The 488,794-nt window shown below is 35.5% G+C and overlaps 2 protein-coding genes and 3 long non-coding RNA genes across 12 annotated transcripts; 2 read left to right on the plus strand and 3 right to left on the minus strand.

Annotated features, from left to right (window-relative positions):
• Positions 1–43,500: 43,500 nt before the first annotated feature.
• On the plus strand, positions 43,501–482,638 carry rols (zinc-RING finger and ankyrin repeat domain-containing protein rolling pebbles). Of its 8 annotated transcripts, none has more exons than XM_074169496.1 (14): positions 43,501–43,778; positions 104,606–104,739; positions 413,919–414,113; positions 429,193–429,347; positions 457,663–457,885; positions 463,386–463,514; positions 464,201–464,530; positions 465,220–465,444; positions 465,577–467,127; positions 467,664–468,047; positions 470,134–470,400; positions 476,090–476,441; positions 476,615–476,810; positions 480,581–482,638. In XM_074169496.1, the coding sequence occupies exons 2-14, from the start codon at positions 104,610–104,612 to the stop codon at positions 480,860–480,862; spliced, it is 4,419 nt and encodes a 1,472-aa protein (XP_074025597.1). In that variant the 5' UTR covers positions 43,501–43,778; positions 104,606–104,609; the 3' UTR covers positions 480,863–482,638. The 8 variants fall into 8 exon arrangements, with proteins under 8 accessions (XP_074025597.1, XP_074025604.1, XP_074025598.1 ...); XM_074169500.1 differs by lacking the exons at positions 43,501–43,778; positions 104,606–104,739 and adding exons at positions 284,975–285,180; positions 301,861–302,097; XM_074169498.1 differs by lacking the exons at positions 43,501–43,778; positions 104,606–104,739 and adding exons at positions 284,975–285,176; positions 301,861–302,097.
• Positions 87,088–88,697, minus strand: LOC141479953 (uncharacterized). The gene is made up of 2 exons (XR_012464080.1): positions 87,768–88,697; positions 87,088–87,561 (listed from the first exon to the last, which is right to left on the minus strand). It is a non-coding gene; the product is annotated as an uncharacterized lncRNA (long non-coding RNA).
• Positions 274,517–278,041, minus strand: LOC141479954 (uncharacterized). The gene is made up of 2 exons (XM_074169495.1): positions 277,474–278,041; positions 274,517–277,385 (listed from the first exon to the last, which is right to left on the minus strand). The coding sequence occupies exon 2, from the start codon at positions 275,864–275,866 to the stop codon at positions 274,517–274,519; it is 1,350 nt and encodes a 449-aa protein (XP_074025596.1). The 5' UTR covers positions 275,867–277,385; positions 277,474–278,041.
• On the plus strand, positions 277,984–278,835 carry LOC141479955 (uncharacterized). Its single transcript, XR_012464081.1, has 3 exons — positions 277,984–278,124; positions 278,245–278,452; positions 278,511–278,835. It is a non-coding gene; the product is annotated as an uncharacterized lncRNA (long non-coding RNA).
• LOC141479956 (uncharacterized) lies at positions 443,171–444,018 on the minus strand. The gene is made up of 2 exons (XR_012464082.1): positions 443,881–444,018; positions 443,171–443,765 (listed from the first exon to the last, which is right to left on the minus strand). It is a non-coding gene; the product is annotated as an uncharacterized lncRNA (long non-coding RNA).
• Positions 482,639–488,794: the final 6,156 nt, after the last annotated feature.

Below are 488,794 nucleotides of genomic sequence, written 5' to 3' on the forward strand. Positions count from 1 at the left end.
AAATTTCTGAAAATGGTGTGAAAATGAACGTGTACACGTTCACCCTTTAGAAGTCATGGAGAAAATACAGGAAGCAGAAGAAATCAGGATACTGTTATCCTGAGACTTGGAAAAAATAGAGAGGTCAGATTGCTTTCAAGCAGTAAATACTATTTTTTCATAACCGCAATTCACAGAATGTGAATGTGTGCATGATTCCGTTTATTTGAGCCTTTGAAATATGTTACCTGTCCGTTATTTTGATTTTTTGTTCTTGAAGCCTTTCATTTCATATACATATAATGCAAATGCATATTTTGAATTCTAAGTGGCGTCACTTTGTTTTTTTTCATTTTTCCAGAAGACCCTTTCAATTGATACCCATATGAAAGTGCTGAAAAATAACTACTCCGTCATCTTATGTGGTCTGCCGTATTGGATTTACAATAATGTGACTTTACTTATTGCGTTCTGCTTATCACATTGCCATTTTGTTACATCCATCATATTGACGTCATCAACAAATACAGGGACAGATGAATCTGAATAATTCAGATTCTTGTAGATGCAGAAATGAATGAAAACCTAATTTTTCACATATAGTCGGTGGGCATACTTGAAAACTGGCTATAAATGAAATCATCTAAAGGAATAATTTGTCCAGGCCAGTCTCAACTCCTCACATTGTAGGTTAATAGACTGACGCCTATCAGAAAACAACTATTCCCCTGAATAATACCACGAAGTACGTTGGATTATATCCGACAGGTGTCAGTGCGGGATTCTTCACTGAAGTTATTCCTGCATATGCTGTTGGCAATAGAACTGCCGCAATAGATGTTCAATTATTGAAACACACTTGCAGACCGGTTTCGAGCTGTTGGACCACTCGTCAGTGCAAAGTAGTGTTCATCATCAACATAAAGTCGACGATTTCCGATAATTGAAAATCGAATTCCTTCAGAGTATCATTCCTCGAACTAGGCTGAAGCGGACAACAAGCAACAGGTTTGTCGTCGCCCCATCTACCTGTAAACGAGGTTACCAACTGCATATCCGAAATTTGCCCAATTCCTCGTATAAGGAAAGAAAACTTTCCAAATATAGTTTGTAGCTCGCTTCACCTTGTTCGAGAAATGATACTCTGGAATAATTCAATTTCCAATTATCGGAAATCATCGACTCTATGTTGATGATGGACACTGCCTTGCACTGACGAGTGGCCAAACAGCCCGAAACCGGTCTGCAAGAGTGTTCCAATAATTGAAAATCTATTGTGGCAGTTGCATCGCCAACAGCATATGCAGAAATAACTTCAGTGAAACCTGTCGGATATAATCCAACAGCCTTCGTGGTATTAGCCAGGGGAGTAGTTGTTTTCTGATAGGTCCAGTTCATTAACCTACAGTGTAGGGAGTTGAGACTGTCCTGAACGGATTGTTCCTTTAGATGATTTGAAAACCTAATTGATTGAAATCGTTCGAAACAATCATTCTCTATTGAAAAACCAATGAGGAAATCTTTGAACTCCCATGCTGGTGAGAGTGACTTTTAATTCGCTCTCCGAACCAATATATTTCAATCAAACATTCTTTAGAGTTACGGAGTTGTCGAGTGCTGTTTCCCGACACTGAAAAAGCTTTAAATTGAAGCAATTTGGCTGTCGCAAAGTTTGGGACTAGGCGAAAGGCCACTCGAAAAGTTTCCGTATCAAATGTTTCTATCAGATTTAAGCAAGCAGAGAGGAATGAGAGTTTCTAAACTTACAGAAGTGCTGGTAGGTGTGTGGAAATGTTTTTAAGGTCTGTGATTTATTTAAGAAAAAATCCGAATTGAAGTCGTGTATTATTGATAATTACTTTCGAAGACGCTTCTTCGCGTCAGTTGGAAACTTTCAAAGCTGATCCTCATTGAATGGAAATCTATTATCTTTCACTCAGTGTGAGTTTTGTGCTTATTGTTTGTATGAATGTTCAACTTAATGAACTAAACTGTTATCATATTCTTTTTCAGTTCGTAATGAAAACAATTAGATTTGTGTAGGAATATCTTATTCTGTCATACAAATGAAATCGATATAATAGTTGAATATACCGATATGGACATGGACAAAGCATGGACAATGCAAACCGCAGATACGTGTTGACACGTCTTTCTGGCTCATTAGCATACATAAGTCAGTACGGTTTAGCCAAGTGCAAGGTTGAGCAATATTTGGTTGCAGAAAACAATACAAAAGCGAGCCTAACTTTGTGTTTCAGTTAGGAAACCTCGTATTGGAGATTTCACAAAAGTCAACACGTAGGCAGCTCAAGCTACCTACGTGTTGACCTACGTCCTGGTCCAGTATATGATACAGATAATAGGTTAGGGAGTGGATTTGATACATCATACATCAAAAACAGGAAAGATTAATGTCAAAAAATGCAAAACACAAACACGTGTTTCTGGCTTCTTCTGTTGACTATATTTTTGCTGATTTCTACAATCAAGTGTTGCCATATCTTGCACTTGGCTATAACGTATTGATGAAAACTGATTTGTCTGGGTTCAAGTTTTCGGAGTACTTGGTTCATGAATTTTCCCTATTTTTGACGTGTATCAAATCAACTCATTGGAGTGTCATCTATTTAAAGTCCGGGTTGAACCGCATCTTGTGTTTTTGCTAGTTACTTTTCGGCTTCGACTTTGAAGCCAATTTCAAGATGCTATCAGAACACCGAGGTCACAACCTGCCTGCTCACCAGTCTTCGTTGCTGGTCTCCGCCTACTCCCACACTGGAAATTCAAAAATGAAGAGATGTTTGACTTAAAAATACCATACCAGTGATGAGGTCATTACTTGGAATGAGATTGCATTATCATTCAAGAAAAACAGTAAATCCGTAATCGACCGGTACTCTGTATGAGTGCTGTATTATAATTTCATGAATAAAACCATATGTTAACTTAGATTAGGTCCAAAGAGTGAACCCTAACCCACAAGGGTTTATTGTGACTCACGTCTATTCACACTCGACCAAATAAACCCAGCTTCTCAATGAAGCCGATTAGCTTGTAAGGTGAGTGGTCTCTCAGGTCAAATGGTAAGAGTACGGCTCTGCCGAACTCTAAAAACTTGATTTGGTCATCAGTGGGGCAGGCACAAAGTATGTGCTCTGCTGTTTCATTATTTTTCGAACAGAGGCTACACACACTCTCTTCCGATAGTTCGAGTCTCTGCATATGATGATTCAAATGACAGTGACCTGTAAGAAGGCCTGTCAGACATCGTAGTTCATCCCTAAAGTAGTCCAACAACTGTTTTGTATCAAGCTCCGAAGGGTGAATAAACACCTTGGAGTGAGCCAATCCTGGAAGATTCTGCCAGAAGTCCATAAATGTTCTTGCCATCCAGGTGTTCAATGTTTGTTTGGCAAAGCCCAAAGCGATGCCAATGACAGGTTCTGGTTCGATCAAGCCGCTTACAGCATCCTCCATTGTAAGAGAGTCAGCAGATTCATCACCTTCCAGGCCATTATGGACAGGAATCCAGATCAGAGACAATCTTTCATATCTTCCTATCGAGAAGAGTTATTTTTGGCAATGTGCTACTGACTTAGACGTGGCTTGGTAGAAGCCAAGAGCTACCAATGCCGCATGACTGTCCGAGAATATTTCCATTGACTTTTGTATGAGGACGGATTCTTCCAATCTCTCTGCACACAATTCAATAGCGTTAATTACCGCTTGGAATACAGTCTCATAATTTTCTAGGTAGGTTGATATCTCTGTCCTGGGTCTGCGACTGAAAACACCTACACCAGAACCGGAAAGTGTTTTCGATCCATCTGTGAACCAACTACCATCTGCTCTTGATATTTCATTCTCGCGGAGGATCCAGTCCCCTCTACTCGGGAACAGTACCTTATAAGGCAGTTCGTAGTTGACAGTTGGATGCATAAAGTCGGAAGTCATTTCCAGAATGCTGTGCCTTCCAATGTCAACCACCTGCATTGAATTGATTTGTGTAATTGGCAATGTGCACAAGTCTATATACAGTCCATCCATCCTACCCATGGCCGCTGACGATGTGGTAATGATGGCACCACTGATGGCCAAACAAACCTGTTTCTGTAAGCCAGAGAGCTTTGCCTGGGCCGTTTTCTGTAAAGCTTTCGACTCGACCACCAGGCAATTGCACCATAAGTGATCATTGGTCTGACAATCATCACATAAATCCAGTGGATTTGTTTGGGACCTAAACTACAAGTTTTACCACCCAGAAATCCTTCGGCATGTCCATAAAGACAGTTTGGCTTTGTGTAAAACTTTGTTCAAGTGGGCGTTACAAGTGAGTTTTTTATCAAGAACAATGCCAAGATAGTTCACCTCCGTTCCAAATGGAATTGGGAGAAAGTGGCGTTAGATCATTCAATTTTCTCCACCTGGTGAAGGGGATTATGACAGTTTTGCTGGGGTTGACAGACCTCTGCTCCCTCAGGCATCAACTATGAACAACTTCCCCTTCTCGACGTGGACCTTATCAAGATGACAAGGTCATCTGCATAAGCTTGCAGATCTGATTTTCTTCTGTAGGGGGCATCAAGCAGACTATCCATCAGAAGCGACTACAGAAGGGGAGATAGTACCACACTTTGAGGCCAGCCTCTGGTGACCCTGAACCTAATGGCCTCTACTTGAAGAGTCGTAGTTGCAATTCTGTTTATCAGCATGGCTTAGATCCAGCCAGTTATGGTCGATTATATCTTTCCTAGCGAGAGATCATCTTATAGATTTAGGAAGGGCATTGTCAAATGCTCCTTCAATATCGAGAAATACAGCAACCGCAATCTCCTTGTTGTCAAGGAAATGGGAGATTTTCTCTACAAGGTTGTTCAATGCTAAATCTGTCGATTTGCCGGTTTGATAAGCATACTGGTGGTTATTCAGGGGAATGCATATAATGCCACCATCCTGATGTATCCGTCCAGTATCCTCGCAAGTCATTTCAACGGGAAGGATGTAAGGCTGATTGATCGTACCGATTTCGGGTGTGGGTCTTTCCGATCCACTTCCCTTGCTGCCAACCAATTGGGTGGTATATAGTTCCACGCCAGACTAGCTCTATACAATTTCATGAGAATAGGTAAAATTATTTCCAGCTCGTTTTGAAGAAGAGCTGGAAATATACTATCCTATGTATGCCAACCATACGAAACAAAATTTTGGCTTTCATTGAAACCAACCTCAACATTTTATGTGATCACTTTTTCGAATAATTTATCCACCTATCAATCGTTGCAAGATTTATTAGACAATTGTTATTCTCAACATTATCTAAGCCTATGTGAACCGTAAACTTCCACCCACAAATTTCCTCGATGCTATAAACATTTCAGATAATTTTCCGTTCGAACGAGAATCGCGACTTTTGTCCACCACAATTTCCCAGGACAAAATCGAATGATCCCCCACAAAGACTAAGAATGAAATGTGCGGCCACCCGCGCTATGAGAAAAAGAATCGGAAATTGGACCCCGATTTCACGCCTTGCGCCCCCAAAGATGAAGAAAACCAGGGTCGGTTTGGCTCATAAGGTGTCTTAATCATTGAAGGTGAAATAATAATGTTAATAATGATAATATTTATTCACAAAAGAAAAATAATCACACAGTATATATTAACAAATGCAGCTTTATTGTGAATAAACAAGAATATACCACTGAAGCAGTAGTTACGAACGAGAATCGCGACTTTTGTCCACCACAATTTCCCAGGACAAAATCGAATGATCCCCCACAAAGACTAAGAATGAAATGTGCGGCCATCCGCGCTATGAGAAAAAGAATCGGAAATTGGACCCCGATTTCACGCCTTGCGCCCCCAAAGATGAAGAAAACCAGGGTCGGTTTGGCTCATAAGGTGTCTGTTATATATGCCCGTAGGTTTCACCCTGTATTATACGTTCAGGTAAAAAGCTTTGCAGTTTTTATATCTCAAATGATTTGAGTGAAACACAATAAACAGTACCAAAATAAAAACGATAGCAGACAGTTGCTTGTTTTATTCAGTTGACCTTGACCGAGTTTATAACATTGGCGACGAGGAGTTTTGTTCTTACGCGAAATATAGCACTAATTAGTTACGTTAATGCAATTGATCATAATATCAACATGCCAGAAACATGGGGACTGCTCGGATCACTTAATACATTCGACCCGAAAAACTCTAACTTTTCAGTGTTCAAAGAAAGACTTAAACAATTTTTTGTGGCGAACAAAATAAATGATGAGGATCGCAAGAAAGCTATTCTTTTAAATACGCTAAATGAAGAAGCGTACATACTTGTAAGAAATTTGTGTGTACCGGATTTACCGGATGCAAAAACGTACGACGATTTGGTGGAATTGTTAACTGAACATTTTTCGCCAGTAAAATCATATTTCTCGGAACGACTGAAATTTTACACCGCAAAACGTGGATTAGAAGAAAGTGTGGCCGAATGGGAGGCCAGAGTTAAAAGTTTAGCAACTACTTGTAAGTTTGGGACTGAATTGAATTTAGTTATGAGGGACATTTTCGTTCTTGGGATGAATAATCCTAAAATTATGGATCGACTTTTTGAAGAGGATGCAACTGCAGATTCAGTAACGTTCAAATTAGTGGTTAAATTGGCTTTGGCAAAGGAGTCAGCAATTAGTCAGCAATTATGTTCCATACGAACATAAAAACGGAACCCGTAAATTTTTATAACCAACACTATCATAGGAAAAATTTTAAGGAATCGGGAAGCAATCACAAGCAACCCGAACCGGGGTCTTCTAGTCGACTTGGTAAGGCTAATGGAAACCAGCGGGTGAGTCGAAATAAAAAATACTCAAGTAAGTGCTACGTTTGTGGACGAACCAATCATTTGTCAAATGAATGTGCTTATAAAAACAATAATTGTCATAAATGTGGAAAGAAAGGACATTTGGCGCCCCTATGTAATAAAATTCATCAACTTTTTTTGATTGAAAATGAAAATTTAAGTGAACCTAAAATTGATAAGATTTTATCAGATCAGAGTTTGCAAACTGAGTCAATTTTCAATTTAAATTGTTTCAATATCGACACATGTGATAATGTTAAGCCAACTTATGTGAAATTAGTGGTTGAAAATATTCCAATTAATTTTGAAGCGGATTCTGGATTTGCTCAGTCAGCAATCTCTGAACATTTATATTTAAGATACTTTAAACAGATACCATTGTTTAAAAATGATTTAAGTTTAAGAGATTATATTGGGTTGACTATTGAACCAGTGGGTTACGTTAATTTTAATATATTGTTCGAAAACAAACATTTTGTCCTCAAAACTTATGTCATAAAAAATGGTGGCCCACCACTGATAGGCCGAAATGGGTTAAAGATGCTTCAGTTAGGAATAGGTAAAATTCAGTTTGCTGAAGTTGAACCTGAACACAACCATAAAAAGGTAAATGAAATTTCTGAAAAAATTAAATGGTTTAAGAACAAATATTACGAAATTTTTGATAATAAATTAGGAACCTTCAATACCTTTACTCATTATTAAAAAAGGATGTAAAATGGAAGTGGACAAAAGAATATTTAGAGGCATTTGAAAGTGGGAAAAGACTGTTGGTAACGGCTCCAGTTTTGACACATTTCAATCCAGATAAACCGGTCAAACTTGTTGTGGATGCATCACAATTTGCTCTTGGGGCTAGTATAAGTCATATTTTTGAAAATCAGGTTGAAAAACCGATAGCATTTGCGTCAAGATTACTAAACTCTGCCGAATTGAATTATTCGCAAATTGAAAAAGAAGCTGCGGCAATCATTTTTGGATTGAAAAAATTTTTTCAATATCTTTTTGGTAAAAAATTTTTGCTTGTTACTGACCATAAGCCTCTACTAACAATTTTTGGTAACAAAAAAGGTATCCCTATTTTAGCAGCAAATAGACTTCAGAGGTGGGCATACATTTTATCAGGGTTTGAATACGAAATAAAATATATTAATTCTTCTAACAATACAGCAGATTTTTTGTCGAGATTGCCTATAAATTGTTATGAACAAGAAGATGAACATTGCAAGATTTCATATATAGATTATATTGAAGAATCAAATTATCCAATTGATTTTAAAAAGGTCAGAATGGCTGCAGCAGTGGATCCTATTTTGAGCAAGGTTATTTTTTATGTTCAAAACGGTTGGCCTGATCGATGTCCTTGTAAAGACTTATCTCCATTTTTTGTAAGAAAAAATGAAATATTCTTAGAACAGCAATGTTTATTGTGGGGTTATAGGTTAATTATACCAAATAAATACAGAGAGGATATTTTAAAAGAATTACATTCTTCACACATGGGGATTGTTAAAATGAAGTCACGTGCGCGCTCCTACTTTTGGTGGCCAAGTATGGATAGTCAAATTGAGTTAAAGGCAAAATCTTGCAAAGCTTGTGCATTGCATGGGGATAACCCTCCAAAATCCTCTTTAATTGCGTGGACCTGGCCAAAAGAACCATGGACCAGATTGCATGCGGATTTTTTCGGTCCACTGTTCGGTAAAAACTTTTTAGTGATTGAAGATGCGACTTCCAAGTGGTTAGAATGTTTTGTGGTAAAGGACATAACAGCTAACACCACGATTAAGATTTGTAGATATCTTTTTGCTAGGTTCGGATTACCCCGGCAGCTTTGTACAGACAATGCTACTACCTTTATGTCGGAATCCTTTCAAAATTTTCTTAGGACCAGTGGTGTTGAACATAGTACTGGTGCCCCTTATCACCCTTCGACCAACGGGCAAGGAGAAAGCGCGGTTAAAATATTAAAAAAGGCGATTTTGAAAGCTACCCAAGATGATAAAAATGTTGATTGCAATTTGATCATTAATCGATTTTTATTTCACTATCGTAACACTCCACATACCACGACAGGGGAAACGCCAGCGAAATTATTAATGGGACGTAAGTTGCGCTGTAAATTTGATTTATTAATGCCCTCAGTATATCAAAATGTTATCAAAAATCAAGAGTCACAGAAACATCATGCTAAAGGTAAAAGAACGGAAAGTTTCAAAGCTAACGATTTTGTTTGGGCTCGGGATTTTCGGCAACGTGCTGATAAATGGTGTAAATGTAAAATTATTGAAAGGTTAGGAGAAAGAACCTATTCCGTACGAACGAATGAAGGAATGATATGGAAACGCCATCTAGACCAATTGAAAAAAGATAATTCTCTTGAAAACCATATTATTGAATCTAAAAATAAAAAGGATGTCATCAATATCATTCCTCGTTCAGAGTTGAGTGTAAATATTGTAAATAGTGCAAATAGAAATAGGGCTCAAGTAAACAATGAAAACGTTTCTTCCAATAACTGTGAAAATAATCCAGTTTTCGATAGAATATTAAGAAGATGTAGTCAAATAAAACCTCCTGAGAGGTTAGGATTAAGTTAGGTTTAGTTTGAAATTATTATTATATCAGTGAAATCTTAAACGGGGAGATGTTATATATGCCCGTAGGTTTCACCCTGTATTATACGTTCAGGTAAAAAGCTTTGCAGTTTTTATATCTCAAATGATTTGAGTAAAACACAATAAACAGTACCAAAATAACAACGATAGCAGACAGTTGCTTGTTTTATTCAGTTGACCTTGACCGAGTTTATAACAGTGTCTTAATCATTGAAGGTGAAATAATAATGTTAATAATGATAATATTTATTCACAAAAGAAAAATAATCACAGAGTATATATTAACAAATGCAGCTTTATTGTGAATAAACAAGAATATACCACTGAAGCAGTAGTTACTGCTTGTGTGTGGGCGTATACAGCGTGAGTATATACAAACAAATTATTCGAGAGAACTATATTAAAATTACTAATAATAAAATCAAGTATACAATTATTGTGAGAGCAAAATAAGTAGGTATAACTATTAATGCAGACTACCATACAATTTATTTACACAAATACACACACTCTCATATAACATTGTACGCTTATTAAAATAATCGCAGGTAATATAATTACGAATTATAGATATTGTTAATAATGTAAAAGGCTTTCAAATGTGTTTTTACATATATAAAAGTGTGAACATGTAAAATGTTGAATAATAAATATGAAGATAAAAAATAGGAACTCTTAGGATTCCAAATTATTATGTGCACTTAGGATAACATTACGAATATCTAAACTTACTTTCAATTTTCAATTATTGACCGTATATAATGACGAAGTGATTGTTTTATAAAAAGTTTTGAATCTTTTTTGAATCTGAATGCAGACGATTCATTTTGCAGTTTTTCGGGAAGAAGATTGAATACTTTTGGTGCTAAATATTGATAGCATTTTTGGCTTATTGATTTCGAAACGAAAAAGAAATATTTTTTTTTATTTCGTAGAATAGGTATCTGTTGTTTATGAAGAGTATCATTCTTAGGAATCGTTTTTGCGTTACTTCAAGTGGCTTAAAATAGGTTTTAGAAACCCCTCCTCATCCGACTGTTCCATATTTTAGTGCGGTAAATGAGTTTTATTGCTGCTGAAAGGTGAGTAAATGGTTTTTTCGAAACTAATTAACAGCAATCTATAATTCTGCCATTTTATTATCTTGCCAAGCGGCACTTTCATAGAACAGGACAGTATCGTCCACAAAACTTATTATTTCACATTCAGCTCCTATGATGAACAAATTGTTCAGGTAAATAGTAGAGAGTGAGGGCCCTAACAAAGTACCTTGTGGTACTTTGTTCCTTTCTAATGTGGTTTTGAATTCTCACTTGTTGTTTTCTTCCAGTTAAATATGATTTCATAAGATTGTATACTGTACCTCTCATACCCATAACCTCTGAGGTTTGCAAAAGAATGAAGTGATCAACAGACTTTTTCCAAATCTACGAATACTCTGATGGAAGGTTTTTTTAAGTCAATAGCCTTGTATAGTCGAACTGACAGTTTTTTATAGCATCCTGAATTGATTTTCCTTCTTTCAATCTCAACTGTGAATCAGACAAAATGTTGTATTCATTCAGAAATGAATTTAGTCGCAATGATTCTACTGAAGTTAGATATCAATAATATGGGGCGTCACTCAGACGTCTTAGCTTTATTACCATTTTTTTAAATTGGAAACAACAGTAGCTACCTTGAATGCTGTAGGAAATTCACCTGCATCAAATGATTTATTGATTATATATGTAAGCGGAATCTTGATGAAGTCTACTATGAAAATTCTTGGGAGCATCCAAAAGTCTTGTGTCGTTGCTGACCTTAATAGTTTTAAGCGACGTCCTCGAATTATTCTGTGATTTGAAAGTTTCATATCTTTCATATATATAATTTGGTTTTTTGTAAATGAGTAATTTATGTGTATTGATGAGTAGGTGGAGCTGCCAGGTTTCAGCAATCGGTATCCAACCTGACTCCTCGAACTTGGGGGATATATGGTCGAATTTTCTCACACAATAAGAAATACGAATGCAATTGTTTTGTATTTTTCGTAAGCGATTTAGCTTTATTACCATTTTTTTAAATTGGAAACAACAGTAGCTACCTTGAATGCTGTAGGAAATTCACCTGCATCAAATGATTCATTGATTATATATGTAAGCAGAATCTTGATGGAGTCTACTATGAAAACTCTTGGGAGCATCCAAAAGTCTTGTGTCGTTGCTGACCTTAACAGTTTTGAGCGACGTTCATTCCGACATGTCTAGTGTACTGAATTGAATCGAGTTCAATATATTTTATCATAATTCTGAATTCATCAGATGATTTAGCATTGATATTATACCGTCCATAGTGAGTATTGATACATGGAAATACTCACATTTTACCTGAACCGAACCTGTATCTGTAGAGTGGAGAGGGTGTGTGTAGACTCACAGCACTTAGGCCACATGTGACCCATTGTACATCCTCCCGAGAAGTTTTCCTCCTAGGTCATCGTCCATCCTGTCCTTTCCAGGAAGGTGAACAGGTCACTGGGAGACATCTCCTTTATATCGGCAGGTGTAGGCCAAGACTCTCCGAATCCACACTCTCTTTGGCAACCTTGAGGTATTTCACGGTGGCCTCCGCGAAGGTTTTGGAAGGTGCAGCGATATTACTGTCGTTGCGAGGCTTCTTCAACCTTCTTGGGGTTCCCTTAGTGGAGATGTACAAGTGAGGGAGCTTTCCTGCAGGGTCAGCCGGTTCCTTGCCTTTATTCAAGGCGGAGCTCTTGGCGTCCGCTGCAGGAAGTACCCTTGCTGTTGGAGGTGATCTGCTTTGTCCAGCCTCATGCCAAGCGGTAGATTGGAGTAGACATTTCTGTTCGTCCCCAGCCACCACCTTAGATAGAGGTGAGCACTTCTGTCCAGCCTCGGGATTGGTTATTTTTGTGTCTGTTTTGTTTGTTTCATATTTGTGTGTTCCCACGAGTAGCAAGGGAAGAGTTCGTCACCTCTGCCAGAGCCCCGCATTACCAGAGGTAGGCTGAATACAATGAGGTTTTGCTCAATTCCTCAAGGGGATCGTTCGTGACCGCATATCATCCTGCGGCCATTCAGCTGTCGGCACGATTCCTTACACCTCAGCTTGGGTAGGCTGGTCCACGGTGGCATGTTTTGTAAAGGCTTTTGGGGGTTTTCACTTCCCCTCACCCTACGTATTTCTACCACTGATCAGGAGTCCGGCGACCCCGTCCGTAAGACGGACAGGGCCTCCAGGCCCCTGGTCGCTCCCTTATCCGCCACCTGGGGATGCACCCAATAGGTAGCCCACGGTCTGAACCGAACCTATTCAAAAATTGATTCCTTAGAATTACTTTCTTCCAATGACGAACTGTCAACTCTGTATCAGATATCAATAAAATGCAGATGCTCCTGAGAGATACATAGTTTGAAAATATACCGCTTAAACTCTTCAGTTTGATAACACCACTAATTACCTGACATTCAAATTCGTTATTTTTCTACGGAAAGAAAAATCCGTTTCCCTCCAAAAGGATTTATTAAATACAGTCCCACAGTCGTTGTCCTGCAGATAAAAGTTTACGAGATAACCCCTACTTTAACTTCCACCAGACTCGTTTCTACCCTTTGAGTTTTCGCTTCATTGATTGCTGTCGATATTTATTGCTACAATTTTTATTTCTCTTTGAATTCATTCTGTTCAATTGGAAAATAAAAAAGCGAATTTTTGTATGGGTTTTCCAGTAGGAACTGAAATAGAATCAATTCTTTGGGAATATTAGTGTATTTTGAAAATTCCAGACCCTGAATATCTGTCTTCCGGAATATGATATGAAAAATCAGAAAGATATTACAATTTCATCTTCGAGTGGTTTCAGTTTATGGTTATGGTTCAACTCCCTAGAAGGTGTAGATGTTAGTCAGAATCTAAATTAGGAGGAGGGTAAAGTGGCGCATAATTTTGAAGGACTCATAATTCTCTATCTCATGATCATCAATTTGATGATCAAGAGATAGAGAAATTATATAATATTCTTCATAGTAAGTATGATTACCTGAACCGAACCTATTTAAAAATCGATTCTTTAGAATTACTATCTTCCAATGATCATCTTTCCACGCTATATCACGATGGTATGATTTGACGCCGTTAGACTTATTTTGTGGTGCTACGTCAAAGACCGTGTCTATGCGGGTAATCCCCTACGTTGGAAAATAAACAGTAGTCAAATTATCAACTAAGTACCGCTCGAAACAATATGAATGGAATCATCTTGTTAACACATTCATTTATTATTGTTAGCTCTTGTTATCTCATTGAGTTTGGATTATTCAATTGTGTAGTGGTATTTCCCCGACTCATACGATTCTACAGTTCACTTCTCAATATTTCGTCGTTATGCAACTAACAATACACATTTTTTGAAGTCACAATAATTATGGTGAAGGTGCTGGTTGACGACCAAATTGAGTTCTCTTCGAATCGGTTAATTTGTTAAATCATGAAATACTGGTTTTTACAGCATCGAAGGTAAGCAAAGACCATAAGAAGAAATAGGAAAGAAGAAGAGAACCTACGAAATTATTGAGGAAAATTAATATGTTGAAAAGTTGACAAAGAGATCAATTATCGGCAAGGGATTCATCCAGAGAATATTCATTATATATAGAACTTCAATCCTTTATATCTAAATTGAAATTGTTCAACTTGAGAAACGCTTAAGTTATTACTCAAATTTTAAGTTTGATAATATGAAGTAAGGAGAGGTTATTTACTAATAAAATATTTTATTGATTACTATACAGGGTGTAACTAAATGAGTGTAAAACATTTGAGGAGGTGATTCTTCATCGAAAAAAAGATAGGATCTTTCGTATAAAGAAATTTCATTGGAGCATCCCTTGTTAAGCACTAAAAAAGTTACAATATTGAAAATAACCTGACGTTTTGTACTTCCAAAAAGGCACTTAGCCAAAAATTTATTTGGGTGTAAGGTATGGTTGTAAGGGGTGGAAAACTCAACCCCTGAAATTTATTTACAATGTAACTTTTTGTCTTATTATTTGTTTACCATTTAAAAAATCATTTCCGATAGCCTGTTTCATTTTGAACAAAAAATTTCTTTTAGATTTTTTGCCCAAAATAAACCAATTCGCAGCAAAAAAAATATTTTAGGAACAACTACAGAGATACATCGTCATGAATGCGAAAATACGAAACTAATTTATCTAGTAGGTCGCTATTAGCGATAGTGACAATTGAATTGGTATGACGCTGTCAGTTTGTGAATTTTCGAAATTGAATTAATACTAATTGTGTGTTGTTGTTCTGTTCTTAATTTGTTACTTTAATGATTCACTTGTTATTAAAATGGCATATACAAATGAGGAAATGGCTGATATGCATTACGTTTACGGTTTGTCGCAGGGGAATGGGTTAGAAGCTTCTGGAAGATATGCTGAAATGTAACCTCAACGGCAGCATCCTGCACATAGAATATTTGCTCGACTTCATCAACGATTACGAGAATATGGTTCATTCAACAATAGGATTGTGGTCGCCATCGAGAAGTACGAACACCACAGCTTGAGAAAGCAGTACTTAATTTGATTGAAGAACAACCTACTACCAGTACTAGAAAGATTGCTTTCCAGCTAAATGTTGATCATATGACGTTATTTCGAATTTTAAAGAAACAACTCTTATACCCTTACCATCTGCAACAAGTACGGGTACTGTTACCGCGAGACTTTCCGAACCGTTTTGAATTTTGCAATTGGATTCTGGAAATGAGAGACGATAGAATTCACAGACGAATGTAGTTTTTCTCACGACAAGATTATTAATTTTCATAATTAGGTCATATGGGCTGATGAAAACCCTCACGCTATTGTCGAAACTAACCGTCAAGAACAGTTTTCTCTTAACGTGAGGCTCGGAGTTATTGGTGATAATTCAACTGGGCCAATTTTCTACCTCCTCGATTGAATGGTGAGGCATACGTTCAATTTCCAAGAGAAGTGCATCCAGTACTACTGGAGGAAGTTTCTTTGGTCGTCAGAGGGGATACGTTTTTTATGCATGATAGCATTTAACTGTAACATAAGCAAATCAGTGGATAGGTCGAGGAGGACCACAGAACTGGCCCGCTCGATCCCCGGATCTCGATCCTCCCGATTTCTCTATTTGGTGCCATTTACAGCATTTGGTTTAATGTACTCCTGTTAGCGATGTAGAGGACTTAAGAAACCGCATCATAGATGTGTGCAGGGTAATCAGAGAGACTCCAAGAATATTTGAGCGAATACGTGGCTCAATGCGCCGACGTCTAGACGCATGCGTGATGTATGAAGGTAGACATATTGAACATTCATTATGATTTCTACATGTTGTGTGTTTTGTTATCAATAAATTAGTTTTGTTTATTACCCTTTAATCGTTCAATGCAGCTACTAACTACAAAATAACAATAAATCCAGTTCGCATTTATGACGATGTATCTCTGTAGTTGTTCGTAAAATACGTTTTTGCTGCGAACTGGTTTATTTTGGGCAAAAAACCCAGGAGACATTTTTTGTTCAGAATGAAACAGGCTATCGGAAATGAATTTTTAAATGGTAAACAAATGATAAGACAAAAAGTTATATCGGAAATAAATTTTAAGCGTTGTGTTTTACACTCCTTATAACCATGGAATGAAAATCTGTTTAAAATCTGTTCTTCCGTCAATCTGCTGTTGCCCTCATATGAACGACAACTCTCAGAAGTTGAGCTAAGGACTAACGGGGTCTTACCTTTTAACGTGTGATTCCTAACACGGTTGCAGAATCATCCTCGCTTCAACCAAATGAATTCTCTCGAGAAAAATATCTGGTCGAGGCGGGAATCGAACCCACAATCTTCCGATCGTGAGTCGGGCGCACTACCACCGCGGCCAATTCCACAAACCAAATAAATTACTGACTAAGTGTCCTTTTGGTAGTACAAAACATCAGGTTAATTTCAATATTGTAACTTTTTCAGTGCTTGTCAAAAAAATTGTTATACAAATTTTACGTACCCCCTTTAAGGGGCTGTATCTTAACAAGGAATGCTCCAATGAAGTTTCTTTAAGGAAAGATCTTTTTTTTCGATGAGGAATCACCTCCTTGAATGTTTTACATTCATTCAGTTACACCCTGTATTTACCATAACCCAATTGCTTACGCTCCCATAAGATGTTATCACTTCAAAAGAATTATGTTAAAAATATGTCATAGTTAGATTATACTAATACTAAATATGTAATCAAGAATTCACATCAAGTATTGGTTTTTTGTTCTGGTTTCAACGATATTACATCAAATGTTATATCAGATTTGTAAGTGTATGTTGTAAGTAAAAAAAGTTAAAAATTTAAAATATTGGAAGTGCAAAAAAGATGTATTTGGTAGATGAAATTTCTAATATCTTCTTACTGTCGTAACACAGTAATATTAATGAAAACAATGAAGAAGAGCGAATCCAAGACATTTGCGGGACACTTCAGGTGGTTATGTATGAGTAGTGATGGGAAATAAATCTTTCAAATTCTTTAAAGTGAGGTCTATCAAGTCAATATAATCTCATAAGTAGAAGGAGCGGCTCAGAAAAGTCAACTGTTCTGAGTTCATTCAACAATAAAAACTATAAACAATACTATCGATTCATTGTCGAATAAAGATATAAATGACCTCAGGAATCAAGGAATTCATATACAGCTTGCGTTATGCAAGCTGAATCACTAAGTGTAGACCTCCTGTTCATGAAGACGTGCTAACTTGGTGTGGTACTGTTTCTGACTGATGTTATATCATTTCGAATTGTTCATATTGAATGGCTATTGGTCTTTAAATGGCTATGGCTACTGGATAACGCCATTTCAATACGGAACAAACCTTAGTTAATTTTCACAGAGTTGAACCTCCACCAGTGTCTAGAGACCAGGGAAGATCTGGCCCGATGAAACTCAGGTTGAATTTCTTATCAAATACGTTATTTGAAATCCAAATTTTACTTAGATTGATGATAACATCCTACCCTCTAGAAATCACTGCTTCGAAGAAGTCATTAGCTTGCATATTTTATATTCATTTACTTTTTTGTGCTGCTCGTCGACTGGTGTCATCATGTTGGATGTATTGGAAAATTTGACAAACTTAGGTTAGGGGCCTATCTCGTCTCATTAAGGCACTCATGTGTGATTTGTAATTTCAAATCGTCGAGCATGTCTTTGAATATGGCATATGAAGTAAAGAGATATTACTATGGAATAGGTGAACAAAATTAAGACAAATATCGGAGATGTCATTTTAGTATCACTTGTCATGTTCGAGTTATTCGAAGGAGTTTCTAATTTATCTTGATATGTATATAAAAATTATATGTATTTGTATGTTTCACATTCAAATATAAAGTGTGGATGAAAATGAACTATTTATAAACTCAAGCCTGTGAAGTCAGTAAACACAATATTATCTTCTCTTTCATAATGACGAAATACACAACTCCTGAAACATTTCAATAAACAAAGTACACCTGCTGTATAAACCCCGTATTTCGTAATTGACGCTTTCAGCATTTTCTCATCTTTGAGGCTCCCAATTATCTTATTATTCGCAAAGAGGAAATTTTGCCACCCCTTCGTTGACCCTCCGGCGCGTCTTCTTTGTTCAATTAAGCGAGAATTTGAACTCATTTCACTTTGTAATATTCAAGGTAATAAAATCTGCATAGTGGTAGAGGCGACAAAGTCAGGAATATCGTTAAAACTCGAGCCCCACCTGAAAATCCTCTCAAAGAGATGAATTCAAATCGAACCTCAATAACGATCAGAATACCCCAGAGATGTAACAGATGGAATTGGATCTGCAGTCGGAGCTTGACAGGAAACGGAAGCATTTTACATACATAAACACTGTGGAAGTTTTGTGCGCAAATGTGTCACTTTCCATATTTGATATCCTCAAGACAATTTTCTTCAAACTGAACAAATTTGATAAAATTTTTAAGAAAACCTATAGGAATTATCTGAATTTTTATTTGACAAATTATAATTTCGGTCACGAATCCACTCTGTACATATTCTATAGAAAAACCGAGACCACGTAAGTTAATTCAAATGTTCATTCTCTCATATATTCTCAATACAGTAATCATTATTCAGTATATACAGTATTCAGTATTCCCAATGAATTCATTTTATACATTATGAATATAACATATTGCAATCTCGCTTTTGTTTAGCTCGGAAAATTTTCAACTTCTGAGGGTTGTTCGTGGGCGATTAGTATACAAAAGTTTTGGGGTTTTCCAAAATCTATCACACTGAATAAAAATTGAGTATACAATATCACTCAAAGAGTCTTCAAGAAAAAGAGTTGATTTTCCTTCAATAGAACACCCTATATACTATTCCATATTCCAGTTCTGCTCAAAATTCTGAACAAAACTGATATAGCACATCATTTTCTAAATTCGACTGTTTTCGAAATATCTAATTTTGAAAATAAGAGTATAGGTATCTCACTAACCTATTTTGTATTTTTTCGATTCTGTTTGAATGCATCTGTGGTTGGGATATCCAAATGAGCGAACCAAATTCTAAAATTGGTCTTACAAGTGTATATAAAGATATTTTATTGCGAATACGTCCACAAACAAATAGCTAGATCTCATAATAAATCCCATCCCTTTTACAAATTTCATCAAAATGTTTCGAGAGTGACAAAGTGCATGTGATCATAAATGATCCCAAGATCTTTCACTTCGTTTTTTCTGTTAAGGAAAGTATCTTCAATTTTGTAACTAAAGTCAATAGGGTTTTTCGCAAAGAGAAGGTAACGATATTACATCCATCAATATTAAAGTAGAATTTATTTTCAATGGTTCAATTATATATTCTATCAATGACTTTTTGTAGTGCAACAACAATCTCTGACGGTTTGAATTCCTTTAAAGCATTTTAAATCATCTGCAAAAAGGAACCCTTCAGTAAAAAGATGTAAACATGATGTTAGATCATTGATAAATAAAACAAACAGCAAAGGTCCCAAGTTTGATCCCTGTGGGACGTCCGAGTTGATTTCATCAGAGTAAAAATCATCATATCTGTCTACAAAGTTATGATTCTGGAGATAATTATTGATTAAACCATGGTTGATACCAGATTTGTTGAGTTTTGAAAGCAATATGTCATGATCAACTTTATCAAAAGCTTTTGAAAATTTGTGTAAATCGTATCAAGTTACTGTTCATTCTCAAAAGTTTTGTAAACATCATTGGTGAATAAGAATAAATTTGTATTTATAGATGTTTCGTCAAAATCATGTTGCCACTCTTCAATAGTATTTTGAGCATGAAGATAAATTTTGTTGTATAGGATTTGCTCAAACAATTTTGCCGGTGCGCATATTGGCAACACATGTCAAAAATACATTCAGTGTAAATAATTTCTGCTCAAAACTGACGTATTGAAATGTTAATGATCATAGGATACGGTGATAGAAGACGAATTAGTGACCAAGTAGTGGATATTTTTAATGAATTGCATCCTAATCGGGAACCATTTCTAAATCAACCGTTTCAAAAACATTGCAGCGTTTTCAAGAAACTGGAGGTATCAAAGAGCGACTTAAAAGTGGAAGAGCAGTTAGCTTTACAAATGAAATGAATTCTTTGAGAATGTCATGTTAAATGTGGTGGAAAATTCAATGAATTCGGCATAATTGAGGGCTTCAAATCATAACACGCGTCGATATTCCATTCAAAAATTTTGCAAACTGCAGAAGTTCCATCCATATAAAATTCATTTGGTACAAGAATTCAGTGAAGGCAATTTTGATCGTAGAATCCAGTTCTGTGGAGTAATTATGGATAAATTAAATGAAAATGTTGACTTTATCAACTATATATTGTTTTCTGACGAATCTACATTTTGCTTAAACGGACACGTAGGTGAATCGACACAACTGTAAGTGTTGGTCAGACCAAAATCCGTTGAAAAATAATTCAGTGACTCTACAAAACGTCTCAAACCAATCCCACATTTGAGAATATCTCCTTTAACTATGTCGATAAAAAAGTAAACGAATTATTCTTTATCACTGATTTTTTATGATCCCTTCATATGTATAGGAATACAGGACTGAATGCTAAGTTGTCGGAATACTCTACATAATTTCAATTTGCGATTCTGAGTAACTTTTCGAAACCCTATTCGAAGACAGGCAATTGAATTTTTCTATTTCTTCTGCGAAACTGCTACATGTGGATCGAATAAGAAGCTGAAGTAGGTCAAGTTTTGAATATTGCATAAAGTATTATATGCAATCTGCTCTGAAATAAAAACTCTAGAGCCATATCGAGTATTAAGTTCACTTGCGACATAAACAGGGTGTAACTGAATAAGTGTGAAACATTTAAGGAAAAAGATAGGATTTTTCATATAAAGAAATTTCATTGGAGCATCCCTTGTTAAGATACAGCCCTTTAAAGGGGGTACATAAAATTTGTATGACAATTTTTTTCACAAGCATTGAAAAAGTTACAATATTGAAATTAACCTGACGTTTTGTACTACCAAAAATGCACTTAGCCAGAAATTTATTTGGTTTACCCTATGATTGTAAGGGGTAGAAAACGCAACCCCTAAAATTTATTTCCAATGTAACTTTTTGTCTTATTATTTGTTTACCATTTCAAAATTCATTTCCGATAGCCTGTTTCATTCTAAACAAGAAATGTCTCTTGGGTTTTCCGCAGCAAAAAATTATTTTAGGAACAGCTACAGATATACATCGTCATAAATGCGAAAATACGAAACTAATATATCTAGTAGGTCGCTATTAGCAATAGTGACAATTAAATTGTTATGACGCTGTCAATTTGTGAATTTTTGAAATTGAATTAATACTAACTGTGTGTTGTTGTTCTGTTCTCAATTTGTTACTTTAATAATTCACTTGTTATTAAAATGGCATACACAAATGAGGAAATGGCTGATATGCATTACGTTTACGGTCTGTCGCAAGGGAATGGGTTAGAAGCTTCTAGAAGATATGCTGAAATGCATTCTCAACGGCAGCATCCTTCACAAAGAATATTTGCTCGACTTCATCAACGATCACGAGAATATGGTTCATTCGACAAAAGAACGCAGGATTGTGGTCGCCATCGAGAAGCACGAACACCACAGCTTGAGGAAGCAGTACTTAATTTGATTGAAGAACAACCTACTACCAGTACTAGAAAGATTGCTTTCCAGCTAAATGTTGATCATATGACTGTATTTCGAATTTTTAAGGAACACCTCTTATACCCTTACCATCTGCAACGAGTACAGGCACTGTTACCGCGGGACTTTCTGAACCATCTTGAACTTTGCAATTGAATACTGGAAATGATCAGAAGAAATTGTGAGTTTATAAAGAGGATAGAATTCACAGACGAAGATAGTTTTTCTCGGGAAAAGATTATTAATTTTCATAATTACCACATATGGACTGATGAAAACCCTCACGCTATTGTTGAAACTGACCATCAAGAATAGATTTCTCTCAACGTGTGGCTCGGAGTTATTGGGGATGATTCAACTGGGCCTCATTTTCTGCCTCCTCGATTGAATGGTGACGCATACGTTCAATTTTTAAGAGAAGTGCATTCAGTACTGCTGGAAGAAGTTTCTTTGGGCGTCAGAAGGGATATGTTTTTATGCATGATGGGGCTCCCGCCTATTTTAGTCAAGTAGCACGTCAGCAATTAACTGAAACATATGCAAATCAATGGATAGGTCGAGGAGGATCACAGAACTGGCCCGCTCGATCTCCGTATCGCAATCCTCTCGATTTCTCTATTTGGGGCCATTTACAGCATTTGGTTTATTGTACTCCTGTTCGCGATGTAGAGGACTTATGAAACCGCATCATCGATGCATACAGGGTATTCAGAGAGACTCCAGGAATATTTGAGCAAATCGGCTCAATGCACCGATGTCTAGACGCATGCGTAATGTCTGAAGGTAGACATATTGAACATTCACTATGATTTCTACATGTTGTGGGTTTTATTATTATTAAATTAGTTTTGTTTATTACCCTTTAATCTTTCAATCCAGGTACTAACTACAAAATAACAATAAATCCAATTCACATTTATGACGATGTATCTCTATAGTTGTTCGCAAAATGATTTTTTGCTGCGAACTAGTTTATTTCGGGCAGAAAACCCAATAGAATTTTTTTGTTTAGAATGAAACAGGCTATCGGAAATCAATTTTAAAATGGTAAACAAATAATAAGACAAAAAGTCACATTGGAAATAAATTTTAGGGGTTGCGTTTTCCACCCCTCACAACCATGGGGTAAACCAAATAAATTACTGGCTAAACGTCTTTTTGGTAGTACAAAACGTCAGGTTAATTTCAATATTGTAACTTTTTCAGTGCTCGTGAAAAAAATGTTATACAAATTGCATGTGCTCCCTTTAAGGGGCTGTATTTTAACAAGGGATGCTCCAATGAAGTTTCTTCATAGGAAAGATCCTATCATTTTTTGATGAGGAATCACCTCCTTGAATGTCTTACACTTATTCAGTTACGCCCTGTATTTTAGATATCAGGAGTGCCTACAGGTCATCATAATTCATAAAATTATTACATGAAGAGGAAACAACTCATGATATGTAGAACATTTAGAATAAGTTCATTCACCACTATATTCACTATTTAGAGCTGTTATTCAGTGCATCGAGCAGATAAAGCCATATATCACTGCATTGTCTATACGAGAAAAAATATTACTATTATTCCTACTCGTGGCCACGCTCATGAGTATCGTACTGGAAATGAATATAAATCACAACCATTCACTAGATTATCAATGTCATAGAATCATCGGGGATCGATGGGTGTCAGGCTCTATAAAGCTCTTGTCAATATCAAATCTGCCCCTAGCTCACATTCCCTAAGCTGGAAAATTATCTTGTGCGAATTTCTGCAGAAATGAACTTCTTCTCACCGATTGTTTAAAGAAACAGCTGCTTTTAACATGTTCTCAAGTATAATGGTGCCAGTAATTGTAATTTCTTCATAATTTTCCGTTTACAAGTACTATTCTTCTGTTTATAAATACTCCTTTTTGACTCTCATAGTCGTTTTAATTTTAATTTCAATGTTAGGTTGATTGGTGTCTTTGTTAAGCACATCTGACGTGTTACCTAAGTTAGTATGTTACAATGTAGGCTCCTGTATTGTATTTGAACACTTTTTCAACTAATACATTCATTGATTGATTGATTGATTGAATGACGAAAACAATATTTATCCTTTTCTCGAAGAAACTGAATTTTTGATATGAACATTATCAGAGAGTCAGATGTTTCGTATGTCCACCATTGAGGATGACAAGGTTCCACATGAGTGACATTTTTCCTATTTCGTTTAGTATATTGTGTAGGATTCCTGTGAGTGATATCTGATATAATTCCATAACGAATGTTTGGAATACAAACTGAATAATTCAGTTTTGATTTTGCAAGTATTTGTTTGGAAAGTATTTTTTTGCTTGTAATTCAATGTTTATTGGAAAGTCGCTGTTTCAAGAGACCTTTCTTTTCCAGTTTGTGTCTGAAAGTTACTTGTCTGCATTATCTACACATATAGAGTATAGAGTTAATTTTCTAAAATTGATTGTTTTCTTGATTTGTTTGAAGAATACTATTTGTATAAAGATGGAGAAGAAGAATGCCAAAACCTTTCTTTCTTTTTTTTTAAGGCAAAACACAAGCACTACAGAGAATCCTCAAGGTGGTCTCAGAGCGGTGCCTGTGCGGAAGTAGAGATTCACAGTGGATTTGAATAGCACAAATCAATCTCTTCTTGAACTAGTTATACGCCTTTCAATTTTATTTTTGATCTTATTACTAACTTCTTTTCTTCGTTGATATTTTCCATATTTTCTACAGTAACTTTATTGAAGGCTTACTTCAGATCTATGAATGACAATGAAACTATATTTCTCTGTTTTGGTCTATATAATACTATGATTGTTTTCATTTCCCTATTTTTGTCTCTGAATTTTAATGGACGGCAGCCTGCTGAGTTGACGCTGTGCGAAACGGTGGTACGAACCGCAAGGCCGGACGATCGATTTTCACTACCTTTCGTCCAACCCATGTTAGGCATCACAAGGTAAAAGGTAATACCTCGTTAGTTCTTAGCTCACATAATTTTCAACTTTTGAGAGTTGTCGTTCATAAGCAGGTGATAGCTGGTAAGCGGAAAACAGATTTTAACAGGTTTTCGACAGAATACATTTATCGAATGTCTTACAATTGTGTAGATATCGAATTAGTTATCGTTTCGTATATCATTCAAATCATTTCAACCTACTATAGTTGCTGATTCAACATCAAATTTCGATATATGCATAACCCTCTGATACTACATGGGCGAAGAGTCTCGGGTCTGAAATGTAGATGGCGCTAGTTTTATTGCATTCATCGCTTTTTCAGTTACTACTAACCTGCAAAAGAAAGCTGTTGAAATTTCATGATATTCTACTCATAAGTGTGCAAGTTTTGTGCTAAGAGAGACGCTGCCTTTGTTATTTTCAAAACAATGGATCAAAAACGATGTCGTGTTTGAATTTCACACTGCTTCTTGATGAGAAAAAATACCGTTCAAGCGAAGCAGTGGCTTGAAGACTTCGATTCATCAGAAAAAACTAATCAATGTTGATTTGCTGACTTCAAACGTGGTCGTAGAGACACCGATGATGCAGAATGCAGTGGACTTCGAAATAAAGCAGTAACACCAGAAAACATAAAAAAATCCACAAAATCTTTTGAATGATCGAAAATTGAAGGAGCATGAGTTAGCTGACATTGTGTAGATATCATAGGAACTTGTCTTTATATTGCATGATCATTTGACTATGAGAAAGTTCTGTTCCATGTGGGTGCGAGCTCACTTATGACCAAAAACACGAATGTATTGATGATTCTGAGCAGTGTTTGGCCATGTTCATACATAACAAACTCAAATTTTGGGTCGATATGTGACAAGGGATAAAACATGGATCCATCACTCCGGAATAAAATCGTTTGTCATCTGAGTGGAGAGCAACTGGTAAACTTCATCCAAAGCGCCTGAAAGCACAACAATCGGCTGGAAAGTTTATGGTCTCGGTTTTTTGGGATATGCGTGAAGTAATAACCATCGACTATCTTGAGAAGGGAAATGCCATCGACAGTGAATGTTATATAGCATTATTGGAGCGTTTGAAGACCAACATTAAAAAAAAACGACCCCACAGAGCAAAGAAAAAATTTGTTTCATTAAGACTACGCATTGTGTAATCAAAACAATGGCAAAACTACATGAATCAAACTTTAAATTGCTCCCACATTCACCGTATTCGCCGGATTTGACTCACAACAACTACTGTCTGTCCGCAGACTTGAAAAAATGGATCATCGGTGAGAAACTTCGCTCGAATGAAAAGCTTATTGCTGAAACTGAGGCTTATTTTGAGGCAAAAGATAAAACCCCCTACAAAAGTGGTATTGAGATGTTGGTAACGTTGATAATAAAGCCCATTTTCGTGAACCTTCGTTACTCTTACTCCAACTTCTGAAACTGATCTCAATGTCCCTACCAATCTTCGCGAAGTCGTGCCCTACCATGTAACAATAAGGATACATTTCCGTGTCGAAGCTTTGTTGCCATCAACAGGCTCAAATTCCATCAGCCAATCTCCACATTCAATAAATATTTCATCACTTTCCGAGTATGTGAGGGCAAAGAAGATAGAAAATTCATTACTGATACGACATACGCACGGAAATGTAGCGTCTAATATTCCAACATTATTACTGTCGCAGGGATGGTAATTATGAAACAAAAATGGTTCATTACAACAGTTTATATGCGATCGAACGTTAATTGAATCAGGATTATGCAGTGTTATTATCGAGAAGCGACACTGGCGGTGTTCGGCGTCTAGCGTCACGACGGTGTAATCTAGCTAGATTTGCCATTGTTGCAAGGCATGGGTAATGCAGCGTTAGGCATTTCTATTTTTATAACCATCGGATTCTGGAAACTTCTCGATTAGATGAAATCGAAACAAAACATACTATGTTAGGAATCACATGTTGGAAGGTAAGACCTCGTTAGTCCTCAGTTCGCACAAGTTTGTCAACTTCTGAGAGTTGTCGTTCGTATGGGGGCGACAGCTGATTAACGGAAAAACAGATTTTAAACAGACAGATTATAGGAATATAGGCTAGCGGCAATGTTTTGGTTGGTTTCCAGGTTTTGCCATGGTCTTCTTTGGTTACAGTCTCCATGTTTCAACTGCAACTGCGGCAGTCATCCTCAGTGGATGACTGAAGCTCCTATTCCTGGCGTATTATTTATACGTAATTTATTTAAGTGGAATAATGAAAATCAATTTCTATGTGAAATTTCAATAACAAAAAATGAGTTGAAACTCCTGAACTATGTGAATAGGAAAATTAATTTTAGGATGAATAAGGAAATTTATTCACCTAGAATTTCTCTTCACCGTAATGTACAGCTTACGATTGGTCGGTAGTACTTTCAAATTCAGCTTCGGAAGAATAATTGTTGGAGTTCTGGTTACAAACTGAAGAAACTGCCTTGAAGAAGGACATTATCAACCAACGCGGAGAAGGAATCACAGTCTATGAATCACTTTTTATTTTGAAAAAAAATTACTACTTTATTGACTATAATATTTTCGAGGAATCCTTAGATGATTGAAGTGCATTTTCGACTATGCTTCGAATACAAAACCATAGTGATGAATATAGATTAGAAGATTATGCACTTCTACAGAGTACCATGTCCATTATGGTTTCTGCCTTTTAAGTAAATAGAAACAATAAATATATTCTTGAAAGTTGAGTTCATTCGTGGAAGATGTTCTCCTTTTTTAGGGTTCTACGAACATTCGTAGGATCTATATAGATATTCGATATGCTTATTTCATAATTCATCCCTGATTCAATTCGAATACTTCTTCTGTTTTCAGGATGAGTTTAATAATTCCTCACAAAGTCTGCAGCCGAAGAGGCAGATGGTAAATATATTATCCTAATGTTCACTGAAAAGGATTCGCGACTTATAAATCCTTGTTGGATAGTAACATTTCTAGAGAAATTTATTTTGAGTGCATTACTGAATCAATTCAAAAATCTCTTTTGATTATAGGGTAATGAAAACCCATAATTTTCAGAACTGATATAAAAAACCACTGGTTTTTCTGATGAGTAATAATAACAGCAGTTTGTATTCCTAATCCTTCCATCATAATTCGCTCATTTATTTCACTAGAGCCAAGGATTAGGGGTTGAGATTGTCACCTTACAAACTACAAGAAAAGACTAAATCATCTGTCGGTAACAAATAAGACAGATGTGTATCCGCCGCTAAGCTAAACAGTGGAGACGGGAGTGGGTTAACCAAATTAGCAAATTTCAAATAGATCTTAATGGGCGCCAGGTAAATTTAATCCTCCAGACATCCCAAGTAACTTACAATACCAATAACTTACCAATTAATAGTGGAAATAAAAGATAAAGATCTCCAATACGATTCATTCAGTAAACCTAACTCACATGGATTAACCGACAACGCTTCTAAGACAACAATGCCATATTCACACTACTACGCGATGTTCAAATGTCAATACAAGAGCGCGGTGTATATAACCACAAATTCAATCAGCCATAAATGGCCATAAATCAGCCATAAACGACGCTTAAAAGAAACTACGAAACGTCAAGTAAAACTACCACGAAAATTGAGTAGGTGAAATCGTAAATACTAGTATTGGAAGGTAAGAAAATCTCGTTTGCGTCGCGTGAGCTCAGGCGTAGGCGCATCGGTGTCAACAAGAAATTGTAAAAGAAAGAAAACACCACAATTTGCGTTTTACAAATGAGACCAAACACGTTGTCAACTAGTGGTGAATTCAGCCAGAAAGGCAATCACTACATCTAACAGGTAACAATAAACAAAATGCAAACAATTATTTAAACAGGTAACAATAAACAAAAGGGCAAACAATTATTTAAATACCTCAATATTACACAAATATTCAAATAAATCAATCATGACTTGCGTGCTCCTTTTGGGCCACCTGGTATATGGGGTTAGGCTACCCCGTAGTTCGACAGAGGTGGATCACCCTGTAGGACGGCGGAGATGGATCACGCTGTAGCACCGCAAAGATAGATCACCCTGTAGCACCACCAAGATAGATCACCCTAGAGGGCGAAACAAGATGGACCAGTAATGGATCACCAAATAGGACCCCAAAAAAATAAAACCCCTGGCCAAGGGGTTTTCTATACGTTTCTTCGTGTGCGGTGTTCTGCACGGAAGTCCTACTGGGACTTGCTGAGTGACTAAGGGCCTTCTGTTTCTTATGAATCTGATTTCGGAAATCCTTCCACCTGGCACAATGAGTTCGGTAACCACCACAAATCCTCAAAAGAGTTTAAGTTTCAGACTGCAAATATCCACAACAAAATGACCAATCAGTCTTCCACTATATAATCCTGACTTGTAGAAATAATCCACGTGAAGGATGGCAAAAATACAACCATATATATCCTACAAATCAGTCTGATGGTACACTTGAACTCTCAACCAAGCTCAACGAAGGTCACCCCGATATCCCAGAGACTGCCACATCTGACAGCTAACCAGTTGTTGCCACAGTGTGTCCAATCAAGCACCAAGGAGGCGCTGTGCACAACATCATAAATCTATCAATTTCTCCACAGCCACTCGAGACATCATCAACAAGTCCATGACCCATCAAAACTTCTTCTCAAAGCAATGCAACCCTAAAACAACCCTTGACAATTTGAGTAACCGATCAATCCCTCACCCGTGAACAACTGTAGAACTAGTTCGGTGTAGGTCGTCGGAACGACACTACGAAAGTTCGGCAGATGTCAACCAACAGCTGGCTCTTGACCTTGTTATTGAATGTTTACAAAAATATTGACTCCAACCTATTTTCAACTATTTACCGATCCTTATTCATGCGATCGAATAGAAACATATAAGGTAAGTCGCCACATCTTTCCCATTCAGTACGAATATTTGAACATTCATATTATGCAGAATATTTACCGAAAATATCAAACAGTATTCAGAAACCCAGAGCTAACTAATATTGTTTTTAGGCGATTTGGCTCTAATATGTAGTAATGCTTCTGGAAGTGATGAATAACAATCTATGCAAAAAATATTCTTGGAAAGGTATACAGAATAAGGCAGACAACGGCTGAAAAATGATAGGTGAAGTAAACTGAGAAACAAGCAATAACAACTATTTCACCCTAGCTAGGAATTTCGGATCTCCAACGTCGATTGCGAAGTGAATGGTAAGTACTGATCAAAGCAGTTAGTCAGGGAGAATACATATATTCTTGTACATTTCATGTATGGTTTACGGAGGATTCCCACTACTATGATGTTAAATGAATAAAATCAACTTGTAACTGAATTACATTCTTAACATCCTCTGAATAAAGATCTTAAAAGGTAAGGTAGTGTTATGAAAGGTCACATAGCAGTAATTTTGATCTAGTGCTAAATTGAAACGTAACAAGATGGACACCAATATGTCTTGGCACAATGGTGTCGCTGGAATTGCAAAGGCTGCTTCTCAAAAGCTCTGAACACTGTTCCGAACCAGCACCACAGCAAATTTAGATGCTTTATAAAGCTCAGATCAGACCTTCTTTGGAGTATTGTTCTCGTCTATGGAGCTCCGGCTCTGGGGCTGCTGGATTTCTCTCAGAAAAGATCCATCCGCCTGATTGGAGATACAAACATCACTTGCATTGATAGTCTAGAACATCGAAGAAGGTTGAGGATTTGTCTATCTTCTATAGAGACTTTTTAGGGAAGTATTCAAGGCACATTTGATTCTATCGAGAGCAGTACATATCATATACGCGACGAACTGTAACTGCTCATCGTTTTGAGGTTCAACTTAGAATACCTCGAATACTGTTTAAGAACTATTTCATTCGGAACCCTGCCTTTATGTGGAATAAACTTCCTGAGAACGTTTTCCTGAATGTATTTAATCTCCAGCGATTCAAATCTAACGTGAATCGCTAATTTTGCACCGGAACCGCTCTTAGAGCGTCTTGAGTAGTTTTCTGAAGTGCTTGTGTTTTGTCCTTAAAACTAGCCCCATATCAGGGGCTAGGAAAATGTAAATGAAATATAAAAAATAAGCGACTAGTATTCACCATCCAAATGTCAAAGACACCGCTCTCAGACTGCCTTAAGAATTTTCCTGTAGCGCTTGTGTTTCATCCTCAAAAAAAACCACTGAAACGTATCAATTCTTTGCAATTATTGATACGTGTCAGTAATTTCTTGAGGTTCATGAAATATCCCATTTTTCCTACTGAAATGAAATTTGATATAGTGGTTCACCGATTAGATACTGAAATTTAATTTTCGGTTATGGATCCAGCTCACAAGATGGTCTAGATTTTTCTCTACATTTTTGCCTGGAGCCACTTCTAGCAAAGTACCCCTGTTTTCCTCAAATTTCCAATTGCTATTCCACAAATGCTGCACATGCCATCGCTGGATATCTACCGTAGCAGCAATTAGCTATTCTTTTTGATTGCGATAAATATTTTCCATATGCTCCGCGAAGCGAAGACAGTGATAAACAGACAGTGAAAATTGATAGAATTTCGCAGGCTGATTCTTGGACTGATTCACAAAATTGAATCTACTGTAACTTCACTCATTTTTATAAAGTTTCATTTTTATAAAGTTTCATTTAATTCATCAAGCCATTACTTATAAAGTCACAGTTTGAAGGGAACACAAATAGATGAATCAATAAAAACCATGAATTGAATCAGGCTTATGTAGTGTTATTATTGGGAAACAACAATGGCGGCGACGCCTGCCGTCACGACACTGTTATCTGGCTTGCTTTCCCATTATTACGAGGCATCGGTGGTGTAGCGTTAGCCATTTTGGTTTTCAAAAACAATAGATGCCAGAAACAATAAAACGTGCCGTATTATTGCATTCTCGTCTCTTCGCACGAATGAAGGCTCCTCGAGAATATCAAAAATATTTCAGACTTTGTCATTTATTGTCATTTCTCGGAGGGAAAAAGATTAATACTACGGTTGTGTCGTGTTATTAATAGTTTACTCTCCAGTATATTGTTTGGCTTCCCACGCTATTTGATATCGCTATGATTTGCTGCGAAATACTGAGTTTTTAGACTCAGTAAGACATTTTTCAGAATAACACTCATTCATCAGAAAGGTGGAGTTATTATTCCATATTTATCATTCGATTCTCTCATCAATAAAACCATGCAGACGTTGTGTATGGTCCGGGAATTTCGAAGAGTGGCAGTTTGAGAATTCATCGCCTAAAGCGATCTAAAAAAAATTATTGCCATTTTAAAAAAAAAGTTGACGGGTGATTATTAAACGAATGTAACTTACAACAAAATTTATTAAATGGTCAAAAATACTGAGTGGGCATATAAGCAAAACTGAAAAAAAATATGGCCCTTCTTTGGCACCCCGAAAAAAAATCATAATACAAAAAAAATTGGAATCAGTACAAAGTATGACCTCCACGCTGGTTTATTACGGCCCTACATCTACCGTGCATCGACAAAATGAGATTGTCAATGTCTTGTTGAGGTACATTTGCCCATTTAGCGATTAAAAGCTCTCTCAATTGAAACGTTGTGTGAATGTTCCCCATATGCGGAGTAATTCTTCGTTGAAGCATGTCCCACACATGCTCGATGGGATTCAGGTCCGGTGATTGTGCTGGCCATGGCAATACATCAACTCCTTCGTTGGTGAGCCAGTCAGTCACTAGATGCGCGACATGTGGACGAGCATTATCGTGCATTAAGTGGAAGTTTTCACCAACAGCACCAGCAAACGGACGGACGATAGGTAGAAGAATGGTGTCGAGGTACTGTCGAGCTGTGAGGGAGCGATTTGGAAAAACGAGATCGGTTCTGCCGCCGATCATGATTCCGCCCCATAGCATTACTGTACCACCTCTGTATGTGTGGACTTCCTGGACGTGTCTCAAACGTCATTATTTCCAGGTCGTCTCCACAGTCTTACTCGACGAAAATCTGGATGAAATCCAAATCTGGATTCGTCTGTAAACAAAACTGTGGCCCAATCATTTGCATCCCAGTTTTGATGTTCTTGACACCACTCTAATCTTCCACCGCGATTGCCTCTCGACAAAGGTGGACATCTAAGTGGCCTTTCTGACAGTATCACGACCAATGGTTACCTGGTGCGTCTGCTGCAACACGTTAACCAACTCAGGTGCTGTGATTGTCGGTTGTCTTCTTGCGGTTAAGACCAGAAATCGGTCTTGAACTGCAGTTGTAGCGTGTCCTCGCCCTGGATGTTGTTCGGCTGGACTGCCAGTTTCACGGAAACGTCGCCACATTCGACTGATAACACTTTGGGAGACCCCCAAACGAAGAGCTACATCATTTTGTCGCATGCCACCTTGAAGAAGCCCTACAGCTTTATTCATCTCAGCCAATGGTAAGTGATAGCGTTCCATGTTAAGGCACAATATTTCCAGTTTAATTGCTGAGCAAGAAATGCATAGAATGTACAAACTCGACACTTTCAGATTATTCATTTTAGCCGAAAACCTACAGTTTGTAAAAAACTGTAAAGATTAGTTACCGTTTTTGCAGGCTTTGTTCAACCCATAGAAATCTACAGGGTGGTCGAGTGTACCAATTTAATTGAAATTAAACGACAAACGACCTCATGCATTTATTTTTATGATATTAAGTATGTTATAAAAATATTCCTATATATATATATAGCATACTGTTTCTTTGTTTTTCTCTCGAAATCAATCAACCTTTCTCCAAGCTCAACAAAATATATATATTTGTATTTCAATTTCGCTGTACCTATATATTTGTTGCATACTGTTTTTTTTCTTTCCTCTCTTATTTTTTTTTGTTTCTACGGTTGGATGGAAGAGCAATCTTTGCGATGATTTATCATACGCAGACATTGAATCCTGCCATTTGATTGGTTGTAATTGTATAGAACCATCCATAAAAGCCATTATTATTATTGTATCTTCGGGATGGGAAGGGGGTCAGTAATTCAGGTTGTCCTGCAGAGCTACAAAGGCTCTATTTTCATATACTGTGCACCTTTATGGGATTCTTCACGGGAATTCTTGAGGGGCAAATGGATTATGAATATTACAGAAACTGTGTGCTACCTAGAAAGCAAAAGTGCGTAAGTATTTTTTTTGATTGTTATGTTCATTACACTGTTTGGCATTTTGATGATTCAATATTAATAAAAACAAAAAAAAAAATAAATGAAATTTAGGTTTAGTACAAGCTTTCATCTCATAGACCCTTCATAGTTCCATGGAAATGATGGTTTAAAATATGTTCATGTTTAAAATATGTTTTTTCCCTTAACCAGCTATCACACCCCTATGAACGACAACCCTCAGAAGTCGAAACTTCTGCGAACTTAGGACTAACGAGGTCTTACCTTTCAACGTGTGATTCGTAACACGGTAATACGGTAGTAACATGGTAGTAACACGTTAGTAATCCTACACTAGTAGCGAGATGTTTTTATTAGACAGAAAAGAAATCATTCTATGTGAAATAATTAGCAAATATTGTCAGTTTTGTTGGGGAGAAACTAAAAAACAGATAATGAAAATTGTTTAATGTCTAAACAGGAATAAATCCCAATAATAAGACATGCTAATATCATTAGCAAGCATGTTACATTTTTATATCTGCCTATATACATATACACACATATACATATACACATACATGTATACATATATACATACACATATACATGAATACAAACACCTGAAGCGAGTAAACAAAAAACAAAATGAAGGAAACATTTAGGAGAGTTAAGCAAAAAATTAGGTGAAAAACTTGTGTGCAGCAAGCTAGGAGAGTAATTGAAAAAAACATAAGTCTGATGTAGAGCTAACAAGTAAAAACATAGTTCAGGTGTATTACAAAAAAAAACATAATTCAGCAGTAATACAGTATAGTAGTTATTAGCTCAATGAGTGAAAGAGTAACTTTCAATTTGAGCTCATGTATTTTGAGTAGAGTGTAAAAGTTTTTCAACATGGTTCTTAATTCGACCAATAGGTTCATAATAAAGTAAAGTTTTACTCATTGCAACAACTGGTGACTTGAGTAATTGTTTGTTCTAGAATTTGGTAGATAAAAAGTCAGTTCATTTCTAGAATTAATTCGTGGAAAATGAAAATTATGGAGTAGTAGGTTTAGAAGGGATAATAGATTGAATTTATTCAGTACTATTCTGTTATGGATGCCTTGTTCAGGGTAAATTCCTTCTAGCTTGTAAGTAATATATTTCATGAAGCCTCTTTGTATAGACTCGATTTTGTTTATGTGAACATTGTATATGGGTAACCATAAAAGGGATGCATATTCCAGCCGAGATTTGACGTATGCATTGAAAAGGGTTGAAAAAACTGTCTCTGCTACGAAATTTCTTATAGTTACGATGGATGAGCCCTAGCATCCGTTTGGCTGAGCATGTTATTGTGTCACAGTGAATGGAGAAACTCAGCTTAGGGTCAAATGTGACACCAAGATCCCTTTGATGAGTGCTTATTTGAAGAGGTGTGTTATTTATGCAGTAATCATGAGAAATAACATTATGTTTAAGGGTGTTTTTTGAGTATTTACATTTTTTTGTATTGAGGGGAAGATTATTTTCGATACACCAGAACTAGAAAAAGTAAAGGTCTTTTGGTAAGATTAAGCAGTCCTCCTGTAATGTAATGGCCAGAAAGATTTTCAAATCATCTGCAAAGAGTAAGAAATTGCTAGAGAGATTATTTCCTATGTCGTTAATGTAGAGTGAGAATGAAAGAGGTGCTAAATATCTTCTTTGAGGGGCTCCACTGTATGCAATAAATTGGAACGACTTGTGACCCCTATAATCTAGGAATAGGATACGTTCAGTTAAGTATGAGCATAAAAAAGGTTCAATGGTTGAGAGTCGAATCCATATTGGTGAAGTTCATTGATAAGAATGTTATGATCCAACTTGTCAAACGCCTTCGAGAAATCTGTGTAGACAGTATCTACTTGTAGGTTATTATTAAGTGTATTACTTATTGTGAGAAGCACATTAAGATAGTTATTGTTGATCTTTCGCTAAAGTGATGATTGTTTGAAATTAAATTCTTAACATCAGGAAAGATTCTGTTGTACAAGCACATCTCAAAATCCTTCAATTATTGATGAAGTCACAATTATATAAAATACTGTGTACTTTATACCTTTGACATTGTTGGATAAAAACCAATAATGAGAACTTCGTACGAATAGAATGCTATCTAATAAGCACCCTATATTTCTTTCACTTCCCGCTCCATAAATATCTCTGGGTTATTAATATTTCAAGCGGTACTTAAAGATCCCCTGTTATCATTTTTCGTATAGTTGTGATTAGGTGTCGCATGTAGAACTCCGCATATATCATCTGGTGGCAACCTGGAGCTGCGTGCGTGACTCTTCAAATGTTGTTTTTACTTGGCACATCAACGTGAAGTCATATTTTCATAAAGCACGGGAAACGCAAATGTATTCAGATATTTTATACTGAACGCAACAAGTTTAATCAATCGATTATTATTTTAACCAATGACTAGAGTCTTTGGTGAACATAATAATGATAATAATAATTTATTAAATCCTTCATGATCAGAAGTTGATATGTCGACATTAAACATACATGAAAATCTTTACAAAACGTGAGATACAACAAATAAATACATGAAAGTGTCACACAAACTCAAGGAAAAAAATAAAGTATATCAAATATTTATTCAATACACTCTCATCGACTTAGATATTTAGCGACATTGTAAGAAGAACCGTTGATTAGAAATTTTTTCAGGGTTTGTTTGAAATTCATTTCTTTATTTTCCCTTTTTATGTAATCTGGAAGATTATTAAAAAGCTTTGCTCCTACGTAGGATGGACTGTTCTCATATAAATTAGTTGAATGTTTTTCTAACCTAATGAAGTTACCATTTCCTGTTGGATATGTATGACAATCTGAATTGCGGAGATTATTGTGTGAATGTTTTCTAAAATTCAGAATAATTTTGCAGGTTTCAGGCAACATTTTGTTTCTGATAAAATGCGGTCTACGAAATTCCTTAGCATCTAATTTGTAAATCAAACGCAATACTCTCTTTTGGCCAACAAAAATGTTATTTATAGATGTGGAGCAACATACAGCGATATTGTATGAGATGTGACAATAAATTATGGCATAATAAAAATTCAAAATCTGATCAGTTCTGAGTGTGGATGAAAGTTGCCGTATAACATAATAACCACAGTTCACTCTCTTTTTGACCTGACTCACAGCTGACTCCCAAGTCATTGGGGTAGTTGATATGTAAATTGGGGTGACTTTCATTTATCCATGTCAATCTAAATGAGTTGGGAAAATTACTCTCCTATTGTATACATTTTTAATGAGTTAATACCTAAACACATGTAAAACTGTGTCATTGAGTAGGTAGAAGGTCATTGATATTGATAAATTATATAAAGCACTAATTAGATAGAATTCTGGCTAAATGCGCCCTATGGAAGCAAAAGCCAAGATAAGCTAGAGAGAGAGAAAGCTATTCTATAGTGAAACATGTGTTGAAAGCTTTTAAAGTGGAATGACGTCTTTCTGAATCCAATCTCGCGACCAGCTCATTTCCTTTTCTTTAGAGCATGTAAATATGTAAATGATGGTGTGTTGAAACTGATTCATACTGTTGATTTTCTGTAGTATCGTTTCCACACTTCACTCCTCAGTTTGCTAAATTCCATCTAGAAAAATCGCGCCTACTGAAATGAACAAACATTTATTGCGAAATTGATAGTACAAGATTGTTTCACAACTTTTGTCCGTTTCAATGTCATGCGTTTTTGTAGCTCCATATCTCATTGAATATTTATTTTACTGTGTCATGATATATACGTCCAAAGTGAGTAGGTCTATTTGACCTGGAGGGTCGCAAGGATTTAATGTGGCTCACACCTATTCACACTCTACCAAATAAACCCAGCTTCTCAACAAAGCCAATAAGTTTGTATAATGAGTGGTCTTTCAGGTTAGATGGTAAGAGTACGGCTCTGCCGAACTCTAAAACCTGATTTGGTCCCCAGCGGGGCAGGCACAAACTATGTGCACTGTTGTTTCATCATTTTGCAAACAGAGGCGACACACACTGTCTTTCGAAGAAAGAATTTTGTACTCTCTACATTGACGTTGTTAATTTTGTTCCCAAATTTTAATTTTTTGCTTCTTTTCAGCACATTTCATTTTAACCAAAGTACAGAAACAGCCAAAAAAATCAACCAGACATTTGGAAATGATAATATTAATGAACATTGGTTTTCAAAATATCGTTCCAGAGATTTCGGCCTCGATGTGATTCAAATTGCCTGAGTTCAGGACGAGGATTTGAGAACCCAGGTAGAGACTGACCCATCATAAACGGTGAGGTTGTGAAAGAAATAGGGCGTCAGCTTCCATGTAGTTTTTGATTATTTTAAACGTATTGAAAAGGTAAACGAGCTCAAAATGTAGGTTCTCCATGATTTGAACGATCGACAGAAATTGTCACGTTTGTTCTTCTTTACTTTTGCGCATTCAACACGATACTTTTTTGGATCGGATCGTCAAGTGAGATGAAAAGTAGATCATATACGACAACAGGAGACATTCAGGACAGTGGTTGGACTCCGATGAACCACCCAGACACTTTCCAAAGACGAAAACCCACCAAAAAAGACCATGGTATGGTACGGTAGTCAACGACTTGTGTGATTCACTATAACTTTATATAACCGGGTGAGTAAATCGACCAGAAACTGCGTCAGCACCAGGCGGTACTGGTCAACAAAAGAGGCACGATTCTGCTTCAAGACAACGCCCGTCCGCAATTTTCATGAATCACCATCCGAAAATTACACGGATTGTGCGTCAAAGTTCTGCCACACCCACTGCCACTTCCCAGATATATAGGCAACCGACTACCATCTTTTCAAACAATTCGATAATTTTCACACCGGTATAAACTTCGCCAATCAGAACCAAGCAAAAACGTCCTTCGTCGGCTTCATTGAATCCCGAGCACCCAATTTTTATGCTCACGAAACTATTCGTTGGCAACGGTACAATCTGAACAATGAACATTTCGAATGATTTTCAGGGCAAAGGGAGTTCCGAGTTTTGAATAAACTTTTTCAAAATTATATTTATCGTTAGTTTGCATATTCATTAAAAAATATACAAGTGATATTCAAAAATATACATCTGATTTTCCAAAACTTACCAGTGTGGAATTGAGGTTTAAGAGACCGTTGAAAGGAGTAAAGTTGATAGCGATCTTTGGCGATGTGTGCTACTTCATTTTCTTTTTAAAGAAAAGCACCCAGAAAAATGTTTTGTAAATGTTATGTAAACTTTGTACTACTGTGATATCTTGTCTCGTTCAAAAGGTGAGAAGAGGGATACTTTTTACGTCCACACTGTATAAATACTTTCATGGAAGAGTTCGACTATCAGAAACTTTGATTTCTCAGTTTGACTGAATACATGTTGAACCACTTTTTTCTACAATTGGAGCTTTCAGGTCTTTCTGAAAAAAACTACTTCAGCTCGATCACGCTACGGTATTGGGTTGTCACTGTCACAGCCCAAGAATTCGGCTCCTGCTAACTGAGTGAAGACGGGAGTGGTGAAAATATGCAAATTAAATTTTAATTGTGGCCGCCAGATAATTTTACCCCTTCCGAATGCTTGTCTGAACCCTGTTCCTGAATTACCAAATGAACTTAAGCCCATCTGTCACAAAAAAATCATAACGAACTGATTTATCACAAAAAAATGACATAATGATCTGATTTATTATGAATACTTCACGAAAATATCATACTATTTGTCAGTATATAAATTCATATCAATAAATAATATCTAAGTACATACAATTTGTATTACCATAAGTTACACCAAAATCAAATAGCTGCTAGCTTTGGATCCAGAGCGAAAGGCGCATATCACGTATGTCAAAAATAAAATCATCAGTATGAAAGTAACTTCTACCCCTTGTACAATATATTGTCTATATATAACGGTATAATGGCAAGTGGCGAGAAAAGAAATATTAAAAAAAAAACGACGAATCATTCACTGTCTACTTGCTTGGCTTGACATCTGAAGTGCCAAACTCAAGGTTAAAGCCCCTGACTCCGCAGAATTCAGGGTAGAAAAAAAACTAAGTCCTTCTATAATTTTGCCACTATTGAGTGATCAGCTCTCATTCAGATTTGGCTAACGGATGTTCCCAAATAAAAAAAAATGGAGCTTCCGCACTTCCCCATAAAACCCTTCAAGTTTCGGAAGGGTTTTCCAAAAAACCCAATCGGAATTTTATTTCACAATCTTTTGGGCAATGTCTTTAATTTTTCCAGTAAATTACCAACCTATAGTATGGGGATTATCAAGTGAAGAAGATTATGAAACGTCAACAGGTCGTGAAGTTCTATTATCCTCCAAAGAGAGTGAAAGGCCTATTTAACATCAAATGCTATACCCAAGCAAGCAAAACTGGGCACTGTTTTCACTAAGTGAAGACCCTCGGAATTAATCCTTGAAGAGATAGATGTTTCTATGAACAAATTTTCCAGGCGGGTCTTCTTCGAACCTCCACAAAGCAACCTCAAAAATGAAGAGATACACTGGAGAGACTCAAATCAAAGTATTGTCACTTTCGCACTAGCATGGGTCTCAGATAGTCTTAAAGAATTTCCTACAGAGTTTATGCATTTCCATAAAGGTTCTGCTAGCATATTGTATATTTTCCAATTGTAGTTCTTTTAAGGACAAAACACAAGCACCACAAGAAAATCTTTAAGGCGCTCTCACAGCGGTGCCCGTGCGATTCACGTTGGATTTGAGTCCGCCGCTTATTTCTGATATGTACCGCTCTTGGTGGAATTGAATGTGCCAAGTCACTTGAATACTTTCTTTGAAAATGTCTATAGAAGAGAGATAAATCTCCAACCTATCATCGAAGGCTATCAAGGTTGCACGTGATGATCGCATCTCCAATCAGACGGATGACCCTTTTCTGGATAGAATCCAATAACTTCTGGGTATGTTTGGGGGTAGAGTTCCATGCATGAGAACAATACTCCAAACAAGGTCTGATCTGTGCTTTATAAAGCACCGAAAGTTGCTGAGGTGTGTACAGTTTACTGGTTCGGAACAGTGTTCCAAGCTTTTGAGCAATTCCAGCGACATGATTGTGTCAAGACATATTGGTGTTAATTTTAACCCCTAACAAACTTATCGAAGTATTTCAGTGGTGTGATAGAATAAAAAATAATTATTGACGAAGATTTTGAAAATTAAATTTTTCAAAAATATTCGAAACGTTCGAAAATGTAGAACACAAAGAATTCGATTATTCATTTCATTGGAATTGCCAACAGTTGGAGGGGATATTATAAAGCATCAAGGCATCGTTTTTACCATGGAAGAACACACCTGATAACTGGCAAAAACAAGTAATCCTCTCACGACTTCGACAGCAACCTAAATGTACAGTGTGCAATTCTAAGTGTTGAACATATGTTAACCGAATGCGTTCTATATCATAATGAGAGACTCAATTTCAATAATACCCGTTCACTCAAAGACATATTAGGAGAAAATTGTAATTCTGACAATCTCTTAGCTTTGCTCAAACACATTAGTATGTATAATAATGAGATTGGAACCTTTGGTGTGAAAGTTGAATAACTTTTTTCGAGATCAATTGCCCTAACACCAAACTGATATTTTTGCACTCAACTCGCGTTTCGCCAACAAAGTTAGCATCCTCAGGAGAAGAAAATTGATACCTAGTCTAGTCTAGTTAATCCTTGTATACTGAAAATTGTTAACTGAGGTTGTATACTTGAAATCCAATATGGAATTTCTCGGTAATTAACTACCTGCCAGTTCTTAGTAATTATTCTCTTCCTAACAGAAGTTTAGAAATCGGGCTAAACGGGATGGTTTCCTTATCGCCATTCATGCTGTTCTTACATTTTGTTATTTCTAGACTCTCACATGCATCGAGTAGCCTGGTGTCATGTACATGCTTATTCAGTTTCAGATTGTTTTCACCAATTCTGTGATCCTTGTCTAGAGCATGTTGGGCGTTAGTATATAAGGATTAACCAGACTAGACTAGGTAGGTATCATTTTTCTTCTCCTGAGGATGCTAACTTTGTTGGCGATACGCGCGTCGAGTGCAAAAAAATATCAGTTTGGTGTTAGGGCAATTGACCTCGAAAAAAGTTATTCAACTTTAGTATGTTACACGAAATATAGCACTAGCATGATCTGTATCACTTAACCTATGCTAATAACCCTTCGTGGCTGAAGCGTCTATTTAATAAAAAAAAGAATTCGATTTTCGTGTAATCCTTTGAAATAAGTGGGTGGAAAAGCTCACATTAGATTCGTCTCTGAAATGGGAATGTCAAATCAAGACTTTTAAGCTTCGTAACCAGTTATACCTACTAAGGCAACTCAAAAGCTGTATTGATTCGAGAATAGCCTATTTTTATTTATTTTATTCCTATATCTGCTATGGCTTTGGGGTATAACTCTAGCCTATCTCCTTCTGTCAAAAAAAGCTATAAGGATAATTGCCAGTGTTGATTTTCGTGATTTTTGCATTGAATGTCAACAGAAGCGACACACATTATTTTCCGACAGTCCGAATCTCTGCATATGATGATTCAGACGACAATGACCTGTGAGAAGGCCTGTGAGACATCGTAGTTCATCCCTACTGTAGTCCAACAACTGTTTGGTTTCAAACTTCGAAGGGTGAATGAACGCCTTGGAGTGAGCCAATCCTGGAAGTTCTTGCCAAAAGTACATAAATTTTCTTGCCGTCCAGGTAGTCAATGTGTCTATCAAGGCAACTCAAAAAAGTAATGAGTTGTGTTGGTTTGAGAAAATCCTATTTTCTTCATTTCATTCCAATATACGTTATGGCTTTGGAGTATATCTCCAGCCTATCTTCATGTGTCAAGAAACGCTTGAAGGATAATTGTCAGTGTTTGTTTTCATAATTCTTGCATTGAAAATAATGATGACAATGTTTTCTGTACATATTTACGAGTCGCATTTACAAATTCATAAGAATATTGCGAAATTTCAATCTCAATCTGAGATTGAGAAATAATAATCATCTGATATTGACCCGGTTTAGGCTAGTTTTTCATCATGTTTTAGTTTTAAGTAATTTTCGCACTCATTTGTATATGTACTACTTTTATAATAGGTCTTATTATGCTTCTGTTATTCCGCAAACTTATTCATGTATATTTTTTGTCATATTTGAAAAACCCTTTGGCTGTATATGGTAATTGATTGTGCTTTTTGTTATATTCAAAGACACTGAATGAAACGAATAAACATTAATATCCAATTACCAATATAATTGATCAGTATTTTCCCTCCTAAGTAAAGAAATAGCAGATTTCAACCAAAGGTTTCATTTTTGACTGAATACAGGAGGTCACCCATAAAAAACCGTTCAAGACCCTCAATCGTCTCCTTGAGACCTCATCACTCAAAGTATTTGACTTCAGTGCGATTTCAATAATCTTCATCAATCTTCTACGTACGAAATATCTGACGCCTCTAATTGAATACGACTACCGTCACAACTAGTTCGAGTCCCCTCATATACAAAAAATAAAAACGACGAAAGAGAGAAAAAATCCCGACTTCCTATGCTAAAAATATCCAGAATGAACGAAATGGTTAAATTTATCTCGGGGGGCTCTGGAACAAACGCCGGCAGTGTGACTTTGGGTTTTGGCCACCGAGCTCATCGGGGTTGGCGTTGGAACCTCCCGCGAACATTTCAAGGTTGACGCGATTTTCGAGGTTTCAATGTTTCAATTACGGAAAGTGAAGTACGGTCCGCGAAATTATTCAATTAACATGTTGTGAGACATATCTATATTATTTATTTATTTATTTAATTTATATAATTTATTTAATTTATTTAAATTATTCAACTATTTATTGAAAATATTTAAGTGCGTTATATTATTGAAATAGTGTTCATCAACTGTACGAAAATTGCGGAACAATAGAAGGTAAGTGTACGTTGTGCTCATTAGGCAACGCATCCTACATAATATGAGAAATGATGACAATGACTCGGGAAAGTGTCTATTTTTATTGCATCCCATGCCGTTAAAAATATCTCTCTATTGGAACTCCCACTCAGCAAAGGTGTGATAGTTGTGTACTATTGTGAATTCGTTCTAAACGTTTTAATATAGAGTGAAATCATGAAATTACCGAAAATATTGAACAATTTCAGACGTATCAATTTTATTCGTCTTTATCGTAATTGTTACTGATATATACTTGTATGAACTGTTCAATATTCAATAAAGTGATGGACGTAGCCGCTACGTGGTAGGAAATCATCATGAAAATTAATAAATTGAACTTCCTATGTTTTATACCACATGTATTTGTAACTAACGTTACTGCAGTTTCATCCTTTCCGGACATTTTGAAACGAATACAATAAACTTAAATAACTGATAAGGTAAACCCTTACATATCTCTACATCACTGTAGGTGATGGTGATAACATAGGTCCTTAACTTAACAAACAGCTGAACCAATGTTTGACATTTATGAACAATCTCAATATGAAAACATACAGTTCACATTCGAAACAACGATAGAGAAACAGGTTAATTTCTGAGACCCAAATATCACACATAATCATCATGAGTTTGAGTTCAATGTATTCAGAAAACCCAGCTATACAGACATCACAATCCCAAGAGGTACATCACGACAGTAATAAATTAGTAGCCTACAACCCAAAGTTACACAGACCATTCCTGTTACCTTTGTCTGATAACAATCTAGATGGGGAAACTGAATTAATTATATATGGGGGTATACAATCAGAAACCAAGAAATTTGTAAATTCAACATATTTTGGTAAAAGAACAGAGACAATTGCGGGATTTTTCAGAAAAAACTGAAGTATAAGTGTAAAACATAGTTTTACACTTATACTGAAGTATAAGTGTAAAACTATATCATGTTCAATATTCACAGATTATGCATACATCCATGATTAATATATAATATATCAGAAACGACATTATTTCTGTTCAGTTTTCTGTCATGAAATAGCTCACAAAATCAAAAATATATAATTGATGAACTTCAAACTCCCCTTTCCTTCGAAATATTGAATGAAATGTCCGTGTCTGATGAATAATCCATTTCATAACTCTTTGAACATGATTTCTAGTAATATCAGCTCCATGATGGTGTCAAAAATATAATAGATGTTACCAAGTTCTAGATTTTTCTTGAATACTATTTATAGAATAACTTTCACACTTGTAATTTCAGTGAAGACGTGTTTCGCTACACAGTAGCTTCCTCAGTCGAACTGGTTCAACTAAGGTTATCATAGTATTACCTCAAATGTATGAATTATTCTTGTTTTCTGTTTACTAACTGAATGATTCGTCATCGGTTATGTTCGTTAACATTTTTTATATTTACCCTGATGTCACTCTTACTGACACAACTCTGAATCAGACTGATGAGGAAATCTGCTAATTCATCCGTACTTTGAAGCTCATGCTATTCAATACAATGTATACTTTCAAACACGTTCTGTCTGTTTTTTTAATCAAGTCATTATTTTTTCGATCGATTCAGAAATGTTTTATTATGTTTCACTCTAAATAGTATAGGCTTATCAACTGCAATAACCTACCTGGTTCAATCCTAATGTGTAATGTAGTGTAGTGTAATATTGTGATTCTTTCCCCTTTATTTGATTCGGGTTTTACAACCTAAGGGTCTAATTAGTTTTATTATAATCGTTTAGCCAATACCATATACCGTGAAGTCTACTTTTTTCATACAACTTATTTGAAGCGACATTAGGTAGTGATCTGTGATAAGATATCTGTAGATGATGAATTTGAATTTGGTTATTTTTTATATTAATGTTAGATCTGTGATCTGAACAAGAATTATGATTTCCTATCTCCTCGATATTATCATTGATATAGGACACGAATCCATCTTCACAGAGTATAGTAAAATACAGAAATCATATTCAACGAAAGTCATTTTTGTGGAGGAAAAATCAGTTTTTTATCGACCTTTTTTGGGTATTTGTTACCTTCCACAATCTGAAAAATATAAAAATTATAATGGAGAACTACCCATCATGAAGAAAACTTTGGATAGTGGCGAAATGGCAACCAACTGATATCGGAGAGTACCTTGTATTACATCGAATGTTTCAGTTGTCAATCAACAACATTGACATAATTTCATATTTCAAAACTTCTTTGACATCTGTCGAAGAAGTAAAGAAATAAGATATCAAAAAAGGAATAACTGCGAATATATTCGAATTTTTTATCCATTTCTGAAGACGGAGGCTGATTTTGGCCTCCGAAACGTAAAAGATAAGTATTATTTCTCAATAATTTTTTTTGAAAGGCAAAATTGTTAAATACGACAAATTACTGATAAATAGAAGATTTTTCTTTGTGCAAAATACTTTGTTTTTTACGCAGTAACTTATCGGGGTAGACTTAAAAGTTTGCGCTTCTACACTTGTATAAAGTTCTCCATTATAATTTTTATATTTTTGAGATTGTGGAAGGTAACAAATAACAAAAAAGGTCGATAAAAAACAGAAATCATATTGTACCTCAGACAACTATTTCACTGGAGCGACTGAAAATCGTATGTGATTGCAATAATATTCACAACACAAACAACATTTCATTGAGGCATTACATTTTTTATGAGTATGATAATATTTCAGTAATTCCGATCTCAGTACAATTATATACAAAATCCTACCGTATTGATCAGTTTTCGAATTTCATTATTTTATATAAATATAAAATTCTTCTTCAACATTAGCAAGAAATAATATCCCACAGTGGAAATGTATCGTTATTGAATACAGACCAGTTTTCATCTTCAAAACTGATTTCATTGTAATTTTCATTATCATCAGCAATCACCTATATTTCAAAAATAAAATATGAATATTTCATGTACTGGTTCATTTGAAATAAGTTTTAGTGTATGAGTAATATACAGTAAAAATAAAACAGAACACAGAGTCATATGCTACAAATGCAATACGCATATACACAGACGGCTCAAAAACCAAAGAACGCTCAGGATGTGGAGTTTACTCCAGATCACTAAGCCTAAGGATTAAGTGGGGAATGGAAAAAATACCAGCGTGGTTCGAACAGAACTCGCGGTTAGACTAAGACTTTTAGGACTTCGAAAATTGCGGAACTAGCCAAATGTTACACCCTTGCTCAATCCTTCAAGAGATGGGATGGAATCAAAGCATGCAGTTTTGCCAGGATCACCCTGGGCGACCCTGGGAAGCTGGCGCCAAAAAAATATCTGGCGATAACCAGGAAAACCCTACGCTCAACAGTAGGGCTTCCGACTGGCCACTGTCAACTAAGGAAACAACTCCATATTATGAGGCTAATGGACACACCTCCATGCAGGATATGTGAACAGAAGGATGAAACTGTCAGGCATGTCTTATGTGAGTTATCCGGAGTTATCGTCAATAAGAGAGTGTGTGTTCGGCGAGTCTTAGCCTACACCTGCCAATGTGAAGTGACCTGTCCACAACTCTTCTGGAGGATGTTCAATGGATTACATGTGGCCAAAGTGCTGTGGGCCTACACTCGCCCTCCCTACTCTACAGATACAGATGAGTACTAAACAATATATCTATTGAGTATGAATGGGGTTATTGTCTTCCTTCTCCATTATCATGATAGACCAATCTCCACTAGTTTTTCTGACATGGATTGTTAATTGAATATCGTCTGTTATACCATTATCATTTTTCTAGCGGCTTACACAATTTTCAATGTTGTTTTTACTATTCCACTGTTGTGTATCAAATTGAGAATGCTTTTGTTTGTTGTGTATTCACTATTAGCCTTTCAATTTTAGAAATTCCATAGCTTTCATTTCCTATTTCTGTTTTCGTGGACATCGTTGATATATGTTTCATCTTCAATATCATTCCCATGATATCGTATAATATAATTGTTCTTTTGTTCTTTTGTTGTTTCAAACTCGTGAACTCAAGTTTTTGCCTTATAAAATTGCTTTGCTTCTTGAAGACGAGATTTTCATTTGCTAGTTAATTAGGTAACAGAAGCAACTTTGCTTTGGTCGTCAAGAATTGAACAAACGAAGATCATTGATTCGGCTCATGAAGCAGTTATGTGGCTACCAAAATTAGTACCACGGAACCAAATCTGGAAAAGAGCTGATGAAATAAAATGAGAACTGGGCAAATATTCGTAAGAACCAACACGGTAATATCGTTTTAAAGAGGTTATTTGGAAAAAAAACAACTGAAAGAACTAGTACATTATTTTTTGTGTCTTATAGAATTATATTCTATAAGACTATACTCCATATATCTATAAGATATATATCATAATTTTTTAAGGTGACGTTTTCATTAGGTAGTTCATAGAAATCTGTATCTGTATTTGTAGAGTAGGGAGGGTGAGTGTAAGCCACCAGCACTTAGACCACATGTGATACATTGTACATCCTTCCGAGGAGTTGTCCTCCTAGGTCATCGTCCATCCTGTCCTTTCCAGGAAGCTGGTCAGGTCACTGGGAGACATCTCCTTTATATTGGCAAGTGTAGGCCAAGACTCGCCGAACACACTCTCTTATTGACGATAACTCAGTCTCATCTTCCTGTTCACACGTCCTGCATAGAGGTGTATCCACTAGCCCCAAATTATGGAGTAGTTCATTGGTAACAGAAGCATTTTTGGTTTGGTGGTCAAAAATGGAACAAAAGATGAACAAATGATTTATATCATAAACCAGCTCTATGGCAACCAAAATCAATACTATGAAACCAATTCTCAAAAAGGGCTAAACAGGTAAGATAAGAACTGGGAAAATATTCGTAAAAACGAATACGGAAATACCGCCGCAAAAGGGTGATTTGAGAAAAGAACCATCCGAAAGAATAACCGAAGAAATGAACAAAGCATTTTACCAAGATTACATGGTAATGCTCATTTAGAGGTTATCTGTAAAATATGCTTTGGCTGTAGACTTTGCAAGAAACGAACAATGGATCACAAAAAAAGTAATTCATGAACAATCAAAACTCAGACCAGAAGAATATAACAGTTATCAAAGAAAGAACCTGTACAAATTGATATAAATAACAAGGTTATTGAATTGTGTAAAAAAATGAAGGGAAAATAGTGAGTTTTCGAGGCTCCAGTGTTTTCCTGAAACTTAGTAGTAGAAATTTTTATAATTTTCCATAGAAAATTGTCATGGGATTATCAATGAACTCTAAGTTGTTTTATCAAATATTCAAGTAATTTTACGGTGATTATGAATCAGACAATTTCGTTGTCGCGATACGAGAGTAATAACTGTAATCTAATTGAAATTAATAATGCTCTCCTTCCCTTGGATGCGTCGAATAATAAACGAGGTGTGTACGGAGACGAACAGGAAGGGTGCGCAGCTATTTTAAAAGGAAAGAAGGGTTCATCAGCCTCCAGAAGGGTGTCATCGTAATACATGAGATGAGAGGACACCTGGGAGTATCTTTGAAGTACAGAGATGACAGTGAGTAACTTCGTATGACATTTCACAATTTGCGAGTCAACTTCGAAGGAGATAACGTTCCCTAATTTTAACTTCGTCGTAAAAGCCCATGAATTTTGTTGGAGTTGTTGCAATGTTGATAGATCTATTGCCAGTTTTCATATACATTTTGGGAATTTGGCGACTTGATTTGTGCTAGGCTAAAAATGGAAAGAAAACAATAATGCTAAATCGTCTGTCAATGTTTCGATATTCAATAATTGTTCCCAAGACTCACCTTGCTAATTCCTTTTGAGAAAAACTTTTATACATGAAAATGAATGAAAGTTACATTAAGTTTCGTTTTTTTTTTTTTCATCAGCTTCTTACACTTGATGGTTATTAGCGGCGGTATATGTTTATTACAAATCACTAGGTAGTAGTTACATATTCTTCACTTGGGCTTCGTCCTAAAGCTTATTTAAAATCTTGATGCATATTGTCGCTAGCCGGTCAGTTCTCACTCAAATCGACCACCGTGTTGGTCGTCCAACCCGTATTAGGAGTCACAAATTGAAAGATGAGAACTCGTTAGCCTTAGCTCGCAGAAATTTCGGCTTCTAAGGGTTGTCGTTCGTAGCGGTGCGACAGCTGGTTAACATATATTGAAGTCGTTTCTTTCTATTTGGATGGAACATCGGACATTTCGTTATGATGTGTTTCACTGTGAGTGCCATTTCACAAATTTGACATTGTGGTATGGTCGAAGTAAACGATATTGTGCATACTTAAATTTGTCAGCACTCTCAAAGGCCAAAAATAAACAATATATGAAAAGAACCGGCTGCGAAGTAGTCCACGTGGACCGTAGATTTTGCGGTTCGTATTGGATGATTTTTACTAACCAGGTTTTGTGATTGTCATAAAATTAAATTTGTAGTCATATTACTGTGACGAATAGAATGCGGGGATGATTATCGCCGTCGTGTTGAGTTTAGGAACTGATCGCGATTTGAGTGCTGAAATTCTTATAGTACTGTTATAATTACTCAAAATTTTTGTTATCTATTTAAAATGTGGCGTCTTTGGCAAGTACTAATAGTAATAACGAGTGTGATAACAAGGCAGACATTTTTCAGTGTAGTGATTCCAATAGCGATGGTAAACAATGCGGAAAAGAGATATTAGTGAATAAGATTCGGATGCATTCGAATACTGAAACACGGAGAGTATATTTCAATGTATACAAGAATCTACCTTTCAAGTTTGGCTTCGAAGGAAACAAACTATTACAAGCAACATCAGATTTGACCAAAATTCCTTTCTCAACTATGCGTAAAAAATGGTCAAAAATGGTCAAAAACAAACCTTTAGATCCCAAGACGCGATGTGATACAGGATTACCAAAACCTTCAGATGTTCATCTACTAAAATCATTGAAGAAACAATAGGTATACGATGTTACAAAAGCAATGAGATTCCTACAAGTAAAATCGTAAGATATGAATTGAATACTTCCGTCCATAACGCAAGCAGCTGTGACAAAACTTTCAGAATTGACTAAAGAAACTAGGTTTCAGATTTAAAATAATGAACAAACGTGAAGCAGTTATGGGAAGCATAAGAATAGTGGAATTGCGTAGAAAATACTTAGAACAACTAAATATAGACAAGAACTACGGCAAATTCTCCATTTGGACAAATCTTGGTATGACACTCACGACATATTTACGAAAGGGTGGACTGATGGGTCGAGAATGTGTACGCCTAACATACCTGCAAACAAAATGTGATAAGAAGGTAATAGAGCTAATTGAAGAAGAAATATCTGATATAACCGAAGAAGAATGGCAGAAAGGGATTAAGGAAATAATTTTAGTTGAAAAATACTAAGTATATGGAGATTGGACACTTCCATGTTGATGGTGAAAATGAATTTAATATTGATTCAAATGACGACAGTGATAGTGAAACAGAGAATATAGAAGACGAATTATCTAATGCTTTTGAAGAAAGTTAGTGAAGTGTTTTGGAAGCGATCGATTGTATATATGTAAGTAAGTTGTATATATGTGTATATGAGTAAGTAGTATATAAGTATATAAGTAGTATATAAGTTTATAGTAAGTAGTATTCCAAGAACACTCTGATTTATTCCTGAGAGAGAAATATTAATGGAGTGATATTTTATACATACTGTGCGATCAGCAAAATAGGCGTATAAATGATAGACGGTAGTTTATGTAACACGTTCAAAAAATACTGTATTTTCGAATAGTAGACGAGATTCTAGGGCGAGTCGTAGGTAAGTCTTGCAAGTCTTCGAGTCGAAAGTATTTGTTTTCGGTCGTGTTACGTACACTATTGACACAATGTACACGATGATATACTTCACTATAATTCTTTGTAGAAAAACATTTCTACAACAGAAACATTTTAATTCATAGAAAAATTTGGGCAACTGCTTATATTGGAGGAATTCAATTTGTTTGAGAAGCTTGGTATATTTGAATGTTTTTTTCAAAAACTACACCTCACGATTTGATCTCCACAACTCTATTTGAAAAATATACCACAATATGTTTCGGTAGCAGAGTAGCTTTTTCAAGTGATTGAATTTCAATCACTTGAAAAATCATCTGACAATTTTTGGCAATTTTGATTCTATGTGAAAGTGAATTGTCTATATATCTTTCAGCGACATTGGTAGACTTCCAGCCTCCCTGTCTCTTCTTTGAATTTCGAAGTGTAAATTTAAGAGTTCCGCAATTCCAAATCCGAAATTCCCCAAACTGTGAATGCCAACAGGCTAGATCGAACATTTTTCTTTTTTGTAATTCACGAATATTCTGTTATGTGAAAGGTGGGATGAACGTAAAGATAAATATTGCCTATTCAACAACAGGTGTTCCAATTACAACAAAAGTTCAAGTTCTCTCAATATGTGTTTCGGAATCTGGTATTTTCACAAACAACATGTCTTGTCGTTTATTAGATCAATTGACATTTTTGTTAGTTTTTTATTCAAGATTCTAATAATTTATTTTTGAATCACGTTCTTTCTGAACATAGTGAAATTTACGTTAACAATATTGAGGTAAAATGTGTCAAGGAATTGAATCAGCCTCTTTCCGAACAATCTGCTGGGGACAATTTAATTAGAGGAATTCCTTAGTTTTCTCCCGCCTCACGCTCATCATTTCTCCCGTTCCCCTCCCCGCACCCATCCCGCCTGTCACGGCTTCGCCCTATAGGGGTTCAATGTTCTTGATGTGGCACCCCACAGATGTTTTGTATCTTTTCTCATCTGGTGATGGCAGTTTGTTTAATGCTTGTTCGAGGTATGAAAGAGATGTAATATCGATGACGTAGATCTTATGTATTGTGTCCAACAGAAAATAGATATTTTCTTTTTCATCCTGATAATTCCTTTTTAATTTTTCTATGAACAAGATGTAGGATCTTCACATAACTAATTACTTCAGAAACTTTTTTTTTCGTCATTGATTTTTATTTTTATATTATAAATTCTTTCCTCAGTTCGGACTTCCATTGTCTGATATAATACAAATTGATTTGGAATCCCTAAATAAAAATTATGAAGAATAAACGAAAATAACAATTTTATTGAATGGAAAACTGAAATTACAAAGAAATAACATACAAGCAACAACCAAAAAAAAATAAAAAATTGAAATATTAATAAAAGCTGAAAATTTAAAAATTAAAAAATATTATTAACAAGAAGTGAAAAATGAAAATTAAAAGATTCCAAACCAATTACGACACGACGTTTCGATTGTTAGTATCCACAATCGTCTTCGGGTGATAACATATAAACATATAAATTATTGTTAGGAAATTAATTTTTCATAACTCCATTATCGAGCAGTCGTACAAATCCATCTGCTTGGGTTTTTTATGTTGATTCTTTTATTTTAATTCTTACCTACTTCGAAGCCATTTGGGATGTTTCGAGTGGGTACTCTCTGATAACACTTTCATGTGTTAAGACAGAGAATTCGGGCACAAGTGGTTGATCCTTTTTGACTAAATTCATGACTCGACCTTTTGTCTGTGAGAAAGTTACTTCCAACACATTTTCTAGCAGAGGCATTCATTCATTCTCTTCTGAGATTTCGGCGGGAACTAATCCTAATTCTGACTCTCCTCGTCACGAGGTTACACTGTTATTTTTTCTGTTTGTCGTGTTGTTAGTGTTATTAATAAATTTTATTATTTGTAAACGTTGCGCAAATGCATTGAATGAATCAATTTGCACAAATTATATTCAGTTTTAGTTTCTCAAGTAGTGTAATTTTCTGATTTCACTTCGGGATAATAGGTTTTTCCTTCTGGAATACCTTTCAGTATTACCCCCAGTGCATAATAACAAAGAGATAATTGGAAGCTAGGTAAGTTATCGTCCAACCCATGTTAGATATCACACAAGGTAAGACCTCATTAGCTCGCGCAAGTTTTGACTTTTTAGAGTTGCCTAACTTGGAGGGCGACAGTTGGTTAACGGAAAAATATATTTTTAACAGACAGACAGATTATAAAGTGTTCAGTAAATATTCATTGCACTACAACCTAATCGGAGTTGGAATTGGAGTGTATATTGTTTCCCCTCGCAATGCTATGATTTTGAAAAGTTTGCTTTCAAGAAAACAATTTTGTTTATCATTATTTGATGTTTCCAATACTTCATCGTATTTTCGTTCACTTGAGCTATGGGAACATTTTTAAATCATGCATTTGTTCACATTTCAAACGATAGCTATTCGCTTTCCATTACCTCCGTCTAACCTCATCAATTATATAGGTTTTATTGATACTTATCTACAGATTATTCTCGTTTCTTCATTCTGAAACTGATAATCTGCTATGTTTCAGATAAATTTTTCAAATATTTTCAGGAGTTTGAATGTTGTTTTTCAATTTATATCCGTTTTAAAAAAAATAGTTTTTTACAATTTCAGTTATTTGTTTCTCGAAAACGAATGATACTTTGATAAACATTTCCATGAAAAAAGTTGTTCATTTTGAAGAGTTCCCCCACATACTTAGTTTTCGTAATGTTTTCAGCAACGCCCTAGGAGCTAAATGATATGCATAGATATAGAATATCGTAAAGACTTGGAAAGGATGTGAATATTATGTTAGATCAGGAGCGAGTCTACAGAAGAGATGGATGCCGAGTTTACGACTCCTACGCGCGTCTACAGAGAAAATGGATGTCGAGTTTACGACTTCAACTGACCTCCCTGTAAACTTAGATCAGGAGCGAATCTACAGAGGAGATGGATGCCAAGTTTACGACTCCTACGCGCGTCTACAGAGGGGATGGATGTCGAGTTTACGACTCCAACGGACCTCACTGTAAACTTAGATCAGGAGTGGGTCTACAGAGGAGATGGATGCCGAGTTTACGACTCCTACGCGCATCTACAGAGGAGATAGATGTCGAGTTTACGACTCCAACGGACCTCACTGTAAATTTAGTTCAGGAGCGAGTCTACAGAGAAGATGGATGTCGAGTTTACGACTGCAACTGACCTCCCTGTGAACTTAGTTCAGGAGCGAGAGCTGCGGCGTACGCAGAATCTGTCTCAGGTGGGGGAACTAACCCCCCATGAGCAGGTTAGCAAACGTTTGCGCTCAAGTGAGGTTTCACCAAAACCAGAGGCGGAAAAGTCCTGCACGGCTGAATCTAAGGCATCGTCAGGTGTAGCTGACGTGCAAAAACCCTCATATGGGAAGGTTGTCGTGGGTATCAAGGTGGGAATCTTGACTATCCGACTACCTCATTAACAGAGCATATACTTTGTGCCTGCCCTGCTGGGGACCGAATCAGGTCTTTAGAGTTCGGCAGAGCCGTACTCTTACCATCTGACCTGGAAAACCACTCACCATACAAACTAATTGGCTTCGTTAAGAAGCTGGGTTTGTTTGGCTGAGTGAGAATATATGTGAGTCACAATAAACCCTTGGGGGTTGCGGTGGAGGATTGAATAAACCCACTCACTTTGGACCTAACCTAAACAGAAGTTTACTGTCAAAAAGTTAGGGTAGTTTGAAATAAATAATGACAGTGTACGCAGCTCCCTCTAAATGTTTCATGAAAATTAATATAAAATTATGATTCACCACGCCGAAAAAACCCCGGGTACCAAATTTTGTGCAAATAACTTATTTTTTGCAGAAGTTATGTTTGAAAAACAAACAGAAAAATTCAATTTCAACACCCTGTATCTCCGAAACGAAGCATTCCATATAAACGAGTTTATATAAAGTTTCTTGATAAAATTATCTCAGGAAGACGTCACTTGGATGTTTCAACCTACTTATATCTGAACAGTGTTATTTCAAAGAGATGTATTTTGTGTTGAACACTGATGTTGAAGTTCATATTATGATGTTTGAATTTATATTTGTATACCCTATATTTACGTTGAATTGCTGAATGGTACCCAGTTACAAAACAAGGAAAGGTTGTTGTCGTTAACGATAAGTTGTGAAATTGAAGAGAAAAAAAAAGTCAAATGAAAAATAGTTTTATTGAAAGACAACAAAACTTGTTGGTCCTTCGAGCCGGATCATCGCTATTTTCGGAAGAAGCTGCTTTTGCTGGTTCATCAACGTAATCGTACACAGACATATTGGTGTCCATATCAATATCTAACAAATGAATAGTTGTGTGCTCTCTCTTCTTCTTCAATGTTGTCATTTCATTGATGATAAAATGGTGAGTTTTCTGCATATTTTTTTTAAATACGAATCTCCTTCTGGTAGCGAATGTACATGTTAGGGAATCTAAATGGAAGAAAAATACAGGGTGTTCTTTGTACAACAAAACAATATATTGAATTTCTGCTATTGCTCAGTAGATTGTTAAAGTATGATAATAAGAGTTCAACACCATGGAACCAAAGATGGCTATTGTTCAAAAATAATCTTTGAGAAATCTCGAGCAATGAACAAAAATGATTTAGCAAGCCATCGCAATTCAATCAGTAAAGTCTCGTGTGAGTCTGCCAAAACTGCCCGTATCATTTTCTAAATAATTTTTCCCGTTCATTCCTGAAGATAAAATAAACTATCACAGTTCATTAAGATTATAGCGACCTTTTTGACTCACCGATTAATTCCAGTACTATCACCGCCATATGTTCCCAAATTATCAGTAGGGTGTGAGAGTAACACGTGCGACAAGAGTGACAAAAACGTACTCACAAAAAATTAGTGAAACACATGCATTTCCGATGGACTTTTTCATACGTCTGCCGGTTTCACTCATAGAGAGTGGTTTTTTGTTGGAGGAAATTCTACGCCTGAGCGGAAGAATAATTACGGCACCTAGGCAAATAATACGGCAATATTTCTTCGGTTTCGTTCGACATGGTATCTGTAAAATGAGAATCTTAGTGAGGAGTATGATGATCATAATATGAGAACTTGAGTATTATGTGAAATGAGGTGATTTCAAAATAAGTCTGGATATAATATCGAGAAAAGGTACATAGCTATAAGAAAATAAAAGTCTCCGAACTGAATATAATTATGTCAGGACCGACAATTTCGCTCTCTGCTTCGATAAGTTTATTGGGAGTTAAAATGGACACCAATTTGTCTTGGCTCAATCATGTCGCTGGAATTGCAAAGGTTGCATGTCAAAAGACTGGATCACTTTTCCGAACCAGAAAATTGTACACACTTCAGCAAATTTTGATGCTCTATAAAGCTCAGATCAGACCTTCTTTGGAGTATTGTTTTTAAGTATGCAAGCATACCCTGAAGTTGCTGGATTCCATCCAGAAAAGAGCCATTCCCCTGATTGGAGACACGAACATCACTTGTTATTCTTGATAGTCTAGAACATCGAAGAAAGGTTGGAGATTTGTTTCCCTTTCATTTATTGATTCATTTATTTATTTCATACAGTATTCTACAGGATGAACCCAATTACAGAATAGGGAGTAACAGTGGCATTTACAAATATGTACTTACATAAAATAATTTGTGAATCTATATAAACAAAAATTAAGAACAGAACTGTCAGTTAGCTAAGAAATGTATTTTGATTTGTATAATTTGGCAGTTGAATATATCTAGGACATGACTAACAGAATTAGAGGTATCACACATTGTATAAATTGGAGATTTTCTCATTATATTTGTACGCGGAGTGTTGAGATAAAATGTGAAACTACTCCTAGATGACCGTCTAGTAACCTAAAAATTCAACATATGTACAGTTGAGAGCAGGTGATAATATTATAATAATAATAATAATAATAAATCATCTTTATTCGTCTTTGAACACATATGTAAAGCAATAATAATAATAGGTATTCGACAAAGATAAAGTGGCGAAGTGTCACCCGTGGGTGTTTTTCAACTTAACCATGGAAATACAATATTAATTTACAATTTTCTGAATTATCTTACCTATAAAATCTACGATGAGTATAATTCTATTACATTGTAGAATAATTTTGCTGTCTGAGATCAATCAAATTAATGAGTACCTTAAATTCATAAAGTGATTGACTGGTCATTATCCGATCTGTAGATGCAGAGTTCGACATTTGTTAATCATATTGAGCTCCCAACTAGCAATTTCGTATATTATAATAGTTGCGGAAACGTTTCGGAGAAAGAAATTATAAAACTACATTTCTTCCAGAAATGTTTTCAATGTGTTTATAAAACTGCTATGAATAGAAAATTGGCACCGTTTCCCTTACTGCACTTTTGCAACATATTTGAGCGATACCTATAAAATAATCAGAAGACAGTTTTATAAGAGTTTTTTAGTAGTTCCAAGTAGGCGTTATAAAATATAATACAGCCGAAAACGATTACAATAAAATAAAGAAGTGTTAAAAATGGTTTTTTGAATACGCAAGAAGTAATTTTGTATTGGACACTAGGAAAATATAATTGATATGTCACCAACTGAAAACTAAGAAATAGAAGTGTTGAAGCCATTTTAAAATATCACTTTTCCACTCATAAAACTGTTAAAGACATTGTTTGTGTTTTGAAGATATTATTATTTTTACTGCAAATGAAATTTTATTGACAAATATATAGCCTATTATTAGCAAAATTTAAGCACGCCACTCATTTATAAATGTTTTCAGTACAATTATTAATTATACACAAATTCACTCTGTCGACGTATTGATTTTCTAGTCACAAACTCAACTTACTTTATCCTAAATAATATAATGTTATAATATGTATGTACTTTTCAGCTGTAAATATCACTATATGTGCGGTATTTCATAATTTCAGTATCACCGGTTTGCTATAACTTAAAATGGCGTCGTTCTATAAAATAAATTGGTATCAGTAGCAAGCATTTCAACGTATTTTAGTTACTATGTTACCCCTATAAAACTGTTAAGTAACACTTATTTCTGGGAGTGATGGTATTGCGGCAGAGTCGGACTACTTTTAAAGCTAACCTTTTCCTGTTTCTCGCAAAAAAAATTGAAGCACTAGGTTAGGTGGGATAGTTTTAAGGGTTTTTTGTTTTAGTATTTCCAATATACAGGACGACTCAAAACTTCCAGAAAGTTTTTTTATGGAACACCTAGTCATTTCTTCGTATATTCGAAGCACTTCGAACTGAATCTAAAACTATTATATAACCCCCAATAAATGGTCGCCATTGAGTTATTATTTATTTTTATTTATATATTCGGGAGACAAACAGAAAAATTCACTACAGTATCCACATAATCGATGGTGTCCCACTTGAATAACTTAACAAAAATATTCTTACTAAACTCAACTAAAATTTTGAAAAATTTTTCAAAGCTGTGATTAGGAATCGATGTCAGCTGGTTGTTCTTAAATGCTGCATTTTATTCTTGGTGGCAGCAAATGTATATAAGCTAAAGCAATTTGATTTCATAACAGTTATATTGTTGTTTTTGAATTGTAGTTAATATACCATACTATGAAATAGTTGGAAAATTATTATTGAAGTGACAATATGGTAATGAAAATAAAATAGTATCTGAAAGCATTCCAATAAAATGATTTTATTAAAGCTACAGGAAACAGTTATAAAATGAGCTTGAAATAGTTTTACAACTATCATAAAAATCTCGCAGAAAAGTGTTATAAAACTGCTACATAACAATTTAATTTTATAGGAAAATAAGTTTTATAAGTTAGTTGCAAAAACGTTTCTGTGATAATTTCCTGACTATTTTATAATGGTTTTTTAATTTTATTTCATAAACGTTCCTACGACAAATTTATTAAACACTTTAATTGCTTACAACTGTATTGTGTTCACCGATCATCTAATATAATCAATTAGCATTTTGGAAGTAATTATAAAATACTAATGAAATAAAACTGTTGCAACACCATGGAATAATAAAACAACTCTGCTGGTTGGGCTGATAATAGGGATTTCAACTTCTTTTTGGAGTTCATCATATTGTTTATGAAATTGAATAGAAAAAGAAATTCACAATATTTACGCCTTACTTCGAGACTACAAAAATTGTGAGTTGCAAGCAATTCATAATAGGGTATTCCTACTGTAGGATACGTGTCTTCAAGTTTAAAAGACATTTATTTTAGGAAGCGCCCCTGTAGGGCTTCTAGATGATTTATATGAACCTGATAGTAGTGACTCCACACGATATATGCAAATTCCAGCCTAGATCGAACAAAAGTGAAATAAATTAATTTCAATGTTGAAGCTTTTTCGAAGTCTTTTGTATTTTTAACTAAGAATCCATACATGCGATGAGCTGCTGTTAGAGTAGTGTTAATATGTTCATTGAAAGAGAGGAATGAATCAAAAGTAACAGCTAAATCAATGAGTGTGTTTTCAGTGAGTAAGACATTACATTACATTTGGATATGTTGAGAGATAGATTATTCTTCCGACACCATGTAGCATCGCGATTTAAATTCAGGGCGAAACGTTCGCAATCATTGAAACATGTTATATTGTGATAGAGTTTCAAGTCATCTGCGTATAAAATGATATTGACATCAATCTCAGCTCCGATGTCATTAATGAACATATTGAACAGTAGGGGTCCTAGATTTGATCCTTATGGTACACCAGATGTGTACGATAGACTTGAGGCCATTGAGTTGGACGTATTGCTTACGGTTGTAAAAATACGATTTGAAGGGGGGAATTAATTCATTGGATAACCCAAAAGTCGAAAGCTTGTTGAGCAGGACACTATGGTCAACTCTGTCGAACGCTTTAGATATAGATAAGGGAGGAGTTCAAGTGACTTGGCACCAAGAGCGATACATATCAGAAATGCTCGATGGACTGTGTCTGCTAATCGTTTTGAGATTCAACTCAGTACGCCTCAAACTTTGATGTTGAAGAACTCTTTCTCCTTTAGAGAACAGCTTTTATGATGAATAAACTTCCTGATAATGTTTTTCTGAAAGAATTTAATCTCTAACGATTCAATTCCAACGTGAATTGATACTGTCGCACAGGCACCGCTCTCAAAGCGCCTAAGGGACTTTCCTGTAGTGCGTCTGTTCAGCATTTTAAAGCGGAATCTCAGAACACCAATATCTCCCAAGTACCTAGACAGTAGGTTCTGGAATATGCCTGACGGAAAACAACTATTTCCTAGACTAATACCATGATGGAAATTACCATACAATAAACATAATATTTGAAAAATATTACTTCATTAACAACATATTTCCAACTTGGACTGTACGAAATGAGCCATTGAAGGTTTCGCTAAGAGCTTTCTAATTTGATTTGAGATTCGTTCAGGGCATATTTTTTCAGAGATGTAATTGACGTAAGCCGCAGGAAAGATCTTTGATGTCAAAGTGGTCCTTTTCATGGAAATTGTGAACGATCAAATTCCTTACCCGTTTGAGGGATACAATTATACTTACTGATCGTTTGAACTCCACCCTTTTGCATATGTTGAAATATGTAGTTCAATGTTCATTTGAAATTACGATGTTGTTAAATATACTCGAAATACTTTCGTTATTTGTATTCAATTGCACATTATCGAGATAAATTTCCGTTCAGGAAGGGTTGTGAAAATAAACGACAAAATTCTGAATTATTAGTTTGAAATGAATTCGATTCATTGAAATGAATTAGCTCAGTATACATTGACATTACACTGATGATGAGGAATAATTGGAGTTCAGTTGTTTTTTCAAAAAGAGAAACATGATAAAATGTGAAGTCGTACAAACAAAATGAATCAGTGAACAGATATCAATAGATTATAATAACTTTCTGTCAACTGAAAAATCAAATGTAAAATATTTCAGAATAAAGGTATAATAGTATACTGAATTTATCATTAAGGAGAAGTAGATGCGATAAAGGGATTCCCAAGGTTCTCTTATTGGTCTACTTTATATCTCATCACGAGCAACATTCCCTGTGTATCATTTTCAATACCTGTTTTGTAGAAAGGTAGTTTCTACAATTGTCAAATTCCAGTAGGAATTTCCATAAGGAACGTAAATAACACAATGAACTTCATTTATAATTTAACAACTCATAATTAGTTACATATACGTTGACATAATAATGACGATTCTGAACAATACCATTTTAATCGAACATATGACGTTTGAAGTTCAATCTCGACTTAATTTATCATAAATAAATGATGAACTGTTCAATGATGTGGTTTACGGAACTTCTTCTAAAATGTAGAGCATTTTTTAAATCCTTATGACACGAACCATTATTTGTGTGCTAATTCAATGAATACTTCTATCACTTCACAATTTTTGAGACTCTGCATTGGTTAGGTTAGGTTCAGTTGGGTTAGGTCCAAACTGTGTGGGTCTATTAGATCCTCCATCGCAACCCGCGGAGGTTTATTGTGGCTCACATATATTCACACTCGACCAAATGAACCCAGCTTCTTAACGAAGCCAATTAGTTTGTATGATGATTCGGTCCCCATCGAGGCAGCCACAAGGTATGTACTCTGCTGTTTCACCATTTTCCAAAGAGAGGTAACACACACTATCTTCCGACAGTCCAAGTCTCTGCATAAGATGATTCAAATGACATTGACCTAGCCAAGTTATATTTCTCAATTGAAACAAACATTGAGCAGAGTTTCTTTTTCTGTCAGAACTATCAGTATAAACACAAACAAGAAAGTAGCACAATCTATGATTATGCCTAACTCAATAGGCTGCCACATATTTTTTCGTTCAGGAATAGTCAATGTTGCTGTTTTAGGTCATGTGGCCTCGATAAAAATGTGGACTAAGTAGTCCCAAACATCAGGAGTGAGTCGTATAAACGTTTTCAGTATTGTTACGTTTTCCCCGTGAGTTTGATAATAATTGACTACACTATATAAACAAACTCAAAACTTCACATCACTGCAGCACTGAATACAACCCTTCAACTTCAGACTAATATCCAAATATTTATTGCCTCATCAGGTCACTTTGTACCGCACTGTCAACTGAACTGACTCGATAAGCGTGTTGGTGGTGTTTATATATGGTAATTGAAGTCTCCCTCAGCCGATAAGGAAGTCGCTAGAAGTCTATAGAGGCGACGTGGCATATAGAACAATAGCGCGAAGCGCAAGTCAAGTTGAGTGCGATCTTTGCCAAGTTACAATCGATTCACGCAGACCAGAGGCGGCTGGTGCAATTATTTTCAGGGAAAGATTCACAACAGTATTCTTCTTGAATACAAATCCCCCCCATATGAAATGAAAATCATTCGTTGAGAGGCTTGTTCAATCCATTCAAGTTGGATTGAACAACTTGTATTCAAGTTGACGGTGTTCAGTAGAAACTTCTGATATAGCAATATTTTCTATTTAGTTTCACTTTCTGGTTCAGAAATTTTGTATTCAGGGTAGCTTATTTTAACTGGAACCTTCTTTATACACACGTAACCATATTTTGGAAATGAAATATCTATCTATGGTTTAGCCGGAGTTCACGATTGAACATCTATAATTCAGAAACAGTGACAAAAACTTGTATAGTCTCTTGAAATGTTCTGCTCCTCACCAATATTGCCATCACCAGTTTTGACATCCTTACTCTGGCCTAATGTCTTTTTGGTACTATAATGGCAACAATCTATCTCGTTTTTCTGACAGCTCCATATCACACTTACCCAATTGTTGTTGCTTATCCGAAACAACTGAATACTAATTACCCCCTTATAAGTTTCAGCGTCAACTTCCTTTATTGTTTGAACTATACCGCTCCATTATTACAGCGTAAAAGCGGAAGAGGGGTTATCAAATCTCAGTGAGGTGCATTAGGTCGTCTGGGAAAACTTAGAACTTCGCGAATTTACGGGATCATTCCGGCGTTTTCCTTCCGGGAAAGGAATAGCAAGGATCGTTTAGCAAATATATCAAGTTTCGTTGTAAGGAATATGCGGAAAGTAATCTCGGAGAAATATTCGAGTTTCAGGCATTGTGTGTGAACAAAAAGAAAAAGGAAAGAATGAACGTAGGTGTAATGGAGTATATGGTTTCTTTGTATACGACCGCCTCTTTGAAAACATTCGAGCTACTTCAATAAAGTGTTCAAGTGGAAAACATTGAGAATCGTATACGGAGTTAGTAATTTTCAATATAACTTGTATTCAATTTTTTTTCAATCCACCCAACTAGCAATTTCGTATTTTATAATAGTTGGGGAAACGTTTCGAAAAAACAAATTATAAAACTGCATTACTCCCAGAAATGTTTTCAAGGTGTTTATAAAACCGCTATAAATAGGAAATTGGCACCGTTTTATAAAACATTGTAGTTATTATCAATATTTTGTAAGGCCTTTTACGAACACTACAAAACAGTTTTATAAACATTTTGGCAATAACTATAAAATTTGTCTAACACTCTTAAAAAGTAGTTTCGTAAAGACTTTCCTTACTGCACTTTTGCAACATATTTGAGAGATACTTATAAAATAATCAGAAAACAGTTTTATAAGAGTTTTTTAGTAGTTCCAAGTAGGCGTTATACAATTTAATACAGCCAAAAACAAAAGTGTTGGAAATGTTTTCTTGAAGACGCAAGAAGTAATTTTGTATTGGTAGTAAAATATAATAGATATGTCACCAACTGAAAAGTAACAAATAGAAAGGTTGAAGCCATTTTAAAATTTCATTTATGCACTCATAAAACTGTTAAAGATATTGTTAATGTTTCGAAGATAGATATTTTTACTGCAAATGGCATTTTATTGACAAATATATAGCCTATTATTAGCAAAATTTAAGCGCACCGCTCATTTATAAATATTTTCGGTGAAATTATTAATTATATAAAAATTCACTCTATCGACGTATTAATTTTCTAGTCGCAAATTCAACTCACTTTATTCTGAATAATATAATGTTATGATATTTATGTACTTTTCAGCTGTAAATATCACTATATATGCGGTATTTCATATTTTCAACTCATCTAATTTCAGTATCCCGGATCTCTATCATTTAAAATGGCGTCGTTCTATAAAATAAATTGGTATCAGTAGCAAGCATTTCAACGTATTTTAGCTACTATGTTACCCCTATAAAACTGTTAAGAAACACTTAGTTCTGGGTTGTAACACAACTATAAGTTATAAGTTAGTTGGCAACATAATATAAATTACTTATATTCATAACATATTACCTTTTTCATGATAAATATCCGTTGTCTAATGCTAAATACATGGTGAATGTTAAACATAACCTATATGAATGCCGATGAAATACTGTTGATATTAAATTTATCGTGCGTTTAGAGGGAATGACGGGTGAGTTTTTTGATGTCAAAATATATCTTTTAATTAGCTTCAATAATTGACCAGATATTTGATAATTCAGGCCTATATTTTCAGTTTTCACTGAGGAACTTATCAAACTTTCCCAATCTACTTTTTTATCATTTTTGATATTGGCAGACAACTCTTGTTGTCTTTGTTTTAATTTCCTCTGCAGATGCCATTATTTTAATCTTCCAGAAGATGATCTACTTTTCACAAAGTTTGGAATAAGTAGTCGAGAGATTCTTGGAAAATATCTCCAGTTATTTTTCTAGAGAATTCCGAGTTATGCAACTTGCAGTTCCAGACTTACCGGAAATAACAGCAGGTTTTGCCGGAAGTGACGGGAAAAGCAGACCCGAGTTTCCGTCACCGGGCGATGCTCTTTTGTTCTCACAGTTGGTGATAATTTTTCCAACATTTCATTATCTTTGAACTTGAATAATACTTCGAAACGTGCTTGTTATACCGCATTTAAAATCGAAATCTGGTAGAAGTGTACAAATATAGTTATTTATACGGTGTCGGTCATTTGTTTTCAGATGGGATATACAGGGCTATTCAAGTTTGAGTCCAGTGCATGAGAATCTCGTAAATGATAGGAAAGAGACAGAAAACAAAATCAGATTGAATAGTAACAAAGTTACATATTTTCGGTTACCATCAAATTACTCAAGAACCGACTCTGGTTCTTTTGTTAGGAGTTAAAATTAACACCAATATCAAAAGCTTGGAACGTTGTTTCAAATCAGAAAACTACAAACCCCAGCCACTTTTGATGCTGTATTCTCTCTGCCCCTAAACATAACATAAAGCTACTTCATTCCATTCAGAAAAGAGCCATCCGCCTGATTGGAGATGCAAACATCACGTACAACCTTGATAGCCTGGAACATCGAAAACAGGTTGGAGACTTGTCTCTCTCCTATAGATACTTTCACGGGAAGCGTTCAAATGACTTGGCACATTTGATTCCACCGAGAGTGGCACATATCAGAAATACACTACACATCGTTTCGAAGTTTAACTCCGTATACCTCGAACTCCACTGTTCAAAACTCGTTCTTCTGGAGAACTGTGTTCAAGTGGAACCAACTTTCCGAGGAAGTTTCTCCAGATGAAAACTGAAGTCGATTGGATAGTAACACTGTTACATATTTCAGGACACCATCAAATTTCACCCAAAAACTGAAATCCTAAAATATATTTTTGGTCGAATTTTCTTCAACTCACATACTTTCGAAAGAAGGAAATAAACTTTCAGTTAAATCACACCTACAAAAGCTTGTCGTGAGATTTACTTTTTTTGATCAACAAACATAATTTTTTTCACAAAATTACTCAAGTCAAGATCAAATTGCGTATTGTATTCTCATTTGTTTATGCAGGCAAAGTACGCGTCGAGTTTTTGAGTCATACACACTGTATAATATGATTAAATTGATGATGAGTTTGATTCCATTTGAAGTTTTTTTCCTTTCAAGATCGTGTAAATGTTGGCTTGTTTTCAAAAATATTTTTATCATTACTTTTTTCACTCGACACATTTTGTTTATTTTAATTGATGCTTTATTGTTGTACAACATTTGTTTGAGTATCAGCTATCTAGTCTCAAACGTTACCTTAATGTTAGCTGTTATAATTTCCGTAATTTGTTACGGCGCCCATCTTGTTTTTGTTTCTTAGGCGTCCATAGAAAAACAATTTCACATATTTGGACATTCCACCACGTTGAATTGAGAGTAACAAAGTTTCATTTTTCGTGTCTTTTTTATTCAATTCTTCCATTTGATGCCCATCTGGTATCTGTAGAGTAGGAAGTGTGAGTGTAGACTCCCAGCATTTAGGACACATGTGACCCATTATAAATCCTCCCGAGGAGTTGTCCTCTTAGGTCAGGGTAGGCGAACCTTTAGGCATCAACGTGCCTTCTTTTCTAAAAAATGTTTATTGAGGTCATAGACGTGCCATCAATTAGTTTTGATTTTCAGATTATTTGGAAAATAGTAATAATAAATACTATCAAAACTCTTTATTTACTACAAAAAAGGTACATCGATCGTCATAAAATACTTATTTAACTCGTTTTTTCTCAGTTCATAATGAATTTTGCAATCGGTGACGTGCCGAAAATATTGTGTCGCGTGCCATCAATGGCACGCGTGCCATTGGTTCGCCATCCCTGTCCTAGGTCATCATCTATCCTGTGCTTTCCAGAAAGGTGAACATCTCCCTAATATTGGCAGGTGTAGGCTAAGACTCGCCGAACAGATACTCTCTTTGGCAACCTTGAGGTGTCTCACGGTGGCCTCCGCGAAGGTTTTGAAAGGTGCAGCGATATTACTGCTGTAGCGTGGCTTCTTCAACCTTCTTGGGGTTCCCCCTGTGGAGGTGCATAAGTGAGGGAGCTTTCCTGCAGAGGCAGCCGGTTTCTTGCCTTCATTCAAGGCTGAGCTCTTGCCACCCGCCGCAGGAAGCGACTTTGCTGTTGGTGGTGATCTGCTCTGTCCAGCCTCATTCCAAGCGGTAGATTGGGGTGGATATTTCTCTTCATCCCCAGCCACCGTCTTAGATGGAGGTGAGCACTTTTGTCCAGCCTCGATATTGGTTTTTGTTGTTTCTGTTGTTTCATTCATGTGTGTTCCCACGAGTAGCAAGAGAAGAGTTGGTCACCTCTGGCAGAGCTCCGCATTACCAGAGGTAGGCTGATTACAATGAGGTTTCGCCTAGTTTCCTAAGGGGATCGTTCGTAACTGCATATCATCCTGCGGCCAATCAGCTGTCGGCACGACGACCATATGATAGATGTTATTGTAGAAATGGTGAATCATTTGAAACGTCCGCATTATTGACGCCCTGTATGCCAAATGTTAGCTCAAATTCAATTTGCACTGGAATATGTGAAAGTTTGAGATTATAATAAAATTCTAACGAAAAGAAATCAACACGTCCACCAAAGAACTGATCAACTCGCAAAATTTCGAGAAATTCATCAGCCATCCTTATAAAAAGTCAGTTAGTTGGTGTCTGTATAGTTCCGTGTTACGGAATTGATCAATAATCTTAATTGTAACATTCTTTACAGAATATTATAGATCGGTCCCAAAGTGAGCTCTGCCGCTCCTAAGATGGCGTCATAAGGGCGCCGCGAAATCCATTTGAAATCTATTTGAAAATGTTTATCACCAATTCAAAAGTTGAGATTTGAAATGTTGAATCAAAAATAGCCAAAGTCAGGCATTTTGATCAAATCAGGATCACCGTGTGGAATCAAAACTAACTGGTAGTGGCATTCGCCGGCTACATAAAAATCTATTCCAGTATCTCCATTGAACTGAAATGAATGCCATTCAAGCGAGATCTTTACGAAGCTGCCTTCAATATATATGCTAATGTTGCATCGCCATCTTGTATGTATGGCCACCTATTCGATTTAATATGGATAGAGGATGATTCTTGTATAAGTACAAATAGCAGTTCAACTCTTCTTGCCGGAAAACTTTCATTTGATTCGCTTCAGCTGGCTCATAAATATTCATCGGGTGATTCCCCGAAGAGAATGATTATTTTGTGCCGAATGGGAAACACAGTAAATTCAAGTTCGACAGTTTGAGTGTCTGTATACAGAAAATGCCAAGAAATAGTTTACTCGGGAAAGTTGTGAATCACTCTTAGATGTTTCCTGGAGAGAAGTATTGCCTGAATATTGAACCTATAAGCATGCTATTGATGGAAGATTCTAGGAAATTGGTGACTTTTGGCCATACTTCAGAGTTGGGAAGTTTTATATTCTGGAAACGAATTATTTTAACTGCAAAAAATCTTCTCTGAATTCCAATAACTTCAATCAAACTATTTCTCATTTCAGTTTTTGGATGAGTTTACTGATATGAGCAGACTCGTGATTTTCAATTGAATGTCAATATATTATTTAAAGTTTGAAGATCTTCACCGTTCTGAGATATTTCGCAATGAAATTATGGTATGAAAAAAAAATGTTCACTGTGTCACTTTGGAACACTATTATCTCCCATCTATCCGAATACGTTGGGTTATTAAAACTGAATGTGGAATGGTGATTCTTCCGTGGGTGCTTCTTCACCTCATTCGTGGTGTGTGAATCAAGATTGCTTGAGGTGGAACCCAAAACACTACTCCAGAGTCAGAAGGTCCTTCAAAGTCAAACCCAAAACACTACCTCAGAGTTACTTTGGCTACATCGTGCGACGTAGGTGAAGGTCGTTTCAAGTTTGAAAGTGGTGGGGGGAGGTTTCGATATCGGCTTGAACCAACTACCCCAGTCTTCTATACAATGTTCATCTAAATTTTCGAAAAATGAATTCTTTCAGTTTTGTTGAAAGACTGATGAAGTTCGAAGTATAACTGTAAACTCAAGAAAAATCTCACAAATAACTAAGAAGCAGTTGTTCAACGATCAGTATACTAGAAATAATAAGGAAAACTATTAGTCAACACAATTTTTAATATTTGAAATACTTCAACATCTCAGCCTGTCATCAGTATCGAGAAGCAAATATCGATAACAGACCTGACACATATATCACCCAACGTTAAATAAAGATGTGGAACTTGAAGAATTTCGGGTTACTGAACTTGATATTTTGAAGTAATTTTCATTATTTCTGGCATGAGGATTACCTGATCAATCTTGGATATTAGCTTATCAGATCGTCTTTATCAGAGGTTGCCTAGCCTTCTTGAAGACCAGCTCATAACCACCAAACTAGAAGAAGGAGTCAGATTCAAAATGGAAATATGAATCTGAACTGAATTTTCAGAAAACTTCCTGTATGAGCATTCATGTGGACCATTGATCATGACATTTGGAAATCAAATTGATTACTTCCTTCCTTTCTTTGAAAGATTCCCTCATTTTTTTTATTTTTATACTCCATCAAGATGGAGTAGTAGAAAGCCAAAACCTCTCTTTCTCAGAAATTTTATTCATTAGACATGTGTCACAGAAAATATCAATGTTTTCAATTGATGCGTTGTTCCACAAGTTATTTTTTTTGTTTTTGAAAACAGAAAAGGATTTTTTTCCGAAACATCAATAAGTGTGTCTTTTATTACACTTTAGCAATTCTCTACTGATTTACATTCGTTTATTTTTCAGGTTCTGGAAGGTTGAATTGAAAAAAACTGTTCATACTTTTCCTACAATCCAATATGTGTTTTCATGATTTTGTATTCAAACAGCTCGCTTTCATAGCTTTTACTCTAACAGCATCAGTGATTTGAAAACGTCGTTCTGTTAGTACAATAATCCCAGAAACAAAGCTGAAGCGAAGTACAAGCCGGTGGAAACAATGCCAAGTGAAGGCTTGGAAAGTTTGTAATATTTACTGGAGTGCGACAACATACTCGTAGTTTCGTTGGGGTCGCCTGTTGTAGCCTACGTAGGCATATTCAAATAGACTCAGTCAGTCGTACACAGAAACAGCAAAGAACATAGGACCGTATTTAGCTTGATAGTAATGACAATAATGTGATTCCATTTTGATGAAATTTAAAGATATACTAAAATGTTTGAATTGAAAAAAAAACAAATGTACTTAACCTATTGAAAATACTCTCTCATGACACGTGTTTCATTCAGGAGTTGACTCAAAAAGTTTCAGTCGTCTCTTGATGATTCGAAATACATTTCGAGAGATGCAACTCATTAGTCCGGACTTCCATGGTCTAATATGATATGAAATGATTTGAAATCCATGGGAGAATCTGTAAAAAATTAAGAAAGATCAACTGAAAAATAACAATTATATCAAGCAAAAAAACTGAAATTACAATGAGATAAAACACAAGCAACAATCAAAAGAAAAAAAACAAAAATTGAACTATTAAAACGAAATGAAAATTGAAAAATTATTAACAAGAAACGAAAGTTGAAAATTAAAAGATTCCAAACTGAGTTATTTCACGACATTTCGATTGTAAGTATCCACAATCATCTTCGGGTAATAACTGGCATCATTCCTCCGAGATCTGATTATTTAAAGGCCATTCGAGTGCTTTCACCTAACCCCTCTTCCCTCTCTACGCTTCATCGGTTTTAGCAGAAGCTGACCATTTCGCGGGAGTAGGTCTTGTTCCTCTTGATTAGAGGTTTCCATATCTCTACGCTAGCTTGGCTGAATGCGTTGTTGGACAGCATATATGCGGCTTCTTCGAATTGTATCCTAAACCAGAGTTCCTCCTTGTGAATGATTTCGGTTTGAGCCCATTTGATGTTATGTTGATGAGTCCAAACATGCTCTGCTATTCCTGATTTGCTGGTTTCTCTTCGTTATGTGTGTTTCTTGTACTCGGCAATGCGAATTTTCAATTGGCTTCTCATTTTCACCGATGTATGATTCTCCGCACTCGCAGGGTATCCGGTAAATGCAATTCTTGGAATCGCAGTCAGCGATTGGTAGCCTGGTTTTCGTGAGGCTGCTACAGATCCTCAGATCTGGAACAGGTGAAGACGTTATGATTGGACCCAATCCTCTGATGTTGGGAAGTACAAGTATTGGCTGTGGTGGCTTCTCTTCCTCGTGGAGCTCTTGCTGTCTTCTAGCTAAAGCCTGTTCCACCATTACTTTGGAGTGATCATACCGTTGAAGGTAATTTTTGATAATGCCTAGCTCCTTTTCGAAACCTTCCTTTGTATTACAGAGCCCGGAAGCACGGTCTAGTGGAGTCTTGAGGATTCCTCTCTCAGTCGATTGATGGTGGTTGGATTCCTGGTTCAAATACTGTTCTGTGTGGGTGGGTTTTCGATATACATTTGTTTCCCATTTAGTGAGATAGTATTTTTCTCCCATTTCGAGAGATAGTATTTTTGTTCGTAGGTGAGAAAAGTATCTTCGATAGATGCGTTAAACGCTTAGGGGAAAGCTTTCCCATTTGTTGGATATGTTACCGGCCGGATTGAGAGAGTTTTATAAAAACACGACGTGAAACCAATATTGAGGCCTACAAAAACTATCACAGATAGTCTGAGGTCAGCTAAGGACCCGAAGTGCCTTCAGCAATACGTGGGGTATATTGGATCCCTTGTAACTGCGGGTCGGTCTATATTGTAACTACGATAATGTATTCGTTTCTCTGAATACAAGCGAAATAGTAGCCTTGTAAAACCGACAAAACAGCTGTAGCCGAACAGGATCTCAAAGAATTCACTCATGTTATCTCATTCAAATACCCAAAACTATTATCCAATAATACATAGAGAGAAAACAGAAATTCGGAAACACAGGCATACTTTCGAAAGAAACAAAGAGTCAATGACCTTTAATGGAATCTGGCTACCTGTTCTCAATATGTCTTGGCACAATCATGTCATTGAAATTTCAAAGGCTGCTTTTCCAAAGCTTGGAACACTGTTCCGAACCAGAAAACTGTACACACCTCAGCAAAACTTTTGATCCCAAATAAAACTCAGATCAGACCTTCTTTGTCTTTGGAGTATTGGTCTCATGTATAGAGCTCTGCCCCTAAACATACCCTGAAGTTGCTGGATTCCATCCAGAAAAGAGCCATCCGCCTGAGTGAAGAGGCAAACATCATGTACATACTTGTTAGCCTGGATCATCGAAGAAATATTGAAGATGTGTCTCTCTTCTATGAATACTTTCACGGGAGTTGTTCAAGTGACTTAGTACATTTCATTCCATCTATCAGAAATACTCGGCGGACTGTGGCTGCTCAACGTTCTGAGGTTCCACTCATTACACATCGAACTTCACTGTTTGATTATCCTTTCATGTGAAGAACTGCGTTTATGTGGAATAAATTTCCTGGGAACGTTTTTCCCAATAGATTCAATCTCCAGCGATTCAAGTCCGTTCTGAGTCGCTACTTTCGCGCCTAAAGGATTTATCTGCAGTGCTTGTGGAGGCAAATTCCAATAATATAGTTTCTGCGTTGATAACAACTCGAGCCTTGGATAATGTCCACCGCAATAGTAGATGAAACGTCAGGCGTAAAAACCTGTAGACCATCGTCAGTGTGCCCGGAAAATAGCTTTATACAGTTGATTCTGGCGATGGAATTTTATACTATTTGGAATCAAATATGATTACCAAATTGAAAAATCATTTTGAATTATTGCCATTGCTCGCTCGAATTATCTAAGACAAATATACTATTCTTTCGAGTAATAGCCATATTTCTCGCTCGTTGAACAATACATTGTATTCGACTGAATAACGTATCAACAATACAGTTACGAAAAACTTCTACTTTGCTCATTTCAACAGTCTACTAGTACGAATATCATTGGAGTTTTTTTTCCCAACACTAAACCATTATTTCAACACCTTGACACGTATTTCGATCACCGAGTGTTCATCTTCAAGGGGAAGATCAATCTGTTTGATCTGCCTCTTGAAGATGATCACTTGTTGATCGAAACACGTTTCGAGGTGTTAAAATAACGGTTTGGTGTTGGGAAAAAATTCCAGTCATCTTCAAGTCTAGTAGTCTGTTTATTATTTCCCAAAAATATCGACTCTTCTGTCGCACATTCACATGACAAGAATTTCGAAGTAACGAATTTGTATAATTTTCACCCAATCTAATACTCCCGTTTCTATCCCAAATGCTGACATTCAATTATATCGAACAAAAGCTTCATTGATTGGAAGTTCCTCAGGTAATTTATGTGCAAATGAAGCTTTCGATAATGAAGTTCCGGAAATTTTTTCAAGGAAAAACGCAGAATTCAAATTAAAATGCAAATTCATATATTTTTTGTCTGGAGTTGATTGCCAAAGCATCAACGGCACTTTAAATTCAACTTCATAATAAGGCTTTGTGGTAAAATTTACGAATCGTATTTACAATTTTCTTTTTCATTGAATGGTTTGAAAGCTATACACTGTATCAGTACCTTAAGTAGTTTTTTAAATGAAAGCATGAAAGGCTATGTAGCATTCGGTATTTGGTGGTTTCCCCATCTTTCTGATAATAATAATAATCTATATCTAGTTCAGCTCTTAACAACTCTTCACTTCTTGAGGTTCATGTTTGCTCAAAATCCTCTTGTATGGATGAACTTCCTGGACTCCTTTCTTTCCTATCTGAACTTCGGAAGATTTTTTTCAGGAAAAAAACATCGCTGGATATTTCAATACCTCTGGTCGATGGGCCAAACTTCTTGCTTTCAGGATCAGGATTTTTTTTTCTGGTCTGGTGTATGGGCCAAACAGTATAACTGAATAGTCTAACATTACCTAGATTAACTTTTTTATTATTCTTGGCTTCATTGAAGTATGCCTCTATAGTGAACATAAACTAGGCAATTGAAGAAGAAGCCTATTCAGCTTGTTATATTCGTATGTATTTTCTAGAGCGGTCCATGTTTAATAAGCAGTTTCTGAATCGATAACATAGAAATATGCACGGTTACCAATCATTGAATTGATTGTCTGAATGTTTTTCATCACGCCTGATACGATGAGCTTGGTATCGTCTACCTTCGGTAGCTGGCCATAAGTAGAACTTTTAACAGCAGAAGGAAGAGCTGTACCGCATGACTGACGTTACTTCCTTCAACTTTTGGAATCATAACCTATGAGTTGAACTGTTATCCGAACTGGTTACTAACTAATTTGATTTGAAATTTCAAACAGAAATCTTCTAACCAACCTAGAGAATGTAAAAAATGCGTTTGAATCAGAAACAAAAATTTCTTCAAAACATACTTTTTTAGGTAACTTTCAATGTGATTTTCTTTCTTCCTCATACAGTCAACAGAAAAAAGAAACAATAAATCATTCAAGCTCTCCGAAACCCTTGGAAGCAGTTCCACCATATTTCAGACAGAGTTGCATTCTATTAAGAAATATTTTTGGAATATTCATATTTACTTGTATGTCGTAGCTTGGCCTTGCATCTTTGGGAAACCTATTTGATATTAGTGACATAAGTCTTTTGTTAATCCTGTAGTTGGTGGATTCGGGAGGAAAGATGTAATCGTCTTCACTTATTCACTTGGAGACTGACTCTACGAGCTTTTTCTCCAGCTAGAAATATTTGTCGGAACTCTTGTAAAACATAAGAAATTTTTTGTTTTCACAGAAGTTACCTGATCAACTAACATATCACTGGAATGAGATGCCCGGACAAGGGAAGCGAGAAGGATTTTCAGCCTGAGAATATTTGAACAGAATCTAGGGTTGGATAAAAATACCAAGGATTGGTAACGGCTCTTCTTATATTCGAATACTTTTACCAACAACGCTGGTGTTACCCAGGGATCCATATTGTCTCCAACCTTCTTTCCGTTGTATATTGGAAAAATCCTAGAATCCAATATATTGCTTCGCTAAAGACACCACACTTGTCTCGTCATTCCATTTTGATTCCAGGACATCTTCGCCGGCAGCAGGAGGTTGCTTATCTCAATGAGGATCTAGAAGTGATTTTGAATTGGGGTGAAAGTAACCAAGTTCAATTCAGTGCCACAAAAACCCCGGCATCGGTTTTGTCCAAGAAGATAAAAATCTCCGAAACGAACATAATGATTCCGTGTGTTGGCACAAACATGTCGCTGAAATTGCAAAGGCTGCTGCCTTGGAACACTGTTTCAAACCAGAAAACTGTACACGCCTCAGCAACTTTTGATGCTTTATAAAGCTCAGCTTTTAGAGCGCCTTAAGAATTTTTCTGTAGTGATTGTGTTTTGTCCTTAAAAAACACTACTCAGTGAGATATCAACTACGTGAAATATGTGTTGAGAACTGTATTTCTTAATGTTTTGGCGTTTAATAAAAAATAATTTCATATATTTATTCTGATTTCAAATTCATTGTTCTTCATGATGGATTGGAGGAATCTCAAAAAGTCTAATAATCGTGGATTAAGGCATCAAGCTTGGAAATTCTATCATCAAAACCCACTTATGAGGCATGTTGGCATAAATATAGTCTTATTTTCAAAACTTTTCTCATCTCTCGGATCCACCCCTGTCCATCTCTTCCAGGCGTCATGCGTGTAAAGTTCGCAGGGGGCCGGCTAAAATTAAATCCCGTCTAGCGGATTTCAAAGGAATTCCCGATTCTATTTATGTCTGTCTGGCGGTACATGTCGGCACCGCGACGCCCTTCGGAATTAAACCCTCTCGCAGATGCAAGCCAGCCCAACATCGACACGATCCATCACGGTGGATCGAAGTTGCACTGTGATTTGCCAACCAATGACTTGGTAGAGGTAATTGATCATTTAGTGGATGGACGTATTGTGTGTCTGATGAATACGTAACGTGTCTTTCTTGTATTTATTATATCGCTTTTGAAGACAGCTTCGAAAAAATACGGCGATGCCAATAAACAACCCAACCTTAAGAAAATTATGTGAAGGCATTTTTTGAAGTCGACCTCATTACTTGCTGCAAATTACCTTTTAAGTCATTTATCGATTGAAAACGGGCACTTGGAAGTTGTAACTTGAGTTTTGGACAAAAAATCAATCGGAGCCATGTCAGGTGGATACAGTGGATGTATGATAAGATTTGCTGAGTTTTTACCATGAATCCGTGAGATTTATTTTAACATAACTGGTCTTTCATAACGAACTTACTCTCTAAAACACAGCAATACGCTTAGATAATATTTTTTATCTACTGCCCCACCTTCTGGCGAAAATTACCCCAGCGGTGTTGAAAAACTGTTTACATCACCTTCACTCTTGATCAACTTTAATGACCTTTTTTCGATTTCGAGTCACCTACAAGGCTCCATTTCTGAGCTTGTTGAATGGTTTGCATTTCAAATTCGTAAACCCATATCCCATCAACAGTTATGATGCGTTTCATGGATGTAATGTCGGAACTGACACGTTCTAACCACCACCACGATATTGGGTTTTTGCGGAAAATTCAGTTCTTTGGCACTAGTCGAGCGGCAAAGGGTTTCATGAGAATCGTTTGGAAAGGTACAACCTGATTTGTGAGATAAAGAAATTTCAGCGACTATCTCTCAGATTCAAACGACAATTTCTTGTCACCATTCCCTCCACTCCAGAGATGTTTGATGAAGTCGATTCGTGGTCTAAAATTCCTCTAACACAATATATTCTGGTGAATGCTTTCTGGAAAATAACTACCTCTGCTAATATTGAAATGAACATTGAGTTATATCCGGCAGACATTCATGTAAGTTTTTTAATCTGGTGACCACGTTCAGACCCTATCAAATCCTATTGTGGAGGAACGATGAGATATTTTCTCAACATGTATGAAATTCTTCTTGACACAGTCATCTGACCGATTTAGATTTCTGTTCTGTTTCTGTTCTGTTGGAGCTGATTAGTTAATTCAGAAAGTGTTGTTTCTGTCAGAGTGAAACTCTGCCAATTACTGGAAACAACATTAGGTCCTCCGCGGAGCAGGCACAAAATATGTACTGCTGGTTCATCATCTTTCAACATTCGACAGTGACCTGTAAGAAGGCCTGTTAGATAATACAGGTCATCTTTCGATGACCTAGGTCATCGTGATATTCAGGTGATATTCAGTGTTTGTTCAACTGAGACTGAAGCGTAGCCAATGATAGATGCTCATCAGATAATACTGCTTAGAGTGGTATATCTTGTGAGGGAGCAGCCTCATTACCTTTCAGGCCAATGTGGCCAGCAAACCAGAATAGAGACAATTCGTTGAATCTACTGGAAAGAATCCTTTTTGGCAGTTTACTACGGACCCAGATGTTGCACGGTGAAGTCATATGCTTCCAAAGTCGCTTGGCTATTTGAGAATGATTTGACTGAGTGAGGTTGGATCGTACCTATCTTTTCACACATGGCGTAGCCTTGAGTCTATTACTACATACATCCTAACCAGAACCTGAAGGGACATACCAGCCCAGCATCATCGACGTATTCATCACGGCTAATCGAAATTGCCATCGCGATTGATCGCGCATACCAAAGACATGACTATCGTATCATAGCAATAGTCAACTCCTGCTATAGTAAGTGATTTGACATTGAATGTGACCTTATTCGTGACCTTATACCAAGGATGGATGCCACTGCTTTTCGGCAATGGAAAATGTTTCATTAGAAATTAGACCAGGAATGGACTGATTAATCACAAGCAACTTTAGTTCCATTGAGTTTTTCAAAAAATGAATATTTCAAACCGGAATGTTCGTTCAAGTAAAACGTTGTCAGTTATGAATCTAATCAACTGTGATTAGTTCGAAGGGATGGGTTATGAATCAAGTTCAAGTTCAAGACGTTCATTTACAGTTAGTTTTCAGTTACATCGGTTGTGTGAGCCTCATGCCTCTTCAGCGTTAGGGTTGATTTACAAGCTATTATTATTATCTATCTCAATCCAAGTTATCAGTTGGTTTTTGCGAGCAGGCCTGAGGTGGGAGAGGTAAGGCTCCAGTGTATTCTACTGTACACTATCTAATCACCAGTAGGTACTCCTCGAAGTTGTCTTGAATCTGCTCCGTCGGGTGTTCCATGGCTCCCAGGAGTCTGGCCAGTGTGTTGATGGCGGCGGTGTTGATGCCTTGGAGGACCTGAAATCTGAAGTTGACTGGGATAATTTTCATTGTGTTATACGAATTTTGAAAGGGTTATCGTAATGGGAGGTTATATATATTGTGTATGATTCTTCTCCCGGTTGTTAGGATTAAGAGGGCCGTCTACGGGCGAGCGTGCGGTAAATCATGATAATCCAGGATAGGTCTTATGAAAAGTTTGTATACGTGTGATAGGGTCTTACTGTCGCATCTTCCGAGCTTGCATACCAGCATTTTCAGGAGAGCTGCTCTTTTCAGGATTCTGTGCAGAGTTTCTCTCAGGTCAGTTTCCCAGTTGAGGGAAAGTGACGTGAAAGTAACTTCCAAGTAGGTCACAGAGTCTTGGAGTGGAATATTCTTTCCCAAAAGTCTGAGGTTCAAGTTACTGGTATTTATTTTGAAGCGAGTTGTGGTATTTGGGTACCTGAACAATATGGTTTGGGTTTTGGTGGAGTTTATTTTGATGCGCCATTTATTGCCCAAGTGCTCAAAGTGGTTTATCATTGTTTGGGATTGAGTTTATACGATTCTTGTATTGGAGGCGGAAGAGTATATGATTGTGTCATCTGTATACTGAAGGATTTTTTTTGGTAATAGGGGCGTCGTGTACATAAATATGTTATGAAACATATTGAAATTAGTTGGTAGTTGAAGATGCTGTTATGCCTAATTGATGAAAACGTGGTTGAAGATTTCCATCTCCAACATCACAACTTGTTGCTATAATTAAAAAAATTTGAAAAAAAAAATTTAAGGAATTGGTAAACTTCAATTTTGAAATATCAATTGGAGCCTATGAGTTTTTCTTTCTTTTGATTTGTACTCTATCATTATTCAATGAATGTATGACTTTCACAGTGAGTTAAAAATATGAATCATACCAGACATTTTTCAGAAAGAACTTTTTAATAATATCTGTTCAAAATTTAGCAAATGTCGAATGCTGTATACCAGTAGAAAAGTATTCATTTCAGATATCACTATCAAAAAAAATTTTTTTTTTAAGTTTTTCAATTTTTGTTTACTGATGGAAAGGAAAAAAGAAAAGAAGGGTATTTCATTCAACAAGGTAATATCATTTCATTTGGTTTCAATTTCGAAATTAGTGCATAAATCTTTCCAGATCCAGTGTCACTGTTTTTCGAGTTTGAAAGCCGTGAATTTTTGGAATTTCTTCCCGACGTTTCGCTGGCGCGAGTGGCTAGCTTCTTCAGTGGTTTAACCATCATGGCTTGCTGTCCGATGACTAAGTTTTAACCTTCGTAAAGCGTATTTATGCCTTGTCAGGTACCTGACACCTGTATGTGTACCTGTACTTATACCTACACTTGTACCTGTACTTGTACATGTACTTGAACCTGGAACGTTGACAATCTTGCTGCCTGTTGTCATTCTGTTCGTTATTCTCGAATTCCTCAAACAGAACTTGTACCTGTACTTGAACCTGGAACATTAACAATCTTGCTGCCTGTTGTCATTCTGTTCGTTATTCTCGAATTCCTTAAACAGAACAGAATGACAACAGGCAGCAAGATTGTTAATGTTCCAGGTACAAGTACAGGTACAAGTGCAGGTACAAGTACAGATACAAATACAGGTACCAATATAACTGATTACCTGACAAGGCACAAATATGCTTTAAGACGCCTAAATGTTAGTCATCGGACAACAAGCCATGATGGTTAAACCTCTGAAGAAGCGAAACGTCAGGAAGAAATTTCAGAAATCCACGGCTTTCAAACTCGAAAAACAGTGACACTGAAAACTTCAGCAGCGAAAGTCCAAACCATTTTGTCTTTCCAGATTCACTTTGTAACTTTCGAGTCATATATAATATTCAAAAAATATTACCTTTTGTCTCCAAGTTCTCCAACTGTTTCATTTCTCTTTCTTTCACTGAATGTCATAATCTGCTTCGACAGAAAAATATTTTCCATTGTAACGTTACAGAGCTTTTGTTCATTATGAGATTACAATTTTGTTTCCATTCTCTATTATGTTCCACTCGATTTTCAAGGAAAGCCTAACAGGGTTCTTGATATTATAGTCATTATTTTAAAATTTGATATACAATATTCTAGATGGGTTGACGTTACCAAATATTAGTGCGTAAATCAAGAAGAGATACGCTTTTTACAGTCATTTGATTGGAATATGATGAAATATAAGTTCGTTTTTGGAAAAGGATATTTCAAAATTGATTTCATTTGTGAGAAACTCTCAGTAGAATAAAAAAGTTTATTATTTTATTGCAATCAAGTTAGATATCAAAAATCAATGAACAAATCATCATTGCATATTCTCCAACCTGAACATTCTGAATTTTGTTAGTCAAAATTATCATTATCACTTGGATGGAACAAACAAGTAATGTTGGATTTGTAGATATTGAGGTTGATAAAAATCTCGATTGGAAACTACATTGCTCTGGAATTGTATCTAAGCTGAACTCCAACATATTAGTTTTATAATCTGAAATCGATTTTAAATGCAGGTCAAAGGATAAATTTATACTTCGCTCAGGTCGACTCAAGACTGCGATATGGTATCTCTGTATGGGGAAATTCTACTGCCGTTCCAGATATATAAAAATCGCAAAAAAGAGTACTGAGATATATTATTAGTCTCCCAGAAAGGACATTCTACCGTCAATATTTAAAAAAATATGAAATTTCAAATGTTGTGTCTTTGTATGTTTAGGAAATGTGTCTGTGTGTCTTTGAAAACAGAAATAAATGTATCTCTGTTGGTGAATATCACTCTTTGAACACAAGACAAACTAGAAACTATGTCAAACTATTTGCAAAAACAAAATTAACGTCTTGCGCTTCAAGCTGTTTAGGTCCAAGATTATTTGATGATCTTCCAATACATGTTAGTGACTGTGATTAAATAAATGTTTTTAAAAAAAAATTAAGGATCTGTTAAGCCCAGGCGAAACTCTCTGGCTTACAGAGACAGGCTTGTCTGGCCATCAGTGGTGCCATCAGTACCACACCGTCAGCGGCCATGTAGATCCTTCTAGATCTACTCCCTCTCCAAATTTTTCTGGAGAGAGAGGCTAGATGGACTGCATACAGATTCGTGCACATTGCCAATTGCACAAATCAATATAATGCAGAGTGCAACAGACTGTTGGTTGACACTGGAAGTCACAGCATTCTGGAAATGACCCCTGACTTTACACCTCCAAGTGTCAACTTCGAACTGTCTTATAAAATACTGTTCCCGAGTAGGGAGGACTGGATCCTCCGGAAGAAGGAAAAATTGAGAGCAGGTAGTTGTTGGTTCACAGAGGGATCAAAAACACCTTCCGGTTCTGGTGCAGGTGTTATCAGTCGCAGACCCAGGACAGATATCAACCTGCGTAGGAACCTATGCGACTGTATTTCAAGCGTAATTTACGCTACTGAATTGTGTGCAGATGGATTGGAAGAATCCAACCTCATACACAAGAAAATATAAATATTCTCGGACAGTCAAGTGGCGTTGGAAGCTCTTGGCTCCCACCGAGCAACGTCTAAATTGGTAGCAAAATGCCAAAAACAACTTTCCTCGATAGAAAAACTCAACAGATTATCTCTGGTCTGGATTCCTGGCCATACTGGCCTGAAAGGCAATGAGGCTGCTGATTCCCTTGCAAAGGAGGTTGCTGCAAGCAGCTTCATCGGACCAGAACCTGTTGTTGGCATCGCTTTAGGCTTCGCCAAACAAAGATTGAACACCTGGATGGCAAAAAGATTCATAGACGTCTGGCAGAATCTTCCAGGATTGGCTCACTCCAAGGTGTTTATTCACCCTTCGAAGCTTCATACCAAACAGTTGTTGGACTACAGTGTGGATTAACTACGATGTCTAACAGGCTTTCTTACAGGTCACTGTCATTTAAATCATCATATGCAGAGACCCGGACTGTCGGAAGACAGTGTGTGTCTGCCCCACTGGGGACCGAATCAGGTTTTTAGAGTTCGGCGGAGCCGCACCCTTACCATTTGACCTGAAAGACCACTCGCCACACAAACTAAAAGTTGAGTTTATTTGGTCGAGTGTTTATAGGTATGAGTCACAATAAACTCTTGCGGGTTGAGGTGGAGGGTCGAATAGACCCACTCACTCTGGACCTAACCTAACCTAACCTTGTGAATACTTTTAGATTTACATTTTTCGATTGTAACAAAGAACGATTCCTATAGTGATTATTGTCAGTCTCTTGGGCAAATAAATGTATTTTATTTTATTTTTCATTTTATAAATATCATTTGAGTAATATCTACGAATAACTTGAATATATATGATTTCAAAAATATAATTATAATAAACAATTCCAGTTCTGATTTTGATGTGTCTATCCTGTATTTATTTTAAAGTAAATCACTCAATTGCCAAATTGTACAAATAAATTATATCAGTTAATGAATACAAACAATATAGTGATATGAATTATATCCGAATCAACCTAAATTATATCAGTTAATGAATACAAACAATATAGTGATATGAATTATATCCGAATCAACCGGAAAATTTATTATTCGTAAGCCCTGTTCATTTTACTCGATGTCAATTCCATTACTCCCCCGAGCGAGGGAAGAAATAAAGATAACTCAACCTGTCACAAGTAGCGTTCCGATGGAAATCATTAGGTTCTAAATTGAAAAGACGTGCAGTGAATTATTGAACGTTTCAAAATAACGCTCCGACGCTGTTTCCTTCATTGAATACCCCTATTGTGTTACTTAGCCCTGTTTCTAATGAGCTAGTTCAACATCTCGCGCTATGAAAAGAACATTTGGAAAGAGTAAATCAAGACACCCTCTGCCGGATTTAAATGGGCTTTCGCTTCCTATAGCCGAACTAATGCTTTTTTGTCTTTCACAAGCGGGATTGACATCGGCGGAGTTACAAGAGAACAGAGAAGGAACTTCATTCCAGAGAATGAAGCATGTTTCTCTAGAGGTTCAGTAATTGTATGAGTAAAGATTATTCAATAAATTCGAGGATGGTCTGAAAAGTTCCCGACCTCAACATGAAGATAGCAGCACTCGCGAATGAAATCTAGTGAATATACTTGTTTATGTGTTGACAGTTACTCACCAAAGTTTCAGCCATTTCGGACGCGCAGTTATGTAACAGTCGTTTGAGTGAGTAATTTTTTTTGAAAGGTAATACGTCTACGCAAATCAAATATGAGTTGGATTTTGCACCACAGTGAAATTTTGGTCAGCTGAATTTGAACGTGGCAATAACAGCTTGGAAGCCCGTGGGTTGGGTTACCTATCGGGCGCGTCCCCAGGTGGCGGATAGGGGAACAGCCAGAGGACTGGAGGTCCTGTCCGGGAAGTCAATGTGGACTTTCGGACGAGGTCACCGGACTCCTAATGAGTGGCAGAAATAAGTAGGGTGAGGGGAACTGAAACTCCCCAAAAGCCTTTGCAACACATGCCACCGTGGACCAGCCTACCCAAGCTAAGGTGTAAGGAATCGTGCTGAGAGCTGAATGGTTGCAGGTTACGAACGATTCCCTTGGGGAAATGGGCGAAACCTCATTGCGATTATCCTACCTCTGGTAAAGCGGGGCTCTACCAGAGGTGACCAACTCTTCCCTTGCTAATCGTGGAAACACACATGAATGAAACAAACACAAAAACAGGAACAACAAAGACAAAAACCAATCCCAAGGCTGGACAGAAGTGCTCACCTCAATACATGACGGTGGCTGAGGATGAACAGAAATGTCCACCCCAATCTACCGCTTGAAATGAGGCTGGACATAGCAGATCACCTCGTGATGTAATACAAAGGCCGAGGTGTAAGCGCATTCGCGGCTCCAAGGACCAAAGGAGAAAGAGACGAAGGAGACAGAAGTGGCAGCAACTAAAAGTGCACCCTCCTCCTCCCCCACTCCACCTCCTCCTACTCCCTCCTCCGTACTTCCTGCGGTGGGTGCCAAAAGCTTCGCCTTGAATAAAGGCAAGGAACCGGCTGCCCCTGCAGGAAAGCTCCCTCACTTTTGCACCTCCACGGAAGGAACCCCAAGAAGGTTGAAGAAGCCGCGCAATGACAGTAATGTCGCTGCACCTTCCAAACCCTTCGCGGAGGCCAGCGTGAGACACCTCAAGGTTGGCAAAGAGAGTGTGTGTTCGGCGAGTCTGGGCCTACACCTGCCAATATAAAGGAGATGTATCCTAGTGACCTGTCACCTTCCTAGAAAGAACAGAATGAACGATGACCTAGGAGGACAACTCCTCGGAAGGAGGTACAATGGGTCACATGTGGCCCAAGTGCTGTGGGTCTACACTCACCCTCCCTTCTCTACAGATACAGAGAAGAGCTTGGGAGACGATGAACATTTTGGACGTCTAAAAACTATAACTATCGACGAAAACATCGCCAAAGTTCACCGAATGGTGCTAGACGAGACGTGGAACACTCTCGTTTTGACAAGATAATTTATATAGCACGAGATGAAGACTTAATTTTGAAAAGTGGACATCATGACATCGAGTATACAAAACATCTTCGGATTCAATTCACCACAGAAATGATATCAAGGCCAGAGGAATACTGTTCGATTCTACTAACTCCTACAGTAAAAAAGCGTGTGTAACTGCATATGGTTTGGCATGGAATTCATTCGGTCGAAACTCAGCAAACCAGTTTGACCTTGTCAGTAACATAACTCACTACCTGACATAATCTAGGAATCGCTGCTTTTTCAGATATGAATTTTCCTATACTTTACACATGGGCTGAAAAGTCCCGGGTCTAAAACGGTTGTTTTGTTCAAAATTAGCTTTATCTATCAACGTCTCCATCAAGACCCACACAATCATTCCAGCGCCGTTGTAACATTTCAATAACACTTTCGTAAAACTATTTATCTTTTGCCCCAAAGTAGGCCTCAGTTTCAGCAATAACCTATACATTCGAGCTGAATTTCTTACCGGTGTACATTTTTTTTGAAGTCTGCGAACAACTGTAGTCGAACAACTGTAGCCAAATCTGTCGAATACGGTGGATGTGGGAAAAATTTGAAGTTCACTTTATGTAGTTATGCCATGGTTTCAATTGACTTGTGGCACGGTGCGATGTTTTGATGGAACAACATTTTTTTTCGCCATATGCGGTCATTTCTTGGCAATTATGGCCTTCAAACGCCCCGATAACGCTACATAATATTCACTATTGATGGTGTTTTCCTTCACAAGATAGTCGATGAATATTACACCAGGCACATCCCAAAATACCAAAATACCAAGGCCATAATCTTTCCAGTCGATTGTTGTGCTTTCGGGCACAAGGATCACCAGTTGCTCCCCACTCAGTTGACGATCGTTTTGAATCTGGATGGATCCATGGTTCATCCATTGTCACATATTGACGCAAAACTTCCGGTTCCTTATGTTTAAACATGGCCCAACACTGCTCAGAATCATCAAGACGTTCTTGTTTTTGGTAAACAGTAAGCGGCACCCATTTTGAACAGAGATTTCTCATAGTCGAATGCTTATGCAACATTTATTTCTTTATTCATTTACCAATATAGGGGTTACAAACAGATTGACAAATCCAATAAAGAACTCACTTTATAATTTTAGTTCAAGTGGGCTTTGAGAAAAAAGAATGTAAATTTTAATTTTTTGTAAATTAAATTGGACAATCGAAGAATAACATAATTCTTATAAGAGTGACAGAGACTACAGAAATGATCTCAACTTATCAATGATTTTTTTTTTATTCTGCGTTTGGAACAGTCTAAAGAGATTTCAAAATATTGAATATCATTGCAAATTTCGTTAAAGGTTTTAGGCAATCTATAAAGTGGTGAATTTTGAGCAGCATTTGTCCTTGTGCAAGTTAACTTAAAGAATTCTGTACGCCTCAACGTTCTATCCTGAACATTAAACTCAATTTTGGAATGAAGCTCTGGGCAGTGGACTAATCCTTTCATCAATTCGAAAATCATGATAAGATCCGTAATAGTCCCACAAAGCAATAGATATTCCAGGTATATTTCATGAATATACATTTAAGGATATTGTATTATGCTATGAATATGCCATGGATATATATATCTTCTGGAAAATATTCCCTGGAAGTGCTCCTGGCGAACCTTTGATATATTTCAAGAATATTCCTTGGGAATATTCTTGGAATATCTTATAATATTCTTAGAATATCCAAGGTATATTCTATTAAGAATATTCCAGGAATAGAACCCGAGGAATATTCATAAAATATTCAGGATATTCTTAGTTTATTGTAGGAATATACAATAGAGAAACACCATAGAATATTCTTTAAATATATTTTATGAATATTCTAGGAATATTTGGAATATTCCAAGAATGTGACGAGTAACCGCTATTAGGCATGTATATATTGCATTTTGATACAAGATTCATACAAGTAATAAAACACATAATATTCATAAACAAATATATTTTAAAAACAATATACACTGAAATATTTGGCGTTTCAACCAATATTAAAAATAAAAAATCTAATTCAAAATATTTATTCACTGAATAAAATATTCCTGAATACTGTCATATTACAAATATTAGAAATGTATTCAAATTAGGATGTTCCTACTCTCAAACAAATGTATACTAAAAAATATACTAAAATTAACAACTCTGTGAATTCATCAGCACTAATTAAAAAATAATAAATATATCATTTCATTGAAAAAGAAAAAGTGTATTACATCAAGAAATAGGTTAGGTTAGGTTTCTCACTTAGAAAAATAAACCCACAAATGAAGTATTTAAAATGAGTGGTATGATGGGTTCTTCAATGAATTTCACTTACTTAAAGTTATTTAAACTTTGCTCACCAGAATAGTTTTCCTTATATTTGTCCAACAATGCATCAGCCAGTGTTTCAATAGTAATACCTGGAACAAAATGTACATTAACGTTCATTATCACTATTTGAAAGTGGCACAATAAAACTGGAATAAAAATCAAATAGATATTTTTCGCATAGGTTACTCATGAACATTTACAACATTTTATGACTTGGAGAGCAACTTGCATTGTCTTATTGAAAAGTAATCATTACGTTTTCAGTTTACTATCGATACTATTGCATTTTACTTACTTTTCTTGAAGACTGAATAGATGCAACTCTCCTGTTTGAAGATCCAAAATCAAACTATTCGTTGTACTGCAAACTGGACAACCCCAAATTATAAATGGTACACTGAACGTGACAGAATTATACTTTGATAATAACACCAACACATCATGCATTACACACGCGAACCTGCCACGTCAACCGCCATGTTGAATCAAATGTCGAATTTAACGCAAACGCAAATGTACCATGCATTAAGGGACAGCCGCTTTCACAGAGCTTATTCGACTGTCGCGCGCTACACTTCAATTGACCAATGAGAAACGTTTACTCCAATTATTCACTTTCCCATTTCTCTGTTTCCAGGATTTTTCGCTTTGTAATTAAATAATTTCAAATACAAAAAGACAAATAGGATGAGAATTAACCAATTTATTGATGCAATTGGTTCATTTATTGGCCCATTCAAATTTTTTTGTCGTTTCCAATAGTTGCTGTTGGAGCAATTCATCCAGAATCTTTGCGTTGAGTTCAAAAACTGGTTAACACTATCAGGGTTATATACATTAGGTTATGCATTCGATTAAGATCTTGAAATATTTTTGTTTTTAATAATATTGAATTATTTGAATACGTTATTATAAGATAATTCAAAATTCCATTGTATAGAATATTCCAAAATATACCGTGGGGACATATTCTAAGAATATACCATATGGTATATTCGATCGACAATATTCTTAGAATATTCAAGGGAGAATAATCCATTTATAGACATTCTATGCACATTCTTTCGGGAATAATCCTGCCATATTCATTCAAGCATATTCTATGAATATTCTAAAGGTATGTATATATTCCAATAATATTCTATGAATATTTGGAATATATACGTTCGTTTTATGATATACAGGGAATATTCCAAGAATATCTAGTGCTGTGTGGGGTTCTTCTATCCTTCATAGGCATAATATTGTATTGGCGCATAATGGGACTGTAATCGCTATTCGTAATTGGAAAATTTAATTTGTGACTAATGTAGCGAAGAAATTTGTTTTGGACTCTTTCAATACAATCTATGTTTATGTGGTACTGAGGATTCCAAACAACCGATGCAAAGCAGAGCCTACTATGTACATATGCATAATATAAATTGAGGAGAAGTTTTGCCGTTCTGAAGTTTTGACAGTTTCTTTTGATGAATCCAATAATACTATTATATTCGTCTACTGACGGTTTTTTCTATATGTGAATTAAATGACAACTTCGAGTCCATAATTATTCCCAGGTCTTTAACTTCTGAAACTGATTTCAATTCGTGATTTTCAAAGTTATAATTATTTATGATTATATTTTTGTTTCTGGAGAATGAGTTCGACACGCATTTTTGTGGATTGAGAAACAAATCATTATCATCACAGAATTTTTTGAGCCGCTTCAAGTCCTCCTGAATTTCTCCGCTGTCATATGAATCCTTTACTGTGTGATAGATTTTCAAGTCATCGGCATATAGTAAAAATTTACACTTATTAAAGCAACTAGAGATTTCGTTGATGTATATAATGAAAAATAAAGGACCCAAATGGCTGCCTTGAGGACCTCCGGAGGATACCGTAAAGGGGAGTGACGTAAATCCATTTATGGCCACCGTTTGTGATCTGTTATTCAAATAGGACCATATCATCTTAATAAAAAGTCATTCACACCGACTTCAGCAAGTCTCTTTAATAAAGTTTTGTGACTAATTTTATCAAAGGCCTTACTGAAGTCGGTGTATACAACATCAACCTGAACCTGTTTATCCATCGAGCTTAACAAAAAATCGGTGAATCCTATTAAATTAGTTTCTATCGACCTATGGGGGAAGAAACCATGCTGTTCACTGATTATGATGTCCTTGACCGTATCGAGGTATTATTATATATTATTTTTTCAAAAAGTTTGCCAAATACACATAATTTACTGATCGGCATATAATTCTTTATATTGTGTCTGTCGCCGCTCTTGTAGATTGGTTCGATATGCGAAATTTTCCATTTGGCAGGAAAAATTCCACTCTGCAATGATTTATTGAAAATATATAGTAGAGGCGAGACAAGGTTGTTCTTGCACTGCTTAACAAAGGAAACGGGTATATCATCAGGACCTCCGCATTTTTTTATATCTAACGAGTTAATGGCTGTCATTAAGGTATATTCATTTATTTCGACGGATTCGACTGGGAAGATGAGGAAAGTTGGATCAAATATGTCAACAAATTCATCCAACAAATATGTTGGATGAATTTGTTTTTGAAATTTTTAGCGAAAAGGTTACAAATTGTGTCCCCGGTATCTGCAGTTTCATGTCAAGATATAACGAGCTTGGGATACTATTTGTATTTTTTCTCAATTTTTTTATGAATTTCCAAAACATTTTCGAGTTCCTATTGATTTCATCTTCCATATTTTTAGAATACTCTAGAAAATCACGTCGAATGAGTTCCTTAGAACGTGCTCGCAGAAGCCAAAACATTCTTTTGATATTTCTACAATGCCAGCTAACTCACGCAACTTCATTTTTTCGATCATTCGAAACGATTTGGTGGATTTTTTTCATGTTTTCTGGTGTTACTGCCTAATTTGGACGTCCACTGCGTTCTGCATCATCGTTTTCTCTACGACCGTGTTTGAAGTTAGCAAACGGTGTTGTTTTTGATGGAGCGGAGTCCTTATAATACTTTTCTAGCCATTGCTTCACTTGAACGATATTTTTTTCCATCGAGAAGCAGTGTGAAATTAAAACAGAAATTTGTTTTGAAATGAATATTCAACAACTTATTTTTGAACTTATTTTTTGAAAAATCGGTGAAGGCAATAAGACCAACGGCATCTATATGTTAGGCCAAGACTTTTCAGTCCATGTAGCTACTTTAAAAACATGTCGAAATATAACTTATTCCTAATAATATTTTATAATCATAACCTTTCATACTCGAAATAAGTATTGGGTACAAGTTATTGGTTTGGTTATATTGTCAAGGATGAGTCGCACGTCTATGTTTTCCGTAATCCAGAGCGCTACAAGATCTTCGAGTGGATGTGGACAAACGATTTTGTTTTGAACATGAAAATCGCTTTTACTGAAGTTGCACTCTTTCGAGAACAAACAAGAAGGTGAGGTCCAATTTCGTTAGAAAAGTGCTTTTCTTTGCTCGGCGTTATTTACTAACAATTATTCAGCGATCTCAAAGTTACTATTTGTTATTACAGTGTGAAACATATTTTTTCACTGACTTTTCTATTCTTTAAGATATATATAAGTATATTCCAGTAATAGGTGCTGTTATATGAAACTATAATTATGTCATACAACCTTATAATTCATGACATGAACAAGACATGGAGGTGTGCATCGGTCTATTGAATAAATGGTCCCGGGTTCAAATCTGATTTAAAAAACAATTGTTATTTTCTTCGGTTTGACATAACGAGTGCAGGAATGGTAGTGTATGATAATATTCCGAACAATTTATCATATGTGCATGGAATTTACCACTTTATGGTTCAAAAATATGACATTTTCTGTGTTCATCGTAGTTATTGAAAGGAGTAATCTACATTGCAGATCAAACGTTCATTTTTGTTCAACTACAGAAAATTTCCTGCATATGCAATTGTCAATACAACTGGAAGAGTCGACCTTCAATTTTGGAACGGGCACACTTGCAGACCGATTTTGGGCTCATTAGCCACTCGTCAGAGCAAGATAGTGACCATCATCGATCTAAAGTCAATAATACTCCACAATTGAAAATCGAAATTCTCTCAGAGTATTTCATTCCTCTTCCGAAGTTGGAGCGAATATCACAAAATGTCACTCCATATAATCCAACGTCCTTCGTGGTATTAGCCAGGGGAGTAGTTGTTTTCTGATATTGTTAGTCTTCAAGCACAGCCCACTGACTAACAAGAAAGTTACGGGCAAATTACGGATATGCAGTTGGTTATTACCTCGTCCACTATGTTCGCTCCAACTTCGGAAGAGGAATGAAATACTCTGAAAGAATTCAGATTTTCAATTGTGGAATATCATTGACTTTAGGTCGATGATGGCCACTATCTTGCACTGATGAGTGGCTAATGAGCCCGAAACCGGTCTGCAAGTGTGCCCGTTCCAAAATTGAAGGTCGACTCTTTCAGTTTCATTGCCGATTGCATATGCAGGAAATTTTCTGTGAAGATTCATGCACTGCCGCCTGTCGGATATAATCCAACGCCCTTCGTGGTATTAGCCAGGGAAGTAGTTGTTTTCTGATAGGCGTCAGTCCATTCAACCTACTGTGTAGGTATATCGAGACTGGCTTGAACATTTGAAGTTCATTTCTCTAGATTTACTTAGGAATGCTAAACAAAAATGTTAAAATAATTCGTTCAATACAGGGTTTTCCTAACTAATGTACGGAATTTTAGAGGGTGATTTGTTAGGTCGTTTTGAGAAGAAAAGTTTCCATGAACATAAGTCCTGAGTTGCTTTCGTTCTGAGATACAGGGCGTTGAAGTTTAAAAAAAAAGGCTAATTATAAAATATCATGAATATCCTTGCACCGATTTGGTTAAAATTTGCTACAGTTATTTTCAATATATTTCAGCAAATAGAATTTCTCTACTGTGACATCCGTCCTTTTTTTTCAAGGACAAAACACAAGCACTACAGAAAAATCCTCAAGGCGCTCTTAGAGCGGTGCCTGTGCAGAAGTAGCAAATCACATTGTATTTGAATCGCTGGAGAATGAATCCATTTGGAAAAACGTTCTCAGGAAGTTTTTTCCACATAAACGCAGTTCGAGATGTACTCAATTGAACCTTAAAACGATGAGCAGCAACAGTCCGTCTCGAACTTCTGATATGTACCGCTGTCGAAAAAATCAACTGTGCCAAGTCACTGAAACACATCCTGTGAAAGTATCTAAAGAATAGAGACAAATCTCAAACTTTTCTTCGATGTTCCAGGCTATCAAGGTTGCACGTGATGTTCGTGTCTCGAATCAGGCGGATGGCTCTTTTCTGGATGGAATCCAGCAGCTTCAGGGTATGTTTGGGGACAGAGCTCCATACACGAGAACAATACTGCCAAGAAGGTCTGATCTGAGCTTTATGAAGCATGAAAAGTTTTTAAGGGTGTATAGTTTTCTGGTTCGAAACAGTGTTCCAAGCTTTTGAGAAGCAGCCTTTGCAATTACAGCGACATGATTGTGCCAAGACAAATTGGTGTCCATCTTAATCCCCAACAAACCTATCGAAGCAGAAAGCGAAATGATCTGATCTGACATTATTATATCCAGTTCGGAGACATTTATCTTCTTGAAGAAAACCGATGCCTCGAAGTTTGTGGCATTGAATTGAACCTGGTTACTTTACCACAATTCGAAATCACCCCTAGATCCTCAACAAGATATTCAAGCTCCTGCTGAGAGTGAAGATGTGCCTCCGTAGCCAATGTCCTGGAATACAATGAAATGACGAGAAAAGTATGCTGTAGTCATTAAAACATTAAAGGATTCATCAAAGGATTATTAGTTTTTTTCCAATAAGTCGTTGATATACAAGAATTTCTTGCTCTTTTTGGAAATAGACTGAACACGAGTATTCTTCCAACAAGAAGGAAACACCGCGTCTTGTAAATCAGGTTGAAAAGTCTGCAAAATACTGGTGCGGGTTCATTTGCTCACTTTTTAAGTACGATGACGGGCACTTCATCAGGGCCAGACGCCTTGTTGATATTAAGCTGTTTCAAAATTCGCCTGACTAGACGCTGTCGAAAAGTAATTTCCGGTAAATCCTTCGTACTTCTTCCGCATTTCCACTTGCTAATCCATGAATAAAGTGTATGTCAGCCATTCTAGCGTTAGTGAAATAATTCATGATCAAATCACTGCTAATTGACTACTTTGATTTTCACTGATATGACAACACTATCACTGTCAGCTGGTCTCCAGAGCAAGTATTCATGACATGCAAATTGGATTCAATTTTTATAGACAAAGAAGTTAGATATAAAAGAACCACTTGCGATGAAAAAGTTGTATTTTCAGTTGAGTAATGAGAAAAATGAAAAACTACAACAAAAAATCACTGGTGTACCTTTTTTCCAATATTGTTTGCTGTGGTGCCCATTGAGACTCCACTGGATAAAACAATTTCAACCTAGTTAAGGCTGAATAAACGCTTCATAACTTCAAGTAACTATAGCAAACTTCAACCAAATTGGTGAAAGGATTTATGATATTTTATAAATAACTCAGAAAAGAAGCAACACCGGACATACTGTATCGAATCTGAAGACGCCCCTGACCGATATACCGTCCAGCGAACAAACACATGACATCATCGCGTAAGAATGCAGTCGGCAACCGCCGGTAAAACTCTAGTCGAGCATCGAACCCACTATAGATTTCTAGAAAGAACCGTTACACTATATAAGCCCGGCTTCCTGGCACATGAGGGAGTTCAGAAAGTGAATCGAGCGGTTGAACAAGAAATTCAAATAGTGAAAATAAATTAAGAGTCATGATGATTTTATTGGACCCCACGGGACATATTTCGGTGTATCGTTTCCGAAGCTCTGGTCTATCAAATATGTTCCTCACAGTCGTAGGGGGCTGTAGAGAAGTTAATGTCAAGTTAATGGAAAATTAAGCGTTAGTTGCTAAGTGTTATAAATAAACCAATTTGTGATTAGTGGAATATTATTGGAAATAAATTTGTTCAAGACAGTTAATTCTTTAATTCATCACAATACGTCCACAAGAATTTTTTCCCTAAAACGACCTAACGAATCACCCTCTGAAGTTTAGTACCGTAAATATGAAACACCCTGTGCAGTGTGAAATCACTTATTGATTACCATGCGTGTTTGCTTCACCCTTGGAATTTTTTCGCTCGTATAATCAAGGAAAATCATTGAATTATTTTCAAAATATTTCTGACCTCGAAAAAAAATTTCCAGAAGTAATTCCAGACTGTCGGTAGTAGTTGTGAAATTTCGTGGATTCTTCAGTTCGCTTCATTACCTCCGCTTCTGCTTTGAAATTGTTGTGTTAGCGTCCCCCTGTTTATTTTTTATCTCGAAGAAAGTCTTAGAATCACGTTTCGAAATAAAAAACAAACGATGGTTAGAGCGACAAAAGGAGAGGGTGTTTAATCTCTAATGTATCTAAACAATTTCCTCGTGAGGAACAGTCCGAAAATAGAACGGAATGTCCCTGTTACTAATGACCTCGACGTGATCGGCCTGACGGAAGTGTATAGTTGAAAAAAAACATTGTTGAAATGCAGTATTTCTGGAAAAGAGAGGAAATCTCGAGAATAGGATTATTTTGCACATTTGTGAAAATTAGTGAATTTTTAGATTAGTTGAAAATTTTTGAAACTGTTTAAAATTTTGCAAATGCAAGTGGCTATATTTGAATGGTTGAAATGAGACAGTATTCAAGAAAAAATAATTGTCGCCGAAAGAAGAATATATTCATTCATTCATTTAGTCTTATACGAGTATTACAAAAACTGATTTTCATACGGTTTTCAATAATGGAGTGATGAAAAAAAAAAGTTGTATGATTCTTTCATTACCCCGTGCGAAACAGGAGTGTGTTATCCATGCTAAGTCGGGACGACGCTGCTACCCGTGAAAAACCGCAACAAAACGGTTCAGTTTTCACATGACTTAATGAGTATATTTCACTGGAACCAGTCTCATTGAGAAGCGAAGAAAAACCTTTTTGAATTTACATTTCGCCTTGAATGGAGACGAAGAAATTCTGAAAAAGTGTTTTCTCGAAAGTCACAGTACACATATAACACACACAACAAAAACATACACATAGCAAACAATACACAACGCAGGTACTCAACACATTAATTATACATCGAACCCAATATACAAAAACGCAAAAATCACAAAATAACGCAAAAATCACAAAAAATGGATGATACCAAAGAAAACAGCGGAAACACACACACAACACTAATACACCAAACATTACACACAAATACACACGACTCAAAACATTCAATATATAGCAAACAATACACACAGACAACACATAAGAAATAAAATGAACGCAAAAAACCGCACACACAGCATAACACACTGAACATACCACAATCACAGAAAACAACACACAACACAAACACAAAACAACAAACAAACAAACAAAAATGCACACACAACACAGTACATTAAACATAACACAATATATTATACAAAAAACGCAAAAATGTATAAAAAATATACTGCCACCTCAACAAAAAATTTGGAATAACTGGAATATCACTATTTATATCAGGAAAATATGCCAATGCTTGTTATTTCCATAGAGTATTTCAGACAAAAAGCTCTGTCAAATGAAAATAGTGTGTAATTGAATCTGCAACCCCCGTCTGCATTACTGTGGAACCGTTAATAGTAGGAAGGTAGGTCTAAAGTGAGTGGGTCTATTCGACCCTCCACCGCAAACCATAAGGGTTTATTGTGGCTCACACCTATCCAAAATAAACCCAGCTTCTTAACGAAGCCGATTAGTTTGTATGGTGAGTGGTCTTTCATGTCAGATGTTGAGAGTACGGATCTGCCAAACTCAAAGAACCTGATTAGGTCCCCAGCGGGGCAGGCACAAAGTATATGCTCTGCAGTTTCATCATTTTCCAGACAGAGGCGACACACACTGTCTTCCGACAGTCCAAGTCTCTGCATGTGATGATTCAAATGACAGTGACCTGTAAGGCCTGTTAGACATCGTAGTCCATCCCTACTGTGGTCCAACAACTGTTTGGAATCAAGCTTCGAAGGGTGAATAAACGCCTTGGAGTGAGCCAATCCTGGAAGATTCTGCCAGAAGTCCATAACTCTACTTGCCATCCAGGTGTTAAGTGTTTGTTTGGCAAAGCCCAAAGCGATGCCAATGACAGGTTCTGGTCCAATGAAGCCGCTTGCAGCACCCTCCTTTGCGAGAGAGTCAGCAGATACATTGCCTTCCAGGCCAGTATGGCCAGGAATCCAGACCAGAGACAATCTGTTTAGTCTTCCTATCGAGGAGAGTCTTTTTTGGTAGTTTGCTACCAATTTAGATGTTGCTCGGTGGGAGCCAAGGGCTTCCAACGCCGTTTGACAACGAGTGTGTATATGTCCATCATTAGTTCTGGTGATAGTGGCTAATAGGTAAAATACACAGGTGAGTGAAGGGGTATGTTGAAAGACGTTTTATACTCACATCATACGTAGGTGAACATTTTTTGGAGCAGATTCTGAAAAGGCGACAAAACTTAAAGACTAAGAATTATAAAATTATCCGTTTGAATTTGAAGTTGGGGCAAAAATCTCCTAAGAAATGAATAAATACATTAATGTTTCAATAAATTGATAAATGTAGCCGTTACTACGTGGTAGGAGATCATGATGAAAAGAGAAATGAAAATTTCTATGTTCTTTACCACTTTTATTTGTAACTAACGTTACTGTAGTTTCGTCCTATATCTTTAAGTTTGAAAATGTCCATATAGGACGAAACTGCAGTAACGTTAGTTACAAATAAAAGGGGTAAAAAACATAGAAATTTTCATTTTTTTTTTCAACATTAATGTTTGCTTCGACAACCTCCACACACTTTTATAAGAGAAATACCGAGTACGAAAGAAATCGATAATAATGAGGACACCTACATTAGCGCCATCTAGCAGGTGTAATAGCAGACTTTACGCGACTAGGTGCATCACCAATACCCACGTCGCGTATTCTTTTCGATTTAACTGAAATTCAGACAATCGAATTGAAAATGTATTATCATTCGATTATTATTTTGTGATTTCTTGTTGACATATATGAATAATTGGTATTTAAGAAGGAGTTTGCATTGAAGGATTGTTGCCTTTTTTCGTGAGGTCTTTTGTATCTGTTGATTGTATTGATGAGTTTCATTTGATTTACACATTAATTTTAATTGTATCAGTAGAGTAAGAGTCTAGTTACTGTCATAATCTAAGTATCAAATCAAACTTCTATAGAAGCATTCATGCTGAGTTTGAACATTCAGTAACATATATACTCGAATGTTTCATTCCATTGGTTCAATTTGTTTGTGATAGTGACAGGTATTGACATAATCACACCTAAATGGTTGTTTGTTTTATGGCTGTTGGGATAAAACATGGCATAGCTGTGAAATTATGTTTTGATGGCCTGGCCTTCAATTTTTTCATCATGTCATCGGCTTAAAAGAAATAATCACAATAATTGCTGAAGGTGAGTACATTTGTTTCTGTAATATAGAAACATAAATAATTTGGTGAATTTCACTCTCGTTTTGAAGTAAACCAATTAATCATATCGAATTTTCGATTCAGATTCTCTCAAAGTTTCATATTCAACGCAATATAATTTAGAGTTATGTTCAATTGATTCAAAACAACAAATTGAACTGAAAGGTCTCTCCATCCGTTGCCATCTGTTCACACTTCACAAAGAAGCGCTGCAAAGTCCTGTAAAATGAATCGTGCGCACGCTCTCACAACATCATACAAGTTATATGTGTGGCAGTGGATAACAGATGGCTCTATATACAACTATATGTTCGAATTGAAAGGGGTGTTTTCAAGAGAGATTAATTTTCGGGAAAGAAAGGTTTTGACTTTCCACTTCTCTAGTGTTCATATAAAAGTATTCGTTTCAAAAGAATTTTTCTTTCGTTTAATTCAAAGTTCATATGAAAGTAGTTGTTTGGAGAGGGCTTCTCTTCCAGTTTGTGTCTGAAAACTACTTCTTTGCATGATCTATACATTTTTGAATATTGTTACTTTATTGAAATTGATTACTTGCCTTCCTTTCTTTGGAAGATTTCCACATGCTTTTGTATCAAGATTGGGCCAAAACCCTTCTTTCCCAAAAATGTATCCCTCCCTAAAATATAACCCTTTCAACATTACTGGAGTTTTATCTCAACCCCAAACCGTTATTTCAACACCTCGACACGTGTTTCGATCACCAATTGATCATCTTCAAGACGAGATCACTGTCAACGGCGAGCACTATAGACCGATGATTACCAACTTATTTTGGCTTGATGGCTTGAATTGGATGATATCGAGACCAAAGACATGTAGTTTGAATTGAACACAGCTTGTGGCACATTGGATATTCTGCACGAACGATTTGAGGGCATGGTCATCTCACGTGGAGGTGATGTGAATTGACCACCAAGATCATGCGATTTGACCCCGTTAGACTTTCCTTGTGAAGTTTTCTGAAGTCGCAGGTGTATGCAAATAACCCACTAACCACAGTGGTCCCCATTCATGCGCCAGAGTCGTGGAAAATTAGTCACATTAAACATTAAAAATATCACGTAGTCTAGATGAAATGGCATTCGTAAAATAATCAAAAATACCTAAAATAATAACGAAATTGATTTATATGCAGAAACATCATCAGAAGGATTTTAGAAGACTACATAGATACAGTGTATAAAAAGCAAATGGAATAAATTCATTATTTCGGGGACGGTACATATTTTAACAAAATATCGAAACACGTCAAATTCAAATCATAATTTGACATACTTCAACGGAAAAATGCTACCCCTACCTTCAACCGCCGACGAATGACAGGTACAACCCCCAATTTTTTAAATGGGAAGTATAGGCTTATGATATATCGTTCGAAAGGTCTCTTCCTTCTCTTTTCAAAAACGTTATTGCTAGTGAGGTTATTGCAACAATTAAGATGCAAAATAGATGAAAATTTTATGAGTTAAACTCATGTGGTTACCGAAATTCGATAAAATACACTAAAAACTTACTGCGATATACTAAAATCTCATTTCATTTCACCATAGCAATGTTTTTTTGGTGGTATCTTTTTAAAAACTGTAAATAATTTCCGTGGCAATGTCAGTTGACACGCCTTGTCAATTTGTTTTGTATGTTACAACAGTAGGTGTCAGTATCTCAATTTAAGTTTGAAGTTCGTTAACTTCAAGTCTGACAAATGGTTAGATTAACGGAAATGCATAAAATAATAGTTTTACAAATGATTGGTTACGTAGATAAAACCCGAACACAACAGGAAGTAACTCACCAATTTCATGAAAAATTTTCAATTTCACCGCCATTATCTCAAGGAAGAATAAGCAAATTAGAGACGCAGTTTCGCAAGCTTGGACATGTGGGGCAGATAAAAACAGCAGCTGCCAATACAATGAGTGATGAACTCAAATTAGATGTGATGCTTGAATTTGAGGAAAATCCACATAAAACGAGTAGACATGCATCCACTACATTCAATGTTAGCCATACATCGAAAGTAAACACATTAAAAGAAAATAAAATGTATCCCTGTGAAATGATACCTACTCAGGAGCTTATGGAAGAAGAGTTTGATAGGAGAACTAATGTGAGCATATGATGAACATGTTGGATAACAATATCATCTAATTAAAAGACTGATGAGTGTACTTTGTGTCTAAACGGTCATGCTAATCGGCAAAATTGCCACTACTAGTCAACAGAAAATCCTCACTGGATGAGAGAAGAACACACGCAATACCTCCAAAAGGTTAATGTTTGAGGAGGGGTTGTAGAAAACCATATCATTGGTCCCTTTTTCATTGAGGGCAACTTGAATGGCGATTATTGTTTGGCACTACTTCAAAATGACGTCATTCCAAGTTTAGCCAATTTAAATCCTGTTCCAGGAAACCCTCAAGTGAATACGATATGGTTTCAGCAGGATGGAGCACCACCACATTACCAAGCTAATGTCTGGAAATACCTCGATACAACATGGTGGATAGGGAGGCGAGGATCGATTGAATGGCCAGCGCGATCACCTGAACTTTCATCATTAGATTTATTTTTATGGGGATTTGTAAAGAGCAATGTGTACAAAACTAAACTTTCAGATTTGAGTGACTTGAAAGAACGAATAACACTTGCGATTAGGTCGGTCACTCCTGATATGTTAAATAATGTTAGAAGACAATTTTATTTGACATTAGGATGTTGCCAAGACATTGGTGGTGAGCATTCTGAACATATACTTCGTTAATATCCATAGTTCTCCTTAGTATTCTACATTTCATTACGTTTTGCATTACATTTCAATTTTTGAGTGTATTTCATCGAATTTCGGTAACCATATCATTTCAATTTATTCTTTCTTAATTGTTGCAATGAAGTTGAAAGCGATAACATTTTTGAATAAAGAATGAAAAGACCTTTCAAACGATATATCACAAACCTATACTTCTCATTTAAGGAGTGGGAGGTTGTACCTGTCATTCGAAATATACCAGTAGATATACATATACCAGAAAGATGAATGTATGTTGAAGTACATTTCGATTTCATAATGAATTCAAATACATTAATTCCTTTCGGCCTGTCTCCACTAGATAATTCATTATATTTTACTTGAAAACAATTGAACTATGCGGAGTTTTGAAGAGATTCCGAACTAAAATAATTGTCTTGTTCTCTTGTATTACGAGTATGTGTATCATTGATTTTTGTAAATTTTTCAAATATGGTGCTGATATACCTAACTAAATTTAATGTTTTGAAAATAAATCTAATTCCATCTTCAACATCACAGGAATTCCTGTGTACCTGCCACATCTCAAAAACACTCTCATTCAAAATTTTCACTAAATAGCTATGCAAGTTATTGTATAAAGAAACATGTGTTGTAAAACAATGTAGTGGAAATCCCATTACAAAGTGTTTCTCGCATACTTTATCGATTTTCATCGTCTTAGAAATTTTTCATTTTGTGAGAAAATACACAATATTTCAGAAAAATTTCGTGATGATTCGTCTATACTGTCTGTGAAAAGTATTGTCTCACGAAACTAACTGGAAATAATAAATTGAAATCCCCGCGATCCTGCTGTAAAAGAATGTTTTGTAGACGTTTTACACGCATCAAGTTGATTTAATGAAACAACTGAGTATTTATTGGACATTTCGTGGCGACATTACAACTAATTCATTAAATCTTGAACTCCGGATATCAAAAATCCAAAACATATCCTTCTGCGACCTTTTTAACGGATAAATAGAACACAAGTGTTCGGTTGAAGTTGTTGAAACGGTCTTTAAAAATTCGTCGACATGAAATCCACAGTCAGGATACAAGATTTAATTAATTATTTTCAATGAAACTAACGAATGTAAGTCTCGAGATACATATCGAGATCCTTTACAATTAAGCATTTCCATAATTCAAATGCTGGTAAATGGATCTGAGAACGGGAATTCGCATCCGCTATGAAAGGAGATACATTGATGCGCTAAATAACAGCTGCTTTCTCGTCGGAATTTGATAATGGGAGTTGACGGTACACCCAGTGTCTGTCGAGCTGAATTTGTGTGATGCAAGTGTTGTATTATTTGTATAGAACTTTTTCATTTTCATTACTGTAACTCCTCTTGCATTAATTTGCTGTCATTCTTTGAAAGTAGGGAATATTCTACCAATGAATGATGATCGAACTGTAGAATAGGTTAGATTAGATCCAAAGTGAGTGGGTCTATTCGACCTTCCACCGCAACCCGCAAGGGTGTATTGTGGCTCACACCTATTCATACTCGACCAAATCAACCCAGCTTCTTAACGAAGCCGATTAGTTTATATGGTGAGTGGTCTTTCAGGCCAGATGGTAAGAGTACGGCTCTGTGGAACTCTAAAAATCTGATTCGGTTCCCAGCGGGGCTCTGGTGTTTCATCATTTTTCAAACAGAGGCGACACACACTGTCTTTCGTAATTCATCCCTACTTAGTCCAACAACTGTTTGGTATCAAGCTTCAAATCGTAGGGTGAATAAACGCCTTGAAGTGAGCAATCCTGGAAGATTCTGCTAGAAGTCTATAAATCTTCTTGCCATCCAAGTGTTCAATCTTTGTTTGGCAAAGCCTAAAGCGAAGCCGATGACAGGTTCTAGTCCAATGAAGCTGCTTGCAGCACCCTCCTTTGCAAGGAAGTCAGCAGACTCATTGCCTTCCAGGCCAGTATGGCCAGGAGTCCAGACCAGACACAATTTGTTAAGTCTTCCTATCAAAGAGAGGTGTTTTTGGCAATTTGCTACCAATTAAGACGTTGCTCAGTAGGTGCCAAGAGCTTCCGACGCCGCTTGTCTACCCGAAAATATTTTTATAGACTTGTGTGTGAGGTTGGAGTCTTCCAATGTCTCCGTCCACAATTCAATAGCGTAAATTTCCGCTTGGAATACAGTCGCATAGGTTCCTAGGCAGGTTGATATCTCTGTCCTGGGTCTGCGATTGAAAACACCTGCACCAGAACCGGAAGGTATTTTTGATTCATCTGTGAACCAACAACTATCTGCTCTTAATATTTCCTTCTCCCGGAGGATCCAGTCCTCTCTACTCGGGAACAGTACTTTATAAGGCAGTTCGTAGTTGACAGTTGGAGGCATGAAGTCATTTCCAGAATGCTGTGACTCCCAGTGTCAACCAACAGTCTTTTGCACTTTGCATTAAATTGATTTGTGCAATTGGCAATGTGCACAAGTCTATATGCAGTCCATCCTTTCTTTCCAGAAAAATGTGTATAGCAAGTAGATCTAGAAGTATCTCCATGGCCGCTGATGTACTGATGGCACCACTGTTGGCTAGACAAGCCTGTCTCTGTTAACCAGAGAGCTTTGCCTGGGCCGTTTTCTGTAAAGCCTTCGGCCACCAGGCAATTGCACCATAAGTGATCATTGGTCTGAAAATCATTACATCGAACTGTAACGTCTTGCCCATAATGAATTCTACAGAAACACTCGTCCCTATATATAGGGATATATAATATCCCAGTTGAAAATAATCGTTGTCCCTTCACGATTCACTTCACTTCACCACCTGCAATATACTTCGTCAGTTTGACTGATTAGTTACAAGAAAAAGTATTGATGTGAATAAGTAGAATTTGAAACCTCTGGTGTGGAATCAATATATTGAAAAAACTTTTCACTCACCAGAATACTTCATTTCCAGACTTGATCAGCGAAACGCGCACGAGATACAGAATTTTTGTTATGGTGAGGGATGAATTTTCAGTGAAGCTTGAATAATCATTTTTGTGAATATCTATTCTTCAAAATAACTCAATAAGGGATAATGATATGCAGAATTTATCTATAATTTGTATATAATAATGAGCTTCAATAATAATTTGCACTAATGCTGAAAATTATAGTGCAATTGATAGATTTAGAGTTATTTGAAAGATAATACAATTTTTGCTAGAACGATTTTCCAATTTAAAACTCAATTTTTTTTTTTCATAACAGAGAACTTTCAATCGATCTAACTGTTAGAGTATATTACAGGTACATTTTGTAGTGATAACCATTTTTAGGAGTTTTTCACATTTTTTCGTCGCGGAAAATAAATCTATTTTTTTTCGTCGTAACTCGCTCAGTTTTGATATTGAGAACTTTGAGAGAGATAAAAATGAAGCTTTTCAATGCACTCCAAAAATATTTTATTAGTTTTGTCAGAAAAATGCATTAACGTTCAAAAAGCTATTAGGTACTCCAAAAAGTATTAGCAAAAGTTTACTGAACACTAAAACAATAGTTACTGGGAGTCATCAATCCTACGATTCACGAAACTTATTGTCAATGTAACATTTTTTACCCCCGAGGATGGTGTAAAATTCTTTCGGAGAAACAGCAACTTTGAAGTAGATGGCAGGTTGAACCCAAGTTTAAATTTTTAGGCAAATAGTACTGGCAAAATTACTCACCTTCAATGATTGGACTTAAATAATAAAACGTAGATATCATCTGTGTACCAAAATATTAATATTTTTCATTCATTTTCAGACCAATGGAGCTCAGAAAAAGTATCGATTTTGACACATTCATGGAATGTCAAAGTTTAGCCGCATCGACAGAAGAAATATTATGGTCCGATGATGACACAATAATCGAAGAACACGAAGCTATATGGAATGAAGGTAAGTTGTATGAGGTGTAAAATGTATTCATTTCCATTGAGTTGCCGTTGGAAAAAAATCACATATTTTGATAATTACAACCAGTATACCATTAGAAGCAAAGAACATTCTGATTGCATTTCCAGAAAATGAGTTATTGTTTCACCTGAATCTTTGAATAATCATATTTATGATCAGACGTTATCGGCTTTCAAATGTAATATCTTCTGGGTGAAATATTTTTGGTTTGGTAGTTTATTTTGATATTTGCTATACATTTTGTATTTGATACGAATATCAAATCTGCGTGAGAAGCTTTCTTGTAAAGTAGTTCGAAAGTTATCAAGATCTTTGAGAACCGAGAAGAATTATGATAACTTCTCGAATTGTCAACACGATTCTCGGTAAAGTTCTTATGCTAACTCTGTAGGATTTATTTTCGAAATCTACCCGCACCACTGAAATATGACAGAGCAAGTAACTTGGAAAATGCCGGCACAAGTATACTGTGAGACGATTATCTATCATATTCGTAACGAGTACCGAGAATTTAGTCGGGATGTTTGATAAAGACGCGGTGTTTGTAAAAAATAAATAATAATTCCGTAGTCGGGTGACACACGTTTTTCCAAACATTTGATTACTTCAGTTTCATTTTTTTAAATATATAACGACAACTACTAAGCTATATCCGCCATGAAGGAAGGAAAAGTTAAGGTTAAGAATGAACGAAATCTCTACTTTTAAAAACGATGAAAACCAAGATAAATATATCTGTTTTCTAGGAACTAGGTATGAAGGTGGTTTTTAAACCACTGTGCTTCATCACTTTATCAAGGACCCACTAATAAAAAACACGGGAATGAATTTTGAACAATTTATTTTGACACGGAAAAAAATATATTTTTCATTAAAATAAAAATTACTGTATTAATGTAAGGGTTGTTGCTCCCGTTCGCAACTAAATCAGTAGGTACCTAATATTTGTATTGATGTTATTACTTTCACATTCACTAATATACTTCACGAGGAAAATTCTTTGAAATTAAGTTTTAAAGCTGAATGACATGATATTTCTTTTAACAGGTTTTACTGAATCGATGATATCTGAAACATCTGTGTCGAAAGCATCTGCCATCCAGTAGTTGTAATGAGCTAATCCGATCTTTGGCAACGTGGACATATAACAACTCGCAATTTTTCAATGTGGATAAGACACAATACCTTCGTTTTGACAATCATCAAAAGATGTGTACAAAACACGATCTCACTGTAAATGATATTTCAGTTTCCAAGTCTGCCACCCATTTCAAGTTCTTAGGAACATTTAGATTGGAAAGTATATCCACGTTTCAAGAAGTTTACACTGTACAAAAAAAATAATCATAATAGTGCCTAGTACCGACAGCTGTGAAAGTTTTTTCAACAAATATGAAATCTCAGCACTTCCACCCTTATATATTTTTTAATTGTGTCTTTATATTTTCAAGAATAGAGATAGTTTTGTGATGAATTTTAATGTACATCAGGTGAATATCCGTTCTCAAAACCATTTCCATTAACCAATCTTTAAAAATAGACAAAATTTCTGCTCTCCTACTAATAATGGCTTACGTACATTCAATAAATCACCAAATGAATTGAAAACGTATAATTCGTTATTGTCTGTCGAAAAGCAACTCAGAAAAGTTCTTGTTACAAGATGTGTTTGTGCTCATTTTCAGAAGATGTCTCATAATGATATTGTAGTCAATATTTCTAATATGCTAAGAGAATTTTTTACGGCGAGTCTTTGTATTCCAAAGCTCTGAATGTAAACTTGTTGAATCTACATTGTATATTTTTTCTGGACTTGACTATTTCAATCCATCATTACTATTATTATTATTCGTTTATTAATTTGAGTGTCTATAGATAAGACGGCGGATCGCCATACACATACTGGTATAGGCTTCCACATCGAAAAATTGTCGAAAACTGTTCTGTCTCAAAATCTTAGTATCGAAATTATTTTTTAGGTGAATTGTGAATCTAAAAATTTTTAGTATCTAGACTTGTCAGCTCTAAAATTTCTGTAACAAAGCAGATTGTTTTATGGCATTATTTTTATTTTAGGTCTTTCAATCGGGGATTTCCAATTGGTCTTCTAATGTATGGGTCTTTTCTAGTCCACTTATCCTCATTAAATTCAATATTCTGGAATATCTTCAACTGAGCAACCCGTATATTCAGGCCCATTTCCATGTAAATATTTTAAGCTACAGATAGCTAGATTTTTAATTCCTTTATTGCTTCTTGTGTCCCTTATCTTGGAACTTACCCGTTATCATGACCATCACTACCTATGTTAATCCGAACCTCTCCCTACAATGACCAAGCTGAACCCCTTCTCTAACTACCTAGGTGAAATATTGTATTTGTAAAATCATTCATTACGTTTTGAACTTTGTAAGAGTACGGTCAGCATAAATCTTTTCTTGTTACAGTACACTTTGCTGGTTATTTTTCTCATCCTATCTTTTCACAAGAGTTAATATAATTCTTGTATGTATTAAGTATTCACACTCACGATTAAATAATCGTGGCTCACAACAAAAACTATTCAGCATTCCGTAACATTAGCGAAGCAACCAAAACTAGCTGAAACAATTAGGATTTATTGGAAGGGTGATCATTTCCAGATACATTTCCATAAATTTCATTCCGTAGTAACTGATTAAGATGCATCCTTTTCGGATGGCTAATGACAAATCTGCCAAGGAAAAATCGAGCGGAATATGTCGGCAATTACATATTTGTAGGTCATTACGACGATGGATATATCGCAATAAATTAGGTTTATTATGAGAAAGTCTTGATCGAGAGAAGGCACAGATGAAATATTTTGGTAATTTGTTGCAGTCATTTAGGATGCAATTTCCGTTATTTTAGGGAGTAGTTATTCAGTATCTGGTAACATAAATCAAAATCAGGGAGAACAAGCAGTACGCTAATTTCTGAAAAAGAGTTACATGGAATAATTGAATCACTACGAATTATGGTGTTCATTTCACCGTTTCTATAAAGTTTTCTAGAAGGACCAAATGTAACTTCACCAGGTTTGTTATCCATCGTTAAGTTCACTCATTTATCACCGATATTTTCCACCGATATTTATACAGTCTGGAAACGAATGATATAATGAAGTCCGTCTTTCGATAATAAAAATATATTCTGAAAAATCCGTGAACAGATATATTTTCATTCCAATTGCACATAGGATCAAAGCATATTGTGAATGAGAAATATTTTGAATCTCAATTTTTTTATTCGATTCAGATGAATCCACAAGAGAAGACACACGTAATAGATTTTGGGAACATGTGAACGCTTCTCAAACTTTTTGTGAGCTTTTGGTGAGTGAAACAAAAAGTTTATCGAATGCGAAAACCAAAAGTAAACCGGTTTCGAATTAGAGTAGCTCAATAATAGAGCTTATACTCGGTTTCCTATAAAACCTACTATAGGTTCTTATATCGATAATCTTACCACAGATTCGGGAACTCAAAAATCTCGAGCTACAAGTCACGATATCGATATAATCAGACTTCACATTCATATTCAGCGACCTCAACGGATTTTTATGCAAGAAAACTTTGAGCTGCTGTAGCATAGTGGATTATTTTTGAGCTCCGCAGTCATTGAACTTTTTGTTTTTCTTATCAAAAACTAACTTTTTTTTGGATTTAGAAAAATTTGACGGGTATCTAAAAACTCGTGTATTGTGTGCATGATCTTTAGTGGAAATTTCACCCAAATTGTTGATGATGGGGCTATTTTGTACTGTTGTATTGTGATAGCCAAAAACTGAATTCCCTTCCTTATTCTACTGTGTTTTTGATAGCTCTCATTTCAAAACTGATGTTTTAAAAAAATGTAGTCTTATCCAAATGGTGTTAACGATAATAACTGATCTAGAAGTACAAAATCGTCGCCCTCAGGGTATTATCCATTACTCAAGATGCTAGGCACATGAATAGCAATTACTCATAATGATAGAATTGAAATTAGGTGGAATGAGAACATTGAAATGTATCTTTTCTCGTCCTTCCAATGTTCGAAACTGTTGCAAAAATAGTTTTTTCTACATAAATTTCATCCATTTTTCATTTCACTTTCTGTGTGAACAAAAAATTGTTCCGATCAATAATCAGCCGTATCTGTTCATCTGAGAAATATCCAAGGAATTTTGGGTATTTTCTAATAGAAATAGATTTCAAACTCTTTCAAGTTCCGTTACATTCACCATAGATTTTTCTCTTTCAAGAAGAGAAGGATCTTGGTGATGGATTCGATGAACGCCGATAACTAATTACAAAATGGTTAGCTTACAAAGGAAAATTATCTTTTGGCCGCCATAAAGAGAGATATACAGTGAATAATATTTTTTCCATTACTCGTCACTGTAAATTAACTCGGTTGCACTGGATCCACTACAAATACCAAATGGAATAGTGAATATTGTTTACTTGGAACATTCACTGAAAAACAGTAATAAAGTTACCAAACTGCAGAATAAAACCTTGTAGGAATTCGTAACACCAAGAAAAGTGCAACATATTTCAGCATGCATGGAAATAGGGAAATTTTTTTCAGGTGCTCATTAAGAAAAATTACTCAGGAGCATTGGTGCTTAGGACAATGAAATATTATACTCGTTTTGATAAATTCATCTCCAGGAACCATTTATAGCGATAACTACGATTGTCTTTGCTACATCTGTCGTTTTTGTCGAGAATCTCTCTGGACAGTTATCAAGTTACAAAACCTCTACTTCGCATGGAAGAGTCCTCAGCATTCAATATTTTAGATGGGTTAGAGCTGGACAATGCTACAGGTGCCAAAAGTTCGGGCACACACAGCGGAACTGTAAAGCAGTCCCGGCCTGAGTAAAGTGCGCCGGACGGCATTGGACAAATGAGTGCAAAAGACCCAAAAACTCCCTGATGCGGTGCTTCAACTGTAAGGGAGAACATCCAGCTAGTTTTCACGGGTGCCCAGAACGCCCCGAAAATAAGAAAAAGGCCTCAGATGGGCCTACAGACGAAAGACAGCCTCCAAACCCGAGGACAGTCAATCAAAATAGAGTCAGAAGCGGAACCTCATACGCGAGAGCCGTATCAACTAGAGAAAATTCCTGCAACTCTCCCGAAGGTCTCCCAACGGCCTTATGGCAGCTGCAGGAAATTCTCACGAAGTTTCCGGTTCTACAAACCATGCTCGCCGGAAATAAATAAAAAAGAACATGTCGACGACAAAAAAAGGACAACAGAAGACGCTGCGACTTCTGACAGTTTGCTACAAGCTACAAGAAGGTGATAGAGACTTGTCCCTATCACCCTAACATAAGAAAAACATGAACTAGACTAAAGAACAATCAGCTGAAAGGGTAGGGGGCCTTTGGTTCGGATACCTGACTTAATAAAGACAATGCAGGCAGATGGGTTATTACAGAAGGTCAACCGTACTTGTGAAAAAATCGAATCATTACGTTCGATCTACATCAATCCTATCATAATATATCGTCTTGATGGCTTTCGCCAAATGATCTAAAAAACCAACGAGACTAATAACGTGGAAGAACTGTCACACAAACAACAGAAGATATACTAAAATCTTCAATAGAATCTTGAGTTTTCAGTCCATTGAAACTGCTACCTACAATGGGTTTTCGCTTTCAGTTACCACCAGTGATTTCTTCAAACAGGATTATTTCTAGCCACATCCATTTCTTTCTAACTCACTATTAGGTCTGATCGACTGAAGAAAACAATGTTCTATAATCCTGTGGTTATTCATTTTTCAATATCAAGAACTGTCTTTTCCGCTGTCACATTTTTTCCGTAATTTTGGGATATCAACAAAGACTTTTCATAAGATATCAAAGCAATTCCAACCGTCTTACAGGAAAAGCGATTTTAATCTAGAGTTTTTAGAAAATGCGTGTGATAAGTTTAATCTTCACCTTTTTTTTTGACTCACCCGGTGTGTATCCATTTTGAGATATCTGTTTCGGATAAAATGTTCGATACTTGCTTTCATAGCGATCGTGTTAGAACGAGAACAGCAACGCCCCCAGCGGAAAGTAACAGAATCATTTTCTAATTACCTGCCCATTATTTAGTTCCATATCTCCATCGCATTCATCCTGCGAATTGAGAATTGAGATAAATCCTGATAGTGGTACCGAACGAGCCTTACGAGGAAAGGTTAAATCTGTGTACCGCCCGTGCGCTGGTATAACGGTACCATCGAGCGTTTTTATTTTTATTAATTGTGTTGGTCATAATAACAGCTTTTAGAACGATTATGGGTCGATGCTTATCGTTATAATTATGGTTTTTACATAATGCACGTATAAATATTGTGGCAAATTTCACTTAATTTCGGGAACACTTTCTCAAAGGTAGTAGCAAATAAATCTGTCAACGGAAATGAAAATGTCTGTGGTGTATACGACAAAACGGGGTTTGTCAGAATGAGTATTTTTGAGAAGGCTGAAAGAGAACTTACATCTCAAATACATCGGTAACTTTTTTACTCTGCGATGTACAGGATTTTTTTCAACACCCTTCAAACCGGAAGTTGATACCTTCAGGATCCAAAAATAACCTTTGTAAAAGACACCCTGCACAAATTTTACTGGTTCCATTTTCAAATTCTGTTCTTTGTCTTCAAAATCACTCAAACAACTTGTACACCATTCGTTTCCATCAGAAATTATTATCATTATTTATATAACAGGGTTCTAATCTTATCTTTACCAGTGTTATAGCTCCCTACTACTAGGAAGTAGAAAAACAGGACATTTCTAGAAAAAGACTTCAGTCTACAATCCATGATGTCCAGTGGCTAACGTACTCTCATGAAAATGGCATCTATTTCACTTGTTCACTGGTCTCTTTCCTTACTTTCGAACTATTTTGCTTTCTAAACTAATCCTCGGACTCTTTAGATTAATGTCCTTTGATGTACCATGTGTTCAAAATTCAAGGGACCATAATGGAAGAATTGGAAAGCGTCCGGGATACAAAATCGGTTAAGTTAGGAGAAAGTTGGTTATTTTTCAGAGTCTATTTGAATGATGTTTCAGAATTCACCGATTGAACGGGAGATACATTCGTGAAGTTGACGTTATAACGGGCTAACTTGTAGTGGGTGATTCTGTTTTTCGTTATATCCTGATTAAAGTTGGTGTTGGTTTCCCGGAGTCGAAATGTCAGATTCAAAATATATAAACGATATTTTAACCTGCTTGAGAAGTAAGAATGGTGAAGTTCTTTTTGTTACGTCTCACAGAGAACGGGCGACAACAAGTTTTGGCAAAGCCATCTAAGATGATTGCGAAACATCGTCCTTTGCAAAATACACAACAGATAAGTACCCGAATAGGACAGCGCCGATAATTTTTAAAATAATAGGAAAATGAAACCCATTGGAAAAGGAAAAAGATATCACAAAAAGGGGTAAATACAAAATTTGTAGATATTTTTATTATCCACAACTCTGCTATCCAACTATTTTCCAAGACTAGTAGTTTTGCCGAAAATCGCGATAAACAGTTTTTTATCCTTAAAAACTTACCCCTTCCACTTCCCACCAAAATCACCCACATGGATTTTTTTTATTTTTCTCTTATTTTCCCCTTTTTCAAACAAATTCATTCTCACTACTATTTTGTTTCACTTATTATCTTTTTTGAAGGATTCGGCTCTAGTCTAGTATCATTATTGCATGGAACTGAAATTAATTGTCGATTCATCTCTTTATATTAGAATTGCCATGGATATTTTTTGAATTGTGGAACTACATCTAGCTTCCAACTCAACAGTATTCGGATATTTGAACCTATGAATCATATTTGGGAGTCTCGATTCGGTTAACAAAAATTTCTTTTGGTTGGCGCCTCCGCCAAAAGTCAGATGTCACAGTTTCCAAATAATGTTCTTATTATTCAGAAATGATAACACTTCATCATTGAAAATATTTCATAGTTGACTACCTACATAATAATATTTGTGATCATTCAACATGAAGTTAAAACAATGTTTCATCCACTGATGTTGAGCTCCTGGAACAAGACACGCAACAAATTATTTATGAGTTTTTTCCACAGTCTGAGAATGAAAATATTATATTCTTACGAAACTCTTGTCATACCTCTCCTTACTTTCCGGTAATATGTTATCGCTCGACAACAATAAATTTCATTTCTAAATTAGTTGCAGACAGTATTTCTGTTCGATTAATGATTTTGATTAGCTCGCATTGGTTATAAATGTTTTAGTGAGAATAATTACATTATATAGCTGATTGCAAGATAAAACTAATGAAATAAGTCATGATTCTTGGTTGTAGTACTACACGGTTGAAAAGTATTACGGAGTAGTTTTCACCGATGCGAACTTGGATCATTTCGAAATTGGTATAGGAGCCACAACACCAGTGGGTGGACATTTCATCTTCATCGTTAGTTGATTTGTTTAAAGAGGAAATGACAATATTTTATGTTTGAAGTATAGGTTTCGGAGGTATTCATACAAAAAATGTTGATTAGAACATATGGTTCTAAATCCTTCTCGTCGGTAGCTAAAGCTGTCGAACAAAACTTTTACAAAATCCACAATTCTAGCACTAACACAAGCGAATGGTTCAATTGCAACAACAGCTATATAAAAAGCAAATCTACAGGCGGAACAATTTGCATCCCACTCAACAGTCTATTATCTGGGAAAGGCACCACCCACTATTTCCACACTAGAATCCACAATGCCGGAGTAGGCAACGTCTTGTCAGACGAATTTTGAAACAGCTCAACATCAACAAGGTATCTTGCAACAAGGTGTTTTGCAGACTTTTTAAAAGTTTTTTCTTGTTGAAAGATTGCTTTGCTGATGACAGTACATTTGTCTCTTGCTTCCATTTGGATTCCAGAACATTGGCTGTGGATGCACATCGTTACCGGCAGCAGGAGGTTGCATATCTTAATAAGGATCTAGAAATGATTTTGAATTAAGGTTAAAGTAACCAGTTTCCATTCAATGGTACAAAAACCCAGGTATCAGTTTTATCCTAAAAGATAAATGTCTCCGGACTGGATATAATAATGTCAGGGCAATTCCGCTTTCTGCTTCAATCAGTTTGTTGAGGATTAAGTGGACATTAATATATCTTGGTTCAATTATATCGCTGGAATTGCAAAGGCTGCTTCTCAAAAGCTTGGAACACTGTTCCGAACCATAAAACTCTACACACCTCAGCAACTTTTGATGTTTTATAAAGCTCAAATCAGACCTTCTTTGGAGTACTGTTCTCATGTATAGAGCTCCGCCTCTTGAAAAGAAATGAAAGACCTCTTAATTATATCACTGTCCTTCATTGTTTCTTATGATGTTGTCACAACTTTAAGTATAGGTTTTTAAACAGCAATTTGAATGTTAGATGTAACAGATTCTAGAGTTTTGAAGTGTTCAACATTTCAGCTTGAACTTTGAAGCCGATTTCAAAAATCAAAAGGAAAGAGAGGTCTCAATCTGTCAACTTTTCATGAATTGACATCGGGATGTCAATCTTCTTCTCATTGTGACCTCGTTCTATATTGATATATTGATAATGATAACCACCCTTGGTTGTTTGGATTGGCTATTATTATTCCCAACCATATTGAATTTCAATTAAAAAGACCTATTCCTATTTTCAAATTATGTACTTCTCCTTCAACTAAATCATCTCAGACTACATTTCTGTCTTATATAGGAAATTTCATAACTGAAGTTATACCGAGTGTTCTATTTATGGGAATTTTTGAAGTATTTCTCATATTTCTCTAACAAAATATTATAGGTTGTGTTCTGGCAAAGCGATTCAAATGCGGTGGTAATCGTTCTTTAAAGTTCACTCACACCATCATATTTTTGTCTTTTTGGAAGAATATATCTGTCTCAGGATATTTTTTTTCCAATATACTCATTTTCAAAGATTTTGGGTTTTTTGTTTGTGATTTTCAAGATTATCCCCAAAACTATGTACGTACTTGCGGTATAGTATTATTTTTCACTCTGATGTATTATTATATTTGATGATGTCAATTCAATGAATGAATTTTTGAAATCCAAACTAATTGGAGAAAAGTATATTTTTGTATAGTATATAAAAGTATTTGTTACAAAAGAATTTTTCTTTGGATACTTGATAGTAGCTGTTTCAGGGGGACTATTTCTTCCAGTTTGTATCTGAAACTTACTTCTTTGCATGATCCACTCATCTATATATAGAGTCACTTCTTTTAAAACTGATTTAATTTCTCTTTTCTTTGAAATATCACACATTTTTTGTACCAACATGGAGTAGTAGACATCCAAAAACTTTTTTCCCAAAAATTATTAATAATAATAATAATAATAATAATAATAATAATAATAATAATAATGATGTCTGTATTTCCAATGAAAAATAAAATGCATGATATTCATCTTGTTACACAAAAATCCACAATTTAAATATGATGTCAATATTTTGAAACAAATATCTTTTCGCAAAAATAAAAAATCTCATTACATATGGTAATTTATGAAAAATTTTGAAATATTTTTCATAAAAAATCAACACATTAGTAAAAAGTGAACAGTGAATATTTTTATTTATTGAAATCGTTCTGAATTTCAGTTGCATATTCCATTATTATTTTTCTTAGTCTAAAATACTTACCACTGCTTTAAAATACAATCACAACAAAAGCTCATGAATTTTACTTCGTTTCCTGGTAATTCAGGTGAAGATGTCTAATTACAACTCTGTAGTATAAAAAATACAAGAAACTTAATTGAATATTGTTCGACGTTATCGTGGTATCATCGACCGAAAAAAGATCGTCATAAAAAAACTGTTTTGTCGTGATCGAAAAAACCTCCTAATTGCTTCTTCTATTCTCTCATGATTGAGCGCCGAATCGATTCTGAAAGTAATTAAAATCGTATTTGAGTGGGTTGATCGAATGATAAATCAATAAGTGAGGAATAAAAAATGTATTATTACAGTAATTATTTCGGAAAGAGCATATAAAGAAACATTTTATGACCCATTATAATTTTTTTTTTGTAGCTTTCATGATTGTGAACCGAAAAAAAATCGTGTTGAATTACAGACAGGCGTTAAACAAATGTTAATAATGAGTAGGTGAATGGTGAGTTCTTGACCAAAACTGAGGTTATAGTTGATTATTTATTTAATCGTTTTATTGATTATATTTCTGAATATAATGAAGTATTGGAGCCAGTGCCAGGGATTATATTTTCTTCAGTAATTATGAAAGGTAATATCCATGAAACTTCTATACCGATATCAGGCGAAACTATTCTTTCTTATGAGGTTCTTTGTTTGTTGTGAAGCACGAGTTTTTGATCCTCTAATCTGGTATATATTCACCTATTCGTTTGGCCAAAGTATTTTCTGCTGCAATTTATCAATGGAAATTCATATATGCCTTGATTATTAAGGTTGAGTCTGCTTTCAAAAAGAATTTCCGTAGGTTCTCGTAAGTTAATAAGTTGTTTTCATGTTGCCGTTTCAGTATCCTTTCTATTTTATCTGTAACTCTTCTGATAGTAATAGTAATGCACTGATGCAACAGACACTACAGTTCATATCATAATTCATAAAAGAAGGTACAACATACATGAATGAAATCTGTTACATGAGTCAAAACTAAACACATACACTTGGGACAGTCGCACAGATAAAGCTGTGTTTATTTCTGAAACTTATATTACATACACACAATATACACACATTTTACGGAACATAGGTGTACATACATAGAAGTATAATAGAATATAATATTAAACATGGTTTTGCACACACTCAACAGAAGAATTTTGTCACAAGCATGGCGAGCATATTTGAAATTCCATAGGAAAACGCCTTACATGTTCAGTAAACTCAGAAACCGAATGAAAACCATGTTGCAGAAAAAAAATTAATTTTTTTTGCAATTTCTGAATTGAGAATCTTCATTTTTGTTGACAACATATTTTGAAGATTGCAGTCCGAAGAATTCTTCTGGGAAACAGAAAGCCGGGATTTTGATGAAGTTTGCTGGTCTACGGCTACAATAGCCATGTATTTGAGATTTTCAAGTCAACTTACGCATTTATTCATGTATTTCTCTAAGAGAATATTCGATAATAATAGACGGAAGCGGAAGTATTCTGATACGAGAGAATGTCTTCAGTTTTATGTGTTTGATTTTTTATTGTTTTCCTTCTTTCTACGGCGTGTTGCTTTGTGAATTGTGTGATTTTTATTTCCATCCTCCTGAAAAGTTTCTTGTATGTCTTTCATTTCTTGTTTTTTTGTGTCTTCGTCTGTTAGGCGTTCAGGTATCTGTTTATATGGCTTGGTTTCCTATGGACTGTGTGTCTAGTTTCCCAGTTGTTTTTTTCTTCTAACTAGTACATCCAAGAAAGATACATTTTTGTTTCTCAAGTTCTTTACTTTATTGAGGACAACTATCGTTGACATATCTCAGCCATAATTTGGATTTCATCGGGACATTTTTCAGAGCCTTGGTTTCACAATAGTCCATGATATGTTGGAGATAACAGTTGATACTACCGAATCCATTGGAGCACCCTTTGTCTGTACATAAAGTCTTTTGTTGAAGATGAACTCCTTGCTCATGACTATATGGTCTAAAGCTTCAATTTAATTAATAAGTAGGAGGACAAAGATATTATGTCCAAACTGGCACATATATCGTTCGTGTCCGTCCAATGTGATTGATGAAATGCACTGAATTCTTGATACACGATTGCAAATTCTATTTATTATTACATTTTACTGGCCAGATAATTTTCAAGTGACTGTAGTGGGGATCCATATGCGCTGACGATAGATCTTGCTGTCCAAAGAGTTGAAATGAAAGTAATTTCTTCTAATACGTTCGATTAGAATTATGGAAATAGAAAATGAATTTTTCCAAACTGCGGCTACTTAAGATTTTAAACAGGAAGTACAGTTAATCTTGTAAATCAAGTTAGAATGTAGGTCTTCAAAAGTTCCTGTTTTTTGATTGGTTCGCTTGATTTCTCATTAAATTTTATAGTTCTCGTTAACATTTTCATTAATTTTTGTGTTCCAGTAGAATTTAGTGCTAGGAAAATCCTAACATCTGTTTTCTTTATGATGATATCACGATCAATTTGATGAGCGTCATATTGGAAAATAATATGTCTTGGTATAGTCATGTTTGTGAAATAGCAGAGTCAGTTTCTCAGAAAGTTGAAACACTATTTGAAGTTGATCGCACCTAAGCAATTTTAAGTACACTGGAAAGTCGCTACATATTCTGTTCTATCTTGAAACTCAACTGATCTTGATAGCCTGGAACACTGAAGAAAGTTTTTCGGGATCCGCCCCATTCTCAGCGACACTTCTTGGGCGCGTATGTGTTTGTAACAAACGACCTCAAAATCAAATCAAATCAAAATATACCTTATTTTTTTATTTTTTTTATGAAAAAATTTTATTTTATGAAAAAATCAAACATGAAAAATGTAAAATATGTATTCTAATAAAAGAATAAAGTAGGCAAAGAAATTAATTGCCCTTGCTAATTTGTGTCATTATTGATGCCGTTTTTCTGGTCCAACTTGTCCGAAGATTTGCATCTTATTGACAAAGTCCAAGAAATACAATATTAATATAGAAAAAGCACTAAAAATGTAAATAAATGTATAAAGTGATAGTACAAAGAATGAACTACTAATATATTGATGATATATTGTTGGAAGGATTCGATAAAATACTCTTCTAAACTATAATAAGCTCTAGAAACAATTAGGTTTCTCACCGCCATATTGAAATGAATGTTGCTTAAATTTGCAGATCTCATTTCTAATGGTAAGTGATTGAACAATTAACCACCATTATGGCATATGGAATCCTTGATCAAATTTGAAGTTGGGATGGGAAGTTTGAAGGTATAATTGCTATTAAGAGTAACATGAGAAGTAGAAGCAAAGTTGAACTTCGATTCACGTTTATAAATAAGGCAAACCGTCTCTAAGATAAAAAGTGCGATGACTTTTAACATTTTATTGACAGTGAACAAATTCCTACACGATTCTTTGGGTTTCACTTTACAGATACATCTCAGTGCCCTATTTTGTAATATCAATACAGAAGAGAGAAGGGATGAGTTGCATGCTCCCCAAAAAGGTATTCCATAACGTAGTCGAGATTCAATAAGTGCATGGTAAACGACCTCTGCAACATGGAAACCCAACTCATTTGAAACCACTCTAACTGCATAACATCCGGAGGAGATCTTACTCTTCAATTGTTTAAGGTGTTCATCAAATTCCACGCTATCATCAATGAATACAGCGAGAAACTTTGTTTTGATTTATTTTGTAATATGGCAGCGTCTATTGAAATTTCATCAAGCGAACATTTGAATGATATTATATTAATTTTGGATGCTCTTCACCTTCTTCAAGTCAGATGATATTATTTCATTCAGCTCCACTGAGTTTTTTTCTTTTCACAATATTGTAGTATTATCCGCGAATGGAGTGAAATTACCAGATATGTTAATCATAGATATGTCATTCATATATAGCAGAAACAGAATAGGGCCTATCACAGAACCCTGTGGTATATCAGATTCAATGACCCTGTTCTCCGAGAGTTTCGTTGTCCTCACCATTTGACTGCGGTCTGAAAGGTCGGAAAGACCTACAACGTAACAGTAAACGTTTTCGGCTCGTTACGAGTTGTCAAGATTCGCTTTCGACTTCAATTTGAGATTTGATAGTAACAATTATTCCGTGCAGAAATAGGCGACACCAATTTACTTTTTCCAACTTGTCGCCATGCATAACATAACTGTCACATGGTTACGAATTTCCTTATACAGAACTGTTCTCAAGTACAGAGGACTGGATCCTCCGGGAGAAGGAAATATTAAAACCAGATAGTTGTTGGGTTCACAGATGATTCAAAAACACCTTCAAGTTCTGTTACAGGTGTTTTCAGTCGCAGACCCAGGACAGATATATCAACCTGCCTGGGGACTGTATTTTAAGCGGAAATCTATGTTGTTGAATTGTGTGTTGTTGAATTGGTAAAATACCTCATGCACAAGTCAATGAAAATATTCTCAGATAGTCAAGCGGCGTTGAAAGCTCTTGGCTCCTACCGAGCAACGTCTATATTGGAAGCAATTTGCCAAGAATAACTTGCCTCAATAGGAAGACTTAACAAATTATCTCTGGTCTGGATTCCTGGACAGACTAGCCTGGTAGGTACCGAGACTTCCTTGCAAAGGAATGTGCTGCAAGTAACTCCATCGGACCAGAACCTGCCATTGGCATCGCTTCAGGCTTTGCCAAGCAAACAATAAACACCTGGACGACAAGAAGACTCATGGACTTCTGGCAGCTTTCCAGGGTTGACTCACTCCAAGGCGTTCATTTACCCTTTGAAGCTTGAAACCAAACAGTTGGACTACAGTGGAGATGAACCACGATGTATAACAAGCCTTCTCACAGGTCACTTTCGTCTGAATCATCACATGCAGAGAATCTAAGGACTATTGGAAGACAGTGTTTGTCACCTCTGTTTGTAAAATGATGGAACATCACTTACTCTGTGCCTGCCTCGTTGAGAACAGAATCATGTTTTCACAGTTTGGCAGAGTCGTACTCTTATCATCTGACCTGAAAGACTACTCAACATATAAACTAATCGGCTTCGTTGAGAAGTTGAGTTTGTTTGTTCGAGTTTGAATAGGTATGGGCCACAAGAAACCCTTGCAGGTTATGGTGGAGAGTCAGGTTACTTGTTACGAATGGATACGTGCAAATAATCTCGTGGTTCAATTTAATACATGCGCAGATGCCGCTCTCAGAGCATTTTTGGGATTTTTTTACAGTACTTTTGCATCTTCACAGAAAATTTGGTGTTTTGTAGTGAATATTATACAATTTTGATGTTGTATTCGTCAAATGATTATGAATTATCAGATAAGATTTGTTGAAAGTTTCAAATAAATATAGATATACATTTTTATTTGAGTTATAGAGTTTCCTTTTGAATTTCCACTCTTTCGATAGTGAAATGGCAGTAGAAAGTCAATCGAGTACCATTCCGGTCGATTTTTTATTGCCACAATTATGTGCGCTCATTAAAAATTTGTTCAGCTCATGTTCACAAGAAATGACGCAACGACGGTTAATTTCCTTAACGATTCAGAAGTTTCGCAGTCCGTCGCGTACTTGAAATAAATATCGCAGAAGAGTTATTATGCAAAAAACCCGTCGGACGATTATTAAGATTTTCCTGTTATAAAAGAAATATATCAAAAATGCCCGCTATAAGTAGGCAGACCAGTCCTCGCGTTCGATTATATTCGAAATAAATCAATGGTTCGTGTTGCAACAACAAACTTTATTGTAACCCGATATCAAACAAAGTTCACCTCACGTTTTTTACCGCTGACCTTCGATGATTACTTTCCATAGAAAGTGAGGTTTTTCGTCCGCGAAGTGATCCGAATCTGCACCAAAAATTTTATAACAGGACTGTTAAAATAGTACTATTTATGCAGTTGTCAAATTTGATCATTCCATTTTGGAATATATGATTAAATTGACCGACACTTGATGAAAATCCATAAGGTATTCAAAAACACTTCATTGTGAGATTTTCACTAAACAGTTTTACAGAAAGGCAATGCGTGTTTCATCATACAGTGGCTTCTTCAGGCGTGTCATACCTAATTACATATATGATGCTTCACATATCTATTTAACAATTTGAAGAACCTATGAATTGTGTTTCATCTGGCCATTTAATGTTTTATGTCCATAAATCCATAAATCTATTGATTCCTAAACGTCGTATTCATGGTTAAAATCATGTCCTTCTGCTAAACGGTGGTTCAAAAATGAACAATTGGTATTTCTATTTACAAAACTACTGCCATGTTTTTTAAATCTCAAGGAAAAAGTTCTCCCTGTTAGGCCAATATAAAGTTTGGTGCAAGAGCCACAAGTCAGCCTATATACTACTGATCTATCCGACACCAAAGTTTTGTCTTTATTATTTTTAATAAATTCACTAAAACTATTATTCGTTCTGTAAGCTACGTCTACGCGTTCTTTCTTCAAAAAACGAGTGATATTATTGTTGGGTTCACCAAAATATGACAATTTCCTATAACTGACGTTATCGTATCTTGAAATTGGGTAGACCTGGTCTTGGTTTGTTTTCGTAGTTTTTTGAAAAAAATGGAATCGATAATTTCTATCTTATAATCGTTGGTTTGGAGTTCAGAGATATAAACCTAATTATGATAATTATTCATTAAATAAAGACATGAAATTCATTTCAGTGAGATTGTTGGAATAAACAGAGAATCACAGAAGTATTGGTTGACCACTTCATATGTGATATGAATAAAACTCAATGACTAATTGACTATTTCAATAATAATATCTACTTTCGATTCGTTTTTCGATATATATGCTGGTTTCTCTGTAATATTTAAGGAAATTGACAATAATCAAAAAAAAATAAATGAAAACTTTTAGAGAGTACCTCTATAGTATACGAGTGATTCAGTATAAACATTACATATGAACATTACATATAGTATATACAACATATACATTACATATACATATCCATATGCTTGAAGCTTTCAGTCTTTGGCTTACGATGTCACCCATATACTGTTTATTTTCAAAAATACATTTTTTGCCTCTTTTTTGTTAGATTGTTTCGAAACTTCTGTTCGATTTCATGAGTCTACTTCGAACTGTAATGTATTTTTGCCAATTTTGCCGATTTGATTGATTTCTTCAGCATAGAACTTGTGTGTTCGGAATTCGAGTCGATGAAGCCTGTTTTTGCTTGGTCCTGATTGGCGAAGTTTCTACCAGTGAAAAAGTTATCGAAGTGTCTGAAAAGATGGTAGTCGGTTGGCGAGAGTTCTGGAAAGTATGGTGGATGAGCCATAACCTCAACGCTCAATCCTGAACGGAATTTCACGTACCAACTTCTTACATTGTCAAATGCTTAGTTGATTTTCTGGGCTTTTTCGATAGTGCTTGGGTTCACCTTGAATTTTTGAAGCAAAATTGTCCAAAAATCGCTCATCGACACCATACCTATTATAATGAGCTGAAAAGTGGCAAAACATCAAAATTGTGAACAGTATGTATACCCCGACAGATATAGAGCATGACATTGATATAGACATAACTTAAACAACAATCTAATGTACTCGTAATGAAGAACTATAATGTATTCTTCATTGGTAAAAAAACATACATTTTTGGGTCAAGATTGTTTCATTCATTCTTATTACACAAGCAGTTGTACCAACGTTCATGATCCCCACTGTTAAAATGTTGTTATGTCTTCACCAATAGGGTGAATCTGGTAATGTAGTTTTATTAAAAATTTGTCTCAATGCATATTTGACTGATAATATTATACATAAACGAAATGAATTTTTCTTTTTGGTATTTGTTTCCATTGAAAACACTTTCCCAACACCTGAATAAAAATTACGGTTTTTCGACGCATGTTTCTCTAACCAAGTTAGAGTCCTCAGGAGATCTTCATGACTATTTTTTGTTGACTTTTTTTATGTTTTCCTTATCTTTTGGAAAATGAATAGATTTATATTTATAAAACATTTTTTCCGCCGAAATAGGAATGGCCCATGTAATTCAACCATACTGTTTATTGTCTCAATCATGAAAGCAAAAATTAATTCATTCCGTTTGAAGACATCTTCCTTTCACTTTTACAATAAGATAGAAGATTTTCCTCAATATTCCACGGATTGATTCAGAAACTACTCAATCATGCATATTCTGTTGTCTTCAGATATCGGCAATTACCCCAGAATCTCAGCAACGCTGAAATGCAGATCTCTCTTTTCTTCGACACGAAATTGTTAAGAGAATAATCACAAAAACAGTTTTGTATAATTTCGATTCTTTGAAAGATGAAATTCGAAACATGTGGTTGCAGCAATTGTAATTCTTGAACTCAATTTCCCGGTGAATTATTTGACAAAAAGTGAGGTTGGAATGATTGAAAGAAGAAGAAATTATTTCAATATCAGTAATTATACTTCGTTGCCGGATTATTTCAAGTTGGGACTGAAATTATGAATTCCAAAACTCAATAACATGGAAGAATGAATACTACAGTCTACAGAGAAATCCAGACTGAATTCATTTGATAATTCAAGATTTAGTCGTGAAAATGTCACATTATTTGTTACACATTCAACAAAAAATAAAAAACACCGGCTTAAAATAACGTGTCTAATCCCAATTTGGCAGAATGACAGGTTTCAAGTTGTGTGAACTTGATACAGACGTATGTTTCAATAAATTGAATAAATCATCATTTGAACTGTTTAAACTAATACTGATAATTAGTTGGAAATGATTGTTTTCACTTTCATTCAAAACAGTTTGAGAGTTATTAAAAGTCAGTCATCACCCGAAAGCGATTACAGATGATATAAGAAAGAAGAAGTTTAGGTAACGAATGAACGAAATCTCGACTTTTACAAACGACAAGAACCAAGATAAATATATCTCTGTTCCATACCACCAATACACGAAGAATTTTGAAAAGATTTTCAAGGAAGCAAGAGTTTTGCTTCTCATTTCTCCAATATAACGAAGTTATAGTAAATCAACAAAGTAAATCAACAGAATGTACACTGCCTACAAAAAGTATCAGCGAAAGTTTCTATTTCTACTATGTTAGTGGTCACGAAGTGCTCTCAACTATTTCCAAGCTGAAAAACAAAAAGAGCGTAGATAATGACAACATGAGTGTGAAAATACTAATAACTCTAAAAGAAACTATTGCTGAACCCCTGGCATACCTGATCAACTTGACATTCGACACAGGCGTATTCCCGTCCCACTTAAAAATGTGAAAAGTGATACCTATTCATAAAAAAAACGAACGTACTTCACCGGACAACTATAGCCAGGTGACAATATTAAACGTTATTTCTAAAATTTTTGAACGTACCTATTATGAGAGAATTGTCGACTTTCTGGAAAGGAAAAAGATTCTCTCATCTCGACAACATGGATTCCGCGCAGGGAGATCAACGGAAAGTGCAACAATTGAATTCATGGAATGTGTCTATTATAATATTGATGCAGGCAATTTCGTTGCTGGCATTTTCTTTAACCTCTCGTGTACATTTGATAGTCTACAAATAAATTTTATTCTAAATAAACCAGAAAGAAATAGAATAAGAGGAAAAATTCTTTAAGTAATGCAGTCATACCTTAATGGAAGGAAGGCCTATCTACAAATAAAAAATGAATGTTATGAAACCTACTTCGTGGATATCGGGGTTCCGCAGGTATCACTGTTGGGACCACTACTCTTCGCAATATTCGTCAATGATATGCCCGAACATATCACGAATGGACAAGTCACAATGTTTGCAGACGATTCTTCGGTGGTGGTCTCTGCACAGACCCTGAAGGAACTGGAAAATACTGTAAATAAAATCATACACTCTTTCAGAAATTGGTACAATGCTAATAATTTAATAGTAAACATTGAAAAAACTGTATATATTCAATTTAAGTACAGAAGAAACCAGTTCCAGTTCTTCTCTTGCTGTAATTCAGAACTCAGAAATGACTAAATTCTTAGGACTCCACCTAGATCAATAAACATATATCATGGGACAACCATCTTCAAAACATACAAAAAAAATCAAGTCTGGATTCTTTGCTATACTGAAGCTAAAAAACAATGGACAAAACCGTTCTATTGGACATATTCTATTCACTAGTATACTGCCACCTCACATACAACGTAATTGTATGGGGAGATTGCACTAATGCTGAAAGAATTTTTGTCTGCCAAAAACGCATCCTGAGGCTTATGTTCAGTATGAAATCCGAAGATAGCTGCAAGACTATATTTATTGACAACAAAATATTGACTTTTCTTTGCATATATATCTATAAAACATTAAGTTATGTGAAAGAAAACATACATTCATTCAAGAGAAACTCATCCTTTCATAATTATCCAACAAGAACTGCAAATGAATTGAGCGTAACTCAACATAAATTAACAAAATTTGAAAAAAAGTCCAGGATATGTCGGAGCTAAGTTTTTTAACAAACTACCGAGCAGCATACAGAACATGAGTTTCAGAAAGTACAAACAAACAATTAAAAAAATTATGTTGGCAAAAGCATATTATTCGGTTAGATAAATTCTCAATGACTTGTTAGAATGAATCAGTCACAACGACCATTTACATTTACCATTATGTATTATATTTTTTAATTTTAACTACCTGTTTCTAAGTGTATTGTGTATGTAAAACATGCCGTGTATATCCATCTTATAGATGGCTGCTGTTGCAATTAGGAATAAATGAATTTGAATTTGAATTATGAAGGTGGTATTTAAAACCAGTCATATGCAAAGAGCCTTTCAGGAAACCCAAAGGAGAATTCGGAAAAGTCTGAAATTTACGAAATTGAATGTAAGGACACCGATGCAAAATATTATAATATATAAGGAACACTTATCACATCTGAAATATGGAAGACCAGAAAAATCAGCAGTCGCGCATCATGTTTTGCAACAAAACCGTTCCGTAAACTTTAGGTCATTTAGATTAGTTAGACAAGTAAACAACAACAGGCGTCTGAATGCCTACAAGAGCTTAGAAATAAGTCATGATGAATAACGATGGTGGACCAATAACTAATAGTCTACTGAATAACTTGTTGAAATAATATTTTTAGTTATCAGATTTCCTGACTGATAGATTGGACAACAATTGAGACCGAGGTAGCTAGCAGAGATATCCATGATATAAATAAGGATAACATTGTATGTAGATTTAGTTTAAATGAAAAGAAGGGAAATGAAACTTTTTATGTTTTTACCACTTTTATTTGTAACTAACGAAACTGCAGTAACATCCATCAATTTATTTAGTTTACACTTTCTCTCGAAGATGATCTATTGGTGCTTGAAACACGTGTCGAGGTGTTGGAAATAACGGTTTGGTGTTGAGATAAAACTTCAATAATAGTCTTCAATTAACACTCTCATTGAATGTTTTTGATTTTTACCGATTTTCTGATGTTTTTATTAACTGCGTCGTCATCAACTCACTCGAAGTTTCAATTTTTTTGAAAAATTTGCACTGTCAGACCAGTGCACATGAAAACAGCTTCGCAATCGATATTGAACGCAATATTTTGAATAAGTCTCAAATGGAAAGTTGTATATCCCTTGAGTGCCGTCCCTGACTTCAACTCGTTCAAACGTACTCTTCCATGATTTTTATTAGGTGAAATAAGGCGACCCAGCATGAGTTTAATTAGTGTACATATTCTGAATTATTAGCACTTATGGCCCCTTTATTTATTTATATAGAGGGGCATTTATAATTTTTGATGGTGTCCGTTATTTATTGGAGTTGAGTGTGAATTTACCAGGCGAAGTACTAGGGATATAAAGAAGTTGAGTTATGGAGGTGTCAATATTAAATTTGTGGTCGGTTTGTAAATCATTTCGGCACGATCGCTGTTTGTTCAGCAGGTGAGAAGTAAAAATTCAATGTTTTTCTGTTCCCACGATACAAAGAGAAATAAACCCACACTTCGGACTCGAGCTTTATTTCTGCCTCTTTTCGTCCATGACGGCGTGACTAAAATATTATTTTGTATTGTTTCAACACTGTTTATAGCATTGATTCCATCTTAGGAAACATCCAGGCTATCTTTCATTTGATCAGGAAATTATAATGGGAAATATTTTTACTTCTTGTTGATGTCAATAATTTTCTCATTCTCATAGATGTTCAACAATGCATGATTTTTTCAAGGGCAAAACACAAGCACTACAGAAAAATCCTTGAAGCGATCTCAGAGCGGTGCCTGTGCGAAAGTAGCGATTCACATTGGATTTGAATAGCTGGAGATTGAATCCATTTGGAAAAATGTTTTCAGGAAGTTGATTCCACATAAACACAGTTCTCCAGATGAAAGAGTTTTCAAACAGTGAAGTTTGAGATGTACTGAGTTGAACCTCAAAACTATGAGAAGCCACAGTTCGTCGCGTATTTCTAACATGTACCGCTATTGTTGGAATCAAATATGCCAAGTCACTTGAACACCTCCCGTGAAACTATATTTAGAAGAGGGACAAATCTCCAACTATTCCAGGCTATCAAGTTGGCACGTGAAGTTCGCGTCTCCAATCAGACGGATGGCTCTTTTCTGTATGGAATTCAACAACTTAAGGGTATGTTTGGGGGCAAAGCTCCATACATGAGAAAGACCGATAGAATAAGAAATGTGGACATTAGAAAAGAACTCGAAGTATAGTCTATCCATTCCGAATTAGAACGGCAATAAAAATAAGAGTACAGTCATAAACATTTCTTGCCTGTGGCCCCTAGTCGCCCTGATAGTAAACGTACTATCAAATGTAGTTGAGGAATAAAGGCTCGGCTAGCTGGACTGGCTGAATACTAATTGTGCAAAGTTCCATAAATCCGATCGTTATTCAACCCGATGATGATTTCACGTCATCCGAATATAGCGAAGAAGAATTTTGATTTTTCTAGCAATTTTGTTGGCCTCTATTATTTTGTAAATATATTTTTGACGAGAATTCGACGAGATTATTTGTGTTTTCATTGTATTTTAGAGTTTTCTCGGAAATCAACTACCTCAAATTTCGAAGTTTTTCATAATTACCCATGGTGGAAAAATTCAGTTGAAACAACTTCTTCATGGGGTGATTAATTGCTATGATTGTAAGAATAAGTAACTGAAAAACTACCACTGAAAAATAATATGCCGACGCCTATGTCGAGGCGGGAATTCCTTCTCTGTGCTGTTCCAATAGGTATTGGAAATACTATACAGCGAATACTAGAATTTGTAGAAGAAAGACAACTTACCTGGTGTGGATACTTATATCGAATGAAAGAAACAAGACTCAGTTTGGGAAGCGAGAATCCAGAATAATGTGAAAAAGGGTAGACCAAGGAAAACATGGGATAAGACAAAAGGGCACACACTGGAAAAAAAGAAGTAACATAGACAGAAGCGAAGCAATCAAGTACTAACAGAAATGAATGGAAATAGTAGTTAAGAAAGGTGTAATTTGTATAACTCACCCTACACCATCGAATGGTAGAAGGGTGCTTGATGAGGCAGATTTTAGCCTCTGAAACGTTGAGATGAGTATCTGTATTTTCTCAGATTTTTTGGTAGGCAAATATATCGAAAACGACTAGTTACTGATGAATAAAATTTTTTTTGTGAACTGCTAGCATGAAATATTTCTTAAAACTCATCCTGGCCCTTTGGAATATTTTTACATGAGGTAGAAATGTCATATTTTGGTCATTATTGCAAGAAACAATCCTTCAAAACAACCATACTCAATGCGTTCAAGAATTTTGAAAGATCTTTGCAGAATTTTGAAAAAATAAAAATAAACCTGTTTTAAAAAATGTCCTGGAAACTTCATACAGCAATAGAAAGACAAGTGTCTTAATTATAAGTAACTTTCTGTATTCAATGTTGCCTGATAAAAAGATGGAGATTAATACTTCCCGCATACTCATAAAGAATCTACAAAAAATCGAAGATAAAACAGCTTTCCACATTTACCTCTCAAGGTATTTGCAATTTCAATTAACTGACGTCAAAATGAATTCAAATTATGTAATTATAGGTAATTGACATTGGCGCGATTCGACGAAGTACAGGGTGTTTTTTATCATCAGATCATTATCATTGGCGCGATTTGAAGAAGTACAGGGTGTTTTTAACCATCACGTCATTATCATTGCTTCTGTTTTTTATTCACACTTTTCCTTATCGAAGTAAATGAGAATATTGGCTTTGTGTACACGTGTCATGTATTCCACTACATTATTTTTTTATTTGTGAAAAGAATATCGACAGAAGTTCTGATTATTCTTGAAAAAACTCATATAATTATTTTCATCAACTCAGAATCATTCAATTGTTAAAAGAAAACCGTAAAAAATTGTTATAATCTTTTCAACATAGTGTTTTTCAAACCAGCCCGTAAGAAATCATCAAAAATTTCGTTCATCATTTATTTCCAGGGCAATTTTGAAACGTCTCAAATTTCTGTAAATCATCATCTTTATCATGTCACTTCTAATGCTACTTCAATCCCGTAATTCTTGAAGCGATTGCGGAGATGATTTAGGTGGCAGATACTCACTGCCCTGCTTTTGTTTGTACCCTCGAGGCACTTTCTAAGTGAAGACAACTATAGTTGCTTTATCAAGGACTATTATTACGTTGTTTACGAGAAAATTAAAATGGAGTAGCTGCTACTTATACCAGCAATTTGAAGGAGTGAGATTAGAATGAATATTATACATACCAGGTGGATGCTTTTCCAATTTTACTCAAACAGAGTGTTTATTGATATTAGTTTTGTCCCTTTTAATGTAATGTATTTACGTAGCTTCGTAGCTCAATAAATATTTATTCTACGGTGTCGTGGCATACAGGTGTTTCAAATTCAATCCTCACCATTGGGATCTCGGAAACTGGGGCAAAGTTGCCCATTTACCTGACTAACAATATGCCGTTGGGAAAGTTCCGAAATTCCGCGTATATCCGGAGATGGAAAAAACAGAAATTTCGGAAAATGGTTTTAATTTTTTTCTGGCTTTATTTTTCGAAGGATTCGATAATGAATTGCACTTTCACATTGCCACTTTTTCCCTGCTTTTTAATGGTGTTCTCAGATTTGCTATCCGATGTTTCGTCTTCCAGCCACCATCATCAACTTTATTTTTTCTCATGGGCGCTACATTGGATTTTTTCTGTTTTGAATAAAACCAGATTTTATCTTCTCAATGATGTATATAAGTTATCATTATTTATCGAAAACTTGGAGATATTGAAAAAAAATTAATTCTTATCAAAATAGACTTTGACTTTGATGTGTCTAAATTTGACTTTCAATTGTCATACAAGTGCTTGGACTAGACATATCAAAAAAGCGGTTCAGAATATTATAAAATATACATATGTCAAAAATTGCATCCAAGTGATCCCGAAAGGCGATTAGAATTTTGTAATTGGCTAATAAGAAGACCTGATTCTCCTGGAAAATGTAATTTGGACAGATGAAAGCACTTTTTCGAATTGTGGGATATTCAACTGAAATAATGAAGATATCTGGAGCATAAACAACCTCAGGCAGTTCCGAAAAATTATACCTCCAGTGCGATTTAGTATTAACATGTGGGTAGGAATTCACAAAGACAGAATTTTGGGTCCTCATTTATCTGACGGAATTCTGAATGGAGAAACCTGTCACCAGTTTTTATTGTCGATTTTCAAAGACTATTTGGATGATCTACCTTTGGCTAACTATATCAACATCTGGTTTCAACATGACTGAAAGGTTTGGTGATGAATGGATAATGAATAATTGGCCGGTGAGGTGGCCAGCAAAGTGTTATGGATACATTCTTATGGGGTACACTGAAAAATAGAATTTATGGTCAGAGAGACTATCAAAATATTTAGGACCTTCAACACAGCATCGATAGAGAGTTCGGAAGATTGAGGACAAGGAAAGTTAATCGTGCACTGAAAATTATTCGAAAAAGGGCACAGTTATGTTATCATGAACAAGGCCAGCATTTTGAACATTTGCTGTGATTTACATTTGTCTTCACATTTTAGTTAATTATTGTCATTTGTTTAAATTTCTATTTTCATTGAAAAGGGTACAATGTCTAACTTACCTCATACACACCTCATTTATCAAATATTGATTGTTGATTCTGTCTCCGTTGGCTTTTCAAACGAACCAAATTCGGTGAGATTTTGATCCAATAACTTGAACATAGTTCCATGTGGTTGTCGTCTTTTTAATAGGGGAGCCCAAGCGGAGATTTCGGGATTTACTGAAGCGGGGCAGATTAATATACAGGGGGATACCTTGTACCCGGTTAAATACCTCCACCAAATATGAGCCCCATATATAAGGCCGCCTGTGAGGGATAAGGGATCAGATTAGTAAAAAAAAATTATCATCAGAAATTCTCGAGCGCGTCAGATTAAGATAGGGTGACTTAATTACCTGCTAAGAAATGTATATTCCAGTAATCTGACAATTTGAGAGTCACGTAAAGAAAGGAGAGGGCAGCAAAGTTATGAAAAAATTACGTCATTTCGACATTCTCGAGCGTAGCTATTTTTTTTTTATTTTGAAGGAAATTATTCAAGAATAACGAAAAATATATAATCTGACCATTTCCGCAAGCCGAAATAACAAAAATTCATCGAAAAAGTTTAATGCGTGCAACTGAGTGATACCTATATCTTCCTCTCCGAGTTTCTTTTCCTCTATTCTCTATTCACTTTTTCTCTATCTATTACTCTCTCACTCCGTCCCCACTCTGAATTCTGTTGCCATGACGCCATCACAGCTGATCACAGAGACTCGCTAGTGGTGAAGATGAAGATAATAATTAATTAATCAATTAATTGGTGGATGTAACCGTTACTACGTGGTAGGAAATCATAATGAAGAAAATAGAAATTGAATTTTCTATGAATTGAAGGGGTTATATTTTTAGGAGTGATTAAGTTTTGGGAAAGAAAGTTTTTGGTCTTTGCATAATGTTATCCAATTTGGTACTGAAGAGTCTTAGGGCAAGTCTCTTAAGGCGAAACATCGATGTATACCAGTGAGGGTGACAGTGTTCCATGTAAGTGCAATTTGTTACCATTCATTTAAAGTAGAACTCATGTGAATGATATCTGAATTTCATTCCACAACGAATGTTTGAAATACAAACTGAGTAGAGAAAAGTATCTTCTGCATGATTCAGTGTTTATATAGAAGTATTTGTTTCGAAAGATTTTTTTTCTTTCGTGTAATTCAATGTTTATATGAAAGTAGCTGTTTTAGGAGGACTTTCTTCCAGTTTGTGTCTGAAAGTTTTTTCTTTGCATGATCTACACATCCATGTATAGAGTTACTTATTTTCAAATTGATTATTTCCTTCTTTTCTTTGGAAGATTCCCTCATCCTTTTTTTGTATCAAGATGGAGAAGTAGAAATCCAAAAACTTTCTTTCCTATGAATTTTCTATGTTTTTTACCACTTTTATTTGTAACTAACGTTACTGCAGTTTCGTCCGATAAGGACTTTTTCAAACTTATACAATATATACGTTACTGCAGTTTCGTCCCATAAGGACATTTTCAAACTCATACAATATATAAGTTTGAAAATGTCCTTATAGGACGAAACTGCAGTAACGTTAGTTACACATAAAAGTGGTAAAAACATAGAAAGTTCAATTTCTCTTTTCTTCATTAATTAATCAATTGATTTTGAAAAATTTTATTTTTTTGAGCATTTTTTAAAATTATTTTCTTATAAATACAAGTATTCTACTTAAAAACATACACTTATTTATTAGCATGCTATTTCCTGAGCTTTTCAATTAATTAAGTTCAATGAATAAAAGAAAAGAAAAAAAATATTGCTTTTGTCAGATTAAGCGAATCACTCTAGATAATAGTCAGACTATGAGACAGCACGTCTAAAACATAAAGATGAACCATATATATCTTAATCTGACACGCTTGAGTATTTCAAAATAGCGAATTTTTTTTGCACATTATAATGATGGCCGCGAGTTTACGTCAGATCGAAATCGTCAGATTATTGAATGAGATCTTTTTTTTGTTGCACTTAACACCCCGTTAGAAAATCTGACGCGCTCGATTAAATTTTTTTTCTTTTCACTTTTAACCCTTACGTACAACCAACCACATCATGCAAACGATAAGATTAATATACAAACATTATTAAAAATACGTAGGACATTGATGCTATCAATATCTGACGCGCTCGAGTATGTCCATGCAACAGTATGTTTTTACATATTTAAAAATCTATAGCCGCTTCCTCCACCGATGAAAAGGTATATATTATATAACATTTTTTTCTTCTTAGCATCTTAGCTTTGCAACCTGATATGTCTCAATGACGCTCGAGTAAATCCTCATTTTGCATCATGGGCTCCCCTGCTATTTGGGATACAAGTTTAAATACATTTCTGATATCCTGTTTCTATCGTATTTATAATGAATTTGTATCATATCTCCATTTTCTTCATTCGTGAAAGCTATTTTCCGACAAAAATTCAATAACTTGTACAATAACAAAATGTCATTGAGTGTAACAAATTGAAAGTCGAATTTAGAAACATTAAAGTCAAAGCCTATCATGATTAGAATTAATTTTTTTCATAAATCTCAAATTTTTCGAAAAAGAATGTAACTTATGATACATCATTGACAAGTTTAATTTTGGTTCTGTTCAAAACGGAAAGAATCCAATTTAGCGCCCATAAGAAAAAATAAAGTTGATGATGGTGGCCGGAAGACGAAACGTCGGATAGCAAATCTGAAAACACCATTATGTAGCAGAGAAAAAGTGGCAGAGTGAAAGTGCATTTTTTTTTCGAATGCTTAGAAAAATAAAGCCAGAAAAAAAAACCATTTTCCGAAATTTCTGTTATTTCCGGATATCTCCGGATATACTGGGAATTTCAGAACTTTCTCAACGACATATTGTTAGTCAGGTAAATGCGCAACTTTGCCTCAATTCAACCATCTTGGTATCTCTCATAGTTTCCGAGATCCCAATGGTGAGGATCGAATTCAAAACACCCTGTATACTGATCGATAGAGAAATGTATTCTCTATAAATTGATGCTATTAATTTTTTCCTGAATTTTCATTTTCTGCCTCTTCTCATCTTAATACTATATAATAATAAAAGGTCTTTATTCCCAGAATGATACAATAAATAAATGTGAACATTTACTGAAACGGGAAAGGCTGAAGATCAGTTTGTTGCATCAAAAGAGGCAACCTCTGTTTTTCGTCATAGAAATCATATGTGATTTTAGGCCAGTTGGGGTACTGCCGAAACAACGCGAAAAATCGAACGAGCATTTGGCAATGATAGTATTAATGAATGCACTGTTCAAGTTGGTTTGCGAAATTTCGTTTCCATGCTTTTAGCCTTGAAGGTGAGCCTCGAAATGGTCGACCTACAGTTATCCAGGACGAGGAATTGAGGACCCTGATGGAGACTGACCCGTCACAAACAATGCGTGTAATTACGGTATTTGATGGTTTGAAACGTATTGGAAAGGTCAAAAAACTCGAAAATTGGGTGCCCCATGATTCAAACGATCGACAGAAATAGTCACGTTTTGAGATATGTTCTTCTTTGCCTTCGCGCAACCTAAACGGTCCTTTTTCAGATTGGATCATCAGGTGATGAAAAGTGGAGCCATTACGACAACAGGAGACGTTCAGGTCGGTGGTTGGATACCGATGAGCCACCCAGGTACTTCCCAAAGGCAAAAACTCAACACAAAAATGTCATTATTACTATATGGTAGTGAGTGGCTTTTCTGACTCACTAAAACTTTCTGAAACCGAGCCATATCATCACAGCAGTGATGATATGGCTCAGTACACAGAGAAATGTACTGAAAATTGCCTCAGTAGCATCCGGCACTGGTCAAAAGAAGAGGTCCGATCCTGCTCCATGACAACGTTCGTCCGCACGTTTCACAAATCATCGTTCAAAAATTAAACTGTTGGGCTCGGTATAGGTGAATTATCATTCAATGATGAAATTGATCAACACAAAACACAAGGACAAACATAACACGAAAAAGAAAATTTCATGGTAACTTCGAGGAACTAACGCTGGTCTGTTCTCGAGCAGCGAGGAGAATGTAAAGCGGATTTAGTTCTCGGCGGAAACTCCTGAATGAGGATAAGTTCTCCGCCGAAATCTCAGAACAGAATGACTGTATACATCGGCTGAAAAATGTGTTCAAAGTTACTCTCTCACTGATAAAGGTCGAGGTCATAAATATAGTCAAAAGGATCAACTACTTGTGTTAACAATGAGTATCTACTCGAAATATCCCAAGTGATGTCTAATGTTCTAAATATTCATCTGTTTTTCGGCACTGAATTTTAGTTTTTAGAGAAGAGAGCATTTCAACGATATGCGATGAGAAAATACTGATTTTTTTTTAATAAGCTTAAAACAATAACGAACGACAAATACTGGTATTGTTGTGAAAAAAGCGACTGGAGCTTGATATACAAAAAATATGACACAATGCGCCCACGCTTTTTTCACAATAATAATAGTATTTTTTGTTCGTTATTGTTTTACGCTTATTGAAAAAAAATTAACTTTTCAGTTCGATGTTCTTTGAAAGCGTATTTTTTAGTTTCTTAAACTATATATTTTTTTCATTTTTTAGTTTCGTATGCTATAAAAGTGTGTTTTTTAGTCTTTCTAAACAATATTTACTTTATATAAACTGTGGGATCAATCAGCCGTATATTGTTTAGATAAATGATCATTGATATTTTCCGATTCCGGAGAGGGATCCTGAAAATAAGCTACCAAGCCCAAGGCAGCAGGCGCGCAAAGGAGGGTTACAAATAAGGCAGCAGGCGCGCGTATGATCAAAATAAATACTTTTTCCAGATGAAGAAATACATGTTAAGTGAGTTCGAATTATATCGAGGAGGTCACGTACAACGCCATCTGCCCGCGAATAGATCAAGCAATAATGTCGATATATCAAGGAGGTTATTTACTTACAGCGCCATCTGCCCGCGAATAGATCAAGCAATAATATCGATATATCAAGGAGGTTACTTACATACAGCGCCATCTACCCGCGAATATATCAAGCAATATTGTCGATATATCAAGGAGGTTACTTACATACCGCGCCATCTACCCGCGAATAGATCAAGCAATAATGTCGATATATCAAGGAGGTTACTTACGTACAGCGCCATCTGCCCGCAAATAGATCAAGCAATAATGTCGGTAATTCTGTCAAATACAGACCCCGAGCTTGAGAGTTACAAACAAACAAACATACATACAGGTGAAGCTAATAGAAAACGTGTAATAAAAGAAATAATATAAACACCCAAGCAGATGGATATTTTGGACGAGTTCTGGATAATGAAGTTATGAAAAGTTAATTTTCTAACAAAAATTCATAATACCCTACAAAACAAACGTTGAGGCTACTTGAAAACCGTATTGTGTCACATAAAAATGATAGTAGATAAATCCTGTGAGATGTGATCTTAGCAAGGTGACGATTGGACTGAAATTCAACTGAAATACTCGCAATTGAACAAAATGAGATTGTTCCGATAAATGGTTTTCATCTCTCAATCTGGGAGTTACCTTTATCATAAATGTTTCCTTTTCCTCACATCATTATTTTCTACACTTAATATTAATGAGTAAGTAAGCTTTTTTGTTTGTTTTCAAATTTCAATTTGTACTTTGCCTGAGAATTATTGCAGCATATCCCAGAAGTTGATAAACAGTATTCAAATATTTTACATAAACCTTTCCAACGTTTAATTTTATTGTTGTAGAAAGTACTTCAATCAATGTTTTTTTTCAACCCAAAACTTCAATTACATAAATTGCGTCGTGCAATTACTGAATTCACTCATCCATTGTGAATAACGTCAAAATAGATCAAACACGAAAGAAACCGATACCTATTCAGCGAAACATTTTTGATTACTTCCTAGTTATTCTTGATTATCGTCATTAACACGTCACATAAAAAGACGTGAATTGGAACAATGAGCCTGTGGCGAATTCATATCAAGTCTTGCCTAATTGGTAATTGTGTCTATACTCGAGGGAGAATCTATAAAAAGCGTCTGCGACATGAATACTCCTCTGTGAGGATTTGCCAGGCGTGTCTCACTGATTTTTGTGCGTTCACTTAGGAATATTGCTTCCTTCCTTTCTTTGGAAGATTCCCACATTTTTTTGTATCATGATGGAGTAGTAGGAAGTCAAAAACTTTTTTTTCCAGAAAATTAGCCACTCCTAAGGAATATGTCTCCTACAATTTAAAAATGAATATGTTTTAGTGTTTACTAACTGCGTAACGATGGTTAATAATGAAGAAAACCAAGTTATAGTTTAAGTAAACGATATAGTGCACCTTATCTTCCAGCAGTTCCCCATCAATAAGATAGTTACTTACTCGCACTTGAATAGGTGTGAACCACAATAAACCCTTGCGGGTTACGGTGGAGGCTCGAATGGACCCACTCACTTGTGACCTAACCTAACCTAGCTACTTACTCACATATTTATGCAATCGATCGCTTTAAAAACCCTTTACTAACTTTTTTCGAAAGCTTCTGATGATTCCTCTTTCATATTCTCCGTTTCACTATCACTGTGGTCATTTAAATCAATAATGAATTTATTTCCACCATTGACATGGAAGTGTCCAATCTCTATATAGTATTTTTCAACTAAAATTATTTTTTTAATCCTTTTCTGCTAATCTTCTTCGGTAATATTAGATACTTCTTCTTTATCTAGCTCTATCACCTTCTTATCAAATTTTGGAAAATCATTTTGACGCCTGATGCTTTGTTTCAATTTTCCCCAAATCAACTCGATGGGATTGAAAACATAAAAATAGTGGGGAAGTCTCAATATTGTGTGTCCATACTTTTCAGCAATACTCTCAAAGGCATACACTTTTTCAAATGTTTTTGTCTGTAAATCTTCAAGTAGTTGGTTTTTGGTGTACTTATCTTCAAAATACAAATTGTTATCCATTAAAAAACTTTGTATTTCATCTGTCCTCGAATTTTTATTCAGTACTTTGATGAGCTGTCGCGAATGATAGAAAGTGTTGTCAAGAACTATTACACTATTCGCATCCAAATTTTGGACCAACGCGATGCTTTGTTTGCAGGCATGTTAGGCGTACACATTTTCGAAACATCAGTCCACCCTTTCGTAACTGTGTCGTGAGAGTTATACCAAGTTTCTTCCAAATAGAAAATTTGCCGTTGTTCTTGTCTATATATAGTTATTTTTTCTAAGTATTTGTTATGTAATTCCACTATTCTTCTGCTTTCCATAACTGCTTGACGTTTGTTTATTATTTCAAATCTAAATCCTAGTTTCTTTATCCAATTCTGAAGAGTTTTGTCACAGCAGCTCACGTTATGGCCGGAAGTATTCAATTTCTTTCTTATGATTTCAGTTGTAGGAATCTCCTTGCTTATTTAACAGTCGTATATTGTTTTTTTCAATGATTTTATTGGATGAACATCTGAAGGTTTTGGTAATCCCATATCACATTGCGTTTTGCGTTCATAAGGATTGTTTTTGACTATTTTCGAACTGTTGAGAAAGGAATTTCGGTCAAATCTGATGTTGCTTGTAATACTTTTTTTCACTCGAAACCAAACTGGATATGCAGATTCTTATATACATTGAAACATACTCTCTATGTTTCAATATTCAAATGCATCCGGATCTTATTCACCGGTATCTCTTTTTCGCATTGTTCACCAGCGCTATTGGAATCACTACACAGGAAAAATGTGCGTTGTTATCACACTCGTTATTACTATTAGCCACATTTTAAACAAATAACAAACATTTTTAGTAATTATAACTTCACCAATATCGAATTTCAACACTCAAATCGCGATCAGTTCCTGAACTGAACATTGGTCACCGTAACATGACTTCAAATTAATTTTATGACACTTCAGCCAATCATAAAACTCAAGTAAAAATTAACCAATACGAACCGCCATTACTTCTGTCCACGTGGACTAATTCGTTGCGGCATTATTTCTCTGTATTGCTTTTTTGGCCTTTGAGTTCGCCGATAACTTTAAGAATTACTATATCAGTTACTTCGACTATAGAAAACCTTAGGTACTTCATCTCAGAATGACACAGAAAGACCACGTTGATCTTTCAATAGCCCGGTGAGATTATAGAATATATATCATTCCAAAAGTAAAGTAAGGTCATTTTCGAATTGTTCCAAAAAATTTTTTTCAGTTCCGTGGAGAATGTAAATACTACATGTTACATGTTACATTTACATTACATACTGAGATTGTAAAAGGAAATCTCAACAATTAATTATAGAAGGAAACGGCAAATCTGTTTTTCCGTTAATCAGCTGTCACTCCCATACGAACGAAAACTCTCAGAAGTTGAGAAACTTGTGCGAGCTAAGGACTAATGAGGACTTACCTTATAACCTGTGATTCCTAACACGGTAAATAGGAAGAGGAAATCTGCTAAGGAGATACACATATACCTAAAGATAAAATATTGAGATTAAGTAAAAAGCATATGTAGATATTACATCTAAAAAATTAATGATTCCATTGCTCGTTCAGTATATTCATATTTTTTTGTATTGTTTTGTGAATGTGATATATATATATATATATATATATATATATATATATATATATATATATATATATATATATATATAACCATACTTCCACCCAGGTACAAAAAGAAGTCAATGAAAATATCAAAAAAGCATAGGGCTAAAACATAGATTTTGTGTTTTATTTTCAAACATGCTGCGATTCCTCTGCAAATTTAACTGCTGGACGCCATTTCAATGGAAGAAAATGCATAGACAAAATGAATGTTTCACATGAAATTGGTGTTGATGCTGATTTTCTCAAAAAACTAAAAATTACCCATATTTATATAAAGTGAATGGCTCAGGCCGGTTCTGCCTACTACATTCAGATACCGGGACAACGTCCGTTTGACAGATATATAGTGAGACCTTGTGTAAAGGTATCATCTCGTTGATTTATAGGTATGCTTTTGAGTGTTTGCATCACGGGAGAGGGAGAACTAAAAATAACATATTCAAGAATTGGTTTATTCCGCTGTAATTTCCAAATTCCAGTGTCGCTGACGGTTTTGTAGTTATTTTAGCCGAACTCATTATTGTAGTGAATCGAATTTACAATAAGAGTTCAAATCAGCATATTGCCAGAGGCAACATTAGGCCCTGCATTTGAAAACTCAATAAATTTGACCAATATAGCCCACTGCGATCGAATAAGGTGAAAAATAGTTCGAAATCTGTATTTTATTAACCAGCTTCTCCTCCATTTGAACGACCACCCTCAGAAGTTGTAAGTTTCGCGAGCTAAAAATTAACATGGTCTTACCTGTCAACATGCATCGTAATGTGATACAAAATTTTGGAAATTTCTTCAGATATTTCAGTTTCTGAGATCATGAAGAGGTTTTGAAGTAAATGGATACATCAGACCTTCGGATGCAATCCGCAAGAATTTTTTATGGCCTACATCTATTCAAATTCAACAAAATGATGTCAACGAAGCCAAATAATCAATTTGATGAGTGACGAATATGATATTTTTTTAAACGCTAAATCATGATTTCGTTTGCGGCAGGGCATAGCGTGAAATAATTTTTTAGGAGAGTTTAGTCTTTGAAACTACTTTTGGAAACTTTTTTTGAGATTGTTAAAAAAAATCAAACATAGGCCACCAAAACAAAGCTTTATAGCGATAAAACGCTACGTTTCAAGCAATAAAATTGTCAGTAATGAAATTAACATCGAGGTGTCATTATTCTCAAATCATACGTGATTCTCAGTATCACAGTCGTTATCAAATTGAACCATAATAACCAATGATCTAAATAATTAAAACCTGCCTTAGTGCTGCTACAAAAAATTACAGGTTTAATTTAATGTTATGATTATAACAGTGACTCAACCCTTACTATACTGAGACTTCACAAACAAATATGTTAATCGATAAAAACAGATACAAGAGATCGAGATGAAAAATAAATTATCATTGATGACTGATCCACATAAAACCTCATGAAAATAAGATAATAATTTTTCAATTCAAACTTCACTTTGAATACCAACAATGTATATATTCAGAATCCTCAGTATCTTAATAGAAACATGTTGGTATTCTCAATTTGAATCGAAACATCATTCAAAACAGCAGCAATTTGATAGAAATCGAAAAGAATACGCGTCTCACAGTTAATGTATCTAGCCGTGTCTTGTATATCGGGTGACTCGGGTGCTGGCTCTTTAGTTTTATATCGAGGTACGATAGATTTTAACAATGAAATCCTATTGTTAAAAACTACGGGCTTAGTCGATTACGTACTATGTTCATATATTCAAACATTGTGTTTTCAGTAATTGTACTTTCGAAGAAATGTTTTTTTGGCAATTCCTTGTTATACAAGTCATAAAATTTTTCTGTTATCGATGCATTTAGTTTTGAATATGTCAGGAATTATTCTTCACGAATACCACTTGACCTAAAAAATATTTCAGATAATTTTTTTCAAACAAAAACTTTGTTATTTTTGAACAATACCAATCGAGCCTATAGTAATAAGTAAAGTCACTCGTCCTACAAAGTCGTAATTGTATCAAGTTGTATGTTCCCATGATTATGTTGATTAAAAAAGTTTTCCCGAAAAAAATGGTGATATATCGATATGATTTTTGCGTCGTGTGATACTCGTTCACCACCCTTAACGACAGATGAAAATTCTCTTCTCACGAGGCACTTTGAGGTCATCCGCATGGGTGACGTTATGACTCCGACTTTTTTCAGTACCCTTGAGTTTTCCTGGACGCAACAAATAATGGTGAAGTAACATTCACAAGAGAAAGCAACTAAGGAAATTGATCTGAAATTCAACCCTAATGAAAGTAACCCCGTCTGTTCGGACTTCAGCCTGACCAGATGTTAAGTGGGTCTTCCAGAGTGATATCAGTTTCAGAGCATCTCAATAGGACAAGTCTAACGCAGGGCATCAGTGCAATTTTGATAAATTTTATATCAGGAGTAGAGAAAGGGGCAGAATGTTCCAGAAACGTCATTCAAAAGAAGTATATTTTGAATTGAAGGGGTTATATTTTTAGGAGTGATAAATTTTTGGGAAAGAAAGTTTTTGGCTCTCTACTACTCCATCTTGATACAAGAGCCTTGAGGCAAGTGTCTTAAGGCGAAACATCGATGTATAGCAATGAGGATGACAGTGTTCCATGTAAGTGCAATTTGTTACCATTCATTTAAAGTAGAACTCATGTGAATGATATCTGATTTTTATTCCACAACGAATGTTTGAAATACAAACTGATAAGAGAAAAGTATCTTCTGTATAATTCAGTGTTCATATAGAAGTATTTGTTTCGAAAGAATTTTTTTTCTTTCGTGTAATTCAATGTTTATATGAAAGTAGCTGTTTCAGGAGGACTTTCTTTCAGTTTGTGTCTGAAAGTTACTTCTTTGCATGATCTTCACATCCATGTATAGAGTTACTTATTTTCAAATTGATAACTTCCTTCCTTTCTTTGGAAGATTCTCTCATCCTTTTTTTTGTATCAAGATGGTGTAGTAGAAAGCCAAAAACTTTCTTTCCCAAAAAAGTATATTTTCATTTGAAATTATTCAAATTTTCTGTCGTTTTTTTGAAGTACATAAGAAAATCAACAATGAGCAGTGTTACCCAACAAGTTAGATAAACCTATCTGAATTTCATTCAAGCGCTGTAACATTTCTACGCAAATCAAGTAATTTGCCTTCACACTAAACCTAATGCGACTGTTGAACGGTAATTTTAAATCTTCTCATTTCATTCTGTGATTTGTTGTTTTTTTGGTAAAACATATCGAATAGTGCGGAAAGCTTGAAATTTAGCTCTGAAACTTCTCACCATAGCTAAAATAAGGTGAATATTAATGTTTCTCAAAAATATTTATTTGTTCATCAAAGTAGCCTTCAAGCCCTCAGATGTGATACATTTGTGACAGTGTTTTTTCCAATCCTCGAAGAATTTCTGGTATGCACTTTCTGGTATGTCCTTGAGCTCTCTAAGCGATTCGCGATTCGGTTTTTATCTCCTCAGTCATCCCTCCAGTGTTTTGTTGCAGCTGAAAACATATATTTCAGCACAAAGAGTCCCTTTCGGTTTCTCCGGAAATGACAGTAGCGTTTAATTTTTATACTAAGAATTCTGATGTTATCATATTTTTGAAATCTACAAGATTTTGTGAATACAATAATATGCTATAGTTTTTATTTGAATAATAGATTGAAACACGTGGTTCTGTCAGGTGGCCTGCAAGATCACCCGACTCAACCCCCTTAGACCTATTTTAGGTCCTCGCAGGTTTTCGGGATAGTGTTCATGAAGCAAAAAGAATATTAGGTTTTTAGATAAACTTTTATTGTTGGTTGGTTACTGAATACTTTGCTAGAGATCGTATTGATAACAGAGATAAAATGAAAAGCCACATGTTCATAACAGAAATAAGAAAGAGGCAGAGCAGCTGATTTATGGAAAATGTCGACAAATTGCAGTTACTAATCACTGATTGTACTCGGAACGATATCCCACGCCATATAAATAACTTCAGGCGTCTTCAAGAGCGGAGTTAAGACTTATACACCCCTTGGCGATTCTTTATTTTTATGACGTTTGAGATATTTTTTCAACTTCTGATTTTTTAGAATTCATATCAACAAACAATCGGTAATCAGTAACTGCATTTGCCGTTTGTTGGTTGGTTGGTTGGTAAGTGATAAACTTCTATATCGCTCAACCAAAACTTGACATGTATAAGTAATTTTTCATAGAGAAGGTTTCTAGGATATCAATTTTTCTGTAACTTTCGACTAGATGGCGCTGTAGAACAATTTTTTGAAAGCACTGTTCTACAACCCTGCGCCTGCCTAAGTTCGTTGATTCTGATTCTGTCAAAACATTGGAACAGCAGCGATACAGCAACATAGTACTAGTTTTCTATAAATTAGCTCGTTTCTGTTATACATATGTGAGATTTTTCAACTCATTTCTGTTATCAATACGATCTCTAACAACGTATTTAGTAACTAAACAACAATAACTATTTTGAGAAACTCCAAAAGTTGTGTTTTGTTTCATTGCTAGAGGAACTAGAAAAAGTCTATAGGGTGAAGTTGAGTAATCATGCAGGCCACTGTTCCGAACCAGAAAACACACCTCAGAAAATTTTGATGCTTTATAGAGCTCATGTATGGAGCTCCGCCCCTAAGCATATCCTGACGCTGCTGGATTCAATCCAGATCCAGGAACATCACTTTGAACCTTGATAGGAAATTTTACACTCAAGTTGTCTGACGCGTTCATCAAATTTGAGCCCATTATCAATAAATTCACCAAGAAATTGTGTGTTCAATATGTTTTCCAAGATATTGTCTATTGTCTATTGAGACTTTATTTAGCATACATTCAAATGTTATTAAGGATAACAAATCAGCACCACACCAATTTTTCACCTTTTCTAAATCAGAGGATATCTTTTTATGTAGCTCTGCTGAGTTTTCTTCCTTCCACAATATTGTTGTATCATCCGCGAAGAGAGTGAAGCTGTCAGATATATGTATCATAGTCAAATCATTAATATACAAAAAATACAAAAACAGAACTGGTCCTAACACATAACCCTGTGGCCCACCAGATGTAATTGCCCTGCTCTGCGAGAGTTCTGATGTTCTTACCATTTGACTTCGGTCTGAGAAGTACGATTGAAACCAACTTTTCCCGTCTGGAACCCAAATTGGTTGTTACTTATGATATCATGCGAATTTAAGAAATCATTCAATTGTTTCTTCACTAATTTTTCAATAATTTTCGCCTAGGTTGGGATAAAAGAAATGGGCCGCTGATTGAAGGGATTATCTATGGTGCAATAGAATTCTTTAATTTTGTTAGGATTTGGTGGGATATCAACCTTTGTATTCTTTGATTTTTCTCTGATGTTTTTGAGAACGATGGCGAAATTGCATGTATTGAGCTTCGAATTCCTTTCGTATCCACCGTATTCTCCAGATCTGCCCCTCAGCGACTTTTTTCTGTTCTAAGACCTTGAGAAAATGTTTGCTGGAAAGAAATTCAGCGCCTATGTAGAGACAAATCTTGGAAGCTGAGGTCTATTTTGAGAATAAACACAAATAGTACTATAAAAAGAACACCCAAGATGCAATTTTTTCCTTCCTGTATGAAGTATATTCAGATATAAATGCCGGAGATGTAGCTGCAGCAGTATTTTGTGACCCAAAAAAGGCTTTTGACTGTGTGGACCACAAAATACTTTTGCGGAAACTACATTGCTACGGCTGTGAGGGAGTTACTTTGGATTTGTTCGAATACTACCTAACTGGGCGCAGTCAAGTCGTAAAAAGTGATATAACTTCAAAATATATCAATATAAATTGTGGAGTGCCACAAGGATCGGTTTTGGGACCCACTCTTTTTCTTATATATATCAATGATTTACTGTGTATAAATACTTCTGGAAAAATTACCTTATTTGCTGACGACACCACCATTTATGGCATAGTAAAACTGTTGAAGATTTGAATAATAAGATAAGCAGAGATATTAATGTAATCAAGTCTTGGTGCGACTTGAATCTTCTCTCTTTCAGTATAAAAAAAACAAATATATTAACTTTCAAATGTACTTTAGAAGATATGCCTCTAGAAAATGAGAAGATTGAAAATAAAGACTGCACAAAATTTTTGGGCCTATATATTGACAGTAAATTGAAGTTTAAAGCACACGTCAACCAATTGAAGAATAAAATCTCCTCAGGGTGCTATGCAATGAGAATTATTTTAAGGGAACTTGGTACTGCCACGGCTATGAAGGCATATTATGCATTAATTAAATCTCAACCGAGATATGCCCTTCCTTTCTGGGGGGTATGTAACTCTAGTCTGCTAGATTCAGTACTTAAACTGCAAAAGAGAGCCATTAGATATGTGTTCAAACTAGGACCGCGCAATACATGTAGACAGTTATTTGCAGAAAAAAAGATATTGACAGTTGTGGCTCGCTTTGTAATGGAAACTGCGTGTCTTATACACAAACATAGGTCAAAATTTGAATATATTTCTTCGTGTCATAGCAGTCGCCTAAAATCTAAAAATAATTTTAAATTACCATTGCCTTCTTCATCCCTGGTAAAGGACTCCATTTTCTATAACGGTGTTGAAATGTATAATCACTTACCGTCTCATTTTAGAAATAGCTACGATAGTATTGACAGCTTCAGAAAATACACAAAAAAACTTCTCGCGAGCAGACCCTATTATATTTTGCAAGAATTTTACAATGACAACTTCCAGTGGAATTGTAATTTATTGCGGGTACTGTACATACTCGATCAGACTGTTAAATTATAAGTCGTAAAATTGACAAAATGTTCAAATAACATTTTATGATTGATATTTTATTTATTCATTGACACTTATTCTATTCACACCTTGACACACCTATTCTAATTTTTATTGTTGTATTTATTTTATTTTTATCGTTGTTTTAACATATTGTATTTCAATACTTATTCTATTAAATAAAATGTATAATTGATAAATGTATATGTTTATATACTGCTTGTTTATTTGATAATTTTATTTTTATTCTATTTTATTTATATCTTACATAATTGTATGTATTTTGCCTAAATATTTTTTCTGTACGTGTATATTCTACTTTGTCAACAAAACAAGAGTTTTTTACACAATAAAGTATATTTTGATTGATTGATATAAGAATGATATTGAAAATTGTATGAATTGATGATGAAATGGAATTTCATTAGCAATTTTTTTTCTATGTTAGCTCACGCACTTTTCAGCCCAACTGTTACCTACTTGAAGATGGAGATTTTTTTCAGTGTATATCTAATTTTCGCCCATCGTACTTCAAGGATTTCCTAGGAAACCCTTTAACTTCACTTTGCGCTAATGTTCCCTTCCACTAGACTGGATTTCGTCCTACCACACCGTGTAAAGTTGATACGGTGCAAACTCAAGTGCAATGGATATGCACCGAAAGTGCATCGGCGGTCAGTCAAACGGTTGCTGACTCGAGGCAAAGAACTATTTTTGTCCTCTCCGAAGACGGTGCTTCCGTAACAAAGTCGGTCGACTTTTTGGTCTGTCTGAGAATCTTGCATCGGATCTCGGTTGTCGTGGGTGTTGATTCGGTGTGAGCAATGGGGTTTTTCACGCGATTGACTTAACTGGTGCAACAGTGAAAAATCAGTTACAATGAAAAGTCAGTTTGCTCAGAGGTGAATTTTCAGGAATATATAGTTTTTCTCGGGATACGATAATGGAAAGGGTGATATTCATAATTGATAAAGGGTTGATTTACGTGTAATATCACTGGTTCCCAATTTAAACCTTGAAATTATTTTCAAATGAATTTATATATAATAAAATCAATGGAAAATCTGCTGAAGGTTGATGAAGGGAAAACTGAAAAGTTCATCCCGAAAAGTGACTGCGTAACATTCAATTCATTCCTGTTTATTGAAGAGTCACTAACTTGTCCTACTCATGAATTTTTTCCACAAACTGGATATTCAATTGAAAAAACTATATTCCTATTCTCAGCTTCGTTCAGATGGTCGATGTTTCGGAACATAATCATTTACTGTGTCCAAAACCCAAAATTCTCCAGGAAACGACGCCTCAATTGTAAATAACCTTTTTTTTGACTCATGTCAAACGAATGAAATGTCCAGATGTCATATTTTTGGGAATGTGGAAGGTTATACACTTAATAAACAGTACGAAACATTGACTCCTTCGCAAAAAAATTTCTTTCAAAGAAGAGGTATCATTAGTTTCATCGACAACTACTATTTTGAAGTTTTTTTAAATAGAAAATCGTGTGTGATTTTCAGATAATACAAATTTGTGTTTGTGATCTGAATGTTGAATATTGAATGTATGGAGAAAAAACTTTGGATTTGTATGATGCCACGATTGTTCAAACAAGCTAGTACTCCATGTCTTAACATTCTGAAACAATAAAAATATAAGAATATTTTCATGCAAACATTATGAGACCGTAATTTTTTCTGGATTTTCGCAACCTTCAACGTTAGTTCAATTCTTCAACCGATTACCCGTGTTCGATTAATTTTTTGCAAAAACCACCAACTTATTTTCATTGCATGTCCATATGATTGTATAGATGAAAGTATAGTTGATGAGATGATCTCCAATTGTTTGACAATTTTCATCTCAATATTTTTTACTTATATATTTCTGATTCTTCATATACCTATAAATCATTGAGAAATCAAAAATTATTTTCTCCAAAATTGAAACCCCATTTACCTTCATCCAAAAAGACACTATAAATATGTAATTTCCCTTTCAGAAAGAGGTGTATTCGATTATTTCTCATGTAATTTTTTTTTTCGATTTCAATTTAAGAGTTTTTCTGAATATCGTTCTGATTTTAAACAATCAACACTTCAAATGGGTCATACTGTATGTTATATTTCATCACGTCAAATCTTCACTTATATGAATAGAACTACAGTTACTATAAAAAAATCAGTTTATTTTCTTGAATTGAAAGGATTTGTATTTGAGAAAGAGAAAACTGATAACCAGCTCAGTTTGTGATTTTTGGAATCAAGTTACTCTTTTGAAGTACATAATGTTCAAATAACTAGATGACATTATATACTTTTCTTTGAGAATGTGATACAAAAAACTATGGATGTGTTATTCTGTAGAAAATGGCGAAGGCGCAAGTGTTAGAAGTAAATATTTACATCATACCGACATAAAAAATTGAATTAGAAACTATGTTCAGCTACCCGTGCCAAGCCGGGTCGTGTCGAGTTCCTAGTGCAGTATTCAGAAGCGATCATCCTGACTTCTAGCCGTAAAAATCCTGTATGAATAAATAACCTTCATATAAGCAGCTACACACGACGCCACATAAAAAACCACCTTTGTACGTCCAATTATCGCTTTGTCACGACGACCACCACTAGGGTCATTAAAGTACCATTCAAGAAAGAGTAAAAGAAATTTCAATTCCTTTCAGCTTTCATGATTTTTTCGAATATCGGAATAATTAGACCCACTTTTTTTACATTTTCAACGCTGGACGCTTGCCATAATGACCAGTCAAACGTCTATTTCTATCTTTCGAATCTTTAATCCTGTATGCCTTATTAGTATCTAGCCACATTTGTCAACAAGATACCATTTGAGACAAGTTTCAGTCCGCTGGGGATATTTTAATTATACAGAGTGGAGTGATTGTAATGCTCGAAGACAGGTGCAAGAAATATAGGTGCGATTTTTATGCTTGAACCAGATATATCATCGGCATGATATTGAAAATTAACATCTAGTGATAACCCTTGATGTTTCTATACTGAATGCAAAACAAATCCTTTGATGACTATGGAATTCAAAAAGTAAAGCAAATTTTGAAAAGTACATCAAGACTTTGTTGTTATAGTTCATGCAGACAATCATGTTATTAATAAAAGGAGCATCAAGAGCTGTCGCGCTTGATATTTCTAAGGCCTTTGACCTTGTGTGACATCAGGGTTTGCTGGCCAAACTTTGATGCTAGAGGAGGAATATTATGTGCTATAACGTATTCGTCCTTCCTCAGTTTGTATTTGCTACCAGATCTTTTGTGCTTCAGTTGTGTATTGGATCTAGTAGGGAGCCATATTAAAGGCAATCAATCTGTCGCCATAGAACCCCACTTCGCACTCCATCACAGCGCAAATTTCGTCCTCGGTAAAGACCTGGTTGTGCCTTGGCAAAAGAAGCTGATAGTAGGAGGAACTAGCGGTTCGTGCTTCATTTCTGGTGTCAGGATGCCTATGCCGCATATGTTGGGAGAGTCCCATGTGTGTCGCGAAGACCAAATTGCAAATGCCACACCGCTGCCCGTCGGCTACAATTATTGGTTTCGACCCGGTGCATTTGGGGAAATGGCACCGGCTGGCGTATCTATCTTGGTAAACCTCACGGCATTTCGTGCATATGAATTTTTTTTCGTCGGGGTGCCAATCCCGACAGTGCCGTTCTTCATCCGCCAGAGACACTGACAGAAGGTTCCTGCCCTCGAGGAGACATAGAGTGCAGGACTTTTAACATCAACTCTGGTGTTCCACAGGGATCCCTATTGTTTCCAACCATCTTTCCTTTGTATATCAACGACTTATTGGAAAAAAAACAAGAATCCAATATATTGCTTTGCTGACGACAGCATTCCATTTGGATTCGAGTACATCGGCTGGATGCACATTTTCACCGGCAGCAGGAGGTTGCATATCTTAATGAGGATCTAGAGGTGATTTCTAATTGAGGTGGACGTAACCAATTATCGGTTTTCTCCAAAAAGATAAATGTCTCCGAACCGGATTTAATAATGCCAGGACGGAATTCCGCTTTCTGCTTCGATAAGTTTGTTGGGTGTTGAAATGGACACCTATATGTCTTGGCATAATCATGTCACTGGAATTGCAAAGGCTGCTTCTCAAAAGCTTGGAATACTATTCCGAACCAGAAAACTGTATACACTTCAGAAACTTTTCATGATTTTTTTGGAGTATTTTCCTCATGTGTTGAGCTCCGCCACTAAGCATACCCTCAAGCTGCTGGATTCCATCTAGAAAAGAGCCATCCGCCTGATTGGAGACGCGAACATCACTTGCAACTTTGATAGTCTGGAGCATTGAAGAAAAGTTGTAGATTTGTCTCTCTTCTATAGATACTTCCACAGGAAGTGTTCAAATGACTTGGCACATTAGATTCCACCAAGCTGCACATAATATCAGAAAAACGCGACGGATTGTGACTTCTCATTGTTTTGAGGTTCAACTCACTACACGTCGTATTCCACTGTTCAAGAATTCTTGAGAACTGCCTTCAATTGGAATAAACTTCCTGAGAACGTTTTTCCAAATGGATTTAATCTCCAGCGATTCAAATCCAATGTGAATAACTACTTTCTCACAGGCACCGCATCGCTCTTAGAGCGCCTGAAGGATTTTTCTGTAGTGCTTGCGTTTTGTCATTAAAAAAAAGTAACTGATCTGCTGACACACCTGCAACTGAGGGCACAGCAATCAGTACCATCGTACCAGAATCTGAATTTGGCGTCGTTTCAGGCTTTGCCAAACAAATACTGAATACAGGACAATCAAAGGAGTCAGTGGATGAAGAAGTTATATACCATTTTAAAATTTTTGTTGTTATCAGCACAGAATAAGGATATGATTTGAATATTTTGAGTAAAAGTGTCGAAAATTCCTGTACAGAGAGCTACAACATTCAAACTCAAATTTATTATTGTATGTTCATGGATATAAGCTGACTCCTCATATACTGGAGCATGATCTCCGTGATAGGGCATCTGCGTTTTTTACGGAGGCTTGCTGGATACAGGCTGACGATTGACCCTTCTCATCGACCCTCTCCAGTTTTTCTGATGTTGGTTCTTCGAATGCTTAGACATTTGCTGCGCACATGCCCAATTTTCCCACAGTTCCAGCATCTTGTTTGTTTTCTCTTAAGCAATACTCCTTCTATTACCTTTCTGAGAGTGGCGTCAATATCAACAGGCACCTGTCCATTTTCCTCGATAGTTCGAACTTTGCTCTGGCTCTTGCAGGATTATTTTGCAGCCTCAAACTACAAGGTGCTAGCCAGTATATCCACGAGATGGGATGAGCTAGTGTCGAAACCTGCCTCATTTCTTGGTCGCGAAGTCCGTCCAAGAATGCCTGAACTGCTAACCGCTCCATTACATTTTCCGCTGTAGCAGGATATGCCAGACGAACCAATCGAGCAATGTCGGCTTCGAATTCCTGTAGAGACTCTCCTGATTTCTGGCAGCGGTTCTTCAGCTGTGAATGGTAAACGTGATCTAGGTGGGCAGGCCCATACCATAGCTCAAGATACTTTATAATTTGGTCATAATCTTCCTGTTCTTGGGCCGTGAGGGTTTGCAAAATTATCATTGCTTCTACACGCAACGCCAGTGTTGATGCTACCGCTTTTTCTCCTGCATTCCATCCATTCGCTCTGGCCGCAGCTTCGAATTGTCGGCGGTAATTTGCCCAAGGAGTTTTTCCGTCGAACTGGGGCTTCTTCATGGAGAACTTTCTTGGTTCAGAACTGACTTTGACGTCTTTCAGTTCCGGAATTGAGTTTTCTGTAACAATTTCTGTGATATGAACAGAATCAACGATTTGGTTTTGCAACTTGCTAATTGTTTCCTTCATCTTGCTGATTCCTGTCTCAAATCCGCCTTTGATTTCGTCGACTTTTTTTTCCATTCCTTTCATTTCTGCCCCGAAATCTTTGATCTCCCGTTTGATTTACTCTACTTTCGTGTTCATTTCCTTCTTGATTTTGTCTATCTCTATCTCAATGGTTCCTATCCTTTCTTTGAGTAGACTCGCCACACAACAAAGTTCTTTCTTCTGTCCTCCAGTGACTCTATCATAGATTTCTTTGAGCACCCCTTGTCGTCTTTTCCTGGGTACCCACTGTCTGATGCCTTTCTTCTCCACCACCTTCAAACTCCAACACCCGCTTCAGAACCCCGTTTTCCAAGGTAAGGGAGTTCCATTGGGCCCAGTAAGACTTAACCGCTGGCGAATAACCTGCCCTGATGGTCATTGAATAATTTTTCTCCATTTGACGACTAAACCAAAATCTGAGCCTTTCTCTTGGTCTTCCTTGATGTTATTGTTCTTCCAGTTGTCGTCTACAGCTGTAGTTCTACAAATAGCTGCTTCCTTCTCTTCTGCTCGTCGGTGTTAGGATCTCAGACGCCTCGCGCCATCATTATCATTATTATTATCGATATTTTGTTCAGGTCTTACCAAAATTTGTGAGAAAATAATAAAATTGAAGGACATATCCAAAAACTAATGTTCAAATTGTTATGAACAGTGTAACAAAACAATTTTTTAATTCAACAAACGAATTCATTCGTTTCCTTCATGTAGTTTTGTGTCGGTGTTGTCTCGGAAATTTGGTTATTGTGTTTTTCATTCAAATTTGTGTCTGAAAGTTACTTATTTGCATGATCTACATATCTATGTATTCAGTTACTTCTTTTAAACTTTCTTCCTTATTTTGGAAGATTCCCACTTGAGTAATAGAAAGCCACAAACTTTCTTTCCCAAAATTAGTTACTCGATATTTTCGATATCAGTAATTATGGAGAAAACTTCTACTAAAACGATTCACAAAATCAACGTTTCAGTCTGTTTGAAGTCATAACTTAGATGTATCAACAGTTCAGAGGTTAGTTTTCATTCAAAATTATAATTGAAAAACATCCAGTATTTAAAAAAAAAGCGATTTTCATATTATTTTAATTTTTTTTCTCATTCACGATCGTCATAATTATCAGATTAAATAGCACGACTCCAGTCAATAAACTAGATGTCCCAGTACTTCTACAACATAATCCATATTAATTTGACTGTTTGTACAACAAGTATTGTAGTTTAATATGGGTTTGTTCACTCCGCAGTTTGTTTCTTGATACTGAGAAGTCTTTAAACGTGTTTAGATTACCGAGTGACTAACAGCATGCGTTCATGAAAGTATAAATTATTATATGAAGCTTCTTATGGAGAAGCGAGTAGACGTTTTCGAATAGAGTGGTTCTTTCTGACCACAAGTGGATGATAACATGATTCAATGTTGTATTAACAGTATTAAAGAGAATATACAAAATGAAAAAGACATATTTGTGCACTTCGAGCAATAATGAATTTAGAATAGAAAAGAAATTTATTTATACTGAACAACTAACAGAATGGTTTCCACTTCTGTGATGTACAGGTTTTTCAAAAGTTCCTTACTATTGATACAGTTAAAATCGATATAAAATACAACAATATAAAACCATGAATAATAAAATGATCCTAAAGAGATTCAGACACATTTGAGCATTCGGAGGAGTTTTCAGTCTGTAATAGTGAATATATCCAGTTCACAGTTCCTCGCCATTTTGTTAAATGTTTCGAGACATTGTTGAAGAGGAGAAAAATTGTTTGAGATACGAAATAGATTGTCTCTTCTTCTCAGTCTTACGTCAGGTACAATAAAATCAATAGTATAGAGAATTTCAGGTACTTTAAGTTTTCTGAGAATGTTACAAACAAAAATCACTTCCTAGGACTCACGACGGTCTTTCAATGGTTGCATGTTAAATTCTTGTAATTGGCTAAAATACGATATAAATGAAGGCCAAACATTGTGTTTTCTGAAGAAGAGTGTTCTCAATAATCGTTTATGGACTTTGGATTCCAAATGACACAACCATATTCAATGTGCCGAGAGAAACTGAACACACCAGTAAAAATGATCCCGAGATCGTTCATCTCATTGATTCTCTGTAAATTGGTATGATTAATGAAATAGTCCTTGATAGTAGGTGACTTCTTTCGTGTGAAACTCATTATTTTGCAGTTGGCTTCGTTAAGAGATAGGTTAGATACTGAAAAGTAAGTAGACAGATTATTGAGATCATCTTAAAGCACATCAGAATCTTTTTCGCTTTCGATTCTTCTAAATAGCTTGAGATCATCGGCATATAGGAGAAATTGAGAATACCCGATATACCGAGAAATGTCATTAACAAAAAACACGAAAAGGAGAGGTCCCAAAATCGAGCCCTGCGGAACTTCCGAAGTAGTGGTGAATTTGAAGGAAGATACATTGTTGAACTGTACGAAATGTATTTTTTTCGATAGATATCGGTGAAAGAAATCAAGTGTGTTGTTTGTCAAACCGAATGCTTTTAATTTCCGGATCAAAACCTCGTGGTTAACTCTGTCGAATGCCTTGGCCAAGTCAGTGTACATAACGTCTATTTGATAGCCATATAACAAAGTTACTAAATGCGCCTAAATTGGTAATGGTAGATTTATTACGAATAAAGATATGCTGTTGGTCGATTATTACTGAGTCCACGTGATTGTATACTCGATTATATATTACCCCTATTTCTCTATACTATGGAATATTTTTCTATATTTCAGAAAAATGAGCCACGGTAGTGACAAGACAACCGATCACAATAATCACAGCATTTATTAATAGACCACCTCTATAACGAGATCCATATAATCAATGATGAAATCATACATATGAACAAGATACTTTTAGAGCTGAAAATGATTTAGTGTACAAGCCAAGGAATATGTGTGGCTTCATTTCATATTCGATTCAGTAGATTATTCAATAAAATCATTATGACCAGTGGCGGATTTACAAACTTTTATGGTACAAGCTGTATGGTTTTTGTCGATCTTGCCTCTACAATGGGCCCGTTCCATGATTTTTGATTATAGCAGATTGGATCATCTAGGCCTGTCACATCACGGATATAGTTTCGCTTCTTGTTCAATTGATCATTAGGAACAATACAAATAATAACATTGCCACATCATGAAATTCACGGAGTATATAAACAGTTTCTGATTCTTTCGACAATTTGGACCACTAAATCTAAGAAACAAGTGCAAGAAATGCATTGGAAGGGATGATTAATTATACAATGGATCCAAATATAACAAGCAATAAAAATGTTATTTTCAAAATGTCTCCGACAGTAAACATTTTCATGTTCATAACACAGAAATTTTAATAATGGAAGTGTATATTAACCCCTTAACGTTTAAATTAATGAAAAAAGTCCCCACATGGAATAAAATGTACTCTAAAACTAAATCAGTACACAAAATTGGAAGATCACAAAATATTTACCTGAACTATGATTTTTTACATTACTCAATAACATACAGTTATGAAAATCAAAAAATGTAGCAAACATGAGAAAGAAGATTCATTTTGGATTTTATTCAATTTTGTTTTTTGGAACACTGAAAAACTGTTTGTCTGGGTATAGATCATCCGTTTCCACAACTAGGTATAAAACATATTTCAACCATTTTGGTGGCATTGATGATGAAATTCACTCCAAAAATAACCTGGAAAAATATGTTTCGGAATGTTTACTGATGACACGGAATATGCAGCAGAATACACACCGAGACCTACCTTTTATAAAAGCAAACATTTTTCAGTTAGAAAGTTGTAACAAACAAATCACACCGAGGTGACAACAATAACAACAAAAATGGAGTTTATCAAATTGGATCACTGTATTTTATTTCTGTGATTGGATATTAGAAACCAACACACTTGGCAACACTGCTGTAGATACGATCAATTTTATTGGTCAACAGACTCGCGGCCAATTTAAACTCTTGCTTCTCGAATTATTATTTTTTCTGCAAATATGAAGGTTTCTTGGGGTCGATTAGGATTGATAACTATAATATAGCTATTTTCAATAGCTGGAAACCAGCCCATTTTTGTGTCCTGCATTACTGCATATAGAATAAAGTTTTTAAACAGTGAAGTTCGAGGCGTACTGAGTTGAACCTCAATAAGATGAGCAGCCACAGTTCGTCGCGTATTTCTGAAATGTACCGCTCTTGGTGGAATCAAAAGTGCCAAGTCACTTGAACACCTCCTGTGAAAGTACCTATAGAAGAGAGACGAATCTCCAACCTTTCTTAGAGTTTCCAGGCTATCAAGGTTGCACGTGATGTTCACGTCTCCAGCCAGGCGGATGGCTGTTTTCTGGATGGAATCCAGCAACTTCTTGTTATGTGTGGGGGCGGAGCTCCATACAATACCCCAAAGAAGGTCTGATCTTTCAAAAGTTGCTAAGTCTGTACAGTTTTCTGGTTCGCTCATTTTGGTCAAGACCGAAAAATTTTCCATCGGATTAAAATCACAAAATCGTATACAAATCATCCAGCTCACAGCCTCCAATCAGTAGTAGGAATAGCATGTGTGGTAAGGGTTGATAGTGGAAATAGGGAAATGAATTTTCTACAATTTCGTTCTTTTCACTCATACGAAGTGTGAACAGAGGGCGTAGAGACCGATTATTGGTTGGGTGGCAGCAAACTAGCTGTTTTACTTTAGAATATAGAAGTTTGCTACTTTCGGAATGTGCAATGACAAATGAGAGAAGACAGTTATAGGCAAAATTTTTTGCAGACTTCTATCTGTGAGACATCAGAAAACCGTCACGCCAAAATCTTCTTGATTTCCATGATTAAATAAGAAAAAATCACCGCTACAGAAATCTGCTATACTAGGCTCAAGTCTACTCAGCCTGCAGGCAAATCCGCCACTGACTATGGGGATTAATTCTATACCTTTTTTAAGCGATAGAATGATCTTCAATCTGACATAAAGCTACTTTCAGCAGCTTATCATTGATTAATTACCTGAAACAATTCTTTACTGAAAATGAGGATGTCACATATAATTAAAAAGAGGTAGAAAACTATATATTTCTTTCATTTTATGATTTTGCTAATATTTTCTCGTCATCTCACACAGGCGAAACACATCGAGATAACGCATCCGAGTATGAAAGTGAATGATTACAATATTGAGATCTTCTACATAATAACAAATTGGCCTCCTGAAAATACTGCCTTTATCAGCTGCAGCAAACTGTAGTTGAGGATAATTAAATACTGAACAACCAGTCATGGGACATAATAAATGTGATAAGTGTGAGAAAAACTGTGAAACCCAATAACTTTCGAGGCATTTTGGATAATTGAAAATTGTGCGTAAAGAATGCCCTCGGGGCATTTGTCTCTCTGTTCCACTGACGAGGATTACGACATTGATGCAGGTGAGTTTATTACAGTAGCACTCGTTATTTCCTGTAATTTTTCATCTCGCTGTTTTTTTTTATTTTCTATATTATAAAAATGTGCAGACTTCATGCTTCAAGAGTTGTTCGGTATTGTGAAAGTAGGTAATGACTATACATTAAATTGGGTGAAGAAATCTGCTATAAGAGTATTTTCTGAAGATCCGTGAGTTTTGGTTCGAAGGTGGTCCAACAAAGAAAACACAAAAATTTTGGATAAAATGTATTTAATTTTCAACATAATCTCCTTGCAACCCTATACACTTTTTCCAGTGCTGTTCAATAATTTCGACACTGTTTTCATAATAAGAACTGTCTTACTCCTCAAAATAGCCATTAACTGCCGGTAACTTCTTCATCGTTGGAATTTTTTTTACTACTGAGCCATTTTTTTAAGTTTGAGAACAAAATAAGTCATGATGGTTACACCTCTGAAGAAGCTGGCCACTCGCGCCAGCGAAACGTCAGGAAGAAATTCCAAAAATCCACGGCTTTCAAACTCGAAAAGCGATGACACTAACAATAAATATAGTGTAAAAAACTAAAAAATACGCTTCCAAAGAACATAGAACTAAAAAGTTAAAAATATTTCTTTTATCTAAACTTTGGGATCGATCAGCCGTATATTGTTTAGAAAAATGACCATTAATATTTTCCGATTTTGGATAAGGAGCCTGAAAATGACCTACCAAGGCAGCAGGCACGCAAATGAGGGTTACAAATAAGCCAGCAGGCGCGCGTGTTAATAAAAAAAACTATTTTTTTCAAATGAAGAAATACATGTAAAGTGAGTTCGAGGTTACGTACAGCGCCATCTGCCCGCGAACATATCAAGCAATAATGTCGATATATCACGGAGGTTACTTACAGCGCCATCTGCCCGAGAATAGATCAAGCAATAATGTTAATATTTCTGTCATATACAGATCCCGAGCTTGGGAGTTACAAACAAACAAACATACTTACATACTTACTGGTGGAGCTAATAAAAGCGTGTTAAAAAATACTTATTTCAAATGCAGTAATACCTGTAAGGTGAGTTCGAATTATATCAAGGAGATTACCTAAGCGCCATCTGCCCGCGAATTGATCAAACAATAATGTCGATATATCAAGGAGGTTTCGTACAGCGCCATCTGCTCGCGAATATATCAAGCAATGATGTCGATAATTCTGTCGAATACAGATCCGAGCTTGAGAGTTGAAAACAAACAAACAAACATACATACATACATACAGGTGAAGCTAATGAGAGCGTGTTAATAAAAATAATCCGAGGGAGCTGACTCTTGCGAATAGGGTACATGAGGTAGCAATTCAAACTTTAATTCGTTAATTTCGGTGACTGTGATACTGGATTTGGGAGCTGGTGCATTGTCTTGTCTTAGCCAAATGTAGCCGTTTCCGCTTGACTCTTTTACTAAAACGTTGCAATAAGTTCGCCGTTGATATTTTTATCTACGCAAATCAAAAAAAAAAAAACAATGCTATGACCTTGCTTGCAGAAGAAACGGTCTTTGCCTTCTTTGGAGCCAGTTCTCCTTTTTGAGTCAACTGTTTTTATTGTTGTTTTGTCTTGGATGCGGAGTGATGGACCTATGTTTCATCCAAGGTTATGAAACGACGTGAGAAATCTGCTTTTTTGCTGTGAAAATTCGCTAAACACTCAATTGAAATATCTTCACGACACTGTTTTTGCTCGAGTGTGAGCAAACGCGGCACCCATCTGTCCACAGCTTTCTCATGTACAAATTTTCAGATGATATACGATATACCGTACTTTCTGAAATGGCTATTAAGTCTGCTAGCTCACGCACTTTCAGTACCGCTTTGTTGGTTCTCCTCACTGTGTCTGGAGTTGTCACCCCATTTGGTCGACCACTGCGATGATCGCCTTGGCAGCTCATTTGGCCTCATTTAAACTCTGCTACCTAATTTTTCATTGTTGTAAACGAAGGAGCAGATTCACCTAGAGTAGAATCCAGTCGAGCTTTCATATTGGTTGGACTGCAGCCTTTCAAATGAGTGTATTGTACCACATAACAATGTCTAATATTCTCCATTTTCACAAATTCTTTCGCCATTGATGGCTGTCTGACAATATTTAAACAACGAGACGTCTTCAAACTTGAAACACATGCTTTATTGATTGTGAACTTTCTAATACAATGATATTTTTCAAACAATTACTCACCTTCATCTTTATGTCCAGTCTGGTGTTTCTGGGATCACCCTGGTATACTTTTTTTTAATTTTTGGTCCCTTGGGAGCTGTCTGATTTGTCCATTTAGTCCAAGTCTCCAGAAAACAATGCAGCCTCTTGGGCTCATTGCGTTTATTCTCCCCTCTTCTCATAACACCCATTCCATCAGTCTCGTTTCCTGTTCTAGTTTGTACAGGTTCCGTGTTGGATGTTCGTCATATTCTTGTGGACGTAATTTTTTTGTGAGTCCTTATATTGCCTGCCTCCTGTGATTCAGTGCCTCACATTCGCATAAGATGTGTAGAGCTGTCCCTTTGTTGCATAAATTGCAGCTGAGGTCTCCGGTGTCCTCAGGTGTCCTCTAAGCGGACAATGACCGGTTAGTAACCCTGTGATTATTCTGAGCCGATCCCTACTACATTGAAGTAGTTCTTCGGTTCTTTTCTCGGACGGTTCCCTAATGAAGGTTCTACTGTGTTTGTTGCCAGGTACTTTTGTCCAGTACTCTGTGTGCTTCTTATTGGTCCATGTCCTAATCTGGTTTCGTACCAATGATTTTGGTACCCCCAGAGCTGGTTCAGGACTTTATATATGAAGTTGATGGTCCGTGTCTAGCGCATTCATCAGCTTCATCATTACCTGTGATTCCTGAATGCCCTGGCACCCAGTACGAAGTTAATTTGTTCCTGTTTGCAAGTTCATTCAGTTCTTCATGGCATTCCCAGACCAGTTTTGATGTCACCTTAAAATATTGATCCGCTCACTTCTTTGAGGTCTCAATTTAATAAGCCTTGCACACTGCAAAATAACATACACTTCAGTCTGAAAGACGGATGTGTATAGACCTAGCGGATAACTATTTTGATAGTCTCCAATGTGGTGTTACAAAACTAGCTAAAAATATGTGTAGATTTTCAAAATTAAACTTCTTTTCTACAAATGAAGAATCGAAAACAAAATCTTTCAGCGATAAGCTTTTCCGCAGTAGCAATGAGAAAGTTGAAAGTTTTTTCACGGTCCGTGACCTTTGTTGTTTGTCTGAAGTTATGGATTGTACGCTTGTAGGGGGGAAAATTGTTGTATTTGGATGTATTTTTTCTTGCTATACACTGGGACAGTACATTCATTGATATTGAGGTTTTCAGAATACAAATATGATTACAAAACTATCGATTTTTATGTCACTTTCTACAGTTTCTTCTACTTCAGAATTATAAACAGGACGTTTACATTTTGAATGTAAGTCACTTCATTAGAAAAGTGATTAAGTATTGTATCAAAGATCATTGAACTTTGAAGGAAAAATTACTAAACTTACACAAATAAATTATTGCATTTTTTTTTTAAATTCACAGTGGAATTCATCCAACCTTAATGTGACGGATACTTGATCAACATCCATTATAACATACCCAAAAAACACCCTTGAAAGTTTACAAAATCTCTATACGATAGTATCCTCAAGCATCACATTATCCTAGCACCAAAGGGCCACAAAACCCATAGGGGCTTCCTTCAATTATTAGAAACAAAATTTTAATATCTCTTCATGATTCGTGAAGGGGTTTTTGTGATTGCCGGGCACACCGGCAAGGTGGTTGTTCAGCAGGCTAGTCCGGCCCTGATTCCACCATTTTATTTTATCGCTGACAACACTTCCATACAAAAGGAGCTTTTTCTGAACGATTTTTCAATAATTATTTTCTCTTTCAAGAAACATGTTGACTTTTTGAATGCCTCGCAGGTATTTACTTCATACCCTTTTTTATGTTTGACGTTTCAGTATTTCCGAGACATTTTAGACAATGTTTATGTAGAGACGATCCCGCTTTTTTATCCCAAACAAAAGACGCCTTTACCGTGATATTTGGAGATATCACAAAGGGGGCTGTGTTTGGAATCTGAAGTAATTTACCAGTTTTATTACGTCTATTTGCTAGAAACCATCAGGGCGGTCGGCAATCTCAAGAATTCTGACCGTTCAGAAATGATGTGAGAGGTTTTTCTAATTGAGTTCACATTAGTGTTATTACCAGTTCAATTAGAAATTGCTAACGTTCGTAAAATTGAAATATAGGATTCAACACTCAAGATTATAATGTTTCTATACTATTCAGCAATGTGCTTTTGAAAAGTGTGGAATATGCAAGAAAAAATCAATTTTTAATTTTTCAGTATACCTACTTCTGATTTCCTCCATACTATTTTTATGAGTGGACAATTTTGAAGACTTTTGAATTGAATTGAATTTTAGAGAGACGTTTTAAAAACGAAATTGTATAATACATGAAAATCTTTAAGTATAAAACCTTGAAATTATAAGATTTTGCATTCCAAGTATCAACGTGAATTTATATTCAAATATTTCAAATATTAAAAATTTCATCATTTGTTCATACACAGAGTGAGACGTACATTTTAACAAAGACCTGGAAAACATGTATCTTTCATTGAGAGGAACCAAGTAGGAAACATAATCGACAAGTGCAGCACTTCCAATATTATCATCAATATTTGCAACCATTCATCTGAATATTGCAGTTCATTCCTATAAATTATAGTATACATTGAAAGGATATATTTTCAAGAGAAATCAATTTTTGAGAAAGAAGAGTTTTGACTTTCTACTGCTCCATCTTTACACAAAAAATGTGTGAATATTCCAAAGAAAGAAAGAAAGCAATCAATTTCAAATAAAGAACTCTATACAAAGATGTGTTGATCATGCGAAGTAACTTTCAGAAACAAACTGAGAGAAAAAAGCCCTTTCGAAATACCCATTTCCATATAAACATGAAAAAAATGCTTTCGAAACAACTACTTTTATATAAACACTGAATTATACAGAAAACATTTTTCTCTATTTAGTTTGTATTCCAAAAATTCATTCAAGAATTGAATCAGATATCATTCACAAGATTGCTACACAATATACGAAATGAAAGAGGGGAAATTTCACCAATATGGAACACTGTCATCCTTACTGGTGGACATACGGTGGACACAAGTATCCATAAGGGCGAAGAAATTATATCATTTCCAACTTTCCACTTAATACACGGTTGGGTTAAGCCTAAAGTAAGTGGGTATATTCGTACTCCACCGCAACACGAAAGGGTTTATTGTGGCTCACACCTATTCACACTCGACTAAAACAACCCAGCTTTTCAACGAAGCCGATTAGTTTATTTCACATTGTTACTGCTTGCTTGAATTGTAGGGAAAGGTAAAATAGAAAACATATCGTCAAGTTAAGCAATGGAGCTTGGCCCGATTCAACAATAGAATTTTTTTTTATAAAAATTCATTACTAGAACCATATAATTTACCAACATATCATTCAATATGAACTGAAACATATGAAATGAGATTCATGAAAAACTCCCTGAATGGAATACTCAATATGACTGGTCTATTCAAAGAAAAATATAATTTATCAAAAAATGCAGAAGTTTGACCAAACTGGTGCTAATGATTGGTATATATTTGTTTGAAGCAATTACGAAGGGTCAGCCATCTGATGCTACACAAGTGAAAAACTGGACTGTATTGGTGATTATTACCAGGGCAATAGTCACAGATGTGGGAGAGCATTTCCCCCATTGCATAAAAAGGATGAGAAAGTTGAAGGCTAGACAGCTTTCATAGGGTTCCACAGCGATTATTTGCAATAAATAGACCTGTTTAACTCGTTGAAATGAACAAAATTCGGTTGAAGACATACTAACTAGAAAGAAATCGCTGCTCATGACGATAGTTATCTACAAAATATTCTCGAGTAAGTGACAACTAATTTTGAAAAAAAAAATTATGAAAACCCGCGATTTGGCAGTGTTCCACTACAAAAAGTAGATGAAACAATTTAGAATAGTATTGAATATTTTGCAATGAAAAAGGTAATGAAATGAAAGCTAATATATCTATGGATTCATCGAGTTGATTGTCAAGGACTGGACGTTCAACATGAAGAAACGGAACGGTAATGATTACAAAAAAGTACTACTATTGCTTTCAAGCATTAACTTTTTTTTTCCAGTCAGATCAAAATATAATCCTGTATTCAGCAAAACGACACAAGAATGTACCAAAAATATGCGCTGATAGCAAGTGGTTACCATCCAGTAGAGATACTTCTGACTTGTGCCCTGTGATACTATTTCGAAAATTATCAAGCAAGCGAAATATTAAACTACAGACAGATTATTTTCCACTTGCAACCCATACTGGAATCAAACGGGCTCATCTTCCTGGTGGTACAAAAATTCGCCAATTGGTAGAAATCAACTTCCGAAACGGAAAAACTGACAAAAAAGTGGTTTGAATGCACTGCTATGAGTAAATTGATGAAAAATAAAATCACAGAGTAACAGCTATTTGAAATCACCGGTCATAAAAGTAGTTTTATTTCGGCGAGTGGAAACATTTTCGAAAAACACTTGGTCGTCCTTTGACCAGGTAGTATCGGATTCTCATCGACTAAAAAACTACTCATGAGTCAAGCAGGCTACTCTGGAACCACACTCGAGCATTACTTCGGAAAAGCAGACTATAGTGATGGTTCTGGCTCTTCCTTTTTCTTCAGTACTTCATCATTATTCATTTAGTTCTTTTCTTTGTCAGGATTTTCTTGGAGAGTTTACTAACGGCTTCCCAGTTTTCTTCATTTTCGGGCATCTTCCCTATCATATTGTGTATCTATTCTACTGTGTCTGTCATTCTGCAATACTTGCACTCATTCTGTGTCACTCAAATCAAATCTAAGTATATACGCCTGAAAACATTCATGTCCCATTAGGACTTGTGTGAGAAAGTAAATCACCTCTCCCCATTTTCTGTTCATCTATTGTTCTATGTCTCTTATCAATCTTTTTGTCCACTTGGCCTTTCCATCGTCCATCCCCATGGATTGTTGCCATTTTTCAATAATTTGTGACCTTGCTAACCCTTTTGGTACGTTGTTCTGTACCTTTGTTCTCTCTTCCACCAGCAGATCTATTGGGGGGGGGGTCTTGCAATCATCAGCAGAGCTTTGGTTGATGCTCTTTTATATGTACATACTATTTTTATGGCTGCTTTTTTGGACACTTGGTGATAAATTTTTGTAGTCTTTTTTCTCATGGCTCATTTCCAGAGCATGATCGACTGGTCGACTGAGCAGAAAATTCTTCTGCTACATTTCCGAGGGCGGCCAACATTGGGCATGATCCTGTTTATGTTACTTATGGCATTTTCCGCGTGTTCTGTTATTTTTCCAACATTTTCATGTCTCTGTTCATGTGGATACTCATGTATTCAATGGGTTCAATTCAATTGTTATGCTTTTCAGTTTCCTGCCTACTGTCAGCCGTACAACCTCTGACTTTTGAGGGGCAAGCTTGAGTTGCTTCGCTGTCATCTACTCAACTGGTAAGAACTTCTATCAGAAGCATCCCACCACCACTACGGCTGGATCGTAGTCTATCAGGTTAACTTTCCTAGGTACCGTTAGATTTAATACCTCATTATAATATATAATCCACATTGTGGGAATAATTATGATGCCTTGTGTACCCTACTATTAGCACCCTCTCTTGGAGGTAGCTGGCAATCATAATGTATAGGTATGCAGGTACACCTCTTCTTCAGTAATCCGATAAAACCGTACCTGAACATCATCTAGAAATCATAAGTATTCTACAAACATGACACCATATTTTCACTGCACGATCAAAAAGTAATTTTGTATAGGTGTGAACTTCCAAATGAACAAGATTGTGGAGGTGAATTCTAGTTTCTGAAAATGTTTCCAGTTGATCAGTCCATTAGACACAAAAACAGATTGCTAATAACGATATTATCTGTCATGAGAAACAAGAAGTATCAACTGACTTCGTGAACATCTCAGTTTATTCTAATGACATATAACCCACATTGAGTCTCATTACGCGAATTTCTTGTTTTCCTGCTACCTACGCGCCTGAATGTGTAGCCGAAATTTTCGAAACGAACTTATCATAATCGCATCTCTTCTCACGTATCTAATGAAGAGGGTTTGAATGCAAATATGGCAAGATTGCAAAAGGATTGATGTGACAGGAAGTGCTTCAATATGTGTATCTCGAGTTGAATATGTGCATGATACTCGGATTCCTTCATTCTTTGAATATCTATTGGCGACTGTGAGTTAATATACATGAGAGATTACTATGAATTTATTTGAATATTCACCTAACAATTGTTAGCGACGAGGCTGATTACCAAGTGAGTGAATGATTGATATCTCAAACACGTAGAGTCTATCGTTTTGCTGCATCTTTTATGAAAATACTAGTTGTTGCCTGCGGCTTCGTCCGTGTAGAATTTGGTAGTTGTAGTACTAAATAGTACTATGTTGCTGTATCGCTGCTGTTCCAATGTTTTGAAAGAATCAGAATCAACGAACTTAGGCGTGCGTAGCGTTATAGAACAGTGCTTTCAGAAAATTGTTCTACAGAGCCATCTAGTGGCGAGTTACATAAAAATTGATAGCCTAAAAACCTTCTCTATGGAAAATTACCTATACATGTCAAGTTTCATCACAATCGGTTGAGCGATGTAGAAGTTTATTACTTATCAACCAACCAACCAACAAACATCCATTTTTATATATTATGTTGCTGTATCGCTGCTTTTCCAATATTTTGACAGAATCAGAATCAACGAACTTAGGCTTGCGCAGTATTAAAGAACAGTGCTTTAAAAAATTGTTCTATAGCGCCATCTAGTGGCGAGTTACAGAAAAATTGATAGCCTGAAACCTCTATGAAAAATTACTCATACAGGTCAAGTTTCATCACGATCAGTTGAGCGTTGCAGAAGTTTATCACTTACCAACCAACCAACAAACATCCATTTTTATATATATGATATGCGATGACAAATTCAAAATGTGAATTTTTTCCCAAGGGCAAAACAAAAGCACTACAGTGAGTACCTCAATATTAAGAGAAGATGAATATTCCTAAATAAAAGCTCCAAATATTTTTTTCTTTGACGTCGCCACACAGTTGGATTTGCTAAATTCCTTAAATTACCTACTGCAGCTTATACTACATTGGATAATACCTAACAGATATTCATGCAAGATATCTCACAGAGCATATTTCTACAGATGCTTCTCTTGCATCCAGCAGGAATGCTGAAATCAATCAAGATCCGACCCAAGATCCACCTGGAACGCTTACCTGGAAAAAGTTTTACACAAAGCCACATTGTCCCTATGGACATGTCGAAGGATTTGTGGTAAAACTTGAGGTTTGGGTCCCAAACAAATCCATTGGATTTATGTGATGTCAAACCAATGATCACTTATGGTGCAATTGCCTGGTGATTGAAGGCTTTACAGAAAACGGCCCAGGCGAAGCTCTTTGGCTTACAGAGACAGGTTTGTCTGGCGATCAGTGGTGCCATTAGTACCACACCGTCAGCGGCCATCGAGAACCTTCTAGATCTACATTTTGCTGGGGAGAGAGGCTAGATGGACTGCATATAGACTTGTGTACATTGCCATTTGCACAAATCAATTTGATGCAGGATGCAACAGACTGTTTGTTGACAGTGAAAGTCACAGTATTCTGAAAATGACCTCTGACCTTATGCCTCCAACTGTCAACAAGAACTGCCTTATAAAGTACTGTTCCCGAATAGAGAGGGGTGGATCTTCCGGGAGAAGGGAAATATTGAGAGCAGATAGTTGTTGATTCACAGATGGATCAAAAACACCTTTCGGTTCAGGAGCAGGTGTTTTCAGTCGAAGACCCAGGACAGAGATATCAACCTACCTAGGAACCCATGCGACTGTATTTCAAGCATAAAATTATGCTATTGAATTGTGAACGGAGAGATGGGAAGAATCCAACCTCATACATGAGTCAATAAAAATATTCTCGGACAGTCAAGCGGCATTGAAAGCTCTTGGCTCCTACCGAGTAACGTCTAAATTGATAGCAAATTGCCAAAAACCACTCTCCTCGATAGGAAGACTTAACAGATTGTATCTGGTCTGGAAGACAATGAGGCTGCTGACTCCCTTGCAAAGGAGGGTGCTACAAGCAGCTTCATCGGACCAGAATCTGTCATTGGCATCGCTTTAGGCTTTGGCACCTGATGGTAGGAAGGTTTATGGACTTCTGGCTCGGTTTAAGGCGTTTATTTATTTACAGTTGTTGAACTACAGTAGGGATAAACTACGATGTCTAACAGGCTTTCTTACAGGTCACTGTCATTTGAATCATCATATGCAGAAACTCGGACTGACGGAAGACAGTGTGTGTCGCCTCTGTTTGGAAAATGATGACACAGCAGAGCACATACTTTGTGCCTGCCCCGCTGGGGATCGAATCAGGTTTTTACCTTCAATTCAAAATAATACAAAATGCTCTAGACAATATGAGGTTATGAAAATTATGAATAATTCAATTTACAAATTTTATTTGGCAGTTTGAAACGATAGCTACACTTTGGGTTGTATAAAACATATAATGAATCATCATTTTCCATTCAATTATGTAGGATAATAATAATAATAATAATAATAATGTATTTATTTCAAATAAAAAGTAAAATTTTACATGATATTCGTCTTGTTACCGAAAAATCCCAAGCGGGAGTTCACCTGAAGGTGCTTTACCACTCAACCCGTGCTATTTTAAATATTCATAATATAACTTAAAGACTAACCTAACTAATCCTAAAACCTAAATTCATATGACACAGTTTTCGGCATTTGTTAGGTCACCTGAATATTCACCATCAACAACAAAATGAACGAAAAAAAAAAGAAAAAAGTTATATGGAAGATAACGAAAAATGACTACTTGTCGAACATAGATTATAATAAAAGAAAAAAAAAGAAAAATCAATTTGACAAGTAGAAGTGTCTAAATTTTGTCAATGAATGAAAGTACAGATTAAATAAAAATACTTATTTCAGTTGAGCTAACTATGAAACGTTATTTGGAGTCAACTTCATAATCACATGACATTCTTTATTCACTGGAGTTTGTTGAAGAGTTGTTCAGTCAATATCTAGCCGTAGAAGTTTTTGGCTAATGAATATTAGAGACGACGGCGTACAGTACGATTTCTTTTTCAGTTGGCTAACTATTATGACAGTTACTTTTGTATAATTGTATACAGTTACGATTATATCTTGAGATTTTAGTGAAATTCCTGATTATTATTTTTGAGTAAGACCTGGTTAAAAGTCCAAACTAAAACGTCATTGCTGTTGCCAGACAATAGGTACCATAATGTTCATATTTGCCGACCATAAGGGTGAGTGATATATACTGGACAGAATGAAGTAAACATATTTTGTATCAATTCATTATTCAAAGAATGAGATTTTACAATACCATCAAATGTGATCATTCAAAATGAAGAACCGTACTTTTAGAAATAGTGAGAAATACGGTATTGAGAGTAAACAATTGCTTTTGATGTCCTGTGTCTTGGAAAGTACAAAGTCGATTGTTGGCCCGAAGACAAGTGCGTTGCACTTGTTTTCTTTCGGGGCACATTAGAATACAATTTAAATTCTGGAGGTTTTCGTGTCCGTGGGAATTTTTGTGCGGGTTCCCAGACTCGGAGATTTACGATATTTCGTGTATAATTTCTGCAATTTAACGGTTTCTTCTTGGTAATCACACATCTAAGACTTGTACGTGACTATAAAATACTAGTTTTGAATGAATGTTGAAATAGTTCATGATTTTTGTGTTTTTTGTTTACGAATTTTGAACTTACTCAGGAAGTTTCTTACTTTCTGTTAGATTTATTCTAAGCTATCACTGCTTTTCATTTTTTCCGTGACTCATCTTAGAGGCAACTTCTTTACTTCTTGTGTGAATGCTTTTGAAAAAATATTTCATAGTGTTGTGTTCATTACTACTGAAAATTAAAGAATACTTCAACTATTGTTCTATCTATAACACAGGTCAAAAAAAATGTTTTTGAAAACTTTGTTTACTTTAATAGCTGATTTTTATAGATTTTTGTGTGCTGAATCCAAATCTAGTCTTAGTTTTTTTGTATCACCCAGAGTTTTTGAGAAATTGACTTTTTTAAATAATTTAAAATCTGTACGGTATATGGTAGAATTAATGAAACACTAAGTTAAATCACAATCATGGTTTTTATTCACAGTAGGTTACTTGAAATAATGATACAGTATTGTAATGTAGGTTTCACTAGTCAGATGAAATTGGTTTATACTGCTTTCTCTTTTTTCTTTGAAGTTTCTTGTGTAGCTTTTCCTGCGATGAATCGCTGGTTGAGCTTCACGGTGAAGTGACCAACAGTAGTCTCCCATCATGTTGATGTTCCAACGGCGCCCTGTTCTTACCCAGAGTTCTAACAACCACGTTAAACATTTTGATGAGCACATGTACTGGAAACCAGAAAGTAAGGTTAGTTTGATAGTAAACAAAACATTAGCTGTAAAGAGAACACTATAATTCCCTTTTTTCCAGACAGTGAATGTGTTTTAGCAGTCCTGCCAACTCTTCTACGTCCAGCACAAATTATTTTACAATTTTGTTGGTTGTATATAAAAGCTGTTAAATTCTGTAATAAATCTAAAAATTTATTATATTGATGTGCGAATGTGAAAAAATGGTAGATGATACGGCTTAATAAGTGTCATATTTGGATTAAGCACCCTAAAAAACAGAATAATACGGTGTTTTGAATAAAAAAGTTTTTTCATCGTTGGTCTGTGTAATTACACTAGATCACAATCACTAGATCGAACATCACTGAAAATAACAGTAACATTTTTTCCCACTGAAAATAACAGTGGAAGTGGAATATAATCTTCAAAATCTCTTACAACAGTTTCACATACACCTTGTCTCTAATCGTACGTCCAATTCGTTACATTAAATCAGTCTGACGCATCTGAGTCAAGTAGAGCGATATTTCAAAAAACATATCAGATTTCTCATCAACCTGTCAGGAACAGGAATGTGGCATTTCAAGCATCTAGTTAAAAGTCTAACTGAAAATGATGACGTGCAGGTAATCCTTACAGTTTTCATTTCAAAATTATACACGTCGTTAATATAATAAACATCAGTTATTATAGCATACGCGTGAATTTAGTTTAAAAAAAAATTTGGGTCATGATTTTGTATTTTTTCAGCTGATGCATGTTAGTGGATACATACTAGGTAGCCCAAAGCAATGTTTAGTTGTTATAATTCTGGTATATGATAATACATATTTAATTTTCATTCGAATAGATAGTCTACACTATCTGTCTTCCAATAAAACCCTGTCAAAGTTATTTTTTCATTGGTTGATATTTTTATTGACTTATCACCTAACAAACTTCTCTTTGGGGATTTCTCTGAAAGAATTTCTTATTTTGGTGTCGAAAATGATACAAAATTTCTTAGAACTTCAACTTCTAGAAAAGTTACCAAAGTAATATAAATATATTTGTTTTCTCAAATATCTGATGATTTATCAGGTTCATAATAATTTCACAGGAAAATATTTCGAAAATCGCACAAGGTCCCTCACAAAATTAACACAGAACCAATAGGTTTTAAGATACAGGATTGAAGACTTTTTGAGCAAAGCTCATACTAGACTACTTCAAAACAACAATGAGAAATATATTCATTCATGTTTGATCAATAAGTTAGTTTATAACCATAAGTACGATATTAGTAACATATTTCAGAAAACATGGCTCTTAGTGAAAAGTTTATTCTCTTATTTGAACTGTCGAAGTTCAAAATTCATTTTAATTCATTTGAAGTTTAAATAAAAGCAGAATAAATGTGTTTACCCTCATTTATCGACTCCAAAATTCTAAAATTGTTTTTTAGACACCATTTTATTCACCGATTTATTGATTACTATTTTCATACAGATTAGTTCAATGACATCAATGTGGTATTAAAGGCTGGCGACAAAAAGCAAATCAAAGTTCTGGTATATTAATTTCACTGCCTGTTTTATTATAGTATGTGATCTATGTCGAATTCAGATATTTCATTCAAATGTGAGGGTGATGGAATGAGATCCTACCAAGTCAAAAACTGCTGTAAATACTTTTTAAGTAAAGACCCGATAATGTTTCAATAGAACATTTCCAAAATATCAATAACCAATAGGATAAAATTTCAATTCAAAGAAAATGAACTTAAAATGTTCAAGCCATTCGCGGATAAACCTACACAGTAGGTTGAATGGACTGACGCCTATCAGAAAACAACTACTCCACTGGCTAATACCACGAACGGCGTTGGATTATATCCGACAGGCGTCAGTGCAGGAATCTTCACAGGAAATTTCCTACATATGCAATTGGCAAGACAACTGAAAGAGTCGACTTTCAATTTTGGAACGGGCACACTTGCAGACCAGTTTCGAGCTCCTTAGCCACTCGTCAGTGCAAGATAGTTACCATCATCGACCTGAAGTCAATGATATTCCATAATTGAAAATCATAGTATTTCATTCCTCAAACTGAGTTGGAGTGAACAACAAAAATATCACTCCATCTAGTGGACATGGTACTAACCAACTGCATATCCGAAATTTGCATGATTCCTCTGAATGAGGAAGAAAGTGGGCTATGCTTGAAGACAGGCAGTAAACTAATCTGAAGAAATGAACTTTAAATGTTCAAACCAATTGCATATGCAAGAAATTTTCTGTGAAGATTTCTGCACTGACGCCTGTCGGATATATTCCAACGCCGTTCGTGGTATTAGCCAGGGGAGTAGTTATTTTCTGATAGGCGTAAGTTTATTTAACCTCCTGTATAGGTATATCCAAAACTGGCTTGAACATTTGAAGTAACTCGTTTACTGCCTGTCTTCAAGCATAGCCCACTGACTATTAAGAAAAAAAAATCAATTGTAATTTCATGATTTTTCAAACCGTATTTTCGACCTTCATTGTCTTCAATATACTTTGGACCAATACTGGAAAGCACAGTCACTTCAATGTCACATTATGTTTATTTTTTAAGTGCATGATTGGCTATTATTTGAAATACTGTGGACGGAGAACATTCAGATCCTAATTCTATGAATTATTCGAGACCAGAATCCATAATGTGGAGCGTACTACGTTTACCGCTTCTGAAAAATAATCAACATTCACTTGTATGGGTATATTTTCTATGTAGGCACATTGATATTCTGAAAGAAATCAATAAAATATTCTGAGTAAATTGAGAAAGCTGTGAATAATTTTGAGTTTAGTAATTGAATATCAAAACACCCAAACATTTTTGAGATTCAAATGATTGGAGGTAGCTGCTAACAAAATATTCATGATGAAATAGTTAATGTCTTCGGTAATCTTTCCGAGAAATATACCCCTTTCAATTTAAACAAGATTCCTGTGGCTAGGATTAAATGACATGTAATTTATTGTGTAGCAATCCTGTAACTGATATCTGATTCAATTACATAACGTTTGGAGTAGGTATAAACTGAATAGAAAAAAGTATTTTTTGTATAATTCAATGCTCAAATGAAAGTAGTTATTTCAAAAGTATTTTGAAAGTCAATGTTTATATGATAGTAGTTGTTTCGAAAGGGCTTTTTTCCAGTTTGTGTCTGTAACTCATTTGCATGATCTACACATCTTTGTGAATAATTAACTCTTATATTAATTGCTTCTTTTTTCCATTGAAACATTTTTTTGTATGAAAAATTATTATCTTCCAAAATATACCACTTTCAATGTTATTCTGTTTTGAAAAGATAAGATCGCAAGCGAAATTTCACCTCTACAAAATATTTGAATTTATTAGTGAACCACATCTTCAAAAAGTCTACGGGTGTGGAGTCAGGAGATCATGGTGGTAATTTAGTATCAAAATAAATATGTTCCTAATCACCTAGCTTCATTGATTATATCTGAACATATTTTTATTTTCTTGAGACAATTCTGATCGTCAGTGTCGAAGGAATATCAAAAATACAGAAACTGTGAGTTTAACAACCAGAATATCAAGTAATATGATAATTATTCATCTTGGATGATGAATTTGAATAATAATGCCTTATTATTTATCACTGTGAAATAACAAAATGTTTTCACTCTGCAAGGCTTCAATCGATGTGTATCGAAACTTACTTATTATTATCTAAAGTTTTCAATAAATCAAAAAACAAAACATTGCGAGGAAACCAAAAACATATGAGGCATTGAAAAATGAGATAAAAGAATGAAACAGATTCAATTTCTTCATAATTATATGGAGAGTTTTGAAAATAAACGTAAACTCAGAGATCAATTCTCGCATCTTCAAAATATAGAGAATTTTATCCTGAAAAAATGGCCATTTAGTGCCATTCTCTCTATCTTTGTAAGTACTTGTGCACAATTATTTATCAAAAAATCTTGGTGAAGAACTCAGATAAGCAGTAAGCACTGATGTGAAGGAAACATATTCTTTTACTTACTTTCACGAATTCCTTTCATTTCGTAACGTCTTAATCCAATTTGGGTACAACGTACCCATTTTTATAATAAGAAGCATCAAAACAACTCCATAAATTTGGATTTCGCCCATCAGCTGGCAGGATTGGACCGGTAAATTTTGGTATTAAAATTAATGTTGGGTGATACTCGTATGATAATATCCATTGCACCGTATTTAGCGATATCCGCTTTAAGGAGTTTGCCACTGCTTTTAGCAATATAGAAAGGTACCCTGTTGAGTATTACTGAATTTAATATAAGATATATAACATACATGATAGGAAAAAAATTATCAAAAGTGATGTTCTCTGCAGAATCTTCATTTCATTCCAAAAAGATCATTCATATATTGAATGTAGGCAATTTTTTCATGAAGGAAAATTAGAATTTTTCAACGACCTTTTCTGCAACAGACTGACATCACGACTACGTCAAATGTCGAACATTAGAGAAATCAAACAACATTTCACATTTTGAAACGACTTTGTCTTATATTGAGGTCGTTTAAAAATAAAGTGAATCAAAAAAAGCAAAGTATCATTAGATATTTTCCAACTCTGAAAACGGAGACAGATCATAGCTTCCAAAAAGTCAAGATAGGTATGTGTATAAATTCTTACGTCTTTTTCTTGACTTGGCTAAATTATTAAATAAGTCAAGTTACTGATAAATAGACATTTTTCTTTATGAAAAAATAATTTGAATTTACGTAATAACTGATCGGCATGATCAGTTTTTACGTAAATAGTCCTCGATAGTGTGTGACTTCCTTCGTGTGAAACTCATTATTTTTCATTTAGCTTCGTTGAGAGATAGATCAGATACTGAAAAGTGAGTAGATAGATTATTGACATCATCTTGAAGTGAATTCGAACGAAGATACGTTGTTGAACTCTACGAACTGTATTCTGTTGTATAGATAGCAGTGAAAGAAATCAAGTGTGTTGTTTGTAAAACCGAATGCTTTTAATTTCAGGATCAAAACCTCGTGGTCAACTCTATCGAATGCCTTGGCCAAGTCAGTGTATGTAACGTCTATTTGATTGCCATTTTTTATTCCATCCGTAACAAAGTTACTAAATGCGCATAAATTGGTAATGGTAGATTCATTACGAATAAAGCCATACTGTTGGTCGATTATTACTGAGTCCACGTGATTGTTTACTCGATTATATATTACCCGTTCAAATATCTAACAAAGTTGGTAAGACTGTTAAGGGTCTGAAGTTTCTTACATTGCTCTTATTGCCGCTTTTGTGTATGGGGAAATTCTGCCAATTTTGCGAAAGCTTGGAAAACGATTTTCTTACACAGAAAAATTGAATGTCAATGCCAATGCTTTAACAAGTCACAGTGAGCCTTGAAAGAGTAGGCTGGGATGCCATCGATTCCAATGGCTGCTTTGGTCGATTTGGCGATGGCTAATTTGACCAATTCATATCATAATATTGGTTTTTAGCTGTTTCTTAATACAGCACTGGAGTGCTAACATCGACAGTAGGAAATTGAATTTCCTACAAGTTTGTCATTCATATTTTCTGTAACTCTTGTCGTTTAGGTTTAGTGACCAGTACTACTCCGCCAGTTCGTTTACGCCACAATGGATACTTTTGTAGAACATTGAATTCTGAAGAAATTCTACAATTGACCGAGATTATACCATAAAATGCCTCTGTGCTGTAGAATATTGAGTATTTTGAAGGGAAATTCATAGTATGCCCTGGTCAAGCACTTAGACTTGCTGAGAATGTTTTTTAGGTGTTTTCCACAAAATGTCGAGGTGAAAGAGAAAAAATCAAATAGTCACAGAAAAAACGCAGCCTGATTCAACTCGTTTCATGGCTGTGCCCCTCAAAAAATTCCTCAAGCCGCCCCTGACCACGGTGCCATTTAGACGACGCAAAGTGGACGAGTGAAGTCAGCAAGCAAATATCGTGGTACCGGCTGTGTCATGAAAAAGAATTATGACCTTGTTTCTGGCATTTTATACTCGAACTGACGGTTTCAACGGCAATTGCGAGTCAAAAATGTTATACGAGATGGCGGAGAGGTTCGTGAGATTTGTAGCCAGTGTCTAGTCACAATCTCGGACTAGCTGAACTATCTATTTCGAAAGGCAAATTGTAATCCCGGCATTCTCTGTTCATCTTGTTCATGTTTTCATGAGTGGTGAGAAGGGGAGAGGGAGTTGATAAATTTGTTTCTCCCATAACTCTTTGAAGAAATTCAATACCACGGTAAATAATTCACTGTCAAGTACCTCCTTTCTGTGGGCCTTTCATTAAAGTATCACATTAACTATTGTACTGACCGTGATAATTTTGATTTATTGTTGCAGGGAAAGTTCTAACAAAGATTCGAAAAAGTATCTGTTGTAAGGAAACCAATTTGTTCAGTATACAGGGCTATTCAAATTCGAAATTCTGCACGAGGGTCTTGTAAACCATGGGAAATAGAGGTTGCGTTTTTGCTACTATTAAATGATTTAAAAAAGTGAACCAGCTTTTTTGGTTTCTGAGATATACGGGAAAAACTGAAAACTATTTGCTGTATCTTCCTTATTCGCGAATATACTGAAAATCTGATTACAATTTATCAAGTGTTCTTCGACATGGTCCATCTTCAAATTTGAAATTTCAAATACAGAGATGTATTTTTCAAATACTTTTTGAATCCAGAATGTTCATTCCATACTCAGAATCCTCAACTAATACATGTGACGAATCGCGGTTTTTCAGCTATGACACAAAAACTAAGCTACAATCAATGCTTCAAAAGAGTCCACTGTCAAAACAACTGACCAAAGCTCGAATGTCCAAATCAAAATTCTATGCCATGATGGCTCTCTTTTTACATTCATAGAATTTCATATATGAATTGGTTTCCTACAGAAAGAACAGAGAGTCACGTTTAAGCCTTGAGGTTTAAGCTACTCTCTGTTAGCGGGTAAGAAGAAAGCGACCAGAATTGTGAAAGGACAAGTTGTGGATGCTCCATCAGGATAATACAGCTCAAGCTTCACTGATTGTTATATTATTTTTGGCCAAGCATTCACCTGACTGACCAGATCTAGCTCCGAGTGACTTTTTCATGTACCTGAAAGGGAAGGAAAAGAACCAAAAGATAGTGACAGAACATAATATCTTGAATAGGAATTTCAAATGCAAAAGTGTGAAGATAGTGATGGGGAATAAATTAAAGGGCTTGAGATAATATTTGTAAAGGACCAAAAAAGAGTTACATGGAAATTTCTGTTATTTTCTAGTCACAACAAGTCATACAGATCGCTTTGGAAATCGACAGACGCATCTTATGATTGTTAGCTTCGAACAAATAGAGAAAATTCTGAGTTCCGTCAAAATCGAAAAAATTATAGTTTCAATGACTGATGACTTCTGATGACTTTCAGAAATAGTAGTTCTCGAATAACCCCTGCAGGACAATGTCTTGGAATCAGTTTTATACCGGAGATTTGATTATGAGCTTTTTACATTCGAAGTAATTTGACATTGAAAACGTCATTTGGCTTTTTCACCTGTTTTTACCTTGAATTCGGAAACAGCTGACACAACAACGAAATTGTTACCTTAAAATCAAATGCATGTTGCCTACGTTGGGTTGATATATTTTCGAGATGGCAGTTTTTTGAAAGAGTGTTTTTGCTGATACTCTATATTTATAATCGTTCGATTAGATGCTATTGTATTTTTTGTACAACTCTATATTCACACGAATTTTTTCAACTGAAATATTTCGACTGTGTTACTTCCATTGACTTACACAATTGAAATAAGTTCCGGTAAAAGGAATTCAATAGTTGATTAATACTTATTATTTCAATGAGAAAAATAGTTAAGTTTCCGTGTTGATTTCAAGTTATGTATCCACTTCCATGAGACAGGAAAACGAAACCAACAATTTTATTTTTTGTTAGAAAACAATCGAGGTTTTGATTGGCGTTTGTATGATAATTAGTGTAATTTTTTTGTAAAGTTACTCGATGACTTCATTTATAATTCACTGTTAGCTTGAAAAATAAAAACGAATTGTTTATGCAACCAAAACATGTTTTGTACCCTCATCAAGAGTAATCAATTGATAGTTACGAACATTAGTCTAGATGTTTTTGTGAAATAATCAAATATTTACATGTTGCAGACACTCCTGAACCAAAAACCAATTCTCTTTAATAAAAATACATTCAAATGAATACGAAAATGGTCTAAGAAAATATAACAATTTAAAATTTCAAATACATCTGACTGGGTCAAACATTAGGCAAACAAAGGACAATTTTTAATTGAGTTCAATTCAATATTGTAACGTATCATAATGTAACGAATCTGAAGCCGTCCCTGATCGATACTGAATGCAGTCGGGAACCGCCGGTGAAATTCTAGTACCGACCGACTACAGAATTCTTGAAAGGAACTTTATCGATATAAACACGTCTTCTAGACCCAAGAGGGCAGTTCAGAAAGTGAATCGGGCGGCTAAACAAGGAAATAGTGAAAATAAATTTAGTGTTGTAATAAATAAATTAGTTTGTGATCAGTAAACTATTGTTGGAAATAAATTTGTTTAAAACAGGTAATTTTTTAATTTGTCACAATAACTTTACCTATTACCAACCATTGGTAAACTAGAAAATGGAGGATATTGGTTTATAACACAAATTCCCTCAAAATTCAACCATGCTTTTTGGATATTCATGAAAATTTCCTTCGATAAAGATAATACTCTTTGAAATGCAAATCAGTTCACTTGCGAGGTTAAAATCTTGTTTGATATTCTTTCAAGTTATTGCACAAATATATTTAATTACCTATTGGGAAATGCCTGGTATGTCATATGATTGATATTTCATTCAGCATTTTGTAACCCAATATAATGGTGTTGAGTAACATGTCTAATGCAAAAAGTAGTTATGACAAGTATTTTTCATTAGGTTTCTGTATTACATTCTATTAAAGTAGCAGTTAGTAATAATTCCATTTGGAGGATTACAGGAATTTCTTAATGGAAGTTCTTCCATGATATTCAACTTTCTTCGTTTACTGTAGTCGATTTATTTTCAAATAGTTGAGAATTATACTCGTATAAAAGTATTCAGTGAATTATAGAAGAAATGTTTTTTGGAACGGTTACAAACAATAGTCATCCCAACTAACACTCTAGTACGTATTATAATTATGTTTAAACAACTCACTATAAAATTTCTGCCTGGGCGAGAATTTCGTCTTTTTAGATACAGGTGTATCGTGGTCTCCGGCTGCTTGATGCCTTCGACAGAAGAAAAGTTGATCTGCAAGCTTATGCAGATGACCTTGTCATCCTGCCAACGTCCACGTCGGGAAGGGTAGCTTGTAATATCCTCCAAAGCACGTTGGACGATGTTCACAGTTTGTGCTTGAGGGAGCAGATTCAACCCCAGCAAAACTGTGTTAATCCCCTTCACCAGTAGGAGAAAATTGGACAATCTAACGTCACTTTCCCTCAATGGTGAGTTCATTCCATTTGGAACAGAGGTGAAATATCTTGGCATTGTCCTTGATAAAAGACTCACCTGGAACGCTCACTTGGAAAAAGTTGTACACAAAGCCAGACTGTCTCTATGGACATGTCGAAGGATTTGTGGTAAATTTTGGGGTATAGGTCCCAAACAAATCCATTGGATTTATATGATGATTATCAGACCAATGATCACTTATGGTGTAATTACCTGGTGGCCGAAGGCTTTACAGAAAACGGCCCAAGCGAAGCTCTCTGGCTTACAGAGACAGGCTTGTCTGGCTATCAGTTGTACCATCAGTACCACACCGTCAGCCGCTATGGAAATCCTTCTAGATCTAACTTCTTTCCACATTCTTCTGGAGAAAAAGGCTAGATGGACTGCATACAGATTTGTGCACATTGCCAATTGCGCAAATCAATTTAATGCAGAGCGCAACAGACTGTTTATTGACACTGGAAGTCACAGCATTCTGGAAATGACCTCTGACTTTATGCCTCCAACTGTCAACTACAAACTGCCTTATGAAGTACTATTCCCGAGTAGCGAGGAGTGGAACCTCCGGGAGAAGTAAATATTAGGAGCATATAGTTGTTGGTTCACAGATTTATCAAAAACACCTTTCGGTTCTGGTACAGGTGTTTTTAGTCGCAGACCCAGGACAGAGATATATATACCTGCCTAGGAACTTATGCGACTGCATTTCAAGCGGAATTTCACGCTATTGAATTATGTGCGTAGAGATTGGATAAATCCAATCCCATACACAAGTCAACAAAAATATTCTCGACAGTCAAACCGCGTTGGAAGCTCTTGGCTCCTACCGAGCAATGTCTAAATTGGTAGCAAATTACCAAAAACGACTCTCCTCGATAAAGAGAGTGAACAGATTTTCTCTGGTCTGGATTCCTGGCAATACTGGCCTGGAAGGCAATGAAGCTGCTGACTCCCATGCAAAAGAGGGTGCTGCAAGCAGCTTCATCGGACCAGAACCTGTCATTGGCATCACTTTAGGCTTTGCCAAACAAACCTTGAACACCTGGATGGCAAGAAGATTCATGGACTTGTGGCAGAGTCTACCACGATTGTCCACCCTTCGAAGCTTGATACCAAAGAGTTGTAGGGATGAACTACGATGTCTAACAGGCCTGTTTACAGGTCACTATCATTCGAATCGTCATATGTATAGACTGGAACTGTCGGAAAACAGTGTATGTCGCCTCCGTTTGGAAAATGATGGAACCGTAGAGCACATACTTTGTGCCTGCCCCGCTGGGAACCAAATATGGTTTTAGAGTTCAGCAGAGCCGTACTCTTACCATTTGACCTGGAAGAACAAACTAATCAACTTCGTTGAGAAGCTAGGTTTATTTGGTCGAGTGTGGATAGGTATGAGCCACAATGAACCCTTGCGGGTTGCAGTGGAGGGTCGAATAGACCCACTGGAGTTTAATCCCAACACCAAACCATTATTTTCAACACATCGACACGTATTTCAAACACCAAGTGATCATCTTCAAGAGGAAGATTGAACGGAGGCTTAATCTAATCTAAAGAATAGAAATTGTCCGGAAAGAATATTTTCCAAACGTTCAAAAAGTTTGAGTTGAAGTTTAGAAATTATTCACACGGAGTATCCGCTTTGCAAATTGAATTTACTTGATCAACTGATTTTTGAGAAAATAACAGTGAATATTACAAAAGTGGTTTATGTAATTTATCTTTATGATACCAGGTTACCCGAACAATTTAATAGTATTGAGAAATATTAATAGCCTGCCTCTCAACATTCAATGCAGTGACAAAAGATACCATTCAACCAATAAAACATTTGCAGAAACTGGATCATAAAATTGAAATATCGCCCCAAAACTAACAATTATTGTAAAAGTGATTGTTCAATATTGCCACAGAGTCCTTGAATGCTGCCATGGTAATTCTGTTTATTATTAAATTCGAAATTTCACACCGTAGAATGGAGTTGATATATTGGTTACATTTTCGAAGCACGATTAACGAAAAAATTGTAAAATAGCCCTTCTTTTCATTCAACCAAATTATTCAGTGAATATTACTGGAGTTTTTTCCCAACAGCAAACCGTTATTTCAACACCAAGACACGTGTTTCGATCATCAAGAAATCACTTGGTGATAATTTGTCGTAAAATACAGTATACAGGGGAGAACAAAAAATTTTAAATTATGATCAAGAATAAACTACCCTTATTTTCAACATTATTGAAAAAGTTCAATTAGAAAAGTTGTTTCATTTGGAAAACAGTATTCAGATGTGAAAACACATCTACCTGTGTAACAAAACAAAAAAATCTAGCCTCCTGAAGAGTACCTACTAGTATGCCATATACACCCTAAACGCCTCCCTCATATTACTATAATTTCAATGCAAAATTTAGTCCAATTTATTATTCTTACTAATATATCGATGTTTGTTGAAAATGGTTTGAATGTATACTGGTTTTTTAGTGGAAAATTGATACTTCACTTTGTATGTATGTCTATAATAACTATCAGTATGATTTAATAACAAGAAAGAATTGACTGTAAGTAGTACCTACAAGTACTCTTTATGAGGCTAGAACTACAGAATGATGTTTTTTTTTTGTTTTGCCACGTAGGTTATATTTGAATATTGTTTTGAAATTTCAACAAAGTTTCCAAATGAACTCTTTCAATCAAGTGGAAAATGAGGGTAGTTTACTCTTGATCAAAATTTCAATTTTTTGTTCTTCCCTGTACACCGTTCAGAAATGTAGAATTTTGACAACTCAAATTCATGCAATGCACCAATTTTTGTCATGAATGAAATTTTTCGACGAATGGATTATAAAAAATTTTCCCATATGGTGTAAACTTTTTGAAACTCATTGTATTTACATTTACAGATATACTATATGTGTAATTGGTATATACACACATATACATATATGAGTATATGTGTGTATATGATTATAATTAATAGTACCAACAACTCTTTATTGATAATATGTACTCTGTCGATAGGATAATCATTCATGTATTTGTTTATAATAATGTTATTCATTTTAAAATTATTGGATTTTTGATGGTATCCTATATTGATATAATTGTTAGGATCCTGTATTAGTTGTCTTGAAACACTCTTTTACTGACACTTTCTTAGGAATCAAGTTATTACTATTATAAACAACCCTTTGATGAAATGAGTGGAAACACTCCTGTCTAATTACCACTAGGTAATTTTATTTATACGACCGGTTACAGGTTCGACCCCATTTACAAGTATAAAACTTGATAATGGGGTTGATAATGGGGTTAGTGTTTATATTCATTTCATCTAAAGTGATCATGAATTACCAAAAAATAAACCAAGTCATCACTCACACATAATAAACAATCCTCTTGAAATCATGTAACTGGAAACTTAGGAATATTACCATCATAGTAGGTATATTATCACGTCATAAAATGGTGAAATAAGACTATAGTTTGAATATCTCGCGAAATTATGATTCGTCCACGACGTTTCGTCGAATATTACCTACATAATAACTTTCTAGAAGTATTATATATAATTATTTCCATACTATACACTTCATACTATACACTTCAATTGCGCTTCTGAATTTATAAATATTGTTTATGTAGTTGCGAGATCAAGGAAGATGAGACCCTAAAAAAAAGATAACGCGACCGTCACTGGCCGTCGTAAAACAACTGTGACGTGGCTAAAATCGCAGGCAGCCCAGCCAGCGATTTGCGGTTTTTGATGTTTGCGCCGTTCCAATGGAATTCCAGCGGCCTTGATGAATTTCTGAGAAATTCTCCGCCAGTTTCGCATATAAACGCTACCTACGAGCATATCGATACAGTCAAGTTTAGCGTATAGTGTGCTGCAGAGCGATCTGATAAGGCGATAGACATTTGAATTATAGGTTAGGTTAGGTCCAAAGTGAGTGGATCTATTCAACCCTCCACCGCAACGCGCAAGGTTTCACACCTATTCACACTCGACCAAACAAACACAGCTTCTTAACGAAGCCAATTAGTTTGTATGGTGAGTGGTATTTCAGGTCAGACGGTAAGAGTACGGCTCTGCCGAACTCTATAAACCTGATTCGGTCCCCAACAGAGCAGGCAAACTATATGCTCTGCTGTTTCATCGCCAATTAGGTAGGTAGTCGGATAGTCAAGGTACAAAATTTTCACCTTGATACCCGAGACAACCTTCCCATATGAGGGTTTTTGCATGTCAATTACACCTGACGATGCCTTAGATTCAACCAGGTAGAGCTTTTTCGCCTCTGGTTTTGGTGAATCATGAATTGAGCGCAAACGTTTGCTAACCTGCTCATGGGCAGTTTGTTTCTTCACCTGAGACAGATTCTGCGTACGCCGCTCAAGAATTCGGCGCAAGGCGGTTTTAGCTCTCACTCCTCTGTAGACTCGCTCCTGAACTGTATTTACAGGGAGGTCAATTGTAGTGGTAAATCCGACATCCATCTCTTCTGTAGACTCGCTTCTGAACTAAATTTGTAGGGAGATCAATTGGAGTGGTAAATTCGACATCCATCTCCTCTGTAGACTCGCTCCTGATCTAAATTTACAGGGAGGTCAGTTGGAGTCGTAAACTCGACATCCATCTCCTCTATAGACTCAGCGTCAGAGAAAGAATTTTCAAGTTTACTCTATCCATAAAAGTCCCACGAATAGCTAGGGAAAGAAGGGCAATCACGGCAAAGTCCCGCATTACCGTGCATAGTTGAAGTTTCAGTTTAAGTGTTTTGTTGTATTAATATTGATATAAAGTGGAGTTTGATTATTGTACATTGTAGTCAATTACTGGTACACCCACGGGTAAAAACGCAACAATAAATATTTTTTGGTATATTACCAAAAAAATACACTACTTTTATTTGTATGTTGGAAATTTACAATTATTGCCGGACTTTTCTTGTAAATTCCATGAAGTTTTTAGATATCATTTATCATAATTTTTGGCTTTGGATATGAGGTTTTCAATAAAATGGCGAAGCTACTGTCACGGCCCTGGTGCCCATTACCAATAACCAGAGTTAAGTAGTCCTAATTTTGTATCAGAAAGATTGAAAACCGAGTTAACATACTTTCGCGAAGTAGGCACAATCGACATCTTTACCGCGAATTGTAAATCGAGCACGCGTTTTCCTCTTACCGTCGCTGATGTGGAAGGCGATCCCCGGGTACTAATATAAATTATAAATGGCACCGCACGCAGCGAAATGAATGTATGTTTATGTACATAATTTCATGAAATTATCTGCCCAATCGATCTCATATCAACCATTATCTGTCATATGTTTATTGTGAGCTTAATTGTTACGGCCATAAATAATACATCAAGATCTGACCCAGTAAATTGTTGCATAGTCATGTGATAAGGCTTCATGTTCGCCGGTCGAGAGGAAATTGAAAAATTAACGGTAAAGAGGTCGTGACCTGGAAGGAACGGATTGCAGATTTTTCTGATTGATGTTGACGTGGCAGGTTGTTACTTGCGTGAGGGACAAGGTGATTATTATTATTATTCCGCATTCACACCTCGATGAGCTCGATACTATTAGACGTTCCGAAGCATAATTTCATTAATTTTTTGCATCGAGTCCCCTGATACTGTTATTTATATAGATTTTCATTTATTGTTAGTTGATTTACCTATAACTGTTGTTTCAAAAGTCCTACTTCACTCCAGAAGTTACGTTAGGGTAAAGTAGGACTTCTGAAGGATAAGTGGACGTTCTAAATGATTCGATAGAACCCAAAACAATGACTTTCAGAATATCCTAACGGCGATACAACTACCGCATATACTTGAAATACTTCCTACATTGACACCTGTCAAATATAATCCAACGCTTTACGTGGTATTAGCCAGGGAGTAAGTAGTTGTCTTCTGAAAGGTGTCAGTCCATTAACCTACAGTGTAGGGAATTAAAACTGGCATGATCAAATTGTTCTTGTAGATAATTGGATTTACAGCCAGTCCTCAAGTATGCCCAGTGACTATATGTGAAAACTTTTTTCCCTTATACGAGGAATTCGGCCAATTCGAATGTACGGTTGGTTAGTTGCTTGTTCACGAGATGGGGCGATGACAAATATGTTGTTTGTCGTTCGCTTCAGCCTAGTTCGAGGAATGATACTCTGAAAGGTTTTCCATTTTTTATCATGGAACATCCTTGATTCTATGTTGATGCTGGTCACTACTTTGCACTGACGAGAAGCCAAAGAGCCCATCTCTAGTAATTCCATTCTAGTAATTGAAAATCGATTCCGGTAGTTGTATCGCAACAGTATATGAAGGAATTATTTCTGTGAAAATTCCTGCACTGACACCTGTCCGATATAATCCAACCTCCTTGGTGGTATTAGCTAGGGGAGTAGTTGTTTTCTTTTAAGGGTCAGATCATTAACCTATATCGTAGGTTGAGACTGGTCTGAACGAATTCTTCTTGTAGATAATTGCATCTGCATTTGGAAACAATACTAAAAAAATACTTTCAATGTAATCATTGGTAAACATTTTTTGTGGAGAAGTTAATGTTTTTTACTGTTTCTTTGGTATATAACTTTACATTGTGGAATGTAAAAGAAAAAGTAAAATAATATAAAATCTGCAGAAATGTGATAAAAAGCAAACTTCCAAAAGTAACTGTTGTATAACTGAGTTTTGTGACACCTGAAGACGCTATTGTATAGCGAAACACGTGCGGTGGTCTTGAAAATTCTCAAGTGGAAATTTCACATTGAAGTGTGATTTTTGAATGCTTTTTAATATATATAAGCAACTGAACATAAATAGATAACCACAATATATGTTGTATGGAAGCTATTAAATCAGGATTTTTGGCAGTGGTCTGCAGGTTTTCATGTCTGACGTTTTGTCTACTACTGCGGTAGACATTATCAAAGGCGATGTAGTAACTGTCGCAGTGTTCGAGTTGGGCTCAAGTTGTTATTCCCGTTGTTTCTAATACAAAAACTATGATGCGGGGCGGTCTCCATTAGAAGCACGAAAAGAAAAATAGGTACCTGACTCTCAGAACACAAGAAAAGTTGTCGACAAATCAGCTGTAGCCGAATATGCTCTCTGAAAGAAAGCATCTAAAGAAGGCATCTACATTATCTCGAAGATCTTTGTGACCGCAGTTTTCTCACAGCCCCTTAAGACTCTTGAAAAATTATCCCTCATAGCCCCCTATCGACTCTAGGAGATGCATTTTGACTTGGCAGACAGGAACATCCAGAGGGGAACAAGGTAATAAATTCAGGGGGATTGATGACAATACAAGGGGCTTTGAGGGATCATGAGTCTTAAGGGCTGTGAGAAAACATCGGTCACCGAAATCTTCGAAAAATTGAAGTAAAACCTCGTACATTAGTCATTGGACCCCACTGAACATATTACCTTGGGTTCCTCTGGATGTTTTGGTCTGCCAGGTCAGAATACATCTTTCAGAGTCAATAGGCGGTTATGAGAGATCATTTCTCAATAGTCTTAAGGGCTGTGAGGAAACTGCAGTCACTAGAATCTTCGAAAAATTAAAGTAAAACCTCGTCCATTAGTCATTGGACCCCACTGAACATAATACCTTGTGTCCCTCTGGATGTTTTGGTCTGTCAGATCAGACTACATCTCTCAGAGTCAATAGGGGGCTATGAGAGATCATTTCTCGAAGGTCTTAAGGGCTGTGAGAAAACTGCAGTCACTGACATCTTCTAAAAGTTGAAGTAAAACCTCGTCTATCTGTCATTGGTTCCCACTGAACATATTATTCGTGTCCCTCTGGATATTTTCGTCTGCCAAGTCAGAATACATCTCTCAGAGTGAATAGGGGGCTATGAGAAATAATTTCTCCATAGTCTTACGGGATGTTAGGAAACTGCAGTCACTAAAATCTTCGAAAAATTGAAGTAAAACCTCGTCCATTAGTCATTGGAACCCACTGAACATATCACCTTGTATCCTTCTGGATTTTCTGGCCTGCAAGGTCAAAATAAACCTCTCAGAGTCAATAGGGGCTATGAGAGATTATTTCTCAAGAGTCTAAAGAGGCTGTGTGAAAATTGTTAAAATCTTCGTCTATTAGTCATTGGACCCAATTGAACATATTACCTTGTGTCTCTCTGGATGTTCTGTTTTGCCAGGTCAGAATATATCTCTAAGAGTCAATAGCGGGCTATGAGAAATAATTTCTCAAGATTTTCGAGGACTGTGAGAAAACTGCGGTCACAGAAATCTTCGAAAACTTGAAGTAAAACCTCGTCCATTAGTCATTGGATCTCACTGAACATATTACCTTGTATCTCTCTAAATATTCTAGTCTGCCAGGTCAAAATACATCTCTCAGAGTCAATAGGGGGCTATGAGAAAACTGCGCTCACTTCAATCTTCAAAAAGTTGGAGTTCAACCTCTTCCATCAATCATTGGATCCCCGTGAACATATTTTCTTATGTCCCTCTGGATTTTCCGGTCTACCAGGTCAAAATACATCTCGCAGAGTCAATAGGGGCTATGAGAGATCATTTCTTAAGAGTCTCAAGGGGCTGTGTGAAAACTGCCGTCACTAAACAGTAAACATCAGTAGTAGTAGCAGCAGCAGTGAAACATCAAGATGGATTTCCCTACATCTTCTCATTTTAAAATACAGTATATAGAGAGGCAATAGAAATTCAAAAGCGAAGGATTAATTTCAACAGAAAATAAAAGAAAGAAAATAATGAACATTAATAAAATATTGCTACCTGTCCTTACAGGAACACAAACAAGGTCAGGTAATTCCATTGAGAGAATCCATACCACGCTTATCAATAATTATTATTAACCACATTTGAAGACCAGCAGTGCAGGTTCTACGTTGTAAACAACGCGAACAATAACTCCAGCACCAACTCAGACACTACGATCGTTACCACATCGCCTTTGATAATATCTTCCGCAGTAGCAGATGAAACGTCAGACCTATATACCTACAGATCATGGCCAAAAAACCAGGAAAATAGTTTTCACAGGTATCTCCGGTCGTGAAAATTCACATTTTTTTAACAATATGAGTTATCAATCGGATATAATTCCACATGTAATTCAAGAGGGGCATACAAACAATTCAAGAAAGATGAATATTTGGGTAGGTATTCTGAGTAACCAAATTATAGCAAATTCAACTGAATTTCTGTGTCAGAGCGTCAGTTGAAAAATTTTAGGAGACCCAGATTGGTTTTGACGTCAACTAGTTAGGAAAATTGTATCGGTAATTTCTCCATATTTTCTATACAAACACGACAAACCTCAACTGAATCATGTGTAACTTCCAGTGGTAATTAGACGATTCTCGTGAAAAAAGCTTCAGTAAAATTCCTTTCGAGAAACACATCTACAAATACTCAGACTCAGGCGGCATTTCGAAAATAACTCCCATTCTACCGAACGAAATAGTTTCAAGGACAAAAACAGGACGCAGACAAGGCACTTCAAATTAAAAGAACTGTTTTATTAGTCTTGTTTCAGTGGTCTTTAATTAGCGAGGGAGCGTTTGATATTAGCTTTTGCACCTTCGCAGGTAGTACTGATAACAGTGGACAAGAAAAAAAATCGTATTTTACAGAAAGGCTGTTCCGTTAATTGGAAGTGGGGTATTGAACCGTCAATTTTAACTATGTTTCGATATTCGTATTACAATATACTTTTGTAATTCTATCAAATAATTTTCTTCATGGATTATTCATTTCGAAAAATTTGTTTTCTTCATAATTCTTGAAAGGAAAAACTCTTTTTCAGTGATATAGGATATCTCGTTAAGCTCTTTCTATCTTTAAATTTGAATAAGACAAAGTGTATGTAAGATAGTTTTCATTCGTTGTCAAATCGCATGATTTCGGTGGCAAGTCACGTGATGTGGCATGAGCTTTCTGACTCGTAGCGCCGTCCTTTTGAAACCACATGTCGTGGGTTTCCAGATCATCCAATTCAGGCTAAAAGAAGTTGGTAATCATCGACCTGAACAAATAAATATGGACCGATAACGCTGCCAGCCCGAAATCCACACCAAATAGTGACTTTTTCAGGATTGGTATCGTCCCAAATACGTTAATTTTGTTTGTTCAAGTACCCATTTAGAGAGAAATGGGCCTATCGCTGAATATTACTTTTTCTTGAAAATTATGGTCACTTGCTGACTGCTCCAGATCCCATTCAGCGAACACACGTCGTTAATTGTGATCGTTCATCTTCAGTTCCTGGGACAGTTGAATTTTGTACGAATGCTGGCCCAAATCACGATGCAGAATTTGCCAAGTTGTGGACTGCGAAAGGCCGACTGCTTCGGATTCTCCTGCACACTCTCACAGATAGCAGCGATTTTTTGGCAGATCTTGCGTTTCCTCAATATACGGATGTTGGTCGATCGTTTTCTGGACCAGTGGACTCAAATTTTTCCACCATATTGTGAGTATTCCTCTCGATAGGTCCATTATGGCGACAGTAAAATAAACGAAGCGCGCGGTACGTTGCCCGAACAGAATACTCATTTTGCTAAAATAATTTTATTATTTGCACGTGTTGTTGAATGGCAAAACAGACTGAATAAATAACAACTATTTTGAATGATGTATCTTCAACAAGATGGCCGCTATTAGTTCGAAAGTCTTTTTTGGACCACCCTATATGAAAATATTACTTTTCAATATCATGATAAGATTTGAAAATGTTGTTTTTGGGCACTTATTAAGAGTGAACTTCAAACGAACATAGGTTCTGAAGGACTTAACTGAACTACAGGATAATGAAAAAATTTTTTGGCTCTCCACTTCTCCAGCATGAAATGTGAAAAACTTCGCAAGAAAGAATGGAAGAAAGGAAATAACTACAGTAGAAAATCTTCATGAAATCATGCAAATGAAGTAAAGAAGTTTTTTCCAGACAAACTGAAAGGTACGCTTTACAACGTGATATATGAAAGAATATTGATATGAAATTTCACTTACATGGTGTATGTACTTCAAAGTTTCGGAACAAAATACTTGTTACTTCAGTAAAATCTTGGATAATATCATAAGACAGAACACTGACTTTTTCGTGACATCAGAACCTAATGTCATCGAAATAGACAAATCTGCTCTCTACAAATGACAATAAGTGAACTCATTCATACAGTTACTTTTTTTCCCATTATTCTTTTTTCTTTTTATGAAAATTTCTCACATTCCTCAAAAAGCCTCTTTCCCCATAAAATACTTCCTTCTTAAAATATGTCCTATACAATTTTAATGAAATTCTTATGACTGAAGTTGAATCAACTAACCGTATTAATGTGTGAACTCCTGGAAATATACTGAGTCATTTCAAACGGATTATTTAGGTTCTTGACATCAAACTATAAGATTCAACATCGAATGAAACGCTTTGTCTCTGAGATGATTTCCTGTAGACAGATATTTTTCACTTGTTGTTGAGTCTCTTCATCCAAAAATGGTAATTTACTTTGGTAATATTTTGTAGAAAGAACAGTATATCGTATAAACCAAAAGAACTTTTTCCGAACGAATATAGGATCATAGAAATAGTTTTTTGAATGTGAAGACCAATTCAACATTCACGAATCATATTTCAACAGAGGAGCACGAGATCAATCACAAATAAAATATTTGTTTACGTATCATATCTACAGGTTGGAAATTCTTGTGGACCTCGTTCTGTGTTCCAGTTTCTCGTCATCATACATTTTTCTCTGGGCATGATGTGCTTTATTGACAGTAATGTTGGGATACAGGTTTTCTTCGTTGAAATTGAAGAGTTAGTCTTGTTCTACGAGATCGATTTTCTCCAGAAACTTGACTTGGAATTCTTCATAAGAAATTAGGTTATTGGTTGTAGTGGCTAAATAATCGGTAGTAGGAAATTTAACAAGTTTTGAGAGGCCGTTCTTCTGCAACTGTCGGTCTAAGAGAAAAAGCTTTCTTGTGAACCTTAGGCCCTCCATATATGTGAGGGTGCTTGGTTTCGCATCAGCGATGATCCCTTTCCATTTATCTTCGGCTCGCTAATCTTCCTCAATGGTCCCCAAAACTACTCCGTATCCTACATGTCTTATCGTGATTTAATAAAGTGATCAATACTCTCAAACCCTCTTTCTGTATTCCAAACAGCATATCAATTCAAAAAAAAGAAAGAAAAATGTTGTATTGGATGCTCCGCTCATTTATACATATGTTGATCCCAACACAATAAGAATACAACAGATCGCATAGCATTCCACACTGACAAAACAAAACTACGAAACAAAAAGGCAATGCCAGGAAGGACCTCCTGTAATATATCAGCTGTGGATGACGGAATATGAATATTTAACGAGTGGCCGAGAGAGCAGAGTGTTGAGGTCTGGTGCAGTGAACGGACGAGTAGTTTTCGTTTTTTGCAAGGAAATGGCAGAACTGGCTAGCTCGGGTGCCATATACGGCACGGATGTATCATCATTTACCGGCCAGTCTGACTTGTATCTAGTCTCTTTACTCTCGGTGAAACATTATTATTTTCTACGCTTGAGATCTCGCTTCCAGAGTGTTTGTTGCGTGGTGAAGATTGCTTTTCTAAAAAAATGCTTTTTCGCGAAAACAAATTATTGTTTAATGTAAATAAGGTTGGCATTTTAATCGGTCAAGAATCAACATCTACATGAACTTTCAAAGATGAAAGCCATTTAATTTGTGCCAGTGGTGGTACAAAGGGTGGCCCAGCTAACCCCTGACCTACCCCAAAAATGTTATGACCCCACTAGTGTTTTAAACAATTTGATCTGATCAGCAACTGTAATTAAAAACAAATTCGACCTATTTAGTAGTGGTAGGTTTCAGTTATTTGGATAGCGTGATTTGATTTTTAGAAGTTAGATATTACGAAAATAGAATTGATTCGTTATTTTCATACAAATTAAAAAATATTGCTGAATGTTTTTCTCTTTTTAGTGATATTTTTTAAATTAAATTTTTCAGTACAATTCGCGTAATACTACATTTCTGATTTGGATTAAGAAACTACAGAAGCGGAATGTTTTTCACATATACTGAGCTTAGCTCCCACGCTTACATTGAGGATACTAGATTACATTTAGAAAAGAGCATATCCAAGATCACATTGATTTCTGAATAGAAAGAGTGTGTGCAATGTTCGACAAATCCTGTATTAAACTCTCCCATTTCGGATACAAAGATCAACAAGCGACCTTCTATCGTATGTCACTCACATTTGGAATAACGCAATCGAGGAACATGGAGAACCAAGAACTGTTGCGCTTGTTATTTCCAAGGCCTTTGACCGTGTGTGGCATGAGGGTTTGCTGGCCAAATTTTTGCTGCTATGGCTTGACGGATCATTTCTGTGTATGGCTCTTCACCTCCTGAAAGAACTTTCCCTGCAAGTGGCCGCCGATGGATATTTCTCGAATACTTTCATCATCAACGCTGGTGTTCCCCAGGGATTCATGTGGTCTCCAACCCTCTTTTTATTATATATCAACGATTTATTGGAAAAAACCAAGAATCCAATAAATTGTTTTGCTGACGATAGCACATTTGTCTCGTTATTCTATTTGGATTCCAGGATATCGGCTGAGGAGGCACATCTTCGCCGGCAGCAAGAGGTTGCATATTTTATTGAGAATCTAGAAGTGAGTTGCAATTAGAGTAAAAGTAACCAGGTCCAATTCAATTCCGCAAAAACCCAGGCATCGGTTTTCTCGAAGAAGATAAATATCTCCGAACCAAATATAATAATACTCACGTCAGCAACATGTCATGCTTCATAAAACTAAGATCAGATCTTCTTTGGAGTATTGTTCTCATGTATGGATCTCTGCCCCCAAACATACCCTGAAGTTGCTGGATTCCATTCAAAAAAAAATCTTCCGCCTGCAACCTCGATAGCCTGAAACATCGAAGAGAAGTTGGAGAATCGTCTCTCTTCTATATATACTTTCACGGGACAGAAAAACTATAATCAAATACAGACAGTACAGTAGAAGTGATTGGCAGTCTGTTCGTGCTCCGGCTTATATACCTTTTTCTTTGGTTTACATCCATGCAAAATTCTCGTTGTTGAATTGTCCCATTGCTCATCTGCAAATCTACCAATACACCAAAGGTGAGCACGTAATTTCACTTAGTTATTTGGCAAATTAGTAATTTCCGAGATAACTTAACATCATCCAAAACCATTCCAAACTAGACAAAAAATCGAATTCCTATGGTCCTGAATAAAAAGGTAGCCTGACGATAAGAACGCGGCCCAAAATCATCAATATTAGCACGGGAGCTTGCTATGAACATAATGACTAACATTACAGATGATAAGTCTAAGGATTTCTCTTTGGCTGACATCTTGAATTTCCTTAAAGGTCTCGACAGGAAATTTGACAAAACCCAGGAAACACTAGCTGGATTGAAAATAGGTGTAGCATGCGTCAAACAGAAAATATCGTTTCTAGAGGAGGAGAACGCTCATCAGAAAAAAGAGATACAATCACTGGATCGCAGAATTTGTCGAAATAACCTAGTGGTGTTTGCCATCCAACTCGAGGATAAACTAGAAGCACTTGCTTTACTAAATAGCCTGCTAGGAATACAAATTGAACTGCATGACTTGAACAACTTATTCATATTCACAAACAAAGATAATAGGAAAATTTTGAAAATTGAATTGCTGTCCTTTTGGAAAAAAGTGGAGATACTTCGAAATACTCATAAACTGAAGAACAGAAACATTTTTGTAGCTAATGACTTGAGCCCTGAAGACCAGCTTGTCCATAGATCACTGGGGAAACATCTCAATACCGCCAAAGAAAACGGAATAAAAGCGACTATACGGAATAATCTACTGGTCATCAATAAAAATACCTATTCTTCAACAGACTTGGAAACGAAACCTGAGGTTTTGCGTAGCGAAAATCACTCAGAGGATAAAGAAGAAGGAGCAAAAATAAGAAAAGATCGTTCTTCCCCGAGGAGATATCTGCCAAACGGAATCTCAGACATAGAGTCCATTCCACCCGGACTAATTCCACTAACAAGATAAATAAGCGGTTGATAGTGCTTTACCGCCTTTTTTTTGTAACACTTGTATTGTTTCATTTATTTTGTTTTATTTTCTCACTTGTGAATTAGATTGATTTAATTGCATTATTATTATTTCGTTCTTTGCTGAATCAAAGTTCAATGTCTAAATCTTTCAGTTTTGCTCACTTGAATGTGAGATCTCTGTTCACTCGGTTCGCCCAACTAAATGATTCTACTGCCCAGTGAATTCAGATCCTACGCGTTGAAAAACTTAAAAAAAAAGACTCAAAGAGCATTTATATGAGTAGTTCACTTTCCTCATGCTGACCGTGGCTCATGCGTTTATACAAAAGATTTGGTGACTGAATAATATTTTTTTTTTAAATTGTCTGTATGTACTTTAATTTTCTTTTATCAATTTCAAATTTCATTTTTTCTCGAAGGTTGAGTTTAAAAACAGCTTTGCTGACACTCCGCCTATTTACCTTTTTTTCTTCTTTTTTGTGTAATCTGTATGTTCTTACTTCAGGTGAATAAAGACGATTTATTATTATTATTATTAAATACATTTTCGTGAAATGTAATGTAATGTGGGTATTTTTAATACTCACTGTATATCCAGGTATGCTGGAGCGGCCGCAGTATATTATAGATCTTATTTATTCAGACGTAGATAAATCCAAATCTAATCTATCCATGTCATATGGATGTGTGTTTCTTTCGTTCTCGTTCGAACAATTACCAACACTCATTAATAATAATTGTCTAGGCGCGAAAGTGACGTACATGGAACACGAACAACAGTTACGTGTTTATCAACGAGGCTAATTAAAACAAACGTTCATACTCATTTTTTACTGTTCGTCACGTTACCTAACGTGGTTCTCCTGATTTCTTAGAATGATTCACATGTGTGAAACATGAACTCCGTACGGTCAGTGACAATGTCGCTCATTTTCTATTATGTAATAGTGATACATAACACTGGGTGTAATAAAAACTTTTAGCATAGAAAATAATGAAATTTAATTCAGAATTTGAAACTTGTGAAAAGACTGAGAGTTTTTTCGGAAACCGTCCGAGGAGTACCCATTTCCCGGAAGCTTTTTCTTTGAGAAAGTAGCATTTTGACATCGTTGAACTAATTATAAAGATGAAAATCTTGGTAGGTATGGTTTTGATAAATGCATTTTTATAAATGCAGAAATAACGACTGATAGTTATTTGACATCAAATTAGTTCACATTTAGGTTTTTGACAGTTTGCATGATTTTTGTTCGCAATTATCGCAATAACCTTCGAGAAGAAGCAGTAGGTTAGGTTAGGTTAGGTCCAAAGTGAGTCACATGATAAGACTACGGCTCTGCCGACCTCTAAAATCCTGATTCGGTCCCCAGCGGGGCAGGAATAGAGTATGTACACCGCTGTTTTATCATTTTTCAAACAGAGGCGACACAAACTGTCTTCCAACAGTCCAAGTCTCTGCATATCATGATTGAAATGACCTGTTAGACATCGTAGATGTCCCTACTGTAGTCCAACAACTGTTTGGTATCAAACTCCGAAGTGTGAATAAACGCCTTGGTATAAGCCAATCCTGGAAGATTCTGCCAGAAGTCCATAAATCTTTTTGCCATCCAAATGTTCAATCTTCGTTTGGCAAAGCCTAAAGCGATGTCAGTGATAGGTCCGATGTAGCTGCTTGCAGCATCCTCCTTTGCAAAGAAGAAGCTACCAATTTAGACGTTGCTCGGTAGGAGCAAGGTGCTTCCAACGCCGCTTGACTGTCCGAGAAATTTTTATTGACGTGAGCAGCAGTAACTGAGAGTTTGAAAATGTGCATTACGAAATTTCCAATGCACCAGCTGCTGCTTCAGCACAATTATCGCTCGTACAAAAAAAATGATTTGTTCTTGAAATAAATGGATATAAGGAAATGCAAAATTATCAGAAAGGATGTGATTTTGACTTATTTGGCGTAAAAATCTGAAACTGTCAAATCCTCTACCTCGTGGAGCAAGTTGGAAGGTACCAATTCAGTGAAGAAAAATGTAAATATAGCCACTTTCCGGAAGGTTAGTATTTCTTAAGAAAAATAATGTTAGTCATAGGTGCACAGCGTTATAGGACAGTGCTTTCAAAAATTTGACCTGAAGCGCCATCTAGTGGCGAGTTACAGTAAAAATGATAGCCTAAAAACCTTCTCTATGAAAAATTATTCATACATGTCGAATTTCATCACTTACCAACCAACCAACAAACATCCATTTTTATATATATATGATTTAAGAATGCCTATACACCTGGCTTGCTACAAACATGAAACTGTAACGTAGTTAATAAACTATTCTATTCCATCAACAGTGAATATTATATAGAGTTATTGAAGCTTTTGAAGGCCGAATTCGCAAAGAAACGAACGCATATGACAAAGATTTTTTTTTCATCAAAACAACACAATTCTGAATTGCTCCCACATCCACTGAACTCGCCAGATTTGGCTCCCAGCGACTACTGGCTGTTCGCTGAATCTGGGGTCTATTTTGAAGCAATAGATGAATCGTTTTACAAAAGTGATATTGAAATATCAGAACGGCGCTGGAATGATTGTGCAGCTTTCGATGGAGATTAATTTGATGAATACAGCCAATTTTGAAAAAAAAAAAAATCGCGTGTTTTTTCTTAGGCCCGGGATTTTTTAGCCCGAGCTGTGTTGTCACTAATGACATAGTGTAGCTTCCAGTCATCTGCAAATGAAAAAATTTTTGAAACTCCCACAAATAATGAGAAGAAGATAACAAATGGCTCCATTGAACACTTCTGGGCACAATTTTCTCCCTAACTTGGAAACGACCGAATCTAAATAACACCACTGGTATAGTTCAAGTAAAAGATATAGCCACCGTAACATATAGCATATAGCATATAGCAGCGGATAGAGTCACTATAGACCAGCCCCTCCACTTTTTTTAGCCCCGCCCCCTCAGCCAATCAGAATCAAGCACCCCCTCCACTTTTTTTTAGCCCCGCCCCCTCAGCCAATCAGAATCAAGCACCCCCTCACTATTTTCAGCCCCGCCCCCTCAGCCAATCCGAATCAAGCACCCCCTCCACTTTTTTCATCCCCTGCCCCCTCAGCCAATTAGAATCAAGCAACCCTTGACCGCAACAGGTAATCAGTGTGAAGCCCCGCCCCCCTTCCGCACATGGTCAACCAGTCACGGATCCATCAACTCCCCCAGTTGTCACCTATCGAAGCCATACTCCGCCCATTTGTTACACCCTTGCCAATTAAGCTCCGTCAGCAGGTCGGCCATTTTGAATTACGTGGTCGGAAGCACTGTCAGCTGTCAACATCAGATAGCAGTGTCAGCTGTCAACTTCGGTTATCACGTGGTTGGAGGGGGAACTGTCAGGTTGTCACGCTATCAAGCGCGCGTGCCGCCTATAATTATTTTTTTGAAACTGAATAAATAAAAAGTTTTATGTTGAAATTGAACCCAGGTCGTCGGCGTGCCAGGCGAGAGCCTTAGGTTTGACGCCAACGTGAGATCTTGAAAGTACTAGAGAAATGTTTGAATTGGTCTTACCAAGTGTCGCGTGGTGGGGGTCATGAATCTTAAATTTTGGTCCTCGAGCGGGCCATCGATTTTTTGGGAGGGTCGTTGAGTCATTTCTAATTTGGTGTGTGATTTGTTGCGGAGTCCTTGATTTGGGTTTTTTTTATTTGGGGCGGAGTCTTCGATTTTTGATGTTCGTTTCGAGTAGCCATTTCGTATCGCTTTGTCTATTGCACCCAGGAGTCATTGATTTGGAGGTGGGTCCTTGATTTTGGAGTGGGTGCATGATTTGGACTTGATGTTGGGACCTCGATTTGGGACTTCGATTTGGACCCTCGACTTGGGACCTCGAATTGGACCTTCGATTTGGACCTCGATTTGGGTCTTCGATTTGGACCTCGATTTGGGTCTTCGATTTGGGGGTGGTTCCTCAAATTACGACCGGGGTGTCGGCTGATTTTTGGTCAAAGACCTCAGAGACAATGTAAAAGCTCGCAAAGTGAAACATAAGTGAATGTAGCGAAAGATTATGACAGCAATACATAAACGTCGATATCAAAGTGAAATTTCCACGTAACATGACTTCAAATTGAATTTTATGACTCTTCGGCCAATCATAAAATACGGTTAGTAAAAATTATCCAATACGAACCGCCAATTCTTCAGTCCACGTGGACTAATTCGTTGCGGCATAATTCCTTTGTATTGGTTTTTTTGGCCTTTGACTTCGCCGACACCTTTAAGATTACTATATCGGTTACTTCGACTATAACACCATTGACCTCCAGAGTCCAGACTGATAAACTCCGAGTCCGCTGCCCCACGCTGCTGTTCACCACACCGCATAACAATACCATGACAGTGAAATTAACCGACTGCGGAAATGGCCGCTACGTCTTTCATTAAATTCCACCGCCTATTCACAAACGTATCTAGAATAGACTAACGGTGTTAATCTCGAACTGAAAAAATCCAAAACGAAATCCGATATTGATATCGGCCGCGAATGTAAACTCCACGTGGGTTGTCTGATACCTCCCACTTTTCATTAACCTTTGATCCGACTTTATCACCTGGAGTCTCGACTCGTAAGAAAAGTTAAACCCACTTTCCGAAGCTTACTTCGATTTATGGCGATTTAAAAGTTTATGTTCGATTATTATCTGCAGTGAAAAAGTGGTGGGAATTTGGGATTATGGATTCGGAATCGTATGAGATTGAGGTGAATAGGTGGAACCGGTAGCTAGATGGTGATGGACTGGTCTTTAAATTCGGTTGGGGAATCATAACAGGTTATGTTAACATGAGTAACATATATGTATAATGACAGTGAATGAATATAATTTCTTGAATAGAAGTTGCTTCTTTATCTAAGGAGGATTTTGTTATTCAGTTATAACGTAACTAGCCTATGATGAATAAGGTGTTGCGAGGAATATGAAAATTAGTTTCTTGCAGGATAATTCCAACATGATTAGTTTTTCCTTGAAATGTAATGATCGGGATTTTAAAGTGAAAAAGTATTCATTCTAGCATTGAAAACATTCTGAGTAAAGAAAACTTATGGACAATTATCTAATCTGTAATCAGTGACACTTTGTCAAAAAGTCAATTAGAGAATTTATACAGATATTACTAAAGACTAGTAATGACATCTATGACTCATATAGGCAACATTTGAACATAAAATGAATAGATTACAACCAAATAAGAAAAAAATTGCTACTAATATTATAATGGCAATACATGAGAGTTTGAAGCATCCGAACTGCGACTTCAACATCAAAAAATTTCCATCACGTAAATATTTTGACTTATAGTTATTTTTATTTTATACAAAAATTTTCACATATTATGGATATAACATGAAATCAAGAAAAAAACAATATATTTTGAGAATAATGACTTTATTTACAATACACATGAAAAAACATTCAAATGAAGACTTTTTAGCATAAACTTTTTGCAAATGTTGACTTTCGTTTATATGTTTCATCGTTTTCTCTCATAAGGAACTAACAATAATCCCCCATCATTGCTGCATCTCGTCTGCCTTGGTAACGTTGCTCCATTGTCAGTATGTCTTGGTGGAACCTTTCCCCTTGTTCTTCACTGACACACATATTTCATCCTGCATAGTAAAAAACTAGGATAGCTCATGGTTACGGTTCCTAAATATTGTAACTTTGGTTTAAGGGGCTAATAAATTCCATTGTTGTAATCTCTAATAGTTCAGTATTCTCTTTGGACAAGTGGAGGTCACTCTCGGAAAAATAAGGACCATTTTCTTGCACATAATGGGAATCTGCCTGGTCATCATATATTTCCAAATCTTCCTCACAATTTGCCGGGGGTGTTGGAACTGGTAAACCTTCTCCATGAATAACCGGCCTTCTTGCAGAAGGAATATCCGGATATACAATTTTGTGTTTGCTCTTCCTTGAAAAACCAAACACGTTTGTCACGCGAAAGTAACAGTGGTTGTAATGATTTGTTGTTTTTCGCTAAATCATTGGAACTGCAAAAGGCAAAGGAGTGCGTTTGTCATTCAATCAGTTACTTAGATTTGCTGCACAGATTCAGCAATATACTTGATGAGCCCAATCTCGATCTTGATCACCAACAACACATCCAAAATACTTATGGTAAGCTACTTTGGTCATTTGATTAATTGGCCGTTTCTGTGATTTAGGTAAACTGACCAGAAATATAGTAAACTGACTTAATAAACTGACCAGAAATATAGTAAAAACTATCTGTGGGATTAATGCAGCCACGTTTCTGTACTTTGGACATTTTTGTACTGTTGCGTACGTCGAGTTCAAATATGTGATAATACGTTTACAGGAGCAAACTTATTTAATTCGCAATGATAACACTCATATAATACTCTTAATATTCACGTGTTTGCTCACCTCGCTTCTCTAATACTAACTCACCACTACTCGCGTTAAACCAATATTGATGATCCGATTGTCAACCTGCTACTTTTATAGAGGTTCCGTATTTCTGGTATTTTCTGGAAACTTCGAGTGTCGGAAGTTCGAGAAGCGGGGTTACAAGTCTCAAAAATCTTATCTTTAGGAAATGTTCGCATTAAGGGACCAAGAATCAACAAAGTACTACCTTTGGCATAACAGTCGTAAATTGACTGTAAACTAGTTATAAGAAAACTTCTGACCAAATCTACCATAGTAGCATTCACCAAATGGACCACCATGCTAAGGGGCTAGCAGTTTTACTACTATGTCAAAGGATGTTGAGTATCTGAAATAGATCCTTGATCCCAAACGAATAGTGTACCAACAGGATATACAGAATAAAAAACGTGTAGGTAGCATTGATGCTAGGCAAATGTATCTACGAAAATACATAGTGGTTATGCTCACAACCGATGAAAGCTGCAGATTCTTCGATTTGGTGGCCAAATGTGAAAGAAGTAACTGTTATCAATGAGCTAGCCGCATTGAGACCCTCTTGAATCTACACTCTGTACTACTTGTAACATCTGCGAAAATTTTCAGTAGATTTATATCGATTTTCAGCAAGTATTCAACTCCCTGGATCCCCTACGATTTTTAGTATATTCCTAGGTTGTCCAAACAACGTGCCGTAGTTGACCTATAGAAATACGTTGACTGGATTCGTTATTTATTAGTTGAAGGACCGTCTGATCTAGATTTATAAAATATTTCGAATTTTGAATGAACTTCTCATGACACAATCCTTCACTACTACAGTCAATATTTTTGTGTTGCGGGCATTGCCCTTCAAGTTCAAAATTCGTTAGTCTCGGCAGCGAATTCAGGAATCGATTCAATTCAGATTTCTTCTGTCCGTCTGCAAGTCTCTGCAGTAATGGATAAAAAGACAAAAATTTAAATGACCATCATGCCTGTAAGCAGACCGTTGGCCAACAAATGAAAACAGTGCTTGGTAAAGCGTCCATATATGGAAGAAACTAGTCGGCTAACCCAGACGTAGACTCCGTGGCTCGACGCGGGCCTGACTCATCCTCGACTTTAGTCTGGCCGTTGCAAAGTCAACAATTGGTATTTATCGGTATGAGTGGATAAAGATTCAATAGTATTGCTTCGGAAACATAATGGTATCATTTAGAGATCGTTATGGTATTCAATGCGAGGTTGATCGTAGTGATTGAAAGATTAATTAATCTTTACTTGTGGTTCATACCTAACTAGTGTTATTTATCGTTTCAGGGAATTGTGCAAAATATTTTAATAGGTTATGACAGTATGAATGTACGTATTTTTACATAATACATAATTTACATCACATACTTTTTCGTAAAGTGAGTACTCTGGAATATGCGGCTCATGAATGCCTCATTCACCGGGTACTTTTTCTGTCCTGCATGGACTCTGGCGAATTTGTGATCTCAATTTTCTTTGATCTTACTAGAGCTTTCCATTTGGTGTCCGCGGCCCAATCAATGAGTGAATCGTGTCCTTCCTCGAACGCAGAAAGTTCATTGTTGAGATTGATGACGTCATCTCGGAGGAATTTGAAACAGATATTGGTACACCACAGGGAAGCATACTCGGTCCTCTAATTTTCCTCATTTTCATTAACGACCTTCCCATTCACATATCTCAAGGAAGGGTATGCAGATGATACTTGCGTTACTGTGTCAGATACTTCATCTGTAAGACTATCCGAAAAGGTCAACTAAAGCCTAAGGGAGTTCAAGGACTGGTGGTTTAAAAATAAACTTATGAATAATCATAATAAGGCGGAATATGTAGAGTTTTATATCAAACATAGAACACCTCTGCATTTACCGTTCTCATTTGAAGGAGTATCATAATGGTGAAGTTCTTAGGCTGGGAGATTGGTGAGTTATTTTGAATTTTCCGAATGGAATTGAAAAATCATTCTTTTGTCTTGTATTGAAACTATGATTTTGTTTGTTCCTCACATAAATTTCATCATTATTTTCGAATACTAGCATACTCAACTCTGATATGACTAGACATGGTAATGTTAATATTTTCAGTCTCCTGAATATATCTTTGCATGAATCAGTCTGTGAAAGCCCCGTCATTGATCGTAAAATTAGTTTTTGTGCCACGAAGATATCTTTTGCTAGGGTAGATAAACCCCAAAGTATCACACCGTATCGTAGCCTACTTTCAACTTGAGCATAGTAGAGCTGTATCAATTGATCAATATTGAGTACATGCCGCAAATTTCTTAATTGAAAGGCAATCGAATTCAATTTTGAGATCAGGTAATAGAAGTGGGCCTTCCAATTGAGATTTTTATCTATTCGTAATCCTAAGAAAATTGTTTGATCCGAACTAGTTGAGATCGATGGACTCGATTCGTTCGATTGGGATGACAATTCATTAATTTTTTTTTGAATATGGTGAAACGTTTTCGAAGTATTTGAAAACAAGTAATTTGCTGAAAACCATTAATTCAAAGAAGTCAACACTTCATTGCATTTATCACGAAAGAAAGGATCCATTTTTTCAAATATAATTAACGACATATCATCAGCGTACATTGTGAAGGATGCAGTTACGGAAAGTTTATTAAAATCATTAATATAAAAAAGGAACAGAATTGACCCCAATATGGACTCCTGAGGGACACCAATGTCTGTTTCAGTTTGTTGTGAAAAATGAATGTTGATGGCTACATATTGTGTACGTTTGAGTATAAATGATCCAATCTAGAGGACAGCCTCTAATACCATACTTATACAGCTTTTCCAGTAGTATGTCGTGATTGATACAGTCAAATGCCCTACTGAGGTCACAAAAGATTCCAACAGGACATTCTTCTGCCCCAATATATTCTAATATTTTATGATAATAAGAAAACACCGCAGTCTTCGTAGATTTTTTGTTCAAATATCCATGTTGGTTTTTCGAAATTATATCATATTCATGACAAAATGACATTAATGTATCTAAAAAACAATACTCGAAAACTTTGGAAAAAGTTGAAGGTACTGTGACTGGCCTGTAATTTTCAAGGCTCTGACGATAGTTCTTTTTATACACAGGTGTTATTTTACCACATTTCAGCAATTCTGGAAAACCGCCAGAAAAAAATGAGATATTTACCATAAAAGTAAGTGGTACAATAAGTTCTGATAGGCACTTTTTCGAAAGAATTGTAGGTACCTCATCCGATCCCGAAGAAAATTTATTTTTTTATGTTGATTTAAGTAACTGAAATAGTTCTAGCTCTTGATATGGCATAAGAAAAAAAGAATTTGGAAGTGACGTATCGTTACGCAGAAAATGATTGAAGTCCTTGTCAAAGGAGACCATATTGCTCAATATCTTTTTAGGCCCATCTGTATAGAATTTATTGAAAAGTTCAGCAACGTCTTTCGGATCGTCAACAATGGTGTTAATATCATTTATGTCTGAGTGTTACTATCATTTATGTCTGAGTTATGTCTGATTTAATAGCCTTCGATTTATTAGATAGCTCTGACACTAGTTGCCATGCAGATCTTGAAGGATTGTCTGAATTCTTTATTTTGTTTAGAAAATATTCCTTTTTTGTTTTAGTTATCAAATTATCATGACTCTTTTTTCTGACTTCATAGATGTTTTCAGTTCGGGACGAAATTTTTGTAGGTTGAAAAGGTCTTTAAAATTTTGACTAGATTGTTTTATTTCATGTGTGATCCATTTCTATTTGTTTTGATTTTTTGAACGAGTAGGTAATTTTGGAAAATTTGTCTCAAAATAATACGAGACTGTTGACAAAAATGCTTGAAACGCAAGATTATCATCACTTTTATTCAAAACTCCAACCCAGTTTTCATTGCCGATGTTTATTTTGAATTGATTTATACTATCATGCGTAAAACGCCTTCTGTATTCTGTTTTTGTTGCTTTTGACACTTCGCTCAACTCCATATCGCAAAATACTAGACTGCGATTGGATATATCATTCCAAAGAGTGTTTATGTTCCAAAAACGTATTACTAGACGTATTTTCTGCTTATCTTATAGAACATCATACAGAAACACTTGCAAAAGTAATAAAATTCTCACGGTGCCCTCTATTTATATATTAAAACTTTTGACTCACATTTTCACGAACCTAAACAGCTTCAGAAGACATTGCGATATCCACATGTATGACACCAGAAACAAAAGAAATATCTTACCGAAGAAAAGTTATCTCTCCATGCAAAAAAAGCTTCAGTGCATATTGGAATATGTCTATTCAACATTCTGCCCCTAGAATTAAGAGAGAGCAGACGTCCAGATATCTTTAAACGCAAATTAAAGAAAGTACTGACCGAAGGATGCTTTTACTCCCTCCGTAAATTCAAACTTTCTTGTGGCTAGTGACTTTCAGTACTGACTGCTTCTTCATATTTTGCTTTATCTTTATGACGTTCTTGTGATTTTTCACAGGCGGTGAAATATGCATCACTGAAATACCCGATTCAAATTAGGTTTTTGACTCGATGTTTCATAACATTCAAGAATGTAATCTTTTTTCAACCATTATTTTCAGACACATATTCATCAGACACAAAATAATTTGTAAACTTGGACTAATCCGATATATTTCTTGTTAATAGGATATCGATGCAATAAATTTGAATTTGAATTGATTGTCATTTCTATATTTCATTCTGGAAACACTCGGCCTTCAGATAAAGCCTAAACCTTTACGATAGGGCTTCAAGTAGACCCCTCTAACCCTCTAACACTCTTACCTAGAAAGATTGCCTCGATGTGCCTATTATGTCGGTTTGTCTCGTCCACTTCGAATATGAATTTCTATGGAGTACTGATAAACTTGCTCACGGTTTATTTGTCACAGAATTACTTCCAATTTAATTAAATTTTTTACTCATCCTGCGAAGGTTTCATAATGGGAAACTCACTCAGTCCTATCCTGGCAGAGATATTCATAGACGATTTAGAGAAAAATACACAATAACCCACTGGTAAGAAGTTTCCTGTATTGGTATAGATATGTGGATGATATCCTGGTATGTTTCACAAGAACGAACAGACAGTTGACTAAGTTTTTAAATTTCATCAATTCTCTCCACCCTCCAATCACATTGGCAATGGAGATGGAAAAGGACAATTTTTGGACTTGAGAAAAACATACGTTAACAGCAAACATGAGGTTTGAATTTACTATTAACCGGCACATACACATTCATAATTCGTCCATCTACCCGTATCATCACAAAGTAGCAGCTTTCAACAGTATGATCCACATACTGATAAATGTACCCTTGTCAGAGGCATATTTCAATAAAGAACTGAACATAATAAAGCAAATATCCGTCAACAATGATTACGATAGCAGTCTAATACATTCTTTATTATCAAAAAAGTGATACAGCCAAGGTTTGACGGAAGTTTACCCAATTCTAAGAGAAGAGGATAAAAGTTATAGAACCTTAACCTAGTGAGGCCAACACACTACAAATATTTCAAATTTTCTTCACAACAAAGGTGTAAATATTGCTTTCATATCCATGCTTAGGTTTGCACATTAAGAATAACAAAGATAAAAGTTCAGCTTTCGAAAAATCGGGAGTGTATAATTTATCATGTGGGTCATGTCCGATGTTTTATATAGGTCAAACTGGAAGAACGTTCAAAGCCCGCATGAAAGAACACAAAAATAGTTTCCAGAATGGAAAAATAAATTCCAAACATGCCACTCTTTTAACCACAGAGGGACATGAGTTCAACCATGAATACAAGCTTCTCCATTTCCAGAAGAAAGGTTTGAAACTTAACCTGTTGGAGAGTATGGCAATACACAAATTCAAAAACTGTCAATGTCTTAAGAACTATCAAACTGAATTGAATAATTTACCATTATTAAATCTGTTCATTTCCAGGTGAAAATAGTTAAGTATATTTACGGTAATTTCCAAAAATGTATTCATATAGGTAATGAATTTATTCCTGACATTTTCAGGTAGATTAATTCATCAGAAATACGAGTAGGTAATATGTTAGAGTATAAAATGGTTGTAATTTTGAATTTGAGGAAGCTATTGTATAGCGAAACAAGTGTCGCGGTTTTTGTAAAAGCCCTTCGTAGTGAAAATCATGCAATACACTGTATTAATTAGTTTTAATATGGATTTTCATCAAGTATCGGCTAGTTCTATTCAATTACCTGCATTTTATTTGATTAATTACATCAAATCCCCACCATTAATGGATTCCAAAGGTTGATTTTTCGTCAATTATCCACCATAATCTTGAATTACTTCGCATTTGAAGTAATTTTTTTCATGCCAAAGTGTGGTTTGGCAAATTTTAGCAAGACAAGATTGGGCTAAACTAGTTCCAGTACGCATGTTATCACGTATTATGAGTCAAAATTTGAGCTATTATTGGAACCTTGTAATTCAGTGACATAGTCCTACGTCACTCAAAAAATATTTCATAGGATCGATTACATTAAATTGAATGATTATTCAGTATAATTATTCTTTGCAGACTGGTTCTTGCATGTGAAACTGGTCTTTATAATTTCAGTTAACATTTTCAATTCGAGAAAAACAATAATCTACTCATCCGGAAATTGATCCACCAGACTGACAGGTGCACAACGATCAAATAGTCTAAACTCGACGAGAATTACAAAAACAAAACAGAATATAATACCGACAGTTCGTCATTATCCACTGTAATGGTTTGAGTTATATATACTGTCATTTATCATAACTGTATAATGTTCATAACGTTAGAGAATCCATGGGAAAAAATGTCTAGGAATGTGTCAATTAAGGATACATTAGATAGAATGTCGGGAAATTCATATAGAATTGAATGAACGTAATACGTTAGAATTACAATAGGTTATTTTAAAGACAGAACTATTTTATCTGAGGAACGTATTTGTCCAGAATAAACCTCGTATTGAAGATACGAGGTTTAACATTAACCTTTTTCAACCAAGTTATTTTTTAAATTGTATGGAGGTGAGATTTATTAAAGAAGAAAGTAATACAAATCAATAAATTATGAAACAACAACAAACATTAATTGGTGCTCCGGGACGACTTGATTGATTCCAGTAGCGCATTGGCTTTTTCAGCTGCAGGAAAACCTGGAAACCCCTGCAGCACCACATCATCTGAAGATCTTGATCTGCCAATGTCCTCTCATTCATAAAACAAAATTTAGGGTGTCTCCAGAGGCTCCAATAAATTCAAGGCATCGCGACTATCGTCAAACTTAAACCAGTCCGTTATGTCTTCGACCAATGAAGGTTCGTTATAAGGCCAACATATTTCTAATAACACAGTTAAAAATATGGAAATCTCATATATAATAATTTAGTATTAAATTAAATGAACTGTTTAAGGATATCGTTAGAGATGCACTAGATTATTCAAGGTTGTAATCATTTGGTCTGAAGTGAGCATACGACTCAAGTGACTATCTAGATATTTTTTGGTTTTGAAATGAAGTTATGGAATTTGTGAATTGAGAACAGTCTATATTCAATCTTAGAATGATTTGGGTTACTTTCGGAACGAAATAGGCTTATTTGCAAGCTCAGTCGAATCAGAAATTTCACAGAAGAGTAACAACATTCTATCTGCGAACTTTATAAAACGAAGATCGATATTTTTCTAACATCGACATCGCTCGGAATCAAAAACCTGCTTGACTAATAGAGTTCTACCCAACTAACATTGGAACTGTTTCAATCCTCTATTGTTCGCAAATTAACGAATTATCATATACCCTAGTCTAATTCATGCACCAATAATACCGCAACTGGTTATCCAAATAATTCAAAACAGTAAAGGTCGTTGTGTAGAAAATTGAAACACTTTTCGAGGGGAGGGTCACAGGACCTATTCAAAAAAAAGTAATAGCATCCTCTCTGCATGTAGTGATGTCACAGCATTGGCTTCTTTATCAAAAAGTACTGAAAATAATTTCTTTTCATACAAATATTGTCCTACTTTGATATACTACCCCGTTAGAAAGTAAAAATGGTGAGGCTATTTCCTCTCGCACTATATGATTCGATTATAGAAGCATTCATCAAAAGGACAAAGACAACCAGGACATCGAAAAATTCAAGGTGAATGAAAATAATCGTGGGAGGATGCAAAATATCTAGACGTGATACCAAATCCTAACGATGAAATAAGCAACAAGGTCCACATGACACCGAAGTATCAAGAAGATTGGATGACTGGTCAAAAATATAATGTGAGATGAGAGAAGAAATATAGTGTGCTGGTAGAAATTCACCTTTCAACTGTCAGCAGATTTACTATACATTTGTCCTGCAGGCAAGAGTATGTGAAATCTTACAATGTGTGAGAAACTATGATTTGAAGTCTCAATGGAATATTGTTACAAATTGTTAGAGTATTGGTGAAGACAAAAGTGCGTGGTGTCTGGAAATGCCTTGAAGAACGTGGAGAACTAAAGGAACTAGCATTCGGGAAGAAATTGACTCTGTACTGGGTCCAGGACAAAAAGGAAAGAATAAATCTAACTATAGTTGCTGTGCGGAAGTTAGGTAAAGAAATATATCAATGAAAAATATTGAAAACACTAGGAAATTTTGAGAACTCGTTCATACAAAAACTCTGAGAGAACTTTTTCAACAGGACTGATATTGGCTCTGAATAAGAACAAAGAACAATGCTATTTCACTGAATAACTCCATTTAGGAGTTCGGAAAAATGACAAACATACAAACTCGTACTAGAGAAAAGGATTATTGGAATAGGTGTTATGAAGAGATAAAAGAAAATGTAACTGAAGACTAGAATTGCTAATAGGTGCTAAGTGCTAAAAATTAACATATTCGGGATGTGAATCTATCTGAGTATTGACAAAAGGAATTAGTTCAGTTGGCATGAATAAACAAAAGTAAGAATATGACACCTAGATTTTTCAGGAATGGGTGTCCTAAAACTTGAGGGAACTTTAAGCAAAGTCTTACAGTATGAAACTAATTCACATCTTGTCTTTTTCAAAACTTATTTCTTATATAAATATGTGAATATATGTTTGCGAGTTTACAAGCAATACATTGTTTTCACGAATAAATATTCAATTTTCTTTCAATGTTGCCCAATCGTTTGTTTTCAGTTCTTTACTGGGTAAACATTATCCTCACTATGAAAAGAGAGAAATAAAACTTTTTTTTATTGTATAAGTTTGAGAATGTCCATATAGGACGAAACTGCAGTAACGTTAGTTACAAATAATAGTGGTAAAATACATAGAACTTTTCATTTTCTTTTCATTATGATCTCCTACCACGTAGTGGCTACATCCATCAATTCATCAAAACTTTCCTTGTTTTTATATAACTTTCATCAATAGCTGCATCTGTTATCAACATATCTAAAGTGTTTTTGTTGATTACTGCTGGTGCAAATTTTGGGACTTTGAACATTGTTGTAATTTTCTCTTTGTTAAAGTCTACTTTGGGCAAATTAATGACATTTTCACTAAATTAGATATCTGATTTGACTGATTCATTATGTATGATATGTTTTTGTTTCTGTGTTAGTGCCCTTGAGTTTATCAAGCTGAGGTACTTCCGGTATATAAAACTAATAACTCCAGATCTAACTTTGACATAAAAAATGTCGAACTCTATCCGATGGATTATAAGTAAGTTGAGAGAGCAATACCTTCAGACAATGTTGCAGGATACTCCGTTTTGAGAACAGTGTTTTGCACTCCCCTATCAGCCAGATAACTCGTGCGTCTTTTCTGCTGCTGGTGTTTTTGCCCTGGTTCTGATGTTGATGTATTTTCGGGTGATTTTTCTTCTTAGGCACTCTTGGTCGAACCATAAGTTCAGTTTGAAGTGAAGTAGTACAATGAATTGATGGATGTAGCCATTACCTACAACTTTGTATGAGATTATCATGAAACTTGAGAAATAGAAAGTTTCATTTCTCCATCTTCATTATGATGTCCTACCACGTAGTGTTGACTACATCCATCAGTGATAATTATTACTAATTTTCTGATGGACTCAATCTGTTACGAAGTTAATTCATCATATACTCAAAGAAAGTACTTGTAATAAATTATTTCAGTTCAGATATTTGTTTCATTGTAAATTAACCTGAAAACGCATAATTTATTATCCTGCTGGGGGTATTACACCAGCAATTGCACACGTTCAATTCTGAGAATCAAAGCAGTGTTATAATTTATACTTCCTATAGCCGTGTCTGTTAACCTGCGTGCCTGGATTTGCATATTGAATATTTTAGAAAATTTCACGAGTTACATGTGTCGTGGGTGTCGATTATATAATAATCGCCGATAATGTTGCGTGTTTATAACCGATTCGAAGTTATTTGCAGGAATAGATAATCATATTCTCGCCTGTTAACGGTCTCTTATCAATTCAGAAGTTGTAAATTTCGTCTGTGATTTCGCAATAGGTTTCAGAGAAGGGGGCAATTCGAGTGTGAACTATCTTCAAACTCAATTACCTACATGCGAATGAGAAAATGATTATTTCAACATTGAATCTCGAAACATGTATCTCTTCTGGTAAATGCCTGCCGGATATACTCGTAATTCAATTTCCAGCGTGGTATTACCCGGGGAAGTAGTTGTTTTCCGGCAGGCATTCACCAGTACCTTCTGGTATTCATTTCTTCATACAGGGCGTTACAACGAAAATTTGAAATCGGAAACTTCAAATTTTTGTTTCTAGAGGGACTTCTTCTAGATTTGTAGGCTTAGTAGAGTATACTTTCGACTTCAGGTGTCCCCACAGAAAGGAGTCCATCGGTGTGAGATCTAGTGATCAAGCTGGCCACTCCACTGGACCCCTTCTGCCGATCCAACGCATTGAGAAACGTTCGTCCAAAAACTGTCTCACCTGAACATCAAAATGTTGAGCTGCACCATCCTGCAGGAATATCATTTCATAGATCATAGGATCTACACAGTTTATAGATTTAAGTATTGAGATTACCTTCAACGAAGAATGGTCCAACAATATGATTACCAAGAATGCCGGCCAGACATTAAATTCTTGTGGAGTTTGTGAATGTGTTTCCATCACCAAATGGGGATTCATATGGCTTCAGTAACGACAATTATGTCTATTCACTTCACCATTCAGCATAGCATGAAAGTACTTTCGCCTGAAAAACATGTATAATAGGTTTGGGTTATTGGTCAATATCTCGCTAAACACCTCACAAAACTGAAGTCGACGATCAGGATTATCTGCCTTCAATTCCTGAACTAGCCTTATTTTGAAAGGATGGAATTTGTAGGTTTTCAAAATCCGAAAAACACTAGTAACTGATACACAAGACACTGTAGCTACTTGTCTGATAAATGGTCGATTATCTATTATGTTGTGAACAGAACCTGAAGTTCGAAATTTATTCATTAACTGCTTGAAGTATTGATGGCTCACTTTGTGGTCTGGATGATTCGTATTATAAATTCTTGAAGCAGCTTTAGCACATTCATTATTTCAATAATAGGTTGTAGCAATTTCTATTCTTTCTTCAGTAGAATAGATCATGTTGGGACACAGTGAACAAGGATGACTGAATAATAATTCGTGAAGAAGTGACAGTGGCCAAATCTACTTTTTGTTCTGCAACAACTGAGAAAAAGTAGATGATGTTCTTATACATTGAACATTTCTCATTTAAATTACATACGTCAATTACATATGTCTATTGTTGTTTGATTTTTGTCTAGATTAAAATGTTAGGTCTCTCTCGACCGGTTTTGATATTTTGCATAAACATATTCTGGACTGTGATAATGATATTGTTGCCATAGGAGAAACATGGCTCAATGAACATAGTGATCTTGATAGGTTTGATGGGGTGTTGCTCTCTATATAAAAAAAATCAGTTTAATTTCACACTTTTGCACTCAAATATTAGCCCATATTTAGAACAGCTTTGGATAAGTATCAAACTGAATCGAAAGTCAATCGTCTTATCAGTTGTTTACCGTCCTCCTTCCGCCAGCATTACAACTTGTCTAAGTGAACTAGAAGATTCTCTTGTAAATCCCGATAGTGATATGTTCATTATTGTTGGGGATCTAAACATTGATTTATTGACACATGCTAGAAAGAGTGAGTTATTGAGTAATATATTGGAGTCATTCAATTTGGTTCAATTGATAAAATCACTAACTAGAGTAACTAATGTCAGCCAAACATTACTAGACCTTTCGATTTTGAATAATAATAATAATAATAATATTCATTTTGAGTCGCTAAGAAAATTTACATTTTATGGACCAGTCAGTTAATAAAATACAAACTACACACAATAATACAAACTACAAATTAATATAACAATTTCAAGTTACAAGAAAATACATTTATCAGTTGCTATTTTAGTAAAATCGTCAATACTATAAAGACAATGCTCAGTCAGTATGTTTTTCAATTTGTACTTAAATATTTTAAACGATAAGTTGCGAAAATGGATGGGTAGGGCATTGAAAAGGTAAGTGTCCACTTTTTGCGTCTTTTGCAACTTCAATTGTGGTTTTATCAGATTGTTCTTTGACCTGGTGTCATGGGCGTGAACATCAGAATGAGCTGAATACTCATTAATATGTTTCCTGACATATAGTAATTTTTCATATACAATGACAGCATATAAAGTCATGATCTTCAGAGCTGGGAATATTACTTTACAGCTCGAGTCCCAATTTGCTTTGACAATTTTTCGTACAGCAGATTTTTGTAAGATGAATACTCTCATTAAATGTGATTGAGCTGAGTTTCCCCAGGCTAATATACCATAGCGAAGAAGAGAATGAAACAGAGAAAAGTAGGTGGTAAGAGCAGCATCTTGATTGACTACTTCTCGAATTTTTTTTATTGCAAATACACATTTAGCAAGTTTGTTACAGAGAGTACTTATGTGTTCAGACCAGTTTAAGTGACTATCGATTAGAATACCAAGAAATTTGGTGGAAGTATAATTACAGCTGTTGTTTAAGGCTCTCGAATCAAAATTAAGAGTTACAGTTTTTGTTTCATTCAGTAAGAGATCATTCGCAGAGAACCATGTTTTGGCTTGATTCATAATTGCCTCAAGGGCAATTTCGGGATCCTCCCGTCTATCAATACTAGCACTGATTGTAGTATCGTCAGCAAAGAGAACTGTTGCTGTATTATGGTAGGTAATAGAAGACATATCGTTGATATAAATTAGGAAGAGTAATGGTCCCAAAACTGATCCTTGAGGCACACCCCTCATTATTTCAAGGGGATTACTTCTTACATTATTACATTCAACAGTCTGAGTTCTGTTGCATGAGTAAGAGGAGAATAGGTCAAGCGTGTTTCCCCGAACACCATAATAATTGAGTTTACTCAATAAAGTTGAGTGATCAACACATTCAAATGCTGCTGATAAGTCAGTGAATAATCCTATACAATGTTGATTGTTTTCAAAGCAATTTTCAATAAATTTGGTTAAAGAAAGAATAGCATCAGAAGTTGAAACACCTTTTCTGAATCCAAACTGTTGAGGTATTATTGTATTAAACATATTAAGATAACTGTTTAAGTTACTATAGATTGCTATTTCAAAGATCTTTGAAAACGAAGGTAGTATTGATATTTGTCTGAAATTTATTGGTTGAGATGGATCTCCTTTCTTATAAATAGGGATGATTTTAGCTTTTTTTAGTTTAGTAGGAAAGTGACCTTGTGATATACAGCAGTTTATTATATCAGCCAGGGGATCAATAATCCATAATACACATTTTTTTATAATAAAAATATTTATACCATCAAGATCTTCAGTTTTATTTTTAAGACCGTTTATTATTGCTCTCACATCATCTGGAGTGACTGGTTTAATGAATAGAGACTGTGCAGAATTAAGTTTCATATTAGAGAGTAAAGTTTCAGAGTCAATCGGGGATTTAGGTATTTTCTGAATCATTCTGTCAGCATTTTCTACAAAAAAAGAGTTTAACCTGTCTACAGATATGTCATTGGGATAAACCTTTTCTTGGGTTCTGCCAGCTTCACGATTTATAACTTGCCATACAGCTTTGTTTTAATTATTTGATTCATCCAAGAATTTTTGATTATGAGCTTGTTTAGCTGATATTAATAGAAGATTGTACACTCTTTTGTACTCATTGTAAGCTTGTTTATTATTATCAGATGGATATTTTTTACAGTAAGAGTGCAGAAAGAGCAATCTGTTTTTTGCAGCAGTCACTTCAGCTGTAACCCATTTTTTAGAAATATTTTTACGTTTTTTATTTGGACCAATGAAGCAAATATTATAGTAATATAAAAATGTTTCATAAAACGCATTATATTTATCCTCGCTCGAGACTGCATTGTAGGAGTCCCGCCACTTTTCAGCTTTCAGGTAATTTATTAGCATTTCAATGTTGCCTTTGGTATAGTTTTTACTTTAAATATATTGTGTTAGGGATTTATCATAATCACACACATAATTCATTTGCTGACCGTAGTGATCCGACAAGCCAATATCGATTATATTGACGTCAGAATAATTGAAGTTAGCAAAGATATTGTCAAGACATTTACCTCTATTATTTTGAAATCTAGTATACAGAAACACAACTTGATTTAGACCATATGTTGAGAATAACTATTTTACTTTGCTGCTATTGTTATCATTTACATCCAAGAAGTTCACATTAAAATCTCCCGCAAGAAGTATTCGGTTTTTAAGATTCGACTTATAAGATTCAGCAATGTCAAGAGCATTTACCATAATTCGTAGAAATTCATCAACATTTTGGCAGAATGTTGATCTATAAATTGCAATTACTATTAATTCAAATTGTTTTATATAACAAGCTGCTAGTTCACTTACTCTTTCTTTTGACAGCTCAGTAATTTTATGTAGATCAACACAATCAAATGTTTCATGAACAAATATGCATGCACCCCCATTTTTGAAAGAAGATCTGCAGAAACAACTTACCATTTCAAAACCAGTTATATTATAATAAGATTTCTCATAATTATTTAACTATTTCAATGCTCATTGATACAAACTATTTTCAAGTTGTCATTTTGACTAACAAACCTATCAATTTCTAGTATTTTATTTCTAATACATTGTGTATTGAGATGGAAAATTGAGATACATTTATGTGATTGTACTTTTGGACTTAATTGATCTATAATTCTGTTATCATCGCTAATTAAGTAATTTGATTCTTCATCTGCTCGGTGTGAAAATTTGATTTCATGGTAGATGGTTTATCATCTGCCTTAGGAGCATTTATCTTTTTTCTATGAATATCGAAGTCAAAGCGTCTAAATCTCACACCTCTTGGCCAAAAGTTAGGATCATAAAAATGTTCTTTAAATTTGAAGTCCCCTGCCACCATGAATTCCTTGTATTTGTTTTTCGAGTCTAATCTATTTACTATCCAGGACATATCAATAGACATATCCAGGAAATATCAATAGATGTTGTGGACTTAGAAGGGATCACAGATCATATGGCGTTTTTTCGTGAAATTAATTTACCGAAATTTGATTATGTGAAATATGTAACATATCGTGATTTCAGAAACTTTGATATCACCTCCTTCAATGATGATCTTTATTCTATTGATTGGAATACAATGTATACAATGGACAATGCTGATGATATGCTATTTTTCTGGAATACCAATTTGATACATCTCTTCAATATTCATGCTCCTCACCGTACTATACGAGCAACCAAGCCGACATCTCCCTGGATCACTTACAATATCAAACAGATGCTCAAGCTCAAAAATAAAGCTTTTCAAAGATTTAAGAGACTTAGGACACCCGGCGCTTGGGATTATTATAAATCTCTCCGTAATTATGTTGGTAATGCAATTCGACGTGAAAAAGCTGCATATTTGAATCATGTCTTGAGAAAGTCAAACACTAGAGCTACCTGGAGTACGCTTAGATCGCTCAGTATACTTTGTGATAAAAGTACTCCTGACCTACCTCCAGAAATAAAAAACTTGAACTTGTTAAACGAACATTTTACAAATGCGCCCATTGTAAATAAAACAGACTATTAAATTGATTTTTGAGAGAGATATGCTTCACATATATCTGAAAATGGTTTTTCCTTCAAAACTATTGATAGTGAAACAGTCAGAAGATATATAAATAAAATCAAAAGTAGTGCTGTAGGTTGTGACAAAATTTCTATCCGTACGTTACATCTGGTGATATCTCAATTGCTGCAGCATATTACATTTATTTTTAATTCCATTATAACAACAAGTCGATTTCCATCTATATGGAAACATGCCATAGTTACACCTCTAGCAAAATGTAGCGATTCCACCAAATTGTCTGATTTTCGACCCATCAGCCTACTTTCTACTATGTCGAAAGCACTGGAAATGATAATGAAGGATCAAATTTCCAACTACTCTGTGGAGAAAAATCCTATTTCTGACGTGCAATCGGGGTTTCGCTCACAATTTAGTACAACAACAGCACTGACCCTTATCACTGATGATATTTTATAGTCATGCGATGGAAAAAAATTCACTTGTCTCATTTTGCTCGATTACAGCAAGGCCTTTGCCACAGTAGATTCGTTTATGTTGTGTAAAAAACTTCAGTTTTTTTGTTTTTCTCGGAGCGCAGTATCTCTTTTAGACAAATATTTATCAGAACGGACTCAAAATGTCATACTGGATGGTGAACAATCTATTTCATTGGTCAGAAGATTTGGAGTACCACAAGGTTCAGTGTTAGGACCACTTCTTTTTGCCCCTCTCATATACAGACATGCAAAATTCACCACTACGCCGATTATACCCAACTATATACCTCTTTCAGTTTCCATGAAACTGAAGAGTTCGAAAAACTCATTGATAGAAATCTTTCATCGCTATTTGATATATCCTGTGCACACAATTCAAAACTCAATCCAAATAAATCGCAAGTTATGCTTTTCGGACCAAAAAATAGAAGAAGTGCGGTGCGTGAATCTCTATCTATTCACATCGATAATCATATATATAATATTTTGAGGCAGTTATATCCTTACAGACTTGTAATGTCTAAAAACTTGAAACTCAGCCTCTGTGAGTCTCTGATACTTTCAAGACTGGCCTACTATGATAGCATTTACGGACCAGCTTTACTACAAACTGATGCTCGACGTCTTCAGAAAATACAAACTAGTTGTATTCGATTTTTGTATGGAATCCGTAAATACGATCACATAAGCTGATCCTTTGAGAATTCAGGTTGGCTGAAACTTAAGAGAACTGCACCTTCTTACTTTCACTCATTGAATATTGCAAACCAGAACTCTACCCTATCTGCATGATAAACTCATTTCCTATCTTTCAATAATAACAGTCGCAATCTTCACCTCTTGTTTATATCCAATCATAATTTGGTTATTTATACATGTAGTTTCTCATACATGGCAGCTAAACTGTATAACACCATATCTGTAGATTTCAAACAGTTACCTCTCAAGAACTTTAAAAAAAGACTCAAAACTCTAATGTCAACGAGTCAATAATTTAACATTATAACACTTTCCTCAGGCTATGAAATAGGTTTCGATTTCCCAGATTTTGTTTTCCATATCGCCATTGTATCATTTTGTGTTATTTTATAGTTATTTTATAATAATTTACTATTTATTTACGATACCTTGCACTTTTTTTGTTTGAAAGGTTAGGTTTGAAAGCAGCTATAATAGCTGAACCTCGCCCATTCATCATACTATGTTTCATCATATCTTTCTATTGTTTATTTTTTTATTAAAATGAATAAAGACCTGTTATTATTATTATTAACTACATTCAACAAAAACTACCAGTGCAGAAAAAACTAACAGGGTCGTCCATTTCAAAACGTTTACTAGAAATTGAATAAATTCTACAAATGTAGAAGAACTGCGACAGAGAATTGTTCGGAAATGCCGATTTCTAGCTCCGAACATCTTCAATAATGTAAGGAACGCTTTCGAAAGTAGACCACCCAAAACAGTGATTTTTCTGGGGTGCATTGGACGCCTGTTGGATCTCATGTGAATTGCTATCGTCCCAAAGTCAACAATTTTGTTTGTTCACGTACCGATTTATCCAGAAATGGGACTCATCGTTGAAGATGATTTTTCGATGAAAATTAGTATCAGTTGTCAAATGCTCCAGAGACAATTCAGCGAACACACATCATTGTTCATGGTCGTTCACCTTCAATTCCTGGGTCAGTGGAATTTTGTACGGGTTCAGGCTCAAGTCACGACGCATAATTCGCCAAAGTGTGAGGCCAAGTTGTGAGCTAGGCGAAGTCGACTGCCTCGGATTATCCTGCACACTCTCACAGATAGCGGATATGTTTTCGACAGATCTTGCATTTTCCTGATGTTCATGTGTTATTCGATCATTTTAGTGAAACAAGTAGTGATATATTTTTCAAATAAAGTTTGTGGAGATCAACTCGTTGGGTGTAGTTTATGAAACCAGTTATATATGTTCCAGATTAGGTATTCCAAAAGTTTGAAATTTTTCTCCAGTCAAAATTTCGTGTATTAGGATGAGGATCTGGTACACTTGTTCAACTATTTCAGCTGCTGTCAGTTTGATATCGCAATTTTCCGTTCTTTAATCAATATTCATACAAAGTGTAATGGTTGCTGATCATCATAAAGAGATGATCCTTGAACATCTATTTCAAGTCACACAATTTTTGTGAAGTTATCTTACGTGTTTTGAGAAGAGCCTGCCGAGAAACTTGTTATTGCAAAGGCGACGGTTTGAATAAATATTGAAATAAACGAGTTGAACAACTTTTCTATCAGTAAGTGGTGCATTTGAAACGATTGAATAGCGATAATTTTCTTTCATAAAAGGTGTCTTGAATGGACTGTGCAGACTGGAAATATTTAAATATTTGCTAACGGACAAATCAACGGGAATAGACAGTTTGCCGCTTTAGAAATCGGTAAGAATGTAGATTATTGACCTTTCATGTTAATTTTCTTTGAGATTTACAAGAAATTCAATTTGAGATGCCTCAAAGTTTAGGTGCCACTCTACGAATGATTTCTATTTTATTGATACTCAACACAATTTCCCTTCAAATGTAATTTTCCTTCATTGTTTCTTGATAAATTCCAATTCGAAACTAGAGGTTTGTTTTATTTTTCTGTGTAATCCATATTTTTATAACTCACCTTGTATTTTGCGTTCAAGCGGCAGTGGCCCAGTATAGAAAATGCTCATGTGTCAAATCAATTAATAACGAAAATGACAAACAAAATATGGTAAGAACGTCGAAAGCGTTCGATTTTGCAATATATGATTATATATGTAATCCTTATGAATGTCACATGAATAATAGATTTTATATAAATTTCTGCACATGATAAATATAGCCAACCCCACATTAGTTTAAAGAATACCATATAGATGTTTCACGATTTTACTTCTTCTAGCCGCACTAAAAACGCAGTTCATTCAATAAATAGCTACTATTGATGTTTACACCTAGTTTGAATAGTTTTTTTGTCTCAAGAAATCACATATTTTGGAATTCAAAAACTTTCTTCGTATCTTTTGTTAGCTGAAGTATTGCTTTTCAATCTGCTGAAGTGAATTGAAAAATAGTTCAGGGTGAAAATAATTGTTAATATTCCAGTATCTCAATGGATGAATTCTGATATACTTTCTATTGGCTCGCCTGACTGTGTGGTCGATTCAATACAAAATAACTACTACCAATTTACTAAAAATTATTTTTCATTCAAATATCATATTTCTTTGAATTGTTCTGTGATAATATGTCAACAAATTAGTTTAAGGAAAAATACGATATATTTTTGAATGATCAAATATAATTTGTGTTACAAACACTATAGCTAAGCACAAACTCGACACTAGATTGCCAATCTTGTTATAAAAAACTACATGCAATTCTAATATATGTTTGAGTTGCCAACATACATGGAATCAACTAGATTGCTTATAAAAATGATGAAGTTAGAATCCTGTGAAATATCTAGGAAACAGAATAGCAAGAATATTTATACAGATCTTGGAAAACAGATTCCTGGATTTCAATTTCATCTTTATACGAAAATGAGGGAAATTTCCGAAGCAATTGAGAAAACAATTGGGTTCAAAATAAAGTCATCAGAAATATGTGTAGATCAGACTAGGAAGGTTTTTTCAGATAAAAACTGGAAGAAAAAAAAACAATGACTTTCACAAGACGCTACACAACACACATTTATATAAAATGTTACTTACATAACAATGTATCAATTTCAATGTGTATTTCTCGAAGTTTCTAGAAGAAAACACTTGATTTCAACGCTTCATCAACACCTTATGATTTATCTGATTCTTATTCAACATATTTGGTCTTTACAAAAAAAAATATGATTCAAAAATTAGTTATAGGTAGTTCTAAACCTATGTGGATTCATTTTATTGATAGATTGTAACTGAAGGTTTTCAATATCATAAATCCTGGAGTCTTTGAAGTCCACTAGATACTGGTTAGGATTGCTCCGAATTCATGGGGTTTTTATTGAATACTCTTCGTGAGAAAAAAAATTGCAGAATCAATACCGCCCGGGATTAAATGATTTCATATACTATTTGTCGTCTTGTGTTTGTATATCTCAAAAACATATGTGATTTTCTGGGACTTCAACTAACGTTTCCTAATATGACTGATAACCAGTCCAGCTTTTTGTTAAATCATCTGAAAATGGAACTTTTAACGGGTGATGATTAACATGCGCCATACTAACTGACTATTATAAGAAAACAAGTATATCTGAGGCAACAGTCAATCTGGTAATAACACTGATGATCTTCAAATATGACTCTGACTGAAGCACCTCTGACTGAAGCACCAAACCCTTATGAAGGTTCAAAATAGGTTAGGTTAGGTGAGCAGACCAATCTAGCAGGCGACTATTATAATCTTCATGCAGTCATTGTTTACTGTGGTTTTGGTGTTGAATCTGGTCATTATTCTGGTCATTATTACGCATTGGTCAAAGACGAAATGAACTGCTTTAAGTTAGACGATAGTCATATCACTAAGTGTTCTGGCGATGTATTGAATTTATTGAAGCCTCTAGAGAGACTCTAAATTTTGTTTTATGGAAGAGAGGACATTGGCACATCAAGATCTTCAGATGATGTGGTACTGCAGGTTTTTCCAGATTTTCCTACAGTTGAAAAAGCAAATGAGACACTAGAATCAATGAAGTCGCCCCAGAGCGCCAATTCATTTTTGTTGTTGTTTCATAATTTGAATTTTTTTTTCTTCGATAAAGAATATTGAATTTATTGCAAATATTAAAACACAGTTAAAAGATTCAATAAATCACAAATATTATTTCAAAAATCAAAGATTTGTGACAAAAAATTGAAGTAACACGAAAATGGAGCTTTTGCTTGATTTATTCTTGGTTCAATAAACGATTTAGGAAATGATATCTATTTCGTAAATTTTCTCCGAAAACTAGAGATTCAATATTTCAACCCCTAGAAAGTTCGTGAATCTCATTTCTTCATATAATTCTCATTTCGCAAACAGAATTTAAAGATTGTGTTTTTCGTTGCAAAAAATTACAGCCTTTATAATACTCAATGAAATGCAGAATCTATATATCAAGAGTAAGTCAATTTTTTTCTTGATCAAATTGAATTCATGTAATTGAATTATTGTAAATGTGATTAAATATGAAAACATATCTTCTGAATGTATAATCATTCAATTTTCGAAAATGTTAAATTATACTCCATCAGAAATAAAATACGAATGAGTTCACCGACATATAGTTTTTCAGAAATTATTTCAATTTAATTTTTGATTTATATCCAGTCGATATAATTATGATTTCGCAAAAACTATTTATTGAAATAATTCAGTTTCAGAACGAGAACTTTGGCTTTATTAAAAATATTCGATACGTGAATGTATAACTGATATATCACGATCGGTGCATGATTAAGTGAACTATGAATAATAATTATTATCAATCTAACCTTGCTTTTGCACGATATTGCTATTTTGAACAAGATATCGTTATTTATATCTACGTGCTTTATCGGATCTTACTGGAGACAATAATTTTGATTTATATTTTCCGCTGTTTCAACACACCCCCATCTATACTTTCAAATCAATCAATTATTTCGCTGGATCAAAAAATCTGAATAGCCTGATTGATTCGGCCGTTACTTGATGAAGATCCATAGTGCTTTCATAAACTACACCTTACGATTTGATATCCACAAACTTTATTTGAGAAATATATCACGACAGGTTTCGCTAACACAGTAGCTTCTTCAACAGTGATTTGAATACTACAAGATTACTACAATATTTATTTATCACAGATAACTACAATTTACACTACCTTCATAAAATTACCTGAACCTCTTCAACTTTTATATACCTGAGATATCTCTTCAATTATGATTACCTAAAGCATATAACCTCATTTCTACATCAATAATAATGCTTCCTAGGTTTTTTAAGGAAACAAGTTCAATAATGGTGATCTATTCAAATCCAGTTAGTCATTCATTAGAATATTTGAATTTTTAAGTTTATTAATTTCCATTGCTACCAAATGATTCAGTTTCAAACCTTCATTTTCTTTATGTAAAATTTCGAACTCTTTGTTAAAGATATGGTTTTCTTCTAAAAGATGATTTGAATATATTGAAGTTGTTTACTCATTTACATAGCTCATATGATGTTTCTGAATTCGATTTCTAAATGTTCTGTCAATTTGACCAATATATACTTCAGGACACGTTCCACACTTTAATTTATATACTTCTGATTTCTCGAATTTGGATGTTTAGAATAGGTCATATCTACGTTATTCAGTGATATTTAATTGTCTTACTCCGATACAAAACTGTTCATTATTAATTCATAGGTTTATAATAATAATTCACGTAACAAGTCTAAAAAATACTGGTTTTTTGGCCGAATAGACAAAATTCTAGAAGAAATGTTTCAGGACGAGTTGCCTACACTAATTTCTTGACAACCGTATTAAATAACAAACCAATGAGAAACATAACTGTACTATATTTTTTCCTAGAACAAAATGTCAAACATTTCAATTCTTGCATTCCATTAGTTCCAGCTTCTGTTGTCTGATATGATGAAAAAATAATTTATAATCACTGAAAAAATCTATGAAATATTAAAAAGATTAACTGAAAAATAACAATTATATTCAGGAAAAATAAACTGAAATTACAATGAAATAAAATACAAGCAACAATTAAAAATTGAAAAAATTCAACTATCAACAGGAGATGAAAATTAAAAATTATTGACAAGAAATTAAAATTAAAAATTAAAAGATTCCAAGCCAAGTTACTTGTGAAGTTACTTGTGCAGGATTTTTTCATCTGCCCCCGTATCACCACCAATATTTTCTTAGTTACTTACTTTTCCACATTCGTATATAATTAATTCATGAAGACAGTAATGTGCAATTTCACTCTCCTTGCAAATTGATGTAAATGGTCCTTCCTAATTAGACCGGTTGAAGTTATTGTTGATTGAATTTTTGAATTTTTCATCAGATGTATTCGACACTCTTAAATATTACTCCAAATATCACTTGTAAATGAAAAATCCGTATGTTTAACTTCTTTAAAATGTTTCAAGTGAAATTAAGTTGTATTTTTTTTGTTTCAGGTACGTACGTCTCAGATCAAGGTAAATATAATTCAATGTCCACACTGGAGAAATTGTTTGAATATTTTCCGTTAATAATTAGTTTGTTATCGAATAATCAATATGAGAGGTTGTTAGACGAGCTTTATTTCACCACAGGCACGTTGAATAACAATTCGATGAAATTTTTAGGTTAACAGTAACCACTTCAAGATTATCAAGAGTTCATGGTATCACTTTGTTTCTTATCAGTCAGTCGGCTATACTTGAAGACGGACAGTAAACAAATCTAAAGAAATGAACTTTAAATATTCAAGCCCGTCTCGGATATACCTACACAGTAGGTTGAATGGACTGACGTCTATCAGAAAACAACTACTCCACTGGCTAATACCACGAACGGCTAATACCACGAACGCCAGTGGAGTAGTTGTTTTCTGATAGGCGTCAGTCCATTAAACCTACTGTGTAGGTATATCCGACACGGGCTTGAACATTTAAATTTCATTTCATTAGATTTGTTTACTGCCCGTCTTCAAGCATAGCTCACTGACTCATAAGAAAGTTTTTCTTCCTTATTCAGAGGAATCGGGCTAATTTCGGATATGCAATTGGTTAGTACTTTGTCCACTAGATGGAGTGACGTTTTTGATGTTCACTCCAACTTAAGACGAGGAATTAAATACTCTGAAAGAATTTCGATTTTCAGTTGTGAAATATAATTTACTTCAGGTCGATGAGGGTCACTATATTGCACTGACGAGTGGCTAAGGAGAGCGAAACCGGTCTGCAAGTGTGCCCGTTCCAAAATTGAAGGTCAACTCTTTCAGTTGTATTTCCAATTGCATATACAGGAGATTTTCTGTGAAGATTCCTGCACTGACGCCTGTCGAGTATAATCCAACGTCGTTCGTGGTATTAGCCAGTGGATTAGTTGTTTTCTGATAGGCGTCAGTCCATTCAACCTACTGTGTAGGTATATCCGAGACGGGCTTGAACATTTAAAGTGCATTTCTTTAGATTTGTATCACTTTGTGCTGAGTGTCTCTTCTGAAAAGGTATCCTGCATTTTCTATGCATTTTGGGTATCAGTTTTTGCAATGAAAGTCTCATATCACGAAACATTAGTAAGAACAGCAACTCATCTTTGATTACTGTGTTTTAGTTTTCGATGAAACCTAAAGATGACGTATTAGCACTCTCCCCTGTTATTTTAACAAAGAATAATTCAAGAGGTGTGCCTTGACAAATATACCCACACGGGTCTGATCTTGATGAAAAATAATGGAATGATATTATTATAAATTTTTGCACGTCTGTTTCACAAGAGAGTTTATTTCACTACGCTGTATATTTCGTAGAAGTACACTGACCTCGACAGACATACAACTCTGCGTTCAAACTATAAAAGACCAGCCACAGGCTACTTAGAAAAAATACTTCATTCATCGCTATTTTTTGAACCAGGCGACAACTCATATGTAAAATGTAAATAACAGCCAAGTGTATTCAGAGGCGTTCTTGGAGGATGAAAGGCAAACACCTATACTTCTGCAATAATATCCTGGTGACCTTGATGAATTAGAGTCTGGATTTCATACGATTTCATACAAAATATAATTGATGGGGATATACCGTCGGAGCGCAATTATTCAAATAGTATTCTCCCTAGGAGGACAACCCCCAAGAAGTTGTTCTTCTAGGTCATCGTCCATCCTGTCCTTCCCAGAAAGGTGGACAGGTCTCTGGAAGACATCTCCTTCATATCGGCAGGTGTAGGCCAAGATTCGCCGAACATACACTCTCTTATTGACGATAACTCCGGACACTCGCATAGTGTCAAGTGTTGCTTGACAGTTTCATCTTCCTTTTCACACATCCTGCATAGAGGTGTGTCCACTAGCTTCTTATTGTGGAAGTGTTTCCTTAGTTGACAGTGGCAAGTCATAAATCCTACTGTTAAGCGTAGATTTTTCCCGGTCATTGCCAGATATTTCTTCGGCGCCAGCTTCCCAGGGTCGCCCAGGGTGATTCTGGCAAGATGGCATCCTTTGATTTCATCCCATCTCTTTAGGGATTGAGCATAGATATGACGTTTGATCAGTTTCCCAATTGTCGAGGCCTAATAATACAACTATGAACTTTCTTGCACATCAATAGAGTCGAAAGATTTATTTAGACGTTTTTTCATCTATTGAGTACCTTCTGATCTACCAAAAAAGCTTTACTGCTATACTACTAAGGTATTTATCAGATCGCCTAGCAGGTCCAATTAGTAAATGACTCCATATTTGTTCTGAAATTATTGTTTCAGGTATTGAAGTGACTGAAGCGGGGCTGGATAATAAAACTATTTGATAATGTCTGATTTCAAGATAACTGAACTATATCTATCCAACGAACAAAGTAACCCAAACAAAGGTAGATAAGTGATCAAAGCATCATCACCACGCACATTCGTATGTATTGAGTAAAATAAACAAGCCTCCTTACGCTGGCCAATCAGATTCAACTTCAATCGGCTGGGCAATTCATGTTACAGAGATCTGTTACATTTTAACGGCTGTGGTGTGTACATATACGGTATTTTGAAGTTTGAAATTTTTCAAATGTCAAATACTGATGCGGCTGAAGAAACTTCTTGTTTGTGTCCCTTCACCCCACCTAAAAAAAATTCCTATATCCAGCCGCAAATTATTAAAAAAATAATAAAATTTCTGTCTCTCCTTATTGCGTCACTGTACAAGCAGCCTTGTCTGGGAGATCACGTGTACTATGCATGCTAATGTTTTGGGGCACTCTGTTGCTTAGATAGACAGAGTATATGAATACTTTTCAAATAAATCGCAATAAAAGGATAAGTGAAATATTGGTGATTGAAAAGTAACTGAATATGTATTTTCTATGGAAACAAACATAATATAAAGAGGATATAATTAATCAGACAAAATCCAAAATTTTCAAAAAAACATGTTCACTTCTCACATCCTCATACACACCTAGACGTCTAATATACATATATAGGGTGTTTTAAACATGCGGCAAAAAAATCAAGGGACTATTCCTTGGACTATTGTGAAGATATTTTGTCTTTTGCTGATTTTTGATTGGGCGCTTAAGAAACATTACACATAGTTTTTGGTAACAAATTGTTATTGTCGAAATTCTTTTCCGTTCCGTATCTTCGAAACAAAGCGCCCTATCAAAAATCATCGAGGGACAAAATATCCTTAAAATAGTCCAAGGATAGTCCCTTAAAACAATCTGTATAGATGTACATATACGATAAATAGTATGAGACATATAACATAGTACAATATCTTGTACCAACCAAGTTATATCTTGAATAGATCATTGATCATTTTCCTTCAATATAATGTGACTGACTGAACTTTTAGGTTTCTTCAAAACAATCTAATTTTTTAATACGAAGGAGCTGTTGCTGGTTATTTTAGTCCTGGTGCAATATAAAAAAGTATCCCTCTTCAAAATATTTTGACATGAAAGGTACAATATGAAATTTTTTCTGACGGGTACTATAACAATGAGTGGACAGTGGTCCTGGAATGATATTTCTTGCTGACTTCGAAGTAATACGAATATCTCAAGTGAAGAACATTGAATTTCTTGATGATATTGATCTTCAAAACCTTTTCCAAATAAATATCAACGGTTTTTTACAACCCCACCTCCACCCATAATCCTGTTACGTGAATGGCTATTGACCTAGGCTCGGTATAATTTTTTTGAATGTTCATAATATAGTAACTTCTGTATCTGTATCTGTAGAGTACGGAGGGGGAGTGTAAGTCCACAGTACTTAGGCCACATGTGACCCATTGTACATCCTCCCGAGGAGTTGTCCTCCTAGGTCATCGTCCATCCTGTCCTTTCCAGGAAGGTGGACAGGTCACTGCGAGACATCTCCTTTATATGGGCAGGTGTAGGCCAAGACTGGCCGAACACACACTCTCTTATTGACGATAACTCCGGGCACTCGCACAGGACATGCCTGACAGTCTCATCTTCCTGTTCACACATCCTGCATAGAGGTGTGTCCACTAGCCCCATATTATGGGGGTGTTTCCTTAGGTGACAGTGACCAGTCAGAAATCCTACCGTTACGCGTAGATTTTTCCTGGTCATTGCTAAATATTTCTTCGGCGCTAGCTTCCCAGGGTCACCCAAGGTGATCCTGGCAAGATTACATCCTTTAGTTTCGTCCCATCTCTTTAAGGATTGAGCATGGGTGTAACACTTGACTAGTTCCGCTATTGTCGAAGTCATCAGGCCGTAGGTGCCACTGGGTCCTATAGTAACTTCTTCAGATATTTCAATTAAAAAAAAAATCTTCAGATATTTCAATTTTTGAATCATTGTTCGAAGTTTTTTGGTCACATATTTGATATCATGTTTCCACCTCAGAAGACAACCTGAACAGATCCAAAATATTCAAATATTTCCACAGGTTGGGGAAAGTAGTGCCTACTTTGAATTTTGACCTCTACTTTTGAAAGGACGGAATGTTTGATTCATTACAGGTGAAAGACATATACTCAGTTCAATTCAGGTTCACAGAAAAAAGTTTGTAAGCCAGCCATGTTTTTATCAATTCAAAGCCTCTTTCGGCTTATACACAATAGCCATGTTATCGGCAACTCCTATAATATCACAAATGTTTCTGCGAGAGAATGATTCATTGGCAGACACCAAAGATATTTTGAGGATCAATTCCTGCGCTTACTGAGAACATTGTCAAGTCTCACAACTTTATGTCTATTTGATAAGTAGCTTTGAAAAGAATTGAGCAAGTTTTTTCTCTGGCGACAATATTTTTTAGAGACTGTAAAAGTAGGCGATGACTCACTGTGATAATATCTATACATTGCAACGCAATTTTTTTCTGAAATGATTTTGTATATGTTAACCTGTTTTCAGTGAATTTTTCACATAATTTAGATGAGTATGTTATTGATGAGGTTCGCCTATAGTTACTAATTTCGTTTTCATCCCATTTTTAATGAAGTGGTATAGTGACAGAATTTTTCAATATCGATAGCCACAAACCAATTTCCATATAGAAATGTATAAAAAACGAGTACTTTAGCGGTTTAACTCTATAAGGGCATATCAGCTTCAATGTTTCTGATTGGATCTTAGCTTTCTTATTTTTTAATTCATAAATGAAGCCTTCAGTTTCTTTCTCATTTGTTGGAATGAAAAATAATGAATTCGGAATTGACGAGCAATTGTGAAGATGTAGTTTGAGTCTAAAAATAGTTTCTATTTATATCCAACAAGGTACACGTTAATGTAACGGTATATATCGATGATTTTGAGTAAAAATTTGCAGTAAATTTTCTCGTAAAAGTTTCCGCTAGTTTCAACGTAGTTTTTCATGAAAAGGAATACAATGAGCTGTTTGGAATGGGACATTTGTCACTGTTCGTGGTTTCTATGCTACACTTCGTTATTTCTAGACTAGCATCCAAAAATCTAGTGTAATGTAATTTCAGACGGTTTTTTTTCATTCTATGGTCGTTCTTCTTGTAGGCGTGTTGTGAGACATTCGATTTTTGTGGACTTCGAAATCAGATATGTGGTATCGGTTGGGACTGGCAAAATCCGTGTTCAAACGTGTTTTTTATTTGGGAGGGTGATTGGAGTGCTGGTGGAGATAATGGTGAGGGTTGAGTGTTTGTGCAAATGCTCATTCGTGATCTCGCATTCTGGAATACTGAGTTGAATTGAAAATCCACGAACTACGTTTTGAACTGCTTGAACATCCGCCTTACTCACCAGACCTAGCCCCAAGCTACTTCTTTTTGATGCCTGATATGAAAAAAGTGCTCGGAGGACAGGGATTTTCGTCTGATGAGGAGGCAGTTACTTTCGTGAACAATTATTTTGCAGAGAAAAACGCCGAGTGCTATTTGGACTGGTTACAAACATGAGAATATCGCTGGCAGCAGAAGTGTATGGAGTTAAAAGGAGACTATGTTAAAAAAAATGGAAAAATGTGTAGTATCTTTGTTATTTGTCAGGTCGGAAACTTCTCGTATTGTTCTTACCTAGTGAATGCAGTTTTTGGATTATGCTTAACAGTTATTTGAAGTTTGCCATCATGTCGGAGAAATGAATTAACAATTTTTTTTTCAAACAATCAATCAATTTATTTCATGAAAAGCAATGGTTACATTGGAAATTTACAAAGAATAAAGAAATTCCAAGGAATAAACAAGAACCCTACACTTATCCTAAGGTTATTATGTGCGGTTTCTCGACTACGTGAGATTAACATGATAGCTATTAGTGGAAAACTCTACAATGTTCATAGTGTGGTTAGTATATAATGTATATTAAAATATAATAGTTGTAAAACACATTTCACATATTGAATATTAGCAATAACTTCACATATATAATATATGGTTAGTAAGAATAATTCAGAATTATATATTTTTTTCATTATTATTTTTTTAATATATTTAGATATGTTAGATATATATATATATATATATATATATATATATATATATATATATATATATATATATATATATATATATATATATATATTCACTGTTATAATTGGTGGGAATTTCTCATATCGATAGGATCGTGTATTTTCATTCGATCTACGCCCGTGATGTATTTCTTTAGACTTTTTTTGAATATAAAAAAAGGAGATTGTCTGAGTTCTGAACTCAAGGTGTTGAAAAGTCATAGTTCAAGGTAAGAGTGGCATCTTTGCCCAATAACTTGATAGGATATAGGTATAGTCAAGTTTTTGTTTACGTTTGCTCTTGTATGATAGGAATGCTATACTGAAATTAAGTTTTCTTTATTTTTGTATTGATTTATCAAAATTTTGTAAAAGAATAGCTGTCTGATATCAAAAAATTTTGTTTCATCATATAGGAAATTTGTGGAGTAATATCGATCTCTTTTGAATATTATTTTGATCAACATATTTTGTAAAGTTTGTAATTTATTTAAATGTGTGCTATCTACACCTCCCCAGCCTATTATCCCATACGAGAGCCTAGATTCAACGAGTACATAATAAGTTATGATCAATTCAGGCACATCAAGCACCTTTGATAATACTCTGAATTTATATATTACTTTTCTGAGGGAAATTGTTACGTTGTCGACATGTATATTCCATCTTAAGTGTCTGTTAACAGTGACACCAAGGTATTTGATTCAGTCAGTTGCGCTAATTTCAAAAGTAGTTTCGTGCTTGTTGAAAGATAACTTTTCATAATTGGGCAAGTTGGAAGAATAACTGCTCAGCGGTAGGAACATAGATTTTTTAAAATGGATGGTGAGTGATTAAACCAATCTATCAGATGGCTGAAATCTACTTCAACGATAAGTTTCAAGTTGTCCCAAGAATTTGCGCTATAAAAGATAGCCGTATCGTCAGCATAGCTGATGATATTTCCACATGTGTGCAAAGTGAGTAAGCTGTTTATATAAATCACGAAGGGGATCAACCCTAGAACTGCTTCGAACTCCGCAAAGTACAGTTCTTCCTTCACTTATACATTCGTTTATAGTCACGAATTGTTTTCTTGAGTCCAAATAAGACACATGATTTCTGTTTGGTATGAAGTGACTCAGGCCTGTAATGATCTTTCTTTCTCTCTGGTAACCTTACTTTCCACTGGAACACATTTCCTAAACAATATCTAGACACATTCTCCCATTCATCATTTTGTTTTTTCGGACGCCCATGGCCGTACGTGTCCGTGGGCAGATGACTTCCCTTTCGCGTTCATTTGCATCGCAAAACTCGTTCCTCCAACACCTACGTAGACACGTTTGTGAATGAAACATATCGATAGGCGTTGAAAGAACCTATTAGTCCATGCACGACCTACTGCTCTCTTCGGCGAATTTTTTTCGACGATCGAAAGTGAGTAGCGGTATTCTAATTGGTTCATCGACACTTTCGTTCATTTCTGTCGGGTCTGGCTCATATGTAGTGTGGAAACCTATGATGGAATGGAATTTCCATAATAGAAATGGATTTTGAAAAATTCTCAGAGGTTGACATTCATTTTTGAAACTTTATTTCAACGTATGTTTTAATTCTCTTTCAACATTCTGTAATACAGTTCAACTCATTCAATGATTGAATTAAACATTTTTTCAATTCCGTTGAGCTGATCAACTAGTGAGAATTTTATCAATCGAAATGATTTCCTGGTGGTTTTTTAAATAGGTAATTCAAAACTAAAGAAATCGAAGCTCATTCATTTTCGTTGAACTCCATAAGTATAATTAAAGGAAAAAATATTGTAAAACATAGTTTGAAGTGACCGTCAATGGATAACTCTTGAATACTTTTACCATCAACGCTGGTGTTCCCAAGGATTCATATTGTCTCCAACCTTCTTTTTATTGTTTATCAACGACTTATTGGAAAAAAAAACAGAATCCAATATATTGCTTTGCTAACCACAGCACACTTGTCTCGTTATTCCATTTGGATTCCAGGCTACGGAGGCATATCTTCACCGGCAGCAGGAGGTTGCATATCTTAATGAGGATCTAGAAGTGATATCAAATTGAAGTGAAACTAACCAGGTTCAATTCAATGCCAAAAAACCCAGGCGTATCTCCGAAAAAATAAAGGTCTCCGAATATTCTGCTTCGATAAGTTTGTTGGGGGTTAAAATGGACAGCAATATGCCATGGAACAATCCTGTGGCTGGAATTGCAAAGGCTGCTTCTCAAAAGCTTGGAACTTTCTTCGAACCAGAAAACTGTACACACCTCAGCAACTTTTGATGCGTCATAAAGCTCAAATCAGACCTTTTTTGGAGTATTTTTCTCACTTTTGTAAAGTGTTTGAGATGCCTCTTGTGAAGACAATCTATTGGCATGTCAGCAACATTATTAGCCCCATTCAACATGGTTTCATGAAAGGTCATTCAACCACCACGAATCTTGTAACAATCACTCAATGTATTGCAGAGGGTATTGATTGTCAGTCTCAGACTGATTTTTCATAAGCGCTCGACAGACTTGACCATAGTATCCTGCTCAACAAGCTTTCGAATTTTGGGTTATCCAATGAATTAATTACCGTCTTAAAATCATACTTTTACAACCGTAAGCAATACGTCCGACTCAATAGCCTCAAGTCTATCGAATATATAGCCACATCTGTTGTACCACAAGGATCAAATCTAGGACCCCTACTATTCAATATGTTCCTTAATGATATTGGAGCTGAGATTGATGCCAATTTCCTTTTATACGCAGATGACTTGAAACTCTATCACAATATAACATGTTCTAATGATTGCGAACGTCTTGCCCTGAATTTAAATCGCGTTGCTACATGGTGTCGAAAGAATAATCTATCTCTCAACATATCCAAATGTAATGTAATGTCTTACCTACTAAAAACCAACCTGAATTTACACAACTACGGCATTAACAATCAAATTCTGGAGCGTCCTGACACACTCACTGATCTAGGTGTTACTTTTGATTCATCCCTCTCTTTCAATAAACATATTGACACTACTCTAACAGCAGCTTATCGTATGTATGGATTCTTAATTAGAAATACAAAAGACTTCAACATTGAAATTACTTTATTTCCCTTTTGTTCGATCTAGGCTGGAATATGCATCTGTCGTGTGGAGTCCCTACTATCAGGTTCATATAAATCAACTAGAAGCCCTACAGAGGCACTTCCCAAAATATATGTCTTTTAAACTTGAAGGCACGTATCCTACTGTAATGATACCCTATTATGAATTGCTTGTAACTCACAATTTTTGTAGTCTCGAGGTAAGGCGTAAATATTAATCATTTCTTTTTTTATTCAAGGTCATAAACAAAATCATCACCTGCTGTCAACTGTTACATATGTTGAATTTTTGGGTTCCTAGACGGTCATCTAGGAATAGTGTCACATTTCATCTCAACACTCCGCGTACAAATATAATTAAAACATCTTCAATTTATACAATGTGCGATACCTCTAATTCTATTAGTCATGTCCTAGATATATTCAACTGCAGATTATACAAATCAGAAGACATTTCTTTGCTAACTGACAATTCGGTTTTTTGATATAGATTAACAAATTATATTATGTAAGTACATATTTGTGAATGCCACTGTTACTCTCTTTTCTGTAATTGGGTTCATCTTGTAGAATAGTGTATGAAATGAATAAAATAAATAAAAATGAATGTATGGAACCCCGCCCCTAAGCATAACCCGCTGGATTGTGTTTTTTCTAAAAAAAAATGTAATAATTTTTGATAGACGCTATTCAACCCAAACTCATCATATACCCATCCAATTTCATCGAGAGAAAAGAATGGGTTGTTATTGAACAATGCTTCAATTATTCCTTTGAACTTGTTCTTGCTAAAATTTTCAATGTGGGCGGGAAATTTGTTGAAGAGGTTCAAGTGGAGCGAAATTTTGGTCGAGGTAGTGAGTCTGTATCGCGGATTGTTCAACTGCTTAGGATTTCTTGTATCAAAATCATGCGTAGTAGTTTCTACAATATTCTGTATATCCCACACAAGCTTATATTCTTATGGCCTTTTTCTGTATTCGGAGAACTTCAAGTGAGAGACTAGAGTTTCCCCATAGTCGTATATCATGATGTGCAATGTGTGAATGGAATAGAGCAAAGTAAGATATTCTCAATGCTGCGAAACTGGTTATTTTTTTCAGTTGTCTTAGGAGATACAGTTGATTAGAGAGTTTAGAGCAAAGTTGGTCAACATGGCAGTTCCATTTCAAAAAGTGATCCAAGGTTATACCCAAAAGTTTAATTTTATTTGCTGAGTTCTCACGACAGTTAGTTGAAATGGAAATACTTCGGCATTTATTAGGGTTTTGTTTCAATTTGTTTGTTAGAAACCATTCTTCCGCTATATGCTTCGCCAATTCCATTGAATTTGAAAATATTTGCTTCTGCAAACAGAATGCATGATGGCGGTGACAAGTTTTACGGTAGACCCCTGGGGTACCCCATGTTTGATGATTCGGAACTCTGAATGAGAAGTTATGGAAACCGTTTACAGAGCTAAAAAACAGTTGACTAATAGTGAACTTGTCTGAGGAATCCATTGTGGAGTAAAACACGTAATGCGCTTTTGTAATTTGTTTAGTAAAAATATCACAATTAAGTGATATATTCCAAGTTAATAAACTACATCTTTACGAAACTGATCAGACACAAGAGTGATATGAAGATATTCCTGTACGCAGGATTGAATTTTGTGAGGAAATGGTGAGAAAGATAGACCGACAATAATTATTGCCAACCCTTGTACCTATCGTTTTCTAATGAACCCACTTTTTGTAATTATCAAAAAAGTATATCGCTTGAATTGAAAATTTTGCTTCAAAAAATCCCAGAGAATAGCAGACATTGATATCTGGGCCAAGATTTTGAAGAATCTATTTCTATACTAACAATTGCATTTCTTAATCCATTCCTCTCTCTACTTCACGAATTCAACACGATAGAGCACTTCCGAATATGGAGTTTTTGTAAAAGAATATCCAAATACAATATTACCGAATACACGGGTAGGTTGAAGAGGTATATTGGAATGTCCGACAAGACCGCTTGACCTCATCCCATTAGACTATTTCATGGGGTCATTTTGAAAATAAGGTCTACCAAATGAAACGTGTAAATATATAAGACTTGGGGATAAAATAACGGCAGAAATGCGATTCATCACTCCACAGATGACAGAAAACGTCAGAAATGGTTTTATGTAGGTTGGGTTTTCAACACAAAGTGAACATCTCATTAATCAGTGTGTTGAAATGAAATTATTTCCATCAGTGTATTTTAAACTAAACTCAAGCACATGTTAAGATTGATCAAAAATAAACTAGTTTCATATATAGTATTGAAAAAGACATTTTTCACATCAATTGTTCTGCAAAGCTCTCTTAGGGAAGTTATTATGCAAATTATGGCGATAAAACAAGCATAGAATGTTCTCAGGTGAAAATCAGGTATTTGAACTAATACCAGTTGGAATGTATAGAAAAATGATAATGATCAACCTTTATGAGTACCGCCACGAAATGAACAGGAAGTTGAAGAAATCTCAATGAGGAAAACAGTAATTGGTTGAGTGTATTATTAGCTATTACACCAACGGTGATTGAAGTGCGTTCTCTAAAGGAGAAATTTGATTGATCAGCAACGTTTTGATGGGGATCAGCGAGAGTTATACTAATGTAGTGTAGAATTGCAAAGAGACAAATTCATTCGTTTCACTTTTTGCTATATTACGTTTGTTTCCGTTTGGCTTTCGTTTGTACGTAAACTGATACTATTTTTTGCTAAGTTCATTTTCGATAATGAGTGAGACTAATCCTCACTGACCAATTTTGACCGAAACCAATTCTTTTCGGTTTCTGTAGGTATGAAATATTTAGGGGTATGTTGCATATGTAGCTTCGAAAATTTAATGAATTCAATGGGTTTACCAGACAACAATTCTGACATGTTACCATCTGTCCTACACTGTTGAAATACATGTCATGAATGTCACTAAAATCGTTCTATGCATGAACACTCGATTGAATTCAGTTAGTTTTTGCTTTTGCAATAATGTTTTCTGTATGCAACCTCACACAAATGTCTATTGGCTATGATACGCCGTCAGGAAAGAAGTTGTTTTTCGACATGCATTCAGTGAGTTACTTTTAAAAAAATTGTCTTCAAAACGGACCGGAAATAATTTTACATATTCTCATATAATTGTATAGAGATAGTCTGGCGTGGAACTATATACCACCCAGTTGGTTGGCAGCAAGGGTGGTATATATACCTTAAATGGGTCGGAAAAACCCACACCCTAAATTGGTACGAAGAATCAGCCTCATATACTTCCTCTTGAAAGGACTTGAGACGATACTGAATGGACGCATTAAGAGGGTGGCATTGAAATAACCACCTGAATAACCACCAGTATGCTAATCAAACCGGCAAATCGACAGATTCAGCATTAACAACCCAGTAAGGCAAATCTCCCAATCCTTTGCCAGCAAGGAAATTGCAATTGCTGTATATATTGATATCGAAGGGGCATTTGACAATGCACTACCTAAATCTATAGGGTCATCTATGGCTGGGAAAGGTATAGAATCGACCATAACTGGCTGAATATATGCCATGCTGGTAAACAAAACTGCAACTAAGACTCTTCAAAGCGAGGCCATTAGGTTCAGGGTCACCAGAGGATACCCTCAAGGTGGGATAATATCTTCCATTCTGTCGTCGCTCCTGATGGATAATCTGCTTGATGAACTCAACAGAAGAAAAGTAGATCTGCAAGCTTATGCAGATGACCTTGTCATCTTGGCAAGGTCCACGTCGGGTAGGGTAGCTTGTAATATCCTCCAAAGCACGATGGACGTTGTTCACAGTTGGTGTCTTAGGGAGCAGATGTCTGTCAACACCAGCAAACCTGTGATAATCTTCAAAGCCAGACTGTCCCTATGGATATGTCGAAGGATTTGTGGTAAAACTTGGCTCCCAAACAAATTCTTTGGATTTATGTGATAATTGTCAAACCAATGATCACTCGTGGTGCAATTGCCTGGTGGCCTGGTGATGATGGTGGCTTTACAGAAAACGGCCCAGCCGAAGCCCTCTGGCTTACAGAGACAGGCTTGTCTGGCTAGCAGTGGTCTCATCAGTACCACACCGTCAGCGACCATAGAGATCCTTCTAGAACTACCTTATCTCCACATTTTTCTGGAGAGAGGCTAGATGGACTGCATATAGACTTGTGGACATTGCCAATTGCACAACTAAATTTACTGCAGAGTGCAACAGACTGTTGGTTGACACTGGAAGTCACAGCATTTGTGTAATGACTTCTGACTTTACGCTTCCAAGTGTCAACTACGAACTGCCTCATAATGTACTGTTCCCGAGTAGAGGAGACTGGATCCTCCGGGAAAAGGAAATATTAAGGGCAGATACTTGGTTCACAGATGGATCAAAAACACCTTCAGGTTCCGGTGCAGGTGTTTTTAGTCGCAGACCCTGGGCAGAGATATCAACCTGCCTAGAAACTGCTACTGTATTTCAAGCGGAAATTTGCGCTATTGAATTGAGTGCAGAGAGTTGAAGAATACAACCTCATACACAAGTCAATGAAAATATTCTTGTACAGTCAAGCGGCGTTGAAAGCTCTTGGCTGCTGACTTCCTTGCAAAGAAGGGTGTTGCAAGCAGCTTCATCGGACCAGAACCTGTCATTAGCATCGCTTAAGGCTTTGCCAAACAAAGATTGAACACCGGGATGGCAAGAAGATTTATAGACTTCTGGCAGAATTTTCCAGGATTGACTCACTCCAAGGCGTTTATTCACCCACCAAAGCTTGATGATGAATAGTTGTTGGACTAAAGTAGGGATGAACTACGGTGTATCACAGGCCTTCTCACAGGTCATTATCATTTGAATCGTCATATGCATAGACTCGGACTTTCGGAAAACAGTGTGTCACCTCTGTTTGAAAAATGATGAAAAAGCAGAGCACATACTTTGTGCCTGCTCCGCTGGGGACCGAATCAGGTTTTTAGAGTTCGACAGAGCCGTACTGTTACCATTTGACCCGAAAGACCACTCACCAAACAAACTAATCGGTTTCGTTAAGAAGCTAGGTTCATTTGGTCTAGTGTGAATAGGTGTGAGCCACAATGAACCCTTGCGAGTTGTGGTGAAGGGTCGAATAGGCCCACTCAGTTTGGATCTAACTTAACCTATTTCCAATGTCGGCATTGGCAGCTACTCATGTTGATGACAGTGGATTTGTAGTTGTTCTGTTTTGTTCTTGGGCAAAAAATTGAGAGGAACATTTTAAACGATATCTAAATGAGTTATCTTCAGTATTCAGTCACGTTAGTTCAATCGAAACGATTTCATTAAAAAAAATAATAGTTGAACGAATTAGATGTATATTCTTTTGTATATGAGACTGATTATACCGCCTTCCGATGAAGATCCTCAGCACTTCAGTAAATTCCAATCAGCTCTTTAGCAACCACATAAAACTATATCTCTACCAAATATTTCATAACGAAAGTAGTGTCAATATCCATTGAAACAGGACCGAAATAGTTAGAAAGAACCGTGCAAAATTTTATTGAAGCCATAAAAAAATCTAGGAAACGCTGCGCTTTCGAACAAGTGATGCACTCCCACTTCAATGTCAACTGTTAGCAACTAAATAAAACACTATATTTATGGAAACGCAGAGGCAGATTATACAAGAGCACGTGTGTAGGTAGCAATTTTTATTTACTTTCAAAAGTGGACAACATCAGCGGAATTAGTTCACCAGGAAATGTGCGCCAGTAAATTGTTGAAACGACCGAAAATCACGAAATGTTCCAGTAATTGAAAGTGATTACTTCGTGACATCGAATCGAATGTTTTTTTTATACCCATGCAAGAATGAATGTACAGAATTGGAATTTCAAATCACTTGTTAATTGAAAGATATTGTAAGTTGTGGTTATTCCATTCCTCACAGGGAGTACATTTTTTATATTTCAATTACTAGCAACATAGTCAACAGATAACTATCAACATGATCATGCGGAGTTTTGGATTACTATTAATGATTACACAGAGAAAAATGTTAAAGTTTAGTGCCACACGAAGAAAAATTCTTAAGAAACCTATATTATAATGGAGATGAACAAAATAATTGATTTGTATAATTTTTTCGTCCTTGTTTCGATACTGAAAAAATGTTGATTGAGACAAATGATCGCATGTCTGCTTTCGCAATAGTTGAAATAGATTACACGATGAATAGACTGAAACGACCAATAGCAGTTAATTGAATGTGCGGAAGAGGAACGTCACAGCAAGAAGAGAGTTAGGTAGAATGTTCCATGAATGTTATCTGGGCGGAGTGCACCCGAAAAGTCAAATTTTCCATAAGTCTGGCGTATAAATCAGGCTAAATTTCACTAATGACTTGGGTTATGTTAGCTTTGAGAACCGCTGTGGTAGTACCGTCCTGTTGAAACCACGTGTCATCGCTGTCCAGATCAGCCATTTCAGGCTAGAAGAAGTTCGTAATCATCAACCTATAGTGCTCGTCGTTGATAGTAATGGCCTGGCCAACGACGTTCTCAAAGAAATATGGATCGATGACACCGCTAGCCCAAAATCCACACCAAACAGTGACTTTTTCGGGATGCATGAGACGATCTTGGATCACATGTGGATTGTTGTCGTCCCAAATTCAAAAATTTTGTTTGTTCACGTACCCATCTATCCAGAAATGGGATTCATCGCTGAAGATCTACTACATCGCGAATAGTCCTCTCAGTAGGATGATCGTGATGAGCGTAAAATGGGCGAAGTGCGCGGTACGTTGCTCGATCAGAACACACAGTTTGATAAAACAATTCCATCATTCGCATGTGTTGTTGAATGCTAAATTCGTCCAAGGTGATTTGTATGAATAGACTGAATAAATGACAACTAATTTGGCAGACATAGCTTCAACAAGATGATCGTTATCAACTGTCAAAGTTCGGAAGTCCCTGTTGGAAGACCCTTTATTATTTTTGGGATAATTTCAGCACTGCTTGCTATGCTATGATACGTCACGCCTCTACCCGGTATATTGTAAAATATAAAAAAGCATGGATTTGTAAAACTTTGATATGTTTTTTTTGGAGGTCAAAACACAAGCATTATAGGAAAATGCTTAAGACGCGCTCAGAGCGGTGCCTGTGCGAAAGTGGCGATTCATATTAGATTTGTATCGATGGAGATTATTCCATTTGGAAAAACGTTCGCAGGAAATGTATTCCACATAAACGCAGTTTTCCAGATGAAATAGTCTCTGAACAGTGAAGTTTGAGGTGTACTGAGTTGAACCACGCATAGATGAGCAGCCACAGTCCGTTGCGTATTTCTGATATGTACGCTTTATAAAGCGTCAAAAGTTGCTGAGGTGTGTACAGTTTTCTGATTCGGATCAGTGTTTCAAGCTTTTGAGAAGCAGCCTTTGCAATTCTAGCGACATGATTGTGCCAAAACATATTGGTGCCCATTTTAACCCCCCAACAAACTCATGGAAGCATGCGGAATTGTCTGACTTGACAGTATTATATCCAGGTCGGAATCATATATATTCTTGGAGAAAACCGATGCCTGGGTCTTTGTGGCATTGAATTGAACCTGGTTACTTTCACTCCAATTCGAATTTTTATTTCTCGATCCTCATTAAGATATACAAAAGATGAGATATGCAAGATAAGATATGACAAATTTCCTTCTTCATCTCAAATATCCAGTAGAAACTGGATGTGACACACACCGTATTGTAAAAAGGAACGGTTGAAGCGCTCAGCATTAACGATATTCATTGTCTTCTCATTCTCAAGAAAACTTTCGTATCAAAGGATTTATTCGTGAGTTTTTCGACCTCACTCATAGATGACTCAAAATTCTGTTATCCAGTCATTAGACTGGGACATTTCAGATGAATTCAAAACATGGTCCTTTATGACAAGAGCTTCCACAAGTTTTTCAATTTCATCTTCATATCGACACATATAACCAAATTATATTACTTTCTGCAATTTGTTGATATTCCTACTTTTCAGAACTATCGTGGCAATGGCTTTGGGAGCATGTTCATTGTCATTGAGTAAAAGTACACCTTCCAGATTTCGTTTGCTATGTCAATAATGTGTCTTCCTAGTATTTTATAGATTCCATGAACTTTCGATCATTCACCCACATTATTGCAATATATTCACTAAATTATCGTCAGTCGTAGCACGGGCAACGAGCTCTGTTCTCTATTTCCTTAGGTGAATAATTTTACTTTGAAGGATAGGAAGCTTTTTACAGCCTGATCTCTCCTTCAATATTTCTCACATTTTGGTATACATCTTCTGAATGTGGAATGTATAACCCAAGCCGAAATCACTTGAGAAAACCACCAAAAAGTTAAACAAGAGCTGATACAAGAAGAGAAATCCCTGTTTTGAATTTACTCGATACTTGTGATATTCTGCTCCAAACATCACTTTTTTTCAGCCATAGATTGGCCTTCTTCAATTTAATGTTTTTTTCCAATTTTCTATTAGTTTCATACCTTGATCAAAAACTTGGGAAGCGCGCCTATACGGAAATATTTTAATCAATATTTCACCAATGTCAAGATCTTCTTGGCGATACATGTGTACTGGTGTAATAATATTTCATGAAGAATTTGCAACTCGTATTTTGAATATATTTGCATATCACTGAATGGCCGTGACAAATGATGATTTCACGGAATGATCAATCCTCACTTCTACCAACATCTCGATTCGACTCCTTCCTGCTGTGCATTTGCTTTCTGTAACGTGAGCAATAATTTCTCTCGGAACCACAATCTTGACCTTTTATTGTTTCTATTTTTCCACATGAGTCAACCGATGCTGAAAAATTTACATAAAACGCTCTGACTAATATAGATTTGTTGACCTCTTTAACTCCATCTTGAGCCGTCCGTCTAGACCATAAAAAATTCCCGGCATCTTGCAATTACATAAGAAGTGTTAGTCACAAACCCAGATTGCGTGCTATTGAATCTTATGGGTTACCTGGTCGGTATTCTGTTTGAATCCCACCCACTTTATTATATACCTGTGTCATCCCCGGGTGTAAAAGTCTTCCGAAAGAAACCACTAAGTGGATTTTTGTTAGTGGCGTTATCGATCTGACAGCTTTTATCAGTCCATTGTGAAATGGTTTTCGGGGTGCATTCATACGAATAATTTGTCATGTGTTAATGATTTTTGGGTAGAATACAGGGGGTTGAATTAAGTATAATAGTGGTTGTTTTGTTTTGTTACAAATTTCTTCGGTAACTTCGGTTGTGTCGATGATCAATTGAAACATAAAGTAGAGGATGAAGCCTGTTAACTATGTAAACTTATAATACTATGAAGTATTTTTAAGGTTGATTAGTGAGTTTTCATTGGTACTTTGGTAATATAATCTTCAAGAAACAAGTTATTCAAAAATCTGTTGAAATATTGAAAGAAGGATTAATGAAGCTACTGCAAAAATTGTAAGTGTAATAAGAAAAAATATTTGATCGGATTATTTCTTTCAAACCTATAAAATAAAAAAAAATCAAAAACTAGACAAACGAAAAAGAGATTTACAGTGACAAAATGCTTCTACTCAACAGCCATGAAATGACCATGCAGTGTCATCCGCAAAGTGTGCACCAAATGGGAAACTTATTTATTAAGGGTTTTTCGGCATAAAGTCATTCTTGATAAAAGTTTGTGCATCCCCTAAAACTAAACATGCACTAACAAACTACAGTAAAACACACGTAATATACGAGGAGCCTTCAAATATTTGATTTTGAGACTGGAGTAAAGTATTCTCATTTTGAAAAATCTCGAGAAATGTTATGAGAAAAAGTTTTTCAGTATTTATAATAAATGCTGATGATGAATAGACAGCATCCTGTTTTTACAGGATGCTGTCTATTCATCCCTGGTTAACCCTGGTTAACACTATTGTGTTAACCAGGGTTAACACTATTGTGTTAACTAGGGTCAATTTTTTTGTAAAGTGAAATAATTTTCAAAGTTTTTGGTGCAAAGTTATTTTTATTTTTTTTTAACACCAAAAATTACTCAAAATTATACAGTACTAGTAATATGTTGCTATATCGCTGCTGTTTCAATGTTTTGACAGAATCAGAATCAACGAACTTAGGCGTGCGCAGCGTTATAGAACAGTACTTCCAAAAAATTGTTCTACAGCGCCATCTAGTGGCGAGTTACAGAAAAATTGATAGCCTAAAAAGCTTCTCTATGAAAAATTACTTATTCATGTCAAGTTTCATCACGATCGGTTAAACGATGTAGAAGTTTATCACTTACTAACCAACCAACCAACAAACATCCATTTTTATATATTAGATTGTAAAAAGAAGTTGATATTCAATAATATCAAATCACAAAACATCAAAATGAAATAGGTATTTTGGAACAAACTCATTGATTTTCTGGGGATTATTTTGGAGAATTATTTTGGACATGAAAATCTCCAGAATATCAATGAGTTTGTTCCGAAATACCTATTTCATTTTGATGTTTTGTGATTTGATATTTTCGAATATTAAATTCTCGTTACAATACTGTATAATTTTCAGTACTTTTCGGTGTTAACAAAAAATAAAAATAACTTTGCACCAAAAACTTTGAAAACTATTTTACTCTTCAAAAAAATTGACCGTGGTTAACACCATAGTTGTGTGATTCGTAATAATACAGGCTTTTGAAATGAACTCGATTGGAGCCACATCGTACAAGATGGCATTGTACTACTTGCGACGTTGATCTATGTTTGAACGAAAAATCCAACTGCTTCAAAAAATTTCACCAGAAACACTAATAGCCTTGTGGTGGCGAAACCACCTATTTTGGAAAAAACAGTATTTCACATAAAAAAAATCTGTTGATAAAGTTGTTTTTTATAACTTCTTGTGTAAAGAATTCGTCCTTCAGTTGAAAATAACAGTTGTTTCAGGAATTTCAAATCATTTTATATAGTAGACAATGGAAGTCCGAACTAGTGAAATTCATGTATACACATTCATACGGTTGATTAATTCAATCCCAGCCATAGGAAAGTAGTTGTTTTTCCAGTTTCAATTAAAAAAAAAACTACTGTGCATTATTCATATATCTATTTCATTTCTTTCTTCCTGTTGTTCAATGGCGAAAACTTATCATCGCTAATATACGCTATATACGCTAATATTTGAAAACAATCGCGTACAATCCTGGAGTCTTCTTTGTTCTTGGTTATCTGTTTCGTTGGAAAAATCCTCACCGTCGCTGGTGAAGTGTACTCAGTTTTCGATTATTGACGAAAAAATGAATCAAGAGACACCTTTCTAATATTCCATTGTAATCATTTGAATGTCATTCCAATCGTTACCTGTTCTAACATTCCAATACAGCCAAAGACTAGTCTGAACATTCGTGACATATTTTATTCGTGATCTGATATAAAATTGCTCCATGTTTCTTTTGTTTCACCATGTCCAACCCTCCTTGTGTCAATAAAAAAAAACAATGGATGGATACCTATTATCTGCGATCAAAAATATAAGTAGGCGTTAATATAGAATTTATTTAGGAATACGTTTGTTCAAGTGATATCTGATCTTCAAATCTTTGAGGACAGAATTATTTATGTGTTGATGAATGTTCCAGGAATTTTTGATGATGGGTTATATTAGGTGACTCGAATATTCTTCTGAAAATTCTGAGAATAATGACAATATCAGAATTGTCTGATGTCTTATACAGATTTTCAAATATATTCTTATAATAGTAATATTAATTATAGTTTATTGAACGAAATCACAATTTTGTTCCAGTGGCTATCGACTGAAGTTCTTCCCATTTCAGTTCATTCGGCTTATTTGCAATAGGCTGATAATACTATTATCATTCAATGGTATAAAATAACAACGTTTTGAAATTAATGTAAATTATTGTTATGGTTTCCCCGTGGGTATGACAATAATTGATTACATGTACAATCAAACTTGACTTTATTTTGCTGCTACACTGACAATGCAGCCAAACACTTCAACTGGAACTTCAAATGTTTATCGCTTTATTAGAACACTTCGCACCGCACTGTCAACTAGACTTCGCCGATATGCAAGTGAGTAGTGTTTATATATGTCAATGAAAGTCTCAGGAAGCCCAAAGAATTATTCTATAAGCGACACGATACCTTGAAAGGCGGTTTCAGCTATGATATTTGGGCATTCTACAAGTGAATTGTTTCAACTGGGTACTAAGAAACAGATATGAGGAGACTAATATTTTATCCCAAAAAAAGCTGAACCCCCGGTATTTTTTCTCATCAAAAAGCAGTGTGAAATTAAAACAAGAAATTGTTTTTGATCCACTGTTTTGACAGAAACAGCTCTTTTAACAGCTTTCTTCTGAAGATTATTCCTAACTAAAAAAGCGGTAAATGCAATTATACTAGCCTGATAATACACATACTACATGACCTAAAACGTTTCAGCCCATATAGTACACATACCTTCATTCGTAGGTACAGTTAATTGTCTTGCCAAAGAGGTTATTGATTGTCTCTGAATCTGATATCTGTCATATATTTCATCATAAAATTCGAATACGTTGAAAACAATGGGTTCCAAATGATTTTGTTCGAGTAAAATTACCAACTATTGATACCAGGAAGTAGAATGAATCAATGTGTCAACCTTATATTATGTAATGTAATTTCGGAAATGAAAGTCTTCGAAAGTTAAACAAGCAAATGAGTAACACATATAACTCATCATCACTTCTAGAACGTTGTAGGTGTTGAATATCAACGCACCATGAAATATTTCCCTAATTACCCGTTTGAAAATGAATCGTCAATGCCTATGCAAAGTACATGATTCACGAAATTAGGGCAACATATTGTCAACAAAATCCATAATGGGCACGGTTGGCCAAAATCAGCGATACCCACTTTTACGAAAGCTTCGCCCACAGCGGTTGTATATTAATAGGAAAAGGAAATGACACCTACCTACTCCATTTCTCATTGTAGTACATAACCAACAAAATAATGACATGACTCACACGCCGGTCGATATTAGGCATCGAGAGGAATTTGTTGTATTATTACCGAAACGTCCTTCATCAAAACTTATGTGGGTCTTCTCTAATTGAAAAGATTTATGCAAACATTTTTTCTCAATTTTTAGGATCCGAATATGGAAGCGATAATGACCCCTAAACGAAATAATTTTTTCTATAGTTTCTGTATATACTGAATACATTTGTTTTCAGTTGTTTTCTTTTGTTTTATTTCTGATTGATGTCCGAATTATTGTCGACATCATCATCAATATAGTTCACTCCTAAAGTTTCCTTCCCAAATAAGTTTAGTCAAGAAAATTAGGTGTCACCACAAATATGGATACAATTTCCATTTTTTTTAGTTTTTTCTCCAAATAGCTTTGGATATAGAAAACTAAAAATATCCTACTAATTTTCCAAGATAGTTGGAATTGTTCAGTACATTTCTGTAAATTACTCGAAATAAAGATAAACGACAATGGAAAAACATCATATAGAGATGAACATTTTCTGTTTCTCTTTCTTTTGAAATTTTACAACAATAATATCAAGGCAGCTTCCGATACATTTTATTTCAGCACAGTCGATATTGATACAGTAAAAAAATATCTTTTCGAAATTGAATCTAATGCTACAGGAGCAGATTATATAAATTTGAAAATGACTCTACTTTGTTGTCCCCGCTTAATCTTATACATCACCCATCTTGTGAACTACTGTATAGAAAATTCTATATTTCCAGATTGTTGGAAAATCGCACACGTACTTCCCCTTCCGAAAATAAATAAGCCAAAACATTTGAAGGACTTGAGACCTATTCATTTATTGCCTACACTTTCAAAAATATTGGAAAAAAGTTTAAACGTACAAATAAGAGAGTATCTAGAATACGGATTATCTGGTAGATAATCCGGCACTTCAGCACTTCTTAAAGTTACAGATGACTTATTTACTGCTCTTGACAATAACAACTCGGCTACTCTTGTCTTACTGGATTATTCGAAGGCGTTTGATCGCATCAACCATCAACTACTATTAGCAATCTTACACTTTAATGGCTTCACCAATAGTGCAACAATGTTGATCAGAAGTTACTTAACAGATCGTATTCAGCTAGTTGAATCTGGGGATAAATGTTCTATACCTCTAAGTCTCTCGACCGGTGTCCCTCAAGGTTCCATTTTGGGACCTTTATTATTCATGATGTATACTGCAAATCTGTCAGCATGTCTATCTCATTGTCAATCTCATTACTATGCAGATGACACGCAAATTTATTACACATTTCATCCAGAAAACGTAAATGAGGCATGCTCTATTCTCAATGAAGACCTTAATAGGTTGAATAACATATCAAAGGATCACTGTCTACTAATCAATCCTGAGAAGTCCAAGTTATTAATTTTTGGTAACAGGAACAACAAGAATAAACTTGATCAAATTAACATCAAAATTGGTACAGAAGACATTGAAGCCGTGAGCTCAACAAGAAACTTAGGTGTAGTTCTGGACACAGAGTTGAGGTTCAGTGCACATGTAACGAAATGCATCAAAAATGCATATTGTAACCTCAAACTAGTATCAAATTTTTCAAAAATTTTAGATGTTAAAACAAAAAAGATATCGTGTGAAACCTTAGTGTTGAGCCACTTTAACTTTGCAAATATGGTGTATTACTCTAGTTTAACCAATCACGATCAAAATCGTATTCAGATTGTTCAAAATGCATGTGGCCGGTTCATTTATGGAATAGGGAAACGTAATTCAATTTCTCATAAAATTAAAGAATCAAATTGGTTAACTATGAAACAAAGATGGTTACTACAAACAAGTTGTTTTATACATAATGTAATTCAAACGAAAGTACCTATTTACTTATACAACAAACTTTTATTCAGACATGACGTTCACGCATTTCATACCAGATATCGATACCGCCTTACCCCTCCAATACACCATAGTTCACTATACCAAAGATCGTTTCTTTGTAATGTAACAAAGATCTATAATGCCATTCCTGACTCGTTAAAAACCATGAATAAATCTGTTTTCAAGTACTCACTGAGAAACACGTTATTTGAGGATAGACTTCAAATATAAGTGTTGTGCCACGAAAGCAAGAGTTAAAAGTCTGATCAATAATAATTGATGTGCTTTCTGCCTTCAAGCTTCTCCCTATGTTTTCTTGTTTTGTTTTTATCACTTCCTTTGGAACCTTCATGATCTAATTACTGTTAGCACCCTAGCTTTAATCTGATTCTCATTCACGCAGTTAAAAACATTTATATTACTATTATTTTTGATTTGTAAATTCTATATATTTTTTCGTGACTTCGAGTTACACTTGTAAAGCCTGTGAACCTCTAGATTTAGATTTGTTTTCTCTTCTCTTATTTTTTCTCTCTTTTCTCGTTCTCTTTAGTTTCGTTTTAAGGGTTGAATGGAAGAGCAGTCACCAGTATCCTTGGATAGGGGCGACTGAATTCCGCCCTTACACACTATTATGTGATATAGTATTGTATTATCGTATTATAATTAAGTGTGAATAAAGACATATTATTATTATTATTATTATTATTATATTTTTTGTGACATTTGGGAATTTTTTTTAATAATATCAACCACCCTCAGAGTTCTCCAAAGATATTTACAGGTTGAGTCAGGCAATATGCAGTGAATACAAGGAATTACATTTGAAAACTCACGTGACGGAATCGCCTATAGACTGTCTCTGAATGTTTTGAAATCGAGCTGGCTAGCCTCATATTGTGAGTACAAGTCAGTTGACAGTCAATAATTTGTGTAAGATTCTCTAGTATAACGCTTCGAAAAAGTCAACCATGGGACCATAAAATCTCAACATAGTGCTGTATCTATTTTCCAATTGTATTAGAGAGTGAAACTAAACAAGAGAAATCCTAGTTTGCTGACTTCAAACGTGGTCGTAGAGACACTGAGGATGCAGAACGCAGTTGACGTCCAAACGAGGCAGTAATATCAGAAAATATAAGAAAATCCACAAAATCGTTTTGAATTATCAAAAAGTGAAGAATCGTGAGTTAGCTGAGATTGTAAGTATATCAAAAGAACGTGTTAGCTTTATATTGCATGAGCATTTAACTATGAAAAAGTTATGTTCAAAGTGAGCAGTAAAACATAACAAACCGGCATTTTTGCGTCGATATGTGACAATGGAATTAGCATGAATCCATCACTTCACTTCGGAATCAAAACAATCATCTGAGTGGAGAGCAACTGGAGAACCTCTTCCAGAGCGCCTGAAAGCACAACAATTGGCTGGAAAGATTATAGCCTCTGTAATATGGGTTGTGTGTGGTGTAATATTCATCGACTATCTTGAGAAGGAAAAAATCATCAACAGTGAATAATATATAGTGTTATTGGAGTGAATGAAGGCCGAAATTGCTGAAAAAGTTCATGAGGTGTGTACAGTTTTTTGGTTTGGAACACTGTTCCAAGCTTTTGAGGAGCCTTGGCAATTCCAGCGACATGATTATGTACATTTTAACCCCCAACAAAGTTATCGAAGCAGAAAGCGGAATTGTCTTTCCTGACATTATTATATTCGTGTAAGAGAACCGTGGGGAGAACCGATGCCTAGTTTTTTGTGGCATTGAGTTGAACCCGCTTACTTTCACCCCAACTCGATATCACCTCTGAATCCTCATTAGGATATACAACCTATTGATGCTGATGGTGAAGATGTGCATCCGCAGCCGATGTTCAGGAATCCAAATTGAATGACTAGCAAAGCAATATATTGGATTCTTCGTTCTTTCCAATAAGTCGTTGGAGAAAATATGGATCCACGGGGAACACCAGCGTTGATGATGAAAGTATTCGGAAGATATCCATCGACGGCCACTTGCAAGGAACGTTTTTTCAGGAAGCTGGAGAGCCATACACAAAAATGATCTGACAAGCCATAGCATCGAAGTTTGGCCAGCAAACCCTCATGCTACACATGGTCAAAGGCCTTAGAAATGTCAAACGCAACAGCTCTTGATCCTGCCTGTTGATCTTTGTTTCCGAAAGCCATATTGATGATCGCTGAAGATGTTAAACCCTTTCATGGCTTCACAAGTTGATTTTTGATATCACTGATAGTAAAGCGACAGGTGTATAATTATTTGGAAGATTTTTCTTCTCCTTTCTAGGATGAACGCGAGCAATTTTCCAACAGAAAGAACTAAAATGTTGTGAGAAAAGTCTGCAAAATACTGGTGCACTTCATCAGGACCAAACGCCTGAAAGACTGAAAGAAATGACTTTCTTTCAGTTTGTGTCTGAAAGTTACTTCTTTGCATGATCTACACATCCATGTATAGCGTTACTTATTTTCGAATTGATTACTTCCTTCCTTTCTTTGGAAGATTCTCTCATCCATTTTTTTTGTATCAGATGGAGTAGTAGAAAGCCAAAAACTTTCTTTCCCAAAAATTAATCACTTCTAAAAATATAACCCTTTCAATTCAAATGAGATTCCTCATGGCTGGGATTAAATCAAATAGGTGAATGAATGTCATCACGATGTCATCGATGACATAAGCAGATCAAGCTTATTCCGTGACATTCAAAATCGTAATTCATGAATGAAGTGTGTGTATTTTCTATGATGTTATCCAATTTGGTACTGAAGAGCCTTAGGGCAAGTGTCTTAAGGCGAAACACCGGTGTATACCAGTTAGGGTGACAGTGTTCCATGTGAGTACAATTTATTAACATTCATTCAAAGTAGAACTCATGTGAATGATATCTGATTCTTATTCCTCAACAAATGTTTGATATACAAACTGAATAGAGAAAAGTATCTTCTGTATAATTCAGTGTTCATATAGAAGTATTTGTTTCGAAAGAATTTTTTTTTCTTTCGTGTAATTCAATGTTTATATGAAAGTAGCTGTTTCAGGAGGACTTTCTTTCAGTTTGTGTCTGAAAGTTACTTCTTTGCATGATCTACACATCCATGTATAGCGTTACTTATTTTCAAATTGATTACTTCCTTCCTTTCTTTGGAAGATTCTCTCATCCATTTTTTTGTATCAGATGGAGTAGTAGAAAGCCAAAAACTTTCTTTCCCAAAAATGTTCAGTATCATTTTTGATAGTTTTTGAAATATTTTATTTTCATCTGAAGTATCTGCTCCACTTTTAGAAATCGTGTCAAAATCAGTTATCGGTTAATCCAATAATGATAATAACTATACTGAACAAGCTTGTCTAATAAAAACCGTATAGTACACACGAAACTAATTAGTATAATTCCCGGTGTCAATCAAAGCTGCTACGGAATTAGTAGGATTTTCTATTTCTTCAAACACCCGTTTCGATTGACGCTGCCTCATGAGGCTGACCACGCACAGGTAAAAATGTTTCGATCCAAAATTACGTGTTTGACCACTAACTAAATGTGACTCGATATTGCCATTCTGCTCTGAAGTGGATACCATTAATTAATGTACCACCGGACAGAAAGCGTCCCTTAAACCAGAACATATCCATACGCCTGCGTCGCTCGAATGTTGCAAAGCATTTTGACGGAATTCTGATGACAGACTTTGAAATGTTGCGAAACATTGCGTATTGACTTCAATCGATGTGTTGTTGGCCAGTGTGCGGCTCACGCATGAATACTTTGGTTAGGCTCGCCGCACGTAATTCAAAATATTTCCAATGAAAAAACGGCGAGGTTCCATTTCAATGAATTCCTCCTAGGTTTCAAGTCTACGGTTTTTTTGCACTTCCAGAAGAAGTCGCGTCGAATACATCAACGAAAAACGTTTCATACTGACGTGATGCGTACACTGCCACTGGATAATTCTGAAATATAGTGGTCGCCGTGAAGAGTTCAGCATATCAAAGCGATTAAGAAGCAAAAAACGTAGAAAAACTTACCTTAGGCTGGCCGCCCATAAGTCGAAACATTTTGCTTCACATTGCCAACATGTCACCATGTTCCTCACCCAGCATGAATATTGTATTCAGCTACGAAGGAGAGAAACGTTTAGCAGCGTTGCAAGTCGAAATAGTTCAACATGTGTGTGGCCAGCCTAATTAGACAAGGTCAATTTTCGTTGGACAATTGACATTTCTCACGGCGGTGACTCTATATGGGCGGATTTGAACGCTGTCTCGTTTGTGGTACACAATGACGAGTTGCGCAAGAGATGACATCAGTAATTAATAGTATTCGGGCCATTTTTGATTAGGCGTTACGCCACATGCCAAATGAATTGTGAATGGTTCGATTCACAAATTCATGGAAAGTGTAGGTTTCGAATGGTTATGACTTCACGTTATTGAATGATTGTGAAACTTTGCTCAATTGTTTATAGGATATAATTTCTTTTTAGTCACTGGGCTATGCTTAAAGCCGGGCAGTAAACAAATCTAAAGAAATTAAATTTGAATGTTCAAGCCCGTCTTAGATATACCTACACAGTAGGTTGAATGGTCTGACGCCTATCAGAAAACAATTACTCCACTGGCTAATACCACGAACGGCGTTGAATTATATCCTTCAGATAATTTCCTGCATATGGAATTGGCAATACAACTGAAAGAGTCGACCTTTCCAAAATTGAAGATCGACTCTTTCAGTTGTATTGTATTCTTCCTTATTCGGAGGAATCAGGCATATTTCGGATATGCAGTTGGTTAGTACCTCGTTCACTAGATGGAGTGATACATTTGATGTTCGCTTCAACTTAGGACGAGGAATGAAATTTCGATTTTCAATTATGGAATATCATTAACTGTAGGTCGATGATGATCACTATCTTGCACTGACGAGTGGCTAAGGAGCCGAAACCGGTCTGCAAGTGTGCCCGTTCCAAAAATAAAGGTCGACTTTTTCAGTTGTACTGCTAATTGCATATGCAGATATTTTGTGTGAAGATTTCTGCACTGACACCTGTCGGATATAACCCAACGCCGTTCGTGGTATAAGCCAGTGGAGTAGATGTTTTCTGATAGGCGTCAGTCCATTCAACCATTCAACGTTTCTTTAGATTTGATAAAAAATCATTAATTTACATTTTATCATTCAACTAACGAGCCAATTCAAACACAGGAATATTTAGTGCATAACAGAAATTTGGAAAAAATAAATGAACAATCCGGGCATATAACTTCTCTTCATACTTTGTGAAATCAATAAAAATGTAATTCTATAAAAATCTTCCCTAATTTCAGTGGAATTTTCGAAGAGATATTAGTAAATCCGCTTTCAGTCGTCTATAAGCCAAAGTAAACATTCTGAATATATTTGTTGTATACCATGCAAAATCCACAGGATCAAAAGTTTTTGTTTTGATATACATTAATTGGATTATAGATATTACTGGAGTACAGTATACAACCTTGATATAAAAATTACGGATGAATCTTTAAGTAACTATACGAAGTATACAAACTAACACTCTTCGAGTTGTCGATGAAGTTACTGTAATATGATTTTTGAACGTCATTTTGTGAAATGTAACTATATCTAATTTCATTAAAGGTGTGTATTTGAGATGAACTGTTAGAAACCTTTGGTGTAGTAATGAATATTACTGGAGTTTTCCCCCAACACCAAACCGTTATTTCAACACCTCGAAACGTGTTTCGATCACCAAGTGACCATCTTCAAGAAGAATATTAAACTAAATTGTTTAGTTTAACGGTTTGGTGTTGGGAAAAACTCCAGTGATATTCGTGTGTATTTGAGTTTAGTTTGTGATATACTTAGGAATACAAAGTTTGGAGAAATGTATATTATACGTAATAGTGAAATTATATAGTTCTATTGATCGTTCTTGAAATATTTCTCCTCCAACGAATGGAAATTCAGGGCAGTCCTCGCATGTTGCAGGGATCATGTCAAAATGTATATCTAGAGATAAGCATGGAATCCTGATGACTATATAGATTGACTGAATTCTGAACCGGTCTTATTCACTCAAATCGAGGGAGAGTTTAACTATACCTCTACCTGAAATTATGAATGGCAGTGACCTCAACAAACTACTTTGGGAACTACCAATATTATTATTATTGAAAGGTTCCAAAAGAAAAGACTTCAACAAGGCATTCCTAACTTTGAAAATTGATAACCGCCATCTTGTTGAAGCTATTATCTGTCAAATTAGTTGTCATTTATGCAGTCTGTTTCATCACAACACCATGGACGATACCGCAATTGTTTTATCCAAATGGGTGTTCTGTTCGGCGACGTACCGCCCGCTACGCCCATTTTACGGTCGTCATATTCGTCCTACTAACCGAGAGAACTACTCACAATATGGTGGATAAATTTCATTCCAGTGGTTCAGTTGATAATCGATCAACACCCGTACGTTGACGAAACGGAAGGCCTACCGAAAACATCGCCGCTGTCTGTGAGTGTGCAGGACAATCCAAGGCAGTTGATTTCGCGTCGCTCACAAGAACTCGGCCTTTCACAGACCACAATTTGACGAATTTTACATCGTGACTTGGGCCTGCACCCGTACAACTACAATTGACCCAGGAACTGAAGGTGAACGACCATAAACAATGACGTATGTTCGCTGAATGGGCTCTGGAACAGTTGACAACTGTCCCTAATTTTCATCGAAAAATCATCTTCAGCGATGAGGCCCATTCTTTGATGAATTGGTACATAAACAAACAAAACTGTCGAATTTGGAATGATACCAATTCACATGAGATCCAAGAGCGTTCAATGCATCCTGAGAAAGTCACTATTTGGTGAGGATTTTGGGATGGCGGCGTCATCGTTCCATATTCCTTTGGAAGCGACGAGCATGATAGGTTGATGTTTACCAACTTCTTTTGGCCTGAATTGGATTATCTGAACGTCAACGACCTTGAAATGCCAAACGAGTACGAAACCGAAGTTTTCAAAATAATCGACTTTGATCAGTTATCCAAGGAACTTTCTACTATCGATTGGACACAACTGTTTAACGCATGTGATGGCGTTGATATTCTCTGAGAAAAATTCTACTCGACCGTAACTACCTCTGCTGACAAGAACTCCCGCAACAAAATATGCCAGGAAAATTCTCCCAAACCATGGATCAATGCCGAAATAACGTCACTCATACATCACAAAAAAAGACTCTGGAAAAGATACAAAAGATCAAAAGCCACAGAAGATTACCAAGCTCATCGAAATTTCTCAAAACACTTGGTATCAACAATACGATCTTCACGTCCTGAGTTCGAAGAATTTATTGCAGACTCTGAAAACAATAAAAAACTGTACAAGTTCATATGATATAACCTGAACACCGAAGTAAGCATTCCGCTCCTACGAAAACCTGACGGTTCCTTGTGTTCTACAGACATCGAATCAGCTGAGATTTTGGCCGATTCTTTCACAAGCTCCTTCATGGTTGAGCCTCGAGATGACCAATTACCAAAAATTATAGCAGAACGACTACGTGATAATCCGACTAATGTGACGTTTACTTTGGAAAAAATTAAAAATTAATTATTGAACTTTAAATTGAATTCATCTCCTGGTTTGGATGGAATGAGCCCCTTTTTTCTCAAAAAGTTTGCCGAAACTCTCTCTTTGCTCTCCGTTGTCAACAATCATGTCAGTCTCTTTCGCAAAATCTCGCATTCCACGGGCTTGAAAGAAGGCATCTGTCACCGCTATTTTCAAAAAGGCGATAAACTAGATCCAATTAACTACAGGCCCATTAGTCTTTTATACGTACGTGTCAAAGTAATGGAATCCATCATCTTAGAAGATATGTCAGAATTTTCAACAAAAAACGCAATCATACCACTAGAACAACATGGTTTCGTCAAAGGTAGATCAAGCACCAGCAATCTACTACAATGCATGAACAATTGGATGACAGCTTACGATAGAGAAATACCGACAGATATCACTAATCTTGACTTTGGCAAGACTTTCGACAGGGTCCCAGTGAGGAGGCTGATGCATAAATTTGACACACGGTATTCGAGGCCAACTAAACCTATGGATTGAAAATTACATGACAGATAGAACTCTCACGGTCAACACAGACAAGTCACAAGTGGAGTTCACCAGGGATCTGTTCTTGGTCCGCTCCTCTTCGTTATTTATGCAAGTGATCTTGCTCCCCACATAAAGTCCAGCAAGTCGTTTTAGTCCGATGATACTAAACTGTATGGAGATGCCTTAGACGAACATCGTTCCCTTTAAGAAGAACCTCAACTCGATTAGTCAGTGGTGCGAGAATTGGCTCCTAGCCCCTAAGGTCGACAAATGCGTCGTACTTCATCAAAGAAAGAACAATCCACTCTATACGTACACAATACGCGGTCAATCGTTACGCACAGGGTCCTCGCATGTAGACCTGGGAATGACTATTAATACTGACTTAACTTGGTCCGAACATATAATATCCACATGAAAACGCGCAAACACATGACTTACCTCATCCGCAAAACGTTTCTCCATCTATCATATTCAAGTTCCATAAAACTTTACAAAACCTACCTTCGTCCAATCATGGAGTATGCAGGTCCAGTGTGGTGTCCTGTTCTGGTGCGCGATAGGGACTTGTTGGAAAATGTACAGCGTCGAGCCACACGTCTTTTGATGAAGTGCGTCCAACCTATCCCGAAAGACTGAGGATGGCACAACTGCTAGCTTTTGACCAACGTCGAATCCATGGGGACCTCAGCATATCTTTCGTATAGCTAAGTATAACTATGCTGATCAGAAAAAACGTGGTCACGTGGTTCACAACGGGACAGAGACAATATTTTTTGGTGAATCGTATTTTCGAAACATGGAATAACTTACCCAAAGGTGTTATGAATTCCGACTCAGTGAACAGTTTCAAAAACAAAATAGACATTTGCTTATTTGCCTAATCGCCTCTATGCATATATTAAATACTTTTCTTTTCTTTTTGCATGCATTGTATTAACTTGTTGATATCCTTCGTTTTTAGGCTTACATAGAACTTTGTCCTCAGCCTTTATTTATATGTAATAATAATAATAATAAAGCACAGAACAGCGCTACGTGCCACACAGCTCATGCCACATTGGACATGGTCATGTCACGTGGAGATGATGTCAACTGGCCACCGAGATCTTGCGATTTGACTCCGTTGGACTTTTTCTTCAAACCACAGCGTTCCTCAAAGCCTACATAACCTATGCCATCGGCCAAATTCAGCCTGATTTATGCGCCAGAGTCATGGAAAATTGAACGTTTCAGATGAGCTCCACCCAGATAAGCCATGGCGGACATTTAAATGATGTTTATACCAAACAAAATGGCACAAATGAGTCTTTCATACGAATTGAAAATTTTGATGATATCTCACAGCCACTTTGTTTTATTCAAATTCAAATATAGGAAGTGTCTAATGAAAAATTCTATAACACAAATAGTGTCCATCACATATACCAAATTTCTCAAAATTACTGGCCAAGTAGCTGATCTATATTACAAATCCTGAACTAATGGGATTTTATAATTGCATTCTGAGTGGATAATCCTATTCTAAAACGGAGCTGATTTGGAATAAAAGTTTTTAACTCGCATATATTGATCAACGTACGTGTCGGTTTCAGTGATTTTTGAAAACACTGAGAGAAATATAGATGTATATCAGAAGATCTATATGACTTCAAGGAAATTACTCCAACTTTTTTTCAAACGATTTCAAAAAATGTTGCTTTTATACCATGAGTGTTTAAAAACATCTAGTCCATATAGTAAAATAGTACTTCTCTTCATAAGTTACGTATTATTAGCAGTTAAGAATGATGTATATCCTCATAGTTGGCAAAATTAAAATTTTAAATTCTCTTCCAAGTCGGATGGTAAACTTCTCGAAATAATATTCGAAAAACAAATCTAACGTCTAGAAAAAAATTGATTGATATGTGAATGTTTACATTCCTAAGTATTGTAGTTTTTCTCATCGACAAGCATAGCGGCATAATCAGGGATTTAACAGCATTAACAAAGAAGAACGATTTTAAATCGGATTGCTCGAATCCTCTTCAGAAAACCTTTTTTGATTATCCTTATTGAGAAAGGAAAAATAGGATTGTTTCCAATGTAAATGGTTGTTGTGTCCGACAATGTTATTTTTGTCACTGTCAAAATATAACTTTTGTTAGAAGAAGAAGAGTTATAATATATTTCAATGTGAAATAGATTCCTTTGGCTGGAATTTGATTAAATGAACGGATGAATGTCATTACAATGTCGTCGATGACATGAATAGATGAAATTCATTCCGTGACATAAGGTCGTAATTTATGAATAATTGTGTGTTTTTCTCCTATAATGTTAACCAGATTGCTACTGAAGATCCATAAGGCAAGTGTGTTACGGCGATGTGAGTGAAGTTTGTTACCTTTCATCAAGTATATTGTATAGAGAGGGGAATCTTTCTCAATTTGGGTTATTACAGCAAATGCAAGTTTGAACAAAATGAAGTTGAGTTTCATTCATGAGTTTTTCAAATTCACTTCGAAAAGTAATCAAATTAATGTTTCAAATGTTGGGTTTAAATTTTTGATTTGTTTCTAATTCACATATTGGCAACAGCGCCTATATCAAGTTGAAATAATTTATACGTACCTAGATATTCTACTTATAAAAAAATTATCTTTATAAATTAACAATTGAGGCAAAATATAAACTATAGTTCAATACTACCTACACAAGCCACATAAACAACAGTTGTTTTGTTATTTATTTATATAGAGGAAGATAAGTTAGATGCACAAAATGTCATATGTCACAGAATGTCTCGGAACTCGGAACATAAGTTAACAGAACAGCACGCCTCTGAAATATGTCATCTTTGTTTGCCTCATACAGGTAACAGATCCATTGTCCTTTATTAGCTATAACCGATGTTGCCAAATGGTGGAATAGAAACGAATCCCTTTAAATGTTGAATGCATTATTTCATTCCTCTTTTTTAAGTATTCAAATGATTTTTTAAAGAAAAAGGTTATGGAAACTTCTTGATTTTTGTCAGGGGGAACATTCCCCAATCTTGTCAGAGATATCTGATTCAATTCCATAATAAATGTTTGAAGTATAAACTGAGTGGAGAAATGCGTTTTTTTTTGTATAATTTAGTGTTCATATAAAAGTACTTGTTTCGGAAAAAAATCTTCCGTATTTATATGAAAACACCTGTTTCAGGAGGGCTTTTTCTTTCAAATCATCTAAAGGAACAATTAGTTCAGGCCAGTCTCAACTTCCTACACAGTAGGTTGATGGACTGACACCTATCAGAAAACAACTACTCCCCTGGCTAACACCACGAAGGGCGTTGGATTATATCTGACTGTCATCAGTGCAGGATTCTTCACTGGATTTTTTCCTGCATATGATGACAAACCCGTCGTTTGTTGTCCGCTTCAGCTTTTTCTTTCAGTTTATACTTGAATGTTACTTCTTTGCATAATCCACTCATCTATATACTTCTTTTGCAATTGATTGCTTTCTTTCTTTCTTTGGAAACTTCACACATTTTTTTGTATCATCCACCTTTAATATGTTTTCATTTGCATTAAATAAATATACGAGTGCCCTGATCTTGGGATTATATCTAGAAGTTTGATCCCGGTACATAATATTTGAATTGGAAATTCTTTATACAATATTTATCTTGATATTATCCTATGCAAACAACACCCTGATAATATCTGTTTATTTTTGTTCAAGAAGTTGCTATGGCGCCTCTGAAGCCCAAAAACATCTTCATTTTATTTCGTTGTTATTCAAGAAACACAGTTCTTAGTATCGAAAAAAAAGTTTATACATCATTAAGCATGATTTAACCCACTATTTTTTTATAATAACGTTCGTCTCTAATAGAGTTTTCTTTTTGTGTTCTATGTTTCTAAATCTGAATATCGTTCATAAAAGGATGGCAGCTAAATATGAAATTCAATGGAATATACTTAACAAATTATTTCGAAATATTCCTGATGTAAGTCATAGCAAAAGTATACTATTCCACCCGCCATTAATTGTCATCACTCGAATTATTTATGAAAAACTACATTCCCACAAGTAAAGACCTTATTTCTCACTAGTTGAGTAGTATGCTACTGAAACACATAGATTTATTTATCTCTCCAATTTTCATCGAATCTGGCTCATCTGGCTGGTTGAAATGTGCAAGTTCTCTGAAATCGTAAAATATTATCACAAAGAATGTTATATTCGACTTCAGACAACAATAATTGCTTTATACAACATATCAACGCGTAACACAATGTCTCACACTATCTTTTTTCGCCATCGTATAACAGAAACGAGTCAGTAAAGTTTTGTTTAGAACTATAAAAGCGAGATAAGCAAGATGAATGTATATGGCAAGCGAAAACTAAATAATATCTAGAACGGTGGAATTTTTCTTTATGTTTGAAAAACTACTGATGTCAGGCAGCAGTAGTAGGGGAGATCAATTCCTCCATTCTAACGTCACTTCAGTTCACGCTCATACTGAGTGAGGGAGTTATGTACATTTGTTTTTTTCTTACGGCGAAAGTAAATTTTTGTGCATTTAGGTCGAGTATCATAAGTATACTAGAATCATCCGTATATATATATATATATATATATATATATATATACTATATATATATATATATATATATATATATATATATTATATATATATATATATATATATATATATATATATATATATATATATATATATATAAGTTCATGTATTTTTTATGGGGGACACCTTTGGTTCATGATATCACTAACCCTTTCAATGAATAAATATTGATTTAGAGTTATTTTAGGGGGTTATGTTTTGAAATGTGTTTTGGGGCTCGTTGTCTCAACTTGACAGGGGTTGGTAGTCATATGTGACCACCAACACCATATACAGAGGGAGACTTACAGAGCGATCCTAAAAAATTCTGGGCTCATATTAGGAAACGTCAAAAGAACTGTGCTGTTGTTAACAGATTCACAACATGAGGTTGAAAATGCTATTAAGACACTGAAACCCAAAGCAGCCATTGGAATCGATGTCATTCCATCCTACTTTTTCAAGGCATACTGTGACTTGTTTAAGCAACCACTGACATTGATATTGAATTTTTCTCTGAAAGAAAATCGTTTTCCAAGCTTTCTCAAATTTGGCAGAGTTACTCCCATACACAAAAGCGGCAATAAGAACAATGTAAGAAACTACAGACCCATGACAGTCTTACCAGCTTTGTCGAAGATATTTGAACGGGTAATATATAATCGAGTATACAGTCACGTGGACTCAGTAATAATCGACCAACAGCATGGCGTTATTCGTAATAAATCTACCATTACTTAACAATTTATACGTATTTAGTAACTTCGTTAATAATTAATAAAAAATGGCTATCAAATAAACGTTATATACACTGACTTGACCAAGGCATTCGACAGAGTTAACCACGAGGTTTTGATGATGAAATTAAAAGTATTCAGTTTTACAAACAACACACTTGATTTCTTTCACTGCTACCTATCCATCAGGAATTAGTTCGTACAGTTCAACAGAGTATTTTTGTTCGAATTCATCGCTACTTCAGGAGTTTCGCAGGGCTCGATTTTGAGACCTCTCCTTTTCGTGTTATTTGTTGATGACGTTTCTCGGTAAATCGAGCATTCTCAATTTCTCCTATATGCCGATGATCTCAAGCCTTTCAGAAGAATCGAAAGGGAAAAAGATTCTGATATGCTTTTATTTATTTATTCACACCAATTTACAGAGAATCAATGAGATGAAAGATTTTGGGATCATTTTTACTAGTGTGTTCAGTTTCTTTCGGCACATTGAATACTTAGTATCTGAATGTTATAGAAAAATGAGCTTTCTCTTAGATCTAGCCGTGAATTCAAACACGATACTTGTTTGTTACTCTTTAATTCCATTGTTCGTTCTGAGCTGTAATATGGTTTCGTCATTGTTTGGAATCCAAAGACCTTCTTATATTCTGAAACTGTAGGAAAAGTCCAGAAACGATCATTAAGATCACTCTTCTTCAGAAAACACCATGTCTGGCCATTATTTTATATCGTATTCTAGCCAATTACAAGAATTTAATATGCAACAATTGAAAGACCGCCGTGAGTCCTCAGAAGTGATTTTTGTTTTTAACATTCTTAGAAAACTGAAAGTACCTGAAATTTTCTATACATTGATTTCATTGTACCTGACGTAAGACTGATAAGAAGAGATAATCTCTGAGGATACACTAAAAACACACTTTTGTCTATTTTCCACTACATTTCTTTAATGTTGACCGGTTTCGGCTATTACACCATTTTCAAAACTAATTGATTACATTTAAATCTGAGTAATTTATACCTATGTTGCTTATTCTATCATAAATGATAGACAAAAGATATATATAGTATTGCTTCAGTATTGCAGAAGGACAACTCCTTCGAATGATCATTTTATCATTTATTGTTTTTTATTGTTATATTTTATATCAATTTCAACTGTATCAATGGTACTCAATGAATACTATATGTAAGGAACTTGAAAAAAACTGTGCATCATTTAGGTGAAAACCATTCTTTTAGTTGTTCAGTATAAATAAATTTCTATTCTATTCTATTCTATCTTTGTGATGCATTTTTTGTTGGCTTTTTTGCTTCTGCTACATACAATTTTGTTCTTTTTAGAGAAAATCATAGAAATGTCATGACATCATATGAGAAAGTCTGATAGAATTTCAGGCAGTGATACTGCGTGCTGCGAAATAAGTGATTTTGGGATTAATTATTATCGCAGTCTGACACTTTTGTAACAAATACAATGTTGAAGAGATAAGCAACACGGTGTTATCAATACCGTCAACAAAAATTAGGCAAATCTTCACCGACAAATAGAAGAAAGGATTAGATATATACATACTTACTTATATGACTCCAAGAATTTATTTAGGTTCGTCTTTCAAGAATATTCGGCAAATGGCAAATTATGGCAAAAGTAACAGCGTTACTTTTGCCATAATTGTGAATTCGAATATTCACTGTAGTTTAGACTAACTAGATATAATTTCGCTAGGATGGGTATTTTTAGTTTACATAAGCATTGCATATTTGGTATTGAAGTTACGAGATGGAAGTTTTTTTATTTGGAGCCAATATGTTTTTCTTACGAGATGGACACTTTTTTCTCTTCTTGAATATAATTAATTGCCTATATCATTCCACTTTCAATGAAAACATACATTTGAATGTTTTCATGCCCCTCAATTACCTATGTGACTACCTGTCCCAGATACTCTGACAACCATCCCCAGCCAGGGGTTAAAAGTCACAGTTTTTCTTTTCCATTAGAATTATTATACAGTGTGTCAATTTTAAAACTTACAATGGGCTATATCTCACGAAAGGAAGCTGATATCGAAAAATGCTTGAAACTGTTTCTTGGATAGTAAGGGGGACATGAAAGAGAACTCACCCCCATCAACCCCCTAGGCCACACCCACCAAAACACAAACAGTTGAAATTGCAAACCCCCTGCTTGTGTTACATCATTGAGAAAACTATAAAAAATGCTATCCAATGGTACAAATAATAATTGTACAGGGTGAAGCAATAATTGTGAAACTTTGGCTTAAATGGAATATTCACTGAGGAAAGATAGTTTTTGGCTTTCCCAAAAATTAATCACTCCTAAAAATATAACCCCTTCAATTCAAATGAGATTCCTCTTGGCTGGGATAGAATCAAATAGGTGAATGAATGTTTTACGATGTCATCGATGACATAAGTAGATCAAACTTATTCCGTGACATTAAAAGTTTATGTGTGTGTAAATTGTGTGTATTTTCTATAATGTTATTCAGTGCAATTTGTTACCATTCATTTAAAGTAGAACTCCTGTGAATGTTATCTGATTTTATTTCATAACGAATGTTTGGAATACAAACTGAGTAGAGAAAAGTATCTTCTGTATAATTTAGTGTTCATATAAAAGTATTTGTTTCGAAATCATTTTTTTCTTTCGTGTAATTCAATGTTTATATGAAAGTAGCTGTTTCGGGAAGGCATTCTTTCATTTTGTGTCTGAAAGTTGCTTCTTTGCATGATCTACACATCCATGTATAGAGTTACTCATTTTCAAATTGACTACTTCCTTCCTTTCTTTTGAAGAGTAGTAGAAAGCCAAAAACTTTCTTTCGCAAAATTAATCACTCCTAAAAATATAACCCTTTCAATGAATGTTTATATAATTAGATTATTCCAAGCAAAAGGAAAGAACAATAAAATTTAATGAAAATCAAATTCGATGGCAGACCTATTATATATAATTTATTTTGATGTCGTTGTTAATTTGTAGTCTCTCTCTTTATAAGTACTTCCTTGGACATCAAAAATCATTTACAGCCCCTTCGTCAATTAAACTACCGTTGGGAATTTATTGACTTCACCAACGCCATCAAATGGTTGAGAGAAATCGAATAACAAGTAATATGACTCTTATATAATTAGTTTTTCACCCAATCTGAATATTTATGTTCCTCGAGTCTTTTTAAGGACACCATTCCAATATTTCTTCTTCAATAATTGCTACTTTTACCTATCATGAACACCTACATGAAGTTCCTTATTACAATTTCATTGCTTTCAGGCTGTAAGATGAAAACAATCATTGATAAATCCATATTTTTCATTTTCATTGTTAGCATCAAGAATTAGTGACAATATTCTGATTAGGATCGCCAGGATTGAATAATTTCCTCACACAGTGAGAGCAAGTGAGAAAACCACTCTGTCTGCTCATGCAGACTTGACAATAAATAATAATTAAAATACTAAAAAACATGCTTTAATTGCAGTATTGAATAATAAAAAAATATTCGAAACTAATTTAAGGTTGTGTTAACACCGACAACTATTATTCATTTGATTACATAATTTTTGAGAAAACTAATCATTGTATCCAATATCAGTTAAACTATAATTCTAGTTCTAGTCTACGTTTAAAAGAGATGAAGGTCAATTATTATTTTATTGAATTCCTACCGAATGTCTGTGAAATATATGATTACGTAGAAATTCCTTGAATGATACATTTCAAGTTTTTGATGTATGAACAGACTAGTTACTTTTTCATTTCTCCGAAAAGTTTTATGGATAAAAACACTGGTTTCAATGGGAATTTTCGTCCAGATTTTTCCGATACTTTTTTCCTATAATTGGTTTTTCAAGATTCCGAAAGAAAGAATGTTCTTCCAGGTGTTTTTCAAGATATTTGATCATATGAATTGAGCAATGTGTTGTCTTTAGTGAAGAATTATACTGGTTCTTTGTTTATTTTTCAACAGATCGTTCAGTTCTATGAAAAATAGTTCAAACATTTCCAAAGTTGACGATATAATTATGCAAAAAGGCCAACAACTTGAGTCATAACCATATTTGTCCCATTCAAGGTTGATAAATGTGAATAAGAGTTTTGGTTTGGTACTTCCAACCTAAAATTCTCATATTGAGTATAAGAAATCGCAGCAATGCTGTTTACTATTTGTCTACTATCTGTTTCAAAAAAAATTGCAAACAGAAGAAGGGTGACTTCCCTACGAAGATATTTCGGTTGTTGTTTGATTAATCGCAAATCAGTTATTATTCATACAATTCAAACACAAAGAAAAGTTCGAATTGAACAAAAGCTCTTGAAACAACAAGTAATACAGATTTCAATGCTTTATAAAGTTCATAGTTCTACTTCCATAATTTTTCTTCAAAAGTGTTCTGTGGTTATTATTATAAATTGAAATAGTTTTATCGTGAATGACATGAATAATTTATGTTAATGGTATTTTTTAATGAACAATTCTGTAGAATGGAAGCAGCTACTTGGCCAAAAGTGTGTTACGATCAGTGAGTTAGAAGTAAAATATAATTTGTCACCTCACAAACCACAAGAGGGGACTAAATCATCTGTCGGTAACAAATAAGACAGATGGGTATCCGCGGCTAAGCTAAACAGTGGAGACGGGAGTGGGTTAAACAACTTAGCAAATTTCAAATAGATCTTAATGGGCGCCAGGTAAATTTAATCCTCCAGATACCCTAAGTAACTCACAATATCAATAACTTACCAATTAATATTGGAAATAAAAGATAAAAATCCCCAATATGATTTATTCAGTAATCCTAACTTACATGGATTAACCAACAACGCTTCTAAGACAACAATGCAATATTCACACTACTACGCGATGTGCAAATGTCCATACAAGAGCGCGGTGTATCTAACCACGAATTCAATCAGCCATAAATTACGGTAGTAACGACGCTCAAAAAAAACTACAATACGTCGAGTAAAACTACCACGAAAATTGAGTAGGTGAAATCGTAAATACTAGTATCGGATGGTAAGACAAACTCGTTTGCGTCGCGTGAGCTCAGGCGTAGGCGCATCGGTGTCAATCAGCAATCGTGAAAGGAAGAATATACCTCAATTTCCGTTTCACAAATATCTATGTCAGTCAGGTATCAATAACAAACTCTTAATCAATAAACGATAAACAAACACTATATCAACAGGTATCAATAAACATAAGGGGCAACAATTATTCAAATATCTCAGTATATCACAAATTTTCAAATAAATCAATTATAACTTGCGTGCTCCTTTTGGGCCACCCGGTATATGGTGTTAGGCTACCCTGTAGTATGGCGGAAGTGGATCACCCTGTAGTACTGCTGAGATGGATCACCCTGTAGTACGGCGGAGATGGATCACCCTGTAGCACCACCAAGATAGATCACCCTGTAGGGCACGACAAGCTGGACCAGTAATGGATCACCAAATAAGATCCAGAAAGAAAATAGGGAAAAAAAAAAAAAGACAGGAAAAGAAAAAGGAAACAGCAGGAAGAAAAACCCTACGGAAGAAAATTCTCAATCAGAATCAGATGAAACAAGGTGAGATTCAACCCCCATTCAATAGGACTATTTGACTAATCAATACCCCTGGTATATTTTCATCAAGCAAAGTAGCAAGATAACAAGAGTATATTTTTGGGTGCCCTGTATAACCATATGATCCGTAAAAATCAAGAAAATTGAATGAGTGTTGAAACCTCTCTTCAATACTAATATTCATTTGAGATATAACGATGGAATCAGAAATTACTAAACTCATCAAAAACACATTTAATGGTAAAATTCTTACCCTGGCCAAGGGGTTTTCTATACGTTTCTTCGTGTGCGGTGCTCTGCACGGAAGTCCTACTGGGACTTGAGGAGTGACTGAGGGCCTTCTGTTTCTTATGAATCTAGAGACGAGAAACGAAGGTTGTAGAATTGAAGAAGTGATATCATAGCTAAGATCACATGAGAGATGCGACAGTGATTCAGACATACCTAATTTCGGAAATCCTTCCACCTGGCACGAGTTCGGTATCCACCACAAATCCTCAAAAGAGCTTAAGTTTCCGACTGCAAATATCCACACCAAAATGACCAATCAGTCTTCCACTATACAATCCTGACTTGTAGAAATAATCCCCGTGAAGGATGGCACAAATACAACCAAATATATCCTACAATCAGTCTGATGATACCCTTTGAACTCCGAACCAAGCTCACCGAAGGCTAACTTCCAAATACCAAGAGAATGCCACATCTGACAGCTAACCAGTTGTTGCCACAGTGCATCCAATCTACACTACAAGCACCAAGGGGGCGCTGTGCACAACATCATAAATCTAACAATTCCTCCACAGCCACTTGATACATCATCAACAAGTCCATGACCCATCAAAACTCCTTCTCAAAGCAATGCAACCCTAAAACAACCCTTGACAACTTGAGTAACCGATCAATCCCTCACCCGTGAACAACTGTAGAACTAGTTCGGTGTAAGTCGACGGAACGACACTACGAAAGTTCGGCAGATGTCAACCAACAGCTGTCTCTTAACCTTGTTTACGAATATTTACAAAATATATTGTTCCAACCTATTTTCAACTATTTACCAATCCTTATTCATGCGATGGAATAGAAACATATAAGGTAAGTCGCCATAACCTTCCCTTTCAGTACAAATATTAGAGCATTCGTATTATGCAGAATATTTACCGAAAATATCAAACAGTATTCAGAAACCCAGAGGTAACTAATATTGTTTTTCAGGCGATATGGCTCTAATATGTCAGTAAACCTTCTGGAAGTGATGAATAACAATCTATGCAAGAAATATTCTCGGAAAGGTATAGGGAATAAGGCAGACAACGGCTGAAAAAAATGATAGGTGAAGAAAACTGAGAAACAAACAATAACAACTATTTCAACCTAGCGAGGAATTTCGGATCTCCAATGTCGATTGGCAATAGGAGAACGCGTAAGTACTGGTCAAAGCAGTTAGTCAGGGAGCATACATTTATTCTTATACATTTCAGGTATGGTTTTCTATGGAACGGAAGATTCCCATTACTATGATGTTAAATGAATAAAATGAACTTGTAACTGAATTACATTGTTAATATCCTCTGAATAAAGATCTTAAAAGGTAAGGTAGTGGTTTTGAAAGGTCACATAAGAGCAGTTTGATCTAGTGCTAAATTGAAACGTAACAACTTCTTTGAAAATGTAGGTCGGGCACACTGACAAACCAGATGTGTCCCTAGCTGTGACGAAAAGTTCGTCATCAATAAATGACAATTCTGTCGATTCCATAGTAAATAAACGAACAATATCTACAATATTTACAAGTAAATTTAGACCGTTACAATTCCCCCCTTGCCTCAAGAAAATTTACTAGCGTAAATTTTCATCAGCGCTAGCTGACTTTAGGTCTTTCGCATTCCATATTCCCTTATAATTACCGTCTTCATCTCTTAATTCATATGTCCACGGGGATACCCTTTTTTTAATATAAAAAGGCCCGACAAATCTTGGCGCTAGCTTAGCACTAAAATATTTGTCCGCCTCCGATACCACAAAATTCTTCCTCCAAACGGGTTGATTTGGCCAAAATTCTTCACTCCTTCTTCGAAGGTTATAAGTTTTTTCATTCTTTCGAGCAGCCACATCTAACCTTTTCCTTATCTCCTCAAAGAGTTTTCTGAATCCTTCAGGCCTCGAATCTTCAGCAGGTTCACTATCAACCAATAGATTTTTCCTCCGAGAGATCTCCTCTCCGCACAAAACCATTGAGCGGCCGAAATTCACGAAATATGGAGTGTGGTTAGTCGTCTCATGTCGAGCCGTTCTCAAGGCGCATGATAGCTTGGGTAAGTTGAAATCCCAGGTCCTGTGATTATCGGACACATACATAGCCAACATTGACTTCAATGTTCTGTTCACTCGTTCAGTCGGGTTTGCCTGAGGATGATAATGGGCATTATACCTAATTTTCACCTTATATTCTTCCACGAGTTTTCTCATCTGTCGAGATCGGTATTGCGGCCCATTATCGCACAAAAGAATTCGGGGAACTCCATATACCAGAAAAACTTCCTCTTCGATCTTCCTTATGATGATTTCTGCTGTTGACGATCTTAGCGGAAAGACTAATGAAAACTTGCTAAAGTAATCTGTTACGACTAGGATAAATTTATTGCCTTTTGTAGATCTAGGTAAGGGTCCCATGATATCACTGGCGATCATTTCCCATGGCCGGGTCACTTTCGGTTGTGGAGTCATTAGTCCATTTGGTCCTCTGAGGTCGGGTTTATAGGCGGAACAAGTGGAACAATTTCGAACAAACTTCGACACGTCAGATTTCATCTTTGGCCAATAATGCCTTTCCCTGATACGATGGTAGGTTTTGAATATTCCTTGATGTCCTGAGGTCGGGTCTGCATGAGCTTCAATAAGAATTTTCTTCCGATCCGCTTTTGGTACAACTAACTTCCAAACGTCGGTTTGGTCTTCTAATTCCACGTAACACGGTTTGACGTACTTGTAGAGTGATCCCTGAGAGAATCTCCAATTGGGGTATTTTTCGGGTTGTAAACTCACTCGATCTTTCACGCGCAGGTACCACTTGTCCAAAATCTCTTCTTTCATCTGCTGGTTGATGGCATCAATGACTGGGACCGATCGAGAAAGGGTGTCAGGAACGATGTGATCCTTCCCTTTCCTGTGAACAATTTTGAAGTCATATTGCTGCATGCGGACTGCCCATCTTGCCAGTCGTCCTGATGGATCTTTCAAATTCTGTAACCAGACCAAGGAATAGTGATCGGTTATTACGGTGAACGGAATAGCTTCTAAATAAGGTCGCAGTTTTTCAATCGCCCACAGCACGGCCAAGCATTCCCTTTCTGTAGTAGAAAAATTGCGCTCTTGTTTCGTCAATGATCTACTCAAATAGCAAATTACTACGTCCTCATCCTCGCGAGTCTGAGTGAGAACAGCGCCAATTCCAAATGCCGAGGCGTCTGTTTGCAGAACAAATGGGAGGGAATAATCCGGACAGCTCAAGACTGGTGCTGATATAAGACGTTCCTTCATCTTCTGAAAAGCGATATCGCAAGTTTCGGTCCAATCAAACTTTCTACCCTTTTTCAGCAGCGATGTGAGTGGAGAAACGATGGATGCAAACTCAGGTATGAATCTCCTGTACCAGGAAAAAGTACCCACCAGTCTCCTGACATCTTTTACCGATTCTGGTCTAGGAAGCTGCAACATAGCCTTGACTTTATCGGGGTCGACATGCAATCCATTTCTATCTACAACGTATCCCAAATACTTCATTTCTGGCCTACAAAATTGACACTTTTCGAAGCTAACAGTGAGATTTGCTTCTCTCAATCTGCGGAAAACTTCATCAAGAATTGTCAGATGTTTCTCCAGAGTTTGGGTAACGATCACTACATCATCCAAATAGACGAAGACGTGTGGTTCTAGTTCAGGTCCTAGGACGGTATCGATCAACCTCTGCCACGTTGCTGGTGAATTATGTAATCCGAACGGCATCCTTTTAAATTGGAACAAACCACGCCCAGGAACGGTAAACGCTGTATACGGTCTCGACTTTTCCGCCACAGGAACTTGCCAATACGCAGACTTGATATCAAGAGAGGATAAATAATGTGCATTTTTCAATTTATCGAGCGTGTGGGAAACATATGGGAGAGGGTAGCTGTCTCGTTCCGTTACCGAATTTAGTTTTCTGTAATCAACGCAAAAGCGGTAGCTCCCATCTTTCTTCTTAACGAGAAGAACCGGTGACGACCAGCCACTATTCGACTTCTCGATAATATCGTTCTTCAACATCTCTGTTAGTTCTCGATCAATATGTTGTTGAATAATAGGCGACACTGGATAATAACGCTGCTTGATGGGTGGTGAGTTGGTCACGATGACATGTTCAGCTAGATTCGTACAGCCTAAATTATTCCCCATGAGCTCCTTGTTCTTCTCTACTACAGCGTTTAGCCGGGCCTCTTCCAATGGTGATAAAACTGTTTGTCCTCGAAGATGGTCCAATGCGTTCAGATAGCAAATTTCCTCAGAAAATTTCCACTCGTTGTGCCTCAGATTCGGAACCACTCCCATTGCTCTCCAGAAATTCGTTCCCAAAATTAAGTGATGAGGGACATCAGGAACCACTAAAACTCGAATTAATTTCAGCTTGCCTCTTAAACAAAATGGCACTTCACATTCTCCTATACTTTCACATACTTGACCATTGGCAACAGTGCAACTAATTCTCTTTGCTGAATTCAAATGTACCAAATCTTTTACGATTTGCCAACCTGGGTGTCCCAAGATAGTGGCTGAGGCACCTGAGTCTAATAACCCCAGTAAACTACGCCCCAAGACTTCAACTTTAAGGTAGGGTCTCTCATCGTTTTCGGCGTGATCCAGAATATAATCAAGGATTGGTTGAATAGCAGTCGCCGAGTGCAATTTGCGAGCGCCTTCCCCTCGACGATTCAAAGGCGTCGCTTGTCGTTTCCCGACACGGAGCAGTTTGGACAATTACGAACGGTATACCCTTTTCTCTTACATCTGTAGCATTCCAGTTGCTTCGGTAGAGCACATCCTATAGCACGATGTCCGGGTTGATCGCATCGGAAACATACTATCTCCTTCGACTGATTGTTCGACGGAATTCGTGCCGTTGCTATCTCTAAGGCATTCAATTCCTTGGTGACCTCTACGAAAGCCAAATCCTTCTCTATCACGTTGCCACGACGTGCTGATGGTTCTACGTAGCTATTGATTATGTCCCTTCTGGCTTCCATTCTTCGACATACCGAGCGAAGTTCTGAAATGGTTGTGGGTAAGGGTTCACGTAATCTGTCTTGGTAAAAGGGATGTAAATTCTTCATAACTATGTTCAGCTTAGCTTCCTCTGTCATTGGGCAACCTAGGCGGCTGAAGTAGCTTGACATCACTGCAAGATAAACTCCGATGGTTTCTGAGTGGTGTTGAGTCCTTTTCTGCAATTCTTCGAACAATGCGTCAGAATGATTGGCAGAGAGATATTCTTCTCGAAACTCTTCCACTAGTTCTTCCCAGGTCGATACTCGATTCCGACAATCTTTATAAAATTGATACGCCTTGTCAGCAAAAAGGTCCACACCTGAGTCCAACAAAACAGCGTTGGGGACATGTCGCGCTAGTCTCAACTCCTCTATTCCCTCGAAAAATGCTGTCACCGACATTCCTTTACCATCTCCAGAAAACTTCTTCAGATTCCATTTATAAGGCGGAATCATTTTACTGGTTGAGCATGGGTCAAAGACTGGATCTTCCGTCAGAGACGATCGAGCAACTGCTCCTAAGTTAGCATGGAATGATTGCGCTCCCAATCTGCTTTCTAATTGATTTAGTGCAACCGGCACACGCTTCGTATCACTTCTCTTGCTGCTGTCAACTTTATGTGAAAATTCGTCCATCAACGACAGAGCCAAACCCAGGAGTTCGGATTTCCGGGTTTCTTTGTCCTTATCCTTATCTGGGTCCATATTGTCTATACGATTCAACACATGTGCTAGCTTGGTCTGAAGTTTCATTGCCCCGCTACTCGTTCCAGACTCGGTTATGTCATCAATCAGCCTTCTGATATCATCTAGTTTCCCTCTGATTGCAGCCTCATCTTCCTCGAAAGTGAATGGATATGAAGGATATCGAAGACTCTCGCCGTACCTTTCCATCTGCATTACTTGAACCAAACGATGTCTCATTTCCTCACAAGTGCCAGTTGCTACGCCCCGATATGCTAATTCATAGGTCAGTTCGTCTTTATCAAGACGATTTATTACCAGTCTTCTTGCCATAACGCTATTCTACTAGAGTGGTATCAATTAAAAAAAAAAAAAAATATTTATATTTTTCCAAAGTTTCCAAAAGTCACCTACTAACGCCAAAACGCAAAAAAAAAAACCTTCTTTTAAGGGCCCCACGTTGGGCGCCAAAATGTCACCTCACAAACCACAAGAGGGGACTAAATCATCTGTCGGTAACAAATAAGACAGATGGGTATCCGCGGCTAAGCTAAACAGTGGAGACGGGAGTGGGTTAAACAACTTAGCAAATTTCAAATAGATCTTAATGGGCGCCAGGTAAATTTAATCCTCCAGATACCCTAAGTAACTCACAATATCAATAACTTACCAATTAATATTGGAAATAAAAGATAAAAATCCCCAATATGATTTATTCAGTAATCCTAACTTACATGGATTAACCAACAACGCTTCTAAGACAACAATGCAATATTCACACTACTACGCGATGTGCAAATGTCCATACAAGAGCGCGGTGTATCTAACCACGAATTCAATCAGCCATAAATTACGGTAGTAACGACGCTCAAAAAAAACTACAATACGTCGAGTAAAACTACCACGAAAATTGAGTAGGTGAAATCGTAAATACTAGTATCGGATGGTAAGACAAACTCGTTTGCGTCGCGTGAGCTCAGGCGTAGGCGCATCGGTGTCAATCAGCAATCGTGAAAGGAAGAATATACCTCAATTTCCGTTTCACAAATATCTATGTCAGTCAGGTATCAATAACAAACTCTTAATCAATAAACGATAAACAAACACTATATCAACAGGTATCAATAAACATAAGGGGCAACAATTATTCAAATATCTCAGTATATCACAAATTTTCAAATAAATCAATTATAACTTGCGTGCTCCTTTTGGGCCACCCGGTATATGGTGTTAGGCTACCCTGTAGTATGGCGGAAGTGGATCACCCTGTAGTACTGCTGAGATGGATCACCCTGTAGTACGGCGGAGATGGATCACCCTGTAGCACCACCAAGATAGATCACCCTGTAGGGCACGACAAGCTGGACCAGTAATGGATCACCAAATAAGATCCAGAAAGAAAATAGGGAAAAAAAAAAAAAGACAGGAAAAGAAAAAGGAAACAGCAGGAAGAAAAACCCTACGGAAGAAAATTCTCAATCAGAATCAGATGAAACAAGGTGAGATTCAACCCCCATTCAATAGGACTATTTGACTAATCAATACCCCTGGTATATTTTCATCAAGCAAAGTAGCAAGATAACAAGAGTATATTTTTGGGTGCCCTGTATAACCATATGATCCGTAAAAATCAAGAAAATTGAATGAGTGTTGAAACCTCTCTTCAATACTAATATTCATTTGAGATATAACGATGGAATCAGAAATTACTAAACTCATCAAAAACACATTTAATGGTAAAATTCTTACCCTGGCCAAGGGGTTTTCTATACGTTTCTTCGTGTGCGGTGCTCTGCACGGAAGTCCTACTGGGACTTGAGGAGTGACTGAGGGCCTTCTGTTTCTTATGAATCTAGAGACGAGAAACGAAGGTTGTAGAATTGAAGAAGTGATATCATAGCTAAGATCACATGAGAGATGCGACAGTGATTCAGACATACCTAATTTCGGAAATCCTTCCACCTGGCACGAGTTCGGTATCCACCACAAATCCTCAAAAGAGCTTAAGTTTCCGACTGCAAATATCCACACCAAAATGACCAATCAGTCTTCCACTATACAATCCTGACTTGTAGAAATAATCCCCGTGAAGGATGGCACAAATACAACCAAATATATCCTACAATCAGTCTGATGATACCCTTTGAACTCCGAACCAAGCTCACCGAAGGCTAACTTCCAAATACCAAGAGAATGCCACATCTGACAGCTAACCAGTTGTTGCCACAGTGCATCCAATCTACACTACAAGCACCAAGGGGGCGCTGTGCACAACATCATAAATCTAACAATTCCTCCACAGCCACTTGATACATCATCAACAAGTCCATGACCCATCAAAACTCCTTCTCAAAGCAATGCAACCCTAAAACAACCCTTGACAACTTGAGTAACCGATCAATCCCTCACCCGTGAACAACTGTAGAACTAGTTCGGTGTAAGTCGACGGAACGACACTACGAAAGTTCGGCAGATGTCAACCAACAGCTGTCTCTTAACCTTGTTTACGAATATTTACAAAATATATTGTTCCAACCTATTTTCAACTATTTACCAATCCTTATTCATGCGATGGAATAGAAACATATAAGGTAAGTCGCCATAACCTTCCCTTTCAGTACAAATATTAGAGCATTCGTATTATGCAGAATATTTACCGAAAATATCAAACAGTATTCAGAAACCCAGAGGTAACTAATATTGTTTTTCAGGCGATATGGCTCTAATATGTCAGTAAACCTTCTGGAAGTGATGAATAACAATCTATGCAAGAAATATTCTCGGAAAGGTATAGGGAATAAGGCAGACAACGGCTGAAAAAAATGATAGGTGAAGAAAACTGAGAAACAAACAATAACAACTATTTCAACCTAGCGAGGAATTTCGGATCTCCAATGTCGATTGGCAATAGGAGAACGCGTAAGTACTGGTCAAAGCAGTTAGTCAGGGAGCATACATTTATTCTTATACATTTCAGGTATGGTTTTCTATGGAACGGAAGATTCCCATTACTATGATGTTAAATGAATAAAATGAACTTGTAACTGAATTACATTGTTAATATCCTCTGAATAAAGATCTTAAAAGGTAAGGTAGTGGTTTTGAAAGGTCACATAAGAGCAGTTTGATCTAGTGCTAAATTGAAACGTAACAACTTCTTTGAAAATGTAGGTCGGGCACACTGACAAACCAGATGTGTCCCTAGCTGTGACGAAAAGTTCGTCATCAATAAATGACAATTCTGTCGATTCCATAGTAAATAAACGAACAATATCTACAATATTTACAAGTAAATTTAGACCGTTACAAATTGTGGAGTATGTCATGTAAATTGCTCAGACGTCGAGTCCTCTGTTCACTGCTTGACGACTGAACCATGCTAGGGATCACATGTTAAAAAGTAAGAATCCGTTAACCCTCACACAAATCTCGAGTTTTTAAAATTTTCCGATTCTGGAAGGTCAACGCCTGATTGACAGGTAAACCAATTTTTCAAAACAGTGCTCAACCAGTTTAGTATTATTTCGTTAACAGTTCTTCATGTATACTCTTGATAAATACCAACTTGAATGTTAAGCAGCTTCGGTAACACTTGTCCCCTTCAACGGTTTTTTCCTCAAAACCATGTCACATGTTATCTTTTTCGCCATCATTCCCAAGAAATGACTCAATAAAAGTTTGTTTGAAGTAATAAAAAAGCTACAAAACTGGCGAGCGTATCCAACCGTCGGCGAAAAAGGGTTCATCCCAAAGAGATAATCTCCACATTTCAATCTCGCAGTCTGAATATCAGTCTGCAAAGTTGAAACGCCGAGGTTCGCCTCAGCGAAGCGATGTTGCCAAATCTTGAAGAGAGGAATGAACCACACGAAACAGCTGTTGGAAGTGCATGGCGTTTTGATATTCATTGTGTTCCTGAATGGTGGAAAAACTACCGGGGTGGGTTGCTTTGTACTTTGTACTGAAGATGTTGGGTTCTTGTTCACGAGATCCACAAGTTTTTATCATTTTGCTCGCATCCAGACTCTGGAACGAGTCGTGGATCAATCTGTTCCAATCTGTAGAGCAAGTTGGAAATTTTTACGAAAAATATTTCAGGACTGACATGTTTTGAGTCGGTGAGGATCAAAAAAATGTTCATGTTTTAGAAATTGTGAAAATAAGGTCACGGGTCGTGGTCACTGTGTGTGTTAGAAAGACTTTATTGACGAATATTTAACGAAATTGCTTGCCAAGTTCGATACAATACTGAGTGAGGTCAGTATGACCAACCGTATACCTGTAACTACCGTTTAGTATATTTAAGTAACACTAAATGTTGAGATTTTCACTAGAAAGTTTACAATATTATGACAAGTCTTAAACGTGGGCCAGTGGACCGTGAATAGTATAACTACATGAATAAAGAAGGACTGAACATAATCTCAACGAAATCGACCATAACAGCATTCACTGAGAGGACCAAACACTAAAACTTGGAAGCAAGATCGGTAGACTTGACCATTATGGGTAAAACTGTAGTGCTACGAGTGGCAAGGGTCACAATGTTCCGGACCTTGCAATGAGCGAATTACTACGACTTCTGGATCGTATATGAAGTACTGGGCTACGCAGACGACTCAGTGATGCTGGTTCAGGTAGAACGTAATAATGTAGTCACAGGATGTCTGTAGCAGGCCTGGAACATCAGAATATCATAACAAGATATATCTGGGATGGAGACCTCAAGACGAAGCTCTTAAAAACGACTATAGTATCTTCCACCGAGATGATCATCACTATACAAGGTCCATAGTGTATGGCTCTCCAGCTTCCTGAAAAAACGTTCCTTGCAAATGGCCGTCGATGGGTATCTCCCGAATACTTTCACAATCAACGCTGGTGTTCCCTAGGGATCCATATTGTCTCCAACCTTCTGTCTAAAAAAAACAAGAATCCGATATACTGCTTTGCTGATGACAGCACTCTTGTCCCGTCATTACATTAGGATTCCTGATGGATTCCTACATTAGGCTGCAGATGCACATCTTCACCGGCAGCAGAGGTTGCATATCTTAATGAGGATCTAGAAGTAATTTCGAATTGGAGTAGAAATAATTAGCTTCAATTCAATGCCACAAAAACCTAGGCATCTATTTTCTCTAAAAAGATAACGGTCTCCGAACCGGATATGATAATGTCAGGTCAGACAATTCCGGTTTCTGCTTCTATGAGTTTGTTGGGGGTTAAAATGGACACCACTATGTCTTGGCACTATCATGTCGCTGGAATTGCAAAGGCTGCTTCTCAGAAGCTTGGAACACTGTTTCGAACCAGAAAACTGTAAACGCCCCAACAAATTTTGATGCTTTATAAAGCTCAGATCAAACCTTCTTTGGAGTATTGTTCTCATGTATGGAGCTCTGGTCTACATTGAAGTTGCTGGATTCCATCCGGAAAAGAGCTATCCTCTCGAGTGGAGACGCGAACATCACGTGCAACCTTGATAGCCTGGAACATCGAAGAAAGGGTGGAGATTTGTCTCTCATCTATAGATACTCTCACGGGGGTTTTCAAGTGTTTTGGGTCATTTGATTCCACCAAGAACGATACATATCAGAAATACGCGACGGACTGCAGCTACTCATCTTTTGGAGTTTCAACTCAGTAAACTTCGAACTTCACTGTTCAAGAACTCTTTCATCTGGAGAACTGTGTTTATGTGGAATGAACTTCCTGAGAACGTTTTTCCAAATGGATTTAATCTCCAGCCATTCAAATCCAAAGTGAATCGCTCTTTTACACAGGTACCGCTCTGAGAGTGCCTTCAGGATTTTCCTGTAGTGCTTGTGGTTTGTCCTTAAAAAATCAAGAGGAAAGAGAGTGGGTCTCTTGGAGCAGAAAGAATTCGGACTTCTGAAAAAAGTGAAGAGAGACATCTGTAGGAGAATGTTTACACGTCTGGAAGTGATAGTATATCCTAATCTGACCTAAAACCATCACCTGGATGAAGAAAAGTATAGATAGTACCTATCGATGCTGACCAGTTGAACGCACCGAAAGGCATGACAGACAAAATATATCGGCTATACTCAACGATTGTTAAACCTTTAACATAAGTTTCTCTGGTTTGGTGGCTAAAGATGAAACCAGCAACTGCTAGAAGAAATGGAAAAACTTCCTTGATGAAATAATGGGTACATCAAAAACCAGAGCAACAGATTGACGCTACATTAGCTCTTGGGAATCACACATAAAGGAAAATTTCATGAAACTAGCTGTTAAAGTACCAAAAAAAGCATGATAAGAAAAATAGACCGCTGTAACAACAAAGCTGGGATTGACTCAGAATGATTACAGACATATTTCTGGACATTTTTCAGTAAGAGTACACCTGAACAAAATAGGGTTGTGATAATAAAAAACTCAACTTTGGGCAATGAAAATGCTGGGTACATGTTTTTGCGAATACCTATGTATTCACTCTTCTCTAATTGTTTCAGCAACCTTTCTCGGTGTTCTTCTCTTCTTTTTTTTTTTCGTTTCTATTGACTAATTTTGTCTTCCATTTTGTTGGTTTCAAAAGTGTGAGGTTGAGGAATATGTGAAAATACTCAAAACAACCTGAAATACTGAAAATTAATAATTTTGATATTTTACAAAACAAAAGAATGTTTATATGAATGTATCATCGTTATGCTCGATTCATAGAGATAATACTTCAATTCGTCAGAAAACTGTTTTCGGATATAAGTTTTGATGGCCTCTGCTTGTCTAACTGAGCATTGAACTCACTTTTCACTGATCCTTCACCAAATCTGAAATTTTTCGTAAATTGTATTGCAATTCGAAAATAAATATGTGAAATGCGGAGAATGGATTCTGGTTCAGAGAAAAACACTGAGTTTGACAAAAAAATTCTCAAGAATAGCAAGGTGAGGCCAGACAACAGACAAAAAATATGGATGTACTTGCATATATCTTTATAATCCTCCTACGCTAATACAAGGAGGAAAGTTACAATTTCAGCACTCTATGTATGTATGTAGAGACACACGTGTGTGCATATAGGGTCAACGTGATGAATGTTACATGGAAAAAAGTATTGAAATTTACCGATATATTAAGCTTTTAAAAAGTCATTTGTAGAATACTCACGTTATGTACAGTCATTAAAGAGTGGAAAAGGAAAGTTGTAGCCCGACTGAAGATATTATTTTCCACTTAGTATATCAATCTCTCCCAAATTTTCATGAATTAATTAAGGGCTCATTACTTTTTCATTCCGTTCTCCAATAATCTTGTCACTTGTACAAGTTTCTATCGATCTTTTGTTGAAACTTCTAGGTCTGTCAGACTGAAATAATCATTCGGAATTTTCCTGAATAGTCCCCTCGTAAAGGATACCCATACATTTAATCTGGAATCCTCTATTGATGTACTCTTTGTTCCTCACTGACCTATTATTAATCATCAGAGATGCAAAATTTAAATCCAGCAACATCAAATAAGTGACACGATATCTAAGATATAGCAACTAGAATTCCACGGATGAATCCGAAGACAATCAATCTATCTATGACTATTAATTTCCCCAGGTTGTCAGCATTCCAAATCACATTTCAGACTAATTCACGGTTATAATGATTAATTGATTCATGAGTGAATTCATTATTGGCAGTCGTGTTCATGACTAATAACTTCTAAAGACTTCTTTAAAATTATCAATTCGTTGATGACTCTTTTTTACTAACTCTGAAATGAATCGTCACATTGTTACTGATATTCTGAATTCTTCATTGAATTTTCTGAAAATGTCAATCAATGTACAATCTGGAAAAAAATTCTAATGGAAAACTTCAATGTATTTTTGATAAGGAATATTTATATTATTTGATAATTTTGTTTATCAAAAAGAGCTCAGAAAATTGAACAAACACTCATCTAGAAGGGTTTGAATTGATATAAACGTTAGAGAAAATTTTGAATTTTCCAACGAAAATTTTTGAAAAGTCAAATACTAAGCCATTATTTCAAGTCATATTGACCGAAAGTCTAGACTTGTGTTTCTTGAGGTTGATGAAAGACCAGGATTTTGTATTTTCTACGGTCTGGATATAAATAACGTGAGCAATTTCACTTTGACATTTGATTTGACTACGGGTGGTTTTATACTCCAAAAAGTTTTGAATTTTTTTAAGTTCTTTTACGTATTGTTTCTCCTAATAATTCTAGCAATTATTTCTTTGATATACGCATTAGGCGCTTCCTATCTTCAAATTTAAATTAAACAAAGTATCTGTTGGATATCATCGAGATTTTTTATTCGTTTGAAAGACTCATTGATGTCATTATGTGTAAAATATAACATCCTTCAAATGTCCGTCATGGCTTCACTGGGTTGAACGCTTCCGAAAAGTAAAATTTTTCATGACATAAGTCATAAGTCTGGCTGAATTTGACAGATTGCATGGATTATGTTGGCTTCAGGAACTACTGTGATTTCGGGCTTATTCGCATACATCTGCGACTCAAGAAAACACCACAAGAAAAAGTCTAACGGGGTTAAGTCGCATGATCTCTGTGGCCAGTTCACATCACATCACCGTTCTATTGAAACCACATGTCATTGGTGTCCAGATAATCCAATTCAGGATAAATGATCGACCTATAGTGCATTGGATGCTCTTGGATCTCATATAGATGGACACCGTCCCAAATTCGACAATTTTGCTTGTTCACGTACCCATTTAATTAGGATCATTTGCCAACTGCTCCAAAACCTAATCAGCAAACACACGTTGTTGTCGTAGGGTCGTTCACCTTCAGTTCCTGGGTCAGTTGAATTTTGTACGGGTGCAGGCCCAAGTTACGATGCGAAATTCGCCAATTTGTGGTCTACGAGAGGACCAGTTCCTGTGAACGACGCGAATTCGACTGCCTCGGTCTCTCCTGCACACTCTCACAGACAGCGGATCTTGCTTTTCGTAAACGTATGGGTGTGTTGGTCGATCATTTATAGAACGAGTGGACTGAAACGAATCCACCACATTGCAAATAGTCCTCTCGGTAGGATGATTGTGGCGACTGTAAAATGGGCGAATGCACGGTAGGTTGCCAGAACAGTACACCCATTTTGTTAAAAAAGTTCATTATTTGCACATGTTGTTGTATATAATGCATGTATATGGTGATTTGGCCAAACATACTGTATAAATGACAAGTAATTTGATAGATGTAGCTCCAACAAGATGGCCGTTATCGATTGTCAAAGTTCAGCAAGCACCTTCAACTTCATGAAATTCTTTAACAGGTAGCTGTTTTTGAGCTTTAACTACAGATAATTGTACCAACCGCCAAAAATATCCTAAAAGCTCAGTTTTTTCGCAACACATGGCAACATCGCCATGTACAGTTTGACTCGCATCGCGTATTTCCGTAGGCAACGCTCCTCGTTTCGTTTACTCTCAGTGTACTCTTAGAAATGCTATCGAATAGTAGATAAACGATAAATGCCGACAAAAACGAAAGATTATTACGACTGAACGCAAGTCGTTCAGAGTGAATTTTCCGGAAAATCGTGAGTGTGAGGACGTATTGTGATAACAGTGTTGAAGACGTTTAGTGGTGTTTTCAATGAGCTAAACTGGATTTAATCGGAACAGTAGGTAACAGTTTTTTATTATTATCATGAGAGGTACTGGAAGTAGGTTGTTTGGGATGCTGTGGTTCGAAGATGCTGAAGAAAGGTGAAAGAGTGTAATATGTAATTTTCATTAATCATCGCTATAACGGTGCTTGAACTTGGTTTTGTTCATTTTGGTTTGGGTTTTGTATCTTTTAAAATGGATACTAACAGATGACAGAATTGCAAAAAACACCAAAACGCGTTTTCTCATGTTCCAAATAAACATACTAAAATACTTAGTAATATGACTTGATCGACATGAATATCAAAATAACATTACTATTAACGATAGAAGTTATAACTTTGAGTTTGTAAACACAGCAAGTTTATCAGTATTTCAAAATGAGTAGTACCTAAATATAATATTATTTTTTGTGTAAGTTGTTCCTGCACCTAGTTTACTCTTCCCCTTGAAGATGATCACTTGGTGATCGAAACACGTGTCGAGGTGTTAAAATAATGGTTTGGTAATATTCATTACTACACCAAAGGTTCCAAACAGTTCATCACAAGTAAGAGAAGAATTTAGTTCTAGCGGCATAAATGATTCTATGAATTTTCGACCTTAGGTAATAGTTTTCCTAACTAAATGTTTTCAACAATTCATTTTTTTATTAACACTTATAGTTTTTATTTTCCTCAAATTTGGTGGCGTATTTTCAAAACGTACAATGAAGGAAGTCAAAATCGTCAAATTCTGGGAATAGTCATTATCTCTACTCATCAGATGTCGTTTGTTCTGAAGAAAAATTGAGATTTGTTAGAAATTTTCAGTTTTGTAATATTTTCACTTGCAAAAGTCAGTCAAAATTCAGAATTACGTATACAAATCAACTGTAACAATACGTACTGAATACACACCTGCGTCTTTGTTTGCAAATAGTCCAACAATAATCCACATAAACATCCCTGTCAAGTACCTACCTGCTGGATTATCAATCAGATTGAATCGTCATTTTGGTATACTTCTGAGTACACTTATTTCATAACTTATTTTATTGCTGCATACGTGTCTTATTCTGTTATGAAATGGAACACAATGACAATTTTTTTTCCTTTACCACAAAAATATCCTTCAACACCTCAGTTTTCAAGGTGTTCTTTTTGTTGTTTCTTCTGGGAATATACCTCTTTCTTCGACAGATGTTAGCAGTCAGTTGGTCAGTTTTGTTTGTAAACGTAACAATAAGTGCAGATTTTTTTCAACCTAATTTATTTACTTACGTCATTAGCTGAAACACCTAATAATTATTGAAAATCTACATGTGAATAATTTTATATTAAGCAAACTCTCATGCAAACTAGTAGTATATACAGCGGATAAAGACGGAAAGATATTTTGAAAAATCCAGCATTATGTTTTGAGGTTTTAGTAGAAAATTAAATATTTTTATATTTCTTCTTTAGAAAGTGATTAAGAGATGAATAATATAAAGTTTGAAATACTGTTTCTGAAATTTGGTTGGTATTGTATACCTATTGATTATTTATAAAAAAACAGGTTGTTATAAGCTGTATAATAAGATACTAATTATTACCATTACCTATTATACCAGTGAATACCTACATATTAAAATTTCATTAGTAATCTAACTTAAACTTATCTAATCTGACTCAATGAATGTAATATTAATGGGCTAATATATGAATATTTTAACAATAGCTGTTTTTCACAAAATAGTAATATAATCATTCATGCAAACAAATGATCTTTCCAGAACAGAGAAAAGTGTTGCCACTTTTGCAGTAAAGTTAAATTTATTCAATTTATGTGATGGAATAGGTCAATACTCGATGAAAATCCACAACGTGTTCAAATAATTCTCAATGGAAAAATTTTCACTGACTAACTTACAACAGCACAACACGTGTTTCACTATACAACAGTTTTCTTAGACGTGTTGTTGCTGCTAGGAACACGTGTTACTGCTTTCTTCAGTGGAAATCTTTTACTGGTATTGAGTCAGATGGTGATATAAAACAAATATGAAAACAGATCGTTGAAGAAATTGAACATTTGATTTCATCTGAAAAGTTCAGTCCTCGCAAAATATTTTAACCGACACCAATAACTGCTTATATCAATCGGTGTGATCCGCTACAAAAGTTGATTCAAACTATTTTTGTCTTCGTTCAATAGAAGTGAAATTTTACTTCTTTCATTAATTATAGTGTGTAGAAATCCTGTGAATGATATCTGATTTGATTCCATTACGAATGTATGGAAGACAAATAGAAAAGAGGAAAATGTTTTCCTATACCTCAGTGTTCATATGAAAGTATTTGTTTCGAAAGTATTTTCTCATTCGTAATTCAAAGTTTATATAAAAATAGCTATTTCGAGCAGTCTTTTTCTTCCAGTTTGTGTCTGTGTGGTTATCCAGTTGAATCTAGCCAATAATAGTATTAATTTCACGCATTGTTAAGTGGGTGCTCTCTAGTGAATAATTAAAGTCAATTTCTTCTCATCTAAGTATTATTTTGTAATCACAAAAATTAAACATATATATCAAACAATTCATTAGTTATTCGAGTTTTTTATATTTCGGTATCTTCAAAAATATCTTTTGGTCTTTGGTTCCACTTTTCACGTGATACCGAACTAGTTATGATAATGAAATTTGTTGAGAGTTTTTAACAAGGGTAAAAAAAACGCCAATAATGATTGAATGAAATTTCTTTACTTAAAAACTTTCTGAAGAACAGATTTATCAAATAATAGTTGGTTAAAATTGAAAACAGATTCAGCTGAAGATCGGAACGCTAAAAAAGTAATAGTGGATTTAATAAGTTTAACCTTATCCAATTATGATTGAATGAAAATGTTATTACATCATAACTGTCTTTAAGAATGATTTTGAAACCATTCTATAAGAGAGGTAAATCAATTCGTGGACGTACCCATACAAAATTACTATTTTGAATCTTTCTAGAAGATATTTGGGCCTTTCACGCAATAGAAATTGATCATGTTCTAAAAAGGGGCGCTAAAGTAACTTAGTAATACTTAATATTTTGAGATTTAAGTGGAATTTTAATTTATCGATGTGAAGCAAAGTATCAAGTAATATAGTTCTCACTACGAAAGTTCTCATCTGTACCTATAGTTTATTTCCAGTACATGAAATTACTAGATATTCGATTCATTATTAATTTCATAGAAAACATCTTATTCTACCAAATTCTTCAATGACAGTTGTTTTCTAAAGTACCACACTGAATATTTTCACGTCATTCTTGAAAACCATTAGCATGATTCTACCTCATGAGTCATCAAACCGTTTTTCATGTATATGCAATAAAACTATGTGAAATATGTGAACCTTCCGGCAATTTCGTTTCTAAAACAAGCTCTAACCTGTCTTTCATAGAGGAACAAATTATACCTGTCTGCCTGTTTCGTCGACATTTGAGCAACACCTGTTGGCCGTTGGCCCTAATTTGGGGAGAATATTCTGACCATCAAATAGGGGTGATGATACCAACTCGTCTTTGTCTCAAGACACTCTTGGCAATGTGTTTTATAGTCACTTTCATTTGAGTGCCTTTATTTAAGTAATTCTCATAGATTAATATGGTTAGAACTCACTCTCAAGGTTTTATGTATTCATTTGACGGGTGATTTATCATAATAAACAAATTGTTGTAGTTTTGCAGGTGAAATATAGCCGACGGAACGTGTTAGAACTTGTCAAATGAGAATGAGTAATCAGCGTGAATAAAAACAAGGTCAGGTCATTTCGTTTAGGCGGTTCAACAGTTGATCCCACGATAACTCTTTCACGAATAATCATATACTATAATTAGACCGATGAGACTGCTATTAGAAAAAGACAAAGAAACTTTTGGGTTTGTTGTTACTCATAAATACTGCGAAATGGATACTTTCTCTTCTGTTACTCAGTTTATTGATATTACACCAATTACAATTCCTGTGATTCGCCAGTATATTTTGTTACTTGAATAACAGACACTTCTTTGAGAAAGAATACTTGGGTACTAGTTTTTTTTAAATATTTGATTATACATTGATTGAATTTTCCTAGTGAATATTTTTCTGGAGATATGCACTTTCTGCAAAAGTGGCGATTCATTATAGATTGAATTATTGAATTTATACGTTTGTAAAAAGTTCTTAAGGTGTTTGTTCCATAACGACCCCGTTCTGTGAATGAGAAAGAGCTCAAAAATATAAATTCCAAAAAAAGATTGTTTTAATAGTGAATCGTTTTTGAAAAACAAGATTTTTTCTCTATCCATGAAGAGAAAAAAATTCTCAAAACTGTTTTCTGAGTATAAATGAGCTTGTTACCTTATTGATTAACCAGGTTATAAAATTGTTTTGATTTGAGAATTGATATTTTGTTTCTTAGCATTCAGCTGAGAATACATCAGGAAATAATCTTTACGAATACCATTCGACCTAAAAATTCTCCTCAACTTTGTTTATTTTTGAGCAATACCAATCGAGGTTGCGATGAAACTTCTCGTCCAACAGGATCGTGGTTTTTTCATGATTGTTGATGTCATGATATGACATGGCTACAAAACAATCTTATCGTTAAAATATGGAAATTTATCGGGAAAATGTTAAGGTCTCTTATGGCATTACTTTCGAAAAAAACGTTCACCACAGAGCTTGAAAATTTTGACAATACTTCTGCAAGAAATGAATAAAAAATGTACATTTTGAAGTAATTACAGTATCATTTTGCAACATTTTTATTAATAATTCGTCCTCTCAGGTCTTCCAATAAGTCAGGTTGAGTGTGACATACTGTTTTTATGTTGTGGTACAGTATCAGAAAGAAATACTTCAAAATAGTTTCCACGCTGACGTTAATAACTTGTTCATTTCTGATAAAATTTTATCAAATTTCGTCCCATTATAAGTTTTGATTTCTAATCTGTATAATAACCTCAACCTATTTTATATGATTTCGGGAGAATATATAACACACAATTCCTTAGGGGAAGTTCCCCTTTCAGTAGATTTCATTGAAATGTAAATGTATTGTAGCTGCTGTAGCCTTGTTGGAGAATATTCAAAGGGTGAACCTGATTCTATAACTAATTCAGAAGTAATAGGGCACTGAACTGAAAACAAGCTGAATCCGTTTCCAAAGTGCGAATATCGAATAAAGGGTCCTTTCTGTAATGTTCAGAGGACCATCTTCTGCTTGTTTCATCAAATTTTTCATAATCACTTTCAAAAGCTGTGAGAGTTTTACGTTGTATGCTCGTAGTCAACAGTATACCTACAGGGTGGGGCGCCGAAAACGAAACAGATCGAATATCTTCAAAACACATGCTTTCTGAAAATAATGTAAAAACACGTCGATTTGTAATCCAAGGGAGACATTTTTCTATCATAACCTCAACTGTCATACCTCTTCTCCCACACCTCGGTCACTATCACTGAAACAATTTGAATAGAGAAAGTAGTAAGTGTGGCACATCATTGAAAAGGTAATTTCATAAGGAGTTCATTAGAAGAGTTACGTCGACGAATGTTGTCAAATAACCCCAGACATGCTCCAAAACGTCAGACAACGTTTTGAGACGAACTTATACTCAAGTATGGCAGTGAATAGAGAACACTTGGAGCTTCTACTGAGAATTAATGTAGTTTGGATTGATCTTAGTTAAATTTATGCACAATTTTCCAATTTTCATGTTCATGCAATGTTAATTTTTTCAATTTTTGTTCAAATTACCTTTCAAATACAATACCATAAGTTGGAATACGAAACAATTGTTTTTTTGTGCAATATGACGCCAAAATTTTCACTCGAAATTCCTTCTGGAATTACCTTTTCAATGCTGTGTCACACTTAGTACTTTCCCTATTCAAATTGTATGAGTGACCAAGAGGTGTTGAGAATGGTATGACAGTTGGAGTTAAAACATGAAGGTTCCCCCCTTGGATTTAAAATCGACGTGTTTTTGTATTATTGTCACAACACACGTGTTTCAAAGAATTCTTTTTCGGTGCCGGGTCGAATCGTGCCATCATTAGAAATTTCGCTCGTTGCATCGACAAAAAACATAATTTCCGACCCTGAAAATCCCCACTTACTAATTTTGATTCTAATCAGACCACACTTATAAATTTCGTCCACCATCTTGGAGCCACCATATTTTTTTTGCATTGACAAACAAATCATAACCCAACCAGCAAAATTGTTTTATAATTTCATGGTGCTGCAACAGTTTTATTTTGTTGTTATTTTATAATTACCTCCAAAATGCTAATTGATTATATTATACGAGCCGTGAACATAATACAGTTGTAAGCAATACATTTTTACAATTAACTTATAAAACATATTCTCCTATGAAAGTAAATTGTTTTGTAGCAGTTTTATAGCACTTTCTTGTAAGATTTTTATGCTCCTTATAAAACTATCTCAAGATTATTTTATAACTGCTTCCTGTAGCTTCAATGAAATTATTTTATTGGAATGCTTTAAAAATAGTTTTGTTTTCATTACCATATTGTCACTTTAATAATAATTTCCCAACTATTTCATATTTACTACAATTCCATAACAATAAAATAACTGTTATAAAATAAAATTGCTTCCGCTAATATATATTTTCTGTCGTCAAGAATTAAATGCAGCTGACATTGATTTTAGCGGTCGTGTAATGAAGTATAATTTGTCAGTTTTATGTGACTAGCGTCCTATTAACTATATACCTAATAACGTCGTGTTATATTGGTCATTGGAAAAATATTAAGAAAAGTGGTTCGTTTAAGACGAAGACCTACGCAACCTAGTACTTCAATTTTGTTTTTGCTGAAAACAGGAAAAGTTTATTGATGATTAAAATCCGTCGATTCAAGTGGAGCACCGTGTTTATATACACTAAAATCACTAGCTCAAAACTACTTCGAAATTCAGCCTTTGTAATCGATGGAAGAAGCTTCTTAGCCAAAAAATCTCGACAGATAATATTTATTCAAACAATACTTGAGAAATCCTATTTTTATAGAAATCTATATCTTTGAAAGTAGTCCGGCTCGCAATACCATCACTCCTAGAACTGAGTGTTTCTTAACAGTTTTATAGAGGTAACGTATAAGCTAAAATACGTTAAAACTCTTGCTATTGATATCAAATGGTATTACAGAACGATGCCATTTTAAAATGATAGCAATTCAGAATACTGATATTAGATGAGTTGAAAATATGAAATATTGCACATAGTAATATTTACAGATGAAATTATATTATTTAGAACAAACATAATTAATTTGCGACAAGAAAATTAATGCATCGACAGAGTGAATTTTTGTATAATTAATAATTTTTTCCAAAAATTTCAATAAAAGAGTAGCGCGCTTAAATTTTACTAATAATATGCTATATATTTGTCAATAAAATTTCATTCGTAGTTAAAATATTAATCTTTGAAGCAAAAACAATGTCTTTAACAGTTTTATAAGTACAAAAGTGAAATTAATAAAATGTCCCCAACCTTTCTGTTTGTTGGTTTTTAGTTGGTGACATATCTATTATATTTTCCTAGTGTTCAATACAAAATTACTTCTTGCGCATTTGAGGAAATATTTTGAATACTTTTTTATTTTATTCTTATCTTTTTAGGCTGCATTATATTTTAAAAAGCTTACTTTTATTCACGTATAGTGTTAGAAAAATTTTATAGTAACTGCCGAAATGTTTATAAAAGTGTTTTGTAGTGTTTGTGAAAGGCCTTATAAAATATTGATAAAGACTATAATGTTTTATAACACGGTGCCAATTTCCTATTTAAAGCTGTTTTATAAAAACATTGAAAACATTTCTGGGAGAAGTACAGTTTTATAATTTGCTTCTCCGAAACGTTTTCACAACTATTATAAAATATAAAATTGCTAGTTGGGAATTTTCGACCCTGAAAACCACCACTTATCAATTTTCAATCAAATCGGACCATAATTGCAAATCTTGTCCGCCATTATGGAGCCGCCATTTTGTTTTTCTCCTTTGGAATATTCCATAATGCATTGTCATCGAATTTATGTCAAACTAGCTTGCACATGAAGTATCATAATTTGGAATACGGAACAGTTTTTTCCCGCCGCAATAGAGCGCCAAAATAGAAAATTAGGTAGCGAAAATTGACATGGCCGAATTCCTTATGAAATTACCTTTTCAATGATGTGTCACACTTACTACTTTCCCTATTCAAATTGTTTGGGTGACAGTTATCGAGGGGTGGGGGGAGAGGTATGACCGTTAAGGTTATGATAGAAAGATGTTCCCCTTGGATTACAAATCGACGTGTTTTTAATTTTTTTTCAGAAAGCATGTGTTTTGAAGATATTCGATCTGTTTCGTTTTCGGTGCTCCCCCTGTATAAGTCGATTGAACACTGAACACACAGTCGTGAGAAGAGAGGAGAGACAATAGTTTGTCCGAGATACGGCTGGCTTTGTGTGTTAGAGTGAGGATAAAGGGAAGCCAGACATACTGGCACCGTTATGCGTTACGTTACCAAGCGGTTTACCCTCCCATAAGAAGTTATCACTTCATAACTTTTGATTTCTTATATCTATAATAACCTAAACTATATTTGAGTTTCTTACTATATTATAAAAATTTCCCCTATAAATGTTTTCACAATATTAGTTGTGGGTCGTAAAAAATATCTCGGCATTAAATCTGTTTTCAACCCCTCTACATAAAAAACCGCTTATCGGTATCATATTCCACATTGATAACATAAAAAAAATCTGATAAATATTGCATGTGAGCTGGATATAAGAAACTATCCGCCACATGGCATTTGGGAAATATAATTTCGCCGGGGCGTGTGTCCTAACAGCCCCTGCAGTGGAACAACATTTTTAGCAGGTGCACCATGTCAGAAACTATCAGTATTATGCCAATTTGAATTAACAACATCAATGTGTATAATATAAAATTCTCTATCAAAGCCATAGCTAACTTGCCTTCAAACAGCACTGCGAAGCTAGTGTTTTAGTTGGCATATTGAATGAGAGGTTGATGTTTTATCACTTCCAGCGAATTACAATCTGACTCACCTTGAAGTTAGGGGTTTCCAAAATGAAAAAATTCCACTGATAACAATTGAGATTATTGATTTTTCATAAACGAACAGAGATATTTTGCATGGTGCCTGTCTGTAGATAACAACTTTTTTATTTTGACGCCGCCGTTGATTTATGGAAAATAATGATAAAATACGATTACAGGCGATCAATAATTCGTAGAGAACACTGCTTATCTGATAACATACTGATATTTTTTATGGAATATCGCGGGAAAAACCAGTCATTGCTCGTTTCACCGTTTATTTGACCGAATTTCTCATTTCTGACTACGGTTATCTCGCGTGTTGGAATTTTTATTTTCGTGTACCCATTTTAACGATTATCATTGTAGGTTTCATTGTTTCAGATACTGATGTAAAGGAACATGTTATTATTAACGATCCTATTCGAAACCCTAGCTGGGTCCCATATGAAGTCATAATGTTAAGAAGTTTACGAACGATTATCAAAACATATAATTGAAGTGAGAATGAAATTCAAACACTTTCACTTCAATATTTCCTTACAATGAAGGAAAGGATTTATGGTATGCAGATATAAATTGAATAAAAACTGCATTGCAAAACATCTCTTTCATATTTATGTTATATGTGAATAATTTGCTCTTAAATCATTACATAGTGATTTCAAGAGTCACTGTATAATAATTTCGCTTGATTACTATCGCTTGCTAATACTCATGTCATGTAAATTGAATCTGTCCCTATTCGAATACATCGACGGTGAGAAAATATTGAAAAACTGGAAAACTCAATCGAACATCCAAACTTTCTTGTGAACTTTCCTGTCCTGAATTTTGCTGGATGAATCAATTCATCATCAAATCATTTCAGATCAAAGACCATGATGAATCCTTCCTATCGAAAAAACCATTCATGGAAACAAACTCAACCTCCTCTACAACAGCTTGTTCTCAAATTAATGCCATTGTACCCTTCTCCAGTACACTTCGTTTCACGTAATTCTTCTGCTCGAGTCAGTGGCTTGTGTATCTAACCGTTACTTGTTTCAGGCGCTAGTAATTTGAACCCATGCCATTTTTATTACCAACGTGTCATTCTGCCCTGCCACTGAGCTATTGGAATAGTATATCTGGTGCTCTTTACTTGGGATCTTACATTTACGAAACAATAGGCCATATGAGCATAGGGATTTCACTACAGATCAGTGATCCATTGGCTACTAGATGTTGATATAAGTCATTGAGCCCGCTCCGTATTAACTTCAGATCTTCATCATTCTTCAGGATGTTCCTCATTCCTTCGACTTTTTCCCAGTCCTTCGGACTGCGATCTCACAGTTGTTGCACATTTATTTTTATATCGACTTCTGAATGTAAACTCCTTGCTATCTTGCTATTTGTGGGCTTCATTAGCTTTCCAATCTAGGTGATCTGTGCCTCATCTCAGAGTTTGGTGACCTATGCCTTCTCTCGGAAGTGAGCAATCTGTCGTCCATTCTTGAGGATTCCGCGTTTCTTCTCCATGTATTTGGAGTAACCTGATTTTCGGCAGTTTGTTGATTCCTTCTTTGTATACAACATTTAATATTTTGAAATAGTTCGTCTGCTGATGAACTGGTTTTCCGCAGTTGGTTTTCCGTAACTACCGAAAAGAGTACCCTTTGAAACTCCATTTTCACGCTCTCGGAACAGTAATAAATACGACCTTCATGGATAGTTATCGACTTAATCTCAGGACTTGCTATATGTTAGTTCCTTTTCAACCTAAACTTCAATATGATCCACAATGAAAAGTTTCAAATCGACTCCCTCTGTATGCTAGTTCGAAAGGCATTGTATATTTTATGAGGATAACAAATAATATTGAAGTTACATCTATGATATACAATGGGATGAATTTTTCGAGTATGTGCTGAGAAATATACTTCCTGAACATGAACAATGTATTGAGTAAGAGATTACATTTCTACTCGGCAACTACTCTGGTCTAATGTACCAATTCTATTTCTTCACATTTTTGTTTCAGAATTTTTCTCTCAGTTGATTTTTCAACTGAATATAATCGCTGTCAAAGTTCTGTAGCGAAACGAAAGATTGCCATAGTTATGAAAGAAAATTTGACAATTTGAATATATGACCTCATCTCATTCTTTCTGACACTATAATATTAATAATATTCACCCTACATGACAGAGAGGACAGGCAGATTAAGATCTTCAGATGATGTGGTGCTGCAGGTTTTTCCGAGTTTTCCTGCAGCTGAATAAGCAAATAAGCCACTGGAATCAATGAAGTCGCCCCGGAGCGCCAACTAATTTTTTTTTTTTTTTTTTTTATAATTTCACGATTTGTCTTTTGGAAGTGTTTTAAAAAGTGAAAGCATAGTTATCAAAAATAGTGGACTTACTACTAAGTTAGTAGTTGACGCTCAATATTGTCACATTTCCAATTTGATTTTTTTCATAATAACTCGAACTGAAATTTGGTAGATTTACAAAGAATACTCAAAAGAGAAATTGATAGTGTTGTGTTCATAAAATACATACCTTCCCTACCTTCATATTGAAGTAGCCTGAACTTTTGAACATAAATCTATAAGTTAGATAAAATATCTGACAAGGCAAATGGCATATTTGGACATAAATTTCTCAGGTAGAAAGGGCGATAGTAAAATAGGAAGGAGGTGTATGTTTAGGTGTTACGAAATTTTGGTGAACGTGATAAAACTGATATAACAACAATTTAGAAATCATTCGACGGACATAAAAATAAAAGCTGATAAACACAGTTTCGTGTGTATTTAAGATAATGCTTTCTACTAGTTCTTTGTTGTGGGGCAATGGTGGTTATGTATCTTAAAAACAGGTTTGAAAAGTCGAAATAATAATGAAATATGTTGAATTGATGGTTATAATAAATTCATTTGATCCAGATTATTATGTTCCGATCGTGAGTTGCGTAATGCACATTGCAATACTTGCATTGAGAAACTCCATTGAGAAACTCCTACTGGATGAGTTGAAAGCATGAAAACGTCTAATTCATTCTCCATAGATCAAAAAAACTTGTAGAATTCAAAAAATCCACTTATTGATATTAGGTTATGTAGTAAAATCAGCCACAAAAAACCCGGTGCAGGGTCGAATAGACAGTCCACTCATTTTGAACCTAACCTGACCTATGTAGTAAAATTGGTTGATTATGCTTTGATCCCACAATCGTACCATATTAACAATTTTTAGGAATGTAAAACATTTGAAATATCAGTTAACATTTATCTGCCAAACTTTGAGCATTCGAAATCTGATCGTAATGTCTCTGTCAAAGTAATCAAGCACAAGAAATCTGTAGTATCTCCTATAATTTTGAAATGAATCGAAAGCAACATCACTTTCATAAACAAATCATCAGAGTAGATCACGAAGTTGACATACAGCTCTTTTACACCTAAAATGAGGCCCATCTGAAAGAATCATCTCAAAGATAAAATAATTTTAAACAGACGCTTAACAACATTAAACAATTTTCAAGGGAATTGCCAGAAAAAGTGAAACCAAGAGGATTTTCACTCTTCCAAAATATAATTTGTTCAGAATATGGAGTAATCTATTGTTTGAAGGTGGTTGACAATATTTCGTGGTGCATTTTTAATTTTCATCTCATGTTGATAGTTCAATTGAGACATTTTGTAATTTCGAATGTAGAAAGTTATTTCAAAAACACTCATACTCATGAAACAAACGGTCGTAACAACTATTGAGTTTTATTAAAACAATATCCCATGAAAGACATTCATTATGTAGATGACAGATTTAGATTTTGCCGTATCGGTAATTATGAAAGTGTGAATCTGATCAATCATTCACAGTCAATCGGAAAACAATGGAATGACTGACTCCTACGGTATGTTCAAACACGTAATTAGTACCTTGTTAGATAGTCATATAATTGCTAGACATTGCTGAACTTTTTCACACCTTGCATTATATCATATCTAGAGAATTTGCAATTTGTTATTTTTCTACGGTTGTTATTAACAGAACTTGATTTGTTTAAAAAGTATGACAGAATATTAATTGGCGTGTACCGATGAAACTAATGAAGTAATGACTTAATGGAATTGTTTAATTAAAAGAATTCAAACTATTTCTCCGTGATTATATAGAAGGTGTTACAGTTCTCGCCCAAAGAAGTTAATTACATTTTCTTACAGCATACTTCAATACTGAGATTTGTTTATTTCTTGTGACGAAAAAGCAACCTAAACCGAAGTTTTTTGAAAGTTTTAATTACCTCTTGAAGTAACAATGTAATACAAAAGATTTGTTAGACGGTCTGAAGAAGCTTTAGACACATGCATTTCTTTTTTGCCATAACATGGCAATAAAGTACTCAGTTGGGATATAACGTTATTGAAAAATAATTCAAGTAGATACTCTTTTCATATTTCTTACATCCATCATTGAAAACACTTGTTTCGAATCGTTCAATATCTCTCAAAACAAACCTTCTGAAAAATAAAGAATTTATTGGTGGTAATAGATGTGCTCTTTCATTTCAGGAAATATTAATTTTTAACCATAGACAAGGTACATTAGATTATTGACAATAAATTAAATGAATGTGCATAATGCTATTATTATTATAGGAAAGTACACAATGAATATACCTTCTATAGAAGCAATACAATTAATTTTATATCAAAAAGTTGAGTTAATCTCCATAATATAAAGTGTAATTCTACGATAAAAAAACTAATCAATACAGCTTATTGTATGATTTTCACTATGAAGGGTTTTACAGAAACCGCGACGACACGTGTTTCGCTATACAATAGCTTCCTCAAGCTATACAATAGCTTCCTCAAGCATAAATTATAAGCATAAAATATAGAAAAAAACTAATGAATACAGTTTATTGTATAATTTTCACTATAAAGGGTTTTACAGAAACCGCGACGACACGTGTTTCGCTATACAATAGCTTCCCCAAGCTGTACAATAGCTTCCTCAAGCATAAACTTGAGGAAGCTATTGTATAGCGAAACACATATATAAAAAAAACTAATCAATACAGTTAATTGTATGATTTTCACTATAAAGGGTTTTACAAAAACCGCGACACGTGTTTCGCTATACAATAGCTTCCTCATGCATAAACTTCCTCAAGCATAAACTTGAGGAAGCTATTGTACAGCGAAACACGTGTCGCGGTTTTTGTAAAACCCTTTATAGTGAAAATCATACAATAAACTGTATTGATTAGTTTTCTTTTAATATGGATTTTCATCAAGTATCGGCCAGTTCTATTCATTTAAATCTACAATATCATCAGAATGTTACTATTATGTTGAAGCTTTTTCCAGAGTTTGTTGGCTGTGTTCTGCAGGTTTTTATGTCTGACATTTCGTCTACGACTGCGGTTGGCATTGTCAAAGGCGATGTGGCAACGGATAATTTCCTGATTGCCTCAAAGCAAACTACAGAATCTGGACTCCGGTTTTATTCCATTGGTGATCAGCGTGACTTTGTTTCTATTGGTTGAATTGAATGACCTGATACAAGATCATATTAGTACAGTTAGCAAGATTTCATTAATATTGAGTCTCTTTTCCTTCCGGTTGTTATTGTTTCTAGGTCTGAATATATATCGCCTTTCTATATAGTTTATGATAGTAGCTCGTGAGTTCTACCAATACTTCATCCCTAGTCCATTGCTTCGTTTTATTTCTTGTAAAAGTCGGTGGTTTGTCTATACCCCAAAATGCAAAAGTCAAATTTAAATTTTACATGTTTATAGTTTCTGTACAAGGTGTGTCAGAAATGTGAAATATCAATAATTGTCACTGAGAAATGATTTACGACTAGAGCGACAATCATTGACATTTTCTTCTTTTTCAAACGGTTTTCTTCGGCTTGCACTGTTTGTTAGTAATTGAAGTTTGACTCACTTTCTGTCGACATTACGTTTTGATTATACTACGATTTAATAAACTCTGTATCAATATGAATCCAACATGGCCGCAGCTACAAAATGGCGGATTCCACATTTTTTCATAACTACCTCAATATGGGTATCAAATAAGAAGACTTGACTACTTGACTAGTAGAATAGTAGTAAACGTTGAAAAAGAAGCAAATTCAAGATGAAAGCATCTACAAAATGGCGGATCACAAATGCCTCAAAATGGGTATTAAATGACAGGGCTTGACTAGTAGAATAGTAGTACAATTTGAAAAAGATGCAAATTCAAGGTGGCTGCGGGTACAAAATGGCTGATTAGGTAAATTTCATTCCACAATTGCCTCAATAGGGTAATAAATGGCAGGGCTTCACAATTGCTATAGTAGTATACTATGAAAAAGATGCGAATCCAATATAATCTATACTTTGTTAACTCAGAATCGGGATACAAGCATTGATCTCCCATTCAAGTCAAAATTTTGTATCGTGTCGAAGAATTTGTGGTGTTAGGGTGGCTGAAAATGATACCTCGTTAGCGATAGACTACCCAACTCAAGGTTAATAGTGCCGAGAACAGTGTAGCATTAGGGTGGATAAAAATGATATGACGTTTTCGTTTTTCCCTCAAGACTCAAGCACATCGTGCCCTCTTTTAAACCTTTGGGGGAGTCTACCTCTGAAATGTCTATTACTCGTGGGAACAACGTGATGATTAATAAAACTGAAACAAACAAAAATAAAATAAGTACAGTTTTACTGAAAAAAATCATAATTTAGATAATGTACTAAAATACAAAATAAATATAGTTCAGAAAACTAAAAAACACGCTTTCAAAGAACAACGAACTAAAAAGTTAAGATTTTTTTTTAAATAAGCAATAACAAATGAAAAATACTAGTATTATTGTTAAAAAAGCGATGGGCACTTGACATACGAAAAATATGGCATGCAACTACAAGTTTCCGAATCTAAACGATTCGGAAATTTTGCACTATGCAAGGAAGTATTACAAACTCAATTATTTAGAATCCTTGGAAATTCACAAGCATAAACATTGCGGGTGCAACCTGTTGAATGATCAAATCGATTCAGTTTACTCGCCGGTTTTCAAATTGGCAGATCCGCATTGTGAACTATATAATGGCTAATGTAATGAATCATTGTTAGTTTATTGTATAAGTTTGAAAATGTCCGTATAGGACGAAACTGCAGTAACGTTAGTTACAAATAAAAGTGGTAAAAAACATAGAAAGTTTCATTTCTCTTTTCATTATGATTTTCTACCACGTAGTAACGACTACATCCATCAATTTATATCTACATTATTATTTCCTTTTTTCTTCGATGAAACCGTTTATCATCAAAACATTCCACTCATTTTATTTGTGGTAAAATTCGAGGTATTTTCTTGGTGAAGTTTTGATATGCCATATGAACTTTTAAAAAGTAGTGGTAGAAAATTATTGATTGATATGTAAAGTCTGTTGGAACAACAAAAATCAAATTATTGCCACGAAATCCACAAAGAATCTTTAGAGAAAGACAGCATCCCAGCAAATTTCGAACACACATTATAATAACCTGCTTCCAGCCTGTCCACCGTGTGAACTTGCCGAAGAACCACTGACCGCCCCTAACGAATTTCTAGGTATTTCACAGCGTCCATTAGTGCCTTTATTCTTTTCGAGTGAAAAGGACAAAAGGCGAAAAACCGAAAAAAATTCAGTCGAAGTGTCGAGGATCATGATGGTGGTTTGCCCATCGGGAGTTCAGTGCCCTTGAGGTGATTGCTATGTTACCAGAAGGATAAGAGGACTGATTGATAGCGCCATGAGTCAGACGCACCAGACCAGACCGGGAAGCGGATTGAGTCTCTCTGTTCTGGGTGAGTGTGACGAAAGCGAGAATATTGGTTATTAATGGTGGATCGATCTAGCGTTCAATGGACTTCTTTCCACTTGATGAACAATCGATTGGTGTTTATTTTTAATTTCAGCTTTCTATCTCTTATTAATATTATTACTCAATAGTTGGCTAACGATACTCGTGGTCAGATATATATTCTTTGAAATTCCACAACATATACTATTATTTGACGGTTGTTTGAAGGTGATTGACAATGTTTCATGATGAATTTCACTAGTTCGGACAATTATATCAAGCAAAAATAACCTGAAATGAAATAAAAGAGAAATAAAATACAAGTAAAAATAGAACGATTGAACAAGAAATTATGAAAAAAGGCACGTATCCTACTGTAGGAATACCCTATTATGAATTGCTTTTAACTCACAAATTTTGTAGTCTCAAAGTAAGGCGTGAATATTATTCATTTCTTTTTTATTCAAGGTCATAAACATAATAATCACCTGCTCTCAACTGTTACATATGTTGAATTTTTGGGTTCCTAGACGGTCATCTAGAAATAGTGTCACATTTTATCTCAACACTCCGCGTACAAATTTATTCAATTTATTCAATGTGCGATACCTCTAATTCTGTTAGTAATGTCCTATATATATATTCAACTGCCAGACTATACAAATCAAAAGACATTTCTTAGCTAACTGATAGTTTTGTTTTTATTTATTTTTTACATAGATTAACAAATTATATTATGTAAGTAGATATTTGTAAATGCCACTGGTACTCCTTATTCTGTAATTGGGTTCATCCTGTAGAATAGTGCATGAAATAAATAAATGAATAAATAAATTAATTTTCACAATTTTTGACTTTTTAGTTTTGAAGTAAACGCCGAAACGTGTTCAGATCAATTTCTGTTCGCGTAGCTAACACAATTTTTATCATTACTTGCTTCAAATGACTATTTCTGCATATTGTTTTGCTCACAAGGTAACTGTGGAACCAGGTGCACTAATATTGCAGCACAAAATTCAATTCGAGTTAATTCAACAGCTGTAATTTTCAAAATTTGAATGGGAATTACCAAAAAATACCTTACTGAACTCATAAATATAATCGGGAGCTAATAAAAAAATAAATTGTTCAAAATGAAAGAGTGGAAAACGATCCTAAAGGAGGAACTTGTACCAAAAGTTTTGTCTGCCACTGCAACAGACATCATCAGTATTATATGCATCAAACGCATATGCACATGAAACAAAGCTTCAGAAACGACTGGGACTGCGAAATATAACCTTTGTCCTCGTAGTCAACACATAAATAGCTAATTATGTCTGCCGCAGTAGAAGACGAAATGTTTAGTAAAAGTTACATTCGATCACAGCCTACGAGCGCGAATATTGTTCTCTGTAATTATCTGGCATTCAAAGAATTTTAGAATCCCAGTGGACGAATTGGATGAAAATTACTTTGACAGGTGTTTGCAGTTTCCAAGTTATACAGTAAATGTTCAATATCATAATTTGTTGTGTAGTATCTGTTTCAGTGTTCATTTTTTCGATAAGGAATGTTAATGGATTGGACTGGCGAAAACCCACCATGCTGTTACATTGTTAATTTTTTTCTAACAGTATTTTTCATAGGAAATATGTACTTTCAATTGTTATAAGACACTGTCAATCCAACACCAAGAGGTATTTTAGAACAAGACGACCGTATTGAGAATAAGTTGACATTCAAATAGGATGTAGTATTTTATCAATAAATATTTGTTATTCTTTAGAACTTGAAATACAATATGAATTCTACGAGAAAAATAATAATAAAGCATTCAGGGTATGCGTTAGGAGTTAAGAGAGACAATATCGGTGTACCACAAGGATCTAACTTAGGCCCCGTTTTATTTATCATCTTCATGAATGACATGGTACACTACTGTCCTAATGCAAAAGAAATATTCATGTTTCTGATGATACAAATGTACTGGTCTGCGAATATCACCGCAAATGAATTTGGTTCATAAATGGTTTCTTTATAATGGACTATCAGCAAATGTATCTAAAACTTTTTTCATGACATTTCTAACGCAAAATATGAAGAATAATGTTGATTATTTGATAAAAATCAATAAAAAAAGTATTTAAAAAGTGATTTCTATCAAATATCTGGAAATTATTATGAACCATAACGTGACATGGGAGAAAAAATCGATGTTCTTGCGAGAAAATCAAGCACTTTGTGCTGTCTATATATGCGTTTGACAAAGATACTTGAAAATGATTTTCAGAGAAAGATTTGTTAAAGGATTTGTTGAAGACCATAGCAATCTGAATTTTCCACAAAAAAAACCATTAGTAACACATTCATTATCTAGAAGTGATATCCACCCATTCATCACCTTAACGCCATATGCATCTCGGATGTTACGTTTGTTTATAAAATGATGCGTTTGTTTGTATATTCACAGGAAAGAGGGAACTTGAAAGTGTTTAACATGGGCGTTATCATAAAAAAAGATAAATATAACAAAATAATGGATTTCGTAACTGAAGTCGGGCAAATATATTTATATAGCTAGAATTGTTAAATAAAAATGGTTCGATTATGACAAACCGATAAGAAATGTGATAACATTATGGGAAAATATTTTTTGCCTTTCCACTTATAAATCATTGAGTAAAATTGTCGAAAATTTCCGAAAGAAGTCTATACGTCTTTGTGAAAAGATTTTATTGTAGTTACTTTCTTTCCATCCTTGAAAGTTTATCACATATTTGGTTGATGATTAAATTAACAATGATAGTGTTTCAAGTAGTGACATTTTATATCGATACTCTTCTATATATTATGTTGTGTAGCGTTTCCATAAATGATAAGTATCTGTTCAATTCTATAACGATTGTTATTGAAAAAAATGATTTTAGTGTAATTCAATATTCATATAAAAATAGTTGGTCACAAAAGGGTTTTTTCTTTTAGTTCGTATCTTCTTCTGTGCGTGATCTACACAACGTTGTGTAGTTATTTTCTTTCTTGTCTTCTTTGGAATTTCCACACGTTTTTGGATAACTGTGGAGAAGTAAAAGTCAAAAAGTTCTGTCTTTGACTTTTCTACTTCTCCCTTTTTCGAATGTGGGAGATTTATTACATATTTGTATATCCATTTAAACTTATTCTTACTTATATAGTCGTAAGAGTGTCCACTTCCTCACGAATGTTAAACAAGCTATGTATGCATGCCAGCTGATTTCAGAAGACAATCATAGATAATTGAAAACTCATTTCTCAAGGTCATAATGTTCAAAACAATCCATTTTGCTATGTAGTCATTTAAAATGAAATATTTTTCATAGGTAGAGATAGAGATTTTTAGAAAAAACTATTAATTACTTTCAGTTATAAACATTGAATCACTTTTTATAATCTTCCAATCGGCGAACTTCCAGAAAGTTAGGTAAAAACAATAGCCATAACATCTTTTTGGTTGTGATAACCAGATGAAGACCTAAAAATGAAAGGGCAACATTGATTGTATTATCATAATTATTTTTTCTAAATATCAGGGATTTACGCGACTTATCAATTCGGCCACTGTTTTATTTATGATCTTTCAAAAGAATTGTCAAAGAATGAAATATTTTGATTGTAAAATATTTTCCCTGGGGAAAATATTCTCAGAAGACAAACACGAAAAATCAAATGATTTCCAGAAAAATACGTTTTAGAGTTTTTTTCGTTTTTACGAGTTACGACAAATATTGCTAACAGAAGTTACAAAATTTGAGATTCACTATAAATTTCCTCGAAAATTCCATTGAGATGACGGCTGTGCTAACTCATCGACAAGTTAGCAGAGATATCCCCTATAAAAATGTAGAGGCACAATTATTTTTCTTCCATGACAGATCTCTATAATTATTTATTTATTTATTCATTTAGTTATACACTGTTCTACAGGTTACATCCAACTACAGAACAGGGGTATAAGTCAAATCACAATACAATAAAATTACAATAATTTACAAGATGAAAACAAAACATATAGACTTAGCTGAAGTAAAAAGATCCAATCTCGGAGATGGAACAGTAAAAAATGTCAAGCTGACATTTTGCAGAATTGTATTTGACACACATGTTATACAGAACTGAACGTTTCAGAATATTTGTACGTGGTGTTGGCAGATAAAAAGGATTAACCACTCTAGACCTAAGTGCAGCTTTTGATTGTGTTGATCATGACATACTCCTGAGGAAAATGGAGTACTACGGAATAAGAGGAGTGGCACTGAAACTAATCAAATCCTACTTGTCCAATCGATTTCAAGTAGTTTGTATTGAAAATCAGAGAAGCACTCCTCAGATAATTAATGGGGAGTTCCTCAGGGATCAATATTGGGCCCCCTTCTCTTTATTATTTATATAAACGATTTGCCAAATATGTTCTCCTCAAATATCGAGACAATTATGTATGCTGATGACACTACATTTGGCATCAGTATCAATAAAGGGGAGTGTCCGGCTACAATACTTGGGGAAGTTATGGAACAAGCAAAAACCTGGTTCTTGACAAACAAGCTCATACTCAATGAAAAAAAAACCAAAAGTCTCATTTTCCAGGCTATTCTACAATGTAGAAAACGACCTAGACATGCTGCACACTAAATTTCTGGGTGTAGATATAGATTTCAGGCTATTATGGAACATACATATATATGCAATTTGCAATAGACTAAATAGTGCAGTATTTGCTATAAGAAAAGTTAAACAACTTATTAACCAATCCGCTGCAATAACTACTTATTATGCACTGTTCGAATCCATTATTAGATATGGCTTGTCTGTCTGGAGCTCGGCAGCTCAGTTTTATTTAAATGCTATATTCGTCATTCAGAAGAGGGCTGTAAGATGTGAGCTAATTTTGAAGACTCCTGCAAACCAATCTCTAAAACGTTGAAAATAATGACCCTTTACTCTATGATAATTTTTGTAAAGTTACTATATGTCAAACAAAACATTAATAGTTACTCTGTTGTGTCCGATATACACGGTCACAATACTAGAAATAAAGATAATTTGATTTTACCTCAAACCCGGTTACAAAGAATGGACGATACTATTCGTTCTCTGAACTATAGTAAATTTAAAAAACATTTAAAGACATTACTTACGGAAAATCCCCTATATGGTATTAATGACTTTTTCCATTCACTCCGGGACCATAGAGCAAAGATGCCTTTCACGATTGTATGTATGTACTGTATTATTATTTTATTGCACTGTATCTTCTGAAGATTTTATATTTTACTTTTAGCATATGTTAATTTGATGGTATTTTGTGACATGTTCTAAAGCTGTAGCTTTGTTATGAACCAAATAAAAAATTTGAATTTGAAATAGAGGTTGGTCTAGGTACATTGAAATTGAGTTTTGGCAGTATATGTGAGTCAATAATTGAATTATTATTCAGTTTCAAAATAAAAATTCTGGAGTGACAGTCACGACGGCAACTCAAGCTACTCAAAGCATGTCTAGCTAACAATGCATCATGGGGAAATCCAATTGGTGGATAGACATTGTCTGATTTATAGGAGAGAAGTTTTAGGAAACGACGTTGAACTGATTCAACTTTCTCTGTATACAACTGATGAGATGGATTCCAGATTATGGATGCATATTCTAATTTTGATCTGACGAAAGCATAGTATAAGGTTTTCGATGTAGATGGATCCGCGAAATCTCTGGAAATTCGTGCAATATATCCATACATTCTGTTTGCAGCAGAGAGAATGGCTTCAATGTGCTGTACGAAGGAAAATTTTGTGTCAAAGGTAACACCTAGATCGTTGAATGTGAGAGACCGTTGAAGTGGAATAGTGTTTATCAAATATTGATATGAAAATGGACGATTACATTTACCCGCGTTTAAAGGAAGATTATTGCGAAAACACCATTGCTTGTCATGTTTCAGATTGAGGGAGAGGTGAAGACAATCTTCGATGCCATTGATCTCACAATATTATTTCAGGTCATCCGCGTATATCAAACAGTTGATGTCAATGACCTCAACTATGTCGTTTTTACAGGCGTTAAAGAGAAGTGGACCTAGGTTGCTTCCTTGTGGAACACCCGAGGTAGCTGCATATTCCACCGACTTGAAGCCACTGAATATAACATACTGACATTATGTCACTTAAGTGGCCTTGCTAACTCCATATCGGTCATAATAAAGCCTCTGAAGTGAGTGATTACGAGCCAAATCCATTTACTTAGGTACATCTCTAATATTTGGGTTTTCTTCAAAAAGATAAATGTGTCCGAACCGGATATAATAATGTCATGACAGACAATTCGGCTTTCTGCTTCGATAAGTTTGTTGGGGGTTGAAATGGACAACTTTATGTCTTGGCACAAGCATGGCGCTGAAATTGCAAAGGCTGCTTCTCAAAAGCTTGGAACCGTGTACCGAACCAGAAAACTGTACGCACCTCAGCAAATTTTGATGCTTTATAGAGCTCAGATCAGACCTTCTTTGGAGTATTGTTCTCATGTATGGAGCTCCGCCCCTAACCATACTCTGAAGCTGCTGGATTCCATCCAGGAAGGAGCCATCCGCCTGATTGGAGACAAGAACATCACTTGATAGTATGGAACATCAAAGAAAGGTTGGGAATTTGTCTCACTTCTATAGATACTTTCACAAGAAGGGTTCAAGTGACTTGGCACTTTCGATTTCACCAAGACCGGTACATATCAGAAATACGCTCCAAGAATTCTCCTGTAGAGCTTGTGCTTTGTGCTTACAAAAACAAACTGGAATGCAAAGCCCTCTCGAAACAAGTAATTTCATATAAACATTGAATTACACGAAAGCAAAAATACTTTCGAAACAATTTCTTTCATATGAACATACATACGAATTATACAAAAAAACTTTTTTCCTTTCAGTTTGTACTCCCAACATTCGATATGGAATTGAATCAGATATGATTCATAGGATTGCTAGACAATATAGTGTATGAAAGAGCTAAAATTCTACTTATGAAGCACTGTCATCCTCACTGGCGGACATCCGATGTCTCGGAAAAATAATCTTGCCTTTTCTCCTCTTCAGCATCAATCTGAATAACATTACATCATAAAATCACGACTTCATGTCACGAATGAGTTGAATCTACTCATGTCATCGATGACAGTACGTAATGACATTCATTCGCTCAGTAGATTTAATCCCAGCCATAGGAATCTTGTTTAAATTGAAAGGGGTATATTTTTAGGAAAGAATAATTTTTGAGAAAGACAGGATTTGGATGTATAAACCTCCATCTAATATTTATGTCATTTGTTCTAATAAATAAAAAATAGGCTAAAAAAGTAAGTAACAATGGAACAACTTTCAATTCCAAAATTCTGAAATGAAAAGGTGGCTTTTTACCATTATCTTTTAACTAAAAATAAGTTACTCAATTGAGTAATTGCCAATTACAACAATCAACCAAATTTTGATAACTACTTCACACTTTCATTGGTTCAGAAACAATTATTCTTGAATTAGAAACCGATATTTCAATTTCATGATTATTAAATTTTCCTTCTCCTGTCGGTAATGTCGATGTTCCATTCGGTGCGGAGCACTTTTTTATTTGTAGGAAGTGAATTAAAAATAACGATCCAATGAGTACGTAGTAAACGAACCTTAAAACCTCACGCCGTTTCCATAAATAGACTTCAAAAAAGTCTGTCGGATTTCGTGACCCAACTACCGGTTTTTAAAAAGTCGCAATTAATTCATCCTTGATAGTAATGACTCATTGTGTCTTGTTTTAATTTAATATGTAGACCAATATCGCGTGAGTAGTTTATTTTTTATGTTTGCGAAAAAGTTCAAGCGTGACGCAAGTTCTTCTGTATATTTTTACCTTCACCAGTAGTACGGACCACAACTTTTTTATTGAACAAGCATCATTCTCAGTTGCTCCAGAGAAAGTGTTTCGGGAAATTCGTTAGTAGTATTTTGTTGACATTGGATATATTTCAATTTTCACCAGTTGTAGATCAATTAATCTCCAAGTGTATATCTTGGTGGTTGATAAACGCAGCATATGAATTCATTGATCTTCTGTGAAATTATTTTAAACCAAATAACATCGAAATTTAGTTTTTCCAGGATTTCCTCTCGTTACGTCTGAATCGAGAGCGGAAATCATAGCCGGGAAGTAGAAAATTGACGAGGCATGTTGAAACACTGACTTTGGTTTCTGTGGGTGCAAGAATATAAGGAAAATCTGTTTGTAGATGTTGGTGCAATGATTTTATTTTTGAGTTGAGTCATCTGATGTTACCAAAATCGGTTTGAAAGTTGCTAGTGAGCCTTATACCAACTACATTCACCATGCTATTTTCCTGTGGACTGTGGCTGCTCATCTTTTTGAGGTTCTACTCAGTACACCCCGAACTTCACTGTTTGAAAACTCTTTCCTTTGCAGAACTGCGTTTTTGTGGAATAAACTTTCTGACAACGTTTCTCCAAATGAAATTAATCTCGGGTGCATGTGTTTTGTCTTTGACGAAGTTTACGATTGAAAGTATTTTTCGCTCGTCAGTGTCATTGACAGTTCCGCCTGCCTACGACTTTTGGTGAAGTGCGTCCAACCTATCCCGAAAGACTGAGGATGACACAACTGCTAGCTTTTGACCAACGTCGACTCCGTGGGGACCTCATCATAAATTTCCGTATAGCTAAGTATAACTATGCTGATCAGAAAGAACTTTTTGTTTTCAACAATGATTCGCGGTTACGTGGTCACACACTCAAATTAAAAAAGGAAAAATTCACAGAGGCAGAGACAATATTTTTTGGTGTTTTCGAAACATGAAATAACTCACCCAACGATATTATGAATTCCGACTCAGTAAACAGTTTCAAAAACAAAATAGACATTTGCTTATTTGCTTAATCGGCTCTATGCATATAATAATTATTTTTCTTTTCTTTTTGCATGCATTGTATTAACTTGTTGATATCCTTCGTTTTCAGGCTACATAGGACTTTGTCCTCAGCGTTTATTTGTATGTAATAATAATACGTTTTCGATGGTTCACTCTATACAAAAATATGAACCTTTGGAATCTTCTAATAGTTTTTATTTCACCATGAAATAAATCTCGTCTCGGGATCTTGTCCATCCAATCAAACATTTTAATTGATTCCTTTATTTAACGTAAGCTAATATACAATATGTTTAATCCTAACTATCAGGCTAATGTCAAAATATTCAAACAATGAATTACAAATATATACACATATATGGCTGGATATAATCACAAATAATAAACATCTACCACTCATATGAAATATCTACACATAGGTGGGCAACAAAGGTAAGACAAGAGTATTGATACAGATACAAAGCAACAAACACAACACTTCAAAAACCTTGGAATAGTAATGAAGTTATTGAACTCGAGAAATAAAAATAAAATAAAATCAAATCAAAATCACTTGCCCATTATTTGCATTTTCAATCTTTCCTTGAATTGACTTATCAAATTACAATCTTTGATACCATGATCTAAATTATTGAAAGCCAATATTCCTGCATGATAAATAGATTTTTCAGTACTCCTCTTTGTTTTGGTTCCTACATGAATATTTCGGTTGATTCTGGTAATATGATTATTAAAATTTTCATTAAACAGTGCATTTCTTTAATGCCCCCCCCTTTTATTTTTTGAACGGGTCAACTCAAAAAATTTTAATTCGGGATGATGAAATTAATGCATGAATACGCTGGAATATGAAGTCAATATCTCCACCTGCTACAAAATGGCGAAACATTTAAATATTTTCTGAAGACAAACACAAAAATATCGATATTCCTAGAAATATCATTTTTTGTTTATTTAAACAACAAAAAATGTCAGTAAGACAATGAACATCATTGTTGAATATTCTCATTTATTTTTCGGTTTTAATAGTAGAAAGGTACCGTCAATCTCTAAAATGGTCAATTCTCAATTCACTGCTACCGGTAGTGTACATAACAAAAAGCCCCCAGGTCATCCGTCGATCCGTCGCGAATGTTTGTGAGGTGTCTTCTTCTACTGTGTGAAAACTTTTGAAGATGACCTTGATCGAAGAATAGCATTCTACGAATTCATGACGGAAACCATTGCAAAGCATCCCACCTATCTACACAATATTTGTTTTAGTGGCGAATGTGCATTTTCTTTAAACGGCAATGTTTGGGCAGGAATATTGGGAAACCATATTGTAGGACCTCTATTTATTGATCAAAATTTAACAGTGGAACTGTTTTTGAATATGCTGGAAACTACTGTTGACCCTCTCATCACTGAAATCGTCGAAGCGAATCCTAATGAATTCGATATGGATATTGTATTCCAACAAGATGGAGCACCACCACATTACTTCAGAGAAGTAAGAAACTATTTGGATACTACTTTTCCTGGTCGTTGGATTGGCCGTCGAGGTTCTACAGAATGGCCAGCCCGCTGGCCAGATTTCACATCTTTTGACTTTTTTATAGGGCTATTTGAAGCAAAAGGTGTACGAAACTGAATAATATTGGATATACGGTAGAGAATAATAAATATTCATAGAGATATTGACGTTTTCGAAAATGTTCGGCGTGAAATATCGGATAGGCTGTTCATATGTCAAGAATCTCAAGGCAACAATTTTGAGCATCTTCTGAACTGATCTCAAGCTCATAACCATATATTATGTAGTTAAATATCAATGTATTCAGGCAATTATTGCCTGAATAGGCAATTATCGCCTGAATAGGCAATAATTGCCTAGTAGTTGAAGATATTGACATTATATTTTAGGATTATGAAGGTTTCGTCAGTGGCTTCAAAATGATGTGTAACAATAAATTTTTTTCCCAGATTGCGCCCAGTCGCCATCTTGAAAGTATCATCTGTCAATTTCACTTCAAAATAAAATATTCAAGTATTCATTTCATTATTTCAAATTTTAATTTGTTGAGTTGACCCGTTCAAAAAATAAAGGAGGTGGGAACATTAATGAAATGCACTGTATATTAGTACCATTATTTGTACACAGATAGTCTTTCAATGAAATTCATTTCAATTCTCTCAACATTTTGACTATTGGCGTGTCTCTCGGTACACCCAGTATGATTTTCATAGCTCTATTTTGTTGCTTTTGAAGTCGATCCAACTCGTTAGCCGTAAATAGTATTGAAGAACAGAAAGTATGATGTGGTAAAACTAATTATTATAAATTGTAATTTTTGACCATCTAGAAAGGCTACGCGATACTATTACTAGAAAATTGACCTTATCGGTGATAGTTTTATCACTTTCAATACGTGCTCTTCGAATGTTAGTCCTTAATCAATGTATACTCCCAAATACTTCATCACTGTTACACTTTGAATATTCTCAATATCAATCTTTATGTTAATTCCTCTATTTTTGGTTTCGTTATACCGTGTTTATTACTCAGTGAGAGAAATTTCGTCTTTTCACTTTAATGTCCCATCATTCAGCCACATAACTATTAATAAAACTTTTCTTATCTCTGCGGTCATATGATGAATAAATCTGATATATTTTCATTGACATATCCACCATTGATTTTGAAAGAATCAAACCGATAACCATCTTCAATCGTCAATAAAACTCACTGAATTTGATACGCACCATGGGAGACCCCGACATGGCACTGTAATTTCAATAAATTTTATTATCACGGTAGCTTTCTCACAACGCCAGCTCAGCGGACGAAAGCTGATCTAATGGCGCCTGAGATTTTTTTTTCTATTATTTCATGGTCATCTCGTCATCTCCTGGAGTGATTACGGATAAACTTGTTTATGCACGGCGGCTGTGAGGTCTAATGGAAACAACGAACTCGTCACGTACTTATTCTCAAGCGAGGTGCATATGTGATATGTAATCGTACAGTACGGTCAATATATCTTTACACAAACGTCATCAATTTGTGCATCTAAAATAAGTTGACAAAGGAAAGAAAACGGAAAGATGTGTCTGCTGCAACGAATAACATTTTGATGAAGAATTGCTCAAGACGAATTTCCACCAAACGGAAAAAGTTTTACACAAAGCCAGACTGTCCCTATGATATGTCTAAAGGATTTGTTGTAAAACTTGGGGTTTAGTTTCCAAACAAATCCATTGGATTTATGTGATGATTGTCAGACCAATGATCACTTAAGGTGAAATTGATTGGTGGCCGAAGGCTTTACAGAAAACGTCACAGTCGAAGCTCTCTGGCTTACATAAATAGGTTTGTCTGGCCATCAGTGGTGCCATCAGCCAACACCGTCAGTGACTATAGAAATCCTTGTAGATCTACCTCCTCTCCACATTTTTCTGGAGAAAGAGGCTAGGTAGACTGCATATAGACTTGTGCACATTGCCAATTGCACAAATCAATTTAATGCAGAGTGCAACAGACTGTTAGTTGACACTGGAAGTCACAGCATTCTAGAAATGGCCTCTGACTTTATGCCTCCAACTGTTAAATACAAACTGCCTTGTAAAGGACTGGATCCTCCGGAAGAAGGAAATATTAAGAGCATAAAGGTGTTGGTTCACCGATGGATTAAAAACATCTTTCGTGTCTGGTGCAGGTGTTTTCAGTCGCAGATCCAGGACAGAGATCAACCTACCCAGGAACCTATGCGACTGTATTTCAAACGGAAATTTACGCTGTTGAATTGTGTGCGGAGAGATTTGAAGAATCCAACCTTACACACAAGTCAATGAAAATAGTCTCGGACAGTCAAGCGGCGTTGGAAGCTCTTGGCTCCTAGCAAGCAATGTCTAAATTGGTAGCAAATTGCCAAAAATGACTCTCCTAGATAGGAATACTTAACGGATTATCTCTGGTCTGGATTCCTGGCCATACTGGCCTGGATGGCAATGAGCCTGCTGACTTCTTCGCAAAGGAGGGTGCTGTAAGCAGCTTCATTGGACCAGAACCTGTCATTGACATCGTTTTGGGCTTTGCCAAACAAAGATTGAACACCTGGATGGCAAAAAGACTTATGGACTTCCGGCAGAATCTTCCAGGATTGGCTCACTCCAAGGCGTTCATTCACCCTTCGAAGCTTGATTCCAAACAGTTGTTGGACTACAGTGAGGATGAACTACGATGTCTCACAGGCCTCCTTACAGGTCACTGTCATTTGAATAATCATATGTAGAGACTCGGACTTTCAGAAGACAGTGTATGTCGCCTCTGTTTGGAAAATGATAAAACAGCAGAGCACATTCTTTGTGCCTGTCCCGCTGAGAACCAAATCAGGTTTTTAGAGTTTGGCAGAACTGTACTCTTACCACCTTAATTGAAAGACCACCAACCATACGAAGTAATCGGCTTCGTTAAGAAGCTGGGTTTATTTGGTCGAGTGTGAATAGGTGTGAGCCACAATAAACCCTTGTGGGTTGCGATGGAGGTTCAAATAGAGCCACTCACTTTGGACTGAACCCAAACCTAACCTAACCACCAAACGGTAAAAACCACAACAAAACAAAAACTGTGTCGATTTCGACTTGAGTTGTCAAATCAAGAAACATCATGTCGCCGGCGACTGTTTTCGTCGACAACGATATATCCCGTCGTTAGGCGGAAAGATCAAACGGTTTTTGTGTTGTATCTGTGTTTTTGTAAAGTCAGTTCGCTATGTAGAAATAGTCGGCGAAAACAACAAGCAACTATTCAGATATGATATGTCTGAATTTGTATTCTGTTTGAAAATTTTTGGTCCAGGTATATTCAACAAGTTCTCAAACGTTAATATCAGTTCCATTCATTCCTATGTCATCATTTATCCGTTCCATAATCTATTCATCTCGTCAACAGTGATCTCATCTGGCATCATGTTTATTTCGTTTTCGCTTCTTTTGCTAAAAATATTCGAATGTAAAAAAATCGCAGCGCATTATAGAATATAGTCTAGAGAAGATATGATAGAAACTATTCTTCATTTCATCACAAAACACGCGACTCAGATTCGGAATTTTTGTTTGTTTCGTGAAATTCGAGTTTTGATTTTATTTTCTGTTTTTGAAAACGAAACTACTCGCAAGCGAGTCCGTTTGGTGGAAATCCGCCTTTATATGCGATTTTGGTATAAATTCATGACATTCATCAATACTTTACTGAATATTATATGAATACATTATATTTTACATTGTATACTGTAACTCTGAAATCTGTCAGTTTCAATATTCCAGTATGCGAAATATTAGGAGAAGCCTTTACTTATTCATTGACTACAATATAAAATTTTAGCATGAATTGTCCGCAGTTTATTCGTGGTGAAAACAACTATTTCATTCCACTACCACATACTTTTTCATTCAAACGTTTCTGTGTTCAATACAGTGTTCGTGACTCATGTTTTCGAAGATTGTTCATTTCACAGATGCCACCCTATTAAACCTGGTTCTTTTCAATGCTTTCCTCACTTTCGGAAACATTAAAAAGTCACACGATGCTAGATCTGGTAAGTAAATTCCTACACATGAATCCCAGGCTTGACCAAAAGTGCATCAGTGCAATTTGTGCATTATCCTGTTGATGCATTCATGAATTGTTCTTTCACAAATCTAGTCGTTTTCTTTTTAATCTCACAAAGAGAAGCTAAATAAAATTCTTCATTTGATATTGGTCCTGCGGAAATTCGATTTACATATGTCGAAAAAACAACCATCAAGGCGTTGAATTTCGATTTGGACATCCAAGCTTTCTTCACTCATGAAAAATGTAGACTTTTCCGGTGAATTGATTGGTACTTATAACCTGGATCATAGGTAAAAATCATTATTCGTCACTTATCACTTCAAAAGTTTAGGATCGTTGTTGGTGTTTTTCATTAGTGAGTCCTTTTGTTCGGGGAATTCTAGGCACTTATTTGTTAAAGACTTTTCTCATATGGAAATATTCAAGTCATACTTGTCTTACTAATTTTTTGTCGATTCTTACGGTCTTGGAATGTCCTGATTGTGGATTAGCTTCGATGTCTCATCGTTTATACGAACCACGTGTTGTGTATTGTATGTTGTGAATTGTATGACGTGTATTGTATGTTGTGTATTGTATATTGTATTGTTTATTGTGTGTTTTGGTGTATCGTGTAATTTGCGTGCTGGACGTTTTTGCGGTTATTACCGCAAGTGTATGTAACGTGCGATATGTGTTGTGTGACATACGCCGTGTGTTGTGTGACACATCATATGTGACAAACATATTATGTATGTCTTGTGACGTGTCTTACGTGATACATACAATTTTTCCGACGAGTGCGCAGATACACGGTCCGATACTTACAATATGGCGTTTGACTGTGATTTTTGCACCATTTACCTCACATATAACCATGCCCCCCGTTATTTTTCAGCCTTACCTCAAAAATACTGCAAACCTATCAATGCAGCTCTCAATGAATCGAGTGCGAGCTATCATAAAAAAGCTCACACGGGCTGAACGTCCAGTTTTGTCTTCATTTCTCACTTACAGAAAAAGACGATGATATATAAAAGTATGTGCTCTATCGCGTTTTTCATTCGACGATGCATTTGTAATCTTCCGTTGTCCCAAGTGTATGACATTTTATTACTTCAATTAAGATACCAATGGAAGTGTTTCTTTCAGTAGCAAGTACATGTAAAATAATCTAAATGTTTTTCGTGGGTCGATGTTTCTTCGTTTTAATGTTCTGTTTCGTGTCACAAATGTTATTGGGAATTGTGGAATGTCAAGACTAAAGAGAAAGGAATACTCCACAATCTTCACTTGAGGCAGTGTCCAAGCTTCTTTTTTATTTGATTGACTCCAAGGCCAATTAGAATTGGCTGTTAAAGTATTTGATACTTGAATAGAAAACGATTTTTCAAAACCTATTTTATGCCAGAATCTATCTTTATTCGGAATCTTATATGGAACTTTAAATAAACTTTTGAAAAAGTTGGTAATCGAACCAAATAAGAGTATATTCATGATAGAAGGAACTTTGAAATGACACACGTCTTTCTGGTAAGGATTTATCGGTCTTTTCATATTCTAACTGAAATGGAAGCTCTCTGAATTAGGTTCTTATGTGTAATTCATACCAGATCCCATAATTATATTTCAATATTTTCATTTGTGTATATAACTTCAAAATGGTATGACTCTGACTGCTGAGAGAACAGGATTCAAAATTTTGGTTTTGTTTTTAGTTTCATACCAAAATTGAAACATCACTATGTCCTAAAAATCACCAGTGAAATCACTATGAAACATGAAACATCACTATGTCCTAAAAATCACCAGTGAAATTTTTCGTTGTTGCGTCTTCAGCTATATCCTTTTTTGGATGACGTGAAAAGAATCCTTGTCGTTCGAATTGGCGGTGGTCACACCTTACCCAAAAAAAAATGTTCGGCACATGATAAAATACAAAATCTGTCACTGACTGACATAATGAAAGACATATGATATTCATCCAAGTCACGAAATCAATTGTCTTCAACGCATACTGGTTATTATACCAATATATTCTAGAATGGTATATATACAAGGCCACGTTAAACATGTATCTCCGTCAAATAATGGTATCTCCGATGATGTAATACGTTTATCGCACCTATGAGCATTGTTTACCATTGCAAATTTATTATGTTTTCTTACTCGTTGGTTTGTTCGTGCAAAGAATTCTTCTAGTCAGCAATTCGACTGTTTGATCAGAAGACGGCAAAATTACATAACATTGAAGTTGACTAAGGAAAAATAATGCAATGTTAAGTCCAGTCTAAACGCATGCATTTTCAAATGGTTATGCTGTTGAATATTCATTTCTTAACTATCTGAAAATTTTCATTGAAAATGGGAATCCATGGAATAATCTGAAATAATAAATCATTATCATAATTGATATAATTGATTGTCGCGTCTAAATAAGAACATTGCATTGAATGATGTTATTGCTGAGGCGATACTTGGTTCACATCAGTTTTGTTCTTGTGAACAAAACCTTTGGTGTAGTAATGAATATTCAACACTTCGACACGTGTTGCGATCACTGAGTGATCATCTTCAAGAGGAAGATTAAACTGTTTAATATTCCTCTTGAAGATGATCACTTGGTGATCGAAATACGTGTAGAGGTGTTAAAATAACGGTTTGGTGTTGGGCTTGGTTGTGTTTGGGGGGGCGATGGCAAATTTAAAAATGTTTTTTGCTTTCAACACAAACTTTACCGCACCTTTACGCTCAACGCGCGTTTCCTCGTGGAACGCCATCTAGGGGACGATACTAACTATTTGAATAAAATGCATTCAGATGGAAAACACAAAAGTGTGACTTATTTTCAAGAACTGAAAAAGCTCAGCTCAGCCAACTGTGGCAAAAATTTTTCAGCGGCTTGTAAGCAAGACGACAACAAACTCCGAGCTTCCTACAATATCTCCTTGCTAATTGCTCAAACAGGTAAACCTCACACTATTGGAGAGAATTAAATTTTACTGGCAATACTTCTGTGCTCCATAAACCAGCGGCAGATATTATCCGAAAAATTCCTTTGAGCAATAGTTCCGTGCAAAGACGAATTGATGAGATGGCTGAAAACATTGAAGAGTCATTGTGCAATAATCTCAAGACTTCTGAATTCTCAATTCAGTTAGATGAGTCCACTTTACCAACCAATGAGACATTGTTGTTGTCACACGTGAGGTTTATTGAAAATGAGAAAATATATCAAGAACTACTATTTGCCAGAAATTTAGATACAAACGGAGAAAATAGTACACTGAAAACATTTTGTGATGAGAAAGGAATTCCACTAAAGAGTATATCAACTGCTACGGATGGCGCTCCGGCTATGACAGGACGTCACAAAGACTTTATAGCGTACTTACAAAATAAAGGTCCAGATGTGCTCGTTATACATTGCGTCATTCATAGGCAACGTTTGATTGCGAAAAATTTGGTGAGCGGCTCCCTCAATCAATGCAATCACTGCAATCAAAGCGGTTAATAAAATTCGAAACAGCTCTTTAAATGACAAATTATTTATTCAGCTTTGCCAGTGATGAAGATTTCAACCGATTGCTATTTCACACAGAAGTGTGTTAGTTTCCAAGATGAAACTGTCTGACTCGATTTTACAATCTATTTGACTCTGTAATAGAGTTCTTGGAACACAAAGACATAGAATTGCACGACAACCTCATCACTTCAAAGAATGATATTGCGTACTTGACACACCTGTATAAATTATTTAATGTCAGTCTTCAACTTCAAGGTGACGACTTAAATTTGATTAAAACAAAAAAATGTAATGTAATTGCTGTTTTTGTAGCCAAATTGCGCTTGTACAAGAATAATATCGGCAGACATAAGTTTCGCAATTTTCCTAAAATGTCAGCAGTATCCTTCAACAACGACTACTTGCTTGTTTACTGCCATCATTTGGAGAACCTCCATAGTGATTTCGCAGAACGATTCCAGGACATTTTAGAATTGGAAATACCGGACTGGGTGTTGGATCCTTTTTCAAATGTCAACACAGCAGGATTATCCCAGTTGGAAGAACTCATAGAACTGATAACGAACGAGGAAATAAAAATAAAATTCAAAAATGTATACCAAGAACTTTGGCTACAAAAGCCAATCCCGTAATTGTACCCTGGATTGTGGTCCATCGTTCAACGATTTTTGATAGCATTCCCATCATCGTATTTGTGTGAACGTGGATTTAGTGCTGTGGCAACGTTGCTAACTAAGAAGAGAAATCGGTTGTAGATCACTAAACGCGGTGACTTACGGCTGTTTTTTAATAAAGTCGAGCCTGATATCAACAAACTTGATAAAAATCATCAAATTCATCCTTCACATTGGATTAGTTTTGAAATTCAAATTGAAATGTTTGTTTCAATAACATGAATGAAAGTTTTCCTAATATTACAAACTGGTGTTTTACATTACCCTTAACAGAAAGTCTTATTTTCACATGACACACATAATTCAATTATTGAAATAATGACTGCGATTGTGATTCTTAAGATGTAGTAAAGTAAAAACATTCGGGAGGCGCTACAAAATAATTAATTCTCGAAGTGGGTGGTAGAAAAAATAAGTTTGAAAACCTATGGTCTAATATTATATGAATCGATTTGATATCCCTGAAAGAATCTATAAAAAGTAAAAAAAAACTGAAATTACAATGAAATAAAATACAAGCAACAATTAAAAATTGAACTACTAACAAGAAATGAAAATTAAAAGGTTCCAAGCTAAGTTACTTCACTTATTTTTTTTGAGTAACTTGACTAGTAATTTCGGTTTTTTCGGTGAATATATTTGTTATTTTTCAGCTAATCTTTTTAATTTTTATAGTTTTTTTCAGGAATTTCAAATTATATCATATTAGATATGGAAGTCGAAACTAATGAAATACAAAAAAATACTGTCGTTAAGGTTCAGATTACGGCTCATGTGAAAACATAAGTTTTATAAATCATTGAATCTTCTCTAATTCGAAAGCTGTTCAGACAATAATGATACTAGTGAAAATGGAGAAAAATCTGCCGTGATCGATTCGCTTCAGATGTGTCTGAAAGAAGTGAAAAAGCTAGAGTGAACATTGAAATATTTTTAGTGAAACTCGGAAAGAACCTACTCATGAATTTGAAGCTTTAAGTTGGCCATGAAGTTGGCGCCACGCAAATTGTATTGGCAATGCATTTTCAATTTTATATGATAGTTTAGTCTGCCAAGACTTGTCATCGCATTTAGTTGGCAAGCAAGAGAAATAATTAGTATAATAAAATGAATATTTCTAAACAAATTTCGGAATAATAATCTCTCCCAACTATCCACACCGTAGCATCTGGTAAACGTCTGTCAGAAAACAACTACTTCCCCGGTTAACACCACGCTGGATATTGAAGTATAGAATTATATCAGAAGGACATTTATGCAAGATACATCACAGAGGCTAATCTTGCAGACGTTCACGGTGTTGGTAGTTGAAAGAGATTAATATTTCGAATTTTATCCCGTAATATTCATTTTCTTATACGTATGCATCTCTCCTCGATAGTTTTCAATTTTGATGTCTAAAATGATTAGTCGTATTACAATCGCAGGTAAATCTTTGAGCCTAACAACGGTTTAGTTCACAATACAATTGAGGTAAAGTTAATATATAAAAGTATAGAGTGTATTAAGAGTAATGGCGTGGATGTTTTGCGTAAATACATTTTGTACTCATGTATCAAAATACTGTTTCTCAAGACCAGACTGTCGTGAAAGATAATACAAATCAGTTTTTCGCGGCATTGCAGTTGTAGTTCTGCCACCACACGTTCCAGATTTGCCCCCTTACGACATAAATATACGATTTTCTGTCGATTACTGCTTCACTTTCTGAATATCTGTCTACTCTTTCAGAAGATTTGATATGCCTCGCAGTATGTTTTGAATAACCATTTCATCATGAAATGAATAAACATTTATTTTACTAATTATTACGTTTCTCATTCAAAATATGTGAAATGGCAGTTACGAGATTTAACAATCAAGCCTCACAATATATTTAATCAGTGAGAAAGAAACTACATGAGAATTATTTTCATTCATATTTCATTCATGAATGACTTGTTTTGCAAGTCAAAAGAAATTTCAAATTCTTAGAGTTTTCAAATAACCAAGTGATTAATTTGGTCATCATGACAAACAAACGTGCGTTCTCTATTTGTTCTTATATAATATAAACAATTCACACTCTGTAGCCCATTATGAATGAAACCCATTAAGCCAAACTGAAAAAATAACACCAGATCAACGATCGTTCGCTCAAGTCATAATATTTGACTACGATAATTGATGGTAAACTTGGGTACTCAATCTAGAAACGCTAGAAATCATTTGATGTGGTTTGAACACTGTTTGACCGTTTTATTGACTTTTCGTGCTGTATATGCTTTTTCCCCAATGACCGCTGCGATTTTGTAAATATTCACTTGCCAATATTTGACGATCATTCGTGAAGACATTAACGGTTTTGAGTTGTAGAACAGGACGTGATTACTCTTGATTTTTCGGTATCTAAAATTACTGCTGATATCAAACTAATTCCACCGCATCATCTTGACATACTATCAGTATGTCCAGTAACTTTATACATCACAGAATGCGTCAAATACGGTAGTTCTGATTTTTTGCAGACTTGTTTATGATGTTGGCCTAATGAATAATCCAAGTTTGTGTGATTAATTTAATTATGGCCGTGACTATACCATCGAAACTTTTTATGATGGAATGTTAAAAAAGGAAATGAGAAGTATGAACGATGATGTTTGAGGGTGAAGAATGAACTAGGAAGACACTGAAATAAACAACTCAATGAGCAAGGAGAGAAATGTAGAAGAATTGATAAATCCTCATTTATGTAATGGAACACATGTTTCAAAAATGAAACATGTGTACCAAATCTGTGTTCTCAGATATACGCTCTTTTATTTTAAGAGTCCATTCATCACCACTTTTCTCAGCTGCTTTGAAGATTGTTGCACTGAGAGAGAACTCCTCCGCAGTAATGACATTGTTCCGTTTTTCTGACTTCTTCCTTTCTACCACAAGGAACTCTTCAGTTATTTTATCTCCACATAGACAACAGTGTTCTCTGAAATTGAACTGCTCAGAACCTGATCTCGTGGCCCTTGATGGCGTAATATTTGATTTTCCACTGCTAACATCTGTTTTGATCAACTTCGGATTATTGTATTTTATCTGAGAAGCACTGTGCACATATATCTCATTTACGCCCTTCAATAAACGCTATGTTCTTAAGGGAAGTACTCGACGCAAGAAGGGTTTTTACACCTCTTCCCTTCACTAGGCGCACTTGACCTTCACTTAAAGTCTCCTTAGTTATAAAACACAAACCCAGGCTGGGACGGGGATCAGACATTCTGTAGAATTTGAGTTCAAACGGTACTCACTTTATGGGCAGCCGGCCAGTCAACAACTTAAACGAAAAAAAAAATTGGATTATTCAGAACTACCGGATTTGACGCATACTACCCCATACTTTCAGGCGACAAAGTTAATGGATTATGAAGAAAAGACAAATGAAACTTTCTATGTTTTTTACCACTTCTATTTGTAACTATCTAAAGTGCATTTTCGTCCTATACGGACATTTTCAAACTTATACATGTGAACCGTGAACCACGTAGTTACAGCAACATGCATCAATTTATTACTGAATTATGATGGATGAAACTGAATTTTACAGGGTACCTCGTGATGATTTTCCAAGGAAGTGCTAAGAAACGCAGTCTATATCGCGATTTTTCTCGACTTTTCTCTTCAAAATATCAAATTTTGTTTTCGATGGAACATCATACAACACTCTTCAGGTAAACCGTTTGTATAATTTCATCGAGAATAAAATCTGCAATATTAATTGTAGTTTCAATACTACGTGTTATTAGTGTATCTTGAATAGTTCAGATTTCCGCAGTTGAATGAAACAAAATAATACAAAAAACAGTAGTTATGGGTGTGGCGGATGCACATTTTTCAATTTCCAAAGAAATCTGGGTTGGAACCCTCTTTACCTCACTGACCTATTAACAACGATCAGCTGTGAAACAAAAAATATATTCTGCATTTATAGATTTTCATTTTGATTAGGGGAAAATGTATGATACATCTGAAAAAAGGTGAAAAATATAAGTTATTCAATGTTCTACAGTTTAGGCTTCTAATATGTGTGAATTCATTTCAATTCGATGGGTAGGATGAAAATATTACTTCACAATTCATACAACACTGATATTCAATGCTAACAGTTGTTTTGACACACCGTGTCATCTTCTGAGGAAGTTATAAACTCGCTAGGTATGTATGTATATGATGTCATCTCCTTAAATACTGAAAGTAGCATTGATAGGTGGAGAGATACAGATATAATAATTCACAATCAATCTATAATAATAATAACTTCATTCATTTGTTAGGTTTCACACAACATTACAATAATAATAAGTGAATGAAGAAAAATAAGTGTGAAAGAACAATGATTTGATGAAATATAGATATAGTATACAGATATGAAGTTGAACCTCCAAACCATAATGAAAAAATGATATAACATACCTACATACTAGTAAAAAAACACAACAATGGAAACACAATAAAATCTACTATAAAAAAATGGATGTTTGTTGGTTGTTTGGTTGGTTGGTTGGTTGGTTGGTTGGTTGGTTGGCTGGTTGGTAAGTGATAAACTTCTACATCGCTCAACCGATCGTGATGAAACTTGACATGTCTAAGTAATTTTTCATAGAGAAGGTTTTTGGGCTATATCAATTTTTCTGTAACTCGCCACTAGATTGCGCTGTAGAACAATTTTTTGAAAGCACTGTTCTATAACGCTGCGCACGCCTAAGTTCTTTGATTCCGATTCTGTCAAAACATGGGAACAGCAGCGATACAGCAACATAGTACTAGTATCATACATATAAAAATGGATGTTTGTTGGTTGCTTGATAAGTGATAAACTCCTACATCGCTCGTGATGAAACTTGACATGTATAAGTAATTTTTCATAGAGAAGGTTTTTAGGCTATCAATTTTTTCTGTTACTCGCCACTAGATGGCGCTGTAGAACAATTTTTTGAAAGCACTGTTCTATAACGCTGCCCACGCCTAAGTTCTTTGATTCTGATCCTGTCAAAACATTGGAACAGCAGCGATACAGCAACATAGTACTAGTATACTATAAAAAAAAGATTAAATTGTAAGGGTTATATTTTTAGGAGTAATTAATTTTTGGGAAAGAAAATGTTTGCTATCTAGTACCTACTTCATCTTGATACAAAACAATGTGGGAATCTTTCAAAGAAAGGAAGGAAGCAATCAATTCAAAAAAAAGTTACTCTCTGCATAGATGTGTAGATCATGCAAAGAAGTAACTTTCAGACATAAACCGGAAGAGAAAGCCCTTACGAAACAAATACTTTCATATAAACATTGAGTTACACCAAAGAAGTAGTCTTTCCTATGACCACCGAATTATACAGAAAAAAACATTTTCCTACTCAGTTTGTATTCCAAACATTCGTTATGGAATCGAATCAGATATCATTCACAGGATTCCTAAACAATATATTTCACTTACATGGAACACTGACATCCTTACTGGATAACAAGATTTCACTTTTTTTTTGAATTATTTGAGTTTGACACCCAATTTAACCAGGTCCTTGATGAGGCATCAAATTTATTTTAAATTTATATTATATGTTTATAACTGCGCTATTAGCAGTCTTGCAAGAATATATGTTGTGAGGTGTTGATTATAGAAAAAACGTTATATAATTAGACTTTTAGAAAATAACATCCACTGATCTTGAAACCATAACTTCATCATACTTCAGCCTAACTGAATGTTTACTGTGTATAATTAAATAAAGTATTTTGTTTTTTTACTGTACGTATTATATTTACTTTTTTCCGGTCGAGGCATTCTTCACAAGTGAATTTATTGGATTTGAGTCCGCAGAAAATAGTTTTCCAAATCGTAATCAGATAAAGAAGAAAGTTATAGAAATTTCATTCTGTAGGCAATTATTTATGGTTATGACCAGTTGTTTTCCCTTTATTACAATGTAGCAGAATCTCTATTTCTGACAGCCATCTTGGATTAATCAGATTGGAGCCCGGCTCCCTTACCCTTTTGACTGGTGTTTGTCAGAAGTACAAACGGGTCATAGCTGATCATGTGATGGCGGCATGAATGTCCTCAGATATCAGTACCGCTCTTCACAGTGGACCCATGTCTAGCTGAGGTGTTTGAATGAAGATGTTGTTCCCCCGTTGAAGATCTTTCAACGGGGGACATGAAGGCCTCATTCGACCGAGTATCTGAGCCTTCTATATCCGGAGGGGTCGTTTACAGCATAATCTATGGCTTCCCTAACTACAGAATCTCTATTGATTCATTTTTGTTCATTTTCAGACCGTGGAAAGTTATAAATCCAAAATACAGTAATAAATATAAACTCCTCAACAAAAAATGTCTCTCAGAATATATTCGTTGATTTCATCTCGTCCACGTTCATTTCATATTTTAATAAGGATTCTTCTATCCATCCTCTAACAGCGCTCCATGTGAAGTTTTTATTTGATTCAATAGTGCATTATGTTACGTTCCCTTCAACGGTTTCACAAACATCTTTATATCCCATGAGAATTATAGTTGCAGATCTCTTCTTATCGATAAAAGTTCAAAAACCATTCGATTCCGATAGCAATAAATAAGCGTTCGTTGCGTTTTGTTCCACTTAACTTTATGCACGTTCCTATTCAATGGATGCATTTCAAAATTCACATTCGCTACATTGCGAAGCATATAATTTCAAAGGTATTTTATGTCATAGCGAGAAATGAAAGATATCTTAGTGTATTCGTATTCGTTCGCTCTTTGATCGTTTTCGTGGTATTCAGGGATTGTTTCGATTTATGTGGTGTGGCTGGGAAAATGTTCTTGGTGGAAACGTAACGGGTTTTGTTATCTCAGTGTTTCTAGCTTTCTTGACAACTTTAAAACACTATACAATGTATTTGGTGAATAACTGACGATAATGTACTTGGTAAACAGATGACACATACAGCAATGAACTGTCCTTCATTTTAATCAACAACAAATAATATCAGTGAAAACAAAATCAACGGATGAATTTTTCAAAATGACCTCCACCTAGTCCCATACAATGATACGGTCTACTCTCAAAAGCGTTCCGTACATTATTCAAGATGTCCGGAATCAGCAGTTGACATTCCCGAACAATTCTCTGTCGCCGGTCTCCTAGATTTGTAGGCTCAGTAGAGTACACTTTAGACTTTAGGTGTCCACACAGAAATAAGTCCATCTGTGTGAAATCAGATGATCTAGCTGGCCACTCCAGTGGCCCCTTCTGCCGATCCAACGCATTGGAAAACGTTCGTACAAAAACTGTCTCACCCGAACACCAAAATGTGGGGGTTCACCATCCTGCTAGAATGTTATTTAATTTTCTGCTAAATTGTCACCATTTTCTGAAATTTGTGTAATCATAGGATCTACATAGTCTTGTAATAGATTTAAGTATGTGTCTCCATTGAGATTACCTTCAATGAAGAATGGTCCAACAATATGATTACCAAGAATGCCGGCCCAGACATTCATTTTTGTGGAGTTTGTGAATGTGTTTCCATCACCAAATGAGGATTTACATCGCTCCAGTAACAACAATTATGTCTATTAACTTCATCATTCAATATGAAAGAACTTTTGTCTGAAAAATTTGTATTACACAGTGCGGTCCATATGTATGGAATGAATTCATTATTAGCGTTATTATGTACTATGTGAAAAAAACCTGAAACAGGTCGATTTTCATTCTTAAATTGACAATTTACAGTATGAAAATATCATCTCCCTCCAGCACCCCCCTGAATTATAAGCACCCACTCGAAAATTTTAAATAGCAAAGGGGGTCGTGTGGCACCTTGTTGAAAAGGGATTTTAGTCCTCTGTTCAGCAATATAAAGTTTTTCAAGTTTGGTGCAATCATAACTGAGAATATTGATTTTTAGGATGTGAAATTTTGATAATGTCTCTAGGTATCACAAAAATGTACGTTGAATGAAGATAATAATGCCACATAATAATCAGAATGTATTTTTCAATGTACTTTACAATTGATTCAAATGTTCAAAATGACCACCATTAACTTCTTGACAATAACCGAGGCGATTTTGGAATTTTCGTACAACATTTTCTATGACCTCGGGGGTTATTTTGTTAATTTCTTCCTTTGTCCTAACTTTTAAATCAGCCATATTGTTTGGTATATTAAAATATACTTTAGATTTTAAATAACTCCATAAGAAGTAAACGAGAGGAGTCATATCGGGGGATCTAGCCGACCATTCGATCGTTCCACGTCTTCCAATCCACCTGTTGGGAAAAACCTCGTTTAAATAATTCCTAACTGTACGTGCAAAATGCGGTGGAGCTCCGTCTTGTTGGTAGTAAATAGTTCGATCTATCTCATTTGGATGATTAACATCAGGAAAATATATTTGTAATGTAGGCACTAAAAAGTTAATCAAAAAATCTAGATAAACCTCACCATTAACAGTGCCCTCAAAAAAATAAGGTCCAATTATTTTATTATTGATGATACCAGCCCAAACGTTAACTCTTTTAGGATATTTAGTGTGAGTCACACACATCTAGTGAGGATTTTCTCTGCTCCAATATCTACAGTTCTGTCTGTTAACTGTTCCGTTTAAGTGAAACGTCGCTTTATCAGAAAACACTATTTTGTTCATGAACCGCAAATCTGCGTTCAGTCTGTCCATCATCAATTCGCAGAATTCTTGCCTTCTAGCAGGATCATCCTCATTTAACTCCTGAACCAACTGAACTTTGTAAGGGTGGTATTTTTCTTTATTCAAAACTCCCAAAATAGATGATTTACTTACATCATTGTCGGCGGCAAGTTCTCGAGTTGTCTTATGCGAATTTTCCTCCATCTCTAGAAGTACATCTAACTTTTTTTCATCAGTCACGTATTGACCAGGGTATGTATTATTGAAAATTTCACAAACCTCTTTTTGAGTTCTTGTTTCATTACCACAACCAATCATAATTAAAATGTCTATTCTTTGAGTCTCTGACAAATGAGCCATAATTAAATTTAATACGCCCACAAATATTATACTGACGTCTTTCAGTAACATTGAATACCTAAATGAAAGCAGCCTACTAGATTCATATCAATTGTTTGTTTGACTTTTTGTCTAATATTTTAGTATCTTCAAAGATTTTTTCCGGGATTCAAGGTTAGTAAGGAGCGTGTTACAGGAATTGTCTGTTTGATAGATCAGGTTATTGTCAAGAAATGAATAATGGTGGTCATTTTGAACATTTAATTTACTTGTAAAAATTAATTTTCTCAGTTATGATTGCATCAAACTCAAAAAACTTTATATTGCTGAAAAATCCCTTTTCAACAAGGTGCCACACGACCCCCTTTGCTATTTGAAATTTTTGAGGGGGTGCTTATAATTCAGAAGGGGTGCTGCAGCGGGATCATATTTTCATACTGTAAATTGTCAATTCAAGAATAAAAATCGACCTGTTTCAGGTTTTTTTCAAATAGTACATAATAACGCTAAAAATTAATTTATGCCATACATATGGACCGCACTGTAAGATAGGTTTGGGTTATTCGTTTATTTATCGCTGAACACCTCACAGAACTGAAGTCGACGATCGAAATCATCTTCGTTTGTATCCTGAACTAGCCTTATTTTGAAATGATGGAATTTGCAGGCTTTCAAAATTAAAATCGGAAAATCACTAGTAATTGATACACCAGGCGCTCTAGCTACTTGTCTGATAGATTGTCGATTATCCATTAGTACATGTCCTAAAACTGCAACTTCAACTCCGTCATTTCGGACAGGACGGGACACTTCATGTTTTCTATTGTGAACAGAACCTGAAGTTCGAAACTTAGCCATCAACTGTTTAACGTATTGATGGCTCACGTTGGGGCCTGGATGATTCGTATTATAAATTGTTGCACCAGCTGTAGCACATTCATTATTTCGATAATAGGTTGCAACAATGTCTATTCATTCTTCAGTAGAATAAACCATGTTGGAACACAGTGAATAAAGATTAGGCTCCCAGCTATATGAAGGGATCAAATCTAATCTAGCTTGAGAACTTTGAAGGCCAACTTATCTATCTTAAATATCATCTGCAAACAAATCTAGGATACTCCTAGATAATCTATTTTCCAAATAGAAGAAGTATTATTAAAGACAAATCGGATTTGTTATGCAAGTAGAATTTCTCAGGAATAGGCCACTTCAGTTCATGACGTTTTTCTGGCAGGTTTCTCTGGAAAAATATTTTCTGTAAGGGACGAGTCTATAGAAGAAGAACCAACATTCAGACGTATTTCCATGTTTTGATTCTGAAAGTTGTCAACATTATTGTATTGTCAATAGTTTAAAACAGACAACGAGCAGCGGGATTTCTAATTCGGTAAATTATTTTCCACAGGACACTGCACGTTCAATTAGAAGTCGTTCACTATAGTTTGTTTAACATAACACCCGGTTAATTCCAACAGACATCCAATCGTTGGCATTCCTTATAAGCCTGGGACAGCAATAATATTCTATAATTACCAGCGGACACAGAACCAACTTCTCGTGTAATAGCAATATCCGGTAATATAAAAGACAACGGATTTTTACCGCGAGAACGCGACAAAAGAGTTCTTCGCGAAGTCCGATCTTGCAACCTGAACAAGATTGTTGAGAATTGTTTACTCTATCTGTTGAACTTTATAGTCCAGTCATAATATGCATTTCTATTTACAATAATTTGCATCAAGTTGAAAATTGGTACAGGTATTGCGTACACTGTTATACATGACGAAACTATACGAAAGTATACTATGATCTTGGTTGAAAGTTGGAGACCATGCAATCGTCTACAATTCAATTTGTCATACTTATTTTCTACAAATCAGCATTCCCAAAATATCACTAATTCAACAGTTTTGATATAAAATGCATACATCTCCGCACTACCGATAGCGCATATCATATCAACTGAAAAAGTGATATTAATAATGAAACGATACAATCCTTTTTCCATTTGCAAATTATGGATTTCAGATGTTTCTCTGGAACAGATAGAAGTAAAGTTTCAAGTATTGTAATTTTCTTCTTACCCCAATTTTCCATACAGAGATCAAGGCCCAGACACACTTAAACAAGATGATTCAGACGTTAGCGAAAGACGCTATAAGTTTTACTCGTTTTTCATTCCGTGTATTTTTACAGAACATTGTTATCTTCACTTTTCTATACCATAATTTTTTCTTGCTGCATACTTATGTCTGTAAGAAAGAGAACCACTTTGTATTGATGACTTTTGAAGAAAAGTTTAACTAGTAATTCTGCTTAAACAATTGGATCATTCAGTTTTTCAATTAAAGTAGTGACATATATACTATTGCTTCACCTTTTTTGAAAATTGCTGAAATAGAATCGTATACAGATAAATATCCATGCAAAAGTTTATCTGTTCAATGATTGTAAAATTTTGTGTATACATGGGCCAATGAAGTTGGAGTTGAATTATAGGTTTATTCATCTATTGCACGAATTAGGATACAAACATAATGAATCCAAAAATGTGCTCATTTTACATATGAAAGATAATGTGGTAACAATATATAATCACAACAATATATAATAAGACTATATATGTACATTTTACTAGTAACGAATATGATAAAATATATAATATGATAAATAATTATAAATCAAAATAGATTTCATATAGTTTTTAAATATCAGTAAAAGCAACCTCAGTTTTTCAATATAATTGCAATAACAATTGAAGAATCGGACAATTCTGCATAAAGGAGACTCTTTACCTGAGTTGGTTTTTTGTAAATGAGGTATCAGATGAATCATGATTTCGCAAGTTTCTGCAAGGTGTATTCAATGAAATTTTTGTTATCAACTTTGAACAGTCGATACATTTATTGAATAGTTTGTAAAACATTAATGTTCTTGACATTTCTCTCCAGTCTATAAGAGATAAGAGGAAACATTTTTTTAAAACTGAAAAGAGATTTCCGTTGAAATTTCTGTTTTACGGGCTAATTGGTTAACGAAATTCATTTTGAACACTTTCAATTCTCTGTTGGTAAATTATATACTGCAGACTCCAAATTCGCTCATTTTTGCTTACATTGAAAGTATGATAATACATAGAGGCCATTTAGAAGTGCATATCAGTATTTTCGGTGTTTGAAATAAAAAATATTTCAGAAATGGTGATTCATAGGAGAAGATGAGTACAATTTTTGTAGAAAATTGCATGATCTGAAACTTTCATCACCCCTATTTTTGCTGCTACACCGAACATCAACAAGAATATTTTTCAGCACACATGAGATTGATAGAGATCTTTGTTATTTCAAGACACATGAACGAATTTTCAGCTTTATGTGAGTTATTTCAAGCTTACCACTTTTTTATCGCTTATTTTCACTGGACTATCTAATAGAAAGTCATCAGTTCACGGCCATAGTCGGTTGGTACTTGAAGATACTAACTATGACGGCGACGACGACGACAAAAAATTTGAAACAAATTATAAGCGAGGTTATTAAAGCAAGATAAAAGTAGTGTTGCTGAAGTTCATGATCAGACTTGTCTTTGTTGTGAGTAGTTATTTCATAAATAATTACGGGTGTGTTCAGATTATAACCGGCGGTAAAACGAATCAATTCACCGAACACGTGTTTAATTGATCTTATAGAAGAAATAATTATATCTGATAATTTTGCTCGCGTTCAACTATATCCACGGTGGAATTTTGTACTAATATAAAATTGTCTAGTCGATGATGTCCGATGAAAATGTTTATTTTCTCAACATTTTGGCAATTTTAAATCCTTGTGAAAGTACTCACCATGCCCACCTAAATAAAAATTGTTTTTATTGGTCCTGATCGAGGTCTGTAGAGATGAATGTTAGTGTTGTCAAGCGTAATTTATTGTAGATGTTTACTGCAGCAACGCACCTCTAAACACATTTTAAATAATAATTTATAATATTTTTTTTCACATATAGTCAGTGACACCTATCAGAAAACAACTACTACCCTGACTAATACCACGAAGGGCGTTGAATTATATCCGACAGGCGTCAGTGGAGGAATATTCACTGAAGTTATTCCTGAATATGCTTTTGGAAATACAACTGCCGCAATAGATTTTCATTAATGAAACACACTTGCAGACTGGTTTCGGGCTGTTTGGCCACTCGTCAGTGCAGAGTAGTGTCACTCCATTAACCTACAGTGTAGGGAGTTGAGACTGGTCTGAACGAATTGTTTAAAATTAAATCATTGTCTCAGAATATTGTACTCCATAAATTGATGCTATTGATATTTTTTTCAAATTTAAGTTTTCTGTCTCTCTTCAGCTTGTTACCATATGATGTGGAACATATGTCGCGATTTTGTAAACTGTCAAGTGGTAATCTCACTTCGAAGTGTTTTTTAAAATGTTTTTTTTTTATTGAAATAGACGCGTCATGAGACTCCCAATCAAAATCGAATTTTACTAACTTTAGTATTAATGGTTGTGAAAAGTTGCAGCCTTGTTACTCATATTACAAATTATATTTCAGATATCGACGTTTAACACATTTGTATAGGTACCTTATGATATAAAGGTTTATTTGTCTTCTCAGTCTTTCTTGAATTTATTATCATATCATATTCGAATGGTTTTGAAACGGGTTATCGAATCCACTTTTATCTACTTTGTTGCATTCATGATGAGTTAATGCCCTTATGGCTTTCGTCATGAATAGAAAATAATACGTTCATCAGTTTAATTAATGAATTCAATGAATGTAATAGGTCATAGTCGAGCTCCTGCCAGACATCAATGCAATCTTCATTGACTAACTGACATTCCTTATTCATTCAGATGAATTGACAATAAATTTATTGCTTCATTTGCCACGTCTGACGATCATAAGAAAAAATCCGATGTTGAATAGGTAGCATGATATTTTATTCATTTGAAAACTCCTCCATAAAAAATGAATATTATTAAGTATATTCTTGAAATTTACGCAACATGCAGTGATGAAAATGTTAATATTCAACGCAAGTTGGTGCCTCCACATTTCGTAAATGATTTCAGAACACTTTAATGAAATGAATTAAAACACTTTTGTCTAATTACCAGTAATTGATTTTATTGTAACAAATTGAAGAATTAACTGTCTAAAACAAATTTATTTCCAACAATATTTCACTAATCACCAACTAATTTATTTATAACACTTGGCAACTAACGCTTAATTTATTTCCACTATTTGAATTTCTTGTTTAGCCGCTCGATTCACATTCTGAACTGCCCTCTTGGGTCGGGAAGCCGGGCTTATATAATGTAACGGTTCTTTCTAGAAATCTGTAGTCAGTTAGGTGCGGCGATACCCGACTGCATTCTTTCGCGGTGATGTCATGTATTTGTTCGCTGAGTCGGCCTTCATCTCGGTCAGGGGCGGCTTCAAATTCGTTACATTATATATACTACCGGTTTCGGGATTGACCCCATTCAAGTATATTATACTTGATTATCAAGTAAATTATACTTTGATAATGGGGTCAAACCAGAAACCGATCATATAAATAAAATCAACTAGTGCTAATTAGACAAAAGTGTGTTTATTCATTTCATTAAAGTGATCATGAATTATCACAAAATAAACAAGTCATCAACCACAGATAATGATTTCAGAACACTTCTAGATTGGAAATTTTCTGCAGGAAAAATACTTTTGATACCTATAAAAGAATCATTCTGTTGCCACGTATTGGAAATGCATTTGAGCATAACTTTACTTTTACTATTCAAATAGGGAAGTATTTTGTACAAATACCATACGCGTTTCGCTACCCATAACATAATCAGGACACAATAAAGACTTTTTCATAAAAACAATGTAACAGAATATTTCAATTGTGAAATTTATTTTGAAATCTCTTTTTTATAAGAAAGATGTTATCAGAATCGAAGAATATTGGGGCAATCATTTTAGAAATATAATCAAGAGAAGGTTTTTCAAATATTGTTTTGAAAATCAGACGTCAGATAAATCATTAACACTATGTTGAATGCTGCACTATTCAAGCACTTGAATGTAATTTTGGCTTCTCTTAGATGGCGATTGCTCCTAAATGACCTATTTGTCACGTTTGCATGGTACAACCCTATGAAGGTTCAAAGATAAACAAATGAAAAAAGAATGCGTGTTTACTTATATACGCACGTAGGAAGTAATACTTGAATTGAAGTATATTATAGTGTGCATTTTCTATAATGTTATCCAATTTGGTACTGAAGAGCCTTAGGGCAAGTGTCTTACGGCGAAACATCGATGTATACCAGTGAGGATGACAGTGTTCCATGTAAGTGCAATTTGTTACCATTCATTTAAAGTAGAACTCATGTGAATGATATCTGATTTTATTCCACAACGAATGTTTGAAATACAAACTGAGTAAAGAAAAGTATCTGCTGTATAACTCTGTGTTCATATAGAAATATTTGTTCCGAAAGACTTTTTTTCATTCGTGTAATTCAATGTTTATATGAAAGTAGCTGTTTCAGGAGGACTTTCTTTTAGTTTGTGTCTGAAAGTTACTTCTTTGCATGATCTAGACATCCATGTATAGAGTTACTTATTTTCAAATTGATTACTTCCTTCCTTTCTTTGGAAGTTTCCCTAATTTTTTTTGTATCGAGATGGAGTAGTAGAAAGCCAAAAACTGCCTTTCCCAGAAGTAATACTTGTTTTTTTTATTATTTATTTGATTTTTCGTTAAAGTTCATTCACGTATTCCGAATATTTATTAAAGTTCATTCTAATACTATCATCATGTTGTACTGTGTGTGGGACAACCTGACGATAAATTTTATTATTTAAAATTTTAAGATTACTTCAAGAACGGAACATTTAATTAAATTTAATGGAATAATTAAATTTTTCCAGACTTTAATAATTTTTATTTGTATATATTATTAATTCATAAATTGATTTATTTATTCAGGGTGGCAGCATTGCTTCGAGCAAGACAGCTGCACCCCCAGACGAAGCTTCTGTTCACTTTGGACAGGAGGAGTCTGGCCAAATGCGCCCGACTGAGAAGCAACGGCCATATAAATTAAAGAAGAAGAAGCAAACTTCACGATGTCGGCTATTCGTAACATGTGCGTGCGCATCGTAAAAATCTACGCTCATCATTTTTCCCTAACGCGCCAAATGAGACATAACTTCAAAAAAAATCTTACGAGTAGTTTATTTTTCCTAGTCCAAAAATGAATAATTTTCATTTTGAACTACAATCAACAACAGGGTAATTCAGGATTTTGCAAATAATATCATCAGAAAATAATGAAATCAGTAGTTTCAGCACTTGGTAAAGTGACTATTGGTAAATACAAGGAAAACTATGAATCGACTCAATATGGGAAATCAATAATGCTGTTTTAACAACAGCGGTTTCGAAAGTCCTACGCGTAGGCAGTGCAAACATGAAACTATTGGTATGGAATTGGTATTGGTATGAAAGGGCAACTGTCTTTCTCAACGGAAATGAAATCAAAGTTTTTTTAGAGTAGGATCATGATGAAAATATACAGAAAGAGGAAACCGAAGAGTTAGAAATTGGGGTTGATAAAGGGCATTGTGGGCACAATATACGGGAATATTAAAAGGAGGGAAGGAGGGTCATAAGTGAAATAATAGAAGCAATAGAAAGAGAAAGACTATGTTTCGGAATCATTAATTGGCACTCAAGAAGAGGCCTATGGAAGCCACAATATGGAGAGAATTGATCTTGTGATAAGGGCACCGACAAAGCAAGAACATACGCAATTATATTTCTGAAACATATCAAAATCCTGGAGCCACAACAATAACAGGAGAACTATAAAAGGGAGATGAAGTGTAACTGCATGAGTAAATATATGCCCTTGCAAAACAGTTTGGGGAAAACAATAAATGTATGGTTTTCAAGCAGATATGTGATCGGATACAAAATGTATCAAGTTAGAAAAGCTATGATAGTTGATAAGCCTAGTGAAACTAGTCTTAGAGGAAAAGAAAAAAGGAATAAGCTGGAATCAATTAACCATGGTGAATTTGGTTTTGAGATGATTTTGATTTTTCAAATTTTTAAATGAAAGGCAAATACATGATGATAAGAGATGATAGAAAATAGAACAATCATGAAGGAAGACCCAAAGAAGGCCAATATATCAGATGTCTTTTTGGATATTTACAAAATGAAACATATGGAAAATAACAGAATGACTGAGATGAAACTGTATAAAAAACCAGTTGTTGTGATACGTTACACAATGGATGCACAAAGAACTTACATTTGGAATTTTATTAATCATTACTTTCAACTTATTGAAATATTGAAAACCATCCGAAATTTAACGGTTTTGATACAGTCCACACCTATATGATGGAAGTTTAGATCAGGTTCTAAAATTACACCAGCTTAGTTTTCTACTCTTCTACTCTCATAAAATGTTTACGTTTGAACAAACTTACTCTGTTTACAAACTCAAGCAAGATCACCATTATATATTTCTTTACTGTAATTATTTCTTTACGTTTCGTTAACCATCACGAATTATTGCTATTCAGTATCTGATTCATCGATCCACTGATCATGGCATAGTGATAATTATTATCATTCACATTCAGGATATATTTGATTAAAATAGGATGGGGTATTATTAGTTCTGCCTCATCAAAATTACCAAATGTTTGCCTTTTAAACCAATTAATTTTTAGAAAGCAAACAATCCTTCAACTTGGATCGTAAAGTACCGCAAAATATAGTCCCATTCCACCTGTTTGGCACCATTGAGAAGAAGCTCGGGTTATTCATTCAGAGACCCGCGATATTATTCAATACAAAAGAGTTATAAACTTGAAATAACAAAAGTTGAGCTTCGAACATAAATCGCGCATAACTTTCTGACGTCCGTTGCAAATGAGAATACCTCGAAGCTTAAATACTGCTTTTCTGTCATCTATAAAAGCAATAATTCACGAGATGAAACCCCATATCACTCCTTATTGATAATATGGACATTAATTATTCTTAAGTGCTCAAGAATCCTTTTTATATTTGCATGTAAATCCAAGTAAGGTACACCGTATTATTTTCTTTTCTGAGGCTTTTGTGATTTATGGGGTCTTTTGGCCATTGGTTGGCTCAGTTTTGGCGTATCGCCTGTATACCTGGTAAATTATGAGCTTCGCTGGCGCTGCTGGAATTTGAAAGAGTTCGATATACTGAGGTAGGATCCATGGTATGAGCTTTTGCATTCGGATTTTACGTGCAAAATATTCAGTAAAAAAAAGATCGCTGTGGGCATGTGAATGGCTTGTGTTGTCAGATCAATCATACTAAATGAACTTCGAAGTATTGCTATTAGGGGAACTGTTTTGTTATGTCTGGCTGACAATTTATCACAACATAAGCAGGTAATCAAAATAGAGGATTCGTGTTATCATCTCGCGAGGTCGTTTTCGGGGTATCTCAGGGGAGTGTTTTGGGTCCTTTAATTATTTTCAATCTACCTAAGTGATATGGATACCATCCAGGGCTGTAAATTCATGAACCTTTTTGCAGATGACACTCTTTTATCAATTTCAGGAAATAAAAATAATAAGATGACTAATTTTGATTATTGTGCTAATTTATTATACTCATTTGACCAAAATAAGGTATAGGGTTCACAAAAGTTGCAGAATGATGGAATGAGGATTATTTTACAAGTGAATAAGTATACCAGTATATCAAACATGTAAAGTAGATTGCAGTGGATATCTGTTTCTCAAAGACTGTACGAGTTAGCAATGATTTTCATTTTCAAACTAGTAAATAACTTGCTTCCCACTCATTTTGAAAAATTCTGTGTATATAGATTTCAGATACATAACAACTCAGCAAGAATGAGTAGCTCCCAAAAATTTCACCTTCATCTAACGAATTAGACTAGTACGACAAAGTCTTTATTTCATAAAGGTTTTAATGAGTTTAATAAACTACCGCCTTCGTTAAAAGATTCAATAAATGTTTCCAATTCAAAACAAACCCATCAACTATATAAAATTTCATCACTGATTTGTTTTTTCTGTTTTCTAATATATCTGATATGCATATCTACATGTTTAAAACACTCTGGGATCACTTCTTCTAGTGTCATTTCATCATTTTTGTTAACATCACTTCTTCGTTAATTACGTATACATACTAATGATTATGTGAAATGAATATTTTATAATAGTGTGTGTCTATAATGTCTTCAAGAATTCAATAAATATTATTATTATTATAAGTCACACACTTTCTTTCCTATATCGGAAACACGCCAGATAAACAAAGTGTGTAACGAAGATAAGAAAGGTACTTACTTACTCAGCAAGACACTGAACAAGCTATCTGTCTTTTTTATACACGGCCATCATCGAATTCATCAATCTTCGGAAGATTACAATTATTTATTGAGAAGAGTGTGTACTTGAAATCATCTAAATTGCAATCTTCAGCAACTATTTGAAAACGTATTATATTGTCGGGATAGTGATTCGTTAGAAACATCGTTCGGAAAGGAATTTCAATTAGTTGAATCGGTCTAGACTCCAATTCGAGGTTGTTTAGTTTGGTGCTTAGATATAGTCGTGTCATTATCTCGATATGGTTTCCGACACTTTCGATTCCCTCGAGTATTCTTCAGTTCAATATCACAAACAGCAGATGTGAGTGTGCGTGAATATTGTGAAACTTTTAGATAACTCTGTACCATCGCTGTACATACCCATACAAGTGAAAAAATAAAAAACAAGATTATTTTTAGACTTTACCTTTATCACTGACACCAGAATGAACCACGGATATTATATTGATAAACTGAATATGAACATTTTTGGTGAATATGAAGCCTTTGTTCATCACTTGGGGTTTGTTAATATGGTTCATTTGTATTTTGATCAATAACTCTATTTGGGTACGACCTAAACTCCATTTTGTTCCACAAATATTTTCTTATTTTTTCTGGTTTCATTTAGATAATTTGTTTCAAAATGGCAGTCAACCCCCCTCTCCCCCGTCAACTAGAATATTTCAGAAAAGTCCGTTTGAAGGTCCTGATAAAGGTGGCCCTTCAGTTGTTGAATATTTTCGATCAATAATGATTGCAACAATTCTAGGATATGTGAAAGAGATTATACACGACAAATTAAAGCCCAGAGCCCAAAAAATGTGTATTTAGTCATTTCAAAGTAAATTCAATATATCATCATGGCTTCTCTAGTGGCAAATCAAGCCTTTCTTATCTTATTTTCAAACTGTATTCATGACGACAGACAAAAATTATGTGTTAGGGCAATCCTTTACGATCTATCGAAGGTTTCGACACTATTGACTTTGAGCTTCCATGGTTAATAATCGATATTTTGTCGTGTATAACCTCTTTCACAAATTCTACAAGAATCTTAACTTTGTTCAACGGATCTGGGAATCCCTGAGGGCTCCATCTTAGGTCTGCTAATATTTTTTCTGAAGATCTGCCTGCCTCCCTGCCCATGTGACCACAGAGTTTAATATTATACAGGGTGTTTATTTAAAATTCGGCAAACATTCAAGAGACTATTCCTGGACTATTATTTTTTGTCCTTTGATGATTTTCGATAGGAGCGAAAAAGAATTTCGACAATAACAATTTATTAGTAAATATTACAAGTAATGTTTCTTAATCTACAAAAACTGTTGAAAATGACTTGCCCCCGCTCGTATGCAAGAATCCCATCTTCTCCTTATCGAGTCCCGAACTCTTTCAAAAACACCAGGATCGTTTCTGAAGGTTTGAGTCCGGTGATCGAGCAGGTCATAAGTGAGGTCCACCTCAACCATTCCAGCGATCTCCGTATGCCACATTGCTATTCTGTGCTATGCCACATTGCATTTCTTGAAATCAAAGGTACATCCTCCAGAACCTGAGGTAGCGTTTGTTCCAAAAAGTTGCGGTATACCTCGCCGGTAAGTCTTCCTGGCAGAAATACCGGTCCAATTAGGAAGTCACCTACAATTCCCATCCAAACGTTTAACGAGAATTGATGTTGAAATCGATCTTTAAACACCTCATGTGGATTTTCTTCAGCCCAAAGAGGGTTATTGTAAAAATTCCTTATGGCGTTTCTTGATAAAGTGGCTTCATCGGTAAAAAGAATAAGCGTCAGTAGTTGAGGAATTTGAACCAATGTTCGCGAAAGCCATTGACAGAATGCAATACGTGGAAGAAAATCTAAATTTTTGTGTAATCCTAGGACACATGTACAGTTTTCTACATTTTATGCGAGTTCTTCTGGTACTTACATTACAATTATCAGTAACATTATTAGAAGTTTCTTCTGCAGTCTGTTCTGTGTTTACATTCTCCTCAATTCACTGTGCAACGAGCTAACGCTCATTGATACTGTTTCATTTAGCTTGTTCAGTTTGGCCAACATTCTTCATACTGACAAATTTCAAATAGAGGCATTTAATGGTTTTATATTTTATTTCTCAAATTTCACTTCTTTATTCTTATGTCCTTTTTGTCATTGTCTATCGTCAGTGTTGATTGTTATCCGATTTACTGTCATAGACACACATACACAATCTTGATGAAGGAAAGAAGGAACGAATTCTAACCATATCCACATTTACATAACGTTGTACCATTTCAAACATACTCTATTAAATAGCTGTATATTACTTTCATCGCTGCATTTCAATTTACTAACAACCGATTTTCTTCTGTTACAGGTATGTAAATTACGGGATTTCAATTCAAGAATGAGTGAGTATAAAAACATAGCATGTAATTTACTTGTCCACCCATAAAGAGACGTTAAATAGGTCACAGATTTTCTAGTCATCGTTAGATGGTGAACCTACAGGCATGTAAGGTTTTTTTATGTCTAATAATAATAACATAACGCCATTACCTATTTAATACTGCCACGTTGTTGTTTTTATCGAAAAAATATTAATTTAAATTCTTTGATATAATGAGTATGGAGGAGAAACAATTTATTATTGAGTTTGTTTCACAGCATGTTGATGAAGAAATGTTATGGTGTAATTGACCAATCAGTATGCCTGGCGTCTTTGTTTAACTCAATTTCATAATAATAATAATAATAAAAATAAACGTCTTCACTCTGTTAAGATGGGTGTTCTGATTATTGGAGTTCTTGGTGGAATACCGGCCTGCCGTATAAAAGCAGAAATCTTAGCCAGACAGATGCAGAAGGTTGTCATTCTTGTCGCAATGCTTTTGCTCAGGGCACATGATTCTCGGACTCAATGATCACTTACCCCACGACGTGGGGAGTGGTCTTTGTTTGATAATGCTGGCGCGCCCTCCCGAATATGTCGGGGCTTCGGGGGATAGGGCCTGAGCAGCGCATAATTCGGTGAAAAAAAATAAAAAAAACGTTTTTAATAATACGACCACAATTTTTTGTACAGTATTGAGTTTAATTTAAATATATAAAAATATAGCAAAAAGGGGAAGTTCAATTTTCAAGGAACTGCGAAACTATTCTTCCACTTTATCTAAAAACGTATCTGCATGGGTGTTAAAGTAGCACAACATTAACGTAAGTATATGAATAAAGACAGTGACTGGCGATGTAGCTGAAAACTATTATGATACAAAACTAAGCAAGCAATGATTGGGCATGAATCACTCAAAGAGAAAAAAATATTGGAAGAAGATAAAAGTAGATAGACAAGCGAAATGGTTAATCATCTTATTGATTTTGAAAACAATATAATATCAATTTGATTTTAAACTGAGAGAGTGACAATTTTTTTAAAAGTTTAGGAATATCATTGACTACTTTTGCTATCTGGTAACTGAAATAGCGTAGGTACTAAGTAAATATTATGATAGAGGCAGGTAGCATGCAGTGTTCTCAACTTCTTTGAGCTTGTGAAATATTCTGTACATATGGTAGATTGGAACAACTCACTGTGGCTTTCTTTTCAGCCTTACATTCACTATACGACAAAAAAAATCCTTTTATTCCAGGTAAACTTTTAGTAATAAATTATTTGATAACAGAAAAACGTAATAAAAATGTACTTTTCTATGTACTGTTTGGCAGTCTAAATTGGCAAAATACACGAACTTATCTACCTTTTTCGGATGCCATTTTAGCATAGCTATAATTTCAACAAAATGTAGGCTCATTTAGGAATATCAGGAGAAATATTTATAACATTTTCATGACGGATACTATTTCTACTGCTACTGACAAATAACATTTTTGATGCCATTACTATAAAATATTCTCGAACTTCCTTTCTATCAAAATTACCGATGCTCTCACATTTAAAGCATGATGTCATTTATATCAGTGAGATGTCTTCAAGATGTACAAACTAGATTCTAATTCAAAAAGTGTGCGTACATTATCAACTATAGTTTCCACTGCGCCTTTTGGCTTCCAAGTAGTAATTCCTCTTCATCAAAATGGTGTAGATTTAAAAATGCTACGTAAGTGATATCAAAGGTTTGTGTTTATCAGGACAGGAGTGCGACAGCTGGTTAACGGAAAAACAGATTTTTTTTAAACACAAGATTATAATAGTGGTATGCTAGAGTGAAGTGTTCTATTTCGAACCTTCGTAAGAGTTTGGTGCTTCCATCAGAGGTTGAGTCATGTTTGAAGATCATCAGTGTTATTATAAGATTGACGGGTTATACTTGTTTTCTTACAATAGTTAGTTTGGCGTATATTTGACAATACAGTTGTTCATCACCAGTTAATAGTTCTATTTTCAGTGATTCAACAATAAGCTCTGCTCGCTTGAAATATAGTCTTCATTCTTCTAGCCTTCCCAAAATCTACCAATTTTGATATTTCAAAAAATAGCTGCCCAAATCGCAAAAATATATGAATTCAGGGAAAACAAATTCATTCCCACTGACATTTCAAGCATAATTAACTTTGGTTGAAAGAAGATTGTGATTTTCAAATTCTGTTCAATACTAACAGTACTGGTTTCCACAAAGTATCAGCCAATGCCATAACATATTTTAAAATCGATGGTTTCAATTGGAATTAATTACCTCAAAGGAGTTTATACTGGATCAGAATGCAATATTTACTAAATTATCCTAAAAAAGAGGGTTATGAGTGAGATATCAACGACATTTTTTCTTCGTTTTAATGAATTATTGATGCCATTATGTGTGAAATATAACATCGTTCAAATGTCTGCCACGACTTCTCTAGGTGGAGCGCATCTGAAAAGTCAAATTTTCTATGACTTCAGCGCATAAATCAGGTCAAATTTGACCGATGGCATGGGTTATGTTGGCTTTGAGGGCCGCTATTGTTTGTGGCTTACTCGCATACACCTGCGACTCGAAAAACTCCACAAAAAGTCTGACGGGGTTAAATCTTGATCTTGATCTTGGTGATCAGTGCACATTTCCTCCACGTGAGATAGCCGTGCCACCAAATCGCTCCTGCAGATTATCCAATGTGGCATAAGCAATGTGGCACGTAGCGCCGTCCTGTTGAAACCACATGTCGCCCAGATCATCCAATTCCGGCTAAGAGAAGTTGGAAAACATAGTGCTCGTCGTTGGCAGTGATAGCCTGGCCAGCGTTGTTCTCAAAGAAATATGGACCAATGAGGCCGCCAGCCCAAAATCCACACCAAACAGTACCAAATTAGCGCCCATGGTAATTTGGCAAAACATACGAAATAAATGACAACTGATTCGACAGATGTAGTTGCAACAGGAAGACCGTAATCAATTGTCAAAGTTCGAAAGTTCCTGTCGGAAGACCCAATAGAAACACCGATGATCCATATAATGATACTATCTGATTTCTCAAAGCAACATTGTCATTCAGTATTCTGATTGCCACAAAAAACTTGTCCTTCACTATTCCGATAGATGAAACGTCACATGTAGAAAATTGATTGATAGATTGCAGTACTCGCATGGCCAATTAACGTGCTATTTCTCCATAACGGAAATAAAGTAACCACTTCATTTCTTCTGCTGCGGTTTCGCTACATTCGAAACTTTTAACAGGTGTACTTTTAACGTTATTCCTGTCGATTATCTCGTGTTACTCCATCACGGTTGAAGTACCTCAGAGACATTCGGTGCCTGACATATGCCATAAATATCATTAATTTCACGTCACATATCACACAACTGTGCAGGGACCGTAACAGAATACTTTCCACGATGAAAATAATTTAATGGTTCTTCAGCGACATACCCTCGCTAGAAACATAGTGAAAAAAGTTTTGTCGGGCTGTCACCAATGATCACAAACGTCAACATGAGAAGCTATTCATACTAGGGCACTTTATTATCAAAATTCAGAGGGATTTGTTTTGAACACTCAATACAATACAATATTGAAAAATCATTTCTCAACCAGCTCATTTGTTTTGAGAGCAATATTCATGTTTTTGGTTGAGTTTGAAATGACGAAAACGTTACGTTTTAAACGTCAATATTTCAAAAGTCGTTAAATTTTGGTTTGGTTTTCAAGGAAAAATGTTAATAACAATAATATCTGGTGTTCTAATAAAAAAACAAAATATCGCTCAGTTATAAGAAGTTATATCTTAAATATCATGTTACAAAAAAATCGATTTTCCAGTATCTATCATACTATTAGACTCAAATAGGCCCCAGAATATATTATAGTGAACGGATATCTCATACAAACGCCAACTTGGTTTTCGCTACGTACATTGAGAATAGTCTCACAGTTCTGATGCCAAAAAAGCAGAAGCATTGACTTCAGCATATTAAACGAAGGAATAAATAAATCACCTCATCATATCACCGTCTGTTAAAAAGTACAGGAGAAGTAAAAAACAATAATGCGTGGCAATTAGGAAAGTCGGCGCCAATGCTTTGAAGCAACATGAGGAAGCAACAATTATTTCGGTATTTCCTTCTGCTATTAGGCTATCGTTAGAGTACGTTGACTGTCAAGGTTAAAGCCATCAACTTTATCTCTGTCGATATATTTTTGTACACTGGATAGGCATTACACAATTAATTTAAATACACGAAATTACAGGACTTGGTTAGTAACCAATTCATGGTAAAAAAGTATGGTTTAAAGTCATGAAAATATACCTCACGATTTAGTTGTAGCTGTACAGGGTGACCCATCAAAAACGTTTCGCAAGGCATAACTTCCAGGGAAAGAACTTTGTGTAAAAATACAAGAATATATCAGGTTTGTTTGTGAGGAAAACAAGTTTTGTATCCAAAAACCATCCCGAAGCATTCAATCCTCTGAGCCAGTTTTTTTATTGGATCGACTAATATTACGTTGATTAACACTTTTTGATTTCTGTCCATTACATGCTATTGTGCTTTCAAAAATGGCCCACTCATCTAGAATATATAGGGATTTGATTTCACTTGAAAATTCAGCGTAATAGTATCCGCAAACTTCCATATAACAGATGACGTACATTTCATGATTTCACTCCGCGATATGCATTTATGATTCGTCTTGCCAGGTTTTCTTCTGATGTTTTTCTCGAAAGTTATACATGTTTTTTCATATTTGAAAGAATACAATACAAATATTCATTCTTTTACAACGAATCGTTTATCAAATAAACGAACAAATAGTTCATAAAAAATTATGGATAATTCCTGAATATAAGTAATTAATCAGAAATAATTCTTTGTGAAGAAAAATGCTTTCAAATAATAAAATTTTTAGGTCACGAAACATTATTCTTATTGAACAATGAATATTCAAAAAAATCTCACAATACCATTCACAAAGTTTTCAACAAATGAAGAGAAATATGAAATAATATATGATTCATTATTTTTTCTGTGACGGGATGTGACGGGAAAAAAGTTTGACATTTTATCTCTGATGACAGGTAACTAAATGTCACTTTTTATGAAATTACTTTTTTCCGGACATATATATATATATATATATATATATATATATATATATATATATATATATATATATATATTTGATTGATGCAACTAATTTTCCTTTATTTTGAGTATTTCAATATTAAATTCTCAGTTTGAGGGTGCCTAGAAGATGACAGTACTACCAACTGTCGAAAGCATATATATATATATATATATATATATATATATATATATATATATATATATATATATATATATAAAGAGAGATTTTATCGAGTGGGTATGATATAAAAATCGAAATGAAACAATTAGTGGACACAACACTCCGAAAGTGGGACAAACCGCGGACACGTGTTTCTGGCTATTGGCCTCATCAGCGCGGTGCAGCCAAGTGTAAAGATGGGCAACATATATATATATATATATATATATATATATATATATATATATATATATATATATATATATATATATATATATCGAAATGAATGTCCTGTATATGAATTGGCATTTTCAAGTTGATGAAAATTAGCCAATGCTTCAGGTACCTTATAAAACTGATTGCTACCCACAGCCTGATTGATACATTTTCCATTGCGATATGCATTACCTGGCTGATTTTACAAATTCTACAAGCTCCTGCAATCCCAAATACAACAACAACCTTGGCCATTAAATAAACTTCATCGGGAGCATTATTTAAAAAGTCACTAATATGTGTACTCTTAAATATCGCAGCTTTTTTGGGCGTGTAACCTTTCCCATTTTGTTTCAGAAATAACTATTTTAGTGATCACAATCAAAATTTTTCAATACGTGGAAAAGAAACATGGCTATATAATGAAATATCAGTTATGAAAACAAATATTTGTTTAGAATGGAGAAATTCAAACTGTAAATACCTTTCAATATTCCACATGTGAACAGGTTAAACTATCAAACTCGTTGATTCAATACAAACCTAAAGAAAAGGATGCTATATAAAAGTACGTATTTGTAATACGTACATTTGTAATTGATGTGCATTTGTAATGCATGTGTAATTTTTCATCATCCCAACTGTACGTGTGCTGACAGAAACCGATCCTCATATATTGACCTTGAACTAGGTATGGGTATACTAAAATCTTCAGTACTGAATCAGATCAGGAAAAGTATTCATAAAATATTAATGGTATTGGCAAAATACACCTGGGCTCGCAGACGGTGGAACCTTCGAAATGAGGACATCTGATGGACTGCTTGAAATTTTTGACTAATATGACACATGAACAAAATAAAACTGTATCACAGGGAGAGCTCAACAATGAGAGAGAACAAGTTATGCCAATGTGAAGCGCTGAATCTCAGAAAACAATCAATTCATAGCTTAAACTTTTGTTCATAAGAATGACAGACCTCCAAAAGACTTACAAAGTAATGCAAGCAAACAACATGATTATTGAAATGGAAAACGGCTCTGAAGAAGCAGAAAATGCCGATATATTGAGACTAACTTGATAGTGCCTAATCTCTGTCTAACAGAAGGATCAAAACTGAAAAAGACAAAATGTTAATTCTCACCACTACTTTACGTTTTGGATTTGAAGAAATATGACTATTGCGGTGTGGTTTTTCAATGTTAAATATCGTTAATTCATGGTTATAAACACGACTGATTAAGGCAATTTGGCCAACGTAAGTTCTGGATGCCAATAAACAAAAATATCATTAATAATTCGCAACTCACTGTTACAGTTACTAATCAAATCGTAGTAAAAATTATTGAATTCCAGTTTACGAGGTTCAGAGTAGGTTGCCCCCTTCGAAAGATCCAAATTTTGGAATAAATCACATTCTGTATAAATCACTGTTCCATCGCTTTCGTATTGTGTTTACAGAGTCCCACCCCTAGCCAATGTTTCCATCGTTCTTCTTCATTGAATTATCGATTATTTTTCTCGATACCCAAATAACAATCTCTGGTCCTCTTTTCCTCTAGCATCTACCCACGAAATCGATGACTTACGACATCCGTTGGTACTTTGGTTAAGTACCTCGCGTGAGAGGCACTTTACAATAAATTTGGCGAATACGACGACGCGGACCCAAGAAGCAATTATGACCTTGCTAGCTGAGGGCATCCAAAGACATGAACACCACTCCTGGGGCCCACGCGAGACGCCTACGGGCCTGCCCACGTTCACACCTGTCTCGGGTCGGTAAGGCAGGTCACTTGCCTATCGATTCATTAGTACTATTGATACATGCTGCTACACACGGTCCAACTTACTCGTTACGAGACATTCGGTTTGTTATGGGTACTGCGGAAATGTTTCTTCGGAAAAAGTTGTCAGAGCTACTAGACGTGCGAGAGAGTTGAGTATCTCTTTGAACTACCATGTTTTCAATAACTTAGAGATTCAAAATGTATCTGCTAGAGCTAAGAGTTTCTAGAAAGGAACAGGACATCATCATGAATGTCAGTGTTGGAATGTTCTATTTTGACTACTTCTAACTTTTCCGTTCCTCCAAGAAACATCTTTTCCTAACACCTGTTTTAAAAATCCGGTTTTTTTACATGTCCCATATAAAAACAACTATCAACAACCACTCTGATCACCCTCATCAATAGAATACGAGGGTTGCCTTTTATGTTTCGGGATTTGGCAACCCTAGTGTTGCAGTCTGGCAACTGACAGCTCTATCGTGAAGTTTGGACATTTTTTTGCTTATACGTACTAAGATCGTTTTCACATACGCGCGCTATTTGTGTTATTTACAGTAACTCTCTCTCGGCCCAAAAATGGAAATAAATCGTGAACATTTCCGTGCGATTATTTTTTACAACTTTCGGCGTGGATTAACTCAGCAACAGTGCATGGATGAAATCAATTCAATTTATGGCGATGAAGCTCCATTAAGGACCAGTGTTTATCGATGGTATGGTGAATTCAATCATGATCGTAGTTCACTCCAATTTCGTGAAGGTCGTCCAAAATCAGTTGTTGTTCCGAAAACCATTGATGCTGTGCCCGAACTGATATTGCAAGATCGTCATGTGACCTATCGTGAGATTGAGACAACTTTAGGCATTAGTGGAGCGAGCATGCATTCAATATAGCATAAACATTTGACTGTCAAAAAAGTTTGTTCGCGTTGGATGCCACACAATTTGTCAATCGCTCAAAAAAAGACTCGTATCGATTGATCGAAAGAAATGCTAAAAAAAATACAATCGTGGTGCTTCGAAACACCTATGACATCGTGACAGGTAATGAATCGTGGATTTACGCGTATGAGCCGGAAAGTAAATAGCAGTCAACTGTATGGGTGTTTCAAGATGAGCTAAATCCAACAAAAGTTGTTCGCACATGAAGCACTTCCAACAAATGGTCGCTTGTTTTTTCGAAAAAAGTAGACATGTGGCAACCGTACCACTAGACTAACGTAGAACAATCAATTCTAAGTGGTTCACAACCATTTATTTCCCAGTTGTCTTCCAAGAAATCAGAAAAACCAACCGCCGAAGACGGATCACTCTCCACCACGACAGTGCGAGCCCTCACACATCGACTCAAACAACTATACTTTGAACACCCAAAACATCGATTTGATGAGTCATCCGCCGTATAGTCCTGACATGGCACCGAATGACTTATTTTTATTCCCGCACGCAAAAAACAAACTGTTTTTTGCGTGCTAGTCGCGTTCGACCTGTCTCGGGGCCTGATCCGGTGGATTGAGTCTTTCCTGAAAGACAGGACATTTCAGGTTAGAGTAGAAGGCTCTCTGTCTGTCAACAGAGAGATCCTCACCGGAGTGCTACAGGGGGATGTTCTCTCTCCCACGCTGTACTCCAGTGTACAGCAGTGGCCTTCCGAGGTCTGAGCGTGTGAAGATATCTCTATACGCTGACGACACGGCTCTCCTCTCATCTTCCATGGGTCGTCTACATGCAACGACCTCGAGCGCTGGTACCTCGAATAGAAGATCCGTGTGAACCCGTACATGACTCAGGCGATAACCATGGGATAACTCCGGCCAGAAAAGCGAGAATCTCTGATATGTAGATCGATCGGCAAGCGGAGGTAAAGTACCTCGATCTTCTGATAGAAGACTCACCTGGAATCCGCAAATCACAATCTTGAAGACAAAGATCGAGGGTTGGATAAAAAATCTGTACCCTCTGATCAACAGACGTTCTAAACTAAGCCTTAAAAATAAGCTTACGATGTACAACACGATGTTCATGCCAGTCATCATGTATGCTTCTGGCGTCTGGGGATTAGCGGCTCTGTCTAACATCTTCATCCTGGAGAGATTAAAAAATAAGCTAATACGGAGCATTCCGCAGAGATTTGGAGCTGCCTTAAATTCAGCAGTCCATTCAGTCGAGGAATCGGCGAGTTTTTGATAGTGCAGAAACTCACGAAAATCCATTAGTTACGGAAGCTATAGATTATGCTATAGACGACCCCTCCCGATATACAAGGCCCAGACACTCTGTCAAATGAGGTCCTCATGTCCCCCGTTAATGGATGAACAATTTCGTCATCCATCCCACCCCAGCCAGGACTTTCATACTGTCACCACCTTTTAGTCATGAACCTATTTGTCCTTCTGACAAAAATCAGCCACAGTGGTAAGAGAGCTAGTCCAACCTGTCTGAACTGACGACGCTTGGTGGGTAAGTCAGTCGATTTTCAGATACACTGCTGTGTGGTTGGATCTGTTCCGTAATGACGTAAATACCCTAAAACCTATCTGTGGGTGATAGTTTCATTGATTCAGCGTAGTTGGACGCGAGCATTTACAAAACGTTTCTCTGTACATACATGCTTATTATACTATTTAGCTGATACGAAATGAATGCAACTGAATTTTCCCGTACAGACAGATGGTGGTCAAAGCTCATTGATCCTTTTTTGGGGTCTACTGACAAAGCGGGATATATTCATTGTCCAACATGAATTGAATATTTTTTTTTTCAACATCGGCAACTTTGACAAAACTTCCAAAACTCCACCCTCATTAAATTCTCGCTATGTTTAACAATCTCATAAATATTCCCATTGAACTAATATATCGATATTTGATATTGTTATCGTCGCAAAAAGCTGCAGATGAAAGGAGTGCCTAGAATATTTCGTCACCGAGTGATAAGAGTTAACATCCTTTTGCGCTTTCCTGGAAAGCACATAACTTGCAAATAACTAAACACTAAAGATAAATCAACAGTAAAATGTCTACAATATTCAAGTCGATTACCTTCTTGAAGCTTGTTAGTAACGGCCTATGACGAAACTTGTATTTCTATTAATAAAACAGATTATCTAACGTGTAATTTCGTTCTCTCAACGACCAACCTGTCATATTACAGGACTGGGTTTTACTCGTGAGGATGACCGGCCATTAATCTTGTTAGTTATTTGTCTCGAAATATATTAAACAAGAAAGATATATTCGTCGTACTCTTATATGGCAATGATATATCAAATTTGTACTGATATGAATATTATCTCCACTCTGCCCGACCGTCTGTCTGTCTGAATACGATCCACTCAAAAACTACTGCACGAATTTTCTTACAGTTTTCACCAATTGACAAAGTGATTCTAGAGGGAGGTTTATGTGTATAATGTATTAATGATTTGTGTTAGTTGCTTGAAAAATGAGGATGTTATCCCTTAGAAGTCGGGGAGGTGATGCTATCCATTCAAGATTTTATCTAAGACGCTGCCTAATCCCTTTGAGATAAAACAAAACAACTCACTCCATACTCAGTATTACTATCTTCATTTGGTATGGATTCCAGGCCATACTGGCCTGGAAGGCAATGAGGTTGCTGACTCCCTTGAAAAGGAGGGTGCTTCATCGGACCAGAACCTGTCATCGGCATCGCATCAGGCTTTGCCAAACAATCATTGAACAACTGGATGGCAAGAAGATTTATGGACTTCTGGCACAATCTTCCAGGATTGGCTCACTCCAAGGCTTTTATTCACCCTTCGAAGCTTGATACCAAACAGTTGTTGGACTACAGTAGGGATAAACTAAGATGTCTAACAGGCCTTCTTACAGGTCACTGTCATTTGAATCATCATATGCAGAGACTCGGACTGTCAGAAGACAGAGTGTGTCGCCTCTGTCAGGAAAATGATGAAACAGCAGAGCATATACTTTGTGCTGATTTTGTGCTGGGTTTATTTGGTCGAGTGTGAATAGGTGTGAACCACAATAAACCCTTGCGGGTTGCGCAAGGCCGTCGCAGTATGGAACTGCATCCTAACGTTTCGCCAGCACGAGTGGCTGGTTTCTTCAGAGGTTTATTCATCTTGATTATCCACCTATAACTGGTGTCATCGAAGTCATCGTTTACAAAATATTCCGCGATGGCATATGTCTATCTTTAAAGGATACCTTACTATTTAAAAAAAATAACTTAAAGTATACGTTAACATATTGAGAATATCCCTCACATACAATTCAAATCCATATCTTAGATGTTATCGCAAAATCGTAACTATAACTCGAAAATAAGTTCAAGCGGTTTGACAATCGGATGCAAGAAAGCTGAGATGATCCGTAGAGAGAAACAGTGGTTCAAGAGAAAGTTCAAATAAGCTACATATAAGTTGTCCAACGACGTTTTCAGCTAAGCTAGCGTAGAGATACGCAACATATGTAAACCCATAATCAATCGGAAAACGGTCAACTCCCGCCAAATGGTCATCACCGGTTAAGCGTAGAGAGGGAAGAGGGGATAGATGAAAGTGCTCGAATGACCTATAGACCTATAGTTATCTCTCGGAGGAATAGAATAGTCATCACCCGAAGACGATTGTGAATACTTATAATCGAAACGTCGAGAAGTAACCTGTTTTGAAATCTTTTTAAATTTTTCAATTTATTTTTCATTTTTTTGCTTATTTCTGTTTTTATTCTTTTTTATTTATTATCTCTCTGTGATGACTATCATTTCACGTTTTATTGCTTAATATAATTGATATGTCAGCTATCGATTTTTATTGTTCTTTCATATATTTTAAATCATTGTAGAATCATATTAGACCATGAAAGTCGGAACTAAGGGATTTCATTATGAATCATTGTCAACCACCTTCAAAAAAAGGATGCAAAAAAAGTTTCAATTGCGTTGGTTTTGAAGGTAGAATTCGCATTTTCATTTTGTGTTTTCTAGAACTTTCTAGAGGGCCAAACATTCAGCTCTTACTCGTATCTTCAAAAGCAGGACTTTCAGGTAAAAACGGAAATATTTTTCATGAATAAGCTTTAGTGTCATTCTATAAAATCGTTGCCAAGAGTCGATTTTCATTGTCAAATTACTCGCCAGTAATTTATATCAGCAATTCGTAATTTGCAATACACTAAGTATGGCAAAAACATCCCTTTCTATGCAATAATGAGTTTCATAATATTAAAAGGTGGTAATCATGAGAATTCTACTGAAAAACATCAAAGTGCCATCGTATTTGAGGAGTTTCAAAATTTTAAAAAAATTATTTCGGAAATATTTCGCAAAAGAATCTGTTGAAAAAACGCTGTTCAGCTTCACGACAAGCAGTGGTGAATAATTTTTGGAGATTACTATAGCAGATATTCAATATTTTGCCATGTTTGAATGTTGAAAATTTTACTAATACGCTTCAATGTAGCTTCCTCAACCTCCTGTATAATGTGTGTCATTGTATGTAAAATCTTCCATAGTGAAAATCTCCAAGTGGGTATTTTAAACATTTGATTTGATTCATATACTCAACTTGTAAATTGTAGAATATCTTTGCCGAATATGAAAACAAGTTAGTATTTTATATTATTCCTATATACTCAAATGGTTAAAGGTCCTAGGACGCTTCTTTGTGGTACACCATAAATAATAACAATGAGTATGACAGCAAATTACAACAGTCAAGTTGTTGCAGAGTCTACATTATGCGAATATTTTTGCATATGAAAAAAATCTCCTGATGTTTTGAAACATTACCATTTTTTATGTTAGAAGAAAAAATATTAGGTTTATATTCGATTAATCCCGTCGGCTTGAAAATTGTGTGCCCAGGTTTCTTTGAAGTCGAAGAAGGCCGTTTATACCTATAGTCCGTTCATAATTTGTCGATAGCACAAAATGAGGGCCCAAGTCATAAAACGGTCGTAAAACTCGTAAAATCATAGGCGGAGGTTCCTGAGGTGTTTATTTATTAAATATAAAGCTTCAGTTTATATTCGAAACTTGCCTTGAAAGGGTGAAGTTGTTACGAACGGAAATAATTTTTGGTTTAGTACATTTTTTAATCGCATTTAATTTACGGCTCGTTGGTGTTTCGGCGTCTACGGCAGTAATTAACGTCTCTAATATTTATTTTGCGAATTTTGTGCAGTGCGTGAGTAACTTTTTTTCATATTCCTACAAACATATACGTACCTTTCGTTCCTGCTTGTTTTGTTTGATTGCTTGCTATGGCTTCGTCATCATCATCATCAACATCATCAAGTTTTACACCGGTACTGTTGCGTACAGTCAGTAAGTCTGTCTATTCACCAAGAGAGAAGACTATTGTTTTGAACGTTCACGATGCTCTGGTTTCTCAGAATCCCACAAACACTGTTCAGAACATATCAAGAGTTGTGCCAACATGACGGGCGTAGGGGAGTCAACAATATATAGGTTCCTATCAGAAAGAAAAAAAAAGGTATAGCTAACCCAAATACAAACGAATACTTAAAGAGGGGGAGAAAACCTATTGAAATTGATGAATTTGCCAAAAATGGTATTCGAAGGAAAATTCACGAATTTTTTTACAAAAAAGAAATACCCAACTTAAACAAAATTTTACAAGAAGTTAGAGACGACCCGGATTTGCCTCATGTCGGACGAACCAAATTGTGGCAAGTTTTAAAAGAATTAAATTTCCGGTGGGAGAAATCAGACCGAAAATCACTTTTGATTGACCGGGAAGAGATAATATGTTGGAGAAGAAAGTATCTAAGATCTATACGAAAATTTCGGGCTGAAGGAAGGCCAATTTACTATCAGGACGAAACGTGGGTAAACGCAGGTCATACTCTCACAAAAATTTGGACAGATAAAAATATATCAAGCTCCAGGCAAGCCTTTATGGAAGGTTGGTCTACTGGTATTTCCCCACCCTCTGGTGAAGGCAGTAGATTAATAGTTTCTCACATTGGCATTGAAAAAGGATTTGCTAAGCATGGTTTGTTGGAATTTGAATCCAAAAGCACAAAAGACTATCACGAGGAGATGACAGCTGATGTTTTCGAAGAGTATTTTGAGCAGATGATTGAACATATACCACCAAACTCAATTATAGTATTAGATAATGCACCTTATCATTCACGACTAGTTGAAAGACTTCCAACGACTGCGTGGAAGAAACAGGATATCATTGACTGGCTGCGGAATAAGTCCCTGCCTTACGAAGATGGAATGGTTAAAGCAGAACTTTTAAAAATTGCCCGGCAACACAAATCCAAGTTCAAGAAATACGTAGTTGACAAAATGGCGGAAAGACGAAACATCACAGTCCTTAGACTTCCACCCTACCACTGCGAATTAAATCCAATTGAACTCATTTGGGCACAAATGAAAAGCTATGTGGCTATAGAAAAAATACGTCATATAAAATACAAGCTGTACGTGAATTGTTATATGAGTCTTTACAACATATTACAGAACAAAATTGGCGAGATGCAGTAAGACATGCAATAGAAGAAGAACAAAAAATGTGGGATCTTGACAATATAATTGATGCGACTGTAGAGACACAACCGCTAATTATTAACCTGCAAGACGACTCGGATTCCGAAGATGATCCTGTTTATTTTGAATTTGAATAGTTTTGTAAGTAATCGTAGTTTATATCATTTAAAAATAGGTATTAATTAAATAAACGTATCTTTTACAAATTGCAAGTAACTTATTATTTTTGAATAAAATAAAGAAATTTTTTTAAAATAAAAATACAGTTTACAGTACCTACAGTTTAAGAATATTGATATATTTATTTATTTAAAGTAACTAATGTTTTAATCATATACTCTACGACACTGGTCACTCATTTTCACTCAAAATACCTACATAATCGGATTAAAAGTTTTATAGCTGTATTGTATTTCTTCAGATACAAGGTGGGTTAGTCGAAAACATCTTAAACTGCCAGTTTTAGTTTGGTTTTTGTTATTATATCATATTAGCTGTCCTCTCTGTATTTCAGTTCTCTAATGAGGGTCAAACTTGCAGTGAGCTATCAACAAATTATGAACGGACTATAGTCTTGGTTGGCGAAGGTTCTGCCGGTAAGAAAGTTATCGAGTTGCTGAAAAGATGGTAGTCAGTTAGCTACAAGTCTGGGGGATATGATGGGTGAGGAGTAACTTTGACGCTCAATTCGTTTGATTTCCGGTACGTTTCGTTGATTTTCTCACAATAGAACTCTGCTGTGAGGATTTGACCGGGTTACAGAAAGTTGTGTGTTATTTATTTTCCGATAATGATTTTATCAATATCACATTCATAAGAGTACAGGGGTAGAAAAAGTGGTTCGTCAAACTCAATAGTTCTCACTGCCGTTTCAAACTGGTAAACTTTCTCTGTTGACGCACTTTTTTTTCTACGCCTCTGCTTTTTGTGCCCCATGCAGTTAGAGTTTCTCATGAATGAACATTGCGGATGTTTGAATTAAAAGCATGCATCGACTGGCAGTGGGCGACAGAATTTTTCCGTGGACAAACAACAACATTCAAGTATACGCCATGTGTGTTGGGATAGGAAGAAATTTAAAGCATCGTTGCCAATTACAAATAAATATCCTTAGATTTAAAGAATTTAATTTTCTGTAGAAATTATTAGGAGACTAAATGAGAAATGGAAGTCAACAAAGACCAGTCGTTGAATATGAAACTCCTGAAGAATACATTCACTAGATTTACCTGTGAGCCGTCCGGTGACTGTCTTATCTTCCCAGCATCAAGAGTTGCAATTTCACCGATCTATCTAGAAGGCAAACTTCAATTTTATATTCAATCCATTCAGCTTGTGACTAGTTGGAATAAATTTTGTTTGTTCGGTATATTCAGAGGTTCACTCTGTCTGGTACTGATGAGGAGCTAGTATTCCGAAACCGGTCTATCGGTGATGGTCCTGAAAAGTAAATGAAGGTAATTCCAACTTTTCACATATAGGAAGTTACTTTCGACTAATGTTCGAAATCGAAGACGTTGCACAGGTGCCTGATGTTTTTACTTCAGCTTTCTGCGCGGCATTAGATGGTTAGTTGTTGTTTTTCCATCGGGTATCTGCTACATATGCCTAAAAAGTTGTAGCTTTACATGAGAGACATAGGTGAGATGTTTTCACCTGTAATTGAGTATATATAGCAATTCAAAACAGCAATCCGAAACTTATACTTTCTGGAAACAAATATTCTGTTTATTTGAAAAAAAAAATGTGGGTACTAGCTTCAGTAACAATCAGGGGTTAAACTTTGAACCTCCAAGCCGCGATTACCCCAGATCTTTGTCATAGTTTTCGCCTCTGAACTTGGTTACGATTCTAGTTCAGGAATTTTGATGTCACGTATGTAAAAAAAAACAGTGTGATTGACTGTAAACAAATCAATCTGTATTAGACTTTGCATACAATAGTCGATAGTAAGAACTGTCTATTACAATTCGAACTATCGATCATGACCAATCGACTGATTATAAAATAAACATTCAATGTGGCTTTTCAACGCCTTCGTCCTCTGGCATAGTTATTGAAAGGGAGTTTGACTTGAGTCATCGTAATTGTTGAATTTGAAGATATCTATAGATTTTCTATAGAGATCTACAAAAATATCATCTGGCAACACTACATTCACACCGGAGCTAGGACCGGAATCGGAATTTCCATACCAACAACAATTACGGATGATTACGAATGAAGGAGAAACGGTTCCCTTGATTAGAAAAGATTAGCTAATTATGAAGAAATTAGATGTCTGAAAGGAGCGTGGTATCATAAATCTCGTTTGTCTGTGTAGGATTCTTGGGATGTTCGCCGTGAATAATCGAGACAAGTTTCTGTGATCAGTAATATGAAAGAATTAGTAACATCGCCAAGAGGTCTCTGTTGAATGTGTATTTCTCTACATATTCAACATTCTCAATTCAGAAGAAAAAATTACGTTAAATATGACTAGTCCAAAACAAATTTGTTCCTTGAAAAGAAAAATATAAACCGTGTATGAATAGAAAAATGTTCATGACTACAATAAATACAAATATGATGATTTCGCAAGTGTTAGGTCTCTAGGTATAAATTCAATGGTGCAAGTATTTGAGGCATGTTAAATTCGCTATAAATGAAAAATTGTGCACGAAATAATAATTCATTTTTCATTTATGAATTCACCCAAACTGACCACAAAGGAAGTATACACGTATGTATAGTATATACGAAGTCAATTGGAATGACATTAACACTAAACAGTTACCGAACGTCGGCAATTTATTTGTATGGCATTGGCGGAGGTTTTATCCGGTACATCAGTCTTTTGTTAAGCTGTTCGAATTGAGTATGTATAGAGTAAACTCAAATGAGTGAATTGCTGACTAATGAGAGTGATGGACTCACAAATACCTTGTGAAAAGTTCTATAATTCCTTTATTGTGTGTGGTAGATGGAACATACCCGCAAATGGGGCACCTACAGAGCAGAAATTCTGTATATAAAACATTGTATTCAATTGTGTACTTCAGATTGGAAGATGAAATTTAACTAACGATAACAAATGAGGTGAGTGTACTCGGTTATTGAGAAAACTCTGAAGAAATAATATTAAATATATTCTCCACAATTTGGGATCATTTTACATACCAGTAATTTAGTTTCCAGCTGTCTAGTGTTGCGTCGCGTCGGGTTGAAACTTGGCTGTGTTTGGGAAATAAAAAATTCTAGGCAGATTCTATTTTGAATTTTCCGCAATAAATTATCGACAGAAATTCAATTATGTTAATTATTTGATTAAATCCCAGCCAAAGGAATCTTGTTCAAATTGAAAGGGGTATATTTTGAAAATAGGTTAATTTTTGGGAAATGCAAGTTTTGGCAGGTTTACTGAATTTTCTTTACAACAAAATTTTTAGAATAGGAGTCATATTAAGATTTTCAATTGGGGTAATTCCGTTTTTAATTTTCTCTACAACTCCAAATCGACTGAACTTTGACTCTTTTCATTGAGGGAAACACATTGAAATTGTAAAATACCTGAAATTGTATTTTTACCGAAAATAAAGTAGTTGAGGAACTCTTTGAGAAACACCAAGAGTTTCATGTTTCCTTTTGATATTTCAGTGGAGGTCAAAAGTATAGAAAAATTATTGAAAACAATCTGTTGATCTCATCGTGGTTGGTGAAAAATACTGGGATGAAACATATTGGCAACACCTGTTTCATGAAGCATATAAGATTGTAGATAATTTCGTTGGTCAATTAAAATCCACGATAAAGTGCACACATTATGAACACTCATCTATAACCTTCGATCCTTTCTGGGATTTGTCACTCCCCATACCACAAAGAACTGGCCAATTGAGTTTATCACAGTGCTTGGATTTCTTCACAAGAGAGGAAACTTTGGATGGACATGAAAAACCGACGTGTTCAAGTTGCATCCATCGATCCATAAGTTTCCCCATATTTTAGTTATTCATTTTAAAAGATTTTCTCTAACAGAAAGATTCAGAGGCAAATTAAATGTTGTCATCGAATTTCCTCTAGATGGATTAGATATGAACAATTATGCAGCAGATAATGTGACTCCTTGTCGCTATAATGTATATGCACTTTCGAATCACAGTGGGTCTACCTATAGCGGACATTATACAGCATTCTGCAGACATCCATATAATGGCACGTGGCACGAATACAATGATTCACAAGTGTCACCAATTTTACCAAAATCATTTGTGAGTGGCGATGCATATATCCTCTTTTATGAAAAGAAGGAAACGAGTTCGCACCTTTGAGCGTTTTGTAGTTATTTTTGAACTGTTCATTTCAATGTTATGTATTATCTAGTTAAATGTTTATAACTATTATTTATGTTTATAAATAAAGCAAACCATCCCTTTAAAATGTTCATAGTTTAGGAAATTTCCAGGAAAAACATGTCGCGTTAAAGATGCACCGTTCAAGCATAGTAGAATCAACCAGTAAGTCCACTCCCACTACTTTCATTCATAAATTTACAAAGTTATCGGTGACCTCGAATCGAAGTGCGGAACGCATTTATTTCTTTTACCAACTTATAACCAACTAGAAAAACTGAAAATAATGATAACAACAGCGAATAAACTGAACATAAGTCAATTTCCACAGTTATTATAACTAATCTGATGTCCGTGGTACCGTCAAATCCTTTAATACTACAGCACTGAACGTGTTGGATGAGAATCTCATTCTGAGAGTGGTTGAAGGTCCCCGGCAACTCGGCGGGACACGTGGTAAGAGAGCCTACTGGTTGTATAATTTTCCTGTGGTTCAAGAATCTGATTTTAGATACGAGAGAGTTGATACGGAAGAGTTGAATCATGTTAAGTATACCAAACTGATTCGAATGATTATATAATTTATTATCGAGATAAAATTACAAAACTGATACCATTACCATACACAATATTTGAATCATTCGAAATTTGACTGATCAACGGAATATTACAACGGACATTAATCAATGATCACTTTTTTGTTACAGTGATCCTAATGTTCAGCTTCATTTTCTTTATTACGTATTTGATATCAATAATACAGATGTTGCCTCAAGTGTCGGTGACGAAGTGAATGGAGGGCCCGAAGGTCAATATTGCTCGTAAAGATAAAGAGAATGATGGGTGAATACTGATTGGTTCACGACATGCATTGTTGTGTTCATGTGTGTGTTCCGTCAACATATTTTTAAAAGTAATGAGTTGTAGCCTTATGAAAATTCTGGGCGGGTTATATTCCACCTTAAATTTAAATATTCATTTCTGGTTATCTTCGAATGTATCTAAGGTTTTATTATCTAACTTATCAGAAAATAAAGATTGAATAAGAGTTAAAATTCCAAATAGAATGTGTTAAAATCACGTGAGATTGACATTTTTCTAATAGATAACGGAATGAGATATTAAAAAAATTGTAGAAAGATGCCGACAACAAGTCTTTTTTATTTCTTGGGTCAACTAATCTGTTGAAAAATGGGCTTTTGTCCAGCTATTATAAGGTAAGGTGGAGCAAATGCAACCTCAACTCCAACAAAACTTCAAAAACAAGCCGTCAATGCCAGGTTAATAATTATTTTTTCTCTAGATACTTCTGATTGTCCTGTTTTCAATTGTATAGTTGTTCAAAAACATCAACATTGTGATGAAAGATTTTTCAATTCTGATTAAGGCACTTGCTCCGTTAAAACTTGCTTGAACTTGTCTTTTATTTTCACCGGGACTTGTGCAGAATTGGACAAAAACCTTCCAAGGTACCAACTTTTACGACCTTCAACATTGCAGGTGACTGATATGGCGCCACGTGATTTTGCAAACGTTACTCTATGTTGACTCCCTCTCAGGAATGAGTGTAAGACGACTCATTGAATTGCACCAAGTTTTTATTCCAATAGTAACATTTATAACCAACTTTTGCATTTCTGCATTTGTCTCGCCACACTTTCTAGTCCTCAATCTCTGAAAACAACCTGCTTGAGTCTCTTCCACTCTTCCATCAGATACGGTGTCGTTCTCTGCGGGTAAAGTCTATAAACATTGAACATACTCCAGAATTCAGAAGGGGGCTTTAATTACATAATTGCCAACAATGGCATGAATTTTACTGAAGTTTTTTACCAACACCAAACCGTTACTTCAACACTTCGATACGTGTTTCGATCACCAAGTGATCATCTTTAAGAGGAGGATCAAACTCTTGAAGATGATCACTTGGTTATCGAAACACGTATCGAGGTGTTAAAATAACCGTTTGGTGTTGGGAAAAAACTTCAGTAATATTCTTTACCACACTAAAGGTTCCAAAGAGTGCATCACAAGAACAATGGCATGACCGTTTTTTCAGTTTTGGAATAAAACTACAGATATTCGATTTTTTCGTCAAGCATTGAGGTATTGAGAGTTATAACACACGGTATCAATTTTTTCAAATTAAAATTCTTGAATTAGAATTTTTCAAATTCATTCAGTTAAATAATTACATTACATGAGTAACTATTTTATGTGCTATTTTGCATTCATCAAAAAGTCGAGAATTACACCTAAGCATATAATATGCTTGTATCGTGCCTATTCTCTATGAAAGTTTTCTATTTCTCCCTCGAGTATTGTTTTTCAAGCTTTTTTTTTATAAATATTTTCAACCAAATTTTCAATTTTTCACATTTGAGTCATCCACTGCCATTCTTTTTGTAATATGTTTAAAAATAAGTCATAGTATTTCCAAACCACTCAGTCTCTTTTCCTGTGGAATCTAAGAATACAGGCGCTACTTTAACTAACCACTTTCTTCCATTAGTATTCATCTCACAATCAAACCTTTATAAGAATCACCATAAAATTATGAATAGAACCGGGAAAATGGAGTTTTTATAATCCGACACGACCGATAATTCACTAGCACGACCATAAACATTTTTTCTACATTATCCCGGTCCGTCTGTGAAAGGCTCCTTGTTAATTAATTTAATGCTCACAAGATGCTGGCACTTAATTTTCTCGCTACGCAAACTACCTGATTAGAAAGATACTTTATATGTTTCAATATTCAAATGCACCCGAATCTTATTAACTGGTATTTCTTTTTCGCATTGTTCACCATCGCTATTGGAATCACTACACTGGAAAAAGTCTGCGTTGTTATCAAACTCGTTATTACTATTAGTATTTGTCCAAGGACGCCACATTTCAACACTCAAATCGCGATCAGTTCCTGAACTGCGATGGCGATAACCATCCCTGCATTCCCCGATTTCTTTTCGTCACCGTAACATGACTCCAAATTTAATTTTATGTCTCTTCAGCCAATCATAAAATTCGGTTAGTAAAAATTATTCAATACGAACCGCAGCCGGTTCATTTCTGTGTATTGGTTTTCTTCGAATAGTGCCGCCAACTTTAACTATGCGCAATATCGATGAAAAAGTCGTTAATGTAAGTTGCTGGAAATAGTTGTATGAAGACTTTATGCTTGAAAGATCTCAAGGTTTATTATTACTTCAACAGAAATATCTAAAGAATTGCAAAATTCCAATAAATGAAATGCCAATGGCTGGAATTAAATTAACTAATTGTATGAATGATTCTTGTGAACGGTCATTGTGGTGTGCGAGTGAATTATCGCATTTCTTCCACATCATCCCAGTTCGCCTGTGAAAGGCTCCTTCTTAATTAATTTAATGTTCACAAGATGCTGGCACTTTATTTTCTCGCTACGCAAACTACGTGATTAGAAAGATAATGCGATAATGGTACTCGAAGAAACTGTTCTTCATAAATAGTAATTGGATTCGTACACCCACCGGGTGTTGGTGTGTAGGTGTCGAATGCAAAAAACATTTGGCATAATGAGTTTATGATAGCTGCGCACGTTTGAACTTGATGCGGAAGTTCGAGAGATGTACCTACGTGTTCGATGAATTTGAATTTCTATTTTTGAATTCGATAAAAATACCGCTTGAAATGTGTCGCTCGGATCGTATATAAGAAGGTTATGTCGCCTATTTATGCTTCCTCAACGTTTAGAAAGCAATCGCTTTAGTAGTTTATAAATGCTGTATAATTGTTTAAACACAATTCGTTTCCCGTATATTATTACTATTACTATATATTATGAAACATGAATAACTTGAAACTTTCGAATGTATTTTCATATGGTTTTCAACAAAAGGCAGTTTGATTCAAGTAGAAGGTTCGTGTGTATGAGTCTTCCTTTTATAAGTCTACAGAAAAGTCCGCGATTGCATATGTTTGTCTTTCAAGGATAACTTATACTCATTTTAATCGTGAAAAAATGCGCTTCAATATCAAAAATGGAAAATGGATATTTATCCTCATCAAACAAATATGTTTCAAAATCAAAGTTAATAACTGTGAATATACTTTTGTTCAAGTGAATTTTATCAAAGGTCATTAAAATATATCCATATAAGCTCTGCTGCCGGGGATGATCGTTAGTAAATATTAAAACGAATTGAGTCTTTGGAATATATACAATTCTGAATATACATATAAACATACATACAAAAAATAATTTTTTTGTATTATGTTTTTCTGGTTAACTTTTTTTTTCAATATTTTTGAAACTTTTCGAATTGAAGAGAATCGGATTTTTACGTAAAATAATGAGAATAAAATATATTTCAAGTCACATAATGAATAATTAAATTTAAAGTAAACTTTTAAAAGCATAGTGTGCCACAAGGTTCATTCTGGAATAATTGGTATTTATTGAAAATATAAATAATTGTCAAAATCTTCGTCAAATACAAATTTTTGCTGATGATTCTTTGATCTATTAAACAGAAAAATCAGAATATTATGATATTGATTATTTATAAAAAGATATGTAGATTTGGAGAGTTGGTTGAATTTCAACTACCCAACATAATAATAATCTATATGATATTTTCGTTTATTGAGTTGAAACTTTGGAAATTCACATATATTTGTATCTATTTGGACGCTTCACTTAAAAAAATCATTAAATGAAATTTTACAAAAATTATTCAGAATCTCAGTTTATATAGTGAAATGTTAGGAAAATATTATACATATTTTACAACTACTTGAATACATTTTATATACTCTTGAAATTCTATTTTAAACACTTACTTTTATAATTAGGTTTGTTTCAAATAAATGAGGTTACATCTCTTCAGACTCAGAAATAAATTAAAATATTCAAATGGTACTCATAAAAAACAATATTATTCATTTTCATAAATTCAATTCAAGTTTTGGACATGATGAATCATTTAATTGAGGGGTTTCAAAACTTATAATTCATTCAATTACGATAAAGATCTATAAAACTTACTTTCCGATTTATATCAGAAAAATGCTGTTTCCGTAGTAATTCTTTCTATTTTTCCATATGTTAAGTTAGATCACTTCATTTATTTTATTGCTATAGTATTATTTTATTTTTCCATGAATTTATATTGATATTTGTCCACTGTGAGTATTTTCCTATAATTGCGTGTATATACTTGTTGAAACTTGTGCGTGTATGTACTTGTTGATAATTCTTTCACTTGCGTAAAATACTGAACAAATTTGAAGCCGAATAAAATATCGTTTTCGTATTTTCTCTTAACAGCAAGCATTGAACACGAAAAACAAAAATCATTTTATTCTCTAATAGTGAGTTCACGAATAATGAATATCAAACGGTTCATGTAGTTACCTGGTTGGTCTATGTTATTTTTTTCTTTCCTCTCCAAACGATAGAAAAATGAAAATCTCTTCATCGTTTCTTTCTTGATTTTCTGTCTCGCTCGAGGCGACTCACGTCTGAAAGAATTGTGTTTCTGCTATTTATTTGGTCATTTATATTCTACTTTCATTACTCGTCAGTCATGATCATATCGATTTTGTACTATTGGAACTTCAAACACGTGACCTGAAAGTGAAACGGAATTTCTTACTATTGTTTCCGATATTCGCGTCATGTATTTATAAGGAATCGCGATCGTAAAGCATTATCTTACTGTTACAATAGTCGTTCGATGTCTCACGTATAACATCCATAAATCCCTTCTGAAATGTCTCTTATTTGCATAAGAACTGACTAGTGTGAACATTTTTCTCGCTATACCCTCAGGACAATTTTAGGTACTTTAGGAACATGTCATTATACCTTAAAGGGCACGTTCTAGATCAAATTATTGTCTGATAATCGATACCGAGAAAGGGTTTTAAGGACACGTCAAGTTTCCCTGGAGAGTATATATATCAGGTTGGCTGTATACCGCAATAAATATTTGTTCTACTGTGTCGTGGTATATACTGTGGTAAATGAATGAATTATTTGTCTTAAACAAATTCATTTCCAACAATATTTCAATAATCACAAACTAATTTATTTATCACAACATTCAGCAAGTAACGCTTAATTCATTTCCACTATTTGAATTTCTTGTTTAGCCGCTCCATTTACATTCTAAACTGCCCTTTTGGGTCGGGAAGACGGGCTTATATCGGTAAAGGTCCGTTCGAGAATTCTGTAGACGGTTCGGTACTCATCTAGAATTTTACCGTCGGTTCCAGACTGCATTCTTTCGAAGTGAGATGTTTGTTCGAAGAGTCAGCTGGCGTATCGGTCAGGGGCAGCTTCAGATTTGTTACAATAATGATCGATAGAGAATTGTATTTTCTAATTTTTTTCATTCTATTCCAAATTTCATTTTTTTGCCTCTTTTCAGCTTCCCACATAGTATAAAACAAAGTTGCTTCCCGCTGTCTGTCCCTATGTATGCTAAAACTACGCAACGGATTTTAATGTAGGTTTTTTTTAATAGATAGAGAGATTCAACAGGAAGGTTTATATGTATAGGTCGCAGCCAACTAGCTCAATCAGCCCTTCATTCAGCAGCCTAGCATCTGTACTAAACATCAACTTGCGGCCTGAATGATATTCGGCCGTATATAGCATTTGTTACATTGAATTAACTGGTTGGCTAATGCTTAGGTCATGTGTACGACAGGGTGACCACGTGCCAGAAATAAAAAGAAAAAACGACTGACAAAAGAAATTTTTCATTTAATGTAACAGGTTATTGTTAGGGATAAATAGTTTTTTCCTAGATTTAATTTTCGAGGTCAAGAGGTCAGGTTAAATGTTGAGGATACATAAGTTTTTACAAATTGAAATATACGAAATTACGATCATATTGTTACGTTTTTCCCCGTGGGTTGACCAACAATTGACTACACTCAATAATCAAACTTAACTTCATTTCACTTCAAATACAATAAACACTTCAACTGAAACTGAACAGTGGATCCTCTACGACAACAGAAGACGTTCAGGGCAGTTGTTGGATATCGATGAGCTACCCAGGCACATCCCAAAGGCGAGAACTCACCGGAAAAAAAAACATGGTTACTGTATGGTAGTCTGAGGCTATTATGATTCAGAATAATCTTCTGCAGACCGGTCAAATCTTAGCAGGCCAACCATGATGAGAAATTGACGAAACGTACCGAAAATTGCGTTGGCAGAAGATGGTACTGGTCAACAGAAGATGTCCAATCATGCTCTATAACAACGCCCGTCTGCACGTTTCACAAATCACCATCAGAAATTCAACCAAACCGAACGTCGAAGCCTCACCCAACATAATCTTCAGAATTCTTGCCAACCGACTCCCATATTCTCAAACACTTCGATGAATTTCCCACCCCTAGAATTTTCGACAATCAGGACAAAACAAATACGGACTTCGTCGACTTCATCGAGTCCAGAGCACCAACTTTTTATTCTGTTGGAATCAATCGTCTTGTGTTACGTTGGCAAAAGTGCAGCGATGAAAATGGCGCTTATTTCGATTGCATTGAATGAATATCAACTAATACATATATTACAATCAACGTGTTATGAATCACACGTTAAAAGGTAAGACCTCGTTAATCCTTAGCTCGCACAAGTTTAGACTTCTGAGGGTTGTCGTTCGAAGGGGTGCGACAGCTGGTTAACGGAAAAATAGATTTTTTTAAACAAAACAGTTGTGTAGACTTATAGAAAAGAACAATAATTTTGAAATAACATCATATTATATTCTTCAATTTGCTCAGTCACGTGTTCATGTTAAGTAAAGTTAACTTGCGAGTTTAGAAACGCTTGGGAATTGTTTGGCATTCAAGACTAGGATTGCGTTTTCAAAAAAAACACATCGCTGATATTTTGAAATGATAAGACAGCGCTACTTTTGTGTATTATTTACCGAAGACTTCCTAGTTTTATAAACGTTACACAATTACCACGAGGCGAACAGTTAACAATACTTAAGAGTTAATTGCCATTAACAATGAACCTTTCGTTTGGTATAATTAGATGCAATTTACTGCTCAACTCTGAACACACAGATAACCTGCTATAGAATTGGTTGCAGCATGTGGAATATTTCGTCTTTATTGTGACATTTCGCTTTTTGTTAGCTGGTAGGAATGCTGGTGATATTTCTTTGGAATTTATTATTTGTATCATCGCATTCCTGTCTGCCTTTCAATACAAGAAAATAATTGTAGCACTATGGTTAACTTCATTTTATTTGTTGTGAGAATAACAATTTATAATTCACTGTATCACTTAACGAATTTCATCCTGATTCTGCCCCCTTTTTGGGTGATATGTCCGCCATTTCTCCTATTTTTGATTCAATCAAAATACATTCGTTAACATCTTTCAATACTAATATTCCGCACCCGTATCTCATGCAGATATCAATAACGGTCTCAATTTACCGAAAGCTTGACAGATAACAAAGAGTCTTCTTTGTAACAGTCCTACCAATCTAACTGCAACCCCACAAAATACATTGATGTATATGCTTTCCTGGAATTCCATCGGGAAACAAATCCACATGTTTGTGGAAATTATATAAAATCAAGTAAGGTTAATGCAGTCAAGCTGCTGAAAAATTATTCCATGAGAATCAAAAGATAAAGATAAGCACTTTCACTGATAATTCCCAATTTGATTTCAATTCAATGAATGGTCAAACTAACAAGGCCGACATAAAAACTTGGCAAGCTGACTTGGGTGTCACACCAAAAGGTGTTTCCACTTATGTCTCGCTTGCGTTCACGCAGTTATTTTTATCAAGTACTCTTCTTGGAAGAACTGAAGGAATACATCACGGCCGCAAAGGACAAGAAAGTTCCGGGGGTCGACTCGATAACTAACAAGAAGAAGAACCTCCCGGACAACTGCGTCGAATGTTTATTGAACAGTATAAACAGTTCGTTGGCCCTCAGGCACTTCCCCAGAAGGTGAAAGCTTGCGATCGTCCTCATGATCCCAAAACAGGGTCAGAACCTGCCGTTTCCACAGAATTATCGCCCGTTCAGTCTGCTCTCGTCGTCGGCTAAGCTGGCTGAAATAGTTGTTCTTCAAAGGCTCAACGAAGAAGTTGAGGACCGAAATGTTCTGCCTGATGAACAATTTGGCTTCAAGAGAGAACACTCCACTGAGTTACAGGCTCTAAGGCTGGTCGAAAACACCATCCAAGAGCTGAACAGCAACAAAAAAGTACACATGCTACACGTGCTATTAGATATCTCGAAGGCCTTCGACCGTGTCTGGCACGAAGGCCTTTTGCACAAATTGAACGCGTTCGACCTGCCTCGGGGCCTGATCCGGTGGATTGGGTCTTTCCTGAAAGACAGAACTTTTCAGGTTAGAGTAGAGGGCTCTCTGTCTGATAACAGAGAGATCCTCGTCACAGGGAGCTGTGCTCTCTCTGACGCTGTACTCTCTTCACACCAGTGACCTACCAAGGCCTGAGCATGTGAAGATATCTCTGTACGCCGATGACACGGCTCTTCTCTCATCTTCCATGGGTCGGGAGCTCGGCGTCGTCTACATGTAACGTGCATTGGACGACCTCGAGCGCTGATACCTTGATTAGAAGATCCGAGTGAACCCGGACAAGACTCAGGCGATAACCATGGGAAGATTGCTAACTTCTCCGGCCAGAAAAGTGAGAATCTCTGGAAGGAAGATTGACTGGCAAGCGCGTGTTAATTACCTCGGCCTTCTAATAGACCGTAGGCTCACTTGGAACCCGCACATTATGAGCGTTAAATCAAAGATAGAGGATCGGATAGTACGTCTGTATTCTCTGATCAATAGAAGATCTAGAATGAGACTTAAAAACAAGATTACCATCTATAATACGATGTTCAAGCCTGTCATCATGTATGATCAGGCGTCTGGGGACAAGCGGCGAAATATAATATCTCCATCAAGACGGCTGTCGTGTCACATTGTGTCATCCGTTAGTCAGGGAAGCTATAGACTATGTTGTAGACGACCCCACCCCATTTTGAAGGCCCCGACACTATATCGAATGAGGCCCTCATGTCCCCCGTTAACGGATGAATAGCTTTTTTCATCCATCCCATCCCAGCCAGGTAGGGGTACCCCGTGAAGGGCGGTACTGATGTCTGAAGACGTCATACCGCCATCCCCTCAGTCATGAACTCATTTGTCCTTCTTCGACAACAATCAACTGAAAAGGTAAGGGAGCTGGGCTCCATCCCAATTGAACTGAAGACGTTGGTCAGTTGGTCACATTGTGTCTTCAATAGAGGACCGCTGCCCGGTACTGATGATGCACACTCAAAAGGGAAAGAATTCATAGACACCACACTCCAAAAATAAGGCAAACCACGAACACGTATTTCTGGGCGCGATGCAAAGAAGGGCAATACCTGGATACCAAAAGTGAAAAACATCTCGTCACCAACAGGAGCCAACCGCACATTTGTGGTTTCAGATAGAAGACCTAGCATTCCTAGGTAATATGTAACATGATCACGTAGGCAGCTACGTGACGTGGGGTGGTATATACTACGGCTGTACCCACAAATTCAAACCTTGAATTATTTGGAATAGTAGAGAAAGTTCAAGTGGACTCTTTGAACGTTATTTGTCAGGTTAGAAACTGTACTAGATCAGTATCAACCATGTGAGTTGTCATTTGAAATTTAGAAGAAGAAAATCAGCTTGGCCTAGACCACCGGTACATTTATTCAGTGTACCCATTTGTGAAAATAAATGTAATTACATTTGAAAATGATTCATGATGGATATTATTTGTTATTTTATGAATATATGGATTAGTAAAAGTCAGAAGTACATGTCAGTAAATTTCACTCGATTGATTTGTTCTGTTTTTCATGTAATTCATTTTGTGATTGAGAAATGAATGCCAGTTCAGAGAATATACTCGAATACATTTTCTCTATTTTGTAGAAATTTTCAGAAAATTATACTCCATTGTCATTCTTTATATCCACCTCTACTAAAAAATATATTTTATGGAAATGTTCCCATTCATTTGTGAAGACAATACTTCCAAGACAGTATCTATTGAATGAAGTATTTTTCTGAAAAATAAATTTTACTATTCTTCAGAATGCATTTTTCTGTAAATGCTCATTTTGAGATTGATAGTTGAGGTGGTGGAAATCATTTATTAAACGGGTCAATTGAATGAAAACTAATATATATTAATTTTGTTAAACGACATGTCGAAGGTTATATGTCGCTATCTTTTCGTTCACCTACGACAGAGATATATTATAATAAATACTCGGACAAGTCGATTTTCGTTTTTGAAAATGTATTTGTTTGACATAAAATTTTCCAACCCTTCTCATAATCTTGCCATACGGTGAATAAAACAGGGGTTGAATGTCATTTCTCGTTTCAAATATTTGATAGAAAAGTATTCTGAGTACTAAAAATTTCAATTGAAAAATATAGTCAAAAGTTTCGTCTCAAAAAATTTTTTCCGACAAAAAATTATGTGAATATTTTTATTATATCGCACGTCAATGTTCTGGCCTTCATTTTGATGCTAATTTTTTCAATTCATCAAACAGCGCTTCCCCAAATGATTATTTTTATGTTTTTTTCTCATTTGAAGGTACAAATATCTACCAGACCGTGACTTTTGACTAGCTTATCGAAAATGCAACGGACCGTAACGAAATTTTTTCATGCATATCAGATGAAAGTTCGATATTGATCTACAATGCTGATCCTCTGTATTCGAAATGGGTTTATGGGTTTCGGTTCATTGTATAACGATTTACCAAAAAACATCGACCATTAAACGGGTTTATGGAAGCAATTATCTCGATGTAATACGTACTCTTTCTCTTTAAAAGAATGTCAGATTTGTTTGTTCAATGATCTGTGGATAACTTCGGAGTAAGCCCAGTGAACGTAGAAGATGATAATAAGAGTAAAATGTTATATAATTATTAAAAAGTTAAAAGTCTGAGTGAAATGTATCTGTATTGGGATATCGTTATTGGTAGCAATTTAACCCAATGGGGAATGTTCCTCAATTTGGGTTATTACAGCAAATGAAAGTTTGAACAAAATGAAGTTGAGTTTAATTCATGAGTTTTTCAAATTCACTTCAAAAAGTATTCAAATTGATGTTTCAAATGTTGGGTTTTAATTTTTAGAGGAATTTGTTTCTAATTCACATATTGGCAACAGCGCCTATATCAAATGATATTCAAATGAAATAATTTATACGTACCTAGATATTCTACTTTGAAAAAGGAAATTTATCTTTATTACTCAATAATTAAGGCAACATATAAATTATACTTCAATACCACCTCCACAAGCCATATAAACAACAGTTGTTTTATTATTCATTTATATAGAGGAAGATTATAGTTAAGTGCACAAAATGTCACAGAATATCTCGGAACTCGGAACAAAAGTAAACAGAACAGCACGCCTCTGAAATATGTCATCTTTGTTTGTCTCATACAGGTAACAGATTCATTGTCCTTTATTAGCTATAACCGATGTTGCCAAATGGTGAAATAGAAACGAATCCCTTTAAATGTTGAATGCATTATTTCATTCCTCTTCTTTAAGTATTTAAATAATTTTTAAAAGAAAAAGGTTGAAATGATAAGTTTAAAATGCGTTGTTTTAGAGCTTTTTTATGAAAACTACCTGATTTTCGTCAGGAGGAACATTCCCCATTGTGAGAAAGTTGCCTATTCCAGAATAATACTTTCGAATGATATCAGTCACTAACTTATAGATTCAAAGGGTTATATTTTCAGGAGAATTAAATTATTGGGAATTTTTTTGTCTTTCCACTTCCCATTTATTCAAAAATAGAGGAAACTTTCGTAGGAAGTTACAAATAAAAAAATATGTGTAGGTCATGCAAATAAATTACTTTCAGGTACCGATCTCAAAAAAGACCTTTTGAAACAACTACTTTCAAATGAACATAAAATTACAGAATAACTTCAGCAGAACTAATCATTATAATTATACTAACCATAAATGTAAGAACGATATTTCAATATGACTCAAAAGTAATGTGGAAAACTACTAATCACTCACTAAAAACTGCAAAAAATACAATCTGCACCATGGAAATGTATCTGTAATAATCTCTGGACTTTTGAAAGAACATTGCACCGCACCACGTGAAAATATGATGAAAAAAAGTGAAAATTTCAAGAAGCCCAAACATTTAAACGATGTTTTTAACAATTTGATACCGTTAATCATACCAAGCTGAATTGTCTACAAAAAATATGGATGCTAGAAAAATAACACATACATTCTTCAAGACCTGTCTCTGAAATGCTAGTCACAGTGTGTGAATCGAAGAGCACATTTGTAATGAGATTATAATAACCTGTGTACTTCAAGAAACCATTTTGGGGCCATTCTCTTTTCAATGTACATCACTGACCTGTTTTAGGTGTTGAAAAGTTACAAAATTATTTCTCTTGCAGACGACACTACCACATTTCATCAAGACAAAAACTGGTTGGACTCAAAAATCAAAATTGACAATGAGAATATTCTAATCAACTCTAATAACACCTTCTCTGTACCATTCAGTAGTCGTGAATAATTGTTTTTCTCGATTTTGAATTGAAATTAAGAGTCAGTTCAACCCTGTTAAATACCAGAAAGTAACTTCAAAATTATCGTCTGGAAAAACTGAGATGCATCTATTTCAGATTTAGACATGTTTCTTCGATCCTAAATGGACAACTGAAATAATCGTCTAGCACAGTTTGGTAGGAAGCCTTTCAAACTATGGAATTGTAGTTTGAGGAGGCGTTACAAAAGTTCACTACATAAAATGGTTGATAGATATTACACTGAAAAATGTAACTCAGAAACAATAATGTTTGATAGCAAAAAAACTTGCTGACTCCCTAATTTTATCAAAAAATTGGCCCCTCCAATTTTCAATGGATCTAGATTACTTATGTGAACAAAATGTGCAGAAGTGCTATGCCCCCATTATCAAAAAAGTGCCCATTCTCACCAGTGTGTAGTTTTTTATTACAAATACCTTGGAAAACTAAAACAGTCGATTAATTCCGAAATTGTTAATGACTAAATTTTTCATCTTACGTTGGAGGCTAAGCAATTTCTTCTACAGCTTTCTCCTCTGCCTTCCTGTACGCTTCTACAATAATTATAACATGATTTTTCACACATCCGACAGTGAAAGAAATAAGCAATTCCCGGTAGCCCGAGGCTGCTGAAAAGAGTTACAGTTTTATAGCTCTCTGTACCCGTTTTCAGTACATTAACTCCCATTGGAATATAAAGAAAAGAAATAAATATCATTTCGTCGTGACTCTAACTCACTTTCATGCCGATATAAACATGTTATTCACAAATCATCAATAACGCCGGATCGATTCTTACTGCACAATTAGTTTCAATCAAAATACGGCTCCGGGTGATTCTGAAAAATGTGATGATGAGTTGCGAAGCAGAGACACTTCTTCGTGTCTCGACTGAAGGGTAATTACTTTCGAAACGTTGAAATTGGATGCATTTGAAATTCATACTATGGCTTGGGGTCATGGTGAAGCTGATTTGAAAAGAACGTGTTTGAATTAAATCGAATAACCTGGACAGCAAAACTTATGCACTACTCTAACCTCCATTCTCCATTCAACCGGCGAAACCTATCAACAAAAACAACAGAAGAAAAAACTCATGAGAAAAAAAATTGTAAATGATTGTCAAATGTTCAGTAATTAGTTTCGCACGATGATAAAAGGACCAAGGTATTGCTCCTAATGCAGGTAAAGTGAAAACTGAAAAATGGTAAATAGCCCAAATGATTTTGAGCTAGTGGCTGTAGGAAAGCAGAGCCAATTTATTCAAGGACAAAACACAAGCACTATAAAAAAATCCTTGAAGCGCTGTAGGGGCGGTTTATTCCACAAGGAGTTCACACCGAGTTGAACCTCAAAAGGATGAACAGCCACAGTCCGTCGCGTATTTCTGATATGTACCGCTCTTGGTGGAAATAAATGTGCCAAGTGACTTGAACAACACTTCCCGTGAAAGTTTCTACAGGGTGTTTCACGACGAGCGTTCGTCAGGAATATATGGAGAACGATTCAAAATAAAAACTTGAAATTTTGTGGTAGTGGGTTTTACAAAATGGCCTTCTCAACTAAAATATTTTCAACTTCCAGTCTCTTTTCGTTATACCGGAAGACGAGGGCAACTTCCTTATTTCAAATGGAACACCCTGTATTTCATTACATTTTTTAATTTCTCAGCACATTTAAGGCCCACTTTATATAGCAACGTATATACCCAAATTTGTTAGTTTTCGAGATATTAATTTTTTCTGAAAAATTTGACAGGTACAGCACCACTCCGAAAAAATTATAACTCACAGACAATAACAGTTGAAAATGTGAAATTTCACGAAGTCACACCTTAAGCATCAAGTCATGAATAGGTCAATCGAATTTTCGAAAATAATTTACAGGGTGGTCCAAATTTCCACCTAAAACATAACATCGATAAAACTGATGAAAGACAATTTTTTCAAATGGAAACAATACACTTTTCTATTATTTTTGGATTCTACAATAAAAAAGATATCAAGTTCATGAAGAATGTCCTATACCTAAAATACACCAGATTTTACTTTAATTTTAGAATTTAACTTAATTTCTTTAAATTCGAATAATATTGTGGTTCATTTCAACAGATGTTCAAAGACATTGCTGGTTTGTTCTAAACAAGAATATATTCTTTTTTGCATACCACTATTTGTAACTTTCAGTATGGAGTCAGGAATTAATTTATTGAAAGCTACCAGAACCCTTCGTTTCATGTTTCACTGACAGGATCCCCACAATCTTTTTCTTTGATATATCCCCAGATGAAGAAGTTCAGTAGCCTCAGTTCTGGAGAGCGAGGAAAAAATTTAAATGGCCCATTGTAGCAAAACCACTGATTTTGAACATCCCATTCAACAAACCAGCAACGGTATCAGTACTATGTGCAGGAGGAGCTCCATCCATCTGATACCGTAACTTGAATCGGTATTGTTCAGAAACATGACATATGGATTCACTAACCACTTTTCTAATTATATGCGGATATCTATCGCTTTTCAAATTCTCTTCATAAAGATATAAACATAAAATTCGGTCTTCCTTTATAGCGCAAAAAACATTAAAACTACATGAATCATGGAAGTTACGCTGGCGAACGAGCTTTGGATTTTCTGCTGCCCAAAAATGACTATTATATCGGTTGTACATACCAATCTTGGCAAATTTGGCATCATCTGTCCTTATCATGGTCTTCATGAACTCAGGGTCCTCCTGTATCTTGATAAGAAACCATTCGCTGAATTTCACTCGTGCAGGTAAGTCGTGAGGTTTCAGATTTTGAACCTGGTGATTTTTATAGGGACGCCACTTATGTTTGATTAAAATCCGGTTTATTGACGAACATGAAATTCTAAGTGACTTTTTTGCGTCTTTCAACGAATTTTTTGAAATAGGCCAAAACTACAAATTTGATGTACTCATTGTTTACGAGTATTTTTTTTTGTTGATGACAGACGAAAAAGATTCGAAATCACGGCAGTTTCTTAGAAATCTTTTCAGAATATTTTTATTGGGTCTGTGTAGATTTGGAAATATTTCTGCAGAAACACGACAAGTTATGTCCATTATCTTATTGCATTCACCATAAATGATTATTATATTCGAGAAATCTTCATTAGAATATCCCAAAAGAGACAGTTTGCACACAAATAGAAAACTACGAAATACACGTCAATTATATCGCATCAAATTTTGACATATCTGTTCTAACTTCATTTGTTTTCAAAGCTTTCTTGGTTTGGTATTGCTTCGAATCATTTACATTTCAAATATTTCCCAAAATCGGATATATCTTGCCAGGGACGTACTTTAGATATAAGACATTTTTCATGAATTTGATATCTTTTTTTTCGTAGTATCCAAGAGTAATAGAATAGTGTATTGTTTCCATTTGAAAAAATCGTTTTTCATCAGTTTTCTCGATGTTATATTTTAGGTGGAAATTTCGACCACCCTATAAATTATTTTCGAAAATTCGATGGACCTGTTCATTACTTGATGCTTAAGGTGTGATTCGGCGAAATTTCACATTTTCAACTATTACTGTCTATGAGTTATTATTTTTTCGGAGTGGTGCTGTAACTGTCAAATTTTTCAGAAAAAAATTAATATCTCGAAAACTAACAAATTTGGGTATAGGCATTGTTATTCAAAGAGGGCCTGAAATGGTCTGGATGTTCCAGCACATTTCAGATGTTCCATTTGAAATAAGGAAGTTGCCCTCAACTTCCGGTATAACGGAAAGAGACCGGAAGTTGAAAATATCTTAGTTGAGAAAGCCATTCTGTAAAACCCACTATCACAAAATTTCAAGTTTTTATTTTGAATCGTTCTCCATATATTCCTAACGAACTCTCGTCATGAAAGACCCTGTATAGAAGAGAGACAAACCTTTCTTCGATGTTCCAGACTATCAAGGTTCTGAATGGAATCCAGCAGCTTCAAGATTTGCTTTGGGGGCGGAGCTCGATACATGAGAACAATACTTCAAAGAAGGTCTGATCTGAGCTTTATAAAGCATCAACAGCTGCTGAGGTATGTACAGTTTTTTGGTTCGAAACAGTGTTCCAAGCTTTTGAAAAGCAGCCTTTGCAATTCCAGCTACATGATTGTGCCAAAACATCGATGTCCATTTCAACCTCCAACAAAGTTATTGAAGCAGAAAGCGGAATTGTCTGTCCTGGCATTATTATATCCGGCCCGGGACATTTAACTTTTTGGTGAAAACCGATGCCTGGTTTTTTGTGGCATTGAATTGAATCTGGTTACTTTTACCCCAATTCGAAATCACTTCTAGATCCTCATTCAGATATGCAACCTCTTGCTGCCGGTGAAGATATACATCCACGGCAGATGTTCTGTAATCCAAATTGAATAACGAGACAAGTTTGCTGTGTGTGCATCACAAAATAGGGTTAGGTTCTTCAAACGAATGAGAACTTGTTTCGAACTTGTAAAATATGAATCAAGATTTCTGGTATGGAAGTTCGTTCAATAACCTGTTTAAAAGTTGGATGAAAAAACGTGCCCCAACTGTTGGTCCAGATGGGGGAAGGCGATTCACAGAATGTTTCCGTTACTACAAATACTGAAATTCTTGTTTCCAACATGGTAATAATTGAAACCATTTTTGTTGCTTCTTTAAAACTTCTACGTTTGGCCTTACTCATTAAAATATTTTTCCAACAATAAAATCATATACGATAATTAGTTCAACTGCATTCAGAACGTATGGCATTCGCACAGCATATGACTGTGAATAATTAGGTGAGTCGTAAAACAACAGCAATAAAACTTTAATTTTGTGTAAAGCAATAACTTCCTGAGATTTCTGTAGTTATTGCGGTTTTTATTGTCCAGTTCACAGAGAGAGTTATCGTTATGACTTGAAATATATCGGTAAAATTGAGATTATTACCGAGTCATTGAGGTGCGATTGAAAAAGTAATTCGGCCATCCAGATGCTCAACAGACTTGAACATTGGGCGACTGCGAAAAGCAGTATTCGTGGAAAAATGTAGACGCGAACGACTCCTTATTGATTGTAACAGTTGCACTTAAAAGTTCATAGGCTAACATAGAAAAAAAATCATAAAATTTGATTTGATTATTCAATATAGTTGTTTTCGACAGTGATACAAAGATTATAGCGGCCACAAAATTTCTGGATACAATTTTTATAATACGATTTGTCTTTGAGTCTCAAAATGGGCCTTAGGTCTGAGATTTTATCATTGTTTTCATTGATGTGTGACTTTTTTTCTCCAAATGGTGCCGTTTTTCTGCGATTTCGTTCTTTAAACGCTTCAATAACGCTATGTAATAGTCGCTGTTTTCCCTTTTCTAGATAGTCTATGCATATTATACCATGCGCATTTCAAAATACTGGTACCAAAACCTTGCCAACCGACTGTTGCGTTTCTGTACGCTTTGGACCATGGAACCATATTTCATCCATTGACACATATCGATGCAATAAATTGGGTTTTTCAGGGTTGAACAACGTCGAGCACGCCTCAGAATCATCGTTGTTGTTTTTTGGTCGATTATGAGCTCGCACGGCACCCTCCTTGAACAGAGCTTTCGCACACCCAAATATGCATACACAATATGTCCAACACGTTCCATTGATATCTTCAGAACCTCAGTTATGTCGATCAACTTTACTTCGCCCTCATCAAAAATTATTTTGTGGACTTTTTTGATGTTCTCGTCGGTAACAGCCTCTTTGGGTTGCATCGTTTTCGGTGTTTATTTCACCTCATTCAAACTTAGTAAACCACTTCTCAACGGTTGATTTTCTTGATGTAAAATTCAATTAATGTTTATCAAAGCAAGCCTTGTCTTCAATGGGTTTTTTTGGCCACAAACCAATGCTTTATTAACACACAAAAATATATTTCGTCCATTTTCTTGAAACTAACAAAAGTTGCTTCACTCAAAATGTTCTATCCCACAGACTAATAGTCCAACAGCTGGAAAATTTATAAGGTTAAGGTTAACTAATAATCATATGGATTTGATACTGATATTACCATCTATGTGTAAGCCTACGAAATAGTGGGCTCATCTAGTATTATTTTAGGACCGATGGCCATTAGTTTAACTAGATATTTCTCAACGTTACGCCGTCTCGCGTAATATTCATCTTCGTGACTACAAAGGAAGTTATTGTACTCGGTATAATGCCAACCACTAATAATGAGGAAACGTAAAAAACTTCTCAGACGAAAACTACGACTCAAGTATAAACTATTTTATTAAATCATCGCCAAAGCCGAGTCTTGAGGTATTTGAAAATACTCTTAAAACCCACATAACATTTCTACCTGTATTTGTTTTTCAATTCTGTTCTCCACATTGTGTGAGAATTATCAAGAAATATGTATTAATTGTTTCATTCACAATTGGAGTGGAAAATAAGTTGATTATAAAGCACATGATGAAAATAATGGCCGTGACAAATGATAATTGAATTATAAGTGAATATAAATTCTGAAATAATTGACCATATCTGCTTTACATTGTTTTACGAATGTAACACTCCTTTTATTCATGATCGTATACTTGTCATTGGATAATCAATTAATTCAAGAAATTACATATTACTTTCTATCATTATTCTACAGTATTGAACTCAGACCTATTGAGGGTCTTCATTTATAGAGAATCTTCATAAGAATCGAGATTCAAAATAAAAATTCCTCTCAGAGAGGAATTTAGCTGCAATGCATGATTTTTTTTTGTAGTAATGTAATGTAGTAATATCTATCTAAAGCAAGTGAAACAATATTATCGAGATTTTCATTAGTTCGGATTATGATTTGAAATTCCTGAAAGAACAAATTAAATGAAAAATCAATAATAATAATAATAAATAAAAATTAAAAGATTTCAAGATAAGTTTCTTCACGACGTTTCGATTGTTAGTTTCAACAATCGTCTTCGTGTGAGAACTGGACTATTTTTCCGAGAGATATTTATTTTTAGGTTTTTCGAGTGCTTTCACCTATCCTCTCTTCCCCCTCTCCACTTTACCGGTTTAGTGGGAGATGACCGTTTAGCGGGATTTGACCGCTTTCCTCTTGATTATGGGTTTCCATATGATGTATGCTAGCTTGGCTACTCGCTGTGTGTGTTTCTTGTGCTCGGCGATGCGGACTTTCAATTGCCTCTTAGTTTCACCTATATAGGATTTTTTGCACTCACAGGGTATCCGGTAAATGCAATTTTTGGAATATTCTGCGTTTGACAGCCTGGTTTTCGTGAGGTTGCTACGGATGGTGTTTCCGGATCTGAAGCAGGTTCAGATGTTGTACTTGGACCCAATTCTTCTCATCTTTTCCAGCTGTCTTCTAGCTAAAGTCTCCTCCATCATCACTTTGGACTAAACATTTTGATGAAGATCTTTTTTAATGCAGCCGAGTTCCTTCTCGAGTCCTTCCTTCATATTAAAGAGCTCGAAAGCACGGTCTACTAGAGTCTTGATGATTCCTCTTTTGGTAGATTGATGGTGGTTGGATTCGTGATTCAGTTACTGTCCCATGTGAGTGGGTTTAAGGTATACAGATGTTTCCCACTTAGTGTCGGTCATCTTCAACAATACGTCTGAGAATGGTAATTCGTTGTTGACTTCTTTTTCCGCTGTGAAGGTGATGCAAAGTCTTACGCTGTTGATGTGGTTCTGTAATCCTATAGTTCCATTTCAAATCATATTATATCAAAATAGACAGAGAACAAGAGATCTTGTTCTAGAAAATCTGATTTTCTATAGCTCGTTCATTATATCTAACATATTTTTTTACAATTTATATTTTGGAAGATTTGTCATGAATGTCTGTTTTCAATATAGGAAGTATCACCAACTTTGAAAAGATCTCACTTGTTAATTAGAAGATTAGCCAAGTTCCTTGTCGTACATTGATACAGCGCATATTTCTTGAGTACCTACTCCAAAAATACACAAAGTTCACCAAGGATCAAGTTTTCAAAACTGTAGACCTAGTTCAGTAGTTATTTATAGCGAAGTAATGGGAAAATGTAGTGTAATCATGTCCTCAGCTTCATAAAAACTGAATTCTAAGAGGTTCATATGTTTTGCACACTCTGTAGCGGTGATACTGCAAATTAATGATATATCTGCGTTTAATTTCCGAGAGCAATCATCCTCGTGCCAGCTTTCTCTGTCGCGTTTTTCATGCATAATTCCCGTTGAAAGCTCCATTAAGGATCCGAAATTAATTACAGATGTCCTGTGTGCGTTTTTCAGAATGCGGTTCTTAATGCGATTATGAATTTTGCAAGTCATGATAACATGCATATCTTAATGCACTTCGAGACCTTTGATATCCGAAATTAATATTGGGAAAAAAAGAATTATCGTGATGGTCATCGGGAATTCGAGTTTTCTTGGTCCAGTGCGGTGGGAATGGTCGAGATCATTTATTGTCTTTTAATATCCGTTTCAAAGTTATTTTTGTGAATCCATCATCATTAAATTTGTTGAAAGTTGCATAAATCATCAGTCTATATGAAATTCAAGAGAGATTGAAGACTATTTCATCTAAAATAATTGATATAATAGATAAGTTCCACCTAAATCTGAGGTCTTTAGGTAAATTGGTGACATATTTGGTAAACTATTGAAGTTTCCACTAGGAAATTTGTTTGTTCTATTAAATCTTGTCAGGATTACTGGGAAAACATACTTCAAGGTCCATTTTTTCATTATTCTTTGAACAATTCATTTTGATAATGAGCTATCATCGTATGTCACCCAAATTTGAAATAACGCAATCGAAAATTATGGAGAGTGAAGAGCTGTAGCGCTAGATATTTCTAAGGCCTTTGACCGTACATCGCATGAGGGTTTGTATGCCAAACATCGATGCTATGGCTTGTCATTATTTTTGTGTATGTTAAAAACAAGAATTACAGTATTTGTAGTATCGGAAACTTTCTGTGAACCGCCTTCCTCCATCTGGACCAACGGTTAAGGCATGTTTCTTCATCCAACTTTTCAACAGACTATTGAACGAACTTTCATATCAGAAATCTGGATTCATATTTCCCAAGTTCGAAACTAGTTCTCATTTCTTTGAAGAACCTAATCATTATCTTGTGATGCACACACAGGACACTTCTCTCGTCATTCCTTTAGGATTCCAGGACATCAGCTGCGGATGCACATCTACACCAGCAGTAGGAGGTTGAATATCTTAATGAGGATCTAGAAGTAATTTCGAATTGGTGTGAAAGTGACCAGGTTCGATTCAATGCCACGAAAACCCAGGCATCGGTTTTCTCCAAAAAGATGAATCTCTCCGAACCGGATCGAATAATGTTGTGACAGACAATTCCGCTTCCTGATTCGATAAGTTTGCTGGGGGTTAAAATGGAAACCAATATTGGTTTCCATATGTGCCAAGACATATGTCTTGGCACAATCATATCGTTGAAATTGCAAAGGCTGCTTCTCAGAAGCTTAGAGCACTGTTTGTTCGGTATTCACCTGTTCTTGTATGTGCGTTCCGGTATGGTTATTATTGTTATTATTGTTAACATTTCATCATTGGTAACACCGGCTTTATACGCACGCGCGGAGGTCGGAGGGACAATCGTGAATGGAAAACTAGCAAGCAAGACGTGTGTTCCGCTAAATGTTTTGTGAAGTGAAAATTATAAATATCTACCGCCAAAAACAGCATCCTTCAAGATTCCTTCATGATCGCTGCCGGGGTACCCCCAGATGGCAAAGATATTTTTCGGAAATAAATAAGGTTGGTGTCGTCCATCATTAATTTCTGAATTGTCTCTTCCTTAAATATCCAACAATCGGCCCACATACGGTGAATACAGTCCTCATCGAACACTGTTTCGAACCAGAAAACTGTACACACTCCAGCAATTTTTGATGCTTTATAAAGCTTAGATCAGAGCTTTTTCGGAGTATGGTTTTCATGTATGGAGCTCCACCCCTAAGCATACCCTCAAGCTGCTGTATTATATCCAGAAAAGAGCCATCCGCCTGATTTGAAGACATGTACCAAAAGCTGTACATATCAGAAATACGCAACGGAGTGTGTCTCCTCATCGATTTGAGGTTCAACTCAGTTCACCTCGTATTTCACTGTTTAAGAACTCTTCAATTTGAAGAACTGCATTTATGTGGTATGAACTTCCTGAGAACGTTTTTTCAAATGAATTCATTCTCCATCGATTTAAATCCACCACTTTTAGAGCGCCTTAAAAAATTCCTCCAGTGCTTGTGTTTTGTCCTTAACAAGATAGAAAAGCATATTGTGTACTCTATAGCTAACTCCTTTAACCGATTGTAGCACACTGGATATATTTTCTTTGGGTATCTCATCTTTATGATCGATTCATGAATATCAAAGATGTTCGTCCTTTATCTTTCACAACAGCTACAAAATAACTAGTTGAAACTAGAGTCATAAAACACAGCTTTCGTAAGTATTACGAAGTAATACTTAGGCTTTTCTTTTAAGGGCAGTTGAGTTCAGCAATGCATTCGTTGTTTAGCCTAGCACCATTAATACATTTTATAGTGGGTCGAAACAGTGCTGTCTAGTGGTTGCCATTAATAAGGCGAGAGGTTAACAACGTTTTCTATGTTGACTGTCGAAAATAATATCTGGACAGTCCATTAGACATCTTCACATTTCGTTCTGTAGACATTTGTCAAAAAACATACATATTTTCAATCGATGCGTGTTTCGAGAGTTTTTTTAGGTTTTGATAACGTTAACGAATTATTTTTCGAAACGTCAGAAAACATGAAAAAGTTAGGTATAAACAATCTAATGTTTCCTGATTTATTTCGTTTGAAGGCAAAATTTATAAATACGATAAGTTACTGACTAATTAGGCTCCCCAAAGTTCTGCTTGAAAATGGTTTAATAAACCGAAACTGGTTGTAACAAATAAAAATCTTAGTAGAAATTCAAAGTTTATTATATTTATCTTATATTGGCAATACTGGATATTTACTTGAAAATGGTTTAATAAACGTAACCAGTCGTAATAAATACAAATTTTAGTAGAAATTAGATAAAAAAGTTATTTTCTTTATTCTATATTCAATATGAAGTTTTACAAAATAAATAGGTTCTCAGTCGAACAAGTCTTCAAAGTTCTATATTACACAGTGTATTTTCTGAATGAACTTTTCAATTCCAGAACATTGAATACTTTTTTCCCCAAAAGCCTCAAACACTTCTGTAGATTTATTTGTGTAAATCGCTGAAAAGACCAAAATAATGAAAGCCATCAGTGAAAAACAAAACTCTTAGAAAATGTTGATACTTTTCTTGCTTTATTTACTTCAATATTTCTTATTCAAAGCGTAAAGACCTTTACCAGACAGCAAACAAGATGGAACTCCTTTTTAATGACTGCACTATTAATCAATCTCACAGAATGTTTATATCACTTTGTATAGGTAAATATCATGATAATCTTCTCAAGCCAATATTTCATTCCGGCACAATTCTATCACCCAATTAGGATATGCTCATTCACGCCACTGGTGAGTACTTGTACTCACCAATTTAGTATTCAATCCATTCCCTTTGTTATGCAACATCCATTGACATGGAGTTTCGTGATACTTCTTTCACTCATGGAATAATGCCATTAAATTAGTGTTATTGTTATGTCCAAAAATGTAAATTGAAGATTAACGGTATAAGAGCCTCCTACAAAAATGGTCAAAAATGTCACGAGCTGCACTTTTCATTTGTGACTGTGCAGTATTGATAACGAAGCGTACATTCACTGCCCTACTAATAATCGCGATGTAACGGTATTTTGGAAAAAAAATTACAATGACAAAATAATTGAAAATGACTGGCGAAGATTGATGGATTGAGTAAGATTGATGCGTAATGAACATAATTACAATAAATATAGTTTATGAAACTAAAAAACTCACTTTTAAAGAACATCGAACTAAAAAGTTAAAAATATTTTTTTATAAATAAGTTTGAAACAATAACGAACGACAAATACTAGTATTATTGTGAAAAAAGCGACAGGCGCCTGACATACAAACAAATATGGCACAAAGCGCCCACGCTTTTTTGATGTTCTTCAAAAGCGTGTTTTTTAGTTTTTTAAACTATATTTATTTTGCATTTTTTAGTTTCGTATGCTATAAAAGCGTGTTTTTAGTCTTTTTGCACTATATTTCTTTTATCTAAACTTTGGGATCAATCAGCCGCATATTGTTTAGAAAAATGACCATTGATATTTTTGTACAGCGCCATCTGTTCGCGAATAGATCAAACAATAATGTCGGTGATTCTGTCAAATACAGATCCCGAGCTTGATAGGTACAAACGGACATACATACATACATACATAGAGGTGAAGCTAATATAAATCTTGGAAAAAAAATGTGTATTTCAGGGGGTGTTTTTCACAACTGACAAAATTGATAATACGTTATAAATATATGCAGTATTGAATAGTCAAATAAAATAAGTTATTCATTATTCCAATCGTTGTGAATATTGAAAAACAATAATAGTATATTATGCAACGATCATGTAATGATGGTTATTAAGACACGAGCATTAACCGGGATACGAAACGAGCCGAAGGCGAATTTTGTATGGTATATGCGAGTGTATTAATAACCATTACATGAGAGTTGCATACGCTATTTTTTCTAAACCCGATAAATAATGAAAAACTATAAATATTATATTTGTATTGAACACATTTACAGTAATTAACTCAAATTTTTTAAAAAAAAACACAAACTTAATTGTATTATCATGGATATATGAAAACTATAAAGATTCTAATCATATTTATATTGAATATAGTAATTAATCTGATCTTTTAAAAATATTGGAGTCTATGGTTAGAATCTAGGACAAACAAAGGAACAGGATACTTAATTGAAAAATTATGGGTTTCTATTGGTTGATAATCTGTATCGTTATGAAAAATCTGTATCATAATGGATATCATTATGAAACGGATTATGGTCATATAAGTGTATTGTTAGAGTATGGATGTAGAAAAACATCTATTTCAGATTTTAAACTTGCATCCTATTGAGGGTTGAGGGATCCTAACCTTTAAAATGGAAAAACATGACAGTGTCATGTTGAATGACCTAACCTGACTAGCTATATGAATCTGTTGTCTGTTTCCTGTGGCACATGATCAAAGTCCCGGGCCTAAGAAAGAAAACGCGTTTTTTTATTCAAAATTGGCTTTATCCATCAATGTAATCTTCATCAAGAGCCGCTCTAACATTTCAATACAACTTTTGTGGAACGATTTATCTTTTGCTCCGAAATAGGCCTCAGTTTAGCAATGATTTCTTCTTTCACGCGAAATTTCTTAGCGATGAGTATTTTTTGGGGTCTACGAACAATAAGTAGTCACTGGGAGCCAAATCTGGCGAATAAGGTGGCAACATGTGGCAAGGGTCAGAAATCTACCTAGATATATAAGGGTGATGCAGTTGTTCGATAACGAAAAAACATTCGCCTACAAATACAAGACAGTAAATGTTGCCAGATCTTGAACGTCTACACATAATAAAAAAAGTTATGATATTCTGAACAGCCATATGCGGTAATTTCTTCGCAATTTCGGCCTTCAAATACTCCAATAACGCTATATAATATTCACTTTTGATGGTTTTTACACTTCTCAACATAGTCGATGAACATTACGCCATACACATCCCAAAATATCTGGCAAATTGCCGAAAAGGCAGAGCCATAAGAAGAAGAAGAAGACATCCCAAAATACCTAGGCCATAACCTTTCCAGCCGATTATTGTGCTTTCGTGCGCTTTGGACGAGGTTCACCAGTTGCTCTCCATTCAGATGACGAAACATTTGATTCTGGAATGAAGTGATAGATCCATGTTTCATCCCTTGTCACATATCGATGCAAAAATTCCAGTTTGTTTCGTTTGAATATGACCATGCAACCACTGCTCAGAATCATCAAGACATTCTTGTTTTTTGTCAACAGCGAACTGGCGCAGCACATGTTCATGTAATATAAAGCCAACACGTTCTTTAATATCTTTACAATGTCAGCTAACTCACACATCTTCACTTTCCTATCATTCAAAACGATTTATTTTTATTTTCTGGTGTTACTGCCTCATTTGGACGTCCACTGCGTTCTGCATTATCGATGTCTCTACGACCACGTTTGAAGTCAACAAACCAACGTTGAATTGTATTTTCTGATGCAGCGTTGTTTTCATAACACTGTTCAAGCCATTGCTTCGCTTGAACGGTATCTTTTTTCCATCCCATCCCATAAAATCAAAACACGAAATTGTTTTTGATCCAATGTTTTGAAAATAACAAAAGTAGTGTCACTCTTCGTATAATAACTCACAAACTTTCGAAAGCTTTCTTTTGAAGGTTAGTGCTAACTGAAAAAGTGATGAATGCAATAAGACTAGCGCTTTCTGTCTGTTAGTTAGTTAAAAAGTTCTCGACCGTTTTATCAATTCAATATAATTCTTATTGCCTGGTTTTGCTATTTTTATAGTGTAGCAAATTACACAGATACAAGTTTAACAATATTCAAAGTGTGGTCGTAGAATGGTTCCATAGAATATTATTTTCGAATCATTCCTAGGTGCCAAGAAACTCTTGAGATTTTTTTCGGGTTTTTATTTTTTATATACATGGGTATTGAAATTAGGTGAATTATTCAACATTAATCCAAACTACTATACCTATTCTTATATCTACATGGTATTGTAACAATCATTGGTGTAGTTTTGGATATGTTAAGTTTTAGTTTGTTCATTACTGAATACTGACATATTTCAACAAAAGTGAAGCATTCATCTATTCAACAGAGAATTTCAGATTCTTAATGCATATACTCACATGACTATCGTCAACGAATCAATGTGAATAATGGTGCTGTATATCATTTATATAAACTAGAAACAACAAAGGTCCCAGAATAGTCCCCTGTGATATTTCAAAACTCACATTCAATTTAGATGAATACTCATTGTTTATTTTCATAACTTGTTTCCTATCTAACAGATATTTACTGGGCCAAATTCATACTTTACCAAGACAGACATCATGCACGAAGTCATCAAGAACATCAACATAATAATAATAAACCGCATATAGACCAAAGAAAAACTTTCAGATCCATTTTTTGATTCTCTTCAGTAAAATTCCAGATGAAAAGCATCACTCCATATTTATGTTACAAGATTTAATACGAATGTGAAGAAAACGGCAACACAGACAAGAACAATTCTTGTTTCTCACTGCGGAGGTGGGCTTTGAATTGGTGAATAATTTCATCTCAATCTTTTTCATTTCGTGTTGTCTAAAGTTCTTTTCTCTTTCTACTCTATGCACCGGATTTAAATATTCCACCTCATTTCCAATTGGACATAGCTTCCGGATCTTTCAGACCCAAAAATTTCCCACAAAGATTTAATCGTTCGATCAATGAATAGTTATTAGGAACTAATTAGAAACTTATTTTAATCAACAAAAGCATTGAGTTTTGCTACAGAAAACATAATGGCGTTGGCATAGATATGAATTTTATGATTGTAATGGTCGTTAATGACACTTAATCAGAATGAAAAGCGTGTATTTATCAAGCACAGGTGTTCTAGTCGATATGTTAATTTGGTTTATGGACAAAGGTTTCTAGTTTTGTTTTTAAATAGTTGTTCGGTGGGATTTGATCCAGGACAATTATTTAATTGATTTATTATTGATTGATCAGGAGTCATTAATGTAAATGTGTAATGAGAGTAGCATTTTTTGTGTTTTGTAAATATCTTCGTCTCAGTTTTCAAGGAGTTTCGTAAATAAATAAAATTGTAGTCAATTTATGTCATACAGCTAATGCATGGATTTCTAGTGAGCAGTGAAAAAGTATTGAGTCTGTTGAATTGAATAATATCGCATAATTGTGAAAAGTCGACAGTAACTTTCTGGTTATCTACGAGAAAAAATGCGAAATTCTTTATTATATTTCTTATTTTTGGAGAAGCCAAGCTGATTATACATAGTTTCCAAAATTTTTCACCCCGATTAGCTAATACGTAAATTCACTATAATTTACACAAAGAAAAATATGTTGTTTATTTTGCCTCAGCTACAACATAAAGAAAGTTAGTTTTTTCAACATTCAAGGAAATTCTTCTAAAGACATCTTTGTAAAAAACGGATTATTCTTTCTAAGAAAAGAAATAAAGTTCTATTGTGAAAAAAAAAGTCAATCTGTACTCTACTGATCTCAAGGAAACGTTTCATTAAAAGACTGATGAAGAGTGAAAGTATAGTGAGGAGATTCCCAATCTTGTTAAAATGTTAACCTATTCCCTAATTGGCCGATACTTGATGAAAATCCATATTGAAACTAATTATTACAGTTTGTTGTATGAATTTCACTATAAAGGGTTTTACAAAAACCGCGACACGTGTTTCAAGCGTAGACAAGTTGTGAAAGCTTGTGAAAGCTATTGTATATCGAAACACGTGTCGCGATTTTTGTAAACCCCTTCATAGTGAAAATCATACAATGAACTGTATTATTTAGTTAACCTATTCTCATTTCGATGACCACTGTCTTCAAGTATGGCAATCAATGTCTTTCAACAACAGCAAGTATATTCATTCTATAAGATTTCCTTCTGATAATAAAGCTGGAATAAATTGTTTTTAGATACATCAATATTCATTTTACGTTAGTTGAACGTACCACACAAGCTTTTAAGCTAGCAGAATCACTTTGGATATTCACATTTATTTTCTGGTCATAATTGTATTCTCGAATGAAGAACACATTTTTTTTTCTGCTAGCTCAACATGGGTCATAGGAGCTTTAAAAAATGGCAAAATCCTATAAATACTACGCTTATTGAATAGATATTTTGGAAGAATTGACTATTAAAAGACTTAGAATTTCGCGAATTATTCAATGATCGGACCGTCTATCAATAAAGTTGCGTTCCAACAACAGTTGAAACGCAACGCAACAGAGAAATTTTGCTTTCAATATCTCATTTCATTCACTTTTATAGCCATTTTCATTTATTTTTCTACTACGTGAAAAAATAAAGTATTAACATTAAATTGTTCAAACAATTACGTTCTAATTATTATTATTTTCTGGCAAAAGTGAGTAGTCTCATTCAATGATTAGAATCCAAAAAATGATAGTTATCTCATAATTAGGTTAGACCTATATGAGAATAAATAAATAAATAAATAAACATGAAATTTGTTCAGTATTTTGAGCAATGAAAATGAAAAGTTCCAAAATATATTCATCAATGGGACTCTTTGGGAAAAAAGTTGAAGGTTTTATTTACGATTTGAATAAAAAATTAAATTTATTTACTTTTCTTTTCAGGATAATTACTAAAAAAATTCCAGGCTTCAATTAAAAATCGTATGTCAATATTCAACAGGAAAAACAGTTGATTACTAAAAACATAATCAAGAGGAAAATTGCGATAATGATAATTCATCAGCGCATTATTGTTATTGAAATATCCAGCAAGTACCTATTTTTTTTTCAGTCCATAGTATTTCCATTTTCACTTATTTTCTCCAGTCAATTAAAACTACAAATAATGGCGATACAGTTCCGAGATTTCACACAAAACTATGTTTTCAGTAAGTTTTCCAATCCTCAAGAATGTTTCACAAAGAATGTAGTAGTTTTCTGAGTAATTCGTAAAACACGATCCCTTTACCACTTTTTTTGAATTGTTTATAATGGCATTGATTCCTTCCTCATATCAACTCTTGGATATCTGCAGAAGTATTTAGGTATATTCAAGGGATATTCATTTTATTCAAGTGAATTGCTTATAACGACAATAATTAAATCGATCAACCCATACCACGTATTTCTAAATCCTGTAGTTAACCTAAACAATATTATCTACATTCATGTTGACAGTCGGGTCGTTTACTTTGCAAACCTTTTGCAGTTCTTCAATATTCATACATGTTTATTGATCGAATCAGTTGCACAACTACCAATGTGCTAGAAATTTCACGTTATTAGGTAAGACCTCGTTAATCTTTAGCTCGCACAGGTTTCGATTTTTGAGGATTGCCATTCGTAGGAGGCGACAGCTGATTAACGGAAAACAAAATAAAACAACAGATATTTAGAATTTCAAAATTTTATTCATCTTTCTGATAAGGTATGCACAAAATTCTGGTTGTTATATTTCTTATCTTGTGTCACTAAAGTATTTCTCTATTCTGAGAAAAATCTAAAGTATTCATTCGTATTTCATTTCAATGTTTGATATCTTTATTCGAACTACGAAATCCTTATTAGCAAGGCGCGTGTATCGAATACCTCTCCCTTTTACGAATAAAAGGTCACATAATACCGACAGAACACACACTAGGATTATGGGTTTGCTTTGACGTTCAGCTAGATTTATAGTTCCATTAGAGTGTCCTATTGATTTCTCGTTTATCTCATAATATAATTATTATTCCGTATTCAGGTTAAACGTGACCTTTATGTGAAGATTTTTCTTTCCATATTACTGTTAGAGGATGCTTATTATCCGTCAGATCTATATTTTATAATTATTGCTGGGCCTTTTATTGAGAAAATGATTGGATGGATTACCGCTGTAATTATCAGAATATTATGCCACGGGATGTCATAAATAACCGTTAACAATGCAAAACAACGAAATGCGGAGGTTTTACTATATTACTATTAGTAATATTCCGTTTAATTGAAAACGTTGGAATTTGCATGCACCATTCTAAGGAGATAAAATCTTTGATCGTTAAAGTGGGTGATTTGCAGTTTACCATCATCACAAGATAGGTGCTTTGTTGGGATTAGAATTCCTTTATTGTGCATTTTTTTGATTATCTATATCCATGACTTCCATGACTGGGTATATTTTTCTTGTTATAATTAACTCCGAAGTGGAGAGTTAGTTAGGTTAGGTCAAAAGTGAGATAATCTATTCGACCCTATACCGCAAAAGTTGAAAGTACTACGTTAAATTATGTTCCTGCACAAACATGATCGGTACAATCTGTATCTGTAGAGCAGGGAGGGTGAGTGTAAGCCCACAGCACTTAGGCCACATGTGACCCATTGTACATCCTCCCGAGGAGTTGTCCTCCTAGGTCATCGTCCATGGAAGGTGGACAGGTCACTAGGAGACATCTCCTTTATATCGGCAGGTGTAGGCCAAGACTCGCCGAACACACACTCTCTTATTGACGATAACTCCGGGCACTCGCAAAGTACATGCCTGACAGTCTCATCTTCCTGTTCACACATCCTGCTAAAGGTGTGTCCACTAGCCCCATATTATGGAGGTGTTTCCTTAATTGACAGTGGCCAGTCAGAAATCCTATTGTTAAGCGTAGATTTTTCCTGGTCATCGCCAGATATTTCTTTGCCGCCAGCTTCCCAGGGTTGCTCAGGGTGATCCAGACAAGATTGCATCCTTTGATTCCATCCTATCTCTTTAGGAATTGAGCATGGGTGTAACATTTGGCTAGTTCCGCAATTGTAGGTACAAAATATACAGGGTGGGGCACCGAAAACGAAACAGATCGAATATCTTCAAAACACTTCTTTCCTGAAAAAAATGCAAAAACACGTCGATTTGTTATCCAAGGGGGACATCTTTCTATCACAACCTCAACTGTCATACCTTCTGCAAATAATGTAAAGTTATGCCTCTTGCTACAGTTTTCAATATAGCATAGTAGTGGTTTGATAACATACAATAAACTCGTGTAAATTTGTTACAATATTGGGTCATGTTTCCAATATAAGTAGTTGACAACCATCAGAGTGACTTTTCAATGATAAAACTCGAAAAATTAATTCTTCTCACGGTCGTCATTATTCAAACCCTTTTACAAGCAGCAATATTATATTTTATTGCATTCACCATTTCCTCCATTATTATTTCGTATTATGGATTGAGGTAAACACGTAATAACCCTTTCATAGACCCTTTCCTCTATGTAACACTATTATCATTTAAGCTTCATTCAATTATTCATAAAGCAAGTCATGAGAATAGTCATATTATTTGACTTTAGTGTTATAATTGCCTAAAATTTTTGCAGGAAAATAAAATTTACTAAGAATAAACTCTCCTAGCTATTTGAAATTTTTGAGGGTTTAGCTTGAAGACTTTTGCAGAATTTAGTTTATGTGATTATGTTGATTATTGAAGTGAAAAGTGTTAAAGAAGGAGGAATAAGGTGTAAAGGTGACCTAGTGAATAAATGCTTGTGTTTTTAAATAGTTTATTTAGTGAAAAGGAAGGCTGAAAAGTTGCTCTTTTCTGAACTTTGAAGGGCCGTAACTTTTTAAATAAGGGAGAGCGCCGCTTTTTTCTTTCGGATTCGTAATCTACGCATCAAAATACGTAAGTGCAGTCAAACATTTTTTCGAAATCGCTGGGTGTCCACATAACGAAAATTTACCAAATGGCATACACAAATGAGGAAATGGCTGATATGCATTACGTTTACGGTCTGTCGCAGGGGAATGGGTTAGAAGCTTCTAGAAGATATGCTGAAATGTATCCTCAACGGCAGCATCCTTCCCACAGAATATTTGCTCGACTTCATCAACGATTACGAGACTATGGTTCATTCGACAAATGAACGCAGGATTGTGGTCGCCATCGAGAAGTACGAACACCACAGCTTGAGGAAGCAGTACTTAATTTTATTGAAGAACAACCTACTACCAGTACTAAAAAGATTGCTTTTCAGCTAAATTTCGAGTACAGGCACTGTTACCGCGCGATTCTCCGAACCGTCTTGAATTTTGCAATTGGATGCTGAAAATGATTAGAAGAAATTGTGACTTTCTGAAGACGATAGAATTCACAGACGAATGTAGTTTTTCTCGGGACAAGATTATTAATTTTCATAATTACCACATATGGGCTGATGAAAACCCTCACGCTATTGTCGAAAGTAACCATCAAGAACAGTTTTCTCTTAACGTGTGGCTCGGAGTTATTGGGGATGATTTAATTGGGCCTCTGCATTTAACTGCATTTAACGTCAGCATTTAACTGAAACATATGCAAATCAAATGTATCTGGTTGAAGCTGGAATTATTCTGCAACCGTCTTGGGAATCACATGTTAAAAGGTAAGACCTCGTTAGTCCTTAGCTCGCACTAGTTTCTCAACTTCTGAGAGTTGTCGTTCGTGAGGGAGCGACAGCTGATTAACGGAAAAACAGATTTTAAACTTCATATTTCGTAGTCTCTTCCTCAAATTTTTTCATTTGGTACTCACATTACGGAGGTGTATAGAATTGCGTCTTTTAGAAAGTCATGCATTATTTTCCAAATAAAACATGCATTCAAAATTTCAGCTCAACCGATTGAGGATAAATGCCTCAAAATCCAGTAGCATGATTTGCCTCGAACTAACATACAATTATTGCAAGTTGAATGAAAGCTTGTAATGCACTAAAAATATCCAGAACTGCCTCAATTTCTGTAGGTCAGCTCCTGCTGATCAAAAACATTTTCATTCATTTTCCAACTACATCTACCCACGATTAAAAAGTGAAACAAAATATCTCTTGTGAGAAATTCCACTTTTTATGCAACTCACGTACCGAATAAATATCCAGGACCAATTTGTGAATAACTGTGGTTGCTTTTACCACAGAAATTCAAATTATGAATCACTTCGCTAGCCGTGAGAAAGTTGTACGAGATTCGAGATGCAATCTTTTCTCGGAATATGTACCTACTCAATTCGAAATGTCCGGGAGTGTGGTGTCTTATTAGCTGCGAAAATAAAAGTTGAAGGTTTCATTTCCTTGGTAAACAGTGAAGACCACATGTATTGTTATTTGATATTGTTTTACTAATAGCATTATAAGAAATTTCAGTTTTACCGAAAAAAAATATAAAACGAATAGAGTTATCATTTTTTCTGTTTCCTAAATTTGAATGCCTCGAAAAAATCAATTGTAAGTGTGATTTTGCTTTTATTATGTAGTCCTCAAGATGAATTGTTGAAGGGAATGGAATGGTGAAAACTGAGAGGTAAAACTTCCTGTGGTTTTTTTCACCACTTATATATCTCTCTACTTCGAAATGAAAATAAAGTACCATGAATCATCTCAGAACTTATGATTCAACCAAGTGTGCTCAAGACGAAAAAAAAAAACAATTTTCATTTTTGATGATGATCTCCCATAACGTAGGAGATCATCATCATCGATTCATTGGATTGGAATCATGATAAAACTTATTTTGGCCAAATAGACGAATCATAAACATTTGTTACTGAACATTTTCTATTTTTGTCTGGTGAAAGTGTGGAGGTAAAAATAGGATACCGCTATTTTTTATATAGAGATGGACAGGCATGGTATGAAAATTTTCAAGATGTTGTCAGAGCCTGTGTCAAAGTGGTGATTCACATTGATCTGCCGTAGATTATAGTCATACAATCACCACAAAAGCCCATTCTCCAAATGAAATTTTTCTCAATGAGTGTAGTTAGAGATGCATCAAGTTGGAAGTCATGACGATCGACAGTTTTTGTTTGCTGCGTAATTATGACATACATCGCTTTCGGCTAGATCTAGCGGACAAAATCGGTCGAATACTTTTCGAGAAAGGAAAGGGAGATGAATTTCTAATCTTCCTTCGACATTCAGGACTGTCAAGTTTGCTTATGATACTTGGGTCTTTCGCCCGATAGAAAATGGTTCTTTGCTCGATAGAAACTAGTAGCCTCGAGGTTGCTTAAGAAGAAGCTCCATATATTAAAATCCATTATTTGGTTTGGGTCACATCATGCTGAAATGGAAAGAATAGGCAAGTCCGGTGAATAATTGAATAATTTGTCCTTTTCAATAGGTTGTTGGTGTACAATAGCAAAAAGTTGGACCCCTGTTTATATAGGCAACATTCGGATTCGCTATTCGAATGGTTTTTTGAGCTATCAAATGTAGTCGCACAGTTGAAACATGAACAGTTTTGCGCGAGTCTACTCACAATACTCAGGCCTAGGATCATTGATAGTTGTGAATATACTTCTATTCCGTCGGTTTCTTCATATCAGTGGCGGAACTTGAAAATTTCAGTGCAAGTTCATTGAATTATTAGTTCAGTTGTGAGAATTTTGCCATAGTTCACATTACCTTTCAAGCCAATTTTTTTATTGTTTCAGCTAATACCTCAGGATAAAGTTTTAAATGTCAAATTTTTTCTACTATGGTCACAGCGGGAGGCCCCTGCAAGAGCGAGGCCTTAACGGTTGCCTTGCACGCCACCTTTAAAGACCGCCACTGTATGGATTGCATTATTCCAGAGAGTGTCACATACGAAAGACTCCTTGAATACGACACTACATCCTGGAAATGGAAAAACTATGAAAAAAAATCAGTTTCAATCGTTTTGGTAGACTCTGGACCAAAAAAGTATATATACATATTTGGGGCACTATATCCTAATTCTGTAGGTCTTCAGCCGAAATACCTGAGCAATTGCGTTGAGGAATATTCGAAAGAGAAAATGGAAAGTCCTCAGAAACCATTTCGGTTTTGATAATTTTTGTTGTTTTCCTTCATTAATAATATAACAACAGTAAATTAAATATCCACATAAATATAGCACCCACGATAAAGCTGTTTTTAATGGAAAAATAATAATGAAACTGAAGTGTCTAACAAATATGCACTCGTCGAAACATATAAAGGATCATTACTTTGGAATGATCGTGTACAAGAAAAAGTTTTATGATGAATATAATAATGTGATCTTTGGAATTTACTTTTTTGGTAATGGTGGTCGTGCCAGAGTATAAAGAAGAAGGTATAAACGTTTCATTCCCTGCTGTTTATCTTCGCGGGTCCCATTTGGAGAAGGATTAAATTAATAATGGTGTGGGGTGGAATAACACTCAATGTTGCAATTGAACCCAGGTTTGTGTTTAAAAAACCCTACAAAATACAAATTAAACAGAACACAGAGTCAGATGCTACAAAAGCAATACGCATATAAACAGACGGCTAAAACCAAAGAAGGATTAAGTGAGGAATGGGAAAAAATACTAGCGTGGTCCAAAGAAAACTGGTATTACAATCGCCACAAAAGAAATAACCAGGAAAGAATTTCTGGCAAAAACATAACAATCTGCACTGACCGCAGACAAACCCTACTAGCCTTGAACATATAACGTGTAACCTCAGGGCTAGTACTAGAGTGTAACCAAGATTTAGCCAAAGCCTCGGTAGATGATAACATTATGCTGAGGTGGATTAAAGGGCATGACAGGAGCAAAGGTTATCGCATTGCCGACTCTTTAGCCAAGGAAGCGGCTGGACTGAGAATTTTAGGAACTATTACCACCTACGGCCTGATGACTTCGACAATTGTGGAACTAGCCTAATGTTACACCTATGCTCAATCCCTATATAGATGGGATGGAATCAAAGGATGCTATCTTGCCAGGATCACCTAGGGCGACTGGCGGCTGGCCACTGTCAACTAAGGCCTAGGGGGACAACTCCTCGAGAGGATGTACAATGGGTCATATATGGCCTAAGTGCTGAAGGCTTACACTTTCCCTCCCTACTCGACAGATACAGAACACTCAATGATCATACAGACCTTGTAGTCTTCCGCAACAGACCCCTGACCGCCCAAAGGTACATTAATGAGGTGTTGGATGTCTAGATATGTCAGAGAGGAGAAACAGAAGGGCCCCATTCAATTTTTATATACGATGGGGCCCCATGCATTATAATAATGCATATCCATTATTATAATTTCGGTTTTTGGTACCCATAGATGAATTCCCGACTCGTGTGAATTGATATTCTTCCGGCTTGTCCGGAGTAGCAATAATCGTAGACGGGTCAAAACGTTGACCACGACCCGACTCCTTCATTGAATATTGAATGATAGCCTTCAGTGACCATTGAATCTATCCGCTTGGTCTTTGAATAATGTGACTTATCAAGGCTAGAGTGATTTTCAGGCTTCGCATCGAATCAATTCCCGGTTGCGAGAAATCCAAACCGACATTTAATTTTCTCCTAGCGGCGGTATCGAGATTGCGCTGACCCCGATTCGCCACTCTCCGACTTGCACGACGACGGCCATGCTCGTACATCACAGTCACCTGTGTGCCTCGCCTCCTATGATCTTCGGCGCTGCATTGCCATATTTCCATTATTTTCTGGGATTCTCAAGCAATTTCAGATGGTTCAATGAAAGGTTTATTCAAACATTGTTTGAATGTATACGCAAAGGCGATGACACCCCTCTTTACGAAAACGCCATATTTGGGTTCGACAGAAGGTTCATTTCACCGTTCCATATAGCCGTCGATCAAATGAGTGGAACGAACCATTCACGTCAATCCAGTAAGCTGCAGTTCCACCATTCTTGACTATTTCAATCTACTCCACATTTCTCAAATCACCGTTCTTATGAATCTCATTAGTTCAGACTTCCATTGTCTAAAATGGTTTGAAGTCCCTGAAAAAAGCAATGAAGAATAGCTGAAAGTGACAATTATATTAAGCAAAAAAACCCTTAAATGAAATTACAGTGAAATAAAATACAAGTGAAAATGGAACAATTAAACAAAAAATAGAAAAATTAAGAGATTTCAAGCCAAGTTACTTCACGACGTTTCGATTGTTAGTACCACAATCGTCTTCGGATGATGACTGGCCTAATTCCTCCAAGAGATGACTATTTATGGGTCATTCGAGTTCTTTCACTCATCTCTGCTTTCCTCTTTCCGCTTCATTGGTTTATGCTAGCTTGTCTGAATACATTGTTGGACAATTTGTATGCGGCTTCTTTGAATTTTCTCCTAAACCAATGTTTCTCCCTCTGTGTGATCTCAGATTGGGACCACTCGATGTTATGCTGATGAATCCAAACATGCTCTGCTATTCCTGATTTACTGGTTTTTCTTCGCTGTGTGTGTTTCTTGTACTCGGCAATGCGAACTGTCAATGGTCTCTTAGTTTCACCGTAAAGATACGCAACATATGGAAACCTATAATCAAGCGAAAAATGGCCATGACCTGAACCATTAACAAGACAGTATCTTCTGTCTTCTAAGATAGCTTCTAAGTAAAACATTTAGACCTGGTTGTGAGGTTGTGTCAAGCTTTATTCTGAAGAATGTTGAATTTTTTTAGAGTAACTTTGGTGATTCCTGACAATGAGAAACTGATTTCCATGATCAACACGTCTTGTGCACTGATTGAAGACATCAGACTTTATGATTATGTCTTTTCTGGGCGTTTTTCTGACATCATTACAATCTAAAATCTATCTCATGTTTCCATCATTGAAAGATTTTGAAACCATTGTCGTCTATTCGTAACAGCTTGAATACATATTTGAGTAGTTGCATAAAACTGAAAAATATATGGATTGTATTGTCTCATACACACCCGGAAGTATTTCATCTCAAAGGGCAACCTTAACAACCCCTAAAATCAATATTAAAGTAAGCTAAAGACGCGAAAGGCAGCAGTCACGGTGTATATATTTGTGTAAATGTAATAAGCGCCAGGCAGGGGTCTCCTGAAAAAAAAACGAAAAAGGAACTCTATGATATGAGTAAATATGGGTAGGTCGCCGTTGACAAAGCTTTTTATTTATAAAACTAACGACTTCATTATTCATGATTTGTTTTTCTGAACACCAAGTCAGAGAAACTGAAAGCAAACGTAAGCAACAAAGTATTTATATACTATTCCTTCAAAGTGAATGTTGAAGGAATAATATACATGTGCACAAAAAGTATAGTTTGAAAGTTCGCGATTGCATAAATTGAATATCAATGTTATATCAAAATAAATTAAGTATATATTTTGATTGCTTACATTGCCAGTAATCATTTTACGGTAGAGTCCGGTGAATGTCATAAAGATAATGTCTATTTTGAGTTCTTCCTAATTCTATATGATCTCATAATGATCCATACCCTGTTAGAGATTTCTTAACGAGTTTCATGCTTTTATAAAAACCATATTTGGCATCGCTGTTTCGAAATGAAAGGAGTTTATACTCCTGATGTAGCAGCGTCAAGCGGACTAGCGACCGCTTGTCTGCTTGCCACACTAGCTTTTAATAGTTCTCGGCTGTCACGCAATCTATTGTCTGGGAAAGTGATTATTTCTTTTTTTGTTAGCGAAAAAAAGTTGAGCGTGAGAGAGTACGGACTTCCAGATCCATTACTCAGAAGATCAAATAGCGCTCTTTCATCAGAAAATGATTCTTATCTTGAATGACTTTGGCAGCTGTCAACTAAATATTCTAATTGGTAGTTTGCGTCGAATATGGCCCTTCAGATTTCTGAAAGGGCGTTTCCTGCAAGTGACGCTGGAATTGTAAAGGCTGCTTCTCAAAAGCTTGCAACACTGAACCAGAAAACTGTACTAGTCATTTCAGGAGGTTTGCCTAGGAAAGTGGACATACTCAGCTGTAAATTTATGTAAACTTTGTATTTTGGCATCATAAAAGTATTCTCAAAATTCACATATGATTCGAGGGTTGCAGTTTCAAAAATTGGGGGTCTAAAATAAAAAAACCGACGTTTTGCACGTTTTTTGCCAATATCTCGTTTCCAATGGGTTTTATGCTAATTGTATTTATTATCAATATTGTAGAAAATTAAATTCTCTACAACTTTTGTTTTTAACATTTTTCCATACGTTGAATCGTTTTTGAGATAGAGGGCAGCGCGAGCGCAGATTAAATATTAGTCGAAATCAACTAGTTGTCCTGATCGAAATCAGCTCATTTGAGGTTCATAAATTATTACTTAACGAATAATTATAAATAATTTTCATTTTTTATTAACAAATACATTATATTTAAATATTTTTTTCAATAATTATTTATTTTCAATCAAGTATCAATTTTATTTATAGCACTTACCTGCTCGTGTAGTTATAAATTTGTAGATGAAAAAATATATATTACATTATAATTGAAATCCAATCTATAGTAATCATTCTTCAATAAATAAAAATGAATGGAAAATAAATAAAATTTTAAATAATATTTTAGTTAAAACATCTCATTTGATACATTTGTGAATGTCAAAGTTAAAAAAACAAATGAAATAACTAAAAGAATAATGAGTTTTGATTTCAATTATTTTCTTCTTCATCGTCGTCGTCTTCTCGCAGCTATAAAATTCAAGGGCGTTATCATCTTCATTGTCATCTTCACCCAGATTCGTTTTCAATTCTTCCATGATTTCTGGATCAAAGGACCTATCTTCGTTAACATCGGTCTCATATGGTACAGCATTGAGACAAGCTTGCCCATTACACTGGCCACAAGCTGAAGAGCACTGCAACCCCGCTTTCCTGCATCCACATCTTGAACCACAACCACTTTTGAGGTTACAAAATATCGTATTGAGTAACTCATCTGGAGCAAGTGGTAAAATGGTCATGATAGGTTCTAGCAATCCGTTACGCCTTGTCCAACCCCATTCCTGGGGTTCCAAATCATGTCCTTACCAAGTTTAAATTTGGTAATTAACACGATTGAAATGTCGGTGAGCTGCTCCACTTGTTGGTGGGATATTTGATAATTGCATAGGTTTATTAAGCTTTGTTAGCTTGGCATATTGTGCATAACGAAGATGATCGATAGTATCTACAGACTTTGGAGTATTATAAACAACTAATAAAGTTTGCAATCCACTCTCAAATAATCTTTGAACCGGGCAGTTTTCTTCTTCAAATGCTGCGGCAAGTTCATCCAAATTAGATAGTTTCTCGAATGTTCTTTGAATTTTTGTTTTTTCCTTTTTCAACGAGAATACAATTAAAATGTAATTAAAGTATATCCCTTAATAACTTTTTGAAATACAGGAATTGATTGCATTATTGAATTCATAGATCGGTTCATTAATGAAAAAAATATTTAAATATAATGTATTTGTTAATAAAAAATGAAAATTATTTATAATTTTTCATTAAGTAATAATTCATTAACCTCAACTGAGCTGATTTCGATCGGGACAACCAGTTGAATTCAAATAATATTTAATCTGCGCTCGCGCTGCCCTCTATCTCAAAAACGATTCAACGCATGAAGAAATGTTTGAAATAAAAGTTGTAGAGAATACAATTCTCTACAATATTGATAACAAATATGATTAGCATAAAACCCATTGGAAACGAAATATTGGCAAAAAACGTGCAAAAAGTCGTTTTTTTTGACTTTTGACCCCCAGTTTTTGAAGTTGCGGCCGACGAATCAGATGTGAAATTCGAGAATACTTTTATGATGCCAAAATACAAAGTATATGCAAATTTGCAGCTGGGTATGTCAACTTTTCGAAATACAGGCCTAAATCGACCTAAAATGACTATACTATACACACCTCAGCAACTTTTGTTGCTTTAGAGAGCTCAGATCAGACCTTCTTTGGAGTTCTCATGTATGGAGAAAATATAGTATAGAGTACGTCATATTGGAAAACAGATGTTTTTTTTTTCACTTTCAAATATTTATTAAAATCCAAATGCTACAAACCAAAAATACCTTTCTTTTTTCTATATCTTACGTATCCTTGACTTGCGCTTATTCATATGGAACTGAGTTCTTTGCTTGATTCCAGTGACCATAAGTCCTTATACTGACTCTAAAATCGCACTTTTTTCCTACCATTAGTACCTTTCACAATTAATTAATGCCTAACTTTGGAGTTCAAAGCCATAGATCTGATTTTGGAATAAATCACACTCCTGAGTCCTGAATAACTGAAATGTCGGTCCCTTCGCAGAAATTCGCTTTCACAATATCCGTACAAGAAATTAGACCGGTGATAGAGAATTACCATCTGGAGATATGTCACCCAGATTGTAAACTGAGCATTCATCCGTATCCATTCTATAGTAATAGATAGGAGGTTGTTAATTGTTGCCATTTTTGAAAATACAGCTATTCGAGCAAAAAGCGTGCCTCATTAAATCTCGACCTAACATCAGTGCTATGGATTCTTCTAATTCTATCGCCCGATCAGTAATCTAGAGAGGTACTTAGGCAATTATAAGCAATCGATAGAACTTGTTTCTTCACTTCGCACGTGAAATACAAATGAGTTCAAAAGTAGTAACTGTGTTTCTGTTCTTTCGGATAAAATACTTTAGCTATATTGACAAGACAATCGTAGATATTGACAAGAGCGAGGAAAGGCCAGGGAGAATGAGAAATTTGCTTTGTTGAAATGGAGAAATAAAAGATGAGAAATTATTTTGCGAATCAGTTACGAAATCAATGAAGCGAAGAGAGTTATTGTTCATTGATAATGAAATAACGGGCGAATTTTTAAGAGGTATAGGATTTGATTTTCAAAACAACACAAAAAATTCGAAAAATTTGATGAAGTCTTTATTGAAATCGAGAGAACGATCAATATAATTTAATGTTCAAAAATGATTTCATGCAAATGTTGTCCGCGGCTCCACTTCAGATGGCCTATGCGCAAGGTCCAATTTTGGCCCACTCTCTCTAACATATTGACCGGTATTTCACGTATAAATGCTTCAATACTGGCTTCCAGAGCGTCAGTCGTTGCTGGTTTATCCCTGTAGACATAAGCCTCAAAATGACCCCACAAGAAATAATCCAAAGGCGTTAAATCACACGATCTAGGCGGCCAATTGACGGGCTCCAAACGTGAGATAAACTGTTCACCGAAGGCGGCTCTTAACTGAGCCATTGTTTCGTGTGCCGTTTGGCATGTGGCACCGTCTTGTTGAAACCTATGTCAGGCATGTCCAATTCTTCCATTTTGGGAAACAGAAGTCGTCAATCATCACACGGTAGCGTTCGCCATTCACAGTAACGTTCCGGCCATAGTCGTCTTTGGAGAAGTACGGTCCGATGATGCCACCGACCCATAATCCACACCAAACAGTTAATTTTTCGGGATGCATCGGTAGCTCTTGCAATGCTTGTGGCTGGTCTTCACTCCAGATGCGGCAATTTTGCTTGTTAACGTATCCATTCAACCAGAAATGAGCCTCGTCGCTGAACACAATTGTTCGATAAAAATGTGGATCTACTTCCAACTTTTCCAACTTCCAACTTTTCCAACCGTTAGACGTTGTGGGAGGTTATGTAGCTTCAAATCTTGTACCTGCCGTATCTTTTAAGGTTTTACACCCAAATCCTTTGGCAAAATTTTTCACGAAGTGGAGTAACAGAGGCTGCGAACGACGGCGAATCGACATTTCACGGTCATAACGAACACTGGCGGATACAGCCGCAATATTTTTTTCGTCCTCATTCTACGTATGCGTGTTGGTATTTTAATGTCCAATAATGTAAACTGGGTTCGAAATTTAGTGACAAGCTTCCGAGTAGCTCCCTCAGTAGGCCGACGAAACTGCCCATAAATTGGAAGAAGTGCGCGATGTAGTTTCTTCACCGAGCATGAATTTTGATAATAAAATTCAACAATTTGCAAGCGTTGTTCATTCGTAAGTCGATTCATGGTTAAATTATAGACCAAACTGAACAAGTTTGACAATGACACAAGACACAATTCACGCGTGATCTGTCAAAAACAGTGTTGCTAACTGCTGCTACTGTTGCTACCTGCGTGACATAGGTACGGGTCCAGATAATAATACAAATATGAAGGTTATTGAGTGTCTTGATATAGATACGGAAATTAATAATCGAACATAGCATTCAAGAAAATGACAAATCACAGACACGTGTTTCGGGCGTTTGGCGATCATCAGTATGGTGCAGCCAAGTGTAAGGATGGGCAACACTTGGTTACCAAAAGAAAGAAAAATAAATGAACGGAGCCACCAGCAGGAGCCAGCCGCACAGTTGTGGTTTCATTTAATAAATCAAATGAAAAGGCAAAAGGCAAAAAATAAATAGTTCTACAAAAGTGGTATTGAAATGCTAGAGCGGGGCTGTAGTGTTCTTGTGGGTCTTGATGGATAATAAGTTGATGAATAAAGCCAATCTTGAAAAAAAACACGTTTATTTCCTTAGCCCTAGGACTTTCCAGCCCATTTGTTAAACTCCGAAATACAAGAACAGGCTTTCACGGCCGAAGTCACGAATAAAAAGAACACACTCCGGGTCAACCACGGCGTACCAGCCCAAATTTCGTTGTCTTTGAATCCTAAAATAATAGTCTCGGTATAAATACGTGAAATGAAAAGAAAAATTCATTGTCGTCAATATCATTCAATGAATCAATGGAAAAGGTATAATATGACTCACAAGGTTTGTAGTATCACGTAATATCAACACAACTTAAAGCATTCGCAGTCGTTCACTTTGTTGTTCTTTCGTGACAAAAATAAGAAAATTTCTCATTATAACTAATGTGTGATACAAATATTAGTGAGTTACTTCATAAACGATAACATTGCTAGCAACTAGTCGATTACAATCAATAAATTTCACGAGAGATTTCATTTACATTTGTGTTATTGTATCACGCAAAAAATGTTAAATTGCCTGTCATTGCCATCTTAATATATATACTGATGTTGATGTCGTGATCCATATATTCAAATTAATATAACTTAATGGATGAATCATGGATTTTTGCATTCATTTGCATTTGGAATGTATAGAAGTAATACAATTGATCCAAGGTTAATCCTATTGTATCTTTATAACAACTCTGAATTACATTGCGACTAACAACACAACTTTATCCAGTTGAAATTCATTTGAATTGACTTTCTATAGAATGATTTTTCAATCATTTACATTTATCCGGGTTCAGCCACAAGTTATTTCGATAACACCATTCTAAAACTCGTTCTACGTTTGCTGAGAGGTTCACACAATCATCTATGTTCTCAACGAGGCAGTATAGTTTCAGATCATCGGCATATAAAATAAAATACACATCTATAACATCTGCAATATCATTAATTAATATATTGAAGAGCAACGGTCCCAGATTCGAACCTTGTGGAACACCGGAAGAAGTACTATATTCGGTAGATTTGAAACCATTGAGCTGAACATATTGTTTTCGATCCCGTAGATAGGACTGAAAGAGTGCGATTGAGGATGGATATAATCCAAAGGCTACTAGTTTGTTCAGTAGAATGCCATGGTCAAGCCTGTCGAAGGCATTAGAAAAGTCTGTGTAAATAACATATATAAGGAGCACATACAGTTTATAACAATAGTCTCTGTCTAATGAGACAAATATTATAACAAAAAAACACATGATGTACTAGAAAACGTGCATTTTGTTTTATAATCACAACGTATGTGTATGACATGACAAATCATTAATCACTAGAGAATAACTTAACTGATTGTTTTGCTCCATCTCTGAGGTCGAGGTAAATCAACGTTTCATTAGTGTATGTTTAGCTAAACTTCGTTATGCTCGTTCGTCCATAAATAACAGAGTTTCGTTTAAAAAAAACGGCATTCACCTTGGAAGAATCTTAGGCCGATTTTATTACCTGAATATATGAACAGAGTACTCGCATTTTCCACTGATAGGATTTCATCGCTTAAATATATCGTGTCTTGACATGAGATCGCAAAGCCGGTACCCCAGTTACTCAACTTACTTTAATTCGAGATGGAGTTTGAACTGAAGAAATGTTGTCTCAATTTCATGAGGTTATGTGCATCAGTGAAGTGTAGTTGTTAATTTCATGTCTGACAGTTTTATTGCTGTTGGAAATAACCTTTTTATTGCTTTAAAACTTTGTTTTGGTTGCCTAGCCTTCAATTTTGTCATAATTTTATCGGTTTTGAGGAAATAATCGCTGTAAAACTCTAAGCTCTACCTAACCTTCAACTCTTTATCGTTTTTATGCATTGAACTGAATTATCATCTACTATATTATCCTTGGTACATAACCGTTTTAATCCTGTACTGATTCAGTGTTATTTATTATGTTTTGTTCAATTCGACACCGAAGTAGGTTACAAAATCGATAGTTCACTGCTTTCTCACTTTGTTGAAACGTGTTTCATTACGATCTCTCATGAATTGCATAAAACCTCTAAAGATACACGCTTAATGGGCATTCGCCGAAATTTCGACCGAATAATGTGAAAGGTTATCAGTTCAAGGGAAAGTTGCATTCCACTACAAGATTCAACATCTTTTACAACTAAACATTCCACAATTCGTGGTACAATTAACAGAAGGAAACGCTATTTTTATTGGCAAACACCAGTCACATTTCAAAGTTGAAACACTTAAAATTTTATAAGTAATGTCGAATGCATTACGACGTGTTTTTCAGGCTAACTTTCATATGCGGTTTTCAAAACGAATATTTCTGATTAAAATTAATTGAAAAGGTCTACTTTTCGGTGATATATAGACTTGCTAATGAGGAAACCTGTTCGCCTGCAATTTTTTAAAGGCAAGACCAAATTTATTATGGGCATTAACGGTAAGATTCGCGATTGCAATCTCGCGAGCATTGGGCAAATTGATTGAGACGGGCACAAAACGGTAAATAGTGAATCTCTATTTGCGGCTCTAGAAAGGATAAGAGATGAAAGGTTAGTTGATTTTGCCAGTTGTATTCAAGAAGAAGAAGAACTTTATTTCCAGGCAGGCAAGCCTAATATAAACATAATTATTGTACTTTATCTAAACATAATACATAAAAATCAAAATAAATTAGTGTATTATAACCAAATAACAGAAAATCACAAAAAAAAACTATAACGCACATATTCTATACAAGGCTTTTCATGATGAGCGTTATTTAGCCGTTTCTGGCAAACTATTCAACATATCAACCTGAAAATTCCACAGTATGCATAAGTCAATATGACCTACACGCCTAAAATATTTTAGACGAAGCGGCGTTGCCGCTTCTACTATAAAGTAGCGGCTTCTTTGATTTTTCAAATGGAAAACCCCGTATATAATATTATATTGTGATTCATCATCACTTTGTCAACAAATTCATATACTATTTCCCTATACCTATCTATTACCGTTTAGAAGATATAAATTAATTTCGATATTTTTTCTACCAAACATGAACTTTTATAAATGCTGATAATCTTGAACTCTCATGCACTAAAACGATCAAATTTGAAATTGAGTGGAGTGATACTATGAGGATCTTCACTCCGAGTCATATTTTCATTTGCCTCATACAGGGTCTTCAAAAAATGCAGATACTTTGATCTCATGAAAAAATGAGTGGAACTCAATTTTTTCAAATGGAACACCCTGTATATTTCAACATTTTTCAGCTCTACATCCAATTTTAGATTAACTTTATTCAGATAATATTATTTCTATTTTGAACCGTTTTCGAGATAAACTGTTTCAAACGGAAATTGACGTGGTTTTCTTGCTCGTTTTTTTGAATTCATCACTTATTTTGGATATTCAACATTTTTTTTATACTTAGTAATATGTCTTTTTGATCCAGTTTTTTAACTGTCTCAGATCAGTCAATTCGAAATTGGTATGTACCTACCTTAGAAAAAGTTACAATTTGTATACATTGAGGTATTGGTCTCTAACGTACAACAGTACACATTAATATTTTTTAATAGTGTGCTTTGGAAAAATAAATAAACCAATTATTTGAAACCAATTATTTAACGTTAGACTTTCGTTGGGGGTTTTGACTGATTGTGATAGCTTCGATGCCATATCATCGAAGTTTGGCCAGCAAACCCTCATGCCACACACTTTAAAGGCTTCAAAAATATTAAGCGCAACAGGTCTTGATTCTTCATGTTTCTCGATTGCGTTATTCCAAATATGGCTTGCATACGATAGAAGGTCGCCTAAAACTAATTAATACAGTTTATTGTAAGATTTTCACTATAAAAGGTTTTCTAATTTTCATTCACTGATATATTACAATTCTAGTGTAACCTAACCGAATATTCACCAACAAAATGAAATATCAATATCAGATATTTCAAGCTTACTTCTACATAGAGCATTATTCCACTTCCGTCTTCATTTCATTGGAATCGACAAAATCGATTTAGTATTTATAACTCATATCGTCCATGAGCTCAGAGACTTGTTCAACGCCATTTCTCCAGTGTTATTTATTTTAAAACAACTTTCTAGAACCTTTCAACTTCCAATACGGCACTCTCTCTCCCTCTCTCTCCTCAAAGGTGACTTCCATTTTCTTGTTTTCTAAGGTTCACTGGAATATTCTGAGGACCTGATCTAATGATTGTTCTGTCCAATGACAGACTTCAAGAGAAATTTTGCATCATAAAATCATTAAATCAACATCACGTACCAATGCATGAAATTTACAGTATTGTTATTTCCTGAATAATTGTGGTTATGCTTGTAATTTGTTGTTTAATGGAATACAACAATTGAATGTCTATTAACGGAGTCCGATGTCAAACTTTCTCTAATACCGATGATGATTATTATAATGACCGAAGTACTTTTCATACTACTTCCGCTGAAAAAATTTTGGTTGATTTGATTGGGCCGTTATTTTGGGAAATGGAGCTGGATGTTCCAGTAAAATCCTGTGAAAAATTTATAAAATGTTGTCAGGAGTGACTGAGTACCTAACTATTATATATTTTTGAGGAACGATGTCTAAAATTAATTAAAATTTTCGTCATTTGTAAATGTAATGGATCTAAAATATTTTTTCATCGTAATAGACATGTATGCAAGGTGTGAGATCAGCCCATAAACGAAACTCAACAAAATGATCATCAATCAAACCTAATCAGATAGTCTTGAGAAATATGTTTTGAAAAGAATTCAATTTGGATTCCACAATTTTTCATAGTTCTGCAATTTCCATAATTATGCATTTTCCAGTCGGAATGAAGAATGTTGTAGAACCTTGATTACTCTTGACTTCAACAGGGTATGAAGAGTCTTAACATATTGATGTAGTTAATACTTACGAAGAGTGCCTGTTTTTTTTTTCCGAAATCTTCTTTAGTAATTACTGGAAATTTTGATTTTTCCGACATTCTCATGCCTTTCCAGTTCAAATCAAAACAATTTCTGTGCATTCAGGTTTTTTGTTTTTCATTCACAATAAAAAAACATTTGATACAGTTTAGAAATTTTTATATTCAGTTTTTCAAAAAATTTTTTGTTTCGCCCTTGAATCTCTCAAGATACATTGAAGACGCAAACTTTTTTTCATGAAAATGAATACTTTCAATCTTTATTTCAATCACTATCTACTCAAAACGTAGTTATTATTCATTTCAATCATACATATCGAAACAGTTTAACAAATTTTTACTTTCAGTTCCTCAGAATTAAAAAAAAAACATTGGAAATCATTTGTAGGAGGTTCCTCAATCTTCAGACTAAATGAAAATGTAATAATCTTCATTAAAGTTACTATCCGTTTATAACATAATTTTTGTTCATTTCAGTCATCCTTATTAAACACAGTTCAACAAATTTTGAATGTTCAGTTTTTCAGATGTTACAAAAATTATGCCTACCAGAAAGATATCTTTATCAAGTTGTGCAATACTGCTTAAGTTCCTCCATTCACACTAAAATGAGCAACCTTCCATAGACCCTGGAATTGTATTCTTTTCTGTAATTTTCAGAAATTCGATTGACGTTATTGAAAATATAATAATATTAATGTTATTTTTTATTTCACACGAAAATATACAAGCCATTCTATACGTAAAAGATGAAAAGAAAGAAATGTGATGGAAATAAAATGATTCGAAGAACAAAGTAATCTCAGGACTAATCGCGACTGACTATAAATTGGTAGCAAATTTCCAAAAACGACTCTCCTCGATAGGAAGACTTAATAGATTGTCTCTGGTCTGGATTTCTGGCCATAATGGCCTAGAAGGCAATGAGGCTGCCATTGGCGTCGCTTTAGGCTTTGCAAACAAAGATTGAACACCTAGATGGCAAGAAGATGTATTAACTTCTGGCAGAATCTTCCAGGATTGGCTCAGTCCAAGGCGTTTATTCACCCTTCAAAGCTTGATACCTTACAGTTAAAGGATTACAGTATGGATAAACTACGATGTCTAACAGTCCTTCTTACAGGTCACTGTCATTTGAATCTTCATATGAGGAGACTAGAACTGTCGGAAGACAGTGTGTGTTGCTTCTGTTTGGAAAATGTGTCGCTTCTGTTTGGGACAGATTCGGGTTTTACCCGAATCGGTCCCCAGCGGGGATCTGACCTGAAAGACCACTCACCATACAAACTAATCGGCTTTGTTGAGAAGCTGGGTTTATTTGGTCGAGTGTACATAGAAGTGAGTCACAATAAACCCTTGAGGATTGCGGTGGAGAATCGAATAGATCCATTCACTAACCTAACCTAACCTAATCGCGACTGAAGATGAATATTTATCATCGTTTATCATTTATTCATTCAACGAGAAGAAAGAAATTGAGCATATTTATTGTTTCAGATTTGGCGGCTATAAGACGACTCTTAGAACAAGAACACACAACTGGAACAACGTGTCCTAGCTGTGAGATGCCCTTCGACAAAGGCAAAAAGAGGCGTCTCATAGATAATTGTGGCCATGAGAGGTGTTATTCCTGCATGTTCACCAACGAAGCTTGTCCACTCTGTGGCATTAATGGATCTACAATAGAAAAAAGTAAGTTTAAAATGGATTCAAATGGATTCGTTAGATCCAAATACGTTCTGGAAATATTCAAATACCCCATGCCTTTCAAGTATTTTCGAAACGGACCGAATAAGTGCACTAGACTCTGTCAATCTATGCAACGGAGTGCTTCAAAACATTATCATGCATAGCGCACGTGAGCGCCCGGACAAGGCTGCTTGTACAGAGTCGCACTAAGCAGCGACCGATTTTTTTCATTATTTTTTATGATTTGAAATGGGTGAAATTTCATTCAGATAAGAAGGGGCTATATAAGAAAAACATTTTTGAAATTTGGAAGTACGGTGCCTAGGTTTGAGTTAATTCTCAATTATTATATGTATGTCAGAATGCCTGCTTAATAAACTAAATAAATAACTAGGTGTTTTAGTTTGAAGTAACTTAAACAAAACCATTTTCATCTAATATAGGACTCTGTACCTCATATTTAGCTGCTTCATTTTTAACAAAAATGGTGTGACATGTTCACCATATGGTATACAGCATATGAATCGCATGCAAGCATTTTGTATACGTTATAACTTCTGTCTGTTATATGCGGCAAAAAATTGTAATACACCGAACAACAATACTCGATATGGGGGTTAATAAGAGTTTTAATTAACCTGAGTTTCATTTATTCTGATAACCGATAATTGAATTTATATAGAGGTTTGAATTTGAAGAATGATACTTTGAAAAGGTTTGTCACATGTTCATGCCAAGGCAAAAAGCTATCTATGGTTACGCCAAGGTTTCAACCACTGTCTACCCAGTCAATGTTTGCGTTATCGAGAGCCAGTCTAAAGCTACACTGAGTTTCTACTATTTGTCTTTGAGACCCTATGTATAAGGCCAAAGTTTTATTTGGATTGATTTTCAGTCCATGATTCTCCGAGTATGTGATAAGAAAGTGGGGTAATCAAAAAGAAACACTGAAAACATTAAGGGTCCTGAAATATTTCCCTGCGGTACACCTGAGATTTTTTCTTTTAGGAATGACCATGAGTAATCATCCAGTTTGACCCTCTGTGATCGACCTGTGAGATAGCTGGTCATCCATTTAAGAGAAATGTCATCGAATCCTTTGAATTTGAGCTTGCTGATGAGTAAATCGAAATTAACTAAATCGAAAGCTTCACTTTGACCAAGCAGTACTAAAATAGTGACTTTTGATTGATCTCTGAATCTCGCAAGATCGTCAATTACTCTCAAGAGGGTCTGTGTTTCGTGTTTTTTGCGAAACCCAGACTGCTCGTACGGGAGTATTCGATTTTCTTCAAGAAAAGCTCTTATTTGACGGGAAACATTTTTCTCGAATATTTTAGAGAATGAAGGCAGAATGCTGATATGGTGTAGGTCACTGAACGTGGTAGGTGCATTCTTTTTCGGAATTGGAATTATATTAGCAACCTTCCAAACATCTGGAAAAACACCTTGTCTGAAGGACTCGTTGAAAATATGTCTTACTTTATGGTATCACTAAAGAAATTATCTTGATATTTATATTGGTAATACCTAAAGCATTAGATTTTATTTCTTTGATAGCAGTCAAAATATCATCATCACATATATTGGTGAGGGAAAAGTTCATAGGAGCATTCAATTTATCATTATTGTAGAATGAAAGAGTGTCATTATTCACTATAGAACGTCCAGCCACGTTTGAAAAATTGTCATTGATTTCTTCAGGTCTACGTAGTTAAATTGGCATGCTATTGGTTTGCGAGGATGATTTTGTAGTAACACCCGAATCTGCAAGATTTCTCCATGTCATTTTTGAATTGTTTTTATTTTTGTTCAAACAAATTGTATATATGCTATTTTTTCACGTTTTACTGCGTCATTGACGTAGTTGCGTGAAGTTACATCGTACAGCTGCTGCTGTTTTTTCTTTAAGATACTTGGCATGAGCTCTATCACGGGTTATCATCATCATTTCGATATTATAAGTTATATACGAGGATGCAATTCAGTTTAACTCAGTAATCAAGGTGGATATCTTGCACATTGTGGCCTGGATAGCACAGGTTACCTGCCAGGATCAAGAGATCATAGCCACCCATTTGTATTGCTCTGATTGAAAGCTGATCAAATTCTAACTAGATTGAGGTTCGTCAACCTAGGAGTGCATTATTCTTCACATAATGCTTCACTTTTTTACAAATCACGAAATGTAGGAAAATATCTTAACGTAATGAAATCAACTGTCTCAAAATTCTGTAAGTCTGACCTACATAAAGAGTGAACCTCAATTCCCGTTTCTCATGAATAATTCATTCGCTTTCAATTTGTTTTGATTATCACGAATTTCATAATCAATAGATTCCATTAATTTTTAATTTGTTGAGCTTGACCCAGCGAGACCGATTTGAAAACACCAATCTCGAATTACAATGGTTATGCTAATTGCATTGGAAAGCTTACGGTTTTTGAGGATCTGTTTACAATGTTCATCATCAATTTCTCATGGTTATAATAAACAGATAATTAATTATTTCCTGTGGATTTTTCAAAGCTGTATATATGTTAATTTGGTGTTTATATGGCTGTTAATTCGACTCAGACATTTGTGTGCGTAGAGATATTGGAAATCTCGTTATACTACTGATCGGTTTCTCTCAGAATTTTTAAATACTCATAATAGCAATTTAAAAAAAATCTTATAACAGTTCAATCTAGACGTAGGTACGCGATTTGAAAAAAAGTTCAGTGGAGTGAAGAATAATCCAAGAGTTGCATATAAAAATTGTGATGCTACATAGATAGATCGCTGATTTGTTCAACATAATATTTGCAACAGGTCATATGAATAGACAGTTTTATTTCCAACACTAGATTGTGAACACTTAGACAATTAAAAAAGAAAACAATGAAACACTAATAAATATGGCACAAACATATCATTTCACAAAGAGGCCAATATCATAAAACTGCAATAAGAGTAATATTTTCAAAACGTTTCAAAACACCAACAAAACTGTGATAATATCTTTCACCAGGAGGATAAAATTGGACCTAACGCCACTTTCCTTCAATGGTGAGGTCATTCCATTTGGAACGGAGGTGAAGTATCTTGGCATTGTCCTTGATAAAAAACTCACTAATCGGCTTCGTTTAGAAGCTGAGTTCATTTGGTCGAGTGTGAATAGATTTGAGCCACAATAAACCTTTGCGGATTTTGGTGAAAGATAGAATAGACCCACTCACTTTGCACCTAACCTCACCTAACCTATATTTTCAATATTGAAATTAATAACTAACATTCTCATGGTATATGTTAAACTTATATAAAACTATAATATTATCAAAATTCATTTTGTAAATACTCTTCTACACTGTGAAACCATCTAAAACATCTATATTTGGAATTTTTCGTTCGGAAAAATTCCAAAAAAAAAACTTGAATGTAATATGGAAACTTATTCTATGTGCAATAAAAAAAATATATTTCACGTATTCGAATTGTTTTATACTATTGAATTTTTTTCCCCAGATCCAAAATGCTGTCTCTCCATGCGCGTGTCTGTTATCAAGTTGGTATCATCAGGAGATGATGCTAAGAGATGGTTATCAGGAGATGATGATGCTAACTTGGTGAGCGAAACGCGCATCGGAAAAGGATAAGGAAAAAGTATTTTCAATATATTCGTTTCATGCCAGAGATTCCAAATTCCACTCATCAAGTTGTTTTCTCAACCTTCTAGCTGTGAGAGCGCTAATAATACGAGATATTGAATACGAGAGTAGTTGTGAATGCTTGATGTCAAAAATACGTCTATCGCCATCATGGGCTATAGTATAGAAAATTTGTTCACATGGGAAACAGGAAATTAACATAGACAATTAGTGCCTCTTAATGACCTCCGGTCTTTGTGAGGTTAATATGATCTTCTTCTTAAATCCTGCGAAAGATGATCGTTAATCTCGGCTCTCCGAGCTGCGAGTTTACAAGTGTAACCAGATTTTGTTTCAAGCCTGTGACCACTAGGCATTTCCTGCGTAAACGATGAACTGGCATGGACTGTCTCAACCTTACAACATGAGCTGAAAAGTCTCTGGTCTCGTACATAGATGGCGCTAGTCGTTTTGCATTGCTTTAATTTTACACTGCTTCTAGATGGGAATGCTGAACTTTTTGTTGCAATGGTTCAACTATTTTTATATAGTTGAATACGTTCATAATCGAAAGAGGAAAATCAAGTTGCGTAATGACTTTTCATTTATCGAAATTGACAACTACTTCATTAAAACAAATATCAACATTCAAACATGTCTACAGGGCACACTCAAAATTAAATGAAACAGTTCAATACAGAGCTGACTAAAAATTAACCATTTCTAACACTCCCCCTGGATCTTTGATCCCCAATTCTCTCAAATGCTCCATCGAAACGACTGCGGCAACACATTTCGTCAGTTGATCAGCCAAATTTTCTCGTGATGGAACATATTTCAAAACTATTGTTGTTTCTTCTATCAAATATCTGATGTGAGACATACGCAAATCAATGTGTTTTGACCTTTCGCAAATTACATTGTTTTCTGCTAGTTCAATCGTACCTTGATTGTCAATAAAAATAGGAGAATAATCACCAAAAAATTGTTCCGTTGATATTTCTTGAGCCAATTTCTTTAAAAAAATCAGTTTTTTGGCTGTTCCGCTCAAGGCAATAAATTCTGATTCTATAGTACTTAGTGCAACTACAGTTGCTTACGGTTGGACCAACTCACAGCTCCTCCTCCAATTTTGAAAACAGCCACTGCAGGACTTTCTGTCTGTTTCATTTGATCCCCAATCTACGTCACTATAGGTTTCCATAATAATTTTTCCAGTTTTGGAATATTCTAATCGATAGTTTCTTGTCCCATTTAGATATCGGAGAATATGTTTCATACCCTTCCAATGGTGCCTTGAAGGTGATTGAACTGACTCATAAATGTTGCGGGGAATCATCATCAATTTTAAATTTTTCTCCTACGGGCAGAGGAGTAGTTACCTGAACCTGAACCTGAACATGTTGAACCGCTTCCAACATGTTCATTTCTCTCAAAAGTTCAATGGCATATAATGACTGGTCTAATTGAAAAAATCAGTATATCATCTACAGTTCAAACAGTTCAATACAGAGCCATTTCTTACAGGGAAAACTACTGCCGGAGTTTTGACGCCTATTAATTACTGTAGATGAATCTTGGATATACCATTATATGCCAGAAACAAAAGTACAGTACAAATACTGGACTGCAAAGGGAAAACCGACTCAAAAAAAAAACAAAAATCGTTTTTATGACTTGGAAAGTGATGGCACCTGTATTTTCTATTAGTCATGGAGTTATTTTAAACGATTAACTTCAAAAAGGTAAAAACATTACAGAAGCATACTACGCATCATTAGCTTGTCAAGCTGAAGGCAAAACTTGCAGAAAAATGGCCACATTTGTAAAAAAAGAAAGTCCAGAAAGTCCAAAGGAGTAGTTACCTGAACCTGAACCTGAACATGTTGAACCGCTTCCAACATGTTCATTTCTCTCAAAAGTTCATTGGCATATAATGACTGGTCTAATTGAAAAAATCAGTATATCATCTACAGTTCAAACAGTTCAATACAGAGCCATTTCTTACAGGGAAAACTACTGCCGGAGTTTTGACGCCTATTAATTACTGTAGATGAATCTTGGATATACCATTATATGCCAGAAACAAAAGTACAGTACAAATACTGGACTGCAAAGGGAAAACCGAATCAAAAAAAAACAAAAATCGTTTTTACGACTTGGAGAGTGATGGCACCTGTATTTTCTATTAGTCATGGAGTTATTTTAAACGATTAACTTCAAAAAGGTAAAAACATTACAGAAGCATACTACGCATCATTAGCTTGTCAAGCTGAAGGCAAAACTTGCAGAAAAATGGCCACATTTGTAAAAAAAGAAAGTCCAGAAAGTCCAAAGGAGTAGTTACCTGAACCTGAACCTGAACATGTTGAACCGCTTCCAACATGTTCATTTCTCTCAAAAGTTCAATGGCATATAATGACTGGTCTAATTGAAAAAATCAGTATATCATCTACAGTTCAAACAGTTCAATACAGAGCCATTTCTTACAGGGAAAACTACTGCCGGAGTTTTGACGCCTATTAATTACTGTAGATGAATCTTGGATATACCATTATATGCCAGAAACAAAAGAACAGTACAAATACTGGACTGCAAAGGGAAAACCGACTCAAAAAAAAAACAAAAATCATTTTTTCGACTGGGAAAGTGATGGCACCTGTGTTTTCTATTAGTCATGGAGTTATTTTAATCGATTCAAACTTCAAAAAGTAAAAACATTACAAAAGCATACTACGCATCATTACCTTGTCAAGCTGAAGGCAAAACTTGCGGAAAAATGGCCACATTTGTAGAAAAAGAAAGTCCAGTTTCACCAAGACAACGTACCGTCTCACACCTCAGCGGTTTCCATGGCGAAAATCAACGAATAACGGTTTGAATTGCTTGACCATTCGCCACACTCACCAGATCTAGCTCCAAGCGACTTTTTTTGTTCTCTCATTCGAAAATTGCGCTCAAACGACAGATATTTTAATCAAATGAAGAGACAGTCACCTTCGTGGACAATTATTATGCAGAGAAAAACGCCGAGTGTTATTTGGACAGGTTACAGAGGTGGGAGCATCGATTGGAAAAAATGTCTTGTATCTTTGTTAGCTCGTAAACTTTTCAGATCATCTTCGTAAAAACATCAGAAATTTTAATTCTAATTTTTCATTTTGCTACCATCCTTTTAATCCTGCTTCTGTATTGGGTTGAAATTGAAGGTAAACTGCCTCTTAGGCCGCAGTGTTCATTAAATCGAAATATCTAAATGAAATCAAAATCACTGAAGTAAGATAGTGGAAAACAATTATTACATCAGTAGTTTCAAAAATGGTTGAGACGTATTTTTTTCAAATTTCAATTGAAATCCAAGGGTTGATTTTTTCATTTCCTGTTTTTTCACTCAAGTTTTCTGAAGGATATATCATTAACCATCGTGAATTACAATTTAAATGATAAAGAGGAAATAAGAATTTCCAATTAATACGTATTCATTCATCGCTTAGCTTTTTTCCCATGGTTCATTTCGTCTAACAATTTCATTCAATATTTCAAACCAGCAATAAATCATTAATCTTTTTTACGAGCTCTTTCATTAATATCAGAAACACACCCACACAACGAATAAAACATATTTCATCATTCACCTTACTACTGGTGTTGTCAACTTTCTGAATGAAAATAATACCGGTTTCAATTTTGTCCCATAATCTGTCTTGCTGCAACGAAAAATCATAAAATATTATCATCTGTTAGACGTGTATTGGTTAATACTACAGATCGATCGCTTAGATGAGGAAATTCGATAGGATTACCATATAAAACTGTTTCGAATAAATATGTTGGGTTTATCAGAAATTCCCAATATAAATATAATCGAAATCAACGTCACTCGAAACCTAAACAATACTGATCAATGTAAGTGTCAATCATATTCACATTATCGTAAACTAGATCTTGTTTCTAATAAGTGACAGCAATTTATATTCATAATATTATAAGTAGTCGAAGTAATTGCAGACGCCACATCAACATATGGGTCGAATTGCTTGAAGGCATCGAGATTGATGGTTTGTCGACTTGTTTTTGATATAGAATGACGGTGATTGAAAACATATAGGTGTATGTTGGACATTTGAGCATAGTTGGATACTTAAGATAATGTTTCACAAAATAGAAAGTTAACCGAATAATTATTATGAAATCGAAATCAATTTATATAGCAAGTCCGGAAAATACTGTATTTAGACGGGAAGAAAAAATTCTAGGACGAGCCTTATGCGAGTCCTGGAAGTCAGCGAGCCCAAAAAACTGTTTTCGGATATATTGCGTGCACTATTTTTTAGGCAACTGTGTAGCATAACAAATCAATGGGATACATTTCATCTAATATATAAAATTGGATATTTGTTGGTTGGTTGGTAAGTGATAAACTTCTACATCGCTCAACCGATCGTGATGAAACTTGACATGTATAAGTCATTTTTCATAGAGAAGGTTTGTAGGCTATACATTTTTCTGTAACTCGCCGCTAGATGGCGCTTTAGAACAATTTTTTGAGAGCACTGTTCTATAACGCTGCGCACGCCTAAGTTCGTTGATTCTGATTCTGTTAAGACATTGGAACAGCAGCGATACAGCAACATGGTACTAATTAGTGCTACAACTACCAAATTCTACGCGGGCGAAGTCGCGGGCAACAACTAGTTTATTATAGTTTTTTGTAGATTGAAATTTCGAACATTTAAATTCTTATTTATGTTAAATATTGAAATTCGAACAGGTTACCGGGTGTCCCACATTTTATGTGACAGGCAATATCTGGTTTGTTGAAGGAGATACACAAAAATGTTTCATACAAAAGTTTTAGGAGTTCATGGGAGCTATATTTTGATATAATTTTTAAATATACAGGGTGTTTGGTGTAGGTGCTACAGACCAAAATTCCATTTTTTTAAATAGAACGCCCTGTATATCATTACATATTCAGATGCTACGTTAAATTTTGATATCACTTCATGTTTGGTTTTTGAAATTCAGTTACGGCGTTGTTGAGTTATTGCACTTTTCCTTAAATATAAAGTTTCAAAAAAACTTATTTACTCGTACACGAATCCAGTCTATATCTTTTATTAAATTGAACTAGACTACTACTGAATACAAACCATTATTCTCACCTCTACGATACGATATCGATATCAGTTGAATATAATATTGAAATTCTTGAGAATGTGACTAACTTGAGGGTGAATTGCTTTATATTGCACAATTTCATCAAGTAGCTTATGCTTGTTGATGCCATAGTAACAAATGTTGTTGAATTGTATCTACTTGTCAGTTCGATTCAGTGATTCTTTGCAAAACAGTAACTGTGTTCTTTGTGCGAAAACTCCAGTATGCCTTTCGCGTTTAGTCCAAGTGATTGCATTGATATGTTATTAATTTTTGGGGAATGTCAGAAAAACTGCCGTCAAGCACAACGTCACAGGTTGTTACTGAATATCTGGATAGAACGTACCCAAATAGATGGATTGGTAATAAGGGTCCAATTCGGTGGCCGGCTCGTTCCCCAGATTTATCACCGCTTGATTTTTTCCTATGGGGTTATTTGAAAGATATTGTTTTCACTACTCCCCCTTTGAATGTGGATGATCTGAAAATGAAAATTCGACTAGCGTGCAGTAATATTACGCCTGATATTATAAGAGCGACTTGTACGAGAGAAGTGATTCAACGTTTCGAAGCCTGTATAATATCTAATGGGCATCACTTTGAACAATTTTTATGACTTATTTCTAGGTACCTACCATTCTTATGAAATGATTTATCAAGTTATATTATTTACATTGTTATTAATTAAATATTTGTTTTCGAATACACCTCTTTCAATTTCACAATTGTTTCATATTCAAAATGATTCCTGACTGAATTTCACAACTCAAAATTGAAACCATTACTTCGAACACCCAAAATTTTGACTAATTTTCATGTGATCTGATGCAGAGAGAATAATTGTATGAGATATTTTTAAAAATAATAGTCGTTCTCAAGACTTTACATGTTAAGCAATAACTCAACAACGCCGTAACCGAATTTCAAAAACAAAACATGAAATGATATCGATATTTAACGTAGCATCTGAATATGTAATGATATACAGGGCGTTCTATTTTAAAAAATGGAATTTTGGTCTGTAGCACCTACACCAAACACCCTGTATATTTAAAAATTATATCAAAATATAGCTCTCATGAACTCCTAAAACTTTTGTATGAAACATTTTTGTGTATCTCCTTCAACAAACCAGATATTGCCTGTCACATAAAATGTCGGACACCCGGTATAGGTACTAACAGAAACATTCTAGTTCTCATTTATATTGATATTTATATGAAAATTCGAGCAATTGCTAATATCGAGGGATTTGAATTTGTTTGAAATCGTTACTGTTAGTGCAAAACGTCGTATGTAAAAGTTAATTACTTTACAGGGGAGCATAAAAACTGATTATTTCCGTTTGATTTATTAGTATTATTAGTATTTATTATATTTCTGTCTGCTGTTTCCATAGCAACTAATGTATAATGTAACTTTCAAATCATTAAATTGATAAATAAGATAATTACAGTAACATACAACTTTTTTCAGTTTTAAATTTAAACTTAATTTGACATACGACTTTTTGCATATCAACATAGGACTCTTTGCATTAATGTTTGAGCCTAAATTTACTATACAATCTTTTGCATTTAGGCACATATCTTTCCGCGCTTGATTTGTAAGATAATTATCAAGCCAAGGAGAATTTAAAACCATATTTAAACATCCAAATAAACTGATTAAAAAAATATTGGAAGAAGAAGAAGAAGGAAGAAATATTAGATTTAAAAAATTCATGAACAACTTTTATTGAAAATTTTGTACAATCATTTAAATTTCGTCGTATTTTTAGCTTACGTATCAGAAACGTGAGAGTTGAAGTTGTTTCAGATTTCAACTTTCATGTTTCTGATGAGGAAGTAAGAAATGATTAGAAACTATCAAATCATAAATTTTCAAAATGATCAGATTCATTGGGTAATAATTTGAGGGCACATTGTTTCTGAGCAATTGCTGCGACGGAGATTATCATAAAAAAAATGATAATCTTCTTCGAGGCAAGTTTTCAGGTCTTGGAGGTCCTTGAATTTCCGTACAGCCCGTGTAAGTAACCTAACCTCTTTGTTGTCTATGAAGGTTATATTCTACATACGACTTTTTGCAGTAAAAAAAATCTGCTGCACAACATACGAATTTTTTACATTTAACCATAACTTATAATAGATCAGCTTGATGACATACTATATTATTATATATCTATAATCCTGTGATATATCCCTGATGTGCCTGTTGAGTAGTTTTTCATAAAGATTTCAGTGCAAATGATGTGAGACCGAATTCTGTTAGATTTTCCCAGGTTTTAGAATGAAATCAGTCTCTGTTTTTACTGTGAGTTTCTGGATGGTTCTGATGGATCTGAAAATTTATACAAGGTGTTTATTAAACATGCTGCAAAAATTTGAGAGACTAAACCTTGGACTATTCTAAGGATAATTTGTTCTTTGAACATTTTTGATAGGGCGCTTCATTTCGAAGATATGGAGCGAAACAAAATTTCAACAATAACAGTTTTGGTAATTTTAAAATTATCAACGTAGCCGAAATAAAAGTATAGCATACTACACTGGACCTACCAACTAATAAATATCTAACAATTTCATTGGTACAACATTCCGATTACTACAAACGGCTGCAGACATTCAATTTGCTGGGTGTAACGCAATCAGAAACGATCGTGGTGTTTTTGAAAAAGTACGGGAGTCGATGAGGAGAAGATTGGATTCTTACATCAGAGCGGGGTGTAGTCATTTTCAACAGTTCTTGTAGATTAAGAAACATCACATGTAATTTTTGATAATAAATTGTTATTGTCGAAACTCATCAAAGGACAAAATATCCTTGGAATAGTCCAAGGGATATTCCCTTAAATTTTTGCCGCATGTTGAATAAACACCCTGTATATGGTTGGTCACGGTCCACTCTTCTCACGGTCTACTCTTCATCAAATTTCCTTGCCTCTTGCCAATTATTCCTGGATCTCCCTTCGAAAGCTTACAATTCTGAATTGGTCCACAACGGCTGTGATAGATTAGCATCCCGAAAGCTCTTGCCAATTATTCCTGGACCTCCCTTCGAAAGTCTACAATTCTGAATTGTTCCAGAAGTGTTGTGTTAGATTAGCATCCAGAGAATTTGTCGTTAATAAAATCCTTGGGGATTAAATAATTTTTTCAAGACGCCAAAAAATAGTAATGAGATGATAAGCCATCAATTCATTAAATTAATGTTTTTTTAGAGGAAAAACATCAATTTAAATTTCATGGAATTAAACTTCAAATCATGCGAAGTACTCAAGTGGCAAATTTCATCGAGGTCCCAGTTAATATTATTTTGAGATTTGATTAGGTTTTCTCTAGGAAATCTCAATATGAGCTGAGTATCAATCGCATATGCCTGAATATCACAGCTGGTTATTGATTCCAATATATCGGCTGTATAAATTATAAAAACAGGGGGCCTAAAATACTTCTCTGGGGTGCACCTGTTATCCATTTAACATAATCTGAATATCCCTCACTTGATTCAATCTTTTGCTTTCTGTTATGGAGATAGAAACCGATAATAGACAGTGGAAAGTCAGAAAAGTCATATCTAAATGGTAAACATCATGGTGAACGTCAATCAATAAAGTTCTGTATTCAAACCGCACCACCCCTCAGGCCCACATTCAATCAAGTACGTCTCTAATGATAATAATAACTCAATTTGAGTTAGGCCAAAAATCGGCAGTATTTCATATCCCGCATTACATTCGAAACGGCTTATAATTTTGCGAACGAGCCCCACAAATCAAATTCTGACAGCCATAAATATTTTTAATTCGACCGATCAAAGTAATGGCGAAATACACGTTCCTCGTTGAGTAAATACACTCCTTTCGGCTGTAGGCGAAACCTTTTATTTTGTTTGGCCAATAAAAATAATGAGTTTGTCTGTATCCCAGGTATGTACAGTACGTATATGGCGGTGGAAAATTCGAGTTGAGCTTGTTCAAAGTTTAGATTCACACATGTTCTACACCATTGTACATAATCCCTATTTTGTAAATTAGTATTTGAAATCAGTAAATATCACTATTCTTTTCGAGTTCTTACATGAAAATAAATGTCTATTGGAAGAAGTGAAATTGTTGAAGGTCATGCTAGATTCTAAGTTAATCTGAAACCAACCACTACGTCACTACATAGAATAAAGTTCTTCCACCGTATCAGTCTGTCTGAATAATGCGATAAGCTCACACGGTCCCTTTTGATCTGAGAAAAAGATTTGTGTGTATTATTTATTGATGGTTGCAATATGACGATGTTATCAGTGTGAAGTCGGGGCAGTGGTGCTACTTATGCGAAGCCAGAAAGCTTTTATCGTAAACTTTGAGATATAACGAAACAATTTACTACATACTGTTCTTCTTTTTATGGTCTACGAAAAATCCGCACTAACATATGCCTATCTTCCGAAAATAGCTCACTATATCGATTTTCTGGTTAAAAATTGCTAATTGTGGTAATTGGAAAGCTATTCAGATGGATATGAAATTGATTCTCATCAAATGAATAAGTTAGTTACCTCAAACATGTCAGGCCCGTTACACCATAGAATTCAAACCAATATTTTGAGAGTTATTACGAAATTAACATGAAACTCACATCAAAGATAGTCCAGTGGTTAGATTTCATCATTCTGTTATCTTTCATATTGGTCTCATGTATGGAACAACATGTTTGACTTGCGATAGGACTATAGCCAAAGTGCATATTATATGCTATATATACTATATACTAAAGTACTTGTTGAATCGAAATTCTGTAAGAAACGTGTTGGAAAACTGAACAGCCCTTTGGGGACTCTTTGGGGTGGAAAATGCATTTCTGTTAAGATAAGTGTTTGATTACTACAAATATGTCTGCTGAAACAGTTGAATCAATAAATTTATTCAGGCTCTTATCATTACGAACGTGTTTGCTGTAATAGAGAAATCAATATATTCATTCAGGGTTTGTTTGAAGCTAATTGACAATGTTTCGTGATGAATTTCATCAGTTCGGACTTCCATTGTCTTATAATATGTAAAAGGATTTGAAATCCCTAAAAGAACCAATACAAACAAAAAATAATAATTGGGTCTAAGTACAACATCCGAACCTGCTTCAGATACGAAAACACTATCTGTAGCAACCTCACGAAAACCAGGCCACCTAACGCGGACTGGGATTCCAAGAATTGAATTTACCGGATTCCCTGTGAGTGCCAAAAATCCTATATTGGTGAAACTAAGAGGCCATTGAATGTCGCATTACCGAGTACAAGAAACACACACAGCGAGGGGAAACCAGCAAATCAGGAATAGCAGAGCATGTTTGGGCAAAACAACATAACATCGAGTAGTCTCAAGCTGAGATCATACACAGGGAAGAACACTGGTTTAGGAGGAAATTCAAAGAAGCCGCATACATGTTGTCCAACAATGTATTCAGCCAAGCTAGCGTAGAGATACGCAACATGTGGATACCCATAATCAAGCGAAAAATGGCAAACTCCCGCCAAATAATCATCTCCCGCTGAACGAAGCGTAAAGAGGAAAGAGGAGATCAGTGAAAGTACGCGAATGATCCATAAATAATCATATCTCGGAGGAATTAATCCAGTCATCATCCGAATATGTTTGTGGATACTAACAATCGATACGTCGTAAAGTAACTTGGTTTGGAATCAATTTTGTTTTCAATTGTTCTATTTTTTTTACTTGTATTTTATTCTAGTGTAATTTTATTTCAGGGTTTTTTTGCTCAATATAATTGTTACATTCAGCTATTTTTTTATTTTTCATTTGTATTGGTTCTTTTAGGGATTTAAAATCATTTTATATACTTATAATTAAACAATGGAAGTCCGAACTAATGTAATTCATTCAGGCTCTCATCAGGTCCTTATCTACGGAATAATGAAAAAAATACTTGATGAAATTTCTCAACGAAACCAAATGAAAAAGTTACTAAACATGTGTTACTTACTATATAAACGATTGAAGTCTACTAATGGAACATCTTTCTAATACAGAATTCTTCAAAATTTGGAATAGTAAAAGAGAATCGATAGTAATAGATCGATAGTAGTAGAGAATTACATATTGAAAGAATGTAAGAATCTAGATCGCAGAAGAAAAGAAAGGAAAAAGATATCTTGTGAGTTTTCTTTCGGAAAAGGCAAGATTGATTTTCAGATAAACAGAATACTTGATAAATTAGGAATCACTTATCTCCACATACCTAATTTTCAGTGATATTACATAGACTTTTTTTTTCAGATGGACCAATAAAAACCGATCTAGGCTGTAATGGACTCAGAGGCTCAGAAATAACTTTATACGGAGAGACACAACAGATCAACCTTGACAAACAAGATAAAATACCACCTAGAACCAAAGTAAAAACCAATGGCCATTTCACAACTTTCATGCAGGTGAGTAATATACACAAAAAAATAGTCAATGATAATCCGAGGTTAACTGAACCCCTGTGAAATTTATTTGAATAAAGAAGTGATAACTAGGTGACAAACTGTAAATGAACGAATTAAGAGTAGTTGATGTTCTCAGAGACGATCATCTCTATTTCTTCCGTTATCTTTTTGGAAACAATAAGGTGACTGATTTTAATCAGGTATATATTTCATTCATTTCTCTGTATCGTTACAAACTAATAATGGTTCAAAAATTGAATTATCAACACTTGATAATATAAAAGGCGGAAAAGATTATATTGTTTTTCATAAGCACACATGAGTTCAATCTTAATAAATATTCTAATGGATTATTTTTTATAGATGTTCATAGATTCTATATGATCCATTTGATGATCGATTTATTCAATATTGAAAACTGCATTATCAATTACCAACACCTTTCATATGGAGGACTTCAATACTGATAATAATAATATGCTTAATTGCCCAAAGAGCCACAGGTGTCAATGACAAAGCTGTAAATTTTCATCAGTCACTATAAAACTATGTATACCTATTATATACACATAGATATAAAGTACAATTCACAATGAAATAGCTTAAATACAGAGCAAAAGATATATCTGAACAAATACAAACATACATTGAACAATTTCATTGAAAAACATACAATACATACAAATACTGAAGAGAGATGTTACACATGAAAGAAACAAAACCGTAAAAGTTGAAAATATAAAAAATGCAGTATCACATACTTCATCAAAGTATTAAAAATAATCTACAAATATTGACAAGGAATTAGAAAAAACCAAACTGAACTTTAATTGTATCTACGAAATAATAAATATGTCACTGATTTCCGAAATTTTCGGTTATCCTCTAAAATTTTAATACGGCCAGGTGAAGGATTAAACATCTTAAAGCCATTATACTATTATGAGTGATTGACTAGAGTAGAGGCTAGTATGGGTAATCTGGAGTCATGAGTTTGACGAAGGGCATAAATATTGGAGTAGCCGCTAAATATCAATTTATGTTTGGTGATCAATCGAACTGTTTCTATAATAATAATTCCAAAGACTGTCAAAATTTTATGTAGTTTAAACAAGGGTTTGCAGGAATCTCGACTTTTTGGTATTACAAATGAATGTTAGCCTTTTTCTGTATAATAAAAACAGTCTGCAATTGAGTTCTGATATGTTTGTGATATATATTGATAACTATTTGAAATGAATAATGGAGGCTTGTGTATTCAAGATGAGAATATATACGACTTGTGAGCCTCTCTTCTGTTATTATTTTTCTCTCTCCTTGGTCTTAACCTGTCTCCCTCAATATCTTAATATTTTGTATGCAGTTTCATCACTCGAAATCAATTTATCGATGATCGAGAACTTGAGCATTCTTGGATATTTTGTGGTACTCAAAAAAGACATATTTTTCTGTAGAAAAACTATGTACTATATTTATTTTTCCACTGAATGAAACATTTGAAACGTGCGTATGGATTCACTTGTTATGTGATAGTGGAGAAAATTTTATAAAATATTTTCTAAACGTATCAAAATGTCCCACCATTCCGTTTCTTTAAGCATTAAATAATTCATGATTTGTACTAAGATTTTACGATCAATAAATTGCTACTTGAAATTTTCACTATAATCTCGCGTAGGTTGATCGCAAAAAACAAATACCACATAAACTTCTTCACGAATGCAAAACCTTTACTTGATAGAGTCTAGACTCATCGCAAACACATGCAAGTTGTCACAGTAAAAACGTCGTGCAAGGTAAAGCCCACACTATACGTGCGGGGAATGTAATATGAGAGATTAAGATGTTCTTAATCCTACGATGAATCAAGAAGAGAAATAACAAACAATTATGCTCGTAACGGTTTTGTATGAAAACATAAGTATCCCAATATAAATAAATCGCCACAAGAATAGCAGATGGCATTTTCCTGCTTTTGTTTTCTATTTATTTTCGTTTGGCAATGGAGCGAGCCAAACTTAAATAGTCGTACTATTTTTGAAGCGATGTGTCGAAAGTATTTAAAAATAATAGAGAGACTTTCACTTGCCTACTTTTTTACTTAGATCCGCTGAACATTTCCTAGTGAGAATCGAGAAAAGTGAAAATTGCATGCCTTCAAATGTACTGAATTTTAATTTACTTCACATTAATTTATATCATTTACATTAATTACATTAATTTAAAATAAAATTTGGTGTCCTATATGTTGTTCAACCTTCGGTACAGTATTGCTTGCGAATTGGAAAATGATTATAATTCAACCAATGAAGAACTCTACCCACTCAACATGAGAAATATCTACTCTTAATCTTGTTTAATTAGGATATTTCACAACAAAGCTAATTGCCAGAGGACAACTATTCAGACAGAAACCAGATCTTTTATAAAAAGATCTGTCAGTCTGCCTTCATTCAAAATCGTCACTCACAGAGATTTGTACATTAATTTGGCCAACACTTTTCAAGTCACTAACACTCGAGTCCAGGAATATTATAGAAATAGCGAAATACAAAATTGCTATAAAACCATTTGTACGTTTTCCGGGTTTGTTTGCCGTTTTCTGTGGATTTTTTGTCTGATTTTTTTTGAAAACTGGTATTTTGTCATTTTAAAGTATGTGAAAACTCATTCCAAAAAAGACAGTCACTGATGCCGTTTGTAATGAGTGATTTTTTTGCTGGTATCTTTTTGGCAACACTGTTTTCGACAAATCACGCGTGAATCGTGTCTTGTGTCATCGTCAAACTTGTTCAGTTTTGTCTATTTGCAAATTATTGAATTTTATTATCAAAATTCATGCTCGGTGAAGAAAGTGCATCGTGCACTTCTTCCAATGTATGGGCAGTTTCGTCGGCCTACTGAGGGAGCTATTCGGAAGCTTGTGACTAAATTTCGAACCCAGTTCACATTATTGTACAATAAACCACCAACACGCATACTTAGAGTGAGAACCGTAGAAAATATTGCGTCTATATTCGCCAGTGTTCGTGATGACCGTGAAATGTTGATTCGCCGCCGTTCGCAACAATTGGGCCTCCACTTTACTACGTGGAAAATTTTGGGAAAGGATTTGGGTGTAAAACCTTAAAAGATACAGCTGATGCAAGAATTGAAGCCACACGACCTCTGACAAAGTTCAACATTTGGTGAATGGGCGCTAGCTAAGTTGAAAGAAGATCCACATTTTTATCGAATAATTGTGTTCAGCGACGAGGCTCATTTCTGGTTGATTGGATACGTTAACAAGCAAAATTTCCGCATCTGGAGTGAAGACCAGCCACAAGCATCGCAAAAGCTACCGATGCATCCCGAAAAAGTCACTGTTTGGTGTGGATTATGGGTTGGTGGCATCATCGAGCCGTACTTCTTCAAAGACGACAAATGCTGAAACGTTACTGTGAATGCGAGCGCTACCATGTGATGATTGACGACTTTTTGTTGTCCATAAAAGAAGAATTGGATATACCTGACATAGGTTTCAACAAGACGGTGTCACATGCCACACGGCACGCGAAACAATGGCCCAATTAAGAGCCGCCTTCGGTGAACAGCTTATCTCACGTTTGGGGCCCGTCAAATGGCCTCCTAGATTGTGTGATTTAACGCCTTTGGATTATTTCTTGTGGAGTCATGTTGAGGCTCATATCTACAGGGATAACTCAGCAACGACTGACGCTCTGGAACCCAATATTGAAGCATTTATACGTGAAATACCCGTCGAAATGTTAGAGAGAGTGTGCCAAAATTGGACCTTGCGCATGGGCCATCTAAAGCGGTGCTTCGGACAACATTCGCATGAAGTCATCTTTAAAAATTAAATTATATTGATCATTCTATCAATTCAAATAAAAATTTCATCAATTTCTTGTGTTTTTTTGAAAATAAAATCATATACCTCTTAAAAATCACCCGATACTCCATGCCCAACTCTAGCAAGAAGCGAACCTATTAAACTTGCTCTAGAAAGACAAAAATCGAATTAAATAGTTTCAACTACGCACGAGTTATACCTCTTGGAAGTAGTGCACCCAGCTGAACCGCAGACACCAGGTGAAAATATTTCCTAACGGCTTATGGATACATTAAACATTAGTCTGCTAGGAAAGCCACAAATGCATTAGAATTTATACCTACTTAAGTCTCTTTCAGTAAGAAATATATTGTATATAAGTTGCAATTTATGATAATAGACGTTCGTTATTATGGGATACAGGATGTGATTAAAAACTGTACCAAGGTGCGTGTGGAAAAATTAAGGTAATAAACGGCAGTGTACATTTTTCAGAACGTGCTAACGGCGCTTAATGCCACTTTTAATCTAATGGGTTTCTCATGGTGCACTTTTCTGAAGAAAATGAAGAGATATGATGATACCTGTCGAAATGTAGTTACAGAGCGACGTGTTCACATTTTATTAGTTCGGACTTCCATTGTCTAATATGATTCGAAGTCTATGAAAGAATGGGAATAAAGTCTATAATAATACTTTTGAAATTGTTAATTTATTTGCCTCTTATTTTTCAATTGTATATAATAACCAGACAATGAATTTCACCCCTGAATATAATTTTGAAAATAAATTCTATATCAACAATTATAGTACTACTGCTACGGATATAATAGATTACGTTCTCTCTGTTGCACCTAAGCTCACAATTGGACCTGATGGGATACCTTTATCGTTTATACACAAATGTCTATACACTTTAGCAATCCCATCACGAAACATCTTTAATACATAAACTAGAAGATAAGAAAAATATTAGGAATTATCGAGCAGTTTACAATGAGTCAGATATGGCCAAGATGTTTGATTCTATGCTCACAAAAAACTTTCCTGGGACTGTGAGTTTTCACTCAATTCCCAACAGCACTGTTTCTCAAAAGGTAAATCCACTTGTACCAACCTTGCTCTTTGCACAAACTACCTAACTAAAAATCTTGAGAGGAGGCTACAAGTTGACTCAGTCTATACTGACTTTTCCAAAGCCTTTGATATAGTCAACCACGGCCTACTTATACCTAAAATTCAAGCGCTTGGTATAGGTAGGAATACTTTGCAAGTAATCAATAGTTTTTTAACTGCTAGAACTCTGTCTGTAAAATACAGATATACAACATCTACGCCCATTCAGGTTCCATCAGGGGTACCGCAGGGATCCCATATGGGCCCACTGCTATTCAACTTGTTTGTATCGGACATAGAGTTTGTTTTCAAATTTTTTATGTTTGCTGATGATCTCAAACTGTATCTACGAAGGAAAAAACGTGCTTCCGGGATCTGTGATATGAAGGAAGGAATTAGGCAACATCATAAACTATCTGATGGTGGAACGAACATTGGCAGTACTTGCCCAATTCCTACGTCAGAGGATTGTCGAAAAGGATAAAAAAATTGGGTCAAAGTAGTTAATCTATTTTGAACGTTCGAAAGAGTTTGGTGCTTCCGTCAGAGGTTGAGTCATATTTGAAGATCATCAGTGTTATCATTAGATTGACTGGTGCCTCAGCTACACTTGTTTCCTCATAACAGTCAGATATTTTGGCGCATGTTTGGCAATACACTCGATCATAACCTGTTTAAAGTTCCATTTTCAGATGATTCAACAATGAGCTTTGCACGGACTGGTTATTAGTCGTATTAGGAAAAGCTAGATGAAGTTCCAGAAATTCATATACGTTTTTGCTGCCTCTTAAACATTTACTACAAAGTAACCAAGTGAGGATTTTTCCTGCAAAAGATTTATAAATACAAGGTCCTATCAAAAGTTATAAAATACGGATGACAAATCACTAGGTTTTCTTATTGAAACCTCCACGGATATCTTGTGGGGCTACCTGAACCCCTCGCCTTGAAGCTTTTGATTTCACTGATACAACCAAATTAGGATGACTAAAAAGTTTGTAGTTTTATGGATGGATTATCATATTTTAGTAATATAATTGAATACCCAAAGCCTATTCCTTATAATATAATTTGCAATTTTTTGAAATTGAGTTTATACTTAGAACTTTCCTCTTGCAAAAATTAACTTTCACATTCCAAGCGTAGACTCCAAGCAAGAGATGGCTTTTCATTGTCATAACTGCAGAACAAATGTTAATGGGAGGGCAGGAATGTTGGAAATGTGCAATAATTACAATTTGTGTATGTGTGAGACTAATAAGTAATGTGTGAATTGATGACAGTTCCGTCAAATTCATTTTGCAATGTATTCTTTAGAGAACCTCCCAACATGATTCCACACAAATGACTTTACTAAAGGCAAGTTTCGCTATACGGTAGCTTCCTCAGTCGAAACGACGAAGCCCAGTATAACCTGCAAACGCCTCTAAATGATAGGAGCAACGTTTGGGGGCTATAATGGGGTTTTTACTAATTAAAATACTGTGGTTAGCTACTTTCGGAGAGTGGGTCGTGGAAGAAATACTCTCGTGTGATAGGAAGTGGATTTATTCGTTGTGCAAGTTGCAAGTAGACTTAACTACATATAGATTTAACATTGAATCATTCAGCATGGGGAGAAGGACATGATCATTTGATACCCCTATGTATATATACATCAGAGTTTACATATATATAAACTAGTAAGTGGTAAGTAAATATAATCTCAGAGGTGTGATATTTAGTTAGTTGTATTCTTTCTTTCAGAATCACTGGTAGATAAGGCTTCACAGCCAAATAGCAGCATTCAAATGTAACCAATAAACAGGATAATTGACAAGCAACAAAAGGTGTAATATTAATATAAGTAAAGCAATAGAAATAATGGAAAGAGCTCGCCTGATCAAGGTGTTGCCAGCGTATATCTTTCTCCAATGGATATTCTCTTCGTTCGAAACTTTGTAGAGATCTGGTGTGTTCATAAATGATCTTGAGATTCTGTGGTAAGTATTATAGTTGTAATCAATGATTTTCTGGTTGTCAGAGACTTCTTGTAGTACCGTAACAAAGGTAACAATAAGCTAATCGTCAAGATGTAACCAACGTACAACGAAGAGATAAAGCGAAAGGGGCCAAAAATGAAAAGGCCTGAAACAAAGTAAGGTTATACGAACAATTCTGTGCCAAGTTCCAGTTTTATTTGGGAGAGGTGCCTATTAAGATACCTCTCAATGGATAGTTGACAAGCTAGTGGAAGATGTACCTGTATATAGTGGACGGCCTGAAGTGAGGTCTAACGATTACGGCTTGATTAGGAAGATAGAATAATTCAAATCCCAAAACACTGAAGTGGATATTTCTTTCTTTTCTCAAGAATAAGAAACTCTTATATTCACCTCCTAATACGTATAAGGCAAATCCATCCAAGATGTGAGCACAATTCTCAAATTCAGCTCCTGCCATGTGCCGTGATGATCAAAAAAAGAACAGGATATCCCCCTTTCAAAGGTATGTCAACTTGTCATCTAGTCAGTTTTATTTCGCAATCCCATGAAATGGGTTAATTATTGCGGTTATCTGGTCGTCATGGTTATTGATGTCACAGACGGTCTGTTCGGGGTAAAATCATCTTCAATGACGTCACAGGTGAACCCTTTTAATCAAACCTTTCAATGATATGAACTTAACAGAAGTGACACAGATTGCCAATATAACTCAACAGTGATGTGAATGTATATTTTGAAGAACTAAATATGAGAATGTTAGGTTATTTATTTCTCGTATTTGTATTCCACAGGAATCTCAGAGAACACTCGAAGCACCAATTACTACAAGGCAATTATAAACAAGAACTGATTGATGGTAAGTGATTGAATGATAACTAGATGCAATTGATACAGAGCGTATTATTTTCAGGTTACAAAAACTTAGAATTTAACGGATCTCATGGAAGCACTATTTCAAAAATGTCATAACAATAAATAAATAAACATCGAAGTTGTATTTTTTTTTTCTAGTTAATTTAACGAAAATCATAAAAAAAAGTAAATTAACACGTAACAATCCCCCTCTTTCCCGATAGAGTTTTTTTTTTTTTCTCAAAAAAAAAAAAAACTGATATTCTATAAATCATTAAACTATACACTAAATAAAATACTATTAAGCTATATCATCTGGAGGGTGAGCTTTAAGGTCCTTGGCATGCCAAACACCTCGGTTTTTACCTTCCTTGTCTATCAATTCATAAGACCAAGGGGATAATACTTTTGACACTGTATAAGGTCCATCAAATTTACAATTTAGTTTGGATGTTATACCTTTTGCAGCATCAGAGAGTTGATAGTTGCGCCTCCATACTTTTTGGAGCAATTTAAAACGTTCATCACGACGTCTCAAATTATAAGTTATTCTACTCTTCTCATAAGCTTTTTTAAGTCGCGAGGATATGTCTTTGAATACTTTTTTAAGAGCTTCATGTCGAATTTCTGTTTGATAGTCGGAGGAATCTAACTGATCTGCCATCGGATGGTCAGAATCTCCAGATAACTTGATTTCGCGTCCAAATACTATGAAATTGGGTGTTAGTTGAGTTGTTTCATGACGTGAAGATCTCATAGCGCATGCAACTTGAGATAAAAATTTGTCCCAGGATCTGTGATTGTCAATGACGTAAGCTGTGAGCATAGTTTTCAAAACTCTATGAGTTCGTTCTACGGGGTTGGCTTGAGCGTGATAGTTTGCAGTGTGTCGTGGAGTTATCTCATATTTCGACAACAACTCTTTAAAAATCTTACTAGTGAATTGGGCCCCATTATCCATCAGGACAGTTCTTGGAGTGCCAAAGACTAGAATGATATTATCTTCGAAAATTCGAGCTATAGCCGACCCTGTAGCAGATCTCAATGGGTATAACATTACAAATTTACTAAATATATCTAATACTGAAAATATATATGAATATCCAGATGCTGATCGCGGAAGCGGACCGACTATGTCAATACTGACTATCTGCCATGGTCGAGTTGTCGTAGGAGCACTGCTCAACATCAAACCAACAGGTGATTTTTGCTCTGGTTTCGTTTTCAGACATGTTACACATCGTTTTATATAATGAGCGACATCTTGTCTGAGTTTAGGCCAATAATACTTAGCACAAATGCGGGATACAGTTTTGAAAACTCCAGAATGACCACAAGGTGGAGGATCATGATTATCCCTGATGATGTCTCGTCGTTTTTCTTTGGGAACAACAATCAGCCAGCTTTCTGATTCTTCAGATAGGTCTGGGTAACGAAGCACTTTATGCTTAAAAAGTCTATCACCTTCTAAACGAAAGGAAGGGTATTTCTCAGGACATTTCTTGATTTTCTGACACATACCTTTGTACCATGTGTCCTTGCATTGATTTTCATCCGTGTTAACGACTTCCAACATAGGTACCGTTCGGGACAGAGTATCTGGGACGACGTGGTCCTTGCCCTTCCGGTGCACTATATCGAAGTCATATTGCTGCAATCTCACAGCCCATCTGGCAATACGGCCAACCGGATCCTTGATATTGTTGATCCATTGAAGACTCCAGTGATCTGTCACAACGGTAAATCGTGTACCCTCTATATACGGTCGGAGTTTTTCTACAGCGAACAAAACCGCTAAACACTCCTTTTCAGTGGTACTGAAACGTCTTTCTGCAGCAGTAAGAGACCGACTGAGGTAACAGATAACCTTTTCTCCTTCACTCGTATTCTGAGACAATATGGCTCCGACTCCATAGTCCGAAGCATCTGTCTGAACGATAAAAGGTAGGTCAAAGTTAGGACAAGCCAATATTGGTGCCGATATCAAACTATCTTTAAGTGAACGAAATGATTTCTCACAATCTTCAGACCAAGCAAATTTCTTGTTCTTCCTGAGTAGTGCGCATAACGGAGCGGTCAAGGTGGAGAAGTTTGGTACAAATCGCCTATACCAAGAAGCTAATCCAATTATCCTTCGCACTTCAGTGGGATTCTTAGGTGGTGGAATTTGGACGATTGCTTCAACCTTTGCGGGATCTACCATAAGTCCAGCAGCGCCAACTACATACCCTAAATATTTCAGTTCAGGTTTACACACGTGACATTTCTCTCGATTGAGAGTTAATCCTGCATTGCTAAGACGCTTGAATACTTCAGCAAGCACTTCGAGATGTTTGTCAAAAGTATCAGTGCAAATTATAACATCATCTAAATAAACGAAACAATATTTCTCCAAGTCTACTCCTAGAACCCTATCAATGAATCTCTGCCAGGTTGCAGGAGCATTATGCAGACCCATCGGCATACGACAAAACTGAAAGAGACCCCTGTTTGGAATCACAAAGGCGGTATAAGGTTTGGATGTCTCGGCTAAGGGAATCTGCCAATACGCAGATTTTATATCCAGAGTTGTAAGATAGTGAGCATCTCTTAATTTATCTAGGGTAGAGCTAACAAAGGGGAGGGGATACGCGTCGCGTACTGTCACCTTGTTTAACTGTCTATAGTCCACTACAAAACGGTACTTGCCATCTTTTTTCTTAACCAAAAGGATTGGAGATGCCCAAGGAGAGTTCGACGGTTCTACAACTCCATCGCTGATCATCTGATCCAACTCCTCATTTACTTGCCGCTGTAGAGCCGGACTAATTGGGTAGTGTCGAAGTTTGATTGGAGTAGTGGTAGTTACGTTGATAGTATGTTCTACCATTTTTGTTACTCCCAATTTATTTCCCATCTGCTGAAATGTATCATCTAACAATTTATTCAATTTGTTTCTTTGATCACTAGAGAGCGAATCTAGATCAGAAATTGCTGAAATCTCGCACGACGCTTCTACCTCACTTCTAAATGTCCATGTTCCAGAGAACAAATCGGGCACTACTCCTAAAGTAGCCCAAAAATCTATCCCTAAAATCAGGTGATGACGAATCGACGGTAAGACCAATACTTCCAGTACCTTAGTCCTTCCTTCTACCGTTAGAGGTACGAACATCGAGCCTAGTACTTCACATTTCTGTCCATTCGCAACGGTGCATGACTCAACTGAACCTGGACTGCTAGTTTTTAAGGATTGTCCGCTTTCTTTCAAAAGCTTCCAGCCTGGACCACCTAATATAGTTCGGGTAGATCCTGAATCTAAGAGGGCCAAAATTTCCAAACCATAAATTTCGACACGAAGGTAAGGTCGTTTGTCTTCCTTGACATGTGCTAACACATAATCTAGAAGCACTTGCGAATCATGAATAGCCGATTTCGAAATAGGGTTACGGTCTATCAGACGACTTACTGACGACCCCTGTCGTTTTTTTGACATTTAGGACAATTACTGTAAACTACCTTGTCTCTCCCACACTTGAAACAAAATTTACGCTTCGTTTCCCGACATGCTCGGAATTTATGATCAGTGGCTCCACAATTCCAGCACGAGGTCGGTTTACTTGAAACTTGCAGACTGTTTTCGACAACAGCTGGGTTATTTTGTAATACTTTACTAGACGATTCCGCTGTTACTGCGAAAGTTTGAAAATTTCCATGACTTGGTTTGCGGTAAGCTAATTCAGGTTCGAGCATTCCTCGATAATTTGTTGAGGGTGGCTGAAATTTCAACACCCTTGCTTGAGTTTCTTCTACAGCGCGGCTTAGCTGGAGTAACTCAGAAACGGTTTGAATCGGTTGGAGAGCCAACTGTGTTTGAATATATGGTAGCATATTTCGACGGATAATTTTCACTCTAGTGTCTTCTGGTGTAGGTTTGTCCAGTTTTCGAAAGAGGTTTTCCATGGCTGTTACATAGAAGATAACTTTTTCTTGAGCACCTTGGGTACGTTGACGAATTTCATCCCACAAGTTGAATTCGTAATCGTATGGTTGGAAAGCTTCTTTCAATTGAGAACATAATTCATCCCATGAGTTGAATACCTGTGTTCTGTACCAATACAGCGCTTCATGTGTGAGTATTTCTGAAGCAGACCGAAGTAATGCCTCCTTGGAAACTCCTCTAGAGACTCTCAACTCCTCTATCCTATCCAAAAATTCATTAACACTACCTTTCCCGTTGAATTTCACATTCCAGCGACCGACTTCCACTCGGCGATTGTCATAGCTTGGTAGGTGATACGTAGATACGGGACCCTGAATAGGAGAGAATCCACAATTACTCATACGGTTCGCTAGCTGAACATCATTCAAATCCTGTGAAGAGGTGTTTCTTTCCGTCAGACTGTTCAATTGAGCCATCCTTGAGGCTGAATCAAGATTAATTGTTGAACTATTAGGTTCCTGAGGGAAGGTTACATGTCGAGGTTGTAACGTTGATGTTAAATTTTCTGGAATATGTCGATGTGTTGACAATTTTTCCAAAGTGGGATTTGTTGTTTCGCTAATTGATGGGAAATGATGCAGACTTTGTGGATTCACTTCAACATCTACCAAGTCATACGATACCCGAGTTCCATGATTGGACTCTGTGAGTATGGGATTAGGTTCATCTAACAATGATCCGCCATTTCTATTCGATGTCTGCCTGATCTTGTTAGAACACTGGCTAGTTGAAATCCCATCCTTAGCTAGATTAACTTCCCCAATCAATTTGGAACAATGCTCAATTAAATCCAGTCTTGTAGCTTCTTGTAATTCACTACAAGGTATACGTCCTAATCTAAGTGAAATATGAACAAGTCTAGAATATATTCTTTTATATTCATTTTCCCTATTATTTGTATCAAAATTCAACACTGCTTCAGAAAGTTCTGAAATTTTTACCCTACAAATATTTAGTTCGGTATTTGTATCTAAATGGTAGATAAATGGAACCAAGGTAACTCCATCTTTCTCCAAACGAAGAGCATCTCTCAAAAGTATTCGTTTTTCTTGTACGGTATTACCTATAGGAAATCCTCTTATTTCTAATTCATATGTGAGTTCATCACCAAGTAGTCTATTCACTTCCATGTAAGAAAAATTAAACTCACCAACAAAAGTGTAATAAGAAAATTAAACTAATATCTAAATTAGCCAAAGGAGACCCGCCCCTTCCAAAAAACACGAAAAGAAAAAAAACAATCACAACACACGATGACTTTAACTCACCCTGTATGAGTTGAAAAGAACAACACAAAACTAAAATTTTATAGGCTCCCCCTGTATGGGCCAAATCGAGTAACTAAAAAAAACTTTCCAATAACTGAACTCATGCAGTATGAATCGAAATTACTCTAAACTTGATCTACCTTGTATATGTAGAACCAAAATTAAAACCAACTAATACACTTTGATCTCCAGTGGGAAAAAAGAATCCTCTATAATAATGACATCAAAACAAAATTTAACACCTTCTGTTTTATAATAAACCAAAAAAAAAATGAAAACCTTTGAAAACTACAATCTTAAATATTCAAATAATTAAAGGCGGTTGCTTTTGTCTTAAGATTAAACCTCAAAACATCACTATCACTCTGAAATATAAACTTTATTTCTTTTAACACTAGTAAAGAAAACCTTCAATCAGTTACCAGCATCGTTCATCAAAAATGGATTACTCAGTAATTTTTTTGATTCAAATCAAATGTATTTGTGTTCACTCTATCGAGAAAACCATGTCAACAGTTGGAAGCATATATACGAACACCATACTATGCGAAGTAAGTATACGAACCGCAACAGCTGATCAATAGTCAAATCAATACCTGCAAAACGAATTTCTCCACACAAACAAACAAGCTGGATGCCAATCACATAACGTGGGCGCCAATTTTATAACCTGCAAACGCCTCTAAATGATAGGAGCAACGTTTGGGGGCTATAATGGGGTTTTTACTAATTAAAATACTGTGGTTAGCTACTTTCGGAGAGTGGGTCGTGGAAGAAATACTCTCGTGTGATAGGAAGTGGATTTATTCGTTGTGCAAGTTGCAAGTAGACTTAACTACATATAGATTTAACATTGAATCATTCAGCATGGGGAGAAGGACATGATCATTTGATACCCCTATGTATATATACATCAGAGTTTACATATATATAAACTAGTAAGTGGTAAGTAAATATAATCTCAGAGGTGTGATATTTAGTTAGTTGTATTCTTTCTTTCAGAATCACTGGTAGATAAGGCTTCACAGCCAAATAGCAGCATTCAAATGTAACCAATAAACAGGATAATTGACAAGCAACAAAAGGTGTAATATTAATATAAGTAAAGCAATAGAAATAATGGAAAGAGCTCGCCTGATCAAGGTGTTGCCAGCGTATATCTTTCTCCAATGAATATTCTCTTCGTTCGAAACTTTGTAGAGATCTGGTGTGTTCATAAATGATCTTGAGATTCTGTGGTAAGTATTATAGTTGTAATCAATGATTTTCTGGTTGTCAGAGACTTCTTGTAGTACCGTAACAAAGGTAACAATAAGCTAATCGTCAAGATGTAACCAACGTACAACGAAGAGATAAAGCGAAAGGGGCCAAAAATGAAAAGGCCTGAAACAAAGTAAGGTTATACGAACAATTCTGTGCCAAGTTCCAGTTTTATTTGGGAGAGGTGCCTATTAAGATACCTCTCAATGGATAGTTGACAAGCTAGTGGAAGATGTACCTGTATATAGTGGACGGCCTGAAGTGAGGTCTAACGATTACGGCTTGATTAGGAAGATAGAATAATTCAAATCCCAAAACACTGAAGTGGATATTTCTTTCTTTTCTCAAGAATAAGAAACTCTTATATTCACCTCCTAATACGTATAAGGCAAATCCATCCAAGATGTGAGCACAATTCTCAAATTCAGCTCCTGTCATGTGCCGTGATGATCAAAAAAAGAACAGGATATCCCCCTTTCAAAGGTATGTCAACTTGTCATCTAGTCAGTTTTATTTCGCAATCCCATGAAATGGGTTAATTATTGCGGTTATCTGGTCGTCATGGTTATTGATGTCACAGACGGTCTGTTCGGGGTAAAATCATCTTCAATGACGTCACAGGTGAACCCTTTTAATCAAACCTTTCAATGATATGAACTTAACAGAAGTGACACAGATTGCCAATATAACTCAACAGTGATGTGAATGTATATTTTGAAGAACTAAATATGAGAATGTTAGGTTATTTATTTCTCGTATTTGTATTCCACAGGAATCTCAGAGAACACTCGAAGCACCAATTACTACAAGGCAATTATAAACAAGAACTGATTGATGGTAAGTGATTGAATGATAACTAGATGCAATTGATACAGAGCGTATTATTTTCAGGTTACAAAAACTTAGAATTTAACGGATCTCATGGAAGCACTATTTCAAAAATGTCATAACAATAAATAAATAAACATCGAAGTTGTATTTTTTTTTTCTAGTTAATTTAACGAAAATCATAAAAAAAAGTAAATTAACACGTAACACCAGTTCGACTGAGGAAACTGCTGTGTAGTGAAACGTCCCTTCGGTGAAGTTATTAGTGTAAACATTGTTCTAAAATAATGAATAGTGTTGTTAGTTTTCATCAAGTAATGGATTAAATTCGGTACCAATATTTTGTGGATCAGTTACTTAAGAAGCTATCAAAATCAGATGGAGGATAAAAAATGATTCAATATACTGAAAAATTCACATTACTTATCGCTCACATTATTTATTGCTCACATCAATAATGCCTTATTTCGTCATAACAGTTCAATCACATTCGAAAATTGAACACTTCTCTGTAGTTTTTTAAAATAAAATCCCAGGTTCGATTCTCGCAACCTGTTCACTGCATCCAGTCGGAGCGCTTGCATAAATTTATAGTATTATCTATAATTAGTTACCAACTGTGCAGATATTAATTATACTAATAACTATCTTGTCTCAGTTATTCATGGTCGAGGTTACAAGGGGAATAACTTGCAGTGTTCATACTTGTTTCTCAATGGTTTGGAAATAAAATATCCATTTTTAACCATATCTTAATTGAGTGATATAGTTGAAAATATTTTTCCTGAGATCCGGATTTATTTTAATATGAGGCTGGTTCAAGCCACAGGTTTAACGATCGATTTTCACTTGCTATCGTCCAACCCATGTTAGGAATCATACGTTAAAAGGTAAGACCTCGTCAGTCCTCAGCTCGCACAAGTTTCGACTTCTGAGGGTTTTAGTTCCTAGCTCCTTGAGGTCAGTCATAGAATTGATCGCACGCTAACTGTTGCCATATACCTTCTCTACCGTCCACACAAACCTCCACGACAGAAACGTCAACGATCAAGAATAGGATGGATAATGTTGCGAAATCTACGTCGAGCACCTTTCAGACTTCCACCCAACTTTTTAAGACTTCATTTCGGTCGGTTGCAGACAGCACTAGTTAACAGCTCCACATCATAATCAGCCATGACGAATAGTGTGAAGCATCAACCAGGGAGAGCCGTTTTCACTCCTCGAGTGGAAGCCTCCACTCATCCTTTTGCATTTTAAGGAGGAGACGCGGCTCCTCGGCTAGAGGTGCAGGAGACGTGGGAGCTCTCGTCTCCCGAGACGTTGCAGTTGACGCTCTTCGTCTGAAAGCTCCATTGAACTCGTTCCATTCTGGCGTTAAGAGCCTTCGCTCTCGGGAGCGGAAGACGTGAAGCTCCCCGTGTAATAGGGCGCTAACGGAGCCAAACCACACGATATCGGTGGCCACCTCCACGTGAGATGACCATGTTCTCAAATTGGTTGTGGCTGATGAAGCCACATGTTTCTGGTGTCCAGATCATTCACTTCAGGCCAAAAGAAGTTGGTTATCATAGGCCCAACGTTGTTCTCAAAGAAATATGGACCAATGACGCCACCAGCACAAAATCCACACCAAGCAGTGACTTTTTTGAGATGCATTGGACGCTCTTGGATCTTATGTGGATTGTTATCGTGCCAATACTGACTGAGTTAGTATAGACACGCCTGAACAAGCTATTGTAAAGCGTTTTTGTAAAATTGTTTGGTGAAAATGTCACAATAAAGTGTTTTTCGATTAATTATATCATAATATCCTGTCAATGATTTCAGACAGTTGGTAATGTCTATGTCTGATCGTATGAGAATATTGACTTTGATGAAAAAATCTTCGAAAATCAGTCAATCAAAAATTCTATAAACATTTTGAATGTTGCTACACACATTATCCTGTTGTTTTACTTGTTTTTGGGGTCCCTTGATTTTTTCTCTCCACTTATTTCTTATAATGATTTCATTAACCTCCTGTTCATACTTTTGTGATGACACAGGGATGACTATAATTGGATAGTTTTTGGACATATTCATTTCGACTTTTATTATTATAATTATCATGTATGTTGCTCACATGACAACTCTTATATCCATATCTACTCTGAGTTAAGCAGACTTTTGGCAGCTGAATGTTGAATTTAAACAGTTTTTGAAGATTGTCAGAAATCATGAATTTGGATGAATGTACCAGTGAAATATTCAAATATAGAACATTTTCTTTTATAATACCTAGCAAACAAATTGAAGTGAATCTAAAGAAATGAACTTTAAATGTTCAAGCCCGTCTCGAATATACCTACACAGTAGGTTGAATGGACTGACGCCTATCGGAAAACAACTACTCCACTGGCTAATACCACGAACAGCGTTGGATATGAAGTGAAGACAATTTAAACTCGAAGATCTCATATATCTTTATGAGAAATTTTTCTCAACTGTATTACAGCTCACATAGTTTCTTGAACAATTGTTATATGCTGCTACTATATGTTCTGAGAAAACGTGTATATAACGGAAAATACCACCGTAATGATGATTAAACATCTTATATTCTAAGGTAATTCGATTCAACGGTGAATTTAAATTGACTGCAGTGATCGTTAGGCAGGAGCTCTCCGGTTTTTGAGGACATAACAAGAATCTGTTACCTGTCTTGGATGAGATATATTGAAATGTTATAAAAACTTTGGGTTTTGATACAGCATATAACTGTATCAAATCATTTTTGCATATCTTAAATATGTATTCAAAAGGGACGAGGCAGACAATTATTGATTTTCACAATCCTTCAACAAAATACAACTTTTGACAAATTTCACAGAAATTCAATTCATTTCATCATGAACAGATGAAGAAAAATTATGATAAAATATATAGAATCACAACCTTGACAACAATGTTTTCATTTTAATGCAATAATATTCCTGAGAATTCAGTGCCTACTATTATGGAATTGTACTATAGTTGCTTAGTTGCGAAAGGTTACCTATTTTCTTCTAATCTATTCATTAACAATGTTACATTAAAAGTGTATACTTTCCTATTATTGAAGGTAACTTCAGCTTACGAGTATTCACATGCATTATTTTTATAAAAAATTTAAATGAATGTATCATATTTCCTGGAGTCTTTGAAGTCCACTAGATACTCGTTAGGACAACAAGAGGATTGTTCGGAATTCTTGGGGTTCTTGTTGAGTACTCTTTGTGAGCAAAACAATAGCAAAATCAATTCTCCTGACCGCTCTGGATTGAATGATTCCATACAGTCCATCTCGTATTGTGTTTGTAAATCTTTTGCTGGAAAAATCCTCACTTGTTTACTTTGTAGTAAATGTTCAAGAGGTAGCAAAAAATTATGTGAATTTCTGGAACTTCATCTAGCCTTTCCTAGTATGACAAATAACCAGTCCGTGCAAAGATTATTGTTAAATCATCTGAAAATGGAATTTTTAACAGGTTATCAGCGACTGTATTGCCAAACATGCGCCAAACTAACTGACTGTTATGAGGAAATATATCTGAGGCACCAGTCAATCTAATAATAACACTGATGATCTTCAAACAAGACTCAACCTCTGACGGAAGCAAGAAACTCTTTCGAAGGTTAGAAATAGATGAACATTTCAATCTAGCAGACCACTATTATAATATTCATGCAGTCATTGGTTTAAGTTTGACCATAGTAGTGTCACGAAGTGTTTTGGCGATGTATTGAATTTATTGGAGCCTCTGGAGACACCCTACATTTTGTTTTATGAGAGAGAGAGGACATTGGCAGATCCAGATCTTCAGATGATGTGGTGCTGCAGGTTTTTCCGGGTTTCCCTGCAGCTGAAAAAGCAAATGTGCCACTGGAATCAATGAAGTCGCCCCGGGGCGCCAATTAATTTTTATTGTTGTTTTTATTTGTATCGTTGATACAATCCATTAAACAAACAAATATGTTACCAAAACTAATGTTTAGTCCTTCATGCCGATCTACCTATATTTTACGAGATGCGCGTCATCAATTATATTGATTCAGATATATTTATTTTGAAAACGTCAACATATCAATTTGAACTGCATAAACATACTGGAATCAAGAATATCGCTTGTGAAAGACTCAAGAGTTATATATAAAATTTAGACTGAATTGAGAATTGTCTCTCACTAGCAAAATTTACTATACAATGAATTTGCTATCATAATAGCAACATAAACCAAATACAGGCAAATTTATTCATACAGTAGTAGACTTCTCTTTCTATAGATTACCTCAGCACCCAACCATTTTATGGGCCATTCTCGGTGGATATCCCTTTTCTGTGTCAATCATAATGCTAGTTGATCTTCAATTTCTTTTGTCGCAATAACATGATATGCAGAAAAAAACTGTTATTGGAGTTGTTCAGCGTTTGATTGTTTGAACCCTAAAGTGTTATTTTCAGATATGAAAAGAGGCTTTGATATAGTGTATATCTTAGTTATGGTTGTCTGCAACTGAAGTCCAAAGTTATGTCATCTGCAACTGAAGTCCAAACCACTACAATTTCGAAAGAAATGAAGTATTTACTAGCTCGTTGAATAGCAGATGTTTAATTTTTGGTACAGACATAGACCTTCATGGGGCGCATTTTTCGCAATACGTAGCCCGAGTGACAACTATAAACACAGCCTACTGCGATCTCGCGAAAAGAGCAAATTCTCGATATTTTGCTCCGCGTTGGAGATGCCGGAAAAAAATTATTTGAAAAAGTTGCTTAGAAATCGATTTTGACCCTTAATACCGAATTTCAACCCAAAATTCGAAATTTTTATGTTTTTTTAATTTTCATATGCTAGTCTGATTTTTAATCGATGGTTCCTAATAAGTTGCCACAGAAGTGATAAAATAGTCGAAATCAATTAGATAAATGTATTGAAATGAATAAAATCATTATTTTTATCGAATTTAGTCTCATTTACTAGCCTGTCTCCAATTTTGTTGAGTATGATTGATTGGGAATTTGCCTAGTTTTGGGTGACACATCGTTTCAAATCAGTTTCAACAGTTTTGAATTCAGACTAGAGTGTTATGGAAACAAATGGACTATTTATAACGTATTCAAAAGGCACTTTATTGTGAGATTTTCACTAAACAATTTTGAGAGAACGCAACACGTGTTTCGCCATACAATGGCTTCTTTGGGTGTGTCTTCACTAATTCTACATATTCAATGCTTAATATAACTTATTCTACAATTTGAATTACTTGCATTTCAAGTACCAGATTTTTACCTACGTTTGTAATGAATCAAATTACCTGAGCTTATGATCATTCTGTAAATTACCTGAATTCCTAAATCTATTAATTTGTAAATATTCTAGAAGATTAAGTTTTATACTTTTCTATTCTAAATGTAACACATCGTACTCATTATTGAACTCATGTTCTTCGGCTAAAAGGTTGTTTGCAAATGTGAAATTGTACTTTCTATTTACAAAACTACTTCTATGATCTCTAATCCCTTGGCAAAATGTTCTCCCTGTTTGGTCAATATACTATTTATACCCTAAGCGTCAGTTTAAAAATAAATGCGTCCAAAACAGTAACAAAATGTCCATTGATTGTCTTAATTGACGAGAATAAATTAAAATAATAAAGTGATTTGGTGGTGGTAGGTACTCGAAGTAGCAGACAAGTTGCTCAAGAATTCAACAGAAGACATCCGCAACAAAATCGCATTCGACATGGAACGGCAACCTCTGTGAATAAACTTTCAACTCAAACGAATTTATTTTCGTAGCTTTTCATTTAAAACCATTAACTGATAATCGGACTTGAATATGAAAATGACAAAAAAAATTAATTCGAATTTTGCATTGAAATTCGGTAAGTAGGGTCAAAAATGATTTCTAAGCAGCTTCTTCGAATAACATCAAGAATTTGCCCTTTTCGCAGTAACAGAGTAGGCGGCGTTTGATGCTATCACTCGGGCTAAGTGCGGCCCATGGAGGTCTATGCCGGTACCGAAAATCAAATATCTGCTGACTGAAATACAGGGGTGTCTTCATCTTAAGTGTGTCAGACTGTATAACCCGATTTTTTAACGAACTCTTTTATTTCATGGTTCATTTTTTTCAGCACAATATTTCAAAATTATTGACAAACAATTTTTCACCATCAGCTTCACAGTTACACTTTTTTCATAATCTGCCAACTTGATTGATCACCATAACGGAGAGATTTATCTGCGACCGACAAGACACCGAGTGCAAAATATTTTTTGACCTCTCTTTATTGAACCGAGTGGAAAGCTAATAGAATAAATGGCCAATGTCATGGATCTCAGCGTGCTTCTGCTGAAAAATATCGCTACTGCTCGTTTATAGAATATGCGGTGTATACGGACTCGATCATTCGAGGAATTTTAATTATACTATGGATGCGATATTGCAAATGATTGTACAATATCCGAGATAGTGGCGTTCATTATAATAATTTATCGATTGTTTTAATGCTAATGATTCCAGTGCTGATCGTCAGGGTGGAAATGAAACATGTTGATTATTATTCTCGATGTTTTTTTTATAATTGAAGTGGAACAAGCGCTATAATCTGGTTTTATGATCCGAGAAAAGTATAGAATAAGAAACGAAGATTTCTACTTTAAGTAAACAACACTTTCACAATTTAATAAGTACAGGTTGGAACCACTGACGTGAAATGAATCTAATGAAAACACCTCTTCCTCGCCAGAACTGAAATGCTGTCTCTTAAACCGCGTTTCGCATATCAAGTTAGCGAATTAATTTTACCCTTCCTGAGAAAACACTGTAACCTCAAGGAAGTACTCTCCTTGAGATAGATATGTGCTGGTCTGTACAGGTCTTCTGCTGGACGTACAGCTTGTCAAATCTAAGAAGCGACTTCAAAATCTCGTCCTAGGGTCTCCCTTGAGATGTGCGTGGTAGAAAACCCTTAAAGACGATCGGAGCTCAGTCCTAATGACGAGAATCTTGTAGTGTCCACTTCGATGAAGTATAGTACGCGACAAAAGTTTCTGCTCTAGGAAACTAGTAATCGAATCTAAATTGAAACGAAAAGTTTTGTTTGTTTGAAGGTGATTGACAATGTTTCATGATGAATTTCACTAGTTCGGACTTCCATTGTCTACTATATAAAATGATTTGAAATCCCTGAAACAAGTAAAAAAGAATAATTAAAAATGAATAGCTGAAAATAACAATTATATTAAGCAAAAAAATAAACCTGAAATGAAATAATAGTGAAACAACCTACAAGTAAAAATATAACAAATGAATAAATAAAAATAAAGCAATGAAAACAGAAAGTGATAAAAAGTGTAGAGATTCCAAATCACATTATTTCACGACGTTCCGATTTTTAGTATCTTCAATCGTCTTCGGGTGATGAAGGACTGATTCCTCCGAGAGATGACTATTTATAGGCCGTTGAAATACTTTCACTTATCCCTGCTTTCCATTTTCCGCTTCACTGATTCCGTGAGATATGACCGTTTTGGCGGGAGTTGGCCATTTTTCGTTTGATGATGGGTTTCCATATGTTGCGTATTTCTACTACGGAATGGCTACTCCAAAGCGATGGTAGAAAATAATTTGGCTAAAAGACAGCAGGAGCCTCGCAAGGAAGAGAAGCCGTCACAACCAGTGCTTGCACTTCCCTACATCAGAGGATTATCGGAGAGGATAAGAAGAATTGGTTCCAAGTACAACATCAGAACCTGTTTCAGATCTGGTAACACTATCCTTAGCAGCCTCACGAAAACCAGGCCCCCAAACGCGGACTGCGATTCCAAGAATTGCATTTACCGGATACCCTGTGAGTGCGGAAAATCCTATATTGGTGAAACTAAGAGGCCATTGAATGTTCACATTGCCGAGCACAAGAAGCACACACAGCGAGGGGAAACCAGCAAATCAAGAATAGCAGACCATGTTTGGACCCATCAACACAACATCGAGTAGTCCCAAGCTGAGATCTTGCACAGAGAGGAACATTGGTTCAGGAGAAAATTCATGGAAGCCGCATACATGTTGTCCAACAACGTATTCAGCCAGGCCAACGTAGAAATACGCAACATATGGAAACCCATCATCAAACGAAAAATGGCCAACTCCCGCCAAAACGGTCATCTCTCACGGAATCAGTGAAGCGGAAAATGGAAAGCAGGAATAAGTGAAAGTATTTCAACGACCTATAAATAGTCATCTCTCGGAGGAATCAGTCCAGTCATCACCCGAAGACGATTGTAGATACTAACAATCGAAACGTCGTGAACTAACGTGACTTGGAATCTTTACAATTTTTATCATTTTCTTTTTCATTCCTTTATTTTTATTTATTCATTTGTTATATTTTTACTCCTAGGTTATTTCACTATTATTTCATTTCAGGTTTATTTTTTGCTTAATATAATTGTTTTTTTCAGCTATTCATTTTTAATTATTCTTTTTTACCTGTTTCAGGGATTTCAAATCATTTTATATAGTAGACAATGGAAGTCCGAACTAGTGAACAGTTTTGTGTGGTCAAGCGAGAGAAGTGATGCTAATGTACTCTTTTTCGTGCATCGAGAAGGTGATAACGGCAAAAGCATGGACCTGAAAAAAGTTCAAGAGTGTTGTGCAAAATACATATAAAAGCATCAAAATCAGATTTTAATGATTTCATCAGGAGCCCTCTACGTCGATATATATTCAATTATTACATTACTGAGAAAAAAAATCTCACCTTATGCCGCATACATAAAAAATTCGTTGACGGAAATGGTTACAAGGAATCTTTTTCTGAGGAAAATAATGAATGAAATAGGGTTCAGATGGAGGAAAACGAAAAAAAAATAGAAAATTGCTCATGGAAAAACTGTAAAGAAGGTCGACCAATAATTTGTATGGATGTAACATATATCCATGCTTCACATACACATTCAAATCCAACACATAATCGGGCAACAACACTATCATAGTGAAATGAATAATGACAATTAGAAGAAGTGGTTGAAAAAATCTTAATTCCCAATCTTTCAGAAAAAAGCATTTTGGTTATGGGCAATGCCCCGTACGATTTTCAGTATGACCAACATGTCCTCGGGGAAAGATGAGAGAATAGTTAAGACAACGAAACATTCATTTCAAGGATGATATGCCAAAAATTGATCTTTATTCAACTATTAAAATCTATAAAACACGTTTGAAGTTGTATAAAATTGAAAGGATTATGGGAAATTATGAACAAACTAATTAGATTGCCTGCCTCATTATCATCCAGATTTTACCCAATAGAATTGGTAAGAGCATCACTGACACAATATGTGGCTGATGAAAATGTGGACTTCAAATTCGAATCCGTTCAAAGTTTATGTGACGAATTCTCCACTTTTTGTCAAGAACAGTGGAAAAAGGTTGTTCTTGATTTTGCTATAGACAAAATTATTAAAACGTTCAAGGTGATTGTGACAACGATAGTACCAGTGAGGATAGTGATAACTCTAGAAGCGATTCCGAACTGTCTGGAGTTGAACCTTTAAAATTTTTTGATAATAACTTGAATTATATTTTTTATTCATTCATCTCAATAAATATAATAATCCCCAAGAAATTTTCATTCTGGAATTCAATCTTCAACCCAAATGAATTACATGTTCAGAATAAGTCTTTCTACCTTTCCTTCATGAACCCGAAATTAAATGCAATACAGACTGCTGAAAAACAAACTGATTTGGATTCAATTCAAATACCGCATTGTTGCGGAATTGATTGGGTTTGGCATGTATCCTCAAAATGTCGGGTCAAATCGTCAAAGGTTTTACCTTACTTGCTCTTACTCTGTAGTTAATGGTAGGGGTTGATTGCTTTGTGAGTATAAAGGAGCCTATGTAAATCGGCACCCTGGTTTCTGGATACTCGGTAGCACCACCGGCTCGAACGTTTACATTCTTACTGTCACTGTCAAAGTCAAACCTTTGTTCGTCCATCGCGGTGAGCTATTTTTTGGGTAATCTTCTTGACGGTATGCGCGAGGAAATGAACATATAAGGGGTGATGCAAAATCCAAAATATATTCTGACCGATGCTTATGATTATAACTAAATATAGGGGGGATATCCGAAAACTTGACACGCATTATCATACTAAACTAATAATTGACCATCAATTAAAAAACCATCAACCCTTATTGCTACTTGCGGCGAGGAATGTACTCTCAGGCTACTCTGAAACCCAAATAGGCGCACCAAGTCGCACGTTAGATGTCATCCTTTTCTATCCTAATGCGTTCATTAGCGTACGGAGGTACAATTTATTTGACAAGCTGTATATTGTTCGTAGGAATAGCGTCATTTTTTGATGTTACTCTCCCATTTTAATTCACCTTTGTAAAAAATAAATTAATCGAGCAACGATTTTCCTGGGTCATCGATATTTGCTGAACGATCTTACTCAGCACCAATCATTATTACTGATGAGTTCTACAACAATTATTAAAATTCAATGCCCAGCAAACTCACAGTACGTTTTAAATACAGAATGTGCATTTATGAAGTGCCATGACTTGAGAACTGCTAAATGATTCTGAAGACATTGAAAGAGTGGTATATTTTATATTAATTTCCTCATGATAATATCATATCATATCGTTCTGGAGATTAAAAAAAGAGGGGAGATCCTGAAAAAAATATCTCCACATCGATGAACCACAAATTGATTCATCTCAGTCAAAATAAGATTGTAGTGAACGGTTTATAAGGGAGTGTGAGAATAAGATTACAATACATAGCATAAAACAAAGTCGCTTCCCGCTGTCTGTCACTGGGACATGCTTATATTTTCAAAACTATGCAACGGATTTTTATGCGTGTTTTAATTGGATAAAGTTTTTCAAAAGGAAGGTTTATATGTATATAACATGCATAATATAGTAAAGAAACACTGCTGATTTCAGAGGTTTCCGAATAAACACATTTTTTGAGCTTACATTGCAAACGCTGACTAAACCTAGAAGATAGATCAAAATAATTTACTACAATATTGTACATACACTTTAACAAGGTCTACAAAAAAGTCCCCTTTTTTATCTCTTAAGAATAACTCACAATAACCATTTTTTATCAATGGCTTATTTACGAAGCGATTTTAAGCAATACAGCATTAATGCTTATCCAATTAAGTGCATTTAATATAGATCAATATGGCCCTTTACAGCGTGTAATTCAAATGAATATTTTCGAAATATTATAGATTTAAAATGCGGTCGCGGCGGTACCGGCCGAAGGGCCGGCGGCGCGTGCCTATAAATAGCACGTCGAAGGTCGCTTCGTCTTCATGATCAGCAGCGATGGCACGCGTTTATATGTATTATTAGTATCAGCATTGCACCCGTGTGGAGCCGGGACGGGTCGCTATTTTTCCATAATCTGAGTCAAATTATTACTGCTTCATTCTGTTTTGAAAGCTGTAGTAGGCCAACAGTTTTTACGGTATAATGTTTTAGTTTTCATTTTCATCTTGGAACTAGTCAATATTTTTTGGGAAAATTTTTGGCTTTCTACCACTCCATCTTTATACAAAAAAATGTGGGGATCTTCCAAAGAAAGGAAGAAAGTAATCAGTTTGAAAATAAGTAACTCTATAAATGGATGTGTAGTTCATGCAAAGAAGTAACTTTCAGACACAAACTGGAAGAAAGCCCTCCTGAAACAGCTACTTTCATATAAACATTGAATTACACGAAAGAAAAAAGAATTCTTTCGTGTTTCCCAGAAAGATCATAAATCAATGTTGATGCCCATTATGGATTTCACAACGTAATGTTGATGAATGAATAACATTTTTTCAGCTGTTGAACTCAAAATATTTCATAAAATGAACAGATATCCGCCCTTATCTCCGTTGCCCGATATTGCTGGAGTCAACATTATTTTTATCAATTGAATTCGCTATATAAATAAGTGGCGACGATATTATTTTTTAACCCAACACAGTTCACCATTGTTATTATGCAGATAATCATTTTTCATCTTGTGTGTTGACGTGTACATCACATATGAAATACAAACAGAGGAGCATAAAAACAAACATGACACTACATGACCCTAAACAATATTATCGTGTTAGTATTCTTATATCATTTGTTGCAAATTAAATTAATTATCACTGTTGTTTCCATTCGTGATAAGGATGAACCGGAATATAAATATATTATTATTTGAATGGTCATACAACCAACTTGATTAATATATGAGTATAGGAGATTTCTATGTTTATGGTTTTTTAAATTGTATTGTAGCTATGCGTTTCTTTATAAACATATTACTATGTACACAATGTACCGTAAATATACACTTTAAAAATTGGTAAAAACACCTTCAAAATGTATAGCTGCAAAAATAGTAATTTACTAAATATTGTGCATATCATATATAATTTTTTGCAAGTTGAATAAATTATCCCTGTTGTGGCACCTAGGATGCGTTTCGTCTACTACTGCGGCAGACTTCATAAATATAGCTTAGTTCATTCCAAATATATACTTGATTATTTAATTTCGAGTGTTGTAATTTTTGAATAAATAATGAAAAGTAAATCATATTTTCATCTAGAATGTTACCAACAAATCTTACACTCGGAGAATATTAATATTTTCATTTTGAAATTTCATTTCATCTCCCAAATCAGTTGACAGACTTTTTTGAAATGAAGATGTATAAAGACTCTCAAGAATTTTGTAATATTTTATGACATTGAAGCCATAAAGTTATTTGCTTGTCTTCTGAAGTATTCAATTCTGATTTCTTATACGCTATTTGTACAAGACATTTGTAATTTACCCAAAAAAATTACTGTAGCGGAAGAAGTGAAATATACAATGAACAAAACAGGTCCATGGGTCCTTGTGGTACCACAGATATTATATATTTCTAAAAATTACCATGTCGCCCACATCGATTTGTTGCTCTTAGGTACTTGATAGTTGTGAAGTAAACTCCGGATACCTATATTATGCATTATTTTCAAGAGATTTTATGGCCCACCGTATCAATTAAGGAAATATAACAATTGACTACTGAGTCATTCGCATTGAACTCCGCTTCATGCTTTGTTTGTCATCTTTAACCTTATCTAATGTTTATTTTCAGAGCCGCCAGAATTTATCAACATCTGGCGTCGAGGTCGGCCACCCGGAAAAATTACCAAAGACACGTCCCTCTAACCCGAGACACAGGCCGCCCGATCAGGGGGTCATGACCCAGAGTTGCCCCACACCACCCCAAGCGAGAAAAAAGTTTTTCCTCAGCCCTAAAGTCCTGAGGAGTCCGCTCTCGAACAGAAACAATAGGCCCCAAGACTCGGCGTTGTCAGGTAGGTTGCTAACCGAAACATGGTTTTGTTTTGTATTACGGAATACATTTTTTGAAATGGATTTTTTGTAGATTGGAAAATTATAGGAAGTTGGTATTTCATCATGAATCATACAGTGTATGCCAAAAGTTTCGGAATAATTAATAGATACTTTCGCTATCTACAGAGTTATCTTTTGAAATTTGGTATTTAATCATTATAATGCTGAATTTTTGGATAACCTGTGTATTTATTATTTTTGAATACACGATTGAAACGTAAATTTGAAAATCTATACTCATAAATGCAAAAGTAACTCACTAACACTCTTTCATCTCTCTTTCTCCGACTAGTAAGTCCTAAGAAGCTGAATCTACTATATAAAAATGGATGTTTGTTGGTTGGTTGGTTGGTAAGTGATAAACTTCTACATCGCTCAACCGATCATGATGAAACTTGACATGCATAAGTAATTTTTCATAGAGAAGGTTTTTAGGCTATCAATTTTTCTGTAACTCGCCACTAGATGGCGCTGTAGAACAATATTTTGAAAGCACTGTTCTATAACATTTTGAAAATGGTGTAATAGCCGAAACCGGTCAACAATAAAGAAATATAGTGGAAAATAGACAAAAGTGTGTTTTTGTAGTGTATCCTCACTGTTCTATAACGCTGCGCACGCCTCAATTCGTTGATTCTGATTCTGTCAAAACATTGGAACAGCAGCGATACAGCAACATAGTATTAATTAGTACTACAACTACCAAATTCTACACGGGCTTCCCCCGTAGGGATAAAAGGGGCGCGTTTACATATGAAAATTACCTTTTCATCACTGTTTCCCCGTATCGCAATACCGAATAAATTATGAATGGACTGACCCGTATAAAACCATATGTGACGAAAAACAGGACCAAAGTATTAATCTCAAATTTCTCGTTGAACTGAAAAAAACTCCGACTAAGACTATAAATTGTTGCAAGATATCAACGGCTAATTATCTATCTCGTGCTCGTGTTTTTGAGTGGTGTTCAAATCAAAATTCAAGGCTATGTTGATAGTTTTTTTTTTCGACAATAACGGTATCGTGATGACTAAATGAGTTCCAGAAGGTCAGACTCGCAACCAGACTTACCATTTATCAGTTTTGGCAACACTGCGAGAACGAGTTCGTAAGAAACTGTCCGAGTTGTGGAAGATCACAACTCGTGGACTTTGCACCAGGACAATGCACATGCCCATAACGCGCTAGGTTAGGTTAGGTCCATACTGAGTGGGTCTATTCAACCCTCCTCCGCAACCAGCAAGGGTTTATTGTGGCTCACACCTATTCACACTCGGCCAAATAAACCCAGCTTCCTAACGAAGCCGATTAGTTTGTATGGTGAGTGGTCTTTCAGGTCAGATGGTAAGAGTACGACCCTGCCGAACTCTGAAGACCTGATTCGGTCTCCAGCGGGGCAGGCACAAAGTATATGCTCTGTCGATGAGGTAGTCGGATAGTCAAGTTGCAAGATTCCCACCTTGATACCCACGACAACCTTCCCATATGAGGGTTTTTGCATGTCAGCTACACCTGACGATGCCTTAGATTCAGCCGTGCAGGGCTTTTTTACCTCTGGTTTTGGTGAATGGTCACTTGAGCGCCAACGTTTGCTAACCTGCGCATAGGAGGTTTGATCCCCCCACCTGGGACAAATTCTGCGTACGCCGCTCAAGAATTTGGTGGAAGGCGGTTTAACGTACTTCGCTCTTGAGGATGCGACTCAGTCGTTTCCTGGCTGCACCACCAAACCTTTTTTTATGGTTCAGTTGTTGGATCAGGAGTTGGGGAGTTGAGAAGCTCTTGCTCCTGAACTCGACATCCATCTCCTCTGTAGACTCGCTCCTGAACTAAATTTGCAGGGACGTCAGTTGGAGTCGTAAACTCGACATCCATCTCCACTGTAGACTCGCTCCTGAACTATATTTACAGGGAGATCCGTTGGAGTCGTAAACTCCACATCCATCTCATCTGTAGACTCGCTCCTGAACTGAATTTACAGGGAGGTAAGTTGGAGTCGTTAACTCGACATCCATCTCCTCTGTAGACTCGCTCCTGAACTAAATTTGCAGGGACATCAGTTGGAATCGTAAACTCGACATCCATCTCCACTGTAGACTCGCTCCTGAACTATATTTACAGGGAGATCCGTTGGAGTCGTAAACTCCACATCCATCTCCTCTGTAGACTCGCTCCTGAACTAAATTTACAGGTAGATCCGTTGGAGTCGTAAACTCCACATCCATCTCATCTGTAGACTCGCTCCTGAACTGAATTTACAGGGAGGTAAGTTGGAGTCGTTAACTCGACATCCATCTCCTCTGTAGACTCGCTCCTGAACTAAATTTGCAGGGACATCAGTTGGAATCGTAAACTCGACATCCATCTCCACTGTAGACTCGCTCCTGAACTATATTTACAGGGAGATCCGTTGGAGTCGTAAACTCCACATCCATCTCATCTGTAGACTCGCTCCTGAAATAAATTTACCGGGAGGTTAGTTGGAGTCTTAAACCCAACATCTTTTTCCTCTGTAGACTTGTTCCTGAATTAAATTTACATGGAGGTCAGTTGGAGTCGTAAACTTGACATCCATATCCTCTGTAGACCCGCTCCTGAACTAAATTTACTGGGAGGTGAGTTGGAGTTGTAAACTAGACATCCATTTCCTTTATAGATTCAGCCTCAGAAATAATTTTCAAGTTTACTCTGTCCACGAGTAGCTTGGGAAAGAAGGTCAATCACGGCAGAGCCCCGCATTACCGTGACAAGGCGATGCTACGACGAGAGGGCGCCCGGTATCTCGAAGATTCCGTAAATTTCGTAGTGACAGCTGATAGGCTCAGTGTCATTCATCTTCTCGGCACGCATACACACACCTTAGAATTGAGCCATCGTTGGGATGCTATTCATTTAAGGAATAACGGAACCACAAGTGATTCTGTCATTCCCGTATGCAGCAGGATGTGGGGGTTGAGCAAATGCCAATGCACGCGCCAAAAACAATATGCACAGTGATTCAGGCAGTGAAAGATGAACAAAAACAGTCAACCCGCCAATGCGCTATCTGTGAAGCGGTATTTAGCCGATAAACGCACTCCAGTGTTCGAAAACGCGCCGTACTCACCAGATTTGGCACCGTGCGAGTGCCAAATTTCAAAACTCTGTTTTGAAATTAATACGATTCGAGTCGATGGAAGTGGTAAAGCAAAAAACAACAGAGCTCCTAAAGGCACTCCCCAAAGAAGACTCCAAGCACTGCTTAGGTCAATGAAAAAACGTATGGAAAGGTGTGTAGCGAGGGGAGGGGATTATATTGAAGGGGAGCATTCGAATGTAGAATAATTTTCATAATAAAACCCTTTTTTCGTAACCAGTCTCGTTATTTAATAGCGGAACCTCGTATTGGTAGTAACGCTTCATTTCTACTGATGAAGCTACGATGTTAGCGAAACGTGTCTAAATTACGAAGACATTTTTGAAAATTGTTAGAATATTATCATGGATAATTTCTGATTCAAGTAATCCACGCATACCGTTCTTTTTCTGGAATATTTTCAATGATTAGTATTTATATATTGTCAGTAAAAAACCAAAAAAAGTAATACTTTGTTAATACTCTCAAGGTTATGAGTACAGATGGGACTTACACAGCCTTCAATTCAGATTCATAAATCGCAAAATGGTAATTATAGATTCAGGTAGTTCCTCAGTCAAGAACATTTCCACAACGCAAAAGCTTCCTTTCGTCTTTATAGACAAATTAATATAATAAATACATAAATACCAATATTTTTGATGAACCGCACGGTCCACTCAAAAAGTCTGATACAAATCTTGGACTGAGAAGTAGGTAACACAACCCTGTATACATTTTAATTTCTGAAAAACTGTAAATCAAGTCGTCTCATTTCCTCTCAAAGTAAGATTTGAATTTCTACAACTATATACATTTCCTATGTATCTTTTTTGTCTTCTTCCTACTCTATTTGTCGCGCCATTGTTATTAGTGGAGCGGATATGCTATTTCCCACTCATTGCGCCTGCAGATATTCGACCTGCGACTTCCTTCAATACTTACAATGTGCTTACGAATAAAGTACGCCTCGTTGTAACGGATTGATTCTAGTCAAATTCCTTCAATTACCGCTGAGTGATGAATGCTTTCAATTTATATTAATCTTCTCGACTTTTTCGGGAAAAATCATAAATATCATTTTTGAGAATTCATTATTTTTTAAGTGAATTGAACAAAACGTTATTTTTAATACACGTGCAAATTTGAGCAGGTCCATTCTGGCGATTACACGACCTCAGGCCCATTTCAAACAGAATGGACGTCTGGCAGAGACGAGGCGTCCATTCTGTGTGAATTGGGCCTTATACCTTCCAAGCTCACTACAAACATCCCCTACTCCTCCACTTCTGCCGTTATTCCCCGACCAATCAGAAGCTACCGCACGTATAGCGGGCAATTGAAATCTGCAGACGAGTTATGTGTAACCCTTTCAACTAATTCCTCAAAATGTGAAGTACCAAAGTTCAAAACTAATACTTTCCAACAAATTCAGTTTTTTTTCGAAGAAAAGAAATGAAAACAAACGATTTGTTTTGATAAAATCTGATACCATCACAGGATTCTAGTGGTTTCTAAATGGTTCATGTTGAACTCACGTCGTAATACGTTCGTTATTAAAATAGTTATAGGAATAAAATTTGAAAAATAAGTCATTGACTCTTATTCCGCCAATTCAACTTCAAAATCTCATCACTGCACTGAATTCAATAGGTTTTGGTTCAGAACTCACCAGAACTTCATCTGAATCTATTCGTCATTGAGTTATGAGTGAAGAAAGTTTGAAAAATATGATCACCCAACCTAATGAATATTACTGGAGTTTTTTCCCAACATCAAATCGTTATTTCAACACCACGACATGTGTTTCGATCACCAAGTGTTCACCAGTTCGATCTTCCTTTTGAAGATGATCACTTGGTGATCGAAACACATAGCGAGGTGTTGAAATAACGATTTGGTGTTGGGAAAACACTCCGCTAATGGGTGTAATTGAAGTCAGCAGTGTAATGGAAAACGGAAAGATACAATTGGCTATCCCTAAAAATATCCCAGAGAAATGTGATAGAATAGGCATATATTTGTTTGATTTTTAGTGTTTCTCTATCTTATCAACCGTTCTTCGTGTACCAGAGGGCCTCGTGCCGCCACTGCATTCTTGTCATCGCTATGCTCCGTAACTTTGCATAGTTCAAGCAAAATGCTACCTTATTCGCTACGTTTTCCAATAAATTTGATCATATTGTTATTATTCTTACGAATAATCAAAAAAACGAATCAAACAATTTAAAATTTGGAACCATATCACATCAAACTCATTATTTTTTCATAAACTTATTTTGCATTCTTTCTTGGTATTTAAACTTTGCATCTGTTTCGAATGAATGTAATATTTTCTCTAGCTGCAATGACATCATCAACAACATCTAACGAAGGAAGGCATTGGTCTAGCGTAGTTTTGGGGAAAATGCGGTCACTTTGGAATGCCGGATCAAGAAGTGCAAGTTCTGGCCTCAATCAACTGATAACAGGCACGAAATTGATGTTTCTCTTTTGTTTGTTTTTTTTTTATTTTTATTTCAGCATGCGTTTATGTAGCACTGCATTTTGTTTTGTATTCACCATATTCCATTTTTTTTTGTTAGTGTTATGTAAAAATCCCCTTTTACTAAAGGCGCAACTTGGAGTGGCTGTTTTACCACACCATGTTTTATGAAGCACAAGAGTTTACAAAATTGATTGAATATGAAAGTAATATTTGAACAGTATCATCATCAGTAAGAACTCTGCATTGACTGCACTAATCATTATCTAATCTATTTGCGAAGAAGACATTTGTTGAAGTTTTTCATATAAACTTAATGTAAACATATTTTTATTGTTGATATAAATCGTTTCCAAATTCAAATTTGTATCAATTCGAAAAGCAATTCAACATTATATCATTTTTAATTATAGATTCCTCATTATTCACTTCAAGTTTATTTGCAAAACTATCAATTCACAAAAGTGAGTGTTAATATTCCATTCAAAACTGATTCCATAAAAAACCTCTATAGATAATTGAAAATTACCATTGATCTTCAATCAGATTCATCTACTTCACAGAACATTTTAGAAAAAAATCAATTTTGGAAACTCGCTAAGCACCAATAACAGAATGGCTGAATCCCAGATGCTGACTCAACTATCATCTAATCTCATGCTTCTATTATAGACGACGAAGCCACTCTGAAACCCATCCCTCACAAGAAGTCGTCCGAAAACGACATGTACATGCGACTGGGTCTCCTTCTGGGTGATGGAGCACGACGTCCGAAGAGAGCCCAAGGTAGAAACCACGAATCGTGCTCATCGCTTGCAAGTTACGAAACATCCGCCATGTTGTCAAATAATACTAGCCCAGTGTCGACACTGACGGGTAGTTCGGAAGATCAACACAGGACCAACCCTAGTTCGGATAGCGTCGCCTCGCTGATGTCGATGTCGATGTCTGGGCAAAGCAACTGCAGCTCCAGTCCTGTTAGCAGAAGACACAGCGTCACAAGTAAGTTATGACAACTTTTAGTTAGTCCATTCAACTTGAAATTACATAATTACTAAACTATTTTATTGGTAGTTCCATTAGTTGTTTATGTTTGTTGTTTGTATATAGGGCCTCTACATCATCAAGGCCTCTACAGTTTCCGATAACGGTCATATATTAATTCACCAGTTCATGCAGCTACAGCTTTTCCCTCTTAATCCTTTTCCCCTCGACACTAAGATGATTCTGAGGATACGTACTGATATTTAAAACAACAATTAAAATCTTCTTGAATCCTGTAACCGATTCTCTCTATTATGTGTTCCGACATCAAGCCATTTTCTCCAACATACTCTGCATTTTAAGCATATTTTTCTCCGTATAGTGGTCCATCAGCTGATGACGCAGTCCAAATATATCTGTCAAATTGCTTTTCTAATGTTTCCAGTATGAATTATAATAAAAAAATATATATATAACCCCTTCAATTCACATAATAAAGAACTTATCGAAACCTTTCAAAAATTTCCCAGGTTTCGGAAAGGCCCTGAATTGTTTCATAGTTTACTCTTTGTATCCGAGAGGTAAACTTATTGTGAGCACTGCACACAGTGTTACTGGGTTACAGCAACACAATCAAAAAATAATATCATCACCCGTTAAAAAAATATTATCATTTCATATTTGTTCAATTATCATATTTTCTCCAGCGACGCAACAAGATGAAATGAATACCTTCAGGAATAGGAGAACTTGTATACGAAGATCAGCAAGAACCGATGTCAAAGGCTCTGTTGATCCTAGGATACGTATCAGGCAGTATAAAGCCCCCCAACTCACCCTGAAACCTTTGTTTTTCGAAGTGCCGCTCCAGGAATCCAACCCTCTGTTCCTCGGAAGGCATTGGCTCATCAAAGAAATTGAAACTATCACAAGTGAGTTTACCATAGAATATTGAGTTTTAACACATCAAGTATTTCTCCCATATAACTGATCTTTAAATATGTATGTGTCTTCAATATTTCCGATTACCGAATAGCTTGATAAGTTTACTTTACTTCTACTAGGTTCTTCCAGTCCTGGAGTTCTCCTAACCGGCAATCCAGGAACGGGTAAGACAGCCCTCATCCTCCAGCTGGTAGAATATAGCTGTTTCGGACGACGAAAAGAACCTATCTACCAGAGAGTACACTCACCCGAACGATCTCGAAGCCCCCAAAGCATTTATTACCAAATAGATCTCGTTTCCGAAAGTATCAAGAAGCTAGCCAGCAGCATAGTAGCATATCACTTTTGCCAAGCCGATAACAACAACACTTGTTCAGTACCTGACTTCATCCATTCGTTGGCTGCGCAGCTGTGTCAAGCTCCTCAATTGGTAGCCTACCGCGAGCACCTCATTGGCGAACCACACCTGCAAAATATTCTGTCGCTCAAGGAGTGCATTGCCAACCCAGATATCGCCCTGACCACCGGCATACTGGAACCTCTAGCGAGCCTAAGACGAATAGGAAAAATAGAGAATATCAACTGCGTTATCCTTATTGACGCCCTTTGCGATGCGGAATACCACAGGCCAGACCACGGTGATACGATAACAACATTCCTTGTGAAACATATCCCCAGTTTTCCCTCCTGGCTCAAAGTGGTCGGTACGGTTAGAACCCAGCTTCAAGAACTCACAAAGCAGCTTCCGTTCACTAGAGTTTCCTTGGATAATATACAGTCCAATGAGAATATACAGAAGGATATTTTAGGCTACATCAACTTTAGATTGCAGAACAGCCCCAGTATACAAAGCAATATTACTTTGGCTACTACCGGAAAAGTCGAAAGTGGTAGCGTCTCCCAACACAAGTTTTCTCAGCATCTTCTGAATTCAAGCCAAGGTTCCTTCCTGTTCGCGAAGCTGACTCTTGACCTGTTGGAGAAGGGCCAGCTTGTCGTGAAATCTTCTGGCTACAAGGTGCTTCCGGTTACCTTGGCTGAAATCTACTTACTCCACTTCAATTTGAGGTTCCCCACCATACGTTCCTTTGAGAAAGTCACTCATATTCTCAGCGTGTGTTTGGCAGCTCTCTACCCTCTCACTCTCTTAGAGATTTATTATTCCGTAAACTCGTTACTCGTAGACAATTTCTTGCCGTGGAACGAATTCCTACAGAGGTTCAAACTCCTCTCTGGATTCTTAGTGAAAAGACTGGACAATACATACATGTTTTTCCACCCTTCCTTCAGGGAGTGGTTGATTCGTAGAGACGACAACGAGCCGACCAAGTTCATTTGTGAACTACGTTCTGGTCACGCGGGCATAGCGTTCAGGTTGTCAAGGGTTCAAGCTCCTCTTGATCCCGAGAAAACTCTGGAGTTGGGGCATCACATCTTAAAGGCCCACGTGTACAGAAATATGTCCTTGCCGGTGATCAGTTCCAGGGATTTGCAAGGTTACTGGGTGGCGGAAAGTTCCGAGAATGTGTCGGCGGCCGTAAGCAATATCCGGAATATGTACAGTCCGAACGTGAAGGTGTCGAGGTTGCTGCTGCTAGCCGGAGCTTCTCCCAATCACGTGACTGATTTCTTGGGGAATGCTCCTGTACTGTGCATGTACGCCAATGAAGGTAAATTAAGTTATAAGTAATTATTATATACTTTTAAGTATTGTTGGTCAGGAATGATTTCAGTCACTTGAATCACTAAATAGAAGCTAATATTAGATGGTGTTGCTCAATTCGTAGGTGCGCTCATTGGATTTCAATTTGATTCAGTTTTTTTTTGTGGATAACTTTGCCGTTAGCCCACTTTATATTATGTTGAATCATGGCTTTCAAACGATATCGGATTGGTTAGAACAAAAAAGTCATCCATAAGAGAGGAGCACTGAAAAGTTTGAAGAAATTTCAGAACTGAAAAACTCAGTTTATCATTGGAGATTGATTCATATCGGATCATAAAAAACTGGATACGTTTATCTTGTAGTATTTTTATATCATTATAGCTTTTAGGAGAGTCGAAAATGATTTTACTATCTCTCAAATGAGTGTTTTTGAGTATCAGGACTATCGATATATCAATGGTGGTCTATATTAGAAGTATATCATTACTTATCATGCAATTACACCAAATTTTTAAATTTCTTCACTCACATTATCAACAGGAATCGTTCCCATGATTTCTCTCCTGCTGGAATTCGGAGCTGACGTAGAGCTCACAAACAGCCAAGGATGCACGGCTCTCTCCCTAGCCTCAGCCAAAGGTCATTGTGACGTCGTGAGGCAGCTCATCGCCGCTGGTGCTTCTCCAGGTCATGCAGACACGGCAGGCTATTGCCCTCTGGTGCATGCAGCCCGAAACGGCTGCTTGAATGTTGTGGGATACTTACTCGCATGTGATTGGATCATTAAGAATCCCGAAGATGTAGAGTTGGCGGATGCTGCACAGCAGGCTCTTGTTGCGGCCGCGGGCCAAGGACATACAGAGATTGTGGAGTACTTGTTGGATATGGCTGAAGTGAATGTGGATCTTCAGGATTCTATTGCAGGTATACCTACTGTTTTTCAATACTCGTTACATTAATACATTGATAGTGGTACGAATTTTATATTAAAATTCCTCACTTCCATTCTCTCAGTTATTAATCATAAGCAAACCTAGAAATTATGTAAAGCATTTGGAATTTCCAAATATCCCTATTATCACATGCACAGAGATGTGCATGTGAATTATCCTATTTTGTAATGAATTGAAAACAATCCATATTTATTATCAAATAAACAAAAAATAATTCAAAACAAAAAAACAGTAAATTGATGGATGTAGCCGTTACTACGTGGTAGGAAATCGTAATGAAGGAAAGTGAATTTCCATGTTTTTTACCACTTTCATTTGTAACTAACGTTACTACAGTTTCGTCCTATAAAGACATTTTCAAACTCGTATATAAGCATTATGTTTATGTAAGCATTATGCTATGCATAAGCATTATGCTTATGTAAGCATAATGCTATGCATAAGCATTATGCTTATGTAAGGATATGTAAGTATAATGCTATGCATAAGCATTATACTTATGTAAACATTATGCTATGCATAAGCACTATGTTTATGTAAACATAATGCTATGCATAAGCATTATGCTTATGTAAATTACTGAAATTCTGCTTCCACCGAAAGTTTTGTATAAATTAATTCCAAAATTGCTGGCTTCCACCGAAATCAGTGATTTTGGTGGGAACCAGCAATTACTAAAAAACTTTTTCTGGATATCTCTAACTAAGTATGTGTAGCTGATAATACTTTTTGAAGGCTCTTACTTTGGATCAATTTAGCTTGAAAATATATTTATGGCATGTTTGTTTGAGAGTGGTTGACAATGTTATGTTTCATGGTGAATATCATCATTAGTTCCGACTTCCATTGTCTAATATGGTCTATGAAAGAACCAATAAGATAATAATGAATAGCTAACATATCAATTATATTGAGCAGTGAACCGTGAAACGAAAATACAATACACCGAATAAAACAAACACTATACAAAATGAAAGTGACTACATATTAAAAAATAAAAATTAATTAATAAAACTAAAAGTAAGCAGAAAAAATTGAAAAAATTAGAAACGATTTCAAACCAAGTTACTTCTCGTTTCGTTTGTTAGTATCCACAGTCGTCTTCGGGTGATGAGCGCTTTCATCTATACCCTCTTCCTTCTCCACACTTCACTGCTTCAGCGGGAGTTGGCCGTTTGGCGGGAGTTGACCGCATTGCTGAACACAAGAAAGACACACAGCGAGGAGAAACCATCAAATCTGGAATAGCAGATCATGTTTGGGCTCATCAACATAACATCAAGTGGTCCCAAGCCAAGGTCATCTACAGGGAGAAGGAACACTGGTTCAAGAGGAATTTCAAAAAAGCTGAACATATTTAGTAATGCTATACGCCATACATAAAAACCTGTAATCAAGCGGAAAACGGTCATCTCCCGCCAAATGGTTAATTCCCGCTAAACTTCTGTAGCAGAGAGAGGAAAGAGGGGATAGGTGAAAGCACTTGAATGACCTATAAATAGTCATCTTTTGGGGGAACAGTCCATTCATCATAGATTTTGAATCATAATGAAATCATATTAGTGAAAGATCGTTCGAACTAAATGAGTATTTTTGATATGACCAATGGTTTATTTACAAATAATTGAAAAACAGAAAAAGTCCAATATATCAAGGGTAGTCCAAACAAAATACTTACTGGATTCAAAAAACACATTGATGTGAGAAATCCACTTGAAAATTTACAAAACCGCGACGTGTGTTTCGCTATTTGATATCATCTTCGGGCATCGCAATATTGTGATGTATTCAAGATTTTGAGTATTCTGATTTTAGAGGTACTCACACTATATGAACTTTTATAGTGGTAATGTTAATGGAAAGTTTGAATTGAATGTGAGCGCTGAATGCATTAAAAATCACATGAGATTTGAAAAAAAATGTTTTGCGTAGCAAAAGGGGATTTCTTCTGGTTTCTTCGACAAACAGCAATCTCATCACCTAACCTTTTACAAATATGTTAGCACGGTCTAGTATTATACTAATACATTTTCGTATCTAAACAATTACAATTTCAGGTGAAACAGCTCTCACAATTGCTTCGGCAAATGGTTGCCACACGGTTTGTTCAGCGCTCATCAACAGAGGCGCTAATATTTCGACAACCAACAAAAAAGGATTGACGCCACTTCTTCTCGCTGTGAAAGAAGGACATTGGGCTGTCGCTGAAAGACTAATTCAAAACTATGCAGCCATTGAGCAGTGTGATTCTGTGGAACGGTCTCCGCTCATGATAGCTGCAGCAGAAGGTCACTTGGGAATCATCGAACTGCTTTTAGACAGAGGTGGGTGCCATAACAGAAAATAATTTCTAGTAATTCATAGGTTGAGAAAGTTTATATCTTGTAAATGAGGGAATATTTTTTGTTCATTTTGAGTATTTCTTCGTTTCACCTCGACAATTGACATGGGAAGCTATTTGAAGTTAGAATAATAGATTCATGAATAATAATTTCAAGTAGTAACTGACAAATGTGGCTTCGGTCCCATGAAATAACCTTGAATATTTATAAATCATCTCATATGTCTATTATAAAAAACAGTAGTACCTCCAACTATCTTTTGATAACAAAATTGTTCTCTATAAACAGATTACTTGAATTCTTATTATATTATTTTCAAAATTTTGAATCCTGGAGAAAAATTCATTTGCATTTCTTGGTCTATCTCTTCTGGTGCGATAGACTCTGCATCCTTAAAATACCATTCTCATTGGACAGAATGATCCCAAAGTATTTAAAGTTTTAGGAATATCAAATCTTGGTGCATTCATGTCTAACCATGGTGGAGCAGTCAATGGTGACCGTTTTTGGTACCTACATAAAGAGGCGGGGCGTTAAGCATTCTTCAGGTTGTTCAGCATTGACTCCCTTATAATTAAATATACATACATACATATATGCATAAGACAACATTAACACTTATGATGAAAAGTCCGTAAGCTAAAATATTTTTTTATATATAAAATTAGATTTCATTATTCGATTAAGTTGCCTTAGAGGGCAATTATAGCGTTCATACAATTTTTTATACCATTTTTATAGTACGATTTGTCTTTAGTCTCAAAATAGACCTCTAATTCGAAGAGTACCTCTTCATCGGAGATGAATTTCTTTTCAGGTCTCTTGAGGTCACTGTACATGAAAAAGTCACTGGGGGCTAGATAAGGAGATGGGAAGGGATGGGAAGGCAATTCAGAGCCCAATTTATGCAATTTTGCCATCGTTTTCATTGATTTGTGGCACGACGCAATGCTCCAATAATGCCATATAATAGTTGCACCACGTGCAAAGAGGACGATCGTGTTTTGTTTGGTGGAACAGAGTCGAACACTGCTCAGAATAACCATTTCGTTGTTGTTTTCAGTCGGTTGTGAGCTCTCGCGATGTCCAACACATTCCTCTGATATTTTCAGAGCCAAAACTATCTCAATCATCATCATCCAAAATCATTCAGTTATTTTTTTTTATGTTTTCGTCAGTAACATCCTCTTTGAGGTCTCCACTGCTTACCTTATCCTTGGTGCTCATTTCACCTTCACTTCTCAATGGCTGATTTTCCTGGTGCAAAGTTTTATAATGTTCATCAAGCCAATCCTTAGCTTCAAAAGCAATTCCTTTCATCAGTTTTCTTCGAACCAACAGAATTTGCTCCACTCAAAATGTTTTATCCCACCAACTAATATTCCGATTGCTGTGAAATTTGTATACGTGCCTTTTGAACAGAGATCATATGGATTCACTAGTGAAGCCATCTGTGTGTCAGCTTACTAACTGTTCAGCCCACCTAATACAACTGTTTCAATAACCAATGTGTTCTTCCCTATACAGCATATATTTAATATCATAACATGACACGTGTCTTTTGAACAGAGATCATATGGATTCAATACTAGTAAAGCCATCTGTGTGTCAGCTTACTAACTGTTCAGCCCACCTAATACAACTGTTTTAATAACCAATGTGTTCTTCCCTATACAGCATATATTTAATATCATAGCATGAATAGTGGAGCAGCAATGGCATTAACTTAGCCAGTTATCAATACACATATATTGAAGATAAAGAAAATTATCATTTTGCAGAGTCAAGGTTTTTTTACTCTTTGACCGCGAAGAAATGAATAAGTTGGTTGGTAATTATTAGCAAATAATGCTCTTCATAGTACAGTCAGTTCACTTATAAAATACAAAACAATAAAATAAATAAATATATATATATATATATATATATATATATATATATATATATATATATATGAAATCTGAAGTTTTCACGGATAGGAATATGCTAAACTGGTTTTCCGGGTATTTGATCCGTGTATGTGATATTATCTCTAATTTCACCGACGTTTCGACAAAATCTCATTTGTCATTATCTAGGTGTGCTAATACGTGTTCAGAAGTTTTGTTGACCTTGCTCAACTCACTCAGTGTTTATGGACCCTCTATATCTGAACACGTAACGAATACCGTTTTACCAGTATAGTAAGAAGTGAGTTGAGCAAGGTCAACAAAACTTCTGAACACGTATTAGCACACCTAGATAATGACAAATGAGATTTTGTCGAAACGTCGGTGAAATTAGAGATAATATCACATACACGGATCAAATACCCGGAAAACCAGTTTAGCATATTCCTATCCGTGAAAACTTCAGATTTCATATTCGATACCTTAACGGGGAGATGAGGTCAACCAAGAAGAAGAAGAACTCAGGTAAAACTCAACAACATTTAAGTAGTAGGTAGTAGAGTGTTTATGGACCCTCTATATCTGAACACGTAACGAATACCGTTTTACCAGTATAGTAAGAAGTGAGTTGAGCAAGGTCAACAAAACTTCTGAACACGTATTAGCACACCTAGATAATGACAAATGAGATTTTGTCGAAACGTCGGTGAAATTAGAGATAATATCACATACACGGATCAAATACCCGGAAAACCAGTTTAGCATATTCCTATCCGTGAAAACTTCAGATTTCATATTCGATACCTTAACGGGGAGATGAGGTCAACCAAGAAGAAGAAGAACTCAGGTAAAACTCAACAACATTTAAGTAGTAGGTAGTAGAGTGTTTATGGACCCTCTATATCTGAACACGTAACGAATACCGTTTTATCAGTATAGTAAGAAGTGAGTTGAGCAAGGTCAACAAAACTTCTGAACACGTATTAGCACACCTAGATAATGACAAATGAGATTTTGTCGAAACGTCGGTGAAATTAGAGATAATATCACATACACGGATCAAATACCCGGAAAACCAGTTTAGCATATTCCTATCCGTGAAAACTTCAGATTTCATATTCGATACCTTAACGGGGAGATGAGATCAACCAAGAAGAAGAAGAACTCAGGTAAAACTCAACAACATTTAAGTAGTAGGTAGTAGAGTGTTTATGGACCCTCTATATCTGAACACGTAACGAATACCGTTTTACCAGTATAGTAAGAAGTGAGTTGAGCAAGGTCAACAAAACTTCTGAACACGTATTAGCACACCTAGATAATGACAAATGAGATTTTGTCGAAACGTCGGTGAAATTAGAGATAATATCACATACACGGATCAAATACCCGGAAAACCAGTTTAGCATATTCCTATCCGTGAAAACTTCAGATTTCATATTCGATACCTTAACGGGGAGATGAGGTCAACCAAGAAGAAGAAGAACTCAGGTAAAACTCAACAACATTTAAGTAGTAGGTAGTAGAGTGTTTATGGCCCCTCTATATCTGAACACGTAACGAATACCGTTTTACCAGTATAGTAAGAAGTGAGTTGAGCAAGGTCAACAAAACTTCTGAACACGTATTAGCACACCTAGATAATGACAAATGAGATTTTGTCGAAACGTCGGTGAAATTAGAGATAATATCACATACACGGATCAAATACCCGGAAAACCAGTTTAGCATATATATATATATATATATATATATATATATATATATATATATATATATATATATATATATATATTATTATTATTATTATTATTATTAAATGCAATCAGACCAGAACTATACAACGAGTCACAACCTATATGTTCTCTGTTGATATAAAAATTTCCTATTCTATTTCTAGTAGAGTGTGTATGAATACTACTTGTGTAGGTCAACTGATCACTCAGATAATTTGGCAACATTTTGTGTTTAATTTTAAATATAAATATTTAGCATATTTAGTGTTATCCTTTGTTTAGCAGACATAAGAGACAGTGTTTCCAACATGTATTCCACAGATATGCGTTTATTACAACTTAATATTGCCCTCATAGATCTGTTGTGAAGCTTCTGTAATCTGTTTAGATTTTCATTGCTCACAAAATAGAGTAATGTACTGCAGTAGTCAAAGTGGCGGGCTATTATTGATTTATAAATTGTTAATTTGGCATATTCACTTATTTTATTTTTCAATCTACATAAAAGATGAATTTTCGTGGCTATTTCCTTCTGAATATAACTACAGTGTGCATTAAAGTTCAATTCTTGATCTAATACCACTCCCAGATATTTAAAAGTTGTTACCCTTTCAATGATGACATTATCAATATAAAGATTCAATGACAGCTGTTCATCTTGCAGTTGTTTTAAACGATATTTGCTACCTATTAACATGCATTTTGTTTTATTAACATTTAACTTGAGGCCGTTGTCACATAACCACACGTTTATATTTAATAATTCCTCATTTAAACATTCTGAGATTTCATTAGTCGTCCCAGGACAGTACAACATAGTGTCGTCGGCAAACAGTTTTATCTTACACCTTTTATCATGTATCACAATATCATTTATGTACAGCAAGAATAGCAGTGGACCCAATACTGACCCTTGAGGGACTCCAGAAATTACATTTAAAGTACTTACTTGATGTCACTTGATTATATTTAACTAGCTGCTTCTGATATGTGAGGTAATTTGTGAACCATTGTAATACTTTATAATCTAGTCCATACTCATTTAATTTCATTAAAAGTAACTCAGTGTTGACCGTCTCGAATGCCCTTTTGAAATCCAGAAAGACAACACCTCTAATACGTTTTTTAGATAGCTCAACTTTCCACAAAGAGATTAGAAATTGCAGTGCAGTTTCACATGAATGGGATTCCCTAAAGCCAGATTTTTCTTTAATCAAAATATTATGTTTCGCTATAAATTTCATTAATTGTTCTTTCACTGTGATTTCTAATATTTTCTCATAAATTGGCAGGTTATTTATGGGTCTAAAATCAGATCCTAAAACGGTGTTTGTAATCTTTTCAATAGGAACGATGGTGGCAATTTCACAACCATCAGGAAATGTTCCAGTGGTTAACGATAAATTTATCAATTCCATGAACCTATTTCCCAGTATTTCAAATGTCAACTTGATTATATTCAGATTAATTCCATTGTCATCTGTATTATTTTTCTTGAGGGAAAAAATTATCTTTTTTAACTCGTACATATTCAATGTTTCAAATTCCCCAAGTATCTCATTTGTTGATATAATATAACTGAGAACATGATTATAATCATTTATTGGTACTATACTTTCGGTTAGATTTTTCAAACTGTCAACAAAAAATGAATTAAAATATCCTGCTACTTTTGCTTCATTTGTTACAAGAACACTATCAAATTGTATACCTTTGAACTCTTGTTTTCTAGTTCCCTGAATCAACCGTTTCAACGAGTTTGATGAATATAATTTTCTTTATACAGATTGAATTAATCAAAAAAGAAAATAAAACTTTATTTTTGATACTTTCATATATGTGACATCGAATCATACCAAAATCGACGAGTTCCATAGCAATTTTTAATTATTTGTGAACAGAAACACGTAGTAGTATTTCTCTTTGTCTATTTCACTTCGAGTAACAATTGAAAGTTTTTTCTATACTCGAATTGATACATATTTAAACAAGTAATATTTGAAACGCTAATAATAAAATTTTCGCTCAATATGACATTCATTCCAGGAGCCGACATCAACAAAGAAGATCGCGAAGGACTCACTTCCCTTTGTTGGGCCTGCCTCAGGGGAAAACTCCAAGCAACTCAATGCCTTGTAGAACGAGGAGCAAATATCAACCACACGGACAAAACAGGCCGAACTCCCTTGGATCTGGCAGCTTTCCAAGGAAATCAGGCCTTGGTTCAACTTCTTCTCGACAGGGGAGCTGTGATAGAGCATGTAGATATAAACGGAATGAGGCCCCTCGACAGAGCCATAGGCTGTAGAAATATCCAGGTCGTTCAGTGCTTTTTGAAGAAAGGGGCTAAGTTGGGACCAGCGACGTGGGCCATGGCTTCAGGCAAACCAGATATAATGTAGGTTTATTCAATGTGTATTGTTGAAGTAACTTCTCAGCAAATTAACTTCCATTTCTTCAATTCAAAAAGTTCAACTGGTTAAATATGTGCCAAAAATTCACTGGGAAGTTTGATTATTATCATGGTTCAGAGTATCAGTATAGAGAGTTTCTATTTCTTATTTTTTGCAGGCTAATACTTCTCAATAAACTTTTAGAAGACGGAAATATACTCTACCGAAAGAGTAGATTGAGAGAAGCAGCCCATCGCTACCAATATGCCTTGAAGAAGTTTCCGGTGGACGACCAAGCAGAACACAATAAAACTTTTCTGCAGTTGAAGATCAACTTCTTTTTGAACTATTCGAGGTGCAAGAGGAAATTGAACGTGAGTATTTCATTCAACTCAGAAAAATTCAAACAGAATACTGCTGTTTCTGTATCTATAATCTTGATAACCTTTGTCCTCCAGAGGTTATTTGGTTGACTAGTTTCTTCGTGCCAGATTCAAAATGTCACCTCAAAAGTTTTTGAAAGTCAGAAATAATTATATGAGAAACTCCAAAATTTTGAGTTTGATTTAAAAATTTCGAGATTATAATATTTATATTCTAAAATTTCGACTTATAAAGTCGAACTTATCAAGTCGAAATTTTGAGATTGAAGTCGAAATATTGAGTTCGAATTATCGAGAATAAAATAAAAATATGTGGATATTCTGCGCTTCCATAGATAATAGCTTCACAAAAGTTCTCCACGTATTATTATGGAATCTATCTGTAGAATGAACTATTGCATAATTGTAATTGGAAACTGATGTGGATCATCCTTTTCATTTCATGGTATTTATGTCTATTATGTCTATGTCTATTGCAGTTTTTCGCTTCATTGAACATTTTAGCTTTTCAGGTTATCTGAAATATTATGAAATACGCTTATGTCACAATTCACGATATTATTTAATATTGTTGCTTACTGAATCACTCTTATACCTAATAGACTCGTCCCACCTCATCAAAATGTTTAATTTACAGAAACAATAATTACTGAACTCGAACTGCATTAAAGTGAATGATATTTTGATAATAATGATGATAGTAATAATAATCTGCATGGTTTACGGCCACGAAAGAGCAGAAATTGGGGCATTTCTCTTCAGGGCAACTGCCCGAGCAGCTGATGAACTTAAGTTTTCAACACTGAACAAGATGATCCAACTCCATCACCAAGTTGGAACCCGTCCAACAAATGGCTCGTAAAAAAGCTGCAGAGATCACTTTACTCCTGAGGAAATACAAGGATAAGTCAATGTATTGGGGTCTTCTTCAACAACTTTGAAGACCTTGGCCTTCGCTTTCGTCAGTTCGTGTGTGCTGAAGTCACATGGTCTGCTAGGATGGTGTCTTCAACACCTCAGTCTACCGTAGTCGCGTGATGGGTATAGAGGTTCCTGATAAAATGTTCAGGGCCTGCCGCGAGGCGTCTGATGCTCTGATGCACTTGCTGTCAGCGAGTCCATCATTTATGGTGTAGGCCTATATCCATCGACATCACGCGCCCCTAAGACTGCTTTATCACCACCTACAGCACTTTTACGAATTTGACGAGACAGCGGTGTTGCTCTAAGCTCCGGGAGATATTGAACCCGTTGTGGGAAACGAGAAGTGTTGCATTTATTGGAACTATTCGTTCCCCAACCTTGGGCTCATACAAGCGAATACGTCTGACCATTAGAGCAAGACAATATTTGTCGTTGTTAATGCTGTCGTTGATAATGCTGGCGCGCACTCCCGAATGGATTAGGGCTTCGGGGGATAGGGTCCGACCAGCGCAACCTCAGGGATAATGATAATAATCTATATCAACCCCAACAAAGAAGAATGTTAATGAAACGATTGATAATTACATAATAAAAAATTATTTTAATACTAATTGTTCAGTGAAATAAGTGTACAGCATTTATTGATGATCAAATTGTAATAAGAAAAAAAACAAAAATGCATAATAAAGAATTTGAGTCAGAAGAAGAGAGTAGAAACTTTTTTTAACTCGGAATGGAAAATGTTTGTTTTTCACTTCATTTTAAATTTTCCCCGAAGCTTATTATACATCTTGACACGTAATGATTTAGGGATCTCTCTCGTGATTCTGAATATCATGATGTAACTAGTAGTTATTTGGTTTGGTTTGTTAATTGGAAAATAGACTGAACATCGGAAATATCATGTAATACATAGGTATATAAATTTGATATGCATAGTTTCATGATGAGGTAATCTAAAACTACATTTAATAATTTCATTCTGCCTCCTAAGAGGTTTTCGTATAGTATGCCCTAAGTGTTTCTCAAATTGAATTTAAATATGAAAAGAATGATATATATTATCCTAAATTGAGTATTAATTCCAAATTTGTTTGATTTTTTCACATCCTAATATGGTTGTGTCAACAGATACCTACTTTCATCAATGAATAATCTTAAAACTTTCGTAGTTCGATAATATTCAGTATTTTTGTTTGCAAAAGCCAGATTCTCTTTATTGATGGTTCTGATCATGCTCATGAAAATAGAGTATTTTTTATAATTCATCGTCAATTTATAATCCAACTAAGATGTTATCAATCACGTTGTTGTAATTTTTTTCAGTATCGTAAGAAAAATACAGTAAATTTGTGTCATACTCGAATAATTCAATATTTTCTTGCAACAGTAATTTTGAAACAAAATTTATATGAATCAAGAATAAAAATTGAAGCCAAAAGACAATATGATGACAGTGCTTTTGCCGTCCACTATGACGTAGCATCTTGAATAAACCGCTAGAATATCATCATTCATATGGGACTAACATAAATAGATGGGACGAACCATTTCTCTTCACTTGACAATTATCTGTTTGGCAACGTTCTATTTCAGATTCTTATTTTACATTCATATGGGACTAACATAAATAGGTGTGACGAACCATTTCTCTTCATTTGACAATTATCTGTTTGGAAATGTTCTATTTCAGTTGCTTATTTTACTTCCACCACATGTAGACGGTTAACCTTGAGTTGTACTTAGACAATTTTTCAGGTTTTCAGATTCTTGTGGTCTTTCTCAGAGTGTGTAGACATCAATATCATGGTTCAATTCCATATTGTTCTGCAAGTCGTACAGGCTCTGATAGTATGAAATTTTCAGTATACCTGTTTCTCTAAATGATGTCATGCCCCCTGCCCCCTCCCGGGTTGAGTGTCCAGAGTTGAAATCTACACGGTTAATGTGTGCAGAACATGCCATCTCGTCCATCCATCCCGTCCATCCATCCCCGCTCCTCCGGAGCGATCCACAACTTACTGATGGGCACTTCAGCAAGATTGACATCTGACCTCTTTTAGTCGAAAGTCAGCCTTTAGGTGCTTTTGCTTTCTGATCTATTGTTTGCTTTTATCTTGACTTTCCTAACTAAATTTTTGCATGGAGTCCCCAAAAACCAACTGGAGACGAGTGTATTTTGTCGCAAGCATTTTTGTTTCTTAGTGAATCTGAAAATGAGTTGAATTCGGAGTCTGGTTAAGAAATTTTTATACGTACCGGAGCCGCCTGACAGCGACTCTCGGAGATGGCCTTTATGTAGTGTATGTTCAGGTCTAGATATGAACCTGTTCGGTACATATCTTGGATCGTTTACGGCGGCCCTTACGCACGCGTTCATAAACGACTGGATCTGTCTTCTGTATGTCGCTGCGCACTGGCCCTAGGTAGTGCAGGCATACAAGATTATCGGTAATATCATGGTCTTTATCAGCAGCAGTTTTCAACCCCATGTTGCTTCTTCGACCTATTATTGCTAATAGGTTTTGTCTGGCAGATCTCGCCATTCCTACCGTACGTAAGACCTGAACGTTAATCTTTTGTCTAGGTTGCCCCCCCCCAAGTATCTAGCTACGTTGGTCCACGGAGTCTCTTGTCCGTTGAAGATGACGTTTCCTTCCGAGTGTACCATCCTCTGGGTGAACAGTATTGCCTGACTCTTGTCAGAGTTTATACTGATCATCCATACGTTGGCCCATTCCTCTAATCCTTCTGCTTGTTGCTGCAAGTATCAATAATGTCATGCAAACTCTGTCATATCTGTGACATAAGATACTAAAGTAACCCTTTAATTCCAGGAGCCCCAAGAAGCAGTCGAGTTAGCTAATCAAGTGTTAGAGTTAAAGCCGGAATCCTACGAAGCCTATTTTGCCAGGGCTAAGGCCAAGCTAGACATGAATATGTTCGAAAGCGCCCTCCATGACGTCAAAGAAGCCCAGCGAAGAGCCCCTCCCCAGGGCAACGGCGATTCTAAAATACTGCATTACCTCCTCGAAGAAATAACCAGCAAAATGTCATCTTCCAGAAACATGTCAAATCTGCGAGACTTCAACATATCATCCGATGCCTTACACGAATAGAGTATATAATTAGTTGAACGAGTGCCTTGCTAAGTGCATTATTGAGAAGACTGAGTCTGTCAAAATTTATTGTTGTGAATATTAGGATAAGTATACGGCTATGTATATAATTTTTAAATTAATTTATTTCGACTGTTGACTTGTTTTGGGTTTTTCTCATCATTCCCGTGGATAAAATTATCCAGTTTGTTATTTGTATTTATTTTGACAGTGTTTATTATGTACTATTCTTTTTTTTTTTAATTTACTCCGAATTATTGTAGTCCATTTCAGAATTATTGATATAGCTTTGGTCCCAGGAAAATTTTTCTGTGAGTTTTTGTCTTTTTCAATAATATTATTCGTGACCGATAAAATCTAGTGCAATATTCATTTCCTTTCAGTAATTCAACACAATCTCTTCAAAATGTTTTGCAAAAAACAGCTCACTGACTTACCAGTATTAGTTGCCATTTCATTTTCTGTCTGATAGGGTTTTTGTTGGTATATGTTCTGCTCACCTATTTCAGGTAATGAACTCAAAGACTCCGTTGAAGTTATATATTCCCTCTTCACGGGATTTGATAAATGACAAAGAGTTTGGCTGTGAATACTCTTCAGGTTGTAGGCAGTCTGTAAAGAAGAGAATTGATTGCTTTTTGAGACGTCCGTATAGATTGAAATGTCATTTTCGTAGTGAGACATCAGCTCTCACATGAATCTTTGACAATTTTGAGAGTTATTGCTTCAGTACTTCTGAGCTCCAAATCAACCTTATATTTTAATTCGTATCTGGGAAAATTATAGTGGTTTAGTGAATTCCATCAATAATAATTTCTATATGACTGAAAACTAGTTTGGATGTTGAATATTTTTATTAGCTGATATATTTTTCTTCACTTCATCAATCTAGTGACCAAATAGTTGTAAAATGCAATGACATTAAAATCATGGCACTGTAGGGACTATGACTTAACGATTTGAAGAGCCAAAAGGTTCTGACAAACCATAAAAGTGATCTTCCAGTATTATACCAAGAATTTCACAAACCTCCATTGTCATCATTGATACCTACCGAACACTCCATCGTGAGGACCACTAACAGAATATACATATCTGAAACATCTATTTCAAATTATATTTGAATCATCAGACCACCAGAGTTGTATTTTGAACAGCAGATTTTTTAATATTCTTGAAATATAGGTATAGTATAAAATTGAAAGATAGGTATACTTTTCTGCAAAATTCATTTGACATTTTTATTTAGATCAACAATTATAACTCAATTTTCCTGGGATCACTCTTCGTTCTTTTTTTCTAAGTGATTGGATATCAAATTCTAAACTTGATTTATTGTACACCTGGGAACATGTCACTTTTCTAATTATAGTAAGGTGGTAGAGAGTGCTTTAATTAGAAAATTGTAGTAATTTTGCAGTAGCATTTGCCTTTTCTACTTACTTTGTATTATTGAAAAAACTGCCTTTGTTAGTAATATTTCTGTTATTTTTATTTTTAAGTTATCTTAGTTTAACAACACAATGCAATTGAACTTCAGTTTTTTAAGTTTGTATTTTGTAAATATGAAGAAAATCCAGCAAGCTCTGTATTTGATACTATTTTCTTGCCAAGAGTTTTGAACGTATCTCTATTTTATATGCAGTATTTAAGAATTTTGGCAGTATAACTGTTTTTGTGTGAAAAAATATTTTATTTATTGAATAAGAATGTAAAGGTGCTATATTCCCTTGAGAAATATATTGAAATCAAATGCAATAAACGATATGATTATTTTGAAGGTGTTTTTTTTATCAGGAATCAAAATACAAGGAGGGGTTGACTGAATTTTAATTTGTGTCTGGATTTCTCATATCCTGATAAATCGTGTATAGAGATCTTGTGAAGATCAAATTGCTGTGTGAAGTTTGTGAAAAGAAAGATTATCAACAATGTACCCGATATAGAACTCTAGAACTCAAACTTTACACACTAGTTGAAAACGATTATGCTCTCTGATAGCACATACCATCCGCAGCATATCCCAAAGTGGTCATACATTTCTAACGCAGGATATCTCAAAATATACCAAAATTGTCTTGAAATAATACATCCTTACAATGTCTGCATGAACCACTCTATTTATCTTCGATTCTTTACACAAAATGTGGTCCTGTAAAACATTTTTAGTTCATCTTTTATGGGATATTCTTGGCAAGGGCTTGGCAATGGCAATGACATTTCCGCTTACGAAGTCGCCATGTATGGGATCGACAATGAACTCAATCTATTAATATAAAAGATAAGCAAGGCTCCTCAAGGCGGTCAGTCGCAAAGCCAAGCTTCGAAATCTACCGTCAACCACCACCATCCCCCCAGTGGATGAGAGCCCTGAGAATTTTTCTCACACGAATACTGTGTGAAAAAAAAAATCTGTTTTAAAATCTGTTTTTCCGTTAATCAGCTGCCGCCCCCATACGAACGAAAACTATCAGAAGTTGAGAAACTTGTGCGAGCTAAGGACTAACGAGGTCTTACCTTTTAACGTGTGATTCCTAACACGAAGAAGCTAGAATCTCTTAGAGCCAACCTTCTCTGATTTGTTCTTCAGCCAGATTGAAATATAACCTCTTGTGGCCGGAAGTCAGCGTCTGCTGCTTATAGGTACTCCCTTAATCAAATAATATATAACCTGACACTATTGTACGTAGTTTGTGCATAGTGATCCCCTGTACTTAGCAGTTCTGTGTCGCGGACTAATGTGTATGTCTTAAAACCGGACTGTGTGTGTGTCTATAAGGTTTTTATACTCATCGGAGCTTCTGGACGGCGACTCCGGTAGTGGTCTCTGGTTCTGTTTCGTCGGCCTTCCTCCCGCGGAATCTGGGGTCGTTCCTTTTCAGTGCGTTGTTTCTCAGGACTACAACCACTTACTGGGTGCTAAGATCCAGGTCCCGGTAGATGCATCACTTGGGTATGTATCTCGGTCTCCAGCAAGCAGACGTTCATTAACGTTTGGATCTGGAGTCTGCATGTTTCTGCGCACAGGTTCGAGGCAGTGGAGGCTTACAAAATGGTGTGGAGTACGATGGTCTTGATTCGAAGCAGTTTTACTAGTAAATCCATGTTACTTCTGCGTCCAATGATGGGGAAGTGGTTGTGTCGAGCGGTTAGCCCCAACCCTATATCTGTTGGGTATGGGACCTGACTGTAAGTTTTCTGTCGAGGGGACTCACAAGTATCTTGCTTCCTTCGTCGAAGGAATCTTCTGTCCCATGAAGACCACGTGTCCTTCCAGATGCACCTTTCTGCAGATAAGTAGTATCGCCTGACTCTTGTTGGTGTTGATACGAATCTTTCATGGCCCACTCCGCTGATCTGTTTGCTTGTTGTTTCAGGTTTCCTGTAACTAGCGTGTTGTTGGCGGATCCCACCAGAAGAGCTGTGTCGTCCGTGTAGAGTGCCAATTGGTTGAAATTGTTCTCCGGCTTAGGCACATCTGCTGTGAACACCAAGAAGACGGGGGAGAACTCCACCTTATGAGACCACTGCTTCCAAAAGTTACCTGTTGATATCATATCCTAGGTATAGTATTTCCAATACTAATTGGAACAGCACAGAGAAGGACATAGGCGCCTCGACATAGGCGTCGGAATATTATTTTTCAGTGGTAAATTTTCAGTTACTTATTCTTACAATCATAGCAATTGATCACCCCATGAAAAAGTTATCTCAACTGATTTTTTCCACCATGGGTGATTATGAAAAACTTCTAAATTTAAGGTAGTTGATTTCTGAGTCGAAAACTCTAAAATACAATGAAAACACAAATTATCATACCGAATTCTCGTCAAACATATATTTACAAAATAATAGAAGCCAACAAAATTGCTAGAAAAATCAAAATTCTTCTTCGCTATATTTGGATGAGGTGGAATCATTATCGGGTTGAATAACGATCGGATTTATAGAACTTTGCACATAATATTTGTTCTCTTCTTTCATAATGTGGGCCACACAGTTCTTCCACACATCACTATTACCTACTTCATTCACCACTCGCCTCATATTGCCAAGCACTACAGCATTCAAAGTTGGTGACCGATTTCAATTGGATTGAACACACAATAATATGGAGGCAAACGTAAGAGAATAAGACCACGTGTTTCACACATCGAATCAATAATATACTCTTTTTTAAAATTACGTTGTTTTATGATCGCCAGTAATACCTTTTTCGTTGGAATCTTTTCGGGTATTTCCATGTCCTGATTTCGCATGAAATCAACAATATCTGCTTTTTTGTGTTATCGTTTGGTATTGTAGTCAATAACCGAGAATGATACGAAGCGTTATCCATAACAATAACCGAGTTTGGAGGAATATTTGGGAGAAGCTGCTCACTGAACCAGGTTTCGAATAAAGCCGCAGTCATATCTTCGTGGTAATCAGCAGACGAATCGTTTATATTTTTGGCCGACAGAAGCAAAGCGTTAGGTACGAAACCACTTTCATTCTCGGCATGCCAAATTATAACACGTTTTCCCCTTGAAGAAGGTGTGTTCAAAGCACAATACTTGGTTTCGTCTACCCAGCTATATTTGACATCATGGGTGTCAAACCAAGTTTCGTCGAAGTAGATTATATGTCTGCGGGATTCTCGGTAGCTTTTCATTCGCCTTAAATATTCTTGTCGGAGTTGAACAATGCGTGTTGATTCCATTATGACCATCCGATTGTTCAATTTTTTATATTTGAAACCACAAGACAATAAGACACCTCGTAGAATTACTAAAGATTTTTAATTGTAATCGGGATAGTCGAGTAATTTATACCAAATCATTTCCAAGGTTGGTACCTAATTTTTTTTGGTAAATACCATAAATTGTTCGCCGAATCACATCTTGAGTAGCACCATCAACGTTTGCGAATTTTTAATTTCTTTGTTTTCGTTTCATTGCATGGTCACTGACATCCCCTATTTTGATGACTCGAAGAACTGTCGAACGAGATAGTTTCGTTAACTCGCATATTCTATTCACAATAGCATTCTGTGAAGTGTGACAGTTTTCCTTCTTCAAGCATTCATGAATATTTAAAATACTCGCTGAACTTGAACATGTAAGTCCTTATTTTAAATTCTGGATCCCTGTCGACTGACACAGATTCATCACACGTAATGTTATCATTTTTTTCAAAAGGTCTCCAGAAAGCCATATTGATGGAAATACCCAAAAACACAAAGATTTTCACAAAAATCGGTTTAAACGCTGAGATTGGAACCTTTGGTGTGAAAGTTGAAAACTTTTTTAGAGATCAATTACCCTAACACCAAACTGATATTTTTGCATTCGACACGCGTTTCGCTAACAGGGTTAGCATCTTCAGGAGAAGCAAATTGATATTGAATCTAAAGACAAGGGTTAGCTGTTTATATACCTAAAGTTTTTTGGTCCGTTGTGGACTTTATTTGTTAAATGCTGATTATCCTAATTGATTTTTCGGTAATTAACTAGTGGAACTACTACCTGCAAATTAATTTGTCCGCTTCTTAATCTATTGTTGTTAATGTGTTAATCTCACTACCTCATCTAACCCCACGAACACACAGCACTGATAAAGAAATATTGTGAAACGGACAAAAAATTAGTATTCAGCCAGTCCAGCTAGCCGAGCCTTTATTCCTCAACTACATTTGATAGCACGTTTACTAACTATCTGGGCGACTAGGGGCCACAGGCAAGAAATGTTTATGACTGTACTCTTATTTTTATTGCCGTTCCAATTGGGAATGGATAGACTATACTTTGAATTAGCATCGTCGGTCAGCTAGAGAAGAGTTGATTAGTCTCACCATTGTTCTCGTGCAGCCAAAATTTGTCATTTTGACCACCACTCCATCGTGCCAGATTCTATCGAACGCTTTGGAGACGTCTCGGAACATTGGTCTGGTGTATTTAGACTAGGTTAAAATTTTCTGTCGCGTAGTCAACCACCATTAGGACTTCAAGATTCGTAGGTGTTCTGACCTGAATCCGAACTGTTCGTCCGGTGGGATTTTCACTTCCTCGCTCTGTTCCTCAAGTATTTTTAGGATGACTACTACTTTGGTCATCGGCTGATGATTGTCCAGGAATGTGGGGTTTTTGTTTGGTTTTGGGATCATAATGACCGTGACGTCATTGAAGGAATACGAGAGGTGTTGTAGTCGGAGTGTGGCGTAAATGACGTTCGTCATTGCCGCTATTTCCTTCCTGTCTTTCTTTGCAAGGCAACTTGACTCTGCAACTGACCGCCTTAGGGAGCCACGTTCATCTTTCATATTCAAGGATTGAGTTTTCTGTCGATTCCGTAGTTGGGGTCTTCGTAAGGTAAAATGTCATCGTCAATTGGGGTTCAGCGCTATATGGTGTTAAATTATGAATGTCGTGTTCGAGCTATAGTTTCCAACTTGGCAATGTTCATTGAATGTCTCCAATATAAAGTTCTCCAGCGTTGGAATTTTGTTTTGCTTTATCTTTGAGAATCTATTAACCAATATGTACCTCTGTGCTAGCAATGAGATATGACCGAACGAAAAAAGATGTGGTTGTGATGAAAAACACATTAGCGGAGATGGAGGCGGAAGTTCAAAGGTGAATCCATTCAAAAAATTAAAAACATCTGTTGGTAGTTTGAACTGATTAGTAATAAATTGTGTTTCTTGATATTTTTTAGGTTTTTAACCTTCCATTATGTAAAAATGAATAATTCTAGAAAACGATCAAACTGAAAAGTTCACCCCAAAAATTAATGCGTGATGTAAACCATATAATTAGTTAATTGAATTGAATTGAATTGAAAGTGGAAAGAGAGATTACTTCTTGGGAAAAAACTATTTGGTTTTCACTATTTTTACAAAAAAAGTGGTAGACTCTAAAAATACAATTAGTAACTTTCAGACACAAACTGACAAAAAAAAGCTCTCTCGAAACGACTACTTTTATACAAACATTGGATTACACAAAAAAAAAATAACAACTATTTTTTATGAACATTGATTTATACAAAAAACACGTTTTTTCTACTATTTTTTAATGAACATTGATTTATACAAAAAACACTTTTTTCTATTCAGTTTGTACTCCAAGAGTGTCTGTCAATCAATAGGTACCCACTTATACAATATTGAATAGCATCAGCAAAAAAAAACTGAAAGGATTAGAATGTATCTGTAGAGTAGGGAGGGTGAGTGTAAGCCCACGCACTTAGGCCACATGTAACACATTGTACATCCTCCCGAGGAGTTGTCCTCCTAGGTCATCGTCCATCCTGTCCTTTTCCGCTGGGAGACTTTCCGCTCCTTCATATCGGCAGGTGTAGGCCGAAACTCGCCGAACACACACTCTCTTATTGACGATAACTCCGGGCACTCGCACAGGACATGCCTAACAGTCTCATCTTCCTGTTCACACAGGAAGATGAGACTGTCAGAATGACATAGATTGGTAATCCTACTAATCCACTTCCTACTGATTTTATAAATGCGTAGAGATTGTGAGAATGGATGAATGTAATGTATGTATTTACATTTTCACGCCTTAATAGCTCAACAGATTCAAATGTTAGTTGGTATATAGATAGATCATGACCTAGAATAACACACAGGGTAGGTTCTAATGGTAACGCGGGTGAAACAGATAGGATTGTATAAGTGGGTACCCATTGATTAACTGACTTTCCTGTATTATTTTACATCAGAAGTTACTGAACCAGTACCGCCCTTCACGGGATACCCCTACCTGGCCGGGGTGGGATGGATGAAAAAGCTATTCGTCCGTTAACGGGGGACATGAGGGCCTCATTCGACAATGTCGGTGCCTTCTATATCGGGAGGGGTCGTCTACAGCATAGTCTATAGCTTCCCTAACTAACGGATTTTCGTGAGTTTCCGCACCTTCAAAAACTCGCCGA

This window comes from Leptinotarsa decemlineata, unplaced genomic scaffold, assembly GCF_025532065.1.
Source record: "Leptinotarsa decemlineata unplaced genomic scaffold, Ldec_3_MD MMD2_P_RNA_scaffold_5, whole genome shotgun sequence".
Taxonomy (NCBI): Eukaryota; Metazoa; Arthropoda; class Insecta; order Coleoptera; family Chrysomelidae; genus Leptinotarsa; species Leptinotarsa decemlineata.

Coding starts and splice junctions, on each gene's coding strand:
- rols (XM_074169496.1), top strand. CDS start 104,610: ATGGAGCTCAGAAAAAGTATCGATTTTGACACATTCATGGAATGTCAA. Junction 104,740..413,918: donor CGAAGCTATATGGAATGAAG/GTAAGTTGTATG, acceptor TTATTGTTTCAG/ATTTGGCGGCTATAAGACGA. Junction 476,811..480,580: donor GGTGCAAGAGGAAATTGAAC/GTGAGTATTTCA, acceptor CTTTAATTCCAG/GAGCCCCAAGAAGCAGTCGA.
- LOC141479954 (XM_074169495.1), bottom strand. CDS start 275,866: ATGGCAAGAAGACTGGTAATAAATCGTCTTGATAAAGACGAACTGACC.